Source organism: Pleurodeles waltl, chromosome 6, assembly GCF_031143425.1.
Source record: "Pleurodeles waltl isolate 20211129_DDA chromosome 6, aPleWal1.hap1.20221129, whole genome shotgun sequence".
Classification (NCBI taxonomy): Eukaryota; Metazoa; Chordata; class Amphibia; order Caudata; family Salamandridae; genus Pleurodeles; species Pleurodeles waltl.
Window position 1 is genome coordinate 280,788,431 of NC_090445.1, and position 576,716 is coordinate 281,365,146.

General features: G+C 45.3%; 1 protein-coding gene across 2 annotated transcripts; it reads right to left on the bottom strand.

Annotated features, from left to right (window-relative positions):
- Window positions 1-10,550: 10,550 nt before the first annotated feature.
- LOC138299630 (protein HEG homolog 1-like) lies at window positions 10,551-423,402 on the bottom strand. 2 transcript variants are annotated; one of them, XM_069238061.1, is made up of 12 exons: window positions 423,078-423,402; window positions 324,068-325,216; window positions 322,565-322,645; window positions 254,508-254,617; window positions 215,038-215,096; window positions 186,111-186,253; window positions 147,618-147,746; window positions 140,390-140,432; window positions 67,502-67,539; window positions 64,503-64,590; window positions 59,467-59,632; window positions 10,551-13,517 (listed from the first exon to the last, which is right to left on the bottom strand). In XM_069238061.1, the coding sequence occupies exons 1-12, from the start codon at window positions 423,154-423,156 to the stop codon at window positions 13,395-13,397; spliced, it is 2,208 nt and encodes a 735-aa protein (XP_069094162.1). In that variant the 5' UTR covers window positions 423,157-423,402; the 3' UTR covers window positions 10,551-13,394. The 2 variants fall into 2 exon arrangements, with proteins under 2 accessions (XP_069094162.1, XP_069094163.1); XM_069238062.1 differs by lacking the exons at window positions 322,565-322,645; window positions 324,068-325,216 and having other exon boundaries at window positions 423,078-423,293.
- Between the last annotated feature and the right edge of the window lie 153,314 nt (window positions 423,403-576,716).

The following is a 576,716-nucleotide window of genomic DNA, read 5'->3' on the forward strand; positions in this document are numbered from 1 at the left end:
GACATTAATCTGTGGTGGGTGGGTTACTCCTCGGAGAAACAACAAAGGAGGGGCAGAAAAATGGGATATTCGGAGTGCAACTCCTGTTCCCGTGTGTAAGGTTCCCAATAGACAGTAAATCAAAAAAGATTACACACGGTTCCACATAGTACTGTGGGTTTCTTACAAGTAAATGGTTCAATCAGTAGATGAAAACCAAAGTTTTTCGAAGCAAGAGCCCTCACTCACCATCCGGTGACATGCTTCATCATGGGGCCAGCTCCTCATCAGGCCGGCGCTGCAATGCCTGACGGGCCCCGCAAGGGGGCTCTTTGCCAGAGATCTTTTTGAGAATCGAATTTAGCCGGTCAAAAACAATGAAGTGAAGGATTGGTATCTAGAATATATTAAAAATGACTAGAGGTAACGACTAATAATTTTAATTCTCATGCTAATACCTCTGACATGATTAAAAACCAATAGACGGGGAGTTAGTGGAATAATGTCCACAAACCCCATAGAAATATAGGTAGGTATAGTTGTTATGTTTCTTAGAAGGAAATAGTATACAAGAGACAGTGCACACAGGATCCCCTGTGTCACTCTATGTAGTTGGTCAACATGTTTCTCGCTTGTTACAGAAGAATTACCTTATGCGATTCGTCAGGACCTAATTACATACCTAATCCTTTAGATCGTGGAAATTTCCACAAATATGAAAATCAAAAACCTAAGGGAATTTAGAAAGAAAGAAACCACGGTTAGCATAACATAGCTCATAAGGGAAAAAAATATTCACAGTAAATTATGTTGTGCAACCCCATATGGAAGTGCAGTATCCCTAAAGTGCCAAGTGGTTTATGAACGTTTCTAGAGAGAGGAAATGTGCGAAGGCCAATTAGGCAGTGAAACATCCACGTTGCTTACCCTCCAAAAACTAATGGTAGGGCCACATCGGGGTAGTCCAGGCTCTAAAAAATCCACTCTGATCTGTGTATGCACAAATAGGGGACATAAGAAATATTCTTTTAAAAATTGGTAATCCACCGATCTGATAATACCACACATTAATTATAATTATGATAGAGAAATTAATTATTCAATAAGAAGCTCCTATTTGCTGGAGAGTCATGAAGTGAGACCCCAAGTTATGTCAGGTCAACAGACAACAGGTCGTATAAAACATACAGGGTGAAATCTCATTATAAAAATAATGACTTCTATCTTGGTGACAACAGTATTGATCAACACTGGCACCATGTGATGTTACACAGGCATAAACAATGTAAAAACGAAAAAAAGGGGAAAACTGCCCATTAAGGACGAGCTGCAGAGAAGAAAAGTTCACGTGACATCAGACCAAACCATAAATAGTATCAGAAGGAAAAGAAATCACCGGGACGTTACTCCTACATTTGTTTATGCGAGTAATTCATGTCATTATTAGTTCAGTGTGGTTGGAAAAAATCCACAATTACAATCAGTATAGTCGTCACTGCAAGTAGTGTGGAGTGGATATATTGTTATTGGATGTGATTTTACCAGGTGGTATTAGTACACCTGGCAATACTACACCAGCTATTATCCCTTGCTTTTCCTATCAATAATTCCACCTCTCTATAGCATCTGGCATTTTGTGAGCAGAGGATCATCTGGAATCTGGGAAAACATCAGTACCAGATTCCACAAGTTATTCCTCATTTCAGGCCTCATAGTTGTAATAGCATCTAAGGACGTAATTATGACTTGGGTGGAATTCCATGAGGAGATTCCCAGCGGGCGGAATTACCGTTGCTATCTGACATCCTCACATGGAATTACAACTATTATAAATTGGACTGCTTGGAACAGGGAATAGTTCTAGCATAGGTGAGTATCGCATGCTCCTCCTTGCCAAAGAAAACGATTGGCAGTGAACGGGGGACAAGATTTGGCTGCTGTGGCTACCAAGAACTCGTGATGTCACCGACCAGATTTTCCTGTGTGTAAAATCTAGTTCAGTGCTCCTGCACCTGAGAAAACTAGGTTCAAAACATCTGGCCATTTGCGATTTGGAAGGGTGGTCTCCCACCCAGTCACTCTTCTGGACTCATTACTGGCTTGCTCATAATGAAGCCCTACGTGTCTGCAGTGAATGAGATCAAAGTGTGTGTTCATCCACTTTTATTGTAGGTTGATGTAAAATACTCTCATATTTACATTACGCCCTTTAGATTGATGAAATATCAATGCACCACGGAGAAATGTATATGTGAAGGAAGCCACCGGCCCCTTGTAACAAGTTAATTACACATATGTAGACTATACAACACAGCAGTGTGAAAACCGCCCGGCTAATTGATGCTCCTACACCACGTGAAGAAACTGGCCCACCCAGTGTTACCTTTCTGTCTTCAGGACTCTAGGCAAGTCCAATACTTTTTTTCTTAGGTCTCAAATATCCTTGTTCTTTCAAATTTTAAACAATGATTCACACTCCGGTCATTCTACAATTTTATCCCAGTTTCCACTTTCATTATTAGCATGGAATGACATTTCAATAAAAAAAAAGACAATGTGGTGGAAGGAGACTTCCTCTGCTTCCACTATGTAGCAGGAAAACAACACAATGGGCAGTGTGCTCTCAGCAGAGGCACAAAGGCAGGTTTTCTCAGTAAAGCCAGGAGGTAATGAAATGCCCACATTGGAGGTGAGACGGAGTGAGCACGGAGGGGCAGTGCTGGTGGGAGTACTGTCGAGCGTAGGATGAGGGGAACTAGGAGTTGGAGGGCAGCAGCAGAGAAGATGAAAGGGCCACTAGAGGAAGAAAAAAATAATACACATGCAGGAAGCAAAGATTAAAGAAATCAAGCTGCAGCCGCTAAAACTGGGCTTCTATCGGCTTTACCCACATAGCACAATAATTATAACCTAAGAAGCAGATGGGTCTGCTTTCCAAATAATCTCGGGGTTAGTGTAGCCACAAAGACATGTTCTTGCTCCAAGGAACTCTTAAGGACCCTCTCTAACTCTGAGGAACAGAGTAGCCAGTTCCAAACACAAAGGCTCATATTTATACCTTTTTAGCGCCGCATTTGCGTTGTTATTTGACGCAAAATCAGCGCAAACTTACAAAATACTGGTCAAAAAATGATGCAAATGCGGCGCTAAAAAAGTATAAATATGGGCCATAGACCCTTCTTAAAAGCCCGGTGGTTCTTTAGCCAGCCCTTTAAGGAAGGGGAGGGGCCAGTCCAATGGATGCCCAAAGTTTAGTATACATGTTTCCATATGCACAGTATCACCTTTATCCATATGGGGGCTGTTAGACCTGATAGCCTTAAGGTGGTCATCCCCCAACTTTTTTGCCTGTCACCCTCCATTTTTCTGACCCCATTTTTGTTGGTTTTAGGACTAAAGTGCTAAAGTGCATGTGCCCTCTCCCCTAAACATGGTAACGTAGGCTCCTACCCAATTGGCATATTTAATTTACTTGAATGTCCCATGTAAAGTGCACTAGAGGTGTCCAGGGCCTGTGAACTGAAAGCTACTAATGGGCCTGCACCACTGGTTGCGCCACCCACATACTTAGCCTCTTAACAATGTTTCAGGCCTGCCATTGCAAGGCCTGTTTGTGCAGGTTCACTGCCTCTTTGACTTGGCATTTTTTAAACTCCCCTTTTCCTACATATACGTCACCCCTAAGGAAGGCCCTAGGTAACCCATAGAGCACAGTGCTATGTAAGTAAAAGGCAAGACATGTACTTATGTTTGTTACATGACCTGGTAGTGAAAAACTCGCCAATTCGTTTTCCATTACTCTGAGGCCTGCTCACTCATAAGCCAGCATTAGAACTGCCCTTATACACTTTAAGCGGTAGATTTTGATCTGAAAGGAGCAGCCCTGTCATGGTTAGTATGGCCAGAATGGTAAAAGAAAATCCTGCCTATTTGGTGAGGTTGGATTAATTATTACTACTTTAGAAATCCCACTTTTAGAAAGTGGGCATTTCTCTGCACTTACTGCTTTCTGTGTCTTACAGCCTGTCATTAATCTGTGTCTGGGCTGTGCTGGTTGACAGATCCTCTTGTGCATTCCACCCAGGCAGCCATAAATACAAGACACTCAGTCACATCTGAATTCATCTGCATACTAAATAGGTGTCTCTGGGCAGGAAGGATGAGGGGGCACTCTCTTACACTTTAAAGGCAAGTGGCCTGCCCTCACACAAAGGACTGCAAGGGGAACATGTGCACTTCAAAACCACTCGTTGATGTTCATCACCACATCGCCTACAGTTTTGACGCAGTGCCTGCTCCTTCTCACCAGCGTGTCAAGGATTTTCAACGCACCACCCCTGGGCATCAAAATGTCCCCACATCGTAGTGAGAAACCAAGGCTGCGCTTCCGGAAATCAATGCATCACCTTGCTGTGTGGAAAGAAACAACACATTGTCTGTGCCGCGCTGGAAAATTCACCACACTGCCTTATTTTTCAACAAATCTCCTCCTCTGTGACCCCTGTGCATCATTATTTTTGACGCATTCTAGGTACTGTGTGTTACATCCAATAATTCTTAAGGATTAAGACTCATTTAAACCTCAAAAAAGTGATGTATTGACTTGTGTATATTGGATTTTTGTTGTTTTGGTCTTATTGTATTCAGATAAATATTATCTATTTTCCTAAACTGGTATGGAGTACTGTTTGTGTTTTTTTTTTTACTGTGTTACTGTTTTGGTTATTGCACAAATACTTTACACATTGCCTTCCAAGTTAAACCTGCCTGCTCTGGGCCAAGCTACCAGAGGGTGAGCACAGGATAATTTGGATTGTGTTGTGACTTATCCTGACTAGGATGGTGGTCCCTACTTGGACAAGGGTGTACACCTCTGCCAACTTTCCAACAGGGGCACACTGAATGCATGTTTTGAGATTCCAGGATATTGTTGCCTTGTGCCAAATGTCCGGGTATCAAGGTATCCACTGCCCACCTACGTTCCCATTTAAAGTAAATCTTGCACTCAGTTTCTGAGCTGCCCCTAACCTTGTGAACCAGGAATCGTTCCCAGGGTCCTCAAGGTCCAGTATAACAGATTTTTCTTTCAGAGGCATGTTCATGATGTCAGCGATTTTTGCAACAAGAGACTCATTATAATTTGACAGTTTTTGCTTAGCTAATTGAAAGAGCAATATTATGCCACACAACAGAGATAATCAAGAAATATTAATCTTAGGTAGCCCCAATTTGACAGACATGATGCTTGTGTGCTTATCCACTAACTTACATACAGATTGCCACACCCCACTCTCCTTCTCGCGCAGATGGATATACACTGTAAGACCAAGGAATTAACCTCTTGCAGCAAGTTTAAACCATCTCGCTCCCTCCCAGCATCAAATCCCTTGTGGTGTCCTAAACGGCTCAGCCATTATTTCATTCCAGTTTAACCTTTACATCTTCCCCGCTTGACCACCTTTTTTCTCTTACCTAGTACAGCTATGCAAGCTGTTGCACCTTGCTCTTTTTGCAGGGTCATCCCCAAGTTTTTGCCTTCCTCCACCTATTTTCCTGACCTTGTTTTGTTGACTCTAAAACTCTGGGCAATTTATCCCTGCAAATCAGTGCTAAAGTTCATGTGCTCTCCCTTCTAAACTTGGTATGATTGACTTACTCCTGATTGGCTTATTTAATTTACCTGTACCTCCCTTGTACTTGTACAGTAGTATCCCTTATACCCAGGGCCTACATATTAAATGCTTCTAGTGGGCCTGCAGCACAGCTTGTGACACCAATAGGACTAGCCTTGCAAATCTGTCTCAGGCCTGCCACTGCAGGACCTGCATGCGCAGTTTACTGCCACAGGGACCTGGCATCTAAATTTACCTGCCAGGCCAGAAACCCCCGTTTTACTACATATGTAACACCTAAGGTAGGCCCTAGCTAGCCCTATGGGCATAGTGGTATGTAGGTACGAGGTAGGACGTGCCCTGTTGTGTGGCCTGTCCTAGTAATGACAAACAGCCTATTTGGTTTATCACTACTGTGAGTGCTGCCTGTCTGATAGGAGTGCATTGGGAATATCCTTTTGTATGGCTATGTGGTATTTCCTGATGTATGAGGGACGGTGAAGGCAGTTTGGTATGGCCGGAATGGTAGTGAGAAATGCTGCTTAGTTGTGTAGGTGGATTTTTTAATTACCATTGTAGAAATGCCACTTTTAGAAAGTGTGCCTTTCTCTGTGCTTATAACTCTAGTGCTTTTGCAGCTTGACTCCAATCCACGTCTGGGGTACAGTGACAGCTGGGCTTTGTGCATTCTTTCCAGACAGCCATCACACACGTAGGGTGGAGGATTAATAGGAGTACATCTGCATACTGAGTGGTCTTCCTGGACTGGGAGAGGTAGAGGCAGGACACATTTACATTTGTATAGACTGTCCTTCCCTGACACAGAGGGCTTGTTTACCTCCTACTGATGTCTGCAGCCAGTGGGGAGGAGAAGGGGCATTCCTGGAACTGGTTAGAGCTGGTTGGAACCTTACCCTACTTCTAGAAGCTGGGCAAAGGGAATATAAGTATAGGGGTTGTTCCCCATGTGAAAAAAAAAAAAAGACAGAACGTTGATTAAATGGACATTAGATGCTGCTGGAGGAACTTGCCAGGAAAAGCCTTGGGACTGCTCTGCTGTGGGACTGACCTGTGACTTGCTAGGTCAAAAGATGGACTGCCACTGCTTTCTTCTGGACTCTTGTGCTGGCCTGGGCCTTGCCGCTTTGTGCCCTGACAGCTGTCTCCAAGGGCTGGGTGGTGTGCCCCCTGTTCCCCCTTTCACTGCTAGATAGCATGAGGGAAGTGCTACATTCTTTGGTTATAGCGCATCAGGAGTGCTATATTTGGTGGTGGGGGAATTCTACATTACTATCTCCCCCAACACGGGTTGGAGGCCCCCCCGCAGGGAGAACTGGGCAGGGAGAACCGTGTCTCCAGCCAGCACGACCCAGCGCTGGGTCCTTGGAATTCACTGAGTAGCAGCTTGTGGAATCCTCAGTGGGAAGCCCTGGCCGGGGGCTGCAACGTGCAAAATCCTAAACGAAGTTGATGAAGTGTCCCGGGAACGGAGTCGGGCGTGCTGAGTGCTTGGTGTCTTGGTGAGAATTGTGGTCCACCAGTGGGCCCTGGGAGACTGATGCCACGCCCTGAAGCGAAGGTGGCTTCAGGGTGGACAAGGAGAGTGGTCCAGAGGGCCCTAGAGGGCTCTGGATGTGCTACATAGGAGACAAACGGCTTAGGAGGAAGCAGCATAGATGACAGCTTACCCAGTTGGATGCTGGCAGCTGCCAGGTGATTTTTCCCTACCCAAGAGACCCAGAGAGGTCTTCACGCTGTGGGGGGGGGCAGTGGGGTGGAGGGAGCCGTGGGTGCCCTGGTCATAACTTTGGTGGCACTCGCCACTGGTTTGCAGGACAGGGAGGAAACGTCGACGGAGGTCCCGTACCTGCCAAGCCTTTCTGATTACCGGAAATCTCAATGTAGAAGGGCAGGTGGCTCAGTATCCAAAGTTGGGGACAACTACCACATGACCTATAATATAGGCACACCAAATCAATGTGATTATTTCAGTTGTGGGTGATATGGGGTGAATTGCCTGTTTTCGTCATCACATGCTGCATTGTTATGTTCTGAGATTGATGTTTGTCGTAGACAGGAGCACAGGATACTGTTTCAGGGGCCATATGATATGCACCGTAGTGTTTCTTCCAAGATGTTTTATTTTCTGACATGCCACTTGGGAATGTTTCATTCTATGTGCATTTCTTTTGGTATACTGATGGGGATGTTTCTCTTTATAGGAGGCTGGCCCACTATGTAGTGTGCAAAACTAGGTACACTGTGCAGGGGTCCAGGCAACCACACGTTGGTTCCCAGAGGTAAAAATTAAACCACCTAATGCTTCAATTTTTAAGGTAGCTGGTCGAGAAGTTAGACTAATACAGGAGATGTGCTAAGCATTTGCTGTACTCACAAATCCAATCATGTACCACATACATTCAATGAATAACTTGAGACCAGAATTTATAAAAATACTTCAGACTTGTATATACATTTTAAGACCAAGATCTTTAAGATACGTTAAGTACGTTTTGAGATATGACTTTTCAAGGTTTTGGCAAAGTTAAGTCTTTCTATGTGTAATTACGCTTCGTTGATCTCAATGCACAGTCACCTTTAAAAATGCATAAAAGATCGTACAGTTGAGTTACCAGTCTCTTCTTTTGCAGGATGGTTGCAGCAGTCAGTGGGCACCTTATGCCAGCTGGAGAGTCTCGGGAGGCTCCCGGTTCCCGCGGGAGCAGCGTTGGAAAGGTTCTTGGCACAGGCACAGGGCCACCTATATGGGCCACTTGGAAAAGGAGCTGGTTTGCAGATTTGGCAAGGACACAGTGGGGCATATTGCTCATGCAATTAAACCCTCATATATAGTATGGTGCACCCTGCCTTAGGGCTGCAAGGTCTGATAGAGGGGTGACTTACCCTTGACACATGCAGTGTAGAATAGACAGGGCACAGAGGGAGTGTGCCATGTCATGTTTGTATTTTGGGTTTGCACCAGGACACTCAGCCTGCTATGGCAGTGCTGGGTGCATCTTGATGCATGACACTTGAGAGTGGCATAATCAGTGCTGTTGCCTTCAGGGGCTTACCTGTAGTACCCCTTGACCTGGGTACCTAAGTACCTTTTTAGGGCTTTATAGTGGAAACTAAAGGTGTATCCAATTACGTTTACCTCGTTTTATGGAAAGAACACTGGCACTGGGAACCTGGTTAGCAGGATCTCGGTGCACTCCAGTCCAAGTTGCATTCAGAAACCAGGCAAAAAGTGTGTGTGTGTGTGTGTGGGGCGGGGGTACTGCAACAAGGTGCCAGTTCCCACACTTTCTATGTGCAATGATGATGAACTGGCAACTGCTTGTTTAGCAGGGTACTAATGATCTATGTGATGGTCTGACAGCTGCTTGCTTAGCAGAGTATTACTGATTCATGTTGTTTTGGTCTACAACGTATGTTTATGAAATGCAGTTTACTTTTATATAACTTGGTGTGGAGTTTTCCTTGTGGGGTATTTATTGCACAAATACTTTACACATTACCTTCTAAGTTAAGCCTGACTGCTCAGTGCCAAGCTACTAGAGGGTGGGCACAGGATCATTTGGATTGTGTTACTTACCCTGACTACGATTGTGGTCCCTACTTGGACAAGGGTGAATACCTCTGCCAACTAGAGACCCCATTTCTAACAGTTATGTATGAGATTGATGTATGTCATGCTGTATTTCAGGGCCATGTGATATGCACCGTAGTGTTTCTTCCAAAATGTTTTTCTCCTGACGTGCCATTTGGGAATGTTTCATTTTATATGCATTTATTTTGGTATACTGATGACTAATGCAATATGGAAATGTTTCTATGTGTAATGATGATAACCTAACAAGTGCTTGTTTAGGAGGGTACCAATGATCTATGTGAGTCAATGTGATGTTCTGACAGCTGCTTGCTTAGCAGAGTAATACTGATTCATGTAGTTATGGCCTACAGCGTATGTTTATGCAATACCATTTATTTTTATATAACTTACTGTGGAGTTTTCCTTGTGGTGTATTTATTGTGTCACTAGTGTTTACACATTGCCTCTGAGATAAGCATGACTGCCTGTGCCAAGCTACCAAGGGGGTGAGCAGGGATTATCTTGGGTGAGTAACTCCCTTGCCCTGAGTAGAGTGATGGTTCCTGCCTGGCTGATGTGCCTACCCTAGCCAACCAAGAACCCTATTTCTAACACAAGCAGTAGCCATATACTCACACAATTGAGAAACTCACCTGGCTTGCATTACGCATTACTAGGACCTTGGTTTTTCCATTTGACAAGAAACCAGTAGGGGCTTTAGAACATCCCAATGCAAGACGACTCTCACTCCTGAATCCTCGAAATTGAGATTTAAGCTGGCTCAACAACACATCTTCTGCTGAAATTTTACTGAACTATGTCCTGCCCAAAATAAGTTTGGCTCCTGATATCTTGTCCTTCCAGAATGGATTTAGGACATTCCTACAGTAAACATCTGAGCAACAATCTGATTGAATCTGATGCTCCTCCACTTGGAGATGTCTGTCTTCAACTTTCTGATAATCTCCTGTTTAACCATTTACTCACCTTGTGTTATTCTTGCCATCTTCTCCTGTAAAAGTCTTGTTCTTCCTACCGTCTCCCTGCCTCTCCCCTTTCTCGTCGCTCTCCCCTTCACCTTACTGATCCCTCGACCTTCTCATTTATTTAATCCTTTAGGTTCCCCTTCACTTTCTTCACTCTGCTCTTTGTTGCTGAATTTAAATTGTTTTCAGTAAGCATATTATGAATACATATCCATAGTTCTCTGTAAGGTGCCCACATAGCATGCGCTGCAGTGACACCATAGAAAAATGCACAAATAAATAAATGAGCGTGGGATTACAGCAGATATTGCATTTAAATAATAAAATTGAAATAAATAAATGTTTGGCGTGAAAGGAAATGAGGCCAGGCAGTCTAAATATATGACAACAATCTCATATTTATCTTACATTTTCTGTCAGAAGAACAGTTAACCAAAAGCAAAATCCCCACTCAGAACATTTCATTTTCTGTCCTCAATTCCCCCTGAGCATGTGTAATTTGTCACCTTCTAGGTAATCTCTGGCATTGTAACACAGCTTCAGCAGAGCACATGAAGAAAAGAACAGACAGCAAGAAATCGAAGGCACTATCTCTCCAAGCAGGAAGTGGCATTTTGTTTTTAAATAACATGTAGTGAAATAGAAAAACGGATTTAAAAAAAAGAAGACATACGCAAGGAACAAAAAATCTGGACTAGATAGGATTTGCGTGAGATGAGTTTAAACTGATAGCAAAATTGCAATTTATGTACTGGGCAGTACCAGTGGAGACATCCTGTTCCATCATGGATTTCGATCGTAGGACATTTTAGAAGAGGATACGGACATCCCTTTGACATCTTTCTTTAAAAGTACACACAATCCTGTGCAACCTGCAGCAGTATATATGTTAGTGGTATATGTGGCTACAGGTATTTGCTTCTTCTGCCCTTTGCTAGGTCTCCTGTTGCTCAAGCCAGCTGTCATTGGCCCGTTAGTGTTAGTTGCTTTGCACTCCAACAAACCCTATCCTATGCCACTCAGTATGATACCTCAGCACCTCCACTTTTTGTCTAGTCCAGCCACCATTTATGAAGAGTAATTACTATGGGCTGAGATTAACTGCGGTACCAATGAGTGCTCTGCTGCCTTTGGGCTAAACAAACACCACGTACATACAAACACACACACCAACTACATTGAAGATTGTGCCCAGGCATGGAGCTGCACTCTTCTGTCAAGGCACTACAGCCAAAAGCAGGCTGGGCTTGGGTGTGCTCTCGTTCAGACAGAATGTTGCCTACTGGCACTTTACTGTACCTGTTCGAGATGGACCCTAGCTCTTTTTATATAAATGTCCCTGGCTTTAGTAAGGCAGTCAGCGAAAAAATCAATGGACTGGTATGTGGCCCGCATTAATTGTCGGTGACTGAGATTGCCTCAAGTATTTTACCCATCACTCTTGTCTTATTTTTTTTAACCACAAGTTAAATCACGTACTATTACCAGAAATGTCCAGATGATAACGTCCAATTAAATTCTTAATGATTGTATATTTTTTTAAATCATTCCGTTTTATGGGACCTACATAGAAATACCTTTGTGGGAAAAGAACTGAGAGAAACTCAACCCCAAAAAAATTCGTTGGGTTGAACATATTATTTCACCTGTGGTGAACCGCTGTGTTTTTGAATATTTATTTTAAAGAGTAAACATGAAAGAGATGCACACACACACACACACGCGCGTTCCTTTATTTTCTAGTTTTCGCACTTAAGTTAGATCCAAAAAAGTGCACATCAGAATCAATTCCTATCCAAAACTCTAATGAGTCTGTAATGGAGCTGAATTAATTCAGTGATTACTAAAGTACTATTCTAACTGGATGGTTAAAAGTTAGAAGCCTAACATGGAAGGCTCAGCTTTTAACCCTTGTGAAACTGATCAAGAGAGTTGATAATAAGGATGATTTATTTGGGGCAGCTATGTAATCTCCAAAATAAAATGTATAAACATAGCTAAAGAGTTTTATAAAGCGCTGCGTGTCACATGGCGGACTTCAGAACTCTGATCAAGTGTGTGGTTTGCACTTTACGAATTGTCAAATACATGGGAGACATTGTTTTGTGTGAGACATACACATCCATTATTTAGAAGGAACATGTTGATGTCTCTGTACATCTCCTTTCAGATGTTTTGAGTGCTGCAGGTACCAGATAAAGAGTCCAGTGGATGCTACAAGTACCGACTTATTGAAGAATGGCACTTTCTCAAGAGGTGATTCCCTGGTAGGGCGGCTGAGTTTGAGACGGTTACAATTGCTACCTTTTTTAAAAATAAAAAGTTACTAGCTCACTTCAGGTAGCCACTTTGACCACTGAAATTCTCATCCTCTTGGCTTTAGTACAGATAGACCAAGTAGCAGAATTGACAGCTCTAGTCTGAAGTTCTCCCAATTAACTATGTGATAATTGAAAAGATGAAAAATGTTTTTTGAGGATTCTGCTACTTTTTTGGCAGAGTTCATGTATCAAAGAGGTTCTGTTTGATGAAATACTTGAAATGTGGAAACCTTATTCGCAGTCTGACAAATTTCGACAGTTCATACTTAAAGTTAGGGCTACTATTTCAAAGAAAGAGACAGAGGAAGTGTATGTTTTTGATCCTCACCCATGCTTTGCTAATTAAACTTTTCTTACTCCTTGTGTTTCCATTTAGACGTTCCCACAAAAGGTCTTTGCTAATGGTTACATTAAACCTTTATCCCCTAAATATTTTGTAAGAATATAATTTTATGCTGTGAATGACATTTTTTCAGAAAAGACCAAAGGTCTAGCAGTCTGGTTTACCTCCCTATCTAAAAAGTATGGGTGGTACTGGAACAGTGAGGAACAACAATAATTTGTGCTCGCCCAGGCTTATCTAGCCTTCTGAAAAGAAGGTACAACAAAAGAAATTGGCCGGTGGCCTTTAATCTGTTCAAGTGAATTTTTAAGAGCAGAGACAATTACAAGTCAATCTAATGGCAAGAAAACAAGTTTGAATTTGTGCCCAACAGTTTGTAAAAAATATATATAATTTCTTTGGCTACAGCGGTGAATTTCACTTTTCAGTAGCTGATAAGCCCGCACCATGGCTCCGTGCACCTTACTAGTTGATTATTTTTAAGACGGCACATAGCCATGCTGCAATACTTAGTGAGAAAGGATCAAACCAAAGCAAGGGCCTAGAACACACTTTTTTCTATTTCTCCTCATTCACAAAATAAGGGTTAGTTTGGCCGTGGCAGAGATACGAATATCGAGAGGGGTTTGTGTTGGAGAATGTCTTCAGATCCCCTTCCATTCGTGAATCTTCAGGGTTGACCTAAGTGCAGAAAAACAGGCTTAATATTAGAAAAACAGGTCAAAGTAAATCACTGTTACAATATGTATTAGTTTTAAAAAACATGTGATAGGTCGATTTTGAACAATTGCACAAGAAATGTGCAGAAATGGACGGATGATCCATGAATTGGTTACCTCTTACCATTTAACTTTCTTAGACATAGCAGAAGTGTGGTATAGAGTGCTAAATATAAATCAAGCTTGCAATGTTTCCCAAGGTGAGGCTTATTACAGAGCTTTCAGAGGTGTACTTGGTATTCATAGTGAGGAAACTAAAGAGGCCATTATAAGTGCGCCCACAGTGACATTTAGTACTAATTATGGAGCCACAGAAGGCACATACAAAGTTCTGTATTATCCAACCACAATCATATGCTATAAAGGGGTTATTGGTTGGACTAAAACACTTCTAATATATATGCACAGTGTTGTCATCGATGACCTCATTTCAGATATTGCAATGATGTCATCAGTTTTGCAATGGAACTTGCCATGAGTGATTTAATATGTGGGGGTAACTCGCAGTGCATGGAGGGGGTGCAAGTTACAGTTACTTTGGGGCACAAGTCATAGTTACTTGAGATACCTATAACTGGTGAATTTCAGTGGATTTGTTTGTTTACAATGATATGTTTAAACTGACATTTTCACCTAACTATAATTTAATGATATCCCTTCAACCTTTGTTGTTTTCAGTGAATTTCTAGGCCTTTTTTGAAACCAAATGATAACTGTCACTTTAGTCATTGTTTTTTTTTCATTGAATTTCTAGTTTTGTTTTAATGTCTCGCTGTTCATATATAAAAGGCAGGCCTACTGGAATAGGTCACTGCAATGTCTGTCAACATACATTCAATGTTGTTTTGTAGTCAAAGCAACACTGAACAAGTGTCAGATTCTTAATTTTACACTTCTCAAGCCAGATAATGCAGGTATAAAACCTACCACAAGGGATCTCTGCATTTCCAAGTTGTAGAGCAAAAGCTCCAAGTTTGGGAATGCTTAAAAAATTATCAACGTTTCCTGGGTCCATGTTATATAGACCCCAGTAAACACAGGGTTATATTTTTTAAGTATTTCTGGGGGGGATACTGTACTCCCTGCAGCCCCCCATAATACTATGCTTTGGTACCCTGCCCAGATTGGGGTACCCTCATACATCAGATTTATTTAAATTAGCCCATGAAAGGCATACAGGACACTTCTTTCCAGAGCAGGGATTAATAAATGAGTTATGTGAAGCTCAGTCAAATGGCTCCAAAGTTATTAGCAAGCCAAAAAATCAATTTCCTATTGAAATATGGTCCTAAATATAATACCTTGGGGGCAGTTGCCTTTGGGTAGTTCTAGTTAGGTCAGCTATTCCATAGGAAAAGAGTTTTGTGTGCTGCTAATCACTTTAGTCTAGTTTGTCAAATCTTCACAAACTTTCCAAAAACATGCAAATTTTTGACTAATTTGTGAATGGAAATTTTTGGGGTGATATATCAAACGGAGGACGAGAAAAAAGGGGGCTCCTAAAACGCAAAATCTCTATGCATTTTATATAGACTTCTTTAGGCACGGCTAAAGCAAAAACTGTTAAACAGAATTACACCAATTGTTCCACAGATTTCACTTTGTGTGATTTGGTGTAAATATATTCAGTAGTTTTTGAGAAGTTAAGGTCAAAAAATATTTGTATATGTGTGTGGTTGGGTCCGTGAGAAGCTTGAGAGACTCTAGAGCAGAGGTCTTCAAACTGGGGGGCGGACCCCCCTAGGGGGGCCCCAAGTGATCATAGGGGGGGGCGCCAGACTCTGGCCAAAAGAAGCATTATACAGATAACAGGCTTTTGCTTTAAGCAGAAGCATGTTATTGCATTTTACAAAAAGTAACAGTACTTAACTGCAATGTTTAAATGGGCCTAGACATATTTAAACATTGCCATCTTTATAAAATAATTGTGAAAAATTCTGAGGGGGCCCAATGATTTTTATTTTCCAACTGGGGGGGCGCGGCATTAAAAAGTTTGGAGACCACTGCTCTAGAGGGAGCATCATTTCAAAACAGACCGCTCTGATTGGCCCATGGAGCTTTTGTCCCCTGGGCCATCTTGCTCTGGCTGGAATCAGACTCCCGCAGGAGCAAGCACTCTGAGTGGCTACCAGCAACATGAGAAAAATGTTACTGGCACCCATCACTGGACTCAGGGACTTAGGACCTCATTATGAGTTTGGCGGGCGGTGGAGGCCGCCTGCCTAACTTGTAGTGCCACGTGATGGCTAGTGCGGCCAGAACACTGCTTACCCTATTACAAGTTCACCAAAGGGCCGGCAGGCAAAAACAGCATTTCTGCCCGCAGGCCCTGCGGTGAACAGGGCCTTAACATTGACGCCGGCTCGATTAGGAGTAGGTGGCAATGTGGCAGTGCAGCAGGTACAGTAGCACCCGCCGCGCTTTCCACTGCCCGTAATTCGGGCAGTCAAAAGCACTACGGAGCTGTCCACGAGGGTCCCTGCACTGCCCATGCCAAGTGCATGGGTAGTGCAGGGGACCCCATGGGGCCATTGGTACCCCCTTTCTGCCAACCTTTGCATGGCGGGACTACCGCCATGCACAGGCTGGCAGAAAGGGGACTCGTAATCCCCAGGGCAGCATTTCAAGCAGTGCTTCCCTTGCAGATTGAGACTGCTGAGACTGCCAGGGTGTCGGCATCCTGGCGGTCTCGGCGGTGTGACCGTGGCGACTCCACCACAGTTGCAAATGTGGAGGCCGGACCACTGCTTTGGCGGAGGTTCGACCTACACCGTGACCCCGGCGGTCTTATGACCACCAGGGTCGTAATGAGGCCCTAAGTCTCCTGTCCTGAAGTGAAGTTTGGAAAAAGATATAAGGGTGCAGCAGGTTAGGGATACTCAGCCCCCATAGGTCCCAAAGGGGTGGGACCCAGAGGCCCCCAAGAGGCCAAAATGCAAAAAAAGGGCAATTTTTGCCACAAACCTGCAGGATTCCCACAGGATTGTAAAAAACAAAACAAATGGTGGCCCAGGGTGATATGGTTTATTTAAGGGGAGGGCGGCACATGATGCCCCTCCCCAGGCTGCTACAGGCAATGAGGAGCCCACACCCGGGGCCATATTTCATAAGAGAAGGGGAAGCACATCCCCCATTCCTGAAGAATTATAGGCCCCTAGGGACACATTTCATAAGTAGAGGAGGGTAGGGTACTGTGTGGGATTTGATACAGATAAAAGCTGTGCATAGTATTGCATTAAGTTTGGAACAGACATTGAGTTTCTTGAGTAACTTGGCTTTCTCTGAACAGTCGTATAAATATTGAACACAGTGTGCCATGAGGGTTTCCTGTATTTCAGTGGTTGAATGTTAATGTGAACTAGGCTACCAGGAAAGTGTATGGGATAGGGTCAATGGTGCTCATAACACATAACACCTAAGGGAGTTGTATCATTAATGATGCTTCATGTTATTTTTAGCTATGTTGCACTTACTTTCAGGCCACTAATGCTACACTAGTTTTTAGACTAATGTGTACAAAAGAAGCTTGGATTATTTCATTAGTGATGTAATTTGAGATGCCATCAGTGATGCCAAGGTGATGTTATAGAACATGTCATGAGTAATGTGATATGTGAGGTCATAAGCAGTGCATGACGGTTGCACAGAGCCAACTATAACTTGTGAGTTAAGTTTTTGTTTTTAGTATAAAACATTAATGTTATCACTCACATATTCACCTAACTATGTTACTTTCACCTTTGTTTTTTCAGTGAATTTCTAAGTTTTTTTAAACAAAAACAGACTTTTATCACATCTAACTAGAACGTTACTTTTACCGTTGTTTTTTCACACACACACACACACACACACACACACACACACACACACACACACACATATATTTATATATATGTTACCTAGTGGCAGTTGCCACTAGGTAGCTATAATTAGGACCATGTTTCCATAGAAAAAGTGTGACTAGCCTATAGTGTGCCACCATTTGATGAATCTTCACGAAATTTATTAAACAAATGTGCGTCCGTGATATTTGTTGCAACAAGGAAGTTTAGGAGTGATCCGTCAGGTGAGGGCTGAGAAAAAGGGGGGGGTCAAATAACGTGTGTTTCCCATGTTTATACCCATAGGAGTGTTTAACACAACTACAGCCCAAACTGCTGGATGGAATTGCACCAAATTTGGCAGAAAGCTACATTTTGTTCTGCAGATTGTGTTTTTGGTTATTTGGTGTAAATCCATTCAGTAGCTTTTAAGATACAAAAGGGAAAATATATTTGCATATCCAGGGTAACGGATCCTCCCTGACAATTTCGCGAATAAGAAGAGCTCGTGCACGGAGCTCTGACTGGCTGTCAACATGTTGGCAGCCATCCTGGGACTCGACTTTAGCCGAGTCCCAGAAAAAAGGGAGAGAAAATGAAAAGGGACCAGGGTAGTGACACTCTGAACCCTTAGCTCTGGTACTGGGATTCCAGGGGGACACCGCCAGGGCCAAAAAACACTTATTTGAAAAGTTTTTGACTACATCACAAATTCACAGCAATAAAACCAAAAACAAGTGTGGACTTTGCGCTTGTTTTTTGTAAAGCCCCCGAGTGGGCTAGGTCCCAGGGACATGTTCAAATAAAGGAGGGGGATGCATGGGACTCCCCTCCCAGGGCATTTTGATGCCTCGGGGATCAGGGCTTTAATTATGCTGAATGCAACCCCCTACCCCTGCATCCCTGGAGACCACCACCTGCCCGGGGCTATTTTATGCTGGAAGGGGGCTGTGCGTACCTCTCGAGGAGTCAACCAAGGCCCTGGGGACTGCCACCCCCCAGGGCTGCCCACCCGTGGGACATACCTTTTTGCTCTCACTTTGACAGTTTCAGCAAGTCAAACAGCTTGTACTTGCAGAAAGCAGAGTTTTCATCTCTATCCCTGAAAGATGACAGATGAAAACACTGCTCCCACGAGCAAGGATCTGCTATTTAATCAGCTCTCTGCTTGTGGGGGCAATGCCGGCTCCCACAGGATGCGGGAGCCAGCTAGGACCGCGAGGGCCTTTAGGCTCCCCCTACGGTCCTGTCACTCTCTCTCTCTCTCTCTTCCATCCCATTACTCCAGCACAGGTTTGGAGTGAGCACAGGTTTGGAGTGAGTCTTATGCCTAAGTAGTCAAAGAATGGAACCAATTTGATGGGATTTTCCCCAACATAAATACATCTGGAAAAAGGCTTAAAGGTACCCTTCAAGAAAACCTTGTACTTTGTCTTAGTATCATTAAGCTCTGACCCATGCTCATCACAAAAAAGTTTAAAATCATTCAATAACTGTTGGAGCCCTTGGGAGGATTTAGATAACAATAAGGTGTCAATGGTAAATAGTAAGACCGGTATCTTCCTCCCCTGTAACTTAGGGGCATCGCACTCATCTCTACCCAATAAGTCCACAATCCCATGTAAAAAATGCCAGTACAAAGTGGGGGCTAGGAAACATCCCTGTCTGACTCCACGCCTGATCCTGAAAGGCTCAGTAAGCTGGCCATCCTCACCCAACCTTACTTGAGTCTAATTGTCTGCACAGATTCTCTGTAAAATGGACAAGAAATCAGGCGGGATTCCCATCTCACCCAGCACCTTCCATAATTTATTCCTGGACACCAAATCAAATATTGTTCGCAAGCCCACTAACACAACATAGAACTTACCCTTGCTAAGTGTCACTTCTTTCCAAAAGATACAGATGAAATGGAAAGCTTAGTCCAAAGTACGAATAAGGGCACAGAACACCACCTGATATTAATATAAGTGCCCCACACTTCTGGATATTCCAAATATAAGTCCTTTAGAATCCTGTCTGGGCCTGGAGCTCTAGCTGGAATGCATGAACTGATTGCCGCAAGGGTTTCTTTAAGAGAAAATTTGAGAGCATATTGCTCATCATTATTGGTCAGGGTCAATAAATTCGGATCCTCCTCATTTTCACCCTTCCCCTGGGCTGGACAAAAAATTCAAGAGCAGGTTTCAGGCCATTCAAATATATCCCTATTTTCTTCCAAAAAACCTTATTATCTTTTCCTATCATGGCAGTGTGAGAGAGAGGCCGAAAGGGAATTTTCTCATTCCCTCCTGGCACATTCCAATGTTTGTCTATATCTGGCCCTAAAACTCACCAAACCCTGTTGAGGGTTGGATCTAGCTGCCACCAACAGCTTGCCCGCCACCTTTCTGCATTCTTCGTTGTACCAAGCTGCCACCTTTGGTGGTTTCTTCCCAACTTTATTTACTAAGCACAAGGTTTCCATAATCTGGGAATAAAGCATGTTGTGGGATGTTCTTAGTCTCACTAGCCTTGGCTCATTTGAAAGGAGTGATAGAGAATCTACCTCATTTGCCACTGTTTTGCATAGTTTTTGTGTTGCTAATTATTGTGACATGGTTTGATGAATCTCCACGTACCTTTCCAAAAAATGCCACTTTTTCACTAAATTACACATGGAAAGTTTTGAGGTCATTGGTCAAGTGGGGGCCGAGAAAAATGGGGGCTCCCAAAACAAGTTTTCCCCATTCATTTTTCCTTAGAAACTTTACACACAGCTATAGCCCAAATGGCTGAATGGATTTACAACAAATTTGTCAGGCAGCTAGATCTAGGTCCAGAATAATGCTTGTTTTGTGTTTTGGTGTACAGCTATTCAACAGTTTTGGAAAATTAAGGTAAACAAAATTATGTATCACAGTGCAGAGGATGCATGGAGCCACCAGGTCTTATCCTGAGATCTGATTGGCTGCCCCCACATCAACCAGCAAATGTTGGTAGCCATCTATAGACTCTGGACACATACAAAAGACAATGGGGCAGGGTATGGATACCCTGACCCCCTTGGACTGGGGCCAAAAATGTTCTGTTTTTTTATTTAGCCAGTAATTCACAAAGTTTCCGATAATCTGTGGCAAAAGTTTTTTTAAAAGCCTTTCATAATCCCCCCTTGAGTGTGTGAGGGCCTGGAGGGGAGGCGCAGGATATATTTAAGCAGAGGTGGCTTTAGGGCATTCTATAGCCCCCCAGCAACACTAGAAAAAAGTAAGTGTCCTGGGTCATTGAGACCGCAACCCCTGATGAATGTACCATGTTTTTCAAAAGCATTTTACAGGCTGTGAGCTTTTGCTCTACAGCTGGAATTACAGTGCCACCGTGGGGCCTGTGGTTGCATTATATGTGCTTAACAAGCATCACATAAAATACAAGCCCTTTATATGGTTATTTTTACCAATACATTTTGTGGGGTGTAAAATGTTAAAAGGTAGAACAGACATATTTGTATTATTTTATTTTATTTAAAAAATGATATATCTCTATTTATTTTCACATTTTTCACCTCCAAAATCTAATAATAAACCATGTAAAAAGAAAGATGATAAATCTGCGCTATATATAGAGGGTGAGAATTGGGTGCGGAGAGGAGTTTGGATGAGTGTGGGGGTCGGCTGCAGGGTCAACCCCCTTCGGCAGGAGGGTGGCTTTAAGTATGGTAATAAAATATTATAAATATAAATTCACCAGTTATAGTTATCTCAAGTAACTATTACTTGCGCCCTCGCCATGCTCTGCTAACTACCGCAAAAACAACAAGGTGATGGAAGGAATGCTTGAATTAATCTCAGCCACTGGCAATCGCTTGGGCTGCACCCCAATCCATAATTTTTTGGCCACCAATCCACCTCAGTTTGGACACAGTAATATCCAAATCAGTCTTGACTCTGCTCCTCATGAGAAAAGCCCAGCCTGAACTGTCAGGCCAGGTCTTCCCTGAACCGTACCACAAGCAACTCAGGGTCGGTTTTACCCGAGTTAGGGATCTTCAGCCAGGTACAGCTTGGTAATATTATTAGGCCGATCTGCCACCAGGGGAGGCAGAAATCCACTAGACACCAGGGTTAATTTTATTTATTGTTTAAAAAAAAAAAACTTGTTTGGGGAGCGACCCCTTGGGCAAGGGTCGCTCCCGGGGGTGGGGGTGGGGGGGGAATTATTATTAGGCCATTTCTGCCCCCCCCCCCCCCTCCGGAGCAGAAAACCACTAGACACCAGGGATATATTTTTTTTTGTTTATTTTTATTTTTTTATGTTTGGGGAGCAACCCCTTAGGCAAGGGTCGCCAGAGGGGCAAATTATTATTAGGCCATTTCTGCACCCCCTGGGGGCAGATAGGCCTTGCGATCTGCCCCCAGGGGGGGGCAGAAACCACTAGACACCAGGGATTATTGATTTTTTTCATACTTGCGCATAAGGGGAGCGGCCCCTTGGCAAGGGCCGCTCCCCAGGGGGGCAAATGATTTTTAGGCCATTTCTGCCCCTCTTGGGGGCAGATGGGCCTTGCGGTCTGCCCCCAGAGGGGGCAGAAACCACTAGGCACCAGGGATTTTTTTTTTTTCCGTACTTGAGCATAAGGGGAGCGGCCCCTTAGGCAAGGGCTGCTCCCCAGGGGGGCAAAGGATTTTTAGGCCATTTCAGCCCCCAGGGGTGGAGGGCAGAAAACCACTAGACACCAGGGATAGTTTTTATTTTTTATTTTATTTTTTTTGTTTGGGGAGCGACCCCCTGGCAAGGGCCGCTCCCCAGGGGGGCAAATGATTTTTAGGCCATTTCTGCCCCTCTTGGGGGCAGATCGGCCTTGCGGTCTGCCCCCAGAGGGGGCAGAAACCACTAGATACCAGGGATTATTTCTTTTTTTTTGTACTTGCGCATTAGGGGAGTGGCCTGTTGGGCAAGGGCCACTCCCCAGGGGGCCAAATGATTTTTAGGCCATTTCTGCCCCTCACCCCCCCGGGGCCAGAAAACCACTAGACACCAGGGATTCATTTTTTTTGTTTATTTTTTTTATTTTTATGTTTGGGGAGCGAACCTTTAGGCAAGGGTTGCTCCCGGGGGGCCAAATTATTTTTAGGCCATTTCTGCCCCTCCTTGGGGCAGAAACCACAAGACACCAGGGATTTTTTTTTTTTTAATGCTAACGTATAAGGGGAGCAGCCCCTTTGGCAAGGGCCACTCCCCAGGGGGAGCAAAATATTTTTAGGACTTTTCTGCCCCCCCCCGGAGGCAGATCGGACTAATATAATTAGGTGGACCTGCCCTGGGGGGGGGGGCAGAAACCACTAGACACCAGAGATTATTGATTTTTTTCATACTTGCGCATAAGGGGAGTGGCAGCTCTTACCCCCCTGGGGGCAGATCGGCCTAATATTATTAGACCAATCTGCCCCGAGGGGGGGGCAGAAAACCACTAGACACCAGAGATAAAAAATTTTGGTTTATTTTTATTTTTTTATGTTTGGGGAGCGAACCTTTAGGCAAGGGTTGCTCCCGGGGTAGCAAAATATTTTTAGGCCTTTTCTGCCCCCCCCGGAGGCAGATCGGACTAATATAATTAGGCGGATCTGCCCCCAGGGGGGGCAGAAACCTCTAGACACCAGGGATATATATATATATTTTTATTTACTTTATGTTTTTATGTATGGGGAGCAACCCCTTACACAAGGGTCGCTCCCCTGTGGGGCAAATTGTATTTAGGCCATTTCTGCCCACCTTAGAGGCAGATCAGCCTATTTTTGTTAGGCCAATCTGCCCACAAAAGTGGCAGAAACCTCTAGACACCGTGGATTCGTGTGTGTTTTGTTTGGGGGGGCAGCTCTTGGGCAAGGGTCGCTCCCCATGGGGGCCCTTTGGGGGCAGATTGACCTATTTTTGGAAGGCCCATCTTCCCCCACGGGGGCAGAAAGCCCACCAGAGGCCAGGGAAGACTTTTTTTTTCAAATGGCCATACCCCCTTTGAAGAGCGCTTTTCTTTTTGCAAAGAAAGAATCACCGCTGCAGCCCAGGCTGCTGATTTTACCTTAGCGCTGTGAAAAGCGCTGTATTGTGAGCCCCCGGATCACCGCCGCAGCCGGGTTAATTGTGTGCTTCCAAGCGCGAGGATCGCGCTCAACTCTGTGCCCCCGGGGCACGAGAAAAAAACACCTTTTAAAAGAATCAGGAGCAAGCCTGCTCCTAGCGGTGCCCCCGGGGTAGGGATCGCTCCAAGGAGCGCCCCCGGGGCACCAGAAGGCCCTGCCTTTGGCCCGCGCTTCGTCGGAGGCAAGAGGAGAGGAGGAAGCCCCTCCCTCGCCTGAAAAGCCTCGACGCCGTCGGAAAGGCGAGGGGAGAGGAGGACACCTCTCCCTCGCTCAACGAAGCCTCGGAAGGCTTCGGCCACCTGGGAAACGGGCGGCAGCCTCATCGGAGGCTCGCTTCCCCCTCCAGACCCCTCAGGGCCCCTGCGTGGGCCAGCCTGGTACTAAAGGGGTCTCCCCCTCGGAAAGGGCCGACGGAGGCCCCGGGAGACCCCAGGAGGTTGCGGGCCCCCAGAGGGGCCCGCTCGCAGATTGGAGGGGGTGCGCGGCGCCCCCCTCCTTAACCCAAGGATTTCCCTGACTTGGGCCCCCCTTGGAGAGGGCCGGTGGCGGCCCGGGGGGCCCTCCAATGAGCACGGGTCCCAGAAGGGGCCCGCCAAGGAAACAGAGAGGGTGCGTGCCGCCCCTCTCTATTTGCCAAGTTTAGGGAGGCCCCCGTTTTGCGCAGAAGAGCGCCGGGGGCCCCATTTATTCGTTTTAGGCACTAGAAGTGCCTCTGCATCAGAACAGGTACTTTTAAATGGACAAATATAATCATGATTTAAAGTTCTTTCTACAGACTTTCTTAATTGTGTTATATTACCTGCCTGTACTATGATGCTTTTACATATGTGTGCACATGTTCCTTCTATGGGCATGACTTGCTAATATGTTTGCTTAACTTGCCATAGATTTTCTAATGTTCCTACTATGGGCGTTTTATGATATTCTTGTGACAAGTGTGCTAATGTGATAACGTGTTTCCTGACTACTGCTTATGTTGCAGAATACTGAGTAACCTGTGTGTTATGTGTGACTACTGCTAGTTTGCAGAGTAACTAATGTGTAACGTTCTGACAACTGCTAAGGTAGCAGGATAGTACTGTTATGTGATGTTGGTCTAATAATGACGTTGTGTACAATACAGTATATTTTCATATAATCTGGTGTTGTGTTTCCTTTGTGGTGGGGATATTGCGTCACATGTATGTGTGTGTTGTGCAAACGCTTTACGCATTGCCTCCGGGTTAAGCCTGACTGCTCGTGCCAAGCTACCAAGGGGGTGAGCAGGGGTTATCTTGGACGTGTAACTCCCTTGCCCTGACTAGAGTGGGTAAGTTCTGCCTGGCTGAGGTGCATACCCTAGCCAACCAGAAACCCCATTTCTAACATGAACCTACAAGCCCTATATATCCCCACAACCAGAGGAGTCCAGCAGACATAACGGTATATTGCTTTAAAAAATCTGACATTGCAGGAAAAAGTTACAGAGAAAAACGTAGAGAAAACGTAGAGAAAAATTGCTGTTTTTTCACCTCAATTTCAATATTTTTTTATTTCAGTTGTTATTTTCTGTAGGAAACTCTTGTAAGATCTACACAAATTACCCATTGCTGAATTCAGAATTTTGTCTACTTTTCAGAAATGTTTAGGTTTCTGGCATTGGTTTCACACCCATTTCTGTCAGTGACTGGAAGGAGGCTGAAAGCACAAAAAATCATAAAAATGGGGTATGTCCCAGTAAAATGCCAAAATTGTGTTAAAAAATTGGGTTTTCTGATTCAAGTCTGCCTGTGCCTGAAAGTTGGGAAGCTGGTCATTTTAGCACTGCAAACCCTTTGTTGATGCCAATTTCAGGGTAAAAAACACAAGCCTTCTTCTGCAGCCCTTTTTTCCCATTTTAAAAAAAAACTAAAATTTCACTGTATTTTGGCTAATTTCTAGGTGTCCTTCAGGGGAACCCACAAAGTCTGGGTACCACTAGAATCCCTAGGATGTTGGAAAAAAGGATGCAAATTTGGCGTTGGTAGCTTATGTGGACAAAATGTTATGAGGGTCTAAGCGCGCCCTGCCCCAAATAGCCAAAAAAATGCCTGCCACCTGAGGGGGGAAAAGGCCTGGCAGCGAAGGGGTTAAATACTTTTTCCATCTACTACGTTGGACTTTTGTTTTTGTACAGAAGGCCAAAGCTCGTTCTTTTGTAAGCCTAACCTGCCCTCTAGTGGGCATAATAATACACTTTACTGTTATAAAGCAATCTGTCCATCAGTGGATTTCACTCGTACTACGATTGTGGTCATTGGTGACCTAAAAACTCGCACTCTAGTGGGCTTGTATACTTTAACTTATGTATTTACCCAAGTCTCTTGGTGTAAAATAGTATATTATAACAGAGGCAGAGAATACTGGTGGGTTTGAGGGTCCTACTTCGTTTTTATACGCCTCTGATTGCATCACCCTAGATACAGAAAGTTCATTATCCTGTCTGGGTCAATCATTATATTTCAGGTGACAAAGCTTTTGTTCTGTTATGTAAGGATTTATCAAGCAAGACAAATACACACACGGCATCCTTGCCCTGAATTACATTCAAGTACGTAAAACAAAAATGTGATTTTCATATTCATGTACATTTTCCCACGTCTGCGCGATGCACAGCTATGACACTTCCAAAAGTCTTTCTGTAGTGAACTTCGCCAACCCTCAGTTTTACTTTTGAAGTAACTTTGAGCTAGCAAATTAACGATAGACAGTGTCGAAAAGTTATACCAGGATGATCGTGTATCTTATCGCAAATGTCAGGGTCCCCCTTGGTAATATGCCAACAAGGTACGCTGAATAACTTCAGTTCCACAATCCACGCCCCAGTACTTGCTATTCCAGACATGAGGCCCCATCTCACCCAAGGCACCCCTCTCTAAACATATAAGAACACCACCCTTTTAACTAATAAAGGGAATAATGAACACATTGTGTCCTGATGCATGAATCCCCTAATTACCCTTCTTCATCCCTAAAGTGGGAGGTTGGGATTGTAAATACTGGGATGAGCAATGTGGAATCGGAGTAATGAATACCATTGTTAGTCATCCAAGAATTATCTTCCTCATCCACATTCCTCATCCCATTATTTTACTGCTGAAGATATTCCAAAGCAACTCTGTGTAAAACTGAACAGGAATCATGCAGAAAATACATTTAATTGATTAGACATGAATCATACATTCCTTGAACTCAAGACTTTCATACCAAACTGTATCTTAGACCCTGTCTGTAAAAGATACTCCACCACATTCTGCCAATGAAGTACCAATCCCTCTTGCAGAGTGAGTTTGAACTGATCTTGGACGCTTGGATTTAGAAGTTAGACTAAAACCGAATATCTCCTGTGATCTGTAAAACACCAAACTGACCTTTGGTACAAAGTTTGGTCTTAACCTCAAAACCATATGATCATGAAATATTCTAAGACAAGGATGGTTATACATCAATGTAGATCATTCTCCCAAACATCTAGCAGTAACTACAGCTATCAGAGCTTACATACTACATTCAGGGGCTTTCTAAAATGAATTCAAAATGAACACAAGATTCCAAGCTAAAAAGATATTTCCCATCTTAGGTCTCAAGCTCTCAAACTCTTGAAAAGTAAATTCTCAACTCCTCAAGGAAATCCCATAGTGAACGAAAATCTTAAATAGATGTCCATTGTACTTTCACGGCGGAGATCGAGCAACCCTTGTTGAATCCATTTTGTAGGAATTTCAGGATGTGTTCTGGAGGAACACCCAACAGGAGAAACATCTTTATATATACATCATCATGAAAAAGAGGCCAAGTGGTTACTATACACTTTACAATTAGATTCTCTTCAGGAGGCTTAGATAGAATTAGCAACTGAATCAGAGGCCTACCATTTTTTAAAGCCCTTATGCCCCTGCCTTTCAACCTCTAAATCGCAAAACCCAAATGTTGTACAGATCTTAGGGTAAACAAAGGAGGAAGAACTATGGCGGTCATTCCTACCTTGGCAGGCGGCGTTCGCCGCCCGCCTGGCGGGAACCGCCAGAAGACCGTACCGCGGTCAAAAGACCTCGGCAGTCATTCTGTCTTTCCCGCTGGGCTGGCAGGCGACCGCCAAAAGGCCGCCCGCCCGCCCAGCGGGAAAGCACCAGCAACGAGGAAGCCGGCTCCGAATGGAGCCAGCGGAGTTGCTGGTGTGCGACGGGTGCAGTTGCACCCGTCGCGATTTTCAGTTGCACTGCAGGGGCCCCCAGGGGCCCCACGACACACATTCCCGCCAGCCAGGTTCTGGCGGTGAAAACCGCCAGAGCCAGGCTGGCGGGAAGGGGGTCAGAATCCCCATGGCGGCGCTGCTTGCAGCGCCGCCGTGGAGGATTCACAGGGGCAGCGGGAAGCCGGCGGAAAACCGCCGGCTTCCCTTTTCTGACCGCGGCTTTACCGCCGCGGTCAGAATAGCCCCAGAAGCACCGCCAGCCTGTTGGCGGTGCTTCCTCCGTCCCCTACCCTGGCGGTCTCGGACTGCCAGGGTAGGAATGACCCCCTATGTGATCTAATTATATGGGGTGTAGTCAGACTTAACTAAGAGGCAATATGTAGAGTATTTGTGCAACACTTCAAACAGTAAAATAGTGGAAACACCATACAAAAAAATACCACACCTGGTACCTTAATCCTGGACATAGAAGATGTGGGAAGCAGGCTGAAGCACTGCATCAGTGTTGATCCCTGCAGTGGCAGCGAACCATTGATCCTTCCCACACAATAGCGAAGATGCACTGATTTTCTCCACGCAACAGCTGCGATGCGTTGGGTCTGAGATATGTTGGTTCTGAAGATGATGAGCCAAGGTCTAACCACGCTGGAGAGGCGATGTGTTAACTCCATGCCATGCAAGGGGGCCAATGCACCGATTCTGATCTGCGCAGCAGTAGTGATGCGTCGTTTCAGCTGAAGCAAGCACCTTAAGCTCACTTTTGAGGGTCCAGGACTGGGGTGGCACCACTTAGCAGGGTAGAGAAACAGATGGCAGAGTCCAGGTGTAAGTGGGTTGGGAATCTTTTATGTCCCTAAGAGTTCAATAAGGTGACCCTTGAAGTCACTGTGAGTTCTGGGTTAGAGAGATGCAGGTCCAGTCCTTCTCACTTCCAGGTAAAAGGTCAGCAGGTAGCAGGTCAGCACAGCATAGCAGGAGTCTAACAGAGTAACAGCCCAGCAGAGTGACAGTCCTTGTATCAGCACAACTGTCCTTCTTCCTGGCAGACTAGCTATAGGTCCAGGAGTGTACTGAGTTGGTTGTGTCAGAGATCTAGTACTTATACCCAGTTTTGCCTTTGAAGTGGGGAAAATATCAAAGGCAGGCCTTTGAATTGCACAGAGGTCCCACCCCTCCTGCCCTGCCTCCAGACTCACTACATGGGTTTATGCAGCCCTTTGCATGGGGGCAGGACACAGCCTATTCGGGTGCAATTACAAGACTGTGCCCAGCTCCTTCTTCAAATTCTGCCCACGATGGCCCATCAGGATGTGGATGGCCCATCAGGTCACACCTAAGCTCCCACTGTGTGTGGCTGTCTAGGAGGAATACACAAAGCTCAACCGCCCCAGACATGTGATCAGAGACAGGCAACAGGCACCAAATAGTTTAAGTAGGAAAATGCTACATTTCTAAAAGTGGCATTTCCAGAATTACATTTTAAAATCTGAGTTCACCACAAGTTGTGATTTTAAACTGTGATTCCAAAGACACCAAAGTTGAAAAACGTATCTCTTCCAGATTGGGAATTATAAAATGTAAAAAGGTAATCCCAATGTTGTCTTATAGGAGAGATAGGCCTGGCTGTTGTGAAAAAGGACTTTGACCATTTTTTCACTACCAAGACAAGTAACATTTAAAAGTATATGTCCTGCCTTTTAAATACATTGCACCCTGGCCTCTGGGGTGTCCATGGCCTATTTTAGGGGTGACACACTTGTATAAAAAGGGAAGGTTTAGGCCTGGCAAAAGGGTTACTTTGCCAGGTTGACATGGCAGTGCAAAACTTCACACACAGGCTCTGCAATGGCAGGCCTGAGATATGGTTATAGGGCTACCTAAGTGGGTGGCACAGTCAGTGCAACAGGCCCACAAGTAGAATTTAATCTACAGGCCTTGGGCATATGTAGTGCACTTTACTAGTGACTTATAAGTAAATTAAATATGCCAACTGAGGATAGGCCAATATTACCATGTTTAGAGGAGAGGGGACATGCACTTCAGCACTGGTTAGCAGTGGTGAAGTACAGAGCCCTAAAGCCAGCAAAAACGAGGTCAGCAAAGTAGAAGAGGTAGGTGCAAAACGTTGGTGGGAAGACCACCCTAAGGGTGTCAGGTCTAACATTGACTATTCCTGTTGGTTCCAAATCTGGTGCAGATCAATTCAACTTATATATCTATATGTGTATGCAGATCTGCAGGGTGTGATATACTGTTTAGATTATTGATACAAATTGAAGTCTTTTAAGTCTCTTATCAGCTGTTATTCCCTGGATAATTTCTTTACCAGAAAGATAAACGAGTACAGACCTGACCTTACTATATCTTTGGTACTGGTACCATTGCCCTTTTCTCCAGCAATATCAACGCATTTACTTTCCTGTTCCCCAGACTGTAATTGTTTTCTCTGAAACTCCTTGACCTGATGATGGCTGTCCAAATTGTGACAGGTCGAAATTCCTTTCACTCCAAGAGCAAATGGAACACTACTGAATGGATTCCCCATGGTTGATGCTTATGAATTTAAATTACTCAAACAAATAATCCTGGTAAGTACTGATTTAGGCCATTGCTCTTTGTATTTTGCAAGTGTTTACTATACTCATCTAAACTTTACATGTTCTGGAATAACATGGCCAAGATGCATTAAATGTTCTGCATATATAACAGTTGAGTGGCTATGTGTCACCTCTAATTCGTTCTTATGATGGTTTAATTGCATTGTTAACAATTGTCATCAGAATCATCTATTGAGTAATCACTTGTGATTTATAATGTCAACTGTGCCGCAAGGAAGAGCTGTTCTTAATTATAATTTAATGCCCCTTGTTCCAGGTGGTGGTTGGGCACCCTTTCACCGTTACTATACAAAATGGTGGCATCTTTTGATGGCCTCTAGAGTACCTTTTGAAATTCAAACAGATTCTTAATACTTGCAGTGTCAGTGAAATCCTCAGTGCAGGAATAGTTGCGAAGCTAGATCAGCATTTTTCTTTGCACAGTACAAATTCACATGGGTCCTCCACTTCGAGAGGGAAAAGAGCTTATGCGACTTTCTGTGGTGTTTAGTGATGTACAGCTTGACTTTGTGATCCCAGATACCCTTTATTAGCAAATACCAAGGTCTAACCACAGCACTCAATCTCAGTCCCAATAGATATTGTTTGTATACATTTGAAGTCACAAAGATTCTGGACCAGTCTTTCTTGAAAAGCGAATTCTTCTTTATTGCAAGATTGGAATTTCAACAATTTCAATCATGCTGAATCAGTACTTCGTTATCAATTTGGTCATTAACAGCCATCATGTGTTTTGTCACTAATGTGACTTTTTCAAGGCTGTAAAGTACAGAAATGGGCATATAATCATGTTCAAGATGTATTACTTTAATGAGGACATGACATCCAACCATAACCATAGCCCTGTGAGAAGAATAAAGACCTACACCACAACCATAGCCAAAAAGGTAGGCACCCAAATATGGTGAAGAAAGACCATTGAAAGGAATGTGGAAAAAGGTTGTGAACCCGTGATGAAAAGGAAGGTGAATCCTAGAGCGTGTCATGAAATGTGCAGACTACCACCAGTAATAAAATAAAGTCACTAACCAACAAAGTCCGAACCTACCATAAAGTAATGTCATAAGATGCGATGATATAGATGATCATCCACTCATAGGCAAGCTGTAATGCAATATACTGACTATTAGCCATATGGCAGACTCAAAATTCTTGCCAACATAACCAAAAAAAAGAAAAAGACCAAGAGAACCAGATAGAAACAACAGAAGAATGGAAAACAAAGACTGAGGAATAATGATAGAAACTCTTATGTAAGTACTTGTGCATAGCACTCAACGTTAAGAAAAGTAAATCTGAAGGAATCCGTACATAAACTTCACTTCTGAAATGTCAAGAAGGCAAATAAATTCAAAAGTCCGTAGTCAGATTGTGAGATAATGGGACCATGATACGTCCCACTCCTGTCAATAAAAACGATTAGTTACTACACAGTTCCTAATGTAAGATAGGCAAAATGCAGTCACTTGAAAACAAAGCAAGAATAAACAAGCCACAAGTTACCATGTAGTAAAACATCCCTTTGTCTCTGCAATCAATTACTTTCTCTGATAAGAGTCAAATAACCGTGCAATTATTGAGTATAGAGGACAAGAGTAGGCAGGTCACACATTATCATGTGTAAAGAACATCGGCTGAATATCCACGTGCACACAGCTCTATATAATAAGGCAGGAGGTATCATATGTACATATGCGATATCAAAAAGTAAACGTACATCCATATTATCCAATGCCTATGCAGCATCTGGCAACTATAATACTACCTCATATTTAACGCCTTATTACACCATGAACCTTGATGTAAGGTATATAACATATGTTTGCCAAATGTACATCACACCTGACAAACCTAGGATGTGGCTGCCCATCAGGCCTATGAGATTTTTTAAATGTGAGGGATGTATTACTTGTCGGTTCGCACTTGATAAAACCGTAACTTTTTCATATAAGACAAAGAAAGTCTACCATGTAAAATAATTCATTAATTGTAATACCAAATTTACTGTTTACTGCATCAATTGTGTATGTTAGAAAATATATGTGAGTAGCACTATCCGACCGCCTAAGGAACAGGTTCAGGAACACATAAGAGCCACTGGGAACAATAACAAGAACTATCCGATAACAATACATTACAGTCCTATGCATAGGGATTCAGAAGTTTTGAACATCAAGTTTCATGGTATTACTCAGATCCTTAGTCATCCAAGAGCAGGCGACAGAAACAAGGAATTTTGAAAATGTTAAACTAGATGGATTATCAGATTACAGGCTGTGGATAAAGGACTGAATACTCATAGAGAATTACATGCATTTTTGGATGTATAGTTTCTCTCTGTTTCATCGTGTGTTCATCATGTATGACTACTACTTTGTGTTGTCACTGTTCTGATCCAATACTAACTTTGTATAAGGGCAAAGTTTTCCTCTATCCGTGCATGGCTAATATATTTATGAAACATTTTGACTTTGTTTTTTATAGAATATCTCACGACTAGCTTTTGCATCTTTTGTCCCTTGCATATCACTCGCTGACTAATATAATGTCTTCACTGTTCCAACTCATGCAGGAGATATGCTATACCACATATACCCTAATTGTTATGTCCCCACTTATACAGGAGATATGTTATGTACATACTGGATGGTTTTGATGTGTTTTTACACATTCTTCTGCATATTCACTTACACATTTATATGGATTATTATGCCACTGTTTTACATACCTCTCTGGTAGTTTATCATGTCTCCTTTTGTTTTATTGTGTCACACTAAGTATCCATTTTCTGACACATATAAGTGTTGGTTCTCAGTTCTCTGTTGGTATGCTGGACCAGCAATGAGCTGGAACAACCTCCCTCTGCACCTCAGACAAAGCCCACCACTCACCATCTTCAGGAAGAACCTCAAGACGTGGCCCTCCCCTCCTCTCCAGCGCTTTGAGACCCTCATGCGTGAGTAGCTGCACTTTACAAAAACTGTTTCATTGGTTGATTAGTATTTGGATTTCCAATATGGTGACCTAAATGGTTTCTGCTCCTTGTCGGTGCAACTGGTCATTGGAGCACCGGGATGTAGTGATTATTCCGTGTCTGAAGCCTATTTATCGGTATTTCACAGTTCCTGTGAGTAAGGCAATGTCAATATGAATAGCAGATTTACATTTTTTCAACTACCTGGTCTTTACAATCCGGCCAATATATATTAGTTTTTATATTTTTTACTTTTGTTGGTTGAGTATTATGGTATCTGGTGATGTAGTAGGCCCTTATCTGGTTCTATTTAAAACATTAATATTTACTCCCATTTGATTTTCACCCTGGTAGCATGTGATTGTGCATCATCAGGATGCAGTAAGTAAGGTATTATGGCCCTCATTACAACCTTGGCGCTAAATGCTGCCTACCGCCATGCTGACGGCCGCAAACATACGATGACCGCGGCGGTATACCGCTACGGGTATTATGACCCACACACAGAAATCCGCCACTAAAGAGACACCCACACAAGTCCGCCAGACCAAAGGTCAGTGATAAACTGGCGGTACCAAAACCCACACCGTTAGGCCAACTAGAATATGCCCACAATATCAAGACCCACGAATCACAGATTAACAAAACTACACCACATTGGACAATTCAAACTACACACACCTGACACACATACACACACCACACACTCACACCACTATAAAACATGCACCCACATTACCAACAACCCTTACAACGAAAAAAAAGATTGCCAACAGAGAGAGAGACAAGGCAGGAACACCCACTCAATCTGAGCCACAGAACACCATCGCCCATACACCATCCACGCACCGCACAGCACACACCACAACACATTACCCCACACATACCACTCACACCACATCCATGGCACCCCAAAGACACCCCAGGTTTTCAGAGGAGGAGCTAAGGTTTATGGTGGAGGAAATCATCCGGGTAGAGCCACAGCTATTCAGATCACAGATGCAGCAGACGTCCATTGCAAGGAAGAAGGAGCTATGGCGGAGAGTTGTGAACAGGGTAAACTCTGTGGGACAGCACCCCAGAACAAGGGATGACATCAGGAAGAGGTGGAACGACCAACGGGGGAAGGTGCGTTCTGTGGTTGCAAGACACCAGGTAGCCGTACAGAGGACTGGCGGTGGACCCCCACCTTCTCCCCCACAACTAACAACATGGGAGGAGCAAGTCTTGGCAATAATGCATCCTGAGGGCCTCGCAGGAGTAGCAGGAGGACTGGACTCTGGTAAGTTAAATCTTTACTACTATATCCCCCACCCTACCTGCATGCCATCACAAACTCCTACCCTCACCCCATCACTCCACCACCTCACAAATACCCCACTATCACAACCCACCAATCCCAATAACAAGCCCTGAATGCAAAACCTATGCATGGACACCCATCACAGACCTGCATGGACACACATCACTAAAGCATGCCCATTAGAGAGAATCACCTAGCCCACAAAATCAACACGCACACAAGGCAAAGCTGACAGGGCAATCACAACCATACAGGGAAGCACACCCATGCACAAGATGGCACATGCAGACACAATAACACTGCATTTTTATCCCCACAGGATACCCACTCAACGTCACCGGAGAGGAGGTGCCACCAACATTCAGTCCCCCAAAAGAAGAGGCCCACAGTGATGACAGCAGCTCTGCACGCCTGGATCACAATGACCAACCTGGCCCATCAGGGACCTCTGTACAGTCGGTTACCCTGCCACTGTCCCATACCACCACAGAGCCTCCACCCTCAGGAAACACCAGCACAGCACCCACCCAGCGGGCCCATACCACTGCCCCCAGGACGAGTCAATCAGCAGTGTTTCCACCACTACAGGGACCCCATGCAATCCCACAAATCCAAGACAATCAGGGACCTGGGGTAGTGGCAGTGGGCACATGGTTCATGGGACAGAGGCATAGGATAACAGGGAAGCTGGGAGGACTGCTGTGCGACAGGGGGAGGACAGGCCCAGAGAACCGAATCTCCACGAGGCACTCACCAACATCCTGGGAGCATACCACCATTCCCAGGAGACCATGGGCCAGATACTGTACAAGTTGCAGGAGACCCAGCGGCTGCAGGAGAGACAGTACCTGGGGATCAGGGAGGACCTCAAACACATCCACACGACCCTGGTCACCATTGCAGGGGTGCTAGCAGACATGACCAACACCATGAGGGAGGCAGTGGAACAACAACGGGCCCCTGTCTCTAGCCACACCGATGAACAGCCCTCCACCTCCACAGGCGCTAGTGGACAGGAGGCCCCACCACTGGAACAACAGGCCACCAGCACCCCACCCCCTGCAGAAGGAGAACCACCCCGCAAATGGTCCCTGCGATCCAGGCAGAAGCCAGAGATCATTGCCAAGACCCCAGCCAGGAAATAAGACTCTCCTGATGGTCACCCTTGTGTCCCTCTCTGTCACCCTGTCCACCTTGGACTGCCATTGCTCCACTTCCTATGCCCTCTTGGACAATGCACATGTAATACAAATAGACTGGACTCTATCCTGGACTTTCCTCCATCATCACCCCAGCCCACTGCACTACCCCCTCTTCTTCAGAGCACTGCAATAAACACACTTTGATCAAATACAAGTATGGCGTATGTCAGATGTTTTCAAAAGGTATTTGTTTAACAAAGGTTCAAACATTGCAATTCAACTGTACAGTAATGTTTACATTGGAAAGACCTGTAGTTGGCTGCACTGAACACACCAGGAGCAATAGTGGGGCACCAACATCTGCAAAAAGAGATGTCAAAGGGTACAGTGAGTGGGCATAGACGTAGGAATACACAGCCTGCCAGTGACAATGGCACACATCAAAGTGTCAATTATATGTGCATCAACACCGTCTTACCTGTGTTTCATTGGAAGTATTGACGAAGAATTGCACTTCTGTTGTCGTCATCCTAATCCTCTGCCTCCTCATCTTCACTGTCCACAGAGTCCACTGCTGCCACATGTCCACCTTGAACAGCCATTGCTCCCCTTCCTATGCCCCATTGGACAATGCACCTGTGATACCAAGAGACTGGACTCTGACTAGACATTCCTCCACCATCACCCCAGACCATTGCACATCCCCCTCTACTTATTAGCACTTACATGCACACCCTTGGAACAAATACAATTCTGGAGTCTGTCAAAGGATTGAAATATGTATTAGTACAACACTCTGAAAACATTGCAATTCATATGTACAGTAATTTATACATTTGTATGACCTGTAGTGGGCAGAAATAAACATACCAGGAGGAGCCAGAGTGGGGCACAGAGATCTGAAAATAAAGATGCCAAAAGGGTACAGTAAGTGGCTATAGACATAGGGAAATCATGTTGCCATGTACAATGTCTAACAGAAAACTGAAAAGTAAAGTGAAGTTACAGGCGGTCATTCCTACCTACCGGGAACCGCCAGAAGACCGTACCGTGGTCAAAAGACCGCGGCGGTCATTCTGTCTTTCCCAAAAGGCCGCCCGCCCGCCCAGCGGGAAAGCACCAGCAACGAGGAAGCCGGCTCCGAATGGAGCCAGCGGAGTTGCTGGTGTGCGACGGGTGCAGTTGCACCCGTCGCGATTTTCAGTGTCTGCCAAGCAGACACTGAAAATCAATGTGGGACCCTGTTAGGGGGCCCCACGACACCCGTTCCCGCCAGCCAGGTTCTGGCGGTGAAAACCGCCAGAGCCAGGCTGGCGGGAAGGGGGTCAGAATCCCCATGGCGGCACTGCTTGCAGCGCCGCCATGGAGGATTCACAGGGGCAGCGGGAAGCCGTCGGAAAACCGCCGGCTTCCCTTTTCTGACCGCGGCTTTACCGCCGCGGTCAGAATAGCCCCAGAAGCACCGCCAGCGTGTTGGCGGTGCTTCCTCCGTCCCCTACCCTGGCGGTCTCGGACCGCCAGGGTAGGAATGACCCCCACAGTGTCTTACCTGTGTGTCACTGGAAGTACTGCTGTATGATATTACTTCTGTTGTCCACATCTTCTTCCTCTGCCTCCTCTTCCTCACTGTCAGCAGGCTCTACCGCTGCCACAAGACCATCTCCAGGCTCATCCTCCTGCAGAAAAGGCCCCTGGCACCTCAAGGCCAGGTTTTGCAACATAAAACGATGATCTGGCACACCTTCTTGGGTGAGTAGTACAGGGATCCACCTGTCAGATGTAGTCACCAGAACCTGGCCTTCAGGAGGCCGAAGGTTCTCTCAATAAGCCTCCTTGTTCGCCCATGTGCTTCGTTGTAATGTTCCTCTGCCCTTGTCCTGGGATTCCTCACTGTGGTCAGTAGCCATGAGAGGTTGGGGTAACCAGAGTCACCTGCAAATATCAAGGGACAACTATTAGACGCAAACTAACCCTTAGGGACAACCCCACACCCAGACACCAACATATACTGGGTAGGGACCTTGGGCTCACCTATTTGGCCACACCCGGTGCCTCTGGAGTTGAGCCATCACATATGGGATGCTGCTATTCCTCAAGATAAAGGTGTCATGCACAGAGCCAGGATACTTGGCATTCAAATGGGAAATGTACTGGTCAGCCATACACACCATCTGCACATTCATAGAGTGATAGCTTTTTCTATTCCTGAACACCTGTTCATTTCTCCAGGGGGACGACAATTGCTACATGTGTACCATCAATGACACCAATGATGTTGGGGATATGTCCCAGGGTATAAAAATCAGCTTCCACTGTGGCCAAATCCTCAACCTGAGGGAATACGATGTAGCTGCGCATGTGTTTCAGCAGGACAGACAACAATCTTCTCAACACATTGGAGAACATTGGCCTAGACATCCCTGATGCCATGGCCACTGTTGTTTGGAATGAACCACTTGCCAGGAAATGGAGCATTGACAGGACCTGCCCTAGAAGGGGCATACCTGTGGGCTGGCGGATAGCTGACATCAGGTCTGGCTCTAATTGGACTCATAGGGGGTCATTCCGACGGGGACCGCGGATGCACCGCCAACAGGCTGGCGGTGCATCCATGGGCATTCTGACCGCGGCGGTACAGCCGCGGTCAGAAACGGGAAACCGGCGGTGTCCCGCCGGTTTCCCGCTGCCATGGGGATTCCGACCCCCTTACCGCCATCCTGTTCCTGGCGGTTTTCGCCGCCAGGAACAGGATGGCGGTAACGGGTGTCGTGGGGCCCCTGGGGGCCCCTGCAGTGCCCATGCCAATGGCATGGGCATTGCAGGGGCCCCCTAACAGGGCCCCACCAAGATTTTCAGTGTCTGCCAAGCAGACACTGAAAATCGCGACGGGTGCAACTGCACCCGTCGCACCCCTTCCACTCCGCCGGCTCCATTCGGAGCCGGCATCCTCATGGAAGGGGGTTTCCCGCTGGGCTGGCGGGCGGCCTTCTGGCGGTCGCCCGCCAGCCCAGCGGGAAACTCAGAATTACCGCGGCGGTCTTTTGACCGCGCAGCGGTAATCTGACGGCGCAACTTTGGCGGGCGGCCTCCGCCGCCCGCCAAAGTAAGAATGACCCCCATAGTTCTTGGATTGAGTCGGTATGTTGGGATAAAGTGTCTATCACCCATTGTCGCAAGGTCCACTGGAGGAAGTCTCCATCTCATATTCATCCTCAGCGGTTGAAGCCTAGGGAGGAAGACGATGAGCAGATGGTCATAGTCACACATCAATTGCAATAAGGATGCATCTCTTCATTTACAGAACCAGTATGTGAATTTGAGAGTCAGTTGATGTGCCAATGTCTGCTGTGACGCAGTTAGGTGCCATCGCCTGTGCCCCCTGGAAATGGCGGTTGCCTGACCTGTGAGGAGGGAAAAGTGGAAATGAGGTAATTCCGCTGGCGCTGTGCGCCGTTGCGGTCGGCAGTTGACAACCGTGGCGCAACTTCGCATTGGTTATCATTGGGCCCTATGGGCTCCAGGAGCCAATGGCGATGTACACCAGCGGTGACGGTACGCACCACCGCGGATGTCCGTGACCGCCATTTTCTATATGTTCACTCACTTGCTACCTGACCTTCAACAGGAGAGGACCTACACTGCAAGTGCTGCTGTGCCTCTTTCAGGTCCTGAGCTCGCCCCCCACGACCGCAGCACCAACCTGCTGCCTTCTGCCTCTGTCCCACGAGCACGCTGCCGTTTGCGTGTTCGAGGCCCTCCTCCACCCGCAGGCATCCTCCTGCGCCTCATCCCTGGTGGCTAGTGGGCTCACTTGACCCGTGTGCCGCTTCCGCCGTCCTGTAAGTGTTTTTTGGCTTTTTCGTTTTTTCAGCGCCTCGCCGCCGGCGCTTCTGTCCCCTTTGTGCCCCCCTGATTGCTGTCTCCCCGATCGTGTATTGTGCCATTATTGTATTTCTGATTGTATTTCTGATTGTATTTTCTCATTGTAACTGCTTGTAGTTTTGCTCGTTTTCAGTGTTTTTTGCCCCTTGTGCGCTCCCCGTTCCCTGCCGCTGCCTCCCTGCGGCCCCGCCCCCCTCGCGCCCCCATTTGCCGCTCCCTCCCGCCTCCCGCCTCCCAGCTGCTCCTCCCTCCCCCCTCCCTTCTTAATGGCTGGCGCTGCGCGTCGCGAGTGAGCGAACTCTGACCTGTTTCAGGTCCTGAGCTCGCCCCCCACGACCGCAGCACCAACCTGCTGCCCTCTGCCTCTGTCCCACGAGCACGCTGCCGTTTGCGTGTTCGAGGCCCTCCTCCACCCGCAGGCATCCTCCTGCGCCTCATCTCTGGTGGCTAGTGGGCTCACTTGACCCGTGTGCCGCTTCCGCCGTCCTGTAAGTGTTTTTTGGCTTTTACGTTTTTTCAGCGCCTCGCCGCCGGCGCTTCTGCCCCCTTTGTGCCCCCCTGATTGCTGTCTCCCCGATCGTGTATTGTGCCATTATTGTATTTCTGATTGTATTTCTGATTGTATTTTCTCATTGTAACTGCTTGTAGTTTTGCTAGTTTTCAGTGTTTTTTGCCCCTTGTGCGCTCCCCGTTCCCTGCCGCTGCCTCCCTGTGGCCCCGCCCCCCTCGCGCCCCCATTTGCCGCTCCCTCCCGCCTCCCGCCTCCCAGCTGCTCCTCCCTCCCCCCTCCCTTCTTAATGGCTGGCGCTGCGCGTCGCGAGTGAGTGAACTCTGACCTGTTTCAGGTCCTGAGCTCGCCCCCCACGACCGCAGCACCAACCTGCTGCCTTCTGCCTCTGTCCCACGAGCACGCTGCCGTTTGCGTGTTCGAGGCCCTCCTCCACCCGCAGGCATCCTCCTGCGCCTCATCCCTGGTGGCTAGTGGGCTCACTTGACCCGTGTGCCGCTTCCGCCGTCCTGTAAGTGTTTTTTGGCTTTTTCGTTTTTTCAGCGCCTCGCCGCCGGCGCTTCTGCCCCCTTTGTGCCCCCCTGATTGCTGTCTCCCCGATCGTGTATTGTGCCATTATTGTATTTCTGATTGTATTTCTGATTGTATTTTCTCATTGTAACTGCTTGTAGTTTTGCTCGTTTTCAGTGTTTTTTGCCCCTTGTGCGCTCCCCGTTCCCTGCCGCTGCCTCCCTGCGGCCCCGCCCCCCTCGCGCCCCCATTTGCCGCTCCCTCCCGCCTCCCGCCTCCCAGCTGCTCCTCCCTCCCCCCTCCCTTCTTAATGGCTGGCGCTGCGCGTCGCGAGTGAGCGAACTCTGACCTGTTTCAGGTCCTGAGCTCGCCCCCCACAACCGCAGCACCAACCTGCTGCCTTCTGCCTCTGTCCCACGAGCACGCTGCCGTTTGCGTGTTCGAGGCCCTCCTCCACCCGCAGGCATCCTCCTGCGCCTCATCCCTGGTGGCTAGTGGGCTCACTTGACCCGTGTGCCGCTTCCGCCGTCCTGTAAGTGTTTTTTGGCTTTTTCGTTTTTTCAGCGCCTCGCCGCCGGCGCTTCTGCCCCCTTTGTGCCCCCCTGATTGCTGTCTCCCCGATCGTGTATTGTGCCATTATTGTATTTCTGATTGTATTTCTGATTGTATTTTCTCATTGTAACTGCTTGTAGTTTTGCTTGTTTTCAGTGTTTTTTGCCCCTTGTGCGCTCCCCGTTCCCTGCCGCTGCCTCCCTGCGGCCCCGCCCCCCTCGCACCCCCATTTGCCGCTCCCTCCCGCCTCCCGCCTCCCAGCTGCTCCTCCCTCCCCCCTCCCTTCTTAATGGCTGGCGCTGCGCGTCGCGAGTGAGCGAACTCTGACCTGTTTCAGGTCCTGAGCTCGCCCCCCACGACCGCAGCACCAACCTGCTGCCTTCTGCCTCTGTCCCACGAGCACGCTGCCGTTTGCGTGTTCGAGGCCCTCCTCCACCCGCAGGCATCCTCCTGCGCCTCATCCCTGGTGGCTAGTGGGCTCACTTGACCCGTGTGCCGCTTCCGCCGTCCTGTAAGTGTTTTTTGGCTTTTTCGTTTTTTCAGCGCCTCGCCGCCGGCGCTTCTGCCCCCTTTGTGCCCCCCTGATTGCTGTCTCCCCGATCGTGTATTGTGCCATTATTGTATTTCTGATTGTATTTTCTCATTGTAACTGCTTGTAGTTTTGCTCGTTTTCAGTGTTTTTTGCCCCTTGTGCGCTCCCCGTTCCCTGCCGCTGCCTCCCTGCGGCCCCGCCCCCCTCGCGCCCCCATTTGCCGCTCCCTCCCGCCTCCCGCCTCCCAGCTGCTCCTCCCTCCCCCCTCCCTTCTTAATGGCTGGCGCTGCGCGTCGCGAGTGAGCGAACTCTGACCTGTTTCAGGTCCTGAGCTTGCCCCCCACGACCACAGCACCAACCTGCTGCCTTCTGCCTCTGTCCCACGAGCACGCTGCCGTTTGCGTGTTCGAGGCCCTCCTCCACCCGCAGGCATCCTCCTGCGCCTCATCCCTGGTGGCTAGTGGGCTCACTTGACCCGTGTGCCGCTTCCGCCGTCCTGTAAGTGTTTTTTGGCTTTTTCGTTTTTTCAGCGCCTCGCCGCCGGCGCTTCTGCCCCCTTTGTGCCCCCCTGATTGCTGTCTCCCCGATCGTGTATTGTGCCATTATTGTATTTCTGATTGTATTTCTGATTGTATTTTCTCATTGTAACTGCTTGTAGTTTTGCTCGTTTTCAGTGTTTTTTGCCCCTTGTGCGCTCCCCGTTCCCTGCCGCTGCCTCCCTGCGGCCCCGCCCCCCTCGCGCCCCCATTTGCCGCTCCCTCCCGCCTCCCGCCTCCCAGCTGCTCCTCCCTCCCCCCTCCCTTCTTAATGGCTGGCGCTGCGCGTCGCGAGTGAGCGAACTCTGACCTGTTTCAGGTCCTGAGCTCGCCCCCCACAACCGCAGCACCAACCTGCTGCCTTCTGCCTCTGTCCCACGAGCACGCTGCCGTTTGCGTGTTCGAGGCCCTCCTCCACCCGCAGGCATCCTCCTGCGCCTCATCCCTGGTGGCTAGTGGGCTCACTTGACCCGTGTGCCGCTTCCGCCGTCCTGTAAGTGTTTTTTGGCTTTTTCGTTTTTTCAGCGCCTCGCCGCCGGCGCTTCTGCCCCCTTTGTGCCCCCCTGATTGCTGTCTCCCCGATCGTGTATTGTGCCATTATTGTATTTCTGATTGTATTTCTGATTGTATTTTCTCATTGTAACTGCTTGTAGTTTTGCTTGTTTTCAGTGTTTTTTGCCCCTTGTGCGCTCCCCGTTCCCTGCCGCTGCCTCCCTGCGGCCCCGCCCCCCTCGCACCCCCATTTGCCGCTCCCTCCCGCCTCCCGCCTCCCAGCTGCTCCTCCCTCCCCCCTCCCTTCTTAATGGCTGGCGCTGCGCGTCGCGAGTGAGCGAACTCTGACCTGTTTCAGGTCCTGAGCTCGCCCCCCACGACCGCAGCACCAACCTGCTGCCTTCTGCCTCTGTCCCACGAGCACGCTGCCGTTTGCGTGTTCGAGGCCCTCCTCCACCCGCAGGCATCCTCCTGCGCCTCATCCCTGGTGGCTAGTGGGCTCACTTGACCCGTGTGCCGCTTCCGCCGTCCTGTAAGTGTTTTTTGGCTTTTTCGTTTTTTCAGCGCCTCGCCGCCGGCGCTTCTGCCCCCTTTGTGCCCCCCTGATTGCTGTCTCCCCGATCGTGTATTGTGCCATTATTGTATTTCTGATTGTATTTTCTCATTGTAACTGCTTGTAGTTTTGCTCGTTTTCAGTGTTTTTTGCCCCTTGTGCGCTCCCCGTTCCCTGCCGCTGCCTCCCTGCGGCCCCGCCCCCCTCGCGCCCCCATTTGCCGCTCCCTCCCGCCTCCCGCCTCCCAGCTGCTCCTCCCTCCCCCCTCCCTTCTTAATGGCTGGCGCTGCGCGTCGCGAGTGAGCGAACTCTGACCTGTTTCAGGTCCTGAGCTTGCCCCCCACGACCACAGCACCAACCTGCTGCCTTCTGCCTCTGTCCCACGAGCACGCTGCCGTTTGCGTGTTCGAGGCCCTCCTCCACCCGCAGACATCCTCCTGCGCCTCATCCCTGGTGGCTAGTGGGCTCACTTGACCCGTGTGCCGCTTCCGCCGTCCTGTAAGTGTTTTTTGGCTTTTTTGTTTTTTCAGCGCCTCGCCGCCGGCGCTTCTGCCCCCTTTGTGCCCCCCTGATTGCTGTCTCCCCGATCGTGTATTGTGCCATTATTGTATTTCTGATTGTATTTCTGATTGTATTTTCTCATTGTAACTGCTTGTAGTTTTGCTCGTTTTCAGTGTTTTTTGCCCCTTGTGCGCTCCCCGTTCCCTGCCGCTGCCTCCCTGCGGCCCCGCCCCCCTCGCGCCCCCATTTGCCGCTCCCTCCCGCCTCCCGCCTCCCAGCTGCTCCTCCCTCCCCCCTCCCTTCTTAATGGCTCGGGCTTGGCGTCCGTGCAGCGGGCGCGCCGCTGGCGCGCCAGAGGCGCGCCAGAGGCAAGCCCGTCTGCGCCCATCCGCGCCTGGACCGCGCCCAGCGCCACACCCCCTGGCCCTCGCGCCCCCCGCATCCGCTACTCGATCAACGAACTCTGCGCCTTCAACCCCGGCCCCTCCACTGAATGCTGCCGGGCATCCCCGAAGCACACTAAAGGACCTTTTTCCTGCCGTACCTTCAACTTCTCCTGCATCAGAACGACCAATCCAACTACTGAAACATTCAACCCCAACCACCTGAACTGCATCCTCATCAACACCCGCTCCGCACGAAAACACGCCATCGAGCTCTGGGATTTGCTCGACACCACTGCTCCTGACGTGGCTTTCCTGACCGAAACCTGGTGGAACGACTCCTCGTCTCCGGACATCGCCATCGCCATACCGGACGGCTACAAAATCACCAGAAGAGATCGAACCAACGGAATCGGCGGCGGAATAGCCATCGCTCACAAAGCTACCCTCAAAATCCACACCCACTCGGACGACACCCTCAGGACAGCCGAACACCTCCACTTCCAGATCCACACGGACCCCAACACGACCCTCAGAGGAACCCTCATATACCGCCCTCCAGGACCAAGAGCCCCCTTCAGCGACACCATCGCCGACCTTGCAAGCACCCACGCCCTCGCTTCCCCGGATTACATCCTCCTGGGAGATCTGAACTACCATCTGGAAAATGCCAACGACGTCAACACCGCATCACTGACCTCCAACCTCCTCAACCTCGGACTCCGCCAGCTAGTCAACACGCCCACCCAAATCGCCGGACACACCCTTGACCCCCTCTTCACCTCAAGCAACCACGTTTCCTTCAGCCACACCTCCGAACTCCACTGGACCGACCATCACTGCGTCCATTTCACCTATAAGAAAACCACAGAGCAACACCGCATCCAGCTACCTCCCCACCGCCGCTGGGGCAAAGTCACCCAAGACCAACTGACCAGCACCCTCATCAACAACCTTCCACCCGACGCAACCGACCCGAGCACAGCCGCCATCAACCTCCATCAATGGATCCTCGACTGCGCCAACACCCTTGCCCCTCTCAAGAAACCCACCGCCATCCAAGGAAAGAAAAAACCAGCCTGGTTCACAGACGATCTAACCACCTCCAAAAGCATCTGCCAGAAGCTCAAAAAGAAATGGATCCAAGAACGCACACCCGACAACCTCGTCGCCCTCAAAAACGCCAACCGCGAACACCACCAACGGATCCGCATCGCCAAGCGCGCCCACTTCACCGAACGCATCAAGAACAACGCCCACGACTGCAAAGAACTCTTCGGCATCATGAAGGAACTCTCCAATCCAAAAGCCAACTCCAACGACATCCCGCCCTCCCAGAAACTCTGCGACGACCTCTCCACCTTCTTCCACCAGAAAATCGCTACCATCCACGACAGCTTCAACACCGGTCCACCGCCAGACCCCACCCCCGACGTCTCCTCCCGCGACTGCCGCCTCACCGCCTGGACCCACGTGGACGAGGCAGAAACCATAACAACCATGAACACCATCCACTCAGGCTCCCCCACGGACCCCTGCCCCCATCATGTTTTCAACTCAGCCAACGCCACCATCGCCCCCGAACTCCGCAAGATCATCAACCTCTCCTTCACTTCTGCCACCTTCCCGGACAGCTGGAAACACGCAGAAATCCAACCCCTCCTCAAAAAACCCAAGGCCGACCCCAACGATCTCAAAAACTTCCGTCCGATCTCTCTCCTCCCTTTTCCAGCGAAAGTCATCGAGAAGATCGTCAACACTCAGCTCACCCACTTCCTCGAAGACAATTCCATCCTGGACCCCTCACAATCCGGATTCAGACGAAACCACAGCACTGAGACTGCTCTCCTCGCCGCCACAGATGACATCAGACATCAAATGGACAACGGCGAAACCTCAGCCCTCATCCTCCTCGACCTATCAGCCGCCTTTGACACCATCTGCCACCGCACCCTACTGACCCGCCTCCAGGAAGCCGGCATCCAAGACAAAGCCCTCCACTGGATCTCATCCTTCCTCTCCGACAGAACGCAGAGAGTCCGTCTCTCCCCTTTCCGCTCCAAAGCCACCAACCTCATCTGCGGCGTCCCCCAAGGATCCTCCCTCAGCCCTACGTTGTTCAACGTCTACATGGCCCCCCTCGCTCAACTGGCCCGCCAACATCATCTCAGCATCATCTCCTACGCCGACGACACCCAGCTCGTCCTCCCCCTGACCATAGACCCGCTCACCGCCAAAACAAACCTCCACGAGGGACTAAAATCCATCGCCGATTGGATGAACAACAGTCGTCTGAAACTCAACTCCGACAAGACGGAAGTCCTCATCCTCGGGCGCACTCCCTCGGCCTGGAACGACTCATGGTGGCCCTCCGTCCTCGGACCCCCGCCCACCCCTGCCAGCCACGCAAGAAACCTCGGCTTCATCCTGGACTCCGCCCTCACCATGTCCAAACAGGTCAGCGCCGTCTCCTCCTCCTGTTTCAACACCCTTCGAATACTCCGCAGAATCTTCAAGTGGATTCCAACAGAAACCAGAAAGACGGTGACCCAGGCCCTCGTCAGCAGCAGACTTGAGTACGGCAACGCACTCTACACAGGCATCCCAACCAAAGACATCAAACGACTCCAACATATCCAAAATGCCTCCGCCCGACTGATCCTCGACATACCCCGCCGAAGTCACATCTCCCCTCACCTAAAGGAACTCCACTGGCTCCCGGTAGACAAGAGGATCACCTTTAAACTCCTGACCCACGCTCACAAGGCACTTCACAACACCGGACCCTCCTACCGCAACACCAGACTTAACTTCTACACTCCAATACGTCAACTCCGATCCGCCAACCTCGCCATCGCCATCGTACCCCGAATCCAGCGCAAGACATCCGGCGGCAGATCCTTCTCCTTCCTCGCCGCCAAGACCTGGAACTCTCTCCCCACATCTCTTCGCCAGACCCAGGACCTCCTCGCATTCAGAAGGCTCCTCAAGACCTGGCTCTTCGACCGCTAAATCAGCAGCGCTCCCCCCCCCCCTCAGCGCCTCGAAACCCTGATGGGTACATAGCGCGCTTTATAAACACTATGATTGATTGATTGATTGATTGATTGCCCTGTGTCTGGAAGCGACAATGGCTCAGGTCTGGGGAAAGGGCCCCTGCCTTCACTGCGGAGGAGTTGGGGAGACTGGTGGATGGGATCCTTCCCCAGTACACTTTACTCTATGGTCCTCCAGACAAACAGGTTAGTAGACTGTGAGCATGGGCCATGAATGTATGGAGTGCTGTGTGTGTAAGGCACATGTAGGGGGGGCTGAGGTGTCTTGGGCAGCGTGCTGCATGTCTGGTGGTCAATGTATGTGCGTTAGTGGATGGGAGGGATATAGTGGTCCATGAGTGTGACGGTCCGGACGGTATTACTAATCCCTTTTCTGCTGTATTTTTCCTGCAGGTCACGCCCATCAGAAAAAGGGTATTTGGCGTGCCATCGCCAAGGAGGTGCAGACCCTGGGGGTCTTTGACAGGCAGAGCACCCACTGCTGCAAACGGTGGGAGGACCTGCGCCGCCGGGCAAGGAAGACGGCGGAGGCCCAGCTGGGGCTGGCCTCCCAACGAGAAAGGGGTGCCTGTCGTACCCTGAACCCCCTGATGTTCTGCATCCTGGCGGTGGCCTATCCGGAGTTGGATGGGCGCTTGAGGGAATCACAGCAGCCACAAGGGGTGAGTACAACTTCAGATTAATGTGTTGGCACGCGTTATGGTTTTACCTGGGTGGGGAATGTGTACTGTGGGTGTCCCTAGGCCAGGGCGAATATGGCAGGGTAGGTCCCTTGTTAGGCAGGCTCTGAAGCGTTCCAAACCCAATGGTGTAAGTGGGCATCTACTACTGGGCAGGATCCTGTGGGTTTTCGGGTGTGCAGCTGATGGCGTTGTGCCATGTCCCCCATGGGCTGGTGACTAGCATTGTAACTGGTAGTGCATAGCCTAATGCATAGGGCAGCTCCCTGTGTGTTGTGTACGGCAACAGGAGTGTTGTTGCTGGCATTCACCAAGTGTATCCTCTGTCTCTCCCCCCCTTTTTGTTTTGTCACCCTGTCCTTATGTGCATTAGCATCATCTGGCGGAGGAGCAGAGGCACCGGCGATGGAGGGAGCTGCATCCCACATAGGCCTGGAGGCCGATTCCACTGACGGTGAGGGCACCAGTGGGACGGAGGGCGAGGGGAGCACCACAACGGAGACAGGAGGGGACACTACAAACAGCGACTCCTCCTCCGATGGAAGCTCCCTGGCGGTGGCGGACACCTCTGTGCCCCCACCAAGAACAGATACAGCCGCCATCCCCCCTACCAGCACCACCCTCCCAGGAGGGTGGGCATCTCCTTTGCCCCAGGCACCACAGGTCCTGCTCCAGTCAGCCCTGCTACCCTCAGTGAGGAGGCTATTGACCTCCTGAGATCCCTCGCTGTTGGGCAGTCAACCATTCTGAATGCCATCCAGGGTGTCGAGAGGCATTTGCAACAAATAAATGCACACTGATGGCAGCCATTGTCCCTGTCTCTAGCATCCCCCCTCCAACTTCCTCTACCCAGTCCTAATCCCCTCAACCACAGCCTGTCCCAAGCACACCTTCAGACTAGCATTCACCCAAATCAACACACAAAAGTGGCTCAGGAAAACACAAGCGCCACACTTCATCTCATGGGCACTCACACAGCACCATCCCCATGCAGACACACCAACATCCACTGCCTTCATTGTGTCCCCCTCCTCCTCGTTGTCCACCTCCTTCTCAGTAGCGTCTCCACTCACACCTTCATGGGCTACATCCTCATATACTACCTCCATCACCAGCATGCCCATCACTAAACACCCCTCACTGGCAGTCACCACCCCCACATCCATGCACGCGTCCTCTGTGTCCTCTCCAACTGTGTCTGTGACCCCTCCTCCCAAAGTACACAAACGCAAGCACACACCCACCCAACAGCCATCCACCTCACAACAGCATCCATCTCATGCACCTGAACGCAAACACAGCAGACTGACACCTCCTACAACCACTCACTCTTCCTCCACTCCCAAACTTTCACCTTCTTCCCACCCCAATGTCCCTAAGAAGCTTTTCCTAGCCAACAATGACCTGCTCCCTACCCTCCCCCGTCCTTCCCCCCGGGCCAGGGTAGCCAAAACCCAGCCCAGCACCTCAGCCACCAAGTCCACGTCCGCTGTGGTTCCTGCAGCTGTCAGAGGCTCAAAGGGGGCACCCGTCAGGCCAGCCAGTATGCCACCAACCCCAGCCAAGGCAAAGACCATTCCGCCACCTGGAATGGTGAAGAAGAGGACAGCATCCAGTAAGGGGAAGAAGCCACAACCACCCAGCAAGGCCACCTCAAAGACTCCAGCTGCCAGACCAAAGGTGAAACTACCATCTGCCAAGGGCAGGAAGGGGCACCAGCCAAGGAACTTCAGCCGTCGGAGCCTGCATGTGAAGGCCTGGTGGCTACCAGCACAACCGCCAGCACCGCCACCTGCACCGCAGCCAGCACTGCCACCTGCACTGCCGCAAGCACTGCCACCTGCACTGCCGCAAGCACCACTATTGTCAGCAGCAGCAGCCCCAGTGGGCAGTCGTCCGAGGCTGCAGTAGAAGGGCTGGAGCCTCCCCCCATCACTGGCAGCACACCCACCAGCACCGGCACTGTGCAGCCATAGCCGCCAGCGGCTGGACTGTAGTCCCGCCTCCATGGAGTATCATGCATCATGACCACTGCAAATCTCATGGGTCTGACACCCAGGTGAGGGACTGTGACCTGCACCCCCCAAGTGCTGCATCACTGGGCACAATGCCCCCTCCAGAACCTGTGGAGAAAGGCATCCACTCACCCTATCCTTGGAAGGATGAAGCACACTGGGCACCAAGCTCCCTCCAGAATCAGTGGAGAAAGGCATCCACTCACCCTATCCTTGGCAGCATGAAGCACATTGGGCACGAAGCCCCCTACAGAACCAGTGGAGAAAGGCATCCACTCACCCTATTCTTGGCAGGATGAAGAACCCTGGTCACAATGCTCCCTCCACAACCAGTGGAGAAAGGCATCCACTCACCCTATCCTTTGCAGGATGAAGCACACTGGGCAAAAGGCCCCCTTCAGAACCAGTGGAATTAGCCATGAGAGACTGTGGCCTTGCACTCCCCAGGACCAGGCAGTGGGCAAACCACCCACTTCAGAGACTGTGGCTTTGAAATCCCCAGGACCAAGCAGTGGGCAAACCACCCACTTGAGAGACTGTGGCTTTGCACTCCTCAGGATATAGCTGTGGGCAAATCACCCACTTGAGAGACTTGAGAGACTGTGACCTTGCACTCCCCAGGACATCGCTGTGGGCATGGAGCCCCCTCCTGGAGCAGTGACGTTGTAGACCTTCCAGCTGAGGTGCCCCCCCCTTCTCCGTCCCCCTGAGGTGCCTGTGTGTTTTCAACCTGATACCCCTGCAGTGTTCTCTCAGTTTCGAGGCAGGAGTCAAGTGTGGGCTTGGCCTATGTGTTATGGCCCAGTGGGCCACAGACTATTTTTCTGTGGACATTGTCCCTCATTTTGTATATATTGTATATATTGTACATACTGTTTATTTATTTATGAATGGATTACTATGGAATTCTCATATTACACAAATTTGACTCAATGCCTTTTGTCCTTGCGTTCTTCCAGAGGGTTACGGGTGTATATGCAATGTTGTTGCATGTGTTTGTGTGTATGGTGTTGGGGGTGAGGGTGGGGGTAGGGATGTTGCGTGTTGCGTGTTGCCTGTGTGTCGCTCTCTTTTTCTTCCCCCCCTCCCCTGTCTACTAGGTGCTGTACTAACAGTGGTCGTCGTCGCTGCCGTTGGTGCTCCTGATATATGAAATGGTTAACCAGCATGGGCAGGACGTGCAGCTCGGGCTCCATGGCGTCCTGGTTCTTCGTTGAGTGTCGAGAGGTGAGTAGTTTCCCTTCCAAGTACTGTTTCTGCCGTGCTTTTGATGGCGTTGGTACCGCCCCGGAAAAGCTGGCGGATGGGCAGGTTGTAATGGGGTGGGCGGTACATTGTCTTCCGCCTGGCTGTTGGCGGTTACCGCCGCGGTGTTTATTGCTACCGCCGTGGCAGTCGGAGTGTTAAAGTGGCTGTATGTGTTGGTGGTTTCCGCCGTGGTCATGATCCCATTTTCTTTACCGCCGACCTGTTGGTGGTATGACTGCTGCTCTAACACCGACCGCCAGGGTTGTAATGAGGGCCTATATGTTGGAAGAAGCCTACTTAATTCTGCCTCATAGTCTGTTGGAGCCACCGTTAGATAAAATGAAAATATCAGGTCGACGTGTGAGTACTTAATACTGCCTCATTGTTTGTTTGAGCCAATGTTAGTTAAAATGCAAATATCAGGTCTACGTGTGTACTTTTTACGACTTGGACCTTCCAATATGGCTGACATTTCTTTTGACCTGAATCGAGGCTCTACTTGATTTAGTCCTTTTTAGGGGCGAGCGCAAAGTGCTCCGTCCCCTGTAGTAATCTCTCTTTGGGCTTCAAACCACGCCCATGTCAAGTCAGTCACTTTCATTGGTTCGTGGGCTTGCCTTTTAAAATCCGCTTGCTTTTCATTTGTGAAAGGCATGCATATGTCATGCCTTTTCCGCTGTTTAGCCCACCTACACAGCACCGGTAAACTACTAAAAACATACAAGGCTTGATGTTTTCAGCATGGTTTCTGGACTACTTTATCTGTTTATTTTCCATGAAGCGCGATCACGCTGGGGTTTAAACAGCGTGATCGCGCTCGGTTTTTCCATTTTCAATTTCAGCATTTTACATAGTGCAATCGTTTTGCGTTTTTTTTCTTTTGATTTGTGTGGCAAGAAAAGTCTGGTTAGGAGTTTACAACCCTAATAGCTCTAACTCGAGCAAATGCGAGAACGGTTGCATTGAAAATGCTTGTTTTATGTGATTGAGACACGCGTAGTTATGAACACTCTATGGATGCATTATTTAGTGCAGACCTTGACGGTGCAGCCAGTTTCCTTTGCAACTTCTCTTACGGTAAATTTAGACATTGATGACCATCTCTGTAAAAGGAGGTAGTACAATGTCGCGCTGTATACAAATTAGCATTATAGATGCGAGGTGCTATACGGGTACTTTACTGAGACATGTATCATAGAGAGACTGTATAAACATGCCAATCCTTGCCTGGATGGCATGATACTTTCCTTTTTACAGCTCAGTGGTATGAGTGTGTGATCATTCCGTTAATTGTTTTGCCACATGCTAATAAGTGGCTTGACTACTTCTGTTTTACATTTGGTGAATGTTAGAAATGGGGTCTCTAGTTGGCACAGGTAAACAGCTTTGTCCAAGTAGGGACCACAATCCTAGTCAGGGTGAGTCACACACAATCCAAATTATCCTGTGTCCACCCTCTGGTAGCTAGGCACTGAGCAGTCAGGCTTCACTTAGAAGGCAATGTGTAAAGTATTCGTGCAATAAATCATACAGTAACACAGTAAAAACACCACAGAAATACTCCACAGAGGTATACAATATTTTATCTAGTTAAAATAAGGTCAACATGATAAAGATTCAATAAGCACAAGATGAAATTTCACTTCTGCAGGTTTAAAAAGTCTTAAATCTTAGAAATCAACAGTTGTCTCCTGATTACACAAAGTACCCGGTTTGCGTAAAAAAATAAAACGCACAGAAACTGCTGAGGAGGAGATGCGTGGAAAAATAGGGTTGCATCGGATTTTCGGACGTGGCACAGATGATGCGTCGTTTCTTTCCACGCTCCAAGGGGCCTACATTGTTTTCTGGTGCGCATTCTTGGTTCTTTTTGATGCCCAGGTACGATGGGGGGTAATCCAGGGTGCGCTAGAAGAAGTCACAAGCATTGCGTCGGTCCACTAGGGCGATGTGTTTTTTTTCTCTCGCACAGCAGGTGTTGCATTGATTTTCCACTCTGGAATCGGCTGCGTTGTTCCGGTTCGGCTGTGTGTCGATCCGGTAGGGCTGTGCCTCGAATTTTCTGTTGCAGGGCAGGCAATGCATTGAATCTTCACTCGGTAAGTCCGGCTGCGTCATTCTGGTTCGTCTGTGCGTTGATTTCTTGGTTCAAGACGTCTGTGTGTCGTTTCCAGCAGGCTGTACGTCGATTTTCGGCGCACAAGGAGTTTCCTGAAGAGATGAAGTCTTTTTGGCCTGAGACTTCAGAAAACAGGAGGGAAGCTAACTCTAAGCCCTTGGAGAACACTTCTCAGCAAAGTCAGAGGGCAGCAGGGCAGCAGTCTTTCTCAGCAAAGCAGTCCAGATGATTCATTTGGGCAGCCAGGCAGTTCCTCCTGACAGGTTGCAGGTTCAGGTCCAGAAGTGTCTGAGTTGGTGGGGTTCAGAGACCCGGTTTATGTACTGAAGAATGTCTTTGAAGTGGGGGAGACTTGAAAAAGTGGTTTTGAAGTGCACAAGTTCCCCTTTTAGTACAGGAATGTCTGCCAAGGTCCCATTAGGGGGTTTGACAGTCCATTGTGTGAGGGCAGGTGACTAGCCTTTGAAATGTAAGTGTCAGGCCCTCCACCCTTCCAGCCCAGGAAGACCCATTCAGTATGCAGATGAGTGCAGGTGTGACAGAGTATCCTGTGTTTGTGGTTGTCTGGGTGAAATGCACAAGGAAGCTGTCAACCAGCCCAGCCCAGACACTGATTGGAGACAAGCTGTAAGGCACAGATGGATTTTAAGCACAGAGAAATGCTCACTTTCTCAAAGTGGCATTTCTAAAATAGTATTATAAAATCCAACTTCACCAATAAGCAGGATTTTCTATTACCCTTCTGGCCATACTAAATATGACCTGGTTACCCCTTTCTGATCAGAATCTACCACTCGAACAGTATACGAGGGCAGTCCTAATGCTATCATATGAAAGGAGCAGGCCTCAAAGTAGTGGAAAACGAATTTAGGAATTTTCCACTACCAGGACATATAAAACACACATGTACCTGTCTTTCCTTTTACCTGCATAGCACCCTGCCCTATGGGTTACCTAGGGTCTACCTTAGGGGTGACTTATATGTGGAAAAAGGGGAGTTTAGGGCTTAACAAGTACTTTTAAATGCCAAGTCAATGTGGCAGTGCAACTGCCAACACAGGCCTTGCAATGGCAGGCCTGCGACATGGTTAGGGGCTAATTATGTGGGAGGAACAACCAGTACTGAAGGCACACTAGTAGCATTCAATTTACAGGCCCTCAACACATGTAGTGCGCTTTACTGGGGACTTACAAGTAAATCAAAATTCAATTGGGAATGAACCAATGTTATCATGTTTAAGGGAGAGAGCATATGCACTTTAGCACTGGTTAGCAGTGACAAAGTGTGCAGAGTCCTAAAACCAGCAGAAGCAGTGGCAGAAAAGTGGAGGGAGGTAGGCAAAAAGATGGGGGATGACCACCCTAAAGCTGTAAGGTCCAACAGCAAACACATGTTATATACGTTTCATCAAGTTTCGTGGTGTACTATGGCATCAAATATGAGGTAGTATTATAAATGCCAGATGCTGCACGGGCATTGGATAATATGGATGTATGTATACTTTTTGATATTGCATATGTGCAATGATTCCTCCTATCTTATTATATATGCTGTGTGTGCATGGACATTCAGCCGATGTTCTTTTCACATGCTAATGAGTGACCTGCTTATGTATGTTCTCTTTACTCAGTGGCTGCACGGTTATATGACTCTTATCAGAGAAAGTAATTGACTGCAGAGACAAAGGGATGTTTTACTGCATGGTAACTTGTGGCTTCTTTATTCTTGTTTTTCTAGTGACTGCATTTTGCCTATCTTACATTAAGGACTCTGTAGTAACTAACTGTTTTTATTTACAGGCTTAGGACGTATCATGGTCCCACAAGACAGTACTATTTATCTCAGAATCTGGTTACGGACTTTTGAATTTATTTGCCTCCTTGACATTTCAGAAGTGAAGTTTATGTACGGATTCCTTCAGACTTACTCTTCATAACGTTGAGTGCTATGCACAGGTACTTACATAAAAATTTCTAACAATATTCCTCTGAATAGTTTTCGATTCTCCTATTGTTTCTATATGGTTCTTTTGGTCTTTTTCATTTTTTGGATATGTTATGAACAAGAATTTTGAGTCTGCCATATGGCTAATAGTCATTATATTGCATTACAGTTTGCCTATGAATGGATGATCTATATCAACAATAGGCTGCATCTTATGACATTACTTTATGATATGTTCAGACTTTGTTGGTTAGTGACTGTTAGAAATGAGGTCTTTGGTTGGCAGTCAGGTCACCCCCTGCCCAAGCAAGGACCCTCACTCTAGTCAGGGTAAGTCACACACAATCCAAATTATCCTGTGCCCACCCTCTGGTAGCTTGGCACTGAGCAGTCAGTCTTAACTTAGAAAGCAATGTGTAAAGTATCTGTGCAATAAATCATGCAATAACACAGTATAACACCATAAAAATACACCACACAGTGTTTAGAAAAATATAGAATATTTATCAGGTTAACTACAGGTAAGAAATGATCAAGATTTGATAACTACATGTTGAGATATCGCTTTAGAAAATGATAAAAACAAGTCTTTAGTCTTTAAAAAACAACTGTCTCTTGCAAGCACAAAGTACCTAGTTTGCATCGAAATTATCCCCAAGGGGCCGGAAAGGAGGAGATGCGTGGAAAACTGGGAGGTGTGAGTTGGTTTCTCCGGGCGCACACAGATGATGCATTGATATTTTTCATGCAGCCAGGCCCTGTGTCGATTTCCGGCGTGTGTACTTGAATCCTCTGCGGGTTGGGGAGTATTTGGATGCCCCGGGACGATGTGGAGAAATCCTGAGTGTGCAGGACAAAGTCACAGTAGCTGCGTTGATCTGGTGGGTGATGCAGGGAAATTTCTGTCGCGCAGCAGGTGGTGAGTCGATTCTCCTTGCAAGAAGTCAGGCTGCGTCGTTCTGACTCGGCTATTCGTCCAGCCAGTGGGCAGTGCGCCAAAGTTCTGGTCACAACACTGGTGCTGCGCCGATCTCCTCTCTGAGAGCCGGGCTGCGTCATTCTGTTTCGCCGTGCAGTGATTTTCTCACCACGATGCAGGCTGTGTGTCGTTTCTGGCAGGCTGTGCGTCTAATTTTTGTCACACAAGGAGTTCTTTGCAGGATGAAGTCTTTTTGGCCCTGAGACTTTAAGGAACAGGAGGCAAGCTCCATCCAAGCCTTTGAAGAGCACTTCTCAACAGAGCCAGAGGGCAGCAAGGCAGCAGGGCAACAGCAGGGCAGCAGTCCTTTGCAGAAAAGCAGTCAGGTGAGTCCTTTGGGCAGCCAGGCAGTTCCTCTTGGCAGGTTGCAGGTTCTGATTCAGAGTTTTTTCACCAGTGGTATCTTGTCCAGAAGCATCTGAGTTGGTAGGGTCAGAGGCCCTGTTTAAATGCCCAAATGTGCCTTTGAAGTGGGGGAGACTTCAAAGAGTGGCTTAGAAGTGCACCAGGTCCCCTTTCAGTTCCATCCTGTCTGCCAGGGTCCCAGTAGGAGGTCCGGCAGTCCATTGTGTGAGGGCAGGCCACTGTCCTTTCAAATGTAAGTGCCAGGCCCTCCACCCTCCCAGCTCAGGAAGACCCATTCAGTATGCAGATGTGTGCAGGTGTGTCTGAGCATCCAGTGTTTGGGGTTGTCTGAGTGAAATGCACAAGGGAGCTGTCAACTAACCTGGCCAGACGTGGATTGTAAGGCACAGAAGGATTTAAGTGCAGAGAAATGCTCACTTTCTAAAAGTGGCATTTCGAAAATAGTAATATTAAATCCAACTTCACCAGTCGGCAGGATTTTGCATTACCATTCTGGCCATAGTAAATATGACCTTGTTACTCCTTTCAGATCAGAATCTACAACTCAAACAGTATATGAGTGTAGCCCTAATGTTAGCCTAAGAAAGGAGCAGGCCTCACAGCAGTATAAAATGAATTTAGGAGTTCTACACTACCAGGACATATAAACTACACAGGTATATGTCCTGCATTTTATCTACATAGCATCCTGCCCTATGGGTTACCTAGGGACTACCTTAGGGGTGACGTATAGGTAGAAAAAGGGGAGTTTAAGGCTTGGCAAGTACTTTTAAATGTCAAGTCGAATTTGGCAGTGAAACTACACACACAGGCCTTGCAATGGCAGGCCTGAGGCATGGATAAGGGGCTACTTATGTGGGTGGCACAATCAGTGCTGCAGGCCCACTAGTGGCATTTGATCTACAGGCCCTAGGCACAGGTACTGCAGTTTACTGGGGACTTACAATGTTATGAGCAAGAATTTTGAGTCTCCCATATGGCTAATAATCAGTATATTGCATTACAACTTGCCTATGAGTGGATGATCTATGATCAGCGGTTCCCAACCTGTGGTCCGGGGACCCCTGGGGGTCCACGAAGCCTCCTCAGAGGGTCCGCAACGGCTTAGAAAATGAAATTATATTAACAGATTACATCCCCTGCTTTCAGTAATAACTCAGTGGGGGTCCCTGGAGTCCAATTAAGATTCAGTGGGGGTTCCCGGGTTCCGGTAATGATAAAGTGGGGGTCCACAGAAGCCAAAAGGTTGGGAACCACTGATCTATATCATAGATAGGTCGCATCTTATGACATTACTTTATGGTAGGTTCGGACTTTGTTGATTAGTGACTTTATTTTATTACTGGTGGTAGTCTGCACATTTCATGACACGTTCTAGGATTCACCTTCCTTTACATCACGGGTTCACAACCTTTTTCCACATACCTTTCCGTGGTCTTTCTTCACTATATTTGGGTGCCTACCTTTTTGGATATGGTTGTGGTATGGGTCTTTATTCTTCTCACGTTTGGATGTCATGTCCTCAATAAAGTATTACATGATTATATGCCCATTTCTGTACTTCACAACCTTGAAAAAGTCACATTAGTGATGAAACACGTGGCTGTTAAAGAGCAAATTGATAACAAAGGACTGATATAACATGATTGAAATTGTTGCCATTGAATTCTTGCAATAATGAAGAATTTGCTTTTAAAAAAAAGACTGGTTTAGAATCTTTGTGACTTCAAATGTATACAAACAATATCTACTGGGACTGAGATTGAGTGCTGTGGTTAGACCTTGGCATTCGTATGCTATGTATCCTGTTGAATACATGTTTATGCCTTAGGGTAGTAAGGCATTTAACCATTCAGCACCATTTTTTGATTACTATTTGTAATGAATATAAGAAAAGTTATATTACTGTTGGACACGCATAGGAAATGCAATTAATTTACCATTACTACTCTTGTTTTGTTTATACCCTTTATTAGCATATGGGCACACTCCTCACATAACCTGGAGATATGGCCTGAACCTAAACACCAAACACATCTCATGAGGATCTGTCACAGAATTTGCTTGGGACAGGCTCTACAAGACTTAACCCTGGTAATTTTAGGAGGGGACATTTCCTCTTGCACACTCCAAATTAATTTAGAGAAAAAGATTTTCAACTGATGAGAAAAAGATAGGAGTTAGTTTTGGATCTGCGTACCAAGGCACAGACTGAAAGAATTTAAATCAGTGTACCTGGGTGGCCCTTATAGGCGGCTCCAGTTGTCACATCCAGAGCAGAACAGAGTCAATGCAGAGATGCCACCTACCAGCTTGGAGGGGCTATTCTGAAAAGTCTTTTGGATCCAGTCTGATGCTTAAGGATGTCCTACTGATGAGTAATCAGAGGTTAGAAGAATACATCAGAAACCACTGTTTGTCAAATAGGTCAAATGCTGACAGGAATGACGGTCAAAGGCCTGTCGCTCTGTGTGATGAAGCATGATGGCCGGACTTGACCCACAATATTTTTGCAAAACTATATATGTGCCTATGATTTTACCCAATTCTGTCAACAAAATGTACCTGAAGCGGAATGGCAACCTTGGTGTCACCAAAAGTTCAGTTTTCTGCAGGATCTTCCAGACTTGGCCAAAATACCAGCATGTTCCTTGCATTTCAATGGACAACTTTCAGTAAAGAAAACTCTTGTAGATGAAAAATGTGGCTACACATGCACATGTTAAGCTATTTGCAATCATTCAAAGGAAAACTGAAACAGATGCAACCTTCTGTAGAGCAGCAGACCCAAACTTCATAGCTGCAATGGCACTGTTACATCACTCCTATCTCATATAGTGTGGATGTACAACATTTTCAATGCTTACTGTATTTCCATTGCTCATCTCATTGTCCATAAGGACATTTTTACTGCCGCAGTCCAGTTGTGATGAATCCCGATTCATAGTAACTCGAGGGATTTTTGGAATGTCTTTCTTTGGCCACATCAAGTATGTTTCATGCTCATAGGATTCATTTGGCGCTTTCTTTGACCTGCAAAATGACATGAAGTGTATTTTTGTTTTTAATGTTTTTGTACAGCTCATTAAATAATGGTTCACAGTGGTGCTCTATGAGGATGGTTCTCTAAGTACTTTACTAAAACGAGCAACCTCTATCACAAGACATGCCTCTTGGCAGCATGCTTCTCTCCAACTACTGTCACACATGATGCGTAGCCAGATTTTTAATTTTGAAGGATTCTAAATATTGTAATTGTACACAAATATCTTTATGTCTGGGGTCCCACTCCTTCCGGTTTGCTTTCTACACACCAAACAGAATCAGCTTTCTGATAAATCCTTTCCTCCCACCTTATTCAAATAGTTCTGCTTCGTGCCTGGGTGAAATCTCAAAAATAATATTTTACAGATAATCATAAGTAACGATGAACACTTTTTAGATAACATACTCTAATTCCATGGAATTGTGTTTTGTCAGTTGAAACTACCCAGTGAGCCTCTTCATTTGCCATTAGAAATAAAACCAATTACTGTTTTTAGGGTTTATGCAATTATGCACTTTTTTGTAAGCCCAAAAAAGCTATAATTCACCTGTCTGAAAATCACAAAGGGATTCCTGGCAGGAGTAAATGCATTTCCTACTGCTTATTTCTCTGCAATGAGTCGTAAATCGCACTCAAGAGATGGGAAGAGGCTTCCAAGACATGGGTTGTCTTGGAAGTTTGGGAACACACACCAACATGCACATTTGAGGACATTCTCAAAATACATTCCAACCACTTTCTTCCTTGGAAGTAGTTGGAGATTGAGTGAAAAATGATTAAACCCAGTTAGCCGGTGTAGGGAAAGAGCTGTCTTTGGGGGTAAAAATGTTTCACCATGGAGAAAAAGTGTGTTTGCACAAGCGGGTCATTTTTCATGAGCCAGATTTACTAACACTTAATGCCAGGCTTGTGTTACTTTATTAATACAAACTAAGCGCATAGTGGTATTTAGTTTCCGACGCAAGTCAGAATTTGTATTGGAATGTTGGTCCAAGTAACATGAAGTAACAGTATGCAATACTTTTGTGCTACTTTGCATCAAGAGGGCATTTTATGGGTGGTATGTGGGGGTTACCATGTAATCACCCATGAAATATGAAACAACTCCCAAATTTACACCAAAAACGTATTCCTTGTTGAGGCAGGCATAACTGTGGAACAAGTTGTGAAGGTCTTAACAATTTTCCAACTTTGCATGTGTGCTGAACTGTAAAGCACACATACAATGAGGGAAAAGTAAGTAAGTAAGGAGAAAATTAGAAAACAAATCTTGGGATTGGTGCACTAACTAGACTTAATACGAACCCCTTGTCATGAATTACTAGTACATCATTCACAATTATAGCTAATTTATCTAAACTTGAATTGAGTGTTGAGAGGTGACTGATACCTAAGATCGACTGTCCGTATTATCTATTTCCCACAGTATGATATATGTGTTTCGACAGGGTCATTTGAATGGTATTTAAAAGTAATACACACAATATTTACAAATGTTGGAGGAAAACATATGCTCTAAATATTATAGAACAATCTGTGCTAAACATACAGGCACAGGTTTACTAATTTTTCATGTTTGTGAAATAAGGAAGTCACAACCCAGAGCCTCCTGGTCAGCGTCTTCTGCCCTCCTCAGCTCCTATGGCTGCTGCTGCCTCTGCCTCTTGCCTGGGACAAACTGAGAGTCTCCTGATTCTCAGTTCGAGGCCCTCCTCCATCCGCAGGCTCATCCCAGCGCCTCATTCCTGGTGGTCTAGTGGCCATCACAAGTAAGTATTTTTCTCTCTTTCACTCCTGCTCTTCTGCCTTTTGTCACTTGTTTTTCCTTTTCTTTTTAATCTCCCCTCCTTTCCTCTGCCCTCTTTCAATCTTGCTTTTCTGTCTTTTTTTCACTTGTTTTTTCCTTTTCTTTTCCATCTCTCCTCCTTTCGTCTGCCCTCTTTCACTCTTGCTTTTCTGCCTTTTTTTCACTCTTTTTTCCTTTTCTTTTCCATCTCCCATCCATTCCTCTGCCCCCTCCCGCACCGCTCCAGCCCCTGCGTCCCTGCCCCCTGCCCCCACGATGCACCTTTCCCGCCCTCGCGACTCACAACTGACTGCTCCCCCAATCCCCTCCCCTTCTTAATGGCAGCCGCAGCACTGTAAGAGGGCAACTGTACTGACATCCTGGTCAGAGTCTGCTGTCCTCCCCAGCTCCTTTGGATGGTGCTGCCTCTGCTTTTTGCCTGGGACGAACTGAGAGTCTCCTTACACTCTGAATGCACCGACACTCTAGCCCCCGCCTCTGGCAAACGCGTACCTAAGAAAGCCAGCTAGTTCACCACTGAGCTCCAAGAATTAAGATGTACATGCAGACATTTAGAGAAAAACAACGGCTGCCCACCACCGAAAAATCAAGAACACAAGGAAAGACGCATTCTGGGAGAGCATCAACTCCTCCACACACACAACAGCAAGTTCACAGATCCACCCTCCGGAACCACCAGCATCCCCCGTCACAGGACCTCTGCGACAAACTCACCACCTTTTTCCACTGCAAGATCCAGGACATCTACGACAGCTTCCTCCCGGAAAATGTTGGCACCGGAACCTGTGACTAACCCACCCAGACCATCCACAGCTGGTCCACGCTCACCATTGAGGAAACAATCAGCATCATAAACAGCACCCACTCTTGAGCCCCCACTGACCACTGCCCATACCACATATACACCAGAGCCAGCTCATCCATCGCCCCTGAGCTCCGGAAAACGATGAACTGCTCCATCAACACTGGCACCTTTCCCGAGGACTGGAAACATGCTGAAATACGCCCTCTCCTGAAGAAACCTTCAGCCACAAATCAGAAATAAAGAATTTCCGACCCATCATGCTGCTACCCTACCCCACCAAAGTACTGGAGAAAGCAATCAAAGCACAACTACAGAATTTCATCGAGGCCAATAACTCCCTGGACAGCTCCCAGTCTGGCTTCAGCAGCAATCACAGCATGGAGACAGCCTTCCTGGCAGCCACCGAAGACATCCGATTACTCCTAGACCACTGCCACACCGCAGCGCTCATACTTCTTGACCTCTCAGCAGCCTTCAACACAGTCTCCCACAGCACTCTACGCACCGGACTCCACCACATAGGAATCCGTGGAAGAGCCCTGGAATGGATCCACTCCTTCCTCATCCCAGGGAGGACACAGAGGGTCAGACTCACGCTCAACACATCAGACCCACAGGAGTCAACTGCGGAGTCCCCCAAGGATCCTCACTGAGTGCCACACTGTTCAACGTATACATGGCCCCTCTCGCAGCCATCGTCAGAAGCCACAGTATGAACATCGTGTCATATGCCGATGACATACCACGCATCATTTCCCTCACTGAAGACCCGACACGTCCAAAAGGAACTTCCACTCAGGAATGGAAGCTGCTGCCACCTGGATGAGAGAAAGCTGCCTCAAGCTCAACTCTGACAAGACTGAGCTCATTATCTTCAGAAACACCAAGTCAGCTTGGGAGGACTCCTGGTGGCCCACATTCCTCAGTGCCCCCCCTGCACCAACTGAGTACACCTGCAACCTAGGTATCATCCTTGACTCCTCCCTATCCATGACCCGCTAGGTAAAACTCAGTTGCCTCCTCCTGCTGGCACACACTCAGCAAACTTTGGAAGATCTTCAGATGGATCCCAAACAGATTGTCACAGGACAGTCACCCACGCTTTAGCCACAAGCAAGCTTGACTACGGCAACACCCTCTACGTCGGCACCACGACTAGAAACATCAAAAAACTACATCTCATCCAGAACACCACAGCCAGACTCATCCTGGACCTCCCACGCTGAGAACTCATCTCCTAACACCTGAGGACCCTCCACTGGCTCACGGTCGAGAACCTTCAAGCTACTCACCCACACATACAAGGCCATATACAATGCAGGACCAGCCTACCTGAACCACCGTGTCTCCTTCCACATCCCCCCGCCAGATCCCTCCGCTCCGCCCAGATGGTCCTGGCCACCATTCCTTGCATCTGCAACACCACCGGCGGAGGATGATCCTTCACCCACATCGCGGCAAAGAGCTGGAACAACCTCCCCCTGCACCTCAGATAAAGCCTGTCACTCACCAACTTCAGGAAGAACCTGATGCCCCTCCGCCCCCACCCCTGACACCCTCACGGGTAAGTAGCTGTGCTTTACAAAAACTGATTGATTGATATTTAACTGAATTGTCTTTGGTGCTGCTGTCACCCCATTAACTGGAACTCTAATAAGGGTACATTGCATGACGCACAGCCTCTCAGCAGATGAAAGAGTGCCATCTAGCATAGGATCTGTACTGGAAGCATACCCTTTGAATTCATATTGAAATGTCCTAGACAAATTCAGTGCATTGATGCATTCTAGGCATTTAAGCACACATGTAATGCGTTATTATATGGGCGAATACAACATATTTCTCTTGTTTACATCTGCTTCAAGTAGGCATTAGCTTTTTATGCTAATCCCTGTCTGGGTATCTTAGTGGATAGGACTTTCCTCCAAAACCTATGGGTGTTTTGCACAGGTCGGCCCCAGTAACGCCCTCTTGACAAAAGGCACAAAAGCAGCAAAAACACCTTTTGCATAGTACATACTATGTGCCACTTTGTGCGACTTTTACTTTTTACTGCATGAAGCCTTAGTAAATCTGAGCTTTAATTTCGGGACACTTTATGTGAGAAAGCAACCTGTGTTGCTTAAAATTCCAGCACCAGGTTGTCTATATTTCACCACCCAAGAATCTAATGAGCACTCTTCTTTAAAAGAAACTTTCAAGGAAATTCAGAAGATGTTTATTAACAAATACCAAAACGACTTACCGGTTACATGCAATCAAAAGGGAAATCAGCAGAATTAGCAACAGACTGCCAAGTACACATGAAATTACCACAACAGCTAGCAGAGAACCTGGAATATAAATTGAAATAAGTTCTTTAGATAAACATTAGATTACTTTTAGATGTTTATATGTTAGAATCCAGAAAGTATTCTCTTATTTAATTTTAAATAATATTAATTAGGTCTTACACTGGTGCATCAAATAGATTTTTTTATGGGCTAAAGTTTTAGATGAAACTGGTATATAGGCAAAGTTCTACTGAAAAGATTTAGGGCTTGATTCCGACCCTGGCAGTCATGGACCGCCAGGGCCGGGGTCGGAGGATGCACCGCCAACAGGCTGATGGTGCATCCAGGCCAATTCTGACCGCGGCGGTAAAGCCGCGGTCAGAAAAGGGAAACTGGCGGTTTCCCGCCGGTTTTCCCCTGGGCTGAAGAATCCTCCATGACGGCGCTGCAGGCAGCGCCGCCATGGGGATTCCGACCCCCTTCCCGCCAGCCTGGTTCTGGCGGTTTTGACCGCCAGAACCTGGCTGGCGGGAACGGGTGTCGTGGGGCCCCTGGGGGCCCCTGCAGTGCCCATGCAAATGGCATGGGCACTGCAGGGGCCCCCTAACAGGGCCCCACAAAGATTTTCAGTGTCTGCATAGCAGACACTGAAAATCGCGACGGGTGCAACTGCACCCGTCGCACCCTTTCCACTCCGCCGGCTCCATTCGGAGCCGGCATCCTCGTGGAAGGGGGTTTCCCGCTGGGCGGGCGGGCGGCCTTCTGGCGGTCGCCCGCCCGCCCAGCGGGAAACTCAGAATTACCGCGGCGGTCTTTTGACCGCGCTGCGGTATTCTGGCGGGGGAACTTTGGCGGGCGGCCTCCGCCGCCCGCCAAAGTCAGAATCACCCCCTTAGTAGGCAGGTGGAGTACATTTATAAAATGCTAGGTATTTATCCACACTCCCAAATTCATTTTACTCGTCAAATTACTTTGGAAAGGAATTTTTAAAGACACCTTTGTGATACTTCAAAAAGCATTACCACCAGGGAAGATAGTAACCAAATTGTTACCTACTCCTTGTAAACGATCTGTAATTGTATCTCTGAGGTTTGCCCAATGTTCAGAACTTTGTTGCACTTCACTTCACTTAGATTTGTGCTATGCCAAGATGAAATTTGCATTTATCTTGATTATTAGGTTTTGCGTACTTAGTATACTTAAAAAAAGAAAATTATGCTGATAATTTTGCATAGTTTTCGCACAGCAGAGACTGGTTAGAGATGATCATTTATGGACTTTTGTGCATAGGAGCATACTCTGTGTACAGTACTCTTGCAAGTAGTCACCCAAGCCAATTTACATAATATGCATAATTTTAATTAAAGTAATACTTATTACACTCAGAAACAAATACACCTATCCTTAGTTTGAACTATGCAAGTGATACATACATACATACATGTTTATGTCGCAACAAATTAACCATTTTTAAGCAATGTCTCTCTGTCACTTTTAACTTTGTGACAAGTGGCTCTGAAAAAAATTAAAATAAAAAGAGTCTCCCATCTTAGATCAGCCCATTGCTGAAGGAAATATGAAAAATGCAGCCAGCCATGAAGATATGGGATACCAGTGGAGTTTGCATGATGCATGCACATGCACGCTAACTTGAGAAGAACCACTAAACAGCCCGAAACAAGACCAGTAATCTTACTGGAAAGAACTGGATATGGCTCAAGAGGTCCAAGAAGTGCAGGGACACATCAGAAAATGTGCAGACCCATCAGGAACCGATATGTAGGAACCAGGTGATATAGTCCCAGGTAAGTTGTATCTAGGAACAATGTTCTTAACCGGTTTGGAAACTTTGCAGTTATCAGGACCCAGAAACTGATTTAATTACCTAAGCAGTAGGTTAGGGTGGTTCAAATGCCAAGACTAGAGTACGAAGATTGGCCTGGAGCTGTAAAGAAGTTAGGCAAGCTTCTCAACACAGAAGAGAAGGGAATCTAATTTGGAGCCCTGCAAAGGTACTTGAGAAATCTAGTAAGGATGGGACAATTTTTCCTTCTTAGACAAAAGAAAATAATTTAAACTTGATCGTTGTGGTATGTACACTCGATACACATCAATTACCCTGCTTCCCTGGTCTTGGCCAGAAAATAGTGTTCTTTGTAGACTGGTTTCTTTTCATGGCTATAAGTGGTGGTTTTAAAATGTACAAAATATTCCATAGTATGTTTTCAATTAATTTACAAATGGAATGTTTGCACCAAACCTTTAGAAGACAAAAGCAACACTGCCACTAAATCTCCATTCATTAGTTTAATGTGCATATGTCATCAAACTATCATTTCTGTGAGACTTCAATGAGACAGAAACACAAAGTCATGGATGGGCCTGTTTGTCAGAATATGGACCACAAGAATGTGGTGCTAAAATATCATAGAAGAAATACTGACAACTAAAATATCGACATGAGAATTACATATAAATTAGCATAGCTTTACTATTCTTAATTCCAAATCTATGTACATCAAATATGTGAGTGTTACACAAGGAGGCAAGCCGAGTATATATTCAGCTAGTGGAAGCCCAAAGGATGAGTCTACCTGAGAAGCAGGAGGGTCTGATGTTTCTGAACTAAAGTGGGTGGATGTGGGGAAGGCACATATCTCAGTAGGGGTATGGCATGCACAGTAAGCAAGTGCAGTGGCTATTCATAATATCAATCTAAGATACTAATTTTATTAACCTAAGTAAGGTGAAACGCTTTAGAGGCCAAAGCTAACTTTGACCTGTTATTTGAATTTTGAGTTCTTCTCCTGCTGACAATTAATCAACTAATACATTGTAAATTACATTCTATGTCAGACGTAATCAATATAAAGTAATTGAATATTAAGAGATACACAGAAGGTGCACCTATTATGTGCAATAATGATAGACCGAAACATAAATACATGGTTTAGAAACAGCCACTACTTACTATCATCACAATTGAAACCTGCATATCCAAATTGGCATCTGAAATATAGAAAAGCACTGTGTTAATAATACATTTATACACTTGAAAAATAGTAATCTCTAGGAACACAATTTTGCATTGTCATTCGGAGCAACACAATATTACCCGGTTTATCCAATGCTTGAGCTAATTTTGTTCTAACCTGTAAGACTCTGAAAAGGGATGTCCCAGTTTAAGAGAACATCTGCTTCTTGGTGAAAAAGTCAGCATTATGTGGCAAAACACTTGAAATTAGTAGGACCCTCCTTACAAGCATAACACCCTACTTTAGAGATTTAGGCAGATTCCTATTTTAGGCCCCCTTTCCATTTTTTTTAAACCAGTTTCTTAATGACTTTGACTTCTTTTGGTAAGAAAAGATATTTGAATTACTTTTTGTGTTTTACACATCACTAGTACTTAGAATTTGTATCTCAAAATACCGACATGCAATTCCCTATGTCTATAGAGATTTATAATAAATTCTTTACCTACTAATTGTTAACTATAAAGTTATAAATGTGAATGTCTTCCTCAGTAGTGTCAAAAACTGAAACATGTAACACAATACACGCAACAGGATGCATACATGTTCACCAAATAAAATCTCACAAAGCAGTAAAGGCTACATATTTAAGAGTGTATGATTCGTGAATGTAGCTGGAAACCAGTGGTACATTGAACAATGCATAAGGGACCACAGTACAATTCAGATTCTGATTGTTTACGGATCATAACTAATGTGTAGATACTATGGTGTGTCAGGGATGAGATAGCCTAATTGAAGGACGTGTTTTCAGTTTCTTTGTGAATAGTAGAAGGGTCGGGTCAGTTCTGATATTGCAGGGGGGGGGGGTTGTTTGGCCTGGGCAAAAGATTAATTATACTGGTATATTTGACATAATATTGGTCATTTCAAAATTTAATTTTCGAGTTGACTTTTTACTCAGCATGGACTGTTTGAGTATTCTTTTGAGTGTCATGTTATGTCAATTTGTAGATCACCTACAAGGGTATCCCGGCACTTGAGTAGGTGTATAGCCATGATGTTGCCACAGAATTATCTGAAGAGCCAGGTCTTCTGCTTCTTACAAAATTTCAAGTGTGAGATGCATTCACATAACTAAGCATAATACAATTTTGTGGTAATTGTGTGTGATTGTACTACCGCAAATTACACAATTCTGAGTGCGTGCATGGAGAAGAACTGTGCGAAGATGCTGGTAGCACAAAGGAACTCAACCAGGCACCTGATCCACAAATCAAGGTTATGCTCATGGGAGACCGGAGAATCCTAAAATGATAAAATACTCTGCACTTCTTAGGGCCATGAGGAGGATCTTGGGTATGAGTATAAGTGAAAGATGGAATTCTCAATACAAATTAGTTACAAATTCCTTTTCCTTCAGGAATCAATAATGAGAGTTAATTAAAGTTTTAAAAGATGTATTTGATCATATGTTTTTAGTTTCTTTTTATTAGTAAATCAAAGTTTACATGACATTGCATAAAGCATGTCCCAAAATCTGTCCCTATTCTTATTATCTAAATCAGTAGAATTAAGTATTTTAGTCAATGAATAGTGAAAAAGAACAATTTGCAGTATGGTTGGCTAAGCTATCAGTAGCATAAAGAATACTGTAACAGACTTCTAAATAAGAACAGTCCAGGCAGGAAACAAATCTGTTGGTGTACAGGGCTCATCGAGAGAGACGGGTCAATTTCTTCTAACTTACAGCCGCTGCTGCTCGCCTGCTCACTCGTCAGCTATGCGCTTGCCCTACTGCTCTTTATTACAAAGTTATACAAATAACATAAAAGAAATACATTTTAAATTAGTTGCAACATTCAAGATACTTGACATCCAACCAGGTGCTGTGATTTTTGAGAATGGAACACTTTCAGTCAAAATGACTTCTTAGAACAAAGAACAGTATTAAATATGCAGCACATTTTGTTTCTTTTAATATTACTCCGGAAATCGGAGCATTCTTTCCCATGCGCTTCACTCTCTGGAAAACAGGACACATGTTTGAGTTTTAAATTCATTCTCGTTTCATTACTTCCATTCACACACATCTTCATGCCATAAGCTTATTCACAGAGAACCAAGTTTCAGATAAGTTTAGCAAGTTTTAAAATTCCAAAGCAGGTCAGTCAGAGACAGAATAAAATAATATAGCTTTTTTGTTATAGGAGGAAGTTTGCGTCATGCACAGGCCATGCAAAGGTTATAATAGAAACATTTCTGCTAAACTAAAATATGTTAAAAATTGTTAACGTTAACAAACCAAGCAAGCCAAGCAAACACAGATCATGCAAAGTTTAGAAAGGAAAGTGCATGTTTAAATGCAGTTTCTGGTTAGGCCTAGTTTTCACTCATACACGTCATTTAATTAGTGGATTTTATTTTCTAATAAAAGCTCTAGCACTCAGGTACGTTTATTGCTGATACTGCAGCTACAATTAAGAGCCCAATCGTCCCTCATTGAACCCCATTAAATATCAAGTCCAAGCACTTTCGAGCAGTCTTGCCATAATCTGAGTTCTAAGACACCACACAATGCCTTCTTTTTTCTATTGTCTTCAGTCTAGCAATGTCCTTACTCTTCAAGTGGCACTGTACACATGAGGCAGTTAGTTTCTTGGCCAGATATGACCAATGTCAGTTCTGATGGTCTTGGAGGTGACGCAGCTAATCTTGAAGATATGTGCTTTCATAGTTGAGGTTATGGGCCCAAACTCCACCAAGCCTTTAACAAGGCATTCTGCAGTATGTTGGATTAATTTTATTTTATTTAGAATAGCAAAAGTGTTATCTGCGAAACCATTGAGTAAATCACTAACTTAGACCAGGTGGGAGAGGAACAAAGCTTGTAGTTTGTTAAAAATGGCTTTCTGGAATAAGGTTTCATTTTTTCAGGAGGGAGTGTAGGTACCATGTAGTCTTGGTTTTCCGGGAGATGTGTAGTGCTATGTGCTATGTTGAAGGTGAAGTCAAGTGATTTGAAGCCATTACCAGTACATAGTTTTCTCATAAGAACTAGTGCCTGCTGTACAACATTAATCAAAGAAAGAAGCATTACTGATATTTAAGTAGGAGATTCCAAGGAGCATCAACCACTTCAGGTGTTCATTTCGTATCATCCATAATGCACCAGAAAGGAAAATACCTCTTGCCACCATATTGCAAAAGCAGGTTGCAAGAGGTGGTAATGCGTGCCAAGAATGTTTACCTTTATTTTTATTTGTGGCAGTTTGTTGTGGTGATTATGCGTTCTGTTGTTTTGGTGCTAGTATTGTGTTTGTGTGCTGTATAACTGCACTATGATGTTGTGTTGTACTGTAGTTGTTCTGTTGCGTTCTGTTAGGACAGTTTTGTTGTATTTCACCCTTTTGGTTCTTAATTGTGAAGTTATGTTGCTTTGTGTACACTACTATGTTCTGTTCTGTTGTTTAACTTGAATATTTAAAAATTGCTGCTACATTTTCAGCCAAAAGCAGCACAATAGTTGAAAGGTTCTGTGATAAGCAACCATTTACCACCTTCTAATGTGGGAAAATAGCACTGCTCCATCTCTTCAACTAATTGAGACACTGGTAGCCCAAATGTATGACTGAGACCATCTCTTAAATTAGAATTTGCAGTGCTTCCTTTAAGAGATACAGCCCATGATCGCTTTCTAAGTCGAAACTCCTCATTCAGAGAACCAGAATGTCCGAATGGTGAGAAGGGTAGGTAGGTACGACTGCCCATGCAAATGTTTTGGGATTTCAAAGGACATGAGAATGTTGCATGAATTCCCACCTGGAAACATAAATACAATAAATGTTGCACTAGGTGTGTTTCTAATGTGAGAAAGTGGTCACCCTCACATTTTATGAAGGCTTAGGGGAATTACAGGAAATGTTTGTTTTCTGTTTGGAAAAAATACTGAAGTAATATATTGCAAATGCACTGTTCACCTTAACCCATGAGACCTATAATTTTCACAATGGACAATTTAACTCACACAGGGTAAGAATGTATGGCATAATTGTATTCAGTTCCTTTTTTCTAAACAAATTATAAAAAGATTAATTAATGTATACGTGTAGCCCTAAAAGTCACAATCATTCAGGGTAATAAATCATTTGTCCTTGAGAAAAAGAACCAAATACACATTATCTATCAGTCAGACCAACCCAATATTTAGAGTTTCTAAAAAATAATTGTTATGTTATGTAATAGTGATCTATGTAGCGCATGAATCACCTGAGAGGGTATCCAGGCCCTTGTCCAAGTGTCCCCAAGGTGCTTCTACGAAAAGAGGTAGGTCTTCAGCGTCTTGCAGAACTCAAGAAGTGAGAAGGAGCCTCTGATGTGTTGGGTCATTCCATGTCTTTGGTGTGATATAAGAGAAAGAGCGACCTCCAGTTTTGCTTCTGAGGCTGCAGGGAATGTGCGCGAGTGAGAGTGAGGCATAGCGTAGGTGTCTATTCAGGTATTCTGGTCCTGTGTTGGGTAGTGATTTATATGTGTGCTTGAGATTTTTGAATTCACTGCCTTTGTGAATGCGGAGCCAGTGAACCTTCTTGAGGTGTGGTGTGATGTGGATGTGGTGTGGGAGGTTGAGCATGAGTCTTCCAGATGTGTTCTAGATAGTATGGAGTCTGTGTGGGAGTTGTTTGGAGATTCTGGAGTAGAGAATAATGCAGTAGTCTAGCCTGCTGGTGATGAGTGCTTGTGTGACGGTCAGGCTGGTGTTCTGGGGCAACCGTTTAAAGATGTTTCATAGTATGCAAAGGATGTGGAAGCAGAGGGTTGTTTTGTCTGTCAGGAAGAGGATGAGTTGAGTGTCATCGGCGTAGGAGATGATTCTGATGGTTTGTGTTCAGATGATGTTGGCAAGGGGCGTCATGTAAGTTCCGTTGTTCTCTCAGTCCAAACATTGTCCTTCGGATGTCAGACAGTACTCGTTGGCCAGCCCTGAAAGCTAGGGAATTCTGAATTAGGGTGGTTTTAGTATCACAGAGGCTGGTGTGGAGTGGAGCTGGAGGCTCTGGCATCCACCCATACTCCATTCCCGGCTAGGCCACGCCCCTGCTAACTTTTTTTAAACAACTGCAGCACTGTGAGCAATCAAAGCTATCACTAAACTGGAGACATTTAAGACACTTAAGGCAACCTACAAAGTATTAGTTAGAACAAGGGGTTGCATGAACTGTGTCAATGTCACATAGGACTGTGTCCTATGTGGTATACTACAATACCATATAGGACAAGGCAGTGTTAACCAGCTCACTAACAAAGTCTGCCACTTCTTTCTCTAAGATGCTGCTAGGAGGATTTCCGTAAGCAATGGTTGAATTATTAACCCCTTGCTACACAAATCATAAGAATCTTTGTGATGATATAATAGGAGCACACTAGGGCCCATATTTATATTTTTTTAGAGCCGCATTTGCGCTGCTTTTTGACGCAAAAACGGCACAAACTTACAAAGTACAATTGTATTTTGAAGTTTGCGCTGCTTTTGCCTCAAAAAATGATGCAAATGCGGTGCTAAAAAAGTATAAATATGGGCCTAAGTGACTTAAAATACAACATACAACTGCTAATAGATGGAATTAACTCTACGCTATGTCCAACAAAGAATGGATTTGTATTTAGCAGGATCGATCTTATCTATGTACAGTAACTATTCTAATCCATCCAGGCATGCTTCCCAGCTACACCACAATTGAAAGATGTTGGAAATGTTAATGGGCTTCCGTCATACACTCAAAACATTTTGATATTTTGCTTATTTTTCCTTGGCAGTCCCCCCTTCTACTGTGCTGTCTCAAACATGTGTGAGGCCATATATTCTATAGACTTGGCATAGTGCTGAAAGACTGTGTTCTACTGTAGCAATCTTCAGTCTTATCTACTGTTTGTTTGGCAGCTGTTTATTCTTGTGCGTAATAATCTCAATGAAAAATGTTGAAAATAAAAAAAAGTCATTCTTAAACAATATCGCTTGCCAAATCAATACATGTTATTACTGATGCCATGTGTTCTTACAGAGAACAGTCATAGTTGCACCTGCAATATTGCATCATTTGATTTTCATCTGATTTTTACATTGCAGACCTCCTGGAAAAGCAATGATGAAAAAGAAAATGGAGCATATGCTAATGAAACCTGGAGTCGGGGTCTCTGCTTCAACTACCACAAATAGATCATATACAGGACAGTCCGACACATCTTGTCTCCTTGGCAAAATGCTATGCATGCATAGTAGATGAACTCTTTGCAGACATACACTGTTGTATTTGTTTTTATTGCTGCCATAAGCTAGCCTGGCCGAAATCAGTCCCAGGATGCTTGTTTCCAGTCAAGGGGGGACCTGGCCTGGCAGTTCGGGCTGGACGGTTCCCATGGGGAGCAGGGTCAAGACTGATATATATACGGCTGGGTCTAAACTGGGGTGGCATGGTGAGCAAAAAATGACAGAATGGAAAGCAGACCAGAGCGATTGCCAGTAGCTCACATTAATTCAAGCATTCCATCCAGCACCTTGTTGTTTTTACATATGATAAAGTATTGCATGTCCTACAGGTCCTTGTACACTTGACATGGCAATCAATTTATAATTTCAGCTGGACAAAAAAATAAGGTGAACTCTGATGCATTTTTGCAAAATTAAAGGGGGTTCCATTTGTATTTTTACAGTGTTGTTAGCATGGGTCTGTATGTGACAACAAATGTTTTCTTGCTTACCAGGTGTCCAGAATGTTTGTATTGGAGGGCGGAGGTGTGCCTCAGGTTGCTCGGACTGCCCCGTGTAGGATTCTGTCTTAGGTGTTTGACTGTTTCTTACCAGTGTAGTGAGTTCTATTACTGAATTCTTGCATGAAAGGTTTGGGTGTACTGAATCTACATTTGGGCTTAGGTTGCTCTCATGAAGCTCCTTTATGAGAGCAGGGGAGTACTTTTGTATGTTAGCCACCACATGTTGCAGCTGCCTTCAGCATCCTCTCTTCGGAACATAAAGGCAGGCCAGACCACTTTTCAGAATTTAATCCACTGTTCACTAGCCACATCTTTGTTTTTTTCTCTGTGGAGTATGATTTGAGCCTGAATTTGTTTCATGAGGGCTTCTGGAAGTCAGGATGCTTTGTCCAAGGTTGCACACATTCTTTCACAAGGGTTTCACTTTCATCCTACGTAAACATATTTTTCTTGTCATATACACCCTTTTCATATGATACGTCGCTTGCTATAGGGCTACAGTACACTTGAGAGGAGCTTCCCACCCACTGTTTATGCTGTTCCTCGGTGGGATGTTAGCAACAGGTGTTGCAGCAATTAGTGCAATTTGTAAAGTATACAATTTGCAAGCCATTAAAAATTGAAAATTAGGAATCGCAGGCGTGTACGTAAGTACATCTGTTTTTCAAGCAGAGTGTCTCGATCCAAGGTCCATCTGATAGCTTGCAAGTACAGGTGGATATATGTGCACATGACATATCAGTGGTGAGTTATGGAGTGATACTTGTCTTGTATCGAGTCTCACCATCAAATATGGGGTGGCAAATGCTAGCCTGCTAGAGTATCGTGGGGTAACGTTCAGTGGAGGGTAGCTGTGGTATGCACAAAGGGTCAGTTAACATCATAATCGGGGGTGTTCAGTTATCTGAAGAAGTGAAGGGGAAATCAAAGATTTTGATGATGAATTTCAGACAGTGAACAAGAGCAATGATGTATTTGTTGATAGTTGTGGGGGGCAGTCATGGCGGAAAATGTGAAGGTTGTGTCTAAGTTTTGGAAGCAATTGTTAAAGGCTTCAAAGTGTTAAAATATGAAGGGTATTATCCAAAAATTGAACTATAACTTTATCATTATTAAACAAGTTGCAGATGTGGCTTTAAAAGTCAATCATCAAGAGCATTTTACCATGAGGGATTTTTGAATGATAGCATTGAGGACAAATATAGAATGTGTCAATCAGGTATCTGTATTCTGTATGTGTATTCTGAGTCAGTGCTGCCCCTCAGGCAGCCCTTCAGCATATTTGTTTTAGCAAAAAGTTGATCTAAGACGGTGTTACAGAAATATTGAAAATTTAGATGTTTTTGTCTTGATGACTCCAGATTGCAAATCAGTCAGTGAGGAGCCCATGAGGTTCTTTGCAAGGTTGATTGGTGCTGGAGATCCGATTACTTTGATGTCGTTTTTTGTCTTCTTGATGGAAGATGTATAGAATATGCTGAGTCGGGAAAGCTTTTGCAGGCATGACTTACCATTCCTTTCATTGCTGTTGAAGTGATTTCTATTTTTTATTTCTTGAACTTTCTGTTTATGTAAAGAGGATTTTGATCGATGGTTTGACCACTTTGATGATTTGAGAGGAATGCTTTTGTTGAAGGCTTTGGAAAGCCAGAATAGAGCTGAATTACTTCTGATATTACATTGGGAAATAAAAACACCAACAAATAAGAAACAAGTGCTTCTAGGCTGAGTTAAGTCTCCTGTCTGCTTTGGTCTGAAGTAACTACTGATATACCAGTTGGTGTTGTGCGGGCTTAAGAGATGGGGAGATGAGGTAGTATTTTCAAACAACAGAGAGGTTTCGTGCTATCGTGATAAGTACAGGACAGGAAATCCGCTGTGTGTGTCACTGTAGAGACAAGTTGAATGTTATCAATAGTTTCTAAGTTTGTTTTGGAATTTCCTGGCTATTCAGAATAGGTTATTTGAACCAGATGTTAAGGTTTCTCATAATGCAGAGGTTGAGGTAGTTTAGGAGATAATCCGAGATATACTCTAGTAAAATGTCTCAAGGCTCTATTGTTTTGCAGATCAGCAAAAATGCACACACATATGCAGGTACACTGGGTAAATTAGCAACACAAAACCAAATACCATAACACAACAAAAAAATCAAAAGAGGATACAAAAGCCACAATAAAACACAACAAAAAGCAATGGAAAAATCCAGCAGAAAATTACAGTAAAACAAAATGCAACACATAACAATCCCAACAAAACAGAACACAATAACATATCAGCAACACATCAACTAATAAACAGAGCGCTCAGTAAAAACAAAACACAACATAAAATATAATACAGCAATGAACCACATAACAATAAAATGGCAAAACACAAAATAATACATTAGCACTCTTAAATGATAGATGGAACAGCAGAGCACAGCAAGTCATAAAATACAACAGCATAGTTCACTTTAGTAATGCAATATCAACAGCACAGCAATGTGCTACAAGGCAACACAACAAAACAGAATAATGGCATACCACAAGACAATATATCTATAACACAACATAATACAAAAAAAACAAATATCAAACTACCAAAAAGCAACTGTACAGTTGTGCTGTTGTGTTGCTTTGTATTTGTGTATTATTGTGTTGTATTAGTGTGTTGTGGTGTTATACTTTGTTGCATTGGTTTGCTGTATTACTGAACCGTGGTCTTGTGTTGTGATTGCGTGCTTTGTTTACACTTGCTCGTGCACTGAATTGAGTTGTTCCCTTTCAGAAATATGCTTTCAAAACACAATAGAATTGTATAATTGTTTAAGCACCACTGTGTAACTTAACAACAGGGGACACTAAGAGTCTGCACTAGATAGATCTTTTTGATGATTGTTAGAAATGGGGCCTTTGGTTGACAGTCAGGTTCCCCCGTTCAAGCAAGGACCCTCATTCTAGTCAGGGTAAAAGAGAATCACCCTCAGCTAACCCCTAATTTAACCCCTTTGTAGCTTGGCAGAGTAGTAGGCTTAACTTCAGAGTGCTAGGTGTAAAGTATTTGTACCAAAACACACATAGGGGGTCATTCTGACCCCGGCGGTCTAAGACCACCGGGGCCAGGGTCGGCGGGAGCACCGCCGACAGGCCGGCGGTGCCCCGCAGGGCATTCTGACTGCAGCGGTTCGGCCGCGGTCAGAAGAGGCAAACCGGCGGTCTCGCTGCGCCGCCATGGGGGATTCTGACACCCCCTACCGCCATCCTGTTCCTGGCGGTTCGCCCGCCAGGAACAGGATGGCGGTAGGGTGTGCCGCAGGGCCCCTGGGGGCCCCTGCCGTGCCCATGCCAATGGCATGGGCACGGCAGGGGCCCCCGTAAGAGGGCCCCGAAAAGTATTTCAGTGTCTGCTAGGCAGACACTGAAATACGCGACGGGTGCAACTGCACCCGTCGCACCCCTGCAACTACGCCGGCTCAATTCTGAGCCGGCGTCCTCGTTGCAGGGGCATTTCCTCTGGGCCGGCGGGCGCTCTTTTGGAGAGCGCCCGCCGTCCCAGAGGAAATGTCTGAATGGCCGCCGCGGTCTTTTGACCGCGGTGCGGTCATTCAGCGGCGGTACCCTGGCGGACGGCCTCCGCCGTCCGCCAGGGTCAGAATGAGCCCCATAGTAACTTAATGAAAACACTACAAAATGACACAACACAGGTTTAAAAAAATAGGAAATATTTATCTAACGAAAACAAGACCAAAACGACAAAAATCCACAATACACAATTCAAGTTATCAATTAAAAATCAAAAAAAGTCTTTAAGTAGTTTTAAACACACGCTAGCGCTGCTAGTGTGAAAATGTACCTGGTGCGCATCAAAAATAACCCCGCGCGGGCAGGTGTGCGTCAAAAAGGGCTTGCGATGCGTCAATATCACTCATGAACAAGACCTTGCATCGTTTACCCCTTCTGTCGAGTCGGCGTGTGTCGGTTCTTCTCTCCGCAGGAGAGCGATGCGTCGATTCAGTCCGCCCACGGGTCCAGGCAGGCCTTACGTTGTCTTTGCACGCACAATGGTTCGCGTTAGAAATCCAGCCGCACGAACCGAAAACCACGCAGCGCGGGTTGCGATCTCCCAGCCACAGTTAGCGATTGCTGCACGTCATTTCTCCTGCTCTGTGCATCGATTCTTCAGTTGTGTTTCCAGCGAGCATCGATTCTCTGCCGCAGACTCGGCAGCACGTCATTTCTTCAGCCGCAGATCAGAGTTGCGTCGATCTTTTCTCCGCACAGCATTCTGTGCGTGGATTTCTTCCTCTTAGGCTGCCAGCTTCTCCTTTCAGGGTCGCAGGAACTGGATGTGCACCACAGGGCAGAGTAGGAGTCTCTCCAGAGACTCCAGGTGCTGGCAGAGAGAAGTCTTTGCTGTCCCTGAGACTTCAAACAACACAAGGCAAGCTCTAAATCAAGTCCTTGGAGATTTCTTCTCAAGATGGAAGGCACACAAAGTCCAGTCTTTGCCCTCTTACTCTGGCAGAAGCAGCAACTGCAGGATAGCTCCACAAAGCACAGTCACAGGCAGGGCAGCTCTTCTTCCTTAGCTCTTCAGCTCTTCTCCAGGCAGAGGTTCCTCTTGTTTCCAGAAGTGTTTCTAAACTCTGTAGTTTTGGGTGCCCTTCTTATATCCAATTTCTCCTTTGAAGTAGGCCTACTTCAAAGTAAAATCTCTTTTGAATGTGAAATCCTGCCTTACCCAGGCCAGGCCCCATACACTCACCAGGGGGTTGGAGGTTGCATTGTGTGAGGGCAGGCACAGCCCTTTCCGGTGTGAGTGACCATCCTCACCTCCCTTCTAGCACAGATGGCTGATCAGGATATATAGGCTACACCCCAGCTCCCTATATGTCACTGTCTAGTGTGAGGTGCAACCAGCCCAACTGTCAAACTGACCCAGACAGGGAATCCACAAACAGGCAGAGTCACTGAAATGGTATAAGCAAGAAAATGCCCGCGGTCTAAAAGTGGCATTTTCAAACACACAATGTTAAAATCAACTTTACTAAAAGATGTATTTTTAAATTGTGAGCTCAGAGACCCCGAACTCCACATGTCCATCCGCTCCCAAAGGGAATCTACACTTTCATCAGATTTAAAGGTAGCACCCATGGTAACCTATGAGAGGGACAGGCCTTGCAACAGTGAAAAACGAATTCAGCAATATTTCACTGTCAGCACATATAAAACACATTACTATATGTCCTACCTTAACCATACACTGCACCCTGCCCTAGAAGCTACCTAGGGCCTATCTTAGGGGTGTCTGACATGTACGAAAAGGGAAGGTTTAGGTCTGGCAAGTGGGTACACTTGCCAAGTCTAATTTACAGTTAAAAACTGCACACACAGACACTGCCGTGGCAGGTCTGAGACATGATTACAGAGCTACTTATGTGGGTGGCACAACCAGTGCTGCAGGCCCACTAGTATCATTTGATTTACAGGCCCTGGCACCTCTAGTGCACTTTACTAGGGACTTACTAGTGAACCAAATATGCCAATCATGGATAAGCCAATTACATACACATTTTGCACAGGAGCACTTGCACTTTAGCATTGGTTAGCAGTGGTAAAGTGCCCAGAGTAACAAAAACAGAAAAATCTGATTCCAGCACACATCAACAACCTGGGGAACAGAGGCAAAAAGTTAAGGGAGACCACGCCAAGAATGAAAAGTCTAACATGTGCCCCTCAGCTGAAAATGGGGAGCAACTACCCAACCTCATGGGAGTTCTCATCACTAAGGCGGAAGAACCTGGACAGACCATCAGCATTGGCGTGCTCTGCACCAGGACGGTGTTCCACCGTAAAGTCCATCCCCTGTAGGGAAATGGACCTACTCAACAGTTTTGGATTCTCTCCCCTCATCTGCATTAACCATCTGAGGGGCCTGTGGCCGGTCTGAACTCGGAAGTGAGTCCCATACAAGTAGGGTCTTAGCTTCTTCAGTGCCTAGACCACAGCAAATGCTTCACGTTCTATGGCACTCCACCTACGTTCCCTGGGTAGTAACCTCCTCTTAATGAAGGCTACGGGTTGATCTAGGCCCTCTTCATTAAGCTGTGAGAGAACTGCTCCAATACCATGCTCTGAGGTGTTTGTTTGCACAACAAACTCCTTGGAGTAGTCAGGTGCCCTCAGCACAGGTGCTGTGCACATGGCAGCCTTCAGGATATCAAAACCGTTCTGGCAAGTCTCTGTACAGATCACTTTCCTGGGTTGCTTCTTAGAAGTCACCTCGGTTAACGGGGTAACAATGGTACCATATCCCTTAACAAACCTCCTGTAATGTCCTGTGAGACCTAAAAAGGCTCTCACTTCAGTCTGGGTCTTGGGAGGCTCCCAAGCCAGAATTGTGTCATTCTTAGGCTGTAGGGGTGCCACCTGGCCACTCCCTACCTGGTGTTCTAAGTACACCACAGAACCCTGCCCTATTTGGCACTTGCTCGCCTTAATAGTGCGGCCTGCCTTCTGCAGGGCCCCTAACACTCTCCAAAGGTATTGCAGGTGTTCCTCCCATGTGGAACTAAACACAGCAATGTCATCCAGCTACGCGGCACTGAACTCATCCAGTCCTGTCAAAACCTGGTTGGCCAACCTCTGAAAGGTGGCAGGGGCACTCTTCATCCCAAATGGCATCCCTTTGAATTGAAAGTGTCCATCTGGTGTAGAGAATGCTGACCTCTCTTTAGCCCCCTCAATTAAGGCAATCTGCTAGTACGCAGATGTTAAATCAAACACACTGAGGTACTTGGCAGCGCCTAACCGGTCAATGAGCTCATCAGCTCGGGGGATGGGGTGTGCGTCAGTCTTGCTGACCGCATTGAGTCCCCAGTAGTCCACACAGAACCATCAATGAGCTCATCAGCTCGGAGGATGGGGTGTGCGTCAGTCTTGCTGACCGCATTGAGTCCCCAGTAGTCCACACAGAACCTAAGTTCTAGAGTGCCACCAGGTGCAGCAGCCTTTGGGACCAATGCCACTGGCCCAAAGGACTGCTGGAGTGCTCAATAACCCCTAGGGCAAGCATTTTGGATACCTCATCCTTAAGGCATGCCCTGACCCTGTCAGTCACCCTGTAAACCTTCTGTTTAATGGGTGTACTGTCCCTAGTGTCCACATCATGTGTGCACAAGTGTGTGACTCCTGGGATCAGGGAAAACAGTGAGGAAAACTGTCCTAACACGTGGCGACAGTCAGCTTGCTGCTCCTCAGTCAGGGAGGGGGAGAGGATCACTCCCTCCACTAACCCATCTTTTTCTCCTGCAGACAGGAGGTCAGGAAGAGGATCACTCTCCTCCTCTACCCCATCATCTGTTGCAAGGAGCATTGTCATCTTAGTCCGTTGAGGCTTGAGGCGGTTGACATGCAGGACCCTTAAAGAGTTCCTTGGAGCCCGCAAGTCCACCAGGTAGGTGACTTTGCTCTTGCGCTCCACCACCTCAAACGGCCCAGTCCACGTATCCTGAAGCACCCTAGGCTCCACTGGTGCCATCAGCCACACTTTTTGTCCAGGTTGAAACTCATCCAAAGTGGCATTCTGGTCATACCAGCGTTTCATGTCCTCCTGGCTTGCTTCCAGGTTCTCCTGAGCGAGACTCCTGAAGCGGGCATTCTGGTTTCTCAGAGCCAGCATGTAACTGAATACATCCTGGGGGGGGTTTACTAGGAGCTTTTTCCAAAGCTTCCTTAACCAGACTCAAAGGTCCCCTCGCAGAGTGGCCATAAATCAGCTCAAAGGGACTATACCCAAGTCCCTTATGAGGCACCTCCCTGTAGGCGAACAGAAGGCATGGCAAGAGGATGTCCCACTTCCACCTCAAGGGCTTTGACAGGCCAATGATCATGCCTCTCAAGGTGCGGTTGAATCGCTCAACCAGACCATTACTTTGGGGGCGGTAAGGGGTGGTGAACTTGTAGGTTACCCCACACTCCTTCCACAGAGACTTCATATACGTGGGTATGAAGTTGGTACCCCTATCAGATACCACTTCCTTGGGGAACCCCATGCAGGTAAAAACCCCCATCAAAGCACAACCCACCACAGGGGAAGTGATTGATCTCAAAGGAATGGCCTCTGGGTACCGGGTGGCATGGTCCACGAAGACCAGGATAAACCTGTTGCCCATGGCTGTCTTGGGATCCAGAGGCCCCACAATGTCAATGCCTACCCTCTCAAATGGAGTACTGACAACAGGCAAAGGCTGGAGGGGAGCCTTACATTTCCTCCCACTCTTGCCACTTGCCTGACAAGTCTGACAAGACTTGCAATGTGCATCTGAGTGCCTGCGAATTAGGGGCCAGTAAAAGTGGGTGACAAGCCTCTCAAAGCTCTTGCCCTTCCCCAAATGTCCTGCTAAAGGCACATCATGAGCCAACCCCAGTAGGAAGGTCCTGAAGCACTGGGGTACCACCAGCACACGGGCTGACCCAGGCTCAGGAACCTTAGGCTCGCTATACAGGAGGTCATCCTCCCAATAGATCAGGTGTGATCCTGGCTCCTTGCAAGCTGCCTGGTCTGCAGCCTGCTGCCGCAAACCCTCCAAAGTAGGGCATGTCTTCTGTGCTGCACAGAATGCTTCCCTGGTGGGCCCCCCTTCCTGCTACCACTGCGACAGCTCAGGGACCTCCCCCAGTTCAGCCACCTGTTCCCCTGTATACTCCTGGGCGTCACTCTCAGGCTCCGCCTCCTCCCAGACCGTGGGAACTTCTGGGGCTGGTTTCCCGTGCCCCCTGCCCTTCCTCTTCTTGGCAGTCCCCTGGCCACTGTTTCAGGCTCCAGGGGCTCTTGATTACCCTGACGGGCTGCAATTGATCGGATGGATACGCATACCTACAAAGGCAGACCCAACATCTCCAAGTGAGGCCTGTGTTCCACCTCCTTCCAAGGGGAATCCTCCAGGTCATTGCCTAGCAAACAATCAACAGGCATGGTTGGACTCACAGCTACCTTCAAGGAACCTGAGACTCCCCCCCATTCAAAGGAAACCTGTGCCACTCTGCACAGGCGCTCTAAGTTGTCCACTGCAACTACTTGGTAAAGTAACCGGGGATCTATCTGCTCTTCAGACACCAGCTGACTCCTCACTGTAGTCACACTGGCTCCTGTGTCTCTCAGAGCCTCCACCCTCTGTCCATTAATGGTCACCCACTGCCTGTACTTCTTAGTGTTTCCAGGCACTAGGGTTCTCTGGACCATCTCACTGTCCCCTAGTGAGACAAGGGTCATCTCAGCTGGTTCCCACCCACCTGAACCAACTCCTCCCCAAGCGCTACACTGGCCAAACCCTGGGATGGCGCACCAGTGGGTGCCGGTGTACTTTTGGGGCATTTGGGGTCCCCCCTCACATGACACATCTGGTCACATGCATAGCACTTATGTGGGGGACCGCCTGCCACTGTCTTACCTTTAGAGAACCATGGCTTCTTTTCACTGGGGGGTTGGGAATCCTTACCCTGGGAATCAGTTTGGGGCCTTTTAGAGAACTCCCCATGTTTACCCTTACCCCCCCCTTTCTTCTGAGAGGGACCCTGCCCACCCTTGGCGTGGTCTCCCCATACCTATTTTGGACCCTGGCGCTCTCCTAGCAGTCCGCTTCCTGTGCAAGCTTCCTGGGGTCAGTCAGCTTGCTGTCAATCAGGTGCTGGCGCAGCTCTGGAAAACATAAACTGTACAAGTGCTCCCACGCAATCAGATTGTAAAGCCCCTCATACGTAGTTACCTTACTGCCCTTCACCCAACCATCCAGTGACCTGCAATAAGAATCAACACATTCCAACCATGTTTGGGGTTCCTTCTTCTTCTAGGATCTAAACTTATCCTTGTACTGCTCAGGGGTAAGACAATACCTTGTAAGCAAGGCATCCTACATGCTTGAGTAGGTGAGATTCTGAGTATCCCCTAAGGCTGTCAGTGTATCCCTCCCCTCTACCTCAAAGTGCTTTCACAGACCCACCCCCCAATGAGCTTCAGGGACCAGATTCATATGGAGAGCAGAATCATACCCCTTAAGCAACAAGTATGAGTCGTCCTCCCTTTTATAATCCTTCACAAGATCTTTAGGAATGTGCACCCTCCTTTCAGGCTGCACTGTGATGTAGATGCCACCATCCCTACTAGACTGGCTCCTCTGATCCACCTCCCCCAAGCTAAGCTCATGAGCCAACAACAACTTTTTCTCTTCAATGGTCATCCTCATTTTCTCCAACTCCTTCTGGTGCTCCCTCTTTGCCTGTCTCTCCTGCAATTCCTCAGGGGTCAGACCCTTAGATGAGACACTGCTACCTGCCCTGGAGACTCTCTACCTGGATATAACAGGCCCACCCACAATACCATTGCGCATGGACTGCCCTTCCTCCTCCTCATCCTCCTCATCCTCTGTGTGTCCTTCAGTGTTCTTGGCTGTCACCCAGGCCCACAGCACCTTTTGCAGCTCCTCCTTCTTCGATGAGCTCTTAATGGGGCAGTCAAAACTTCTACAGAACTGCTTTAGCTGAGCCTTGGTATAGCTATCCAATTTATCCAGGTCAAAAGCAGCTCCAACTGATGCATCTCCAGATTGAGACATGATGAAAAGTCAACAAAAGTGCAAAGTTCCAAAAAGCAGAAAAGTTCCCAAATGAAGTTCAGAAGTCAATCAACGATTACCACAAAATAGATGTAGGGAAAAATCCAAGCAAAAGAGAAAAAAACAAAGATCACCAAACAAGTAGTATGTGGTCACGTAGTGGTCTGCACTCAAAACAGTAGTATACACTTAATTACTGTATGTCAAGTACAAATACAAGTCCAAATCCCAACCGCTGATCTCCAATGTTAGAAATGGGGTCTTTGGACATCAGGCAGGTTACCTCATGTTCAAGCAAGGACCCTCACTCTAGTCAGGGTAAAAGAGAATCACCCTCAGCTAACCCCTGCTTAACCCCTTGGTAGCTTGGCAGAGCAATAGGCTTAACTTCAGAGTGCTAGGTGTAAAGTATTTGTACCAAAACACACACAGTAACTTAATGAAAACACTACAAAATGACATAACACAGGTTTAGAACAATAGGAAATATTTATCTAACCAAAACAAAACCAAAACAACAAAAATCCACACACAAGTCAAGTTATCAATTCAAAATCAAAAAGAGTCTTTAAGTAGTTTTAAACTCACGGTAGGTTAGAGGCGTGGCTATGCTGATAGGCTCAAGTATCACAAACCAGTCCCTAATTAAGGACCGAGAAGGCAAAATAGCAGGTTGGCGAAGTTTGCTGTATGTGCTCCCGTTCTCAATAGATTTGGTGGATGGACCGAATGACAATAAGGAGCGCTTTTATCACCACTTATTTCTCGAAATTACTTTTGAAGCAGATCGCCTAGTGTTGGAGGCGATTCTAATGTCAGCTTAAACTGAATTTAGACAGGTTCCGTGTCCAATGATGCTCATGGACCTCATTTAGGGGTCGCCAGGGGTCACAGAGCCCTTGCAACCCCTGACACTGGCTTTGCGACCTCTGACCTCAGAGATGGCAAATTCAGTGGCAGGAACACAGGAGCAGCTCGTCCTTATGTACGTCAGCTGGGACTCCACTCTCTTTGTTTTCTGTAAAAAATGTATTACACTAATAGTGAATAATAATATATTTTTCACTATTAGTGTAATACAAATATAGTACAATTAGCTGTAAAATGCCTTACCTGGCAGCTGAGGTACTGTTTTTCCGTTCTCCTTTATGTTTTGCTGAAATTCTTTTTGTTGGCCTTAGAACCCTGTACACTTTACCACTTCTAACCAGTGCTAAAGTGCTTGTGCTCACTCCCTAGAACATGGTATAATTGGCATACACCTGATTGGCATACTTAATTTACTATTAAGTCCCTAGTAAAGTGGTATACAATATGCCCAGGACCGGTATATTAGCTACTACTAGTGGGCCTGCAGCACTTATTGTTACACCCACTGAAGTCTCAGGCCTGCCACTGCAGCCTAGGTACAGGTTTAATCTGCCAATTAGACTTGGCAAAATAAACCTTCTCCCAAACCCAGAACTCCATTTTAACACATACAAGTCACCCCTAGGGTAGGCCCTAACAGCCCATAGGGCAGGGTGCATTGTATTTAAAACAGTTGTTTATGTACTTTTAAGTTTTACTTGTTCTGGTAATTAAAAACGTGCACAATTGTTTTTTACTAGTGTGAGGCCTAACTCTCCCATAGGATAACATTGGGCTACTTTATTATATTTAATAAGTGTTTTCTTTTGTGTGGGAGCAGGTAGAAATTTCATGTTTGGTGGCTAAGAAATTGCAATTTAAAATCATCTTTAATGGTAAAGTCATATTTTAAGTCACAGTTCTGAATTTGAAACATTTAGAAAGTTGGCATTTTCTTGTCCTAACCATTTACAACCTGTGGCCTGTCTCCTGTGTTGCATGGTTAGATGCAGTTGGCAGCTAGCCTTTGTGTATTACTCTCACCAAGTCTCACAAATGAGGGACTAGGTGTTGGCAGGGTGGACTAGGACTATCCTGACAGGATGGTAGGGGGAAGAGTTGTGCAGAGCCCCACCTACACTTCAAAGGCGCAGCCCACATACAATAAACTTCACAGTAACCTTTTTCTCCCAGACATCCTGGGTCCAGTGCAGGAAAGAAGGAGATTTCAGCGCCATCTGAAAACTCTGGAAGTTTGGAAATTTCTTCCACTTCAAAGCTGGGACCAGCTATAAAATTAGTTCCCTCAGACCCATTCTTCAGTACACTCCCAGACCTGCGGATACTACTGAAGAAGGACTGCCCTTCTGTCTGAGGCCTACTCTGGTCTCTAAGAAGGAAGACTGGACCTGTGCACTTCATCCCAGGCTATCTGAAATTAATCCAAGGATCAGCTGACTTACGCTCTGCTCGGAGCTACAGGGACATAACAAGCTCCAGAGGCAACCCTGCAACTGCCTGGCTGACCTGCTGCAACTGGACCTGCCTGAGCCTTGCTAGCCTCTGCAAGAGTGAGTCTCCGATACCCAAGATGCACCTTCCTAGGTCCTGGGCCATTGGTTTGCATCAGAGTGCACTTCTCGTAACCATCAACCAGCTTGTTCCATCCAAGATTTTGCTGCCCACTCAACAGCCAATGCGAAACTCCGGTGAACCTGACTCTTCACGTTACAGCGATCACCAGCAACAACCGGCAATGCAAGATTTGTACTTCAACTGTTTCTCTCTCTTGGAGGGGGAGAACAACATGATTTGCATATATGTTGAAGATCTCCCTTCCCTTTTTGAGGGACGTGGGTTAGATGGTAATGACGCTGGAGGTTTTGAGCTCCGAGCAGGCCTGTAATAAATCCTAAACTTATAAATCCTAAACTTAGAATCGACATCCCAGGCTGTCTGGAGACTGGGGCAGCCCACTGAGCTAAAAGGGCACCCAGAATGCAATTCGGTAGAGGAAGGATTCCCCTTACACCGGTGATCGGCAGAGGCTCCTGGGGCGTGGTTACTGGATCGGAGCGCCGTCCGGAATGGTTTCGAACAGTGTGGGTATAAAGAAGGCAATTCCCACCCCACCCCTTGGAGTCCCTGCAGAGTGAAGGTGGGACCAATTGTGCATGGGGGTGTGAGAGGCCTGGAGATGAAAGTGGCAGCGAGGCAGGTGCCCGATCCCAGGGCTGCCAACCATGATCGGCGCCATCTTGCATCATTGTGGGCTGATCATGACCCTGAGGGGGTGAACACAGGCAGGGGCCTGATGTGCTGGGCAGGAGGCAGATTGCTTTTATCTGGGCCAAGGACAAGTCTAACGCTGGATGACTCTTGTGGCCGCTGTGCGAAATGAGGTAAAGCTGCAGCCTAGACTGAAATAGAAGCCTGCTGAGGAGACCTGGGCCACGCTCCCGCCACCTTGCATACTGCCTGGCAGCTGCCTAGAACCAGTGTAAAGAGCTGCAATGGGGGGGCCACTTGCTGTGAGACACTGCTGCCTGCCCTAACAAGGTTAATCCAGTGAGACCTGGCCCAGGGAGGGCACTGGTTGAGGAAGTGGCTAAGGTGACAAGCCTGGATGGCTGGACTGCTTGATCCCGGGGACCCAGTGACTGTGATGACTGCAAGTACTGGCTGGTGCTTTTGCCCCTCTCAGAGGTCTTGCTTTCTCTCTCTGTTTCCCCCTCTGGCCCCACTCATGTATTCCCCTGCAGAGACCTCCTCTGGGCTGATATAAAATGAGACTGCCCGGCCTTGGGGCAAAAGAAAGTGATCTGAGTCGCTGAGGAGAGACAGAGGGGACCTTTCTCTCCCTCTGCTAACTTCTGGGGAGCTGAAGGACTATCTTGTCTGTTGGGGAGATGATTGAAGAACAGCAATGACAGTCCTGCAGTTCAGAAACTAAGAGCGCAGTGATCCTGTGGTGTCGTTGGACCCCTGGCAGTACCCCTACTGGCAGGACATGGGTTTGGGTGCTGATTGGACCACCTAGAGCTGGCTTAGATCCTTGCCTGCCTGGGCGAGTGCCTTACGATACCACGCCACAATAGAAAAAAGTGCAAGAACTGAGCCAATGGCTAAAGATAAAGACCCAAAACTCACCCGTCAGGGGACATTAGATTGGAATACCAAAGTGGTGACCACGCCCTCCAGTGGAGACTGACCAAGAGACTGATGTGGACACCCTCATCTTCGTGCAGTGGCTATAAAGCCCCTTGAGGACAGTGCAGAGATTGCCCCATTGAACACTATGACTGCTGGACTACCGGCAACGCCATAGCGGGTGGTTTGGCATGGTATCCAGGGCCACATAGTGGTGGCTCTACACTTTCCACACCTCTTCATGGGCATCTCCAGGAGTGCAGAGATGAACTTGTTTGCCTTCTATCACAGAGCCACTGTTAACAGGGCAGAGCTCTGCTGTTGTTTTTGAAGGTTTCAGGAGTTGGTGGGAGGGGGTAGTGGGCTACAGACCTCACAGTCTCCCCTGTTGAGTTGTTCACATTTAGTTATGAGGGTTTTACTCATGGGGGTGCGATGGGAGACTGGTTTGGAATTTTGGGGTTGTGCTGTTCAGAGGGTGCAGATCCTGATATGCCGGCTTTTGCTTATGCATATTCTGGACATCTCCACAATTTGGGGAGGGAAACCACACTGGTCGACACCCGGCTCTTAATGGAAACACATACCACGCATCATTCTGTAGCTAACACAGAGGCAGTTACCCTGCTCCCTGTGCTTCCTGTCCTCACTTCCATATACACGATGGGTTCTTCACTTTTAGACAATAGGTTGCTTTTAGTCCTATCCTGGAAACTAAACACATGGGGCCTGCGAGACCGGGACGTAGCAGTCAGATTCAGGGTGGACAATGAGCTCTACTTTAAGGAAAATGAAAGCTCAATTACATCCAAAATGGTGCTTTGGAAAGCCTTTAACGCAGTCATTTGTTACAGGACCCAAAATCTGATTGAACAGAAGAAAGGGAGGGCACTTGGTTCCCTGGAATGACTCAAGGGTCAACTGCTAATGCTCAAAAATACTTTGCGACCAAAGCCTGACCATTTTATATTCAGGCAGCTAGCACTGTTGAGGGATGAATATCGAGCCCTGGCAGTAGGGAGCGAAAATTCCAAAATCCAAATGTTAACAACATTACACAGACTGTATGATGCAGGGGATAAGGCTGAAAAGCTCCTAGCTGGGAAGGAAGGAAGCAGAAGGTGGGTTCCCCAGACAGTTCAGCCTGGGGGAGAGGTCGCAGACTCTGAAGATGGGGCATTTGCTCATTATTACGAAGACCTATACAGGGCTAGACCGCTGCAGGCATTACGCAGATAGCACATTATTTAGAGTCGGTTATCACTCCTGTATTGCGTGCAAAGGCTCGAGAAACAATCAAGATCGAGGTTACATTGGCGGAAGTCTGTGCCGCCATGACGAAGCTCAACTATAATAAGACTCCAGGTTCTAATGGAATTCCTGCGGAATTCTACAAGCGATACACAGACCTGCTAGGACCCCATCTTTTAAATATGTTTCTAGAAGCTGACAAGCAAAGGGCCCTCTCCTCAGACCTTAGAAGTTTGGTTATAGTGGTTCTACATAAAGTAGCATTGTGCCTAATACTGTCTGATTTCACTGTTCAATACCCGAGGTGAAAACAGTGGCCACCATCTTGACCACTAGACTCATAAAAGTGATCATGCCACTGATACACTATGACCAGTCAGGCTTTATGCCAGGTAGGTCCACGCAGTATAATCTTAGACACACAATAACTGGTTAACTGAAAAAAGAGATCAGCTGGAACATCATGTCTTTCTGGTGTCGGACGCTGAAAAAGTGTTTGATGCAGAATATTGGCCCTTCCTTGAATACATACTGGTTAAATTTGGATTTGGTCTTCACTATAGAAAATGAGTTAAAGTGTTGTATCAGGCTCTCGTCGCCTCAGTCAGAGTGAATGGGGTGATGTCTTTGGAGTTCCCCATAGGTAGGAGTACGAGGCAGAGATGGCCCCTGTCCCCTCTCCGGTTTGCCCTCACCATAGTATTATTGGCATGAAGGGACAGCAACCACCCTATGAGCCATGGTTTCAGAATTTCTGGAAAGGCTGCACTTGAGAAGAAGATCTTGTTTTAATGCAGATGACATTCTTCTTTATGTTGCAGCACCCTGCCTGCCCCTCCTCCTGTTTTTTTTAGCTGGTTGAAGACTATGGTAGCTATTCAGGCTGCTGAATTAATTGGGGGCATGCCTGTACTTTAACTTCCACAGAACGGAATAGAGATGCCTCCTCTTCGCCATTGTCTGCCACACACCACCCTGGGGTTTACATATTGAGGTATATTCATGACATTGCGAAAGGAAATATGCTTTAAGCACAATCTTGGGAGAGTGATGCGAGCCTGCCAGGAGGACATAGAGCCGTGGCAGAGGCTCCCCCTCACACTGTCAGGGAGAGCAGTCATGTTTGAGATGGTGTCGCTACCTAATGATGCCCTGCAGATACGTTTTATTATATCTCCCCAGAGACCCTCACAATGATTGAGGCAGGGATGCAAAGTCTACTATAAGATGGCAAGCACCCCAGCATAGCCCTACAACATTTACAGTGCAATCAGTGTAATGGCAGAATAGCTCTGCCAGATGTGTGCATTTATTATTGGGTGTCCCCCACCTCATTAATATTAACGACTGTTTTTTCACCCCCCTAGATCACTGAACATTTAGGCTGGAACAGTTGCAATGGGCGACATGGTCCTGCCTACATTATTTATATGGGAGATTGGGGAACTCCTTCCAGCCACTCAGGTTGTGCTAGTGGCCTAGAAGAGAGCCTTGAAAACCATCGGGTGGCACAGCAACCCATGAAGGAAACACCATTGTGGAGGGACGCTGGCTCCCAAATTCAGAGGATTTGGGGCTTGGGATCTCTAAGGTGGGAGACCTGGTCGAAAGTGGCAATATTATGCTGTTATCATCGCTTGGGGGAAAGTATGGAATTCACCAGAATCAATTCCTAAAGGACGCACAGGTGCTGCACGCATTGGAGGTATTCAGGTTTCTGCTCCGCTGGAAGGATGACTACTGATGGAAGAACTGTGGAAGAGTGCAATTTCTTCCACGTATGAAATCCTTAATAATAATATAACAGATGCCCTGCCTGGCCTGCAAGAAAAATGGGTGAAGGAGGTGGGGGACATGGAGGACATTGATTGGGAAACGGCCCTAATGCACCCTAGGGAGGTAGCCATAAGATAATGGATATGACTGATCCAATTCAAATTATTACACCAAGGGCCTGACTTATATTTTTTTAGCGTCGCATTTACGTCATTTTTTGCAAACTTACACAATACAATTAAATTTTGTAAGTTTTCGACGTTTTTGCGCAAAGAAATGTGCAATGCGGCGCTAAAAAATAATAAATCAGGCCCCAAGTGTATTATGAGCGGCGCTGCCTGCATGCCATGGGGAAGGCTCAGAACCCACACTGTTTGAGGTGTCAGGGTGACGAGGGCTCTTTTTTACGTATCATCTGGAGCTGTCCCTGAACACAGGCTTACTGGAGTGTAATAACAGGGGAACTTAGCAGAGTGCTATCAGTACAAATTCAAAGGACCCCTAAGTTCCTCCTTTTGGAGATCCCTAACGACATTGACCTACTTCTGTTCTGCAGTCTTGGCCTGGTGGTAGCTAAGAGAAACATAGCTCAATATTGGAGGGCAAAGATGGAGAAGGGGTATGGACATCTACGTGGCAGCTAAAAAAGCTACATATACCAGCAGGGGTGGTCCCCGAAAATGTTGTAAAGTATGGGGCAAATGGATGGAATATTATTCTTTAGAGCTGTTGGAAGACAGTGGGAAATAGAGTCAGGGGTGTGACTTGGTGGGAGTAAATGTGTTCTTTTCGGATGCAGTATTGTTTACAATCTGGTATCTTCTTTTATTAATGAACCTTTATGGACTAACAAGTGTCTGTGATGGAGGTGGAAGGGTTGTAGGTTTTTAATGGTTATTGTTATTGGCATGCGGCCAATGGGGTTGGACTCCAGGACTGCTTTTGCTATGCTGCCAACATAAAATAGAAAAAATATATATATATATATTTAAAAAAAAAAAGAAAATCTCCCTTTTTTCCTTTTGGGTGGAGGAGATGTGACATAGGTGTGATTGCGTTAACTTCCTCATATGACTACTTCACTTGTATTTTGTAAGTTTACGCCACTTTTGCGTCAGAAAATGACACTAATGCGGTGCAAAAAAAGTATAAATCAGGGCCCAGGTGCCTACACCCAATCCCCGATTCCCTGCCCACCCTCAGCTCATCTCTGTCAAACCTCCATCCATCCAGCTCTGCAAGACACCAGAGAGAAAAAGATCACCAGCCTTCAGGGAGGACACTTCAAACTTCTAAGGTACTGGATCAACTTTGTTCATTCCTTACCAAAAACAGACTAGGTACGCATATGTGCCACATCCTCCCATCATCAATGAAAGTATGTGAGACATCCCACTGGGTTCAACACTATCTACTATTTAACTTGTACCAGCACCCCTGAAAAAAGGAGATTGATAGTCTGTATTTGCAAAGCTGTTATATGCCAAAGATACTGAAAGTTATCTCCAGATGGACTATGGCACAAATCACAAGTTAATTAATATAACCAGAATGGCACAACTGAATTTCTCTACCATATCTTACACTGAACAAAATCCAGACCTTGTACCTAAATGGATCCAAGATGAAGGTGTTCCCGAAGAGAAATACCGTACCCTTGCATTAACCAGGCATGACATCCTAAGCACTGCCCTGTCATCTGGCTGAAAAGAACCCAAACACCAAAAGCATGTACATCTCTTGTACATCATGAGAACTCAACACATAAAGCCTGGAACTCTCTTGTGCATCATCCTGGGAAAGGCCCAGACTATCTCCAAGCACCAGCATTTCCAACCGGAAATGTGAGATTGTGTCACTTCTTATCCACTGTAGACTCCAAATTGAGTGAGATGAAATAGGGTCAGGCCTGTCAAGATCGTGAGAGTCTGCCTCTTATATCAGAGTTTTCTTTAATTAATCTATTCTTTCTTAAAGTAAATCATGTTGAAGTCATTATTCCTGCATGTAATTTGTTTTGTTTCTCTAACCTTCTGGCATTTTTCCACTGAGCTAATTTACCACCCATGCTGATCATGTTTTGTATATATACCAAACTGTCATGAACTTAGCAATTTTGCATGTGAAATATTCTTTAGTTCTGGATTTAAAGAAGGTCTCCAGTCAAAATTCAATTGCATTACATCTGCCATCTTGTGATATATGACTACACAATCACCTAAAATATCTTATTCTCCTGAAACAATATGTTTATAGCTTAAGGCAATTCTAGATTTGCAGGCTGTGCAATATTCTGCAATCTTGTGGTTGGGGGTTTAGAAAAACATGCTTGTTTCACGTAAAACATATGTACTAATAAATGTGCTTTTAATTCAACAATGCCAGGTTGTGAGAAACTGAAATGTGCCTCCACAATCCACCTTGCAACAGTCCTCTTGGTGAGTGCGCTCCTGAAAGACTGAGGGCTGAAAGACAAAAAAACTGCTGCTTTTGGCTAACAGTTATTTTTTTTATGTACTAATGGTTATTCTTACATTCCAATGTAAGTAAAGCCTTTTCTGTTGGTTTTAAGTCGTTAAAAAACATGGGCAGCAGTAATGCCGATTTATGTGACACGCGGACACCACTTTAGTAACAAATGTCAGTTGTAGGTGCCTCAAGATGAATCTGTAAGTATGGTTGCTTAACTGTAAGTGCTTGTAGTTCACTCAACATTTACTGATGTGATTACAATCAAGAAAAAAGTCCTTACCATATACAAAGGTTCAAAACGTCACCCATGCGTCTGCTTAGAAGTGTATTCAAGTTCCAGTTAGGTGTCACTGTGCAGGGAGGTGCATGCATCCCCTTAATCCTCTCTACAAACGTATCTATTATTGGGATGTGAAAAACAATTTCCCTTGGGCATTTTTCATCTAGACTGAAATGGCTTCCACTGGTGCTCTTACTGAGGCATAAAAGAATCTGTTATCTATCAAGTGTAATAGTTATTTAATAGGTATTGAAGAATACCTTTAAAATCTGGATACTGTTGGAGTGAACTTGCCTGATGCTATGCTGAGAAGCCCTTGTTTTTAGCTGCATAGCATTTCTGTGTTGTGGAAATATGGGCTTCCCTCAATATCCAAGTAGTGAGGGAAGTAAATGTGCCAAGCTCTGGTATCCAAATGCTAGGATTTCAGGAGTCATGCCCAGAACTCGAACCTTTGTGGTTCAGGGTGTGACATTCAAACATAATATACTAAGAAGCAACCCGAAAACTCTCATATATGATTCCTATTTTTGCTTATCAAAAGGAGCCATTAAGACGATTTGATCTTCTACACAAAAAGCACAGCTAAATGGCGGAATGTATTTTACTTCCTCAAGGCAGTCAACTCTACACAGAACATCCCCCATGCTCTCAAACTCACAATATCACCCTCTTCCTCACTTAAAGCAAAAAGCAACATTCTCACACAAGCAATGGACAATGGCTTACAAACATTTGACGCACTTGTTAGTGACCTGAAAAGACAAGTAGCAGCCCCAGCAATAACACCTAGCCACCTACCTCACACCCGACACCTATCCATGATCCTAATCCCAAAGACACTGCCCAAAGACCTATATCCATCAGCCTCATAAGACATGCGGCCTACTTAGTCCCTCTTAGTCTCCATCCAGAACTGAAAAAGCAAGCAGCCACTCCAGCAAAACCTCCTAGTTACCCGATTTGCTCCCCCCAAGTCCCAACCGCTATTTTAAACCCACTTTCACTACCCAAAGTACCACACCCATCTGGGATTGCAACACCGCAGTTCACATAGCTTCTCAGAATCTCCAACCAGACCCTACAAACAGCCTATACCACTTGAGGTGTAACCGCTCATCTTCAGGAAGTGAGTCAGGCCCTTATAAACATCTCATTGACATAGACCAAGTTACAGAATCTACAATGCCTCAAGGTCACAAAAAGTTGCAAACATTCACAAAGAATGATAATGCTGTCAATGCACATCTCACAAACTCCCCATAACCCCAATCAATGACAACGTGCGACTGCTTAGGGAGGATATAATATGGGTCAAGAATAAAGTCATCACTATCCTTGATACCCTAGAAAAGACGTGCATGCCCACAATAAAATACATGGACTCCCCTTCCGGTAGAAAACGTACCTTCAGTAGAAGACACACAACTCCCCGAAACAACAAGCTTCACTGCCCGAAAATAACAAATAATCACCTCTCTAAAGAAGATATAAACACTGCTAATTTACTAGCAGGGAAATCAGAAAACCTCCCCCGACACAACAGCCAACATACTGTTCGTCAAGCTATCGAATCACACAAAAACCGAGTGACAGCACTCTGCAAGTCAATCACAATAATCTTATCCCGATAACAACAAACACATAGGGGCATATTTATACTCTGTTTGCGCCGAATGTGCGTCAAAATGTTTGACGCACAATCGGCGCAAACCCTGCCCCATATTTATACTTTGACGTCCGACCCCGCGGGCGTCAAAGTTCCACCATGTGCGTCATTTTTTGGAAGGGGGAACCAGCCTTGCGTTAATTATATGCAAGGTAGGCGTTCCCTTCCAAAAAATGACTTTAAGGCCTGTGCCCCATATTTATACTGTGACGTCATTTTGACGCACAGGAGGGGGCAGGCCTTAAAAAACGGCGCCCAGCCTGATGGGCGCCGTTTTTTAACGCCTGGGTCAGGGCAGGCGTTAAGGGACCTGTGGGCTCAGAAGGAGCCCAGAGGTGCCCTCCCATGCCCCCAGGGACACCCCCTGCCACCCTTGCCCACCCCAGGAGGACACCCAAGGATGGAGGGACCCATCCCAGGGAAGTAGAGGTAAGTTGGGGTAAGTATTTTTTTTCGTATTTTTTTTGTGGCATAGGGGTGCCTGATTTGGGCCCCCCTACATGCCACTATGCCCAATGACCATGCCCAGGGGACAAAAGTCCCCTGGGCATGGCCATTGGGCAAAGGGGCATGACTCCTGTCTTTGCTAAGACAGGAGTCATTTCAATGGGGATTGGGCGTTAAAAAAAATGGCGCAAATCGGGTTGAGGCCTGAATTTTGCCTCAGACCTGACTTGCCCCATTTTTTGACGCCCAACCTCCATTTTCCCCTACGCCGGCGCTGCCTGGTGTGAGTCATTTTTTTAACGCACACCAGTCCACAGCGCCGGCTAACGTCATTCAATAAATAAGGCGCCCGCATGGCGCTTTGGAATGGTGTTAGCCGGCGGTAAAAATTTTGACGCACAACTGCGTTGGCGCAGTTGTGCGTCATAAAGTATAAATATGGGCCATAGTCCTCCACATTAGCCCACAAAACAATAACAAACCTGAAATGCATGCTACACAACTGTAGATCAGCTGTAAGACGTGCAACTAATATAGCAGATGTGACCCTAGTGCATGATCTGGACATTCTCTTCCTAACTGAAATCTGGCTCAACCCATCAGCAGCTCCAATAATGGACCATCTCATTACCCTGGATTTTGCCATACTGTGTCAAGACCTCACAGTGAAGCACGATGGTGGGCTTGCGATTATCTACAAAAACTCCCTAACCTTAAACTGGATCTCGCTAGAAGAGTGATCATCATTTGAACTCTTAGGAACTGAAATCAAACTTGAAAAAAAAAATGATAGCCTGAACACTCCTCTTATACCACCCACTGGGCAACAACACTATGGGGGTTATTCTAACTTTGGAGGAGGTGTTAATCCGTCCCAAAAGTGACGGAAAAGTGACGGATTTACCACCAGCCGTATTACGAGTCCATTATATCCTATGGAACTCGTAATACGGCTGGTGGTATATCCGTCACTTTACCGTCACTTTTGGGACGGATTAACACTCCTCCAAAGTTAGAATAACCCCCTATATTCTTGGAACGACTTATGGAAACGATTACAATCAACACTTCTACCCTTTCTAATACAATATTATTAGGAGATTTCAACCTGCATTGGAACAATGCCAATGTCTCTACAGTGGCTGCACTCAGTACCTGCTCCAGGACCGTAAGATGATTCATACTTGTGATGGGAAATGGACAAATACACAACAAAAGTGCCACTCCCAACCTCATCATTGCTAAAACATGCTAGACATCTCCTCAACAGACTGGTCCTACCACCATCAAATTCCCTTCTAAATATCAACACAAGAAACCAAAATCAAAGGTCAAAAGACAAGAGACAAAATGTGGGTGAGGGATTTCAGCAATGCAAATAGATCCCAACTGGTGGACATGTGCTTAACTACCTTGGCACCTCAGTCTGACCAACCATCGGTTCATGATCTAACACAGTTCTAGTAGAGCAAGATGACTGACATAGTTCAAAAAGCTGCTCCACTAAAAGCAAAAAGGCTAAAAGAAAAGCCATCAGTATCTTGGTTCAACCAAAACATTAACAATAAACGATTACAACTGAGAAAGCAGGAATAACTATGGAGGAAAGACCTAAACATTACCCACCTTAAACAACTTAGAATGCACAGACTTTCTTACAAAAAGGCAAACCTGAAAGCCAAGTCAACAGCGATCAGATCTCAACTGAAAGCAAAAAACCGACCCAGAAAACTCTTTTACATAATAAAGCAACAATCAGGAAAACTTGCAGACTTCACAATGGCTAACAACTCGACGGACAATTGCAATGCTTTCTCAACTTACTTTAAGGACAAAACACAACCATAGGCAACTCTATTCACAGCTTAGCAAATCCCCAACCAAGAAAATCTGCCAGCCCCACCCTCACATCACACAACATGCATACTGACCTACACTCCCCTAATGTCCCAAGGAAAAACTGAGCCTTCTGGAACAGTTTCAGACCTATTGTCTGAGGGGAAAAACTAGAAAACCATACAATCAATGAAACCAACTCCACATTTTGAAGATCCCATTCCCCCCTACCTACTGAAAGAGATCAAACAGTTTATCACTCCATTATGGACCAAAATTGTGAATGCATCTCTCCAACAAGGATCCCTCCCAGAATTCCTGAAAATGGGCCAAATATCCCTCCTTGTAATAAATGTGCTCTGACCGAAAAGACTTGAACAACTTCCGGTATCCAGTCAGCCTCTCCTGGTAAAATTGATAGAACAATTGCCCATGATCAACTACTTGAACACATTAAGAATTTCGACCTATTAGCCATTCACCAGTCCGGGTTTAGACCCAAACACACCACTGAGGTCACCATACTTAACATTCTAGGTGACCTACAAATCCCACTAGACCAAATAGAATCCTGTCTCCTGATACTTCTGGATTTATCAGCGGTATTCGATACAGTCAGCCACAAACACCTTAGAGAAACTCGAACTCAGAATGGGCCTATCTGAAACCATCCTTAACTGGTTCACCTCCTTCTTGCAGAATAGACAACTAAGAGTCAAAATTGGCAACACCCTAACTGATGTACAGACATTGACAGGGGTGTTCTACAAGGATACATTATGTCACCAACACTCTTCAATCTTTACATGGAACCACTCACTGAAATTCTGATACAATCAGAAACCTCATACCAAATGTATGCAGATGATACTCAACTATACATCAAACTATCCTCTCAAAAGAATATCCAGACACTAGGTGACATCTTGAGGAAAACACAAGTCTGGCTGGCAAACAACTATCTAAAACTGAATCCACAAAAAACAGAATTCATTCACTCCTACCCACATCACAGACACTATCTTCTTCAAATATGGTCTCAAAATCTCAACTCGCTAAACTGCATCACAACCATCTGCAAATCTGAAAAATCACTAGGCACCACACTAGATTCACAGCTAAACATGCAAGCTCACATTCAAGCTGCATCCTGGAACGTCAACCTTCAACTACTCATTCTAAAAAAATTAAAATCCTTCCTACAGCTTGAAGACCTGAAACCGAACGTCCAGTGTCTAGTACTATCTAGACTACACCGTGGAAATGCTACACTCAAAGGTCTACCAAAAGACAGCTTTGCACCAATGAAAGAAACATTAAATGCAGAAGCAAGGCTGTTAACAGGCAGACGTCATTATGATCGCATTTCCCCATCACTCAGAGCCCTCAACTGGCTCCCAGTCAAAGCTATGATTGAACTGAAAATTGCATGCAAAACTAACAAAGCTCTACCAATTCTGGTCCAAAATACTTGATGAATGGAATCAAGCTAGCAGGAGGCAGTAGAGAATCTAGACGTGCCAAATCCCTTATACTACAGCCAGCCAGATTCAACAAAGTAATACTCAAAGCCCCACATTCACAAATAGCGTCTCTGACATAGAGGAGAAATAGAATAGAATGGCTGCTTTCTAATTACAAAAGTGAAAGGTTCACTGTGCCTCGTCCATCTTCAGGGTACAACTGATGTTTGCCACAAAAAACTAAATAAATTTATGTTTTGCTTTTTACTAGTATCCCTCCTTCCATTCGACTGACCTGAATGATTTCATTCAATCCTTCAGGTTCATATAAAGGAACTTTCTGCACACATAACGACATACAACTACAATTTCTTTCTAGTAATGTTATACTTGCAGATATGTGAACATTCAAAAAAATCATATAAAATATTGCAACAGGCACCTATTCTTGTGTGCAGAGCCTCAGGTAGTTGTCCGAGTGTGAGCCGAGCCCAGGTATGAGAAGAGGTGACTGCTTACCAGGGATGATACCAAGTCATCTCAGCCTGGGCCTTGCTTGGGTACGTTATCTTCCAAAGGCATTTATAGTGGCATAGGAGAGCAGGGCTGCTTTCTGCACTCTCCTTGCCTGGCCTCTGGCCCTCTATGCTCTAATTGGGTCCTGCAGCCTGCAGCTCTGTTTTATGCCATTGACACTGTTAGTGAAGATATTGTGACATGAATAATTTGTCTTTACGTAATCATAATTATGTACTAATGTATGAAATAATTTGACTATAAACTTGTGTTAACACGAAAATTGTACTTTACTTAGTGGCCACCATCTTGTGAGAGGACTGCACATGTTTTCTAATGTTGTATTAACGTTAAGATGAGAAAATATTCTGTCTCTTTAAGAGCATGTTCGCTGCAAAAATAAATGCTAACATAATATGAGTATTTCTTGGCCTCTGCTGGGCCTGAAGCAGAGCAAGGCCACAGTGCAATGTTATCTGTTTAAATGCTTCTAGTGTACTCAGTTCTTATGACTTCATGTCCGTTGCCTAACAGACTTCATTCATTAAACTTGCACATTTGTCTGCAGTTATGTTTCTAACTCATGTATTTCTCTCAAGGAAATGGTGCGGAAGACATTTTTCCATATTTTTGTAATCATTGTCCAGAAACAGCTTATTTGGAAGGTGCCAAACAAAAGGTCCTACAGATCACAACCAGAGAAGGAGGTGTGCAAGATTCATTATGTAAATGTCGCGCCGCACCGCGCGGCGCGAGCCGAGCGTTCGGCACAAGCCGGGCGTTCGCCTCGGGCCGCACATCGCGTTCTAAAGACGCGGCGCGCCCCGAGCCTTTCCTGCACCCTGCGAGGCCCCAGAACTTACATGGGGCCTCGCTCTGCTCTCTCCCTCCGTTTTGTTGGGGTCGCCTGACCACTCTTACCTGTTGTGGCTCCTTTCTTCTTTCTTCTGTCTTCTTTCTTTTTTCCTGGGTTTGTTTCTTGCACTTTCCTTTATGTCTTTTCCCCCTTCCCAGGTTACCCTTTTCTTCCCAGCATTCCTCCTTCCCTATTCTCTATGGTTTCTACTCCATTTTATTCTATCTACTTTTCCCTATCTAAGATGGTGTCCTTTTTCTTCCTGTGGGTCACTTCCTGTTCTGTGGTATTTAAGGGAGGTGTTTTCTTCTTTTCTTTGCGCTGCAACACTCTCTGTTCAGATGGTGTCTTCGCTCCTGATTTCCTAGCCTTTTGGTTCTGGAATTCGCCAATTCTGTGCTATTTGACTACAGTTCTTTTTGATTCCTGTTCTTCTGTTCTTGTTTTCAGGAATCTTCTGTGAATCTTCTGTTGGAGGTTTTTTCCCCTTCTTTGGAAGGGTTTTTTTCCCTCTGGCGCTATTTTCTGAAGGTCACGGTCTGTTCTTGGCGTTTCCATTGCCTACAGCACCGTGGCTACCAGAAAGAGTCGCCCCTTTTTGGGCCAAAGCCGAACCCTCAAGATCCACGCCACTAGATCTGCAGATTCCAGGCGCAAGCAGCACGTGAGTCGTGACATATTGCAGCGCCCAACCATCCCGACGTCTTCTAACACCATGGATGACACAGTGGTAGCTGCTGCAGATCCGGATCAATCTCTCCTGACGACAATTCAGCAACAAGCTCAAGAATTACAACAACTACGCAGTGACAATGCTGCGTTAAGACAGGCTTTGGCTTTCCGTAGTGGTGATGTTCCGACGCTCTCCGCCTCTACCCATCGTTTTTCTGGTGAACCAACCAAACTGCGTGAGTTCCTTGATTCCTTAACAGTGTACTTCGCCTTCCGACCCACCCAATTCTCCCATGACAGAACAAAGGTGGGTTATCTCATCAGTGCCTTATCCGGTCCTGCCTTGGCCTGGGCAACCCCGATGGTATCATCCAACGATCCGGTATTGTCGGACTATCCCGCCTTCGTGAATCGCTTCAAGCAAATGTTTAGTCGTCCGGGATTGGAGGCCTCAGCGGAAGAAGCCTTATGCGATATTCATCAAGGCTCACAAGATGTCCTTCAATACATAACACGCTTTCGTCAGCTAGCGGCAGAGACCACCTGGGTGGAACGTACTTTGGTGACTTTGTTTCGTAGAGGACTCAAAGAAGAAATAAAAGATGAACTAGTACATTCCACCAGAGTAGAAGATCTTCGTGGCCTGATGGATCAAGCCCGTTCCATCGAGTATCGCCTTCAGGAACGGAGATCGGAGAAGAGAAGGAGTAGAGGGTCTTTCCAACCAAGCACTTCACGAGTTTATCCGCATCGTTCTGAGGAACCTCGTCCCCCTGCCAGGGACATCGAAGGAGAACCCATGCAGGTGGATACTACTCGAGGCCCTCGCTCCGCTAGCGAGCGGGAAGACAGACGAAAGAAAGGGTTGTGTCTGTACTGCGGTTCTGCCGGCCACATGCTTCGTACCTGTCCAGTACGTCCATCAAGGCCATCGGGAAACGCCACTTCCCGTCCTCTGTAAGAAGGGAGGGGACGGGATTATCAGCTATACCTTCCATCAGTTCCTTTAATGACAATACCACATCCTTGTTTATAGTACCAGTCATGTTACAATTCCCTGATGGCCGTCAAGAAAAGACTATGGCACTACTAGATTGTGGAGCTAGTGGTATTTATATGGATAAGAAGTGGGCCATTACTCAACAAGTTCCTACACAACCTAAGGAGATTCCCGAACAAGTACACACAGTGGACGGATCCTTGATATCCTCGGGTCCAGTTGATACAACTACCCTGATGCTGAGTCTACAGATCGGTAACCATCAAGAATACATCTCCTTTGATCTCATAACATCCCCCAACCATACCATTATTCTTGGAATCCCGTGGTTCATCAGACATAATCCATATGTGAACTGGGCAACCCGGACGGTCTCCTTGTCTTCACAGTTTTGTCACGAGCAGTTTTGCTTCTGACAAGTATTGGTCACCTAAGAGATCAATAATCACGGAAGGTACTACCGGTTCGACCATTAATACAGTCCAAGGAGTTCCTGAACACTATTTGGAGTTTCAAGATGTATTTCAAAAACCCTCCAAACCTGTGTTACCTCCACATCGAGATTACGATTGTGCTATTCCCTTGGAACCTGGCACTATCGTTCCTTTTGGAAGGATGTATTCCCTCACGGAACCTGAAAAGCAAGTACTAAAGGAGTACTTGGAAGAAAACATACAAAGTGGTCTTATTGTTCCATCGTCTTCTCCGGCCGGGGCTCCTCTCTTTTTCGTACCCAAGAAGACAAAGGATCTTCGCCCTTGCCTGGATTTTCGAGGCCTGAATAAGATAACTATTAAAGATCGTTATCCTTTGCCTCTCATCAGGGATATTCTAGAAGCAGTCAGAGGAGCTCAACGGTTTACCAAACTAGATCTACGGGGAGCCTACCACCTTTTACGCATTAAGAAAGGAGATGAATGGAAAACAGCCTTTAGGACTCCATTTGGTCACTTTGAATACAGGGTAATGCCTTTTGGTCTTACTAATGCCCCCGCAATTTTCCAGAGATTCATGGACTCAGTGTTTTCTGATCTTCTGAACCAGACAGTTGTAATCTACCTAGATGATATTCTTATTTATTCTAGAAATCCCGAACTCCATTCTTCCCATGTGAAACAAGTCCTTCAACGACTTCGGGCACATCAACTATTTTGCAAACCAGAGAAGTGTGAGTTTGACAAGACGGAAGTCAAATATCTGGGTTATCATTTAAGTCCCACAGGCGTAGCTATGGATCAAGAAAAGGTACAAGCTATTCTAGATTGGCCTTCTCCATCTTCTATTAAAGAAACACAATGTTTTCTAGGATTAGCGAACTTCTATCGGCAATTCATCGCAGACTTTGCAAAACAAACTAGCCATATAACTCACACTTTAAAGAAGGAAAATCTAACTAAAGGGTTTGTCTGGACTAAAGCGGCCGAAACAGCCTTTCAAGATTTAAAGAAGGCATTCACTCAAGCTCCCATCTTAAGACATCCAGATACCAACAAACAATTTATTGTCGTCACCGATGCTTCTGAAAAAGCCATTGGAGCCGTCCTACTCCAACAACAAGAGGATGATGGTCTTGAACATCCTGTTTTCTATTTGTCTCATATACTCTCTATTGCAGAACAACATTACTCAGTACTGAAAAGAGAATTATTGGCTCTGAAAATAGCTTGCATAGAATGGAGACAGTTTCTGATGGGTTCCAAGGAGCCTTTTGAAGTGAGAACAGACCATCGTAACTTACAGTGTTTACGAAATTTCGTATGCCAGAATAGTCGTCAAGCTCGTTGGGCCTTCTTCTTCAGCCAGTATGATTTCTACATTACTTATATTCCTGGCTCCCAAAACATTCTGGCTGATGCTCTGTCTCGTCGTTATCCAGATTGTACTCCTGCCCCAGCTCAACATCTACTGGAACCTAATAAGATCATTGGGGTAGCTCAGTCTTTTCTGGAGGAGGTACAACTGGAATACTCCAATCTATCTGATGACGAAGTAGAGAATTTAAGACCTCTATTACATAAGAGACAAGGATACTATTATTATCAAGATCTGTTATTCCTTCCTACTAACAGAGTTAGAGAAAAAGCATTACAAATGTGTCATGATTCACCGGTTGCTGGTCATAGAGGCATCAAGGCCACACAAGAACTTCTTTCACGATTTTTCTGGTGCCCTACCTGGAAACTGGATATTGAAAGATACGTGCAGGCTTGTCCCACATGCGCTCAAGTCAAGATTCCCCGAACCAGACCTGCAGGATTACTTCAGCCTTTGCCTGTTCCGCCAACTCCATGGCACACCATCACTACTGATTTTATGTGTTCGCTACCACCTTCAGCAGGAAACCGGGTAATCATGGTCACTGTGGATTCCTTTACTAAGATGGCTCACTTCACTGCCCTGAAAAAGCTACCTACATCCCAAGAACTAAGCCAGATATTCATCGACCATATCTTCCGTCTTCATGGACTTCCACATACCATTATATCTGATAGAGGACCACAGTACATTTCCCGGTTTTGGAGATATTTTTGTAAAACACTTAATATCAATAGAGCTCTGTCTTCGGGCTTCCATCCTCAGACCAATGGACAGACCGAGCGTCTGAATCAAGGATTAGAACAATACCTTCGTTGTTTTTGCAACTCTACTCAAAGCAACTGGAACACTTATCTCCCTATTGCTGAATTCTCCTACAATAATTCTGTCCATAGTGCCTCCAAGACCACTCCTTTTTTCTGTTCTTATGGCTTTCATCTACCTCTTTCCCTACTTCTTCTCGGTCTCTCTCTCCCCTGCCCGCTCTTATGGGGGCCCCTGCAGTGCCCATGCCATTGGCATGGGCACTGCAGGGGCCCCCAGGGGCCCCACAACACCCATACCGCCATCCTGTTCCTGGCAGGCGACCCGCCAGGAACAGGATGGAGGTATGGGGTGTCAGAATCCCCATGGCGGCGATTCTGCAGGACAGCGGAAAACCGGCGGGAGACCGCCGGTTTTCCTGTTCTGACCGCGGCTGAACCGCCGCGGTCAGAATGTCCTGAGGAGCACCGCCAGCCTGTTGGCGGTGCTCCCGCATCCCCGGCCCTCTATGTCTGTTCAATACTGAACTAATGCTCTGATGGTTTAGTAATCTTATAGTCCAAATTCTAAACAACCCCTCTACCTTGTTCCTGTTCTGATGCTGATGCTGTTGTCCCACTGCTGAAGTCATAACCTGATTGCTGATTACCTTAAGGATAGGTAATGATGTGGATCTGTATATTGCATTTGTCTTTTGTTTTCCAGGTACCAACTGTTACTGTTTAAATACTGCTGCTTATTTTGATAGCGCCATAGCTAGATGTTTTCTAAATTTGTGTTACTAAATCTTTTACATGAAGCCCAACATGTTAATGCTAATTAGTGGTTAGTGAGGGGTTACTCTCATATTCATGAATGGTCATTGATTCTTTTCGTTTGTTGATTCAAAGTATTCAATTTCTCTTGCTCAAATTTTATTGCTATGGTGTTGTGTATTCTCTATTGAAATAATAATTCTTATTTGATTAAGCTTAGGTTCATTAGTCGACTTACTCAGCTTTTATTGTTTCTTTACATGTATCAATTGAACTTGAGAATAATATTCGTGACTTTAGCATTGTTAATATAGGAAATAAATATTTTAACTTCTTAATAAACTGGTGTGCTTATTAATGGTAGCATTGATCATGATGTGTCTTCATTGGTTTTATAATAATGTATAGTGCATTGTTTGATATTTGACTTGATGCTTCAGATTTTGGCCCTCATTACAACTCTGGTGGTCGGTGTTAAAGTGGCGGTAATACCGCCAACAGGCCGGCAGTAACAAAAATGGAATCATGACCACGGCAGAAACCACCAACACAGACAGCCACTTTTTTAACACTCCGACCGCCACGGCGGTAGCAACAAACACCGCGGCGGTAACCGCCAACAGCCAGGCGGAAGACAATGTACCGCCCACAGAATTACAACCCGCCCATCCGCCAGATTTTCCGGCGCAGGACCAACGCCATCAAAAGCACGGCGGAAACAGTACTTTGAAGGGAAACCACTCACCTCTTGACACTCAAGGAAGAACCAGGACGCCATGGAGCCCGAACTGCAGGTCCTCTCCATGCTGGTGTTTCTGCTCATATACCAGGAGCACCAATGCCGGCGACGACGACCACGGTGAAAACTGAACCTAGCACACAAGGGAGGGGGGAGGAAAAAGAGAGTGACACACACACGCAACACGCAACACCCCCACGCCCACCCCCACCCCCAACACCATACACACAAACACATCCAACAACATTACATATACACCTGTAACCCTCAGAATAACGCAAGGACAAAAGGAATGGAGTCAAATGAGTGTAATATTAGAAATCCTTAGAAATACATACATAAATAAATGAACAGTAAGTACAATGAGGGACAATCTCCACACAAAAATAGTCTGTGGCCCACTGGGCCATAACACATAGGCAAAGCCCACACTTGACTCCTGTCTCAAAACAGAGAGAACCCTGCAGGGGTATCAGGTTGAAAACACACAACCACCACAGGGGGACGGGAAAGGGGGGGCACCTCGCCCGGAAGATGGTACAACACCACTGCTCCTGTGGGTGGTTTGCCCACTGCTTGGTCCTGGGGAGGCCACAGTCTCTGAAGTGGGTGGTTTGCCCACTGCTTGGTCCTGAGGAGTGCAAGGCCACAGTCTCTCAAGTGGGTGCTTTGCCCACTGCTTGGTCCTGGGAAGTGCAAAGCCACAGTCTCTCAAGTGGGTGGTTTGCCCACTGCTTGGTCCTGGGGAGTGCAAGACCACAGTCTCTCAAGTGGATGCCTTCTTCCACTGGTTCTAGAGGGCCCTTTCTGACCAGTGTGCCCCATCCTGCCAAAGGATAGGGTGAGTGGTTGCCTTCTTCCACTGGTTCTGGAGGGGGCTTTGTGACCGGAGTGCTTCATCCTGCCAAGGATAGGGTGAGTGGATGCCTTCTTCCATTGGTTCTGGAGGGGGCCTTGTGCCCAGTGTGCTTCATCCTGTCAAGGATAGGGTGAGTGGATGCCTTCTTCCTCTGGTTCTGGAGGGGGCTTTGTGCCCTGTGTACATCATCCTGCCAAGGATACAGTGAGTGGATGCCTTCTTCTACTAGTTCTGGAGGGGCCTTTGTGCCCAGTGATGCAACACTTGGGGCGTGCCAGGTCACAGTCCCTCATCTGGGTGTCAGAGCCACGAGATGTGCAGTGGCCAGGATGCATGATACTCCATGGAGCCAGGGCTACATTCCATCCGCTAGCGGCTACGGCCGCACAGTGGTGGAAGTGCTGGTGCTGGTGGGGGTGCCGCCAGTGGTGGGGGAAGGCTCCAGCCGTTCCCCTGCAGCTTCGGGCAGCTGCCCACTGAGGCTGCTGCTGCTGGCAGTGGTGCTACTTTTAGCGGTGGAGGTGCTTGTGGTGGGGCTTGTGGAGGTGCTTGCGGTGGGGCTTGCGGCAGTGCAGGTGGCGGTGCTGGCCGCGGTGTAGGTGCCGGTGCTGCCAGTGGTGGGGGGAGGCTCCAGCCCTTCCCTTGCAGCCTCGGACGGCTGCCCACTGGGGCTGCTGCTGCTGGCAGTGGTGCTACTTTTAGCGGTGCCAGTGGCAGTGCTTGCGGCGGTGCAGGTGGCGGTGCTGGCCGCGGTGCAAGTGGCGGTGCTGCCAGTGGTGGGGGGAGGCTCCGGCCCTTCCCCTGCAGCCTGGGACGGCTGCCCACTGGGGGCTGCTGCTGCTGACAGTATTGGTGCTTGCGGTGGTGCAGGTGGTGGTGCAGGTGGCGGTGCTTGCGGCGGGGCTTGCGGCGGTGCAGGTGGCAGTGCTGGCCGCGGTGCAGATGGTGGTGCTGGCAGTTTTGCTGGTAGCCACCAGGCCTTCACCTGCAGGCTCGGACGGCTGAAGTGCCTTGGCTGGTGTTCTGTGCCCCTTCCTGCCCTTGGCAGATGGTGGTGTCACCTTGGGTCTGGCGGCTGGAGTCTTTGACGTGGCCTTGCTGGGTGGTTGTGGCTCCTTCTCCTTGCAGGATGCTGCCCCCTTCTTGACCTTGCCAGGTGGCGGAATCTTCGTGTCCTTGGCAGGTGTTGCTGGCACACTGGCTGGCCTGACAGGTGCCTCCTTAGAGCCTCTCTGAACTCCAGAAACCACAGCGGACGTGGACTTGGTGGCTGAGGTGCTGGGCTGGGTTCTAGCCACCCTAGCCTGAGGTGAGGGACATGGGGGGGTAGGGAATAGGTCAATGCTGGTGAGGAAAAGCTTCTTAGGGACACTGGGGCGGGAAGAGGGTGAAGGTTTGGGAGTGGAGGAAGAGGGAGTGGTTGTAGGAGGTGTCAGTCGGCTGTGTTTGTTTAGGTGCATGAGCTGGATACTGTTGTGAGGTGGATGGCTGTTCGGTGGGTGTGTGTTTGCGTTTGCGTACTTTGGGAGGAAGGGTCACAGACACAGTGGGAGAGGACAGAGGTGACGTGTGCATGGATTTGGGGGTGGTGACTGCCAGTTGCGGGCGTGTAGTGATAGGCGTGCTGGTGATGGAGGTAGTGGATGAGGATGTAGTGTATGCAGGTGTGTGTGGATACGCTAATGGGAGGGAGGTGGACGACGAGGAGGAGGGGGACACAGTGGGGGCAGTGGATGTTGGAGTTTCTGCTTCTGGATGGTGCTTGTGTGAGTGCCTGTGGGATGATGTGTGGTGCTTGTGTTTGCCTGAGCCACTTCTGTGTGTTGATTTGGGTGAATGCTGGTCTGAAGGTGTGCTTGGGATGGGTTGGGGTTGAGGGGATTGGGAATGGGTAGAGAAAGTTGGAGAGGGGAGGCTGGAGACAGGGACAATGGCTGCCATCAGTGCGGAGGCCAGAGCCTGAAATGCTATCTGTTGGGCCGCCACGCCGGAGTGAATGCCCTGCAGGTATGCATATGTTTGTTGCAAATGCCTCTCGACACCCTGAATGGCATTCAGTATGGTTGACTGCCCAACAGTGAGGGATCTCAGGAGGTTAATAGCCTCTTCACTGAGGGCAGCAGGGCTGACCGGGGCAGGGCCTGAGGTGCAGGGGCGAAGGAGATGCCCACCCTCCTGGGTAAGTGGGCTCGGGAAACACGCTGAGGGGCTGCTGGGAGGGCAGTGCTGGTAGGGGGGGTGGTGGCTGTTCCTGTTGTTGGGGTGGGCACAGAGGTGTCTGCCACTGCCAGGGAGCTTCCATCGGAGGAGGAGTCGCTGTCTGTAGTGTCCCCTCCTGTCTCCGTCGTGGTGCTCCCCTCGCCCTCCGTCCCACTGGTGCCCTCACCATCGGTGGATTCGTCTCCAGGCCCATGTGTGATGCAGCTCCCTCCGTCGCTGGTGCCTCTGCTCCTCTGCCAGATGATGCTAATGCACACAAGGACAGGGTGACAAAAGAAAAAGGGGGGAGAGACAGAGGATACACTTGGTCAATGCCAGCAACAACACTCCTGTTGCCGTATACAACACACAGGGAGCAGCCCTATGCACTAGGCCATGCACTACCAGTTACAAAGATAGTCACCAGCCCATGGGGTACATAGCATAATGCCATCAGCTGCACACCTGAAACAAACAGGGCCCTGACCAGTAGTAGATGCCCACTAACACCACTGGGGTTGGAGTGTTTCAGAGCCTGACCAACAAGGAACCTACCCTGCCATGTTCGCCCTGGCCTAGGGGCACCCACAGTCCACATCCCCCACCCAGGTAAAACCTTAACGCATGCAAAGTCATGATTCTGAATCTGTACTCACCCCCTTGTGGCTGCTGTGATGCCCTCAAGCGCCCATCCAACTCCGGATAGGCCACCACCAGGATGCGGAACATCAGGGGGTTCAGGGTTTGACCAGCACCCCTTCCTCGTTGGGAGGCCAGCCCCAGCTGGGCCTCCGACGTCTTCCTTGCCCAGCGGCGCAGGTCCTCCCACCGTTTGCGGCAGTGGGTGCTCTGCCAGTCAAAAAAAACAAGGGTCCGTATCTCCTTGGCAATGGCACGCCAAATACCCTTTTTCTGATGGGTATGACCTGCAGGAAAAAGACAGCAGAAAAGGGATTAGTCATACCGTCTGGACTGTCATACTCATGGCCCACCATATCCCTCCTAACCCCTTACATTGACCACCATACATGCAGCACTCTGCCCAGGACCCCTCAGCCCCCACCACATGTGGCTTACACGCACAGCACTCCATACATTCATGGCCCACGCACCATGCTCACAGTGTACTCACCTGTTTGTCTGGAGGACCATAGAGTAAAGTGTAATGAGGTAGGACCCCATACATCAGTCTCTCCAACTCCTCTGAAGTGAAGGCAGGGGCCCTTTCCCCAGACACATGAGCCATTGTCACTTCCATACACAGGTCACAGCAGCACTTGCAGTGTAGGTCCTCTCCTGTTGAAGGTCAGGTAGCAAATGAGAGAACAGTTAGAAAATGGCGGTCACGTTTACGGCGGTGCGTACTGTCACCGCCGGCGTACATCGCCATTGGCTCCTGGAACCCATAGGGCCCAATGTTAACCAGAGTTGTGCGGCGGTCATCGACCGCCGACCGCTACAGCGCACAACGCCAGCAGAATTACCTCATTTCCACTTGTCTCTCCACAGAGGTCAGACAGCTGCCATTTCAGGGAGGCACAGGGCATGGCAACTAACTGCGTCACAGCAGACATTGGCACATCAACTGACTCTCGAATTCACATACTGTTTCTGTAAAGGAAGAGATGCATCATTATTTCAATAGATGTGTGAATATGACCCTCTGCTCACTGTTTTTCTCCCTAGACTTCAATCGCTGAGGATGAATATGAGATGGAGACATCCTCCCGTGTACAGACCCCTGGTGGACCTGGCGACAATGGAGGACAGACACATTATCCTAACCTACAAACTTGATAGGGCCACAATCCAAGAACTGTGTGCCCAATTGGGAGTTCAGCTATCCGCCAGCCCATAGGTACCCCCCCTCTTGTGCAGGTCCTGTCAGTGCTCCATTTCCTGGCAAGTGGTTCATTCAAAGTGACAGTGGCCATGGCGTCAGGGATGTCACAGCCTATGTTCTCAAACGTGTTGACCAGAGTGTTGTCTGCTCCGCTGAAACACATGCGCAGCTACATCATAATTCCCCCAGGTGGAGGATTTGGCCACAGTGAAAGCTTACTTCTATGCCCTGGGACATATCCCCAACATCTTTGGTGCCATTGATGGTACACATGTAGCTTTTGCCCCCCCCCCACCCACCGGAGGAATGAACAAGTGTTCAGGAATAGAAAAAGCTATCACTCTCTGAATGTGCAGATGCTGTGTTTGGCGGACCAGTCCATCTCCCATGTGAATGCCAAGTATCCTGGCTCTGTGCATGATGCCTTTATCTTGAGGAATAGCAGCATTCCATATGTCTCAACTCCAGAGGCACCGGGTGAGGCTAATAGGTGAGCCCATGATCCCCACCCAGTTGATGTAGGTATATGGGTGTGGGATAGTCCCTAAGGGTGAGTGTACGTCTAACAGGTATCCCTCGATATTTGCAGGTGACTCTGGTTACCCCAACCTCTCATGGCTACTCACCTCAGTGAGGAATGCCAAGACAAGGGCAGAGGAACGTTACAATGAGGCACATGGGCGAACAAGGAGGATAATTGAAAGAACCTTTGGCCTTCTGAAGGCCAGGTTCCGGTGCCTCCATCTGACAGGTGGATCCCTGTACTACTCACCCAAGAAGGTGTGCCAGATCATCGTTGCATGTTGCAAAACCTGGCCTTGAGACGCCAGGTGCCTTTTCTGCAGGAAGATGAGCCTGGAGACGGTCTTGTGGCAGCGGTGGAACCTGTGGACAGTGAGGAAGAGGAGGCAGAGGAAGAAGATGTGGACAACAGAAGCTCACTCAATCAACCGTACTTCCAGTGACACACAAGTAACACACTGTAACTTCTCTTTCCATTCAGTCAATCAATCAATAATTTGTTACACGCGCTACTCACCCGATAGGGTCTCAAGGCGCTGAGGGTGAGCGGGGGCTACTGCTCGAAGAGCCATGTTTTGAGGTGCTTTCTGAAGGCTAGGAGGTCCTGGGTCTCACGTAGGTTGGTGGGGAGGGAGTACCAGGTTTTGGCGGCGAGGTGGGAGAAGGATCTTCCGCCGGAGGTGGTGCATTGGATGCAGGGGACTGTTGCAAGGGCGAGGTCGGCGGAGCAGAGCTGGCAGGTCAGATGGCAGTTAAGTTGTTCGTTTAGATAGGCCGGTCCGGTGTTGTGGAGGGCTTTGTGAGCGTGGATTAGGATTTTAAGACGATTCTTTTGTTGATGGGCAGCCAGTGTAGGGAACTGAGGTGGTTGGAGATGTGCTTGTGGCGAGGGAGGTTGAGTATGAGACGTGAGGCGACGTTCTGGATGCACTGGAGTTTTCTCTGAAGCTTGGCTGTGGTCCCGGCATAGAGGGCGTTACCGTAGTCCAGTCTGCTGCTGACGAGGGCGTGGGTGACCATTCTTCTGGTTTCTATCGGGATCCACTTGAAGGTTTTGCATAGCATACGGAGGGTGTTGAAGCAGGAGGATGATATGGCATTGACTTGCTGAGTCATGGAAAGAGACGAGTCTAGCATGAAGCCGAGATTGCATGCATGGGTGGTTGGTGGGTGTCGGGGTGGTCCTAGGGTGGCAGGCCACCAAGAGTTGTTCCATGTTGTCTTGTTGGGTCCGAAGATGACAATCTCGGTTTTTCCTGAGTTCAGTTTGAGGTGGCTTGCTGTCATCCAATTGGCGATGGCGAGGAGTCCAGCGTGGAGCTTGTTCTAGGCGGTAGAGGGGTTTTTCATGAGGGAGAGGATGAGCTGGATGTCGTTGGCATAGGAAATGATGTTGAGGCTGTGGGGGCGGACGATGCTGGCGAGCGGAGTCATGTAAATATTGAAGAGGGTGGGGCTGAGTGAGGATTCTTGGGGGACTCCACATATGGTCTTGGTGGCTTTAGATCGGAATGGAGGGAGGGGAACTCTTTGGGTTCTTTAGGACAGGAAGGAAGTGAGCCAGTCCAGGACTTTGTGGTGGATTCCGGCATCGAAGAGGCGTGTGCGAAGGGTTTTGTGGCATACGGTGTTGAAAGCTTCAGAGAGGTCAAGAAGGATGAATGCAACGGTTTCACCCTTGTCAAGTCTGGTCCTGATGTCGTCAGTGCAGGCGATGAGGGTGGTCTCGGTGCTGTGGTTTTTGTGGAATCCAGACTGGGAGACATCGAGTATGTTGTCCTCCAGGAAGCGGGACAGTTGTTTATTTACTATATTCTCTATGACCTTCGCGGGGAAGGGGAGTAGAGAGATAGGTTGGTAGTTTGTGAGGTCTTCGGGGTCTGCTTTGGGTTTTTTGAGCAAGGCGTTGACTTCGGCGTGTTTCCAAATATCTGGGAAGATGGCGGTTTCGAAGGAGCTGTTGATGACGGACCGGAGCTGGGGAGCGATGATTTGGCTGGCCTTGTTGAAGATGTGGTGGGGGCAGGAATCTGTTGGATGGAGCTCATGGTTTTGCTGGTTTCTTCATCGTTTGCGGGGGTCCAGGGTGCTCAGTATGTTGGTGCAGCAGGGTGCTGTTGGATTGGCTGTGTCGGTGGTGGTGATGGTGGTGGCAGCGTTATGAAGCTTTCGTGTATGTCTGCGATCTTGAGGTGGAAGTATCTGGAGAGGGAGTTGCAGAGGTCTTGCGAGTGCGGAGGGTCGATGGTGCAGGATTTGGGTTTGGTGTGTTCTTTGATGATGGTGAAAAGTTCCTTGCGGTTGTGTGCGTTGTTGTCTGTGCGTTCCTTGTAGAAGGATCTTTTGGTGGTCCGGATGAGCTGGTGGTGTTTGCGCATGGATGATTTGTGGGCGGAGAAGTTGCTCACTGATGGTTCTTGGCACCAGGCTTTCTCAGTTTTCCGGCATTTTCTGCAGTTTTGTGTTGGACATTGGACATGGCAGCCTGATTTCCCTAGGTATATGGCCACTTACTGCACCCTTTGGCATCTGTATTTTGAGATCTCTGTGGCCCACTCTGGCTCCTGGTGTGTTTAGTGCTGCCCACTACAGGTCATACCAAGGTATATATAACTGTACATATGATTTGAATCGTTTACAGTTTGTTGAACTAATACATATTTCAATCAATTGACAGACTCCAGAGTTGTATTTGTTCCAAGAGTGTTTATTTAGGTGCTAAGAGTTGGAGGGGGGGGTGTAATGGGCTAGGGTGATGGTGGAGGAATATCCAGATAGAGTCCAGTCTCTTTGTATCACAGGTGCATTGTCCAAGGGGCAAAGGAAGGGGAGCAATGGCAGTTCAAGGTTGAGAGGGTGACATAGTGGGACACAAGGGTGACATTCAGGAGAGTCCTATTTCCTGGCAGGGGTCTTGGCAATGTTCTCTGGCTTCTGCCTGGACGGGGTGCTGGTGGTGGGGCCTCCTGTCCACTATCGCCGGTGCCTCCTGTCCACTATCGCCGGCGGAGGTGGAGGGCTGTTCTTCACTGTGTCTAGTGTCAGGGGCCCATTGATGTGCCACTGCCTCCCTCATGGTGTTGACCTTGTCAGCCAGCACCCCTGCAATGATGACCAGGATGGTGTGGATGTGTTTGAGGTCCTCCCTGATCCCCAGATACTGTCCCTCCTGCAGCCTCTGGGTCTCCTGCAACTTGGCCAGTATCTGGCCCAAGGTCTCCTGGGAATGGTGGTATGCTCCCAGGATCCCTGCAAGTGCCTCGTGGAGAGTGGGTTCCATTGGCCTGTCCTCCCCCTGTCGCACAGCAGTCCTCCCAGCTTCCCAGTTGTCCTGTGCCTCTGTCCCCTGAACCGTGTGCCCACTGACCCCAGGTCTCTGATTGTCTTGGGTTTGTGGGGTTGCCTGGGGTCCCTGTAGTGGTGGACACACTGCTGATTGACGTTTCCTGGGGATAGAGGTATGGGCCCGCTCGGTGGGTGCTGTGGTGGTGTTTCCTGATGGGGGAGGCTCTGTGGTGGGTTGGGACTGTGGCAGGGTAACTGACTGCACAGAGGTCCCTAATGGGAAAGGCTGGTCATCGTGATCAAAGCGTGCAGAGCTGCTGTCATCAATGTGGGCCTCTTCTGGGGGGACTAGATGTTGGTGGCACCTCCCCTCCGGTGACGGTGAGTGGGGGTCCTATGGGGATGTAAATGCAGTGTTAATGTATCTGCATGTGCCATCTTGTGCATGGGTGTGTTTCCCTGTATGGTTGTGATTGCCCTGTCAGCTTTGCCTTGTGTGAGTGGTTATTTTGTGGGCTAAGTGATTGTCTCTAATGTGCATGCTTTAGTGATGGGTGTCCATGCAGGTCTTTGATGGGTGTCCATGCATTGGTGTGGCATGCAGGGCTTGGTTTTGTGATGGGTGGGTTGTGATAGTGGGGTATATGTGAGGTGGTGGAGTGAGGGTAGGGGAAGGAATTTGTGATGGCATGCAGGTAGGGTGGGGGATATAATAGTAAAGATTTGACTTACCAGAGTCTAGTCCTCCTGCTACTCCTGCGAGGCCCTCAGGAAGCATGACTGCCAAGACTTGTTCCTCCCATGTTGTTAGTTGTGGGGGAGGCGGTGGGGGTCCACCACCAGTCCTCTGTACAGCTACCTGGTGTCTTGCTACCACGGAACGCACCTTCCCCCATAGGTCTTTCCACCTCTTCCTGATGTCATCCCTTGGGGTGCTGTCCCACTGTGTTGACCCTGTCCACGACTCTCCGCCATAGCTCCATCTTCCTTGCAATGGACGTCTGCTGCACCTGTGATCTGAATAGCTGTGGCTCTCCTCCACCATGACCCTTAGCTCCTCCTCTGAAAACCTGGGGTGTCTTTGGGGTGCCATGAATGTGGTGTGAGTGGTATGTGTGAGGGTGTGTGGGGTGCTCTGTTGGGGTGTGTGCTGTGAGGTGTGTGGATGGTGTATGGGTGATGGTGTTCTGTGGCTCAGATTGAGTGGGTGCTCCTGGCTTGTCTCTCTCTCAGGTATCAATCTAATTTTTTTCATTGAAAGGGTTGTGGGTACGGTGGGTGGGTGTTTTATAGTGGTGTGGGTGTGGTGTGTGTATGTATGTCAGGTGTGTGTAGTTTGAATTGTCCAATGTGGTGTTGTTTTGTTAGTGTGTGTGTATTTTGAGCGCGGCGGTGTGTACTGCCAATGGTTTACCGCGGTTGAAAGACCGCTGCGGTGATTCGTTGGTCCTGATACTGTGGGCATATTTCTGTTGGCGTAACGGTGTGAGTTTTGGTACCGCCAATTTATCACTGACCTTTGGTCTGGCGGACTTGTGTGTGTGTCTGTATAGTGGCAGATTTCTCTGCGTGGGTCATAATACCTGTAACGGTATACCGCCGCGGTCACGGTATCTTGGTGGCTGTCAGCAAGGCGGTAGGTGGCATTTACCGCCAAGCTTGTAATGAGGGCCTTAGTTTGGTTCATCGACCTGTAGTATGAATTCCACTATCTGGTCTGTTGTGACTAAAATATAGCAGAGATTTCTGATTTAACAACATATTTTGTCTTCCTGAAACCATGAGGCCCTGAATCCATATGGAGTTCGGGTTGCATTGTGGATGCTGATCCATTTTTCTACAGTTACTGCAACCATTAAGATATTGCATGTTGGCGGTACAACCCTGTTTACTTTTCATGTTTTTCTTCATCTTGCATTCCCGAAGAAGATATGTTTTTTTCTTGATGGGTTTCTGTAGTTTTGTTGCCACGGAGCGTATGACTTTTGTATGGCGCATGCTAGGAAAACTATTGCCTCTAGACATCTGGGTGAGTTCCGATGTTGGGTGGGTGTTTATGGTGGAGCAAAATTGGGAGCTCCAGAGCTGAGACTAAAGGTAGTGTGAACTCCGGATAGAGCCTAAAAGTGGGTTGTAACGATGTTCAGACTACATGCATATCCAATCCTCGTTCTCTCTGTGGAGCGATTGATTGGATTTTTTTAATCGTGCTAACTGTAATTATCATTTTATTATGAAAGTGTGTGGAGAATATATACACAGCTGTTGATATATTGACAGCTCCAGAGGAAAACAAAATGTAGTGGTTACAGGTGAGGAGAGAGCGAGTGGGTGTCCATGAGTCAGAGGATGGTTAGGGGACCACACAAGGAACTGCACACTGAAGAACAGACTGGAAAGACAATGAGGAAAAGGAAGGTGAAGACGTGAGATGCAAATAGAGAATTTCAGAAAGATATCGTGAGGAAAAGGATGTAAGTAAGAGACTGCAGAGGAAAGTGGTTAGAAGAGAAAAATGGGAATGACTGAGCACTCTGAATACAGCTAACCCTTTCACAGCCCTCGGTAATGCTTAATTTACAGTTTAATATTTTCAGTATTGAAACATTTCCAAATCAAGTTATTCACAACAAAATTCTTTACTCCTCATTCATCTGATACTGTTAATAAACATTGGCAACACCAACAGGTTTAGATCGTTTTAGGGGTATGTTTATTGTGATATATGTACGGATACAATAACAGAAATATAACAGGAAGGCACCTAAATACCCGCAAGAAAGTGTCACTCTAAGCGTCACACATTTGGCAGTAGAATGCCACTCAGAAACACACTGGAACAATAGAAATGTCACGCATTGGCATTCTGAAAACTTGGTAGCTATGTTAGCAAGGGGTGTATTTTGATCCTTCCGTCGCAGTGAACGCACTAAAACCTTCTTTTAGGCCGGCTGCGAGACAAACAAATCACCTGGAGATCTGCCGGCCCCTTGCAGGGCACCATCCTTGCGTTCATCACCATCTGTGTGGGAGGGCGCAACCTGCATAATTAATATTTTGCGTTTTACGACCTCCTGGAGAAGGTTAATTTCTAATGCAACCTCTTGATGCATACGTTGCATTGCAAACTGCATACCTGTGCACAGACCAATCAGTGTGCAATTTGTGCACACTGGTTGACGAGATACTAATACATCGGTCCTGAAGACAGGGGACAGGTCTGGACGTACGATAAAAGTCTGCGGCACTCCAATGACCAGACATTTTCACCTATCGACTGGCCATCCTGGTTAACCCTTTACAGTAGAAAGAGAAGGGGAGGTAGAAGGACAAGTTAATCACAGGCAGTCTGGCTTACCAGAAGTCTGGGAAAATAGCTAACAGGCCGGTGCCTCTGAACCGTAGTGGGTTCCGGAGTTTATAATTCGCATGTTTGACTCGCCTAGCAATTGGCACACTACCCCAGCACTGGCACCTTTTCACGAGGCCCGAAAGTATTCAAGTTTCACAGTAGGTTACCTCGACCCTATCCGGCACTGTAAACGTAACATTGACGTAATTAAAAAGCAGCAAGCATGTCGACGAGGCCAGACATTAAGCATGTGATGCAGTCTTCCGTGCCAGGTACATCAGCCACCAACTCAGGGAACACTGTGGTTCTGTAAACAAACATAGCATTTGCGCATCCTGTCCCAGCTGTTGCCCATGGAAACCAGTGAAAGCCGGCGGAGAAGCCTTGGTTACAGGAGAGAAATTTCTAAGTGACTGTTCAGAAAATATATTTTGCAGCATTGACTAAAAACCTCCAGCATGACTTTTTGTACTCAGATAAGTAAAACAAAACTGGTTAGTATCAGGCATAGGAAAAACACAAAAGCATTTATTTCATGGGGATGTGCTTAAATGTATATTACGACTGCATGAAGCAGAAAACATATTTTCTCACTGACTACACACTAGTAGAAGAACCACAATGTCACTTTTTGTGCCAGTATGCTCCTGAGGCAGCAATGCCTTTGTGACTTCTAGTCGAGGGGGCTGGAACTGCCCAAAGGGTTTGTGGGAGGGCGAAAGAGTGAGAACTATGCATGTCACATGACGTCGGGTGCACGTACATAAGGAACGGTAATTTCCTTTCTACATAGGGAGAAGATGGCCATGGCACAAGCAGGGGCGTAGCTTCGGGCGATAAATAGTTGGGTACAGGTGCTTTCAGTCGGGTATGGTGCGATGACTGTCGGATTTCAACTGACATTTTTACACACACTGGCAAAAAAGCACACACACTCTCTCTGAATCTCTGTTTGGCTGCTTCACAAAAAAATTAGCTTTCTCTCAATTAGTACCTCTTCCAATCCGGAGCCTCTCTCCCTTTCCGCTGCTCCTTTAGCCCATTTGAATGTGGTGGGGCAAGTGAAGGGCCCCACCGCTCCCCGGTCTGCCCCCCCAAAAGTGCGCATGTCACTTTAGCCAGCGTAAAACAGGCGCCCAAAGTGACGTATGCACTTATGAGCGGTCTGTCAGCTCTGCTCCTGTCCTCTGCTGCCTATCGCCCAGCATGTCTCTAGGATGGTGCGCGCTGCGTAGATAAAAATAAAATGGCAATGGAAGCTTTTCATTGCCATTTTATTTTTGCCTGTGTAGCTCACAGTGGGCAGGGGGCGACGCTACCCCGCCCTCGAGAAGAAACCGCTGCTGCTATTTCGTGCGCTCTACTAATATAATGTATTCTAACATTATGTGCCAATGTGATTGTTGGGAAATCTGAAGCTCACACCCTCCTAATCTTAGTGACCAAGCCAGGCCCCTGGGCACAAGCTCATTGTGTAGCACAGGAGGCAATGGCTATGGAAGTGCTCCGTGCACTAGGTGAGTGGCACATGGATGATTCAGGGGGGTGCGAGGATGGCTTCCGTTGGGGTTAAGTCTACTGTACTGGCCTGTAGCACCCCCAAGAGGTTCAGGAACACAGTGAAGGAAGGCCATTTACTTATTTTTGAATTTTATATAGTGCGTACATGGCCTAAAAACATTAGATAGCTTTACACATAGAATAAAGGGTTACATTGGGTTACATTAATAGTAAGTGAACTCGGACGTTTATGTCAATGTAGGTGTACAGGAATTACCACAAGAGACAATTTCAACAACAGGGTGGAGGACATGGACAGTAAAACGAAGCAGATCAGAGCGCATTCGAGAAAGTAAATAAGTCTGTTCGAGGGTGAATTAACCAAGAAGTCTGTCAAATAAGAGGTACTTCAGGTCCTTTTTGAAGGTTGCTAGGCAGGTGGTTAGACGGAGTGAGGGAGGTAGATAATTCCAGATTTTGGTGGCACTGCCAGAGAAGGACTGATTCATGTATCATTCTCGCCTGAAGTTGGGGGGATCCAGGAGCAGGGATTGGGCATTTCTGGAATCCCTATTTGCTCCAGAGATTTTCAGTTCCTCCTTTAGACAGGAAGGTGAGGATGAGTGCAGAGTTCTGTGGGTAATGCAAGTGATTTTGAATTGGGCCCCAATTCAATGGGGAGCCATTGGAGGGTTAGCAAGGTAGGGGAAATGGGGTCACATTTCTTGAGACCTAAGAGGAAGCGAGCTGTGGCATGTAGTATTGCTATCCTTAGTTTGGAAATGCAGACATTTATTTTCTCCCAACACTTAACATTAAAATACCTGCAAATTAACTGTACAAATATTTCAAAATATATCAGCCTTTTAAACAATTTTTTGTAATTCTGGAGTGTGATGGAAACAAAGATGTTAATAGGATAAAATAAAATCAACACACTTTACTTGGTGATAAATATTTTCTGAAACCGGATTTTCCCATATTATCGGTTTTTAGATATATAGTTTTATCAGTAAACCTGCATATCAGGGCACATTTTGTGGCCATTTGAATAAGAAATGTGCTGTCTGTAAAAGCCAGTGAGCTATCACACCATGCATTTGTAATATATTTTTGACAGTGTGCTCCAAAATGCGCCATCAGTTACATTCCACACCCTTACCACTCTCTTGCTGAATGGACGTGACTCAGTTGCTATACTTGTTCTTTGTGTGATGCCTGGATTTTTCAAAATCTCTTTATGGCTTACGTGATGAAACACTGATGTCAGCACTCCCATTTTGAAAAGTGCTTCGGGACTAACATAGACAAGTTGTTGGAGAATGCACTTAGCTGACAGAAGGCAGCAAAGTTGCATCGGAGGAAGGTATAGTTACACAGAGAACTTTTGCAGTGTGAATCATTTACTCTATCCACAAGCATCAATGTTTGTGATCTCATTGTTGAAAAACTTCAGAGCTGTTTGTGGATTTTGTCCTCTTTCCCCAAGAAATGTTTGGAAACAGAGAGCCAGCTGATGAATTGTACAAGTTACTTAATATCTTGGATAAAGAGCCTTGGGTTTTATAGTCCCTTTTTAAAGACAATTTCGGGTCTTCCCGATTCTGCCTCCCAGTTTTCTGATTCTTGCATCCTGTTATCTCCCCTGGTCCTTATTCAAGGATGCAAGTGGGGCTTTTTGCTGTCAACCCTGTGCAGGTTCTGTTTCCTGTCTAGTGGTAAATCCTGAGTTCCAAAGTATCCTTCTGTGTTCCGTATTTGTCTCTACTGTCCCATTAATTTGAAGAGTTGATTTCACCCCTTATTACCAGTGTATAGGAGAGCTATTAGAATTGGTTTCATTTCATACAGATGAGCCCTTCCTCCTGACACCAGCACTCCCATGCAGAAGCATCGCTTTCATGTGTTGTTTGTGCTGCTGACAGTTTTCTGTGATAGTGTCCCGTTTTGCTACCTGTATATTATTCCTCTTTGGGGGCCTTGGCTCATAGCAGAAAGATGATTCTGCTTCTACAGCATGAGTGCACGTGGAATGTAAATGAAGGAGTACTGTTAATTAACTCACTTGTTATTCCAGTTCAATAACAGGATAAAAACAAGTTACCAGTAAAACTATGCTGCTGCTTTCTGTTGTGAATTTCTGTATGTGGTCCTTTGGCCTGAGATGAGTTGGCCACAGTGAAGTCCAGCCTAACTAGGGTGGTTTTGGTAATGAAGCGCCATTCCCTCAGTGATCCTACATTCATGGCTGGAAGGTCTGACATTTCAGTCTGGTCCCTGGGTCTACCCAGCTTTGATGGTATTCCACTGAGATGCCCTTCATGCAGCAAACTTCTAGTTCCATCAAGCACTAATGAATGACTTTGAATGAATGAACGAATGAATGGAGCACGCATATACCCGTAGGCTTCATGGCAGTGGTAAAAATGGAGAGGGGCATTCGTCTGCAGTAAATGAAAACAGTGGTGCTAACTGGAATATCACCTAACCTATGTATTAAGGGATTTCCGAAATATGCACAAGCTATTTTGGGTTTTCATGTGCATAGGTAGTCCATTCCATAATTTTGCAGTGGAAAAGATAAAACTTCTTCCTCCCCAGGTTGCTTTTGTGATTTTTGGGTACAACTAAGTTGAATGAATGGGGAGAATGAAGTGTTCTTGTGGGAGTATACCGCTGGAACCTATTTTAAAAAAATATTTTGAGCCACAGTCATGAAGGGCCTTGTGCGCAATACAGAGGGCCTTAAGGTTGATTTGCTTTGTTACTGGTAGCCAGTGTAGTTTGGGTAAAGCATGAGATATGTGTTGAAACTTGGAATACCTAACAAAAGACGGGCAGCAGCATGCTGAAGGACTTGCAGTTTGTTGTGCAATCTTTGTTGAATACTGACATATCAGGTGTTACAATAGTCAATTATAGATATGACTAGGGCAACCACTACAGTTTTTTGGATGTCCAAGGGAATACAGGAGAATTGTTTTTTTAGTGTTCTCAAGGTGTAGAAGTATGATGAAGCAACATGGCTGTTTTGGTTCGAAAATGTCAGCAAAAATTACTCGAAGGTTTGTAACCAATTTGGAGAGGGGTGGGGGCATTTCCTTGAGATCCTGTGTTGTTAAACGGGGAAGGCTCACACCGAACTAGTTAATCCAGTGGCTTGTTAGGTAAAACACATGGTCAATGAGACTTAACCCCTGGTAGCAATGGAATAAAGAAGCAGACTTTTCCTCTCAAAAACTTGCATTTGAGAGGCGCTAAAACATAGTGAAAATCAGTCAACACAATTCACAAAACAACATAGTGAAGAGATGAAAACAATGACAATTAAAACAAGACCAAAGAGACACAAAATGCATAATGGGATCATGGGACAGCTTCCAGGCAAAGGGGTCTCATATACAGGGTGAGGCAGGCTCAAATGCTCAACCCAGCTAGGGCTCCATTACATTTCATTCTAGTGGTCAACAGATTCCACAACAAGATACCATTTATATCCCCAGGGCACAACTGGGCCCGTATTACATATGGGATGCACTGTCCCTGTTTGCATCACATCACACCTTTAAGCAGGTGTACCAGGTGCAAGCAGAGACAGTGCACCCTATTAAAATGAATGTGCTTCCCCTCAGGGCAGCAGTGAATTCATGCTGCCCTCGGGAAGCCTGTTCAGTGAAATATGGAGCAGCTTCTTCAAAGCCACTCCTTTATTCTCTGCGCAGGCGGCAATCTGACTTCACTTTCAAGAGGGTTCAGAGATTCTCCAGCATGCAGGTGCAGTGAGTGACTGCACCTGTCTGCAGGGTGATATTTTGGGCCTCCTAAAGGCATGCTTGCCACTGCACCTGTGTTTGCAATACGGCATGGGTAAAGAGGTAATGTGAATCCACTTATTTGGAGCGCTATATCAGGATAGCGCTGGCATTACATGTGTGCAAGCTATCAGTGAGCATCCGCAGCCTCATCTGTAATAGTGCTCTAGGGGATTAAAAAGCATGCACGTACACCAGAGGCACCATGTGTAATATGGTCCCTGATGTGAGAGTTTATCTGCACTTTTAGTCATTGTGTACAAGGGAGAGCAGGTTCAGACTTCTATCCTCTTCAAGGCAGACACATCAACAGGCTTGCCCTCTTCTGTTCTTCTCAAATGTGGCTGATTTTGAGTGGTTTGTGGTGGTAAGTAACCCTTTCTTATAGTGCACACAAGATAATGAACGCATCCCTCTTCTTACTAGGAGGCCAAGCCTAATGTTTTCTACCACAACAGGAATTTCACATCTGCTCAAAGAGCTAATTAATGCCACTGGAGAAACGAGAGCACGGTCAAAACGTATTTAATTACTTTCCAGGTTTTCAGGCAGAGAAAGGTCATTCTGACAAAAAAATCACTGCTTCAGTATATTTATCAAATATGTACGTTTACCTCTGAATCGGATTTCCCTCTGCAAAAGTGAACAGATAATTTTCATAGTTATTTTCTAACCTGACTTATGAAAATCATTATGTTAATAACAATGATCTTTTACTCAGGGGCGGCTCCTCTGCTATGGCGGAGGATCGTCAACCCGCTGCTTTTAAGCAGAACGGAAAGGAAAAATAAAATGATAATAACGAAGTATTATTACCATTTTATTTTTCCTGGGAGCAGGGTTACAATGGGGTGGGGCTGGACTGGAGGGTGCTGGAGGAGGGCTGGAGGGAGGAGTAGAGTGCCCAATCAGTGCGAATGTCTGTTTGGCCAGCAGTGTTGGGCCTGCTAGGAGGAAGAAGGCAGAGTTTTTGGGGATAACCCCTCAAAAAGAGCCAGGTCCAACCCAATCCGCTTCCAGCCTGAAGCCAGGGAAGACAAATCAATATCTTGAAGGACTTCCCTGCTGGGGTGACAGAACATGGACCCTGGCCTGCAGCAGCAACAGCAGGACACATTTCAGTTCTGCGCCTTTCTGAACACAGTTGGACTCCTCTGTCCATAATTTGAGGGCCCACTAAGCTAACCCATAGGGAATCTTTCTCCTCACCTGCGGACCCCATCTGTGCAGCACCTAAACTTACTTTGCTCACAGATATATCCCTGTAGGCAGACAGTACCACCACAGCCAAAGTAGTGGTGTGGCCCATTCCACCCTTGGAATGTGACTCCTGTCTCAAACCCAAAGGCAACTCTGTCCACCAGTAAAGCAACCCACAGTGGCCACTGACATCTTTCAGTGATGAGAGCTAGGCCTCAGCCCTTCCAGAGCTCTCTAACGTCTGTGCTTTCTCAGAGTGGAGGGGGGTAGCCACAGATGACTGGCACCCTTTATCCACTCTCCTCCCCACCAGTTCTTGGGGCTCTGTCCCCTCCTTTTGAGGGTGGTACCCCCAGAATTCAAAACTGTGAAGGGGCTCGTGGCAATTCACCCACCAGTTCAAAAGTGCTATCCTGCTACTGGTTCCCCCAATCCAGGGTCTGCACCCATAGGCTGTGCATGATCCTGGCAAACCAGGGCCTCCAGGGGAGTACAACCACCCTCCCCAAGGGGATACATTCCTCTGAGCATGATCCTGGCAAGCCAGGTCTTCCAGGAGAGTACAGCCCTCCCCCCAAGGGGAACACATTCCTCATGTGTTGTATAAGAGTCTGCCTGGTGCAGGTCGTCCAACCCCAATCCATCTGATATAGTCTCAGGCCCTCCCAAGCTAAAAATGGCCTCCCCAGGGTCATTCCTGGGGTCCTCTGACCTCAGAGTTGGCAACCCCTGACACACTGGTTCTTCCTCTGGGGACTGTCTCTCCCACTCAACCCTCCATCAGGACTTATGAACACCTGTCTCTGGAGTGGTGCTGCCAGACACCAGAACTGGTGGGACACCTGTGACATCCACCCCCCCCAAGTTCTCCTGACACTATGGGACTCCCATCAGTCGATGGTCTCCTGGTACAGTGCAGGCCCCCCTGCCTGTGCCCCCTCTGAAAGCAATCCAAGCACTGGGGCTGAAGATAGGGCACACTTGGCCTCTGCCCACTCCCACCCTTTCTCCTTCTCCTGGAAATGATGTGGAACCTACCCCTCCCCTACTACACTGAGACGTGTCTGGGGCACTGCTACATTCCCACTCACACTGATGCAGAAAACCTGAGCCATCCTCCTTGGGATTACTTCCCAATGCCATCCCAGACACTCTGGCACTCACCCAGAGGTCTGCCTCCAGTGCAAGCTCCCTGTGGTCAGAGAACTCACAATCCACCAGGTGTTGGCATAGCTCTGGAAAACGGCGACTGAACATATACTCCCCAGCAATCAAACTGTACAGCCCCTCACATGTGCACATGTGCTAACCATACTACCCTTCACCCAACCATCCAGGGCCTTAAAAAGGACCCCACATCATCCCCCATCTGGTGATACAGTATCTGACCGCCTTTCAAACTCAACCTATTCTCCTCTGGGGTACCTCCATACTCCCTAACTAGGACGCCCTCCCTGGGGTACAATTCTCTCTGTCACTCCCTTCTAGAGCCAGTATAGTGTCCCTCCCACCACCAGGAATATGACTCCCCGTGCCAGTTCCCCAATCCACCTCAGGGACCCTAGGCACCTCTGGAGCTACCTCATATGCCTGCACCCACAGGTGTATGTCATCCCCCTCCTTAGAAACCAAGTCTCTGAGTATGTGGACCTTTTCTTCAGTACTGGATATGGTCCTTTCACTGCCACCATCTGAGCTAAACTCAGCCTTCCTGGCTTCCAAGCCCAGCTCTCTCTATTTCAGCTCTTGAGCTAAAATCATTTCCATTTACTGGGCTAAGGCTCTCTCTGCCTCAGCCCTCCTAACCACCGCTAGGGCTGTGTTAGCCTTAGCTCCTCTTTCCTCAATACAGGGATGTCTCAAGATCCCACTTGTGGATTTCCTTTTCACAGCCAGCCCCTTCTCCTTGTAGAAAGCACTCAGCTCCTTCATCATATAGATTTTTTAGGTGCCAGAAGTTAATTTCCATTCTGTCAAGGCATCACAGATGCAACAACCACATAGCATTCCAAGTTTATCAACATGAAGCAGGAGTAACTTAAGAAAAATGACCAATCGAGAGAAAAACAGGAGACAGTATACTGGTACGTAATGGTCTGCGATATAGGAGTAGTGTACACCAATCACTGTATGATAAGTACAAATACAAGTACTATCCTACCGCTGTTCACCCATGTTAGAAATAGGGTCGCTAGTTGGCAGTGGTTTGCACCCTGTTCCAAGTATGGACCCTCCCTCTAGTCAGGGTAAGAGAGTCAAACAGCTAAGATAACTCCTGCTCACCTCCTTGGTAGCTTGGCACGAGCAGTTAGGCCTATCTTAGAAGCAGTAACACAGTGAAAACACCACAAAAGTACCCCACACCAGTTTAGAAAAACAGGCAATATTTATCTGAGTAAAACAACAAATACAAGCAAAGATACGACTTTTGAAAGATTAAATCTTAATATGGTGCTTAGAAACACAATACCTTAAACTGGGGCTATCACGTTTTTTTGATGGAGTTGTTCCCAACAATCTGACGCCACTCGTGTGGGAGTGCGGGCGGTCACTAAGTCACATGCATCCTAGGTACCAAGGAAAACCAGGAAACAAAGACGTTGCACGTAGTCAGGGAGGTGAGGCGTCCCTGGAGCCGGTGCGGTGTCAGTTCCTTACTGCTACCGGTGAGGAGAGGCAACGGTTCCTCACTGCGAGGCAGGTGAGCTGAGACGTTGGTTCCTTACAGTTGCTGGGGAGGTGATGCGGGGAGGTGATGCCGCGTCTGTGGTGAGGCATCGGTTCCTTACGATCCAGTGGGGTTTTATGAATCAAGCAGGTCAAGACGCAAGGTGTTGAATTTGAAGTGTTGCGATCACACCATGGGGCCACAGTTGCTGCTGTGGAGTCAGGTGTCACAGCACTCTGACTTCACCTGTCGTGAGACTTCAGAGGTGCCGCGGCGGTGTCGGGCCTGCAGCGTCCGTCATGGTCATGGCACTCAGAGGGGACCATGGCCCTGGAGCAAGCAGTGGCGTGGAGTCGGACAGAGGCACTAGTTCCGAAGTCGCTCTGGATTTGACATGCTTGTTTCTTCATCGTTACACCAAAACTCACTCTCAAGGGCCCAGGAACTGGATTTAGCATCACTTGGCAAGTCAGAACTCTCAGCAAGAGAACTCAGGTGGTGGCAGATGAAGCCTTTGATGTCCCTGAGACTTGCCACAGGAGGAAAGCTCAGTCCAAGCTCTTGGAGAACGCTTAGAAGGAGGATGTAGAAAGGATAAGCCAGTCCTTTCACTCAGAGGACAGAAGCAGCAAGCAGCAGGCCAGCACAGTACACTAATAGGCAGAGTGGCAGTTCCTTCTACAGCAGCAAGCTCTTCTTCCAGGTAGAATGTCCTCAGTCCAGAAGGATTCTAAAGTTGTGGTCTCAGAGGTTCAATAGGTATAGTCATTTCTGCCTTTGAAGTAGGCAAACTTCAAAGGAAAGTCTTTGTAGTGCACAAGACCCTGTCATTCCTGCCCTGGCCCCAGACACTCCAGGGGGGTTGGAGACTGCTCTGGGTAGGGACAGGCACAGCCCTATTCAGGTGCAAGTGTCAGCTTCTCCCAGCACTCTCAGGAAGACCCATCAGGATATGCATGGCACACCTCATCTCCCTTTGTGACTGTCTAGAGTGAATTCACAAACAGCCCAACTGTCATGCGGACCCAGATGTGTAGTCACAGACAGGCAGAGGCACAAAATGGTTACACAACAAAAGCCCACTTTCTAAAAGTGGCATTTTCAAACTTACAATTTAGAAACCAACTTCACCAAAAGATGAATTTTTAAATTGTGACTTAAGAAATCCCAAACTCCACATCTCTATCTGCTCCGAATGGGAAATTACACTTAAAAGATATTTCAAGGCAGTCCCTATGGGAGGGATAGGCCTTGCAGTAGTGAAAACTGAATTTAGCTGTATTTCATGATCAGGGCATGTAGAACACACCAGTGCATGTCCTACTGTTTTAATACACTGCACACTGCCCATGGGACTGCCTTGGGCCTACTTTAGGGATGACTCACATGTAGTAAAAGGGAAGGTGTGGGCCTGGCAGGTAGGTACACTTGTCAGGTCGAACTAGCAGGTAAAACTGCACATGCAGACACTGCAGTGACAGGCCTGAGAAATGTTTACAGGGCTACTCCTGTGGGTGGCACAATCAGTGCTGCAAGCCCACTGGTAGCTTTTGATTTACAGGCCCTGGGCACACATGTTGCACTACACTAGGGACCTACTAGCAAATTAGATATGCCAATCATGGATAGACCAATCACCAATACATTTTAGACAGAAAGCATATGCACATCAGCAGTGGTAAAGAGCCCAGAGTTCGAAAGCCAACACAAATAGGTCAGAAAAAATAGGAGAAAGAAGGCAAAACACTTAGGGATAACCCTACAAAAAGAGCCACGTCCAACAGTTGCTATTCACACTTATACATTGATGGTCTCTCTGCTTTTGCTTTCCACCAGCTATGCCTTAGTTGCCTATATAAAACTGTAATTCTGTGTTAGCTGCAAGGGCTGCCTTAACTTTATGGAAATATTACTGTTTGTCGGTCTCTTAATGGGGTCTTATTAGGGAATTCGAAAGGTATTTGCTCACTTGGATTCACTGTCCCTATTTCTAATAAAATATGTAAACATAACTTCTCCCGAAACTACCTCTACCCTTCCCCCGAATCCTGTTCCCATCAGCCTTTCTCCCAATCCCCTCCCTAACCAGCCTAAAACATAGGATGCACTCTGAAGTCTCATGATAGGGATATGCTTCACATTCACATACCATTATATAACCTATTATGACATATAACACATCAAACCAATCTTGCTTATTTTATTTTTCCTGACACACATCATCCTCAGTAATTTAGGAAAAATGTCCATACTAAAAATTATGTCAAAACCAAACCTACCATTCAACATGGCACTGAACTTTGAACAGTTGCCAAAAGACAGAGGCCCTCATTACAACCCTAGAGGTAAATCCCGATTACCGCTGTGCTGAAAGCCGCCAACATACCGTGGCGGAAATCCGCTACAGGTATTACGACCCACATCTCGTAATCCGCCACAATACAGACATCCACACAAGTCCGCCACACCAAAGGTCAGTGATGAACTGGCAATAGGAAAACCTACACTGTCACGCCAACAAGAATACGCCCACACTATCACGACCCACGAATCAACGCGGCGGTCATTCAACCGCAGTAATCCATTGGCGTACACACCGCCGCACTGGAAATACACACACATTTACGAAACACAACCACATTGGACAACTCAAAATACACACACCTGAAACACATATACACACCACACCCACACACCCACAACAATATAAAACACACACCCACATTACACACAAACCCTTACAACGAAATTTTTTGAGAAGAAGCAGAGAGAGAGTATAGCAAACACTACACAAGCATCCACAAGCACATCACACCATCACTCATACAACATCCACGCACCTCAAACAACTCACCCCAACACAACATTTCACACAGCACAACAAACATCACCTCACACATCACCCACACCACATCATGGCACCTCAAAGACACCCCAGGTTTTCAGAGGAGGAGCTCAGGGTCATGGTTGAGGAAATCATCCGGGTAGAGCCACAGCTATTCGGGTCACAGGTGCAGCACACCTCCATTGCAAGGAAGATGGAGCTATGGCGGAGAATTGTCAACAGGGTCAACGCAGTGAGACAGCACCCCAGAACAAGGGATGACATCAGGAAGAGGTGGAACGACCTACGGGGGAAGGTGCGTTCCGTGGTATCCAGACACCAGATTGCTGTACAGAGGACTGGCGGTGGACCCCCACCCCCTCCCCCACAACTAACAACATGGGAGGAGCAAGTCTTGGCAGTACTGCATCCTGAGGGCCTCGCAGGAGTAGCAGGAGGACTGGACTCTGGTAAGTCAAATCTTTACTACTTTATCCCCCCCCTACCTGCATGCCATCACATACCCTCACCCTTACCTCACCCCCATCACTCCAACACCTCACATATGCCCCACTATCACAACCCAGCCATCCCAATACCAAGCCCTGCATGCAACACCAAAGTATGGACACCCATCACCAAAGCATGTCCAGTACAGATACCCACACGGACCCCAAAACACTATTCACACAATGCAAACACAACTATGCAAGCACAGGAGTAGAGGGTAACTCACGCAGTGCACAAGATGGCACAAACAGATACAATAACTATGCATTTACACCCCAACAGGACACATACCCAACGTCACCAGACAGGAGGTGCCAGACATATCCAATCCCCCCCAGAAGAGGCCCACAGTGACGACAGCAGCTCTGCACGCCTGGATCTGGATGACCAGCCCGTCCCATCAGGGACCACTGGACAGTTGGTTCCCCTGCCACTGTCACAAACCACCACAGAGCCTCCCCCCTCAGGAGACACGACTACAGCACCCACCCAGTGGGCCCATTTCTCTGTCCTCAGGACACGTCAATAAGCAGTGTGTCCACCACTACAGGGACCCCAGGCAAACCCACCAACCCAAGACAATCAGGGACCTGTAGTCAGTGGCAGTGGGCACACTGTTCAGGGGACAGAGGCACATGATGACAGGGAAGCTGGGAGGATTGCTGTGGGACAGGGGTAGGACAGGCCCAGGGAACCCACTCTCCACAAGGCATTCTCCAACATCATGGGAGCATACCATCATTCCCAGGAGACCATGGGCATGGTACTGGCCAAGTTTCAGGAGACCCAGCGGCTGCAGGAGGAACACTACCTGGGGATCAGGGAGGACTTGAAGTCCATCAACACCACCCTGGTCACCATTGCAGGGGTTCTGGCAGACCTGGCCAACACCATGAGGGACACAGTGGCACACAAACGGACCCCTGACACTAGCCTGAACGATGAACAGCCCTCCACCTCTGCCGGTGCTAGTGGACAGGAGGCCCCACCAGAGGACCAATAGGCCACCAGCACCCCACCCCCTGCAGAAGGAGAACCACCCAGCAAGCGGTCCCTGAGATCCAGGAACAAGACAGAGAACATTGCCAAGACCCCCACCAGAAAATAAGACTCTCCTGAGTGTCACCCTTTTGTCCCACTTTGTCACCCTGACAACTTTGACCTGCCATCACTCCACTTCCTATGCCCCCCTGGACAATGCACCTGTGAGACCAAGAGACTGAACTCTACCACGGACATTCCTCTACCATCACCCCAGCCCCTTGCACAGCCCCCTCCACCTATTAGCACAGAAATAAACACCCTTGAATCACAAATCAATCTGGAGTCAGTCTGTACTTTCACAAATGTGTTATTGCAACCTCTCAGAAATATAGCAATGTCAATGTTTATGTTCACATACCAATGTTGCACAGTTGTTGGGCAGCAGTAAACATAGCAGAGGGCACAAAGTGGAACCGAGATCTGTGAAATGAAAATGTAAAGTGACATGCCAGGGTCCATACACAGAGGTAAAAAGGCAGAGTAATGCTATGTCCTACAGTAGTATGAGATGTGAGAAGCAGTGCCATCCCCTTATCTGTGTCTCACTGGAAGTATTGCATGATGATGTTGTTTTGGTTGTCTATATCTTCTTCTTCTGCCTCCTCTTCTTCACTGTCCACAGGCTCCACAGCTGCCACAAGACCAGCATCAGGCCCATCCTCCTGCAGAAAAGGCACCTGGCATCGCAAAGCCAGGTTGTGCAACATACAGCATGCACAATGATCTGGCACACCTTCTTCGTGAGTAGTGTAGGAAGCCACCTGTCAGATGGAGGCACCGGAATCTGGCCTTCAGGAGGCCGATGATGCGCTCTACTATCCTCCTAGTCTGCCCATGTGCCTCATTGTAGCGTTTCTCTGCCCTTGTCCTGGGATTCCTCACTGGGGTCAGTAGCCATGACAGGTTGGGGTAACTAGAGTCATCTGCAAATATTGAGGGACAACTATTAGACATCCTCCAACCCTTAGGGACTCTCCCATACCCAGACACCTATGTCAACTGTGTTGGGACCTTGGGCTCACCTATTAGCTACACACGGTGCCTCTGGAGTTGGCCCATCACATAAGGCATGCTGCTATTCCTCAAAATGTAAGCGTCATGCACAGAGCCAGGATACTTGGCATTCACATGGGAGATGTACTGGTCTGCCAAACACACCATCTGCACATTCATAGAATGGTAGCTTTTGCGGTTTCTGTGCACCTGTTCATTCCTGCGGGGGGGGGGTGGGAACAAATGCCACATGTGTACCATCAATGGCACCAATAATGTTGGGGATATGTCCCAGGGCATAGAAGTCACCTTTCACTGTGGGCAAATACTCCACCTGAGGGAAAACGATGTAGCTGCGCATGTGTTTCAGCAGGGCAGATAACACTCTGGACAACACGTTAGAGAACATTGGCTGTGACATCCCTGATGCCATGGCCACTGTTGTTTGAAAGGAACCACTGGCCAGGAAATGGAGCACTGACAGGACATGCACTAGAGGGGGGGATTCCTGTGGGATGGCGGATAGCTGACATCAGGTCTGGCTCCAACTGGGCACACAGTTCCTGGATTGTGGCACGATCAAGTCTGTAGATGATAATGATCTGTCTGTCTTCCATTGTCGACAGGTCCACCAGGGGTCTGTACACCAGAGGATGCCACCATCTCATCACCTGCCCCAGTGGACATGCCGTATGGAGGAGAAGGGTGAGCAGAGGGTCATACACCACGTAGGTTTCACAAGGCTGTTTAGCACAATCGTGATGTAATTGTTGTGTGCCTTTGTCTGTCTGTATTCCTGGCCAAAAGTGCTGTGACGCAGTTAGTTGGCCTGCCATGTGGCCACCTGAAATGGAGGCTGCCTGACCTGTAAGGAGGGACAAGGGAAATGAGGTAATTGCGCTGGCGTTCTGCAGCGTCGCGGTAGGCGGTCGAAGAGCGCGTCGCAATTCAGCATTGGTTATCATTGGGCCCTATGGGTTCCAGGAGCCAGTGACGATGTACGCCGGTGGTGAAGGTACGCACCGCCGCGGACGTGACCGCCATTTTCTATCTCTTCGCTCACTTGATACCGGACCTTCAACAGAAGAGGGCCTACACTGCAAGTGCTGCTGTGACCTGCGCCTGGAAGCGGCAATGGCTACAGTGTCTGGGGAAAGGGCCCCTGCCTTCACTGCGGAGGAGTTGGATAAAATGGTGGATGGGGTCCTCCCTCAGTACACGCTACTCTACGGTCCTCCAGACAAACAGGTGAGTAAAGTGTGTGCATGGTGGATGGCACATGATTGTATGGAGTGTCGTGGATGGAAGAGACAGGGGGGGCACAGGCCAGCATGTGAGGATGGTGAATGTATGTTTTTCTGGGCCAGGGTGGGAGGTTTGGTGGCAATGAGTGAGAAGAACCGGACTGGGGAGTAACATCCATTTTTACTTCACTATTCCTCTAGGTCAGCGCCCACCAGAAGAAGGGTATTTGGCGTGCCATCGCCAATGAAGTGCGGACCCTGGGGGTCTACCATAGACGGAGCACCCACTGCCGGAAAAGATGGGAGGACCTGCACCGCTGGACCAAGAAGAGGGCGGAGGCCCAGCTGGGGATGGTCTCTCAACGTGGAAGGGGTGCCTGTTGCACCATGACCCCCCTGATGTACCGGATCCTGGTGGCGGCATATCCTGAGTTGGATGGGCACTTGAGGGTATCACAGCAGCCACAAAGGGGTGAGTACAGTCTCATTCAGCTGACTCTGCGCGCTTTACGAGGTGTCTGGTTGGGGGAAGTTGGTTACCCTAGGCCAGGGCAGACATGCCAAGGAACATCCATTGTGTTGCAGGCTCAGTGCCACTCCAACCCCAAATGTGGTAGTTGCCCTCTACACCTAGTCAGGCTCCTGTGGGTTGCAGCTGTGCATCAAATGGGTCTAGGCAGAGTCCCCCATGGGCATGTGCTTTTCCCCTGCACTGTTAGTGCATGCGCTAGTGCATAGGGGTGCTCCCTGTGTGCTGTGTCCGCCAATGGTAGTGGTGTTGCAGGCATTGACCATGTGTCTCTTCTGTCTTTCCCCCACCTTTTTGTTTGTCACCCTGTCCCTGTGTGCATTAGCATCATCTGGCGGAGGAGCATTGGCATCGGAGCAGGAGGGAGCTGCAACCCACATGGCCCTGGAGGGTGAATTTACGGAGTCTGAAGGCACCAGTGGGACGGAGGGCGAGGGGAGCTCCACGACGGGGACAGGAGCAGACAACAGCGACAGCGACTCCTCCTCTGGTGGGAGCACCCTTGCGGTGGTGGGCACCTCTGTGCCCACCACAACAACAGGTACAGCCGCCACACCCCCCCTATCAGCACTGCCCTCCCAGCAGCCCCTGATCGAGTTTACCATGCCCGCTCATCCAGGAGGGTAGGCATCTCCTTCGACCCAGGCACTTCAGGCCCTGCCCCAGTCAGTCCTGCTGCCCTCAGTGAGGAGGCTATTGACCACCTGAGAACCCTGACTGTTGGGCATTCATTATGGCGTGGCAGCCCAACAGAGAGCATTCAGGCTCTAGCCTCAGCACTGATGGCAGCCATTGTCCCTGTGCCCAGCCTCCCCCTCCAACCTCCACTTCCCAGACCCAATCCCCTGTACCTCAGCCTATCCCAAGCACATCATCAGACCAGCATGCACACTCATCAACACACAAGAGTGCACATGGCAAACATAAGCACCAAACATCCCACAGGCACTCACACAATCACCATCCCCATGCAGACACACCAACATCCACTGCCTCCACTGTGTCCCCCTCCTCCACGTCCTCCTCCTCCCTCCCTGTCTCGTCTCCACTCACACCTGCATGCACTACATCCTCAGCTACTACCTCCATCACAAGCACCCCCATCACCACACACCGCTCATGTGCACTCACCACCCCCACTACCATGCACACGTCCCCTGTGTCCTCTCCCAGTGTGTCTGTGAGCCCTCTTCCCAAAGTACACAAACGCAGGCACACACCCACCCAACAGCCATCCACCTCACAACAGCCTCCGGCCCATGCACCTTCATCCAAATTCAGCAGACGTACACCTCCTACAACCACTACCTCTTCCTCCACTCCCAAACCCCCTCCATTTTCCCATCCCAGTGTGTCTAAAAAACTTTTCCTGGCTAACATTGACCTCTTCCCTACACCTCCCCCCCGTCCTCCCCATAGGGCCAGGATGTCCAGGTCCCAGCCCAGCACCTCAGCCACCAATCCTCCAGCACTTTGGTCTCAGCAAGTCCTGTCACCTCGCGGGCGGAACCCATCTGGGCTGCAAGTGTGCCACCTAGCGAGGCCAAGGATCAGCCCATTCCACTACCTGCCAAGGTGAAGAAGGTGCCCATATGCCGTAGGGAAAAGCCGCACCAAGCACCCAGCAAGGCCTCCTCCAAGACAAAAGGGGACATTGCCAAGGGACCTGCAGCGACATCCAAGGTAGGGAAGGGACACAAGCCTAAGGGGAAGTCAGCACAGGGCACGGACCCTCCGGCTGAGGGACTAAAGTCACCCCTTCTGGCAACCAGAACAGCAACCTGTACGACGGTGGACACCGCCACCTGCACCGACATCTGTACGGCCACCTGCAACGCCAACTGCACGTCTGCTGCCTCAGCTACAGTCCCCAGCATCATCCCTAGTGGGCAGCCGTCCGAGGCTGCAGGAGACGTCCTGCTGTCTCCCTCCACAGGTGCTGACACATTCACCACCGGCAGCATCTCCGCCACAGACACTGCCGCAACCACCTCCACCAGCCCGGCGACGTGCTCAGACAGTGCCACCACAGCTGACATGGCAAACATTCCCAGTGGACAGCCATCCGAGGCTGCAGGAGACGGCCAGGACCCTGCACAGTGTACATGAGGCACGACACCCAGCACTGTTAGTAGCAGCAGGTAGCAGGCAAAGTCGCAGCAGGGTGGAGTGTGTCTCTGACTCCATGGAGTATCATGCTACCTGTTCACAGGCAATCTCATGGCACACACACCTAGGTGAGGGAATGGGACCTGCCACACTGCATGTGCAGCACTCTGGGCACCAAGCCCCCTCCAGAACCAGTGGAGAAAAACATCCACTAACACAGTCCTTGGCAGGATGAAGCACTCTGGGCACAGAGCCCCCCTCCAGAACCAGTTGAGAAAAGCATCCACTAACACAGTCCTTGGCAGGATGAAGCACTCTGGACACAAAGGGGGTCATTCTGACCCTGGCGGTCATTGACCGCCAGGGTCAACGACCACGAGAGCACCGCCAACAGGCTGGCGGTGCTCTCAAGGGCATTCTGACCGCGGCGGTTTGGCCGCGGTCAGAAAGGGAAAACCGGCGGTCTCCCGCCGGTTTTCCGCTGCCCTCAGGAATCCTCCATGGCGGCGCAGCTTGCTGCGCCGCCATGAGGATTCCGACACCCCATACCGCCATCCTGTTCCTGGCGGTTCGCCCGCCAGGAACAGGATGGCGGTATGGGGTGTCGTGGGGCCCCTGGGGGCCCCACAAAGAATTTCAGTGTCTGCTTAGCAGACACTGAAATTCGCGACGGGTGCAACTGCACCCGTCGCACCTTCCCACTCCGCCGGCTCCATTCGGAGCCGGCTTCCTCGTGGGCAGGGGTTTCCCGCTGGGCTGGCGGGCGGCCTTCTGGCGGTCGCCCGCCAGCCCAGCGGGAAAGCGAGAATGGCCTCCGCGGTCTGGCGGTTCCCGCCAGGCGGACGGCGACCGCCGCCCGCCGGCCTCAGAATGATGCCCAAAGTCCCTTCCAGAACCAGTGGAGAAAAACATCCACTCACACAGTCCTTGGCAGGATGAAGCACCCTGGACACAAGCCCCCTCCAGAACCAGTGGAGAAAAGCATCCACTAACACAGTCCTTGGCAGGATGAAGCACTCTGGGCACAAAGCCCCCTACAGAACCAGTGGAGAGATACATCCACTACCCCAGTCCTTGGCAGGATGAAGCACTCTGGGCACCAAGCCCCCTCCAGAACCAGTGGAGAAAAGCATCCACTACCCCAGTCCTTGGCAGGATGAAGCACTCTGAGCACCAAGCCCCCCCCAGAACCAGTGGAGAAAAGCATCCATTAACACAGTCCTTGGCAGGATGAAGCACTTTGGGCACCAAGCCCCCTCCAGAACCAGTGGAGAACAGCATCCACTTGAGAGACTGTGGCTTTGCACTTCCCAGGACCAATCAGTGGGCAACCCACCCACTTGAGAGACTTGAGAGACTGTGGCTTAGCACTCCCCAGCACCAATCAGTGGACAACCCACCCACTTGAGAGACTTGAGAGACTGTGGTTTTGCACTCCCCAGGACCAATCAGTGGGCAACCCACCCACTTGAGAGACTTGAGAGACTGTGGCTTTGCAATCCCAAGGAGCAATCAGGGAGCAAACCACCCACTTGAGAGACTGTGGCTTTGCACTCCCCAGGACCAATCAGTGGGCATGGAGCCCCCTCGTGAAGCAGTGGCATCGTCTGTTCATCCAGCTGAGGTACCCCCCCCCTCACCCTGAGGTGCCTGTTTATGTTCGATCTGATGCCCCAGCAGTGTTCCACGGACAATGATTGCAACACTATTCGGACTTGTGTAGTTGCTGAACATATTTGTATATACTGATGATTTAAAGTTATCTTGGCTTCTCTTTTTTTTCGATGATTACATTCGTTACAATCATTTCAATTTTTCCTTGCGTTCTTCCAGGGGGTGACGGGGTGTAAATGTCATGCTGCTGCGTGTATTTGTGTGTATGTTGTTGTGGGTGAGGGTGGGGGTGTTGCTTGTTGCGTGTGTGTGTCACTCTCTCTTTCCTTCCCCCCTCCCCTGTGTGCTAGGTGCAGTACTCACCGTGGTCGTCGCCGGCGTCTTTGTTGCTCCTGGTAGAAGAGGAGTTAAACCAACGTGGGCAGGACCTGTAACTCCGGCTCCATGGTGTCCTGGTTCCTCGTAGGGTGTCGAGAGGTGAGTGGTTTCCGGTCAAAGTCCTATTTCCGCCGTGCTTTTGATGGTGTTGGTACCACCCCGGAAAAGGTGGCGGATATGCCTGTTGTAATACAGTGGGCGGTACATTGTCTTCCACCTGTCTGTTGGCGGTTACCGCCGCGGTGTTTGTTTCTACCGCCGTGGCGGTCGGAGTGTTAAAGTGGCTGTCTATGTTGGCGGTTTCCGCCATGGTCGTGATTTCATTTTTTTTACCACCAGCCTGTTGGCGGTATTACCGGCGCTTTAACACCAACCGCCAGGGTTGTAATGAGGGCCAGAATGTGTTGTGCCCCTGTTCTACAAAGTCAAGGTTTATTTAAGCAGAAAATAATTGAGTTAATACTGTGTTTGTTTCAAATGCATCACTTCCTAGAGTGAGGGTTACTAGTAAAGACTGTACCTTGATATGATTGGATCTTGATCTTAAGGCGCAAAACTATTATTTTACCAAACTTTTCCTTTACAAGTCACATTCACTTTTCCAATAGAAATTCTGACTCGTTTAAATTTGAGTCACACGAGAAATTGTAAATTGCACCTTAAAACTATCATTATTCTCCAAAAAGTGCAAACAGATTAGTGTATTGGGGTTTTACTTACCTCACACAAGTGTTGTTCTTCAGTTCATAGCCACTTGTACAAGCTGAAAAAAATCAAACACAAAAGTCAAAAGATATAAACAAACTCTCAATATGACTCACCCAGGCCTGTCAGAAACTTTTGTGGGGCTGGGACACATACATCATACTGGGCACCTTTCTGCTTTTCAGGTAGCATGAGAAACTTGTTCAAAATAAAATCAAGGTCCATTGATATATTTCGAGGCAGCTGATGTATATGGCACAATATAGTTAAGGATTACCTTGTATGTCTCAAGACTATGGGGGTGATTCTCACCCTGGCGGGCGGCGGAGGCCGCCCGCCAGAGTTCCCCCCTTCAAAATACCGCTCCGCCGCTTCCGTCGAAAGACCGCTGAGGGTATTTTGGGATTTGCACTGGGCTGGCGGGCGACCGCCAAAAGGCCGCCCGCCAGCCCAGTGCAAATCATCCTTCCCACGTGGACGCCGGCTCAGAATTGAGCCGGCGGAGTGGGAAGGTGCGACGGGTGCAGTGGCACCCGTCGCGTATTTCAGTGTCTGCAAGGCAGACACTGAAATACAAAGTGGGGCCCTCTTACGGGGGCCCCTGCAGTGCCCATGCCATTGGCATGGGCACTGCAGGGGCCCCCGGGGGCCCCACGACACCCCATACCGCCATCCTGTTCCTGGCAGGCGAACCGCCAGGAACAGGATGGCGGTATGGGGTGTCAGAATCCCCCATCCCAGGGCAGCGGAAAACCGGCGGGAGACCGCCGGTTTTCCCTTTCTGGCCACGGCTGAACCGCTGCGGTCAGAATACCCTGTGGAGCACCGCCAGCCTGTTGGCGGTGCTCCCTCCAACCCTGGCCCCGGCGGTCCATGACCGCTGGGGTCAGAATGACCCCCATATCACAAAAGATGGCTATGCCTGCTTCTGATATATAAATAAGTACATTTAGGAGTGGTGGCACATATCACTGAAATGAGTGGGGTAGGCAGACCTGGCTCCTTCCCCCTTGTAATGGTGCTACCATCATGAAAAGAGCCCTTTCAATGTATCTCCGCTACATTTATTTTTATTGCACCTACCAATGTTGTTGGGCTTGGAGTGGATGGAGCAGAATCATAGGGGCATATTTATACTCTGTTTGCGCCGGAATTGCGTCGTTTTTTTTTACGCAAATCCGACGCAAAGCTAACTCCATATTTATACTTTGGCGTTAGACCCGTCTAGCGCCAAAGATCTTGGAGTTTGCGTCATTTTTTAGCGTGGACACCTACCTTGCGTTAATGATATGCAAGGTAGGCGTTCCCGTCTAAAAAATGACTCCAAGGCATGTGCGCCTTATTTAAACTCCCGTGCAAAAATGGCGCATGGGAGTGGGCGGGTCAAAAAAAATGACGTCCAGCCGCTTTTGCATCATTTCTTAACGCCTGGTCGGGGCAGGCGTTAAGGGACCTGTGGGCTCGGAAGGAGCCCAGAGGTGCCCTCCCATGCCCCCAGGGACACCCCCTGCCACCCTTGCCCACCCCAGGAGGACGCCCAAGTATGGAGGGACCCATCCCAGGGAACTTAAGGTAAGTTCAGGTAAGTTTAAAAAAAAAAAATTATTGTGGCATAGGGGGGCCTGATTTGTGCCCCCCTACATGCCACTATGCCCAATGACCATGCCCAGGGGATAGAAGTCCCCTGGGCATGGCCATTGGGCAAGGGGGCATGACTCCTGTCTTTGCTAAGACAGGAGTAATGTTAATGGAGGGTGGGAGTAAAAAAAAATGGCGCAACTCGGGTTGAGGCAGATTTTTTGCCTCAGACCGACTTGCCCCATTTTTTGACGCCCAAGCTCCATTTTCCCCTACGCCGGTGGTGCCTGTTGTGGGTCATTTTTTTGGACGCACACCAGTCAGCTCCGCCGGCTAACGTCATTCCATAAATAAGGCGCCCGCATGGCGCTTTGGAATGCCGTTAGCCGGCGTTAACATTTTTGACGCACAACTGCGTTGGCGCAGTTGTGCATCAAAAAGTATAAATATGGCCCATAGTATCTCATGATTCTCAGCACCCTTGTTACACTCAGTACATAATTATTTTAGTGCAAGAAGGACATCCAGAAAGTGTAATCTCTCTACCTATTTTACCATTTACCTTGAAACGTGAGATTAGCACTATAGATAAATGAGAAAAGCATGTTTGATGTATGGACCATCTCAACAAGTACATAGTATCGCTGACATTGAACAAAACCTCAAAATTTGTGTGCATTATTGTGAATTATTATGTAGATTGCTTACAAAAGTGAAAATCTATGCAAGGCTACTACCACGGTTCCTACAGAAGCAACAGTAAAGGAAGAGGTAAGGGTGCCGCCCCATGTGGAACAACACCATCCACTAAGCAATGACTTCCTTGACAATGACTTCCCTCTCCTGCTCCCCAATCGCATAACACCTGTCTAGGGCTGACTACAGGACTTTCGCCCCACATGGAAAGAAATTGGGTGGGTATAAGTCATGATCCAACATGTCTATTGTCTAGAGCTCACTACCACTTCTCCCAGCATTCCACCTCGCACTCACAGGTTATCACCGGAACATCAAGCATTGCTCAGATAAGAAGTACAAGTTCATCTTCTCAAAGGAGCTCTAGGATCTGTTCCTCTTCAAAACCAGGGCTCAGGGGTATATTCTCTATACTTCCTAATTCTCAAATAAGGACCAGTTCCAGATCTCAGGACCACTAAACGAGTACGTTATCAGAGCCTTTTCACATGGTCACACTGCAGGATGTGATTCCACTTCTGCAACAGTGTGCCTCTATAGCCACACTAGACCTAATGGATGCCTACATTCACATACCAATTCATCCAGCTCATAACAAACATCTCAGGTTTGTGGTGGGCAGCAATTATTAGTTCAAAGTCCTTCCTTTCGGTGTGAATACTGCACCTCGAGTATTCACCAATTGCCTAGGGGTGGTAGTAGGCCATCTATGCAGACAAAAAGTACAAATTTTTTATGCCTGGACAGTTGGCTTATCAAAGCCAACACTCAACAACAGTGCCTACAGCACACTCAGATTACAATGGATCTGCTACACCGTTTTGGATTCACCATCAATGTTCACAAGTCTCACATATATCCTCTGCAGGTTCAACGATATAGGAGCTATTCTAAAAAGTTAGGATTAGCCTATCCCAACTCTTCAAGAGTACAGGATTTTCAGACACTGTTACCTCAGTTTCAGACAAATCAACAACTCACAGTGAGGACAGTCATGTGCCTCCTAGGGATAATGGCCTCCTGTATCCCCAAAGTACCCCATGCCCGATTACAGGGCACCCGTTACAGGAGTTTTTAGCTCAACAGTGGTTTCAGGCACAGGGTCAATTAGAGGATCTAGTGTTGATAGAGCACCAAACTCATCACTCTCTGCAATGGTGGAATACCAACAACCTGTTGAAAGTGTGGTCTTTACACAATCCTGTTCCCCACATCTGAAGGATCTCATAATTCAGGGTATATGGGAAAACAAACACTGGGGTGTCTATATCAACTATCTCAAGTTTCAAACTGTTCATCTAGCCTTGAAAGCATTCCTTCCTCACCTCACTCACAAGGTTGTCCTAGTCCAAACAAACAACATGACAACCATGTACTATCTACAAAACAGGGGGGGGGGGGCACAGTCATCACAATTATCCTGTCTGTCACGGATTTGGAAATAGGCACCACATCACAACATTCGCCTGCTGGCAGAATATCTCCCAGGCATGGAAAATGACTTTGCAGATCTTCTCAGCAGGATTCAGCAACAAGTCCATGAATGGGAACTCCACCCACCTACTCCCATACTTCCACAGGTGGTTGTTTCCTCTGATAGACCTTTTTGCAATCGCCGAAAATGCAAAATGCCCAAACTTCACCTCCAGGTTCCCACACCCACTATCTAAGGGCAACAAGGTATGGATGAGTTGGCCAGGGATATTTGCCTACACTTTTCCTCCTCTCCTTCTCCTTCCATTCCACTAGAGCTTGCTACTCTACAAAATGGAAAAGATTTGCTTGCTACTGTCATTCAAAGCAAATTGACAATTTCAAAGCCAATGTACAAGGCACTGTCTGCTACTTGCTTCATCTAGAAAAACCTGGTTTGCTGCAATAGCTGCTTATCTACAAAATAGACATGTCTCTTTATTCACAATAACAGTCATTAAAGCCTTTATGTAAGGGCTCAAAAGAATTATTCCACCTCAGGTTCCACCTACACTCTCCAGGAATCTTAACATTGTTCTTACACGCCTTATGGGCCTTCCATTTGAACCACTGCATATATGCCCCCTTCAGTACCGTTCCTGGAAAGTGGCTTTTCTAGACACTATCACCTCACTTAGATGTGTTCCAGGATTTAACCTTGGAATAACCTTTCTTCCAGCTACACAGAGACAGGGTAGTCCTACACATAAATCCTAAATTTCATTTTCAACTCAATCAATGAACCAGATTCAGGTGTGGAGAGGGCTCTCTATACATTAGATGTTAAAAGGGCCTTTATGTTCTACATTGATAGAACTTAAACTTTCAGAAAAATTATGCAACCTTTTGTTGCCTTTTCAGCTCCCCATAAAGGAAAACCTATATCCAAATCAGGCATAGCCAGATGGATAGCAAAATGCATTCAAACGTGTTATGCTAAAGCCAAGAGAACTTTACCTGAACCTCTTAGAGCACACTCTACTAGAACGAAGGGAGCATCCGTGGCTTTTCTAGGAAACATTCCAATAGCTGACATATGTAAGGCAGCTACATGGCCCGCACTACACACATTCACCAAACATTATTGTGGATGGTTTAGCATGCCTACAAGCCAATGCAGGCCAGGCAATGCTACATACACTTTTTCAAACAAGTGCAACAGCCACCGCTTTGGGGGGGGGGCTGCTTTATAGTCTATGCAAGCATGTATATCTACAGCCACACATGCCTCGGATGGAATATGTTACTTACCCTGTAAGAATCTGTTTGTGGCATGAAGTGCTGTAGATTCACATGAGCCTACCCTCCTCCCCGGACACCTGTGGCCATTGCACTCTTTGATAATGCACTTCATAATTCCAAATGCACTAGAATGTCTCTCAGGAAAAATTTAGCTCCGTTTTTGTTCCCAAACATTTCACAGATCATCTGCTTTAATATTGCTAAGGATGAAAAAATCCCAAAAGGCATTCTTATATATTGCTACACACCAAAACACAATTAATACTGTGAGATCTTTAGAATTGTCGTAATTTGATCTGATGATAAACCACTGCTAAATCTCATGTCAGAGTTCCTTGCTCCTTCCAACAACATAACCACCTCAGAGATGTTTGGTAGAGAAAAATGATCAACCAGCACACATTTGTTCAGAGCTCTTAGGTCCACACATAAGCGGATCTTGCCAGATTGTTTTTGAGACACTGACACAGAAGCAGCCCACTCAGTCTTTATACTACACTTAATAACACAACTCTCAGACAACTTTTGCAATTTCACTTAGACTGAATTAACAAAGTCTTTGATAAAATATTTTCTCAGTCTGACAGGAGGTTTGGAATTGGGATCTTGGATAATTCCTATGTTACTCAGATGGGACTGACTGTGGACATTTTTGCCCTTGATGGTCACATAGATTCTCCCTTTAGAGTTCTCACCCTACAGCTCAATTTGAGAGTCATAGCATCCCGAACACCTCATCAGATATCAGGATAATCTAAGCTCTAGAAAACAGTAACATTTTAATTTGTATGGCATTTATTTTCACTAGGTTTTTGCGATGGCCCTTAGCATTTTTTTGAGAAGCTGTCAAAGTAAAGTTTTCATCACCTTTGACATCCTCTTGTAAAACTTCATCAATTTTAGCTACATTGTTACCGAATCACTTGGAAAAATGGCCCATGCCATTATACATTGTACACACAACCCTCAAGGCAGAGCACAACTTAAAGTTCATCATGTGCACCCATGCACCGGATCTGCAGCAATTTCATGCTACTAGCACTTGCTCTGCCCAAATTTTGCTTTGGTTCTTTTGAGGGAAAAACAAGTTTATTGATAGAGGTTTCAAGCCTCTAAATGCACCAAGAGTAGGACATGTGTTACCACTATTCCACAGAGTTCTTCAAAGTTTGGAGCAGTACCTTGGTAATCCCTTAATAGGACACAGGCCTGGAAAGGGCTGACATTGGCTCTGGGTTGGAAGCAGACACGGGGTTGGATATGGAGTGAATGCAACTGGAGTTAAGGCCAACGCTGGAGCAGGAGGAATTGACAAGCCCTCAGACACCGGTAGGGGGCTAGACAGTGGTCTAATGGGGTCAGTCAGCACTAGGACAGGCAGAAGTCCAACTGGGGCCCCTGAAGTTCCATGAAGCCAAAAGGCAAGGATGGAGTCAGCATTATCTGGAGAAGTTGCAGCCCAGCCTTCCTGAAGGTCTCTATATGTTGTGGGGTCAAGTAGGCCTTAAGGAACTCAGAGTGAGCAGGGACCTTCCTTGGAGTAGGCTCTTAGTTAGGCAATAGGTCGGTGCAAGCTGCATCAAGTGCTGACTAAGCAACTTTTTCCAGCAGGTGATTTAACAGGGTGGCTTTGTGTCCAGCTTAGTTTTTTTGCGAAATTATCCCTAGACTTTGTCTTCAACTTAACTGATAAGACTGACCTGGAGCAAATCATAGAGCATAGAGCAGAAGAGGACCGTTGACTTGGAGCAGGAAGAGGGTCCACGGTTTGGAGCACAACCTGCCCTGTTTCTTGTACTTGCTGATGTACGGATTCACCACCCGCTCCCTAAGTCGAAGATGGCTGATAACATGCAGGCAACTGTCCTACGGAGGTCTGAATAGAAAAGTATGTTTTTGGACCCTCCTGTAACTGCCTCCAACCTGCTGACTAATATTTTGGCAAACAAATTCAGACTGGGCGGAACAAATGTTGTGGAATATTTAAATGAGTGTGCCAAAAGGAGCCGAAGAGGAGCCAAAGTTCCCGGCTGTAAAACTCTGGAAAGGTCAAGCGTTCGAATTTACATAATATTCCTTAAAAATAACTTATTAACGTTTATTGCAACTTTAGTTTATATATTCATAGTACTTTTTTATAGTTCACATTTATTCTCTGCTAAAGAAAACATGCACCACCCCGACCCCATCCGACCCCGCACCACCCTCCATTGGAAAGCCAGGGCAGGGGAAGGGTATTCTTGGAAGCGTTTACCTGTACAACTACGTTCTGAAGGAAAGGGTTTATAAAAGCCTTCTTTACAATTGCATGTAAATGTTCCATTTTTCGATTGGCAGACAGAAGTGGAGGTGTCGCACAGGTTTATAGAACAGAGATCTTGTTCTAGAAAGTGAAAAAACAAAGAGATATATAGATGGCATTTCAATCCTTGAGTGCGACTGGGCAGTACATTAACATTCATTGTTACTTTAAAGTCCAAGACCCTCGATTAAAACACCCACAGAGTGCTTGATATTCATTCACCTACTTTCATAGTTACACACAAAGTGATATAAGCAAGTGATATGTCGGATATTATAACTTTAAAAAATAATTGTGGAGGTATGATGCTTTCACGTCTGTTCTTCATATTCAGAGATTGGTGTTAGCATAGATGTGACCTCTCCATCTTCAGAAAAAACACTGTTACGCGGTTCCTCTGAAGGTTCCAAAACTCTGGTGGATGGCTGCCCTCTACCAAACTCCCAAAGTTAAAGCTCGCTTTTGAAAAATGAGTAACTAATGCACCTCTCCACACCTAGAGTGTTGATTCCCTGGGTGTAGGGGTCATTAGTTACATTTTTCTGTTTATCCCCACCAGGTTTTCACTTGTGAGAAGTATAACTCACACCTTCCTGAATTTGCATTTATTTTTTACATTATTTCCTGGACAGTTTTCCATCGCATGCACTTAACACCAAAGGGGGAAAGACCGCTTCACATAAAAATCAATTGCCATATAATGCATTCAGCAGCAGAATAGTAAATAAACACTGTTGATTGTGGGAAGGGGCGTTGCTCACGAAAGCCATATTACTATCTGCACACCTGTAAAAATGGTTTATGCCATGAAGCAATGACACGTGTAGTAGTTATAAAGATATTTAACCAGTTGTTTTCTTTGTCAAGTTGTAACATACATTCGTAAATGCCATATGGTAAGTTATTGGTCTATTGTGGTAATAAATCAGCAGATTTGCTTTAATTAAGGAGTGTAGCTTCAGGAGTGTGTGTTTGGCGTGTGATAGCCCCAAATAAATGCAGCTTTGGCTTGGTAGTTGGAACTGGGGTCCCTATCTATTATCCAATATAAGTGCCCTCTTGAATACCTCGGTTCACGATGGACGCTCTACAAGTACCTTCATTTGATTTAGTAGACTGTGATGTTGTTTCATCTATAATAAGAATGTAGGGCACGTTTAGGGTTTACATGACTACTGACGTCACTTACAGCATTGTCATTGAGGGGCGTGACATATATGGTTTTTATAAAACTATCACTTTTAATAAATGCTTGTCTATGCAGTGACATAATCTGATGTACTAAGGTTAAATGCTTCAGCATGTTGAAATAATACATTTTTGAAAGTTTTTTTGAAGAGTTTGTATAATATTTTTACATTGTTTGTTGTACAGGGAGTGCAGAATTATTAGGCAAGTTGTATTTTTGAGGATTAATTTTATTATTGAACAACAACCATGTTCTCAATGAACCCAAAAAACTCATTGATATCAAAGCTGAATATTTTTGGAAGTAGTTTTTAGTTTGTTTTTAGTTTTAGCTATGTTAGGGGGATATCTGTGTGTGCAGGTGACTATCACTGTGCATAATTATTAGGCAACTTAACAAACAAAAAATATATACCCATTTCAATTATTTATTATTACCAGTGAAACCAATATAACATCTCAACATTCACAAATATACATTTCTGACATTCAAAAACAAAACAAAAACAAATCTGTGACCAATATAGCCACCTTTCTTTGCAAGGACACTCAAAAGCCTGCCATCCATGGATTCTGTCAGTGTTTTGATCAGTTCACCATCAACATTGCGTGCAGCAGCAACCACAGCCTCCCAGACACTGTTCAGAGAGGTGTACTGTTTTCCCTCCTTGTAAATCTCACATTTGATGATGGACCACAGGTTCTCAATGGGGTTCAGATCAGGTGAACAAGGAGGCCATGTCATTAGATTTCCTTCTTTTATACCCTTTCTTGCCAGCCACGCTGTGGAGTACTTGGACGCGTGTGATGGAGCATTGTCCTGCATGAAAATCATGTTTTTCTTGAAGGATGCAGACTTCTTCCTGTACCACTGCTTGAAGAAGGTGTCTTCCAGGAACTGGCAGTAGGACTGGGAGTTGAGCTTGACTCCATCCTCAACCCGAAAAGGCCCCACAAGCTCATCTTTGATGATACCAGCCCAAACCAGTACTCCACCTCCACCTTGCTGGCGTCTGAGTCGGACTGGAGCTCTCTGCCCTTTACCAATCCAGCCACGGGCCCATCCATCTGGCCCATCAAGACTCACTCTCATTTCATCAGTCCATAAAACCTTAGAAAATCAGTCTTGAGATATTTCTTGACCCAGTCTTGACATTTCAGCTTGTGTGTCTTGTTCAGTGGTGGTCGTCTTTCAGCCTTTCTTACCTTGGCCATGTCTCTGAGTATTGCACACCTTGTGCTTTTGGGCACTCCAGTGATGTTGCAGCTCTGAAATATGGCCAAACTGGTGGCAAGTGGCATCGTGGCAGCTGCACGCTTGACTTTTCTCAGTTCATGGGCAGTTATTTTGCGCCTTGGTTTTTCCACACGCTTCTTGCGACCCTGTTGACTATTTTGAATGAAACGCTTGATTGTTCGATGATCACGCTTCAGAAGCTTTGCAATTTTAAGAGTGCTGCATCCCTCTGCAAGGTATCTCACTATTTTTGACTTTTCTGAGCCTGTCAAGTCCTTCTTTTGACCCATTTTGCCAAAGGAAAGGAAGTTGCCTAATAATTATGCACACCTGATATAGGGTGTTGATGTCATTAGACCACACCCCTTCTCATTACAGAGATGCACATCACCTAATATGCTTAATTGGTAGTAGGCTTTCGAGCCTATACAGCTTGGAGTAAGACAACATGCATAAAGAGGATGATGTGGTCAAAATACTCATTTGCCTAATAATTCTGCACTCCCTGTATATTCAGGCCAAACGTTTTCATGGCTCGACTCTTGTATGGACTCCTGGAGCCAAGCCAGAACCATGACTAAACCCGCCACCCTCCTCCATTTATGACTCCTGCTTAGTACATGGAGCCATCAGTCACTTGATAAAGTGATTTGTCAAAGGTGAGGACTAGAAACATGGATTCTTGCCCAAATGCACTGATTTGACTACTCTGCCATAAAGGATTCTTGTAGGAAAGACAAAGAAGAGTGCATGCAGCAAAAATACATTTATAATAAGTGATCACAGGGCAGGTACTCCAGATTGTTCTTTTGTATGTGATGTATGTGTGGAGATGGGAAAGGCAGGGGTGTGGCTTCAGTGGGGATGTGTGGGGTGTGAAATCCCTTAAATGGATTCTTGGTTTCATAGTTGGGTCTCGGGGCTCCTAGTCGGGTTTACTATGTCTTTGTTGGTTTTTCTTGTTCTTTCACTAAGATGTTTTAACATGTTCATTTTTTGGACTAGTATTTTGAATAAATAGGGACATATTTACACTTTGCACTGCACCATATTTACAAGGTGGAGCTAAGATACTTTTGTGGCTTAACACTGCCTTGTAAATATGGGCCCCTCCGAAGGCAGTTTTCTGCCTCATTCCACAACAACACCCACTGCTTCTGAGGTTGCCCCAGAATTACAAGAATTCATAAATATTTGTCAGCGCCAAAAACTAATGCTACCCCTTGGTGATATGACGCAACAAGGAGAAGTACTTTTATTTCTCCTCGTTTGTGCTTTTTCTATGTGTGCTGCATTCTGCGCCGTATTGTGTAAATACAGCGCATCCCTGCATTCAGAAGTGATGCAGTGTGGTGCTGCCAATTGTTGCGCCACGCTGCACCACTTCTGTGTAAATATGTCCCAAAGAGTGACTTGTTTACTGAAAAAGTAGTTAATCTGCACCCAGATAGATAGTACTCCAGGGGGTGCAAATTTACTACTTTTTGGAATTCACAAACATTGGCAGCAGTAGGCTTAGAAAGCTGCACCAGTCTCAAGTTTCCATGCATACTTCTGGCAATCAAACACCCAAAAAGTGATTGGATTGGGTGAATGTATGCAAATAGTCTAACCAGTGGCAATCTTTAGGGGTAGCATTACAACCCACTACTTTTTACCCACTATGCGACTCGAATAGACAGAGGTCCACCTTACTCAGAGTTCTGCAAAGTCGGTCCTGGAGAGCCGGGTCCATGCCAGGTTTTTAGCATATCCACATTTAGAAAAAAGATGTTTCAGAAATCTACATGTTTCTAATGGAAGCAGTCCATTGCAAACCTTGGTCATCTCACCCCTTCAATCTGCAGCTCACTGCTTTTGAGTTCGGAAATTTAAGATTTGCACCCTCCCCCCCCGAATTTCACTGCATTAATTAATACACTCATTCTAAATATTATATGCTACATGTCCGTATTTGTTTTCATTGGCATGCTATGAGTCCGTTTACTACAAAATAGAATATAAACAGTCTGAGTAAATAATTTGTCAAAATAGTAGAAACATATATGAGCGCTGTACCATTACCACATATTTTAGCTCTTTCTTAAAGGTGACATGAGTGGGAATTTTTCGGATGACTGGGGGAACAGAATTCCAAACCCCAGGTGCACTCTCAGAAAAAGACCAAGGCCCTCATTAGGACCTTGGCGGCAAATTCTGCCTACCGCCACGGCGACGGCCGCCAACAAACCGTCGCCGTGGCTACCGAACGTCCATGGCATTATGACCGTAAACGGAATACCGCCAGAAGGCTGGCGGTATTCCATCTACGGTCATGGTGGCGGATGGCGGTAAGGTGGCGATGCTGCATGCTGGTGTAATGTGTGTGTGCATAAGTGGGTGTGAGTGTACGTGCATGTTGTGTCGTGGGATTGCGTGTGTGCCTGGATGTATGTTTGTGAGTGTTGCTGTGGGTGTGTATGAATGTATGAATGCGTGGGTGAATGTGTGTATGCGCGTGTGTAGGGGTGAGTATGTATATGCGTGTATGTGTGTAAATGTGGGGGGTCGGGAGAGGGAGGGGGAGGGTGGGGGACGATTCTGGGGAGGGAGAGAGGGAGACCACTATCAGTGCCAGGGAAGGAATTTCTTGGCATTGATAGTGCCTACCGCCATGGTTTCAGTGGCGGTACCGAAACCACTGAAACCATGGTGGTGGGCGGGGTCATAATGCCATGGACGGCCTAGTGACGAAGACTGAAGTCTCCAGCCCGGTGGTCGTTACGGCCATGGCAGTCAGTGTGGTACATTGGAGGTTTGGCTTTGGCCAAACCACCAATGTCATAATAGTGGAGGTAGGTACCACCAGCCTGTTGGCGGTAATATCTCCACTATACTAGCCGACAACCGGGGTCGTAATGACCCCCTAAGCCTGTTAGATTTTATGAATAGATGATGCTGTCCATATGGAATTGTTAGTTTTTTGATTATATAGCCAGATTAAAGAGCCTTGTGGTAAAACAATCTAATGTATAAATGTTTTTGCTTCAACTGGGAGTTAGTTCATATGGTCAAGATTGGTATGTGTGCTGTGTCTTTGTTTCTTACTCACTTTTTCCGTTTCCCTTTCCCCAGGTCTTCTGCTGACTACCATAGTCATCCTTTAAATGGTCTCCAGTGGGTTCAAGGAAGTGTCAATTCTGGTATTGCTCCTGTTGGGTTAGGACTGCCAGGTTAGTGTAACCTTGACACCAGAATTGCTGCTGCATGTAGCTGTGTTGTGCATTAGGTATTTCTATCAGAAGTGAGTTTCCAAAGTCCAACTCTGAAAGCACCAATCCTTGAACCACTTGTTTAAAGTCACTTTCTAGGATCAATACCTTATGTTATGGCTTTATTCAATTTCAAAACATTTTATTAACACTCTTAAAGTGAAACCTGAATAACCATACATCGTTACATGCACAAATAAGAAAGGCCGATGAGAGCGGTTAACACCACTGGCTATGGTTGAACACAGTGCTCACATTTGTCTATCCACATGGGACAAGCTCATCATCTCCCCATCATGCGTCAACCTCATGTTCACTGATCCCTCACTTCCCCACACCCCTTCCACCAACCCCTACTGCACGCAGAAGGATGAAATACCCACAGGTGACCACCTGAGAAAGCAAATTAGATACAGGTCAAGCATCCCTCTTATACTACATCTGAGGGTCATCCCACTGCAAATTCAATGTACAACTAAGTTCCAAGGTCCATCTTCTCCCTATCAGTGAAATAGGTCTAGTGCCCTCCATTGTGGGGGGAGTGCCAAGCTGGGCATCCACTAACTCAAACACCGGACCAAGGGCTTCCATTTAAATCCAAATTCTAAATGAGATCCCTAGATGTTACTTGTTAGAACTTTCAAAGCTAGCATCACCCATGGGCGTTGGTGCCATTGCGTAGTGGGTGGTGTTTCTGCCTTTTTCCAGTGGTGCGCTATTGTAAGTTTTGCAACACCCAGGCACTGTAGGCACATGTGCCATTTATCTTTGGAACGGTGGGTCAGGTTAGGGGGTTCCAGGCCAAGGAGTATCACCTCTGAAGTAGTTGGGATAGGAATGGTTAAGACCTTCTGCAGTAATGTGGAGGTTTCCTCCCCAGAAGGGTCTAATTATTGGTCAAAACACCATATGTGAAGTGCTTCACCAAGCACCCCACAGCTCCTCCAACACCGGGTGAAGCATTGTGATATATGCAGTGCAGTCGATGGAGAGCGCAGTGCCAGCCAAACCAGACTTTATAGTGTATTTCCCATCCATGAGTGAACACCAATGTGATGTGTACGTCCCTGTGCAGTTTACCCCAGTGCAGTTTATCCCATTGTTTAGGCTCTACTGCTGTTCGCAGTACTCGTTCCCCTTCGGTAATATGTTGCAATGAATTTGGAGTCTTGTGCCAGGAGAACCTTATATAGAGCTGAGACTGCATCCTGTGTGCTAGTCAATTTGGGAAACAGGGGTTCTGGCTCTAGTGGCTCCAGCATGAAGTACAGGATGTGTGAGCCACTACCGGATCTGTGAATATTGTAGTCGCTCTGATTTGGAAATGTCGTAAGAGGTTCTACAATGTTGGAAGGTTTAGGCATGGTAGAGTCATACACGTCAGCAATCACTTTACATCCTCCATCCCTCCAGGGAAGAAAGGAGCAGCTATCAAGAGTGGGTTGGAAGGTCAGGTTAAGATGTATTGGTGTGCAAGGGGATGGGTAGGACACCAGGCCCTGCAGTGTCATGTATTTATCCCAGGTTCCTAACTTTGCCGCAACAGGGGCACTGAGACAAGCATTAGGTGGCCTGTGACATTTCTCCAATCACACTTGATCCTACAGAGGTCTCCGAACTATGGCGTGATCCATCTGCCTCTAGTTTTACTTAGAGAGCAAGATGGACTAATCTACTACTAGTTGCAGTCTCACACCAGCATAACAGCAGGGTGTACTAGGAGTTGCCACTCCTCCCTCCTGCCAAAGTTGGATCATACGTTTTTGGGAAAGTCTTGGGGCTCTAATTTTCCAAATAAAGGCCATCAGTTTACACTGGATCTGCTATAGGTATGAAGGGTCGAGGCAAACTGGAAGTGCTTGAAAAAAGAGAAGAGGAAGTAAATTCATTTTGATACCAATCAATCTAGGAAAGCATTAGGTTCCCCCCCAGGAGTGTAGACCTTTGGTTATAATTGAGAGAAGGGGAGGTTAATTGGCCTCGAAGAGCTCTGAGACCTGGCATGTATGTCAGACTCCAATATATTTAATGGCAGACCCAGCCCAATGGAAGGGAAAGTGAGGTGACAGGTCAGCCATCTCATCAGTCTCAAGAGTTACATTTAGAATTTTTCATTTATTAAGATTAACCTTAAACCCAGAGGCACATCGAAAGTCTTCAACTATAGTCGGTATGGCTGGAAGCGAGGAGTGTTGTCAGAAGCGTGTCACTGACATAAAGGGAAATCTTAAATTCCCACAGGCCAAATTTAACCCCTCTCACCACCATTGTTTATCGCATTAAGCATGCTAAGAGCTCTATAAAGAGGGTGAAGAGAAGAGGTGATAGGGGCCAACCCTGTCTGGTTCTCCTGAAAAGATGTAAGGGCCTAGAGAGGTAAGTTCCATCCTAGGGAGGGGATTATCATAGTTGGAGAACACCATCCTTGAGTATGTGGGGTATATGCCCATTTTCTGAAGCGCGATTCTTAAGAAGTTTCAATACACTCGTCCGAAGGCCTTGTCAGCATCAAACACAGCAGGTATCTTTTTGACGGTAGCTTTCTCAACCAAGTGGATAGTCGCCTGTTAATTATCGTGGGCCTGTCAGCCTTGAATGAAGCCGCTGTAGTTAGGGTGTATCAATGAGGGGAGCATGTTATTAAGAATTTTCATATATAGTTTTGCTTCAACGTTCAATGAGTCTATCGTTAAATACCAGGCAAAATGTCTGTCATGTTTATTGTTTAAATCACTGGTCTCAGCGGCACAATGACTGAATGGAGCATTGAGTTTAGGAATCATCCTAAGAGTGAATAGTTTGTAGAATTGGGCCATAAGGCCAGCCAACCCAAAGGTTTTATTCAGCTTTAGGGTTTTAATGGCTTCCTTAACCACCTCTGGGAGGTTCGGGCACTCTACTAAGTCCCATTGCTCATTAGTCAATTTAGGGAGTTGACAGCTCTGCAGAAAAGCCTCCTGCTGACTTAGTGATTGGGGTGAACCTACGTAGAGATTCTCATAGCAGGAGTGGAATTCAGCTACCTTTCCCACATCATTCACTCATGGGGCCCCTAAGGAGTCTATGATTTCTCTGACATACTCCCTCTCTTGCTTGGCACAGGCGTTGACAAATTTTGTTTCCCGCAACGTACTGAGTGATTTTTAAGATGAGCAATGAAAGCTCTATCTTCTTAGTATAATGTAATCATAGCTGGCCTTCGTGAGTGCTCTTATAATGCGGAGCAAAGGCTGTTGATTTCTCCCCTCCTCCAAGGCACAAATTTCATCCTTTATTTTCTGCACTTCCAAGGCACGGAGGTGCTTACATTCCGCAGCTACTGCTATAAAGCAGCTTTTGATAATGGTCTTGAAGGTGTCCCACACTTCCAAAATGGGCACTCCTCCCTTCATTGTATTCAAAGTTCTCATCAATTTGTTGTCTCATTTCATGTTTGGTGGCCGGGTCTCTAATTAGAGATGGATGCAGTGCCCAGTTTCCCCTGGGCATTCACTCTCTGAGGTCGAACTGACAGTGATTGGTGAATGGTTTGACACCGAAATCTGTTTGATGCTTACACAGACGGTCAATCCTATAAGGGAATTTCTCAATGGCCATATTTTTCTCAATGGGGTTATGACACCAGATCTAGCTAAAGTACAAGCATTATCAGCTACTAATCCTCAATAAGATGTTAACATGTTACATTCATTCCTTGGCACGGCCAGTTACTATTCTAGACACATATGTGACTGCCACCGTAAGTGCCCCCTTAAGAGAATTAACAAACAAGAATGTTCCATTTTACTGGTCACATAAAAGTGCACAAAGCTTTAAGAAAATCAAGCATGCAATCAAAAATGCCATGGAAATGGCCAAATTTGATCCAAAGCTAGAAAGAAAACACAGATTATTGTTGATGCAAGCTCAGTCGGGTTGGACTAAATCCTTGCCCAACACAATGAACATTCAAATGCCTGAAGACATATTGTGGTCTATGCAAGCAGAAGTTTGTCACAAACTGAACGTGCCTACTCACAACCCGAAAAAGAGAGTTTAGCAGTGGCCTGGGCGTGTGAATATTTCCAAGTATTCTTATATGGCAAACCTTTCACTCTTGTAATTGATTGTCAAGCATTGCTTACTATCTTTGGCAATCCAAAAGCCAGAATGTCTCCCAGAATTGATCACTGGGGTTTGACTACAGGAATATGACTACACTATTGTGCATCTATCAGGGAAGGATCAAAAACCTGCAGACTACTTTTTACGAGTGCCAGTACAGTGTCATGATACCCCATCCAAAGCGGCTGAAGACAACACTAACTTCACTGTAAAGTCAAATACTCCTGCTGCTATTTCTTTGGAACAAATTATTTCTCCAATGAACAAAACTAGTGACTTGCTGATACTAAAATATATCATTAAAAAATCAATCCTGGTGACAGCACACAAGACCTCTCAAATGTGACAGTTCTTATCAGACGATCAAGAATGTAAAAGATAATCAATTATTCAAGAAGGCTTGTTTTAATAGGTTCACAAATTGTCATGCCAGAGTATGCGACAACAAGTAAAGTAGCCCACAAAAGATATTGCAGAATTGTTGCTTCGAAACAAGCTGTTCGAGACCGAGTTTAGGGGCATATTTATACTCCGTTTGCGCCGGGTCAAAAAGTATAAATATGGGCCTTAGTTTCTTCATCTTGATGAGAGATGAGTAATAATTGAAAGCCTGTCATTTGTGCAATTGTTTATCTCCCAAAGTCACTCCACAACCCTTGAACATTTCAGGCTTGCCAAAACATATATGGGAGAAAGTTTCTGCGGACTTTTTTGGTCCTCTATTGACAATGGATATCGCCATTCAAGAGAAAATCATTGAAATATTAGATGATATCTTGGCATTATGGGGTGTTCCCTCAATTTTGAAATCTGACAATGGTCCACCTTTCAACAGTTGAGACTCTCTTCCACAACTCAAATTGAAGCATCAGAAAATCACACATCTTTGGCCACATGCAAATGGTGTTATCGAATACTCTATGAGCAACTTGAAAAGACTGTACAGCATGCAAAATTAGAGAAGCTTAGATTGAAGTTAGCTCTCCATGCTACTCTTCAACTCCTCATTCAATGACAGGTGAAAGTCCTGCCACACTGATGTTTGGGAGAGCCATGATGACCAAGGTAACACAACGAACCAACAGAAGATCTACCACTGATGGTGAACTTCATCAAGAAGGCTTGGATCATATACAAAAGTGTACGCTGACAAATATAGAGGTGCCAAGAACAGTACTTTTTGTGATCGAGATTGAGTTCTGGTGCAACAGAACAGAATGCATAAATCTGATGCTCCCTTTGACGCTGAACCGTTTGAAGTTGTAACTAGTAAAGGACACATAGTGACCGTTGACCATCCTGGGAGGTCCATTATGCAGGACTCTTGGAACTTCAGACCTCTGTCTCAACCTTCATGTGTCAGTCGTGGAGTCTACTTGTCTCCCTTCCCAGTTGCCAAGGACCAGATCTAGGAATTTGGTAAAAGCCTCCAAGAGACTCATAAAAGAATTGTAATATATGTATATATTTCTGTAAAAAAATGTAGTTTTTGTTTAAGGTGGGAGATGTAGTGTTGTGTGATTAGTAATGATGGAACTCTTTCAGTTCCTGAAGGACTCCATAGAACTGTGACATAAGTGTGGTGACTGGATTGCAGTTTTAGAATGTGGAGTTCACGCTGGCATGCAGAAGAATAAAGACATGTAAGACCAAGCTATGTGTGTGGCATGCTCATTTAAGAGTGCCCAGGCTGGGGAGGATGCTGCAATAGAGGCCAGTGGTCCTGTGACATATGGAAGTAGCCCACATTTTAGTGTGTCTTCATGGGAATATACAGAAATGAAATAGTTTTGGGGATAAATTATTACTGAAGCTCTTATTTTTGCAGAGTGGTAATGAATATTTACCATAATGACTTGAACCACAAATGAGAAATCTGTGCTGCAAAATTCTCTGTCTTTATGGGTCTTTTGAATCTTCCAGTCAGTTTGCAGTGTTGGTCCATGATGAAGGATCATTACTCCAGAATGGGTGAAGTGAGTAAAGAAGCTGTCTTTGTTAGAAAGCCAGCGGTACCAACTGGTGTACAGTGAAGGTTTGGGCTGCAGCTTCTTACCTTTGAGCTGGGAGCCATGGTTGGGGACGCAGAGGTGGCCTGCGTTCTCTCACTGCTTGGCAGTTGGAGTGTGCTCTTCATGCAGGACTCAGCATGCTTCACACTTAAGGCATGTCTAGTATTTAGGGTCCTTGTGGTTGTGGGCTGGTGGGCAGAGTTTTTGCTTTCTCAATACTAGCTGAAAAATAGTATTGGGTTGGTTATTTCTTACAGGGAATTACCCAATCCAAAACATTAGATTCACTTCCTGGTCCTCGCCTTCTTACTTCTGCTGCACAGTATAAATGGCTAGTCAGGGCCAAGTTGGGTGCATTGCTAACCTATCAGAGTGTTTCCCTTTATTTTCCAGCAGGTTCTATTTTTGGACAGACATTTTTTCTTGGTGATTTTTTCTTTTTTCTAGCCCTGCTCCTGGTTTATTATTTCAGTTTTCTGTTATCAACCACCTTTACTCATTTCATTTGGTCTGGTCATTTTTTTCCAAAAGAGTATTCCCTCATATCCAGTCACTAATTTCTTGCAAAATTTCAGCCAGGAGGTATTTAATGCTAAGTGAATTTTACTTCTCAACACAGTGGGGGTCATTCCAACCCTGGCGGTCATCGACCGCCAGGGTGGATGACCACGGAAGCACCGCCAACAGGCTGGCGGTGCTTCACTTGGGATTCCGACCGCAGCTGTAAAGCCGCGGTCGCCCAGCCGGGTCCGGCGGTTTCCCGCCAGATTTCCCCCCGGCTGGGAGAATCCTCCATGGTGGACCCCCTTCCCGCCAGCCTGTTTCTGGCGGTTTTTACCACCAGGAACAGGATGGCGGGAATGGGTGTCGTGGGGCCCCTGGGGGCATGGGCAGTGCAGGGGCCCCCTAACAGGGCCCCAGCATGATTTTCACTGTCTGCATAGCAGACAGTGAAAATCGCGATGGGTGCAACTGCACCCGTCGCACCCCTGCAACACCGCCGGCTCCATTCGGAGCCGGCTTCTATGTTGCAGGGCCTTTCCCGCTGGGCCGGCGGGCGCTCTTTTGGCGGGCGCCCGCCGGCCCAGCGGGAAAGCCAGAATAGCCTCCGCGGTTTTTTGACCGCAGAGCGGCCAAATGGCTGTGACCGCATGGCGGGCGGCGGTCAGAATGACCGCCAGTTTCTTTTCGGGGGCATACTGTATGGGTGGTTTCTCCAAACATCGCACCTACAGTAGTGGCTACTGAAAGTGATCATCCCTTGCTCTGACTCAAAACTGCCCAGTATAAGAAACGTGACCTGGTGTTTCACAAGTGGCAGATTTGACAGTTTGCCACTGTGCAATCAGGTTATAGCTCTTTTGAGGGGGAAAGTAAAAGGACTCGGTATGTCACTGTTCATTCATTGTCAATTAGTCATTGTTCGTTGTACTTAGGATGTGGACACTTGTGCAGTGGTTCTTGTGGAGGAAGTTTGTTATGGTCACTCTTTTGCTTATTGGAAATCAAAGTAGTAGAATGTGTTTGGGATGAGCCAGAGTGGGATGGAGAATAGATTGATAGAGACATAGGGTGATGGGGAGGCAGAGTAAAGCTTGCGAGAGAGTAAACATTTATTATTTTTAATGTATTTATTTATTTTTAGACTAGATAATATTCTAACTATTATCAAAGATATGCTGAGACATCAAAATTACCTATAGTAATACACTTTCCGTCACCTTCCTTAATGGTGGTAATGCTACACAGTTACCCAGCTATGTATACACACACACACACACACGCACACACACACCACAAACACACACACACGCTGGAAATCCATATGCAAAAGCCTGCATCTAATGTCCTTATTACATTTGAGTTGTTACACCTCTCTTTGTATTCATTTAGAACAATGTATTAGTGTTAGCTGCTTGTATGATTCTCAAGGTACCCTACATGTGCCAGTAAAAGGCTTTCAATGTCAGGAAAACCTTTTTTATCTCTAATATATTATGTATGTGTTTGACCACTACTTCAGGTTCCACTGACCCCTACATATCCTCAATTTCCTGATGAGCGCCCCAATTCCATGTGTCTGCGATGGTCATAGATGGGGATGGTTCTTTGAAGAGCCAGCAGGCTGTCATGTTTTTGACACTCCACCACTGTATCTTTTCATCTTCTCCATCACAACCACTATACCCTCCCAACCCCCCTTCGGTGTAACCACTGTCCTTGTAGACATTCCTGAATTGGTCTTATGTAAAGTCTGGAATGTGGCATAAATAGAATGCCCAATGCCACCACCCTCAGTAATCACATTCCTCACTGTCAGAGACTGTCCCTTCTGATAGTGGCAAGCTTGCTCTGTTAGTACTAAGACTATTTGTCTGGACTGGGAACGTCTTCCCCATATCAACACCTAGGGTTGCACCTAGGAAAACATTCACGTTTGTTAGGGTTAGTAAATATTTTTCTATCTGTTGGAAAATTGCCCTCTCTGAAGAGTCACCTCAAACTTTTTGCTTTCCTCCTTCCCTTTTTATGGCCTCGTTTTTGTTGGCTTAAAGACTCTGAGCACTTTAACACTGCTGATCAGGGCTTGTGCTTCACCCCTAAATATTGTAACATTGGTGTATCCACAAGTGGCATATTTAATTAACTTGTAAGTCCCTTGTATAGTGGTATAGCATATACACAGGGCCTGGAAATTAACTGCTACTAGTTGGCCGGCAGCAATGATTGCGCCACCCACTTAAGTAGCCCTTTAAACATGTCTCATGTCTGCCACTGTAGAGCCTGTTTATGCAGTTTCACTGTCACTTTGACTTAGCATTTGAAACCCCTTTCCAAGCCATAAACTCCCCTTTTAATACATAGAATTAACCCGTAAGGTAGGCCCCAGGATTGTCCATCGGTAGGGTGCGATGTAACTAAAAGGTAGGACATGTACAGTTATGTTTTACATGCCCTTGTAGTGAAAAACTCACAAAGTTGTTTATACTAATGTGAGGCCTACTCCTGTTCTAGGTCAGCATTGGGAATTCCTTCACATACTTTTAAGCTGTAATTCCTGATCAGAAAGTAGTACCTACATCATGTTTCATATAATTGGAATGGTAATGATAAATCCTGTTTACTGATAAAGTTGGATTTAACATTACTATTCTAGAACTGCTACTTTTAGAAAGTGGGATTTTTCCTGCTGTTACAGCTCTTTGTGCCTGCAGCCTGTCTCCAGTACTCATTTGGGCTGGGTGACAACTACATTTTATGCATTACATCTAGACAGCCTCAAACACAGGAAGGATAGGTGTGCCTGAGCACTCATCAGCATTCATTTGCATTCTGATGGCTCTTCCTGGGCAGAAAGAGAGAAGGGGGGGCTGACACGTACACCTAAATGACCAGTGCCTGTCAATGCACAAACGTCGTATTACCCTCTACTGAAAGTCTGAAGCAAAGACTGAAGAAGAAAGGACCTCTGTGCACTTTAAAGACCCTTCCATGAAGTCACCACCACTTCAAAGGCACATTTGGGTATAAGGTCTGATTGCCTGACTCTACCAAATCAGTACACTATTGGGCCTGTGAAGAACTCCGCCAGAAGTAAAGACTGCTATGCTAAAGGGAGTGCCACTCTGTTGGACTGTTTTCTCCGCTTTGATGAGTTACCCTGCTGCCTGAAGATCTCTGTCCTTCTGAGGAAGGACTGGACACATCTCATCTGAACCCAGAGTGACTTGAAGGGCTTGTTGACTTGCCGCCAGTTCTTCTGTAGTCTCAGGGAAATCAAAGACTGCCTGCAATCAGAATCTGGACTCTGTATGCTGCGTGTCCTGCTCTGCCAAGTGGTACCAATCCAGTCCTGGGCCCTTATAAGTGAATATCTTGCTGCAACTGAAGAAAGCCAATACATCAATGATGTTGCACCAATCAGAACAGGCGCATTTCCTTTTGACACCAATGCGTTGCCGCCCAAGCCACAGACACCACATTGCTGACTGCGTGACGTATTGTCCCCAGATTCGGATGCATTTCTGACCTTGCTCTGTGCTGACGCATAGCTACAACCCAGTGGCTCAACAATGACGCATCGCTTTGAGGCCCAACACTACCTGCTCTTCATCGTTGACGCTGTGCAGCTTGGAACCGAGGCATCGCCTACGTCTCCTCCTCGACTCCACGCATTGAGTCCTCAACATTGACGCTTCTTTAATCCAAGTTACTCTCTAAGTAGACCCTGCATGGGTTATGTAGCCGGCCTGCTCTCCATCCCAGTCAGCCTGAACTTTGGATTTGCTTCGGTCTAGCGCAATCTTTAGTAAACTTTTAGCGCTATTGACTTATAAGCAGTAGTTTTGGTTTATTCTTTAAAAATGCATAACTCGACATATACTGATTGGATTTTTATAGTTTTTATCTTGCTTTACTCATACAAATATAATTTGTTTTTCTAACCCTGTGTGAATTAATTTTTGTGGTGTTTTCATTCTGTTACTAAGTGTGTGTGTGTTGCACAAATACTTTACACATTGCCTCTTTAGATAAGCCTGAAAGCTTTGTGCCAAGCTACCAGAGGGTGAGCACAGGTTATCTCTAAATGGGTATCTAGCGTATCCTGAATAGAGCGAAGGTTCCTGCTTGTACAGGGTGCATACTACTACAACTAGAAACCCCAGTTCTAACATAATCTTTTTCTTGACCACTGTCTGTATGATATCCTTGTATTGCTTTGTGTGAGCTCACCTTTTCCTATCAATCATGTAGAAATGGATACACATGTATCTCTTTAATTCTCAAGGGAGCTGCCACTACTGCAAGATATTTTGAGAACCTTCTCAGTGAATACTTAATGCTAAAATGAAGCACTTTGAATTTGTAATGGGTATTGTTGCAAACGAACCTGAGGTACTTTCTGTGCTTGGTGTTTATAGGGAAATATGCATGTTTAACATCCATGATTGCAATATAGTCTCCCTTTTTTGATAGTGGCATGACTTCCTACAGAGTGGTCATTTTGAATATCAGGGTATTCATGAATTTGTTCAAGAACCTAGGGTCCACTATAAGTCAGAGTGACAGATATTGCTTGGAGAGTAGGAAGCATACTGAGTATACCCCCTGATTGCCTTCCCCCACTGGGACCTCCTTTGTATTTCCCTTGGCTCTTGAGCAGTCTTTTCTTCAGATTCACTTCTGCTGGTGTTTCCAGTATTTCTATATAGTAGCTATATGTTATGATATTCAGAACCCATCTGTCTGAGGTTAGCTGTCCCTACTCCTTGAGGAACCTCTTTGGTTTGCCCCACTGGTCTACAAGAACAGAAGCCCACAACTGCTGAGTCATTTGTTGACTACTGCTGACTACCGGGTGGCATGGCACGTGCCTCTAGCTCTGCCTTGAAATGGCTGTTGATGTTGCCCAGAAGTACATGTTATATGGGAGGCAGTTCGCTATGGGTTTTGTGCTGATTGTGCCAAGAGTTGGAATCCCCACATCCTAGTGGCCTTCTGCTGGGTGTTGTTCGCCTTTTGAAATAGCTTCTGATCTGAACTTCCTTACTTTCGCTGTCTGGTTCTTTGTTTATCTGCTGATGATGTTTGCCAATAGCAGTCCTGAATGGGGATTCTCCAGTAAACAGCATGTTTGTAATGAAGGCCTGTATTTCTTTTTTGAAGACTGAGGGCCTGATTTAGATCTTGACAGAGAGGAATACTCTGTCACAAACATGACGGATATCCCATCCGCTGTATTACAATCCCATGATATCCTGTGGAGACAGTAATATGGAGGATGGGATATTCGTCACGTTTGTGACAGAGTATTCCATCTGCCAAGATCTAATCAGGCCCTGAGACTGTTAGTAATGCGTGCATTTTCAAGATGATACTTCTACACATCTGCCTGCTGTCTGTGGTATCCAATGTCAATTTAAGGGATGTGTTTGCAGTAATGCTCTTCCCTTCCTGGATAATACTCTTGGTTCTCTTCTTGAACTAATCATGGAAGAGGTGCATGAGCTCCTTGTGTCAACATTGCTGATGTCCATGTCTACTGAGTAAGGCATATCAGTTTGTAATCCCCCAGGGCATGACCGCTGACCTATCCATCTTCCTTCCTACCATTGCAATTACCTTACTTTCTTCATCCAGAGATGAGGCAGAGGATGAGGGTGCATTGACCTTTTTTCTTGGTGTTGCTACAGGGAGTGCAGAATTATTAGGCAAGTTGTATTTTTGAGGATTAATTTTATTATTGAACAACAACCATGTTCTCAATGAACCCAAAAAACTCATTAATATCAAAGCTGAATATTTTTGGAAGTAGTTTTTAGTTTGTTTTTAGTTTTAGCTATGTTAGGGGGATATCTGTGTGTGCAGGTGACTATTACTGTGCATAATTATTAGGCAACTTAACAAAAAAAAAATATATACCCATTTCAATTATTTATTATTACCAGTGAAACCAATATAACATCTCAACATTCACAAATATACATTTCTGACATTCAAAAACAAAACAAAAACAAATCAGTGACCAATATAGCCACCTTTCTTTGCAAGGACACTCAAAAGCCTGCCATCCATGGATTCTGTCAGTGTTTTGATCTGTTCACCATCAACATTGCATGCAGCAGCAACCACAGCCTCCCAGACACTGTTCAGAGAGGTGTACTGTTTTCCCTCCTTGTAAATCTCACATTTGATGATGGACCACAGGTTCTCAATGGGGTTCAGATCAGGTGAACAAGGAGGCCATGTCATTAGATTTCCTTCTTTTATACCCTTTCTTGCCAGCCACGCTGTGGAGTACTTGGACGCGTGTGATGGAGCATTGTCCTGCATGAAAATCATGTTTTTCTTGAAGGATGCAGACTTCTTCCTGTACCACTGCTTGAAGAAGGTGTCTTCCAGGAACTGGCAGTAGGACTGGGAGTTGAGCTTGACTCCATCCTCAACCCGAAAAGGCCCCACAAGCTCATCTTTGATGATACCAGCCCAAACCAGTACTCCACCTCCACCTTGCTGGCGTCTGAGTCGGACTGGAGCTCTCTGCCCTTTACCAATCCAGCCACGGGCCCATCCATCTGGCCCATCAAGACTCACTCTCATTTCATCAGTCCATAAATCCTTAGAAAAATCAGTCTTGAGATATTTATTGGCCCAGTCTTGACGTTTCAGCTTGTGTGTCTTGTTCAGTGGTGGTCGTCTTTCAGCCTTTCTTACCTTGGCCATGTCTCTGAGTATTGCACACCTTGTGCTTTTGGGCACTCCAGTGATGTTGCAGCTCTGAAATATGGCCAAACTGGTGGCAAGTGGCATCGTGGCAGCTGCACGCTTGACTTTTCTCAGTTCATGGGCAGTTATTTTGCGCCTTGGTTTTTCCACACGCTTCTTGCGACCCTGTTGACTATTTTGAATGAAACGCTTGATTGTTCGATGATCACGCTTCAGAAGCTTTGCAATTTTAAGAGTGCTGCATCCCTCTGCAAGATATCTCACTATTTTTGACTTTTCGGAGCCTGTCAAGTCCTTCTTTTGACCCATTTTGCCAAAGGAAAGGAAGTTGCCTAATAATTATGCACACCTGATATAGGGTGTTGATGTCATTAGACCACACCCCTTCTCATTACAGAGATGCACATCACCTAATATGCTTAATTGGTAGTAGGCTTTCGAGCCTATACAGCTTGGAGTAAGACAACATGCATAAAGAGGATGATGTGGTCAAAATACTCATTTGCCTAATAATTCTGCACTCCCTGTACAATTAGTGAATCTGCTGGTGAAATGTTCTTGATGTACACCAGGTCCCAACTCAAGAGACTGTACTTCTCTATTCTTGAGCCAAGTGCCTTTGATAGTTCTGGCTCATTTAACACTTTTCTCCCCTGGTTCAGGATGTTATGCATTATAGGGAGGAACTGTGTCTTCTTTTGTGCTAGCAGCAGTGTTTTCTCAGTCAGGCCTCTGTCTGTTCCACCTACAGTTAGATTCTGTGTCTACTACTCTCTTAATCAAGGAGTTGTACATCATGAGGTCATCTGGTGGTGAGTGCCTCAAAGGGTATAGCGCACACTCTTCATAGGGGGCATCTGTTGTCTGATCCTTCCACACATTTTCCTCCTAGAATGTCATTTACACTACCTGCTGCTGCTGTTCTTCTTCTTGGTATAAGTCTTCCTGTTCTTACTTGTCCTGTGGTTCCAGGGTGTTTAGAGGTCTTGGTTTCACCTGCTTCTCAGTTGACTTCACAGGAATCCTGAAACTCTTCATAGAGTAATCAAATATTTTAGATTTTTGGAGTTGCGCTGCCATTTCGGCTATCAGCCAACTTCGTTTTCTTTTGATGTCAAGCACATGTTGTTGTGCATCACACATTGAAGCGTTGAGATGTCCCTCTTCTTCTGTTTTCTGTATCTGAATCCTGGACACCACTATGGGCTGAGTCAGAGACAGAAGGAGTATATTATTTACCCTGTAGACATCTGTATGTAGCATGTAGTGCCGTAGATTCACATGCTGTGCTGTGCATACTCCAGCCATCTAGTGTTGGGCTCAGAAGTGTACAACTTGTTTTTGTTCGAAGAAGTATTTCGGGTCATGAGCTATAGTGACTCCTTCCCTGAGGTAATATTGCACATGAACATGGAATCCATAGTTAGATTGTTTTCCCGCCCAGCGGGTGTAGCATAAAGAGTAAAGTGAAGCATGGAGGTGCTTATGCAGTAAGAAAGGAAAAGTAAATGAAGAAATACTGTATCTGCAACAACGAAGAGCTTCCAGGGATGGGGGTAGCACATGTGAAACTACAGCAATGCAGGCCACAAACAGACGTCTAAAGGGTAAGTAACATATTTTGGTCATGGCATGTGTAGCTGTAGATACACATGCTGTGCATACACTAGAAAGCAGTTCCCCTGTAGGGTTGTGGCTAGCCAGAGGATGTTGCAAAACACTGGACACGTGTACACAAGACTGCTTGTCTGACCTGGGCTTGCTGTTTTTTCTAGAAAATCCAAACAATAGAGGTTAGTAAAAGTGTGCAGTGTGGACCAGGTAGCAGCTATACAAATGCCAGCAATTAGAATGTTGCCTAAAAAAGCCACTGAAGCATCTTTTTTGCAAGTACAATGTGGTCTTGAAGTTGTTGGGAGCTGTCTTTTGGCACAGCAGGTTTAAATACACATGACTAGCCAGACAGCTATCCTTGTTTTGAAATAGCAGTTCCTCTTCCTATGGTTGTGGGGCAGGGAAAGGGAGTCACTGTTTGGCAGAGGCAGCAGACTTAGCCGCTCCTCCTTTATCTCTGCATCTTGTGCAATTCCCCTATGTATGACCCTTTAAAATACCCCCTCGTAGGTTGAATGTGCTGCTGCTGTCTTTGATAAGAGGTGTGTGCCGCCTGGGAGGTGGTCTTAGAACCTCTGCAAAATTATAGGCAATAAAATTTTGTCCCAGGGCCTTTGAAGTATCTGTATCCTTTTTGATTTTCTCCTGCAGCTGATCAACTTGAAGGCCGAGTAGATGCTCTCTATTAAACAGTAAGTTGATCAGATGCTGTTGAACTTCTGGTTAGCGGTCGTGTCTGCCACATCGAGGGCACAGCTAATGGATGTATTAAATATGGTCTGCCCATCTAATACTATTTCCTGGGCCCTCTGTTTGTGCTGCTGTTTAAGCTCTCTAATCTCATCCCACCGGGAGCCATCATAGCTGCTAAGAGCCCTACTGAACTGGCAATATGCCAATGGGTTGCTGATTGTGCGGTAGTTCTCTTTACTGCTGTATCATATTTTTCTCTTTCTTTATCCAGGAGCGGGGCATCCCCAGTGCCCTGGGCATTTGTTCTTTTGCACACAGCATGGACCATTAGCGAGTTCAGTCGGAGCTGGCCAGTAATGTATGGTGGGTCTGAAAATTAAGGCTTTTTTTTGTCCTCCCTTGGAGTAATAATTCTAATATTTACAGGATCTTTGAATACTTCCTGTGTTGGTTTGAGCATGCCCTCATGCAGTAAATTAAGGTTTGCTTTTTTAAAGTTAGCTGGCCTTTGAATAACCTTGTGATATGAGGTGGTGGCATCAGTGGGATAAGGCTTTGCAGTCTGGATCGTTGGGTCCCAGAGGTACAACCTCATAATCATTAGATAGATCATCTTGTGAATCCTGAGTATGTGGAATGTCATATAAATGGGGGGGTCTACTCTTTCCATAGTATGTGTGATAAAACCTTTGTGGTGATGGGGGTCATTGAGGAGGTGGTGAAGGAGGAAGAGGAATAGGAGGGTAAGCAGCTGTCTTTGATAAAAGGTTTGTATTTATATCATGTCTCTTTTTCTACTTAGGAGGTTGGTGGCTCCATTGTTATCTGTTCTTAAAAAATAAGGTGCCTCTTTCAAGGAAGAGTCTGTTGGTCCTGGGGTAGAGGCTTGGTGATGATTTTGCCAGTGTGAGGATGAATACACAGGTGTCGCTGCCGAAAGTCCAGCTCGTCACCCATGCGTTGAAGAATAGGCTGTTGCACATTGGAGTCTACTGTTGAGGGCTGACTGAGTTGCGTCAGCTGTTTGGGCTTCGAAGTTGCTTTTGAGCCTGATGCATGTTTCGGCTCTGAAGTTGTTTGCCACGTTGGTCTTGGCCTTGGCTCGACTCCGATGCAGATGAAAGCTTCGGTGTCAAGCTTAACCTAGAGATCAAAGTGGTTTTCGATATTGATATTTGCTTCGGAGTAGGATCGGTATTGGCTTAAAAGCAGTAGCTGTCCCATCGACTGAGAACAAGAGCTCAAAAAGCCCAACCCTTCGGCGAGGCGGTAAGTGCCTAGTTAGTGTGCTGTACACACTGCACAGGCGCTGTATTGTTGTGTTGGAGCTGGCTGCGGATCCAGGTCTTCTGACTCCAATAGCGATTCTGGCTCCGAAGCAGAATGCTACTACTTGGCCGGCATCAATTTTCTCTTTAACTTCCGCCTGTTTGATGTCTACCCTGAAGATTTTGGAAATCTCCTCAACCCTTTGCTTCTCTATCGTGCGACACGTGAGGTGTTGGGCAACACTATTCTGAATGGTTTTCTTGGATCTGAACACAAGACAGGCTGAGCAGGAAGCCTTGTTGTGGTCTGGGGACAGGCACAAGTTGCAGGCTCTGTGCTGGTCTGTCCATGGGTACTTGGAGTGGCACTGAAGACAGTATCTAAAAGGTGTTTTTCCAGTAATGCTGAAACCATTCTCGAAGGATAGCAACAATGAAGAAGGCCAGGCAGGGACCCCCCAAGGAGATCACCCTAGACACCGAAAGGTTGACTGCGCCATCATTGACGGAAGAAACGGGTGCAGGGGTTGTTCTCTGTTCTCTGAACGATCAGAAATAAAGAAACTCAAGAGGCCTCGACAAAGTTTGCCACGTGGCATAGACTCAGGGCCTCGAGAAAAGCACATCTGAGCCAGAAGGTGGAAGAAACCAATCTAAATATGGAGTCAATGTTCATGCGCAATACTGCCTAAAGGGGGAGGAGCCTGGGCTTGTGCTTGCCATTGGACACCTGTGTCTTTGGTGCCAATGCCTGTTTTTGAGTTTTCGAGTCTGAGATTTTAGCGGTATACACCATCCAGTGTTCTTTTCAACTCCTCTTCTTCCTGTGATTCGTAGTATGCACTTTCTTTAACTTAGAGGTCCTAATCATTTTGTCATTCTTTGACCCTATGGTTGTAGTTCCCTCAGGAAAAAACAATTCTGTGGTGTCATCAAAAACATCAGTTTCACCTTCTTAGTTTCCTCTTCTTTTATTTTTCTTGGGTTTTAAAGGTCATTCACTAGGCACTACGCTCATCATCCTGTCAAACAGGATTTGGAGAGCTATTCATAATTGATATTCATAATTGTGCAAACTCACCTACCCATTTATGAATGATGTAGCTTCAGCTCTCCCAACATGCTGCTTTGATTTTTTTCTTTTTCTCTAAATATTAGCAAACATTGAGTGAAAAACATTTAAGAATGTCAACTGCCTATTGCCCATGCACAGACTGGTGTGCCTGCACATTATTGTCCGTGCATGCTCACTGACAAACTTTTTGAAAAACAGGCATATATTGATATGTGCACCAGACACTCATGTTGTGCCTTATATTCCAAATATGGCTGAGCAGCTTTTCAACCAAGCAAAAAAAGGCACCAAATGACAAAGAAGCTACATGTCATGAAAATTTGAAGACATGCTCATCATGTTCAGTGTCACACACACGTTTTCTATATGAGATCCCATTTTGTTGGTGAGTGAAAACGGTTTGTAGACATAAATTATAACTTACTAAGCCTCTGACTGATCTGCAACAAATTTGGCATATTCTTGAATGTCCTCCAATACATTATTTTACCAAATTTAAAGTAGATTGGTCAAGGTGGTGGTGGGGGCAACATTATTAAGGATATACTAAAAAGACTTTATTGAGTGATGTGTCAACCTTCTCTATAGAGGTATACCTATTCAGTATAGCATCATATACCCACATAACCAGTATTTACTTTTTTGTTCTATTGTGCAATCAATAGTAAAGGGTCGGAGTTTAGGCTGACGTAGTACAGCAGGGTTGTAACATAAGGTGAAGGCATTTATTTTTATATCAAATTGTATTTAGAAAATACCCTAAAGAATCTAAAGCTGAATGAGAGTTAAAGTTGATGTATATGTGTATTATATGTGTGAAGTGGCTTTGCCATAAAAAAATAAATGCTACATTTCTCTGTTTATCACTATTTCTGAAAATTAATCAATGTTATTTCCTGGTAATTGTGACAGGCACAATCTCAAATTATCCATTAAACCAGTGGTTCCTCCTTCAATGTGTTATATTCTTAACGTCTCTAATAAAGATGCATCAATTTGTTCACTCAGTTATAACAGGAGTCATCTCAAATCTATTCATTTTGCCTGATCTGATTGCCATATTGCCATAGTTAAGCTTGCTGGTGATGATTGCATGTGGAATGGTCTTTCGGCTGTTGCTGACCAGCCATTTGAAGATTTTCATCAGCATTTTCAGGGTGTGGAAGCAGAATGCTGTGATGGATTTGACTAGTGTGATAATGTGTAGTTTCTGCTGTCACTGGCAACTCTGTGGTTCCTGGCATGGGTGCTGGGGTGGGAGTGGCACTAATGCTGGTTAACCAGCAGGTGGAATCCCAGGACGTGCTTGCTGATGATCACAACTTCTGTGTAATCAGGCTTTGGCATAGAACAATTAAGACTTCATCCAGTTGGCAACATCAGTCATGCAGACGAGGAACTTGTTCTGTGATCCAGAGGTCCTGTCAGAGAAGTAAGGTATACGGTTGCATGTTGTTGTTGGAGGAGAGAATGTTGATGTAATTTGCCCCGATGGCATTGGCCAGGGGATCATGTAGGCGAAGAGAGTTGGGCTGAGGAACAGGCCTTTTGGCACACCACAGATGAGTTTGTGGACTTCCAATGACTAAGGTGCCAGGCTTACTATTTGTGATCTGCACATTAAGAAGGAACAATCCAATAGAGAGTGAGTCCTTGTATGCCAATCTCATGTAGGCAGTGGATGAGGAAGGGTTGGGAGACCATGTCAAATGCTGCAGAGAGGTCTATGAAGGTGAGGACCTCTGTGTCTCTATCCAGGATCATGTAGATGTCATCTGTGGCAGCAATGAGTGCTGAGGTTGGATCTGAAACTGGATTGACTGGCATCAAGGAGCTAGCAGTTGTTGAGGTGGTTAGTGAGGCATCAGCTGATGAGTTTTTCTAAGATTTTAGCTGGGTACAAAAGACTAGCCAGTAGTTGACGACTGTGGATGGGTTCGCTATTGGTTTTCTTGAGAAGGGGTGACAGTGGCATGTTTCCAGGCATTCTGGAAGGTGGCTGAGGCAGATGGAGGAATTGAGTATGGGTGCGCTAGCTTTGCTGATGGATTGGAGTCTACTGGCGAAGGTTTAGTAGGGGTGGGGTTCTGATAGGTCCCTAGCAACAATGGAATTCATGATAGCGGTGGTGATGATGTGTGAGGTCAGGGTCTCTTCTTTGGTTGAGATTGGAAATTGAGTTCTGCGGGCCATGGAGTCAGGCTGAAGGTCAAGGTTTCTGCAAATGGAGGTGATCTTACTGCAGAAAGATTCCAAGAAATTGTTGAAGAGATCCTGTGAGGGGGGTGTTGTTGATGGAGGCAGCTAATGGTACAGTGAAATCTTTCACAATGGTGAGCTTCGTGTTACTGTTGGAGCCGATGCAGTCATAGAGAGCGGTGCACTTGGTGCTCAGATCTGTTGGTGGTTTCGGATTTTAAGGTGTTCGTGTTGGCGATTTCTTGGCTCATTTTCCATTTGTGCTCCAGTTGCTTGCAGTAATGTTTTGTTCCTCTGTGTGTCAGCTGGTCGGTCTCTGTCTGTTTTGTTGAGTCTGAGTGGGGCAAGTGTCAGCACATGCAGTGATCCAGCGGTTGAAGTTTTTGATGGTTTACTACAGGATGCTGGTGTGTTTGGTCCAGTGTGCGAATAGAGGGGTAGTCCAGCCCCTTTCTGGGATGTTTTTCCAATTCCTGATGGTAGGAAAATTGGTAGAAGGTCTGTGGTAGTGTGGGAGGAGTATGCTGAATCTGCTGAGGGTTTTATCTGTCCCAGTGACTGGTGATAGCTTGTCACAAGTGTGTTTGCTGAAGGAGGTGCAAATCGGGTGCAAGAGATGTTTGCTAATGTGTATACTATAAAGTGTTGGATGTGGATGAGGTTTCCAGTGTTTTCTAAAAGTGCTGTTGAGATCCAGTCAGTTGTGTCTTCCAGGTGAAAATTCAGGTCTCTGAGGAAGATGAATGTGCTGGGGTCAATGACGAAGGGTGTGACAAAGTGAGTGATGTTCCTAAAATTTAGTGTGGGGACCTGGTAGTCTGTATATGAGGCTTCTGCTCAGAGTAAATTTGGCTTTGTTGTCTAACTCGATTGTATGGTCTTCCATGTAGCTAGTAGGTGTGCCTGTGGGGATGAGGCAGCAGATACCGTCCTTGAATATGGTGGCAATTCTTCCTCCGGGCTTGTCCTGACAGTCCTGCCTGATGATATTGTAGCCGATGGGGATGGCTGTCTTGATGTCTGTAGCTGAGGCTGGTTCAGCCAAGTATCTGTGAGGAATAGCAAGTCCAAGGATGGTCGTGCAGCAGGTCCCATATGTCTGAGGTATGTTTGTTGAGTGAGCCCGGACTGAAGAGCATGCATGATAGTGCACAGTTGTGGGAGTGGTGGTTGTGCTCTCTGAGTGTGGGAGTGTGGGGTGTTGGTTGGTGTCAGAGAACGAATGTCAGGTGCAGGGTGTTGAAATGTACATGCAAGTGTGGTTGAGGATTGACAGTGAATAGGTACTTGGCATTGGGTGTTAGGAGGACCAAGCTTCGGGTGCTGAGCACAGACTGTGAGAGTAACAATTTAGAAGGCCCTGGCAGGGTGGAGGAGAGCAGGGGGGGGTGGGTGGGTCTGGCAGGGAAGAAAAAAGCAGGAGAGTGACAAACAGGTGAGTGGGAAGAGAAGGTAAGAAGCATGCTGGGGTCGGTGAGCAGAAAGATTGAGAAATTGCCCCAGAAGGGGAATGGCTCTGAAAAGGTTTTTAAAAAGGGTAAAAGTGGAGTAAAAAGGAGTGAAAGACAAAAAAAATTGAAAGTGGTAAAAGCTGAGATATAAATAGCACGAGAAAGATAGAGGAGGAAAGGAACAGAAGGCAAATAGACAAAAGACTGTAAAAAGCAAAAGCAAAGAATTCCAAAAGTTGCAATGGTTGAAAGAAGTGAAAAAAAGCAAAATGCTTTAGGCAAAAGGCAGTTGAAATCATAGTAAACAGATGCAAATAAACAGATGCAAATAGGTCTGAAATAAACAGAGAGAAAAGGAAAGAACAGATGGAAATGAAAGACTGAACCAGATGGAAATGACAAGAAAAGAGGCAAGAACAAAACTGAGAGAAGCAAGAGAGAAAGAAAGAGAGAGAATGACAGAAGATGAGCAAGGTGAGAGCCTCATGCACTGTATTGGAGCAAAGTGGGCCTTGACTGTTCAGAGGATCAGGCAGAGGTAATTCCTAGGAGGTTAGGGCTATGCTAGAGTAAAGAATTCATAGCCCTGTTATCTTCAGTTTGCTACACACTCCTAGAATAATAAAAATATTAATATTAAGTTTTATTAAAAATTCCATTCAATTATGAAGTTGATTTTAGGAAAATTACTTTTAAAAAGTTAGACTTTGTCTACCTGAGACCCTTAGTGCTTCCCAATAACAAGGTATGAACACTGCTCCAAGAACAGAAAGAATGGCTTAGGCCATTTCACATGAAGTATATGACAAATAACAACTCAGGAAAGACATCTGGGGTGGATTTAGGAAGTTGAATTAGCTTGAAAGAGACCAAGGCGAAGCCTGCCCATTCACAATTCAGTATAAAGGAAAGCCCTCTGTAGCAGGGCTGGCACAAGTCCAGTTGGAGAGGGAGCTGGTCCCACAACCATTTTAGTGTAGCTGAGGAAGAGAAGACTTCTTAGTTCCATAAAGTCACCCCTAGCTGGCACAAAAACTCTCTTCAGGGGAAGAAAGATTCTACCATGTTGGATTGCCCCGTGGTAGTGGGCTGTGGGATAGACTGCAGCAAGGCAAACAGGATTTGCTGCTGAAGTTGGATTAGTTGCCCCAGGGAACTTTTTTCATTGGCTAGAGAGTGTCCAGGAGTCACCCCCACCCACTGGCTAGTGAAACCTACAAAGGTAGCACCAAGAGGAGCTGTTCCAGAAACAGAAAAATTGGGACTTTTGTGAATTTTGGACTTTCAAGACCTGCAGATCTTCAGACAGACCTCGCAGCAACAGTGGCCGATTTTGACAGGACATCAATGAACATGGCTCCAGGCTTGCCCCGCTGGAGGGTTTTGAGCTTCATAAAAAAGACTACAGGTCTAATTTAGAGTTTGGTGAACAGTGTTAGTAATGTTGCTATGGTGGATTAATTTACATCCACCAATGATGTGGAAACTCCGCGCACCAAATTTAGAGACAGTAATGGTGGTTCCAAAGTGCATTGAAAGTGTGAAGTGTGGTGGTGTCACTTTCATTGTCTATTTTTATTTTGTTTTGAAAAAAAAAAAGGAATGACCTCCTTCCATAGACGTTTTCTCCTGTGTAATGAGAGGTCATTGAAAGTGTTTTACTTTACTTAAGGTCATGTTTTAGGTGGTGGTTTGTAAAAACACTGGACACAGCCAAACCTCTGACTGCCATTACTCTGTCGGGCCATTGGAGGGGCATGTAGGCAATGGAGACAGTACAGTGTCTGCCGTATACATACTTAAGGTCCGACCACCTGTAAATTAAGTTTCAGGACCTTCAAATCGATAGATAGGCCACTCTGTCACCTGTGCATTCTTAAATTGACCCATAAGCCTAACGGCAGAAATCTTTTCCGGTAGCAAACAATATCTACCTGATGAGAGGGCATCAATAGTCTCAAATTTTCAATTTCCTCTACTCTGAGCGTTTCACAACAAATCTAACAGCTTCAGCAGGATATTGTCCAGTGGCTACTCCTCTTCAAGAAGACTTTGGTGGAGAAAGCCTCACACTCGCCCTGCTAAAGAGTTTACACTTCCTTTTCAGACACTATGCCTGAAGCGAAAAGCTTTGACTGTGACCTATTTGCTTGGTGTATCTGACCAGCGTCATATCACAGTTGGCCTAAAATCATGCCTATGTCCTTGTCAACATCAAACAGAGACTTCTGATTGGCGGCTTACATTTTCTTGCCACTTTTTGTCCTACAACTTTTAAAACTCATGTATTCGGTTCTCCTTACCCTATTTTTATAAACTTGTGCTTGTCTACTATTTCTCTATGTCTCTAAATAGTTTTTAGAATTGTATTGTGTTCTGTACTTTATTTTAAATTGTTGCACGCAGTTGGAGAGGCAGTACAAAGCAATTTTCTCATGCACTTTTGCTTTACAATGGTAAGAAAATTAAATTGGACCTTTGCACCGTTGCAATAAATGTGTGAATGTGCGTTTATTAGTACAGTGATAAATAACGTTATTGGATGTATTTTTAATGCCACACATTCATACACCCACATATACAAACACAAGAATAAATGAATGGCCGAATTTATAAAGCATGCAACTACTTAAAGGAGCATACAGGCACTCAGAAACTGACAGGCCTTACAGTGAGGTAACAGGAAAGTTTTTAAGGCTTTTTGGAATAAGTGATCATTTTGAATGGTCCTACTGAGACCCAACCACCTCCGAAAGTCGAGATTTAAATGAAAGTTGGTGATCTAATTTTACTCCCAGATTCCGAGCCATCAGTGCAGGAGGGGGAGGGTGTAAGAGTCCCGTAGGCCAACAGTTATTCCACCAGTCACGAGAGTCAGAGACAAACAGTAAAACTTTTATTTTACCAAAATTGCACTGTAAATTATTTGCCTGCATCCTATTCAAAACTGCTCCCATGCACGCTTTAAAAGACTCTAATAACTCCAGTTCTCGATTCTCACACATAAGGAGGAGCAGAGTATTTTCAGTTTAAGAAATTATCTTGAGCTCACAGGACTCAACTAGAGCAGCCTGGGGAGACATATATACATTGAACAATGTTGAATTCACACTGGTACTCTTACACTTAACAGTTTGGTGGAAGAAGAATAAGGGCCCGTCCAAACATCTTGTTCCCTATCATTGAGAAAAGAGGGAATCATGTTCCCAGACAGGCCGCTAACATTGTGAGAGAGTGGCATGCACACACACATGCGATAGGCACACACACATTATATGCCTACCCTCCCAATTCAGATGGGAAACTACCAATTTCAAGGCTATTCTCCGGCCTCTCGATTCCTGCTTCAAAAAACACGATTCCTCAACGAGCTTCAGCCAGCCAGGGAGCGGTCTTGGGTGGCTCGGACTATGCACTGCCAGTGACCTGCTCCTGCAGGCCAGTGCACAACATGTTTGTCACGCCTTCTCTGCCTGCCAAAGCCTTTTCACCATACTTCTGACAGGTATGGAAAAAGTGTACAATTGCATTTCAGATATCTGATCCTGCAGCAGCACACTTGCAATTCCTATAGATGCCAACAGACCAGATTCAGGCTCCAACAGAAGCCAAAGGGAGAAATTTATTTTCCTGATTTTTTTTTTAAATCTCTCACTTTCCTGTTGACATGTATGACACACACTGTCCCCCAGCCCCTCTCCCCACCCAACATCCTATAGCAGTGAAAATGTGGGCAAAACACATAGGCCCTCATAATGACATTGGCGGTCAGCTGGCCGCCATGCCGGCGATGGCAGTCCAAATTATGACCATGGCGGTGATCCCTCGGATTGAAGGCCAATGTACCACCCGAACCGCCAGTGAGGTCTGTCCACTGACCACGGCGGTAGCCATTTTCAGGCTGGTGGAAGACAACGACTCGCCCACCATATTATGACATAGCAGACTGCCAGGATTTCTGGGACTGGACCACCGCCACCAAAAGCCTGGCGGAAACACATCATATAAAAGGAGATACTCACTTCCAGGAACACAGATGAGTCCACAGCCACCATGGAACCGAAATGGAGGTCCTGCCGATGCTGTACCATGCGATGGCAGTCAAGGAGCAGCAACGCCAATGGAGATGACGATGGTGAGCACAGCCGCCTAGCACATAAGGGAGGGAGGGGAGAGTGACACACCCAAACGCAAAACACACACCATACACACATACCACACACCGAGAACTATCTACAGAGCAATTCAACAACAACATAAGCCAGGAGCAAATAAACGCCAGGACACATACCTTTGGTCTAACCACTGTAATATGTTGGGTATAGCAAGCTCAGTAAAATAAATATATACATTTACAGAAAGGGCCATTGGCCAGTCCAATGCAAGTATAATGCCACAGGGCAACGCCCAAGGCCCAACTTGAGTCCTGACAGCCCAAGTCACTCCACTGAGCAGGGGCACCATGGTGATGGTAGGCAGGCACCTCAGGGGGTGGGGGGTATTTCTTGGGAGGGGGGTCCTTGGGCTTTGGGTTGGGAGGGGCGGGACCTTGCACCGTTGTTTAGGGGGCAGAGGTGGTTGCTTGGTGAAGGGGGCTGGATTGCCACTCTTGTGCCCCTTAGTGGCAGGTGAAACTTTAGGGGGAGGAACAGGAGTGGTCTAGGAGATGGAAGTAGTGGGCTGGGGGAGAGGGATCTTCCTCTTATGGGCAGGACGTGGGGGTGGAGGGAAGAGGTCAAAGCATGAAAGGAAAAGTTTCTTAGGTACGACGGGCAGGTTGTGGGAGGAGGTTTGGGAGTGGAGGTAGAGGAAGTGGTTGTAGGAGAAGTACATGTGCTGGACTTGGGTGCAGGTGCATGGACAGTGTGATTGTGTGAGGTGGATGGCTGTTGAGTGTCTGAGTGGGAAGGTTTATGTGTTTTGGGCGGGGGCAGACAGGGTGGGAGAGGACAAACAGGACGTGTGTATGTATGTTGTTGTGGTGTCTGCAAGTGAGGTGGGTGTGCAGCATGAGGTTGTGATAGTGGTGACTGTGCATGTAGTTAATGGGGTGCTTGTCTGCATGTCTGCTGTGGTGACTGTGGGCAAGGCTGTACAGGTGGCAGGATCTAGGACTGATGATGCAGTGCATGCAGGTGTGTGTGTGTTGATGTGACTGAGGGAGGAGGAGGAGTGCGAGACAGTGGAGGTAGTGGCTGTTGCTGTATATGCTTCTGTGTGTTGGCTGTGTGTGTGCTTGTGGAGTGAAATGTGGCACCTGTGCTTATCTGTGCGAGTCCTGTCTGTTGTTTTAGGTGCACGTTTGTCTGATTGTGTGCGTGGGATGGGGAGAGGCCTTTGGGACTGGAAACAGGTAGTTGGAGGGGGGACGGAAGAAACAGGGACACTGGCTGCCGTCAAAGAGGTGACCAGAGCCTGAAATGATCTCGGTAGGGCAGCCAGGGCACTGTAAGTGCCCTCCGGGTAGGCACTGCATTCCTGCATCTGGGATGCCAGCCCCTGGATAGCATTCACTATAGTTGACTGCCCTACAGAGATGGATCTCAGGAGATCAATACCCTCCTCAGTGAGGGCAGCAGGGCTGACTGGGGCAGGGCCTGAGGTACCTGGGGCAAAGGAGACACCCACCCTCCTGGGTGAGCGGGCACAGGCAACTGGGTGGGGGAGCTCCTGGGAGGGCGGTGATTGTACGGGGGTGGCTGAAGAAGTCCCCTGGGTGTCTGTGCTATCCGGCTCCTGGGTCCCATGGGCTGCAGCTCCCCCACTCGCCGGTGCCCCAGCTCCTTTGCCAGATGGTGCTAATGCACACAAGGACAGAATGAGAAAAGGAGAGAGGGTGGGGGAGAAAGTAAGGGAGCACAGGGTCAATCACAGCAACAACAGCACATATGGCATGCACATCAAAATCACTCACTGGGACTAACACTGTGCAGTATGGACCACAATGACAAACCATTACCTGGGTACAACAGCAGTAAAGAACCCAAACACTACAATCTGAACACCTACTGGGGCTCACTAAGCCATGTCTGTCATGGTATGCTAGCTACTTACCAACACCAAATATACTTACCACCCTACACTGCAAAGTAGGACCCCACAAGAATAGCTATACTGGCATATTGGGGCATCCACTAACTAGAACCTTGCACACAAACCCCATGGCAGGCAACAAAAATAAATACTACACAGTCTGTACTCACCCCCTTGTGGCTGCTGTTCTGCCCTCAAGCACCCATCTAACTGAGGATTGGCCACCGCAAGTCTGCAGGCCATTGGGGGTCAGGGTCTCACGGGCACCCCTCCCTTGTTGGGAGGCCTTCACCAGCTTGGCCTCAGCGGTCTTCCAGGCCCAGCATCTCAGGTCCACCCACCGTTTCCTGCAGTGGGTGCTCCACTGGCTATGGACCCCCAGGGTCCACACGTCCTAGGCGATGGCACGCCACAACCCTTTCTTCTGATTGGCGCTGACCTGCATAGGGACCACAGACAGAAGGAAACCATGACCTTAAAACTCTATTCTGTAACAGAAATGGCTTACATACAGCACAGATCCCACATTAAGCACACACATGACCCGTATCTCTGCATACACATTGCATGCAGCCAAAACACCACCCACCAAATGACACACTGCCAGCACACACTTACATCTTCATGCAGCCATGTCACATCCAACGTACCCATGATGTACTCACCTGTTGGTCTGGAGGGGCATACAACTGCCCATACAGGAGGAGGACCCCATCTACAAGCTTCTCCAACTCCTCCGATATGAAGGCTGGGCCCTTTCCTCTGTAGCACGGGCCATCGCGGGTTCCAGACAGAGGACACAGCAGCGCACGCAGTGGAGGTGTTGAACCATGGAGGGTCAGGAATCAAGTGAAGTGGTACAGAGAAAATGGCGGTCACGTCAGTGGCGGTGAAGACTGTCCCGCTGGCGTTGATCATCATTGGTTCCTGTGCTCCATAGAGCTCCTTATTAGCCAATGAGGAGCTGCACTGACCACCTTCCACCATGATGCCAAACGCTGGTGGAGTGAGGTCACTTCCACCTGTCCCTGCATACAGGACAGGCGGTTGTCATTTCCTAATGCTAATGCACGCACCAAGACAATTCCAGTAAGCTACATACATACATGCTCTGTGTACTGTGACATTTTGTGTGCATATTTCCTGTAGTCACACACATCTCATGTTTGGTTTACATAGATACGTACCACTGAAGAGTGGGAGGCAAGCACGCATTTACAGACACCTAGTGGACTTGGCTACACCGGAGGAGCGGCACATCATACTCACCTATCGTCTGGACGGGGCCACAATGATTGAGCTGTGTCAAAAATTGGAGCCAGATCTGAAGCACTACAGCAATACCCCCTGCAGTACAGGCATTGTCAGTGCTCCGCTTCCTGGCAAGTGGTTCATTCCAGGTGACAGTGGGCTTGGCTGCAGGAATGTCACAGCCAGTGTTTCTGATTGTGCTTGGAAGGGTTTTGGCTGTCTTGCTCAAACGCATAAGCAGCTACATCTCATTCCCCCAGAGTGAAGATTTGCCCACTGTAAAGGCTGGATTCTACGCCATGGGACACATACCACATGTGATTGGGGCCATTGATGGGACCCATATTACCTTGGTCCCTCCCAGGGCAAATGAGCAGGTCTACAGGAATAGGAAGAGTTACCACTCTCTAAATGTCCAGATGGCGTACCTTGCTGATCAATACATCTCCCATGTCACTGCCAAGTTTCCTGGATCTGTGCATGATGTCTGTGTACTGAGGAATAGCAGCATCCAACAGGTGATGGCACAACTACAGAGGCACAGAGTGTGGCTCATAGGTGAGCTTGATGTCTTCACACAATGTATGTCAGTGTATGCCAACTGGAGTTGTACTCCATGCCATTGTACACGAGTAATGTGTGTCCCTCACTACTTCCAGGTGACTCCGGCTACCTGCACCTGTCCTGGCTGTTGACCTCAGTGAGGAATCCGAGTACAGGGGCAGGAAATCGGTACAATGATGCACATGGCCATACCAGGAGGGTTGTTGGATGCACATTTGGCCTACTGAAAGCCAGGTTCCGGTGCCTCCATTTAACAGGTGGATCCCTATGCTACGCCCCTAAGAAGGTCTGCTAGATTGTGGTGGCTTGCTGCATGCTACACAATTTGGCTCTCAAACACCATGTGCCCTACCTGCAGGAGGAGAGGGCAGACAATGCACCTGTCGCAGCAGAGGACACTGGGAACAGTGATGAGGATGAGGATGTGGACAACGGGACACATATCATACATCAGTACTTCCAATGACACTCAGGTAAGACTGGACTTCTGTTCATATCTCCATTTCAGTTAAGTGCTGTGTGCCTGCTGTGATGTGCCAAGCAATAACTTTACTTTCCAATTGACTGTCACTTATGCTTTCCCTTTTTGCAGACGTTGGAGTGGTCACTGATGTGATGACTACAGACTGCATAAACACATTTGTTTGATGGATTCACACATTACAGAACATTTGCACAGGATAATGCAGTTCAATACATTGCAAATTGTTGTATGATAAAGCACAAATACTTCAGTTGTGTTCAAGGGTGTTTACTTAAGTGACAAAAAGGAAGGGATAGTGCAATAGATTGAGGTGATGGTGGACGAAAACTTCAGTGTTGTGGCACATTTGGTTTGTAGCACAGGTCAGGGGCCATAGGGGCATAGGAAAGGAGCAATGGCAGTCCAAAGTGAACAGGGTGACTCAGTGGCACACAAGGGGGACATTCTGGAGGGGCTCATTTCCTGGCGGTGGCCTTGGTCTTGGCAACAGTCTCTGGTGTCTGTCTGGGTCACAGGGAATGTTTGCAGGTAGGTTCACCTTCTGCAGAGGGTGGTGTGCTGGTGGCCTGTGGGTGGTGCTGCAGTTCCTCCTGTCCACTAGCTGCAGCAGATGTTGATGGCTGCTGAGTGGAGTGGCTAGTGGAAGTGGGTCGCTGGTGTGCTCTGTTCTCCCGCATGGTGTTGGCCAGGTCACCCAGCACCCCTACATTGCATTGGAGGCCATGTTGGCATTAAGGCCCTGCAACTGCTGCATGACCTCCTGGTGGTGTACTCCCTGCAGCCGCTGGTTCTCCTGCATGATGGTGATCACCTGGCCCATCCAGTCCTGGGTTTGTTGGTATGCCCCCAGGAGATGTGTGAGTGCCTCCTGGGCAGTCGGTTCCCTGGGCCTGGCCTCCCCTGGTGCACTGCTGACCTCCCACTGTCCCTGACCCCCTTTGCCCCTGAATGGTGTGCCCACTCCCACTTACACCTGGACTTTCACCGTCTTGCCTGTGTGGTTTCGCCTCGGAACCTGTACAGGTGGGCACCCTATTGATCGACATGTCCAGGGGACAGAGGTTTGGGGACGTTGGCTGGCTGCTGTGGTGTTGGAGGGGGCTGTGGTGGACTGGCTGTCGGATGTGGAAGCTGACTGACCAATGGTCCCAGATGTGCCAGGGAGTTTATCCAGCTCGGGACATCCAGAGTTGCTGTCATCACTGAGGGCATCTTCTGGTGGAGGCTGGGGCACCCATGAAGATGTGAGTGATTTGTTAGAGTCATTGTCTGTCACATTTTCTGCATTTCTGGCTTTCCCTATGGGTTTGGTGTTGTTGTCCCACCTTTGGTTAGTGTATTGTGATGGGTTGTGAGATTGGTAGTGCTACATGCTGCCCATGCATTGCTGTTGTGTGTGCATGCAGAGCTGGGAGGAGTGTGCTTGAAGTGGGTAGGGCATGCAGGGGTACACACTTGAGGGTGGTTATTGGGGTGGTGCACTGTATGGGATGGAGTGGGGGTGTAGGGAGTCAGGGTGAGGGGGTGACATGGCACACAGGTATCGGTGGCGGTAGGGTAGTAATTGTGACTACCCTGTAATTCAGCCCTCCAGTGGCTCCAGTTAGGCCCTCAGGATGCAAGATTGCCAAAACTTGCTCGTCCCATGCTGTCAACAATGTGGAAGGCGGTGGAGGTCCACCACCAGTCCTCATGATGGCGACCTGGTGCCTTGATGCAATGGAACGCACCTTCCCCCATAGGTCATTTCACCTCTTTCAAATGTCGTCCCTTCTGCGTGAATATTGTCATACGGAGTTTACCCTGTCCACGATCCTCCACCATAGCTCCTTCTTCCTTTCAATGGAGATTGGCTGGACCTGTACACCAAACTGTTGTGGCTCTACCCTGACGATTTCTTCCACCATCACCCGCAACTCCTAATCAGTGAAACAGGGGTTCTTTTGTGGGGACATGCCTATTGTGTAGTGTGTGTGGTGTGCAAAGGATGTTAGGTGTTGAGGTAGGGTGTGTGATGCATGACAGGTGTATAGGTGGATGTGGTGTGTGTGTGCAGTTCTCTAAAGGTTTGGCCTGGCAAGGTGTAGCAGTCTTTTCATGCTTGCAAAGGATTGTGGGTTGTGTTGGGGAGTGTTTTCTAGTGCTGTTGGTGGGTGTGTATAGTGTGTGTATGTGTCAGGTGTAGGTTTTTCAATGTGGCCATTGTTGACTTCTAGTAGCGTTGGGTGCCCAATTCTGCTGTGGCAGTGTGCGTTGAGTGTCTGCTGTGGTGATTCGTGGTCCATAATTTGGAGGGCGGTGTATTGCTGGCATAGCAGGGAAGGGTGGTGGGTCAGACAGTTTTTTGCCTCCGTTGGGTCTGGCGGAATTGAGGTTGTGGCTGGTTTCTGTCGGTTTTGTGTTTGTGTGTCATTATCTGGCGGGCGGATTACCACCTCCGCAGTGGTCTTTTGTCGGCCGTCACCACAGCGGTCTTCGGAAAAGACCACCAAAGTCATAATGAGGGCCATAGTGCCTAATTTAGATATAGGCAGATGGGTAAGGTGGGGCATCATGACCTACAGGAGACTTCATCTTCCGTGAGTCTTAACCCCTCCCCACCTTCAATAACAGTAATTAACAGCATATTAAACTGGCATCTGTGCATATGCTATATATAACATTACAAATAAAAATACATAACCTCCCACTTTAAGAGTAAGCACACATCTACATTCATGCATGGATTGGGCAGTTTACTTTGTAACATGCTGGAAGGATAATTACTGATGAGTGGCAAATACCCTGCACATACCTTTATATTCGTCTGATTTACTCAGTGGCCAACAATCAACGCAAGTATTAATGTACGTCTGAAACGCTTTTTCGATTTCTGCGGGTGTCACGGTAGAAGATTGCTGAAAAATATTTTGTATTGCAGCAACGACACTCCCTTTCCTGAAATAAGAAAAAAATGTCTTCTAATTTACTGTTTTCATACTCTGTAAAAAGAACTAGTTAAAACAACAAGCAACAGATAAAAACATAACAACCGTTTAGCCTCTAGACCACTGATGCCTGAGTGTTTGTGAGCTCACCTGATTGCATCTCAAACACTGAGACACAATCTGCATGTGCAGGTTTCAATGTTCATTCTAAGAACAGGTTGTCTGTTTTATTCTATTCGCCATTCTTTTTTTTTCTCTTTCACTAATTAACCTGTCACCTCCTTGCAATCGTGTATCCTTGAACATAAAAATGTGCCTGTTTCAAGACTTTGCTTTGAGTTTGGATCAGCTTCCATTAAAGATCAAAACACTGTACTTTCTGATCTCGTTGTAAAATGTGTACTACAAAAAATTTGGTGCAAGAAATAGTACATGTCAAAGCCATTAATGTTTGACCAAAAGGACCTGTGACCAATCCACTTACCAAAGAGACAACAAAACAGATGTGTTTTCGTCTGACAAGCATATTGTCAACAACTCAAGAAGTATTCGTTCAGGTAAAGAACAAAGTTAAGTACATCGGTTACATTCAAGTGTACTGAAATATTATTATGGGCTAGACCTGCCTGATAGACCTTTAAAAGAATATTTGTGAATTTGGTTGTCTTTTAACTATGAATGTATTAGTCATGCTGACCATAGACCATGACCATAGAGCAACGTGATTCAGAGCACATTTCTATCCCACGACTGTAATCACATCCATAGTCCTTGAAACCACTGACTACCAAAGTGTTTGAAATGCTTGAAACTGAGCTACTGACCATTATATTATAAGCTCATATGTTCTAGGGTGCTTCTTCCTATTACCAAATGCACATTATCTACACCACTTCTTGGAAAGCCCTCCAGGGACACACCCGCGTCTTTATTTGTGATATTTCAACTCATCTTTCCAACTAACCTTGCAGTGATTACTAAATTCCACAATTATGCAGAAATATGTAACATAAGTTTTGAACATTAGCCTTTTCTGCAGGGTCATCTGGAACTGCTTGCTTTTTTCTGTACCATATTTCTGCTGGTTATAGAACGCCCGATTAGCATATTTAACATACCTATAAGTCCCTATTTAATGGTACCCACAGGATACCTACACGGGACCCAAAAGTTAAAGGTCACCAGTGGGCTTCAGCACTGTTTGTACACCAACTGCAGTGACTATACTGTCACCAGCAGCCTGGATATGCAGGTTTAAACTGCAAATTCAACCTGTCAAAGTAACCAATTTTGACAGGTCTAAAGCCCTCCTTCCAAATATTTGTGAATACTTACAAATGTGTCCTATCCGCAAGTGGGATACCCCACTCAGCCCTCCCTGCACAGGTGTATGGCAAGTGGCTCCTTTGCAAGCGTGAACAATTGTGGAGAGAGCGGGAACCCCTGTCTCGTGCTGCAAACCAACTGAGAAGGGAGCTGAAACGAAGCAACCCAGGCAAATCTGGGAGGTAGGGTTGGCATACAATAATCCAATGTAAACTGAGTTTAGGTCCAATCCCCATGCAGACACGGTCTGCTAAAAGTTAGTGCCATGTTAGAGTATCAAATGCCTTCTCTAAGTCGACAATGAGGCAGGCCGCTTTTGGAAAATGTCCCTGTACCTCATATTGTATATGGAAGAGATGACAAATATTTTGGGAGGTGCTATGCCCCAGCACAAAGCTGTGTTGATCTGTGTGAATGAGGTTCAGAAAGATGTGGACGTATCTATCTGCAAGGATTTTTAATCAGATTCTGTAGTCTGTGCCAAATATGGCAATACGTCTGTAGGAGGATAAGGGTGTAGGGTCCCTGTCCGGCATGTGAAGAGAGATAAGGAGGGATTTGCACAGTGAGTGTAGGAGTTTGCTAGTGTGCAACGTAGTCTTATACATTTCTGAGAGGTGGGGGCTAGTAGGGATGAAAACATGCTATAGTACTCCAGTGGCAGGCTGTCAAAGCCTGGAGTTATGTTTCAATCAAGATCACAAATCGCCTGTCTCACGTCTGTATTTGCAACTGTTGCATCTAGGGACTCCCTAATAGACCCTGAGATAGAAGGGAGGAGGATGTTCGTGAGGAAGGTCTCAGGCAGGCTCGACAAAGTAGTCAGTTGGGCCTTGTACATGGAGGAGTAGTAATCATAGAAGGACTGTGGAATTTCAGCTTGCAGGTGAACTGCGGTATCCTTGAGGTCCACTATTTCAATGATGAGGTGTACTGTAGATTCTAGCCAGATAAGGCAGTCTAAAAGTCTGCTAGCTTTGTCACCTTCCCTATGCACTTAGGATGCATAAGCTGTAAAGTTAAAGCATGATAGGTCTTCTAGGAGGGTCGCTTAATCAGTTTTGGACTTTGTGAGTTGTGGGGTGAGTGCGGGGTTGCTATCTGACTCTTCTCAGGGTGGAAGGTTTGTTTTCAGCATGTGCTATGTCTTTCAATAGGGTCCTGCAGACCCCCACCATCTTCTGGATACAGATTCCTCTTGTTACCACCATGAAGGCATCCCAATCCAAAGCACTAGTGGAGGCTGTGTTACAATTTCTGGAGACGTAGTGACAAATGTGGTCACCCTGCTCTGCTCTAAATACCATGCCTTCTAGACAGTTCTGCAGCAGCTTCCACATGGAAATCCGGAGGTGAGGGTGCAACCAGCGAATATCCATCATGTGTGCATCACGGTCTTAGACTATGCGTCCCAAGTAGACTGAATATTGTACGAGGGGCATCTTAGGGAAGAGCGTAGTAAGCGTTCAAGTCGGATATACAGATTATGGGGTATGGAGTGGAAGGAATACAGACGGGTTCTAGGATTGTGTGAGTACCATGCATCTGTTAGCGACCAGTGGCAGGTCCAGATGCAGTAGCGGTGTGCCTGTATCTGTGGGGGGGGGAAGTGTGGCAGCAAGGGATGGGATCTGTCAAAAGTGAGGCCCAATGCACAATGTAGCACCCATGGCAGGCGGGTTTTATGGGCGAGTTTTGTGGATGGAGTATCTCAGAAGGCTCCCTGCTCCTTATTAGCAGTGCTTGACTGTCAAGGTGGTCTTCAAGGAAGATGTATCGGCCCGCTTTGTCTATGGTCAAGCTTAGTTCTTGAAATGGGACGGTGGGGCAAATCCATATTAAGGCGCCCCGCATGTATGCTGAGTAGGTTGTGGCAATGATGTGACTTTTCCAATGTTTGCATAAGTGGTCAGCTCTCCAGTGGAGACAAGCGTCTCCTACAAAATAATTACCTGTGCCCATTGGCATTTAACATAAGAATAGATAGCACAGTGTTTTCTATCTGTGTGCATTCCGCAGCTGTTTAATATAGAAAAGTGCATATCTGTCAAAGGAGTCATGGTGGTGTAAAAAGATGGTGGATTATAGTTGGGGGGTCTCTGTGAGGAGGCACTGCTTAGGCATATCATCTGAGTCTCCTCCAATAGTGCCCAGTGCCCTTGATATGATTCCCACGCTTTTGGCTCAGAGAGAAAGAAGCTGGCGCAGGGTGTTAAGGAAGTTGTGCACAAGAGGGTCATGCATGTACTGTGTTATATCATCGGTAGAGTAGGTTAAAAGGGGCATAAGTGTTGCCTTATGAGCAAGTGTGTATTGCTTTGGGGTCTGAAAATCAGATAAGGGTGTCTGCAGTTTGCATTGTGAGTTTATTCCAGGTTGGACGAGGAGGCCGATGGCAGCCAAGGGGTGGCATATGCACGAGGCTTTCCCCATCCTTGGATTTGAGGGTGTTGGTGTGGGTTAGTGTGTGTCTGTGGCATCTCACCACAGTGGTGGTACGCTCAGTCCTAGGCCTCCTTTGGATCTGAAAAAGGTGGTGGTACCTCTAAGATTATTGTGAGTCGGGCAGGGAAAAATTATTCATAATGGATGCCGAGTTGTCGAAGACATTTCCCGACTTCTAGGAAAGAGGCGCTTTGACGTTGGACAGCGTGGGTATACTCAAAGAATAGCATTATAACTTTGCCTTCCATGTGAAAAAGAGAACCCCCACATGGGCTACTCGAATGACTACATCACGGTCTCTGTAGTGTAAAAGTTTCAAAACCATGGGATGGGGAGGGGCCTTCACAGTAGGACGTCACTTGTGCCCTTTTGAATGAATAGAAGGAGGAGAATTTGGTTGCAGGAGTAAAGGTCATGAACCAGTTTTCCAGATAGGTCAGAGAATCTGTTCTTCAATCCCCTTTGGGAGCCCGAAGATGCGGTCGTTACTCCTGTGGGAGCATCCTTGTAGGTCGTCCGCTTTGTCCTCAAGGTGCTGGACTCGTTTTCACAAATCCCGGACTGCAGCCTGGTGATATGCTGAAAGTGGTTGTAGAGAAGCAAGGGTTTTCTCACCTTTTGTGACTTTATCTGCGAGTTTCCGGTGGTCGTCTCACAAGAAGGTAAGTTCTGCAGCTAAAGAGACAAATTTGGTCTCCATTGAAACTCGTAAGTGTTCGTTTGCTGCCACTATCCTGTACAGTGTGTCGGAGATGGAGAGTGAAGGGGTATCTCTTGGTTGAAGAGTGTCTGGGGTCGTGGATGGTGGGCCCATCAAGAGTGGAGGTAGGGCTGTGGAACTGGAGTGGAGTCTGCCAATGTGACCACTCCATGCCAAAGTGGGAGTGTGGATTATCTGGAGTGGTAAGTCTGATCAGGCAGGGGGGTTCCATCAGCACCGAAGGAGAAGGGTGAAGAGGGGGTCTACTCGCCACCCGGTGGAAAGCGTTCTGTAGTTGTAAACAGTTCCTGATCAGAGGCTGTGAAATATCACCAGGTTGAGGCAGGTGGTGAAGTAAGGTAAGTTTTCTGTGGCAGTCTCTAGCGCACTGCTGGTGCAAGGGGGATTAGGAGGCTGAGATAGGTGGGGACTCCAATGGCCACCCCGATGTCCTAGCCAGGTTGGCCTCATGATGAGTCGTTGGTGGGGGAGTGGCACGGGAAGTAACTGAATCATAACCAGTAGGTCACTGTATGTGAGCAGTCCAGTTTGCTAGGGGTTTGCTTACCTCCAGTCAGCACTGTTGGGGATCATGAGAAGCCAGGCATCCAGGTGGAAACTTTATCTGTCAGGAGTCATGGGCAACTATCCTGTATGCAGGTTGGCATTGGCACAGAGGACTAGTCAAGTATCACGGAACTTGTCGGGGGGGGCTCTACTCCGTGGAAGCCTAGATACTGTTTTATGAACTTCTCTGGGGTCCCCTCAGTGGTTACCTCAGGAACCGCCAGCAGATGTGTTTCTCCCTAAAATTCAAAAGCAGCAGACAGTGCTGAGCAGCATGTACTAGTAGCTCACCACCTCGGTGTTGGCACTGATAAGTGAGCGCAAAGGTGTGGAGGATGGGGGAAGCCCCTATTTGTAGGCCACATGTAGTAAGATCAAACATGCTTGTGCTTTTGGAGGTTGCCCAGGTGGGAGTGAAGAGTAGCTAGGACTCATAATGACTGGGATCTTCCTCACCGATGAAGTCTGGGCACAGGAGGGGGTAATTGCCCAGCGTGGCTTGTTTCCAGAGGTGGTGGTCTCAGTGTGGACAGAAATGCCTCTCCTGGCTCCCCCGAGGGGCAACAATTCTACATGCACCTTGGTTAATGCACCGGTACGGAAGGCGAGATGACAGGAGGAATCAGGTTGCTTCGCGCAGGCCTCATCTAGCTCCTTTTCTGAGCCCGTGATCCCCCACGCACCTCAATTATGGCACAGATGTGGAGGGTGAGGAAACAGGAGGGTCCGGGTCTATATAGTGCAAGCCGCACCCGTAGAGTCATAATCCGCCACACATCCTGGTTGTGACACCGAATCGGGGATTGAAGAGTGGGAGGGGACCAATGCCTGCAATTGCCACTATGTTGCACCCAGAATAGCAAGGAAAGGGACAGGAGGTCCTCCACTGCTGGCACACTTTACCTACTGTCCTGAAGCAAGGCCAGGGAGCTTTTAATGCAGCAAGACCAGTTTAGGGGCGCATCTGGCATATTCAGGGCCTCATCTCCATGGGTTCTGAGGCCGGTTGTTGGTGCTGGGGAGTCCAGACTCCTGGTATGTAATGTCCACCGTGCACCTCGATAATGGCATCGAGATGGGAAGGCTACTGAATCTCGGGCCTGCGTCATGAGGGAACACTGCATCTGCTCTCTCTGGCAGTCCACGGCTCAAATCTCGTCCTCGTGGCGGATGAACCCAGAACCCGGAAAGACTCCAAGGGCTAGTTGTCTGGCCTCCTCATCTGAAGCCTCAGTGTTATAACAGGCTTCCAACAACCTTGCATCTGCACCTGGACTCCGCCATCTATGAGTTTACCCTGCCAAGTGGTGCCTCCCCAGACTTGGACCCTTGGAAGTGGGCCTAAGGTGCCCTGGCAGCCTGCGGACCCAGCGGAATTGACACATCTCCTCTGCTGTGTAAATCTGAGCAAGACTGATGCACCACTGCTGCTGCATGGATTAGACCCATTGCAAAGACTCGCAACGCCCTGGCAACCCACATCACCATCTGAACTTCCCTTGCTCGATGCATCCCTGGTGCAGACCCTAGCATCTCTTGTCAGCTGCAGCCTCTACAACCATACTGGACTTAGCATTTCAGCCTCGCAGCTCCTCAGAAACGATGCACTGACTCCAGAGTTCACATTGCAAGCCCACGTCAACAGGATCCTTGACACAAATGCAACAGGACCTCGCACCACAGCCTTGCCACATCTTGGAAGCAACGCATTGTCTCAGCAACAGCTTTTCTATGCAGATCAACTCAATGCTCTGCAAACCAGGATTGAAGATTCAGCGGGCCTAACTGGGTCCACTTGCCTCGGTTTAGTATGATTAGATAACCACAGTTGCCGCTTTGTGACTTTTGGCACTATTTTCCTTAAAAACCTTAAAATTCAATACCCCTGGCTTTACTAATTGGAGCTTTGTTGTTTTGATCTTGTTTTATCTATTTTTCTAACCTGGTATGAGATTCTCTTTGTGTGGTGTTTTCACTGTTTTACTGTTTGAGATGTTGCACAAATACTTTAGACATTGTATCTACGTTAAGCCTAACTGCTCTGTGCCAAGCTACCAGGGAGTTGAGCACAAGTTAATTTTGGGTTTGCATGTGCCTTATCCTGAGAAGGACTGTGGTTGAGCTTGACCATGGCTAATACCCTAGTCAATCAACAACCCATTTTCTTACAGTGACTGGTGGGGTTGCGCCATTAGAGTGTCAAATCCTGCTTGAATGTTACATCCTGCTTTACAGGTCTGCTTGTGCTTACGTATAATATTTGGGACACATTTTAAAGGAGGGAAACAGACTGCCAAAACACTATGGGGGTTATTCTAACTTTGGAGGAGTGTTAATCCGTCCCAAAAGTGACGGTAAAGTGACGGATATACCACCAGCCGTATTACGAGTTCCATAGGATATAATGGACTCGTAATACGGCTGGTGGTAAATCCGTCACTTTTCCGTCACTTTTGGGACGGATTAACACCTCCTCCAAAGTTAGAATAACCCCCATGGGTGTATCCAGTATTTTTTTGCTGAAAGATCAGCTTCGATTTTACCAGACATTTTTCCCCTTGTTTGTTTGGGTGTACAGGGTAGCCTGGAACTGGATTTTAGTTCCCTCCCACACCCTAGTCCTCAGAACCCAGGTTTAGTGTGGCCGAAGGCTTTGGCCACCTTGAAAAAGCCAAAGTGGGTAGGGTCAGCCTCAGGAACCTTTACTCCACTGGTTAGGACATCTCCAGGGGTCATTCCCACCCACTATCTCATGCCATGCATAAATGAGGCAGAAGAAGACTGAACCGGCTGCCTGAAACCTGAGGAAAGCCTAGAAGACTGGACTCCTCCTGTACCTGGGACAAAGAGATAGACAAGGTTCATAAGGGTGAGCTCCTATTAAAGCTACAGGGACATAATGAGCTACAAGAGGCTTTTTCCTGCAACTGCCCAGTTGACCTGTGGCAACTGGACCAAGACTGGACCCTGCTATTTGGCCTCTGGTGACACCCTGTGAATCTCTAAGTGCCTCTGGTGCGGTCATAGTGGGCTTTAAAAAGGTACTCCAGTGGTAGATTGGGACGTAAGGGACTAAAGTTAGAAGGTAGAGACTTTGACCTGGACAAACGTGATTACAGTATATGACCCATACTCCATCCCGTTCAGCATCAACTTGCGCCTATGTCTTGTTCTACCATGACCATTGGCTATAATTGCCGCTTTGTGCTTCTTGGAGCTATCTCCTTATTAGACTTTTTCATTGTGGTGTCATTTAAAAAAAAAAACTTCTCTATTTTCTATTTGTTTTGGTATTTTTATTGTGCACTTCACCTTTATTAGTGTATTAGCAGCTCATAAATACTTTGCACTGTGCCTTCAATTTAGCACTGTCTGCTCTGTACCATAGCTATCAGCTCAGGTGAATTTAGTGCCTTCAAGGGTTCACCCTGACAAGGACCGTGATTATCACTGGAGGTGGGTACTTATCCCCCTCAACTAATAACTTAATTTCTCACAATACCCCACTAAAATATGTCTGTTCGGAGACCTCTGCAAAGAGATGGCTGGGAGGGGTGTGGACAATTTGGCAAACTTTGGCCCACTTATCATTGAGTAATTGTAAAAACAAGTGTGATGAGGCGTTCTTCATGGGTCCACCTTTTCAGCAATACTTTTAAATGACTACATACACTCCTTGAATAAACAAAAACATCTGTACACAGTCAAATCTTTCAAGGATGACATTATGGGATGTATTTAGTGTTTGGCCAATGCAGGATGTCTGACAAAAAGGAGCATAGGTCCTGGACACTCTATTTAGATTATATTGACGTCCATGCACTCTAAATGGAGAGGACAAGACATCCACTGTGCTTTTTGCTGAATGACCCACATCTGCCAAACTCTAAGTCAAGTTCCATATTTTTGAGCACCAGTCCTAGCACAATGCATTTTACATTCATTTGATCCAGTAAATGATTTGTTTGTTGAATGTTGGAGAATCTCCTGAAATTATCAATGACACCATCAGATGTTCTTTAGAAGGAACTAACAAAACGGGGGCAAAACACTATTATCCCCAAGTCTTCGTGAGGGAGTACTCATAAGTCAGCACATATGGATCCAAAATCTTTTACGGTGCGATCTAGAAGAAAAGATCGCTATACTAAGGAAGTAGTGACAAGCATAAGCAATATGGCATAATTCTAAAAGTAAAAGGTCACGTACCTTTAAACAAAAGTTATTTTGGGTAAATTCTTGTGTTAGTCCTTTTAAATTCAGCTTACTCATTATCTTCCTCCTAATGACTTACAATCATTTTATTTCAGATCGTACATTTTCTTGGAGAGTTTTACTTGATTAGGATAAGCCATTTATTCATGTTAACACCTTACTTACATTTTGGTACGTTTTTCTTTATTCAGACACACTTGCGAATGCTTAATTTAGCACACTCACCAATTTACTAGGTGTTATGACGCCTTTCTGTTTCCTTGTTTCCTAATGACACCCTGTCATTAAGAGTATATTTCTCAACCTTAGTTTCCGTTTCTCATCGCCACATATCTAGTGGGAGTCTTTATCCCTATTTCTAATTCTCAATTTCTACTTCGTTTCACGTGCACATCAAACTTTTGGTGATATTTATAATAATAACAAGTTTATCACTTGTGGTAGACTGTCATCACAGTTTTTTCTCTGTGGCACCGTTTTGGTAATGTCACTTGATGATTTTAGACACTCACGCGGTACTGGTGAAGGACTTGGCCACGATTTAGTGCCAGGTATTAATTTTCCATAATCATGTATAACTACAGATTATGACCAAGCTCATTATTATGTTTCTTACAGCCCTGAGGAAGTCAATGAGATTAATTTCTCGGAGACGAAACACGTGTTGGCTGTTGGATGTTGTTGTGATGACCACATATGGAATCTTTCTGATGTGATGAACATGTATGAAAAACTCGCACAAGAATAAAGACACTGCATTTTAACTCTGTTTGGATTATATATTGATTCTCCGAAGACCAAGAGCCTAACTGTACAGACTCTTATGTTATTTCATACAAGTGCCATGGCCTTTTGAATCAGCCAGGGGCATAGGGGTTCAGTCCGGAAGGCCAAAGTGGAGAAACGTGCCACATGGTGCACCTGAGTTAATAGTGCTCCACCATTACCAAACAGCCCTTTTTCCAGGAACCTCAGAAGCAGCTAGGGTGCCCGTGCCACAGCCAAACCTGGTTTGGGGCACCATCCTGCAAACCTACTCACTCCTTGGCTGGGTGCTCACTCCATGGCTGGGTAATACGCACACTTGCAGCGCATGGGTTTCCACACCCAACAGGGGCCCGACCAGTGGCAGAGGTCACTGGTGAGTCCAGGAGTTAGTCAGGGTAGAATGGTGTTAGTGGGTCTGTGGGTGGGTTGGTTGGCCGGTGGAGGGGAGCTAGGTGTGGTGGAAGCGGTGTGCTCAAACCGGATGAGGTCCGCTGGCAGCTCCAGTGCAGAGTGATGTTGGGGGGGTGAGAAAGCGCCTTCAGGTGGGAGCTTTTGCATATCAGGCCACCGGTAGAGTTGCTGTGGCTCACCTGGTTAGTTAGGCCATCTAGGGCATCCTGATCTGACCACTTTCTCAAAGCACATAAGGACACACTTAAACAAGGAGCTAGAAGCAAGACCTAGGCAGCAAAGCATAAGGCTACACACTGAGACAAACTCTGAAGCCAATGCTAAAGCCTATGAATGACAGTAGGAGTGCATGTATCAGACAAGCAATATATTAAGATACACCAAAGTCACAACAAGTCAACCCCCTGGTGTAGCATCAAGGAGGCCAGAGTAATACTAGTAACAAGTGCCAACACTGTGGCAAGCACATTTCACCTAAACTAGCACTTTATGGCCAGTGAACCTAGAGCATTTATCATCTATAACTAAGGTGATGCCTTACATTTAAACTTAAGCATACAAAACTACCTAAACAAACAACCAATTGTTTCAGCTCCTTCATCACCCCTCTCCCGAGTGTGAATCGACTAACATTTACCAATTGCCATTACGAACTGTTACCAATATTCAAGCAACCTGTACATACTACAACAGCTCAATGCCAACTGGTCTGGATTCTCATTTTACCCACTACTGTCACTGATTGACTGAACACTTGACCATCCAAGTCCTAGACACAGACTTTGACTAGAGATCGAAAGCCAGAGATTGTGCAAGCAAGGGCTTACCACTGAGTAAAACTGAAGGGGCTTTGGAAAGTGGCAACACAGTTAACGATCACAAGGAAACAAGGGACAAGACATTTCCCAGGGCTCTTATTGTCTCTTCAGTTAATATTCTGTCCACCCAGAAGTCCCCGCTTATGGACCTCACCAGCAGTAACACTGCTAAACCTATTGACTCATCACTAGGGTCATCAAACATCCCCATCGTCAATATTGCTACTACTGCCACTAACATGCCAGAATGCCTAGGGCATATCAAGAAGCCTTTGACTAGTAAAATTAACGGTCCGCACTCAACAAGTAAAATTACTGATTTCTTCGTAAAACATAATTAAAATAAGAAAAACTATGCAATCGAGCCCTTGGAACCTACTAGGTATTGAGGCATACAGCTGCACTGGCCCACAGACCCACCACTTTCACCAAGAGACACCGTGAGCACCAAGGATATCAAAGTCATAGATGAAACTCAACCAATGGCACAACTGCTTCAAGGAACTGTGGATGCAGACAGGTGCACTAACCCTGTCAGTCCACCCTCAAATGAGGACGCAAATATGAGTGCAAATTCACTCAATCTTGGCAGAGACAGATTTTCTAGTAGTCTGTCTTCTGGTTGCCTCTCCCTACCACTCAAAAGATGAAGAAACCATGACCCGAGCCGTTGGCACTTTGGCCCACAGTTATCTAGAAACTCCAATCTTAGAGGACTCCTTCAACCTAGTAGAAGATAATATTATAATAGATATGTGTCTTACACCATGCAGTGGAGGTTTCCATCTCTATCAGCATCTTGAACGACACTGTAAATCAACTTCCTAACAAAAGTTGGATTGAAGGGAGCCGGAGGTGCAACAAACCACCACAACACGAAATGCAGGACACCCATCCAGACCAGCCAATCTTGGCAATCATGAGAACTATATGTAGGACACCTGACATCTTAGCAAGGACCCTGAGCCAGCAAGTCTCCAAATGAGAAAAACTGTGGTAGTCCAGGAAAGAGCATCCATAATGGCGCTTATTTGAAAAAGGATGGAGAACAGCAAACTACAAGGCACTGCCCCAGTGCTCTGCAGCCAACCTTCTGCAATTGCACTGCAATCCTAGGGAACGTAGGAGAGGGCCTACCTGTCCTTCAGTCTATGTTAACAGATTGCAAAAAGGTCCTTGATATTATGAAATCCAGCTGGCCAAGTCTTAGCAGAATCAACAAATGCATTTCCTGTGCCTGCCATAAATGCAATAGCTACAACAGTCACAATTTGTGCAGTGTCTGAGACCAGTATGCCGCACCGAATCTCACTGAAACGATTTTCCAAGAGCAGTGTTTGCCCCATGGCCAAAAGTGATAGGAACTGTGCATAAAAGGCAATTGCAAAAGCTATCAGGCTTTCTAAACGCTACAAAAAGGCACCATAGCAAACATCTTCCAGTGAGATCATGACTGCGGCTGATAAAGAACACCCTAGAACCAATTACTGATCCGGAAGCATCAATAGATAAGAGGAGAACCTGGAGACAATCTCCTCAAAGAGGCAGCCTCTATACTTCCCACCCTTTCTCAGGCTCATTGTTTTGTGATAAGAGCTGTGTAATGCACACTCATATGCAAAGATTCCTAACTGAGAAATACACAACCCCCACCATTGTTGACTGCGCCTCTCTACCAGGAAAAACTTTACTCCAGTTTGTTTGCCATGGGAGCTATCCCAATCACCCAAAATAATTCTTCTTATTAAAAAAAAACAATTAATATACCTGACAAGAATTCCATGGCAGAACCCCAAATATGTGAACCGGGGAAACCTAACCTGGGGTGCATTCCCCCCTTTGGAGCCATGCAGTAAACTAACAGTCTATTCACAGCCGCCAACTGGCCATTTACCAAGGCCACACAAGTCAGGAATGACACAATGGCTGTAAATGTGCAAGTAAACAAGCTACCAATCTTTCACCCTACAATCATAGGGGCTCTGATCCTACACCAGAGAAGGCCAGACACTGCTGCACCCCCAGAATAGGACTTCCTCACATGTCCCACTTAGGACCCTACTATAAGAATCCAACAGCAAATCTGGGCCACCACTCACATAGCAAAGCACCCTGATGTCCCCAATAATGTGAATAGAGCAGACCCATGCATTTACTCTAATGCAACGACCACCAAGAAACATCATCTCAGCATCTTTAAGAGGAAGGTTGTTGTTTGCAATGTACCTGGGCCTGAGATCAGCACCGCAGCAATGAAGACAAGTGAATCCCCTGCCAAAATACTATTTGCTCACAAATATTTAAGCAGGACCCACAATATTTGAAACAGGAGTAACATCCTTAAACTGATTACTTTCCTGTCTGGCAATAAATAAGGAATGCAAGACAACTGAAACCTGTTGGTCCACCAAGAAAGTAGTTGGCTCAATACTAAGCCACTCGGGTACATTAAAAAAAATGGGGCATAGAAGTGGAGAAGTGTGGCACAATGGTTAGGGCAGCAGACCCTGATGCAGAGATCTGGTCCGTGACCAGGGTTCATTTCCTACCTCAGCGGGTTTTGGGCTCAATTCCCTTGGACCAGATCATTCTTGCCTTGGTGATTAATCTAATTAATGGTCCCACTCTAACTCTGGGCAATAGCTTGCTTAATCTCCACAGCAGCACTTGGATGCTTGGCTTCACCCTGGGGCTGTCCAGGAGTGGGCGCCTCACAGGGAAAAGCCAGGAGGGGTACCACAGTGGTATGCGTACAACGCCTTGAGACCCCAACGGGTGAGTAGTGTGCTATACAAGTGCAAAGTTTAACTTTAGTTTAGAAGTAAGCCAAAGTACAGAAGAACCTTATCCAGAGGTAATGGGATCCATGAACTTGTTAAGTAAACCTAACAAAGCCCCTTGCAACTATCAAGTTGTTTATAGATTTGTGTGTGGTCCAACCATGAACTACCTTACCCTCAAAGATCTCTATAACATAAACATTTGCATACAGCATCCAACAGGGGCTGGAAACCCCCAAATAAAGGATGAGTGGGGATTGCATCCTTACTCGCACTCCCAGATCAGAATATTCAACTGCCCACTCCTGATGAAATAGGCTACCCAAGCAAGTTATCTACATGGCCTCACATGCATCAAAAGAAACACTAGACCTAATTCTTGCTATCTGCAGCTATTAGGCTACAATTGAAGCTGGGCTTCTAGCAAAGTTAGAGGGCAAAGAGTATAACAGTTATCAAACATCATCAGATCTGTTGCCAATAGGAATATTGGGCCCTGGACCCTATCAAACTTAATGGATACTCATCCTACTGTGACCCAGTGATCAAATCAAGAAGGAGACCTAAAGGAGGCCTAACAGTTTGGATAACAACAACTTTTCACACCATAAGTCACCAGCACAAAACAATCAATGACTATCCAAAATACATTCAATATCTTAAGCTAACGAGCAACCCCTATACCATAGACATCTTAAACGTTTTTCCCACCTGCAAATAGCAACATCAAGTCGTCACTGCTCAACATGTTAGTAGAAAGGACCAGAGCAGTAATGTATGACCTTCAAGTGCCAAGCTAGGTGAGTCAAGCTCAAAATTAAAATTAATATTGATCTATGGCGACTTGAACATTAATCCACATTGAAACTTCACTAGTCAAGGAATAAGCAAAGAAAAAGTCTCATGGAATTTGCCTGGAATTGGCATAAATCACTATAAAGATACAAAAAAGGGAGAAACTATTCGAATTTAATTCAAGCAAATGCTCTTCGCGCCTAAAAATGGTTGTACAATCTCAGATAGACCAGCCAAAATGTTCTATACCTCAGGGAGATACTCAAGCCTAATTGATTATAATATAACACATTTAGGGCCAGATGTAGCAAGTTTCCAAATTGCGAGTTGCAATTTGCGAGTCCCAGCGACTCGCAAATTGCAACTCGCAATTTGGAATGCAGAAAGGTGTCTCAGACACCTTCTGCGAGTCGCTATGGGGTCGCAAATACCCACATCATTAATATTAATGAGGTGGGTCGCAATTTGCGACCCCATAGCGATTCAGGGCACTCACGGGGATGGTGGCCTGCTGGGAACAGCAGACCACCATGTCCGGGACTGCTTTTAAATAAAGCAGTTATTTTTTTTCAAAGTGCAACCCGTTTTCCTTAAAGCACTTTGAAAAAAAAAACGAAACCTTTAGTTTCGGTATTTTTCAGGGCAGGTAGTGGTCCATTGGACCACTGCCTGCTCTGAAAAATTATTTTTTATGCCAGACACAAAGGGGAAGGGGTCCCATTGGGACCCCTTCCCGTTTGCGACTGGGTTACCATCCACTTCAAGTGGATGGTAACTGTGAGTCCATTTGCGACCGATTTTGCGGTCGCAAATGGAATTGCATCGCATTGCGAGTCGCAAATAGGAAGGGAACACCCCTTCCTATTTGCGAGTCGGAAATGCATTTTGCGAGTCGGTTCCGACTCGCAAAATGCATTTCTACATTGCAAAGTGGCTTTAGCGACTCGCAAACAGCGGTTTTCGCCGTTTGCGACTCGCAAAACCTTTGCTACATCTGGCCCTTAGAAACACGGCACACTCAAATCGACATGAGAATTATCCAACAAATAGAAAGTGACCATTATCCTCTAGCCGCTGAATTTTGCCTCCCTTGCCGAAACTTATATAGGCAGAAGATGATGTGGGCCCCAACATTTAGGTAACTTAACCCTCAAGCCAAATCTGAAGAAAATAATAATGGAAGAACACTGCAAATGTGACTCAGACTATGGAGACCAGCAAAGTATATGCTAAGCAATGGAACCTGAGATACTGCAAACGTTTTCAAACTGAACAAACAACAGGATAGAAGAGCAATACAGGGACAGACTGTAATCTCAAGATCTGGGAGCAAAAAAGTTCACTGCCACAATCAGCAGAACTACCATTTCATCGTAAGAGTGGTTTGACCAAGAATGCTTGCTCCCGAAAGACGCACAATTACACCCATTAAAACAAAGGCACAACCTTGTGAGGGGTGACAAATGTCTTAAAACACCATCAAATGTATCCAGCTCTAATTTAAACACAAAAGGCACAATTAATAAAGAAATATTTGAAGCTGCCCCAACTGCTGATTAGAATGAAATACACAATTATTTGGTGATATTTGGTCAGATGAGGGAGCGAGGGTCCAAAAAAAAATCTGTAATCAGGGATTAATTGCATTGAATGGACTAATCACTGTAGCTCCCTGTATTAACATAACCTAAATAATGTAATGGCCATGGAAACAGAAATGCAAATGTCATAGACCATATAAACACTAATCCTGCTTCCATGTAGGTCAGTCCCACATGAAGCAACTATCTTGAAACCTTGTCTGGCTTCTGTCCTGAACCCTCAGAATTTACGGAGGAGGAAGTATGAGGGGTGATCCTAAGCCAGAAACCGAGAAAGGCAACAGGCCTAGAGAAAGTCCCATTGAATGTCTTCAAAAACAACTTTTTCACTTGGGTTCCCATCCTAATGACTGAATTTAAGGCCATCTGGACTCACCAGAAAATAACATCCTCATGAAAAAAGCCATCATATTTTCCATCCATAGAAAAGGAAGGCATAGTGACCCGCTTACTACAGGCCAATTTCCCAAGTAGATGATGCAGAAAGATCTATAGGAAATTGATGTTTATTTGGCTGCAGGACTCTGACGAAGAAAATGGGATCCGGTCTGACTTCCAAGCTGGATTCTGGAAGGGAGTGGGGGCAGTGGTTCAGGCTATGAGGCTCTACCTCTATCAATCAAATAGTACGACAAGGCTGTGTGTTTGCACCCCTGGTCTTCGATCTCTTCATAAGCAACATGAGCAAAGCACTCTTGAACCTGGACCTCGATATCCCCAAATTAGGAGGGAATAAATTCCCCCTATTTCTTTTTGAGGACAATGTGATCATCTTGTCCCAAATAAAACAATTGTGGCACCAGCAGCACCACGGCTTCGAGAGATACTATTCCAATAAAAACTCATCATCAACACAGAATGAAATTTAAGATATTAAGGGGCATATTTACAAGAAGTGGCACAGCATGGTCACTGCTCCAAAATTGGCAGCGTCACGCTGAGTCACTTTTAAAACGCAGGAATGTGCCATATTCACATCCCTGTGTTTGCCCCTGTGACAGCGCTAAATAAGCTGCGGTGAACCAATGCAGCCATACTTGTGCCATTGTGCCAGGATGGCTGCATTGCGGGGGAGATTGTTTTTGTGCCAGAAGGGATACCTTCCTGCACAAAAACAATCTTCAATGTTGAATTACTCTTTCTATGTGTGCTGCAGCACACATAGAAAGAAAAAACGAGGAAAAATGAAAGCATTTCTCTTCATTGCACCATGCTAACGCCACCCTTTTGGTGGCATTAGTTTTTTGCGGTGCCACAGATTTACGGTTTCTTGTAAACCTGGGGCAGTGTCAAAATGCAGTGACTGTTGCTGTGGAATGCCCACATCAACACCCAATGCAAACCCCTTCCAAGCAAAGTGCTGCGTGTGGAGGGGCTGTATTTACAAGGTGGCGTTACGCTACAAAAAGTGGCATAACGCTGCCTTGTAAATACTGCGCAGTGCACAGCACCACTGGAGCATCACAGAAGGTGATGCTCCAGTGGTGCTTTGGGCTTCTAAATATATACCCCTGAGACCGCTAAGAAAGCTAATATCAACCTTTAAAATCTATGAAGATAATATGGTAAGCGTCAAAAGCTTTGATTATCTGGGTATAAGATTTCAAGACAAGCTGTCAAGGGCAGCCCAATCACCCAAAAATGAGACATTAATGAGCCAAAGCACAGGCAAAATTATTCCTTCCACTAAAATAATTGGCAGAAGGTCTCTTGATTCAGCCATTAGCACCTACAAAGCAATAGTGATTGGTTCTTTTGGGGCTAAAATATGGGGCTATTGGACAGCCAGAAACGTGCAAGTGGTTAAGAATAAATTCCTGCAGCTGATGTGACATCTAGGCTGTGGGATTCTGATGGTGGCGCTCAAGGCCAAGCTGCGGTTCTTGAATACAGAATTGTTAATTTCCAAAAAGTCAATTCTATAAGGGCCAGACTGTGGATAGGCAAGTGCCTGACCAGTGACAAAACAGCTTGTCAGGATACTCTTGCAAATCAAGGCCCAACAATGCAGCCCTGGATAGACCACATTGCTAGGACTCTAAAAAATATATGATGCAGTGACTCTGGAACAACCCTTGTGAAATGTCCATACATAGTGCAAGGACCATCAAGAAGCTCCGCTTGAACTACATCAAAGCTTAGCGGGCACATACTGGGGGCACATCTACTACAGTCTTATTTGGAATTATTTTATTTTCGAAGGAATAACAACTTCTTCACCTGAAATTCAGACTCAGAACTTTGTCAGCGTTGACTTACACCAAAAATAGCGAAACAACACAATCAGCACTGACAGTGCATGTGCAAGCTTGGAGGCCAACAGCATGCCTTACACTTTATCTTTTACACTTACACACCCAGGGGTGTGGAGGCAGATTTTAGCCCATAACTTGTAGCAAGGCACTCTCGCTCTGCTCTGGACTAACTCAGAACCCTTGTTTAAAAAGGTGGCTCTTCTTACCTTCTGAGCATAGACACTGACCAGAATAGCTGCCAGTATTAAACTGATGCTAATACTAGAACCTTGAAGATTCTTTTATGGTCCAATTGGAAACAGTGGGTTAATCCTTGTTAAGTTTTCACCCTTATATATGTGCACCACAATAAGGTCATGCTTTTAAACGTTGCTCAAATTGCACTATTTCTATGCCCTCTGGGCTGAAACAAACAAATAAATAAATATGCGAAGCTTTGATTCCAGAGGAATGTATTATAGTGTCTCTTGCATACCTCTCACACAAAATAGATTCAGGGGCATATTTATACTCTGTTTGCGCAGGAATTGCGTCGTTTTTTTTTACGCAAATCCGACGCAAAGCTAACTCCATATTTATACTTTGGCGTTAGACCTGTCTAGCGCCAAAGATCTTGGAGTTTGCATCATTCTTTAGCGTGGACACCTACCTTGCGTTAATGATATGCAAGGTAGGCGTTCCCGTCTAAAAAATGACTCCAAGGCATGTGCGCCTTATTTAAACTCCTGTGCAAAAATGGCGCACGGGAGTGGGCGGGTAAAAGAAAATGACGTCCAGCCGCTTTTGCGTCATTTCTTAACGCCTGGTCAGGGCAGGCATTAAGGGACCTGTGGGCTCGGAAGGAGCCCAGAGGTGCCCTCCCATGCCCCCAGGGACACCCCCTGCCGCCCTTGCCCACCCCAGGAGGACGCCCAAGGATGGAGGGACCCATCCCAGGGAACTTAAGGTAAGTTCATGTAAGTATTTTCTTTTTAATTTTATTGTGGCATAGGGGGGCCTGATTTGTGCCCCCCTACATGCCACTATGCCCAATGACCATGCCCAGGGGACAGAAGTCCCCTGGGCATGGCCATTGGGCAAGGGGGCATGACTCCTGTCTTTGCTAAGACAGGAGTCATGTCAATGGAGGGTGGGAGTCTAAAAAATGGCGCAACTCGGGTTGAGGCAGATTTTTTGCCTCAGACCGACTTGCCCCATTTTTTGACGCCCAAGCTCCATTTTCCCCTACGCCGGCGCTGCCTGGTGTGGGTTATTTTTTTTTACGCACACCAGTCAGCTCCGCCGGCTAACGTCATTCCATAAATAAGGCGCCCGCATGGCGCTTTGGAATGGCGTTAGCCGGCGTTAACATTTTTGACGCACAACTGCGTTGGCGCAGTTGTGCGTCAAAAAGTATAAATATGGCCCTCAGTCTTTTCAGAATTGGAACTTTCTTGTATATTAATGTATGAAAGGAAAACATCATCTTAAGTTCACCAATACAGCAAAACAGCTATTTACGATATGAATGACATTGTATTAGTAATTCCTTCTATGTAAATTTCTACAGAACTGCAATACTTTTGCCAAGAAGGTTAAAAGTAAGCTAAAAGAACACGGCATGAATGTGTCATAGCATAACCTGGCTTACAAAGGTCCGGTTTTAAAAGTCAGAGATCTTCACCTGTAGGTTTACACCTAGGTTTGCAGCAGTTATCTGAGTGGGCTTTAGAAGATTCACAAAGAATCAAATTATTAAGTAAGTCTATGACAGTAGTAGATTCCCAGGAGTTCGCTAATTCATTAAATATACTTATGGACATTGTGCTAGCATAAATCATGTGGAATAGCATATTTTCATAATGAACCTGAAAGCAATGAACCCCTGCAGAAGTCACTTTCCAAATGTCCTCTTCAGCAAGACACTGACTCCTGCCTATGCAACTTTGTATGTGTTTCCATGGTGGACACTAATTGCATGAGTATTGTGAATACGCACAGCTTATGATGCTGTGTGTGTTAAAATTTGGGTCGAACATGAATTTATGACAATACAAAATATACCATGCTGAAGGACTTTGACACGTTCAAAAGTGCAAATTATAGTTAAAAAATCCCACAATTCCTTATTCCCTGTCCATACGTATACTAGACTAGTATTTAGGACGTTTTTGTTAGATGACATTGAATTATCCTGGAATATTTTCGCAGATCTGGCTACTTCCTTTTGAATGCTTATGGATGGATTTCAGGCATTCTCAATGCTACTTCTATCAATACTTTATGGAAATCACCGGGCAAAGGCATCAAGAGGTCCCAGTAAATAAGATTAAATGTATTAATTAAATGTACAAAGCTTCATTGTCACTCACTGTTGGCTGAATAATCAAGCATTTGCAATGCAACGGGTCTTGTCATTTGCTCGAGTTAGAGCTATAAGCGTTGTAAACTCCTAACCGGATGTTTCTTGCCACACAAATTAAGAGAAAAAAATGAAGCGTGATCACGCTATGTAAAATGCAGCATGATTGCACTGTAATTGAACACGGAAAAACAGAGCGCGATCGCGCTATGTAAACCCCAGCACGATCACGCTGCACGGAAAATAAAAGGATAAATTGGTCTGAAAACATGGAAGCTCATATGTTTTCAGTAGCTTACCGGTGCTGTGTAGGTAGGCTAAGCACCGGAAAAGGCATGACGTATGCATGCCTTTTTACGAATGAAAGTATTTTAAAAGCCAAGCCCCCGAACCAATGAAAGTGACTGGCGTGACCTGGGTGTGGTTAGAAGCCCAAAGAAAGATTACTGCAGGGGATGGAGTGCTTTGAGCTCGCCCCTAAAAAGCACTACACTTCAGTATAGTATGACACCCTCGGAGTGGTGTGTTAAGCATGAACTGAAAGCCCCATTTAGTAGGCCATCTCCAGATCCAAGAATCACTGCTTATATCAATCTTATCCTAAATGTGGCCAGGTGTCTTAAGCATTACTAAGGAGTCAATCAAGAGACTGGACCTGAAGAACTAAGTCATGACCGCTTCAAATGAGTTCTAGAACGAGTTCCCATAAGGACAGCAAGTTAATAGAGCCTACACAGCAATACATACAAGTGTTACACCTGTTTCTAAATGATCTGCATAAGGCAGTTGGCTGTAGAAGTACATACTTTATGCCGCCGCTGCTTGACCACTGGTGACTGATTGGACAATTAGAAAAAATTAGAAGCCCCAAAGTGAGTTTTCATATAGGTATGTGACCACATATATAGTTGGGTGTGCTGCAGTACTGCGCTCTGGGTGTCCCTGGAGGGGCTCAGCTCATTCGTTTCCCTCTAGGGCAGGTAATTAACAGATTCTACGATTAATAGCAGTACCTGAATCTCGATGGAAGATTCAGTAGGATAAAATAGATTAAATGTCTCACTACTGAGCCAGTAGGGACAGAGCTTCAGATAGGAGGGCGATAGAAGGAAAATAGAAATCTTTGCCAAGTGTGCATCTGACCTTCGGAAGCAAGGAATTGAGTAGCCTACAGAGAAATGCGGACGATTCGTGACAGGCTACATCTTCTTAAATGCTGGAAAGGGCAATGCTAAGTCACAAGTTAGTCATGCAGGGTTATCACTTGTCTGGCACTTTATTTGTGATTGTCTCCGGTCGTTTGATATGTGACTCTATCCCAATGTCTTTTTAAGTTCAACTGCCTATTACAAAATATTTCTCACAGGCCCATGCCTCTGAAATTCTAGCCAGAAACCTGGAAGGTGAATGATTATGTATAACTGACGTGTAACCCACTGTGCCTCTAGATCTGCGAACAAGGGTATGCCTACTTTAATTGGATGTCAATGGAGATACCTTTAACTGGTATTCCTCTATTGTTCCACCTCTTCATCTCAAATCTTCATTGGAAAACTAGCCTCAAATGTTATCACATCAGAAGTTTTCTGAATCAGAGCTACTGTGATTCTCCTTTTCAACCAGGAACAGACATGGTAGGAGACGATCAGGATGATGCATGTTCATCTTTAACTGTCCCTTGACAGCTGGGTTTGGGTCTCCTTAAGGTTCTTGGGCACCCACTTTCCAATGAAATACATTCCAATACAGGTCACTTCTATTAGCTGGGCACTCCAGTCCAGCTCTTCATGAACGCAGGCAGGGCTTCTTTTTGCCTTATCTCAAGGAACAGGGTGATTCTAGAAACATTCACAGACTTGGGGCCAATCTGGAGGCAAAGTGACAACCAAGCAGGACTTCCACTCCAGGATCTTTTTAAATTTACTTTCCTGAGGCTCTTGCATATGACTTTCTTGGTGACAAGCCAAATGTTTGAGTGTATTCAGGATGGGCAGGGGGGGAGGGGGTATTAGGTACAAAAAAGAGCATAGGACCACCAAATGCCTACCTATGGCACAATCCATCACCTCCCCTTGTACACTGATGCTGTGGTCTCCTCGCAAATCTGGTTGTTCTCAGCTGTGAATTTCGAATAGGAGAGGCACTAACTAAAGATCATAATGTTTGTTTAGTTACTCAATTTCACACAAAAATGTTCCCAAAGTGATATTCCAAATGAGACATAATTTCTTTATAATGAATCATAATCCAGGACATTCATCAAACTACCAGCAACAAGTTTTGCCCTTGTCAAGAAGAGCTTCTTTAAAGCTATTAGGTTGTAACAGCTTAATAACAGAATCTCAGATTTCTGTCCAAATGCACATCTTTTGTTGAGGAGTAAAATTAAGAGGCTTGTGTATCTGCAAAATTAAATGATGCCATCAGCATATACCATAGTTCAAGTTTGGGTAAAACCATTACCAACCCTCCTTCAGTGGCCAGGCCTGGCTTCATGGGAGGCTGCACTTTTCAAAATACCAAGTGCTACTTCAATCATGGAAGAGCATTGCTCCCAGTCTTTGTTATAAGTTTGAAGGCTCTCTACTGAAAACAATTTACACATTCTCGGTGGATGTGGAATGGACATATCTGGGAAGCTATTTCACAGGAGAATCTTGTTGTCATAAACAGGAATTGGGTGGGTAGGTGCCACTCCAAAAGCTGAAGCTTTGCTACACCAAAGGCATCTGATGGGCTAACTCCCCCACCCATCAGGTTCAGAAAAGTTTGAGAAGGGGGACAAGAATGTGCACCTGCAGGCTGCGTTGTTCAATTCTCTGGAATCATTTATTCTGCACTTGCCAGATAAAACCATACAAGTATACATGATATCGTCATACATGATTCAGACATGATGAGCTGCAAGCAAACCTACTATGAGAGATTTGTAAGATCATTTTCTAAGTGTAGTCAGCAGACTCCTCCCCCACCCAACTGGGTACAGGTAAAGCATTTGTGCCCGTGTTAGCACGTCATACCTTAATAAGTAAACTTACAAGGGGACGCGAATAGGTTGATAATCCTTTTGGCTAGCAATTAAGATGTTCTTACCATAGATCCAGTACATAATCAATAATCAATACTGTAGGAGGCTCGCCTGGTTTATAGTGGGCACCAATGGTACTTGCACCTTTTGCCAGGTCCAGTTATCCCTTACTAGTAGAGTGTAGTAGTGTTCTAGCAGCTTAGGCTGATAGAGGTAGCTATAGCAGAGCAGCCAAGGCTGAACTAAGAGACATGCAAAGCTTATGCAATACCACTTATATCATATAGGTACTATATCATAAGAAAGACAATACTCAGTGTTACTAAAAATAAAGGTACTTTATTTTACTGACAATGTGCCAAATATATCTCAGAAGATATACTCCCTTAGGAGGTAAGTAACATACACAAAATATACACAACAAACCAAATCAAGTAAGTAAAACAGTCAGAAAGTAGTGCAAACACTGTAGAACACAATAGGATGCAATAGGCCTAGGGGCAACACAAACAATTTACTAAGAAAGTAGAATGCAAACCACAAATGGACCCCTACTGCTATTTCCCCAAAAATACGCTAAAGTCGTGATAAAGGATTTTGCAAAGACCACAACAGACTGCAAAGCATTGAAGACGGATTCCTGGACCTGAGGACCTGCAAAGGAAGGAGACCAAGTCCAAGAGTCGCGAAAGTGTCCGGGGGGGGGGGGGCAGGAGCCCACTAAACCCCGGACGAAGGTGCAAAATGGCTGACTCTGGTTGGAAGAAGCTGAGGATTCTGCAACAACGAAAGGAGGTAGGAAGTTCTTCTTCATGCAGAAGATGTCCTACCATGTGCTGGAGGATGCAGAGTTGTTTCCTTGGCAAAATACTGCAAACAAGCCTTGCTAGCTGCAAGTGTCGTAGTTGGAGAAAAAGGGTGCTGCCCGGGCCTAGGGAGGACCAGGATGTCGCCACTTGGGAGAGGAGACAGAGGGGGCCCTCAGCAATGTAGAGAGCCCACGCACAAGCAGGAAGCACCCACAGAAGTCCTCGAACGCTACTTCAAGAAGTGTGAACACAGCAGTCGTCTCAACACTGCAAAATGAGGTCCCACGACACGGGAGGTCAACTCAGGGAGCTGAGCATCGCTAGACAGAGAGCTGGGGACCTAGGCTCAGCTGTGCATGCAGGATTTCTTGGAAATGTGCACAGAAGCCCTTGTAGTTGCAGTTCACATGGTGCACAGGATTACTGTTTGAAGAGGGAAGGCAAGGACTTACCTCCTCCAAATTTGGACAGTTGGACCACTGGACAGTCTGGGTCACTTGGGTCCACCACCTGTGTTCCAGGGGCCATGCTCATCAGGATGAGAGGGGTCCCAGAGTACTGGTGAAGCTGAAAATTGGTGCTTGCTGAAGCAGGGAGAAGATTCCGTCGACCCACAGGAGATTTCTTTGTGGCTTCCAGTGCAGGGTGAAGGCAGGCAGCCCCCAGGGCATGCATCACCAGGAAACAGTTGAGAAAGCCAGCAGGATTAGGCACTACAATGTCGCTGGTAGTCTTCTGGCTACTTTGTTGCAGTTTTGCAGGCGTCCTGGAGCAGTCAGCAGTCGATCCTTGGCAGAAGTTGAAGAGAGAAGTACAGAGGAGTCCTGCTGGATTCTTGCAAGTCATTATCTGAGGAAAAGTCCACTGGAGAGACCCTGAATAGCCCTCTGAGGAGGATTGGCCACCTAGTCAGGTAAGCACTTATCAGGAGAGGTCCCTGATGTCTCCTGTTGGCACTGGCCACTCAGAGGCCTCCAGAGTGCCCTCACACCTTTGGAAACAAGATGGCAGAGGTCTGGGACACACTGGAGAAGCTCTTTGCACCACCCCTGGGGTGGTGATGGACATGGGAGTGGTCACTCCCCTTTCCTTTATCCAGTTTCACGCCAGAGCAGGGACTGGGGGTTCCCTAAACCGGTATAGACTGGCTTATGCAAGGAGGGCACCTTCTGTACCCTTCAAAAGAATTTCCAGAGGCTGGAAGAGGCTACCCCTCCCCAACCATGAACACATATTTCCAAAGAGAGAGGGTGTAACACCCTGCTCTCAGAGGAAATGCTTTGTTCTGCCTTCCTGGGACTGAGCTGCCCAGGCTACCCCTGTCTTTAGGGTAGCAGCAGTGGTAGCTGCAGAGAAAACCCCAGAGAGCAGGGTTGGCAGTACCCGGGGGTCATAGTGGAGCCCCCAGGATGCATGGAATTGGCTCCCCAATACCAGATTTGGAATGGTGGGACAATTCCATGATCTTAGACATGTTACATGGCCATATTCGGAGTTACCATTGTGAAGCTACATATAGGTATTGACCTATATGTAGTGCATGCGTGTAATGGTGTCCCCGCACTCACAACGTCCAGGGAAATGGCCCTGAACTTTGTGGGGGCACCTTTGCTAGTGCAAGGGTGCCCTCACACTTAGTAACTTTGCACCTAACCTTCAGGAAGTGAAGGTTAGACATATAGTTGACTTATAAGTTACTTAAGTGCAGTGAAAATGGCTGTGAAATAACATGTGCGTTATTTCACTCAGGCTGCAATGGCAGTCCTGTGTAAAGGTTTGTCTGAACTCCCTATAGGTGGCAAAGGAAATGCTGCAGCCCATAGGGATCTCCTGGAACCCCAATACCATGGGTATCTAGGTACCATACACTAGGGAATTATAAGGGTGTTCTAGTGTGCCAATTGAAATTGGTAAAAGTGCTCACTAGCCTATAGTGACAATTGTAAAGGCAGAGAGAGCATAAGCACTGAGGTTCTGATTAGCAGAGCCTCAGTGAGACAGTTAGTCACTACACAGGTATACACATTCAGGCCACAAACTATGAGCACTGGGGTCCTGGCTAGCAGGATCCCAGTGAGACAGGCCAAAACAAACTGACATACATGTAAAAATGGGGGTAACCTGCCAGGCAAGCTGGTACTTTCCTACAAATACACAATAACCAATAATCATAAGTAATCAATAAATCAATAATCAATGGAGTCAGTAATTGCCATGCACCATGACCTTTCAATCATGAATAATCGCAACTTTAGTAAAAGTTTAGAATGTTTATTTCCCCATATTAACAATGCTAAGGTCATGTAAATTAAGCTTAAAATCAATGAAACACATACAGAAATAACACTGGTTGTCCGAAGCGGCGGAAGAAACACATTCTAATCAAAGCTTAAACTACAACACATTCTAAGGTTATGGTACAAATCAATAGCAAAGTCAACTGTGTCAATGTGATAACAAACATGGAGTTTAGCGGAGAAATTCACCAAGCATTAGTCCCTGTTATCATAAGTCTTTGATGAGAATCCTCAACTAAAACATCAGATTAGCATCAGCATGTTGGGCTTCATGCAAAACACTTTAGTAACACAAATTTGGAAAAACATCTAACTATGGCTCTATCAAAACAGCGCAGTTGGTACCTAGAAAGAAAAAGCAAATATGCATAACTGTCACATTTTAGGATATACCTATCATCAGGGTGGATCAGCAAAGCAGAATCGGTCTTCGTCCTCAAGCTATCAGTCAGTCAGCATTCATCAGGAATCAGCATCAGAATTTTTGAAAGGGCAAAGTCTTTAGCATTAAAGTTAAGCACGTCTCTAGTCAAGGCACATTAGAAAGTAATAACCTCTTGGTCAGAAAAATGGGTGAAATGACTGCATGAAGGCAAGGGCAGAATGTCTATCTTCTCTCTTTGCGCTGTTGATAAGTCAAAACTGTTAAAGCTATCCCCTAAATCCCTATTGGTCAGTTAATCGTATGTTCACACTCTGTCCAATAAAACAAAAATCTCAAATCTATGAATTCTAATATTACTCCATTCTCATATTGGTGATTGGTTTGTCTTACGATGGCCTCATCATCCGGCTTGTCAGGTAATAATATTGTGCAGCTTCTACTCTAGGCAGTATCTTCATTGTTCTTGTCCTGGGAAAGTCAGTCTTACACACATTACACATAAAATGTTGCATTAGCAAGAACATTAGCAGTCAGCTCTCACTAAAAGCTTCCGTTATGAGCACATTTAAACAATACAATAGAAATTCACAGTTTTATTCACTTGGTCAGTTATTTAATTAAACGTTAAGAAATACAGCTAACAAATAAGGCCAAGACACTTGCTAAGTTAATGCCTACAATTAATAAAGCTAAAGCTTACTGTATAACCCTTAATATGACATATTACTGCATTAGTCTAACATATAATCAACATTTCATATTATTTGATCATTGATTAGTATATTTCGTTAACATTGGTGGCCATTCTTCATAATCATATTTTCAAATGCATGCATTATTTTTCTACGTTATTATATTTTCTACATAACTTATTATTCAAAATACATAAACTCTCATTAATAATTTTAAAGGCACCTGCGCTAGCACCCGTGACTGGAATATCCACTGTCAGTTCTACATCAAGTAGTTCAGAGGGCAGTAGCTGCACTCACAAACGTTAGGGTGACCAAAGGCGTGGCGACTCAGCTTTACAAAGCAAGGCAGGGGCCGTTGTCCCAACAATTGTCCAACATTTCTGTAATTTTTTCAAAACAATATCTTATAATAAAGCTTAAATAATTTCGCCTGAAAAAGGTGGGGTGAGGTAGCATTTGAAACAGCCAACGTAGTTGAAAAATGAAAGGACGGGTGCACATAACCCAAGGACACTGTTTAGAAAGACAGTTTTATGAGAAATAATTTTGTTTACTTACGTTAACTTTGTTACAGTTGACTTTATGTAGCCATTTTCATTCTCCAGAATATGTTTCAACTAAAAAGATTAGAAAACAAAGAGTTGCCGGTATAAAATCAAATAAGTGATAGCTTCTATATTTAGTAAAAAACATAAAACCTAACATAACTATCTGCCTGACTATTTGTGACGGGCTTATCAGCCTGCGTTGTGCAGCAGCAGTTATTAGTCAGAGTTTTTTACAAGCAAACATAGTGTCTCCACCCTGCATTTTGTGATGGCTAACCACACCTTTGATTATAAATAACCCAATGAGTCATGGCACTAACATAGAATACAAGGTATATTAATCCACAAAATAAAGTGAATCCATCTGGATGTATTCAGAATACACCGCCCAATACAAAATCAATACATAAGGTCCAGGAACCAGATTGATAAATGCAAAGGATGGGGCGCCTTGAACAATGCCCAATTCTGAGTCATATCTTCATTAAGATGCGCACACATATCCATTGTTTGGTCAGGTCTTTAAATCTGGAATGAAGATTAATCTGCAGCTGGAGGAATGTCTGAGGTGCGGCACCACTATAAAGGATGAGTAATCCGCATGTCCAAAGTGACTGGTTGGCGAACTGCTCCTCGCTAGCCCAGTTTTTATGCTCACTATCCCGTTACGACATCTGAGCGACAACGGTGAGAGGGATATCTAGGTATTTTATGATGATGGTGGGTGAAGGTGGGTGTAGTGCTTCTTCACTGGCTTGTAGGTAAAGGACACTCTTAAGAAGTGGCAGTGCTATCTGCTGTTCCCCCTGCTAAGCAGACGTGTCTATATGTTGTTGAAATGCCTCTAGATAACGAAAATGTCCCAGAGCATGATAAGCTTTACGTGCATCAAAACTACTTTACACCCTTCTACATGGAGTCGACTGTAAACATAACACTCTCCCAGAAGCCGCTTATTTTATTTAGTTCTAAGCTTCCATTAGTTCTTACTACTAACAACAGAGGTATTGCCATCCTCATCTGCCTCTTGCTCACCTGAATGAGACCGCATTCCCGCCCATCTAGGTAACAACTACTGCTCTTAGTCCCCTCACTTCCACCCTGGCCAGTAGTGACAAAACATCCTTAGCCTACAGGTGCCAAGTCCACCATAAGGGCCATTCGAACACCTATCAAGAAAACAGTTTTAGACCATGCCAACTAGTAACCTGGAGATGGCCTTGCCAGGCAAGTAAAGGCCCTAGAAGCTGGCTGTTGCACAAAACCAAGCCATAAATGGAAATTTACAACACCATCAATACATTAGTAGGCATTCAGAGTTAGACAAACATCACTAAATGTGCCACAGTTGTCTGAAATTATATCCTAAAACATTAACGAGTCCTCACTGACACTGCTGACCTAGTTGAAATTGACAAACACAAATGATGGACAGAATGTGAAACCAATCAAACATTCTTCCCCAGTCACAGATCTGGGTTTAAGAAATCAATTATTTTGCTCACCACGCCACCCCAGTTTGGACGCAGCCAAAATTCAAATTAGGCTTGACCCTGTTCCCCATGGGAAGAGCCCAGCCCGAACTGCCAGGCTAGGTCCTCCCTGGACCTGCTCCTTCCTTTGACACCGTAGTCAAGCATCCTGTGACCGGTTTCAGGGTATTACCCTTCGTCAGCCTACTTGAAATTGCCAGCAGCATTCAACACATTCCCACAAAATCACCCTCTTGGGTCAGTGAGAGAAGCTGCAGAACCAGTAGTGCAGTTGTCAATAACCTTCTTGTAAGATTTGCTCTGTGGGTTTGAGATGAATAGAGACTACTGGGCATTATGCCCTATAAACCTGGCATGTCATGGAAATCTTACAGAAATGTGGTCATATGGGGGAAACTTTGGTTATTCTCAGCAGTGCTTTTATGCCCTAGAATTTGCTTCCTTTTTTGCTACAACCTAGTCATTGGAACAAATGTGTCAAAAATAGAAACACTAGGTTTCTATTTTATTATGATATGTGTGAGAAATAAGGGGTATTAGATGAGGTGGTGAGTAGCAGCCCAAAATATCACCCACAATGTGGGTCAAGGTGAACCACTAAAGTCACAAATTAAACCTCATCGCCCTATCAGCTATGGCACAGAAGGGACAGGCTTAACATAGCAAAGCATTTATTCAGTACAAAAACAATAATTAAGTTGAAACACAACACAAGAAAAAACCTGAACCAATCAAAGAAATAGAATACATTTTAGTAAATAAAATGACATCAAAACAACAAAAATCCAATCAGTAGGACCGCAGTAGTGAATCTGACAGGGACAAGTGTAAGGTTTAAGGCAGGCCACAATGCAGTGCATTTCAGATACAGGGACCAGGTTCTTCTTGGTAGAAAGTTTTACCTTCGATCTCTGGAATGCAAGTCAAAAGTCATGAGAAGGGGTAAGGCAGCAGACTGTGGCCGGTGATGGCTCCACCGCGCTGGATAGCTACTGGATGAGGTCTCGGTGAAGCTGCTGCCTTTAGGTGTGAAAGCTCAGAGCAGGAGAAGTTTGAATTTCGCATCTAGAGAAGGTTCCTCAACAATCGGGTACTATTTGCGCATCCACCCAGTGAGGATTTTGGCCTTCTGAGGACTTAATTACTTTTTAGAGCTCAGATTCTTCCAGTGCAGTAAGGCTGCAGGCTCAAACCAAAGAGGGTGCCACAAGGCAGAACACCTTCTCCGCGAGGTTCCGGTGGATTGGATCCACTGCTGCAGAGAAGAAAGTAGCGTGAGGGACCTGAATCTTTAACGCAGTGACAATGCACATTCATTGGCTTGGAATGGCAGATTCGTTCCGGTTTCCGCCGGTCCTCAGAGCAAAAAGTTGGCAGAAAGTTTCCAAATCCCCAGTTTCAGAAATCTTTAGGAGGAGTACACTTTGACACCAGCCAAGGGTCCACAACTTATGGACAGCACGTGGGTGTCAAGATTTACTACAGCAGAGGCCTGAAGCGTGGTACAGGGCAGATCCATTTGGGACTGGTCTGAAGGAAATGCAGGAAAATGCCCATTGGAGCTTGCTGTGTCCATGTAGCTCAAACAGGTGGTCAGCTGTATGAACCTTGCAGTCCACTTCTTTGTACTGGGCACAAGAGGGAAAGCAGGTCCAGTCTTCAGGGCCCCTCCTAGGTCACAGACAGCAGGTCCAGTCCTCTTTTGTTCTTCCATATGTCCAGCAGTGATCTGAGGAGGGTACTGGGGATGCCACGTTCATGTCCATTACCAGCCTGTGTGCAGGGTGTGGGGGGACTACTGACCACTCCCTAACCAATAGAGTAAAACTTCTGAGGGGTGACCCCACCCACTTTTTTAACACTTTCTGTGTGTTTTACAGGAAAAATTCAACAGCGTCCTTCTCTGCCCAACACTAAATGGCAGAGCATTTCTTCTTCTGTGCAGCGCTCATTTGCCTACCCTAGAGGAGTGACCACAGAAATGAGCAACCCCTCCTCTGTGGTCACTCAAAACCAGTTATGGGAGCAGCTCTTCTCCCAGTGGGCCTTGTGCCTCACTGACTAGGGTGTCAAAGGAAGGAGCAGGCCCAGTAGTTAGCTATAGCTGCCTGTAACAGGGTCCCTGAAGTTAATTAAGTTTAAGGTCACAAATCAGATGGCCAGCCTGACAGAGAAACAGAACATCTTCTACCCAAGGTCTTTGTCTCAGCGCTGGGAGAAATTTCACACCTTATCAAGGGGACAGTTCAAAGGTCTTGCAAAGGATCTTTTCTAAAATATTTATTGCAAACCCAAATTTACCAATAAATCAGGTTTGTAATAAATATTTTAAAAAGTCTAAGAATGAACTCTGTAACTGTTTCCTAACCATAAATATGAATATCAAATTTAATATAGTATTTTAATGCTTTACTATGGGACAGCTTACCATAGTATAGTGAAAATAGCCTTTTGGGCCCTTTTAACTGTAAGGATCTCTACCATTAAATATTTACATGGTCTGCTCTTAAGTACCATACACCCAGGTCTCATGGACTGTAAGGCCTACTTAGGGGTAATTTATTAATATTTAGCAGGAGGGTTTAGGCCTGTCATAAGGGGTTATCTTGGCAGGTCAAATTTGCAGGTAAACACTGCACAGCCAGGCTACTGGTAGCAGGCCTGCAGTCATGTTTACATTGTCACTGTAATGGGTGACACCATGGGTGCTGCAGTCCACATGTGAAATTTAACTTACAGGCCCTGAGTAGACCTTTTTACCACATTCTAGGGAATTATAAGTACATTAAATATGTCAAACATGAGTACACCAATTTTGTTGAAAGGATGAACACAAGCCACTGATTAAGAGGGGTGAAATGCACAGAGTTATATAGCCAGTAACAATAGAGTTCAGCAAATAGGCCCAAAAAAAATCAAGGGGACCACGCAGAAAGGGCAGATTTCAAAAATATGTCTATATTCTTATCTAGGTTGTTGGTAGCCCTGGATGCAAGGTGAGATACTATTGGGTATGGGAGGCCATCTCACTGAATTGATTGCAGCAACAATCCAAAAACCACCACTAAGACCAGAACAGATATCCTATCCAAATCCAAAATGTAATTTTAGAGCTCTAACACTAGCTCACTCAAACATTTAGTGGAAAGTGCAACCAAAAAGATGTCCCAAATTTGAGAAGCTGGGAATCGGAATCTAATGATCAATGATGAATTTAAATGTAGAGATATCTGAATGGATCAGGCTATGAGGCCAGGGAAAGCTGTTTCAGAATCAGGCAAACCTGTTGCTGTGCAACTGTATATCAGAACAGGACCTGCAATGAGGCAAACACCTGTGAGTCTTTTCAGTCAACTGGGCTACCCTTTTAGAGCTTCTGGTCAAGGACTTCAGAAACGTGGTCCAGCTTCTCTTCTTCCAAGAGAAGGCATATTAACAGTGATTCTACTGGAATCTAGGACTGGTTCTGAACTGCTGGAAGAACACAACACTTCCACACAGTTTGATGGATCTGACCAATTTACCCCTGGATCACATCCATTACATACCTGGAGACTCTGAATTGCAATCCAGAACTGATGTGCCATTCACCTCCAGAAAACAGCACAGTGAGCACAGACCAGTCACATTGAGGATGCATCACTGAAAGCCATGCCTCAGCAGAGCACTGGGATACTGACCACAAATAGTTTACTAGTGGAACAAGCAAGCAGAAGCAAGAGCTATTCAGCTTGTACAATGTTCAAGAACAAACTGGGACTACACATGAAGTGACACCTGATATGGGAACAAAATCTGATTCCTCCCAGACATTGTGAGCTTTTCTTCTTTGTGATGCACCACTTTGTTTCCTGACTTGTTCACTGGATCATCTGCATCAGAGTGATTGTTTGCTAAATTTCCAATATGCTCCTTTGGATTACAAAAGCTACTGGCACAGCAAACCCCAAAACATATCATCACTCTGACCTACTGTAGCTCTCTGACTTGTATTTTCACCACAACCAATGTCTGCAGACAATAACTAGCAAGCAGTGTCATGTAGGGGCACAACTATTTGGAAAGTGTACCATTGTTTAAACTTCAAACACATACTCTATCAGATGAATTTAAGGTTTTTCTATTCCACTCAGGTTCTTTCCCTTCTCCTCTTCACTCTTAGGTTTTGTCTCACTCTGGCTCAATCTTAGTTATTGTTTCACTCCACCCCGACACCCCCCACAGTTAGGTCAGTTCCTGCGTAGTTAATAACATACCAGACTGCCTTTTTGTTTCCTTAATAGTTTGCCCTAAAGCATTTATTAAAGGTAATCCTATCTCCTCTGTTTCCCCAAATGACTGAGCCTCAGTTTAGAGTGCCTTCATATTTCTCATCTCATTTCCTGTAGTGAAGCTAATTACCCTGCTTTGAACTGTTCCCTGTTCTGTGTTATCCTTGATCATATGTGACCATATATGGTACCTTAAATTGAGCAGATTTATGGACACTGGAGGAACACAAAAACACCTAGGTCTTTTTAATCTGCTCATTTCCAGGAACATCAACATGTAACATGGCCTCCTGGGGATCTAGTAATGAAGTTGTACCATGTTTTATAGATCCTGGTTGAATTGAGCACTGACACAGTGGGTTTACCTAGGGGCACTAAAGAAATGTACTAGTGTTTCTGAGCTATAAATCATGAGCAAAATTACCCTTCAGAGTGACAGCTTGAATCACCTCTGAGTCTCACTGCAACACTCTCTTCACCACGTTTGCTAAGTCCGAGAGTAAGCATCTCACCAGAATTGTAATGGGCACGCCCAATCCTAAACACCCATTTCCAAAATACTACGACTACTCTGTCTTTTGTCTCATGACATGATATCATGTTAAATATAAATAGAGAAGGGCAGGACAGTTATACTTCTTTTATGGATAATAGGCCACACACCAAAAACCATCAGAGGCTCATTCAGTGTTAAATAGTTGTATTTCCAACAGCAGCCTCTGCTGGTTCCTCCAGTGGAAACAGATTCCCTACCACCCATCTGCAGGCAAGAAGGACTACTTAGGTCAACCCCTATGACATCAGATTTTTCAAGCCTGGGACTGCCAGGTGTGCCAGCATAAAAAATACACACATGTCCCTCTCATGCTGTGATAGACCTTTTAGGGCGCCAAGCACATTGCTCTCTCTTCTTTACTTATTTCATTTATTTATTTAAAGCTCAAACATGGCCCTTGGGTATCAGAGTGCTGTACATAAGCAAAAACAAAAGCCTAACCCATTACATTACATATAATCTCAAAATAACCATACCTCAGTAATAAACCACTACACGGTTCCTCTGTGGTCATTCTTTTGGAGGTCAATGGCAATCCATGTGAGGTAACCACATAATCATCGTTCATGGTCATTCTACTGGGTTTGGGGGGAAGCTCTTGCTAGTCTTGTACTCTAAATTCATTTGAGAGGGTTGCCCCAGAAATCAGGGTGTCCAGGGTCACCTCTAGTTCCTATCACTATGATAGGAATTTGCTTATTAGAATCCTTTTAACCTCTTTTGTGAAAATGGAGGTTGATGGGTTCAACCAAATTTCTGGAAGGAGCGAGTTCCATATCCTCAGGGTGGATTCTTAGAAAGCGCATTTGTAGGTTTTTTGTTTCCTAAGTCTGGGAGGGTCCAGCTGGAGGGTTTCACACTCTTAAGCGAGTGGCTGCCACCTGATATTTGGATATTGTTTGCTGGGTACCTGGGCGTGTCATAGTGCATGGATTTGTGTGCTAGGCAAGCGATTTTCAGTTGGGTTTTAGCTTCGATTGCAAGCCAGTTGCAAGACTTTAGAGAAGGTGTAATGTAGTCTTGGGCCTGTTATCAGTCTCATTGCAACATTGAGGGCCATTTTGAGTGGTTCTGTTCTTGACTTATGAAGTCGAGTTAAGTTCAGACAGCCATATTCTAGTCTGGAGACGACTAGGGATTGTACTGCTAGCTTGAAGTCTGGTGGTGGGATGAAAGTTTTTTACCTTCTTCAGGCAGCAGAGTTGGAAGAAGCATTGCTTTTGGCTCCACTGACATACGATTGCATGTTGATGTTTTTATCAAGGGATTTAGTTGATTGTATGATGACGGTGTACAGATGAGGGTATCTAGGTGGTTGAACCATAGTTCGATGGCTGCTGTGTGTCATTTTCATCATTTCAGTGTGGATTAACATCTCTAAAAAGATGGCTTAGGTGTGTAGTATGGAGTGCACTGTAATTATTTCCATAATTTCTTCAATGAAGGATGGTAAATGGGGTGCAGTTTAGCTAGTGATCTGCCTGCTGTCATGATTTCTCCTCCCATGTATTCACACGATGTGAGACTGTCTACTGGGAAGGTACTGATTATAGGGAGCTTTTAGGAATGTCTTGTGATCCCTACTTCCTAATGCTGCAGACGATCAAGACGTATATTGGTGTACGTCCAGATTACTAGGATTTCTAGCAGGGCTGTGGAAGATTGATTTAGCTATGCTTCAGTCAGAAATAGAATGTCCAAGTCATGGTGAAGGATTGTTTCAGTGATGTCTGTGGCATGTTTGACCACCGACCTATAGTTGTTTAACATGCAATTCGGTATTGACCTTGTAAGGTTCGCTGTCTCATGGTCTGCGATAAGCAGAATCGAAATCATGTTTTCATAGTTTGCACGCTGCCCTCTTTCGTGTGACCTATGTGTTTTTGTGATCCCAACGGTCAGTATGTTGTACGTTGACAATGTGGAGGACTGTGAGTTGTCCATCATTGATAATTGACTTTGTGATTTCTTTGGATGATAGGTCTTTTTGGTGCAAGCAATGGTTATGTTGGGGCGCTAGGGTAAGTGGGGGAGTGACTCTTGGCATTTGTTGATAACACATGCTGTGTGCAAGTTTTAATATCCCAGATTGCTAGTAAGGGCACAATGATGTTCGTATTAATGGTCTTTAGCGCCCCACTAGGCTTTTTTTGTTATAGGCCCTGGCTTAATTAAATGGGGTTCCAATGTGTAGTCAAGATGTTTCTGCAGTTAAGAACATTTCCTGGGGATTCCCAGACAAGTTATTCTCTCTGCCGTTCTCCCTGAATGCCTGATCTGGGTGAGAGAGCATTGGACCTTTTGTTGCCTGAGGTCTGTGTTCACTGATTCAAGAGTGTCATTTCGTGCCCATGCTGAGCAGAGACATGTCCAAGGTTGAGGATATTCTCTGGGGGGTCTCACCAGGAAGTTGTTCTCTCCATCAGTCAGTCTGAGGGACTGACCTGGGAGTAGGACCGTTGGATCTTCTGTTGCCTTCATTGGGAAGTCTTTCTTGGGAAGATGTCATTTTGGGGTGTGAGCCAGTGACTGTCTTCATCCAGAGGGGTATTAAGTTGGACTCTTTTCCTTCGCCCTGAATAGACAAACAGATGTGTTTATGGTTAAAGTTGCATCAGGTCTCTGATTATCGCCCTTGGATGGTGTCGCCATGTGGAGGGCTGGGTGGTAATGGCTGTACATAAACCTGGGACTTGCGGGGGCATGTCTGGTTCCTGTCATCATTGTGATTATGTCATTTGAGGTAGGGGTAGTGAGGTTGGTTTGATCGATATTAGGTTCCTTTAGGCAATGGTCTGGTGGGTTGCAGTTCCAGTGAAGTTGTAGGGGGACAGGCATGGTGTGGGGAATGCAACAGAGTTCTGCTGATGTTGTGTGGGCTCTTAGTTTTTTGAACAAGTAAAAGCTTTCCATATTTGGAACCATGGTTTGCAACAATATGTTATCATTCCTGTAGATTGAATTATTACTTCCAGATTAAAGAAGGTGGAGTACGAGATAGAGATTTTGACACCATGGCGTATTTTAGTGGATCTCCATAAGGGTGTTCAGCGACCCTCTCCATCCTGCTGAATAGCACATAAAGAAGGTGAGGTCCAATTTTAAGGCTCCTTTTTTCATTCAAAAATAGGTGTCGAATATGAGTGTTTCTGGGAGGTTTTTTAGGAGTCTTGAATTTTTTTGCTGCATTCTAAGAGGGGTTAGGTGGGTACTTTAGTTGGAAGGGTTTGGGGCAGGATTTTGGGGTAAAGTGGTCCTGTTCAGCCATCTTAATGGCTGATGTGCATGTCTTCGGAGACAGTTGACTAATTAAACCTCATTTTTGCGGTACCCCTCAAGTTGGTGTAGTTACTAACAGGAAATTATAAAACATCTCTCATTTAATCCTTAGTACGGTCTCCTTCTAGTGTTGCCTAATCCTCTGTTCACAGACTAACGTTTAACCCATTCTCACATGTGGGTGTGTCAATTCTACATTGCGTCTACATTCTCCTTATGAAGGAAGCGTCTCTCTGCTTTTGTGCAGGCTCTCTATTCCCGTATTGCGTGAGAAAGTTTTGAGACCGCAGGTGTTTTAGGGCGGTGAGTTAGATTCCCAAGCCCATTTTATCTAGACCAGTCTGAACTCTAAGGGCACCATGTCTGTTTACAGACTTAATAGGTCTTCATATTTGATCAGTAAAAGATCTGAATTCGTTCTGCCCGACTAGGAAGAAAGAGTGTCTGATACTGTTTAAAGTACCATCAGTATGTTGCTCTCCTTAGGTCTCTGCCTGCCAGTCTTGTTCTCTCTGTAGATCAGATATTTAAAAGCCTGCCACAGTTTCCAGAGCCAGGAGTCTAGTTATTGAGTTTCAGCATAGTTCTACAGCATAGTTTCCCACTCCTTACAGACTGAAAGACCTTTTCTCTTTTCTCTTTGTCAGGGTGGGGGGGTGAAGGCCATTTTCTGCAGAGCTTTTTCTCTTTGCATCACGCGGTGCTGTCCTGTGGGCTTGTGCTAAGTGAGATACGGCTGAAGGAGGTGGCAGCCGCCTGTTAGTGATTGGCTTCGCAAAAATTCCACTAAGCCTGGTTGTGAGTTGTTCTCATTTCTGCACTTCACTGTCATTGTTTATTTCTAATTCAAGTGCGAGATCCATTGCTGCTACAGTGACAAGATCTATGTTTGATTGCCCACAGTTGACTCGTTTGCAGTTTGTGGTGAGAGTGGTCATTTGTGCAATATTTGTTTTCTCCATTTTGGTTATCCCCAGGGTGATTGATAGATCCTGTGGGCAATGGTCACTCTCACTTCTGTTGCCTAGACGATAGGAGGCTATTTGTTTGAATAGTGGAAAGGTGACAAACGTGTAGTCAATTGTGGTGGAGGATGTGGTAGAAAAGTATGAAGCTGCTGGACGCGAAACCTCAGTAAATTTGGCGCTCAGGGCTCTTAGCTGTAACAATTCTGAGCCATTAAGCAAAGTCCTGCTGGTCTTTGTGCAACGGCCATGTTTGTTGGCCCCGTATGTAGGAAGGTCCCAAGCACTGGACAGGGCAATGGAAGTTGCATCTGTTGAGGATCCTAGTAGATGTAAGTTGAAATCACCAGAGACAATGATGTTGGCTGTGTCGGCTATGCCGCCGCTACTTATATAGTTCTTGAGTAAAGCCACTAGGTTGTTAATGTCACTGAGTTTATGTTTGGGGTGTAGATAGGTGTTTACAAGAACTATCTCTGCTGTGGGGGCACTCGCTGTGGACGGCATTGTCACAATATTGATAGAGGAGCAGGTGGAGTGCAAAGGGGTTACTCTGACCGACAGTGCTAAAGAGACGTAAGTGGCCACGCCACCTTGCGGATGACCATACTTCGTCTTCCTGGTTGCTGGGGTGATAACACACATGTAGCCCTGCAAGTGGAATGGTTCATCCAGCCATGTTTCTTGCATTATTATAATGTCAAGAGTGCTGATGTAATGGATGAAGTCAGGGTCCAAAGCTTTAAAAAGGAGGCCGTTTACATTCCAAGAACACAGGCATAGGGTCTCCTTTGACAATGTGGGGACCCATTTTTTGTCTGAGGATTGTCACTCGTGCCTGTTGCAGTTGTTGATTGTTTTTGAAAACCACCTTAGGTCATTGTTGTTTAAAGAGAAATTGGCTGAAGTGAAGAGTTTTTTGGGCCGAGAGTCACCCCTAGCAGTAGTGGAGGAACTTGAGGAAACAGGAGAGCAACCCTGGGCGCTCCTAAGTATGGAGCAGGTTTCTCTGCACAGGGAGTCTGATTCAGAGACAGGACCCAGTGTTAGTAAGGGGGTTGGGTAACCAACCTCACAGTGCGTGCTAATACTAATACCCCAGTGTTCAAAGGCTGTGCTTTCTCCTAAGATTGTTTGGGTGATTAGTCTTGTCTTCCATGTGGCCTTTGTGGATTTAGGGGCAGTAGCGTTAGTTGGGTGGAGAAATTCTACTGCTAGGAGATCAGTTGTGTTCAGGCCATTTGTAGAGGGAATACGTGAAAGAAGACAAAGAATATTCCCCCTGTTCAAGAACTCACCAGCCCCCCTAGATTTATAGTGAGGATGAAAAATTAGTGAGTTGGTGGTTGAGGGATCCGGTCGAGTTTCGGGTTTCAGAGGCTGTTGCAGAGGGTTTCCTGGGGGGAACCTCCTCCCAGATTCCAGCAGTTTTTTGACCTGTTGGTTGGTGAGTTCCCCACTTGTGCATGATGTGTGGGGCTGGAAGGTAAAATGATTGCTCCCAGGTCCTGTGGAGGAGGGGCCATTCGCTGGGCCGGGGTGGGAGTGGGGGAAGTTGCTTGTGTAAGTTGACTGTAACTTCCGGAGGATATAGCCACAGCGGTATGCTGGAGCAGCTGGGATTGGAATTCCCTGGCATTGCCCACCCCTTCTGTCATTTTTGGCTGTAGTCTTCTGCTTGATGGCCAGATTCAAGGGTGGGTCCTCAGAGATTGTTGCTGGAGTAGGTGACCCGGGAGACATAGCTTCAATGGATGCCCAGATAGTGGGTATTGTTAATTTGAGGGCAGCTGCCAGGTTCGCTCCATTCCCTGCAATTCCTTTCATGCGGCCTTTCCTCTGCTGAATGCGTCTCTGCGTGGCATTGGGTTTCACCATGGGGTTGCCATCCACAGGACTGCCAATTGAAAGTTTAACCCTTTATGGTTCGGGTGCGAAGGCTGTTGGTGTCAATTTGCAAGGGGTTGCTATTGGGGGAGTCTCCTGGATGGGACCGTTTGTCCCATCATCGCTTTTTGTTCCCAGGCCGTTGGTTGTAGTCTCGGGTGGATACAAGTGAGTTTTTACCAGGGCATGTATTGAAAGGTCAGGTGGGGGGCTGCAAGTGTGGATGATGACTGGAGGCTCCTGTTTTTAGAGATGCACAGAGATTAGAGAGCATCAAAGGTAATGTGGATAGTTTGTCTATTATTGGCCCACATGAGCACGTGGAAGTGCTCATGGGGTGTTCTTGCAAGTGCATGAAAAGGGATTTGAGGTCACCTAGTTTCTCATCAGTGCCTGCTACGAATACTGCCAAGGTGTTGAGCAGAGTTAGCTGGACATCCATTTTGTCCGATTAATAGTGAAGTGCTTCAGGTGGAAGCTGCATTGTGTTAAGCAGGGAGGCCCAGGCGCCATCCATATGCGAATTGTGACGGTTTGTAGCAGGGTCCTGAACAGTTGTTGGTGCGGCGCTTGTATCTGTCCTTACTCTGATCCTTGCACCGTCATTGGGAGATGATTGACTGAAAGATGGAATGGTCATGTTGGTCCTTGCTTCGCCATCTGGAGTCTGCTGTCTGGATTCTAGAGTGAATCGTGTAGCAGAGGGGGAATCTTGGGAGTATGGGACAAGCATGTCTTTCCACTCTTGTGTGTTTAGGTAGGATAAGGTTTCTTTGTCCGTCCCTATGCTGAGGCCCTCTGTTTTTGTATTTACGGGAAGAGATGAGGGGGACTGAGATCCTTTGTTTGTTGTAGTTCCCTGGCAAGCAGCACCTGGAGCCATCAAGGGAATGGTCAGGGCGTCTGTGGACAGCTTTCCCTCCTTGATGATAGGGTCAGGCTGCGCCGCTTTCAGTCGACGGATCGCTAGATGGATCAGGTGGGTCACACTCTGTTCCATGAATTCTCTGGAGTCCGTCTGGGCTCATCATGCACCTCTGCCCTGAAGAATTTTGCAGGTTGCCCCAGGGGCGTCAATGTTGTGCTGGTTCTGGGAAGCTGAGCAGGGCTTAGGCTTGATGAAGCCCCCATTGTGGCAGAGTCATTTTGTGATGGAGAGCTTTCTGCTGTGTTTGTAAGGATTGACAGGATTATAGGTGGCTGTAACCCCTGTATGTCAATGTTATTATAGAGGAGGACAGGACTGCTGTTTTTTAGAAAGGAGAACTTGGTGTACATTTTTAGTTGCCAGCTTGTGATGCAGCATTTTTTAGATTGTTCCAGGCTGTTTTTGGGTTCCAGACTGTGCCCAGGATGAGGTCTGGAGATGGGTAGCTCCCTTCTCCATCCTGGTCTGGCTCTGACTCAATCACAATAATTACTCATGCCAGCTATCCAGAGCTTGAGGTCTCCTCTTCCTTTTTCCCATTGCAGTTCTGTTAGGGGGAATCTTTCTTGTTTTACCTGACCGCATGGTCATGTGGTCCCCTCCCTTCTCTTCATTCTCTTTTTTGCCTCCTGTGGTACTCATGAGTTTCTGCTGATGAAGTGATACTGGTGGTGGTAGTGGTAGTAGAAGTGGTGGCGTACTAGAGTTGGCAGTCAGCTGTTGAACTGTCACTCGCGAAGACACTGGATTCTGCTGGTGTAAAGTCAGGTGCAGATTAAAGAGTACCTGGAGGTGTTGATGCTGTTGCTACTGATGCTGCTGGCTTTGCAAGTGAGGCGCACCAGCCGTCCACAAGCTGCGCCCACCCTAGGAGGGCCGCTTCTGTGGATGCTGGGGCACACCCTTTGCAGTGAATGAGTACAGTTACTGCACTCGCCTGTCGCCTGCACACTGAGGAATAGGTCTGGCTGATCCAGGGATTGTCCCCCCAAGCTGAGGAAGTGTTGGGTTAGGTTAGCTTCAGGATGACAGCATCTAGCCTGGGGTCAGAGAGTCCAAATGCAGGGGACCAGGGGGCCTGTTGAGCTAATGAGCGGCCGAAGTGGGGGGTCAAGGGCAGGGCAGGACCATGCAGTCTGACCAGCTCCAGCCCCCCTTTCCACCCTCTCCACCTGCCCCTACCTGCTCGGCGGGACCAGCAGGTGCCTGGCCGGGGTGGGGGGATCAGGAGGATCAGGAGCCCAGAATCTGGGAGCTGGGGGAACAGGGGACAAGGGGCAGGACGCAAGGTAGGGGTGAGGGGGCCCCCAGCCGCAAGACGGGGACAGATAAGGGAGGAGAGTGAGGACAGGAGAGGGTAGAGGGGGACAGAGAACTGAGTGGGAGGAGCTGGGGGAACAGGGAGGGAGACAGTGTGCTGATGCCGAAGTGCAGCAGGACGGCAAGCCAGGCAGCCAGGCAGTTAAGTCGACTGGGTGAAGCCCACAGACAAATGCCTCTGCCTCGGCAATCCAGCCCGCCCTGGGCCGCAGGCCTCAGATAACCCGTGTCCACACAGCCCGCACAACCCAGCCTCTGGCTCCTCTCCTACCCCTGCCCCTGCACCACACGCCGTAGTGACCTTCTCCTCTCACCTCTCAATGCCTCTCAATGCCTTGTGCCACCCCTCACCCCCCTCAGCCCCCTTGCCTTACCTCCCTCTCTTCTCCCCATCGTGTCCCATCCGTCTGTCCCATCCGTGGCCCCCCTGGTCTGGACCGGCAGATGACAGATGGGCTTCCTCGCGCTCTTCGCACTCCTCGTGCACCTCGACTGGCTCCTCAGCTCGCGTTTGGCTCACCATATTATTGTAAATATGGTGCATCCCTGTGTTTTGAAAATGACGGCACACGATGCAGCCAAATTTAGGACAGTGACATGCACTGTCATTTTCACTTAAATCTGGCACTGAATCTTTCCAGACCCCAGTCTCTGCAGAACATTCTGATGCATTCCACTAGGGGACACAATCTAAACTGTGCATTTGGAACAGAGGCACTGAATGATGCCAGTATTCCTAGAAATGTCATCCTAGGAATGTGACATCTGGTATAGCGGAATCAACTCCTTAAAAACCCATTCTCCAAATTGAGAGGTTACCTCAATAAATGTTGTCTATGCTGGGGCATGAAGTAACATTTCCAGACACTGATAGAAATCCACTATTTTATTTAACAAAGTTATTCTTTGTTCTCTGTGGATTGACATTTCTGAGATGTCCTCACCTTAACCCAATCATCCAAGCAAGGGAAAACAGGAATATTGTGACACAGTAGATATACTGTAAGAACTGACAGACATTTGGTAAACACTCCTGGTCCTGACTTTAGGTCAAATAGTAATACTTTCACATAGTAAATCTTTCTATTTACTCGGTTACTTGCAATGTGCTGGATGAATCAGGATATAGAAATATGCATTGTGGTGGTCTAACATCATCATATATGCCACACTTGTTAGAGCACAATGACTTCCTGTAGGTTTGTCATTTTTAAGGGTGTGATCTTCACAGATCTGTTTTAGAGAAAAAGGTCTAAGTTGAGTGTTGGACCTGGCCCTTCCTGCTGGGTCATCCCCAAACATTTAGTCTTCCTCCAACGCTTTTTTCTGACCTCATTTTTGTTGGTTTTAGGACTCTGAGCACTTTATTACTGCTAACCAGTGCTAAAGTACATGTGCTTTCTGATTAAACCATGGCAACTTGGACTTATCCACAATTGGCATATTTCATTTACTTATAAGTCCCTAGTAAAGTGCACTACATGTGTCCAGGGCCTGTAAATGAAATGCTACTAGTTGGCGTGTAGCACTGATTGTGCCACCCACTGAAGTAGCACTTTGACATTTCTCCGGCCTGCCATTGCAGCACATATGTGTGCAATTTTAAACTGCCATGCCGACCTGGCAAGTTAACCCTCTTGCCAGTCCGAAACCTTCATTTTTAATACATATATGTCATCCCTAAGGTAGGTCCTAGACAGCAAAGTGCAGGGTGCAGTGTATTTAAAAAGTAGGACATGTACCTTTAAGATTTGCAAATCCTAGTATTGAAAAACTATTTTTCACTATTGCACGGCCTATCACTCCCATAGGTTAACATTGGGATTGCCTTAGTACATTTTAAAAGTGTAAGTTCCAATTGGTGTAGTGTCTTAGGACTGTGAGGCATAAGACCCCACGGTTATAGGGCAGACACAGGGAAAGGGATTCTGTAATAAATCTGGAAGGTGTTAAGGTTTGGTCTTTAATGATTCCAGGATATTGAGAAGTCTGTTGAATGTTGTACTCTGAAGAATAAAGACGTTACATACAAGTTCTGTGTGTAGCGTTCTCTTGTGCATGCTCCTGTGCTCAGGAAGACGCGACAACTGGCAACAAAGTGGGGATACATGCACTGAAGAAACAGAACTGCTCTCCCTGAGAATTTGCATGGAATAGCCAAGTACACACAAGCCATAGCAAAGAAATCTGCAGTTGGCGCATGTGGAGTGCAAGCTCTACTACAGCCATACGAAGCCTTGTGGAGACGTTGAAGGCCTAGCAGAGAAGTGCCTTTGGGAAAGCTTGCCAGGACTTGACGGCCAGGCTAGAAAAAAAAAAGAAGGTGCTGCGCCCATAAAATTGAGCCGCCAGTCCTACAAAGAAAACACTAAAGGCAGGATAACCAGGGACAACACTGACAGTGGCAACCAGAGATAACGCTAGAAGCTAAGTGACAACCAGGTACAAATAACAAACTTTACTCACCAGCCTGGTAACCTCAAAATCAGGCGAGGTGACTCAAGAGCAAACATAGGGGTTTTGCTTGAAAGGTTATTGGTTGCGGGAGAAGCTGCCAAAGACAAGGAAAGCTGACAGCCAGTGGCCTTCTTAAAAAGTCTTCAAGATAGCAAAGGACCCCAGAAGTTGCCACAAGAGACAGAGTACAGTGCTGCTGAATTTTTTTAAACCTTCGCCACCATTCGATACCACCAAAAAGCAGAATATTGGCACTAATTGAAGCACATGGATCAAGACCTTCAATGATTTCATAGATGCCCTGGAAGAAGTAAATGATGAGAAAATCATTAAATACTTAAAAAATCTTGCTGATGAGGGATTGAAAAAAGTAATAAAGAACATCTCACAAACTGGGACAATGTCATACCATCACATCAAAGAAGCTTTAGGAGTCAAGTCCAATGCCGAACTTTGACTATGAAAGGTACATTTTTAATCAGGTGAGACAACAAGTTGGTGAAACGATGGATGAGTTTTTTGAGAGACTAGATGTGCTTGTCAAACATTGTAAATTTAGCAAATGTAATGATGAGGAAGCCCTATGCCTCAGAGTCACTGATGGTTCTTTGTCGGACTCATTCCGAAGATGCATGTGCAGGAGAGACTCAGCTTAGAGATGGTACTGATAGCTGCCAGAGCTGAGAGACAAGCAGATCAACAAGCCACCCAAATGAAAGTGCGAAGAACAAGATATCAGCCTAGGTCATGAGGAGTTGACCTAGGCACCAAACAGACTGTAAGCCGAGTTCTCGAAAGAAAGAAAGACTGTTTTTCCAATGTCGATTTTCATTTCCACACGAGGATTAATGTCCAGCCATCGGACAAACATGCAAATGATGTGGAAAGGTGGATCATTTCAAAATGGTTTGCAAAGCAAAGGAGAAAACATGAGCATCACTGTGAGATGAGAAAATGGATGCCAGAAAGTTACAGAAGCATTCTCGCAGGGTCCACAAATGAATGCATAAAACAAGTGAGTCGAGAAAACAAAATAACTCATATGAACACTGCCCTAAGATCAAGCTCAAGGTCAATGGCTGTCCCATAACCCTTGTAATTGATAGCAGTGCATTGATGAACATCATGCCAGTTGGACATTTTCACAGCTGGACACCTGTACCACGTCTCAAAATGTAAAATACAAAGTATACACATGGGATGCTTCCAAACGGTTACGAAGTCAAGCATCATTCCCAGCTACCTTGCTGCACATGAAGACACCTGTGCAGGCCCCAACCCATGTTCTTCAGGGCACTCCATCTATAGCATGCTTACTTGGGTTTGCAACTGCTACTGACATGGGGCTGATATTTATCAACTAAAACCTAAATACGCAATCTCACATTGTGCATCAGTTCCCGTCACTGTTCCATGGCATAGGAAGGCTCAAGATGATGAAGGTGCAACTCCACATCAATGAAGACATCTGACCTGTAGCATAGTGACACCACAGGACAGCATTTCATCTACAAGAAGCAGTCAAGCAGGAACTAGAAGCCTTGCTGAAACACAACATTATTGAGGGCTCTACTGGTCCCACACCATGGGTGTTGTCCACAGTGGTAGTGCCAAAGAAGGACAGTGGAGGTGCAGTGCGCATCTTCGTGGATAAGCGACAGGCCAACAAGCCAATCAAGCGAGAAAAGTACCCTGGTCTGCACACTGTGGATATGATCATGCAGCTGAATGGAGCCAAAGGTTTCTCCCCTCTTGACTTGAACAAAGGATACTATCAACTCGGACTGGAAGAAAACTGCAAGTACATTACCACTTTTTTGACTCATGTTGGTTTGGTCAGATACAATAGACTGAACTTTGGAGTATCATCTGCTGCAGACATATTTTAAGATGTGATAAGTAGGATTATTCAGCCTGTTACACATGCATTCAATTACAGTGATGACATACTGGTGTTTGGCGCACCTCAATAAGTACTTGACAAAGCTCTCAGACAAGTGTGTCAGTTACTTACAGATGAAGGTCTCACACTAAATGCTGAAAAAAGTGACTTTCACAAAACAAAACTCAAATTCTTTAGACACATGTTTTCTGATGGAGGGATGAGTCGTGATCCTGATAAAGTGCAAGCATTATCTGCCACTAGTCCCCCACAAGATGTCTCCATGGTATGGTCCTTCTTGGGCCTGGCCAGCTGATGTTCATGGTACAGTTGTGATTTTGCCACAGTGAGTGCCCCATTGCGAGACCTAACAGTACGAAATGTTCAGTTCCGATGTTCCATTGAATGTGGCCACAGCTTCAAAAGCATAAAGCATGCAATTGAAAATGTGACTGAGATGGCTTACTTTGATCCTAAACCGAACATTGAGATCACTGTTGATGCTAGCCTGGTGGGTCTGGAAGCAATCCTTGCTAGGATAGTGGGCATGCGAATACCCAGAGACACATCGTCACATACACCACTCGAAGCTTGTTCGACACAGAACGTGCCTATTCCCAGCCAGTCTAGCTGTTGTATGGGGCTGTGAGCATTTTGATGTGTTTCAGTATGGAAAGCACTTTACAATAATCACAGAAGGCAGGACTCACCTTTTTCGGAAATCCGAAGGCCAAAATGTGCCCTCATATTGGAAAGTGGGGGTTGCGTCTACAAGAGTACAACTACACCAATGCGAATAAGCCAGGCAAGAATCAAAACCCTGCAGATTATTTGTCACACGTACCCCTGCAGCAGCATAGGTCAATGTTGAAAACTGCAGAAGAATACATAAACTTCATTGTGAGGTCAAGCACACCTGCGGCTCTGTCCTTTGAGCAGATTATCACCACCACTAATGCTGATACGGACATGCTGGCCCTTAAAAACATTACTTCAGCACAATCATGGAGACAGATTGTTTGACCTCTAAGTGACAATGTTGAATTACAAAAATGCTGAAATGTCCAAGATAAATTGTCTGTCACCAAAGAACACATTGTGCTAAGAGAATCCGTGATTGTCATACCTGCGAGTCTGAGACAGCAAGTCATTGAACTTGCTCATGAAGGACATCATGGCATTGTAGCCACCAAGAGGGCATTGAGTGGTCGAGTGTAGTTCTCTCGACTGGATGAAAAAGTCAAACGGGAGTTAAAGGAATGTCAGTTATGCATATGCCTGTCTCCCACTGTGACCCAGCATCCACTAACGATGTGCATGCGTGGGAAAGAATAGTTGTCAATTTCTTTAGGCCCCTGGCAAACAGACACCATCTCCTGGGGTCATCAAGGAGTATTCCTGGTTTCCTCTGGTGGAGGATATGTCATCGACAACTCACAACCAAATTATGTGAGGCTAGATGACATATTTGCAGTGTGGGCCATACCTAACACTCTCAAATCTGACAGTGGTCTGCCATTCAACAGCAAGGAGTTTCTTACAAGACTCAGTGTTAAGCATCAGAAGAGCACACCCTTGTAGCCCCAGGCCAACGGTGTTATAAAACGATTTATGGGACCCTGATCCAACATGTCTCAATGAGCTGAGTCAAGCGTTGTGTCAAGCCCTCCGTGCCTATCAGTCAACTCCTCACTCTACCACTGGTGAGAGACCTGCCACCCTGATGTTCCGGGGAGCTTTAAGAACCAAATTACCACAATGGACCTCTGAATGAACTCTGCATAATGATGAGGTTCATGCTACTGACACTGCTCAGAATGGTCAGATGAAGACATATACTGATCAGCGGCGTCAAAGGAGAGTGTGTTCAACAAGGAAGACTGGGTCCTCTTCAAACAAAAACAGAAATGAAAGACTGATCTTCCCTTTGATGCTAAACCTCAGAAACTCGTGCAGAGCAAGGGACATATGGCAACAGCGCACCAACCTGGCAAATCCATTTTAGGGACTCATCCCATTTCAGACATCTGTTGAGGCCATCATCAGTCTCTACAAGCCCACAGGAAGTTGTACCGCCTGAAAGGCCTGATAAGACGTCAGACCCTGTACCTTTGGGGTCCCCCCATGCACAGCCCATCTACCTCATGTCACTCAGTGTACACCCACCCAGATGCCTTATTGAGGAAATTTAAAGCTGCTATTTATTCTTGTTTCTGTGTGTGTCTTTTTGTTTAACAAGGGGGGTGTAGTGTCTTTGAACTGTGAGCATTTAGACCCCATGGTTACAGGGTGGGCTCAGGGAAAGGGATTATGCAATCAATCTGGGAGGTGTTAAGGTGTGGTCTTTAAAGGTTACAGTGTATGGAGAAAATAGTTGAATGTTGTACGCTGAGGAATAAAGATTTTAGATATGAATTCTGTGTGTGGCCTGTTCTTGTGCATGCTCCCGAGCTGGGGAGGATGCAACAGATGCGACTCACAAGTTTGCTGTCTCTGGAATCATAATTTAAAATCACAACTAATTGTGAAGTTGGATTCTAAATTGTAATTCAGAAAATACCACTTTTAGGTATTTGGCATTTTCTTACTTTAGCAATTTGGTGCCTACTGCCTGTCTCCAACACACGTCTGGGGTGGAGTAACAGCTGGGCTTGTGCATTCCCTCTAGACAGCCACACACAAAGGAAGCTTGGGTATGACTCATGGGCCACCAACATCCTGATATGCCATCCTGGGCAGGATGGGAGGGAGGAGATGATAATTACAACTGAATGGACTGTGTCCTAATCCCACACAAAGGGTTGTATAGCCCGCTGTAGTGAGTCTAGAGCCAGGGCAGGAAGCGCAGGGAATTTGCACTTCAAACACCTCTCTTTGAAGTCTCCCCCACTTCAAAGGCATAAGAGCTGGACCTCATCAACCCCGATGCAAAGCTGCTGCCCATGGGGAACAGGGTCAAGACTGATTTGCATATGGTTGGGTCCACACTGGGGTGGCATGGTGAGCAAAAGAATTGATGGATTAAATGCAGATCTGTGACTGGGGTGAATGTTTGATTGGTTCCGTATTCTGTCCATCATTTGTGTTTGCTTGCGAGGATCAAGGACATCGCATCTCATTTCAACGCCGGTGCATCACTGCTATCACAAGGATTGGGAACACCGCATTGCTGACTGCACAATGCATCACCATCATTCCCGAAGCATCCTTGACTTTGTGAGGCTCAAAACCAATGCATCGCTTACATCTTTTGGATCGATGCCAACACATGGTCTCCTTAACTCCTTGTACCTTGATCCCGATATCGATGCAACTCGGAACCAAGGTACTTTATTATCAGGCCAAGGCTGGTCCCTGTATCTGACTCAGGCTCCATTGACGTTGGCCTCACTTTTCAGATTTGACCCAGTCATGCACGACAAGATAGCCCTGATTGGCGCTATATGCTTCTAAGCACTACAACTAAGTTTATTCTTTAAAAATTCTGATCTCTTCTTCTACTAATTGGATTTTTGTTGGTTTGGTCTTGTTTTGGTCAATAAATTAATACTCTATTTTCCAACCAAGTGTAGTATCGTTTTGTGTTGTGTTTTCACTTTTGAAGTGTTGCACAAATACTTTACGCATGGCCTCTTAAGTTAAGCCTGTCTCCTCTGTGCCAAGCTACCAGAGAGCGAGCACAAGTTCATTTGTGTTGTGTATCTCATTTACCCTGACTATTTTGATTCCTGCTTGGGCAGGGTGCATACCTCTGCCAGTCAGAAACCCAATTTCTAACATTGGGTCTAAGTAACCAAACTTTCTTTGGAATTAGGAAGTATACTGAAAAGCACTCATGTGCCCTGTTCCTCAATCAGTTTTCCTTTTATTGCCCTATTGGCTATTAAATATGTCACCTCTTCCAATCAAACTGGTAGACACCCATTGATGGACTTCTGTGTCTGTCTTGGGGGGATGGTACCATGGTAGCTCATCAAATTGCCTGCATTAGTTTTAGACAGCACCCATCTTGGTAAAATTCCCCCCCTTAAAGTTGGTCAGGCATTGGGAGTATAGTTGTAGTTGAAAACTGTCTACCTAGAGGTCCTCTTTCTCGTGATATAGTGTTTCCATGAAAATTACACACTGGAGACTAGTTTCGTTGTAGAAAAGCCTGTAGAAATTTTCCAGTTTGTTAATTTGTTTGATGTAAGTGGTATAGTTACCTCTGTATTGTCTCTGTATACATCCTACATCAGTGGTCTGGTTGGCTGCTGCAAAGCAGTCTAGATTTGGACTTCTTGGTCTCTTTTTAAATTTTCCCTGACATCTTCACAAACAAATGCCATCATTATTAAATGTTGATGAACCTTAGGACTGGAAGCTGAAAATGTACAGACATATGTGTCTTCTAAGCATGGTATCTGAGTTAATTTGTTTACATGCTTTGTCTGCTGTTTGCAGAGGACAACAATCACCTGATTTGGAAATAATGTTCTGTGCCGTCTTCCTTTTGGCATTCCAGAATATAGTATAGTATATCTTTGATTTCTTCATTTAATGTGTTTTTTTCTCAAATTAAGAAGGGTTAGAAACTGGCGATATGCCACTTCATGGCAGCAACCAACACTATCCTTTGTCCAACAGCATCCAATCTCCTCATCCCTTTTTGAGGTATCCCAGTATCACCAACTGCCAAGGGAAAGATCTTGTCTTTGTGGTGTGGTCCATCATGGAGTTACGGAATGCATGCAGCTGATGAGCAGCTATTAATGTTATCTACATTCTTGGCTTAATGGATCTTGTTTTTATTGAATTTTGTTGTTATTTTTAGTTGTGGTTTAAAATACATGCTTCACAATGGGAAAATACTTGTTAGTTGTCTAATTTCTAGGCAGTGGTTTTATGAAGAAATCCTCCTCCTTTTTCACTTGAATAGACAATCAGTGTAGAAACACTTACCAATGAAATAGTGAGTGATATGCTGAATTTTCAGTCAGATGTGTCTGTTAACCTTTTTCAAGCCTAACTACTCATCATCTGTAAAGTAAACTTGGTGTTTCTCATGTTCTCTTTCCTATTCTGCCACACAGTCTTTCTGCTGTGTGACAAAAAGTCAGTAAGGTGTGGTGTGAAGTGATGCACTGGAATACCCTGGTCTGTCTTTTCATTGGTATCCTTGTACCTTCTAAGCCCATTTAGAGTGGCTTTCTCAAATGTTATAATTGTTTACTTCATTGGATGTCGCAAAGGAATTTCTAGCTGAGATTCTCATGTCCATAATATCTATCAGTATCTCCAGATAGTATTCCTCATCTGTGCCATTGTTGTATGATATGACCAGAGTTTATACCTCATTTGGCAAATTAGCTTTTCACATCAAAATGCTTGGCACACCAAATGCTTAGATTTGTCGTGCTCCCTCTGTAAACATGTTGCAGACCTTATTTGGGTCAGGTCCAGAACATGTGGTATTAGAAGAGGGACATAAAAGAACAGAATCTTTATAGCACACCTTGCACCCCACAAGGCACCATTGCTACTTTAATAACTTGAACAATAAAACTGGATATACAAATACATGTAGCACATTGTAGTGTGAGTTAAATCTTCAAAGTGAGATCAAAGCTCAGAGGAAATGTGTACATAGACATGATGTCAATGGTAACACCACTGCAACTGTTCATCATTAGCCAGACCATGATATTTATGATTTGATGTTAACAAATTATAAAGGGGGTCATTCTGACCTCGGCGGTAAAAGGCGCTTACCGCCGGTCAGAAGACCGCCATAACACCGCCGCGGTAAACCGCCACGGTCATTCTGACCCGCAATTGGCAAACCGCCAAAAACCCGACATCAACAAAATTCCGCCACACCAACGGCCAGCGAAAAACTGGCGATGACCAAACCTCCACCGTCACGCCAACAGAAATACGCCCATGCCATTCCGACCCACAAATCCCCGCAGCGGTCTTTCAACCGCGGTATTCCATTGGCGGTACACACCGCCGCGGTCAAAATACACACACCTTTACAAAACACTACCACATTGGACAATTCAAAATACACACACCTGAGACACATACACACACCACTCCCACACACCCAATACAATATAAAACACACACCCACATCACCCACAAACCATTACGACCACAATTGCGACTGAAGGACAGAGAGAGACAGCACAGAATAGAGTAGACCATCACACAGAGGCAAATCACAACATCAGCCACACAATATCCACGCACAAAACACCATTCACCACCACACTCACCACACTCTACAACACATACACCACCCCTCACCTCATCCACACCACCCCATGGCACCCCAAAGACACCCCAGGTTCTCTGACGCAGAACTCAGGGTCATGGTGGAGGAAATAGTTCGGGTAGAGCCCCAGCTCTTCGGGACACAGGTGCAGCACACCACCATTGCCAGGAAGATGGAGCTATGGCAAAGAATAGTGGACAGGGTCAACGCTGTGGGACAGCATCCACGAAATCGGGACGACATCAGGAAGCGGTGGAACGACCTACGGGGGAAGGTGTGTTCCATGGTATCAAGGCACAACATCGCGGTGCAGAAGACTTGCGGCGGACCCCCACCTACTCCCCCAGAATTCACAGCATGGGAGGAGGAAGTCTTGCACATCCTGCATCCTGAGGGCCTCACAGGAGTAGGCGGAGGAATGGACTCTGGTAAGTCAAATCTTCACTTCTTCATTCCCCCCACCCCACCTGCATGCCAAATCATACCCCTACCCTCACCCCACTCCCATCACACCAACTCCTTGCAAATGGCTCACCATCACAACCCACCCATCCCAAAACCTAGCCCTGCATGCGTCCCCAAAGCATGGACACCCATCACCAAAGCATGCCCACTGCACATACCCATCTCCCCCACAAGCCACCATCACAAAAGCCCCCACAAGGGAATGCCAGCACTGGGGTACACGGCCACCCACTCATTACACGAAATGGCACACACAGAAGCAATAACCATACTCTTATACCCCTGCAGGACCCGAACGCCACCACACCGCCCAGGAGGGTCCAGAGATGTCCATCCCACCCCCAGAAGAGGCCCCCAGTGATGACAGCAGCTCTGTCTCCCTGGACCCAGATGACCAGCCCGGCCCATCGGGGACCTCGGGACAGTCGGTTCCCCACAGACAGCCACAGGCTACAGCAGACCTAACCCCCTCTGGGAACACCAGCACAGCTCCCACCCAGCGGGCCCATGCCTCTGTCTCCAGGACACGTCAATCAGCGGTGTGTCCACCACTACAGGGCACCCAGGTTGACCCACCACCCCAACAACAACAGGGACCTGGGGGCAGTGGTAGTGGGCACACGGTCCAGGGGACAGAGGCCCAGGGAAACAGGGGAACTGGGAGGGCTGCTGTGCGACAGGGGGGGGACAGGCCCAGGGAACCGACTCTCCAAAAGGCCCTCTCCTCCATCATGGGAGCATACCACCGCTCCCAGGAGACGATGGCTACGGTACTGGCCAGGCTCCAGGAGATCCAGGTACTGCAGGAGGAACAGTACATGGGGTTCAGAGAGGAACTGAAAAACATTAGTTCCGCAATGGGGACCATCGTCGTGGCTCTTAACCAGATAGTCACCACATTGCGGGACCATGTGGAACCACAAAGGGCCCCTGTCACTAGCATGGACTCAGACCAGGCTACCACCTCCGCTGGCGCTAGTGGACAGGAGGCCCCCACACAACGACAGGCCACCAGAACCCCACCTCCTGCAGAAGAAGAACCACCCCGCAAGCGGTACCTGAGATCTCAGAAGAAGACAGAGTAGGATGCCAAGACCCCCGCCAGCAAAGGATACCCCTGATGTCATCCCACTGTCCCACATTGTCACCCTGTCCAAACTTAAACTGCCCCTGCTCCATCCTTCCACAGGCATATGGACAATGCACCTGTGAGACTGAAAACTGGACTCTGCCATGGACATTACTCCACCATCACACATCACCGTTTTTCAATCATGTCCCTAAATTTAGCACTTTAATAAAATCACTTATTGCACTTAAAAAATGCTTGTATTTTGAACAAATGTATTAGACATAACGGTGCCAAAATGTTCAGTTACATTGTGATGACAACATACCACTGTCACACAGCTGTAGTCCATGGGCAAACAAAGCAGAGGTCACGCAGTGGGGCCCACAGCTCTGAAAACGGAAGGGAAAGTAACAACTCAGTTAACAGGAACTGGGGGGAAACACAGACAGTAGAGAGGCAGGAGACTTTAAGTAAATGTAAAATGGCGGGGTTGATTCGTACCTGTGTGCTACTGAAAATACTGTTGTATCACTGTGTCCCTGTTGTCTGTGTCGTCCCCGTCGTCTTCCTCCTCTTCACTCTCCACAGGCTCCACAGCTGCTACAACACCACCATCTGGACCATCCTCCTGCAGGAAAGGCACCTGGCGTCGCAAAGCCAGGTTGTGAAGCATACAGCAGGCCACGATGATATGGCACACCTTCTTTGGTGAGTACATTAGGGATCCACCTGTCATATGCAGGCTCCTAAACCTGGCCTTCAGGAGGCCGAAGGTCCGCTCGATCACCCTCCTAGTCCGCCCATGGGCCTCATTGTACCGTTCCTCTGCCCTGGTCCGGGGATTCCTCACTGGGGTCAGTAGCCACGACAGGTTGGGGTAACCAGAGTCACCAATTAGCCACACACGGTGTCTCTGTAGCTGTTCCATCACATAAGGGATACTGCTATTTCGCATGATGTACGCGTCATGCACTGACCCAGGGAACTTGGCATTTACATGGGAGATGTACTGGTCAGCCAAACAGACCACCTGGACATTCATCGAATGATAACTTTTTCTGTTCCTGTACACCTGCTCACTTTCACTGGGGGGAACCAAAGCCACATGGGTCCCATCAATGGCACCAATGATGTTGGGGATATGTCCAAGGGCATAGAAATCACCCTTCAATGTAGCCAAATCGCCCACCTCAGGGAAAACAATGTAGCTCTGCATGTATTTCATCAGGGCAGACAACACTCTGGACAAAACCTTAGAAAACATAGGCTGAGACATCCCTGATGATATGGCCACTGTTGTTTGGAATGATCCATTTGCCAAAAAATGGAGTACTGACAGCACCTGCACCAGAGGGGGAATCCCTGTGGGTTGGCGAATGGGGGACATCAGGTCTGGCTCCAGCTGGGCACACAGTTCCTGTATAGTGGCTCGGTCAAGTCTGTATGTCAGTATGACATGTCTTTCTTCCACTGTCGACAGGTCCACCAGCGGTCTGTACACTGGAACATTCCTCCATCTCCTCGCAAGTCCCAGCGGACGGGGCCTAGGAAGGACAACATGGAGCACAGAGTCAAGCAACCCACAGGTACGTAACCACAGCTTGCACAGAACACGATTTGCTATGCATTGAATGGCTTGTATGAGTGGCAATGCAACGCCTAGGCCTGTGTGACGCAGTAGAAATTAAGCCATGTGGGCCCTTGAAATTGCGGCTGCCTGACCTGTGAAGTGTGATAATGGGATGTGAGGTCAATGCGCTGGTGTGGCACACCGTGGCGGTAGGCGGTCGAAGACCGCGGCGCAAAGCAGCATTGGTTAACATTGAACCCTATGGGTCTCAGGAGCCAATGACGATGTGCGCCGGTGGTCGTGGTACGCACCGCCGCGGTACGCACCGCCGCGGGTGCTTAATCACTCGAGACCTGATCATCCACAGGAGAGGACCTATACTGCAAGTGCTGCTGTGACCTCGGTCTGGAAGAGACAATGGCTGCTGCGACTGGGGAAAGGGCCCCTGCCTTCACATCTGAGGAATTGGAGAAACTTGTTGATGGGGTCCTCCCCCAGTATGCGCTACTCTACGGTTCCCCAGACCAACAGGTAAGTACACTGGGACCATGCTTTTTGGGCAATGCCTGGGTTGAGTGGGGTGAATGAACGATGGTGCGGAGGGGAGCGTATGAGGCATGCATCAAACAACAGATGAGAGCATGTGCCACATGGCAAGTGTGGGGATGGGGGGACACTCACATCGAGCATGCAGAAAATTCTGATATTGTATTTTCTCTCCCTGTACGTGTCACATAGGTCAGCGCCCATCAGAAAGTCGACATTTGGCGTGCCATCGCCAAGGACGTCCGGACCCTGGGGGTCCACAACAGACGGGGCACCCACTGCCGCAAGAGGTGGGAGGACATCCGCCGCGGGAGCAGAAAGACCACGGAGGCTCTGCTGGGGATGGCCTCCCAACGTAGAAGGGGTGCCACGCGTCAATTGACCCCCCTGATGTCTCAGATCCTGGCGGTGGACTACCCGGATTTGGATGGGCGCGTGAGGAAATCACAGCAGACACAAGGGGGTGAGTACACTCTCATTCTGCTGACTATGCGCGCAGTGGAGGTGGCTGGGTGGGGGAGGAGGGCTGTGGGTATCCCTAGGCCAGGGCGATTTCTGGAGGCTAGGCCTCTCCATAAGGCATGGCCCTGTGCCCCCGCCCCCCACCTCTGTAGGGTGCCAAGTACAGCTATCCATGGCCCTGTGTCACCTATGTGTGCAGTTGTCGTCCATAATCTTGTAGGCCATGTCCCACTGATTGAGTAGTGTACCCCAAGTGCGCGGCGTAGTGCAGGGGGCTTCTGTGTCTGTCCTCTCCGCCAACTGTGTTGCCAATGCATGCACTCAACATGTCTTTATTCCCCCCCCCTTTTTTTTGTCTGCTCTTCCTGTTCATGTGTGCATTAGCATCATCTGGCGGAGGAGAAGTGGCATTGGAGCACAAGGGAGCTGCATCTCACATGGCCCCGGAGGGACATGCAACGGACTCTGATTTGACCAGTGAGACGGAGGGCGAGGGGGGCTCCACAACGGGGACACGTGGAGACATCAGCGACACCGACACGTCCTCAGAAGCACCTAGCGCACCAGCTCCGCCCTCCCAGCAGCCCCTCAGCGTTCGCCCCGTGCCCGCTCGCACACCAAGGCGGGCATCTCCTTCGCCCCAGGCACCTCAGGCCCTGCCCCAGTTACCCCTGCTGCCCTCAGTGAGGAGGTCATCGACCTCCTCCGGACGCTCATTGTTGGGCAGTCTACCCTTTTGAATGCCATCCAGGGGGTGGAAAGGGAGGTGCATCGGAGCAATGCATACCTGGAGAGCATTCATTCGGGTCAGGCTGCCCATCAGCGATCGTTCAACGCTCTGGCCTCAGCACTGACGGCAGCCATTGTCCCTGTCTCCTGCCTCCCTCCTCCAACTCCCTCCCCCCAGTCCCACTCCCCTGTTCCTCTGCCTATCCCAGACACACCTACAGACCAGCCTGCACACACCTCAACACCCAAGGTCAGCTCATCCAAACATAAGCACCACACATCACAGAAGCATTCACACAAGCAACATCCACATGCAGACATGCCAACAGCCACTGCCTCCTCTGTGTCCCCCTCCTCCTCGTCTCCCTCCTCCCTCCCTGTGACGTTCCAACTCACACTTGCATGCACCACTTCATCAGCCACTACGACCAGCACCAGCACACCCACCAGAACACTCCGCACACGTGCAGTCACCACCCCCACTGCCATTTACACGTCCCCAGTGTCCTCTCCCAGTGTGTCTGTCACCCCCTCTTCCAAACCACACAAACGCAGGCAGCCACCCACCCAACAGCCATCCACCTCACGACAGCCTCCGTCACAAGCACCTGCACCCATAGACAGCACACTTGACTCTCCTACAACCACGTCCTCTTCCTCCACTCCCATACCCACCGCACCTACCCTTCCCATTGCTCCCAAAACGTTTTCCCTCTCCAAAATTAACCTCTTTCCATCACCTGACCCACCCCCTCCATCTCGTAAAAGTCCAATCTGCACCTCAGCCACCACAACCCCTGGACCTACAAGGACCATAGTCCAGGGATATTGGAGTCCCCCACCTTCGAGGGCAGCCACATCGGCCAGCAGCAAAGGGACAGCCAGCCCACCCCCTGGGAAAAAAACAAAAAAAGCCAAGGGCCGGCATGAGAAAACAGAGACGGCAGCCTCCACAGGCACCACCCTGGCACCATCAGGGAGTGGGTGCCACCTGGCACATCTCCAAAGGGAGGCAAGGGCCACAGAGGATCAGGCAAGGATGGCAAGGGTAGCACGGCCGACAAGTCCGGCAGCAGGTGAGCTGCCCAGGAGGGCCCCACCAGCCCCATTCCGGGGGTGAAGGAGGACACCCACGGGCACGGGCCACCAGCACAGGAGGGCCCAGCAAGCGAGAAGTCGGATGGCGAGTGAACACCATCTATTGGCCGGATCTGGTGCCCTGGAGACACATGTGAAGCACCGCTGAACAGGGCCCTTCAAGACAAGCACCGCTGAACAGGGCACCGCCGTGTCAAGCACCGCTGAACAGGGCCCTTCAAGACAAGCACCGCTGAACAGGGTACCGCCGTGTCAAGAACCGCTGAACAGGGCCCTTCAAGACAAACACCGCTGAACAGGGCACCGCCGTGTCAAGCACCGCTGAACAGGGCCCTTCAAGACAGGCACCGCTGAACAGGGCACCGCCGTGTCAAGAACTGCTGAACAGGGCCCTTTAAGACAAGCACCGCTGAACAGGGCCCTTCAAGACAGGCACCGCTGAACAGGGCACCGCCATGTCAAGAACCGCTGAACAGGGCCCTTCAAGACAAGCACCGCTGAACAGGGCACCGCCGTGTCAAGAACCGCTGAACAGGGCCCTTCAAGACAAGCACCGCTGAACAGGGCCCTTCAAGACAGGCACCGCTGAACAGGGCCCTTCAAGACAAGCACCGCTGAACAGGGCACCGCCGTGTCAAGCACCGCTGAACAGGGCCCTTCAAGACAGGCACCGCTGAACAGGGCACCGCCGTCTCTGCACCGCTCCGCTTGGCCCTTCATCTCAAGCACCGCTCCGCTGGGCCCTTCATCTCAAGCACCGCTCCGCTGGGCCCTTCATCTCAAGCACCGCTCCGCTGGGCCCTTCATCTCAAGCACCGCTCCGCTGGGCACCGCCGTCTCTGCACCGCTCCGCTGGGCACCGCCGTCTCTGCACCGCTCCGCTGGGGCCTTCATCTCAAGCACCGCTGACACATTGGCAGAAGGGGCAGGCCCGGATCAGTGTCGGACAGGGCTGCACGATACACTCTGGGCACCAAGAGTCCTCCAGTACCGCTTGAGTCTGTCATCCACTTGTGAGACTGTGGCTTTGCACTCCCCAGGATGGCACAGTGGGCAACCCACCCACTGTAGAGACTTGAGAGACTGTGGCTTTGCACTCCCCAGGATGGCACAGTGGGCAACCCACCCACTGTAGAGACTTGAGAGACTGTGGCTTTGCACTCCCCAGGATGGCACAGTGGGCAACCCACCTACTGTAGAGACTTGAGAGACTGTGTCTTTGCACTCCCCGGGATTGAACATTGGCCGTGGAGGCCCCTCGTGGATCTGGTGTTGTGGACTCATGTGGCTGAGGTGGCCCCCCTTCCCTTCCCCCTGAGGTGCCTGTAGTTTTCCTATCTGATGCCCCTGCAGTGTTCTCTCCAATGGATTCGGGTCTCATGTGTGGGCTTTGCCCATGTGTTGAGGACCATTGGCCCACGTACAATGACAGAAAGCCAATTCTGACGGGACAATATACATATGTGTATATAGTTATGGGATGTTCGTCTTACTTATTTACTTTGCCTTACAATATATTTGTATTACAATTACTTATTAGTTTGTCTTTGCATTCTTCTGGGGGGTTTGGGGGGTGTCACTCTGAGTTGTTGCTCTGCATTGGTGTGTAGGTAGTTGGGGGGGGGTGTCGCGTATGTGTGTGCCCGTAATCTTTTCTCCTCCCCCCTCCCGTGTGTCGTAGGTGCAGTAGTCACCGTTGTCTTCTGCGCCGGCGTTGGTGCTCCTGGTAGAGGAGCAGGTAGACAATAGCTGGTAGGATGTGTAGTTCTGGTTCCATGCTGTCCAGATTCCTCGTGGAGTGTGTAGAGGTGAGCGTTTTCCCGTTCGTAGTCTGTTTCCGCCGTGTTTTTATTGGCGGGGCTCCCGCCCCGGAAAAGGTGACGGATTGGTGAGTTGTGATAGGGTGGGCGGTACATTGTCTGCCGCCTGTCTGTTGGCGGTGACCGCCGCGCTGCTTGTCTGTACCACCGTGGCGGTCGGAGTGTTAAAGTGGCGGGCTGTGTTGGCGGTTCCCGCCAGGGTCGGAATTCAATTTTTTGGGCCGCCTGCCTGTTTGCGGGTTGGCCGCCGCTTTAACACCGACCGCCAGGGTTGGAATGACTCCCAAAGTGTCTAGATAATCTACGTTGTTACCATGTATGAGGTAGAATGTAATGAAGTGCCATAAACAGGTGTATGGTGTGATCATATTGACACTGACTTCCGATCAAGCTAGTACCTGCTTGGATGAAGGCATTCAGAGGGCTAAGGGTGTACACCAGAGGAACATTGAGCCTGACATTACCCATGTTACTATGAACAGAATGAAAAGAATAAGGGCTTGCATGGTGGACCAAAATTGTGGGCGGGAAGGATCTCATCATGAGAAAGATGCCAAACTGGTACAGTGCCACCTGGGATTTATTTCTTAAGTGATCTTTGAAAAAGAGCTATTGGTTGATGAAGAAACCTAAGCACTTGGTGCTGGTGGCAAGCGGTGGGGACAGGCCATTAAGTACCATAGAATACTGCAAGTAGTTTGAGTACACTCTTGTTTGGGCTTATTTCAAGGTTGATATGCAACATCAAGACAGAATGGTGTCTAGGCAAATATGTTTACATGAAAGACATCAATTGCCGATGACTGCTTGATGTTCAGTTGTGCATCGACACTGGCAAGGGCATGGTATTCCAAGACATGTCACTTGAAATTGAGCCTTGAGGACATGTGCAACTGCTCTTTGGAGTTAAAAAAACTCCCATGCACATGATTATGTTCGATATGAATTGATAACTTACATGTCAGTGCATAGTATTCACATAAATTATAAGTGTCCTAATCTTATGTCTGAAAAATCTCTGCATTGTAGTGAATCTGCATATGTAGACGTAGGAAATTAGGGAAATTTGATAAAATCTATTTGTTGTTCCTTTTTATGAATCATCTATCGGGTTTGCCCGCAGTTTTTCAGATGGTCATTACGTTGGACTGACTTAGAGATAGAAAAATCTTGTTATCATCTATGCAAAAAAGAAGAGAGTTCTCAAGTTTAGCTTGAGAGGAGCTCCAGTATAGAGTGCCCTACAAGACAAGCGACACTCTAAATTTGCTCACCTCAAATGTCTGCTTTTCTAGCAACGTTTTTAAGCATACGATTGGCACAGTGCCATCCACTCTGAATATATTTCCTGCACTGGGGTAGCTCCCCCATGATTTCCCTTCTTGGTAGACTTGGTGAGCCAGCATTCACCTTTGCCCAGGATGGCTGAGTGGGATCCTTTTTTTTTGAGGTGACGGAGTGTGAGTCTTATTACCTTCAAGACAGTCAAGGCCATGGTCTGGAGAATGATTTAGTAGATGCCCTTGATAAATCATTTCAGCAAACTGTAAATAAGGCCCTGGCAGCAGAGCTGAAACAAATTAGAGCCCAATTGGAACTTTACACCAAACAACACAGTTTTGCTAAACTCTCATCTTCCAGGCCCTCTTTGGAGTGCCAGGATCAACCATGCAAAGCCAAAGCCAAGTTGAGGGTAGGGCCTTATGAGGAGGTGCTGTCCAAATTGTCTCAGAGCCCCCAGGTGATCAAGAATACTGCACTGCACATTCAGCCCCAAAACGAGTACCTCAAACCTCTACTATAAATATGGACTTTGACAGTGAGTCGAGTCAATCCTCCCTATCAGGGTATGTTGCCACTAGTAAGTGGAGGAGAGCTGTATCACCTCACCGGGCTGTCACTCCTAACCCCTCCTCGATTAATCCATTCTCTTTCAACCCAGAGGACATCATTCATCCCAGGTCATCGGATTGTTTGCTTGCTCCACTGGTTGTGGAATACCTCCATTCCAAACTGAGAAAGAACTTTGATAAAGAAGTGTGCAGTAAGCTGAGAACAGAGTGCCCTGGACAGGATTTGCAAGACAAGGTGGAGGATACAACAGAAATAGACTCTACCATGTGCACTTTTCTAAAGAAGTGTTCTAAATACTCTAAAAAATGGTTTAATAGAGCTTGACAAGCATGCCAAGAAAAACTATTGGATATTTCAGACCACCTTGCAAAAAATCTGGAAATGACAATTAGAGGCAATGGAGAGAGGAACTTCAATTGACCCTGAAATTCTTGCCAAATGGTCTCAACGGATGGCCTCAACAGGCAATTTGTCTCCTGAGCAATGCCAATTGTGCCATTTCAGCAGAACAGAGGAATTTGCTCCTTATGACCCAAAACTGGTTGAACTGGCCTTGGTAGAGCCAGGCCCCTTTGCAGAGAGCCTGTTCTTTGGCGCCAAGTTCATCAACGATATGGGAAAATCCAAAATACATTACAGCCTTAGATAAGACCTAATTGTCACTCCCAAAAATATTTCAGGTCAATTGTTTTTGGACTGGCTGGGTGACGGCGGAGTCGCTCGCTTGGTCGTCAGCAATATCACAGCACCCAAAGAGGATTTGCTGAGTGTAGACGCAGTGGATGGCAAGACTCCTCCTTGTTGGGGGTGGGGAGAAACGTCTTCTCCTCTAGAGTTCAGGATCAGAAGGGGAGATTTGGCAAAGGCAGCTGCAGGAACAATTCCCAGTCCGCCTCTCCTGCAGGTAAGTCATGACTACATGTTGCAGGTCTGTCTGGGAGAAAGAGTGGATTGTTCCATCACATTTGGAGGCTATTGACACAAGATGCTTGGGTTGTAGAGACCGTCCAGATTTTCAAATAACAGTTTCATCAGACTCCTTTTCAGGACAAGGTCCCAATTCAACAAATGTTTTCCCATCAAGACACAACATTTATAGATATAGAGATACAGGGACTGCTGCGAAAATGGGCCATTGCTCGCAGTGAGGCCCATCCCAAAGGTTTCTGCTGCAACATGTTTTTGGTGCAAATGAAATGGGGGAAACACAGTTTGGTCCTTCATTTAAGAGATGTGCTCCACTGGATTGTCTACAGACATTTCAAGATGGAAGGGATTTATCTTTTGAGAGATAGCCTGCAAGAAGGTGACTGGCTTATACACCTGAATCTCATAGATGCCCATCTCACATTCCCATTTTCGCTTCACGCAGGTCCTTTTTACTGTTTAGGTGGCGGTACCTATGGTACAAATATTTGGTGCTGCCTTTCGGTCTTTCTTCAGCTCCTTGGTGTTTTACCAAGGAAATGAATCCAGTGATAGAGCATTTAACAGACAAAGGACTGTGCATGATCATCTATCTAGATGATGTGCTGATGATGGCCCAGTCTCGTGAGATGCTGATCCTTCATCTTCAAATGATGATACAACTGATGCAAGATCTGGGGTTTGTGATAAACCAAGATAAATCTCTTCTTTGCCCAACCAAGTTGATAGAGTTTCTCGGTTTTGTGACGGACTCAGAGAAATCACAACTCAACCACAAGATGAAGGATACAAAGAAGGAACTGAGATTGGTTTTATCCAGGAAGTTTTGTTGAGGACGATTGCAAGGTTGGTGGATTTTATAGCGTCCTTCATTTATGCTGTGCTTCCAGGCCTTCTACATTACAGAGCCTTGCAGAGGCTCAAGATCCAGCATCCGAGACAGGGACTGGCTTATACAGAACACATTCCACTGTAGAGAGAAGTCAAAGCAGAACTCGAAAGGTAGCTGGGACACATGGAGGCTTGGAATGACAGGGCAATTTTCAATTCCCAGCAGAAGTGGTCATAGAGTCAGATGGCAGCTGTTGGGGCTGGGGCGCACATTGTGGAAATGTCTCTACCGGCAGCAGATGGTCTCTAGAAGAGTTGAATCTTCATGTTAATTGCCTAGTATTACTAGCAGGCTCTTTGGCAGTGCAGACTCTCACTCCAAAGAAGACGTCTTGTTGCATCCTGCTGAAGATGGACATCTCAGCAGTGCATTACATAAATAGGCTTGGGGTGGGGGAGGTGGTTGATGGAGTTAGCCAAGGACTTCTGGCATTTCTTTCTGAGTCACAACATTTCTGTGGTTGCAGAGTATATTCCGGGGCAATAATATGTGATTTCTGACTGGAATTCCTGATAAATGACAGACCCCAGCGATTGGCAATTACATTCTCAGATTTTCGGTTTGATTCACACCAAGTGGGGCCCTTGCAGAACAGATCTCTTTGCATCCAGGTTGAATCGGCAGGTGGAGGAGTTCTTCAGCTGGAGACCGGATCCGTTGGTGAAGGAAACAGATGCCTTCTTAAGCCTTTCCTTCTTTTGCAATGATATCAGGGTGGCGGAACAAGTGAAACAGCAGCTTGCGGAGCTGTTTCTGATCACTCCGATCTGGAAAGATCAAACTTGGTTTCCAGTAATTCTGGAACTAACATGTGATTGCCCATTGCCCCTTCCATGCTTTTTTTATATACTCGAGGGTCCTCTGGGGGAGATCCACTTGATGGTTATGTTGGGGCAGCTCTGCCTGATGGTCTGGAGGTTTCCAGAAACAGTTGTGTTTCCTAGGGATTTTCTGTCTCGGTTGCAGAGTTCATTAAGCAGGAATGGGCAACATCTACTTGCAAACAATATTTCTCAGCTTGAAAATGCTGTGTGAGTTGATGCTTTGAATGGCACTTGGATCCTGTGGAGACTGAGTTAACGGATACTATAAATTTCTTGTCACAAAAGGCTGAAGAGGGCCTGTCTTCCAGGTCAGTAAATATTTGCTGTTGTGAGTTTCCAGTGGGTCATGTACCGAATGGTAATGTTTCAGCTAAGCAAATGAAGGGTATTACAGTAGCTAATCCCCCGAAATCTAGGTACTCTTCTCTGGGGGATGTAAACATGGTTTTGTGTTTGCTTGAGAGTTGGCCTCATAACAAGCAGCTGTCCAGGAGGCAGATGTCCGTCAAATTGGCCCTGCCGCTCTGTTTAATTTCCAGTAGGAGAACTATGGATGTAAAAGCTCTGGACCTTGCAGGTACAGTATTTACTCTGAAGTGAGTCTCATTTTCCATAATTAGGAGGACTAAGTCACTTTCTAGGAGCATTATCTAGCTTTTCCTTTTAGTAAGTTGTGTGTGGTCAAATGCTTGAAGGTGTATGATGAATCAACCGGGTTGTTAAGGGTTGGTGCAAATGGCCAACTGTTGATCTCTTTGCAGAAGCTCTTTGAACCTGTTTCTGCAGCTATCATTGCTAGGTGGATCAGGCACGTTATAATGGAGCCTGATATCCAGACCTTTGGGGCCCATTCAGTTAGAGGAACAATGGCTTCTAAGGGGTTGTCTTTGGGGTTCACTTTGCAAGACATTATGACCATGGCTGATTGGCCATCAGTTTAAATTTTTAAACAATTTTATTTTAAACTTATAGTAAAGGTTGCTTCTATGGTGGTGGATCAGCTTGAACTAGCATGATCGGAGCCTTTGATTCTGACGTAGGATGAAAATTTGCTAGTGTTTGTGCCAAGAATTTACAATTCTATTGAAGGGCATGGAGGTGAGGATTATCTCTCCCTACTTGTAAGATTACTTCATTATTTATCATTACAGTTTACATACTGAATTACTGTATTATTCTGAAATGTACAGTCTTGAACAAATAGTGATGTTACTGTATATCCACCCATATGTTTTTCATTGGAGATTGAAAACATTACAATCTCTGTGTTTGATTGTAGGTACTAATCAGAAGCAGGAATAAAGATTGTAGGTACAGATCACAAGCAGAAGTGAAGCCCTTCAAGCAAGAGGTTTCAGGTAGTTTCATGCTGATGTTTATGGTCAAGTTTCCTTTTGGACGAGTTATGTGACAGGTGAAAAAGTTTGAAGCTTCCCAAGAAGTTTGGTTTTCCATTTAGACATTTTGTTATGGACTGACGCTTGCAAACAAAGAGGCAGTCAAGATGGTGCTTGCCGTATTTGAAGGAGCATGTTGGCTATGACTGGTGGTGATATTGTGATATGGTTTCTTCGTAAAGGTAGTTTATATGTGAAAAGTTTTTTTATTGGTGGGAATGCTAGCAAATTTCTCATTCACCATCTCTTCCGGCCTCTGTCTTCTAAATGCCTCATTTTATTCAGTCATCCTAACTACCTGTCGACACAAATATGACCACATCACCCCCTCACTCATGTAACTCATTGGCTCCATTTCATGGGGGCACTGAATTCAAATCACTCACAAACATCTATAAAACCATGGAAACAGATTACCAAAACAGATTAAATGACCAAACATTGCTCCCCTCTCTGGCCACAACTACAGCAGTATGAACCCGAAGGTATTGGAGTCCAAAGTGTCTCTAAATAAAGAGAATACTTACATGCTTTTCAATCCCAGCTGTGACATTGCGGAAAGCAAAGGAATCTTGATTAGCCATGTCTGGTATGTAATGCAGGTTTTTTAGATGCAACTCTCCGGGGAAAATTTTCCCTGCAAAAGAAAAGTTACAATTTAATTCAATTCATTAATCCATTTGAACCTTACATAGTACAAACCTGCTTTGCTATTTGTAAGATTCTGTGTCAGAAATTCAGAAAAACTCAGAATCTTGCATTTATTGTGGTCACAGAGATTTCATCGATTAACTCTTCATAAACGATAGGTTCATCAGCAAGAGGTCTTCTTTACAACTTTATACCAGCCTTGACATCAACCTTTATTCTGACCTGTACTAGAATGATGAGTGCCCATTCCCTTGGATCTATGGATGGATTTAGCTGAATGTTTTGTGCCATCTGGCTGCATAATGGCTCTCTGTGGCCGGAATGTGAAAAAATGCATGCCTCTCATTTTTGTAAACAATCTTTATTAGGTTTTCTTCATACGAATGTTTCCATTCAGGGCTCAGGGCCAGTATTGGTATATCTGCAAGCAAGGGTTGAATGGTACTAGATATCCCCCGATTTATGACACTTTTTTTTCCGTTTCAAGCTGAATTGGTTATTTTTTGGCATGATGGAACAAAGGAGACAAACAAAAATCAAATTTATACACGTCAACTAAAACAGCAATTGGCACATTAAAAACGGGCTCTCTTGATCTCTGCCAGGGGACCTTTGTGAACCTGATACTAATAAGAGAAACAAACTGCGAACTTCCCCATGAGGAAACAGCAATAACAATAAAGCAGAGCCCTGTATGATCGCCCACTCCGAGATAACGAAGCTGGAAGAGAAACCTGTGGTATCTCACTTTGTTACCCGATTACCACAGATTTTCTCTCTTTGAAATGATTGCTTTTTGTTTTCATGTTATTTGTTTATAAAATCATTTATATTTTGAAAGCTGTATTATATTGGCAAAATGGAAAAATATTGTTCTCCTAGCACATTGGGTGCCTACCCCATCAGTTAGCATAGTTCGAACACTGACTCAGGGTACATTTCTATTTCTTTTTTGGCGCCCCCGACCCATGACCTCCTTCTCCACAAGTCCCCTCACTGCTACTCTCCAACAGTGCCCCTCGTCTCGCCATAGTCTCTCTCTGACATAAATTTCTTTTTTTTTTTAAACGTTACTCATAGTTCACTCACGCTCAGTTTTGCGATCTGCATGGCACACCTTCTTTCCAGCTGGCACATCCCTCTGCGCTACCTTATGATGAATCAAAACGGCCACAGGACAAAATTCCGATCTCTCACTAGCAGTAACATTAATCACCAGCGTTATCTTGACATTTTCACTGATGCTTGAAATTGCTGGATGCACAAGGAAGTTCGGGTGCTTTTAAACGGGTAAGTTATTTTTAAATACAGCGCCCCCAACACAGTCATTGCCAGGTGGCACTGCCCTAGAGCTGGCCCTGTATGTAAGGTTCACACTGTGTAACTTGAAGTACTATCCCAAATGCAATGTTTTTCCTAACACAATCGAACTTTTGAAGCATTTCTGTGATCTAATATTTATTTTAATGGTATATCATACTTCATATATACAAACAAAACTCAAGAGGCACGCCTGCTACTAGATCAGTTCATGGTAGGCAACATTTGACTGTTGCCTGAATAGGACCGTTTGTCATGATCCAGCCCACTCCTACATATTTATCTCAGTTCCAAAACGATGTTCTGCATGGAAGCCCTGGTTTAAACGTTTTGAAATCATGGGTGACTACGTTAAAGATAATGGACAGAACTTGACCACTCTGCCAATATGAAAGGTTTACCTTATACTATAACATGGCAAAGGCTAGTTAAAGTCTTCACAAAGTCAATTTTTAAAATATTGTAATATCAATGAAAAATATTTGAGTGCATATGAAGTAGTGGGCATATGCACTCATTATTCTGTATTCTTCCCTTTTCATCGGATACTGCTAGCCAGGCAACATCAGAGTAGGACCCAGGGTGAACAGCCACATGAAGAGAAGGAGCCAAGCACCAGAAAGAAGACTGCACCCACCTACAGACACACTATTTCAAACACCAAATGGCTACAGAAGAGGCTGCCAAGCCCACTATGGAGTAGGATAATTTGACACCACCAACCTGTAGGAAGTGGAGATGGACAATGTGACCCCTTGTGGCAAAGAGGTAGGCATCTTAGTTATGTCTCAATAGCAGGCCCCACTATCATCTGGGCCTACACCCACTCCCCTTAACTCCAGATGTCCCCATACCAACGGGGCCTCCAAGTGCCCCCGCAAACAGCAGCAGTTGAGGGACAGATTCTCATAAATACCCCCGAGCCCTCATGTGTGGGCTAACCACTCTCACTCAATATATGCATTAATGCATTGTTTAAAGGAAGTCAGGAGGCCCATAGTGGATGGTCAAGTAGTGAGCTCTCAGGATATGCAGGCCTTTAATAGGACAAATATGGGCACTCCTACAGTTGCTATCTGACTAACATAATGATCTAGGGCCCAGATGTAGTAATATACTGGTCAGAAAAAAAGAATATTAATTAGGCAGGTCACACTTTACGATTCCCTGTGTTTAGCTACAAACATAGAGATGACAGCATGCAGGGGAAAAACTTTATGGGGTTTTGCTGATGGACCTGAGCATAATGGTCTCCTGGATGTCCCTGTTTTCCTGTTTATACCCTTTCTTGGGTAGAGGGGAAGCAGTGTTTCTCTCCTGTGGTGAGTCCTAATAGTCTGCCCACTGAGTGCCGCTATCTATTGACTTTTAAATTTCAAAAGACAATTCAGATTCAATGGCTCCAACAATAATTTTTGTTTCTGGGGTTTTCCATTTTTTTCAGACATACTTATGGTTGTGTTTCTCCGCTTTGGTACATCCTCATGATCTAAAGACTGGGATGAGGACGATGGACGAGGAGGCAATACTGCGATCGCTAACCAGTAATCTTCATTACTTTGACGCAGTCTTAAATACCTGTCCTTTTACTCAGTTGGTTTTGATTAAAGGGCCACGAGGCTGTTGTTATTTCAGGCAGCATAGTGGTTCATTACCTCTGTATGGCTTCTATGGAGGAGGTGGAGCTTAAGATGAAAATGAGTATAAAAATGTGTTTGTAGGTTTATTTTACGGATTAGATAGGTAAATCACTTCTGTGTGATGAAGATGTAAGGACTGTAAAGACGAAGACTATAATTAGGAATGATGAAGATTACTGTTAAGTGATCAGGACATTAATAGGCCCTGACCTCACATGTCAGATGGGCACTCCATCCAAGCACAGGTGGGAGAAGGGAAACTTCCAGTCAGTCCACACTGGTCTGCTCAAAGGTTAACCCATTCTTCGCAGTGATCACAATGTATTCTATTTTAGTTAAACTAACATTTTAATTGCCCTAAAATGGGATCTACTGACTCGCTACCTGTCTCATTCTTACACTCACAAAAGAAAAGAAAAAGAAAAAGTTAACTAAGAAGGATATCAAAGAGTTCTTGTAAGACTAGATGTAAGGAAGAAAATTGACATATATCTGATAATAATTAATAACATGAACCTCCACTACCCAGAAAACGTCCACCATCAATCTTAAGTTAAACCCTCAAGGTTAGTAGCCCTCATTTCTAAGCACCTCACGTGAAGAAGGTAAAGGAAACATTCATTCTAGGTCTAATTTTGTCTCTTAGGCTGAAATCAACAGGTTCCTGATCACTTCAGGGCAGCACGTTGAAAGGTGGTGTATTCCTAAATCCCTTCACACAAATAAAAGATGGAAATAGAACTCCAGCTCAACCACTGACATTAACACACAGTTAGAAAATGGATATCAATCAAGTGTCCCCTGGAGTAGCAGCTACTGCCCTTGTGCTCCTGCTCGTCAACCCATGGATTTATGCTATAGAGACGTAGATTACCTATAGTGAAAGCGAAATTGAACAAAATCAAAATTAGGATAATGCAAATGAAAAGTAACTAGGTTTTCACTGTAATTAAAGCATTAACACTTCTTCAAGGTAACAGCCAAGAAAACACAGTTCGACCTACACACTGTTTTGTTGTATGCAAATGTGACTCTACTCAGCACCAGGGCCATCACAAGGGTAGGGCAGCTGGTGCAGTTTGTCCTATGACCCGCTCTTTATAGGGCCCTGTATTACTGTTAAAAAGTTTTTTTTATGTAGTCAAGGAAGTTAATCCAGCAGACACTAAATGGAGGCAGCATGATGGAGCTCCCTCCAAATGTTTTCCGTGGCAGTTTTCCAGTTTTTAAGGGCGGTTTAGTGGGGCCCTGCACAGTTTGTGACCCGGGTTCAATAAAGGCTTGTAATAAGCCTATGCAACACCAATAGTGAAGTAAAAAACAGCCCCACCACCCGCAGGATTTCAAATGCTATTTAAATGATCACAGGAAGTGAAAATCATGTCTTCCTTCAGCTGAACACGATTGCTTGTCTAGCCATTACTGGTTTCTAACTGTTGAATGTATATATTACCATCTGACATTGTTTAAACAATACATTAACATTTTCTGAATCCTGGCTGACAAAAAAGGTAAATTTCCCATAGACTTACCATGCATTTGTTATCCCAAATGCTATTTGCCCGCCTATTCATTATATCTCAGATGTATAAAGTTCTTCAAGAGGGTGTAATTTCATGCACTTAGACGCAAATGTGGACTGTGTAATACAGTGCTGGGAACAGTAAAGAGAAGACTGAAATGCTGAAAACACAACAAGTTTGATAGGGTTCTTCCATCCTTTTGGGGGAAATGTTATATGGTATCTACCTACAAGAAGCTTCCAGACACTCAAACACCCACCACTTTACATAAAAATGGAAGGCCTTTTATGCCATCCTTTAATTCCAAAAACACTTTATGTGACGCAGGCAGGATCAAGGCTCATATTCTAACATTTTATTGTAACAACATGGATGGTCAAGTGTCAAAGGAAAGATAACAGAAAGATAGCTTGATTACTCAATACCTTGAAATTTTGGTGAACTAAAGTCAATGATAGCTTTTGGGAGAGGGATACAAATCACTTGATGATGCATGGTAGAAGATTCTCCATAAGCTCACCTGATTGGATAGCTGCATCTCTGAGAAAGGCCTAATGGTCGCTCTCCACCACTACTTCTATTCATTTTTATTTATAATATGCAACAGAGCAAACTAAATTGCATCTAGATGCAGAGGTATCACTGAACTGTACTAATGAACACAACTAGTGAAATAAAAATGTTTCAAAAACATTCCAAAAAGGCCACGTGGAAGAGAGACTGTCCTAGCCATGATTGTGAGCCATTCTAGGGCAGCAGCGGAAGCACAGAATCATCTTTAGTCTAAAACAAAGGATTGGGAACAATTCATCAGAACATGTATTGATATGCTGATCTGCTAATTTTTGTGGTGCATAGTTGGGTGTATGAAAATTCACCTTTCCACCTGATTTCCCCTGACCTTTTCTTCTATGGGACAGGATTTGCTGGTATGTTTGAATCTGGGCTCTCTGGTGCTGCTAGCCACCTTCTTGAAACAATATAAAAGTTTGTTCCCCTCAACTTGTTAAAATCCAATCTTTTGCTATGTGGTTACTTAATTATCACCTTAAGTACAACAGCTATAAGTTTGATATCAAAAGTAATGAATTATGCTGCAACCAGAATATTTATAATCTCATAAATATTTTATAAAATACAGATAAAGTACTATTGGCATTTCTTAATATAATTTATCATCCATTGGACTAGATACATCACCCAAAATGTTTAGTTCAAAAGAACATAAAAAACAACTGTATACAATTAAAGTGCTAAAAAAAGTTATTGTGTTGACAGAGCATTTCTCTGGCTTCTTGACCTTTCTCTCACCTTCTTCAGGACTAATAACTGAATTAAAACGATTAGTACGTTATAGGATTTTTTATCATTTATAATGAAGGTATCATGCTTTTATTGTCTTTCATCCATAATAATAAGAACAGTTTGTTTTTTTCCTATTGAGATAAAAAGACTTATATTTAAGACTTTGTTATTTTAAAGCACACAGCTCACAATTCACATGGGTAAACCAACTTTAGCAAGCCTACTGTTCCTTTCCTGCCCGAAGAAAGACCGCCACAATGCAGATCGCAGCAGACAATAAATTGCTCCTTAATGCAGCATTTTCAATTACCTGTCTATTCAGGGTGGTTCACACAGTTTATTTACCAGCTGGTGTACAAACTGACAAAGGTCTTGCATGCTGCCAATATGTTGCCACAGCGGTTTGTGTTCCTGTTGGACCCTGATTTTAATGAGAAACACGGGGCAACGCATTGTCAGTCTTTAACCTGATAGGTGCGGGCGTCGGCCACTGGCCGACGCCCACACACCCTCCCTGGTGCGGGTCACGACCAGTGGCCGACACCAGGAAGGGTATCAATAAATCCTCGGGTGCGTCGCACCCGAGGATTTATTATTTTTTTTAAACCCCCCCCGGGAGACACGGAAGCTTCCGTGTCTCCCCCCGCCCCCCCCACCCGCCCCTTTGTGACGTCAGCGCGCCTCGCGGCGCGCTGACGTTGCAAAGGTGTTTTCCCCATCAAAGCAGGAAGCAGCCTTGCGGCCGCTTCCTGCTTTGATGGGGAAAACGGCCTTTCTCACGTTCGGGAAGGCCTCGTAAGAAAGGGGAGTGTCTCCCCTTTCTTACGAGGCCTTCCTGAAAGTGTTTCCTGGCCCCCGAACGCAATCGGGGGGCCAGGAAACACTTTGAAAAGGCCTCGTAAGAAAGGGGAGACTCTCCCCTTTCTTACGAGGCCTTCTCAAACTGTTTCTGGCCCCCGATCGCAGCTGTGCTGCGATCGGGGGCCAGAAACAGTTTGAGAAGGCCTCGTAAGAAAGGGGGAGAGTCTCCCCTTTCTTACGAGGCCTTCTCAAAGTGTTTCCTGGCCCCCGATCGCAGCACAGCTGCGAACGGGGGCCAGGAAACACCACTAGACGCCAGGGATTTCACTTTGGGGGGGCGGCCCCCTCGGAAAACGGGCCGCCCCCCCCCCCGGGGGCATAATTAATAAAAAAAAAAAAAGGTAGGTGCCCCCTGGGGGGGGGGGGGGGGGCGCGATCGCGCCCCCCTCCCCCCAGGGGATTTTTTTTTTTTTTTTTTTTAAATAATGAAAAAAAAAAAAAAATGACAGGGGGTCGCCCGTCGGCAGGGTGACCCCCTGTGGGGGCAATTTTTTTTTTAGATGTTGTAGGGTTTCCCTGGGGGCCATTTTGGCCCCCAAGGAAACTATACAACAACTAAAAAAAATAGATCTATATATAGATCTATATTTATATATCTATGTAGATAGATATATCTATGTACATGGATATATCTATAGATATATCTATGTACATAGATATATATATATATATAGAGGTAGATCTATATATACCAAAGAGATTTATAAAGTGTGCTACTCACCTGTGAGGGTCTCAAGGCGCTTAGGGGGGGCGGGGGGAGGGAAGGGGCTGGGAGGTTCACTGTTCGAAAAGCCAGGTTTTGAGGCCCTTCCTGAAAAGAAGTAGGTTTTGGGTCTTGCGAAGGTGGGTTGTGAGGGCGTTCCAGGTTTTGGGTGCAAGGTAGGAGAAGGATCTGCCCCCGGTGGTGGTGTGTTTGATGCGGGGGACAGAGGCGAGAGAGAGGTCAGCTGAGCGGACGTTTTGTGTGGGGGTGTGGAAGGTGACTCTCGTTGAGGTAGGCAGGGCCTGTGTTGTGGAGTGATTTGTGTGCGAGGATGAGGATCTTGAAGGTGATCCTTTTGTCAATGGGGAGCCAGTGGAGGGATTTGAGGTGTGGAGAGAAGTGTTCGTGTCGGCGGAGGTCGAGGATGAGTCGTGCTGCTGAGTTCTAGATGCGTGTAGTTTGCGCTTGAGTTTTAGAGTGGTGCCGGCGTAGAGGGCGTTTCCGTAATCAAGCCTGCTGCTGTGTGCGTGAGTGACAGTTTTTCTGGTCTCTGTGGGGATCCATTTGAATGTTTTTCAGTATACGGAGTGTGTTGAAGCATGAGGAGGTGAGAGCGTTGATTTGTTGGGTCATCGAGAGGGAGGAGTCTAGGATGATGCTGAGGTTGCGTGCGTGGTTGGCGGGGGTGGGTGCAGGGCCTAGCGTGGTGGGCCACCATGAGGGGTCCCAGGTGTTTTTGTGTGGGCCAAAGAGGATTATTTCGGTTTTGCTTGAGTTGAGTTTCAGGTGATTGGCTGTCATATATATATCACTTTTGTCAATATGTGTGTGGTTTCCCTGGGGGGAAAAGGGTCCGACTTGTCTAGTGGCAGTTTTAGTGCCATAAAGAAGCGCAGAAGGTTTATATGCCTACTGCAAAGAGCAAATCTGTATTTTATGTAAATAGCTGAGTACATTAGCAAAGTCTATGGAGAGATGAAGGGCACTTTTGCTGGGTGGTAATGAGGGAATCCGAGGAGGAGGGAGTGGGAGCACCAATAATGATTGTTGGACTGGGCGCAGGAGGTGCTAAAGACTGTGACGAATGGTATGTGACAAGGTGTTTTTTGAGTGTCTTGAAAGTACGTGCTGATTGAGGGAAGAAGCGCAGGTAAGGTGGCCTCTACTGTTGCACGTATCTCACACACCATCGATTTTGTGACTGTCTACGTAGGCTAGTGTTTTAGAGCAACAGTTTAGCCAATAGCAGAGATGGCATCTTGATGGATGACTGCTGCCTACACTCGGGTTATAGAGGACCGCTCTGACATAGGATCAGAGACTGAGACATCAGATACTGAGACAGCATCTGAGGGATAGGACAATGGCGCAGACTCTGGGAGTGATTTTTCAGTCAGAGGAGTCCCATTCGATAACTCCTCTTCCAGTACATTATGAGGGAGGTGATGAGGACAGTCCTGCTGTCCCTTCGCAAGCTGTTTGTGCAACTGGGTAATAGTGGGTTAGGTCAACCCAGAGAGCAGGTGAATGTGGCGGCAAGCAGAGAGAGAGTGCTCTCTTGGGAGCTCCCCAATTTAGTTCAGCCCCAAATTCCACCACCCAAATCATATTGTGGAGACATCAAAATTATCCATGGCAAAACAAACTGGTTTTGTAAGGCAGGCACCTGTGTTTTTGGCCCTGGATTCGGCGGCCATATAGAGAAACACACTAAACCCAAACATTTCTGGAAACTAGACATTCGGGGGAGTCCACAGAGGTGTGACTTGTGTGGCTTCCCCAAAGTTTTCTTACCCAGAATACCCTGCAAAGCTGAAATGTTGAAAAAAAACTAAATGTTTCTCGCATTTCTGTCACACAAACTACAGGAATATGCTGGGATCCACAATATTCCTACCACCCAGTGACTCCTCACCTGTCCTGATAAAAACACTACCCCACTTGAGTGCCTACACCTAGTGTCTGTGTCAGGAATGGATCACCCCAGGGTCAACAGCTGCCTCACGTAAGGACCAACATTGACCGTTGTGTGATCTATTCCTGTCGCAGGCACCAGGCCTAACCACACAAGTGAGGTATCATTTTTATCGGGAGGCTTGGGGGAACGCTGGGTGGAAGGAAATTTGTGGCTCCTCTCAGATTCCAGAACTTTCTGTCACCGAAATGTGAGGAAAACTTGTTTTTTTAGCCACTTTTTGAGGTTTGCAAAGGATTCTGGGTAACAGAACCTGGTCCGAGCCCCGCAAGTCACCCCTCCTTGGATTCCCCTAGGTCTCTAGTTTTCAGAAATGCACAGGTTTGGTAGGTTTCCCTAGGTGCCGGCTGAGCTAGAGGCCAAAATCTACAGGTAGGCACTTTGCAAAAAACAGCTCTGTTTTCTGTGATGTGTCCACGTTGTGTTTTGGGGCATTTCCTGTCGCGGGCGCTAGGCCTACCCACACAAGTGAGGTATCATTTTTATCGGGAGACTTGGGGGGACGCTGGGTGGAAGGAAATTTGAGGCTCCTCTCCGATTCCAGAACTTTCTGTCACCGAAATGTGAGGAAAACTTGTTTTTTTAGCCACTTTTTGAGGTTTGCAAAGGATTCTGGGTAACAGAACCTAGTCAGAGCCCCGCGAGTCACCCCATCTTGGATTCCCCTAGGTCTCTAGTTTTCAAAAATGTACAGGTTTGGTAGGTTTCCCTAGGTGCCGGCTGAGCTAGAGGCCAAAATCTACAGGTAGGCACTTTGCAAAAAACAGCTCTGTTTTCTGTGATGTGTCCACGTTGTGTTTTGGGGCATTTCCTGTTGCGGGCGCTAGGCCTACCCACACAAGTGAGGTATCATTTTTATCGGGAGACTTGGGGGGACGCTGGGTGGAAGGAAATTTGAGGCTCCTCTCCGATTCCAGAACTTTCTGTCACCGAAATGTGAGGAAAACTTGTTTTTTTAGCCACTTTTTGAGGTTTGCAAAGGATTCTGGGTAACAGAACCTGGTCAGAGCCCCGCGAGTCACCCCATCTTGGATTCCCCTAGGTCTCTAGTTTTCAAAAATGTACAGGTTTGGTAGGTTTCCCTAGGTGCCGGCTGAGCTAGAGGCCAAAATCTACAGGTAGGCACTTTGCAAAAAACAGCTCTGTTTTCTGTGATGTGTCCACGTTGTGTTTTGGGGCATTTCCTGTCGCGGGCGCTAGGCCTACCCACACAAGTGAGGTATCATTTTTATCGGGAGACTTGGGGGGACGCTGGGTGGAAGGAAATTTGAGGCTCCTCTCCGATTCCAGAACTTTCTGTCATCGAAATGTGAGGAAAACTTGTTTTTTTAGCCACTTTTTGAGGTTTGCAAAGGATTCTGGGTAACAGAACCTGGTCAGAGCCCCGCGAGTCACCCCATCTTGGATTCCCCTAGGTCTCTAGTTTTCAAAAATGTACAGGTTTGGTAGGTTTCCCTAGGTGCCGGCTGAGCTAGAGGCCAAAATCTACAGGTAGGCACTTTGCAAAAAACAGCTCTGTTTTCTGTGATGTGTCCACGTTGTGTTTTGGGGCATTTCCTGTCGCGGGCGCTAGGCCTACCCACACAAGTGAGGTATCATTTTTATCGGGAGACTTGGGGGGACGCTGGGTGGAAGGAAATTTGAGGCTCCTCTCAGATTCCAGAACTTTCTGTCACCGAAATGTGAGGAAAACTTGTTTTTTTAGCCACTTTTTGAGGTTTGCAAAGGATTCTGGGTAACAGAACCTGGTCAGAGCCCCGCGAGTCACCCCATCTTGGATTCCCCTAGGTCTCTAGTTTTCAAAAATGTACAGGTTTGGTAGGTTTCCCTAGGTGCCGGCTGAGCTAGAGGCCAAAATCTACAGGTAGGCCCTTTGCAAAAAACAGCTCTGTTTTCTGTGATGTGTCCACGTTGTGTTTTGGGGCATTTCCTGTCGCGGGCGCTAGGCCTACCCACACAAGTGAGGTATCATTTTTATCGGGAGACTTGGGGGGACGCTGGGTGGAAGGAAATTTGAGGCTCCTCTCAGATTCCAGAACTTTCTGTCACCGAAATGTGAGGAAAACTTGTTTTTTTAGCCACTTTTTGAGGTTTGCAAAGGATTCTGGGTAACAGAACCTGGTCAGAGCCCCGCGAGTCACCCCATCTTGGATTCCCCTAGGTCTCTAGTTTTCAAAAATGTACAGGTTTGGTAGGTTTCCCTATGTGCCGGCTGAGCTAGAGGCCATAATCCACAGGTAGGCACTTTGCAAAAAAACAGCTCTGTATTTTGTGAAAAAATGTGATGTGTCCACGTTGTGTTTTGGGGCATTTCCTGTCGCGGGCGCTAGGCCTACCCACACAAGTGAGGTATCATTTTTTTCGGGAGACTTGGGGGAACATAGAATAGCAAAACAAGTGTTATTGCCCCTTATCTTTCTCTACATTTTTTCCTTCCAAATATAAGAGAGTGTGTAAAAAAGACGTCTATTTGAGAAATGCCCTGCAATTCACATGCTAGTATGGGCACCTCGGAATTCAAAGATGTGCAAATAACCACTGCTCCTCAAAACCTTATCTTGATCCCATTTTGGAAATGCAAAGGTTTTCTTGATACCTCTTTTTCACTCCTCATATTTCAGCAAATGAATTGCTGTATACCCAGTATAGAATGAAAACCAACTGCAGGGTGCACCTCATTTATTGGCTCTGGGTACCTAGGGTTCTTGATGAACCTATAAGCCCTTTATATCCCCGCAACCAGAAGAGTCCAGCAGACAAAACGGTATATTGCTTTCAGAAATCTGACATCGCAGGAAAAAGTTACAGAGTAAAACATAAAGAAAAATGGCTGTTGTTTTCAGCTCAATTTCAATATTTTTTTATTTCAGCTGTTATTTTCTGTAGGAAAACCTTGTAGGATCTACACAAATGACCCCTTGCTGAATTCAGAATTTTGTCTAGTTTTCAGAAATGTTTAGCTTTCCGGGATCCAGCATTGGTTTCACACCCATTCCTGTCACTAACTGGAAGGAGGTTGAAAGCACCAAAAATAGTAAAAATGGGGTATGTCCCAGTAAAATGCCAAATTTGTGTTGGAAAATGTGGTTTTCTGATTCAAGTCTGCCCGTTCCTGAAAGGTGGGGAGATAGTGATTTCAGCACCAGAAACCTTTTGTTGATGGCATTTTCAGGGAAAAAACCACAAGCCTTCTTCGGCGGCCCTTTTTTCCCATTTTTTTGGAAAAAACTAAATTTTCACTGTATTTTGGCTATTTTCTTGGTCTCCTCCAGGGTAAACCACAAACTCTGGGTACCATTAGAATCCCTAGGATGTTGGAAAAAAAGGACGCAAATTTGGCGTGGTTAGCTTATGTGGACAAAAAGTTATGAAGCCCTAAGCGCGAACTACCCCAAATAGCCAAAAAAGGGCTCAGCACTGGGGGGGAAAAGGCCCAGCAGCTAAGGGGTTAAGACCTTTGGAAAGCGTTTAGGAGCTGGTGGTTGCTGAGATAGGGAGTGGGGCATTGGTTTATTAGTTGTTTGAAAATTTCTTCTGCAGAAGGGTAAAAGGGAAGTGCCTCATTTTATTAGGTAAGCCCAATAGAAGGCTGTAAACACAGATTTCTGCAGTTTTGCAAAATACTTGGAATAGGGTTTTCTGGAATTGTTTTCACCATAAATCAGGAGAACTTCAAAATACTTACAAATATGGCAGTGCTCTCATTCTTTTCCCACCTTAGCAGGGCAATAGCTTCTGCAATGTACCAAACTGGCAATAGAACTGCAAAGCTTACATAATTCTGTGCACCTGAATGATGAAATTTGTATCTGCACTGGGCTATTTTGAGCTTGTTAGCATTGCTGAAATACACAATATAAAGTAAGAATCGGGCTCTCGCCTGCACTTTGCTTTGTATCCCAGCCACAGATGCTATTTCATTGGTAAGTACGTAAGTACGTTCTAACAAAGTAGAAACTAGGAGGAGCTCAAACCACGCTCTCTTTGGGCTTTTTGGCGCTCGCTTTCAACAACTGCAAGGTACCTAAACTCCTGAGGTGAGGTTAAACTTTCGAAATTAGCCTGGAATAGTCAAGCGAATAAAAAATTTCAGAACTTCCCACCCACCCATATTTTGCTACTGCGCAAGGCATGTGATGATCCTGAGAGATGCACGGTGCTTCACCTTCTGGAATGTTCGATATGTGTTTTTTTTTTACTGAAGGAAACTAGAGGAATTTTCTCACGGTCAACTACGTATTCAGTGAATACAGTGATCAGATGTATTGACTTTTTAGCACACCGAGTTTAAATACAATTAAAATCAACTGGTGGTGTATCGTACTGAAATGAGGAAAATACTCGCAGAAGAGCTCCTCAACAGATAAACTTAACGAAGGCCGCGCTATGTTTTCAAGAATGGCACGAGTAGAACACAACAACTCATTTTATACAACCAAATTGTGAATATTCGTTTTAAACGGAAACAAATATTCACACAAATGGGAATGATCACCATGACAACAAAGGAGGTATGTAAACAGCAGAGGTAATCAGTAACCAGCCAGCTGGCAAATATTAACTAAAGTTGTTCCACCAGAAGCAATTTTAACATCTCGGTCAATAGTTAATCCAGACGAAAACACTAATTTATGACACTTCAGACAAATATTTGTGTGCCGTTCGTTTCCCTTCTTGATTGATCCTTCACCACATAATTAGTTAAAAGGAAAGCAGGTACCTGAAAGGACTTTGGGGTGGGGTGGTGAACGACATCTATTTTTATAGAGCGCTCAGGCCAGGCACCAGCTTCAGTGCGCTTATCCTGGTTGGGATAGTGAGAGAGAAGCAAGGGGATGGAAAGGGGTAGAAGAGCCCCAGCAGAAAGATGGATGGATGAAAAGGCAATCACTTTCCGTTCAGGCCCTATGTCTGATCCTCAAAGTCTGCTTGCAGCGACGAGGCTTCTAGCCCTCACATCTCCATTTGACCAAGTATAAAGGCCAAATCATTTTATTTCTATGTGCCACTTCTTGTAGCAGCTTAATTTCACTGCAGCGAGGAGACATAATAACGAGTTAAATAAAATGCTTAAATTTTTTTGCGGTTTCTAAGAGATGGAAATTGCTGAACTCAATGAAAAAGGTTCATGCTATGTAAGGTAAAAACAGCAGATTCATAACTGGACATTTACATTATGATAGAAGATTTGCGACTGCTCACAGGGGACTTGTTGAAACAACCAACACAATGCTCACTACATGTTAGATATAGGATCTGGGTGAAATGTGCTCAAGTCATTTTTCACAATTAGGAAGTAGACCATAAATGGGGTGAGTGGAACCAAAAAAAATTGGCATGTTTATTTCATGGACGTCATGCATTCTGTTCTGATAAGGTGGTGATAATATGAAGGACAGAAATGCATGCATAGATACCAACACAAGGTATGTAAGCTAAATGCAAAGGACTGTTCTGTACAGAGCATGTGCTGTTCCTATACGCTTTGTATTACAATTTGTATTTATGTAGAGCTTAGTACCCCTGACGGGGCGTTGCGGCACTATATGGTGAGCACGCTACTTCACTAATTAGAGGCTAGTAGTTAGTAAATTAGTACATTTTATTTTTCTTTGTGTACCAGTTGTGTTAGGTTTGTGCTTTTCATTTCTTGTGTGTTTTAAAGAGTTTTGACTAAGGATAGAATGATGGGGACCGATTTGAAAGGGGGAGTAGTAACTTGTTTTTGTTAGTAGTGGTCGTGTGTGGTTGTTAGTCGGTTGAAATGACTAAAAAAGGAGGGAAACATTTGAGAAGGATGCTTGGACGGTTCATAGTAGTCAGAAAGGTTTGTGATAGTCAGAGAGAGAGGAGGTTTTTAAAAACGTTATTTACTTTTTTTTATGCTATAAAAACTGAGATTAATTCACACATACAAATATGCACACGTCACTTGGCAAGTTGTATTGTCCAGAGAAGATCCCTCTATTAAAATACCCACATATGTACAGAAGCAATAATGTTTACATGGTTCCCTTGTGCAGTGAAGATGTTGCAGGTTGCATACATACTATTCAGAGCAGTAGAGTTCCCAGCTCTTTCTGTGAGCAGCTCATCCAGGTATTTTGGTATTCTGGGACTTGTAGTCCTATCGCCCATTGTAATCGTAGGACTTACAAGTATCAGTATACCTAGTAAAAACAAATAGGGGATGAGCTGCTCACCCAAGGACCTGTGCAATTGTAGAGCTCTGTCTGTGGTAGCTGGTAGATATGATGTATGTGACAAAGGAACATTTTGGCCTCAATTCTGGTTAGGTACTAGCTTGCATTAGCATATTGTTCACATATGTATTTTGTGAGAGTATAAAATTCACATTAGAGTAAGTGCATTACAACAGACTGCTGGCTGTGTTAAAGTAGGGGAGAAGGGTGTTAGAGGGTTAGGAAAGTCACTTGCCCATCAAGGACCAGGGGCATGGAATAAGCTCCCTTTCGAGCTCCATGCATTGGACAATGTCAAGTGTGTTCACTGGTCCTCCTCATACCCTTCCAATCAAAACTAGTTTGTTGACATGGGCACTGCCAAGTGCCTAAAGACCTCATTAACCTGCGGAGTCCCCAAGGGTTCCATATTGTCTACTACCATCTTCAACCTCTACAAGGAGCCAATTGGGCTCTCCTCTCAGAAAACAGCATTAAGATTCACCAATAAGTTGATGATACAGAACTCTACTTAAAATCTCTTCTGCTTCAGCCATCCAGAGCCTAAAACACTGACTGCATCCCATCCATGCCTGGATGTGCAGGACCTAACCGAAGCTTAGCTCAACCAAGACAGAATTCCTGTGATTTGCCAAGAACCACAAGCAAGAAATTGACAAACTTGGCTCAATTACATGAACCTTGACAAATACAAATATTAACTTTCATCAAAGTCAAGTAACTTGGATTTACCCTGTACGCCAATCTCACCCTCAAGGAACGCATTGTCAAAAAACACGACAGCCTGGTCCCTGTCCTAAAGAAACTGAAATGGTTTCTTCGAGATAGCAACTTCAGTACTGCCGTTCAAGCCCTTATACTTTTGCATTGGATGGTGGTAACCCCCTACTACATGGCCTCTCAGAAAACACACTTGCAACCCCTTAACTGGAAGCTCCCCACCACCTCCAGTGTTGAGCCCTTTTTTGGCTGTTTAGGATAGCTTCCACTTAACACTCCATACCCTTTTTTCATATAAGGCACCTATGCCAAATTTGTGCCAGTTTTTCCAACATCCTGTGGATTCTAAGGGTACCCATGGTTTGAGCATTCCCCTGGGGGCCCAAGAAAAAAGGCAAAATATGGCAACATTTAGAGTTTATGAGTTTTTAGGGAAAATATGAAAAGAGTGCTCCAGATGCAGGTGTCTGTCTGTTTTTCCCTAAAATGGCATCAACAAATGGTTCCCTGTGCAAAAGTCACCACCTTCCTAGCTTTCAGGAACATGCAGAGCTTCATGAAAAAACAGATTTTTTACCACAGTTTTGGCATTTTTCAAAGAGGTAGCCCATTTTTCCCACTTTTTATGCTCTCAACCTATTTCCAGTTTGTTGTGGAAACCAGTGAGAAAGCCTTGGGTGATCCAAGAAAGCTACAGATTTCTGAAAAGTAGACTTAAGTCCAAATGCAGCAAAGAGGCTAACTGTTAAAAAAAAAACATTGAAAATGAGTAACAAAAAATGTCTATTTGTGACCAATTTTTCATCTGTAACCTTCTTTCACAATGGCTGATTTACAAAAGCGAAATAGAATTACGTCCGCTAAACTCTTGTGATTTGGGGGATGTATATGCTTTGTAAGGTCTCCAAAAACCCAAGTTACCCAAAGCCAACAACAATGTTTTTTCATTGTGTACCAAGTACAGACCTAATCATATGGTTAAATACGTAAAGTGAAAAATGGATATCAAGGAAACCTAAGTGTTTCTTAAATCAACACAGGATAAGGAGTTTAGGACCAGTGGTTATTTGTACATCCTTGAATTTGTGTGTGCCTGCCCTTGCATAGGATTTTGAGGGTATTTTTCAAAATGACTTCTTTTTTACATATTGGCTTACATTTGGAAGGCATAAATGCAGTTAAATCCAATTGGTAATAACAAATGTTCTACTATTCTACGGTCCCACGTCTTCCAGTAAAAATGGTACTTCACTTATGTAGGTAGGCTTAGTGCCCGCAACAGAAAAAGGGCCAAAACACAACATGAGCACATCAAATTGTTCCAATGAAACCTGACCCTTTTTTTCCAATGTGGGTAAATGTAGATTTCAGTCCCTCAGTCAGCCTGCATCTAAGGAAACCTAGCAAGCTTGCATATTTTTGAACACTAGACACCTGGGGAAACCCAGGGTGGGTGTGCTTGCATGGCCCTCACCAGTTTTATTACCCAGAATCCCTTGCAGGCCTCAAACTTTGACTAAAAAACACATTTTCCTCACATGTCTGTGATGGAAAGTTCTGGAATCTGAAGGAAGCCACAAAATTCCTACCAATCTGAGTTGCAACATATCCACTGATAAGACCGGAACCCCACTTGTGTGGGTGGGTCAAAAGACCATGGTCCAAAAGATGCTAATGCGCTACATAGACAGATAAGCAATAGTGGCAGCTGGGGGATTTGGAGCTGTGCTGTGGCAACCCCCCACACACAACCTTATGAACCACAGATATTTTTGAAAGCAAGACATCTGGGGGATTCTAGGGTGGTGTGCCTTGTGCAGATCCCATGAGGTCCCACAATGCCCTGCAAACCTTCATCTTTGCCTGAAATCACACATTGTCCTTGCATTTCTGTGATGGAAACTTCTGTAATCAGGAGAAATCCACAAAATTCCTACCATCCAGCATTACCCCACTTAAGCCGGTAAAAAATTGCATCACTTGTGTGGCTGGGCCTAATGCATGTGACATGAATTGATCAAACCAAGGTCAATGGGGGTTCCCTCAAAAGAGCTCCCATTGACCTCAGTTTGATCCATTCCTGTCATGTGCACTAGGCCCAGCCACACAAGTGGTGCAGAGTTTTTATTTGAGGTTTGCAGGGCATTGTAGGTAAGAAGACTTCATGGAATCCATGCAAAGCACACCACCCTGGACTCCCCTTGATGTCTAGTATCCCGAATTGTCTGGTTCTGTAGTTTTATCAAGGCAATGCCCTACTGAAGCCCAAAACAGTGCACCATGGCAAGTGGGAAGATATTGATATTTAGCCCCATTCTCCTGGCCCATATGGAAAAACAACAACCAAAAGAATTACATTTCCTCTCTCCTGCCTGTGGGATGGGATGTTAATGGAGAGCAGAAAGACTGCTGAAGCCTTAGGGGTCAGGTAGCACCCAGGGGCTGTTCTCCCTGTCGCTCGTGACTAGTTGGTGGATGCCTGCTTGGGAATTCCTCTTCTGTGGCAATCCCCATGCAAAGAATCACTGATACCTCTCCCGTGAGAATAAGTGCTCAGGGGGCTGAGCTATGCGCCCATGTACTGACTGAGTGAAAGTAAAACAAGCCCATGGGATCGTTTTACTTCCACTTCAGGAATGCTGGCGCTGATTGTCATCACAAAGCAAAAAACAAAGCTCAGACTGCTCAGGAAGCTTTTCCCAAGCAGCCTGAGCCTTTGGGAGAAAAAGAAAGCCCAGAGGGGCCTCTCGAACCCTCCCCAGTGTGGGCCAATGACCGACCGATGCAATGGGGAGGGAGCACGGCCATTAGCCGACGGCCGCACCTAAGGGTTAAGGGCATCCTTCATGCTTATTAGGAGGCTGCCACCTACTGACAATATGAGCAGCACTCACTGTTTTCAGTGTTAATACCACTCTTACCTACAAATGGTCCACAATGACTGATTAAATTGACTTAAGTAGATTTTTATTTATTTATTTATGTATATTTATAAGTCTACCAGGAACATATCAGCCTCTACAAAATAGTTTCAGAGATCAGTACACATATAATCCATTTAAAATGCCAGTAAGCTACATATTATCTATGCACATAATCCATTTAAGTAACAGTTTACTCATATAACAAAAAAGAAGGGAGGGAGAGAAGCTTAGTTCTTAGCTAAATATGGTATCCCTGGAGATAGTAGCTAGGGCAAAGGAAGTAGAGCAGTAAATGGAAGGGAGAATGTTAGACCTGTCAGCCAGAGGGTGATCTTCCCCCAAACATTTTTCCCTCATTCTATTTTGCTGAATTCACTTTTTGTGCCCTTAGGACTTTTCATACTTTACCACTGCTAACCAGTGCTAATGTGCTTGTTCTCTCTCATTTAAACATGGTGAAATTGGCTTACACCCATTTGGCACATTTAATTTACTTGTACCTCCCTAGTAAAGTGGCACTACATGTCCACAGCACAAGTACATTAAATGTTACTAAAAGGCCTGTAGCACTCATTGTGCCACCCACTTCAGTAGTAGTAGTTTAAACCTGTCTCTCGCCTGCCTTTGCAGCCTTTGTGTACAGTTTTAAACTGCCATCTCACCCAGCAAAATAATCCTTTTGCTAGGCCTAAACCTTTGTTTTTCTTCTATGGTAGGCCCTAAACAGCCCAAATGGTAGGGTGCATTGTATTTAAAAAGTTGGACATGTATGTTTTAGTTTTACCTGCCCGGGTAAAAAAACACTTTAAAAAGCCACACAATTAGGTGTAATTGACAGGTGGCCTTTGTGTACTCCTCCCAGACAGTATCACAATAGAGGGTGTAGGTGTTGGCAGGATTGGCCAACCAGGCCTAATGGGGGTGTAGGGGCGTGGTCACCTACCACACTTGCACATCAAAGGCACACAAAAACTTCAAATTAACCTATTGAGCCTGCAGACAAACTGGGACTAGGGTAGGGAGGCAAGAAATTACAGACATCTCTGTAGTGAGAAAGTCTACAAGCCTCTCTCACTTCAAAGTGGGCACCAGGTATAAACAGGGGACCTGTGGATACTACAGAAGAAGAAAGCCCTGCTGCTTGAGGCCAGCCCTGCTTACCAAGAAGGATGACTGGACCTGCTTCCTTCATTCCAGGCTGAGTGACTCAAAGGGTAGGCTGACTGATCTCCTGCTCTGAACATAGAGGGACATAGCAAGCTCCAGAGGCCTCCCTGCATCTGCCCAGTTGACCTGCAACTGGATCTGCAACTGGAATGGGCTGAGACCTTGTGGCATCTGCCAGAGTGAGCCCCTGATCCACCAGAGGTCCTCCCTAGGACCTGGTCCCTTCGCTGGCATCTGAATGCACTCCTCTGGCTCAAATAGGAGAACTCCTGAAGTTTTGGGTTCTTTGTGACCGCAAATAGGCCTGTTTGTGCCAAGATCTTGCCACCCACAAAGCAAAGCTTCAGTGAAAGCAATTTTTCACGTGAACTGTGACTGCCAGCGACAATCGGTAACACGAGATCTGCACTTTGCGCTACAGCATTGATAGCCCACGGTGACTGACAACGCAAATCTCCAGCAATGACCATCTGCGGCGCCCAACAAAATATTGGGCCTACAGCAATGACCGTCCGTGATGCTGGGCATGTTCCTTCCGCTACAGCGATGACCATCTGTGACACTCTACCTGTTCCTTGAGGCCTACTCCACCTCGCACTGAACACTTCATGCTGGACTTTAGAAGGTAACTCTCAGCTGGACTTATTTGGTCTTTGTATCCAGCCTGCGCTTCATCACAGTCAGCCTTAACTTATGACTTTCATCTTCGTCTCGCATGACCAGATAACTGTGAGTGGCACTCTGTACTTTTAGGCACTATACTTACCCTAAATGTTCAAAATTGCAAAACTACGGTTCTAACGCATTCAGTTTTGTTGTTTTGGTGTTACATAATGTATATTATTTTACTCCATTTTTCTAAACTGGTGTGGGATGTTTCTGGTGTTGTGTTTTCACTTTATTACTGTTTGAGTATTGCATAAATACTTTTCATGTTCTCTCTAAGTTAAGCCTGACTGCTTTTGTGCCAACTTACCTGACAGTTAAGCATAGATTAATTTAGTGACTTTTTGGTTCACTTTGAGAAGTATTGTGACTGTTGATTCAGTAGGATTTCACCCCCCCCACTCACCCAACAACCCAATTTCTCACAGAGAGTAACATCAGAGAAGATGACAGATGAAACCCAAGTCAAGGGAGAGGAAGAGATTCAGTTGATCCTCCCATACTGTACTATTCTAGGATAGGGGCTGCCTTAGTACCATATCCAGCTCCTAGCTCTGAACAGTGGAATACATTAACCTCATCTCTAGGCTTCTACAACCTTTTCTATAGTGAGAACTACTTCTGCTCAAGGAAAATCCTCCAAGCTAACAGCATATACAGCATATTTTATCACTGCAAGACAGTAAACACATAGATCAAAATTACACTAGTGACCACCCTAAGCAGGATTGTCAGGAGTCATCACCTAAGCATTTCCGGCAAGGTTACCAGCAGATATTTTAAAAAAGCTTATCACTAAGAAATGACTCCACAGGATTAATGAAAATGCAGCCAAAGCAGCAGGTGCTCTCTGGCACAATGGACACAACTAAATCAAGTTTCCCCAATTCATTTTGAACTATCTTTCAACTGTCAGCTTCAAATGAGTTTTTGAATTGCAACCTTTTCTATCCATCGGCATATGAGTTTCTAAAAATACACATATTTTTCTATTCAAAAACCACTTTGCATTATGGGTAAACTCACTTTTCAAGATGGAAAACCTTACCTGAAAAATTGATTTACTTTTTTGGAAGTACACACTCCACAAACATCACCATGTGATTTTCAATATGTATTCATTTGTATAAATGCCTCACATGGACAGAGTTTGCTTCAGATGCACAGGTATTACAAAAGTAGTCCATAGATGCACAATAAAATACCAAGGATGCCAACAATATGTCAATAATGTTTACCAATATACTAGGCCACCGCTATGCCAAGGCTGGACGTGATAATGCGAAGAATGTCCATAATACATCAGGCATGGCCATTATTAAGGGATAGCTCAATTTTGGCCAGTTATTCCTTAACATGTCAATGATGGCTGCCAGTATGTCACAACTAGAAAATGAATGCCAAAAGAAATCAAAGGTGGCTATTATAATGCCATTGTCACTATAATGCCATGAACTTACACAACTGTGCCAGAGATAAACTTCTCCTGATGGAAAACGCAGGGACAGACTACACCTTTGGTATTCACTGACACCAGAAATGACTTGTAGGGAGCACCACTGTTTAATGGGGGAGGACAAATGCAAGTGCACACAGAGATGAATGCTCACAAGGCTCTTCATTATCTCAGCTTTAATCCTGCTCTTTTCAGCTCCTGAGAGAATCACGCACCCAATATGCACACTTTTACTTTGGCTCCAACAGTCCCACACTTTGGAGGATCCACACTGGCTACTGCTCCAGTTACTGTCTTTACTGGTCCATTGTACACATACATAATGTGACTCCTGGAGCAGAGCCTACCACATGGTCAATCTCCTTGTGACTTTGCTAGATTGAGAAGGGAGACAGATGGTCAAATGGTAGACCCCAGTGGCACAGTGTGTGTTTGAGTGATATCATGAGGCCTGCCATTGATTTGGTTAGCTGCCACTCTAAGGGTCTTGAGATGTTGCCATCCGTAATATCCACAAACCATTGGAATATCCCAGACCTAAAGGTATCACATTAGGTCATGTTGTCACTTAGTACATCAGAGGAATGTGTATGTAACCTCTTTGAAAGGCATATTATAACATGTCAATGACCGAATGTTAAACAACCCAACTCTAAATAAATCCAGAGTTTGACTCACTAAAAAAAAAATTATCACTTCAAAACAAAAAAGCAGATTAAAAAACGGTATTGGTTATATATAAGGCAGATAAGAGGAAATTATAAACAAAGTGTGATCTCTAAAACTACAAGAGATTAACCTTTAAGAAGTAAGAGGTTTTAGGTTAATTGAACATTTTTTAATTATTTATTGAATGAAGTGCATCCTTAAAGAACATAGACAGTTTTGATTAAAATTTGTATCACAAATTCTGTTTACTGCTCAATGATTGTTGTCCTCCTAATTGGGCTACCATCATTTTAGAGGTACATGCTCTCCATCTCCTTCACTTGTTCAGATGGCAAGGAAGTCTTTGTTATAGTCCAGCTTTTATTTCTGTGACAGGATGAAGTGAAGGTTAGACATCTTTGAATCCTACACTATAGTCTTGATTTTGTTCCTATGTAACACGAAGGTCAGATAGCATGAGTCCGTTTACTATAGTGCCGCTTTGGTTTTTAAAACGAAGAAACGGCAGCAGGTCTGTCAAAAATGGCTCCCTTGCTCTCCAGCCACATCAGTTTGACTTGGTTCTGTTGCTTATATGTCCCAATTGATTTGAGAAGGAGAGTTGACCATTCATTTGCTCATTTAGGGGAATTTCAGTGAAAAATATGCAAATATATTTGTGTGCTACACAGATCTTGATCATGTGCCTCCTTTACCTTCTATACTATGCAGCTAAATTTCAATACAAATGGATAAATCATTTTTTTCCGCCAAAAACTTCACCTATGTAATTTCACATGTGACTGTCATCTGGTCTCATTTCTTTTCACTATATTGTTAAGCTAAAATTAGTTTTTTTTTTATTAAACAATTATATTAATTATATTAATAATAAAAATGTTAAACAAAATAGCTTCTACAACCAGCATTATTCTGGGATCCGTTTCACAAGACCTTCAGGGAAAATTCAACATTTATTTTGAGTCAGACTTACACTCATTTTTAGCTTCATTGTAAGGTAACACTTTCTGTATTCAATAATTCCCTTGCTATTCCCTGACGGTCCACCAATCCCCCATGTCTTGGCATGTTTCTTTGGACATCTTCTCGAGTTACAAATCGTAATTTCTAAAATTATAGAGAGAGTCATTGCATGTGCCTAACTGTCAAAGAGAGAAGGGGTCCCCAATTCTCAAGATCTGAGGAATGTTGGGTTTGGCGATAACCAATCTTAGATATTTGATGGCCGTGTTATATCTATTAGTATCAATGTCTTATGGTATGTGGAGGAGAATCAGCTTTGGGTCATCTTCAATCTGCCAGTGTGTTATGTCTTGTAGCGTGTCTCCCAAGCTAAACATTAACGGAACTGCTACCTATGTTCTGATGATGGTGAAAAGGAAAAGGTATGTGAAACATATCCTAATGCAAAACAATTTATGATTTTTTTCCTTAAGTCTACAAATATTTACATGCATTGGTAGAGACAAGATGTCTGGTTTTAGCATGTTAACACATAGAAACATAGCAATGCACATTTCCAGTTTTAACGCATTTGCACAGCCAAGATGTCGTTTTATTTGCCAGTCCTATTTATTGCATGCATGCATGTACAGTAATATCCTCTTAAGTAGAGACTTAAACATATTTAGGAGAACCCAGCAGATCTTTGTTGGTGTAAGAAAGCACATATGATTCAAAATATAAAACTTGTTTGGCAAAGAACACAGTATCAATGACACTGGCCAACCACTACATAATTTAGTGCATCCTTTTGTTTAGTAAATATTGTTGGCCTACTGAAAATTGTTAAGTTTTTAAGAGTAAGGCTGACCTAAAGAAGTTGAGGATGGCTGAGTCATGAACCCAGGCTTTGTAAATGTAAAATGTTTGTTCAAAATCTTACTCAGTTTCTATTCTCTTTACGTAAAGTATTGTTTTTATGCATGGAAGGGTAACCATGTTTGTTGTTTGAACTTGTAATTAAATATTGGCAATGAAGGCATAAAATAAATAATTTGTGTGTGGAACAAAGCTTGAAGAATAGCATTCTTTGTTCAAACATTCTTCACAACGTGTCTGGTATGAAGACAGATCCACTTGAGTCATCACTGGGGAAGGTGTGGTGGTGAAGACGCATAGAAAGATCATTAGCGGTTGACAATAACCTGCTAACCTAGAACCCCTTTAAAGGGGGTTGATAGGCTAATAGGGGAACCCCAAAAACAGTTTACCAATATTTCAAGTGGAAGCATCATTAGTGCAAAGCATTCTCAGATTTTCCAGCTTTAACTGTCCTGGCCACCCTGCAATTGATGTGTTCCATACCCAAACATAACCACATGTGGGTGACACCTTCCCCTTTGACTTGTCATCACTCAGTTGGTTGGATCATGACAGTTTTTGGTTTCCAGACTACAGTGTGGAGTCCCTCCAGCCTGAAGAATTCAGAATACCTTGCCCTCTCAGTGATCAGTTGTGGGAGAATATGCAGTCACTGATCAGATTTTGAGGAGCAAAAACCGGGACAGGCCAGACATAAAAGAAGGACGAAAGACATTACTGTCACTTTTATATCTGTCCAGTCCTGTTTTTTTGCGTAGCTTTGTGAATGTGTGCCTATACATGTGTGTGTGTCTATATATATATATATAGATACACACACACACACATTTACAAGACTACATGTATGAAATTAGCTGTCTTGACCTCCCACCCTGCACCCCCAACCACCTCTCTCTGCTTTGCACTCCCTCTCTCTGCTGGGAGCAGACAGTGAACTGAGTTGCCTAACAGTAACAAATAAATTACTTTCATTATTTCATACTTTGTAGGCGTCTTTAACTTGTGCTTCCCTAGATGACCTGACCTTTGTCCCAAAAACCGGGACATTTATTTAATAATCTGACCTTTGTCCCAAAAACCAGGACATTTATTTAAAATTAAGAGAAGCGTCGGGTCACCTGGACAGGAAACCCGGGACGTCTGATCACCCTAATGCAGTGGCGTCCTGAGCTGCACTGAGGAATCATTCCTGTCACTGCTGCTCACAGGTCAGCAAGCCCTCTCCTTCGCAGCTCCCTCTCTGCCAGGCTACGTGTGTGCAGCACGGGAGGTGTCGAGCACAAGGTTTTTGATAGCAGGCTGCCAGCAGGCCAGCAGGCCAGAGTGAAAAGCACAGAGACGGGCCTGCGGAGAATACAAATCCTTCTTTAGTTTTCGGCAGGAAGGGCGTCCTGTGAAACATTGCTCTGTTGTGCTGCAGCCAGACACTACCGAGAATCGGAACAAACCACCTAAAATAAGTCCCGTTAAATAATGGTCTGCGGTGATCAACCGCACCCACCGGCACAAAGTAAGCATCGCGCACACCAAACCACGGGTGATGCAGGTGGGCCCATCAGTATGTGAAGTACACAGGGGCACTGGCTGGCGGGCGGACCTTCTCGTCTCTCTTCAGATTATACCAACTGTGGGCACTCTGGAACCGGATAAATCAGAGCCTCCAGCTTTCCGCCATTTTGCGATCCACATAATAATCGCAAAATCAGTTAAGGAGCGCGAAGACCGCGATATTTAATGAGCTGCCCCCCCCCCCCCCCCCCAAAAGAGGGAAATAGTCCCTCAGCAGTGAAAGTAAAATGTTTCATGCTCTCAGAGAGATTTGTTTACTTAAATTGTAAACAGAATTAGCTGACAGTGCGGCCGTGAATAGAAGCGGCTTCCTTTTGCAGTTGACCTGAGCAGAAAGCCAGGAGCATGACAAGAGGCCTAATAATGGGCAGAGAAAATGACAGGTCGCCTTTAGGACATAATAAAAATGAGGGTCTTGAGGTGGAGTGGGTCAGTACAGTGCAGAGGAGGACACTGCACATAATGTTAAAATGTGGATGCTGTGTCATAAATGCTTCACATTATAGCAATGCACTAAGAAGGATTTAGTAAAAGTGACAGTTTTAAACATAACATAAACTAAGAACTACGCCTGCCCGCCCCCAGCATGGTGGCAGTGCCATTGGTGAACCAAGAGGCAAGACAGTTGTCATGTGAACCCTGCATGCGGCCCCGATTCTTACAGCTAGAGAAACGCTACCTACTAAATCAAACACAATATGTTCTGCACAGCTGACATTCTGAACTCATCGATCTGAAGGCGCTTTGAAGTGCGAACATGAAGATAAAGGAAGATCCGTAAAATAAAACATTTTGCTTAAGATCACACAATTTTTGCATGTTGAGTAATATTGTAAGTCTCCAATGGATACTTCAACAATCGTTGATGGTATGGGAATTCCGTGTTTTCCACGCACTTGCCGCGTTTCAAATAAAAACGTCTTATTAAACAAATCACACAATTTGATTGAGCAGGTAAGCGTTTTTTTATTTCGCTTTGTTCACATCAGTTACTAAATATCTTTCCTTTTTATCTTAAACGTTACTGTTCTGTTTTTACCCCTTGGTGCTAGGGTAGAGCAAGGGTGGCAAGCAGAAGTCACATGAAAGGTCAGCTTATTATGGGCTTTGAGTTCTCAAGTGGACTGCAAGCTGAGCCAGACCAAGCTTCAGACTCGAGCCTGGCTCGAGATTTCCGCGGCTCTATATGTAGGAATCAGTCTGTTGGTGGAGAGCATGTGTAGCCGAGGCAGGGAATGAGTGACCACGACTTCTACTCATGCATTGACAAGTGAGAGGAAAGCAATGAGCTCCTGCGGGGAGGGATGCAAGTGGTGCTGAGAGTGCTGGGAAGTGAGTGATGGTTGTAGGGTGCTCCTGCAGGGAGTGTTGTGGGGTTGCATTGAATTAATGCAGGGAGGAGAGTGAGGGCTATAGATAGCTCCTGTTGGGAATGGTGTGAGGAGGGCAGGCAGCTCCTGCGGAGAGAGACGGAGAGGTGCAGAGTGCTCCTTCTGGGAGGTGAATGAGAGGTGCAAGGAGGTGCTGTATTGAGCATCGTGTGGGTGCACACAGCTCCTGCAAGGTGGAAAAGGAGGGGTGCGTAGCGCTCCTGCATTGAGGGCCCTGAAGGGCACAGGGAGCACCTGCAGGATGGAGGAGAGGTGCAGACGGCTCCTTCAGGGTGGTGAGTGAGTGGTGCAAGGAGCTCTTGTAGTGAGAGCTGTGAGGGGTGCAGGGAGCCCATGCAGTGACAGAGTGTTGTGAAGGGATCACTGTTGTTAGGATTTTACGTCAGGTCTGCAGTAAAAAAGTAACAAGCCTGATGCAAAATCTTTATAGGTCAAGGCCCAGCTATTTTAAACCCAAGTAACTGCAGGAGTTAAGTCCTTGTGGCTTTCTTTTTAGGATATCTAGCAGGTTATGAGTTTGAATCCTGGTTGAATCAGTTCAAGCTACCATCCTTCCAATGTCGAGAAACTGAATGGCAATAGCAAACAAACACTCTCAGAATACCTTAAACATGCTTACACCAAGGTGGAATAATCTGATGGAGTAGTTTTCATTTACTTAAGGCTGAAAAGGAGTGAAGTGCAGCAATAATGCCATAAAAAGTGCAACTGACTGCCACAATAATGCCGCAAAAAGTGCAAATGTACGCTGCAAAATTTACATTTTTGTCCAGGAAAATTTGCTAATCTATGCCACAAAATCCTTGGGGACTGAGTAAAGACTTGAAGTGCATTGGTGTTGATACCACCTACCATTACAGTTCCAGCTTTCTCGTGATGGGTGTAAGCTGTTCTGTGAACTCTCACACCTTCATCACCCCTACACTAACCCAGCCTGTATAATAAATAAACTTGGGATACAGTTGTAATTTTTTGTCTCACTTTTATGGTACGTGAAAAATAGCCTTTGTTCTCACATCCTCCAAAGAGTAAGGGCAGCAATGCTATGAATATTGCACAGATGTAGCCACTGGAGACATTGGCTCCAACTTGGTAGTAAAAAGGATGGTCACATTTTGAATAATATGGTGCCATTCCCAGGTACATGATTAAGTACTGAGATAAAGTAGGTTTAATGGTTAAGTGGTATAGGGTATGTGCATTAACATCACAGAATGGGAAACAACAAATAAAAGTAGCAGGAAGGGGATTATATGTGACACAAAATTACATAAAAAGGCTGCTTGTCTGATATATATCTACGCACAGAAATATATATTTGTATTCACTTGAATATATTTTTTGTAATACTTTGAGAAATAATAGTCTAATAATTATATTTGTTTAAAAATATGGAGTGTTCTCTCGGAATGTATTAATGTGTTAAAAAAATAAACTACTATTATTCGATTTCATCCAGTTTAATTTAACTTAAGGCCAGCAGGATCTTAGATAGTTTTGTATTTGTTCATTGTCATTTATTGTAGAGCTGTGAGATGCAGATAATCGGGCTCTCATAAATATGCTAGAAACGTTCAACAAAGACTGCATGAGCAGGAAAGACCATGTTGAGCTGCAGAAAATCTGATGCTGTGCAGGTGTTCAGAGAATAACTGAATAAAATGAGGCAAACTCAGTAACCCCAGGACCTTGGTACATAGATATATAGCAAATAATTGGCCCTCAGGGAGGAAATATTATCCTTTACTCCCACGGAAATACTAAATTCATTCTAGACGTCTTCCACTGAGATGAGACTGTTATGTAAATTATACATTTAATTCAACAAATTTGTAATACAAGAAGGTTTCATTTTAAAATTAAATACATCAGGTGCTCCTCATGAAGTGACGGCGCAGTGAAAGTGATTAAGGTAAAGTTAAAAGTGCACCAGTGTTATATACAATATATACAAAATGTGGCTAAAAGAACAAGTGGTCAACAAAATGGGCCCTTTAATTCAGGTGACCAGAAGCCACTAATCATTTATACAGTCAGTCCACATTTACTTAATGTCGACATTTCGACCCATTATATAGAAACCAATCAACAAACAGCACAACTATCTCTGTTGAGTATCGATTTCCTACTCGGGCTTGCCTTACAGAGATATTCCTTGGCAAAAGTTTAAAACACAGGGAAAACAGTAGAGTTTTCTCCATATGTTTCAGTTCTCCTAGAATACAAAATAAGATAAAAGGTTTGCTTAGTCATGTCATAATTTTCAGAACGCTTCATCTATTGTGAAAGGTTAATCACTTCAATTTCAAAGAATTAATTCTTAATCCAGCCGGCTGGAGGATGCCAACTCGCATCTTGTGGACCAATTTTTTGCTACATAACTGTGCAGGTGCTCAACATGATCACAACGGTTCACTTTTATTTTATTTTATGTAACTATTAATAAAGCACAGTCATGACCTATATGTAGTAGATGCGAGGAATGAAGTCCCCTTTAGAATTCTTGAACAGGAAAAAAATACTTGGTTGACCCTTGGATGGGAGGAATCTATTTTGGAGATATTTGAAGTCAGAAGAGTCCTGTCTCATAGTACAAACCATTTGGATAAGGTGTGCTGCTGTATGGGCAACTCTCTGGCAAATCCTAAATCTGTAACATAGTTAGCTTTGTTGGTAGGAGCGATGGCATAACCTTGCCACCTATTAGCTTGAACACTGAAAATTCTCAAAGGTATCAAACGTTTGCACTTGATAACAAGCTGTAAGCGTAAATATACAAGCAAGCCCAAAGCGATTTTTCTACAAATGAAACAAAACACTTACGGTAAAATAACAGACAAACTAAAATGGCATCAACTGCATTGCAGAAAGATAATACTGCAGTTATTCCTAGATGGGACCTATGAGCTACAATTGACTTACTAACCAGCTGAAGAATTGTACATCAACATTTTATAGTCATGGAGTAGCATATCAAAGAGCATCGGGCTGCATGGGTCTGTAACAAAAGTCTCAATGAAACCAACTATGGCTCTCATTATGACATTGGCGGTAAATGCCGCCTACAGTCACGGCGACGGCCGTCAACATACCGTCGCCGTGGCTACCAGCCGCCAACCGCATTATGACCGTAGATGGAATACCACCAGAAGGTTCCATTGACAGTCATGGTGGCGGATGGCGGTAAGGTAGTGCTGCTGCCAGCAGCAGCGCCACGCCAGCAAAACACCACCTACCGTATCATTAGCCATGATACGGCCTGGCGGTGTTTTGCTGGCGAATGCTACTGCTGGTAGCAGCGCTGCGTCCTGTCTCCTGCCAGGGGACCCCCTGCAAGTAGTTAAGTCAGGTTCTCCGACAGGAGTGGGGGTGGGGGTGTTGTGTGCATGTGTGGGGGTGTTGTGTGAGTGTGGTGGTGTGTGTGTCTGTTTTTGTATGCATGCATGCAGGTGTGAGTCGTGTGGAATGCGTGCATAAATGAATGAATGTGAGTGTACGTGTATGTTGTGTGTTGTGGATGCGTGTGTGCTACAATGTGTTAGTGTGTGTTGTGGGGTGTGGGTATGTATGTGTGCATGCGTGGGTGGATGTGGGTATGCGTATGTGTATGAGTGTGTATGTGTGCGCATGTCGGTGTGGGGATGTTGGGAGTTCGGGAGGGGGAGGGGGCTGGGTAAGGACTCTGGGGAGCGGGGGGCAGGGGAGACCCCTATCAGTGCCAGGGAAAAAATTCCCTGGCACTGATAGTGCCTACCGCCATGGTTTTCGTGGTGGTACGCATGCCACGAAAACCATGGCGGTAGGTGGGGTCATAATCCAGAGGGTGGGATTGTGACGGCCACCTGGCTGGAGCCGAAGTCTCCAGCCCAGAGGCTGTTACCACCCTGGCGGACGGAGTGGTACATTGGCGGTTTGGCTTGAGCCAAATCGCCAATGTCATAATTTGAGAAAAGGTACCGCCAGCCTGTTGGCAGTACCTTTCCCCAAATTACCGCCGTCCGCCAGGGTTGTAATGAGGGCCTATGTCTGGTGTTGTCATCTAGATGTAAACCATGAATTTCTAATTTGTGTCGAGGTGAATAGATTCCAGCTGAATGCTGGTGTTGGAGCAGGTTCAAAGACTGTAGGCATGTGGCTTACATTATTATATGTAATGGTGTGTACTGGAAAGTATAGGTGTTGCATTATTTCAGCTTAGTTGGGTCTTATCAATTTGATTAACCAATATCAGACAAACCACAAAGGTGAGGATGACCAATCGTGAGCCCAATCTCACTACTGACACACCCAAAAAGGCTTGCAATGCAAGCCTTTAGGCATCTTATTATTTGGTTAGAAGCTACAACCACTGTTTACCTTGCTCTTTTGCCCAAAACAATCTCTGTTATTCAGCAGGTTTGGGTAATGACTTAACAATCTTCTTTGGCTCACACCTCTTTAATACTTCATCATTTAGGGCTAGTAATCTGGTCTTTAAAGAGTGGTCAGATACTCCTAACCTGGAAATCAGCAGCAGTGAAACTACTACTAACAAAGCTATGGTTGACACCAGGTGATTTGAATAATATCTGGCTGACTACTTTGCCACCCTACTTTGCCATTTATCTGGAAAAACCTGTTTTTGTTTAGCTACAAACATTTGTGGAGTGGAAGGGGCAATATAGTAGACCCACTTCAAACTGCCCTTTGGCCTGGGCAGAGCACTGAGTTAGCTGCCCAGGATGATCTCAGGAGCTAAGTGGATGACTGTGATGTTGGAGTCCTGCTGCTGTTCGATTCCCAAGCAGTTTTCGAAACCATCAACTGCCACATGCTCTTTGAAGTCTAGATGAAGATGGGCAGGCAAATGAGTGAAGTCCTTTCTACACAAGAGAAAACAATCTTAGGGCTCCAAATCCAAAATCATCAGCTGTGGTGTTCCCCAAGCGTTAATTCTGTCAATTTTCTCTTTAACATTTACACACACTGCCCTTGGGCAAAATGTTTAAGCAAGTTGACGTGAAGTTTTATATGTTCACCAAATGTACCCAATTGAATTTTGGACTGTATAACAAAGATAAATTGGACACCATTTCACCTTGCTATCCGCACGGTCAGATGACTGATGTCTACTAATTTTCTGAAATAAATTCAACCAAAACAGACCTTCTCATGATTAGAAAGCACCTCAACAAAAAGGAACCCAGATCTCTGGCCTAAAGTGACAGACCCACAAGTAAACCAATACATCAAGTGATGCCAATCTCTCCCTGAACACCCTAGTGAAAATATTCCTAGTATTTACTTCTTACAGCTCAAAATTGTTATGCAGATACTGGCAAACGATCATTCTGGTTACCATATTCTTGTGGTCAATGCACTAATTGAATCATAACTTGTCTATGGTAACTCAATCTATCTGGTTCCTCTACTAATCTGTTGAAAACATTTCATTTAATACAAAGTGATGCAGCAAGCATCATCTTGGGAACTGCTTGTCAAGACCACATGAGATCCACTTTACCAAATTTAGACTGGCTCACCATTTGTTTCTAAACATTTTCAAATCCATGATAACTGTACGCAAGACAATTTATCAGGCATGCCCTGAATTTCTTCTCTCCAAATTCAGCCTATGTACACCACCCTCAAACTCTGCATTCAGCTCATCGTTTTTATAGGACATTCTCAAAACAAAGCCTGAAATTCTCTACCTTTGCATCTTGAAGTTTCAATGGATCACTGTCATAATATTGATGCGCACAATATTGATATCCAAAAATACTGGAATTGAACATACCGTTGACCACATTCTGTCTAATATGTGATATTTCATGTATAAACACCAATAAAGAAATATAAAAAATATATTGCAACATAAAATATTGTTAACCAAAATATCACCTTTCTATACTTAACTAATAAAACTAAAAATATCCAGAACACAAATATTGTTGTTAAAAATATTGCATTTTACTTATATTGGAAACACAAATATCTGAAGCAAATATATTGTTACCTTTAAATAAACAGATAATTTGACAAAAATATTGCCTCACACAATATTAACTACAATAACATTGCCAAAATAATTACAGTATCATTAATACTCTTAAAAGTAACTAGTTTTTTTGTGAAACAAATCATTTCAGTAAATATTAAGCAATATAAAGACACATTTTAAGAAATAAATTATATTACATCACCAAAATAATTAAAATTCACCCCAAAACAGTACATAACTAAACAAATACCAGTATGAGCAAAACACATTACTCGCATATACTACAAACATTTATACAACAATCTAAATATTAGCAAATACATATATAAATAAAATAATATTCATTTTAAATTGCAATTACACTATTTTCAGACATAATGACAGAAAGAGCAAGTTACATAACATCCCAGAAGGAAAGTAATTACTAAGGATCTTATAATGAGTTTGGCGGTCCCTCGACCGCCACGGCAGTGGTGGCGATCTGACTACCACGTTTCAGAAGGCGGAAACAGACAGTATAAAGGGAGATACTCACCTGCGGGCAGCCTCGCTCGTCTGATGCCACCATGGAGCCCACTGCACATGTCCTGCCACTTCTGATGATCCTCAAAGGTGCACAAAACCAATGCACCTGCCAATGACCGTAAGTACACACACCCATATCATAACGCTTAATAACAGATCGTAGCGCCGTTGTCCACATCATAAGGTCGGACACCACGGGCACCAAGTACGTCACACCCCGTACACAGTCCAAAATATACAACAAGAAGGTCACATCCACAGTCACAATACGCCGCTTTGGGCAGCTCACTTACACTGCACCGCAACACTACAAAAAAACACACAGCCCCACATCTCTACCACAGGGACAGTAAAGGATACACAACATTCATCAACACATCAACAACACACAAACATCAAGTATACAAAAACAACTCACACACTCACATTCCACACAGGCCAGGGATTGTTGTCACATACACCACACATATGAATCCATGTGTCATGGAACACAAACAACACCACTATTAAACAACCCTGCAATGGACACAAATATCACAAACATCACAGCACAATGGAAGCACAATGGCATGCACAATACACAGAGAGAGAAAAATAAAGAGTACTATGCACACAATACTTGCACAATTGGGATGGGGGCATCAGGAAACTGAGGGAAGGAGACTGCATGGGATACATATCATCAAGTTACTGCCCATAAAACAACATTTGCACAGGACATGGCCTTACATGTGCCTCAAGGACAAACAGTTTTAGACACAAATCTCATGCCCATCTGAACAATGTTGAAGTGCAAATCAACAAGCACACACAACTCCAACTGCATGGGACATACCTCTACAGGAACTAGCTGCAAGGGATGTGCACCTAAATGGACATATGCACAGTCAAATGCAAACACAGTTAGTACAACTGAACACACTCCATGTCTGCACTAACAAAACTCAAGCTGACACACATCAGATAGATACATAAACCATATTAGGGGGCAGGTCTTTGACCATACATGCTCACAATGGACAACACAAGATGAAATACTCACCAAAACAAACACCACACAATGTCATGACACCACCATTGCATTTACACACACACATATACATACACTCAACATACACCCTTGTCTTGGGGGACACCGGCACTGGCCAAAAAGTCACACACAGCAAACAACAGCAAATGGAGCTGCAAGCAGGCACAAACACATAACTGTAGGCACTAAACACAAGTTAATCAGGAACACCAGTAAGGTAGAAAAGGAATTGCAGGACAAATGTATACTCAAGGAAACAAACTGGTTGGGTTTATTCAACAGGAAATGTCAAAGTCCAAAGGCCATTGGCCAGTCCATAGAGATGTGCCCCAAAGTAGCACAGTGTTGGGCCAAACATCCAAACCTGACTCCCAACTGCCATGGAACCTCCACAGGAAGGGGCATCGAGGGGGCAGGCAGGCACCTAGAGGATTAACTGGGGGAAGGGACTACAGATTTGAGGGGGGGTTGAGCTTGGGAGGGGTGGTCTTCTTGGGAAGAGTGGAAGGAGTGGGCTTCTTCTTGGGGGGAGGTATGGGTTCTTGCAGGGGGGGCAGGGGGGGCAGGGGAGGCCTTGAAGGTGGAAGGGATGACCTGAGAGGTGGGGTGGCCTCTCAGATGTGGTGCAGGGGGTGGAGGGAACAGGGCAAAGGTCAAGGTCTAACATAAAACGTTTTTGGTGACACAGGACGGTCAGCAGAAGGGGGTTGGGGTTTGGAGGTTGAGGGAGTGATTGTATGCTGTGTAGGTGTGGATTTTGTGGGTGTGTACTTATGGGAGGTATGATGTGTTTGGTGGGTATCTGTTGGGTGGGTGAGTGTGGGCGTTTGTGTGTCTTGTGGGGCTGGGAGGCGGAGGTGCTGGGGGATGCAGTGGTGCATGGGTGTGTGGCTGTTGGGGGGTGACTGCAGGTATGGGGATGTGGTGGACATCTGTGTTCCTGTAGCTGTGGTGTCTATGGGTGTGGTGCTTGTGGTGAATGTCTGCGGGTCTGCTGGGGTGGTGTCTGTGGGTTTGATAGTTGTGGTGGGTGTGCCACTGACTGTTGGTGTGGTGCCTGTGGGTTTGCTGGATGTGGTGTGTGTGATCCTGGGGTGGTGGGGATGTCAAGGGAGTTGTGACTGTGGCTGTGTCTGGGGGTGGATGTTGTTTGTGTGCGTGCCGGTATGTTTTGTGCTGCTTGTGTTTGTGTGCAAACCTCTTGGCTGTTGAGGTGGATCTCTGCAAATCAGTCTGTGTGCTTTGGGTAGGTAGGGGAAGGGGGTTTTGGAGTGAGTTGGACGAGTAAGGTGGATGAGGAACAGAAGGTGGGGGGTGACTGGCTGTCATCAGTGAGGAGGCCAGAGCCTAAAAAGATCTCTGTGGACCAGACACTGCATGATGAATGCCTTTCAGGAATGAGTTGGTTTGCTGGAGTTGTGTCGCCAATCCCTGGATGGCATTCACAATGGCTGTCTGACCCAGAGAGATACTTCTCAGGAGGTCAATAGCCTCCTCAATGAGAGCAGCAGTGGTAACAGGGCCTGGGACAGAGGTGCCTCTGGAAAAGGAGATGCCCACCCTCTTGGCTGAGAGGGAATGGCCAACTCAGTTTGGGAGCAACAGGGAGGGTAGTGATAGAACGGGGGATGGCGGACAAGGATGGTACCGGGGAATTCCCCGATGGGACTGCCACCACTAGGGAGTGGCCACTGGAGCAGGGATCCGATGATGATGGGGATGTTCCGGTCTCCCCCATGGCACTCCCATCGGCCACTGGGTCACTCTGTATCAGGTGTGTCTTGCCCCGAGGTCCTGTGGCCAGATGCTTCCCCACTTGGCTCTGCCCCATGTCCTTCATCTGCCTGTGTTGATGCTCAAAAGACAAAGAGGAATAGGGTCATCACATGTCCATGAACACACTTGAACAACAGCTCTGATTAGCAAACATAATAATGATGTTAAGTAGGCCCCAGCAACCAACTCCTCCTAAGTGGCCCATACATGGGCCATACCAGACGCATGCATGCCATCTGAACTGTCAACAGTTGCCCACAGGAAAATCAGGTTCTCACAATACTACAATTGCACGCCTGAAGTTGTGCAATCGCAATGACCAGGCAACCATTTGGACACACCATCACCCACAAAGTGTTGCCCCCTGAAGCAGACTCCAGTTAACTGTTGGCATACAAATGTAGGCCAATGCAGAGTCCATTCCCACAGATCCCACACAAGGGCATGCACACATGAATCTGTAACATACATTATGACCAAACAATAAGAAATGATTCTCCAAAATTCAGCCACATTGATGGAAAAAGTACAATAGCCTGGAGAAGTGACATTTAAATACCCATGTCACACTGGGAAATATCAACAATTTACACTTCACCAAGTGATTTTTGTCCCAGAAGAGTCAAGGAGGAAGTATCAATGTCATACAGATAGGCCACACATGTGGCATGGAAATGAACACTGTAGACATCATGTCCAATGTGTCTGGGAGAGATCTCCCCAAAAACACAAGACAAGGAATCAGCAAGATCCAGGGTAATCACCACTAATGTTTGGCGCCCCTTACAATGACATATTCTCAGTGCATCAGTAGAAGCCATCAAACCCCTGCATGTTCGAGAGACACAGAAGTAGCAAGAACTTGTAGGAGGCCCACAGCATGTTGTCCACTGGGAAGTTACATCACCATCCCCATCATGGTCATGCAAACCCAGATGTCTGTCTGTGGATGTATGCCTGTACCTAAACACGTGTCTAAAACATAACTGCAAGTCACTCCATGATGCATGTTAACAGTCAGGGCACACACCTTAACCTTTACACGTGTGCAGTGCATTTTTCCACATGATGCCACATCAAGCTCAAAGATATTCACAGTGTGGCTCTAAACTCTAGGCCTACCTGTCATGTCCCTCATTGCTACTGCAGTAGTACATGAGAGATGACATGCTATGACGCATGAGGGAATGTGTCAGCCAATAAACAATGGTGACACACTCCTGTATGTGACACAACAAGTAATGTATCCCCAGTGTAAATGTACTATTCCACAAACAGTTTGCATTGCGCAGATAGGTGAGGGAATACAGACACCACCCCATCAACATAGGTAGACCATGAATGAAACTGCAGCTTACAAATGTTTCCTCACGAGAAAAGGACACATGCTGACATGTAGGCACAAGGAATGTTGTCAACAGTGACAGCACATAATTCATGTCAATTGACATTCCCCACTTACCAAGGAAAAGTAGTGATCTGTAGCTGCACACAAAGAACAATGTAAGCCCTGTCACATGTATGTTGGACACCTTCACATAACAGACTGCAATGAGGCACCAGCAACCATCATACAATGAGAAAACAAGCTTCTGGGTGGCAGATGCCAACATACACATTTACACAGACACATGGCTGAGTACAGTGATCCTTCACCTACTTACCTGTGGCCTGGAACACTGAGGAGTAGTGGTCTGTTGCACACTGCAACAACAAACAGTATATGATTGATAACTGTACACAGCCATATGTGGTCTTTTCAGAGCAAGTGGTGTGAGGATCCCACCAAGTTTTTTCCTAGGTCCCTGGTCCAATAGGCAAGTGACATTAGCAAAAAACACATGGCATGTCAACACAAACAATTTCTTCTCCACTGTGTGACGCATGGCTCATCTCTAATAGTCAAGGGAAGCAGTCAGAACCTCACTCAATCACTTGGCAATGGGACAGGCAGGACTATGCCCTCTACTCACCCACTTGTGGCTGCTGTGCTGCCCTCAAATGCCCATCAAGCTCTGGATAGGCCACCACTAGAATACAGGCCATTAGGGGGATCATGATCCGATGGGCATCCCGCCCACGTTGGGAGGAAAGCTTCAGCTTGGCTTCTGCGATTTTCCAGGCCCAGCATCTCAGGTCCTCCCACCTCTTTCTGCAGTGGGCTCTTCGTTGTCTGTAGAACACTAGGGTCCACACCTTCTTGGCGATGGCTCTCCATATCCGTTACTTTTGATGGGTGTTGACCTGCATGGATGCAAAAGATAAAGCAAGAGATCATGCTCACAAATATCATCAGAAATGGTTCATTCACATACATGTCTGTTACATCAAGCTATAACTTTACCATTTTGTCAATAGTACCCAATTGTGACACATACAAGCCAATAAGTACAGGCACATGACTCAAGACATACATTTCCAAATCTGCAGACTAATCCACCACCCTGCTCAGGCCCTACAATGAGTAGGCAGCAATCTGACTGAGATATGAGGTGCTATGAGACACATCACACCTCTGTGGCTTCTGCAAGGTAGACTCGTTAGGCATGAATGAACCAAGACATTCACACTCTGTGAGGATCGCTCTCTGCATACGGTCCCCACAGGTTACTGCCAGAGTACAAACTCCAACATCACACATGGGTAACAATGAAAGGACTGGCATGGTGGGCACAGAAAGTGTCTACTCTGTCAATGTGTGGACATTTGCAATAACCAATGCAGACTCATGCCACTTCAGGGGTGGGGTTCTGTGGCATCTACCTGTACCACAGAACACACTTTTGGTCATTTGAGTCCATCCTACAGAGATGACATCCAAAAAACAAAGGCGTGCATTGACCAGTTTCTGCTATGTGACCAAGCTACTGAGTCACATATCATGTTCTCCCAGGAATCAACACACTGGCTGCACTATGGGACTGTCATTTATGCAAAAAGCCAGCACAGGACAAATGTGACCTGTATGAAGGTGACAACAGGGCTGTGGGAGTAAGGGACTTGTCAAGAATCAGATACACACATTGACAATGATGCTAAGTGCACATCTGTCACAGATCAGTAACCCACAACTGTACCCATTCCCAATATGGATCTGCTGGTGTACAGGGAGTGGGCACAGTGCCACACATGCCTAGCCACAGAGACTCCACCCCAGCCTAGACTATGATCCATACTGGAAGATACATGTGACAGGCTCTGGTCTCTGCAGGCTGAGCAGACAGAACCTACATGACACTCCATTCCCATCACCTCCATGCATAACAGTACATCATGTAGCCACCAGCAAATTGGCATGAGGTGTGTGTGGCAGCCTGGAGGGCAGAGAGAGTGTTGGCATGCCTCACAAACAATAGTCTAGCAAGGGCAGATGTGCAAAGTAATCTCCATGGCAACATACACATAGTTCACATTACTTACAACTGACACACAAGATGCACACTCAGCTCATGCTGTCATGCATATAAATGTAGTCTCACATATGCAACATTCATGAGGAGAGAGATGTCAGTGGATGGCTGTATTGTCACCCCACCTAGTTATGTGCATCCAACACAAGGTAGATCATGGAACACAATGAACACACACACCACAACGTGAATGGACTCAACATGTGGCACTGGTAACCAATACATTCACATTGACTCTCCCATTGATACCACACAGACCTCACCTTTAGGCACATGAGTATTCGATCTGCCACACATGGGCACATTCTAGTCTGTGAGGAGGGCCACAATGATGAAGTAAAGAGAAAACTGTGCACATGAGGTACTTACCTGCTCCTCTGGTGCACCCTAGAGCTGTTCATACAGGGGTAGACCCTCAGTCACCAGCCTCTCCAATTCCTTCTGTGAGAAGGCAGGGGCCTTGTCACCTGCTGGACATAAAATGATTGCTCCCAGAGACAGTGCACAGCAGCTCGGTAGTGGAGGTCTTGCTGGCAGCAGTGTCAGGAGTCAAGTGAGGAATTTTGCAGAACATGGTGGTCATGTCCGCCACGTACACGGTCGTCATCGCTGCCGGACACAGCCATTGACCAGCGACCACCACTGACAACAACGTTAGCCTAAGGCTGTGTCCGTCGGATTGCAGCCACCTACTGCCATGACGACTTCCGCTAGCATTCGTGTGTGGATCCAAATGTCCAGTGGAGTAGGTTAGGCAGGTGCCATGTTAGTGGACTGAAATGCGGGATCGGGTTATTAACACTGCATCACACCTCAGAATATTTTTTTGCACAAAGACCCGCTCATCTTGTCTTGTCATGTAGGTCCTACTACTCGACCACCATTGTTGTATGTTGCGGGGCACAGATGACAATTCATATTGGGGCACAGTCTACCCCTGCCAAAGGACATTTTTGTGCTTGGGACATCCTGTCACATTCCAAGCGACATCTGTGATGCACATTTTGGATACATATTGTGTACCCATGTGTGCCAAACCAAGGGGGTAGCATTTGAAACTGTCCTTAACAGTTCTGATGTGTACTGTTTGCCATGCCCATCCCTTTTTAAATTGTCTTGTCACATGTCAACCTTGACATGCATCATGTAAGATGCTGTGGATACAATGACTAATGTCAAAACTCATTTCCTGTCATATTTAAGTATCAAGGGAGAGGGAGGATACGACAACCACCAGTCTACCGTCTACTGCCAGACCTTAAGGCCATGGAAGAAAGACATATTATACTCCTGTATCTTCTGAATCGGCAAACAATAGTGGATCTATGTCATCAGTTGGAGCCAAATCTGATGCCAGCTATTAGTAATCCAAACAGAATACCACCCATTGTACAAGTCATGTCAGAGTTGCACGTCCTAGCCACAGGGTCCTTCAAATATACAGTGGCCTGGTGGTATGTCCCAACCTATGTTCAGTCTGGTGTTGAAGGATGACCTCTCAGCAATGCTGAAACACCTGGACAGCTACATCCAATTTCCCTGACGTGGGGATTTAGCCCATCTGAAGGCTGAATTTTATGGTTTTGCACACATCCCACATGTGGTTAGGGATATTGATGGCACACATGTTGGCATGGTCACACCGCAAGCCAATTACAAGTATCTCGCAACTGAAAGAACTTCCATTCCATCAATTTCCTAGTAGAATGCTTGGCTGACCTCTACATGTCACATGCCTGTGCCCATTTCCTGGGTTCAGTCCATGATGCCTTCACTATGCGGAACAGCACAATCTACCAGCTGATGTTGCAGCTGTACCCAGAGAGGGCCTGGCTGGTTGGTAAGTCACACTTGTCCTGTTTCTGTGTGTGCAATGTCTGGTGAGAATTTACTGATAAGAGGGACTCATTGTTGCACAAATGTCCTATTCCTTAACAGGAGACTCAGTATACCCAAACCGTCCTTGGCTGCTGACACAGCTGAGGAATATAACCACACCATGAGAAGTCTGCTTCAAAGACGACCATGTAAGAACAAGGCGGGTAGTGGAGCGGGCTTTTGGATCCCTGAAGGCCCGATTTAGGTGTCAGGACCAGACTGAAGGAGCCCTCCCCTACTCACCCGGGAAAGTATGTAAGATCACTGTGGCCTGCTACATGCTCCACAACATTGCAATGAGGAGGAACATCCCACACATCCCGAGGAGGGGCAGCCTGCCTCCTGAAATGCCAAGTGAGGATGGCAGTGGTCAAGAAGAAGGAGCTGACTTGCAGGAATATCTCATCAATAACTACTTTTCTTGAGTGTAAGTATGTCCTGTGATGTAATGACTGTGACTGTACAAAGAACTGTAGTTGCCAGAATGTGTGGAGTTGAGTGTCTTGCCATTACACTGGGGAGCTAATGTTCGGCAATATTGAGGCAAAGGGTGCCGGAAGAATTAGCCTCTGACATATCCCCACCTTGATGCAGTTGTTTTGTTTATGTCATTCTCATTGCAAAGAAACTTCATTTCCAGATGCTTGCTAAGTGACATGTGTAATAGGTATGTATTCAAATCTATCCTTGTTTTGCCCATTTCCAGGTACCTTCACAATGACATCCTCATGTGGGCATTGCAGAGTTGTGACATTGGCAGGTATCTGATGCTGTTAAAACATAGAAGCACACATGGATTGTTCCAGATAATGTGGGTCACAGATCTGAGGTGTATAAGACCTGTGCCAAGCCAGCTTGGACAGTGTGTGGGTGGAAGGACTGAAGTGCACATTGTACTTGTCTAGTGTGCTGTGGAGGGCCCATTGCTTTATGTGTGTGATCATGAGGCCATGGAATAGAATATGTTGTCAACAAGTGCAAGCCAGGCATTCACCATTCACATAGGCTAAACACTCTCCTTGTATGACCTGTATGTAGCTCTAGGTATGTTTCATCAGTGCCTGTGCCACAACACTGACATATGTTTGTATCATAACACCATATGCATGGTAATTGGATTATGATGGACCTGTGATCAGGGACTGTTGTACTGCTCTCTGTCTGTATCTTGGGTTATGTGGTGTTGGATTTCTTGGTTTTGGTATGTGGTAAGACTCACGCTGATGACACCATTCACTTCTCTGTTTGCCTATTCTACAGGACAATGTCTGACAAGGCCCTTCCTGTCTCTGGTCCGGGGGACTGTACTTTAGTATATAGTATATCTACCTTGATACCTTGACCTTGATCATGATTCAACTATTCTTGGTTCTGACAGTCCAGACATATGGACAGCCTATGTTCTGTATAGTGAAATAAAATGTTTGGTGTGACCAGACACTTGTACCAATGTGTTTGTGTATGTTGGTTGTAATCCTTAGCAGGACCCATAACACATCCCTCTTTGCACTAGCATCTTGTGTCTTCATCAGTTGCTTCACATGGTCTTACATCTCTATATGGTGAATGAAATCACTGAGGTAGATGCCACAGCATTGTAAGTCCAAAGTCCAGTGTACTCCTCCCATATGAAATAGAAGGTGGTTGAAGAACAGTCAACAGACTGAATAAGGCACTCAAAGGAGTTCCGGGCACACAAAGGAGTTCTCCCTCCCACTGGTTCCAGGACCATTATTGTCTGAATTGTTGTGCTGCGGCTCAGGATCCAGGACTGGGAGGCACAAGATGGTAGGCACTGTCCTAGGGCACAGGTTGAGGTCAGAATGGCTAACTGTGATGTTGAGGCAACCGGGCTGGGAGGTCTTGATGTGGGCACAGTGAGACTCGCTGTAGGGGACTGACCACATCCAGACATTCAGGAGTGTCGTGATCACTAAGGGCTTCATCTAGGAGGATGGTGGCAGTCTCTTCTGCAGCCTCTGTATGCCCAGTAAACTTTGACTTGTTTATGCTGAAGTTACAGTGTTACTGGTAGTATTGTGATATCTACCTCCAAAAGTTAACAGTGACATTTTGCACAGCCAGTGTACATGGTTGATTGTAGATGATCCTGTTGTGAAAGGTACCCATGCTATTGGATGTATTGAGCTGACATTTGTGAAACATGTCAATTCCATTAAAGTCCAGCAGCTTCATTAGCACTTGCGAGGATGGGCAGAGATTTACATTTTGCCAGCAGTGCAGGCAAAAAGTGGCTGGGCAGGATGCAGCTTTGACTATTTTGAGGCCTAGTTGAATATTATGCAGGCTGACCCAGGAGTTTGTGGTATATGTGACTGGAGTCGTCATTTGGTCAGTGCATTGTGAATGTGTCTGCAGCCTATATCATTAGGTGATACATCTTGAGGCCTTGTTGATAATTTATGTTGCAGAATGTGTGATGTGAACTGTCCTTCCTGTCCTCAAAAGTATCAACGTAGCTTACTAGTTCAAGATAGAGCCAGGAGACTTGCCATTTCTCTGAGTTGGGCATGATCTGTATCTTGGTCCCTCCCAGGAGACTACATATGATTTGAGAGTGATCAGGCTATGACATTTGGACCAGTGACCACTATTCTGCTATTTGGAGTCACATGAACAGTGCCTCCTGGTAGTTGCATTCAGGTCCCTCCTCTGGTTGCCAACACCAGACAAATGGTATCCTTTCAGCTTAGTAAATGTCCTTTGACAGTTCACTGACAGACGCATTGGGGCAAGTGTACACTGGGCTGGTGATTAGAGTTGGCAAACCAGGCCCACTGTGCTTTACATTCAGGTCACTCCAACTAGTTCCCAACACTAAAGCAATGTGGTCCTCCCAGGAGAGTACACTTTGTGTTAGACTTTTCATCCTTGGTGTGGTGTCCCTTAACTTTTTGCCTCTTTTTGCCAGGTTGTTGATGTGCGCTGGACTCTGTTTTTGCTGTTGTTGTTACTCTGTGCACTTTACCACTGCTAACCAGTGCTAAAGTGCAAGTGCTCCTATATAAAATGTGTATCTAATTGGTTCATCCATGATTGGCATATTTGATTTACTAGTAAGTCCCTAGTACAGTGCACTTTAGGTGCCCAGGGCCTGTAAATCAAATGCTAATAGTGGGCCTGAATAACTAGTTGTGCCACCAACCTAAGTAGCTCTGTAATCATGTGTCAGACCTGCCGCTGCAGTGTCTATGTGTGCAGTCTTTAACTGCAAAATCGACTTGGCAAGTGTATCCACTTGCCAGGCCTAAACCTTCCCTTTTCTTACATGTAAGGCACCCCTAAGGAAGGCCCTAGGTAGCCCCAAGGGCAGGGTGCAGTGTATGGTTAAGGTAGGACATATAGTAATGTGTTTTATATGTCCTGACAGTGAAATATTGCTAAATTCGTTTTTCACTGTTGCAAGGCCTGTCCCTCTCATAGGTTTACATGGAGGCACCTTTAAATATGTTTAAAGTGTAGATTCCCTTTGGGAGAGGATATACATGGGAAGTTTGGGGTCTCTGAGCTAACAATTTAAAAATGCATCTTTTAGTAAAGTTGATTTTAAGATTGTGGGTTTGAAAATGCCACTTTTAGAAAGTGAGAATTTTCTTGCTTAAACCATTTCTGTGACTCTGCCTGTTTGTTGATTCCCTGTCTAGGTGAGTTTGACAGTTGGGCTGGTTGCACCTCTCACTAGACAGTGGCACAAAGGGAGCTGGGGGAAGAGTGGTCACTCACACCTGAAAGGGCTGTGCCCACCCTCACACAATGCAGTCTCCAACCCCGTGGTGTGTGTCTGGGGCCTGGCCTGGGCAAGCCAGGATTTCACAAACAAGAGAGACTTTTCTTTGAAGTAAGCCTATTTCAAAGGGCAAAATGGGTATAAGAAGGCCACCCAAAACCACAGACTTTAGAACACTTCTGGAAACCAAGAGGAACCTCTGCCTGGAGAAGAGCCGAAGAGCTGAGGAAGAAGAGCTGCCCTGCCTGTGACTGTGCTTTGTGGAGCTATCCTGCAGTTGCTGCTTCTGCCTGTACTAGAAGACAAAGACTGGACTTTGTGTTGCCTTCCTTCTTGTGAAGCTCTCCATGGGCTTGATTTAGAGCTTGCCTCCTGTTGTTTGAAGTCTCAGGGACTGCAATGACTTCTCTCTGCCAGTACCTGGAGCCTCTGGAGATACTCCTAATCTGCCAAGTGGTGCCCATCCAGTTCCTGGGGCCCTGAGAAGAGAAGCTGGCAGCCCAAGAGTGAGAAATCCACGCATAGACCGCCGTGCAGGGAAAAGATCGACGCAACTCCAATCTGCGGCTGAAAAGTCAACATGCCGCCGGCTTCGCGGCTGAAAATCGACACTTGCTTGCAACGCGACCGGAAGATCGCCGCCCGCGGCTGGAGAAACGATGCACAGCATAGCTGACGGAGGCTGGTGAGATCACAATCCGGCCTGCATGGTTTTCGGATCATCGTGTGGCTGAATTTCTGACGCAAACACGGCCTGTAAAAATGACGCAAGGCCTGCCCGGACCCGAGAGTGCTGACCGGATCGGCGCATCGCTCTCCTGTGGAGAGAAGAAACGACGCACGCCGACCAGACTAAAGGTCTCGCTTGTGAGTGAAATCGATGCATCGCAAGCCCTATTTGACGCACACTCGCCCGTGCTGGGATATTTTTGACGCACCCATGGTTCATTTTCACGCTAACAGCGTTAGCATTGTGTTTAAAATTACATGAAGACTCTCTTTAAATTTTTATTGATAACTTGACTTGTGCATTGTGGATTTTTGTCGTTTTGGTCTTGTTTTGTTTAGATAACTATTTTCTATTTTTATGAACCTGTGTTGTGTCATTTTGTAGTGTTTTCATTAAGTTACTGTGTGTGTTGGTACAAATACTTTACACCTAGCACTCTGAAGTTAAGCCTACTGCTCGTGCCAAGCTACCAAGGGGGTGGGCAGGGATTAGCTGAGGGTGATTCTCTTTTTCCCTGACTAGAGTGAGGGTCCTTGCTTGGACAGGGGGTAACCATTTCTAACAACTTCCATTGTAAATTAACAAACAGGGGTATTTGGGCAGGTGTACACTGGACTTGTGTTTGGAGTTGGAGAGACAGAGCTTCCTGACCTTAGCAGTCATGTCACTCCCTCTACTTTATACACTTGAGAAAGGTCATTCCCCCAGGTGAATACACTTCTTTTGTGATTTCCCAAACAAGAGTTTTTGGAGAAGAGGGAACTGGCCTCTTGGTTAGAGGGACAGTAAGAGACCCTCCTGTGAGTTTCAATCATGTAACTCCCGAGAGTTGAGACACACGGGGCCCATGGACAACAGAGCACTGTGTTGGTGTTTGGTTTTCTAGGAACAGGGCCTCCTGGCTTTGGCAGTCATGTGACTCCTACTACAGATACTGTACAAATTGTATCCTCCCAGGTGAGTACACTTCAACAGAGAGATGAGACAAAAGAGGACTTGGACAAGAAGACACTGTGTTGGTGTTTGGTTTTCTAGGAACATGGACTCCTGGAATTGACAATCATGAGGCTCCCTGTACAACACACACTGTACCAATGTTATCCTCCCATGTGAGTACACTTCAACAGAGAGGTGAGACACAGGGGTCCTTGGACAAGAGAACACTGTGTTGGTGTTTGGTTTTCTAGGAACAGGGCCTCCTGGCACAGGCAGTCATGGAACTCAGTTACAACACACACTGTGCAAATGGTATCCTCCCAGGTGAGTACACTTCAATTGGGAGCTGACAAACCGGGGTCTTTATTGCAGGGGACACTGACCTGGCTGAGTGGAGTAACAGTAATAGAGCCTCTTGCCTTAGCAGTCATGTCAGTCCCTGTACTATAGACAGTATAGAAATGCTATCCTCCCAGGTGAATACACTTTGATTGGGAGTTGACTGACAAGGGTCTTTGTTGCAAAGGACACTGGGCTGGTGAGTGGAGTAAAAGTGAACGTGACACAAGGTGGGCAATGAGCATGCATGACATAACATTTTGGTGCCATTTGTCTTGTTGTGGCTTACCAGACTCCACTCCCCCAGGTATTCCTGTGAAGCCCTAGGGACGCAGGATGGCCAAGACCTTCTCCTCCCAGGGAAAGACTTGTAATGGGTCACTTGGAGGGCCACCACCAGTCTTCTTGGCCTGCAGATGGTGCCGGGAGACTAGAGAACGGACCTTGCCTTTGAGGTCATTCTACCTCTTCTTGATGTTGTGCTTTGTATGCAGGTTGGTGCCCACAGCATTCACTCTGCCAACAAGCAGGGTTTTTTGTTGCAGAGGACACTGGGCTGACTGAGTAGAGTGACAGTAATAGAGCCTCCTGGCTTTAGCAGCCATGTCAGTCCCTGTACCACACACAGTATATAGATTTGTTGGACCTGGCCCTTTTACAGGGTCATTCCCCAGACTTTTTTGCCTTTTTGGCTGATGTTATAACTCTGAGCACTTTTTCACCGCTAATCAGTGCTCAAGTGCATGTGCTCTCCCTTGTGAACTTGGTATGATTGGCTTGTACCTAATTGGCATATTTAATTTACCTGTAAGTCCCTTGTAAAGTGGTATCCCTATACCCAGGGCCTGTAAATTAAATGCTACTAGTGGGCCTGCAGCGCTACTTGCACCACCCACTGAAGTAGCCTTTCAAACCTGTCTCAGTCCTGCTAGTGCAGGGAGTGTATGTGCAGTTTTCTGCCACAGGGACCTGGCATCTAAATTTACTTGTCAGACCCAGAACTCCCATTTTACTACATGTAAGTCACCCCTATCGTACACCCTAGCTAGCCCTATTGGCAGGGAGCCATGTATGTAGTAGGCAGGACGTGTGCCTAGTAATGTGGCCTATCCTGGTAGTGACAGATAGCCTAACTTGGTGTCTCACTGCTGTGAGTGCTGCCTTCTCATAGGATTGCATTAGAAATGCCCTGCCTTATGTGTAAAGGGTATTGTCTGATTTATGAGGGGTAGCGTAGGCATGTTTGGTATGGTTGTAATAGTGGTAAGAAATGCTGCTTACTGGTGTAGATATATTTTTTATTACTATTACAGAAATGCCACTTCTGGAAAGTGAGCATTTCTTTGTGCTTATAAATCTGGTGTTTTACAGCTTGACTCCAATCCACGTCAGGGCAGAGTGACAGTTGGGCTTTAAGCATACTTTTCAGACAGCCTGTACATAGGGAGGGTGGAGGTGTCACAGAGGTGCATCTACATATTGTATGGTCTTCCTGGGCTGAGAGAAGGGAGAGGAGGGGCACACCTGCATTTGTAAAGGCTGTGCCCTGGACTTGCACAATAGGGTTGTTTATCCCCCACTGATGTTTGGAGCCTGTGCTTGAGGAGAGAAAGAGCACTCCCAGAACCAGTTGTAACTGGTTGAAACCCCCTCTCCTCCTCATTGTAAAAACACACTGTAAACTGAGTACAAGTACAGGGGAATTTTACCCACAATTTAGACATTCTTGGGACTCCAGAGACTTACTAGAAACTGGACACAGGACGTTGTTGAATGGACTAACCAGGACCCACCTTGGACTGCTGACCTGTGACCTGCCTGGTCACTAGGAGGAACTGCCACCATCTGCATCCCTTGTGCTGAACTGTAGTTGAGGCCTGATAGCACTGTCTCCAGAGGCAGGGTGCTGTGGCCCCTGACCCCTGTACTTTCCAAAAGCACCTCTCCCTGATGTCGTCTTTTGTGCACAGATTGGTGCCTACAGCATTCACTCTGTCGACGATCCTCTCCCACATTTCCATTTTCCTGCTGAGAGGAGTGTGCTGGATTTGGGCTCCAAACAATTGTGGCTCTACTCTTATGATTTCATCCACCATTACTGTTAGCTCTTCATCGATGCAACAAGGATTTTTAATAAATGCCATGGTGGAATTTCAAAAAATTTATTCCAGGTAATAGTGGCTTACTAAAGAGGGGTAGTGCAAAAGGGTGTGACTGGACAAAAGTGAGTGCAGGGTGTTGTATGGTATGGTGAAAAAAGTGGCGCCTAGTATCTGTCCTGTATGGTAAATATATTGCTGTTGCTTGTGTGTTTTGATTTGTAAATGCAAACGATTGTGGTGTGTGAAGGGGAGTGTTTTATAGTGTGCTTTACACGTGTGTTTCATGTGGCAGTGTGTGTCAGCTGTGTTGTTTTCAAATCCATCCAATGTGCTGTTGTGTATCACTTTGGTGACCGCGGACTGCCGTGTTTCGGACCGCCATTGGCTGACCTCTATGGGGGGTCTGCTACTGTGCCTCTGGACTTGTAGAACGGTCATCAGTTGGTCACAGGCCTTCTGGTGCTGTAGTTCAAACCGCCTTTTTCCAGGTCTCCGCACCACTGCTGGTCTGCCTTTTTTGTTTGGTGGTTGGCGGTCCTGCCTGTATAACTCGCAATAGGGCAGTCTGGGAGACAGCCAACATGGCGGTCTGGCAGTCTGGTGGTCCGACTGCCAAACTCTTAATGAGGCCCTAAGTCACATGGGCTACACTTACAACTAAGAAAGCACATCAATGGAAAATGTGGATTGGAAATGTATCAAATATTATTCTAATGCATGCTATTGGAGGGCCATTAAAAAAGATGATGTAATCAAAGCAAAGCTGTCACCCTCTAAATGTGACAGAAATAGAAGTAAGGGAGGTATTGCAGGACATAAATGAAGCAAGCACTAGCTCCCAGGACCCATATCAAAAATCCTTAAACAAATAGGCCCACTCGCAGTGGCACTCAGACCACCACACTCCTATCGGTCCAACCACCAGATAATGATCATGGCAGCCGGACTGCCAGCAGACCGCTGCCACCGCCAGGATCAGGGATCCTGACTGATTGACGGCAGTCAAAGTCAGCCACAGCAGTGCTGAGTTACTCACCGCCATACTGATCACGACTTTCCTTTCCACCAGCCTTTTCATGGCAGGGTCCCCACCATGAAAAAGCTCACAGAAAGGCAGTGCTAGGGTAGCGGGGGGAAAGGGGCCTCCACTGCCAACGGCCATGTCACAGGCCGTGCAGGCCGCCACCACCATCCTTGGAATGTACAATGTCTGCTAAGGCAGACAGTGCGCATTCAGAGGGTGCTGGGGGCACCCTCGGTGCGACGTCATTGGCCTCGGCTCCCTGAAGGAGCCGAGGCCAGTGCTGTGCACTGAAGCCACCAGGTTGACCGGAGGAAATGTCATAATACGACATTTCCGCTAGTCAATTCAGTGGATACATTGTACTACAACGTCAACCTAGGCCCATAATGCCTAAAGTCTCTGAACAAATCACAGGCCAATTATCCCCTAAAACCATTTTAAAATGTTTAATTGCACAAATTAAAGAACCACCAGTGATATTCCTCCTGCCCTGGAAGATAGCAAGATATAGAAATACCTGAACACTTAAAAATTATATGTACTGAGGAACCCTTCTTGTTATATGAGAGGCTAAACAATGATAGACAAATCCTAATATTTTCTACAGCGGATTACCTAAACTAAAATTAAGCCATTGTCAAACTTAGATGATGGTTGGGATCTTTAAAATATGTCCCAAACCATTCATTCAGATATACACAATACAAGATGAATATTAAAGCACATATATCCATTTTATATTTGCCCTACTACCAAAGAAATAAAGCAGCACTAGCTACAAACTCTTGAACCACATTAAACATAAAACAAATGACTATTACCCACATAGACTTTGAACAAGTCATGTTTCAAATCAGTTTAAAACTTTATTCCCACACAGCCATAGAAGGCTGTTACTACCATTTCAATCAAAGCGTACTGAACATTTCCAGCAATCCGCACTCAGCGTAGAATATGCTGAAAATAATTAATTTGCCTTTTAAATTAAAATAACTGATTCCATTAACCTATGTCCCTGTCACAGGGGTAGCTAACCACTACAGACTACTAATAGAAAACCATTTTTACCAACAGAACAAACACTAACTAAGCCTCCTAGGGGATTATCTAGAAGATACCTAGACTGGCAGACTACATCGCTCTGGACCCAGACACCAACCCAAATTCAAAATACCACAGTGTAATGTCTAGGACAGCACTTTGGCACAGGAAGATAAAAGAAACAACGCAGTGAAAGGATGGCACAATGCCTTCCAATTCACACAAAGCAGAACCCAACCTATCCTCTATCAATTTATAAAAGCATTACAAAAAGAGCAATGCTGCCACCAACTAAGAATGGTACAATCTGTAATCAAAATTGCACCTAAACGTATCAAACAAACCAAAAGAATGCACAACATGCTACAACTTAGACTCTTCATAAACAAACAAAATAGAAAGGGCCAGATGTAGCAACAAACCAAATTGCGAGTTGCAATTTGCGAGTCCATCCGACTCGCAAATTGCAACTCGCAATTTGGTATGCAGTACGGTGTCTCAGACACCGACTGCGACTCGCTATGGGGTCGCAATGACCCACCTCATGAATATTCATGAGGTGGGTCGCAAATTGCGGCCCCATAGCGAGTATAGGCACTCGCAAACATGGAGGCCTGCTGTCGTCAGCAGACCTCCATGTTCGTGACTGCTTTTAAATAAAGCAGTTTTTTTTTTTTTTAAGTGTAGCCCGTTTTCCTTACAGGAAAACGAGCTGCACTTAAAAAAAAACTAAAACCTTTAGTTTCGGTATTTTTTCAGGGCAGGGAGTGGTCCCTTGGACCACTCCCTGCCCTGAAAAAATATTTTTGGGTCCAGTCACAAACTGGAAGGGGTCCCACGGGGACCCCTTCCAATTTGCGAGTGGGTTACCATCCACTTGAAGTGGATGGTAACTGCGATGCCATTTGCGACCGCGTACGCGGTCGCAAATGGTATTGCATCCCACTGCGAGTCGCAAATAGGAAGGGAACACCCCTTCCTATTTGCGAGTCGGAAATGCATTTTGCGAGTCGGTTCCGACTCGCAAAATGCATTTCTGCATAGGAAACTGCATTTTGCGACTCGCAAACGGCAAATTTTGCCGTTTACGAGTCGCAAACAGTTTCCTACATCTGGCCCTAGATTACTTAAACACAATAGCCAAAAGCAAAATAATACTAGCCTACAAAACTCCCAAAAAAGTGTAACATAATCTTAACCAATGTCTTATATAAGACTGATGTAATACAATAATATATTATTTTTTGTAATGGAAATCTGAACCTCACCTACTAAAAAGCTCAAAGAACATACTCAATCAGTTAAGTAAAATAACTACAAAACATAAAATACACATTTCCAAATAGCAATCACATAGTACTTACATAAATGATTAAATATACCATTACCCACCCAAAACAAATAAATTAAATATGATTTACTGTTCTGTAGCTGCAGATCATCCATCCACTATATCCACACAGTAAAAAAGTCTAATCTACCAAAAATTATCTTCCAAAAAGCTCAAACAAAAATGCAAAAATTAAAACCAATCCGACAGACATTCATCATGGCAATCCAAAGTATCTAGGAACCATTAAAAGAATCAGAAAAGGTGTTTAAAGAAACACACCTGGAAACCGGACAGAAAAAGGAAATCAAAATAAAAAATATTGGTTTATTAAAAACTAATAGATATTTCTTTAAAATAAAAACTGTAAATCCAGATGCCCATTGGACACATTCGTAGAGGAATACCTGCAAAGTAAAACACAAAGCCCACCCGCAAAATACATCACATTCCCACAAGTACCTATACAATACACTTAATCATCAAAAGTCCAGTAACATAACATAATGTAACATAACATATTGATACATTACTAAAACAGTGTATGATAAACCAAACCAAAACACTAGTGAAAAACACGATAATTAATACAACTAAATACACAAAACCCACACACACCACTATAATGAACCTCTAGACCTTAAGGACAGGGTGGGGTACGTTTTAGAGTTCAAGGCGGGGTTGGGGTGGTCAGGGTAGTTTTTAGGACAGGGTGGGGTCGTTTTTGGGTTCAGGGAGGGGGCTGGGGTCGTTTTCAGGATAGGGTGGGGTGGGTTTTAGGGTTCAGGGTCGGGGGTCAGGATAGGTTTTAGGACAGGGTGTGGTAGGTTTTAGAGTGGGAGTTCAGGGTAGTTTTTGGGTCAGGACAGGGTAGGTTTTAGGGCTTAGGGTGGGGGGCAGGGTAGTTTTAAGTACAGGGTAGGTTTTAGGGTTCAGGTGGGGGGTTGGGGTAATTTTAAGGACAGGGCAGGGTAGGTTTTAGGGTTTAAGGTGGGAGTGGGGGTAGTTTTTAGGAGAGGTCGGGGAGTTTTTAGGACAGGATAGGTTTTAGGGTTTAGTGTGGGGGTCTGGGTAATTTTTAGGACATGGCATGGTAGGTTTTAGGACAGAGCGGGGTAGGTTTTAGGACAGGGCAGGGTAGCTTTTAGGGTTTAGGGCGAGGTCGTTTTTAGGACAGAACAGGGTAGGTTTTAGGGTGCGGTGGGGGGTTGGTGTAGTTTTTAGGACAGGGTTAAGTAGTTTTTACAACAGGTTAGCATTTAGGGTTTAGGGTGGGGTAGCTTTTAGGACAGGGCGGGGTAGGTTTTAGGACAGGGCAGGGTAGCTTTTAGGGTTTAGGGCGGGGCAAGAGGCAGTTTTTAGGACAGGGCGGGGGAGGTTTTAGAGTTCAGGGCGGGAGATGGGGTAATTTTTGGGGCAGGGCGGTGTAGGTTTTAGGAAAGGGTATGATAGCTTTTAGGGTTTAGGGTGGGGAGAGGGCTTGGGTAGTTGTTACGACAGGATAGGGTAGTTTTAAGGACATTGTAGGTTGTAGGGTTCAGGGTGGGGTTTTAAGGACAGGGCGGGTAGGTTTTAGAGTTTAGGGCAGGGGTGGGGGTGTTGGGGTAATTTTTAGGACAGGGTGGGGGAGTTTTTAGTACAGGGTAGGTTTTAGAGTTCAGGGTGGGGGTCTGGGTAATTTTTAGGACAGGGCAGGTAGGTTTTAGGGCAGGGCAGGGTATGTTTTAGGGTTTAGGGAAGGGTAGTTTTTAGGACAGGGTAGGTTTTAGGGTGGGGTGGAGGTCAGGTATTTTTAGGACAGGGTCTGTAGTTTTTAGGACAGGGTAGGTTTTAAGGTTTAAGGAAGGGGATAGGGGTAGTTTTTAGGATAGGGTGGGGTAGGTTTTTAGGACCGGGCAGAGTAGCTTTTAGGGTTTAGGGAGGGGCAGGGCGGGGTGATTTTTAGGACAGGGCAAGGTAAGTTTTAGGGTTTAGGGTGGGGGTTCAGGGAAGTTTTTAGGACAGGGTGGAGTATTTTTAGGACAGGGCAGGGTAGCTTTTAGGGTTTAGGGCGGGGCAAGAGGCACTTTTTAGGACAGGGCGGGGAGGTTTTAGAGTTCAGGGCAGGAGGTTGGGGTAATTTTGGGGACAGGGCGGGGTAGATTTTAGGAAAGGCATGATAGCTTTTAGGGTTTAGGGTGGGGAGAGGGTTTAGGGTAGTTTTTATGACAGGATAGAGTAGTTTTAAGGACATTGTTGGTTGTAGGGTTCAGGGTGGGGGGTCGGGTAGTTTTAAGGACAGGGTGGGGCAGCTTTTAGAGTTTAGGGCAAGGGTGGGTGTGTTGGGGTAACTTTTAGGACAGGGTGGGGGAGTTTTTAGGACAGGGTAGGTTTTAGAGTTCAGGGCGGGGTGTCTGGGTAATTTTTAGGACAGGTAGGGTTCAGGGCGGGGTTGGGGTAGTTTTCAGGGCAGGGCAAGTTCTAGAGTTTGGGGAAGGGGGTCAGGGTAGTTTTTAGGACAGGGTGGGGTAGGTTTTAGGGTTTTGGGCAGGGGTCGGGGTTGTTTTTAGGACAGGTTAGGGTTTAGGGTTGGGGTAGTTTTGAGGACAGGGCAGGCTTTATGGTTTGGGGCAGGAGGTCAAGGTAGTTTTTAGGACAAGGCGGGGAGTTTTTAGGACAGGGTAGGTTTTAGGGTTTAGGGCAGGGTGGGAGTCGGGTAGTTGTTAGGATAGGGCAGGGTAGGTTTTAGGGCGGGGTCAGGTTGTTTTTAGGACAAGGTAGGGTTTAGGGTGGGATTGGGGTAGTTTAAGGACAGGATAGGTTTTAGTGTTGAGGCAGGGGGTCAGGGTAGTTTTTAGGACAGGGTGGGAGAGTTTTTAGGACATGGTAGGTTTTAGGGTTTAGGGCGGAAGTTAGGGTAGTTTTTAGGACAGGGCGGGGTAGGTTTTAGGACAGGGCAGGGTAACTTTTAGAGTGGGGCAGAGGGGTTGGGTAGTTTTTAGGAAAGGGAGGGGTAGGTTTTAGGGTTCAGGGCAGGGGCTGGGGTGTTTTTTAGGACAAGGCGGGGTAGGTGTTAGGACAGGGCATGGTAGCTTTTAGGGTTGAGGGTGGGGACGGGTGTTAGGGTAGTTTTTAGGACAGGGTAGGGTAGGTTTTAGGGCAGGGGTTCGGGTAGTTTTTAGGACGGCGTAGTTTTTAGGACAGGGTAGCTTTTAGGGTTTAGGGCGGGGCGAGAAGGTCAGGGACGGGTTGTATCACACAACCAAGCATATTGTTGCCAAATATACCTTTACTAAGCATGCTTTCACACTGAAATTCGTTGTAAAGGCATGCGTGGTAAAGGCATGCGTAGTTAAGACGCGGTCGTGGTTCCGACCGCGTTAAGCCATGCGTGGTTCTGTCATTCATCCAGCCATGAGGAATTGCCACAGACAAAGACATGAAACACATGACAAGACAAGAAACATTACGACCTTATAAAACAATATAGGGAACATTGCTCTCACAGATATTCCCTTATGATTGTAACCCTTAACAGGGCCCCTGCCCCTGAAATGAACTTTTTTTGTTGGGGATCCCTAGTTAATTTTAATTGTCAAACTTGCCAATCTACCCTCCTGACTGAAAATCCGTCCTTACACATTACTAGGGGGTTCCTGAGTTCCACAGAATTTAGGAAGGGCAGAGTCAAAAAGATCTCCGCGCAAAGAGCCCCCATTGTGAGGACCCATTAGGTATTGCAGTACCAGCCCAATGAGGAGCTAAGCCCGAGATGAAGCTTGCCACCCTAGGGTGGGTAAGGGCTCTTGCTCCATAAAAGTGAACACTTCCCAGGACGGCGTTTGTTGTGGATTCCTGACATACTAAAGGAGCTGCACACTTTATTACATACATATACAGGTAACAGACATTGAGATTAAAGCAACAGTCTTGGATTTGTATGGGTGCATTGTTTACAAGTACCATAGAGGGGAATAAGGCCACATACATACCTTTTTTATGTTTACACGAGGCTTGGAGATCAGCAGACATTCAGGCCATGGCGCAAACTGTATGATTTTTTTTCATATGTATTTCCGACATTTAATAAATAACCAACGTTGTTTACTCTAGTCTTTGGACATTTAGGGTAAAATACATGCACTACAATGCTAATTGTTTTCTGTGATACTAATGACTGATTCTTAACTAAATTCCTAGAAACCTGTGCATTTATATATAATATAATACACCTTCATGTTGTATTTACATAACAGAATCCATATAGAAAAAAGTCCATGTATAGGAACACAACACAAAGAGACCATGGTTTACTGAATAGGTTATGACCTGAAGCAAAAACTACACAGGTTTAAATCACAAACTCGATATACATGTGTTACTTAACATCTTGGTGAATTTGAGAGTAAAATACATCTATTTTAAGGCGTGGTGCTCTTTTTTTTTGTTAATTAGAAGCTTTGATTCAGCAAGGCAGGCCTGCTGGCACCTGAGCACAATGGGATTATGAACAGTGATTGTTTCCAAGAAATCTTCCTGGAGGAGTTTCATTTAAGTGCAATGAAAACTGACACTAAGCTGCATCCAAAAATATGTGCTCTTGAACTAATACAGCAAGCTCACTTAAAGAGGTATTATGTAATTCCTGGCTCTGGAAACAGGAAAACCTGCCCTCGCTAACCCAGTGGCTCAACAGGCAACATTTCCACTCGTACAAATTACAAGTGAAAAATGTGACACAATTTCGCTCACTCTTAGACTTGTGTGCATGTCGGAAGGCCTACTCTGTCTCACTGAATTCACCGCATTTAGGGCCAGATGTAGCAAAATTGCAAATTGCGACTTGCAATTTGCGAGTCCTTCCGACTCGCAAATTGCAAGTCGCAATTTGCAATGCAGAACGGTGTCTCGGCCACCGTCTGCGACTCGCTATGGGGTCGCAATGACCCACCTCATTAATATTCATGAGGTGGGTCGCAAATTGCGGCCCCATAGCGAGTCTAGGCACTCGCAAACATGGAGGCCTGCTGTAGTCATCAGACCTCCATGTTCGTGACTGCTTGTAAATAAAGCAGTTTTTTTTTTTTAAGTGTAGCCCGTTTTCCTTAAAGGAAAACGAGCTGCACTTACAAAAAAAAACGAAACCTTTAGTTTCGGTATTTTTTCAGGGCAGGCAGTGGTCCCTTGGACCACTTCCTGCCCTGAAAAAATTGTTTTGGGTCCATTCACAAACTGGAAGGGGTCCCATGGGGACCCCTTCCAATTTGCGAGTGGGTTACCATCCACTTAAAGTGGATGGTAACTGCGACACCATTTGCGACCGCATATGCGGTCGCAAATGGTATTGCATACCACTCCGAATCGCAAATAGGAAGGGAACACCCCTTCCTATTTGCGATTCTGAAATGCATATTGCGAGTCGGTCCCGACTCGCAATATGCATTTCTGCATGGCAAAGAGGCATTTGCGCCTCGCAAACGGCGATTTTCGCAGTTTGCGACACGCAAATCCTTTGCTACATCTGGCCCTTAGTGAGCTGTCCATATCTAGGTCGCACTTTTGGTACACTGTATCCAGTTTTGGAGTCAACCTGTGGTTATAGAGTGCATTTCTAAGAGCAAACTCTGAGCCTTATAGTTCAGTCCTATGTCCAGTGCACACGTCCACCTCTAGCAAGTTATGCCCAATTCTAGCAATACAAGAAACATAAAAAGAGGTTGTTTTTATCATTCTACAGTACACACGCCACAGACAGACTCATCTGCAGTACTATCTCCAGGTATGAAGCCTGCTATGGAGTACTGCCCCTGTTCGGGGGGGCATCTTCTGAAATACTGCGTCCAGTATTGGATGGCATTTGGCATAGTGTGTTTGGATATGGAGGTCACCTCTCACACACACTGCTCAGGACTGACATCTCATTTTGTGTGCTGTGTCCAGTTTGTGAGGCCTCATCAAGAGTGTTGTGTCATGTGCCTAGAGCCCCACCTGGAAGGCTGAGCCAAATTCTCTGTGCCCCACAGGGCGTCCTGCTACTACTTATAAAGCACCTCGACACCCTACGGGTGATAAGCCGTGCTATAGAAGTATTTACTGATTGATTGAAACATCAGGCCTATTTTTCTCATATCTGGAGGCTTTGTCTGGAGTGCTGTGTCCCGTTCTAGAGGTCGGAGGTGACTTTGGAAGCTACATCTGGATGTGGGGGGTTCACTTTTGCATCCAGTCTTGGATGCCTCATCTACTTATCACATCCCATTCTTGATAGCGGGTTTGGAGAGCTGTATTGAGTTCTGGTAGAAATCTTCATCATATTAACAATTCTGTATTCCACCTCCGCCCGTATGTGTCCATTTGTGAGAACCACCTGTTTATTTCTAGGGGCTACATCTGGAGTATTGGATTGATCCCTGTGCATCACGCTTGAAGTGTTGTGGGAATGAGTTTTAATGCCTTTTGACAGAACAGTTTGTTAGTGCATGCAGTTCAGAGGATGGGTATGTGGCTGAATGAATGGGTGAACGGGTGGCTAGAGGGATATGGGTGGATGTATGTGTCCACCACTGAATAGATGGATAGGTGATAATCAGTGGGTGAAAAATCAGGGTAAGTGAGTTGATGAGCAGGTGAATGGGCAGACAGATGGATAAGTGGATATGTAAGGAAATTAATGGGTGAGTTACTGGATGTGTTTCATTGTTGTACACATGGATAGGAGATCAGGAGGCGAACTAAGATGGAATCGTTTGTGGTGATGAATGGAAGAGTAAGCAGTCATGCATGAATTGGTGGGTGGATGGATGAGTTGATGGATGAGTGAAATGATGCATATATATGAATGGATAGGCAAGAGGTTATGTGATTGAGTGCAGGAATGGTGGGATGAGTTAGTGGACGGGTGTACACAGACATAACTGAATGAGCAGTGCCAAAAAACCAGGCCGGTGGCGAATGGATGCTACTTAAATGCCGTCAGTCAGTCGTTATTTAAAAGCTGATACAAAAAGCTATGCAGAAAACGTGTATCAAAAAAATTAAAACGAACATTCAAGAAATAGCACCCTGGAGAGTCTACAAAACAAGAACAGACATGGAGTACAGCGCACACAAAGAAACCGTATCATTCCTCCATTCGCTGACTCGACCATCAAAGAAGTCAACATGACGAGCATATCTCGGACACCTACTTGGTTAATGTAACCCAAGAGGAATCTGAGACTACAAGAAACAAGAAACCCTGCTGAGGAGTGGTGTTATTCCTTCTTTTCTGCTCTTTTGGATTTTTGGTACACCAGATGTTTGTCCTCACCTGAGCACACCAGGGAGCAGATACTGTTGTCATAAATCTCCCTTCAGAGTTTCCAGTTGGACAAATGTCAGTGAGCATTTTATTGTCATTTATTTCTGCACTGACAACTGGAACATGAAGGTGGTTAATCAATTCTCAAGGAAGAAAGGGCATTGAGCCCAGCCTATCCACCTATAAACACATCGGTTGAATGCAGGAAGTTAATATGCACTCTAGCACTAGTGAGTCCGCAGAAAACTAGTGGGCTCAGTGGTCTGAGTTCCGCACTTTTTGTGCCAGGTTTCGGATTCCAAGTTCAGATATATTTGTCCTCGTACCCAGGATATTTCCCATACAATTCCCCCTATTCCCTGGAGAAATCGGAATAAAGAAAATAGGTCGGAGGGGTATTTTCCATTGTGTCCTTCAAACAACGTAAGGGGTGCACAAACTGTTTAGGGTAAAACAGGAAGCAAGCAGTAATGGTATTTCCCTGGGTGGTATTTGCACCCAGAAAATTAGCAGGACAATACTCATCTTATGGGAAGGTAGATAACATAATTACATTTTAGTATTTCGAAATTGAATGGAGTAACCATCTAAGGCCCTCATTATGAGATTATTGGAATTTAGTGTGGGGAATTGGGAAGTACTGTGGGGGGTGGGGGAGATGCAGAATCTATGATTCCCACTAGTATCTCTGTCCCAAATTCCAGAAAACAAGTCCCATATAAAGGCACTTAGGGGGTGATTCCAAGCTTGGCGGGTGGCGGGCACCGCCCGCCAAGCGGGAACCGCCAGAAGACCGTACCGCGATCAAAAGACCGCGGCGGTCATTCTGGGTTTCCCACTGGGCTGGCGGGCGACCGCCAAAAGGCCGCCCGCCAGCCCAGCGGGAAACACCCTTCCACGAGGAAGCCTGCTCCGAATGGAGCCGGCGGAGTGGAAGGGGTGCGACGGGTGCAGTAGCACCCGTCGCGAATTTCAGTGTCTGCTAATCAGACACTGAAATTCTAAGTGGGGCCCTCTTATGGGGGCCCCTGCAGTGCCCATGCCATTGGCATGGGCACTGCAGGGGCCCCCAGGGGCCCCACGACACCCCATACCGCCATCCTGTTCCTGGCGGTTTGGATGGCGGTATGGGGGTCGGAATCCATGGAGGATTCCCCTGGGCAGCGGAAAGCCGGCGGTACACCGCCGACTTTCCGCTTCTGGCCGCGGCTGTACCGCCGCGGTCAGAATGCCCAAAGGAGCACCGCCAGCCTGTTGGCGGTGCTCCCGCGGACCACGGCCCTGGCGGTTTTTACCGCCAGGGTCAGAATGACCGCCTTAGTATTTATGGGGTCTTGCAGTTATTCCCTATTGCGGAAAAAATAACACTGATATTTTCCAGCGGCTCAGAGCTGGTTGAAAGTCTTAAAGGGAGGGCATTTTCCGCTCCCCCCATAATGCTGCAGCAGACAGGCTTGGGCCGCTGCCCTCAGCCCCTACCACTGAAAACATGCCACGATGTAGTCTACCCCACAACAGCAGAGATAATAGGTCTGATCCCAGAATTATTAGGTCAAGAGACACTTGTGATTGCAGTTGGCACAATTTCACTAGGAGTAATCGGTCCAGATTAAATTGCACCACTCGTCCATGACCATAAATCAAGCAGCAGAGAGGATGTGCGAGAGTTTCAGATACATATGCCTGCTAGTTAACAATGGGGCGGAGCTAGAGGTAGGTATGCGCACCCTACGCGTTTTGTGTATCAAAAACAAGAACTTCAGTTGATTAATTATCAATAAAGCAGGTGGAGGTGGACATAAACATTAATCTAGACCCATTTATAGCAAAAAACAATCTTAGTTTACTGAATTTATTTAAAAAAAAGTATGCTTGAAGAGTGCTGTTGCAGGCATCATATAGGCGGAACAGTTTCATTGGCTGTGCAATTACGGCTGATGGCCTGCTACGAGTTTTGGGTGCATAATTTCTGTGCAAGACTGTAAAGCAGCCCATGATGGTCTTGTACAGGAAACCATCAACACATCCCTGATCTGCAGTGTGAAGGAGAATTGCCACCGTCATTGGAAGCATAAGGGGGAAGAGAAGCCTCCAGAGAAATTACTTCCAGATTTAGCACTACCTCCAGATAGCTAATAATTGTCCATGATTACCCAGTTCTTTATCAGGCCCTAACACATTATCATTGACTAGCTGACATCTGAAGATCGGTTATTCCAATGGGGCAATACTAGATGGAAACTAGAGGTGGCATAGGATGCATGAAGGTCAAACGTCGAGCTGGATAGCAAGATCAAAGAGCACAACATGCATTGGCAATGCCACAATTATCGGGATAGCTGTTGTGTCAAACCAGACCATAAAATTCAAGTGAGGGAAGCAAGTTCTAGGTGGCAGGCAAACCATGAATAGATGCAAGACGAATGCACTCAAAAATGCAAATTATCCTCTGAGAGTTAGGAGGCCAATGAGGATGACAGTGTTGCATGGACCGTGAGGAAGGTTAGAAATTCACTGAAGCAGAATGTAACAATAACCAGCATGTCAAGAATAAGGGAACGAGTGAGGCAGAAATGAAAAATGGAAACTCGAAGTAGAAATATGTATGCTATTGAATTTACTATACGAAAATAAAAAAGTAAACTCAATGGGCAAATCAATGACAATAGATTATAACACACAATTATACGTTGCAGGCAAAGGCAAATGTACATATATAAAAAAATGTTTATCTTTTTCAAAACAAAATAAAAACAGATTATCATAGTCTGGGTGAACGCCCATCACATATAATGCCAGGGACTACCCTCTCCACTTGACACACATTAATATGTTAGAAAATATTAAGTTGAGTTTCTGAAAAGCATCCATTTTGTATTTGCATTTTTTTAGCTGTGATAAATAAACTCTTCTGATACATGTTATTCATAATTCTTAGTATTTTCGATAACTTAAGGTATGTCATATTTCTACAGATTTATACTTTCATACTATCCTATCATTCAATGCTGATCTTTTGTTTCATCCACAGCACTTCTCCCTTTCACTCCTTAATACTAGATTTCCATTTTAGTTTTTAATAAACAATTAAAGAAACAAAATTTACCAAAGTAAACGCCACACGTGCTTGAGAAATCTGTTGCATATAGGCATCACCGCAGCTGCACTTTCCAGTCCCTCTTTCTTCCTTATTTACCTATTCTACGTAGCATGCTAGGACATGATTACATAGAATACATCGGCGTCTGGAAATTTTACACAAGTCAAATTTTGTACCTCCATTTGCACTAACTCACTGTTGCAACTCAGAGTTGTTGACAGATGGACCAACCAACTAGTGATAAATTTCATTTTTGGCACTTAGCAGTCTGCCAAAACATCATTTTGCATCCATAAGTTATCACAAATAATAGTGCAAACATTAGCACAACATATGTATTCTGTCTTCCGGCGCTCCTACTTTCATGGAAATCCACCAAGGCTCTAGTCTTTGTCATTCCTTCTTTCTCTTTAACACACCCTCTCTCGGAGGCAGGATGCTCTCATTCAGTTTCTCCTACAACATCCTTTTTCTAAGACCCAATACCCATCTCCTTCCTCTGTCTCATGGATTTATTTTGGGCTTACATTATTGACTGCTGCTGTGGTATTTGACATTGTGTGGGGGTACCCAGATTATTGCTCATCCCTGTATCTCTTCTTCCATTGTATCCCAAATCACTCCATATTCTGTAATTTAACTGCTGACTTAATTCACCCTACTCTCTTGGCATACAGCCTTGGGGCTCATTTCAATAGCAAATTAATGCAGAAGGTGTTCACCTCTGAAGTTGCCACTGCTGCTAATTACACAATTCTCAACATTCACAAAATCTTCCCATTGCTCACCTTCTACTACGCTTAGAATCTGCCTTGATGAAGACAACCTAAAAGCGATCTCATCTTGCTCCCCCTACACCACCTTCCACTTAAAATACTATTCAGTTTTTGGCACAATGCTTGATTCAACCTTTCTTGTTACAGCTTCGTTTGACTCCAAAAGACATCAACTATTCTGTCTCACAGATTATCGCATAATCCCATACAAGCCTCTCATTTACAGGTAGGCACCCTTGCTCTCTACCTCTAACCCACCTACATTAAGCAGACAGCCTTCAACAAATTACCTGAATCTTACAAATCCAGTACAGCCTAACAACTTTTATATTTATTTTTCAATAAAGAGTTTTGTAATATTCTGCATGCAGCCAGTGAAGGCAGAGAAGGGAGATCGACAATGCAGGTGAAGAACGCATCCAGTCAGGTCAGGTAGGTCTCTGTAACATACGTTATTGTTCAGCTCGCATGGCCTATAGTGGCTGATGTAATTAAAACATGTTTCCGGCCTGACAACTCACCATTGATGACATGAAAGAGACAGGGATCATAATGACATAGGACATCCCCCTTGACCCTGTTTTATCCAAAGTTTTTTTTTTTCTGGACCCATGTATGTAATTTGTAAAATCTCACTTCCTTTACCTCCACTACAAGCCCGGCTGCAGCAGGGCTGTCCTGATATCATCAGAACACTAGGCTGGTACTGGGAGATGAAAATATTTTTATCATGGTGTCAGGTAACTGTAGAAGTGGGGGTTGCCTCATTCAGTAACATAATAACCTATTAGACAATCCTGAAGGATAACTTTTTAACATCCACAAACCAGAAACATGTCTCAGTGACAAAAACTGTCATACTCTAGTCTGGTCAGCCTTCTACTGGTGTTGTTCAATATGACCAGTCCGAATTTGGCTCTAAATTAAACATTTTTCAGAAATGAATGTGATTCTCCTAGCTAATAATTATTTTGGCTACATCTGAACACATACATCTGAAGATAGACTTACAATGTCTGCTTAACTTTTTCAAATATGGGAGATTGATGTTTTAGGGCCTGATTTCTTGGAGGGTTGAAGTGGAAACTCTATAAAAAAAATCAGAAGATGCTTGGTCCTTGCCTCCAGCACATTAGCTGCTCAATTTCCAGATCTGTATATGGGAAACATCCAGCCAGAGGAGACACCTCAATCCCTACGCCCCCTCTGGGTCCACATAGAGTGTAATGCTAACTCGACCAAACCCTATGGCAGCTATCCCCCTCCCCGATATACAGTAGAAAATTCACCATGTTTGCAGAGTGAGAACTGTGAAAGACTGGGATTAGAATGGTGGTGGACTTGTATGAAAAGGTGAATATTGTACTGTTATTCTTACACTGATGCTGGGATACATTCCCCTGCATGTATTTAGGGAGACAATGTGGGCACTGGAAATGTACAGCTAGTTTAGCGGGAAATTTAGTCTGTCCATATAAGGTGGTAGAACTGCCACATGACTGGCTTCTTCCATCGCACTGATATCCACTTAAGAGATGAACTCAAACCACAGAGGTATTTCCACAGTTATTATGGCATAACAATTAAATCAGCCACACAGGCGGAGAGAAATTCTGCTAACCAAATTCTTGCTCTATCCTACAATATAATTCCCAGTCAAACAGCTATGCTGATAGATGTGTTGCAGGTTCTGCCAGCTCAAAGGTTCTCTTTGATACCAAACATGAAGAAAGGATGAAGCTGTTAAACTTTAGCTACTTCTATCAGGAAACTGTTGTAATGCATGGTGTTCAAGATATTTTCCACTATTAATGATCTAAGGGCTTGATTTAGAGTAAGGCGGGCAGGTTATTACGTCATAAACCGTTACGGATACCCCGTCTGCCTTATTACGATTCCCTTGGAATATAATGGGATCGTAATATGGCGGACAGCATATCCACCATGTTTGTGACAGAGAAACCCCATCTGCAAAACTCTAAATCAGGCCCTTAGTGTCTCCAAAGTTCTGTGGGTGCCTATCCGTTGGTTTCATAGAACATCAGAAATGCATTTGTTCTTTTGGAAGGAGGTTTTATTCTGTGGGTGGACTGAAGGGAGAGATAATCTCTTGGATACAGCTCTTTCCTGTTAATGCTTTTTCTGCCAATTTTCTTTTTACCTTTTATTAGAAGACCTCTGGGAAAGCAAGTAAAAAAACACAGTTGCGTTATATAGAAAGGTGTTGTGCCAAATTCAAGACTGCATGGCAAAAACCGACTAATGACTTGAAAGAATTTTAATTTTAGCACTCGTAAACAGTGACCTCTCAGCAAGTTCAAGACAATGAAGTAAAACACAGAAAGAGTCCTTTAAAGAAATCCATGCAAAGCTGTCCAGCCAGTGCACTTTAATTATTTTCCTGCCCAAGTTTTGTAACCAATTGATGTCCTTATGTGGAGTCAGTGAGGCCTGACTCTGCAATAGACAGCAGGAAACAGCTGGCCAGTTGGTTTGACCTGCTAAAAAAGTAGCACCTGCAAGTTTTTTTGCCTAGAGAAGTCCAAAGGAGTATATAACTCCACAGGGACTGCTGACCTGAGCAAGATTTCCATGCAACTGAAAACGCTGGAAGTCTGGACGTACTGGAATCAGTTTAGAGGGGAACACTGGTGTGCTGTGGACTGAATGGAGATGATTGTGCCATGATACAAGTCCTGAATTCCTGGTTCCATGAGGGGTGGGAAGTGACAAAGACCCTGAAACAGAAAAAGTGAACACTGGGAAGATTTCATAGTTAACTAATGTTCTTGGAAAACTATGCAGAACTGATTCTAGTGAAGGGACACTCCTCTGGTTAAATCCCTTCAGAGGATTGCCACAGTTAGCAAGAAGCCACATTTTCTAACAGTCAACTTAATGCACTAAGGTAGCTAATTTTACCTGAGTATAATCCACAGATAAAACTCAGAGGCAAACATTACAGTAATTACATAGGTATTAAAAATAAAGACTAACATGAACTGATTACCTGTAACACAGCTGTAAATGGAAATCCCTGGAACACAGTAGCTGAAAGGAGGACATTGTACATTCCTGCAGTAATTCGAACCTGTGACCGAAAAAAAATGTATTTAATCATAAAACACAAGTTTGAACATTCTACAAATACCTTCTTCTTCTCAGATGGATGTAGTATTTTGCGACATCCATTGGAGTATTTGTTATACATTTAGGGGTTTTGTAAAATGTACCATCCAGGTAACATCAGAGTGCTTGATTGTCCCATTGACAAGAGAGGGTAAAGTTGTTGGGTGGTTAAAATTCAGACTGAAGCAGTGGGTGAAAGATGTTCAGCACTATCTGATGTTTCCCTGACACCACCACTTTCAGCCGCTATTGACATGGCACAAAGCACCAGGAAGTGAAGCATGATATATAGACTGACTAACTACCTCAGCATTGGAAGAGAACTGCAAACAAAAGACCAGGAGAGAGGAAAGGAGCGAATAAGTGACATAGAATGAGGTATGAGCATTGTGAATACAATTATCAGTCTAATATTCTTATAGTTTGAAAGCAGAGCCATCATATGGGCAGCTATCAAGAGTGAAAAAGATGTGGCTGTGGGGGGACCATGGATGTAGGGACCAACAGAACCTCAATCAGCAACTTCTTTTACTACGAAACCAAGGGTTAGCCAAGCCCTCAAGTTGCCCAGCTCCATGTGTGAATAGCTCATCCAGTCCAAGTTTTGTTCGATGGATGGTGGGATTGGTAGCCTTATTTCATACCTAATGTGTGTGTCTTTCTGGCTTTCAGCTGGAAATGCAATGAGGTAAAACATGTTTAAGTCAGGGCAGCGCAGGTTTGAGTCTGGGCAGCAGAGATCTGAGGTTTTAGTCTGAGCAGATGCAATAAGGCACATATAAAATGTATATGGTTTTCAACTTCTAAATGACTGCAGCTCATTCTACAGCTGTGATCTATTACAACCACTCCCTTTGAAAATGAAAACATATTTGGTGCCAAGAGGAAGTAGACATTTGGTGGTTGAAGAGCCATCCATGCACTTCATCCATAAAACCCATTGTGAAGCTGTCAATGCAGACTTCTGTCAGAATACTGTCTGACATAGATACTGGCCCCTAAATATCTCTTAAAATATTTCCCCATTCGACTTAATAACAGAAAATCTACACCACATGGGAAGGCATTTTTGGAAATAAGCAGAACACCACATTTCTAGACAATGCATGAGTTTACAATATTTTGAGATGCAACCCTTCAAAGTAACCGTGGAGAAGACATTATCACATACAAAAACACACAATGTGAACATAAGCTTTTTTTCACAAATGGCTCCTGGTAATAATTCCATAACAACTGTCCTATGTGCGAGGTTCTTAAGTGTGATATTCATTGAAATACACAGCAATTACTTTAGATCACTCATCTGTAAAGTACATTGATATTCTGTTTGGCATCTTCAACAGTAAACCTAAACTGAAAACTAAATCAATACATTTCTTACCTGTGGCATTTGTTGTTTCTGGAACACCAGCTGCTGAAGTGCTGACCTTTGAGCTAGTGGTGTAGTCAACAGTTGAGGTGGCTAACGTTGGGTGTAGTGATACATATTTCGTAGTGGACCAGCTTGTTTCCTCTATTGTCTCCTTTTTATTTAACGTAGATAATATACCAGTTTCTACATCGAATGTGCTGGTTGATACAGACACTGATGAACTAGTTAGTACACCACCAGATGTGCTATTCTGGCCTGTTGCAGATGGTAAGGTTGCGTTTGTTAACATAGTGTGCTGTACTGTGCTATTTGCTTTGGTTTCGGTGCTATCTGTTTGCATTGTAACAGTCTGAAAAGATGATGACATTAGGGGATTGTGGGTGAAAGTGGTTTTGAAGCCTGTAGTTAAAGTAAAAGTTTTTGTTGTACTTTTTGGTAGGTCTGTGGTATTTTCATTGAGTGTAATAGATGACACCTGCGTCGTTCCCTTTGTGACTGCTATCGATGATGTATGTTCTGTGGTATTTACAGATGACAAGGAAGAATAAAATGCAGGCGAACTGTGAGTGGTTGGGTTTATTGATACTGCAGATGGCTCTATCCCGGATGTACGATTGCTTGGAAGAGGTGTGGTGGTGGCTGTATATTCCATTGTTGATTCGGTTTGGGATGAATGATTGGTTGTAAGGGGTTTGGTGGTGGGTCTATTAACCGTATTTGATGTATGCTCTGTTGTTGATTGTGTGCTTTCTGGGAGACTGTTGTTTTGGAGAATAGTGATGGAATGTTCTGACATATCAGATTGTTGTGTTGTTGGCTGTGTGGTCTCTGAATTATTGTTGTTTACGGCTGTGGTACTGTTGAGTCGCCCCAGCATGTCTGTTGTATGCTCTACTGCTCTTGTTGGTTCTATCCTAACTGTATGAGTATAGTTTGAAGTAACTTCTGTGGTACTTAATGTATCTTTGTTCTGTGTTTTGCCAGGTGTCAATGGTGCTGTAACTCCCAGAGTTTCATTCATATGTTTTTGACTTGTTGATTCCAAGGTAGTAGAAGTCATAACATTTTCTGATGGTCTTCCAGTAGAAAAAGATGAAGTGCTTTCGCTGCTGTGAGACATTGGCGTTGTATTCACAGGAGGCACAAATGTTGATGTATCTATAAAAGAGGGATGTGAAGAAAAGGAAGTGAAAATGGTAGAATAATCAAAATACAAATAAAAAAAACCAAAACTGTCAACAATTTTGCAAATACTATTTAGAACACTAGTCTTCAAAGAAACGCACAGGAAACTAACCTGAAATGATTTAGTATTATGTGTTTTAACTATCGAAATAAAGAAAACTGAAAGCAGCCAACTAAATCTAAAGCATAAATTAACTACAGTTGAGTGCATACTCATTCTACCGTGTGCATGCAGGAATTCCACAGTCAGCATTGTAAAGTTGGATTGCAATGAGAAAATCTATTGGTGGATGCTCCATTAACATCCACAGAAACACCTCAATAGGCATGGGATACATTTGCACCATAAGGATCTGAATCAGAGGTCATTTATACATGCACTGGTAATACTGAACAGGGCGTGGTTTAAAAGCACATTTAGGGCATGCTCTTGCGCTACGAAATTAGTAATTCTCTTTTAGCTAGGGTTGCAATGGCATACTCCACGCTGTAACTACCCCGAGTTTAAAACGCCTAAGTATTACATTTGGGGAACGTTAATTTGATGAGTACCTACCCTCCTAAACTGAAACCTAATAAGGTCAGCTCATAAACTCGTTCGTGTGCGATTTAGTTATTTAGGGTTTATCTCTAATACACTAGTTGGTGCCCCAGATGAAGGTAATAGAGCCTAGAATAAAATGTGCTAAATTACTACAGTACGCATTTTCTTTCCACATATTATTGAATACACTTGCTAAACTGGCATTAGGAAAAACATTAAGGCCACTAGCAAAAAGAAAAAGGCAACACGTAAAAAACCAAACCAATCTCATAGAACTGGCGTACTTGCAACGAAAGATTCACGAACTAACCTATAAGTCAGATACTGTACGTGGCCCACTCATAGGTATGAGACAATGAAGCTGATGTCCCAAAGGTCAACTCTAGGAACACCATAATGCCCCAGACCCCGGAAGCATGCATGAATCACTTATTCATTTTGTTTAGAGTCATTCAACTAGCACCCGATACCTAAACTGCCCTCGCCTGATGTGAAAACTAGCAGGTCTGACTTCATTCTATGAATGGAAATACTACGTGATTGGTGAGTTTAAGAGTATAGCAGTGTATGATGTGTTTTCGACTCGCTCTGCTCTCGCTTTTCGCATTACTGGTAACTAATTAGTTGGGAGGATAAATTGTGTGATTATGTAACTTTCTGTCTTGTTTTTGGATTTGGTGTACATATTTAGTCAATAGAAATATGCTAATGAGCTCTGAAAGAAGTTGGGGCCACATGTACAAAGCAGTTTTCTGGTTGCAAACGCTTCCATTTGGCGTTTGTGACAGAAAAACTGCTTTTAGCAATGTCCTAAATCCATTTCTGGAATCCTTAAACTTTTTTTAACCAAATCCTAAAATAGGTTTAGAATGGCTAAGGAATCATCCAGTTGTGACAGAAAAACTGCTTTTAGCAGTATACTTATTCCATTTCAAGAACGTTAAACTTTTTTTACTGAATTCTAAAATATGTTTAGAAATGGATCATTAATCACTATTAGGAAAGGGCATGTTCAGTGGCGTAACAAAAAGCGCCGCGGCCCCTGCCCCCGGTGCGGAGAGTTCCCTGAGCTCCAGAGGGACCCCTCGGCACATCACCTGCTCTGAGTGAGTCCAGAGGGGGGCCCCCTCCATGTTTTTTGCAGGGGGGAGGCCCCCTCCAGTTTTGTTACGCCACTGGGCGTGTTTTAGGTGGGCCTTCCAAATAATGATTCCTATCCATAGATATCAATGGTTTAAGACCAAAATAGGTGGTAACCCATTCACTTAAGTTAATTGCCATCTTTTGACAACAGCGCCCATGAGCAAAAAAAATAATTTAAAAAAATGAGTGGAAACTGAGAAAATACGACTTAAAAAAATGAATTAAAGTTAGCTTTAAAAAAATAACACTTTGTAATTTTCTTTGTCCTGTTGGGCACGTTTTTTGCCAGTCACAAGCCTTCTGTTTGTGGGGCACTGGAAGTTGGAAAAAAATAGTTTCTCAAACACGTCAGGGCAGCGGAAGGGTACTAATTAAGTTGAACTCAATTAGTGCTTGATCCCTGCTCCACACAGAGGAACGGAAATGATGCCAGACATGCCTTGACAAATTACGTGGCTGTAAAGAAGAGTGCCACGCAAACCAACAAATGGTGAGCAACAGGTGGGCTCCAAGCCCTTTACTGAACACAACAGCGTCTCCCAAACGAGAAATGTGCAAGGGCATGCACTTGCAGGCTCGACCCTAAAAAGGGAAAGAGTTCCCTGGGGACACATGCCCCTTAATAAATGATGAAAATGTTTGTTTGGGGCAGGCAGTGGTGCACAAGCCTGCTGCAAACTTTAAAGAAAACAAAAAAAAAAAACAATAATGACAGAACTTTTTATTTTCAGAGCAGCCCAGTTTCCATTAAGGAAAACAGGCTGTAATTAACTAAAATGTAAACATTACTGAAATGCGATCACAGACATGTTGGCCTGCTTACTCCACCAGGCCACCATTGTTGTATTGGCATTCAAATGTAGTGAGTGGCAGTTTACAACATAACTCATTAAAATTCATGCGGTAGCTCGGATTCTGATTTTTAAGAACCAACCTAATTACTTGTCACAGTTTGCAACCAGTATTTTGTGACCAGATAGTCATACATCTGGCCCGCTTAAATTAAAAGCTGTATTTGACAGACTCTTAGTCAACCCATGTGTACCATCAACAAGGAAAACAGCAAGAAAGCCTCCTGGTTCAACAACGACCTCAAGAACTCCAAGAAGAACTGCCGCACCCTCGAAAAAGCCTGGCAAAAAAACCCGACTACAGACAACATGACCGCCCTCAAGTACGCCTCCCGCAAACACCACCAGCTGATCCACACCACCAAGAAGACAGCATTCAAAGAACGACTAGACAACAACGCACACAACAGCAAGGAACTCTTCAGCATCGTCAAAGAGCTCTCCAACCCCAGCGCCGGAAACAACGACATCAAGACCTCTGCGACTCACTCGCCTCGTTCTTTCACCGCAAGATCGCCGACATACACAACAGCTTCGGCGCACAGACCACGCACCCAACCACCAAACCGACGCCCCCCAACACCACCCTCCGCGCCTGGACCCCGGTCAGCACCGAAGACACCATCCATACGATGAACACCATCCATTCCGGATCACCAACCGACCCATGCCCCCACCACGTCTTCAACAAGGCCGACTCCGTCATCGCACCCCATCTCCGGGACATCATCAATTGCTCCTTCAACACCGCCACCTACCCGGAGAGCTGGAAGCATGCCGAACTCAGCGCCCTCCTGAAGAAACCATCAGCAGACCCCACCGACCTCAAGAACTACCGCCCCATCTCGCTCCTCCCGTTTCCTGCCAAAGTCATCGAGAAGACCGTCAACAGACAGCTTGCCGCCTTCCTCGAGACTAATGGATCCCTCGACCACTCACAGTCCGGCTTCCGAGCCAACCACAGCACCGATACCGCCCTCATCGCAGCCACTGACGACATCTGAGCCCTGCTCGACAACGGGGAAACAGCGGCCCTCATCCTCCTGGACCTCTCCGCAGCGTTCGACACTGTCTGCCACCGCACCCTAGTGCAGCGCCTCAGCAACATCGGAATTCAAGAGAAGGCACTAGAGTGGATCATCTCGTTCCTCGCCGGAAGAACCCAGAGAGTCCGCCTCCCCCCGTTCAGATCCGAGGCCACCGAAGTTATCTGCGGCGTACCACAAGGATCATCACTCAGCCCCACCCTCTTCAACGTCTACATGAGCCCCCTCGCAGCCATCGCACGCCATCACAACCTCAACATCATCTCCTACGCCGACGACACGCAGCTGATCCTCTCCCTCACCAACGACCCAGCCACCGCCAGAACCAACCTGCACGAAGGGATGAAAGACGTAGCCGAGTGGATGATGAACAGCCGCCTGAAACTGAACTCAGACAAGAAGGAAGTCCTCATCCTTGGATCATCACCCTCCACCTGGGACGACTCCTGGTGGCCCCCTGCCCTGGGCAGCGCACCCAAACCAACGGACCACGCACGCAACCTGGGCTTCATCCTGGACTCCTCCCTCTCGATGACCAGACAAGTCAACGCCGTCTCATCATCATGCTTCAACATCCTATGCATGCTCCGAAAGATCTTCCGATGGATCCCCACCGAAACCAGGAAGACGGTTACCCAGGCACTCGTCACCAGCCGACTGGACTACGGTAACACCCTCTACACCGGAACCACGGCCAAACTACAGAAAAGACTCCAACGCATCCAGAACGCCTCCGCACGCCTCATCCTTGACATCCCCCGACACAGCCACATCTCCGGACACCTGAGAGACTTGCACTGGCTCCCCGTCAGCAAGAGAATCACGTTCCGCCTCCTCACCCACGCACACAAGGCCCTCCACGACCTGGGCCCCAGGTACCTCAACAACCGCCTGACCTTCTACACTCCCACCCGCCAGCTACGTTCGACCAGCCACGCCCTCGCCACCGTACCACGCATTAGAAAAGCCACCATGGGAGGAAGATCCTTCTCCTACCTGGCAGCCAAGACTTGGAACTCCCTCCCCATCCACCTCCGTCTGACCCAAGACCACCTCTCCTTCAGGAAGCAACTCAAGACCTGGCTGTTCGAGCAGTAGCGGTCCCCCCTCCCCCAGCGCCTTGAGACCCTCCGCGTGAGTAGCGCGCTATACAAATTTCTTGATTGATTGATTGATTGATTGAAAAGATAAGGAAATGAAAGCCCTGCTAAAGAAAGATCTGCCTCTTCAGTGTTCCTCCTGAGGTAGAACACAGTCTAAAATTTTAAATGTTTTGAAGCAATTTCTTTTTAAGATATTCATTCTTTATGGAATAACAAATGGGGTGTAGTGTTCCATGTCATAAATGCATAGAAAATGGTAAATGATTAATCTAATGATTTCAGAACAATTTTCAAAATAATACAGAATGTTCATATCTAAAGGACTAAAATTTTACAAGAATAGTGAGGAAAATACCCCAGTATGAACTAAGATTTAATGAAATATAATTTCTATAGAGATAAATAGCAGTTCAAAAAACTAGCTTCTGCACTACACACATATTTATCCATGGAAGACAGCTAGGAGTTTAGCTACACAACCAGACTAATTCACAGAATTTCAGGAGAGTGACATTTTACATTTTACATCTCAATCTGTTATGTTTGTTTTAAAATGCCATTAAGGATTTTTTTTAATGATTCAGTCCAAAATAGGACAACAAAGTCATTTGTAAAATGTCAGTTTGTTCTCAGGGAACTTTATTATCAGCCAATTGAATCCTTCCCTATTGAAGGATGTTATTTGCTATTCTGATAGAACGTAATCAGTGCTGCTAATCAGGGCAAGGAGGAACTGGCTGATGAGGAAACAGTCTCAATAAAGGTGAACCCGAAAGACAATTACAAACAACAGAGAAGAAAATCATATTGTGGGGTTTGAGAGGGAAAACAGATGAGAAGGATGGGGATCTATAAATGTGTGCTGGACTACAAAGGAAGGCAAATATGTAAGATAGGATTTGAGTATATATGCCTAGGGAAAAGTTTAAAATTAAAGAGTTTTTACCAAGTAGGATGGTGGGTAGCATGGCAATTTGATGTAATATGAATTAACATTTGAACTCTGGTAAAACAGCAAAGGTACTACAATTAATAGATGAATTAGATCTGGATGCCTTTAACTTCTAAGAGACACACTGTCAGCGCAAGATGAGTAATGTGTAAATTTATCAACTCTAAGTGACAAAATCAAGTTGTGTGTATATTAGATGGGTGTTCATTTGTGTAACCAAATGTTTGGGACTTAAGGTTATACTATGTTCTAGTGACCAAAGTACAGGCGTACTGGTTTATTATAAGGGGTGTCAGATCTGACTGACTCAGGGTGGTCTCCCCCAAAACTTTGTGCCTGCGTGCCTCCAATTTTGTTGAATTCTTTTTTGTTCGCCTTAGGACTCTGTGCAACTTATCACTGCTAACCAGTGCTAAACTGTCTGTGCTATTTCCCTAAAACATGGTTTGATTGGTATATGCCTGATTTAATGTACTAATACATCTCTAGTAAAGTGCACTATATGTGCCCAGGGCCTGTAAAATAAATGCTACTAGTGCGCAGCACTGTCTGTGCCACCCACTTAAGTAGCACTTTAAAACTTCCTAGGCTTGCCATTGCAGCCTTAATGCAGTGTTACACTGCCATGCCGACTTGGAATTTAAAACCCCTTGCAAAGAGTTAAACTTCTATCTGATTACATAAAAGTCACCCCTAAGGTAGGCCCTAGGTAGCCCAGGGGGTATGGTGCTATGTAATAAAAAGGCAGGACATACACATTTACGTTTTACATGTCCTGGTAGTGAAAGACTTTCAAATTCATTGTTCCCTACTGTGAGGCCTACCCCTTACCTAGGATAACATTGGGGATTCCTTATCAGATTTGAAAAGCTGCAATTCCTGATTGGGAAGGGGTAGAGCTATCATGTTTAGTACGTATTGAGCTGTAATGATAAATACTCTTTAATGGTAAAGCAGGATTTATTGTTACAATTTTGAAAATGCCATTTTAGAAAGTTAGCATTTTCCTGCTCTTAGCCCTGTGTGCCTGTAGCCTGACTCCAATGCACGAATGGGGTGGGTGACAGCTGGGCTTTGTGAATTCATTCTAGACAGTCACACACAAATGAAGTTTAGGTGCGACTGATGGCCCATCCACATCCTGATGGGCCATTCTGTGCAGGATGGAAGGGAGGTGCTGGCCACAGCACCTCCCACTTACAGTTGATTAGGCTGTGTTCTGTCCCCACACAAAGGATTGCTTTGTAGTGAGTCTGGATCCAAGGCAGGAAGGGAGGGCTTCTGTGCACCTTAAAACCCTTCTTTGAAGTCTCCCCCACTTCTAACATACCACTGGATATAAGAAATGGACTCATGACCCTACCAACTCAGTACACTTCTGGACCTGTGGAAACTCTGCCAGGAAGAAGGGCTGCTGTGCTGCTGAAGGACTGACACTCTGCGTGACTGCTGCTCTGGAAGAACTGCTTTCTAGCTGTGCTGGCCTGCTGTTCTCTTTGCCTGGGTGAGAAGGACTGGACAAACATTACTTGAACCCAACACCCAAAGTGACTCCAAGGGCCAGCTAACTGGCTTCCTGATTTCTGAAGTCTTGGAGGGCATAAAAGAATTCTAGCTCACTTGCTACAGCACATGAACTCTGCCAACTGTGGGTCCTGCCCTGCCAAGTGGTGTCAATCCAGTCCTGGCCCCTTGGAAGTGGGTATAAAGTGCTGGTTCAACAAGAATCCTAGCATAGACGCCGCTGTACCCCTTTGAACTGGCGCATCTCCATCGACACTGCTGCAAGGATCGAGGACATTGCATTATAGAAAGTGTGGCGCATCACATCAATTTCTGATGAATCTCTGACTTTCCATGGTTCTGAGCCAACGCATTGCCTCCATCCTAAGGATCAATAACGACACATTGCCTCCTGTGCTCCTCCCACTTCCCTCAACATAAATAAGATACTTTTTCAGCAGACTAAGGCTGGTCGCTGTATCCAACCCACACTTCATTGTGGTCGGTCTGACCTTTCAGATTTGACCCGGTATAGTGCGACCTGATAGCCCTGGCTGGCGCTTTATGCTTTTAACGACTACATTTCAGTTTATTCTTAAAATATTCAGAACTCCGGTTCTACTTATTAGATGTTTGTCGTTCTGGTTGTATTGTTCATTAAATTAAGCTCCATGTTTTTAACCAGATGTGGAATCTTTCTGTGTGGTGTTTTCACTGGTTTACAGTTTGAAGTGTTGCACAAATACTTTACACATTGCCTCTTAAGTTAAGCCTGACTGCTCTGTGCCAAGCTACCAGGGGGTGAGCACAGGTTAATTTAGGGTGTGTTTGTGACCTACCCTGACTAGAATTATGGTTCCTGCTTGGACAGGGTGCATACCTCTGCCAACCAGAAACCCAATTTTTAACAAGAAGAAAACTGATGTTTTTTTCATTCTATGACCTAACATAGATGACTCTTGATTTATGGTTGCATAGAAATGGAAGAGTCTTTCAGGTATCACCCTGTTTAATCCTTCATAAACATAAATTAGCTAGCTAGGGGGATGGGGAGTCAGCCACCACACAGTGAGAAGGGGCATGACAGAGTTCCATGGCTGCCCCGGGGGTTTATGTCTTCATATGGGATCTGAACCGGAGCTAGACTCGATTGAGGTGCACAGCAGAACCCTATCCACCGCCTATCCAATGTCCCAGAGGTGGCGCTCCTGGTTGCACCGAGCGACCAAGATGGCAGGCACACTTGATTCCAGCCTGTACATCTGTCCAAGAGCTGCCTGAACATCGGATCATAGTCCTGCTGGCTATAGATGTTGCTATGGCCCTGCTGCAGAGAGGGGGCCACTGGAGGTGTTCTGGAGTGGCCTAACTCCTACAGAAACTTCTGCAATGGGAAATCTGCAGCACTTCCCTGCATATCAGCTGCCTTTATTGCCACCTACTGCTGCCCAGCCTTGGCCTACAACTACACTGCACTGGGGGTAGTTTTGCCCAGTGGACTGTATTTGATGCCATCCCCAGGGCACAGATGGGCTGCCTTTAGAATTTTACTCAATGTATATTGACGCCCTTGCCCCTGCACTGGCTAAACTATTTAACGCAGCTAAGGACACCAGGTCTTTTCCACCAACACTTCAAGAAGCATTGCTAGTTCTTCTTCTTAAGAAGGTTAAACCCTGGGAACTGGCCATGTCCTACAGACCTCTGTCTAAACTAAATGTCAATTGTAAAATATTTAGTAAAGTACTGGTGAATTAACTGTTCCCCATGCACAAAGCCTAATTCATGAAGATCAATCTGGATTTATCCCTAGTCGGAGTACTGTACACAATATTTGCCAGTTGGTGCAGGTGACGCATTCTGTCCCAAGAGCATGCCCGTAAGCTCTGGCCATAACAGTTATCAAGAAGGCTTCTGACTTCCTGAGCTGGGAGTACTTGTAGGTGAGAATGGCAAGTAAGGGCCTGTGTAGCCAATTCCTCTGCTGGGCACGCTTTCTGTATACAATCACAGTGGCTCGTGTGAAAGCTTGCACTACTATCACTGCATCACAACGAATCTAAAGGGGAGCTCGCCACTGCTGTCCCCTCTCATCCCTACTGTTCGCTTTGGCAAAAGAATCTCTCACTCTCACTTTCCACATTGGACACCACAACTGGGGGTTGGAGATAGATGACACACCTTTATCATCTCCCTCTATGTTGATGACCTTCTCCTTTACACTCAGGGTGAGCACGCCGATGCTGGGGGAGCCATTACTGCACCTGTGGAGTTTGGGTGCCATTCTGGCCTGAGGGTCAACTGGGACAAGTCCAAAGCCTACCCATTAAATATTCCACTCACACAGGCCCCTCTCCTGAAATTGGGACAGCCATCCGCTGGGAACCGATTAAGTAGTGATATCTTGGGATCAGGGTCTACCATACTGAAGTGGAGCTGACTGCAGGCAACATTAGGGAGAAGCTTGCCGCTCTCTATTGCTCCACTCAGTTTTGGTTCACCCTCTCATTGTCTGTAACAGGAAGGATTGCTTTGATATTCCTCCTTTGGCTCCTCTATTACTTTGTTTTTCTCTGAGTTCACTTTGCCAAATCCCTCTTCAAGGAAATGGATAGACTACTCACACAGCTCATCTGGGATATGGGGCACCTTTGTATTGACCTGAGTAAAATGTGTCTCCCTAGAGTTAAGGGAGAATTTTGGGTACCAGATATGGAGTTCTATTGTATCGTGGCACAAATGAAATGTGCAGAGCTCTGGTGCCACATGCTTTGGAAGGAAGGCGACCAGCAACTGCGTTTTGCCCCACACTGGACTGTCTGGACAACCATTCTTCTCATGCTGCACCCATATTTTCTTGCAGGGGCATAGGGTCCATAATGGCTACACTCCGATTTCATGGGCCAGAGAGCCCCAATGCACAAAGACTAAACTTCCCTATGCCAAAGACCTTTTACTATCAACACTACCTCATCTCTTGCACATGGGAGACTGGAATGGGTCACAAGACTGGGAACAGAGAGGCATGACAAATACCGGGGACTGGTTTTCCAATGCCAACTGCAAGACTTTCAGGACCTTTTAGCTGAGTATGATATCCCCCACACCAATTCCTTTTATAGGGTGCAGCGGCAGTAGCTTCTATATGAACGTGGGGTGCCAAGGAACTGGAACCCTCTGAGCAAAACTGAGCCAGATTCATGCAATCACCCTTTTATACCGACCCTGCTTTCTGGAGCTAAGCATGATCTCTCCCTCCTGCGAGACAGCTGGATCGCTGGCATGGGTTGAGAACTGTTGACCAGGGACTGGGCCAAAGATTTTTGCTATAGCCCTCAGACCTTTTGCAATGTCCGCTTCAAATGAATCCAATATTATTACTTGCATAAAGTATACCTGACCCCTAAACGACATAACAGCATATTGCCTGGACTCTAGGAAGCATGCCCCAGATGCCAACGGGGTGATGCAGATTTCTACCACATGGTACTGGACTGTCCAACCCTTACCCCGTTCTGGGAAACAGTGAAGCCCTCATCAATGTTTCCACAGGCCACAACCAAGACAGGACATTGGTTGTCTGTCTACTGGGATCATTTAACAAACCCCACTCCAGGATTATCACCTCCAAGTGTGCGTACCTGGCTTTTACCCTGCAGCAGGTCTTTGAAAGGGTAATTTGATCTTTTCTGGAGCTGATTTAATGAGGATGGGCCTTAACAAAGGCTTTCTGAGCATTATTAAACTATTACACTTGGATATGTGTTAGGAAATGGTTAATTAACTGATAGATTTTGGGTTATATGAGAAACCTGGAAGGAGCATCCTTCGGCCCTATACTTCAGACCATTTTCCTAAAGTACCTAGAGTGCACCACTATGATGAAATTCAAAGTATTAGGCATGGTGACTGCATTATTACGCTACGTCTATAAGCAAACAATATGGCTATGCAGTGTAGGTGCATGTACTGTAGGTGCATGAAATTATATTAGCATATTGTCAAGGCAGAAATAATGAATGTTTGCACAGTGCCTGACCTTAAAAAGGACACATACAATGGTACAGCTTCTCCTGCTCTGAAAGGTCAATTTAGATCGATATTATACGTGTGAAATGTTTCTGTCTATTCTGATAAAAAGTAATTGACAATACTGTTACATTTGTCTAAACAGACTATGATTCATTAAATGAGAGATTAAGGAAAGTGGAAGAAGTACTGATGATTTGTACTCAGTAGATTAGTAAAAAGAAATTTTAATACCCACTCATGAATCTGTCTTCAAGCTGAGGCTCAGGTTAAAAGGACAGTGGTTGCTGACAGATTGAGTCATCACTGTTGAAATGCATTCAACATTAAGCAAACCCTGAATTTAAAAGTGATACTATCATTAGATTTAATAGCTGACCTACAGAAATCAACACCAATAGCCCTATCATCAGAGTGACCTGTATGTCTGTAATATGAAACATATGTTTCAGGAAGCCTCTGATCTAACCATCTCAGTAAAACGAGGCAAAGCAAGTGCAACTACATATACTTTACTGTAGATGCAGACCAAGGTATAATAAATGTCCCACTGGATCAGGACTTCACATCTGCTCTGATTCCTAGCAGTGCTGACCAAGCTGGTAGACACAAAGTCTATGGCATCCTCACATTTTATATTAACACATAACTACATAAATAGCAGGGAGATATCGACACCCAACACCAACACCCCTACCACTGCTTCTGCAGCCTACACAACATCAGTATTACAGAGGATAGACAATCACACACCTACCTGCTAAATATGTAACGAACAAACACGACCAGGAGTCAGGAGACGCAACAAAATGCTTCACCTCAGAGCCAACACTAGAAAAAACCAGGATGTGACTGAGTTTACACGAGGGCACAATTCCAGCAGTCAAACAGTACTGCACATAAAAACAAGCTGTGACATCTCCGACAAGCTTTTCATCACAAATGTAGAAAAACTGCCAACAAGACAAAGAGCCAAAAGACTTTGCAAAGAACTTAGTTAGTACATTTGCTAGGTATCTTCTTTTTAGGAGAAAAACAAAACTTACAGTATGGAACAAGTGGCAAATCTGAATACAATAGTGATGAGTCTACCAACAATGCTATGCTATCCTCACATATGTCTGGTAAAAAAAACATACATTTTTGTTTATTCTTTGAAAAGTCAGTATTACTCTTAAGAACACTTTCTGGAACTACTAACAAGTAATATATGCTCTGCCTCATCACTAGACTGAGATTCTGCAGCATTACGTGACCACTTGGGTACAAAATGAAAATATTATTACATATGTAATATTTATTGTGTCTCTTCTACCTTAAGCTAATTAAAAGACACATTGCAAGCAAAGTGAAAGCAAAATCTATTCTTGAAAGTAAATCAATTTCTTGATCATCTGTAAACTGGCTTTATATCATTAGTGAATCAGCAATGGTGTCAGTAATGGCTGAAATTAAAAAGGAGCTAGATGTGGAGGATGGAGGAGAAGCTCACATTATGGTGTTCATGCTGGCAGTCAAAACACTGACCACCAGCGTCCCCGGATCCCCGCAGGGCAAATAATGAACCTTCCTGTGGGCTGGCACGTGGAAACATTGTTTCCGCCCGCCGCCCCACAGGAAGACCGGGCCGGGAGGAGCCGCTGCCAATGCCTCTATGCGGCGGGTGCAGCTACACCCGTCGCACAGATCACTGCCCGAAAATTGGGCAGTGACCTGCGCGACAGGGCACTGCACCTGGGCCCCTGCACTGCCCATGCAAAGTGCACGGGCAGTGCAGGGGCACCCCCTCCGCCAGCCTTTCCCTGTTGGGGAAACCCACCAGGGAAAGGCTGGAGGATTCGGAAACATTATCCGAGGGGTAGCACAGCCCGCCATGTTCATAATGACCACCTATATTTGATCTGCTAGTCCATTTGTGTCTTCATGTTCCTATATTTACTTATAGGAAGACTCAAATGGAAGATACTCTGAGCCAACGCAGAGGTACATTTCCCAGTCTTCCCTGGCGGAAGGCAAACTGAAGCATCAGGAGTACTGTACAGAGTTATGGATACACTGATTGTTGCACTCACAAAACGGTGATGTGCACACCTGATGTGGAATGATTTTAGTTTCATGCTGCTTATGTTTTACGGCGCAGTGATGCACATAACTCGTAATGGATCCATGTCTGCGCAGTCATGCGCACAACTCATAGCAAACATTGCATTTATAGAGTGTCTGAGTAACGCGGTGTATGCTCATTCGACACAATCTGACAAATGATATTCTGTTGTTTTCCATCCTATGGTAGATTTGGTAACACAATGATGTGTACATCTTTTCAACTATTTGTTTTATATTGTAGTTTAGTTGATGTTAATTACATAATGCTATTTAAAGATGACATTTGTCGACATAAATTATGAAGGCTGTTACTCCTTCACCACCATTTATTGGCACTCCTGGGGGACCCACCTATTGTATGGAGGCAGTGGTTTGATGCCTTTAAAACATATTTGAGGGCAATTGGGGCACCAATGTTTAGCCAAAGTGGAAGAAATATCTTTTACTCCATTCCCTCGGTTTTGAAGGCAGATTTTCTTTTAAACATCTTCCAGAAGTTGCACTGGCTGATGGTGATGGATTGGATGAATTCCAAGAAGCTTTTAAGAAGCTTGCAGATAAGTTTTATGTTCAGCCAAGTGAGGTTGTCTTGAGACATACGTTCTTAAAAAGAGTTCAAAGTGCTAGGGAGGCTGTGGATGCCTACATCACAGCTTTACAGAAATTAGTGGTCGAGTCAATATGTGAATCCATTGTGGCTAACCTTAGACTCTAACAAGGGAAAAGGGGAGAGTCAATCTAGAACATTCTTTAATCAAACACATTTATGTTTCAGGTGCGGAAGTCAGAACCACACTAAGGGGGATAAATCATGTCAAGCCAAAAATATAACATGCAGACTATGTAACTAGTAAGGAGGGAACTTTGCAAAATAGAATCAAAGCACAAAGTGTGCAGGAGGGAAGGTAGCATATATTGTTAATAATGAGAGAAGTGGCTCAGACGATTTCATCAATCATATGCAAGGCATGACGTTAATTGTTGGTGAAGCTGAAATAAGAGGGAGTGATCTGGCTGATTATATAGATCCATATGTCGACATCATGGTGGGAGACAATGTTTTGCGTGATCGGCGGATTCTGCTGCAAGCATCACCACGATCACTTAAGATTTATTTAAGGCTACCTGGAAGACCAAACAGTTACTACCAATGGATCATGCTCCAGTGTTTTATGAGGGCTGTAAACTACAGTGGTTAGGATATTTTGGGGACATTTTGGAGTTTAGAAGCCACACATTCAAGGCAAAATATATGTGGCGATCAAAGGTCTCAATATTCTTAGCTGGTTCCATCTGGGTTTGTTTGATGTGATTTTAAAGCAAGGTTCCAATGAGCAGGCTCTGGTCATAAGAATACAATCAAGAAGAAAGATGCTATACCTATGAAACACAAAGTAAAGGGGGTACCCTTTAGTGTAAAAGATGATTTGGAGAAACAGCTCATTTATTTATGTGATACAGGGATTATTCAACCAGTAGAATCCTCCCTTTGGCTCTCTCCATTGGTTGTTGCACGAAAAAGCAACAGGGAGCTGAGGGTTTATATTGATCTCAGCAACCTCAATAAAGAAATGTTTGTGGATTCTCATCCCCTTCCCAAGATTACAGAGATGTTGCCCACAGTTGCAGGTGCAAATGTTTTTCTCTAAACTTGATTTGGCTGCAGCTTATCACCAGATTAAACTTGAACCTGAGTATAGACTTTTAACAGCTTTTGAGTCTCTGCTAGGACCTATCAGTACTGCTGCATACCCTTTGAAATGGCTTTTGCTGCTTGATTTTTAACAGGTAATAGTTACATTGCTCAGGGTTGTGAAAAATGTGGGCATCTTTCAGGATATCGTAGTGATTTATTCTCCTGATAGGACAACACATGATGATGTTTTATATCTCACTATCTTTCAGAGGCAAGATGTCGTTTTGAAAAATGCAAATTTTTGAAAGGCAAGGTAAAATATCTTAGTCATATTATTTCCAGTGAGTGTGATCAATCCAGACCAGGGTTAGTTAGTGCCATTTTTGTGCACTGCATCCATCCGATAAAGCTGGAGTAAAGTATTTTCTGGGTCTGAGTGAATTTTACTCACATTTTGTTCCAGATTATGCATCCAGAGTTAGGCCTATATCTAACTTGTTGAAGAAGAATTTGTTTGGGACGAGAGTTGTCAGGAAGCATTCGTTTGAGTGGAACAAATCACAATTGGGGAATGTCAGAGCTTTGTCTTATCTGACGGTGGATGCTAGCAATCATGGATTGGGTGCAGTACTGACTCAGAAAAGTGATCAAGAAGAAAATAACATTGGTTTTGCAACTTTGGGATGCAGAGGTGCACTATTCTGTCATTGAAAAATAACTTTTAGCATGTTGGTGGGCAAACCTTGGATAATTTGTGGGACAGAAGTTTCACATTGCTAACAGACCATAAGACACTGGTGTCTGTACCTGGTGGTACTAATAACAAGAATAGCACACCACGGATATCCTGGTTGTCCACAAAGTTATTGCAATTTAAATTTGATGCAGAACATATTTCAGTTGGGAAAAACATCAGGGCTGATTATTTGTCATGTTTCCCAATAATCAAGGAAAGGCAGGTGTATGAATGTCAGGGACCAGGGGTGGATGATAATGATTTGGAGAATTGCATGGTGGTGTCGTTGAATGAGGAGAAAATATCCATTTTATGAAACTGAATGGAAATCTGCAACTGTTCAAGATAGTGTTTTGGGACGGGTATTACAATATATGGTCTAGGTGTGGCCCAAGAGGAAGAATCAGGATGTTAGTCTTCAAACTTCTGTTAAGGTTTTTGATGAGCTAACACCAGAGGATGGTTTGATCTTCAGCTTAGACAAGCAATCTCTCCTGAGAAAACAAGGGTGGCTTTGCTTGAGAGTGCTCATGACAGGCATTTGGGAGCCACTTTCACCAAATGCAGAGTGATTATTGTGTTTTAGTGGCCTCAGATGGATAAGGATATTACCATTATGGTCAAGGTGTGTGTTACTTGTTCAACCAGTAATAAAGTACTGAAACGGTATAATCCCCCATTACCTTCCATTGAGTTACCATCCGGACAACAGATAAAAATAGGGATTGATCTCATGGGTCCATTTAATTCTCTACCACAGCACTCAACTTTTATCCTGTTTCTGGATGATTATTATTTTAAATGGCCTACATGTCAGGTTTGTGGGAGAGCCAGATTCTAAAGCTGTGATGGATTTTTTAAAGGATTTTATTTATGAGGAAAGGTTTCCCAAAAGCACTAGTTTCTGATAATGGACTTCAATTCATATCATCTGCGTTTGGAGATTTTCTGAGGATGTGCGGTGTTCATTTTCTTAGAAGCTCACTCTTCAAACCATCAAATCATCCTCAAACCAATAGTCTTGTGAAACTCTTCAACAGATTTTTGGGGGAATGTATTCACTGAGTTCTGATGCTCAGCTGTGTAGTTTCTAATGCAGTCAGGACTATGCTATGATTTTATAGAGCAATGCCTCATTCTTCTACTAATGTTTCTCCTTTTGAATTACTAAAGGAGAGGAAACCTATTACTGAATTTAAACCAGCTTGGGTGTCAAACTGGTTGAGACAACATGTTTTTCTTCAAGGTCTTGATTTGTTTGTAAGGACCAATACTGAACTTGCTCAAAATAAGCAAAAAATGTACTAGGATAAAAAAAGTCTCTTAGAAAACCTTTGCAGTTGAGGACCTAGTTCACATAAAAAAAACATAATTTGTAAAGAAAGGAGAAGCAAAAGTTCCTAAACCTTTGAGAATTGACAAAATATGTGGTTGTGCTGTGAGTGCAAATGGTCACAATTGGTGGAATGTGGCCAAAGTGGTTAAGGTCCAGACCAAGTCTGCAAAAACTTTAGGGATAAAGGGTGAAGACTCATCAGCATACCTTTGTCAGGGTGTTGTTAATTCAAAGGAAGATTGAGATGTGTGTTCTGCAGTATACCTGTCAGGTAAACGTTGCTTTCCTTTTAAAAATGAAGCACAGTTTTCTATCATGTATAAGGTTGTCCTTCTAGGACCTAGTTCACATAAAAAAACATAATTTGTAAAGAAAGGAGAAGCAAAAGTTCCTAAACCTTTGAGAATTGACAAAATATGTGGTTGTGCTGTGAGTGCAAATGGTCACAATTGGTGGAATGTGGCCAAAGTGGTTAAGGTCCAGACCAAGTCTGCAAAAACTTTAGGGATAAAGGGTGAAGACTCACCAGCATACCTTTGTCAGGGTGTTGTTAATTCAAAGGAAGATTGAGATGTGTGTTCTGCAGTATACCTGTCAGGTAAACTTTGCTTTCCTTTTAAAAATGAAGCACAGTTTTCTATCATGTATAAGGTTGTCCTTCTCTAGGTCTTTAGGTTTGGTTCATTTTGTTGTTTTTGGCTATGTTGTAGTGTGTAGTATTTTTCTGTTATATTTGTAAAAGTGTGTTATTTTATTATTGTGTAAGGAAAAAAATATTGTAGCATTTGACTTCATTTTAGGCCATTTGAGTCTTTGTGCTCCCATAGTTACTTAGTAGAAGACACAAATGTGGAGTGTTATTTGGAATGTTGTGTTTTGAAACATACTGGACATCTGGAGGCTGAGCAGGGCATATTCAGGCCTTTGTACTTCTGGGGTTGTTTCTGGCATTTTTGTCTACAATAAATCCCCTGCTTTGTAATCCCTTCAGTATTCAACAATTCATTATCAAATATTTCTTGTGTTTATCTGACTGAGACAGTCTTGAACCATTTCTGTAGTCTGTACTCTTTCAGGAGCCCAACCACTACACATTTTGGAAAATGTTATAGTGAGCCCTAATACACCCTAGCTGAGCTGACATCAGCATTTACAGCCCACTCATTGAAGATGGTATATTCTTAGGGACATGTTACCAATGCTGGTATGTTGGCACCAATATTTCACAATGCTCAATTGGAAATGCAAGTGCTGAATGTGCCATTTTCCACTTATGAATTGCAGACGAATACACATCAAGTAAAAAGAACAAGTTATGGGGAGGGCAGTGTAATTATGGTCAATGCTCTGACCTTAGCAATGTGAGAGAGTAAGAACAGCATAATGATATTAAGTTAAATTAAACACCCCTCTAAGGAGAAGGCAGCAGATACGCAGACTAGCAGTACTGGATTGTGGAAACCTCTAGGAGGACTGGAGGCATTACCAATGGTTCACCCAATGGCAGTACTCAAAAGCCCTCATTACAAGGCGCCTGTTATCCAAGATGAAAATTTAGCACACCTGATTAAATTAAATGTTATGTTGAAATTCATTGGGCGCGAAAAACACAAGACTGTCTCCAATAATGAGGAATAATATGCAATTTCTGTTGCATCACCCACCAAATTTCCCATGTACCTGCAATTACCAGGCATATCCCCAACCAATACATTTTGGCAGGGTTGACTCGTTGAAAGTTATCTGGGGAAAATGCAGGAGTGCTGAGTTAGCTGCAAACTCATATTTTACTGCACATACAGAAATTACCCAGGCCACTCATAAAGAAGCAAAAAGGACAGATGAAGGACGGAATGCTGAACAATGCAAACATTTACCCCCCAGTCACAAAGATCTGGGTTTAATCCATTGTTTCTTTGCCCACAATGCCACTCCAGTTTGGACCCAGCCAGATGCAAATCAGTCTTGAACCTGCTCCCCATGGGAGCAGTCCAGCTCGAACTGCCAAGCCAGGTCCTCCTGGACTGGAAACAGGAATTCCGGAACCAGTTTTTGGGGTATCACCTCTCATCAGCCAGGCTAAATAGAATCCAGTGGTGCAGTTAGTACAGGACCCACATCAGGGAATACCCTTCCTACTTAGGGTGACATAAGCAAAAATATAGCTGGGTCCAAACTGGGGTGGAATGGTGAGCAAAAGAACAATGGATTAAACACAGATCTGTGACTGGGGGTGGGTGTTTAAAAAGTTTCAGCACTCTGTCCATCATCCTTTTTTTGTCACTCATAAAGAAGGCCAAAGTGTTGAAAGACATAGGAAAAGTGTATGTGTCAGCAGGGCAGGCACCAATACATAAACCTGACTGGTTTTCAGCTACCTTCTTTCTCCACCTCCTAAAACAGCTTACACTTGAGTCAACTATGGCTAACTCTCTGTGGTAGGAAACTACCACATAATATACTCAAGCATGAGCAAGGCCATTACGTCATGTATGACACACATGTAAAATGTGTATTGATGTGGAAGTTTCAAATATGTTTCATACCATAGTTATTTATGTGAATTTAATACTAAGCTAATATGGGACTGAAAACATGGAACCGTACTTTAGGTTTTGGAAGTGATGTGTCGGAACCCACCACTAATGCAGGGGTGAGTTGTTTAAAGACAAGCTGTTTAAAGCCTGATTTAGATCTTGGAGGATGGGGTTACTCTGTCACAAACATGATGGATATCCCATCCACCGTATTATGATTCCATTATATCTTATGGAAATTGTAATTCGGCAGACAAAATATTCGTCACATTTGTGACACAGTAACCCATCTGCCAAACTCTAAATCAGGCCCTTGGTGGATCTAGCAATTTCACTGGATTAAAATAAGGATTTATTTGAGCGAAAATTATGATTTTGATTGTTCATTGACTTTCACGGTTGTCCAGTCTCTGCAGTTTTACATTAATTTGGATGGGGCAAGCGTCACCCCCTGAGTATGATCTTAAGATTTGCTGTGAGTTCTGCTTGTTGACTTGACTATTTTGACTTAGGAATGAAGTAGAAGAAATTGAATGGGGTACTTTCTTCCCTATGAAGCCATCTGTCATTTCATGCATTTGTTTAGAGAAATGAGATTCAACACAGCAGTCACGGCATAAAGAGCAAACCCTTTGGAAGTTAGAAGACTCACCTTATAATCCTGTCTACCATGTATGCAGGACCCCAGCGGATGGATAATAAGGTGTGAGAGGTTTGTATTTTTGCACTGTAGGTCAGTGCAATGGAAATAAATCACAATACAGATGGCCATACTGATCACAAAAGTACTCACATTCTGTATTAACCATGACTTAGAGAGCAGATGAGCCAATAACTGGACTAAAGATGAATCAAATCTCAAAATTACCAGGGTTGCCCAAAATAACCCTCTTGAGTCTTGGGTGACTTCAGACAACATCAAAACCCATGACTCTTGAGGCATTACATCTACAATAATACATCAATTATTGTTGGATGAATGTTTTTTTTATTTTGCCATATTTCATTTTTGGTTTTGACTCATATCCAACCCTGCTCGGATATAGACCCAACAAATCTTACTTAAATGCCAAAATTCAATGTAAAGAAACAAAAAATCAAAAGCAAACAAATCATCCTCAAACCTTTCTGAAACAAACCTCTAAAAAGATAATAATACACATTTGTCCTTATCTCAACATTGTTTTAGGGTAACAAAGCTATAATTTAAGTCTAATTGGGTCTGTTTCTTACAGGTAGCCCGTGTTGTTAATACCTGTGGCCTACTAACCAATCTCACACCTGATGGCGGTGATTTAGGCTCATGTTCTTCTTGTTGTTGAGGTGTTTTATCATTTCGCGAGGACTCCCTGTGGAAAGAGTGTTAATATGTTTCGGCCACATGCTTCCTGGCCTCTTCAACACAATATAATGAGCGTGTGTCCTGATGCCTGCAGTAGGGGTCGGTCTCTGCCGGTGGAGCCTCTAACACACTGAACCGATGAGAGCAAACGTTTCTCACCAGAAACCGCATTCTCAGTCCTGGTTGACCGGCTTGGCGGCCTGTCTGAGACATCCAATAGAGGGATTGCAATTATTAAACTATTCCTACCCCAGCCAGCGTGGATGCTTTGGCGGTTCTTTGAAACTGAGAACACAGTTTTTGATCCAATAATAATTGCTGTATAATTGTAGATGTAAGGCAGATGTTATGATCTATCCCTCAAGAGTCATGATTTTTGATGCTGTCTAAAGATGAATCAAAGACAGACAAAAAACACTAAACATACAACAGCAGACTGGGAAGCTGGTTTACCAGCAAGACAACATTTAACTAAGACATCATGTCATTTTTCACAGTCACCAGTACCAACTACACCACCAATGAGCTTCACAGGATACATTCTTAGAGGAGCGCAATTATATTCAAACTTTCAATATCAACACCAGAACTTATATTCTCTTGGTTATTGATGGTGCAGACAGGTTAAGGGTCCCCCCCCACCCCCCTTCCTGCACCCAGTGCAGTCTAACAGAACCATTGCTGTCAGCTGAACAGTGGTCAGTGTGGAAGATTAGAGTTCAAAAACTCAACTAAAAGAGATGTACAAATCCACATTGGTTGACTGAAGAACTGGTAATTTGCAGCAAAGTAAAAGCCAGCCAAAATCAGTCCATCCTAGCAGCCATTGAACCCCACCTATCTGTTTGAGGCTTATGGTACACCATGTAAAACATCGTGGTACGCCACTGGTAGGTTGCATACCATAGTGTGAACTTGACAGCCTCTAACACTCCTCAAACAAGAGCACAAGCAGAACAGGGTAAAACAGGCAAATGTTTTTAAAATGCAGCAAAACAGCGCATGTTTGAAGTATATAGCCTTCACACTAAGATAAGTAGATCCCTAGTCTATGAACCTTTCTACTACTTTCCATCTAGTAACAGAATTCCTCAGCAAATGGCAGTATCTCAGCCTGTGTGCTTTTGCTGCCGGTGCCAATGCAAGAGTTAACTGCCAAACTCCAATCCATAGTAATAGAACTGTGCAACTTTTAAAAAAGGAGGAGCTAGATTATAGGAATGTTCTTTTTCACCCATATTTTTAAATCATTTAATCAGATATATAAATATAAAATTAAATTAATGCTTGTATCTGGATCCATATTTTATTAAATCATAGACGCAGTAACACAGAATAGAAAGTAAAAAAAATAAAGCAATTGGTTACAAATTAAATAAACGAAATGTATGCAAGAATGCAAGGCTTAATGAGAAACACTCAATGTACAAGGGAATGTCTCCTGTGGCTCTATATTTTGTAGTTTGAACTATGGGACCTAAATACAATTGACTAACAGTGTGACAGAAGCAGGTGTGATTATAATTTTCACAAAACACCTGGATGCACAGTTCCACAGAAAAGATAAAGAAAGCTAAACCTAATAGGGGAAAGAGGAAAGCAGGTCCCTGTGGATATCCAAATTCTGGATTATAATTTTGCCACCTGCAGGCATAACCACTAGATGGATTCAGCAGAGCTTTAGAAGTTACATTTTTTGAATTTGAAAAGATAACTGATCATGGATCACAGCACAAACACCCTGCTGTGAATCGATGTTGACCTTTTTCCTAAGGTAAGTGAAAATCACCTCAGATGGAGGCAATCACAGCAGCCCCTGGTCACTACTGATATTGATTTATAGTTCACTGTGTGGGACGCCATTGGCAAGTCAAGAAAGATGGGGATGTTAAGACAGTTGTCCAGCCGAAGCAGCTGGTCTTTTCTGACTTTTTGGTGTATTGCTTTGGATAAAATCCTGGCTGCCTAACATCATGTAGACAGGAGAGTTTCAAGAGTGACACTAGTTTTTTTAACTAAATATTAAAATATTCTTTCATTTTTAAAACACTTTACGTAGACGTTTAATATATAAAATAGAACGTAGACGATATATTACATAACTGGAACATAATTAGTTGTAAACGTTCCAAAACTAATTAACTTTCAAACTAATATTCATATTTGATTGATTTACCAACTTCAGCTAATTAAGACAGATAAAATGTACCAGATATTTGTCTGACAGGATAACTGGCCTTAGATGGCAATCCCGCAAACAGCTTAATCGAGGGCATTTGCACAAGACATAAACTATGGCTTCAACAGAATCTTATCATAATCTGGATAGCCTATTCTACTTTGGGAGCTCCTCTACCTTGAAACTTATTTGATTCAACCGAACCCGATTTACTATATTGATTTCAATCTTTTGTCACATTTTATTTGGTTCAACTGAAACATTGTGAATGTACAGCAAAATGCAAAGCATGCTACCTCAAGCACCACTGCATCCTCTTTAAATTTAAAGTCCTGAGGCTGACCTTTTAGAGAAGATTACACTATCACTGGTAAACACAATATGCTCTGCAACTAACGAAGAATGTATTGTGTTTCATTTCTCCAACACCTTCCAATATTGGCATTGTCAATGTGTAGGAGGCTGGCCTGGTTTGCAGTGGGTACCTAAGGTACTTACACCTTATACCAGGTCCAGTTATCCCTTATTAGTGAAATGTAGACAGTGCCTAGAAGCCAGGCTCTATAGGGGTAGTCTGGATGAGCCAATGCCTAACAAGGAGACATGCAAAGCTCACGCAATACCACTGAAGTCACACAGTACTCACACACATGAAAGAAAATCCTCAGTGTTACAAAAATAAAGGTACTTTATTTTGGTGACACACATGCCAAAACTACCTTAGAGACTATGGCCCTCATTCTGACCTTGGCGGGCGGCGGAGGCCGACCGCCAAAGTCCCGCCGTCAGGTTACCGTTCCGCGGTCGAAAGACCGCGGCGGTAATTCTGACTTTCCCGCTGGGCTGGCGGGCGGTCGCCTTCAGACCGCCAGCCAGCCCAGCGGGAAAGAGGCTTCCACGATGAAGCCGGCTCGGAATCGAGCCGGCGGAGTGGAAGCTGTGCGACGGGTGCAGTTGCACCCGTCGCGTATTTCACTGTCTGCGCAGCAGACAGTGAAATACATTTAGGGGCCCTCTTACGGGGGCCCCTGCAATGCCCATGCCAGTGGCATGGGCACTGCAGGGGCCCCCAGGGGCCCCGCGACCCCCCCTACCGCCATCCGGATCTCGGCGGTCCGACCGCCGGGATCTGGATGGCGGTAGGGGGGGTCGGAATCCCCGCGGCGGTGCAGCAAGCTGCGCCGCCGCGGAGGATTCAATGGGGCCGCGGTACACTGGCGGGACCCCGCCAGTGGTGCCGGTCCGACCGCGGCTTTACCGCCGCGGTCGGAATCCCCATTGGAGCACCGCCGGCCTGTCGGCGGTGCTCCCGCGGTCCTCCGCCCTGGCGGTCAAAGACCGCCAGGGTCAGAATGACCACCTATATCCCTATAGGAGGTAAGTAATACAGTATTTACACTATGTTATAATGAAAAGAGATCAATGGTTCTTTAGAATCACGCTTCATTTTCATCTCCACTTCTCCTCATCAGCTCTTCACATCTCCTCTTCTCTCAGCTCTCTCTCCCAACATTCTATTGTGAACTCCTCTACCTAACAGTCAGAACATTCCATTCTAAAGGGAAGGTGAGGGGGGAACGTACCACTTATATTTAAATATGTCATAACCTCTAATCTAACAAAATCTGCCTATATGTGATTACATGTTGCTACCTTAAAATATTACAACTAAATTACAACACATCTTCCCTTCCACACACAATATATACAAAGTGATCAAAAATATATACATTAAATAATAATTTGACATACCTACATTGATGTCTTAAATATATACATTCAATAGATAATTTGACATACACTACATCGATGTTTTAAAAGAAGTTATATTGGTACTCTCTGTACCGATGTCACGTCTCTGCTGAATCTCCTCACTCTCGCCATTCTCCATGGAATTTCCTTCACTCCTCACGAGGGCTGATGGCTGTTGGACAATCCTGTCCATACTCCAACACTGACCATTTGTTAACGTAACCACATTGCTTTTCACTTTGGCAATATCAAAAGGACCGGAAAATTTAGTGCCTCGCATATTCGGACAAAAACCCCTTACAGGATTTTTAACATAAACCTTATCCCCCACTTTCCACTGTTGTTGTTTAGTACCATGTTTAGTATTGTATCTTTTTTTGTAATTGTTTTGATGATTTTCTATTCTAAGTCTGAATTGTGGAGTTATGGCATCACTTTTTTCCTCCTCCACCTAACCATGAATTGAAGAATTTGGTACTTGGTTTCCTGCCCTTTAGAGCAGAAAATGGAGAAATTTTTGTAACTGATTTTGGAGTAGAATGGTACGCCCATAACATGTCTCGAATAGCATTTTCAATGATTATTTGGTTTACACTAGCTAACTGGATGCACTCTTTAATCATGTGGTTGGTCCTTTCGACTAAACCATTTGCCCTGGGACAATATAGCGCTGTAGTGAGGTGGTGTATGTTTAAAGAGTTAAGAACATCTTTCATTTTTGATGAAGTTAATTGAACTCCATTGTCAGTGATCAAGGTGGCGGGTATTCCTTCCATAGCAAAAGCATCTTTAAGGAAATTTATAACTGATTCAGTGGTGATTTGGCTTACCATTTTTACATTAATCCAATGCGAGTAATAATCAATCAGTACTAAAGCAAAACGTTTCACAACACCTTTCATGTTGATAGGCCCTATGATGTCTAATGCCAATTTTGTCCAAGGCTTGTCTGGTACAGCCACAGGATATATAGGAGTTTTACGAATAATTTTAGTTTTGTCACTGCACGCACATTTAATGCAATTTTTACTTCATTTTCTATCATAGAGTCGATATTAGGAAACCAATATCTTTCTCTAACACGAGCTTTTGTGAGGCTCCTGCCTAAATGACCTTCATGAGCCAGATTGATAATTTTGTGTATCAATCCTGCCGGTGGTATTATCTTATCATTTCTTAAAACAAAATTTCCGTTTTCATTTATTTCATGTCTAACCTCCCAATAGTTTTTTAGTGTTTCATCCAGATCCCTCCTAAATTCCAGCCATCCCTCCTTCGCTAATGTTCTCAATAAGGATAGGGATTCATCCTTATGATCAGCCAACTTCCATTCTTCTTCACTGATAGCCAGAGTACAAACAACCATTACTGGGTATTCCGGGGTCTCATAGTCTTCATTTATAGTCAACGGTACTCTAGATAGAAAATCCGCAGCACAATTATTATTACCCAGTAGGTACTCAATCTTAAAACAAAAGCTCTCCAGGCCTAAAATCCATCTAGCAATTCTAGGTGTACAGTTGTAGAAACTTTTTGTAGAGAAAACATAAACTAGTGGTTTGTGGTCAGTACGTAAAGTAAATTGTGTACCCCAAAGGAAGAATTTAAAATGTTTTATAGCCCAGAAACAAGCCAGAGCTTCTCTTTCAATTACTGAGTAATTGGATTCTGCCTTATTTAAAGCCCTAGAAGCAAATGCTACAATTCTCTCTTTACCATCAACCACTTGGGATAAAGTGGCTCCCAAACCTTTTTTGCTCGCGTCAGTAGTAAGAATAGTCTTCCTTTCATGATTGAAAGTACCCAGGAATGGTGCTGTTACAATGGCTTGTTTAATCCTTTGAAATGCAGATTCATGACATTCTATCCATTTGTAAGGTGTGTGGTTTTTTAGTAACTCTCTTAGGTCATATGATATCTCTGAGAATCCCTTGACATATTTTGTCATATACTCAGCAAGGCCTAGAAAAGATTTTAATTCTTCCTTGTTTTTTGGTGCCTCTGCCTTCTTAACAGCTTCCACTAGTGAAGTTTTAGGTTTGAACCCATCTTTAGAAATAGTGTGCCCTAAATAATCAACTGAATCTACTCTAATTTGACACTTATCCTTTCTCAATGTCAAACCCGCCATTTTTAGTTTACTAAGTACCTTTTTCAAGTTTGTATCATGTTCCTCTACATTTGCTCCATATATTAAAATGTCATCCTGAAAATATAGAGTCTTAGGGGTATCTTCCAAAACACGTTGCATGATTTTTTGAAATACGGCCGCAGCTGATGCAAGCCCGAACGGCATTCTATTGAACATATACGATCCTAGGGGTGTAGTGAAAGCTGTGAGCCATTTAGAATCTGGGTGAAGTTCAACCTGGTGGTATGCGCTGGAGAGATCCAGCACAGAAAAACATGCTGCCTCCCCCATGGTGCTTAATATTTCATGAATAACAGGAAGTGGATGTCTTTCCACCCAAATGTTTCTGTTCAAATCTCTCAAATCAATGCACACCCTAATGTCGTCGCAATTATGTTTCTTGGCAATTACGATGGGAGAAAAACCATTCTGAACTCTCAATTGGTTGAATAATTCCTAGAGATTCTAGTCTCTGAAGTTCCTTTTTAAGAGGGTCTCTAAGTAAGTGTGGAATTTGTCTAGTTTTATGTACTATCGGTTTAGCCTTAGGTTTTAATTTAATTTTATGTTGGAAGCCTGCCAGTAGACCTAACTTTTTAGTAAAAATCTCAGGAAATTCCTGGAAAATCAATTCATTAGAGTTATTTTTGTCCATGAGCAGCACTTGTTTCGGATTATTAGGGTCCAGTTTGATTCCCAACTCCTTCTGATGCTGCCAACCCAGTAAACTGGATCCTTCTTCAACTACATAAACTTTCCCTACAGTGGTACGACCCTTAAATGATATTAAAGCCTTGAACATCCCTTTAAGAGGGATGGGGTCTTTGTTATAACCCTTGGGATTAATGTCTGGTTTTGACAATCTGGCGGACATTTCTTTACCAATACCTTTAAAATCCAGTTCATTTATGATTGTAAAGGGTGAGCAAGAGTCAGCAAAAACTGTTACTGGACTGCCATCAAGGAAAAAATAACACTGAGGATATTGAAAATAATTTTTCTGTTCCTTTTTAACCTGCAGTATTATCTTTTTAACTTCTTGAGAATCATCTACCTTTTTATGCTCATATTGGTTATCAAATTTAGACACCTCCCTACACACTCTGGCAAAATGGCCTGTTTTATTACATTTTCTACATATGGCTGTCCTGGCTTGACAAAAGGTAGAGTTCACCAAATGAGTGCTGCTCCCACAGCGGTAATATTTTAATCCTGTTGTAGGATTAGTGGTTTTTATAGGTTGTTTACCTCCAGTTTTAATTTTCATAACTTTTTCTTCTTCCGCATTTACCTTAATCTCTGCAACTTGATCAGAAGAAGCAGAAGGAGATCTGATTTCTTGTAAACATAGCTGTGTGTGCTCAATGGATTTTGCTATTTCCACTACTTCCTGCAGATCAGGTTGTTTTTGTAGGATTTTTTCCTGAATTTTTACATTACTAGTACAACGGACTATTTGGTCTTGAATCAGTGAGTCATTAAGATTCCCAAAGTTACATAATGTACTCAATCCCCTTAGAGCAGCAACGTAATTAGTCACACTCTCTTGTTTGCCTTGGGAACGACAGAAAAATGTATGACGTTCTAAGACCACATTTACTCTGTCTCCAAACTGTTTTTCCAATTTCGTATATGTGGTGACATAATCATCCTGTACTTGTCCATCTGGAAAATCAGGTTCAGGTAACGTATCATAATTTTTCTGCCATGCGTCCCTAAATTGTGTAACAATATGTGTTGTTTCCTGAGTGGGTTGAATTTATCTCCACCGATGGCAATTAAATATGATTCAAAAATTTTGAACCATTCTTTCCATGGGATGTTAGGTTCTCCAGTTTCATTTAAAAATGGAATTGGCTGGGACATGCCCGCTGCAGCCATTTCTAAAGGATAGTGTGATTTAAATAGTTATGTATGTATAAAATATAGCAATTACTATGTACTATCAAGTGTATTCTCAAAGTGCAACTATAAACATTAAAAAGTTAGAAAATAAATATAGCAATCATCACATGTTATTAAATCTAAATAGTAACAGTTGAATGCATATTTATGAAGACATTAAAGAAAATGCACAGTCTAGTGTTGCAACCGATTTAGAGGAAAAGCCCTGAGAACAGTAGGCCGATTTAGAGGAAAAGCCCTGAGAACAGTAAATTTCCCACAATGCCACAAGCAGGAAAGAGCTGTGCCTGTCAGCGTTACCACCAACAAGCTAATATCATTACCAATGCTTCTTAAACGTTCATGCTGTGCCTGTCAGCGTCACAACAAAATGCAGGTCCAATTGCTGGAGTAAGACAATTCAGTGAAACTGCGTTTGAAACCGAAGTACAGATGATCCTCAACCGTTTCAAAAACTCCACTAAAGCTGAGGTAATTAGCAAAGTACAACCTCTTGTGGATTAAAAGTTAATGAGATATGCTCCTCATGTAATTGTGTGCACTTCCACACAGTTAAAGACCCGTTTATTTTCTTGTGCATTCATTTTGCATTATTGTCAGTATATTAACTTGTGTTATTTAAAAATAGATCCTCATAGATGAAATACTTGTGTGTGATAGATTGATTTTCTTGACCTTCCCTCTCAGAAAAGGTCGCTGTTCATAACCTGTGCTTGCCTCTCTTGAAATAATGCTGGTAAAAGACACATTTATTTTCCTTTCCTTCCAGGAATATCTGTCATGTGAATGATTGTGTCTTCTTGACCTTTCCTCTCAGAAAAGGTTCATAATGTGTGCCTTATATTATTTTCCTTGTAAAATTATTCTTGAATTGAAAGGCTAACCTTATGAACTCTTCTTGCCAGTTTCATATCACTTCTTCCTGAATATGTATGGTAATTCCACATAGGTTTACCTCTTCTTTCTAAATTAACTTTGCCAATATCAGGTTTCGTTTTGTTTTGTCAACACTATGCTTAATATTTTAAGACTTGAAAAATCAGTAATAGTGCTATCTGCAAAGCTGCATTTTGTAGTAAAGTACTTGTTGAATAAACGGGATGATCCTTATGACTCCTAGATTATCCAGTCATTTAATTAAGAATAACAGTACCTTAAGTAAATGGTGGTCACTTTGATGAGGATGCAGCACAAGGGGTAGAGATGAAAGTGCCCCCTTTCGCACTCCAATCGTCGCCAGTGTTATAATGAAAAGAGATCAATGGTTCTTTAGAATCACGCTTTATTTTCATCTCCACTTCTCCTCATCAGCTCCTCACATCTCCTCTTCTCTCAGCTCTCTCTCCCAACATTCTATTGTGAACTCCTCTACCTAACAGTCAGAACATTCCATTCTAAAGGGAAGGTGAGGGGGGAACGTACCACTTATATTTAAATATGTCATAACCTCTAATCTAACAAAATCTGCCTATATGTAATTACATGTTGCTACCTTAAAATATTACAACTAAATTACAACACACTAGAATCCAGAATTAGCTGTAAAAACAGTTAGAAAACAGTGGAAATAGTGAAAATCACAATAGTTAGAAATGGGCCTGGGGGAACACAAACCATATACTAAAATAGTTAAAAGCGAAAGTCGGTTTCCGACCTAGGCAAGTGTAGTGTGTAGATGAGCACTGGGAGTGTAAGAAAACACAAAAGGTAAGTGATAGAACCCACCCCAGAGCCCAGGAACACAGGAGTAAATCACAGTAAGTTTCCTAGAACACACAAGAACACATGATAGAAGATTTTGCAAGAACCAGAATAGACTGCAAGACACCAATGATGGATTCCTAGACCTGGAGACCTGTGGAAGAAGAGGACCAAGTCCAAGAAGCACTGAAGAGTCCAAGGAGAACAGGAGCCCCTGCTAACCCGGATGAAGGTGCAATAGAAGAACCACCGGTGAAGAAGAACAGTCAGTACTGCACCCAAGAAGATGGATGTGGGTTCCTGGTTGGTGCAGACGATGACCCACGCCGGATGGATGATTGCAGTCTGGTTTGCGTCGCTGCATTCCGCCAACAAGCCTTGGCACATGCAAAGCATGCGGTTAGTGGAAAATGGCGCTGCCCGGGACCAGGAGGGACCTGGTGGCCTCTACCCAGGAGGGGGAGACTGAGAGGGCCCTCAGCAACTCAGAGAGCCCTCAGAAGACTAGGCAGCTCACACAGGAGTCCCACAGCACGGGGACAAAGAAGGTGCAAAAGGAGGCGCACGCAGCACTACACAAAGGGATCCCATGCCGCCAGAGAACCACTCAGGAAGTTGTGCATCACAGGATAGAATGCTGGGTGCCGGTCCTGTGCAGTGCACAAAGAACTTCGTGGAAGGATTCCAGCAAGCCTTGGCAACTGTAAAACCTGCAGTGCACAGGGGTACTGTTTTGTGTGGAGAGGCAAGCTCCTACCTCCACCAAAGTTGGACAGCTGGACTTCAAGACCGTCGGGACCACTTCAGTCCACCACAAGTGATGCTGGATCCATGCACTTCTTCAGGAGAGGGGACCCAAGCCACTTGTCGTCGCTGCAGAGGGGTGCCTGCTGAAGTAGGGAAGTGCCTCCTTCACTTCAAGGGAGATTAATTCATTCTTCTAGTGCAGGCTGAAGACTGGCTGTCCTCTGAGGATGTACGACCTGAAAACACTTGCAATTGCTGGCAGGAGCTGAAGATACAATGTTGCAGAAGTCGTCTTTGCTTCTTTGTTGCAATTTGTAGAGTTCCTGGAGGGTCCAGATGCAGTTTCATCATTAGAAGGTGAAGTAAATAATGCAGAGGATTCATGCTGGAGTCTTGCAATCCAAATCTGAGGAAACACCCAGAGGAGAGACCCTAAATAGCCCTGAAAGGGGGATTGGTCAGCTACACAGGTAAGCACCTATCAGGGCAGGGTTCTGACGTCACCTGATGGCACTGACCACTCAGATGCTCCTAGAGTGCCATACCACCTTGGAATCCAAGACACAAAACCCAGAGACATTCTGGGGGAGCTCTGGGCACCAGACCTGGGGTGGTGATGGACAGGGGAGTGATCACTTCCATTTCCTTTGTCCAGTTTCACACCAGAGCAGGTGTAGACTGGATTATGCAAGGAGGGCACCATCTGTGCCCTTCAAAGCATTTCCCGAGGCTTTTGGAGGTCTACCCCTCCCATGACTGTAACACCTATTTCCAAAGGGATAGGGTGTAACACCCTCGCCCAAAGGAAATTCTTTGTCCTGCCTTCCTGGGCTCGAGATGCTTGAGCAACGGGAGGGCAGAAACCTGTCTGTGAGGTGGCAGCAGCTGGGGCTGCCTGGAAAACCTCAGAAGGCTGGTATGGTAGTACTTTGGGTCCACTGTGGAGCCCCCAGAGTGCATGGAATCATACAACCAATGCTAGAATCAGCATTGGGGTATATTTCCAAGATGTTAGACACCTTACCTGGCCATATTCGGAGTTACCATTGTGAAGCTGGACATGGATATTGACCTATGTCCAGAGCACGCGTAAAATGGGGTCCACACACTCAGGTCTGGGAAAATGGTCCTAGATGACGTGAGGGCAGCTCTGCTAGTACAGGGGTGCCCTCACAAATGCTAGTGCAGGGGTGCCCTCACACACAGGTACTCTGCACCCAGCCTTCAGGGTTGGAAGGCCTGTTATATGGGTGACTTATAAGTGGCCTGGTGCAGTGTAAATGGCTGTGAAGGAGTGCATGCACCATTTCACACAGGCTGAAATGGCAGTCCTGTAGATGCCTTTGCATGGGCTCCCTATGGGTGGCAAGGGTAATGCTGCAGCCCCGGGAACCCCAATACCCTGGGTTCCTAAGTACCATATATTAGGGACTTTTAAGGGGGCACCAGTATGCCAATTATGAGTGGAATACTGTGTTAACAGTATCTAACAACCACATTTGAAGGGGAGAGAGCATAAGCACTAAGGTCCTGGTTAGCAGGATCCCAGTGACACAGTCAAACACACTGACAAAAAGGCCAAAAATGGGGGTAACTGTGGCATTCTATGTGCTAGTTTAAATTATTATTTATTGTACTATTCTCTGTATACCTTTTTCTGTATTTTGGTTCTTGTATATTATTGTGGTAGTTGGTATGTTCTGGCCCCCCCTGATCCAGCTCTTGCATTATCTGGAATGCTCCTAGGGGTTATATTCGGTTGGAGCTAGAGGAGCTGTGTACAGGTGTGGCTGGAGTTTCCTGCTACTTCTTATCTTGGAAGAATAGAAGAAGATTTTTCTATAATTGGATCTTCTGGTTCCTTCTGTCTCATCAACTCAAATACTACAAATTTGCCGACGAACTTGTGGACCACAGACTCACTAGGCAGGAAACTCCAACACCCTCCTTTTGGACATGCTATTCTGCAAGGTACTGTTTATGTTTTGAGTAGTAACATTGTGACTCTGTATTATTTGCTTTTTATTTTTCTATTGGGAAATAACTCTCTGTGTATTTGTTTTCTCTTTGCCGGCAACTCTCTTTAATTGCCGTTACTGCTGGTACGCATCCCGTCTCCTTGATGACGCGTTTCTCCCCTTTCCTAAGGGACTTTGTCTCCATGGCAACCTCAGCGTCTCTGGTCAGGTTGCCGTGCTTCAATTGTATTCTACAGCTCGAGCGCTCCAAGAGTCTCGTGGCTTTGTTACACGTGCCGCTTGAGACGACTTTTTTTATTCCAACGCGGCTCGAGTGCTTCATTAGCCCTCAATACGCGTGCTGCAGGAGACAACTTCACTACTTCCAACGCAACTCAGCTCTTTATAAGGTCGGCACTGACGCTATTTCCGACTTCATTTTTCCAACGCCCTCAACTAAGTGTTTATTTCTAACTGTGCACACTAAACGACGCTGTGTTTAAACGGAGATCAAAAAAGTGTTTATTTCTAACTGTGCACACCAAACGACGCTGTTTAAACGAAGTTTATTCATGTGGGAATTTGCAACTACTGTTACTATTCTTACAGCAATTTACATTCATTTGGCAGCACATTATTTGTACTAAATAAGGTCTTATTTGACACATAGCATTTTCCCTTTAACAAGTGCCAAATCAGTACGCAAAGTTTTTTTTTGAGTTGATGGTGTTCAAAATTCATTTTTGGTTTCCATGAAAAAAATGTTTTTTACTTTTCAAATAAGTCCCCCTTTTTCTCTTCCCTTTTTTCGTCAGCCCAGTGACTTTTGATAATGCAAAATATTATGCCGCCACCATTTTTCCTGTCATTACCAGGTGACCCACCGATTCCATGGAGCAAATGGAAAAATGTTTTTCTTATCTATATTCGTGTTTGTGGCAGCAATTTATCGGCGGACAGGAAGACCTCTGTTCTACAACATTGTCTGGGAGCGGAAGACCAGGAGATTTTGGAGACTTTACCTCCTATCAATATTTTGGACGGCGCAGATGGAGACACTACTTTAAATGAGTTTGACCTAACTTTACTTAAATTGGATAGACACTATCTACCTAAAGTATCTATAATTCTACAAAGGTACTATTTTGGTAAATGCAAACAGACTGACTCTGAAAATGTTGAAGATTTTGTAATGAATCTACGCAAGTTAGCGGCTCAATGCAAGTTTGGAGACAACTTAGATGAAAGCATACAAGATCAATTCATGCTGGATTGCAGAAGCGATAAAATAAGAGAGGCTTTATGGTTTAAAGGTGATCCCACTCTGGAGGAAGTGTTGGTGGTAGCTAAACAGATCGAACATTCAGAAACTTGTATTGATGACCTGAGGAAATCGAAAATGGTTTCTCACGTCATTCAGTCAGTAGATACTAAGCCAAAACCTAAGGGGAATACTGCTATAAAGCCAAAATTACTGTGTTTCAGATGCAATTCTCCATCACATTTAGCCAATAGCAAGGATTGTCCTGCCTTGAATGCAGTATGTAAAAAGTTTGGCAAGAAAGTTCATTTTGCCAGATGTTGCAAGTCCTTGGAAGAGAAAGTTGTAAAAGTTAATGAAATTGAATGCGGAGAAGAGGATGATGAGAGGAAAAGCTTCATTTTACAAGTTGTTAATGATGTGAACTGCATTAGTAATGCCCTGTGCGAGTATCCTACCGATTTTGTGGAGGTGGATGGTGTTACAGTAGCTATGATGATGGACTCAGGGGCAAAGCTGACTTTGGTTTCGGACTCTGATTTTACGAAATATTTTCAGAACAAAGTAATTCTTCATGCCCCTGATGTAACACCATTCAGCTATGGTGGCAAACCTATAGAGTTAAAGGGGTACTTTAATGCTAGGATTGTTTTCAAAGGGAATACCATTGAGGGAAAGGTGTATGTTCCTGTAGTTGGTGATACAATACTAAGTTGGCCACATCAAAAGTTATTGGGAATTATACTAAACCCCAACTCTGTCCCACAAGTACAGGTACAGAAAGTCTGTAACTGGAGTGAAGAATTGATGAGTGAGTTTCCAGATGTATTTATTAGTAAAGTTGGTTGCATTAAAGGATACAAACATCGGATAGTACTCAGAAAGGATGCTGTGCCAGTTGCATGTAAAGTAAGAAATATTCCATTCAGCATTCGTGAAAAAGTGAAAAAAGAACTTGATAGGCTGAGGTCATTATTGAGAAGGTTGAAGCAGCAGAATGGGTCACTCCCATTGTAGTGGCAACTAAAAGCAATGGAGACATTAGATTGTGTGTTGACTTACGCAATCTTAACAAGATGGTTGTAGACGATAGGTTTCCCTTACCTAATATAACCGAGATGGTTAGTTCCTTGGGTAGAGCTAAATATTTCACCACCTTAGATCTGAGTTCAGCATATCATCAGGTGCAGTTATGTAATGAGTCCAAATTACTCATGTCTTTTATTACGCCTTTTGGAGTTTTCAAGTTCAGTAGGATGCCTTTTGGACTCTGTTCAGCGGCATCCGTATTTCAAAGATTAATGGATGAAATTCTAGGGGATATTGCTGGTGTGAAATACTTTCAAGATGATGTTCTTATTTTTTCTAGTACCATTGAACAACATAGAGAACTGGTCAAAAAGGTGCTCAATATATTTTGATCAAAGGGAATTACTTTGAAAGGGCCAAAATGCAAGTTTTTCAAAACAGAGATTTCCTATTTAGGTCATGTAATATCTGGTGACGGAGTTAAACCTAAAGAAGAGCAGGTGAGATCTATTCTTGATTTGTCTCCTCCTGAAAATAAAAATGAAATTCAAGTTTTTTGGGGGTGGTAGAATTTTATGCCAGATTCATACCAAATTTAGCCAAAAGGAGTTGTTCAATTAGAAGCTTACTCAAGAAAGGCACAGAGTTTGTTTGGGATACTGAATGCCAAAAAGAGTTTGATGAGCTAAAAAGTGTTTTGTCTTCAACACAATCGCTTAGCAGTTTCCAGCCTGGTCTGCCCTGCGTAATCACTACAGATGCCTCCGAGAAAGGTTTAGGCTGTGTCTTAAAGCAGTTTAATGATGGTAAGGATAATATTATCACTTTTGCCTCACGTGGTTTGCGTGGGGCAGAATGCAAGTACTCCACGATTGAAAAAGAAGCTTTAACTATATTCTGGGCTATTAAAAAAATTAAACAGTTTCTTTGGGGTACAACCTTTGTAGTGCAGGCTGACCACAAACCACTGCGTGCAATATTTGAGAAGAAGGGTTTGGATAATGTCTCTGCTCGTATTTGTAAGTGGATTGTTGGGCTTCAAGATTTTAATTTTTGTGTAAGGTATGTCCCGGGATGTGAGAACAGATCTGCAGATTGTTTGTCCAGAATGAAGATGAGTGTCTTGGAGGAGAATGACTATGATACTTCATGGTGGGTTGATGAGGATGTTAAAGTTTGTAGTGTCACCGATGGTGGTGTATCTGAGGAGGAGTAGAAACAAGAGTTGAATGATGATGAGGCATTACTGAAAATCAAGGACTTGCTGTCAACTGGGTTACGCCCTGGCAGTGGTGTGAAATGTAATGAACAATTCAGTAAAATTTGGCATGAGCTTTCTATACAAAATGGTGTTAATGTTAGAGGATGTAGATTGATTCCACCGTGCAAGCTACGTGAGCGATTAATTGACCTAGCACTCTGTGGTCATCACGGCATATGTAAGACTAAAGAAATAATGCATAGTGTTTACTGGTGGCCTGGTATGGATTTAGCGGTTAAAAGGAAAGTTTGAGATTGTGTGGAATGTAAAATTGCGGATAAAACCCTTAAACTTAGAAAGCAGCCTATGATGTTGAGAGAGATTCCCAAAGAAGTGTGGGAGGAAGTTTCTGTGGACATCTTGGGCCCTATAAGTGGTGGCACACTTTCCAAGTATATTTTGGTATTAATGGAGGGACTGTCACGGTGGCCTGAAATATTTATCACTTCTGAAGTTACCTTCCTGAAGGTGATAAGGTTTTTGACAGAACTATTTGGTAGGGAAGGTAATCCTAGGTACATTTTAACTGATAATGGGGTGCAATTCACGTCAAAAGGTATGAGTGAATTTTTGAAAGAGAGAGGAATTATTCATAAAAAATGTGCTCTATATCACCCAGAGACCAATGGACGGTAGAACGTTTTAATAGGACGCTGAAGGAAACCATCCAATTGGCTAGACAGGTGAGGATTGGGAGAGTATAATTAAGCGTAAAGTTTAAGATTATAGGTTTACACCTCACACCAGCACTGGTCAGACACCCTTTGTCATATTCAGTAAACGAGTTCCTCACACCAAAATAAATCCACCATGGATCAAAAATTATACTGGAGAGTGGGCTGACTATAATAGACTAATGGAAAGTGCTGTAAACAAAGATTTGATTTGTCAAAGAAAAAGAAAAGTTAAAGTATTCAAAGGGGCAGTTAAAGCAGATGATGGTCACATTTGGAAATCTAAACAGGGTTGTTAAAGTGAACTAATTTATTAGTTGCTGTTACGACTCAGTCGTCCCATTTCCAGGGGGCGCTGTAAGGGGACTGTCAGAAGCCTGCGAATCACCTTGAACACCTATCTAGAGTCCCTTGCTGACTCCTGTTTGTTTCTCTTTTCTCCATGGTACACTTGTGTAGGACTACATTTGCTTCTTGGGACTGCAAATCCCATAATGCACAGCTTGGTAGTCAGGAAAACCCGGATTCTGTTTCCCATTGTTTTCAATGGGAGAAGTCCAGTTGCTCCTTTTCACTGGATCCTCTCCTCCAGGACTTGCAAGTGTCCAAAACCACACACACCTGAAACCTCTCCTGTGCAGCCCAGCTTGGAACTGCTTATAAGCAGCCATTTCCTCAAGCTCCCTGTCGTGCATCGGACTTCAATTCCTTTGTGTTACAGACCCCTTGTCGGATGGTGTTCCAGTTTTGTTCCTGTTCTGTTCCAGCCTGATCCTGTTTCCTGTTTCTCTGCCCTGCTCCTGATTGTTCCAGCCAGAGTCTGCTCCCTACTTCTTAGCCTTGTACCTGTTTGTTTCTTCCAAAGCCTGCTCCCTGTTTCTCTGCCCTGCTCCTGCCTTGTTTCAGCCTGAACCTTCTCTCTGTTTCCCAGTCCTGTTTACTGCTCATTTCCTACTCCCTGTATTCCAGTCCTGTCCTTGCCTGTTCCAGCCAGAGCCTGTTCTCAGTTTCCCAGTCCTGTCTCTGTCTGTCCCAGCCAGAAGTTTGCGCCCTGTTTTCAAGTCCTAGACCCGCCTTTGCTTCAGCCTGAGCCTGTTCCTAGTTCTTTCCTCTGCCTCTTTGTTTGTTCCCTTCTGTTTCTGTTTCTTCTTGGTTCTTTGTGTCTGGTAAGTGTTCTATCAGTCTTCACCAGTGTATACGTGTCCTCCTGTGTACTGGGGTTGGCTCCTGGTTTCCAGGAGGCAATTCCAGCCCCCATCCTTGTCCAGTGTTATACGTTGTATTTCGTGCCTAACAGTGACAGTGTGCTATTGCTGTTTTCTCAGGAATCGCCACTGTGTTTCCAGCTGGACCCACAAGAGCGTGTCCTGTGTATGTAAGTACTATCCTTGTTTGTGCTCTAGGGTCCAGAGACAGAATCACTTCTGCTGCCTCCTTTCTATGGGGCTGGCAGGGTGACTATCTGTAAGAGCAAACTGCACAGAGGCATTGAGATTCCCTGTCACTGTGGGAGGTTCTGCGCCTTACTCTGTGTACAACCCCAGCGTGTTTGTCCACTGGTAATCTGTTTCCTGTTTGTTCACACAAGGGTTGCTCTGCTTTTACTTTCCTGTTTCCTGTGCCTGTCCATAGCTATCCTTTCCGTGTATGCCTTTAGCTGCTCTTCTGCCCCAGCACACTACCTCTCTAGGATATTCGGTGACCTCAAGGGGTGTCCCAACCAGAGTCCTAATCAGACCCGCCCGAAACCGTGACAGAATGCACGAACCAAAAATGTCAAGCTCCCCAGGCAGTAAAGGCACACACAGACCTAAAATGATTTCCTGTCATGTTAAGACACCCCTTTCTAAACCTAGACATTCTCTTAAGACCTCTAAAAAAGGCCTCAGTTTAAAGGATAGACTTGTTAAAGAAAATCAAAGATTGCAAATGCAGTACTACATTGCGTGGCTTGCTGATCCATCAATGTTCAACTATTATAATATCTGTGATTATGACCCCCAATCCCTGTCTGTAGAAGAATTACAAAGTAATAATGAGTTTTTGGAGGTTCTATTACCTCAAACAGGGGAGAATGTTCCTAACAGTGAAAGTGCTTTTGCTACTTCTGCACAAGACATTTACTCTCAAGAAAACCTGGTTAATTCCTCGCCTCATGCTAGTGCATCCCACATTCACTTCCAGGACTCTGTCAAAACAAAGAACCCTGACACTGTTCAAGAAGCCACACTAGGGATTCCCTTGTTTTCTGTTGAGTGCTTCAGCCCATCTAGGCCAGTTTCTCAGAATTCAAAGTGCAGTGCTGACTCTTATAAAGATCTATCAGTCCCTCAGAGCTTTCAAGTCAGCAGGCTAGACCCTGTATCTAAGGGATCAGTAAAAACTGTGGGATTCCTTAGTTCAACTCAAATGGCTTGTACTCCTCCCAAATTGGATGACAGTACATCAGTCTCAATTCCTAAGTGTTTTGCTGACTCTTGTAAGGATCTACCAGTCCCTCAGTGCTTTCAAGTGAGCAGGATAGAACCTGTATCAAATGGATCAGTAAAGACTGTGGGATTCCTTAGTTCCACTCAAAAGGCTTGTGCTCTTCCCAAACTGGATGATAATACACCAGTCTCAATCCCTAAAAGCTCTGCTAAACCCTTTTCTATTCTGAGTGGGTTTGATAACAATATGGACATACACACACTAAAAGAGCAGTTTTGACAAATTAAAAGGCAGATATTGGACTTCTATGATGAATATGTTGTAACATACTGTAGGAGATGGATGTGGTGTATGGGTGATAGAGGACACAAACACTGAGGTTAACTACCCTTTATAGGGGTTTACGTGCTTTTTATTGTTCTTGGCGGTAGATAAGGGGGAGAATAACTCTAGAACAGTCTGTGAGTAACCGGTGTTTCTGAGTTCTGTTTTCCTTTCCTTTTCTCCCTCTCTGGTCTCTATCCGTCTCAGGTGGGTTGCTTATTCTTTTCCCTTCCTTTTTCTTCCAGGTGGCGTGTTCCGGTATCTTGGCGGCAGGTTTCCTCGGAAGAACAAAAACAAGGTGGCAGCCGGTAAGTGTGGAGGGTAAGCACGGTTTTGGTTCTGTGTGGGGGTAGGGGGGAGGAGGTGAACTAAGAAAAGGGGGGGGGGGGGATAGTGACGGAAGGGTTACTCTAACCTTTTTAGTGGGGAGGTGAAATGGTCTCTTTTCCTAGTGTCAGGCAGCATACGTGGTTGTTAGGGTGCCCAGGGAACTTGCCCCGCTTCAGGCGCTCTCCCCTTAGAGGTAGTCACCCTGTCTCCCTTCCTCCCCTTTCCTCCCCCCTTCAGTCCTCCCCTCTCGTCCTACCCTTCCCCTTCCCTGGGTTCTGCTGTGGCCCTTTACTAAGGCACGTACCTTGTCCAGCCACGACCCTCCTGGGCCGTGGCAGGCTGTCGCGTCCTCCGTCTCCTCTCGGGGTGGCTCTTCCGCCCTTTCTTCCTTCTCTCCTCTCGGGGATTCCGGGTTGACGCTTCTCTCCGTCTCTTCTCGGGCGTCTGGCTCTCCGTTTCTCCTCGTCTCACTCTTTTTCGCCGTCTCTCCCTCTCGGTCCGTTTCGCGTCCGGAAGAGAAGAACGATCTCGTCCCGCCGTGCCCTTCTTCACTCTCGGCAACCCGGAACTCCGGGGCCGACTTCCGCCTCCTTCCCGATGCGTCTCCATGACGACGGGGTTGCCGATCTGGCGAGGCGTTCGGAGAGCGCCATGATTGGGTTTCCTCCGGCGCTCTCCTACACACCCCTTCCCACGATCGGGACTGGTATAGGCCCGAGGAGTCAGGGCAGCGGGAGAGGAAGTCTGCGGGACATTGGCGAGCCCCAGGGATATGGCGGATCTGAAAAGTAAAGGGTTGCAGTTCAAGGAACCAGCGGAGTACTCTGGAATTGGTGTCTTTATGGGAAGCCAACCATGTCAAAGGTGCATGATCGGTGAAGAGGATGAATGGGCGTCCCAGGAGGTAATACTGCAAACATTCGATTGCCCATTTAATGGCCAAACATTCCTTTTCTATAGTGGGGTAGTTCGTTTCCCTAGGTAATAGCTTCCTACTGATGTAGACTATTGGATGTTCATGTCCCTGGTGGTCAGGTTGTGCCAACACGGCTCCTAACCCGACATTGGATGCGTCCGTAAAAAGATGGAAGGGCCTGGCAAAATCGGGACAACGCAATACTGGTTCGGTTGTAAGGGCTTCCTTGAGCCATTGGAATCCCTGAAGTTGGGATGGGGAAAAAGGAGGTAGGACCGTCGGATATTGTTTTTTTAGGAGGTCTGTAAGGGGGGCTGTGATAGTAGAGTATTGAGGGATGAACCTTCGATAGTATCCAACTAGCCCCAGAAAGGAGCGAAGTTCCTTCTTGGTGGTAGGGAGGGGAATATGTCGAATGGTGGCTACTTTATCCTTTTGGGGACTCAAGAGCCCATTCCCAATAATGTAACCTAGGTAGGCTATCTGGGTCTGGCCTAGTATACATTTTTTTGGATTGGCGGTAAGCCCGGCCGCGGATAGGGCGGAGAACACTTTATCCAGGTGAAGTAGGTGGGTAGACCAGGTAGAACTGAAAATAACAATATCATCAAGATATGCGGCTGTAAAATCATGGTAGGGTCTTAGTAGTTGATCCATTAGTCGTTGGAACGTTGCTGGGGCACCATGAAGCCCGAAAGGGAGCACCGTGAATTGATACAGGCCTGAAGGGGATACGAACGCCGTTTTTTCCTTGTCCGAGGGTGCTAAGGGGATCTGCCAATACCCCTTTGTCAGATCAATAGTGGTCATATATCGGGCTTGCCCTATCTTCTCCAGGACTTCATCTACCCGAGGAATGGGGTATGTATCAAAAAGGGATATCTCATTGAGCTTCCGGAAGTCAATGCAGAAGCGGATAGAGCCATCCGGCTTCGGCACTATGACAATCGGAGAACACCATGGGCTGGTAGAGGTTTCAATAACTCCTAAACGCAACATTTTATCGACTTCCTCTTCTATGAGGGTTTTCCTTGCCTCAGGAATTCGATAAGGTCGTTGTCGTACTACTTTTCCTTCCGGGGTTCTAATGTGATGCTGGACCAGTGCTGTTTTCCCCGGTAGTTCAGAAAAAAAATAGGCATGACGGTGGACTAACTCCGTCATTTGTCGGGTCTCTATCTCGGAAAGGGACTCACTGATTTTGGGGAGCTGTTGGGGGTCATACAGTGAGGTGGGGCACAATTCCAACCCTAAAGGTTGAGTTGGCGTGATCAGACACCCCCTCGCTAATGCTAAGTTATTGCTAGCGGGTTCTTCCCATTTCTTTAATAGGTTAATGTGGTAAATCTGGGTTCGCCTTGGATTATCTCTTAATTCTAATAAATAGGTAACAGGGGTAACTCTTTTTATGATTTTGTATGGTCCCTGCCATTTGGCAATTAATTTGTGCTCTGAGGTGGGCCTGAGGATTAACACTTTGTCGTTGGGTTGTAAGATCCTGAGTTTGGTACCCTGGTCATAGTAAGTCTTTTGGTTATTTTGGGCTTCTGTTAGATGCTGCCTTACGTCCTCCCATACTGATTGGAGTTGGGTTTTTAACTTATGGACATAGTCTAGGATAGAACGTTCTTCGTTCTCCTCCTCCTCCCAAAGTTCCACTGCCATATCTAGAAGGTTTCTTGGTTGTCTCCCAAATACCAGTTCAAACGGGCTATGCCCAGTGGAGGATTGTTCATGTGTCCTTATCGCGTACAATACTAGGGGAAGCTTCTGATCCCAGTCCTTACCTGTCTCATTCACCACTTTCCTTAAAAGGGTTTTTATGGTGCGATTATACCGTTCGACCAATCCATCCGTTTGGGGATGGTAGACAGATGTTTTTATCTGTTGAACCCCTAGGGATGTACAGATTTGTTTCATCATTCCTGAGATGAATGGGGTTCCCTGGTCCGTAAGGACTTCTTCGGGAAATCCTACCCGGGAAAAGAAAGATATCATAGCTTGTGCTACGTTTTTCGTAGTGGTGCTGGAAAGGGGAATGGCCTCGGGGTACCTACTTGCGTAGTCTACGAGCACGAGAATGTGGGTATGCCCTTTTCTAGACGGTAACAGAGGACCAACTATGTCCATACCGACCCGCTTGAAGGGTATATCAATCAGAGGTAGGGGTTGCAACGGTGCTTTACGGAGGGTTCCTGGCTCCACAAGTTGGCACTTAGGACATTGAGCGCAGTACCTTCTGATATGGGCATATACTCCCGGCCAGTAAAACCGCCTGAGTAAGTATTCTTCTGTTTTTTCCCTGCCACAATGTCCACCCCCTGGTTGGTTGTGGGCTAGGAAGAGTATCTGGGTTCGGTAGGATTCGGGAACGACGAGCTGTCTTTTCTCCCCATTTGTTTTGGTGGTGACCCTATATAACAGATCTTTTGAGGTCAAGAAGTAAGGACCTACCTCTCCAGTTGAGGCGGTTTTAGCATTTTTCCAAGCATGTTTTAAGGTGGGATCCTCGTGTTGACTCATTCTAAACGATGTGGGGGCTGCGTCTAGGAGGGCCATGACCCCTTCTTTGTTTTGTTGGTCCTGTTGCCAGGCGTATCTCTGTTTCTCCGTTCTCCTTTCCTTTCGTGTTAGCTTCCGTCTAGTGGGATGGCTAGGTATAGCATCATCTCGGAATGGCGCGTCACCCCACCAGTTGTCCACTGGGTTTTTCTGTCTGGTCCTGTCTAAGAGGTCGTCGAACCTTTGATAGTCCGTTCCTATTACACATTCCTCTATCAGGTTGTCCATAAGCCCCACAGGCAGACTGTCTATATGTCCGTCCCAGCCTATGTTTATGTTGAGAAGCGGATACTGGGCTCGATCTCCATGAACACAGCATATCGTAACCCATTGGTCCTCAGGGGGTGGTATCTGGTGAATCAAACTACGTCGGACTACTGACTGACTACACCCGGAGTCAATTAAGGCCATAACAAGTTTTCCGTTGACCATCAGGGGGTACTTAAAGGACACACTACTCTTTCCTAGGCATAAGACTCTGCCTCTAGTCATGCCTATCTCAATTGGTTCTATACCCTCCTGCTTTCTGGGACATCCACGAGCGATATGGCCCCACTCCCCACAGTTAAAACATTGGGGTTGCTGCATCGGACTTCTCTCCGGGTTTCTAGGTAGGCCGGTCTCTTCGGTTGCTCGTCGTGTGTGGAATTGAGTAGGGGTTATTGGAGGTTTCCCCATGGGGCGGACGGGTTGTGGTTTACCCTCTCCTGATCTGTGATAAGCACAAGCTAGATCAACCGCTGTCTCAGTATCTATATTGGGGTGTTGTCGGATCCAGTGTCGGGTATGGGGTGGTAGGGAATCTAGATACTGCTCCAGAATAATCGCCTTAATTATGTCCTCACGTTCCGCTCCTAGTGGTCCCAGCCACTTCAACCCTAGATCCTTCACCCGGTAATAGTATGTCCGAGGGTCTTCATGGGGTCCCCATCTTACTTTCCGGAACCTAGTTCTATAGTATTCGACATCATGTCCGACTCGTTCCAAAATACTCTTCTTTATCTCGACATATGGGGTGGCACCTCCCGGGTTTGCGGCCTGATAAGCGGATTGGAGGGTTCCTGTCAGGAGGGGAGCTATATACTGACCCCACCGCTCTGCCGGCCATTGAGCACTGGAAGCGACTCTCTCAAAGTTCGTAAAAAACGAGTCAGGGTCTTCTCCTTCTTGGTATTTTTGTAGGACTGAACTGGGCACATTGGGATGCACCTTACTTGCGGCTATAGTGTCGGTCAGCTTTTGTATGGCAGTCTCATGAACTAGCTGATTATTGGCCATAATGGTGGCCTGGCTTTTCAATGCCGACTGTAGGGCCTCCCTATCCTCCTTGGCCTCTCGTTGCTGGGCTTCCCAGACTAGCTGGAGATGGCGCTGCCCTTCGGTCAACTGCTTAATCATTTCTTCCATGCTGGACTTGTCCTCCATTATCCCGTATCCGTCCAAAATCCCACTTCTGACGCCACTGTAGGAGATGGATGTGGTGTATGGGTGATAGAGGACACAAACACTGAGGTTAACTACCCTTTATAGGGGTTTACGTGCTTTTTATTGTTCTTGGCGGTAGATAAGGGGGAGAATAACTCTAGAACAGTCTGTGAGTAACCGGTGTTTCTGAGTTCTGTTTTCCTTTCCTTTTCTCCCTCTCTGGTCTCTATCCGTCTCAGGTGGGTTGCTTATTCTTTTCCCTTCCTTTTTCTTCCAGGTGGCGTGTTCCGGTATCTTGGCGGCAGGTTTCCTCGGAAGAACAAAAACAAGGTGGCAGCCGGTAAGTGTGGAGGGTAAGCACGGTTTTGGTTCTGTGTGGGGGTAGGGGAGAGGAGGTGAACTAAGAAAAGGGGGGGGGGGATAGTGACGGAAGGGTTACTCTAACCTTTTTAGTGGGGAGGTGAAATGGTTTCTTTTCCTAGTGTCAGGCAGCATACGTGGTTGTTAGGGTGCCCAGGGAACTTGCCCCGCTTCAGGCGCTCTCCCCTTAGAGGTAGTCACCCTGTCTCCCTTCCTCCCCTTTCCTCCCCCCTTCAGTCCTCCCCTCTCGTCCTACCCTTCCCCTTCCCTGGGTTCTGCTGTGGCCCTTTACTAAGGCACGTACCTTGTCCAGCCACGACCCTCCTGGGCCGTGGCAGGCTGTCGCGTCCTCCGTCTCCTCTCGGGGTGGCTCTTCCGCCCTTTCTTCCTTCTCTCCTCTCGGGGATTCCGGGTTGACGCTTCTCTCCGTCTCTTCTCAGGCGTCTGGCTCTCCGTTTCTCCTCGTCTCACTCTTTTTCTCCGTCTCTCCCTCTCGGTCCGTTTCGCGTCCGGAAGAGAAGAACGATCTCGTCCCGCCGTGCCCTTCTTCACTCTCGGCAACCCGGAACTCCGGGGCCGACTTCCGCCTCCTTCCCGATGCGTCTCCATGACGACGGGGTTGCCGATCTGGCGAGGCGTTCGGAGAGCGCCATGATTGGGTTTCCTCCGGCGCTCTCCTACACATACACAAGAACTCGTGCACGTGGACTCTTTTCATCAATTCATATTTCACTGTTGCCAGAACCAGACATTCTGTTTATCTGTAAGGTAGAAGAAGTAACAGAGCAGCTGATGGAAACTACTGCAAGGCAATTTGAAAACCTGAAAAAAGAAAATGATCACCAGCTTTGGCTTAAAGAACAGTATGCTACTTTGTGTGCCTCTCCAAAGACTTCTATCGAGCAGATTGTCCCTTCTATTTATGACAGTCAAAAGACAGCTCCAGTTATAAATATATCAGCCTCTTCTTCAGACTCTCTCTCAGCCTGTAGTTCTCCAGTGAAAATTCCTGTACAGTTGACTGAATCTCTGACATCTCTGAGAGATTTGACACCTCTTGATTCAAAGGATGGATCAGAGTCTTCAGAAGGAAGTGTCTCAGCCCCTCTATCAGAACAAATAAAGCCAAAGGAAGAAGAGAGTTCTGATGCAGACTCCAATAGCTGCACCTTAAGAAACCAAGATATGACTTTACTGGAGATTAATGGCAAGTTGTGCACCAATGTTGAAGAATCTGAATCGAGTGATGACAGTGGTTCCTGCCTTGCCGTGAACAAACCTGCAAATAGTGCTGTTCAAATGGCGCACACACCAGAATTTTCAGATTGTGGGGATACTCCTGCCCTTTCAAACAATATCATAGAATTTTCAGATAATGAAGAGACAGTTCCTGTTTCAAGTGAACTAATGGATTTTTCTGACCGTGAAGAAATACCCGCAATTACTAAGAATGTAATGGACTTCTCAGAAAGTTTAAAAATCTCTTCTGTGTCAAAGCAAACCGTGGAAATTTCAGACAAAAAAGAAAGCCAGCAATCAGAAACTGAACAGCATGTCATAAGAAATGAGAGCCTTCTCCTAGAACTGGACACAGTTGCAGTCTCAACCACTGATCCTGACCTGCTGATCCCTGCCAATGTGTATCCTGTTTCCAGCTCCACGATTAGTGAAGAACAGATCTCTGAGCTACCGGTATCTGATCTTGATGTAAAATCAGCCACACCAATGTCACCTGCTGTGTCCCTGAAACTAAAGACTCCTGAAAACCAGCAATCTGAAACCAAAGCTCAAGTGCTGAAAGATGTAATACTTCCCACTAAAACTAAAGACTTGAATTTGAATCTTGTATTCGAAGATCTGATGATAAGTACTGTTCTTAGTGTTTTATTGCAAGAAACCATCATCAATTCAAAGGCTAGAGCTGAAAATGTAGGTAACAGTGTAAAGGTGATTTCTGAAGAGACTCCAGTTCTATTTCTTTCCAAAGAACAACCTTTCAATGTTAACAGAGTTGAAGATCAAATACCTATAGTAGAAACGCCTAGCAAAGAAACCATTTCTGATACCACGAACACACCACAGAGCACTTGCAATGAAGAAATCTCAGTCTTGTCTGAAGATCACTCTAAAGAATTAGCTTGTGGAACTTCTACATTTTCAGATGTTAATCCAGTTTCTAAAGACTTGAAAACTCTTGTTGCTCCTGAATTTGATACTCCGAAGTCATCTAAGATGAAAGAAAATTCGGACTTTTTCATGTTTACCTTGAGAACACCAGTTCCCCATGTCTTCCAAGTCTCTATGCTTTGCAAACCTCAGACCACAACGAATACAAATACTGCTGCAGAAACAGACAGATCCTGCTTGTTTGAAGGAGTTACAGACCTTACAGTTACTAACACGCCAATTATCTCCTCTAAAGAAGACAGTACTGAACAGGAAACTAAAGTCCTAAAGAATACCGCCCATAATGCCATTCCAGATCTCCTTGCTCCTGAATCCACTTCACCAGAAACCAACTCCATGCACTCCTCCCGTATCACTCGAACAATAAAGAGGAAAGACATCGGAGCCCATATGGGTATTAATACATGCTTTGCTCATTGGATGATTCATCTGTGGCAGGACTGTAAACTTATCAACCAAGGTTGGTGTTGGATTTTCTTGCTTTGGCTTTTCCTCTTCAACTTTTTTCAGCCAAAGGATCGCCTTCTCTTCTTGAGCGGACTGGTGGGAGGGGGTATACTGTTACGACTCAGTCGTCCCATTTCCAGGGGGCGCTGTAAGGGGACTGTCAGAAGCCTGCGAATCACCTTGAACACCTATCTAGAGTCCCTTGCTGACTCCTGTTTGTTTCTCTTTTCTCCATGGTACACTTGTGTAGGACTACATTTGCTTCTTGGGACTGCAAATCCCATAATGCACAGCTTGGTAGTCAGGAAAACCCGGATTCTGTTTCCCATTGTTTTCAATGGGAGAAGTCCAGTTGCTCCTTTTCACTGGATCCTCTCCTCCAGGACTTGCAAGTGTCCGAAACCACACACACCTGAAACCTCTCCTGTGCAGCCCAGCTTGGAACTGCTTATAAGCAGCCATTTCCTCAAGCTCCCTGTCGTGCATCGGACTTCAATTCCTTTGTGTTACAGACCCCTTGTCGGATGGTGTTCCAGTTTTGTTCCTGTTCTGTTCCAGCCTGATCCTGTTTCCTGTTTCTCTGCCCTGCTCCTGATTGTTCCAGCCAGAGTCTGCTCCCTACTTCTTAGCCTTGTACCTGTTTGTTTCTTCCAAAGCCTGCTCCCTGTTTCTCTGCCCTGCTCCTGCCTTGTTACAGCCTGAACCTTCTCTCTGTTTCCCAGTCCTGTTTACTGCTCATTTCCTACTCCCTGTATTCCAGTCCTGTCCTTGCCTGTTCCAGCCAGAGCCTGTTCTCAGTTTCCCAGTCCTGTCTCTGTCTGTCCCAGCCAGAAGTTTGCGCCCTGTTTTCAAGTCCTAGACCCGCCTTTGCTTCAGCCTGAGCCTGTTCCTAGTTCTTGCCTCTGCCTCTTTGTTTGTTCCCTTCTGTTTCTGTTTCTTCTTGGTTCTTTGTGTCTGGTAAGTGTTCTATCAGTCTTCACCAGTATATACGTGTCCTCCTGTGTACTGGGGTTGGCTCCTGGTTTCCAGGAGGCAATTCCAGCCCCCATCCTTGTCCAGTGTTATACGTTGTATTTCGTGCCTAACAGTGACAGTGTGCTATTGCTGTTTTCTCAGGAATCGCCACTGTGTTTCCAGCTGGACCCACAAGAGCGTGTCCTGTGTATGTAAGTACTATCCTTGTTTGTGCTCTAGGGTCCAGAGACAGAATCACTTCTGCTGCCTCTTTTCTATGGGGCTGGCAGGGTGACTATCTGTAAGAGCAAACTGCACAGAGGCATTGAGATTCCCTGTCACTGTGGGAGGTTCTGCGCCTTACTCTGTGTACAACCCCAGCGTGTTTGTCCACTGGTAATCTGTTTCCTGTTTGTTCACACAAGGGTTGCTCTGCTTTTACTTTCCTGTTTCCTGTGCCTGTCCATAGCTGTCCTTTCCGTGTATGCCTTTAGCTGCTCTTCTGCCCCAGCACACTACCTCTCTAGGATATTCGGTGACCTCAAGGGGTGTCCCAACCAGAGTCCTAATCAGACCCGCCCGAAACCGTGACAGTTGCTTTCAAAGGGGAAAAAAATATATATTAAAAGGGGAAGGTGGTGTGGCATTCTATGTGCTAGTTTAAATTATTATTTATTGTACTAATCTCTGTATACCTTTTTCTGTATTTTGGTTTTTGTATATTATTGTGGTAGTTGGTATGTTCTGCCCCCCCTGCTCCAGCTCTTGCATTATCTGGAATGCTCCTAGGGGTTCTATTCGGTTGGAGCTGGAGGAGCTGTGTACAGGTGTGTCTGGAGTTTCCTGTAACTTCTTATCTTGGAAGAATAAAAGAAGATTTTTCTACAATTGGATCTTCTGGTTCCTTCTTTCTCATGAACTGAAATACTACAGTAACCATGCTACAAAGAGGCTACTTTCTCACGCAATGCAAATCAAATACCCACCGAGTATTTGCTACCTCTGAGGATTAGGTTTACAAAGCTGAAAAACATGCTGTCTTTCATTGCCACTTTAGTGACCTTAACAATTATCAAAATGGAAATTTGAAACAGAAGACATTATAATGCCTGAAAACATTACAGCCCTTGTAATTCATTTATAACTGCTGCATTTGATGCACACATCCAATCAATTCATCTTGATAATACGGATAACAATCCTGGGTAAGAAGTTGTGTTTTAAGCTATACTTGTCCTGGTGAAGGCCTAGAAAGTGAAGAAGCATCCAAACAGTGGAGAGTGTTTTATTTTAGTGCGCAAATGCCTTTTACAATCAATTGTATGTGACCTGACTGTAGAGACCTAAGTAAATTCTGTAATAGCGGATTGCCCAGTAAAAAGCAACACTATCATTGTGAAGGTATAAATCTGTTCTAAGAATATAAGCTTTTTTGATGGGATGGCCATGATACATTTCTTGCTTCTATGCCACTTCCCAAGGGCTGCTTCGTGTCTGTACCCATTCACCTCTATAACCAGTAAGCATTCTTTGAATTTGATGAAATGCACAAGTGTGGGCACACTGCTAACATCCTACTTATTATTCTCAGAGACTTCTCCTGCAGCACCCCTAGATCAAAGGTCTGGTCCTTTTTCAGTAATATTCGCACAGTATTATTTTATGACAACTGTCTGACAAGCCTTGAGTAATATTTCCAAAATTTAATGAATGACAACACTTGTTCACTGTTTCTAGGAAGTCGTGCCTCCTAACCACATTCCTGCTTGGCTTTATGTCCTCATCTGAAATTGACTAAAGGCATCATTTAGACTGTGGTTGACAGACTGTGAAACCATTATGGTAGAACAGACCCTTACTCCGCCACTTCGGCATGCCATACTTAAGGCTCCACATTGTGTTGTATGACCGCAGGGAATCTTCACTGCCAGCCAGCATATCATGGCAGCATGAACTGGTGGTTTTCATTGTTTTCTCTTTTACAAATAGTGACCCCCAAAATGTTTTCAATTCCATGCAAAAGAAAATATGAAGATCCCTGGCTTGATAGGAGTTTTCTCCCAAAATCTGGGGGAATTTATTGTTTCCTTTCTGTCCTTCAATATTTTTCTGCAGGGAGTCATGTGACAAAGAGACTGACAATAAGGAGTTTCCAATGGGAAAAGTCACCTGAGTTTGCATAGGTGGAAACTTTGTGCCTGATTTAGGGTTTGGTGGACAGAGTAAAGGCAGACAAAGTGGTGGAGTACTTTACATCTGCCACCCTGCCTTTACTCTAGTGATCAAATTTAGAGATGTCTTCTTACCCCATGGAAATCTCTATACATCAGCAGGGAAAGACGTTGCCTCTGTCAAACATAATGGCCGGATGTCAAACTTTTCCAAGTTTTTTTTTTTTTTTTTAAACTACATTCTGAATCACATGTAGAAAGAGGAAAATGCTTCTCTGGATTGTTTTAGTGTTTAGTATTTTTGTTTAGGTGCTCCTCCCTGCATAAAAACAATCATGCCTGCAATGCAGGCACCCTTGCACTATGGTACAAGGATGCCTGTGTTTGTGATACGCAGCCCCAAGTGCGCCAGCATAGGGAGTGAGCTGAAGAGTGCCATCTCTTAATAAATGTGGAGCTTTTGAGCTCTCTCCCATTCACGCAACACAGCACAGCAACTTACTTTACTGCACTGTGTTGCGTGAAGTCATGATAAATTTGCCCTGTAGTTTTTAAATAACCAAATCTTTAGTTGTAAAACTAAAAAACAAGCAAATGCTTTGCTTTGAAAATAAACAAAGGGACTTTGTTCCAACTGGTAGCAGCCAAGAGAAGGCATGCCTGTCCATTCTAGATAGAGTAATGAGAGGGACACAAGTCCAAATGAGGCCAGCTGAGCATAGATTGCGGGATGGATGATAACAACAGAAGCTTTTTCTTAGGACACAGTCCAAGAATTATGTAGGGCTTTTGTGTTAGATGGGGGTATTGAATAAACCTTCTCTGTGCACTGGAAGCTAGGGCAGGTCAATGCGATACTTTGAGATGTGCAAACGAGCTGGCAAATTAAGAACAAGCTGGGTCATAGTCTGAATTACCAGAAGATACCGAATATGATCCTGGGAAATGCCCAGAAAAAGGGCATTCCCATATTCCAGTTGAGAAATGACAAAAGCCTGCACTGTGGATTGTCTAGCTGAAATATAGATCCGGGAGAACACTTTATGCAGAATTTTGAACATGATGAAATTTGAGGTAAAGATGTGATTGACCTCGGCGTTCAGAATTCCGCTTAGGTTTCTAACAGATGTTACCAGTCCTGGAGCTTAACTCAAGCTGGTTGGTAATGAGTTGGAGGACCAGATGTAGCTTTCCTACCAAACATAAGCACCCATGTCTTGTCACTGTTCAGTTTTAACCAGTTATCTGACATTCATTTGGACACATATGAAATACAGGAGTGGAATTTATACTGGGTTTCTATTAGATTGTTAGATATGGACACTGTTATATGGGTGTACAGGAGATGACATCAAAACCATAAGGTGGACAATTTATGCTGGGGGAGTATGTATTTGTTGAACTATGCAGGACTTAGAGAAGATCCCTGAGGAATTCTACATGTTAACTCAGATGAAGAAGATAGGTATGGCAGCATGTAAATGGTCTGTGCTCGATCCAAGAGGAATGACCACTGTGAGATGCTCGGAAACCAGACTGAGAAGGACCTAACAATTTATTCCTCTCTAGGCAGGAGGAACACAGGGAGTTAACTAATTTGTCTGGATCTTTGCAAGAAAGGCACAAGCGAGATGGGGCAATAGTGGTCAGTGAATTCAAGTCTGCAGAAGGTATCTTAAGAAGAGGGTGCACCATACCATGTGCCCATGAAATAAGGCAAGCACACTAAATCAAGATTGATTACTCAGTGAACTGAAGGCAGAGCTCAGCATGTTACACTCCAAACTGAAAATGAAATGGGAGCAAGGGTCCAAAAGTGACCAAGATTTAGTCGTTGGAATGGTCTTAGCTATAGTTTTATAGTTCACTGGAGTGAACTTGGTTAAAGAAAAGTTGAAATCGATTGCCAACGGAATGTCAAAGAATCGGGATATTTTACTGGTCATAGTTAGCATATATATTCCTAATTTTGTCCACAAACTAGTTTAAAATGGACAAAAAGTGCTCCACATTGTGTTGCATGACGTTGCAGCAAGCCTTTGGTTGTGTGAGGTTTTTTAACTATAGAAAAGGGATTGCATGAAGATTTGGATTTGGGTGAAATTAGATTAGTAAAAAAAAGGTGCAGCATGAGAGTCTGAGTCTGCAATAATAGTTTTTAGTGGCTGATTTGTAGGCCTTCTTGTCAGTTTCATTACATGTAATTATTTTATGAAGGTGTTCGTGAGCTCTGCAATGGCATTTCAGTGCCCTTAGAATATCTGTGTACCAAAATGTTGATAGTTTATTCCTAGCGGACTGATGGTTTTTCAGGGGTACAGCTTGATCTAGGGAATTCTAAATCCAAGTATTGACATTTCCAGCAGTAAAATGAGTGTCTAGGCTAGGGGTTAACAGATTAGAAGCAAAAGTATTGAGAAATGAGTCGTATAAGGAGTTCAAACATAATTTGGGTGTTGTGTTATAAATTATTATGATCATGTAGGCTGACCGGAGACAGCCAACAAGCGTAGACAAACTGCTCATCACTCACCTCTCTTTCGCATATTGGCAGTCATTGCTTTACTGTTAATCTATCTAAAGTTAACACCATAGCCTTGTGTCTCACAGTTCCTCCACTTTTTCTTTAACAAAGGAACCCTAACCCTCTTATAGGTGTACGATCAGTGAACCCAACATGAAGTTCAAGTGGAGTTTGTTCCAGATACCCTCGCAGGCTTCCATTCTTGCCATAGTCCGAACAGCCATTGGAACTAGCTTGAGAAGCACTCCCTCATTTGTACCACTCCTTTTAGAGGTGCATTCCATTTTTTCTTCTCCTTTGCTCCGAGCACTTTTTGTTTTAGGAGTTGCACAAAGTCTCACAACCCCAGCACTCTCTTTCGACTCTTCTCCTTTGCCAGAGCATCTTCTTATGTCACTGGGTGCTCAATGATCTATGAAATAGCCAATGCCTGGCATAACCACTGTCCACCTCTTACTCATAACGCAATATTCACTACTGTAACCAAGTACCATAGGTTCGTCACATAGTATAGATTCACAAAACATCTCCAATATATTGTTCATCCTACCCAAATGCTGTTCTTCGGTTTCAATGGAAATTGCACTATGGACTAGAGTTGCTATTGCTCCAGCACTTACTGTATCTTCGGCTTAAGATGACTTTCTAGTATCCTGTTTCCATCCCCGTGTGGAACCAATGCTTCTCTTAGTTACTGCCCATGGTGAGTGCTTGACAAGGCACTGCTCCTGATTTCAAAGTCCCTGCATATCTTACCTATTAACTCCTCATCAAGGCATCAAGTTTTATTTATACTCCGGACACTACTTTATTACTGATGCCCTGGAATTGGTATCAAACGAGTAGGGGGCTGATTTATGTGTGACTGCTCTTAGTTCTCTGCTCTCCCAATGTACGTCTTCATTGGCACGCTCCAATATCAAGATGACACAACAAAAACAGTTACTGCTCTATGCACACAAACAATACTGTTCAACTCTGCTTACTGCTAGTTGTTCTTAGGGGTGACCTCGCTCTTACATGGCTAGCTTACAGAATTAAAAGCTCAGCAGTGTCCATTAGGTCGACAGTATGCTCTAAACAGAAGGATGCACTGATTCATATAACGATCTGTCAATGATACTGTATGTATCTCGTCCTGTGCCAGGCGTGTGTTGTTTTGAATCGCTCTTAGTAGAATTGTACACGTATGCATCCAAAATCTACACAGAACAAGGATCGGCAAGGCAAAAGATTTGGCTTTTTGTTAGGGAAGTGACTGGTAAAAGCTGAGCAACATTCAGCGTGTTGTCTGCAGCTGTCTTAGAGAGAAAACACGATGCAGCCGCATTTTGTGCTTCAACAATACGGAAGCCGAGAGTGTGGGGCACCTCTGCTGAACAAACTGCCTCCCATCAAAGAAGAGTGGGTAATGGACAGGAGCCAGGAGATGACGTGTGAGTTATAGGTGATGAATCAGAAAGGCAGAGCTGCTACTTTTAACAAAGGGATCGTATCTGCACTGCATCTTTAAGCCTATGTGCACGCACAAATTTAATTTGTGAAAAAATAACTGCATATCCAACAATATGGTATTATGACATCAAAGTAAATAAATGAATGTGGTAATAGTACCAGCGAGTAGCACAGTGTTTTATGGCAGGCTGATGAATACAAATAGCCCACACTTTATAAAGAAAAAAAGTCCTAACTCAGCAAATAAAATGTTACATGTCAGAAAAATACATTGAATAACCCACACTGACGCTAGTGTTGCATTTGCCGTCTAACAACAGGTTTACTTGATGTCACATCACAAGAACCTAACATCGACAATTTAACCATTCTCAAAATACCATGGGTTTGAGGGACAGTTCATCCAAGCAACAAGAAAGCATGAAAAAACACATGAAAGCCAAAGGCCGAAGGGGAGTGCCTCAAAGTCCAAGCACTGGGACAGCCGTCTGATGAGAGCTCATGCCATCACACTCTACCAAGTATCCACATTGACAACATAAAACATACACATATAGATATTCATATAGATGCAGGAAAGGGCTTTTGGACATCCTCTTTCAGCCATTGGCTATTATGGGTCAGCTGGCTTTAGGCACTGAGGGGATTTACCACCAGTGTAGATATTAACCCACAGCTTTTGTGGATGTGACCTACTTAAAATAAATGGGTCCACACACACACATCTCATTGACATTAATTTTACCTATTGCATCTTTTTTGGGGGGTTGGGGGTACAGCCCCATAGATTCCCGGCTCCTCCCACCCACAGGCCACCTCGAACATAGTTATATTGGTGTTTCACTACACTGCTCCACATAATGTTTTTAAATTATTTCCAGGGGCCCAATAGCTGGAAAGAGCCACTGGGCCATGCACTACAATTTTAAGTTCTCTGCTACCTTCCTGAAGATCGTGTTGCTGACGTGCTGATTTCCTAGTTGTTGCTCCACCTTCCCATATCCCTCATGGCTCAGTGCACCCAAACACAAGGGAGCTAGAGAAGGAGTGCCAGCTTGTGGTGAGGGTAAGGGTCATGGGTGAGCTCACTGTCTTGCTCTGTTCCCTGCAGTTTCACAGCCCATAGCTCCTGTGCTGCCCAAGGAGCAACTTGCCATGTGGGGGTCAGTGCGCCCATACACACTAACTGACACACTGCAGAATTGTAGTGTGGTGTTATCAGTAATTGCTGGTCACCATTCAAAGCAATATCTCACACACAAGAAGAGCGTAGACTGTAAGTCAGGTACCCATCAAAGGTCAAGGGGTAAGGCCACATGTCCTTCACTGTACTTCACCTCTCACCAGTACTTCTGCAACCTCTCATCTATGTGCCACTAGTTCTTCGTCACTGCCTGTAAACCTGGACATGGACTTCCCTATATGCCTCTGTAGCTGAGGGCTGCACTGACTGGGTAAAAACGTGCATCATTAGCAGTGATCTTTTCAGGTTGGGGGTTCTTTCTCTTCCTACCCGTCTCTAAGCTGACCACGATGGGTACCTTCATTGGTGTATGAACATTTGTCAAATATGAAACAGGTGGATGTTATGGGCACCTATTCTCATATGTGGGTGGCTGGGCCATCACAAACCTATCCATGTGGCAACATCACAACCCCTTGGCATATATGCACCACAGTTGGTGCAAGTACCGCCAACCTCAACTTTTACCCCTGCAGCAGGCCCATGGCCTCCCCCACTGGCTCTCAACACAGCGCGTTCAAGCACAGTACAATGTATGCATATACATACACTTAAATGCAAATATATACCTACACACAAACACACACACACTATATTACCCTCACCCCATCAGCACACACCATTCTGTACTTCCATATGCAAACACTCATTGACATCACAGTATGTATCATACACCCATTTCTATTTTATCATAAATTGGAATTCTGATTAGATTATCTCAGGTTCTTTGTGTATCTTATTTTTCCTTAGAAAAAGAAAGAGTGAATACATGCACACGATAAGCGCTCTCCAACTTGAAGGAAGCATACACTCCTCGAAGAATACAAAAAACATGTTTGAGAAAAAGCAATATGACATTCAGCTTGACAAACGCATTTCCACTATCTGAAATCGCAAACAATTGGCTTCCTCAATACTTGTTTTCATGCCTTTACACGAGCAATGATGGAACAAGCAATGTGTGGAAGCCGGTGCTATTTTCTTTCCAAATCTGTATATCAGATTCTCAAAACCTTAATGTGGGCTCCTAGGGACACACGGAGTGTTGGGATGGTGTGAGTATGGGGTGCAGGTGGGAAGGGCAGTAAAAGTCAGAACTAACGTGGTAGCTTTCAAAATGGAATTATTAGGATGAAAACACTTTCACTTACAAAAGGAAAGCAGAGTATTAACACAGATGAAGCATGCAGGAAGTTACACATGGATGTTTTACACAGGACTATCAACTTGTGTGTTTGCCTTCCTCTCTCGGTCTGAAACATCTTGGTCATTCTGTTGCAATGACGCCAAAATATGAAGATAAGGGTTACATTCGGGTTAGTTTGTAATGTACGGGTAATGATTTCTTCTGGGGAAAATAATTCAATCGGCGGAACTGTAAATTCTATTTTATTAGTGCAATTACTAACTGTAATCGATCAAACCTCATTTGTAAATCAGTTACGCACGGAAAAGGCGAAATAACCACAGGACGCCTAAGCAGTAAATAAAGTGTATCCACGTGTTTTCCACATGAACACATAAGCAAAAGTAACAGCAGGTTAGAGAGCTACGAACAGTGCACGGTATTGAGACGCAACACGCAATGAAAGGTGAAAATAAACCATTAAAACCACAAAGATACACAGACAGGAATGTAGCACAGCTGGTTTGAAAGCAGTTCTAATTTCACTTTGTTAACCAAGTACTGACCGGAAATAATTTGCTGGCTAAAATAATTATATGGGTAATGTAGTTCTGGGAGAGTTCTGAGTTTTGTCCAATCACATTTTTGACTTAAAGTACCATAGCGAGTTAATGATCCTGCTACGGAGCACATGGTGTAACATGCAGATCACAGATTTAGATTTTATTTAGATAGGTAAATTGACTACTGCTTTTGACACTGAGATCATTGTGTTACTTCCAGTTCTTGCAAACCGTCTAATATAGCACAGTGATCTATTTACCAGCATCAAGGAGGTGCACACTGTACACCGTGTGTTTTCCCTCAATCTGTTGTTATTCTAAGATTGGAATCCTTTGAGAAGTACTGAAGTCCTGTTAGTACGGACTACCACAATCTCTATGTTACATTGTATAATCCTGACTTTGTGTTTCTCCCACCCAGTCAGCCTTAACCTATAATGTCTACGAGTATAGATATGAGATTCCTACACCTTATAACTCTCACTGTCTTATGTCATATTTTCAGTACATTGATTTACACATTTGTATGACTGACTGTGCCTGTGTGTGATGTAAAGCACACTGACACCCTACACTGGGATGAGTAGTGCTATAAAACCATATTTGTGTCATTTAAAGCAATATCTGTGCATTTACTCATACAGATACATTTTGCATTCTTAGAGTGCAAGCACATCTCTTTCATAGGGAGTTGAGCAAAGTTAAAAAAAACTTGCCTCCAATAGTTTCTCCTAAGTACCTCTGTAGTGGTAAAAAGCTATGTGCCTTTACTTCCTTTCCTAACAATTGCTTCTAGGTGTTAGGCTCCACATGGCTCCCAGCCATGAGGATACTGGAACTATGGGAGGGGTGGTGGCCCATGAAATTAGACATTTGTTTTGCTCTCAGCTGGAAGTCAATATAAGAAAGCCCCCTGCACGTTGATGCAACTAAATACAGATATGATGCGACTGCTGCTTAATTATGTCCTAGTGTCAGAACAAGACACCCGGACAAATTCTACGGGGGGGGGGGTCCCCATACTTTGCAGCATTGGTTGAGAGTACGTGTTATGCCAATGACTGGGCCAAAATATCGGTTAAAAGTTAAGGCTAAATTGGCACATTACTAGCCCATATATTCATAATAACAATTAACATATAGTATGCAATTGCACTGCATCAATTGTTGGTGTAATTTGACAGACTTGTCAAACCATAATACAGGACAGATCCAATACTGGCAATGTATTTCTGCACCGATGCAGATCTTCAGCCGTTTTCCATGCAGTGGTCCTGGCTCTGCCACAGCCACACTTCTTGTCAAACCGTGTGTTCACTCTTACAGTGCCCATCTAACTCTTTGTTGTCCTGTGTCCCTGCCAGCATCAAACTCTCAGTACAGCTGCAGAACTTCTAGAAAGTGGTGTTGGTTAACACCTTCTAAATAAGGTCCCTGCTCTGAAAGACAACGGTGGGCCACCAATCTCCTTGTTATTTATTTGCATCCCCTGCTAGTTGCAGCTTCTTTCATCTCAATATTAGCAGTAAGAGTATGGAAATGTCACTCTGGAGTCAGGCGCCAGGGAGACACTGGAAGCATAAAAGGCTTACTCCACGGTTTACCCGCACTGAGTATATAAGTACAAGGTGATGCTACACCAGGCCCAGGATCTGCATCCTTGCTCATCCGCAACCAGCTCCTTCCAACTGGCTTTCACTCTCAGATAACACCCTAACATTCTCAGCTGTTATTCATAACTCTCCTGTGACATACTCCAGGTTAGTCAGGTGACATGCAAAGTGCACGGATATCACAAAACAGGCACATCACTGGTGGTCGAGAGTAAGAGGCACACAGGTCGATCTTCCGTCATTCCCCAGCGCAAGGAAGTAATGAGCGGCAGTGCCATGGCAGCAGCTACTGTTCCTTTGTTTACAGTTTCTGCATACCCACTCTGTGGAAATAAATCTCTGGCTGGGCTATGTGAGTGCCTGACTCTAGCCCTCACTGTCATGTCAAAATGACACACTAATACCGTCACTGGAGTGTGCCTCATTGCACTGTACTAAGGGGTACTGTAGGTGTGAGATTTTGGTAACAGCACTTGCTAGTGCTCAGCATCACCAACCATGGTGTCCTCTATTACGTTCTTTTTTATGGTCTCAGCTAGACAGCGCATGCATTGTCTTGGAGAGCTATGTTGAGTTCAATTTGTGGGCTTCAGCATGCCCATAGACTTCCCATTTGCTCACTCCATTGTTGCTCTCAAATCCTTTATCCACATTCCTCTGTGGAATAAATGTGCCATACCTCTTCCTGTGTTTAGCCCTCCCCTAGAGCATGGACCACTGCTCCTGTTTTGGAAGCTACTTTTTTCTTAGTCTTGGGGCACACTTGTGTTTTCACTCGCTCCGTCCTCCGAAGACCTCGCCTGATAGTTCGGGCTGCACTGTTCCCCTGGGGAGCAGGGTCACGACTGATTTGCATATGGCCGGGTCCAAACTGGGGTGGTGTGGTCAGCAAAAAAACAATGGATTAAACCCAGATAGTGTGACTGGGTGTGAATGTTTGACAATGTTCACCATTCCGTCCATCTTTTTTTGTGTGGCATAGTTGCCCTAAGTGATAAGGGAATGCCCAGGCTAGTATGGCTGATGAGGGGTGGTTGATACTCCGAAACCGGTCCCAAGATGCTTGCTTCTGGTCGAGGTAAGACTGGGCTTGGCAGTTCTGGCTGGACTGGTCCCATGAGTAGCAGGGTCGAGGCTGATTTGTATATGGCTGAGTTCAATCTGGGGTAGCATGGTGAGCAAAAAAAAATGGGTAAAAGTTGGGATGCATGGCGATGTACTGTATAGCCACAGTGCTAGGGCCAGGTAGGCGGTGGGTTCCCTTTTCCTTGTTATTGTATCCATGCCAACAACATTGAGAGGTGCCCTGCAGGTAGGGCCGTCGACCAGGGTCTTTACAAGGATAGTCCAAAAGGCACTACAGTGCCACTGAGGGCACCAAAGATGGTGACTGTGCAATGATCGTAGAGAGTAAATGTGCGACTTGGTAGGAGAGGTAGTGGTTGGGTCTGAGTCCATAAGTCTTCAATTATGAAACAGTGAGGGTCTGTTGCAATTGTATCAGCATGTTAATATTGTCTTTCCCCACTATAACAGGTTGCATAAGGCCTTTGGGAAAAAGGTGGTGCAGTGCCATGTTTTTTGCTCCTAATCACCCCCTATACCCAACAGTCTCTGCAGGCCTTGTCGGCCGCTCGTATCAGGACTCCGGATTCCACCGGGGAGTAATGGAGTGCTTGGTGAGGTGAAGGGAGGGCTTCTTCGCCTCACCGAGTGCTCCACTTGGCTTAAACAGTCGTGGCCTGTCAAGAAAGGTGAAATCATAGCCCCAGGAAGCACTGTCCCCCCGGCTGCCCTCACATCCGTGCAGAAGAAATGAGGAGCCGCTCTGCAGTGCGGTCACACTGTACCTCCGACGCTGCTGCCGCTTCTCCTCTGCCCAACGCCTGCAGCTCTACCAGGAATGCAGGGGGTCTTTTGTATCTTTGTAGCGGCACCCAGCAGCAGCACTCTGGAGCTCTGATTTCAGGCTGTTTGCACTATGGGCCGACCTCACAGACTGTTATGAGTTGCAGGGCAATGGCAGCGTCACAGGCATTCCACTGCGTCAGGTGATCACCAGGTCTTGGGGGGGCTCACTCCTGTGTCTCCCGTTCTGTTTCCAGTCTCTGTTCACAGCCCTCGGCATGGGCCTCATGGGTAGCAGGGCTGTAGCACACTGGGAGCCGCAGTCTTATGTGCAAGCATGTCAGGATGTCGGCCTGGGCTGCTTCCTATCATTGCAGCCTGCGGGGGTCACTAGTGTCGCAAAGATGTTCCCTGTTCAGCACCCCCCGTCATGGGACCCCAGTATAGATGTCTGGGCGGTCCTGGGCATGGAGTAGGTCACAGGATTAGTGCAGATGGTCGAGTTTTAGCCGGGAGTTCAGTCACTCGCATGCTACTCCACTGGCACCAAGCCATGTCCCCCTCAAATTCCTCTTTTGCCCATGGTTCTCAGAAATATTAGAAAGCAGACGGTTCAAATACTTTTGGCAATCCCTTGCTGGCTAGGAAGGCATTGACATTTAATTTTGAGCCTAGCAGAAGCAAGCATATGGAATTTTCCACCTGTTCCTTCCTCTCTTCAAGTTCCTATTTTGTCACAAATATCTCTAATGAAGCTCCAGACCGGGGCAAGGATATTAAGAAGTAGTGTTGACACTTCGACAGTCAAGAAGGCCAGCTGTATTTCAGACTAGTTTGGAGAAATGGTGCCTGTTTGCCTTCTTCCTGTACTCCAATAATGGCTCAAGATGTCTTAGAAAAGTTTCGTCATGAAATAGTTTCTACTCTGCACACCCTGGCTTATATCAATTGGCTTAGAGGTAAAGACGCAGATTCTAGAATGCTAAAAAAAAATGTCAACAGGTGGGCAGTAGTTCATTATCCAGTTCCCTTTTGGGACTTGCTATAAGTACTGAAGGGCTTAGAGAATGCACCTTTTGGACTTCTTCAATCAGCTTCTCTTAATTATTTTACGTTCAACGTTATTTTCTTAGTGGCAACAACTTCTGGTTATCGTTTGGGAGAAATTGGAGCATTGTTTGTGCAAAATCCATACACAAAGTTTATTTCGAGATAAGGCTGTTCTCTTAAGGGGTCCGACCTTTTTCCAAAAGGTAGGTTCTTCTTTTAATTTAGAGAAAGACATAGCTCATCCTGCATGTTTTCATTCACCTTCTTTGGAGCACTTGTTGGGCGTACATAGAGCTCTTTCAATCTGTGTGTCTAGCATTTATGAGGAATTCAATGGGACTTCGTTAAGGGACATTTGCAACACTGCTGCTTGGTTTTTTTTCTAATAACTTTGTTTTTCAATACAGGATGCGGTTGTGGGGCTTGTTTTCACAACCTTCAAAACAGGGATAATGTCAGAAGTCAATAATTGACACAGTTATTTATGTTATTACACCTGTAAGAAATACACTGGGTGTTGCAATTTAACATGTACATTGTATGTTTTCATCAGTTAAATGTAACCGAGGTAGCTGTATATGAAGTGTCAATTTAAGACACCTTAAAAAGGACTAGGGTGAGAAAGAAAAGAAGAGGACCTAATATTCCATTTGTAGTCATCCTCGTACACTGGAAAGGTACCGGATGTTCCTAAAGTGCCAGGATTATGTCGTACTACATTATTGAAAAAATATATATCTCTCAAAGTCCTCCTACTCTTTACAAAGAGGCTTTATGATGCTAATTTCGTCAGCTATTGGGTCTGAACTGCTACTATAAATGGCCCAGCAGAGACGTCACTATCTTTGGTTGATTTAGAACCACTGCTTGGCAGACCTATGATGGAGGCAGGTGTATCTCCAAGTAGGACATCCACTATGTAAGAAGCTCTGAAATGAGCAGCTGATCTGTGTGCAGTACAGATGAAGGCTCCAAGCTTCACAGTGGATCTTCCATTAATACTTGTTTCACGATCATGCCCTTAATGATAAAGTTCCCAATTATAGATTTGAAATCAACTATGGGAATAAAGTGGGGATGGTTTTAGCTTGGTAGTTGTGAATAGAGTTGGAAGGCAAGCATGTTACACATACTTAGTTGTTCATTTTCTTCTCTTAAGTATATCATTACAATCTTCATTAATTAATATAAACGTTTATAATTCGTCTGAACTAAACAAAACTATATTTTTCAAGTTCCAATTTCCTAAAAGAGCACACAGTTGTAATAATATTGAAACCAGCTCAAGAGGTTCAAGAGCAGTTAATAATGTCACAGAATATTATTAATTAAATAGACTTGACCTGAACTGAAATTTCCTCAAAACATGATGGGCTCTCCTCATCCAGGTTAATCACGGTTTAATAATTATTCATGCATTCACATCACACCGATGGTTGCAAATGGCAGCTCTCAGGATATGTTGAAGTTGTGATACAAAATCTGGATGGTCTGCAGAGCCGCAGGTGTTGACTTTTCTAACCAACCAAACCAAGGATTTAGCTCTATGCATCAGAAATGAATTAGAAAGCCCAGTTGCACCGCAGTCACTGAGCCATCTTGTGCAGGCAGTGTTTCAGGTAAATATCCGTCCCTCTAACACGTTTAGGGACACAGTGGCAATCCAAACAATCTTTAGTTTATTAATAACACGCTCAAAGATAGCACTTAGAAATGAGGACATGTAGTTTAAAATATTTATTTAAAAATCCTCGCTCTAATGCATAAAATATGCATTAAATATGTATGTTAACCACACAGAAGGCAAACATAAAAGTAGCTAGGCATGTAACAATCAATACAGTAAGATAAATGCTTATAACATTATTCATAATATTCTGGCATCCTAACACTCTAATGCTATTCCTAAACACTATGCCAGATCTCAGTTACAGCATTAGACAGCACAAACACCTGCCCGGAGAGTTTCAGAGGATGGATAGCACAGGATACTGGCTGCAGTTATCAACTCTCTGGCTGAGAACAGGGGGCTCAGCAATCTGGCGCAACCTCTGGAGGTATCTCTAGCATGAAGACCACTTCTAATCAATGGTCACATCCTGGAGTTGTATATCATTTGACTATTATCTCCGATATTTACTAAACAGACATGTTTTGGAAACACTAAGCCTACTGTCAGACTAAACCAAAGTGGTGTGAAATGTGTCAGCTCGATCCCCAAGTTGCTATTCAGCCTCCATTTCTGTAAACCTCAAGCTTACACTCTAAGAGGCCATTTCGTAATGGCTGCACTCATTATTATAAACAAAAACATGACAGCCTACAGAGTTGTTGGCCATACCATGAGGATATCAGTATTTTTGTGTGTGCTCTAAAATCGTCACACTTTCTATTAGGGTAAAGAGAAACTGATAGCAAGCATGGGATGAAAACACACTAATGCAGTTAGCACTGTCACAGTGTTCAAAACAGTAGAGGTACAGACACAGATGTACTGTGGGATCCATACAAATGAAAGAAGGGCAATACTTCCCTGTGAAATTCCACCAGGAGAAAATAGGGAAAGAGGTCAAGAAAGAGAGGCAAAACGCAGCAGCTGGCGCAGGCCTCTCTCTGTCTTCAATACTAATATCCTCTCAGGAAGGCTGTAAAGCAAGGGTCTCCAAACTTTTCTGTAATAAGAGCTACTTATGATCAATAAAGTCATGTTGAGGTACTAATAATATCACAGTTTTAATGTGACCATATCAGCCAAGATTACATAGTGATCACAGTCAATATTACCAGACTTGTTCACCTCAGAGCATCAAGCAGGGTAGCTAGCAGTAATGTAAAAAATGCTTTGCCAATGTGAAATGTATGTACATGGGTAATACATTATAGCCATAGATGCAATTACCCTGGCATCCAGTTAAAATATTAGTAATACATTTACCCAACACAGCATGTATCAATCAAACATCAGCTTTAAATATATTTTGAAATTCAACCATTTTCCTATAAAGATCAGCTTATGAGTGCTGAAAAAGAAACATGTTCATCTCAAATACACACTTTTCGATTTTGGTGTACATACATGAATTCAATCAAGATAAAGTTCTAGTTTAGTAGGCTAGGTTTTATGGAGAAAAGTTACTTACGGGTAGCTGGAGAGCTACCAGCAGCTCACGAGCTACACATTGGAGAAGCCTGCTCTAAAGTGTTGCAGAAGAATGTTAAGATTGCACTTCTTGAGCATCAGATTTGGCAACCCAAGGAGACTCACTTGTGTGCACTGGAGTTAATAGTAGAAAGTGTGGCATGCAATGTGATAGCTCTGATACACATTAACAATAGTTATGAGTAGATAAAAGTAGGAGGAGATTGCAGGCGTTCATGAAAGGCCGGAATCAGATATGCTCATCCGATACTTCCCTAACCGTGGCCTTCAACTAATTTCAGAATGTACCAGGAATCCTACTCTGAAAGAGGGACACATAGAAGGTAACATATGGTGTCCATAGTTTGGAACAGACACATAGGAGAAAAAGGTGGCAGAAGACATCAATGTCACATGAACGGCAAGGTAGGTGTGGCCTAAAGGGATAGGGAAGAAACAGAGCGCAGGGATGACAATGCTGAGCGAGAATTCACATCAGGAGGAATCCTAAACCCAAAGTTGTGAGATGTGTGTCTTTTCTCACTGCCTCTGCTCATTAAACTGCCCTGTTGGTGCTAATGTTCATTTCATTGGCTGTTTCTTTTCCCGTCCTCGAGAGCCATTACTGTCTGCACCAAGGAGGTTTTGCTTGTGCCTATGACGACCCAACTGTCATAGCCACCCATATCTTCCATCGTACTTGCGTCTGTCTCCTGTTCTCCAGTACTTTGTACGGATTCTGACACTGAATATAGATCTCTCCTGATCAGAGCTTTTGACTTAAGGAGTAAGCAACATATTATATTACGTTGAAGGTGCCTACATATAATGTGGTCATGTGATTGCCACTTGTTTGCAAAACATGCCTCTATTACAGAATGCTTTGTCATTAAACATTAATCTTCGAGCCATGCAACGTTCAAGAAAAAAGCTGAAATGCCGCATGTTTGTGCAGCAGTGTTTAGATGTCATTATAAATTATAAACTTATGGTCACTCTTATATAATAATGGAGATAGACATTCATGATTGTTTGTTATGCGTGTGAATGCAGGGTTGCAATACTAATGAAGAAAGTATTTGTAGATGTTTATGTACGGGACTAAGAGTTATATGTTATTTCATTGTTATTTTTTATATTTTTTTCTATAACTCAAAAATCCTATTATAATAGGAAATGAATAATTTAGGTCATGACTTCAATTCTGATGGATCACTATATGAGACATATAAATCCCTGAATTTCAGGCAAGTTTTTCTTCGTTTTGTTCAATAATGCACTGGTGGCCGACATCGCTGGCAAGTTCTAAACCACGGCATCATAACCTCCAATATGTCTACATGAAGGGGGTGGTACAGCCATTAGTGTCTTAGATTCAATCCCATACACATATCTACAAGGTCATTAATTTAAATAGTTCAAATACCTACTGGTGAAATGCATCAAAAGCCCAGCTTGATGTCTGCAATAGCATATCATCGGTCAAAGAAATGTAATTCATAACTCCTTTTTAAAAAGAGTAGGGATTTGTATATATGTCAATACCAATTTGGGATAGATATGCCACTGGGAATTAATTGCAATGCCCTCACCTACACAATCATGGCACACTTCATTATCAGGCATTCCTACACTTAAACTCATATGGACTCACGTGGGCTACAACCAATATTTTGGAAGCAATGTTTTTTTTGTTGTTTTAGAGGAAGAGGACAACTCCCAGTGCCAGAAAATGGTGGAACGGTCTTCAGTATCACTAAGTATTATTTAATTCGTTGGTGCCTTCACTGGAGTAGAAAAAAGGTTAAAAGAGATGGATAAGGCTACTAGGAGCCTACAATATAACCAGGTCTACATGCTTCTGCCATCCACTCGGAGTCCAGTGAATCTGCAGCTTTTTTCAGGACCGATTCTTTCTAAGTGGTTTTAGCTAATAATGGGAAATACCTATGTGTTAAGCCAGCACACCAATGAATGTTTAGTTTTGGACATCATGAATTCCCACCAAACATTTTCTCTTTCTCAAAGCAAGCATTCATTGTTGCAAAACAGGCTTAGGAGCAATCCAATAAACCGAACAAAATCATAAATACCTTGATAGCCTGTGCTTCTCACAGCTTGTTGATCGATCTACACATCTGAATGGTAAAAGGCTTTCCCTCCTGTCCACTCTCACAGCAACAGTGATAATCGCTAAATAGACACTACGATATCAAGGATGGGACACAGTTTCACCATCAAAAGTAAGTCCATAAGCGAATCAAAGCAACCATTCAACATAAAGGCAACACCCCCTCACAGGAAAGAGTAAAATTCGTACACAAAAATGTATCCATTAGAAAATCTAAGAGCAAATGTCTAACCTCTTCATACTGGATAACTCAAACACTGAACATAAAGGAGGGGTATTTTGAGAATAGCCTCACCACTCCCAGCCTCTCTATGTTATGAGATCCCCTTTGGCAAGGCATTATTGCTAAAATTATTTTACCTGAAGCAGTGGCAGTGCTTTCAGCAAAAATGGAACGCCACTTGCCCCACTTTGCATTATTTTTATTTCATGGAAACAAAACCCTAATGTGTGAATTTGTTTCTGTACAAGAAAAACAAAATGCCCCTAGTGCACTGGTAGATATCTCCTAGCATGTAGGGGACATAGGTGAATATTTCACATTTGTGACCATGGAAAATATGTGTCAGAAGGTTTTCCCTAAATTGTGGATAGATAACCGTCTGAAGGTTTCCAACAGAGGAGTCACCAGAGGCTCTTCCCTTTGAAACGTGGCGATTTCTCCACCTTTAAATAGATGAATTGCCTGTTTCATTTCCGGTATACACATCCTCTAAAAGAATTGCAAGCAGCTGGTTAAAAGATGCACTTCTTCTAATAAAATATTGTGGTGGAAAAAACGAGCAAAAATAGAATCAGTCTCATCGACCAAAAGGGCACAAAATCATACACACGGCCACGGTTATAAATAGCTCTGTAGAAAGGGATATATGCATTTCCCTCCCACAACTCAGAAGTAGACTATTCCACCAGACTCCTCAAACTCTGCAAGATACTGTAAGCCTCACAGAAGCTATGACATTCCTTAAAAAATATCCCTCCATTTTTCTTTGCATCCTTTAACACACACGTTTCAAAGACGTTGGAGATTGGTAAATCCATGTCCATTTAGCAATCCTCCGGAACTCTCACTTTGGCACACACCCATTTATCCTGTAGATTAAGGACTTTACTGTTCCTTAAGTACCAACAATTGTCTTTTGCTACTTGGGCAAGTGCCAGTTAAAGGCACCCAACAGACTGAACTGTCCCTCTCTCTGAACAACACAAACGTCACATCGGTGCACCAAAATAATTTCTAATGACTAGACAATCAGACCTCCCAATCCTCATTGTGGGCCTGCCTTCCTTTCTCTCCCTCCCCTTTACTTTTGGCTCAGTACTGGAAACCAGTTTGTTAAACTTACAAGTGAAAGGCCGCTGTCTTAATGTGATCTGTGGTAGAGCTTACAAAAGTGACAACAACTTAGGTTCCAATATGTCAGCAAGTTTCTGTGTGGAATGCAGTACCCTCTTACTCGGAGAAAAAGAGAGTTATACACGAACAGCAACACCAACAGAACACAAACAAGAGAAAAATCCCAGACAACTTAATTACAAAGAAAAAATATATGTTTGAAGTGAAACAAAAATGAGGTTAAACCAAGGAAGGGATCACAAATTATAACTAAATGAACAGTGATGCTTTGAACTCGGAAAAGTCTTTTTAGTGAAAATGAACACACAAATGGGTGGTTGCAATTTTCCCCATAAATTGGCCGCTAGAAACCAGAAGTCCATTGATTTTTGGGCCTGACAGAAAGTAATGCCACCATTTAAAACTTTATTTTTTTTGAGGGGGGGATGTCTTCCTTTAAAAATATAGTTTCACTCACCTGTAGCAAATGCCTGACTTTAAAAAGTGGCTGAAGCATAAACGTTCAGATAAGCAGACTGGTTCTCCAAACTCCAATCTGTGGTTTTCATTTTCATGAATTCCCCACAACTGCATCCCTGGGGTTATCCAGAAGAGGCGTCTTAAATACCAAGCCACGTTCAAGTGAGAAATACTTTCACCTTTCATAGGTAAAACTACACTTACCACTTATTTTACTAGCTTACTACCAGACAAATACAACTCTTCCCATCTCTTTAATTTTCCAAACTTCTCAGTCTCAGGAAAAGACATTACAAAACCGGCTCCTTCTGGGGTGAGCAAGAGGTTAATTGCCATGAGTTTCCAGAAAAAAACTTTCAGGTTCAGAGATTCAAGATGGGGTTTTCATTACCTTGTCCTTATATACACCACTCCAGTCCGTGTGCGGCCTTGTGGAGATGTTCAAGGTCCAACAAGGGAGCACTACTCGAAAAGACCGACAAGACTTGCCGGCCAGGCTAAGAAAAAAGAAGGTGCTGTGCCACAACATCGATCCATCAGGCATGCAAAGAAAATGCTTAAAGCAGTGACAAACAGGTACAACACAGGCAGCAACAACCAGATACAATGCTGTAAGGCAGCAAAAAACAGGCGTGAGAAATAAATGTATACGGCCAACGGAAACTACTGAAGCATTAGACACAGGGGACGAGACCTGCTGGAGAGGCCGATCCGTACAAAGTGGTCTGGCCAGCACACACACTCTATGACAGAAGAAAGAAAGATAAAGTACACAGCAGCAGCTTTCCTGAAACCTTCAGTCACCATTCAATACCACCAAAAAACAGAATATTGGCACCAGATGCACTACAAGGATGGAGACTTTTGATGATTTCATAGATGCTCTGGAAGATGTAATGAGAAAATCCTTAAATATTTTAAGATGCTTGTTGGTGACAGAGTGAAAGAAGTGATGAAGAAAATCACAGACTGAAGCACTGTATTACCATCAAATCAAAAAAGCTTTAGGGGCCAAGTTCAAGCCGATGCCAAATGTCGACTATGAAAGGTACATTTTCAATCAAGCGAGACATGTTGGTGAAACAATGGATGAGTTTGTTTGTTACTCATCAAGCATTGCAAATATAGTGAATTTAATGATGACGAAGCCATGAGCGTCTGAGTCATTGATGGTTGTTTGTCAGACTTGTTCAGGAGACGCATGTTGCTAAAGACACTCAGGGGGTCATTACAACCTTGGCGGATGGCGGAGAACCGGCGGTAAGACCGTCAACAGGCTGGCGGTCTTACCTTGGTGAATTATAACGATGGCGTTTACCGCCATGGTCATCCGCCGGTTCTCCATCCCGCCCGCCAGGGCGGAAACGACCACCGGGCTGGAGACCTGGGTATACTACCGGCGGTATTTGGACCCGGCTTACCGCCGTGGATTTCCAGCGGTTTGAACCGCCATGAAATCCATGGCGGTAAGCACTATCAGTGCCAGGGAATTCCTTCCCTGGCACTGATAGGGGTCTCCCCCACCCCGACTCCCTCCCCTACACCCCCCACCACCCCTGCCACCCCCCAGAGGTGGCAGGGCCCCCCCCTCCCCACCCCGACCCCCAACATAACATTACTCACACACACCCGACACGCATGCAGGCACCACCAACACACACACGCACACACCCCGACATACATGTCCACAGCCACACACACAGTCAGGCACGCACACCCACATTCAAACATACACGCACACATCCATACAGACATACCCACAGCCATACACGCACTCGTTCCCATACACACAACACTCCTGCAAGCATACACGCACTCACACACCCCCTCTACATACACACACGCACACCCCCATGCACGCACACAACACACAACACCCCCCCACCCCCTCCCCTAATGGACGATCAACTTACCTGTTCGGTCGATCCTCCGGGAGGGGATGGGAGCCATGGGGGCAGCTCCGCCGACACCTCCACGCCAACAGAACACCGCCACGGCGAATCACAGGACGTGATTCGCTGGGCGGTGTTCTGTTGGCATGGCGGTGGAGGTGGAGCAACCTCCACTTCCCCACCGCCCGCAAGTATGGCTGTTGGCGGCTCTCCGTCGGAATAACGACGGAGAGCAGCCAACAGTCATAATACGCCGAGCGGCAAAACCGCCTGCACAGGCGGTCTTCCGCACGGCGGTCCCTCGGCGGTCTTGCAAAAAGACCGCCGAGGTCGTAATGGCCCCCTCAGTCTAGAAATGGTATTAATGGCTGCTAGGGCTGAGGAACGAGCTGATCGGCAAGCCACTCATATGGAAGCGGGAACAGCAAAAGGTGAATCGACATTAGTCATGAAGAGTAGACACAAGTGCCAAGCAGATGCCTGTAAGCCAACGTCCTCATAAAAAAAAAAAGACTGTGCTTCCGATTTGGATTTTCATTTCCACATGAGAATAGATGTCCAGCCATCAGACAAACGTGTAAAGGGTGCAGAAAGGAGAACCACTTCATAACCATTTGGACAATGAAAAAGAAACAACGTGCGTCATGGCAAAATGAGAATATGGATACCAGAAGGTTCCAGAAACATTCTCGCCATTCCCACAAAGATAAAAAATGACCTAAAATGTGGCAGGTCAAAACTAAACAATGTCGATCATCATCAAGTTCCTCCTGCAAGAGTTCCTTGATGTCATCATCACGCGACAGTGAAGAGGGTGAATGTGCAAAGATCATAGATAAAAGGGAACGACACATACAAGTGGGCCTTGCTGGTTGCACGGAAGACAAAAGAATGTCAGAAACAAGTGAGCTGAGAAAGCAAAAGAACATTTGGACTTTGCCCTAAAATCAAACTGAAAGTCAACAGCTGCCCTGTAACTTTTGTAATTGATAGTGGTGCATCAATCAACATCATGCCAGCTTAACAATGTCACAGTTTAACACTTGTACCACAACTCAAAGCATCAAGTACAAAGGTGTACACCTGGGTTGGTTCCAAACTGTTGCAGAACCAAGGATCATTCATAGTGACCCTGCGGCATAAGAGGATGTCTGTGCAGGCCTCAATTTCCGTTCTTCAAGATACTCCATCTAGGCAATGCCTAGTTAGCTTTGCAACTGCTGTTGATATGGGGCTGAGCTCCATCAATTACAACTTAAATACACAACCTGAAACTGTGAGTAATTTTCCATCACTGTTTCATGGTCTAGGAAGACTCAAAACAATGAAGGTGCAACTTCACATTAATGAAGTCATCAGGCCTGTGACACCTCATATAGCATTTCATCTACAAGAAGAGGTCAAGAAGGAGCTAGAAGCTTTGCTGAAACATGACATTAATGAGCGCTCTACTGGTCCCACACCATGGGTGCCGCCCATCGTGGTGGTGCTGAAAAAGGACAGTGGAGGTGCAATGTGCATCTGCCTGGATATACACCAAGCCAACAAAGCTTCCACCTGTCTTGATCTGATCAAGGGATACCATCAGCTTGAACTGGAAGAGAACCGCAGCTACATTACCAGTTAACAGGCCGATTCGCAGATTCGGACTGTTTGTGACTAGAAAAAAGCTTTTTGAGATTTATAAAGCCCAAATTGCAACTCAGTAACTTCATACTAAATAGCAGCTTGGGTTTCATGATTCAGTATTAGGAAGAGGCGAGTTCAGGGCGTCCCTTTCTACAAGCTGTGTGTGTGGTGTGTTCTTGCGCATGCTACTGGGCTGAGGAGGATGCAACAGGACTTTCAGTAAAATGTTTTATCAGAAATATCTTCCTTTCCGGTATCGTCCACATTTTGGTGCTATTTCCAATTTCTAGTGCCGCTTCAGCCAACGAAGCACATGTTAGATGTAAAGATAATGGGAGGCCCAGTTTCACCATTAATTGTGCAATGGTGCACTGCATGAAAATCCGTGGCACTGCGTTGCATGAGTGGAGAAAGGTTATGCAGTGACAACTCTACAAGAACTTGCATGCAAATAATTTTACTTAAATTACACATTATAAATGGGAATATTACCTGATATTTAATTAACCTATTACTTGCGACTGGAGTTAAGATTTAATGCTAAGTTAAAGTATGTTATTTTATATACTTGGTTTTGCGACAAATCATAGGGCTGTCTGCACAGTGCATAAAGTTTTACATATCATTCTACTAAAATCGGACAGCAGGCTTGAAAGGATTCAGATTTATGCCTCCTTCACAACCTGTCTAGAGATCACCTGGGACCAAGCCTGCGAGGTCTTTCACATTCTGTAATCCTCTTACCTGAAAAGAACACTCAGAGACATTTTCGGGTGTTACTTTTTGGGCCAAAATGCATTTTTTGCTGGTCTGCATTCCTTCTCGAGAAGGAAGTGGCATCATTTGTTATTCACAATCCAATATGGTTTCAGTAAATACACAGCCTATTAGTTTTCCAATCCATCACAGATGGCCAATTTTCTGTAAGTGAAGGTGGCCATTTTCCTGCAAGTCACTTTCTTTTTCCTGTAGGTCATTTCCTGTTCCTTCCTCGCAATTAAGTTCTGTTTTACCACATAAAAGGAGATGGAACAGTCAGTACTATGTATCACAAGTAAGCAGGTAACTGCGCTGGTGGGGTGTTCCTTCCTGACGACTTTTATTGCACCTTGGATACCTTTTTTTCCTGCTATTTATAATGCTAGAATTCTTTAAATTTTCATCTGTGCTGCAGTTTTCTGAAACCCTGTCCAGGATTTTTAGAGTGCTTGGCTCATTTGGAGACAACTTGAATTCAGCTTTCGAGAATTGCCAATTTGGGGTGCCAAAGTAATTTTCCTCAAATACCGTGGTCATTCACCTGGACACCTATTTCACTTGCATGCACATAGTGCTGGTGACTCAGTGGCTACTGTAAAGAATACCTCTGGTAATCTCGACAAGAGAAGAAGATTTCGGAGTTGCATCTTGTCCTTGATAACATCTGTGTACTATAAACATAAATATACCTTCATGAACAGCTTAGTAAATTTGGACCTACGTTGTGAAAAAGACACATCCATCAATTACATATATTCACAGCTGTGTCATATTTTTGTAATGAACATGCAAACCTATACTGATGGAAGTAATCACATTTCCAGTTATAAGGCCAATTAAAAAAAGATTTGTGACGTGTCCATTATTGTGTACTGATAAATCAATAGTGAGGCAATGCAAGACAATCATAAACTACAGCCATTAAGAACCATTCAAGATATATCACAAACATTCAGGATATATCAAATGTCAATGAAAACAATACAAATCATTCACCTTACCCACAACTGCTGGGAATGAGAATTCAAGGCAAAATATTGATGCTAACAATATCTACGTGCGTTGCATGAAACAATTTGAGGAAATGTTTGGGCTCATATGCACTCAAAGGAGCACACTATAAAACGCCCTAGAAAGCTGGGCGTCATCTTATCAGTCACGAGTAAATGTTGCTTTTCCAGCCCTTGTATCAAAATCTCTGTGCTATGTAAAATGAGGAACATCACTCTATATCACTGGAAGATTGCATGATCAGTAAATACTAGTCTTGTTTGATACATATATTTGTGGTTCACACCTGTGATTTAACTGCCTTCTGGTAGAACAGTAAACCTGTGGCAGTCAAAAGGAAGATCCCTCAACCTCGCTCTGAGTGGTACAAACAACTGACCTTCTCAATACTAAATGACTAATAAACTCATCTCAAGTCAGTTTTAACAAGAGACCATGGGGGTGATTTTAACCTTGGCGGACGGCGGAGGCCGTCCGCCAAGGTACCGCCGTGAAATGACCGCACCGCTGTCAAAAGACCGCGGCGGCCATTTAAACATTTCCGCTGGGCCGGCGGGCGCTCTCCGAAAGAGCGCCCGCCGGCCCAGCAGAAATGCCCCTGCAACGAGGACGCCGGCTCAGAATTGAGCCGGCGTATGAGCCGGCGTAGTTGCAGGGGTGCGACGGGTGCAGTTGCACCCGTCGCGTATTTCAGTGTCTGCAAAGCAGACACTGAAATACTTTGCGGGCCCTCTTAGCCCCCAGGGGCCCCGCGGCACCCCCTACCGCCATCCTGTTCATGGCGGGTTTCCCGCCATGAACAGGATGGCGGTAGGGGGTGTCTGAATCCCCATGGCGGCGGAGCGCGCTCCGCCGCCATGGAGGATTGAATGGGGCAGCGGTAAACCGGCGGGAGACCGCCGGTTTACCCTTTCTGACCGCGGCTGAACCGCCGCGGTCAGAATGCCCTCGGGAGCACCGCCAGCCTGTTGGCGGTGCTCCCGTGGTCGGTGACCCTAGCGGTCACCGGCCGCCAGGGTCAGAATGACCCCCCATGTCTTAAAGTTCCTTCTACATATAAACACTCACATCCCGGTGACGTTTACAATATCTTTATTTTTTCTGTTTTCTAAGAGGTATCTAACTGTGTAAGTACTAAGACAAACTACAACAATCTATCCATCAAAGAAGATCAATTTCTTTTAAGGTACTTTCTGTTTCTTGTAGGCTACTTCCCGCTTCTTGCTCACTATTACTTTCTATTTCTCTCAGTACAGTGAGTCACAAACACTCAGGTAACTGTGCTGATGAACGGGACTCTTGGATACTTTTATTACACCTTGATTACTTTCCCTGTTATTTTTAGCTCTGCAATCCTCCTGGAAATTTTCATCTGTGCTTTAGTCTGGATCTGTTCCGCTGAAACTCTGTCCACGGTTTTTTAAGTGCTTGTCCCTTTTACAGTCACCTTTAACCGAGCTTTCAAGAACTGCCAACTGGAGGTGCTAGTGCCCAATGGTTTTTCCTTCAATATTGTGATCCTTCACCTGAACACCTGTTGCACACACATGTACCCATAGCACTGGCAACAAAGTGTCTACTTTAAGGAATACAATATAAGTCCCAGTTTAATATAAAATTCCTATGTAGAATGAGGAACATCACCCTATATGACTGGCAGATTGCATGTTCAGTAAATATTAGTTCTGTTTGATGCTTATATTTGTGGTTCACACCTGTGATTTAACTGCCTTCAGTAAGAAGATCCCCCAGCCTTGCTCTGAGTGGCACAAACAAATAGCTTACTCAATGCTGCCTGATTTCTAAACTTCTCACAAATAAGTTTCAGCACTGACCACATGTTAATAGTTCCTTCTACATACAAACACTAACATCTCAGGTAATAGATGACTATAATATCTTCTTTTTTTCGGTTTCTGAAAGGGATCTGATTGTGTAAATATTAAGAAAGACAACACTAGCATATCTGAAAATCAATAGTGATACCTGGCATGATTGAGCTACATCAGAAAACTATAGTGTGCGCTATAAGGAGAGTGAAAGAAGAACTTTACTCCGTAGTGTAATAATCTGAGGAGACTATAAAGCAACTAGAATTTAACATGTTTAGCAGTGCTTAATTTGTAACTAAAAAGGTGCTGGTGCTCAAAGCTCTCCTCTTATACACGCGGCTGCTGCAATTAAAAGTGCAAGCACATAATACTAAGGCAGCGGAATCCTGAAGCCACCTCGGGCCTCTTCAATCCATTTACAGCCACTCCCTGCCCTTTCAGCTCACTCTTGCAGTTTTCTGCTTTCTCCCTTTGTGATGTTTCTTCCTTTTTCTCTTCCTCTGTCTTTCCCACGTGTCTTTTGCTTAGTTAATACTTGAGACAGAAAACTAAGCGCCGGCCCTCAAAAATAAGTGCTGGTGCTCTGCACCAGAAACAACATGCACAAATTAAGCACTGATGTTTAGACAACACATTTCTTGGATGCGAATGCTGGCATCGTTTTAATTTAAAGACTGAAAGTTCATCTTACTGTCACATATGATTAAGTTCAAATTACCAAATGTCTAAATACAGGTGAGACATTGAGACAATAATGAAAACAATAGTGATTTGTTGTTTAAAAAGTTGGAAAAAAATAGAAGCTAAGTTCATTATTACTAAAAACCTTGCACGGTGGGGAAGGGACTATCAATAACACAAATTTGATTGTGGGAATATTGTGACATGAATGTTTCAAGAAAAGTTGTTCCTTCTTCCAATGCATTTCAGGCTTTACTAGAGCATTTTAGGCTTTGGCCAAGTCAGATTGAACGCAAAACATGAACGGCTATATTTTGCGGTACTGCATACCTAGGCTGACAGTGCAAAGAGCAAAATGTCTCCCTCAGATATGAAGAAAACAGCAGAAATAGAATGAAAAGAAATTATTCAGATACACCTTCTTTCAGCAAATATATATGTATATTCAGTGAAAAAAACAAAGGTTACAGGGATGGTATAGTTAGGCATGCATTTCACATGTACAAAACCACTGAAATTCCACAGTTATAGTTATCTGAGCTAGCTATAACTTACGACCCAGTAATGCTCTGCTTATGACTTCACATATTACATCACTCATGGCAGTCAGTGACATCACTGATGGCATCTCAACTGGCATCACTATTGACATCATCCAGTGAGTGAGTGTAAGTGGTTATATGGAACTATGAGTAGGTGTGTGAATGGCTGTGTGTGTGGGTGCATGGTTGAGTTAGTTCCAGTATGAGAGAGTGAGTGCATGTGGAGGTAGCTGTATCAGCGAGGGAGTGGGTTTGTGAGTGGCTGTATTGGTTAAGTGAGTGGGTGTGTGATGGGCTGCACAGGTGAGTGAGTGGGTGTGTGAGTGTCTGTAGCAGTGAGTGAGTGGGTGAGTCAGTGACTGTATGAATGCGTGAGTGGGTGTAGCAGTAGCTGTATACACAAGTGAGTGGCTGTGTCAGTGACTGTATGGGAGAGTGAGTGGATGTTGGAGTAGCTGTATTGGCAAGTCAGTGGGTGTATCAGTGACTCTATGGGTGAGTGTGTGGGTGTATGAGTGGCTATAGGTATGAGTTAGTGTCTGTGTAAGTAACACGTATGAATGAGTTTTGGGTGTATGAGTGGTACTATGGCTGTGTATATGAGATTGTGTGCATTGGTGAACGGGAGAGGTATCATTGGAAAGAGGAGATTCTCTCCTTTCCAATGGTACCTCTGCCCAGTGAATCTTCACATGGGGATTGGCACAGAAGAGGAATACCCAGGTAGGTATCCACCCACTAGACACCAGCGACAAGGAGAACGGCTCCAACCCCTCCTTCTTTGGTGAGTGAGTGGTAGTGTTAGTGACTATATGAGTGTGTGGGTATGTGAATGGTTGTATGGGTAAGAGAGTGGGTGTCTCAGTGTCTGTGTGGGTTTGTAAGTGGGTATGTGAGAGATTGTATAGGTGTATAATTGAGTGTGTGAGTGGCTGTATGTGCCTGTGAGTGGGTGTGTGTGAGTAGGTTTATGAGTCTATGAATACATGAATGATGTATGTATGAAAGAGTAGTTCTGTGAGTGGTTGTATGAGTGAGTGAGCTGATGTGTGTCAGTAGTTTTATGGTTCTGGGAATGGGTATGTGAGTATTTCTGTGTGAGTGGATGTATGACAGCTTGTACAGGGGTGTGAGTGCGGGTTTGACTGGTTCTGTGGATGATGTCATCAGTGATGTCATTTGAGATGTCATGAGTGATATTACCAGCGTTGTCACTGACAATGTCATGAGTGATGTAATTTGTAAGGTCATAAGCAGTGCATTACGGGGGCGCAAGTTATAGTTAGCTCAGGTAACTATAACTCCTGAATTTCTAAGGCTTGTATGAGTAAATTCAGAACCTAACCATAACATCCCTGTAACTTTTGTTTTTTTCAGTGAATTTCTAAGGTTTTTTTAAATTCTATTTCCCAACTATAACGTCCCTGTAGCCTTTATATATATATATATCTATAGGTATATAGATATATATCTATATATATATATATAGATATATAGATATAGATATATCTATATCTATATATCTATATCTATAGATATATATATATATATACACCTGCAGAAAAATCTAAATCATTACTTCCTGACAATAAAGAAAATCAGGTAAGCAGTTTTGAAGACTCCAGTTGAGAAGCTCACACATGATTGGTACTGAAAGATGCCCATTTAGACGTGAGTGACGTATGGCAATGTAGAGGAGTAACCTTCATGAAAATGTGAGCCTACAGCAAATCACCCATTTCTGTAATAATTTGTCTTGTAATGTACATGAAAAAGAAGGAGCCTGGGTGAGTAAGTGATATTGATATGGGTGTACTATTAACCATTGTTGTAAGAGCCCTGCTAAAGGTATCTTAACCTAGAAAACACAGTGGATTAGACTCTATTCCAAACAGAAGTCTTAGGAATTTGATACATTTTTCATTCATGGAAAACCTAAGGAAATGCAATGAACCTGCTGTATTGAAATGTGTTAAAAGGCACCTGGAATTCAAGATACATGAGGAGCTCTGATGGAATAACCATTGGGCAAATGCAAGGTTAATGAAGTTGTTCAGCATTTTTAGGTCAATCAAGCAGCACTACCTCCCTCTATCTGATGAATCTGGGTGATGTTTTGACATATGATCATATGTGACCTGTAATAAACGTTGTACACCTCTGTTGGGGAGATGGGACTTTAAATAGTCATTTAAATGGGTGTGTTTTGAAATTAAAGACTGCAAATAAAAAGCTGAATTCTTCTGTCCAAGGTTCAGAGAATATTGCATGTTAACCACTGCAGGAGGGAAAATAGTAATGAGATCTTGACATTGGATTTTATGTTTAATTAAAGCAGGCTGTCATCCCTCCCAGATCTCTGTCCATATTAGATTATAACAATCCTCTAGCACTATATTGTGTCCAAATGTTCTTGATGTGGGCAGAAGTGGACTGACTTCCTGCTCTCCCTCTTTATTGCATGTGCATTAAACCAGTCAGACATAAACCACCTAGGTACGGGGACCACTTGAGCCCTAACCTGTCTAAATTATATTTGGAACCGCTGGCCAAGCTGATTGAATCTTGGGGTGTTCAGATACTCTAGTATGCAGATGGCACTAGGCTTTCCCTGTCTTTTGAGGAACGTAACAAAGATGCTCTATTAACCTTTAGGCAATGTTTGCGTGAAGGAGCAGGGTGCATGAAAGCCAGCTTTCTTAAACTGAACTCTGATAAAAATGTAATTCTCTTTTTTTGAGTGAAGCATCTGCCTGACCTAAAAAAATGAACGCAATCCTCCTCCATCCCCTGCTTCCACAGCCAGAAATGTAGTATCAATATTTGAATGTATTCTTTTTCAACCCGTATTCAACACGTTTCTGTTGTATGTCTCACAAAACATAATTCGTTAAAAAAAATGTTTCACTTGGGTCCAGAGAATATATGTAAAACTATTGCTCATATGATGGTAAAGTCCAGACTGGACTGCGTGAATAGTTTTTATCTGGGACTTCCTGCTTTTTGGACTAAGATGCTTCAGATTGTGCAGAATGCTGCTGTAAGATTGATCCTGATAATTCAATGTAAGCAATCAATCTTCTCTAACTTGAAATGCCTGCATTGGCTGCCAAGAGCAAACATATTAAATTTCAGGTGCTTACATTTGCATATAGAGTCTTAGCTTTCAAGGTCCCCCTTACTTAAGGAAAAGACTTCAGCCTTACCAGCAACTTAGTTCCTTAGAATTGAAAAATCTCAGGCTTCTTCAAGTCCCAAAAATGTTTAAAGCCAGAAAAGAAAGCAGATCTTTCACATTACCTACGGCCAAACTTTGAAACTCACTTCGTATCAGTTTATACCTGGCACCTTGTGACCCCACCTTTAAAAAATGTTGAAAACTCTCATAAGGCCTGATATCAACTTGCCCTTTTGGCTAAAAGTTCAGCTTCTTTGCTATCGCTTGGACACTTCTTCGGAAGCAGCCGTGCACTGTGTAAATGCAATTGATGTAGAGGTTGCAACTGCTAAAAAAAGAAACCTATAAAAAGGTAATGAATATCCACACATTACTCTTCAACAAGTACCATGTTACAGAATACATCAAATAACAAATTACTCCTATAGTGTGTATCCAGGCATAATCATACATGTGCTTTACATAAACAAATGCATACTTTGCATTACTCACAAATGCCAGTTGTCAACATGGTAAATAAAGTAACTCATCTATAATTACCATATGTATTACTTAAATTAAGGTCTTATTAAATAAAGAGTATATAATAGAACTTACTAACAATAGTGTCAATATAATAATGTTCTAATTTTAGTATATTTTACTTCAGGGATCTTAATATTTAGAGTTTGTGGACTCATTGTCTAAAACTGAGATTTCTGGCTTTTTAGCTTGAGTTTCATTTTCTCCATTTTCTTCTCAGTATTTTTAGGTCTTAGCCTTCTTACATCTTTGTGCAGTGTTGTAGGTATTTCTCTACTTTGAGAACCTAGGTAAGTGGATGATGGTTTGCACTTAAAAATGATTAAATAAAAAAATAAGCAGTGCTGCTCTTAAACAAGTAGGAACTAAGGGCCAGATGTAGGAAGGAAGCAATTTGCGAGTTGCAAATTGCGAGTCCTTCCGACTCGCAATTTGCAACTCGCAAATTGCTATGCAGTACGGTGTCTCAGACACCGACTGCAACTCGCTATGGGGTCGCAATGACCCACCTCATGAATATTCATGAGGTGGGTCGCAAATTGCGGCCCCATAGCGAGTATAGGCACTCGCTAACATGGAGGCCTGCTGTAGTCAGCAGGCCTCCATGTTAGCGACCTGCTTTTCAATAAAGCAGTTTTTTTTTTTTTTAAATGTAGCCCGTTTTCCCTAAGGGAAAACGAGCTGCATTTCAAAAAATCCGAAACCTTTTGTTTCGGTTTTTTCAGGGCAGGGAGTGGTCCCTTGGACCACTCCCTGCCCTGAAAAAATATTTTGGGGTCCATTCACAAAGGGGAAGGGGTCCCATGGGGACCCCTTCCCGTTTGCGAATGGGTTACCATCCACTTCAAGTGGATGGTAACTGCGACTCCATTTGCGACCGCATAAGCGGTCACAAATGGAATTGCATACCATTGCGAATCGCAAATAGGAAGGGAACACCCCTTCCTTTTTGCGATTCGGAAATGCATTTTGCGAGTCGGTAACGACTCGCAAAATGCATTTCTGCATAGGAAACACACATTTGCGAATTGCAAACGGCAAATTTTGCCGTTTGCGACTCGCAAAGTGCTTCCTACATCTGGCCCTAAGGGCCATATGTACAAAAAAAAGACTAGAGCTTTCCAAGTAGTGATATTAACGCTATTTGGAAATCGCTATACCTTATGTATGAAACATTTTGTTTCATACTTGTGATTCCTAGTGGGTCTCACATTGACCCACCTCATGAATATTAATGAGGTAGGTCGCAATTTGCGACCCATAGGGAATCACTGCCATCACAGAGATGGTGGCTTGCTGGGGACAGAAGATCACCATATCTGTGAGTGCTTTTAAAAGCAATCTATTTTCGTTTAAATTCAGCCCGTTTTCCATAAAAGAAAACCAGATGTGTTTAAAAAGAAAACAATGCTGAAATACCGCTGGACCTACCCCTTTGGGATATCTTTTGAATACCGTAATAAACACTACCACTTTAGAGAGCTAAACGGCACAGCTTCTCTGCTGAGCTTCCCTATAACTGCATCTACAGAGTCTGGGGACCGAAAGGGAGAGGTGCTGAATGGTAGTCACGGTGCCGCTCCTTCTGGAACATGGCACACACAACGAAAAGCTGAACCCAGTAGGAAGAAGTGAACCTTAATATTTCCTCAATTTACCACAAGGCAGACATTCGTGGCACTATAAAGCGCTAACCCTTGAAGAGAAAGACCCTATTAATTGACTCTCATATATCTAAAATCGAGGCAATAAACAGACTGGGAAGTAACGAAGGACCCTAAACTAGCTGATGCTCTGGACCTACATTCTGATTCGGTCCTTATGAATTAAGCGGACAGTAGCAGCTGTTCTGTGATCAGACGATACACCTCACAAGGCATACTTCTGCACATGCCTGGTTGCTTGGTGGGCTTAGGTCCAATATGCCCCTATCATTCGGACGCCAATGGAGTTGGACATATGGAAGGAGCGTATGCTCCTTGGTTTCAATTTCTTGTTGTTTTGTTTGTTGGTTATTACCTTGCATGGCAGGACTCTATTCTTAGAAATGAGGGAGCTACTGAGAGGGAGGGGCCCGGCTTTTGGGGGTGGGGGGTGGAGGGAGATAGGGAAAACCCTATAATGCATGCCTCGAAGCAACGTGGTCATATAATGCCCCCTTCCATAAATCTCTAAATGGTATTAAACACCTTAACATGGAATGTCAAGGCGCTTCACTCCCCCAATAAATGCTTCTGCTAGCGCAGGAGCTTTATTAGAAATTATTAATGAGTGTTTATGTATTTTGAATAATGAGTTTATGTAGAATATTACATAACGTAGAAAAATTATGCACACATTTGAAATGTGACCTCGAAGAATGGCCACCGATGTTAACAAAGTGTACTAATCAATGATTAATACTTATGAAATATTGAATATGTGTTAGACTAATGCAGTAATATGTCATATTAAGGGTTATGAAGTGTTAGACCTGACATGCCTTAGGGTGGTCACCCCTAACTTTTTGCCTGCCTCCCTCCACTTTTTGGACTCTGTTTTTGCTGGCTTTTAGAATCTGCGCACTTTACCACTGCTAACCAGTGCTAAAGTGCATATGCTCTCTCCCTTAAAACATGGTAACTTTGGATCATACCCAATTGGACTATTTAATCTATTTATAAGTCCCTAGTAATGTGCACTGTATGTGCCTAGGGCCTGTAGATTAAATGCTACTAGTGGGCCTGCAGCACTGGTTGTGCCACCCACTCAAGTAGCCCCTTTACCTTGTCCCAGGCCTGCCATTGCAAGGCCTGTGTGTGCAGTTTCACTGCCAATTCGACTTGGCATTTTAAAGTACTTGCCAAGCCTAAAACTCCCCTTTTTCTACACATAAGTCACCTCTAATGTGTGCCCTAGGTAACCCCTAGAGCAGGGTGCTGTGTGGGTAAAAGACAGGACATGTACCTGGGTAGTTTACATGTCCTCGTAGTGTAAACCTCCTAACTTTGTTTTTACACTACTGTGAGGCCTGCTCCCTTCATAGGCTAACATTGGGGCTGCCCTCATACATTATTGAAGTGGTAGCTGCTGATCTGAAAGGAGCAGGAAGGTCCTATTTAGTATGGCCAGAATGTTAATACAAAATCCTGCTGACTGGTGAAGTTGGATTTAATATTACTATTCTAGAAATGCCACGTTTAGAAAGTGAGCATTTCTTTGCACTTAAATCTTTCTGTGCCTTACAATCCATGTCTGGCTGGGTTTAGTTGACAGCTCCTTGTGAATTCACTCAGACACACACCAAACACAGGATACTCAGCCTCACTTGCATACATCTGCATTTTGAATGGGTCTTCCTGGGCTGGGAGGGTGGTGGGCCTGCTCTCACACGAAGGACTGCCACACCCCCTACTGGGGGAACTGAAAGGGGACATGGGGCACTTCTAAGCCACTCTTTGAAGTCTCCCCCACTTCAAAGGCACATTTGGGTATAAAACAGGGCCTCTGCCCTACCACCTCAGACACTTGCTGGAGAAGAAACCTGAACCAGAACCTGCATCCTGCCAAGAAGAACTGCCTGGCTGCTCAAAGGACTCACCTGACTGCTTTCTACAAAGGACTGCTGCCTTGCTGTTGGCCTGCTGCCTTGCTGAACTCTTGCCTTGCTGCAGAAGTGCTCTCCAAGGGCTTGGCTAGAGCTTGCCTCCTGTTTCCTGAAGTCACAGGACCAAAAAGACTTCGAAAAATTCGATGCACAGCTTGCTCCGCGGTGAAAAATTCACCGCCTGCCGATCCGGAAAGACACCGCTCGACCCTGCAAGGAAAAGATCGACGCAACGCCTGCGGTGCGACTGGAACTTCGACGCACGGCCCGCCTGGACAACGCCGCCAGACTTCCAGAGAGGAAATCAACGCAATGCCTGCTGTGAGGGAGAAAATTCCACGCACAGCCCACCGGAACGACGCGCAGCCGGATAACAAGCCCAGGATTCCACGCACAGACCCCGGGACATCTGGTAATCCTGCGACCCGCAGAAGGAGACTGTCCGTGTGCCAGAAAACGACGCACATCTTCCCCGCGTGAAAAATAACGACGCAAGTCCGTGTGTGAAGGGGCGAAACCGACGCACACACCATTTTTCCACGCATCTCCTCCTCTGCGGCCCTATGCGGAGATTTTCCACTCCAAACCAGGTACTTTGTGCTTGAATGAGACTTTGCTTGCTTTTTAAAGACTTAAGACACTTCATATCACTTTTCAGTGATATCTCTACAATTTCTTATTGCATCTTTTATCGTTTTGACCTGCAAATAACCAGATAAATATTATTTATTTTTCTAAACACTGTGTGGTGTATTTTTGTGGTGCTATATTGTGTTATTGTATGATTTATTGCACAAATACTTTACACATTGCCTTCTAAGTTAAGCCTGACTGCTGAGTGCCAAGCTACCAGAGGGTGGGCACAGGATAATTTGGATTGTGTGTGACTTACCCTGACTAGAGTGAGGGTCCTTGCTTGGACAGGGGGTAACCTGACTGCCAACCTAAGACCCCATTTCTAACATGAAGTATGCTTTAGCTTTATTAATTGTAGGCCTTAACTTAGCGTGTGTCTTGGCCTATTTTGCCAGGCCTCATGCAGAAGCTGTCTTTCTTAGTGTTTAATAAAAATGCTGACCAAGTGAACTAAACTGTGAAATGTCTATTGTATTGTTCAATTGTGTTCATAACGGAAGCTTTTCATGAGAACCGACTGCTAGGAGATGATGTTCTTTCTAATGCAACATTTTATGTGTAATGTGTGTGAGACTGACTTTCCCAGGATGAGAACAATGAAGATACTGACTAGAGAGGAAGCTGCAACAATATTGTTACCTGAAAAGCCGGATGATGAGGACATCGCAAGACGAACCAATCAATAAGATGAGAAAGGAGAAATATTAGAATTCATAGATTTGGTATAGTAGTTTTATTGGACAGAGTGTGAACATACGATTAACTGACCAACACGGAATTAGGGGATAGTTTGGGTGACTTTGATATAACAATGCCGCAGAGGGAAAAGACTTCAGATTTTAGGAGAATTAGGAGAGAAGAAAATTCATTCCGACATTCTGAAAGATGATAATTTATTCTGATATTCTGGCTCATTGGGCTCATATTCCCTGACTGAGAGCCTGATGCCTTGCTGATCGACTTTATGTCCTGAGTACGAAGACTGATTCTGCTTTGCTGACCCATACCGAGGATAGGTATAAATTGAAATGTGATTATTATGCATATTTGCTTTTTCTTTCTAGATACCAACTGCGCTGTTTTGACTAGATCCGTAGTTAGATGTTTTCCAAATTGGTGTTACTAAACTGTATTGCATGAAGCCCAACATGCTGATCTGGTGTTAGTTAAGGATCCTGACTGATGATAAAAGTGACTAATGTTTGATGGATTTCTCTGTTTAACTACTTTGAGGCTCACCACCAGGTGTTACAGTTCCTGCAGGGGGAGGTGAGAGGCACCTCCACCCAGTACAGGCTTTGTTACTAGCCACAGAGTGACAAAGGCACTCTCGCCATGTGGCCAGCAACATGTCTGGTGTGTGGCAGGCTGCTAAAACTAGTCAGCCCACACTGGTAGTCAGATATGGTTTCAGGGGGCATCTCTAAGATGCCCTCTGGGGTGTATTTCACAATAAAATGTACACTGGCATCACTGTGCATTTATTGTGCTGAGAAGTTTGATACCAAACTTCCCAGTTTTCAGTGTAGCCATTATGGTGCTGTGGAGTTTGTGTATGACAGACTCCCAGACCATATACTCTTATGGCTACCCTGCACTTACAATGTCTAAGGTTTTGCTTAGACACTGTAGGGGCATAGTGCTCATGCACTTATGCCCTCGCCTATGGTATAGTGCACCCTGCCTTAGGGCTGTAAGGCCTGCTAGAGGGGTGACTTATCTATACCTGCAGGCAGTGTGAGTTTGGCATGGCACCCTGAGGGGAGTGCCATGTCGACTTAGTCATTTTATCCCCACCAGCACACACAAGCTGGCAAGCAGTGTGTCTGTGCTGAGTGAGGGGTCTCCAGGGTGGCATAAGACATGCTGCAGCCCTTAGAGACCTTCCCTGGCATCAGAACCTTTGGTACCAGGGGTACCAGTTACAAGGGACTTAACTGGATGCCAGGGTGTGCCAATTGTGGAAACAAAGGTACAGGTTAGGGAAAGAACACTGGTGCTGGGGCCTGGTTAGCAGGCCTCAGCACACTTTCAAATCATAACTTGGCATCAGCAAAGGCAAAAAGTCAGGGGGTAACCATGCCAAGGAGGCATTTCCTTACACTAACCATATCAGACCTCTTTCACAACTCGGACATATTAACATTTGAAAACTGCTGCCATGATTTTAATCTCCCTGCCTCTGAGGCCTACCACTATGCCAATTGAAACACTGGGTCCTCAGCACAGAAGTGTGACAGGCTGCCACTATTAATCTCCTCCCCACTGAGCAGTTTGTTTGGAAGGCTGGATACTCCAAAGGTTGCATCTCCTCTCTTTATGCCCTTTCGAGATCTATCACGCTCACTCCTTCCTTGCCTCATGTAACACTTTGGGAACATGCACTGGGGATATCGACTGAGGATCGACTATGTTGCAATTTGTGGTGTGATTTCTCTAGATTTAATCAGTCACTAGGTCTCTGTGAAACACACTACAAAATCATCTACAATGGTACTTATATCCTGCGAAATAGCACAAAATCTTCCCCAATACATAAGAGTGATGCTGGATGGGGTGTGGTCTTCTGGGAGATTTTTAATATATCTGGTGGGACTGCCCAACTATTCGCCCTTATTGGGAAGAGATTTTAGCCAAAATAAAATAAATTTTAGGCTACCCTGTACCCTCAATCCCAGGAAATGTTCTACTGGGCCTCAAAGACCCATCCCTTAAGCACCAGAGAATGTACAGTGGTGTAAAGTCATGGATGTTGCTTTCTATTGTTATACTTGTTATATAAGCACTTGTACAGCCTACTCACAAATATGACACTGTTCCTGTTATGAGCATCACCTTTGGTATAGCCCATATGATGAATATCTCATGACTGCCTATGTGTTGAATTTGAAAACCAATAAAAACAGTTTGACAAAAAAAGAAAACAATGAAACTTTTAAGTTTCATTTTTTTTAAAGCAGGCATTGGTCCGTGGGACCACTACCTGCTCTTAAATGTTTTTCCAACATTCACAAAGGGGAAGGGGTCCCATGTGGACCCTTCCAATTTGCAAATGCATTATCACCAACTTTGAGTTGTTGGTGAAATATCAAGGTTTTGCAACTACATTTCGATCACAAACCTTGATACATTAATCTGGAAATCGCTATTTAGAAGAGACGCCCTGAATACACCCCTTTCAAGAAGCAATTTGTCCACCCAAAACTGATGTTTGTGCATCAGGAAAAGCATTTTTGCAGTTGAAAAAGTCCTGCTTTTGGAAATTGTCTGTTATGTATGTATATATGGTCTCTAAAGTTTAGTTCATGTACATACAAATGTTAATGATTTTTTGTCATCAAAGGTGGCAATCTGCTGTTTATGGCTTTTGTCAGGACACTTTGGCACCAATTATGTTCAGCCCAGAAGAGGGTGAGATATTTATTGCACCAGATATCTTCCAATGTCGCAGGGAGCAAAATTTATCAGGTTCGATCAATAGGATCCCATTGCAATAGCTGTAGATATGGAGGATAACATGCAGATTTTGGTGCAGTGTTTGCCAAATAAATCCTAATTGTATGAGGTGGACCAAGTTATCACACATATCACAGTTCATCAGGGAAACTACTAATCAGGGACCTAGACATTACAAACAACAAATGTACTTGAAATATACATCTGAGAAGTCAGGGAATTTATAAGAAAACAATATACTATGGACTATGAACATTATCGATAAATAGGGAGGACCAGTTTCTTAATCACCTGATAGTTGAAAAACCATTTTAGCTGCCCTGGCAATTGGTTAGTAAAATCCTTCATTCGTTATTTTAAACAGCCTACAGTTCATTATCCAGCTTGTGCTGAGGGTGCATGCCAGAGGATTTTCAACATTAATTTAGCCGTTTTGCAGGATAACATTCTGCATCATCCAGCCAGAAATGAAACTGTACAGCTGAACATCTGGATAATGAGTTTACAACATTTTTACCCCTAATATTTCCATAACAGCTGAACCATTAAACTGATATCTCAAAGGAAACAGGTTTCCTATTTCGGAAGTTCTTGTGTTTAAGACTTTGTTATGTTTTAGTTTTAACAGAGCATACCTTAATCACCTACTGATTTTTCCCATGAAATATTCAGCCCTACATTCTGCAACTTGTCACCAGCTGTCTCACTCCAGTACACTGGCTTCACTTTGTGTACTCAAGTAGGGTCACAAAATGAATACCACTGATGCCACAGCAAGACTGGAACATGACAAGCTTGCCATTAAATATTGTCTTGCCTAAGAGTTGGAAGAACCAAGGATAAGGTAATGATTCACCTCCAAAGCAGTTTTCAACTACAGTCCATAGTCTTCCATAGTCTTCTGGTATTGGTACCACTCCTGTTTGAATACAGTTGTTTAGCCTAATTTAGGCTTAGGTTAGTGCCCTGCCCTCTGCCAGAGGAACACAGATAATGACCTCTACTGCCCAGACACACTACTGCCTGATGTACGTAGAGATCTCCACCTTCCTGGCAGAGATCTTTATAACTTCAGAGGAGCCACCACCATAGCTGCTTCTGTGAAGGCCTTCAAAGTTTACTGACTGGCCACCATGTTTCATGGAGTCGCTCAGCAAACTTTTTCAATTTACAAAAACAAACTCCCAAAACATGCATTCAATTTTGTAAAACAAACACAAAAAAAACAACCTTACACTCTCAGAGTTTTCTCCCAGGATGTGTGGGTCATTTTTCTTTCCTTCTCTTTGGGACCAACAGGCTTTTACTGGATGCCCCCAATGCCCCCCAAAAAAAAAAATGTAGCAGACTATCTCAAATCTAACACAACACTAGGCCTGGGTGGCAAATTCCACTCCACTTACGGAGTTTTGGGAATTCGGCCACTCCACGATATGCAGGGTATTACCCAAATTCTGCCATGCGGGGTGAAGTGGAGTTCTTTGCTTCTATTTGCATGCCAGAGATATTCTCAGGTCGCTAGTGCGTGGGCGTAGGATTTCGCACCTGCTCGCGTGGCTTCCAGCTGAGACTTCTCCAATATAGTGCCACTCGTATGCGCACCTCTAGTAGATACTTTATTCGAGAAGCAGCTAAAGGAAGTGCCCCAGAGACTTCAACTTCCTGTTCCTGTCCAGCAGGCTCCTCCAAGTGCTTTGTTCATCTCCTGGTCACTTTTCACTTGGATTTTGAGGAGGAAGAATCACTCTCTTTGTCTGCTGGATATATTCCTTTGGATTTAAGTACTTTGCTTTTATGATATCACACAATTAAGTTAAAATAACTATTGTTTAAGGGTATTGTTTGTTGATAGGGCATGCACCAGTATTTCTTTGTACCTTTATTTGATTTTTAAATTTCATTGCGGTGGGTGGCCTCGAGTTTAAGTAGGGCCTAGTTATATTTTTGCATTTCATTTTTCAACTTTTGTAAAGGAAAAATGTTACACAGTTCAGTACCTTTTCTCCATGTTTGTTACATTTGCAATATTCATTTATTTTAATATGTGGCCTAGTCTTCCAATGGATCATCCAGCCAGTAGGCTCAGTACTTGTCATCGGTGCATGAAAGAAATGGTTCTATGCCATATGTTTTTTAAACATAATTTAGGGCAGGGATGACATTTGACTGAATTAAAAATATTGGCTTTTGTTTATACTTCATGTTTTTTTTTTCAAAAAGTGTATATGTGGGGTGATATTTGATGCCATAGGAGGATGTGTGTTGTAAAATATTTTTGCTTAGTTAATGTTCGTGTTTTGCATTGCTGAATTAATGATATATTTTCCTTTAGTGTTACCCTGCCTCCTTTTTCTAGCCAGTGTGTGTATAAGTGTGTTTGTCATCAGCTAACATTTGTCTTTGTTCTCTATACCATGTGGCCAGGGGCCATTTGGTATAGTCTGTGTCCATAGGCCTGAATGTATTCTTTGTTCTCCATGCCTCCTTGCTTGTTGTTGTTGTTTGACCACGTGGCTGGTGGGCATTTTGTGCAGCCAGCAAGTGCTTTTTGCCATATGCTTGCATGTGTTCTTTGTTGACAATACCTCCAAGCTCGCTGCTGCTGTTTGACTATGTTTTTGGTGGCCACATCTAGCCAGTGTGCTTTTGCCATAGGCTTGCATGAGTTCTTTGTTCCCCATGCCTCCTTGCTCACTGTTGTGGTATGGCCATGGGGCTGGCAGCCATTCTGTCCGTCCAGCTAGTGGGCTTTTGCCATAGACTTGCACATGTTCTTTATTCTCTATCCCTCCTTTCTGGCTGTTGTTTGACCATGTGGTTGGGGGCCATTTTGTGCATCCAGCCAGTGTGCTTTTGCCATAGGCTTGCACGAGTTCATTTTTCCTCATTCCTACTTTCTCGCTGTTGTTGTTTGACCATGGCTGGTGGCCATTTTCTGCCTTCAGCCAGTGTGCCTTTGCCATAGGCTTGCATGTGTCCTTTGTTCACCATGTCTCCTTGCTCGCTGTTGGTGTTTGATCATGCGGCTGGCGGACATTTTGTACATTCAGCCAGTGTGCTTTTGCCATAGACTTGCATGTGTTCTTTGATCCCCATGCCTCCTTGCTTGCTGTTGTTGTCTATAGGACTATGTGGCCAGCAGCCATTTTGTATATCCAGCCAGTGTGCCTTTGCCACAGGCCTGCATGTATTCTTTGTTCCCCGTGTCTTCTTGCTTGCTGTTGTTGTTTAAACATGTGGCTTGCAGCCATTTTGTGCAACCAGCCAGTATGTTTTTGCCACAGATGTGCATGGATGTGATATCCGTTTCATAATATGCTTGAGGATCATTGTAGTATATGTATATTATGAATATGGTTATGATGAACAGTGTTTTATATTACATGCATTTTTTATTTGCACCTACTTGCCTCACAATACGTTTCTCATACTCCCATACAAACATCAGAAATGCATTATTGTTTGTTTTATATTCTTTTTTTATTTTTATTGTATTCATTTGTTTATTTTATTTTCATTCTTTTCATTTTTGTATATATATTTTTTTATTTAATTTGTTTAAACCAATTTTTTATTTGATTTTTTTTTTTTTTTTTGGCATTTTGACTCGAGCAAACCATCCCCCATAGATACACAGCCGCACAACCGCACTCATTTTTTTAGGTATAATTCAATTTCCTCCTGGACATCCTGCCTGCCATAAAGTAGGTGCACTACAGACACATCAGCATCATTTTTTTTAACGATTATTACATTTCCCCAGGACCCTCTTTCCTGCCATAGGTGCACACTAACCTTCATTTTTTTAAGGGTTATTCCATTTACACATAGACCTCCCTGACTGTCACAGGTGTCTCCTTTGGCATAGATGCACATAAAGCAAAGAGCTATATCTGTATATTTTGACATTCTGATTGGAAATGGAATTATATGGTATGGTGGTGTGGTTTGACTTTAAAATGGTTGGATAGATTGTTATTTATTCCCTATGTAACTAACCACACTAAATTGTATTGCCTTTGCCTGTACTAATTCAAACTGCAACAATGCCACATTTCACTAAATATTTTTTTGTGCTTGTTTGCTTTTAGGTGCATAAGAGAAGAGGAGACATCACCCACAGTACTGCCAAATAGAAGGCCTGTCCAAAGAAAACATGTGACGTCCGCCCTCCAATCTCTTACACTTGTACAGCTTACTGCCACTGCCAAATTAGAGCTTTGAGATGGCTCCAAAGAAAGGTGCTGCCAGGAAAGTGGCCAGTAAGAAGAAGCAGCTTTCTGCCACTGGTGTGCCGACCACAACATTTTTAGGGAAACGTGTACCTGCCACACCGGCTTCTGGGGAGGACTCTGGAAGCAGCACCCATGCATCAACAGCACCACTCCAACCTGTGCCCAAGTCCATGTCTGTCAGTGAAGCAGCAAATGCAATCATGCAAAGTCGACGAGCAGAGACACTGAATTGGATTCATCCCTTTCGTAAAGTGGTACCCAATCGTTTCAAGAAACAGAGCAAAGTGGGCGGAAGCTGCAGCCACTAGATCTTCCTGAAGCTGGACCAGAACAAGAGGTAGAGATTCCTACTGAGCAAGAACCGCCTCTTTAAGAATCATTGGCTCCCAGATATTCAGCAAGAAAAAAAATGGTACTCCACTATCTTCTTTAAGCACCACTTCTTATGATGATGATGTGGAAATGGAGTGGAGAAGCAAGGGGAAAGAAAAGTTCTTCCAAGCCCTAGAATAATGTTAGGGATGGATGATGAGGATGAAGATGACAATCCAGTCATTGTGGATGCTGGCACAGAGGACTCCAACATTAATCCTCTGTTCAACCTGCTCTGCGGGATGTGGCATAGGTAGCACCACCAGCTCCCATATTTGTAAACCCCCAACTGAGACCTGCACCAACCCCTACCTCAGTAGAATTATGCATGGCAGAGAGGCAATCAATGGGACACCCACCTACCCCCAGTTCTTCTTCAGGCATTGGCACTGGCCCACAGAGAATGTACTCCTCTCCAGTTTGGGACTTTTTTTTACGCTTAGCACACAGGAGGAGAACATTGCAATGTGCTCCATTTGCCACACAAGAGTTTGTTGAGGAAAGCGTGGTCCACACTATGGTACTGGAAGCCAGACTACCCATATGAAAATAAATCACGCAATCTGGTGGGAGGAGCACCTTAAAAAAATTGCTGAACATGGTAGTGGTGAAAGTGAGTATCACCAGTAGCACAAGCAGCACTGAAATATCAGCGCCAACTGCACCATGTGGTGCACAAGTACGCACAGCCATTTCAGTTGATTCTATTACAGCTCGAGTAGAAAATCTACTTGAGCAGCAGCAAATCTACTCGAGAAGCAGTCCTCTGACTGCAACCGCTCGCGACCCCCATCCACGTTAGAAAATGGCGCTAGGGAATACCAAATCTCGCTCTCATTTCTAGAGCCTCGTGGAAAAACTTCTGCATTGCAGCGCTTGGCAAAATTTGGCTGGAACTCCATGTTACAAGACTAATGCGCTGTCATCAAATTTGGCCAATTCCACCAACCCATACTTTTAAGGATTCCAAAGGAAGGTTTAGGTCTGGCAAGACGCTTATTTTACCAAGTCGAATTTTCATTTTTAAAACTGCCATGCTAGGCATCAGTGATAGGAAGCCTGGTCTTCCTAGGCTGGAGAAAATATTGCTTTATAAATTCCAGATTGAATCATCAGACTATACAACAAAAATGTTAATAGAATACATAAAATAGTAAATTCAAATATATAAAAAAGTTAAAGTAGACAGTATTTAAGCAGGTGTCCCAAATGTCGGTGCACTGAATGTGCAAAGTAACGTATGTGGAATGGATGTGAATGAGTGCTGTATTGAACATTGTCAGGAATGGATGTCAAATAGACTTCAACTCCTTTACTCCAGGTCTTGTTTTTAAGCTTAGTTCTGAGGGTGTCATTCCTGCTCCATTCCCATCACAATACCTTGAAACTGTTTTTCTCTGGGAAGGATTTTGCCATAACTAAAGAAAGGAGTAATCATATCCATCCCTCCAGAAAAGAAAAGAGGAGCATATTTTATTTTGTTCCTACTCTAGAAAGCGTCTGGGGGTTGTCAACCAGTTGAGATCTAAAGAGGATGAATGGATGGGTATCATTCATTTCAAAATGGAGACCTTACAGAAAATAATCTCAGGATTCAAACATCAGGAGTTTTGGGATACAATGTAGCTGCAGTATGAATATCTCCATATTCCCTTGCATTCAGAACATCTAAAATTCCCTAGACTTGTAGAGGATCATATACACTTCCAGTTCAGGGTGCTGATTTTACGTTTGACTCGTTAAAAGCCTTATTAGCTCATAGCTGTTTTCTCAGCTAGACGTTTTGTTCTTGTAGATCCTGTGTTTTCCACACATATTTCCTGTAGAGTAATTCCAGATGTTATTCTCCTTAGGTCAGGTCCCTCTTTTGTTCCGAAAATATTGTCTCCATTCCATTTGGTTCAAAATGTCATTCTACCTGAATTCTATTCTTCTCCATCTCCAAAGGAGTTTGGGTGTTAGAAGGGCTGTTCTTATCTATGTAGATAGGATGGCCCTCTTTTGTCTTGCAGATTCTTCGTTTGTGAACTTTGGGTCGGCAAATAGATATCCCAAACCTTCCAGTCATACTAAAAGCAGATTTATCAGGTCTTTGATTTTCTAGCTTACACATTGTTGTAATTCTTCCTCTGTGTGAATCGAGGGTAGATCTACGAGAGGCATGTCAGCATCCTGGGCAAAGTATCAAGAAGCTTCTCTGAAGAAGATTTATAGGGCAGCCACGTGGGTTACTCTTCAGCATTCATTAACCATTACAGAATAGTGCAAGGCCCAGAACAGAATGTAACTTTTGGTCCAAAGGTACCTTCTTCTATGAAGTAATGGAGGAGAAGTAGTTGATGACTTTCTTTCAAAACAAATATTTTGACTGCTTCGATTTCTTTAGTGATTGTGTTTTCTTATTATGAGGTAGGTGGCGCGTGAGAAGAGATGGGCGGCCCTTAAATAGTAATAAATCAAGCGAGGGTGAGAACGACTCAGAGTAATGAAATTGCCACTAAGTGACAGAAGACAACATTTGATTAAAGACAAATATGTCTATCCTATTATAAGGTCAGCTTCGACCTATAGTTAATCAGTCTCAGCAGGAATCACTTATCAAAAATAAAAGTAAATAGTGCGACATCCTTAATTCTTATTGGCTAATCTTTTCGAAGAGGTGTGTTGCGCGCTGCCTAACAATACCTTCAACGGCAGAGTATAGCTTGATTTGTCAGGGCCTGCCGGCAGAAAACAATAAACAATGAGCTCTAGAACATGCCAGCATCCGCGGTAAACCACACGTTTTACTCTCCATTGGAGCACATAATACAACCTCATGCACATGACTGCGACAAAAGCCTCTACACAGAGGGCCTCACAAAAAAACACCCGGAAGTTACCCCTCCAAGCAAGCTCACTTCATTTCACCACTGAACTTTCAGGTCTAACTTTTCATTCTTCATAAGGACATAAAAATCGCTTGTCTGAGAAAGATTTGGCGAGCCCTTGCCACTCAAGAAGAACACATTTGACATATACTCTGCACTCAGCCGGTACTACAACCCCCGCGCTGCAGTTTTACAGGTGGAAATGATCCCCTTTCTATAAGCAGCGACATTTAGCAACCATTTCCCCATCCCACATGACCCCACTGGTTCAACCCAAAGCCATCCCTCACCCGATTCACCTCCGTTCTGAGCGCTCCTAATCACTGTTGCCATGAAAACCCGCGAGTGACTCACTCTGAAATTCCGTGAACAGGAGATAAAACTGTGCTCCACTCTCGCATCAGCGAAACACTATTTAAGCTTCGCAGTTACAAGAGCGAGCGGATGGCGTGATTGCGACGGCGGTTAAACACACACTAGCGTGTTCCTTTCCAAATGAAAGCAGGACATACGATCCCAGAGGAGGGGGGATGAATAATGGGCATGCATGTGCTTACCTTGCCCGGCTGTCCCGGTGCCACATATCAGCAGCAACAGCAGATAAAATGACAGCGAAGGGTTCCCACGCCTTTCCATCCCTGCCGCTTTCCGTCCCCTCTCCTTGGCTCGTAATCCGAATTCCGGGCTTTTTTAACACTTTCCGCGGTATCAGCTCTGGGATAGGGATGCAGAATTGCCCTGAGATCTTCAGCACCGGCGCGGCGACTCCCGAGGGCCGCCCAATAAAAAAACAGATTTCTGCTGCGGAAACCCTCGCCCAGGCAGTGGGTGAGAGGAAGGGCCGAGCACCACCGCCGCGCTCTCTCCACAAACTGCAGTTTCGAAACTTCACAACTCAGCTCCCCCGGGATTGGCCTGGCTGGGCAGCGCTGCCACAGGACACGGCGGCAGAGTATCGGCAAACACGAGACAGGCACTTTATTCTTTAAATAAACAAAACAGGTAGATTCTGCAGTGAGCTCACTCAAGTGCAGACCTTTCCGCCTGACCTCCCCTGAGAGCCAGAGGAAGGGAAGTTGGAAGGCTTAAATGCTTTCAGCGTGGGTTACAGTATCTCGGGAGGTACATACTTAACGAGTATCGTTCTCTGAGGTATTTTGGCCTACGAATAACTGGCTTGCGGTTTCGACGTCGGGTGACAGCGTTTGTTGAAACTGAGACACGGTGGTGCTAAAGTCGGACTTTAGGCACTTGCCACCTGGAAAGACGAAAACACAGCAAACGTTTATCTGAATGAGGCTGAGAAAAATCAAGAAATCTCTAAACTTTTTTGTTTAAATGACCCAGGTGGCATCAGGGAAACTGTTGCATTTTTGCCGAATAAACAAATTGGTAAAACTACGTTATTTTGATAAACAGACACCCACCTGTTCAGTTAAGAAAAGCAATTTACTGAAATACTGAAACTTGCACAACTGATCTGTGCCAGTGACTCAAATGGAAAGAGTGCCAAAAATGATTCCTGGTTGACGAGTTGAAAGATATTCCTGCCTTATCTGGAAACCGCTGGCACAGGGGTCACCTTACTTATGGATGATCTGCGAAGAACTATTCAAACATATTTTATCCCAAAAGCAGTATAGCATCCGTGACGCTATTATGTTGAAGTTCTGGCACGTGACTATTGAAGGAGTTACTCTGATAATGACAGCCACTGTCACACTCGTGTCTTAAGTCAGAAGGACTAGAATTAACCACTTCATGCTTTACTAACTTTCTGTAGTAGCTTATATCAGCCTTGAAAAAAAGGGCCACATTTAGCAAAACTGGCAGTCCTCCTGCCCTACGTGACTTGCAGATCTCTCCCTGTATTTAGTCAGAGGAAGCACTGAGTTTACAATGGGGCAGCCTGCACTGACTGCACTGGTGTAAACCACAGCATGTTTGCCAGGTCCCAGGTAGGGAAAAAATACGCAGTGGGCTCCATGTGCAGGGAGAAGCCCATACTTTTGTTTTTGTGAAATAACCCCCACTTTTGGTGTTCGTTTTTGAAAAAAACCTTTTCTCACTAGGACCATCAACACGGTGCCCACTTAGCAAAGCTTTAGTATCTTCACCAGACCCGCCACAGTGCATACCAAAGCATAACATAGCCTAACACTGCACAAAACAACCCACTGCAATCAGTGTCACTGGAATCATCTTATTCTGCGGCTGTTGCATTTTCCGCATAATTATGGGTTTGCCTCATTTGGTACATAATCCATCAAATGCTGCACTATCTGCAAATATCCAAAAACAAAAAATGTTTCCAGCTCAAATGGATCAAAAGTTACTAAAAACGTAGCGACATGTTTCTGAATCGTGGAAGTCCCTTCACAAAAGTTGACTAGTCATCTTTCTGTTGTTTATTACTGAATTTGATTTTTACACAGTTACCAAGGAGGTGAAATCTATACAGAGAAAATATAGCCTAACATAAATCAGCATATCATAGCATCATCACACCTCTTAACACACCATAACTGAATTCGTCATAGCACAGTGTGACACAACATACCAAACACAACATAACACAATCTAGCACTAGACAATACAATGTAAATAACATAACATATCACATCAGGCCACCGCCTAACACAACACACCTAACATAACATAGCATAACGTAGCATTACACAGCTTGACACAACACATCTGAAATAAAACAGCATAGCACTGCATGACACAGCATATCACACCATAGGATACAGATACAGTAAGCATTGGATGACATACCATATGACAATCCACCATTGCATGGCACAGCATAACCTAATCAAACATACCTTGGCATAACCCAACATAGGACAGCATGACACGACATAGCAAAAACGCCATAGTATTAAAAAAAGGCAGTGGACAACAAAACATGATACAGCCTATAACACATAATAGCACAGCATAACATAACACAACACACCATAGCAGCATAGAATTAAATACCGCAGCTTAGCCTACCCAAACACAGCAGTGTGTAGCACTGCATAAGTATGACAAAGAGCTGCATAACATAGTATATAAAAAAAACAACTAAAGCATACTATACCTGAAAAGCATGTTGAATCACAGGGTGTTTAGTAATCATTCCCCTCCTGTAGTTGAAAGAACAAGAACCAGTGAGTTGGATTATAACTCATCAACAGCAGGCCAAACTGGGCACCCAAAGCAGCCCTGGCAAATTATGTCAGACCAGCCCCCATAGGTGCATAGCGAGTGAGCTTGACCACTACAGTGGGGTTAGGGGGGGTTATCCGTCCAAGAAATATTGGAAGAATATGGCAACACAACACACTTTTCATTATGTATTCAATTGTATTAGTTTTTAAAGCATAGTAAATGACGACCTTTGAGTGCACCAGGATACAGCAATCTTTATTGGGGCTCTTCAATGATTCCCTCACCAGTGCCTCTCATCGCCCCAAAGCCCCTCTCCCACATGTATTTCATTTATTTTTTTAGCGATTCTCTTACCAGTGTAGGGTGTTGGAGCACTTTACATCACACACATACAGAGACAATGAATCATACATGTAAAAATCAGTGTATAGAAAATGTTACATAAGTTAAAGGGGAATGAATAAGAAGTGTAGGATCCACATCATCCATACTGGAAGCCCTTCTTTGAGTGTACTCGGTCTGGGTAATCATACACTCAGGATTCAGAACGTAACACAGTGGTTAGGGTTGACTTTACTAATAGCAATCTATTTCTACCCAAACAAGCCCTTTTTAGTAAAATTAGAATTATTAAAGACTGGGCAAAAACATAACTTTCTAACCTGTACCATGAAGTTTGCATGCAGCGTTTTGATGGCAGTTCATAGCTCACTGCTAGATTATCATTGTAATTTATATACTGCATAGTAACAAAGGGATTTCTGTGACAAAAGCAGTATCCCACTGAACATATCACATAAAATACTGTTCTTTGATCTGCTTTGCATATGTTCTCTGCAGCAGGCACTAGACAAAACCACGATGTCCCTCCAGCAGATACATTAATCATTGGAGTTATCTTGCCACATTTATTGTTGCCTAAAAAGTGTTGGGCATACAAGGAACTCTGCAGTGCTTTTAAAGCTGCTGCACTGCTGCCCTTTCAGTTCCATGGGAAACACCTGATGTCCTGCACAGCCTGTCAGGCCTTGATCAAGTGTCCAAAGGTGGAGAAGTAACATTTTGCTGGCTCATTCCGCTATTACTTGGTGAGCATGTGATGGTTATAGAGCAATCTAAACCTCTGCAGGTGGCGCCTTAGGTGGCCAGTCACATAGTGAACTTTAGATAACTAATATGAATCGTGTGTCTAAATGGTGATGCTTGTGCAAAGTTGTTCCATGATGTCAAACAGCAGCAGAACACTTAAAACAACAGTGCTGAAGAAACAGGGCTCAGTTTACGCCCAAATGACTTGCTGTATTTTTGTGTATGTTTTTAAATTTCCATAAAGTGGGCATTTCCAAGAAACGTCCAGGGGGATGGTGAGATTTATCAACACTTTGAAGTGGTGCAAAATCACAAAAAGTGAAACAGACTGACAAAGTATTGATTCATATTTACTTTCCAGCACAAACTTTTATTTCTACTGAAAAGTAGCTTTAAAATAATGTAAATAACACTTTGTGTAACTTTCCACTGCTCTGCTTTGGGGGGCACCCCATGAGTATTGCTATGCAGCTACCCATAGTTTTTGATGAAAAGCCTTATCTACTAACAATGGTTGGCAGGGCTTTGCATTGCTTTGCTTTGCATTGCATCCCAAAATAATGCCTCTTCAAGGTGGGTGTTAAGTTGGAGAAATCCTAAATTGGTTCAAACGTTTCCTGCTTTGTTTGGGTGCCGAGATGTACAGCACGCACACAATGTGGGAAACGTTCTAAATTTAGACTAAGCACAGCATTTCGTATTAGAAAGGTACCCTTCCATTACAAAACCTATGGTAGATGTCATACATCCATACCTTTGCACTATGGGTCTTAGGTGTGTGCGTGACGCAAGGGAGCTATTTGAGCTCTAGCGCAGGGGATGACTGCAGTATGGCCATATCTCAATAGATATAACCCTGCTCTGTCTCCCTCATGCATAACCCAGCACAGCAAATTTGGTGGCCAGCGGTGGCCACTGAAAATCTCAAGGAGAGAGGCGGGCAGGGGAGAGGGATGGAGGGAATAAAAAATAATTTTAAAAAACGTACCTCTTCCAGTCGCCGCCGCCTCATGCAGGCCTCACTTTTCTTCTGGTGTCCCAGCATTCCCTGGGACACCAGCACAGGCTCCCTAGCAATCCTGGTGCTGCTTTCATGCTAAACTTAGTATGAAAGCAGCATCAGGATTGGTCTGAGTGGCTTGGTATGACTGGATTAGATTGCCTCTCAGACACTGCCCTGGGGTCTGTGAAGTTTATCCAGCCCGGCTGTTTAACACTGGTGAGACCTAAGTGTGCTTGTGTGATTGGCTGGCCTAAGACGGCCGGCCAAACACACATGCGCACTGAGGTGCACTCTCTCCTCCTCCTTCTCCCGTGGCCCAGCCCCACCCCTTCCTTCACATGCTGCTGGCTTAGCCAGCAGCTAAAAGATAAAATGATAAAGAAATATTGTTTTATTTTTCAGCTCCTGGATCAGCCAGGGGGGTGACGCTCCTTCACCATTGCGAAGGAGCTGCCCCTGTTGGTGGCTGCCTTGCTCAACTTTTCAATCAGTGTGTCTCATGGAGTCAGGATGTCAAAAGATGTTTTCTCTTGGCTGGGGTGTTATTCACATTAAAAGCCCAAGAAGCAAGTAAAGCTGTGTTTATCCTATCCACAAGGATAAGAAGTGTACCTTAAAAAAGGTAGTATAGACAGGTTGGGATGCCAGATTATGAAACGGTTTGCTGCTCGCACTTCATTATACTTCAGATCGGTCTTTCTTTTTAGAAAATCTCAAAGCCTGGGTGTTTACACAGCCTTTTAATTTGATTTTCCTCTGGCTCTACTGGACCCTCATCCATTTAGGTTTTGGCTGGGTTGGTTTTACTCAGGTAATAGCACCTGGAAGCTGTTCTTTGAGCACTTGGACTTAAGGAGAAAGCACCAGGATCAGATGTCTCTAGTATATCTATGCACTTCCAACCCTTTTGTCAGCTATCAGCATTAATGAAGTTTGAGGGCCTGCAGGGTGCTCTATTCATTCAGAATAATTCGTACATCCTACTAAACTAAAAAATGGCCATAATGCAAATAAATATGTGTTGCGGTAACTTTTGCAAATTTGTCTTCGAATAGGAGACCAGTCTAAAAAAATGTGCACTGCTGAGTACAAGTACAATGTTCAATTAAAGGACGAGTCAGTGCTCACCTACATGGCTATCTCTAAGTTTGTCCCCTTACACGCAAGGAATACGTGAGCAGGTTTGACAACAGATCTGGTAGGCGAAGCAGGAGATAAAAGTGTGGCATCATACCATACATTAAGATTTTTAAAGGAGATGTTGCTAACCATTATGGGACAACAACAAATCATGCTAGTGATGTGTACATACAAAGTAATCTTGGTCTAAACTAGGAGTACAATAAATAAATGAAGGGCGAAGGCAGACAAAATGGCCCTGTATACAGGTACTGCAGCTGGACAGGAATGCCAGTGTCTAAGGCGCTGCCAACCCCAGTGGAAAGTACCTGAATTATAGATGGCTGCTCAACATATTCTCATCATATTATAAGGAATGGAAATGAGGGAACAGACCCAATAGCTGAGTATGGCGTGTAAGAAAATGCCTCTTTTTACATTATCGCCCCCAAAGTTTTGGACTGATGCTGCTGGTTTTTCAACTCTGAGAGTGCACTAAGGGCTGCTAACAAGATCTCAGAGCCTGTCTGTTGAACCTTAAAAGGATAAATTTGACTGGCCTATATCTAACTGGCATAAGATAACTTTCATTATGAGTCCTTTGTATATGGTCCCAGGGGTAGCAAGGGCATGATAAAGTGTTCCCCATGGACTGCAGCACTGATTGTGCCACATGAATATGACAAAGTAAAGCTGTTGGACCTGGTCCTTTTACAGGGTCATTACCCAGACTTTTTGCCTTTTGCCTCCTAATTGTTTTCTGACCTTTGTTGGCTGACGTTATGACTCTGAGCACTTTTTCACTTCTAACGAGTGCTAAAGTGCATGTGCTCTCCTTTGTAAAATTGGTATAATTGGCTTATGCCTAATTGGCATATTTAATTTACCTATAAGTCCCTTATAAAGTGGTATCCCTATAACCAGGGCCTGTAAATTAAATGCTACTTGTGGGCCTGAAGCACTTCTTGCGCCACCCACTGAAGTAGCCTTTCAAACCTATCTCAGGCATGCTAGCGCAGGAACTGTGTGTGCAGTTTTCTGCCACAGGGGCCTGGCATCTAAATTTACTTGCCAGGCCCAGAACTCCCCTTTTTACTACATGTACCTCACCCCTAAGGTACGCCGTAGCTAGCCCTATGGGCAGGGTGCCATGTATGTAGAAGGCAGGACTTGTGCCAGGTTGTGTGGCCTGTCCTGGTAGTGACAAACAGCCTAACTTGGTGTCTCACTGCTGTGAGTGCTGCCTTCCCATAGGATTACATTAGAAATGCCCTGCCTTATGTGTAAGGGGTATTGTCTGATTTATGAGGGGTAGCGTAGGCATGTTTGGTAAGGTTTTGATAGTGATAAGACATGCTGCTTACTGGTGTAGGTGTATTTTTTATTACTATTATAGAAATGGCACTTCTAGAAAGTGCACTTTTATCTGTGCTTATGACTGGTGTTTTTGCAGCTTGACACCAATCCACGTTTGGGCAGACTGACAGCTGGGGCTTTGTGCATACTTTTCAGACAGCCTGTACACAGGGAGGGTGGAGGTGTCACAGAGGTGCATCTACATATTGCATAGTCTTCCTGGTCTGAGAGAAGGAAGAGGCGGGGCACACCTGCATTTGCAGCTGTGCCCTGGCCTCGCACAATAGGGTCGTTTACCCCCCACTGATGTTTGGAGCCTGTGCTGGAGGAGAGAAGGGATACTCCCAGAATCAGTTGTAACTGGTTGGAACACCCTCTCCTCCTCATTTACAAAGTCACTGTAATCTGCGTATAAGTACAGGGGAATTTTCCCCACAATTTGGACATTCTTTGAACATTTTTGGAACTGGACAGAAAGCTGCTGAAAGGACTCACCAGGGACCACCATGGACTGCTGCTGTTGTGCTGACCTGTGACCTGCTGGTTCACCAGGAGGACTTGCCACTGACTGCATTTTCCTTGTGCTGGCCTGTTGCTGGGTCCTGCCGCCTGTACCTCCATTTATTGTCCCCAGGGGCTGGGTGCTTTGGCCCCTGTTCTCCTGACTGTTTGAGCGCTGGAAGAAGTGCTCCTTTTCTGTCTCCACAATGCGAGGACAGCGCTGTGTGGCTGAGCCCCAGTGTAGGTGTCTTGTGCCTGAAGAAGCGCCCTACTTAGTAGGCTGGAGCCTCCTCAGATCGCCCTATCGACGATCTCCCCCCTCTTAGCGCTTCGGGAGTGCTGGCCGGGATCGCAGCTGCTGCCAATTCACTGCCGCTGCCCGGGAGACTGCCTTTCTTTAGCGCAAGTGTCGTGCTGCCCGGGGCACTGTTAATTCATGGGAAGGAGTGAGCGTGCTCCTATTGTGCCTCCCAGGGGAAGCGCGCTCTGAGGAGCGCCCCCGGGGCACACGTCAGCACCTATTTATGTGCTGCCTTCCTCGCAGACGAGGGAAGGCAGCAGAGCGGCTTGCGCACCGTGTAGGCAAAGGGGAAGCCTCATCGGAGAGCCCCCCCGTGAACCCCTGAAGCCTGGGAAAGTGCTGAAAGGCACCCGCTTGCGGAATGGGAAAGGAAAACCTCATTGGAGGTCCCCCAGCCGTCGAGCCTTACTTCCTGATTGCCTGACCTGGGCTTGATGAAACGGAGAAGGGAGGCCTCACCGGAGGCCCCTTCCTGTAGCCCCCATTGCTTTGTTGGGCTGCCTTGCCCTCCTCCCCCTTGGTGGTAGGGCCAGTGGAGGCCCTGGGGGGGGGTGCACAGAGATCGGGGGCACCAGGAGGGGCCCGTTAGGTACATCTGAGAGGGTGCTGACCGCCCCTCTCCCCTAGGAACTGTGTGTGGCCCCCATTGAGCGCCTAGGAGTGCCGGGGGCCCCTATCATGACCATCCAGGCACTAGGAGTGCCTTGTCCCACAAAATAAGGTACTTTTAGGGACACTGGGAGAGTGGTATGCTCCAGGGTTATTTTTCTAATGATATATATTGACTATGGGCCTGATTCTAACTTTGGAGGACGGTGTTAAACCGTCCCAAATGTGGCGGATATACCACCTACCGTATTACGAGTTCCATAGGATATAATGGACTCGTAATACGGTAGGTGGTATATCCGCCACTTTTGGGACGGTTTAACACCGTCCTCCAAAGTTAGAATCAGGCCCTATATGTTCCTGTTATGGGCATGCTAGGCTCATGTATGTTTACTTTCTCATGACTTGCCATATAATTTTAAAGTGTTCCTGATATAGGCCTTTATGATACTTTTGTGACAAGTGCATTTATTTACTGTGATTTGCTGCCTACTGCTTATGTTGCAGAATCCTGAGTACTTACGTGTTCTAATGTGAGAACTGCTTATTCCTGCAGAGTATTAGTAACTTGTGTAATGTTCTGACAACTGCTAAGGTAGCAGGGTATTACTGTCGTGTAATGTTTGGTCTAATAATGTTTTGTGCAATAAAGTTTTTTTTACATAGCTCAGTGTTGTGTTTACTTTGTGGTGTACATCTTGCGTCACGTGTGTTGTGTGTGTTGTGAAAATGCTTTACACATTGCCTCCGGGTTAGGCCTGACTGCTCGTGCCAAGCTACCAAGGGGGTGAGCAGGGGTTATCTTGGGCGTGTTACCCCCTTGCCCTGACTAGAGTGGGTGGGTTCTGCCTGGCTTAGGTGCATACCCTAGCCAACCAGAAACCCCATTTCTAACAAAAGCTTTGTCTCCCAACCTACCACTGCCATAGTCATATAGCCATATAGTCTTAAGTAGAACGATGGTTCCTTGTGGAGTACTCAATTAAAGTATGACAATTAATTAATATGTAAGTAACCAATCCATAATGTTCCAATACATCAATAAATGAAGAATAATACCATTAGTAGACTTTTCATACATATATTCACAAATCAATAAAAGGTGCTCCAGTGATCACAAAGTGAGTGAACAACATAGTGCAATTTGCAGGTTGACAAATAAAACCAATTGAACAATAGTGCTTTTTGTAGGTTTGTAAGTTTTGTATCCCAGGATTTCAGACACCACAACAGTTCAAAACAAATCAGTTCCTATTGTTATAGTTGTCAACGGCCTTTCAACCCATCCTGAATGAACAGTCATCATCAGTACAAGAACAATGATTTAAAATCAAGAGCAGTCATTCTACATGTGAAAAAAGAAAAAGGAAAACAAAATGAAATAAGATAGATTTTCTTCCGAATAAACATGAATTGTAGCAATGGTTACATGGGTATTACTCACTGGAGAAACTAGTCTGGAAAAAGGAAAATTAAAAGCCCGAGTCATTTCTTCAATATTGAAAACAAAGTTAACTGAAGCCAACACTGGGAGTGAACAAGTGAACCACCACCAAATTGTCAAATTGAATAAGGACTTTCTTGAAAATGAGAAGGAATTTTTTTTAGCTGAATCAGATGTGGAAAATATTAGTCTAGAGAGGGTATCCTGTACTTACTCACAGGTTCACCTAAGCAAGGGAAATGAAAAAAATCTGAAAGAAACACAATGTTGGTTGCTGGTGCAGCATATGTCTGCTGCTATGTCTACCTCTAAAAGTTCCTGACCTTTAGTCATGAAAAAACCCACGACTTGGCGCCCCAAAACAACTACAAGAGATAGGATGCTGGCACAAGTGGGGGCATCCTAATTATTCAAGATGGCCAATCATTCGACACTGTCCAAAACCATGGAACAATACTCACAGGAAATGTGTGAAAATAGTGAAACGAATTAGAACACAGGTCATTTGTAAAATTGAAAATTAAAGAGGCAGCAATTTGTGAATTTAAAAAGAAAAATGTAATGGTACAAAATAAGTTAAACATCAGTTCCTACATGATTGTTTGGAAAAAAATGGTTTGTACATATTTTCGTATCCACTGTGGGAAATTTACAGTGACCTACAATTAATGCAAGGGGACAAGTATAATAGAAAGGGGTATATAGGAACTTATGGTGCATACCCAATATGCCAGTAATTACCATACACAAAGTAAGTAATAATCTAAAGCAATCATTGAAATGCAACAATGGATAAAAATAAGCAAGACTCACTGTCAACCCCAAACATTATATAGCACATATCACAGTTGTAATGGTTTGCATCAGTTACAGCTATGGTGTCCATGGGAGTATAAATTTAAATATATGAACCTGGGGACTCATTGAGTAAACATAAATGAAATGGTCTGAAGAGTGGCATGCAAAAAATGTCAACCATTGTTTATTAAGTCATTGATTTCATGTTGGTATATCACAATCTGCAGTAGCAAGCAGAATCAAAGCACAATCTCTAGGAGCACAGGACTGTACACAAGGGTACAGAAGCTCTACACCAAGAAGGCTTCAGAAAGCTTTAGAATTATAGCAATAGAGAACATCAACCAGTGGCAGCGTGTCAACCAGAGCGATTTAGAATTGCCCCACCCAACATGCACCTTATCAGTCTGAGATTTTGAAAGTGCGTACCACAGCTTCAGAATCCCCGAGTGACAATAAGGAAAGCATACACAGATTTTCCACGTCTTGTCCAACAAGGAGAATACATCCATCTGAAATGCGCAGTTTGGGTATTTAGAGTGATTGCAAGCAATCTATAAGAGCAGAGGCAGGCTTTGAAGGAGGCTTCACAGTTCTCTAATGGAGCTCTCCCTTTCAGTGCTCTGATCAATAAAAAGTTCCAGTGCCACACTTCCAGTGTGATTGACAGCGCAGGGCTAAATCAGACCTGCCAATCATGAAGCACATGTGACTGCAGGACTTGAACTGTGGGAACCTTAAGGGGGAGCAAGCTATGTGTCCAATGGGTCATTAACTCAGATGCAAAAGGTGAGGAGGGTCTAAAAAATGTGTACATCTTTTCTGTGGCAGAAGGTGAGTAAAAGGTTAAAAAAATGTCAAACACTTTGTACTTGCTAGATAGAGAAAGAGAGAGAGAGTCCGTGTGAGAGAATGTGTGTGTTTGAGTGAGAAAATGTAAGACTGAGTGAGCAAGAGAGGATGGCGGAGGGTGGGAGAATGAATGAGGACGAGGGAATGAATGAGACTGAGAGTGTTAATGAGAGTGAATGTGAGTGAGAGACAGTAAAGGAAAATGAAACACTATTGTGGTCATGGACGCTTCAGATCGAGCCATTGGAGCCTTTTTACTTCAAAAACAAGACGATGATAACCTTGAACATTCAATCTTTTATCTATCCCACGTGTTATCTGACGCAGAACAAAACTATTCTGTATTGGAAAGAGAATTACTGGCATGGAATGGAGGCATTTCCCAATGGGTTCTCAGGAGACGTTTGAAGTACGAACTGATCATCTCAATCTACAATGCCTCCGCAGTTTACAATGCCAGAATAGTCCTCAAGCCAGATGGGCTTTCTTTTTTAGTCAATACGATTTCATTGTTACTTACATTCCCGGATCTGAAAATATTGTGGCAGATGCATATCCGGCCGATATCCGGAGAGCAATATTTCTATTTTTCCACATATCATTGAGCCATGTCGCATTGTGGGACTAGTTCAATCTTTTCTTGACCGAGTGAAGAGAGAGTATCAGAACTTATCCATGGAAGAATGGAACACTTTAATTCCCCACTTACAGAAGCATCAGGAATATTACTTTCATAAAAACACCATATTTTTGCCTACTAAGAAAGTACAGTCAGAAGCTTTGCAAATGTGTCATGACTCTCCTATTGCTGGACATCGCAGAATTAAGAACACACAGGAAGAACTCCTTTGCTCTTTTTGGTGGCCCACGTTAAAGTCTGATGCCGAAACATATGTAAGATCTTGCCCAATGTGTGGTCAAACTAAAACACCTCGGACTAGGCCATCAGGTCTATTGATGCCCTTACCAGTACCATCCGTTCCATGGCATACGTTAACCACAGATTTTAAATGTTCTTTGCCGTTTTCTGCAGGTTATTAGGTCATAATGGTTACAGTGGCTTCCTTTACTAAGATGGGTCATTTTTCAGCCCTCAAGCAATTACCCACCTCTAAAGAAATGAGTCAAGTCTTTATATAAGATATATTCCGATTACATGGTCTTCCTCAAGTAATTATTTCTGATCGGGGTCCGCAATATGTATCCCGTTTTTGGAGAGAGTATTGTAAATTTTTACATATTGATGTGGCCCTATCTTCCAGTTTCCATCCGCAGACCAATGGTCAAACAGAACGCCTAAACCAAGGACTCCAACAATAGTTGCGCTGTTTTTGTAACGTGACTCAAAACAATTGGACTTCTTACCTACCATTGGCTGAGTTTTCTTATAACAATACAGTCCATAGTGCAACTAAGTCTACACCATTCTTTTGCACTTATGATTTTCACCCTACTGTTTTTCCTAATGTCACTCCTGAGGACTCCCCTGTTTCTGCAGTTACCTAATTTGTTCGTCATCTCTATCAGGTCCACAACCTGATATGTGCCAATCTCTTGGCCACAAAACGATATATGAAGAAGGTAGCTGATGCTCAGCGTAATACTGATCCATCTTTTCAGCCCGGGGACAAGGTCTGGACTTCTTCTAAATTTCGGCCTTTTCGCTTATCTCAGAACAAATTCAAACCTCGTTACTATGGGCCTTTTCGAGTTTTGCATGTGATTAATCCAGACACTGTTCGATTTCGTCTACCATTGACTTGGAAAGTGCATCCTGTTTTTCATGTATCTCAACTCAAGCCTTTTGTTCCAGATCCATACCAGAGAACTGCCCATGGTCCTCCTCCTCTTTTGGTTGATGGTCATCCTGAGTATGAAGTACATGAGATATGCGATTCGCGCATTTTTCAGAATCACCTCCAGTTTTTGATTTGCTGGAATGGCTGTCCCATTAGTAACTGTTCGGGGGAGGATGCTTCCTCTGTTCATGCTCCTCGCTTAGTCTGTTCTTTTTTTCAGCATTTTCCGGACTATCCTGGGGCTTTGGGGAGGGAGCCTACTGTGACGTCGCGAGGACCTGCGACGCCTCACTTGCGAACCATGGTCAGATCGGAGGTCCATGTTCCTGGACGGCTGTTTCTACCGCGGGCCACGTTTTGAGCTGCGTTTCGGGCCACTGCCTATTTTTCGGTCCATGGCGCGAATGTATGTCAGAACAACGCATGCTGGAACCACGCATGCCTGAACAACGCGGTCGGAACAACAACTGCGTTGTTACCACTAATGCCTTTACCATATATGCCTTAACAATGATTTTTCATTGTAAAGGCATTCCTGGTAAAGGCATGAGTGAATGGCATGCATGGTTCCAGCATGCGACCCCCATGGCCCCCCACCCCCACCCCTAAAATTACCGCGACCCCCCACCCTCGCCCCTAAAACCTAAAACCACCCCAACCCCCCATGCCTCCCCTAAAATTACTGCAACCCCCACCCCGCCCCAAAAATCGTAAACCACCCCAACACCTGGTCCCGCCCCTAAATTACAGTGACTCCCCACCCCTGCCCCTAAAACCACCCCAACCCCCACCCCGTCCCTAAAGCATAAACTACCCCAACTCCCCACCCCGCCCCTAAAAACTAAAACCCCAAACCCCACCCCTAAAACCACCCGCCCCTAAAATTTGCGCAACCCCACCCCCTAAAACCTAAAACCACCCCAAACCCCAATCCCGCCCCTAAATTACGTGACTTCCCACCCCCGTCCCTAACACCACCCCAATCCCCCACCGCCCCTAAAACCTAAACTACTCCAACCCTCCACCCCTGCCCCTAAAACCTAAAACCACCCCAACTTTGCCCCTAAAATTACTGCAATCCCCCAACCTGCCCCTAAAACCTAAAGCTACCCCAACCCCCCACCCCGCCCCTAAAACCTAAAATACCCCGAACCTCCCACCCCACCACTAAAACTAAAAATACCCCGGACCCCCCACCCCGCCCCTAAAACTTAAAATACCCCAGACTACCAACCCCCACCCCTAAAACTAAAATTACCCCGACCCCCCACCCCGCTCCTAAAACAAAAAATGCCCCGACTCCCCACCCCTCAACCTAAACCACCCGACCCCCCACCCCCTAAAACTAAAAATACCCGACCCCCACTACTGCCCCTAAAACTAAAAATACCCTGACACCCACCCCTAAAACTAAAAATATCTGACCCCCACCACTAAAACTAAAAATGCCTGACCACCCCGCCCCTAAAACTAAAAATGCCCTGACCCCTCTCCCGCCCCTAAACCTAAACCACCCCAACCCCCTACCCCCGCCCCTAAAACTAAAAATACCCCGACCCCCCACCCGCCCCTAAAACTAAAAATCCCTGACAGCCCCAAAACCTAAACCACCCGACCCCCAAAACTAAAAATACCCCAACCCCCCCACCCCGCCCCTAAAATCTAAAACCACCCCCAAAACTAAAAATACCCCGACCACCTCCCACGCCCCTAAACTTAAACCACCCCAACCTCCCACCCCCTAAAACTAAAAATACCCTGACCCCCCACCCCGCCCCTGAAACAAAAAATACCCCGACCCCCCGCGCCCGCCACAGCCACAGTCCCGGTCCCACTTACCTGATAACATCGTCCTACTCAGCCGACTCCCTTCTTCTGTGCCCTAACCACGTATGTGCGTGGTTCAGCACATGCATGGTTAAGGTACCGAACAAGGAAGTCGTGGTTAATAAAAGCATTGTTCTGCTTTAGTTGTCCACGACTTCGTTGTTCCGGAGTCGTCGTTAAGGCTGCTTTCCCCATAGCACGACCGGTACATTTTTCTTTGGATGCTGCTTCGCGCTGCACCTGCCTTTTGACCTTATAATCTCTCTTACCTATTTTTATTGTCTTTTTTCTTTTTTCTTGTTTTCTTTTTCCTTGTGGTTTCAATCTTAGCCATCTTTTCTTCTTCCCAGGAGTCTGTGTTTCCTTCCCTGCATGCTTTGCTTCCTCTTTTACACCATGGCTATTTTTCCATTCACTCTAATGAAATGTGCCTTTTCCCAATTCAAGATGGTGTCTTCGGAGCTTCCTGCATGTCACTTCCTGTTTGCCAGTATATAAGCACAGTTGGTCTTCTGTTCTTTACGTTGCAAACACTTCCATTCTGATGGTGCTCCTTGCTGCTGTATCCGGTGATTTTTTTGTACTTCTGTTTTTTCTTGTCTGCAGTTTTTGCTGTTTCCAGTTCATATTACACTTCTCTTTTTTCTTACCTCTTTTTCTGGAGTTCCTTGCTTCTGAGGATTTTCACAGGATTGGGGTTTTTCCTCTGGGACTCCTTCTGGAGGTCACGGTCTGCCTGGTGTTACTTTATCAGCAGCACCGTGGCTACTGGAAAGGGTCGCCCTTACCTTGGTCAGTCCAGAACCAGCATGAGACCAGGTGATGCTTCAAGATTGACAGATAACCGCGATAAGAAGCATTCAGATCGTGACAATTTTGACGCCATTGTGAGGTGGCTGAATTCTTTAGAAACCTAAATTTGAAAGCCTTTTTTTAAAATATAGAACCACTTGAGGTGATGGAGCCCATGGGGACACAGGATTGAGGAATAAATTAACTTTTTACCCACTGCCGTCAACTATCCCCATGGAAGTACTTACCTTTGAGCAGGCAGTGTTCAATGAGGTACAAAAGATACAGAAGAATGATATCTATCACAACATGAGTAAGAAAGCCAATAAAACACCCAAAGAGTTACAAGCAGACCAAACTATCATCGTAAAACAGACAGACAAAGGGGAGGCATTGTACTACAGGACATAGAGGATTACAGGATGGAGTGTAACCGCCTCTTGATTGATAAGAATAACTACCAAAGTTTACCCCCGGATACAGACAATTGAGCAAGGAGACCAAGAATCTTGTGGCATCAGTAGAGCTTAATGGGAATATTTCCGAAAAAGAGGCAGAATTCCTATGTACAGAGAACCCTAGAATTGCATTCATCTACACACTGCCTAGAATTCACAGAAACAGAACTCCACCACCTGGCCACCCCATTGTGTTTAAGATAGGCTCTCTTTTGGAGCCACTTTCACAGTTCTGTGATTTTTTTCTAAAGACTATTGTGTAAGGCACCCATAAGTATCTAAAGGATACTAAAGAACATTTGAACTTGCTAAAAGGTATAGAATATGACCCTGAAAACAACTTACTGGTAAGCCGCGATATAGAGAGCTTAAATACAAGCCTACTCCAGGAGGAAACAATGACAGTCATCAGGGATGTGCTGGAGCAAGAGGTTTGGGAACACAATAATTGATTGTGCATGTTTAGCCCTTATGAGAATTTGTTTTGAGTTTGAGAGAGTCCTATACCTCTAGACTTGTGGAACTTCAATGGGGAGTACTTCTGCCCCCAGTGTGGCAGGGTTGTATATGTTTGATTTTGAGAGACAACACATCATAATTGACAACAACCCCTTCACAAGCCATATTAACCCCTTCGCTGCCAGGCCTTTTCCCCCTCCTGTGCCAAGCCTTTTTTTGCCTATTTGGGGCAGTTCGCGCTTAGGCCCTCATAACTTTTTGTCCACATAAGCTAACCAAGCCAAATTTGCGTCCTTGTTTTCCAACATCCTAGGGATTCTACAGATACCCAGACTTTGTGGGTTCCCCTGAAGGAGGCCAAGAAATTAGCCAAAATACTGTGAAAAGTTCGTTTTTTTTAAAAAAATGGGAAAAAGTGGCTGCAGAAGAAGGCTTGTGAGTTTTCCCCTGAAAATAGCATCAACAAAGGGTTTGGGGTGCTAAACTCAGCAGCTTCCCAGCTTTCAGGAACAGGCAGACTTGAATTAGAAAACCCAATTTTTCAACACAATTTTGGCATTTTACTGGGACATACCCCATTTTTGCAATTTTTTGTGCTTTCAGCCTCCTTCCAGTCAGTGACAGAAATGGGCATGAAACCAATGCTGGATCCCAGAAACCTAAACATTTCTGAAAAGTAGACAAAATTCTGAATTCAGCAAGGGGTCATTTGTGTAGATCCTACAAGGGTTTCCTACAGAAAATCACAACTGAAAAAGAAAAATATTGAAATTGAGGTGAAAAAAACATCAATTTTTCTCTAAGTTTTACTCTGTAACTTTTCCCTGCAATGTCAGATTATCGAAAGCAATATACTGTTACGTCTGCTGGACTCCTCTGGTTGCGGGTATATATAGGGCTTGTAGGTTCATCAAGAACCCTAGGTACCCAGAGCCAATAAATGAGCTGCACCCTGCAGTGCGTTTTCATTCTATACCAGGTACACAGCAATTCATTTGCTGAAATATAAAGAGTAAAAAATAGCTATCAAGAAAACCATTGTATTTCCAAAAAGGGCACAAGATAAGGTGTTGAGGAGCAGTGGTTATTTGCACATCTCTGAATTCCGGGGTGACCATACTAGCATGTGAATTACAGGGCATTTCTCAAATAGATGTCTTTTTTACACACTCTCCTATATTTGGATGGAAAAAATGTAGAGAAAGACAAGGGGCAAAAACACTTGTTTTGATAATCTATGTTCCCCCAAGTCTCCCGATAAAAATGATACCTCACTTGTGTGGGTAGGCCTAGCGCCCGCGACAGGAAATGCCCCAAAGCGCAACGGGGACACATCCAAATTTTTTGAATGAAAACAGAGGTGTTTTTTGCAAAGTGCCTACCAGTAGATTTTGGCCTCTAGCTCAGCCGGCACCTAGGGAAACCTACCAAACCTGTGCATTCTTTAAAACTACAGACCTAGGGGAATCCAAGATGGGGTGACTTGTGGGGCTCTGACCAGGTGGTTCTGTTACCCAGAATCCTTTGCAAACCTCAAAATTTGGCTAAAAAAACACATGTTCCTCACATTTCTGTGGCAGAAAGTTCTAGAATCTGAGAGGAGCCACAAATTTCCTTCCACCCAGCGTTCCCCCAAGTCTCCCGATAAAAATGTAACCTCACTTGTGTGGGTAGGCCTAGCGCCCGCGACAGGAAATGCCCCAAAGCGCAACGTGGACACATCCAATTTTTTTAAAGAAAACAGAAGTGTTTTTTGCAAAGTGCCTACCTGTAGATTTTGGCGTCTAGCTCAGCCGGCACCCAGGGAAACCTACCAAACCTGTGCATTTTTGAAAACTAGAGACCTAGGGGAATCCAAGATGGGGTGACTTGCGGGGCTCTGACCAGGTGGTTCTGTTACCCAGAATCCTTTGCAAACCTCAAAATTTGGCTAAAAAAACACATGTTCCTCATATTTTTGCGGCAGAAAGTTCTGGAATCTGAGAGGAGCCACAAATTTCCTTCCACGCAGCGTTCCCCCAAGTCTCCCGATAAAAATGATACCTCACTTGTGTGGGTAGGCCTAGCACCCGCGACAGGAAATGCCCCAAAGCGCAACGTGGACACATCCAATTTTTTGAAAGAAAACAGATGTGTTTTTTGCGAAGTGCCTACCTGTAGATTTTGGCCTCTAGCTCAGCCGGTACCTAGGGAAACCTACCAAACCTGTGCATTTCTGAAAACTAGAGACCTAGGGGAATCCAAGATGGGGTGACTTGTGGGGCTCTGACCAGGTTCTGTTACCCAGAATCCTTTGCAAACCTCAAAATTTGGCTAAAAAAACACATGTTGCTCACATTTCTGTGGCAGAAAGTTCTGGAATCTGAGAGGAGCCACAAATTTCCTTCCACCCAGCGTTCCCCCAAGTCTCCCGATAAAAATGATACCTCAGTTATGTGGGTAGGCCTGGTGCCCATGACAGGAAATGCCCCAAAGCGCAACGTGGACACATCCAATTTCTTGAAAGAAAACAGAGGTATTTTTTGCAAAGTGCCTACCTGTAGATTTTGGCCTCTAGCTCAGCCGGCACCTAGGAAAACCTACCAACCCTGTGCATTTTTGAAAACTAGAGACCTAGGGGAATCCAATATGGGGTGACTTGTGGGGCTCTGACCAGGTTCTGTTACCCAGAATCCTTTGCAAACCTCAAAATATGGCTAAAAAAACACCTTTTCCTCTCATTTCGGTGACAGAAAGTTCTGGAATCTGAGAGGAGCCACAAATTTCCTTCCACCCAGCGTTCCCCCAAGTCTCCCGATAAAAATGATACCTCACTTGTGTGGGTGGGCCAGGTGCCTGCAACAGAATAAGGCCTAAAACCTGTAGAGATAGAGGGGATAGCACAGCGAGTTTATAAGGACATATTCTTTTATACATCTTTAGACGGACTCTGCTTTGGGGACCCACATAAGTGAGGTGTCATTTTACTTGGGATACTGAGGGGAAAACTGGGGAGTAGGAATTTTGTGCTGGAGCGGTGATCCTACTAAGAAAAGTCAGGAAAATATGCCTTTTTATGCAGATTTTGAGGTTTACAGAGGAGTCTGGGTAAGAAAATGTTGGGGGAGCCATGCAAGCCACACCTCCCTGGACTCCTTGGGGTATCTAGTTTTAAAAAATGTCTGGGTTTTGTAGGTTTCCCTAGATGAAGGCCGCACCCAGGACCAAAAACATAGGTGGGCCCTCCCCACCAAACACAGGTATTTTTGTAATATATCATTTTGATGTGTGCACATACATCCGTGATGTGCCAAACACTAAAATTGTGAAAAGAAACACACTTAGGTTATGTGAAAAAGACCCCTCACCCACCAACCAAGTTTTTGGCATGCTTCATCATCGGGGTCCCACCCGAGGCACCTAGCGTGTCACAGGTGTGCTGCAACGCCTGATTACAGCAGAGCAGGTTTTGTCATTTTTACCACACATACTGGTTGGATTTGGCACGAGGGTGAGGGATGGTTCAGTGGATCAAATTTTATTAACAAGAGATTTCACAAAAATGAAATGCACTGTTAATAACTGAAAGGCAAAAAACTGAACCAATGACTCACAGCTCGTGAGCTGTAAAGCCGCGACAAGGCACCAACCGCTTTACAGTCCATTCACACACCTTTCATACATGACACGCACAAGGCCATTCACATCGCCAGCCACGGGCCCAGCACATTACAACACTCACATCGACAGACTGCGCCACTCAAGGGCCCATCACTTACATACGCCCACATGCCTGATACAAGAATCACACCAGCTGATGGGAGTGTGGACTGGCGTTTGGCTGGCACCGCCAGCCAAGCGCCACCCCAAGCACACCGCCAGCCAAGCCCCACCCCAAGCACACCGCCTTCCAGTCCCCACCCCACGCACACCGCCGGCCAAGCGCCACCCCAAGCACACCGCCAGCCAAGCGCCACCCCAAGCACACCGCCAGCCAAGCCCCACCCCAAGCACACCGCCTTCCAAGCGCCACCCCAAGAACACCGCCAGCCAAGCCCCACCCCAAGCACACCGCCTTTCAAGCGCCACCCCAAGCACACCGCCTTCCAAGCCCCACCCCAAGCACACCGCCTTCCAAGCACCACCCCAAGCACACCGCCAGCCAAGCCCCACCCCAAGCACACCGCCTTCCAAGCCCCACCCCACGCACACCGCCAGCCAAGCGCCACCCCACGCACACCGCCAGCCAAGCGCCACCCCACGCACACCGCCAGCCAAGCGCCACCCCACGCACACCGCCATCACTTTTTTTTGTTTATAAACAACAAAGAAACCACTAATTATAAAATAAGCACAAAACTACAAACACAAAAGCTCTAACTAAATACATGACAGAGATGCCAACCGTGAAACATATGAAAATATAAAACAGACAGCTTACGCTCACGGTATTTCCCAGAAGTTTTTTTTGGTATGGTAACTTCTATAACAGCTGGGCACACACAGCCCAGGCTTTGAAGGGCATTCGGGGCAGTACATCCGGCTCTCCCTCCGGATTAATCTCCGAGCACATACTCTACATTTCTTTGTGGGCAAGTCTTTTTTGGGAGTGGGAGTAATGTGATCTGGAAAGTGCCGATCTTTCAATCTAGCCACATCCTCCACCACTTTTACTCTAGGAACTCTTGCCGGATCCACCACAAGAAGGCTTTCTATCACCGACTCCTGAAATTTAACAAATGTCATCCTTGACTCAGATGAACAATCCTTGTATACAATAAAGGCATTAAAAGTTGCCAAATGAAATAAATGTCGGGCCAACTTTTTATACCACACATAAGACTTACGAAGAGCAGTGTAAGGTTCCAACCTCTGATCTACTCTATCAACACCACCCATGTGCCTATTGTAGTCCAAAATGCACGCAGGTTTGCGCACTTCCGCACCCTGACCCCTAACAGCCACAGGGGAAGTACTCTTATCATGGATGGTCATTAGCATGTACACATCCCTCCTGTCTGAAAATTTCATAGCTAGCAGCTCATTATTCCGCAAGGCACTGCACTGTCCCCTCACAAGTTTCTTACAGACAAGCTCCCTTGGATAGCCTTTCCGGTTAGAACGGATTGTGCCACAAGCAACAGTGTCCACTCTAAACAACTCCTTGAGCAACTGCACTCCAGTGTAGAAATTATCTACGTACAAATGGTGACCTTTGTTAAACAGCCGTCTAGCAAGTTCCCACACAATTTTTTTGCTAACTCCAAAAGTGGCCGGACAACCAGGAGGGCCAATACTGGAATCCCTACCAGTGTAGACCCGGAAATTATACACATATCCTGTACTGCTTTCTGACAGCAGATACAATTTAATCCCATACCGTGCCCTCTTACTAGGAATGTACTGCTTAAAAAATAAACGCCCCTTGAAAAGGACCAAAGACTCGTCCACATTTATCTCTTTGCCTGGAACATAGACCTCTGAAAACCGATCCACAAAATGATCAAGGACAGGCCTAATCTCGTGGCAAGGCTAAAGCATTGTCTACAAAATGCAGCATACGAAGAAGAAGCAAATACCGATTACGTGTCATAGTTGCAGGAAATATAGCGGTTGCCATCAAGGGACTAGTAGACCAATAAGAAGCCAGTGACGGCTTCCTGATCAACCCCATCAAAAAAGTCAAACCTAAAAACCTTTTCATCTCTTCCAGATATGTGGGAACCCACTGAGTAGCTCTAGACTGAGGCTTAAGTCTGGCAGCGTTGTCCCGCAAATCTTGTTCTGCATACACATTTGTATGCTCCACAATCTCTTCCAAAAATACATTGTCCATAAACAAGTGAAAGAAATGGACAGGCAAAATGTTTTCTGTATTAACTCTATACCCTGGGAGACCAGTAAATGCAGGTAACTGTGGCTGCTCCATGTTTGGGGCAATCCAGGTGTCAGGTCTTCTAATGGGAAACCCTTCAGCCCCAGGCTGCTGCACTCTTGGCACATCAATGTCCTCCTCTAATACAGGCCCTTCATCTGCACTGAGAGTAGCTTCCTCTTCAGAAGAATACTCTCTGACAGAAAACTCACTTCCAGAATCTCCTGCTTTCTCCTCTGCCTCAGATGCAGAGTCAGTGTCGTAATCATGGTCTGAAGACGACTCAAAGAGCATGCGAACAACCTGCTGAGTGGTCACTCTGCGGCTAGCCATGATCCTCACTAACAACAAATGGATTGCCAACAACAACTAGCACTAAAATAAGTAATAAACAAAGTGTAGCTTTATCACAAAGAGTTATGTACTACAAAAAAATATACCACTCACTTGCCTGAAAAAGCTACTCACCAAGCAACTACTCTGCACAGACACAGCAATCACCAATGATATCCCACTAAAAAGAAAAAAGAAAAAAGCAAATTAGACATATGACAACACAAACATCACTGTGCTCAAATCTAAGGACAATGTCAAACACACAATACTGCATTTAGTACACCACCTACAAACATGTCATTCATGCATGTCAACAATACTCCTTTGGAGTAAATTGCTTTCACTTACCTAAAACATGCAACTATGCAAACCGCAGGACAACTACTGCCAAAACCGCAAGGATCCACAGCAAAGGAAGCAAATGCGTTGAACTAGAAGAAAAAGAAGAAATAAATTGTTATAATCACAAATACAAATACTTCGCCAGTTGACAAACACCCCACCACCAAGAACTTAGAAGTTGTCCCTGGTACCTAAGTGGATCCTGCCCCCCTCGGGGGTAGATGGGAGTAAAAAAATTGGCCGATCTGCCCCCAAGGGGGGCAGAAATGGGCAACACCTTTGTACCCCCTTTAAGGGGCGACCCTTCCCAAAGGGGGCACCCCCAGCACAAAACAAAACAAACAAAAAAAATCCCTGGCGTATTGGTGGTTTCTGCCCTCCTTGGGGGCAGATGGGCCTACAAAAATAGGCCCATCTGCCCCCAAAGGGGGCAGAGATGGCCAATACGAACTTTCCCCACTTTAGGGGGGCGACCGTTGCCCAAGGGGTGCCCCCAAACACACACCACACACACACACACACCACACAATCCCTGGCGCCTAGTGTGCTTCCACCCCCCCGGAGGCCAGATCGTCCAAAAAAATGGCTGGTCTGCCATCGGGGGGGCCGAAACAGAAACAAATATTGCCCCCCAGGGGGGCGACCCTTGCCCAAGGGGTCACCCCCAAAAGAAACACAGCCCAAAAAATCCCTGGTGTCTAGTGGAGATTCCTGCCCAACGATCGCGGGCCCTGCCCACGATCGTGGAGCAGGAATCTTGTGAAAACAGGCACAGGGGGAAAGGAAAAACCCTTTCCTTTCCCCCTGTGTCTGTTTCACCCCCCCCCCAAAACCCCAAAAACGGAAAGGACTCACCTGATGGGTCCTTTCCCCTGGACGCGCTGGAAGCAAATGGCTTCCAGCGCGTCCGGCAACACTTGATGACGTCGGCGCGCTGTGTGCACGCTGACGTCATCGGATTGCCGGGGGGGTCAGGGGTGGAAGGGGAAGGTCTTCCCCTTCCATCCCCGCCTTGGGGGGAGGGGGGTGCACAGGGGGGGGCGCGTTAGTGCTCCCCCAAGTTCCCGTGTGCCTCGTCCAAGGCACAAAACGGGGCATACTCATCATTTGGGATTGGAAGACACCGTCATTCACACTCATTCTGATGTGGATAAATGGCTGCAAAAAAACTTTGAAATTCTACATCTATTGCTTTCTTGGATATTACTGTATTTGCGGAGGACAGCAGATCACAGATCAGGACATAGCATAAGCCGATGCACAGAAACACAGTACTGAGATTTGATAGTGTCTATCCATGTGCACTGGGGGAAAACCTACCCTATGGACAGTTTTTCGTTTTAAGGAGGAACTGCAGCAAGATCTTGGATTTCAACATACAAGCAAAGTCGCTTACTGAGTGTTAGAAATGGAGTCTTTGGTTGGCAGTCAGGTTACCCCCTGTCCAAGCAAGGACCCCCACTCTAGTCAGGGTAAGTCACACACAATCCAAATTATCCTGTGCCCACCCTCTGGTAGCTTGGCACTGAGCAGTCAGGCTTAACTTAGAAGGCAATGTGTAAAGCATTTGTGCAATAAATCATACAATAACACAATATAGCACCACAAAAATACACCACATAGTGATTAGAAAAATATATAATATTTATCTGGATATTTGCAGGTCAAAACTAATAAAGATGCACTATGAAATTGTAGAGATATCACTGAAAAGTGATATAAAGTGTCTTAAGTCTTTGAAAAGCAAACAAAGTCTCTTTCAAGCACAAAGTACCTGGTTTAAAGTGGAAAATCTCCGCAGAGTGCCGCAGAAGAGGGAATGCGTGGAAGAATGGTGTGTGCGTCGGTTACGCCCCTTCACACACGGACTTGCGTCATTATATTTCACGCGGGGAGATGTGCGTCGTTCTACAGGAAGAGAAATGGTGTGTGCGTCGGTTTCGCCCCTTCACACACGGACTTGCGTAGTTATTTTTTACTCGGGGAAGACGTGCGTCGTTTTCCGGCACGCGGACCGTCTCCTTCTATGGATCGCGGGATTACTAGATGTCACAGGGTCTGGGCGTGGATTCCTCGGCTTGTTATCCGGCTGAACGTTGTTCCGGTGGGCTGTGCGTGGAATCTTCTCCCTCACAGCAGGCGTCGTGTCAATTTCCTCTCTGAAGTCGGGCGGCGTTGTCCAGGCGAGACCGTGCGTCGAAGTTCCAGTCGCACCGCAGGCGTCGCGTCGAGCGGCGTCTTTCCGGATCGGCGTGCAGTGAATTATTCACCGCGGAGCAAGCTGTGCATAGAATTTTTCGGCGCACAAGGTGTCCAGTTGAAAAAGAGAAGTCTTTTTGGTCCTGAGACTTCAGGGAACAGGAGGCAAGCTCTATCCAAGCCCTTGGAGAGCACTTCAGCAGCAAGGCAAGAGTTCAGCAAGGCAGCAGGGCAACAGCAAGGCAGCAGTCCTTTGTAGAAAGCAGTCAGGTGAGTCCTTTAAGCAGCCAGGCAGTTCTTCTTGGCAGGATGCAGGTTCTGGTGCAGGTTTCTTCTCCAGCAAGTGTCTGAGGTGATAGGGCAGAGGCCCAAGTGTCTGAGGTGATAGGGCAGAGGCCCTGTTTTATACTAAAATGTGCCTTTGAAGTGGGGGAGACTTCAAAGAGGTGCTAAGAAATACACCAGGTCCCCGTTCAGTTCAATCCTGTCTGCCAGAGTCCCAGTAGGGGGTGTGGCAGTCCTTTGTGTGAGGGCAGGCCCTCCACCCTCCCAGCCCAGGAAGACCCATTCAAAATGCAGATGTATGCAAGTGAGGCTGAGTACCCTGTGTTTGGGGTGTGTCTGAGTGAATGCACAAGGAGCTGTCAACTAAACCTAGCCAGACGTGGATTGAAAGGCACAGAAAGATTTAAGTGCAGAGAAATACTCACTTTCTAAAAGTGGCATTTCTAAAATAGTAATATTAAATCCAACTTCACCAGTCAGCAAGATTTTGTATTACTATTCTGGCCATAATAAATATGACCTTCCTACTCCTTTCAGATCAGCAGCTACCACTTCAACAATGTATGAGGGCAGCCCCAATGTTAGCCTATGAAGGGAGCAGGCCTCACAGTAGTGTAAAAACGAATTTAGGAGTTTTACACTACCAGGACATATAACTACGCAGGTACATGTCCTGCCTTTTACCCACACAGCACCCTGCTCTAGGGGTTACCTAGGGCACACATTAGGGGTGACTTATATGTAGAAAAAGGGGAGTTTTAGGCTTGGCAAGTACTTTTAAATGCCAAGTCGAAGTGGCAGTGAAACTGCACACACAGGCCTTTGTAATGGCAGGCCTGAGACAAGGTTAAGGGGCTACTTAAGTGGGTGGCACAACCAGTGCTGCAGGCCCACTAGTAGCATTTAGGCCCGTATTTATACTCCGTTTGCGCCGAATTAGCGTCGTTTTTTTCGACGCAAATTCGGCGCAAAACTAACGCCATATTTATACTTTGGCGTTAGACGCGTCTAGCGCCAAAGTATGAAGAAAGAGCGTCATTTTTTAGCGTGAACGCCTTCCTTGCGTTAATGAGATGCAAGGAAGGCGTTCCCGTCTAAAAAAATGACGGCGACGCAAATGCGTCGTATTTATACTCCCGGGCAAAAATCACGCCCGGGAGGTGGCGGGTCAAAAAAACCCGCATTTGCGCCTGAATTTAACGCCTGGGTCAGGGTAGGCGTTAAGGGACCTGTGGGCTCACAATGAGCCCACAGGTGCCCTCCCCTGCCCCCAGGGACCCCCCCTGCCACCCCTGCCCACCCCAGGAGGACACCCAAGGATGGAGGGACCCATCCCAGTGAAGTACAGGTAAGTTCAGGTAAGTATAATTTTTTTTAATTTTTTGATTTTTTTTGTGGCATAGGGGGGCCTTATTTGTGCCCCCCTACATGCCACTATGCCCAATGACCATGCCCAGGGGACACAAGTCCCCTGGGCATGGCCATTGGGCAAGGGGGCATGACTCCTGTCTTTACTAAGACAGGAGTCATAAAATGGCGTCTGGGCGTCGAAAAAATGGCGCAAATCGGGTTAAGACGATTTTTTAGCGTCAACCTGACTTGCGCCATTTTAAGACGCCCTAACGTCATTTTTTCCCAACGCCGGCGCTGCCTGGTCTACGTGTTTTTTTTCCACGCACACCAGGCAGCGCCGGTCTGATTGCGCCGTCTAACGCCATTCCATAAATACGGCGCCCGCATGGCGCTTCAGAATGGCATTAGACGGCGCAAAGTTTTTTGACGCTAAACTGCGTTAGCGCAGTTTAGCGTCAAAAAGTATAAATATGGGCCTTAATCTACAGGCCCTAGGCACATATAGTGCCCTCTACTAGGGTCTTACAAGTAAATCAAATAGCCAATCATGGATAAACCAATCAACAGTACAATTTACACAGAGAGCATATGCACTTTAGCACTGGTTAGCAGTGATAAAGTGCTCAGAGTTAAAAAGCTAACAACAGGTCAGAAAAAATAGGAGGAAGGAGGCAAAAAGTTTGGGGATGACCCTGTCAAAAAGGCCAGGTCCAACACCGAGAAATTGTGTGAGTGAGACTACCCAGAGAAGATCATAAAAACAACCAGGAATAGGCACGCAACTGGAATAGGGAAGCCTTGTTGGATAACCAGGCTAGGACAGAAACAGGAACACCTTTGACATGCATCACCACTTTCAACACCATCTCAAAGCAAGTGACAAGTGTAATCAATAAACATTGGCACATTTTACAAACAGAGAAGTTCAAATGGTAAAAACCTATTTTCTCTTTTAAGAGATCTAGGAGCCTCAACAATAGCCTGGTGTCTACACGCCCCAAAAAGAAAATTGAATCTAGGAATACTGTGTTGAACAGTTGAGGGCTTCTAAACCTAGTGGATCACTATGCCTGTGGGAATTGCAGCATATACCACCTGACCATGACTACTAAATGCTCAATCTGGATCCTGGAAAGGTGTGGACTATAAGCAAACACATTAACTGCAACTCCATGAATGTGCCAGCTCCACTATGTAGGAATGAACAGCTGGGAGATCAAAACAAAAATCTGTGAGCACCGCAGCAATGTGAGAAGGGACGGAACAGGTTGGTCTAAGACAAGAACAATCCATGCACAAGATGGCAAGTCTGGGTGTTGTAGTAGCCAAGAGAATAGTTGCAGAGGGATAATAAACTGGAAATACACACCCCAACCACCTCCTTAATCACGAATAATCAGCCTGCTCACTAAGTAAGAGAGTTCAGTGACCAATACATGGGGCTGAAGTACAAAAAACAACCATGTCGCTACTGGACTTATTAGTAGCCGGTAATAAACAGGGGTGTTATAGTTATCACACTGTGGACAGGAAGAAATTTTGCAAATGTTGTACAGACATATTACAACATGATGTATAGCATAATGTGAGATTCATGCAGCGATAATCAGCCTTTGACTTAAATACCCGCAAGTACAGTAGTTGAGGAATTAGAATATTGGGGAATACAGACCACCAGTTCCCCTTAAATTCAAATATTATTAATCTGGGTGTAAATAATATCCAAAAGTAAGTGATCAATAAACTAGCAGACCAAATCAGTTAATTCCCATTAGCCCAGACCAGGGCCAAGGACTTGTCCGCCCTCTGTAGGGTTAAGTCTTTGGAGGGCATGATTGGTGCTGGGGAAGGGCTGGGCCACTCATTCCGGCTAAACTAGACGCACAATGGAGGTTCATGCCCGCACACGTGGACGCTAAGCATTGAGACGCAATCATGACTATGTAAATCTTGCCGGCTTCCTGGTCTGTAACATTCGGATCTGGGTGAGGACCGCGTTGGCATGAGGATGGATGGCTTGCCTTGACGAAGTAAGTTTACAACAGGGAAGGGTCGGCACTTCAGAGACTATCCGTCTCTCCCAGGGATAACATTACATTGAGGAGGCAAGTACTGAGCTGACATTATGGCAGAATGCCTGGGGAAACAAAATGATGGCATGTTGTGTTCCCCACAGAGTGTGACTATCGGCACTGCCCCCTCACCAGATCCCTGTAACCCTAAGCTGGTGCGATAAAAGTAGGTGTTATACTAGACACAGCTGCGTCTTTCTTTATACGGACATGTACTGATTGCCATTAAGCCTTGGTTTGCGATACACATGGAAGGGTGTGTCACAATTTTTCTGCTCGACTTAGTATCACAATATAAACCCATCTCAAGCGGGTCGGAGATGGGAGGCAGAGTCCACCCCTATTATGGGAGTGGAAAGGTGCCACAGTGTGTGTACACGTGGAGGAGATTATAATGGAGCACACTATAATGGGTGCCAATGGGTGCCAAAAGTGATAGCAGAGGTGTTCAGGAATGAAAGAAGGAAGTCACTATTGGATATAGTATGTGTATTGATTGTTACATGCATGCCGGAGTGATGGTAACATGTCCACGCATGATGAGCACCCAGATTGTCACAGCTATGCGATGCAGGCATTGCACATTTACTGTAAATTATAAGAATTTACTGTCATAATATGCATACTGTCTCTCTCGTTATATCGATTTTAGAATCTGAAAGAAATGTGGAGAAATATACTGTAAACATGGCTTTAGCATTGGCAGGTAGGAACTACAAAACACAAAGCTAATGGCAAGCAATGGGCAGACTGCATTCCCAGGTCCACTTTCTGGAACTCCGAAGATGTCTTTCGTAACCAGATAACTGCACTGTCTAGTATGTTGCAACCTGAAAAAGAAATAATGCTGAGGCTGGCATGCTATTTATATAGTATCATTAACATGGAAGGTCAAACATACAGTATGGGAGTTTTGCCCCATCACTTCTGTGCGTAGTGCATGAGTTTTACCATTAAGTGTTGTGTCTTGTATGTATCTCAGCTTTTGTTTAGTTGAAGAACGTAAAGATCTCAGAGAATCTCAAAGCTCTTTCATTCTGGATGCTTGAGGAAATGTTGCGCTATATGTTTCTGATTGTTCATTGCAGTATATCATGTCTTTCAGCTAGTCACTGACTTTAGTGGTTGTCCTTCGTCGCCAGAAGGCGTAACTCGCCTAACTTGCAAAATTACTGCAAAATTATCCAAGGAGCATTACCCAGCATTTCACTATATGTTTTTTAGAGAAAAATGCCCCCTTGTGTCCAGAATGGAACAGAAGATGCAGCTTGCAGTAAGAAAATAGTACTAAATGCAACATAACACAAACAGCAGCAACCAGTAGCCGCTCGTCCTTGCTAAGTTTATTGTTGCTGTGCTCCTCGGGTAGGATATTGGTGCTAAAACTATTCATAATTATGCAAACGAGTGTATTTGCTTAATTTTATGTAATTTTATGAGAAAAGAGTAACATGAAATTACTGAAATTATTCTGATTACTCCACCGTAATTAAAGTTTCACCCAGGTCCAGTATTAATGCCAAAGCAGTACATTTCCTATTCCCTGCATGGTCATCCTTCAGATATCCTGGCTTGACAACCATGGGTGATATTGGAATGGTCTGACCTGTCATGTCTGATATATAAATATATATTTTCTTCCAGCATGTGGCTATTTTTGGGCAAGTCGAGGCGAGGTGAAAGAACCCTGCACTTGGAGTCTGACATCTGTTACCTTTTTAATCTTCCATCTAAACTCATTTATTTAAGTTATGTGGGGTGAAATATATTTTATGCATAAATGTAATATTGCTGTGGTTCCCAAGCTGTGGTCCGGGGACCCCAGGAGGGTCCGCAAAGCTTCCTCGGGAAGGAGGTCCTTGGCTGCTTAGAAAATTTGATAATATCAACAATGAATAAAGTATATATAAAAAAGAGGTTAAATGTACAATTTAAAATTTTAAATAGTACTGTAAATGTCAAGGCTTTCGAAATTGGAGTATACAAATTTTAATAGTATCCTCAGATTGATTCATGAGAGCAGTGGAGGTGCATTAAATAGAATGTAGTATGGACATTGTGTGGCTTCAATTGAATTTAGAAAAGTTCCAACCTTCCTATTCAAATAATTTTTTTATTGTTCCTATTTATATTTGTTTGTAAAACAGATAAAATGTGTTATCATTTGTGTATGTGTTTGATGGAATGCTTGAATCTGTATTTTTGTGTACTGTTTTTCAGTTCAAATCATCAACAATATTTAAGCTGGGATTCCTGGCTTCCAGTAATGACTTAGTCGGGGGGTCCCCTGATTCTAATATTAATTTAGTGGGATTCCCCGGCTTCCAATACTATAAAGTGAGGGTCCACAGAAGTCAAAAGGTTGAGAATCACTGTAATAATGTATCTGCTATTTGATGGAAGTGCACCATTTGGGCACTGCAATATCCCCAGCCATCCTATGCTATCTGAAAATTTGAAACGATATACCACTTCTCCCTAGCAGTCAGGCGGATGGTTGTTGTCAGTATTCTAGCCATGATCTTAATATGAATGCTTATGAGGGAAAGAGGGCAGTACTAGTAACATCTGTTGATTGCTGTTGGGTTTAGTGTTATTGGCAATGCTTCACACAAAGAAAGCAGTGGAATTCGCTTGGATCAAGCCTCTTTTTACACTGTGAAGGATCATTCTACAAGGAAAACATATACTCCTTGGAGAATTCGATGGACAGGTCATCGCTGCCTGAAATACTGCTGACCAGAATGTCCTGGACTACTAGTATGATTTCTTCAATCACGGAAGGGGTTTTCAGAAATTCAATGTGTGCATGTCTTGTTGGGAGGGTTTATTTTTGGTGGCATAAAGTTCTGAATTTGGTTCAATTCTTTCAGGATTTGCTCTTTTTCATGTAGTGCTGGTGGTAAAATCCACAGTGATATAAAGTGCTAAAGTGAAAAAGGTGCAACAAAAAAACTGCGGGTGGCATCATGTATTGTGCGGGTACAAAAGTATAAGTCACAGCAACTCATTATCTGTTTTGAAGAAGAGTGTTGTGTCAACATTCAGACGCTGTAGGCAAATGCTGTGTGTCTCTAAAAAAAGCCATGAATAACCAGACTATTCCCTGTCAAGACCATTATTAAAAATGTGTGAAAAAAAGACTGCTATCTATGATCCCATTGAAAACAGAGGACTGAAAGCTGTCAACCATGTAAGATCTGCAAGCTCTGAAAGTCAATTTGGGGTAACCGGATCTTTTCATGTAGTGACCACTACAAAGTTGGTTGGTCAAGTAAGAACAGAATCCATATGAAGTAACAGTCCTGATTAATAGTGAAAAGTAAGAAAGATCTGCATAGTGCTGCATAGTGCTTTCAAGACCATTTCAAATCGTATCATAGGGCTTAGTGTGAAAATCAGCAAATTAAGTAACATGCATGAGACACAATAATTAAGCAAAGATACATTTATTGTTATGTCTTTGGCAACTGCCTCAGCCATTCTTCTTGCTGTAAACTAGCACACACTGTATGTGCAATCTACACAAGTGGCCTCAGAAAATGGTGGCAACACTCTGTTGCTATGGAACAGGGTCTTTTTGATGCGATGAAAGGTTACTTGAACTCTAAACCAATAAAAGCACACAATGCTGTTAAACTGGCAAAATAGACCATGGACTCAACAGGATGCCTGCAAACCACAGAGGAAATCCTGCCTTTGTTTCTAGGCACTTTGAGTTCACAGCCTCATGCTACAGACCGCCAACTTAGCGTATTAAAAAGAACTTCATTCCACTATGATTACTCTTCCTCAAATTGACTCTGATGGCAGTCAAAACCTAAGTGGACGTTTTTATGAAGTTAAATTGTTTCTGTTTTAATTTTAAATGGCCTCCAAATGCCCTGATAACCTACAGATTATTTTCAAAGAACATAGAGCCAGATCTAGAGTTTGGCAGATGGTATTTTATCCATCAGGGTGGTGGGGATCTTTACATCTACCATTCTGACATGCTGCCAAATTTAGAGATCATTGCTAGCTCAATGGTGAACTCTGTACCTCGACAGGAATCTCTGTCATGGCTGTTCCTTTCAAGGTACAAAACGGTTGTCATACAGCTGCAGTTGGATATTGATGGCCATCGACCAAACTACCAAATAGAAAGTTTGTTTTTGAAAAACAAAAAGCTAATGACAGCCACACCCACTGAGTTTTTTCAGTGGGAGTGGAGGTGGGGGGCATAATGTTTTTTTTTTTATCCCTCACCTTACCTAGTAGTGAGGTACAGCAAAAGCCCCCTCAATCAACAATATCTGCTTAATTTTTTAATTTGGGTGTGCAAACAATTCTCAAACCAGGTTCTGAGGGCAGTTAGTGGACTAATAGCATATATTATTAGACTTCTCAAAGGTGAATATATATTAAACTATGAAGCCAAACTAAAAAGATTACATACAGAGATCATTCTACTGTGTATCCAAATCTGTCCGTGATTGGCTACATTAAAATACAAAGAGAAGTGTGCTACTATAGATTCGTCTTTTCAATTGAGTTCCTCCATTTTCAAGCTAGAAGTTGATGATAGTAGTATCAAAAGTGAATAGATGTGTTTCCCACAAACAAGAGCACTGGGTTCATGGTTAGTCAGAGAAAGTTGACCTCCCAGGCATCCTAGTTTCTCCGGTTGGTTGTGCAGTAAAGTCCTTGCTCAAAGGAGGAAAGTGAAATTAGCACAGTTGCGAAAAAGATGAGAATATCCAGCTAGAGTTGTTATTATACATAAAAGAAAAACCTGCTAACCAGCCATTAACAACAAAAAGCAAATTAAATAAAGAATATAACAAGTGCCTCCTGTAGGTGTAGATTCTGGCACAATGAAATCCAGCATCTGAGTGTTCACAGCCAAGAGTTATGGGACCAGGAATATATACAGATCTCCTGGTTTAAGGTTAAGATTTCCGGTCTTTTGGAAATTGAATATCTCACCACCTGATAATCTATTGACTGCAGGTCAATAACCTCACAATCAGGGTGGACACATCTTAAAAGTGATATAGGACAGGATATGAGAACAATGTTGGTCTGGCTCTGCGGAAGAATAGATTTGTGAGGCCCCATAGGGCCCTCTTCAAGATAGCTGGATCTAGCTGAATGCAGCTTGCGTGCACATGAGCTGGGTGTTGGACATATGCACAGCAAGGCAAATTCAGGGGCCCAACAAGTATGACTTGGTATAGAGGCACTGGTAACTGGGAAAGGTCACAAAGGTCTGATTCCTCTGCAATGCCAAAATATGGGCCTCCCTTACCCCTTCCAGAGGATTTGTGCTGGACACAGTTTGCACTCATGCGTGGAGTCATTGTATTTATTCTCTTTGATGTCAGATATAATCCGAAAAGAAACTAAATTCATCCTACATTTGTCCATATAGGGATGAGTTAGTGTGTAACTTTCCAGACAGTCCATTTCAGCAGAGTGATTTTGGCTTTAGAAGTATGATATACAATTGCCCAAATCTTTTGATTTCAATTACATATATTTCTTTGAATAAATTATGTACAACAGAAACATTCCTCTGTTTATAGTTCCTGCAAAAATCTGTTAAACTACCATCTAATTCTCTCATGCTATCTCTTAAATTGAGGGTCATTATACTACGAGCATTCTATAGACCTTCAATTCAGTATTCACAAAAACATTGACTGGATAGAAGTGAGATTTCCATTAAAGCCTTAAAGACTCCAAAAGTTAATAACTGTACTTTTAATATTATATACTATATAGAGGAGTGAATTTAACCTATGTCCAAATATTGTGATGTTCAAATGAAATCATGAATTAAAAATATTTGCAAATAATATTACATCCCAGTATTTTAGAGTTTATGGTGGAAATAATTCTGTTTCGTAAGAAAGAAACAAAATGTTAATATTTAACATGAATAGTTTCGCAATGCTTTACTTGGAATGAGATAATCTACCAGTTAAGTGAAAATGAGACAAAGTGAAAAATCGGAAAGACACGAACCCTATTGTAGCTTGAAGAAATTGTGATACAACTGCAAAGACATCACATAGGTTTTTTTAACAGAACCCTAAAAGTTTATCTCAATGTTTCCAGAGCCATATTGTGAACGAGAACATCATAAAATGCACCTATTTAACTAATTACTAGTTTATCATTAGTGCTAGATTTCTGCTCATGTGCATCTTTTTGAGACGCCCTGGTGGTGTTGTGCCCTGCTCCATATTTCCAAGGTGGCACTTTTCATGGCTTAATGTGGTCTTGCAAATAAGGGCCGCCCAACGCATTTTTCTGCGGCAAAGGGGCGTGCAATGGGTGTTGCTGTGGGCGTACCCATGCAACACCCATTGCTTTTGGCACTGCACCAGATTTACAAGGAAACGTAAACCTGAGGCAGCACCAAAAACTAACCCCTCCACAAGGGTGATGTTAGAGTGGTGCAACGAGGTGAAATACTTTTATTTCACCTCATTTTTGCTCTTTCTATGTGTGCTGCACACATAGAAGGAGCAAATCGCCATTAATTATTGTTTTTGTGCAGGAAGGTGCCCCTTCCTGTACATAAACAATCACCCTCGCAACACATGCATCCTTGCAGCATGGCACAAGGGTTGCTGTGTTGGCGCTAAACAGCTGATTTAGCGCCAGCACAGAGGAAAACACAGGGATGCACCATATTCTGGTAAATACAATGCCTCCTGTACTCCTTTCCTGCAAGTGAGTCAGGATTTTATAAGATTTACCCAAAGGCTAGGTCTCACTTTTCAAAGGGAGGGGCTTTGAATTTAGTCAGATGTCTATGTTTCTCTATAAAACTAGAGATCCTATTTCTAGGTTTTGTGTAATCTCCCTAACATTTACCTTATGATAATGCTTGTACATCCTCTTGATATGTTGGGAACATACCATACACCACGTAGAGAGGATCTTTTTCTTGGATCGGTGAAGGTTTTAGCACCATTCTCACTATTCTGGACCAGTAACCACTGGATACAGCAAACAGACGTAGCACGCAATGTTACTTTAATTTACTTTGTAGCTGTGAATTACCCTCCACGAACACTTTCCTTTACACGCCCTGCTCTGTGGTCCAAGGTTCTTCCATTTGACGGGTGATGTTGAGGTTGGGCATTCCCTTCTTCATCAGCTCCCTGGAAAATGTCAGTATCCTGCACTGCGGTGGCATTACCGACACTCAGAACCAGGGATGCTGGAACTAGGGGTGAGGGAGGTGCCCTCCACCTCCATATATCTTGAAAGAGTTCAATTGGAGAATGAGCAATAAAGAAGCCCTTCACATGTTTTCTTCTGCCGGCATTTGTTGTGTTCTCAAAGGCAGCCACATATCCCACATGCCTTGGTAAAGTTACCTTAATCTCCAGCATCCCACTCTAAATATTGTTCCGGCGCCACTGCCCACAACTGATTCAATGAGCCGTCATCACAGAGCTCAAATGGCTCCCTGCTATTTACCTTTGGATTGTACACCGCCTTGCCCGACTGATTACTTTGTGTTTGTACTTGTACTGTGAAAAACAGCTTGGCACAGTGTAATAGTGGATATGCAACATTTTAGCAGAGGGCGTTCGATTTTATTAACCAAATAAGCTTCTCCAACTCACTGCGTGCTATTGTTCAAGAGACCACAACTTTGGACAATGTGCTTGCCGGAGCTGGGGGAAGGTTGGCCATAATGACAACGTGATGGGATGTAATATGGAGACTTGGTATGTGATAATACTTTAAAGATTGAAGGCCGGTGATGACAAAAAGTCTGTAAATTTTTTGCATACTTATATTTTATATATAAAGAATTTGACAAAGAAACCAACATGTTTCTCACTCAATTTCCAAAACTAATTGTGCTCAAGTGGGGATCAGAACTGCAGTAAACTGATATGGGCCTAGATTTACTACATCTGATCTGCACTAAACTGACATGGGCCCAGATTTCAACAACAGAGATAATCAACCTTTGCGTGCAAAACCTATTTTGCACCAAAAGTTTATACAAGTGCTGCGCAAAACAGCTTTGCACCAAACCCTCTTAATTTATGGGAAGGGTTTTTTGTCGGAGGCAGTACAATAAAAACACCATAGATTTTGGAGTAAAGTCAGTTCTACCAAAAGAGGGGGTGGCCAAGATAGCGAACGAGTGATTTGCTCCACGGCAAGCTCTACTACGATCACACTTTGGATAGAATCCTGACACTGCGCGGACGACCCCCAAACAGCCCTATTGGCTAAAGACTCACTCTGCTGCTTTGAGGGGGTGGGTACGTGGATGATGTGGGAATGAGTGCAGGCTCAAATCATCCTACGTGGCGCCTCTATTTCTGGAGGGAGCCTTGGGCAAAGTACCCAGGGCCAGATTCCAATGCCTGCTGGCATGAGGGTGCAGCTCTCATTGAGGTCAAGAGGGTGATGGCAGTCGGACGCTCGCTCTGAACCCACCAGAATGCTGGTCTGTGTGGATAAGGAGCAGGAGGATGTGCTCCCAATCCAGAACCTTTCAGAGGCTGTGCCTCCATTATCCCCCCACCCATTCACGGACTTGGCCGTCACAACCCTCTTAACGTGCGATCCTCTGCCTATGGGTGTATGTTGAGGAGACTGACTACCAGTGCTTTAAATGGAAATGTCGAAGTGCCAGTACTCACTCTTCTGAGTACCTGTTTGCTCCAAGAAGTGCAGGTTACTCTCCCATTAAACGTATTGCAGCAGTTCTGAGAAGTGCAGGTACTCTCCCTTCCAAATTAAAGAAATGCAGCTACTCAGTACTGGACAGTACCTGCCCATTTAAAGCATTGATGACTACAGAGTAGAGTTACTCAAGAGTGCAGCGACCACTGTCCTTGTCCTCTGTGACGCTCCCCTGCTGTGCAATTTGTGGCATTCATCAAGTGGGTGCTCAATGTTTGCTGTGGGCGCCCTCTAGTGCACCTTTAATGGCTGCCATTGAACCCTGAATTACTCACCTAGCCACGGTTACTGGATATGGAACCTGGGAGCATCTGGTGAGCAATCATGGCAAGCCGCTTGCCCGAAGTGGGGGAGGTGACAGCATAATGACACTGAATCCACGGCTGAGGAGATTACCAATATCCGGCCTCTATCAGTGCGGTCGCAGAAACAGTTCAGGAGCGCAAAGGTAAATTCGAGGCCATCCTCCAAGCTTTTCTTGACGTCGAATCTACACTTGAGCCAAAAATCCACTTTCTTCTCTGTTGAACATGTGCATAGGGTACTGAGCAGACTGCCACCCCGTGGCACTGTCTTCCATGATTTATGCAGAATCATTGTTATGTGTGCTATTTGACACAGACGTAATTTGCCCTTATGTTTCAAAGAACTATGAAAGTGTTAAGTCATTTGCCTAATGACATAAATACACCTGATGCTCCATTAGTATGGGACAAGTGTCTACTTCTCACCAGGTCAAAGTTGAATAAGAACAAATACAGACATATAGCTGAAATAGTGTAGTCTGAATTGATGTCCTTTTACCTTATATGTTCACAAGGAAACCTCTGGAACAAATACCTTTATGCACATGATCTATGGCAGACATTCCTAAACTTAAGTCAGAAATTCCAATTCCTGATGAGACTTAGCATATGAGGACTGCCATTTGATCAATTGTTAAGACAGGTCCTTCGCTCAGATTATCACACGAGAATCTGCCAGAGCTGGTCTCACCTACTGCCAGCACACTTCACAGATGCTACATCTCTCCTAAAGCAGATAAAGCTGAGCCCAAGAGGACCGCAATTGTACTGTGTGTTTGCCCTTTGTGGAGAACGCTGTCTTCATGCCTCTGCTGATAAAGACAGCTTTTGCTGTCAACACGGTATGTAATGCAACTCTTCTCCCTAAAAAAAACTCTAGCCTGCAAGTTGTTCTGCCTTCCATGCTCTTTTGGTGTGACTCATAGAGTAGATGTTAGGGCTCTTGGTGACATTTTAACCATGTTAGAAATGTTCATTTTATTCTTGTTATTTATACCATGCCTTCTTGTTGTTTTTATATTATTATGGTTAGTTGTTTTCGAAATACTGAAAAACAGGTTTTTCTTATAGTAACAAATAGATTTTACTCAATGGTATTTATTTTTCTTAGAGCAGTGTGTATGTGTGTGTGTGTGTGTGTGCGATTTTGTGAACAACTAAATAGGTTTGTTACTGTGCCCTGGATCCATTTATAGGGAATGTTAGTAACTCGAAAGTAATAACTCTGTTTTAATAATACATTGAGTAGTGTTCTATAGGGCTGCAATAATATATCATCATTGCTGTATTCACCCGTATCACCCATTGGTAGGAAAGCAGACCTGGTCGGACTTTGCAAAAGTCATAGTTTACACAATAGAGTTATGCCAAAGGGGAACTCATATGGGTGGCTCCTGGAGTCCCACTTATTATGAACGACAAGAGGGTGGATCTGGAGGGCAGTTATGCAGTTATTGAAGGGGTATTAGAGGAGGCTCCCTTCTATCTGGTGTCTGTCTATGCGCTAAATGCAGACCTATCCACTTTCTTGACCACTCCCATCTTGCCCTTACTGGTGCCTCGCATATGGGTAGATGACTTTAATTGCATGCCTGACATTTCAGTTGACTGGTCTACTTGCATTTGTCGGGAACTGTTGCCAAACAATGCCTCCAACATTTGATTAACAAATTACCTTCATTCCTGACGAATCCTGATTGCAAGGAGGGTTTGTTCTACTTCTAATCTGGGGTACATGTACTATAAACACCCATAGACTTAAAATATATAAATATGGCGGTAGCAGGGAGAGTGGTTGATGCAGAATATTTGGGATGCAAAATCTCAGACCACTGTCCCATCAAGACGACCTTTACTTGGGGCTGCTCATGTCCATGTGACCACACTTTGAAGTTACACTCTGAAGCCGTCTACGACTATGCGTTCAGCTCAACAGTGGCACATCATATAGAGCGGTATTTCACAGAAACTGCAGGATTCTGACACCACAATGGAGTGGGATGCTTTTAAAGAATTACATTGCACCTTGTGCATGACAAACCACAATAGGTGTCTGTGGGAGGCTGGCCTGGCTTATAGTGGGTACCTGATGGTACTTACACCTTGTGCCAGGTCCAGTTATCCCTTATTAGTAGATTAGTAGTGTTCTAGCAGCTTAGGATGATAGAGGTAGCTATAGCAGAGCAGCTAAGGCTGAACTAGGAGACATGCAAAGCTCCTACTATACCACTTATATCATATAGCACTATATCATAAGAAACACAATACTCAGAGGTACTAAAAATAAAGGTACTTTATTTTAGTGACAATATGCCAAAAGTATCTCAGAGGAGATACTCCCTTAGGAGGTTAGTAAAATACTCAAAATATACACACAAACCAAAATCAGGTAAGTAAAGAGAAAAGTAGTGCAAACACTGTAGAATACAATAGGATGCAATAGGCCTAGGGGCAACACAAACCATATACTCCAAAAGTGGAATGCGAACCACGAATGGACCCCAGGCCTGGTGTAGTGTGTAGAGGGTCACTGGGAGTGTAAGAAAACACTAAGGGTGTCCAAGATACCCCACCCCAAGACCCTGAAAAGTAGGAGTAAAGTTACCCTACTGCCCCAGAAAGACAGTAAAGTTGAGATAGGGGATTCTGCAAAGGCAACAACTGACTGCAAAGCACTGAAGACAGATTCCTGGACCTGAGGACCTGTAAGGGAAGGGGGCCAAGTCCAAGAGTCACGAAAGTGACCGGGGGGGGCAGGAGCCCACTTAACCCCGGATGAAGGTGCAAAAGGACTGCCTGTGGGTGGAAGAAGCCAAAGATTCTGCAACAACGGAAGGTGCCAGGAACTTCTTCTTTGGTCAGAAGAGGTCCCACTGTGTGCTGGAAGACGCAGAGTTGTTTCCACGCAGAAAGACCGCAAACAAGCCTTGCTAGCTGCAAGGGTTGCAGTTGAAGATAATGGGTGCTACCCGGGTGCAGGAAGGACCAGGAGGTCGCCCCTTGGAGGACGAGATAGAGGGGGCGCTCAGTAATAGAGAGAGCCCATGCAGAAGCAGGCAGCACCCGCAGAAGCACTTGAACAGGCATTCAAGAAATCTGAGCACGGCGGTCATCTCAACACAACAAAAGAGGGTCCCACGAAGCCGGTGGTCAACTCAGCGAGTTGAGCAATGCAGGACGGAGTGCTGGGGACCTGGGCTATGCTGTGCATGAAGGAATCCTTGCAAGAGTGCACAGAAGCCCTAGCAGCTGCAGATCACGCAGTACACAGGATTACTGTCTGGCGTGGGGAGGCAAGGACTTACCTCCACCAAATTTGGACAGAGGGACCACTGGACAGTCCTGGTCACTTGGATCCAGCTCCTGTGTTCCGGGGACCATGCTCGTCAAGGTGAGAGGGGACCCAGAGGAACGGTGATGCAGAAGTTTGGTGCCTGTGTTACCAGGGGGAAAATTCAGTCGACCCACAGAAGATTTCTTCTTGGCTTCCAGTGCAGGGTGAAGGCAGACAGCCCTCAGAGCATGCACCACCAGGAAACAGTCGAGAAAGCCGACAGGATTAAGTGTTACAATGTTGCTTGTAGTTTTTTTGCTACTTTGTTGCGGTTTTGCAGGCATCCTGGAGCAGTCAGCAGTCAATACTTGGCAGAAGTCGAAGAGGGAGATGCAGAGGAACTCTGGTGAGCTCTTGCATTCGTTATCTGACGAGAAACCCACAGAGGAGACCCTAAATAGCCCTCAGAGGAGAATTGGCCACCTAATCCAGGTAAGCACCTATCAGGAGGGGTCTCTGACGTCACCTGTTGGCACTGGCCACTCAGAGGCCTCCATTGTGCCCTCACACCTCTGCATTCAAGATGGCAGAGGTCTGGGACACACTGGAGGAGCTCTGGGCACCACCCCTGGGGTGGTGATGGACAGGGGAGTGGTCACACCCCTTTTCTTTGTCCAGTTTCGTGCCAGAGCAGGGGCTGGGGGGTCCCCAAACTGGTGTAGACTGGCTTATGCAAGGAGGGCACCATCTGTGCCCTTCAAAGCATTTCCAGAGGCTGGGGGAGGCTGCTCCTCCCCAGCCCTTCACACCTATTTCCAAAGGGAGAGGGTGTAAAACCCTCTCTCAGAGGAAATCCTTTGTTCTGCCTTCCTGGGACTGGGCTTCCCAGACCTCAGGAGGGCAGAAACCTGTCTGAAGGTTGGCAGCAGCAGTAGCTGCAGAGATAACCCCAGAGAGCTAGTTTGGCAGTACCTGGGGTCCATGCTGGAGCCCCGGGGATGCATGGGATTGGCACCCCAATACCAGTTTTGGCATGGGGGGGGCAATTCCATGATCTTAGACATGTTGCATGGCCATATTCGGAGTTACCATTATGAAGCTACATATAGGTATTGACCTATATGTAGTACACGCGTGTAATGGTGTCCCGCACTCACAAAGTCTGGGGAAATTGCCCTGAACAATGTGGGGGCACCTTGGCTAGTGCCAGGGTGCTCTCACACTTAGTAACTTTGCACCTAACCTTCACTAAGTGAGGGTTAGACATTTAGGTGACTTATAAGTTACTTAAGTGCAGTGTAAAATGGCTGTGAAATAACGTGGGCGTTATTTGACTCAGGCTGCAGTGACAGTCCTGTGTAAGAATTGTCTGATCTCCCTATGGGTGGCAAAAGAAATGCTGCAGCCCATAGGGATCTCCTGGAACCACAATACCCTGGGTACCTAGGTATCATATATTAGTTACAAGTTACAAGTTACAAGTTTATTCTTGATGCGTAATTAATAAAAATCAATACATCGATACGTCACAGAATTCTAAAAAAATATATATATATGCATACAAAATATCAGTTTTACATTCTACAGTTTAGATGATAAAAAGCGTACCAAAACCTGTTGTTATCTAAAAAGGGTTTCCACACTCCTATGCAAAGATTTTTTATATTAATTGTCCTCTAACGTTAGAAGTTTTCGAGATACCAAGCGTAGGAACTTCAAAAATGTCGCATTTAAAACAATATCCTGGGGTTTGAGGCAGGCAATCACTGCTTGCCGGCAAGACCGTATTCCCCTCTGATTAAATAATGACTTCAATAGAAGTTTGCGTTCGGTTCTTAAAACGTTACAAATACAAACTAAATGAATTATATCTTCATGTCCGTTACCACATAGCCTACACTGTGGGATTTTTAGAGAGCGTTCCCATGGGACTAGGTGGGCATTGCCCGGAATAATCCCAAATCTATATTTAATAAAAAGATCTTTATCTGTCTTGGTCCACCCTGCCTCCAGGTATGGCTGAAGCTTTAAAAGTTTGTAATCGTTGATGATCATCCATGAGTGTGATCTAGTAGCTAGTAAATCCTTGTCCATGATTAGTGATCTTTTTTTCGCAATCCGATTTAAAAACTTTTAAAAAGAAGTGTAAGAGATATTTGAGTCCCATAACTCCACTGCCCCTAGGTCGATTAGTGCCGGCGCCCAGTGGCTGTGGTATTTGAGCTGATCTCTTTCCAAAGGGCACGACAGAGAGGATTTTCCTTTGCCAGCTGTAACTGTTTCCAGGCTTTGATGTAGCTGGCTTTTCTGTCTATGCTTTGGTTTACATAGCCAAACTCCAGCCTAATTTGTGCTAATGAGGTGTATCCCGGTAGCTGAAATAGGGACCTAAAGACTTTTCCAATGATTTTATTTAGGATAGTAGCGTCTTGCCCACACAGAGCTTCGCTTCCATATCCTAGAGTTGGAATTAGCTTGGTTGCGATGACTTTAAGCAGGGGCCGATAGCTAGGGCCGGTTAGAGATTTTTTTAAGTTTGGAAAGCGAATAATAGCACGTGGCCTTTTCTATATAACTCCTGTTTCTGGGAAAAAAAGGAGCCGCGTTCGTCAAAAAGTACACCAAGGTATCTGTACAGACTTACTTGTTCCAGAGGGCCCCTTTGTGAGCTCCATTTGATTTTTAAGGATTTTTTACTAATTCTCATTACTTTAGTTTTATCCTGGTTAACTTCCATTCCACTCTGCTCTGCATATTCAAATATCTTAACATTGAGTCGCTGTAGTCCTACTTTAGTTTGGCTCAGGAGAACCACATCATCAGCGTATAGGAGATTTGAAATAATCATATTGCCGTGCTTTGGAGAGTGCCCATTTACCCTGTTTAATTCCACAGATAAATCACATAAGAAGAGATTGAAAAGGTATGGGGCCAGCAAACAGCCCTGTTTCAATCCCTGCTTTGTCATTATTTTCCTTGAAAGGAAGGAGCCATCCCCTACCTTGACTCTTACCCAGGTGTCTGTATGTAGCTGCTGTATGGCTTTTAATAAAGTCTCCGGTATTCCCCAGGAAGCTAGTTTCTCCCATAAGAGAGGTCGCCGGACCAGATCAAAAGCCGATTTAAAGTCCACAAGACACAGATAGAGGGGCTATCATATATTAGGGAATTATAAGGGTGTTCCAGGGTGCCAATCAGAATTGGTGAAAATGGTCACTAGCCTGCAGTGACAATTTTAAAAGCAGAGAGAGCATAAACACTGAGGTTCTGGTTAGCAGAGCCTCAATGATACAGTTAGGAACCACACAGGGAACACATATGGGCCACAACCTATGAGCACTGGGGTCCTGGCTAGCAGGATCCCTGTGACACATATCAAACACACTGACAACATAGGTTTTCCACTTTGAGCACTGGGGCCCTGGCTAGCAGGATCTCAGTGAGACAGTAAAAGCAACCTGCCATGTACTCACAAACAGGCCAAAAGTGGGGGTAACAAGGTTAGAAAGAGGCTACCTTCCTACAGTGTCATATGGATGCTGTGATGAGAACTAACTGAGATTAAGATACCCACAGATTACCATGTAATGGAACAGTTGACACAGGTCAGGGCAGAGTACTGAGCAGTGCAGGGTCGAGTGTGCCAATTAAAATATCATAACTGTATTGGTAAGGAGCAAAATGTGGGCAATTAGGCAGGGAAAATGCTTGCCTGGCTACTACTATCTGATAATCAGAGGATACCAGTGGGCACAATCCGTGATAATAAAGTGTCATTTGTGATTATGCAAGTGGAGACCAATGAGGTGTTCCACTTGTCTTATGCAACTTTGAATGCCCTTCCCCCAATGATGGATGATACTGGGATAATCGCTTTCTTGATCAGAGTAGTACTCCTGTCTATTAGCGCGCACCAGAGAGCAAAACTAGAGGAATCAGTCACTTCATAAAAGATACAGCTAGCTAGTAACACAAATGACTAGATAACTAGGTAAAACACCTGGTCTGAACAGGTGCTTGGAATTTTACAGAACGTATGCCCCAAGACTTGCACCCAGGCTACTACAGAGATATGAGGCTTCGAAGCAAATGCAACATCTACCTGCCTCCCTCAGAAAGGTATTAAATATAGCCTTGCTTAAGCTGGGTAGTGACCCCCTGCTGGTCACATCAAATTAACTACTCTTGCTCCTCAACCTAGATTACAAAATTCTAGGGGAGGTGCTGGCAAACCATTTTATGCCAATTGCGCACAATATTGTACATCAGGGGAAGAACGGTTTTATCCCTGGGAGGAATACCTTTCTGAATCGCCACCACTTGTGCAGTCATGGATTGGGCACCAGACCACTGGGTCACCTCTCTGGACATCGAGAAAGCTTTCAACACTTGAGTTGGTCATACTCGATGGAGGCCCTCCAGAGGTTAGTGCTTGGTCCAAAATTCCACTATTGGGTGCAGTTCCTTCACATGGAACAAATGGCAAGAGTACGCACAGGGAAGACAATATCTGAAGTACTGCGGAGTGGTTGGAGTACCAGACAGGGGTGCCCCTTTTCCTCCATTATTTTCACACTAGCCCTGGAACCTCTGGTCTGCCTTTTGCAAACAAAGGGCCAAGACTGGGATATTTTAGTGGGCAGAGATTGGCATGTAGTGTCTCTATGTGCTGACGATGTCCTGATTTACTTTTGCAACGAGTCCATCGACAAATGCAGTCTAGTTTCTCTCATGTCCCTGCTCAATGATTTCAGTACATCGTCAGGACTGAGATTTAATTGGGACAAGTCCTGCTTATTTCTTTAGTAAATATACCAGAGGGATGTCAGGATGGTTTTCCCACTAAGGGCTTGTGAATTGAACTCCCAATCATCAAGTACCTGGAGGTTAACGTTTTTCCTTGATGAGAGGCATCTAGTTGATGGTAACCTGGATAGAGCATTTGTGTTAATGTTGTTCTGAATGGCCCTACCGTTATCAACCGTAGGTGCATAGTGGTGTTGAAAATGCTGGTACTACCCAGACAATTGTACTTCAAGGTGGTGGTGAAGAAGTCCTATTCAGAGAACTACACTCACAGATTACCTCCTTGGTTTGGGGCAGGGACAGCCGCTAAGAGGTGCTAAAAAACTAATATGCACCACTGGAGAGGGGTGGCGTGGGCGACCCCAACTATGAACTACATTATGCGGCTGCACAGTTACAATGGCCCATGAGATGGCTGGCAGAGACTCAAGACATGGTGACAATGGAAATAATGGCTCACTTGGAGGGGACTTGAGATGCCAATGTGATCCCTACTGGATTGCTCCAGGATCGAGGCAGGCATACAGGTCTGAAATGACCTGTTTGTCTATGGAATATTAAATCTTCAGGTTTCTCTTTACACTAAACTATGCATGGACAGCTCCACCTCTGCAACTGCCCATGCGCCATGGTTTTAGTTTGCTGCAGACAAACTACACAAGGTAGACCTGAAGCAATATTTCATATGCCTACTCTATGGTTAGCCAGAAGTTGCTGCATTCCACGGGCGGCACTTAATTTCAGACTGTGGGTGTACTTCCTACATCATAAACTAGGGATTTACAGGAAGGTTAAATATGTTAGTCAGGGGTAAACAATTTAACCATGTTTAAAGGAGAGCACAGGAACTTTGCTCCTGTTTAGCAGGGGTAAAGGGCACAGAGTTCAGAAACCACCAATAGGGTCCAGAAAAACCCCCAATAAATCTGGGGAGAGATTGCACACAAGGCAGATTTGTTTTATACATACATTTAGAAAAGTGAACAGAGTCTACATCACTCCTACATGTAGTCATATTAAAACGTTAGCAGAAAATTAAACTTATGCCTATGAATTCCAAAATGTTACTACTCAATTTGGATACTGAAAGAATCCCTGCCTATGCATGAAAACCTACACATTTTTAAAATTTCCTTGCATATGCTTAATCTTATGTAAACAGAATTGAGATAAATCCACCTGTTTATACTATTTTAATGGTAGACTGCGTCATAGTCTTCTGTTTCCCAAACTATGAGTCACGCCCCACTGGTGGACCCTGCCCGTAAGCTGATTTTCAATGGGTCTGGAAGTATGGAGCAATAAATGAAGACACCTTTAAATTCTGTGTTTTATTTGCTGCAATTCCGGGTGTTTCAAAGACAGAGGTCAAATGTCGGGCTATGTCTTCTGACAAATTGCTGCTTATTTCTTTAACATGGGAGTGGTGTTTATTTTTCTCTTTCTGACTGCAAAGTGAGAGGCGTTTTTAAAGTAACTTATGTCACAACCTTGCTGGAGTGCAGGGAAGGTCAAATGAAAGACTTTAGGTTGTCCTTATTTTTTGCAATATACAACAAAAGGTACTTAAGGAAAGCAAACATGAGGCACATTGTTTTAAACAAATCAAGACAGTTTACTTGGTGATGCATAAGTGCTAAATATTCATACATCCTTCATTTTCACATATGATCATTAGTGTGCTATATTTCTTGGACATGGCCCTTCTAGGTTATTCCCAAACATTTTGTCTTTCTTCTATTTTTCCTTACCATCTTTTCGCCCCCTCCCCACCCACTTTCATCAATCACCTGATCGGCTTTACTAGACTTTGCCACTTGCTTTCTTCAATCACCGGGAGTGGCACTGCTAACCTTTGCCACCCGCTTTCATCAATCGCCCCGAGTGACTTTGCTAGACTTTGCTGCTTGCTTTCTTCAACCATCCAGAGCGGCTCTGCTAACTTTCGCCATCCGCTTTGTTTAAACACCCTGAGCAGATTTGCTGGACGTTGGCTCCCCCAGAGCAGCCTTGCTGAACTTGGCTGCCTCACAGGTCCCCCAACGTCCCCACCTGCTTTCCTTGTGACCGTGCCCAGGAATTACTCCACCATTCCACAAGAGGGGTGCGTCCGAGACATTACCACAATCTCTGGAATCAATGCTCACTCATGCTGAGGAGTCCCCAGCACTACCTCTTCTATACTATCATCGGTTATCAACCTTGTTTTACTTAATCCTGCAAAGTGAATATTTAACCATTGACGAATTGGATCAGTATCTTTCTGATCTTGATTTATCCATATAAACAAGCTTTATTTTTCTACATCCGTATGGAGTCTTTTTGTAGTGTACATTGTTGTCTGTGTGTTGCACAAATACTTTACACATTGCCTTCTAAGTTAAGCCTGCTTGAACTGCACCAAGCTACCAGAAGGTGAACACAGGTTAATTTAGGTCATGTGTTTTGAATTACCCTGACTAGGATTGTGGTCCCTACTCGGGCAGGGTGCTTACTGTTGCCAACTATAAACCCAATTTCTAATAATAATGTTTTAAGCAAAACTGTATGTCTGTGCGGAGTTAGAGGCCATTTCAATGTAATGTATACTATCTGTAAATATTAGTGCGTTACCACGCAATGCTTTAGATACATTCAGAAATTGCCCTTTGTTAAGTCTATTGAAGGTAGGTGGGTCACAAAAGTTTGTCATTATAAAAAGTGGGTAGTGGTTCTAAAACGTTTGTACAATACTGCTTTAACATGTTTCCTTGCCGTCTATTCTTTTTATAGTAGGACATATAAAGCACATTTTTAGTTTGAACTCACTCTGTTTGGAGGATTGTTAGCAAGTTCAAATGTTAAAGTAGCCTTCTAGTCCTTTTAAAAACAGAGGCTGAATTTAAGTGTTCCATCATAGGGCAACATAAAGAAATTGGCTTTTTAGGTTGAGCATGATCTCCTGTAGTGGCTACCCATTCCTACAGAGTTTTTTCCTTAAGGAAGTATTTTTTGAAAGGAAGGTTTTCATTATCAAGAATTGAAAGGAAAATATCAAGTACTCTTCATTTCCAGTGTCATTAAGTACTTATGTAAATCTAGTAATTTATTTTTGGAAGTATTCTTTATAAACTTATAAACTTTATTTCGGTGAGTAAAAACAAACCATTAAAGTACAGTACACAACAAAGAAAGAGAGGACTTCTAAAAGCACGGAGGTGATAAAACAATAAGGTAAAAGTACAATTAAAAGGAACAAGACAGGTTTTAAAAAAAAACAGGAAATAAGCAGTCAAATAAACATCACTTAATATAATGAAAGGCAATACTCAAAAATGAAAATAATTCCCTAAATCAGCACTAGTTAAAAAATATAATACAACAATATCTGAATACTGTGGAGCAATCACACATCCAATTTGAAAAATATAAATAGATAAGTCTAAAAATGAGTTCCCCACTCTTGCTCCTTGAAGTTGCTGAACTCAGATATCATAATAATACAAGAATTTTCCCCTTTTTCCCCCCATTAAGAAAACTGTCTGGGTGGATTGTTTTCGCTTTAAAATTCTCACGGCATAAAATAAGGGAACAGTTCCATAGGTCTATAAATAATCCATAAGGACCCAAGCCAAAATCCATGTCCTGTACAAAAAGAAGCTACAATCATACATCCAAGTCAGATAAATATACATAAATAGAACTAAACAATAACTACACCATTTTATCCCTTAAACTTGCTAATCTCAACCTCCAGATAGACTCGAGAAAACTTGCCACTGGTAGAGCTATCTTGACAGACGGGTCGCTTTTTAAAATTCTCTCAGCATGGGGACAGGATCTAACTCCTAATTGTTTAAAAAGCGGGATAATCCAAAGTGCTCTTTGTTTGTGATATGCTTGACAGTGGAAGAAAATGTGTGAAACAGTTTCTGCACTTTTACAACCCATTGGGCAGCCTTTAGATCTATTAGTAGAACTGGACCATTTATACGTAAGGCAGCACAGGGGGAGGGACCCAATCCTAAACCTGATAAAAAGGGCACTAGCAAATGGAGATAACTTTGCATCCAAAAAGGGCTCAAATTCGTAATGGCATTTAACAAGTAAAAAATTGTCGGACATGGACAATGGAATAGAACCAGCAAATTGTCCAACCTGAACATTATGCCAATAAGCATCCTTTAGCAGCTGTGCAGCATTTTTAGGAATAGAAATAGGATCATGCCAATAGGAACCTAACCCCAGATGGGAAAAAGATTGTTCAACGAATACACACCATTTAGGTTTAATACTAAAATCACGGCCCACCACTTTTAGGAGGCCACACCGAAAAGGTGTTAGGGCATCAGTTGTCCACAGCCGAATCCAAAACAGCAGGGGCCTTAGGGCCGCAATCTGTGAGATTGAGAAAAGATTTAGGTCCAGGTGAATGGGCAAAGATGGGGTACTCGATGGAACCTTTAGCATCATTTTTGCATTTTACTGGGAAGTATTCTAATATGCTAAATTTACACTTATGGAATGTCCTCCAAATGGAGTATTGCGAGTAAGGAAATTATATGGCATTGTATTATATACATGTGCATTAGCACATGTAACTTCTTTCTCTACTTGGAAACATTTTTCTCTGTGAAGGAATCTCATTATCTAAGGTGCAATAAAATATGTGGTCATTTGTCTAACCTCCTTTTTCAATCTGTGAAAAGCCAGTTTCTCATTCTTGCCTGTGACATGATTAAACATACATTGTTTTAGACCGGTTGTTAATTGATCATGCATTTACATTTCCGAACCTTCATGAATTTTGCATCTTACCCCACTACCCACAATAAGTCTTCCTAAATAAAATCATGAACCTGAAATTGGACATCTTACATCAGTGAATCAGGATGTGAATTTTATTTAAAGATTGTTGTTTCTGCTCATGCAAGCAGAACGTAAGGGTAATCAAATTATGTGAAATGGGCCTTTATGAACTACTTCAGACTCAGTGATTGAGAGTTTTCAAATAGTATACTCATAGTGATTTATTGCTGCTATACGAGTGTAATGCAAATCTGATATAGTAGCTCATTGCAGAAATAGCTATGACAAATTATGGTAACAATTTAGAAAATGGACATTATTTATAGTAAAACACAAATTCAGAAATACCCAGTGTTGGAAAGGGCCCTTTCTGCAGGGTTATCCCCAGACTTTTTGCATTTCTCCTCCTATTTTTCTGACCATCTTTTTGTTGGCCTTAGGACTCTGAGCATTTTACCACTGCTAACCAGTGCTAAAGTGCACATGCTTCTCTCCTAAACATGGTAACATTGGTGTATCCACAACTGTCATATTTAATTTACTTGCACGTCCCTTGTAAAGTGGTATACTTGCAAATTAAATGTTACTAGTGGGGCTGCAGCATTGGTTGTACCACCCAAATTTACTGGTGAGGTCTCTCCAGGGTTTCCATTTTTATGTGGAATAAAGATTGTCTGTCTCAGAAACGTTTTGTCAGATGTTTCGGTAGATCCGGGAAAAATGTTCCCATGGATCAGCCCTAGGTTGTATCTCTCTAATTAAGTTCTAAGGGAATAATTCGCATCTCTTAGGTACGCTACTTCTGCCTGAACTTGGACTAAGGCCTGCATGAGGTCCGCCATTGTTGTGTCGGTCTTGGACATATTCACTCAGGCGGATTAATTCGTCGTGGGCTTGGCTTTCTGACAAGGCCAGGGGCCACTCACCTGAAATACAGGCTTCCCCAGGAACGAAGAATGAAGCCCACACCCCAGTAAACTAATCCTGCACACCTGAGGGACATAGAATGAGAGAGAGTAGTCCTGAGGGGGTAGGGGTAAGGAATAGGGAATGGAGTGGGAAAAGAAGACATACTAGACTGCTGTGACTCTGTAACTACAACTCTGGCTGAACAAAGAAGAGCAAACATAATTAAGGCACTGGTCTGCTTTTTGAACCTTCAAACATTTACTAGAGTTTGCATATGCAAGTAATACTTTCACTGACCAAGGTATTATCTTTTCTCACTCAGTAAGGAAAATGTGTAACTGTTAAACATCACAAGATAAGCAGCTTTCCAACAATTGTTTCGGTTATTAGTAACTACCACACTTTCTCCTCCAAAACACATGGTCAGTGTCATTAGAAAACTCACTCAATACAGTGGGGAAAGTTTTGGAGTAAGATTGTGTTGAGCACCTATTCCTACATAACTGTGTTTTATAGTTTCTTTAATGAATGTCAACTTTTAACTGAAAAAACAATGTTCTGAACTGTCATGTGTGTAGGAATTCACTAAAGTCATAATCAAAATCCCAACACAATCCGAAAGTCTCTAAACAAAGTTCTTGCAGCCTTTGTTATTGTTCGTTTGCCACTAACCTTTTCTCTCCTGAACGCGGGGTGTGATAATGATCTCACTATAAGGCATTTTCTTTATCTCTTTCCAGCAAGAAATGCTGGAGAAATGGGCCTTTGATCCGAAAGAGGAAATCTCGGGAAGGAGGAAGTGGAGTTGGGAAGCAGGAGCTGAGACCACAGGAACAGGTAAGATGCTAGAAGCCAAGCGATTACAGCAACCGCTTGTGAAGTTTAAATAGACTAGCTTTCAGGTTGCTTGGCACGGGGACGGGGTGTGAGTCAGTGGCTTTGCCTTTGCCAAGCTGTGCTGTGACTAAGGAAGATTTCTTGTGGCACCCTCACCTACAAAGGCTTTTCTTCAGATGCCTTTATGGTATAATAAGCATATTAGACTTCATAATAGACCACTCAATTGGGGGACATGGAGAGAATGGGGTATTAACTGGGGTTCCCACCTCTATCAGGACAGGGAACCTATTTCCTTCCCTCAATTTCAGTCACATTTCTAGTGCTCCACTTCATTTAAAGCTAAGTTCTCCCTTCTATTTGATTTAGTACTAGATGTTCTTTCCTCTTTGGATAATAATTCTGACTCATCTCTTCCTACAAGTGGTTTGTCTCAGCTCTTACCTTCTCTCCTCTAAGCTTTCCTTATATATAAACATCTTTCCTCTCTTCCTCTGTTAAGACCAAAATCTAGAATTAAGCTCTTAAGGGAGAAAGACTTTTCTCTGGGGCAAACTATGGTTAAAGATTCATAACATTTCTAGGACGGCCAACACTGCACAGATACTACTCTTCCTATGTAATATTACTTCCGGAATGGCTGCTAAATTCTCACAAAATAAGTCTAGCAATTGTTCATGTACTCATCCCAATAGTGATTTATTACACGTAATCTTTTTCTCCACATACATTGTCATTCTGGCATAAGGTCTGGAAAACAACTCCAGTCAATATTTCATATCCCTTTCACCTTTAGTGACACTGCCATATTTCTAGGTAGTTTTGCTGATCCCACAGATGGAATCTTATTTAACAACAAATTGTTTGACCTTTTATTGGCTGTTGCTTTCCAACAAATAATGATTACTTGGAATTGCTCATCAAACATGTTACACAGTTTATAGAGCGCATAGCTACCCTCGGGTTTCCTAGCGCTACTAAACCCTAACCACAGAGGGGATGAGAATGATACGCAACAAGAAAGGAATAAGAAAAACTGACCTAGAATAACCAAGTTTTCAAGGCCTTTCGAAATTCCAGTTCTTGCTCCATCAGCTGAAGATTAAGGGACAGCGAGTTCCACAATTTAGCTCCTAAAAACATCAGAGAGGACCCACCCCATCTTGCTTTCTTTATTTTCAGTACGGTTACTAAAGCTAGAGTAGTGGATCTCAAATCTCTATTCGGCCTATAAAAAGTGGCTAGATTTCTAAGGAGCATAGGTCCTCTATCATGCAAAGACCTGTGGATATGACATAGAGCCTTAAATTTGATCCGCTGTCCAACAGGCAACCAGTGCAAAGAGGCCAATCCAGCCTTCACAGAAGACCTTTTCGGGATGTTCAGTAATAAACGAGCTCCAGCATTTTGAACTCTTTGTAATTTATTTTTAACATATACTGGGAAAAGGCCATTGCCATAGTCTAGCCTTGAAAGAATAATAGCTTGCACAATAAATCTTCAAGCCAGTGCTGGAAGAATAACAAAATTCTTCCTAAGAAGTCTCAATAAGGCAAAGCAAGTAGTAGATATGTTCGTAGCCTGCAGGTCTAGCATCAGAAGGGGATCCAAACTGATACCCAGGCTCTTAACATGCTTTTTAGGAGGAGGGAACTCACTAAGTGCCGAAGGACAAGTGCGAGAAATTCCATGCCTTGGTTCAGGGCCCAGTATCATGACTTCCGTGTTCTCCTCATTTAGTTGCAATTTACTCTGAGTCATCCAGCTTGAAACGGCTTGCATACAAGTAAGGAAAGCGGCTCCTTCTGAGGTCTCATTAGCAGAAAAGGAAACCACCAGTTGGGTGTCATCAGCATAGGACACTAAAGCTAACCCAAATGATTCCACCAAAGAGGCCAAGAGAGCCATATAGATGTTAAACAGTGTCGGACTAAGGGCAGAGCCCTGAGGTACACCACACCTGCACTGTAGTTTGTTTGATAGGAGTGATCGATCTTGGACCTGAAAGGACCTGTCCTGTAGGAAGGAAGTAATCCAGGCAAGTGCCTGTTCCTTAATTCCGAGCTCCCTCATTCTCTGGATCAATACCTGGTGGTCTACTGTGTCAAAAGCTGCGCTCAAGTCCAGCATAATAATCACTGTGGTAAGACCCTGGTCTACCCTCTTTCTGGCCTCTTCCGTCACCGCAATTAATGCAGTTTCCGTGCTGTGACCAGTTCTAAAGCCCATCTGAGTGGGATGGAGCAAACCATTCTCTTCTAAAAAAGTAGAAAGTTGCCAATTGATATATTTATCCAGAATCTTAGTGGGGGTGGGCAAAAGGGAAATGGGTCTACAATTCTTTAACACTGTTGGGTGAAGAGAAGGTTTTTTTTATAAGCGGTTTCACTATAGCATGCTTCCAAGAGCTATGTACTACTCCTGTGGAAAGAGAATCATTAAGTAAATAAATGTGTCAACATCTGAACTATAACTTCCGCCCCCTGCACAAATATGTGAAGAGGGGCAGAGTCCAGGGGGGATCCTGATTTCAGGACACTCAAGAAATGTAACACTTGAGTTTGAGAAAGAGGCTTAAAGTGAGAAAGACAGGCTGTATTAACACCATTAACAAACTCCTCCTCCTTCAGTGAGGGACTTTTCTCCCCAAAAGTGACATTTTCTTTAACGCATGGTGGTATGCATTTTGTTATCATCATAGTTTAGGTCATGCATTCGTGGCCTCCTCTCATAAGATTGTCAACAGAAATTCAGTTTGGCTTCTTCAAAATCTTATTTAAATGGTGTTTGTAAGGGTGCACTTACTTTATCCTCTGTCTCTTCAGTAAAGTTTCAACCCCCTTGAATATCTCTTGCCTCTCCTCTTTCTATAATAATTATACTATTATGTACTTTCCTCGCTGTCTTCTATGATGGAATCTTTATGCTTTGTATGATTCTTACCCCTAGGTCTTCCTACTCCTATCTATAATATAGCATTCTCCCCATTAGTTTGCTTTTCATGTCCTTTCCTTTTTCCATTCTATCCTTCTGAAAGTTAAAACTACGAAAAAGCTTTAATTTCATACAATCAATATAATGCATATATTTATCTCTGTATAACATTGTTTTGTATCCTCTGATATAACTGCCTATGTTGTATCGCTCCCCCATGCATTGTTCAAAAAGCTTTTTAAACTAAAAAAAAGAATCCTGGACAAGACAGATTGTGGAGGCTAATGTTTGGAACAACTTTGCATCTATTTCCCATTTTCAGTTAATTCGCTCTTATGATGCCACAAAATATTAAATTATACAGAAGTTGAGAAACAGAGAATCAAGCAGCATGAAGAGTGTCCTAAACAAAAGCTTGAATAAACTTTGATTAAGCCATCATTTTGTTTGAGTCTGGATCTAGAATGTTTTGTTATGCAACCATCTTGTGAATCCCCATTGTAGGAAAGACACATAGAGGGTGACTTGGTGGATGTTTAGTTGAGTTTGTAGCTTTAATTGCTAAATAGTCATACTCATAAATAAATTCCGCTTTACAGCTGGCATTCTCCCTGCAGCAGGGATAATCATGTCACTTGCACAACACTTTTCACCATTTCATAGGATGCTGTCTGTAAATTTTCCCTTTAATTGCTTTTTCTCTCCTGTGCTCCTTCTTTGTGACAAGAAAGTGATTTTTGTCTACCTGAGTAAAAGAAATGAGAGGAGCCTGGAGACAGGAGAAGGTCAGGGAGGTAAGTTGGTACAGAGAATGCTATAGTGAGAGAGGCAAAAAAGGTGGAAAAAGAGATATAGAGATAGCGATGTGATAGAAAGATAGGTGAGGTATGAAGAGATATAAGGAAAGATAGATAGCCTGAAATAAAAATATTGAAAGGCAAGTAAATAGCTAGAGGCAGAGAGACAGGTAACATTTATAGAGTGGTAGAGAGCTAGAGAGAGGGAGAAGAAAATGTAGAGAGAGGAAGTGAGGTGAGGCAGAAAGGGAAGTTAGAGAGCAGTAAAAGCAGAGCGAGAAAGAAAGGTAAAGAGGTGAGGTAGTGAGATGTATACTGAGATGAAAAACAGAGAGAGAGGGTGAGTGATGGAGACAAAATGTAGAGCGAAAAGATGTGAAGTAGAGAGATAGATGTGAGGTAGTGTAGAGACTGATAGGTGCGGTAGAGAGATGTGTAATTGTGAGGCAGGTTAGGTCAGGTCAGGTAGAGAAATGATGAAGAGAGTGGTGTAAGGTAGAGAACAGTGAGGTAGAAGGAGGGGGGTGAGGACCTGGCAAGAGGTGAAGTGTGAAGAGATTGATAAAGATTAGATAGAGAGATATGATTTTGATAGAGAGGTGAACAGGAGAAATACTGGGGAGGTGAGATGGTGAGGTACACAGAGAATGGAGAGGTAAAGAGAGTTGTCATAGAGAGGGGGCATGGAGAGGTGGAGATGGGAGAGAGACTCTGAGATTGTGGAAAGTGAGAGGACAAGAGAGAAGAGAGAAAGAAAATGAGAAATAGTATGTCCTCTGATTTTCCGAATCTCTTCACCCCAGGATGGGGGACCTGGGTAATTGTACATTTTGCTCATGCCTGAAAATGAATGTGCACAGGCGCAGGGCAGCACATATGTGTGTACAGGTGGTCATTGGCTGTTGGAGTCAATGAGTACGCAGCAAGCTTAATTTGTTCTTCTTTATCCCCCAGCTGTTAAGTAGCATCAGCATCTGACCTGCACATTGCCTAAATGGAGAGAGGGATTGGGTAATAGCATGAGAACAGAAGACTAAGCCATAAAGTGCAACAAGCAGAGTATGACCTTGAACTCAGAGATCAGCATGCTCTCAAGATGCTGACAGGGGGTATTTGGTTTTATTTCTGTTGTAGGTAATCTGAGTTATATCTAAGTAGGCATCCTAATTCTCTAAAACTGTGAGGTTAGGCGGAGCTCACTTGAGTTTTCTGGGCCTCTGTACCTTGAGGGCTAGCAAAAGTTGAGACAGCAAGATCAGGTGACCAAGAGGGACCTCACAATTGTGGGTGGTGAGGAGAAGCAGGGGAAGCCAAACAATGTCTGCCAGGATACAGTGTGTAGGAAGCTAAATTGTTAGCTTTTATACCCACCCTGAACACCATCTACCTTTGTGACCAGACCTGCTTAATTCTGCTTCACCTACCATAAGTAAGACGCAAAATAAAGCAAAGAGTCTCTGTGTATTGTATATGTATTTCATATATCTTGCTGGAGCTAATGCATTTACTTGATTTTTGAGAATGTAGCGATTGAGTATGTTTTGTAATGGATGGAGATCAGGACTTAGAAGCATGTTGTAAGGTAAGTAAAGACCGATAACGTGAAGAGTCTTTAACTCGATTTATTCCAGATCAGAAGTACAATACAAACACGCTGCGAAGGTTACACCAGCATCTCCGTCCTCAACCATCTCTCTCAACTGCCTCGCCTCGAATCCCCCTCCCTTCCGGAATGTCATTGTCATCACAGAGCATGCGATGACAATTCCATTTGCGTGCTGACAATTCCATTCATTCCATTCGCGTGCGTGAATACAACATATCCACTCCCTTTACACAAAACAAAAGAGAAAACGCAATACAACTACAATAACAAATGTTAAAGCAAACTACAATAAAGATGAAAACGAATAAAAATGATACGAATAAAAATGATACGCCCTATTATAGTGCATTTCATTTCACACTAGATATCATCACAATACATGACATATTCATTTAAATAAGCCGGAATCCTCCGGCATCTGGACCCAGCCCCGTGTGTGGGAACCATCACTAATGGCAGTGTTAATGACGGAAGTGGGCCTATGCAAATCAACAGTAGGGGGCCTATGCAAACCATTCGATAATTGTTCCTCATCATGCATACAATCACTCCTCGTCAATTCCTCATCTGACATAAACAAGAAACTATTACAGCCACCCACATTTCCATTTCCCCATTCAGGACCATGGCTTCCACCAGCCTTGCAATATAAGGCTATTCTCCTTTTGTTCCAATGTTGACCATTCTCCAATACTACATGGAAATCATGAACTTCCTTCACCTTCCAAGCTCCTCGAAATTTTGTAAGACCCCCACACACACGTCCTGATCGTATTTTCACCAAATCCCCAACTTCAATCACCTTCGCATTTTTTTGTACAGGAAGTGAAACATCCACATGTGTTTCAACTTTCCTAAATAATTCATTCATCCATACAGAGTTAAATTTTGTCCCAGCTTCTCTGCCTCTCATTAACACAAAAGGTGTTTCCCCCGTTCCTCCATTCACAGTTGTTCTATAGGCCCAAACTAGATCATTGACCATTTCTTGTACATTTTTCCTGCTATTCAATGCCATCTGAATAATGCCTTTCACCATACGGTTACACCTTTCCACCATTCCATTTGCTTGGGGGTTGTACAAGGAGGTGCAAGAATGGTCAATACCACATGACCTTAAGAAATGTTCCATTTCAAACGACGTCAATTGCGTACCGTTGTCAGTGATGACTTTTGCAGGACACCCCTCTTCCAAAAACACTTCTTTCATTGCCTTAATTGTGTTTGTGGTGGTAATATCCCTTAAAAACTTTACAACCAACCAACGTGAATGTACATCTACCATGACCAAGGCACACCTAACATCCTGACTGACTCCCCCAAGTGGGACAATGAAATCCATGCACACTGTGTGCCACCCTTTCCCAGGGTCAGGTATCGACCCAACCACACTTTGTTTCCCTACTTTAAGTCTCTTTTCACCCTCTTTGCAATCACTACAGTTCTCAACCCATATGTCTACATCAGCATCTAGCCCAGGCCACCAGAATTGCTCCCTCAACCTTTTCTTAGTTAATGTCCGACCCAAATGGCCTTCGTGGGCTAACCTAAACAGTTTAACCCTTAACTCTTCAGGAGGCACAAACTTGTCCCCTCTCAAAACAAACCCATCCTTAGTCAATGATAATTCTTCCAACACCTTCACAAAAGGGTGAATACGAACATTAAGAGCACTTTCTCTCCTACCACCCTCTTTGATCAACTTAACCACCCCCTTCATGGCGATGTCACTCTCCATACACTTACACCATTCCTGTTGGGAAATTGCACCTTGAGAACACTCCATCGCATCCTCAATACTCGCCACTGCCCCTTCTTCCTCACGTTCTTGCACACCTTCCTTATCCACCACCTGCCAATCTTGTGGCAACCGAGACAAACAATCCGCTCTAACATTACGCCAACCTTGAATATACTGTACCTCAAGCTGATACTCCTGTAACCGTGATGCCAACCTGGCCAGTCTAGCTGACACTTTGCCCACCCCTCCTGGTAGCAATATCCTCAATAGAGGTTTATGGTCGGTGAGAAGAATAATCTTGCGCCCCCACACATATGTTCTAAAGTACTCCATCGCCCAGGTTGCAGCTAAAGTTTCTTTCTCGATGACGGAATAATTACGTTCCGAGATGGTTAATGATCTGGAAGCAAATGCCACCGTCCTCTCTGCATTGCCATGCATTTGTGACAACACTGCACCCAAACCAATGGCACTCGCATCAACCGTAATCAATGTTTTAGCATTAACATCAAATGGAACCAAAACTTGCGCCTCACACATCTCTTTCTTAATATTCATAAATGCAATATTTTGTTCTACACCCCACACGAACTTTTGTCCCTTACGTAACAATTTTCTTAATTACTCTGTCTTGTCCACAAAATTTTGTATGAACTTTGAATAGTACTCTATTAGACCAAGGAATGACCTGAGTTGATCTTTATCCTGAGGGGGGGTGCATTTCCAATAGCATCCAGCAAATTTTTCTTTGGTTTAACACCTTGTTCAGACAATGTATACCCCAAATACTCAATCTCATTCACTAAATATCTGCATTTCTCCTTCTTCAATGTTAACCCAGAACTCTTGATATTATCCAACACACACCTCAAAACCTCATTATGCCTATCTATTGAGTCTCCAAATACCAGAATGTCATCCTGGAAATATATAACATTCTCTACCCCTTTAAACAATCCTGTCATCAACCTTTGGAAGACTCCTGCAGCCGATGCAAGGCCAAACGGCATCCTTGTAAATTGGAAAATTCCTTCCATAGTAATGAAAGCCGTAAGCTCTTTAGACTCCGTATGCAATTTAATCTGATGATACGCGCTTCTAAGATCAAGCTTGGAGAAATACTTCCCTCCTTGCAGCAACAAAATTAACTCATTGATATTGATTACAAAATCTGAGACTTCCATCCGATTTTCCAGTAATTACAACTGGAGAAATCCAACTGGAAGTTTCTATTGGTTCAATAATACCCTCCTGTACCATTTTAGAAATCATCCTCCCCACTTCTTGACGAGCCAAAACTGGTACTCGTCTCAACCTATGTTGAACTGGGATAGCATCTTTCTTCACCTTAATCTTATGTACATAGCCATAAAGTTCTCCTAAGGTATCTTTAAAAACGTCCTTGTAATCCTCCAAAATCTCATCCACACTATCACTACTCACCAACATAACATTCTCATGGGCTCGTGGATCAATCTTAATATCAAGGTCATACTGATGATGCCACCCCAAGATTGGTGGACCACTGTCGGCTATATATACTTTCCCGTTGATATGCCTTTCCCCAAACTCAATTTTAGCCCACATATATCCCAGGATGTCAATTTTCTCTCCCTGTTAGCCGTCTGGACTAATATCTTTGGGCAAAAGACTGACAGCTGGCCACTCTTCTAAAAATAGTTTTTTGGGTAAAATAGTATATAGTGACCCAGAATCAATCATCAGCTGTACTCCTTTGCCTCTTATCATAAAATTCGCTGTAGGTCTCGGAGGCTTATCATTATGTGATGCCACACTATCACCCAATGCTAATACTCTATCACGTCCTTCTTCACAAACAGCATCATTCCTCACCACACCTACGCTATATTTGTTGGACATGATCTTACACATACGTGCAAAATGGCCTTTCTTCCCACACTTCATACAGTCTTTTCCTATTGCAAAACAAGATTTACATTCAGAGTTATGATATTTGCTACCTCATCTCGTACATGGTCTATTTTCAAATTTCCCACCCATACCGGTCTTGCTCATATTTTTGCGTGTAGAGCTTGCACCCGCTAATACTTCATTATCCTCATAAACTACTTTGTTCACTGCATTCACATTAATATTAGCACTCATGTTGGTAGCATCTATTTTTTCCCTCCTCTCCATTTCTCTCATACAATACTCAGATTGTTCAACTACTTTAGCAATTTCTATAGCATCTCGTAGGGTGGAATTTTTCGCTGCCCACAGTCTCTCTTGCGTTTTTTTACTGGGGCATTGTACAATTAATTGGTCACGAATTAACTCATCAGCCATTGTTCCAAATTGGCACTTCGTAGCTAGTTCCCTCAATCTGGAGACAAAATCGTCAATACTTTCTCCCAACTGTTGCGGTTGTGTATAAAATTTATGTCTAATCATAACAACATTGAATTCTTTCGCAAAACGTTTTTACAATCTCTTCACTGCTTCCGTGAAAACATCCATCGGTTGTTGATCTTCTTGCTGAACTATGGAAGGTAAGTACTTAAATATACGTTGACCTTCTTGACCTAAGGCACTGAGTAAAATTGCTTTCTTTCTAGTAGGTCTTAAGTCTTGTCCATCAAGTGCCACCAAATAGTTTTCAAAAATGTCAATCCACTCTTCCCATGGGATGCATGGAGATCCTGGTTGTGATAAAAATTGTGGTGGTGGTATTATGCTTTGGTTATTCGTGGCCATTCTGAGATAAGTGGAGTAATTCTATACCAATTTATTTTATTCCAATAATCAAGATCCGTTCAGTAATATGTTTGTCACGCAGCACACGCGTGCTGAAAACTTCCTCGTTGTTTGCTAGGCGTCTTGTTTCCTAGCAACAGTTCCCCGTGCAGGAAGCGCGTCTCTAACGTTGCTTAGCGTCGCATAGTATCCCAGCAACCAATGCCTCAATGAAGGTACGCGTGCATGTTAAGCCTGGTGCCAGGGTTGTTAACGCAGGGTGAGGTCCTCGTGCCACAACTAATTCACAACCCCAAGGTTTACAAAATAATTACTGAACAGTACCTTCCAACACCTAATCAGTAAGTTGTATGCCGTGGATCCGGTAATCACCTCTCGCCCGTGTTTGTTTGAAGTTCTTTTCCAGATCGCTGGTGTTCGTCACTCGTCGCCATAAATATGTTGTAAGGTAAGTAAAGACCGATAACGTGAAGAGTCTTTAACTCAATTTATTCCAGATCAGAAGTACAATACAAACACGCTGCGAAGGTTACACCAGCGTCTCCGTCCTCAACCATCTCTCTCAACTGCCTCGCCTCGAATCCCCCTCCCCTCCGGCATGTCATTGTCATCACAGAGCATGCGATGACAATTCCATTTGCATGCTGACAATTCCATTCATTCCATTCGTGTGCGTGAATACAACAAAGCACTCTGATTTTCTTCAGTCCCTAGGCTCCCTTTGGTTGTATGTGTATGTGTGTTGGTTGTAAATTGGCTTATATGGGAAAAGTTTGGTGCAGCGAATTAAGTATGGAGGCATGGTAGAAGTCTTGCATTACGACCTCAATAGCACATAACCCTGGGTGCCACAGTAAGTGAGAAAGTGTCAAGAGACAATGATATAACAGCTCAGAGATCTGAGGTGATCAAACTAGGGAAGGAAAGGAAAAGGGAACAGCCAAGAAGGAGACCTGACAAATAAGCAACATAGACCATGAAGTGTCTTTCTTCTAACACCTGTTGTTCACATATATACTATATGTTGGATGTGATTACCTATAAAGAAAAATAACCCATCTTTGATCTTATTTGGAATGTAATAACAATGTTCTGTACTTAAGCACCTCTACTGACGATGCTCTGCAAAATCACAACATAGCAGTCAGTAGGTACTTGAGTGCTGAACTAATCACTCTCCTCTAACATGTGCCACCACCCCCTACACATACACACCAAAGAAGTTCTATAGCCTTGCATCACAGGGGAAGAGCTTCCTGCGGCCTCTTGTACCCCCTGCTAGAAAAGAAAGGTAAAGTAATAGAGCATGTCTCATCATGGATCCATCTCCCAAGTATTTAGTATATTGCAAATTCAATAGTAACCATAAACAGAAGGTAGTATACAATCTTGAATGCTCTGTTGCTTCATAAAGCTTGTTTCTCTGCCGAGCGTAAATAAAAGCGTATGTCATAGATACTCCTTTAAATCATGGAGCTCTCCTAATTACCAATGTGATCCCAGTAATTAGCGCACTGCACTATAATTTAAGGGAGAAAACCTCACAAGAACGCTTGGAGCCAAAACAGGTGTCTATTATTGTAAGCCTGAACACAGAATGTTCAATACATCTGATCATAGAATGTTCAGATGACAAATTTTGGGGATTCTTGTGTAATGGTGGGGAAGTTGGTGTGAGGACTGAGGTGGTCACGATGTGTCTGGTGGCTCCTAACGAATAAAACGTAACTACTTCTGAAAACGTGGTATTTATCATGCCTTCGTTCACCACAGCTTTGTTGGTGATGAGAGGTCAGGACCTTTTCAGCAGTCTGAAGTCAAAAGAAGCCACACATTTAAGACCGCAAGTTTTAAGTTCTTTCTATCCCCCTGCTTTCTGTGACTCTGGAGGGGCCCACGGGGAGAGAGACACGATCTAGTCTCTCTGCGGGTACTTTCGGGAAGGGAAGTGACGGAAGGCGACAGGATTGGCACGTAAGTAAGTGGAGGCAGGACAGGAAAGGGGGTTTATAAGGGCTGTGGGGGGGGGACCGACCTATTTCCACGCCGCTCATCGTGCAGTCAGAAATTTGATCGGTCTCTGGGGGGTGCCTTACGTTCAGGCAAGTGTGAGGCTATATTTTTTGTTTGCCTTCAGCCACGACCCGGAGGCAGTTAGGGCCATGCTTCGCGTTCTAGGCAAAGCCGGCCACGCGGACTTGCTCAGGTCTGGTGTTCCAAACCAGGCCTGGTTCGGCATGATGCGCCCGACGCGCAGCACATCGTGCCGGGTAGCGGCTGCTGTAGCTTGTGAATCACCGGAGCGGCCTAGAAAAAAGAAAACAGCGGGGGCGGGTGCAGTGCTTCCACCCCCCTGGGGCCACACCTGTTAGACGAGTCAGGGCAGGAGGGGGGAGACAGCAGTTGGTGCAGGGGGTGAGGCCTACATTGCTGAGAGTGTGTTAGGCCCTAGAGGGCAGGAGACAGTCTCTGGGCCCTTGAGGAAGTAGCTAATGGGGCCCAGGATGAAGCAGGGCCCAGTGCTGTCCTTCCTGGCACCCTTGGACCTTTCTTTACCCAAAAGTGGCCCCTATATGGGTAAGAGTGGGGGGGCCCCAACTTAAGAAGAAGGGCAAGAGTGCCAACAAGGCAGGGCGTGGGACAGTCAAGGCCAGGGGGCAGGAAGGTGTGGGAGGGACTGTTCCCTTTAAGGCAGGGAGTGGGCAAACAGGGCAGGCTGGGGGAGTGTATGGAGTAGGGCAGGAGGGCGTAGCGGTGGGTGAGCCTAGGCAGAATAAGCTGGATCCGGGTGGTTAATGGGACCTAGAGGCTAGAATTCAGGAACAGAGGCGTATAGTGGCAGAGACAGAAGAGAGGTGGGCCCAGTTGTGCAGGGACGGGGCATGGGCGAGGAACAGACAACTAAAGAGGACATCTGAGGTAGTGGACGGGTTGGGACCTCCGATCCAGGCACCAGGGCGGGGCAATTGGGTTTGGGTGCCGCAGGTAGAGGTGAGGAGGGGTCAAGAGGCCTGTGCAGCCGGGGGGGTCTGGCAGCGCGATGAGCATGAGTGCCGCACATGGCCATGAAGGGCGCGGAGAGTCAGTGCCAGTGGCTGAGACTGGCAGAAAGAAGGTGATGCCAACAGGGTGCAACATGGCCTCAGCACGTTGGTCGGAAGCACTAGTGGGCTCTTCGATGGCCTTCTCTACGACACAGGATAGGGGTCAGTGCAGAGATGGCGTGCGACATGTGGGTCTCGCATAGGATTTGTCGAACAATGTGCTGATGAGTGGTGGTGTTGACAGCAGGTGGGAGATGGATAACGAGGATGTAGTAGAACTCGATTATGATGAAGAGATGGATGAGTGGGAGGACGGGGAGATTCGTGAGGCGGAGGTGAGCAGTGGCAAAGGGAGGGGGAGAGGGCACAGGAGCGGCGCAACCCCTTCTTCTGCTTCTATCTTTCAGGATCGCAAGGCCGGTGGTGAACCACAAGAGGTGCTGCAAGGGCTGGCACGTGGTCGCGGGGCACGGAAGGGATCGTGGTCTTTGGTGACACGAGGCAAAGGTAAGGCTAATGGTGGTCGGTGTGGGGGGACTGTTCAGGCTCCGGTGGGGCCAGCACACATAAGTCTATTGGGGTAGGAGCCTTTTCAGTTCATTACACATTTGCAGATGGGGTCATGCAAGGCTATGACAGTACAAAGGCTAAGGGCGCAGGTGCGGCAGTTGTGAGCAAGTCTGGAGACAAGGCAGCTGGAGAGGCTCCGGGGTCTGAGGACAAGGAAGAGGAGGGACACAGGAAGCGGCTTCCATATATGGGTTTGGCTATGCCACTGGACTCCCATGTAGCGGACAAAACAAAGGCTTGGATGTAGAAGCATGAGTATGTCGATGTCTTTAAGCTTTTACATAGGGACATACAAGCCAAGGAGGGAGCTGGCTCGCAGGCATTTTTGATGTGAGTCTATACTGTGAAAATTTCCCAGATAGCGCCATAGCGCTCTTCAAATACATGGACATTATACTGAAGTTCCAGATGCATTTTGGGGGCTTCGCTTGGTTGAGCTACTACGAGGAGTTTAGGGCAAGAGTCAGTGTCAATCCAGATAAACCATGGGGGATGTAGATCCTGAATTGTGGATGCAGTGAATGGCATTGTCGCAGTCCACGGCGTCTACACAAACCACGAGTGGCCTGCCAGTGGTATACAAGCTGTTTCAGGCCCGACCCGCCTAAGGAGGGGCAGGTGTGGGTCAACGGACCCCAGTACCCACAACAGGAGCATGCTGGAACTTCAATAAAGGTTTTTGTTCCAGGCACCCTTGCAAATTTAAACACAACTGCTCCAAATGCAGGGGTCGTCACTCGGTCACTCAATGTTTTTCCCTCTCTAGCCCAGCTGAGCAATGGAGAGCGTCCAAGGGAAGAGGCATGCAAGACACTCCTGCGCCAAAGGGCTCCTACACCTATTAGGCTGGAGGCTTTTCTACCCTGGCTGCACGGATACCTGGATAAGGCCATGGCTTGCAAGTTAGCGTGGGGTTTTAGAGAAGGTTTCCGTGTCAGTTACCAGGGCCCAAGAATGAGGACATGGGCAGACAATTTGCGGTCTGCTAGAGAGATGCCACACTTAGTGAGGGATAAATTAGTTAAGGAAGTGTCCTTGGGCAGAATTGCGGGCCCGTTCTACGAGTGGCCAAGTCGGGACCTTATGATCTCCCCTTTGGGTGTGGTACCAAAAAAGGTGACAGGTGAGTTTCGCCTGATACATCATTTGTCATGGCTGGAGGGTGCGTTGGTGAACGATTTTATCGCACCGGAAGATACTAAAGTGGTGTACGGATCTGTGGACGATGCCATCAAACTGGTCAGGGGGTGTGGCAAAGGAGCAGAGTTGGCGAAATGCGACATCCAATAAGCTTTCATAGCTGCCGATACACCCAGAGGATTTTGATTTGTTGGGTATGCAATTTGGTGGGGCCATCTATGTTGACAGAGTTCTCCCGATGGGTTGTGTTATTTCTTGTGCGCTTTTTGAAGCATTCAGTACCTTTTTACAGTGGGTTTTTTGTCAAAATGAATGGGCATAGTGCGGTGACTCACTATTTAGTTGATTTCCTTTTTTGCAGGACCAGCAGGATCTGGGGATTGCAAGAAGGAGGGCCCTGGTTTCCTTCCACAGATTGCCTCAGCAGGTGTGCTGACTTTTCTGTGCATCAAGCTGGATGCGGACGCCTTGGTCGCAAGATTGCCAGCTGCTAAAGTAGCAGAGATGTTATTGCATAAGATTGACCTCCACACAGCGCAGAAGCTGTTGGGTTACCTCAATTTCGCTTGCAGGGTGGTTCGGTGGGGTAGGATATTCTGTAGGCGGTTAGGACTAGCTATATCTGGAGTGTTACTTCCACACCACAGGATACGTGTGTCGGTAGGTTTGAGAGAGGATATCAGGGTATGGGAAACCTTTTTGACACAGCTTAATGGTGTCTCCATGTTTTTCTCGAAGAGGACACAGTATGGAAGGTGCAGATTTTCTCTGATGCAGCGGGAGCCACAGGTTTTGGGCTTTTTTGGGACGGGAGATGGTGCGCAGAGTCATGGCCACAACAATAGTTACAGCAGGGTAGGAGTATTGCTTTTTTAAAAAAAAATCCGCTCCTGGTGGCATTGGCGGTATGGGGGCACGAGCTTGCAAACAGGACTGTGTTTTTTCATGTTGACAACATGACAGTTGTTGAGTTAGTGAACAGGCAGAGAGCAAAAGATCTCAGGGTGCTACTTTTATTGCGGCATTTCATGCTTAGATGCTTGTCATTAAATGTTGTTTTCAAAGCTGCACACATACTTGGGCTGTACAACGAGATTGCAGATTCCCTGTCTCATTCACAGTGGCAACGTTTTGGCAGCCTGGTTCCAGGAGCAGAGCAGAACAAGACAGCGGTCCCGGCAGACATTTGGGAGTGGGGGGCATGATGATCACTAGGCTGGTGGAGATGTCTTTGGCAGAATTCACCCGGCCGAGTTACCCACTGGCATGGTTGGCTTTTCAGACCTTTGAGAGTTTTTCAGGCAATTTATGGCTACAGAGTACTAGAGAGCTTGAGTTGTTTGTGTTGCACTTTGTGCTTTTTCTGATATAAAAAGGTCTGTCATCCGCCACCATTGGTGGCAAATTGTCAGGGGTCTCCTTTTATGGAAAGCTGTTTTTGGGTATGATCCAGCTAGGGATGATTTGTTGGGAAAGATGTTGAAAGATTGGGGTAGGGTTAAAGTAGGATCAGTTAGGGCGGCCAGGGAACCCATTACGTTCAAATTGTTGCTTGAAATTTTGCATGTTTTGCCAGTTTGCTGTGTAAATGATTATGAGTTGGAGCTTTTCCATTTATGCACGGTGTGGATGTTTTTTGGTGCTTTTAGAGTGTCTGAGCTTTTGGGGGTGGGAAATGCGGTAGGTGTGAAGGTTGGGGAAGTTTGTCTGCATGAGGAATGTTTGGGCATTTGGCTCAGGTACTCCAAGACTGATCAGCTAGGGAAAGGGAAATGGGTGTGGTTGGAGAAAGGTGGTAACGTGGTGGCATGTCCGGTTTTGGAATGGATGAGTTTTCGGAGTGTGCGGGGGTCTTCAGGGGCTAAGGATTTTTTTACGCATGAGTCTGGTGCTAAACTTACGGCTTTCCAGCTTTTGCAAGTCTTAAGGATGGTGTTACGGTGTTACGGTGGACGGGTCGCCAAGCTCTTGATTTTGGCACTCTTTAATTCCGAATTGGGGCAGCACATTTAGGTTGGGACTAGGCGAAGATCAGGAGTATATGGAGGTGGAAGTCTAGATGCTGCTGAGGCCTTGAGGGTGGTACGACCAATTTTTGTAGCACCTTGTGGCAGTACAGGGAATATGTTTGGGGTTTGTGGTCTGGGAAAGTTTGTAGAAGACCGATATTACAGTTTGTTTTCTTTGCAGGATGTGTGTCCAGTTCACGGAAGGACAAGATGGTCATATGGCTGGTCGGGCATTCGTTTATCCACTGGGTGGCAAGATTTGCGGAGAAGCAGATTTACGGACGGGCATTGGGACTGCGTAGTAACCAACATGAAGTTTTGTGGTAGGGTAAAAGTGGCATGAGGTGGGGTCATTTGCTTCCCTTCATAACTTCTAGTTTGCCGAATGGGCATTGTCCTGACCTGCTAATGATTCATCTGGGGGAAAATGATCTTGTGAACCTGTTGGGGCTTACAATACTGCAACACATACAGAGAGACTTGGAGCTGCTCAAACAGAAGTTGCACAGAACATGCTTGGTTTGGACTGAGTTTGTGCCTCGACGAACATGGAGAGGGGCTATCAAACATGGAGCCATGGAGCGGGCTCGAAAGAAACTTAATCGAGCTATGAGGGTTTTCTGTTGGGCTCATGATATTAAGGTTTTAAAGCTTGAGGACATCACGGAGCAGGATGAAGCAATTTTCAGGGCGGATGGTGTGCACCTGTCGGGAAATGCTTATTAACTTATGGATCATAGGCTGCTGGTTGGTGATTTGTGGGGTGAGAAGATGTGGCTCAAGGAAAAGGTGTAAGGATGTCAGGTTGCAGTAGTGTTTTTCATGGTGGGGCAGCAAAACGCCAATTGGGGTTGTGCTGTATGGCAGTAGATGGGGGAGGGTGGAGACTCAGATGCAGGCTTGGCCACCCTTCCAGGGGAAAAAACAAGCAGGTGAAAGATCAGAGTGTGGGGGATGCACGAAGCAGGTAGGGCATGAAAGGAAAAAGGGGAATGTGTGGGGGAATGGGAGCGAAAAATGCTGGGTTGAGTAAAAGGATGAGCAAGGAAATGTTAAAGGGTGGGGTTCCTAACGTTGGATTTCGTTGAAAGTTTAAGGTTATGTATTATGTTACAATCCTGTCCTAAATAAATGGCCTTTTACACTAAACGGTTTGTGTCACTGAATGTGTCCGGATGGAGGGGCCTGCGGAGAGAGAGACACGGTCTAGTCTCTCCGCGGCTACTTTCAGAAAGGGAAGTGATGGAAGGTGACAGGATTGGCAGGTAAGTAAGTGGGGGCAGGACTGAGGAGAGGGAGGTTTATAAGGGCTGTGAGGGGAGGGACCGGCCTCTTTCCACATCGCTCATCGCATGGTCAGGAATTTGGCCACCCACCCACCCGGCAAGAAGTAGAGGTTTTGGGGAGTGTCATGCGGTGTAGGCAAAAGAAAGGAGAGTGCAGGTGTGGGTGTGTTTGAACGCCAGTTAGGGCAGGTTTGTTACAGAGAGCGAGGCAGTAGATGGGGGAGGGTGGAGAGTCAGATGCGGGCTTTGCCACCCTTCCAGGGGGAAAAACAAGCAGGTGTGGGGGATGCACGAAGCCGGTATGGCATGAAAGGAAAAAGGGGAATGTGTGGGAGAATGGAAGCAAAAAATGCTGGGTTGAGTAAAAGGATGAGCAAGGAAATGTTAAGGGGCGGGGTTCCTAAAGTTGGGTTTTGTTGAAGTTTAAGCTTATGTATTATGTTACAATCCTGTCCTAAATAAATGCCCTTTTACACTAAACGGTTTGTGTCACTGAATGTGTCCCGATCAAACACCGCGGGGATGGCGCTTAAGTTTTTCTTTATCTCGGCCAAGTTTCAGGCTTTTTGGGGATGTCATGATCGCTTTTCTGTCCGCATGCATAGAGTGTTGGCTGTGACATCTTACCACTGCCATTTTAGAGGCTGGTGCATGTTGCACAGTTTTCTGTATGCGTTCCACTGACATTTCATCATGGCCATTTTAGATACTAGCAGCTGCTATACTTTGGTCTGCAAATATTAAAGTCTTATCCATGGCGTGTTCGGTAGCCATTAAGGAGAGGAATTTTCATATGGCAGCCATTTTTACTTAGATAAATGCATACAATGGATTTTAAAATAAGGGAATTTACAAGATTTTGTGGCAAGTCTCATCATCACTAATCCATCCAGCCATTTTTACCAATGAAACGTAATCAGTTTAATAGTACTGTCTAAATTTACTTCTAGGTATATACTCTCTTTCTGGAAGTTTTAATATTTCTGCAGCATCAGTGATACACTCACTTTGGCACCATTGTGTCATCCAGTACACAAACAGCTCCAGTGAACTTCTCACCCCGGAACCATAATTTCAACAGTGATACACTCACTTTGGTTGTGGGAGTATGGTGTATCATTGAGTAATTCATACTTCTCTAGACTCACTATCTTCTGGAACACTAAGTACGGCCTCTGTTATTTCCTCAGCACCAGTGATACACTCACTTTGGGAACATTCTGTATCACCATCTGTTATTTCTTCATCACCAGTGATACACTCATTTTGGAGCAATGTGTATCACAAATTACACACAACACCAATGATAACCTAACACTGGGGGACAACAGTTCAACAATGTTACACTCATTTTGTGTTATGGTGCATCACTGATCCAGCATTTGTTTTACACTTTTACACTTAACTATATGTTATTCATTTATTTAAAAAATACATCCTTGGCAGCCCAGGTGAACCGCCAGTGACTTGGAGAAATAGTGCAGAAAGAAACAAATATTTATTACTTCACTCTCTGGGTTTGTGGGACGTGCAGTATTTTTTAAACATCTCCCAGAAACTGATGTCACAGAGGAAGAACAAGGACGTGAGTTCAATGGAGCTATTAAAAAATTAGAAAAAATGATTTGATGTTTGTTGGACCTGGCCTTTTTACAGGGTCATCCCCAAACTTTTTGCCTCCTTCCTCCTATTTTTTCTGACCTGCTGTTGTTGGCTTTTGAACTCTGGGCACTTTACCACTGCTAACCAATGCTAAAGTGCATATGCTCTCTGTGTAAATTGTACTGTTGATTGGTTTATCCATGATTGGCTATTTGATTTACTTGTAAGACCCTAATAGAATGCACTATATGTGCCTAGGGCCTGTAGATTAAATGCTACTAGTGGGCCTGCAGCACTGGTTGTGCCACTCACTTAAGTAGCCCCTTAACCTTGTCTCAGGCCTGCCATTGCAAGGCCTGTGTGTGCAGTTTCACTGCCACTTCGACTTGGCATTTAAAAGTACTTGCCAAGCCTAAAACTCCCCTTTTTCTACATATGTCACCCCTAATGTGTGCCCTAGGTAACCCCTAGAGCAGGGTGCTGTGTGGGTAAAAGGCAGGACATGTACCTGTGTAGGTTATATGTCCAGGTAGTGTAAAACTCCTAAATTCGTTTTTACACTACTGTGAGGCCTGCTCCCTTCATAGGCTAACATTGGGGCTGCCCTCATACATTGTTGAAGTGGTAGCTGCTGATCTGAAAGGAGTAGGAAAGTCATATTTAGTATGGCCAGAATAGTAATACAAAATCCTGCTGACTGGTGAAGTTGGATTTAATATTACTATTTTAGAAATGCCACTTTTAGAAAGTGAGCATTTCTATGCACTTAAATCTTTCTGTGCCTTACAATCCACGTCTGGCTAGGTTTAGTTGACAGCTCCTTGTGCATTCACTCAGACACACCCCAAACACAGGGTACTCAGCCTCACTTGCATAGATCTGCATTTTGAATGGGTCTTCCTGGGCTGGGAGGGTGGAGGGCCTGCCCTCACACAAAGGACTGCCACCCCCCCACTGGAACCCTGGCAGACAGGATTGAACTGAAAGGGGACCTATTGCACTTCTTAGCCACTCTTTGAAGTCTCCCCCACTTCAAAGGCACATTTTAGTATAAAACAGGGCCTCTGCCCTACCACCTCAGACACTTGCTGGAGAAGAAACCTGAACCAGAACCAGCATTCTGCCAAGAAGCACTGCCTGGCTGCTCAAAGGACTCACCTGACTGCTTTCTACAAAGGACTGCTGCCTTGCTGTTGGCCTGCTGCCTTGCTGAGCTCTTGTCTTGCTGCAAAGGTGCTCTCCAATTGGATAAAGCTTGCCCCCTGTTCCCTGAAGTCTCAGGACCAAAAAGACTTCTCTTTTTCAACTGGACTCCTTGTGCGCCAAAAAATTCAACACACAGCTCGCTCTGCGGTGAAAAATTAACTGCACGGCGATCCGGAAAGACAGCGCTCGAAGCTACGCCTGGGGTGCGGCCGGAACTTCGACGCACGGCCCCGCCTGGACAACGCCGCCCGACTTCCAGAGCGGAAATCGACGCGACGCCTGCCGTGAGGAAGAAAAATCCACGCACAGCCCACCGGAACGACGCGCAGCCGGATAACAAGCCTAGGATTCCACGCACAGACCCTGGGACATCTGGTAATCCCACGACCCACAGAAGGAGACAGTCCGTATGCGGGAAAACAACGTGCGTCTTCCCCGAGTGAAAAATAACAACGCAAGTCCGTGTGTGAAGGGGCGAAACCGACGCACACACCATTTTTCCACGTATCTCCTCCTCTGCGGCCCTCTGTGGAGATTTTCCACTCCAAGCAAGGTACTTTGTGCTTAAAAGAGACTTTGTTTGCATTTTAAAGACTTAAGACACTTTGGGGGTCATTCTAACCCTGGCGGTCCAAGACCGCCAGGGCTAAAATGACGGGGGCACCGCCAACAGGCTGGCGGTGCCCCGCTGGGCATTCTGACCGCGGCGGTTCGGCCGCGGTCAGAAGTGGAAAACCGGCGGTCTCCCACCGGTTTTCCGCTGCCCAAATGAATCCTCTATGGCGGCGCAGCAAGCTGCGCCGCCATGGAGGATTCTGACACCCCATACCGCCATCCTGTTCCTGGCAGTTCTCCCGCCAGGAACAGGATGGCGGTATTGGGTGTCGCGGGGCCCCTGGGGGCCCCAAAAAGAATTTCAGTGTCTGCTTTGCAGACACTGAAATTCGCGACGGGTGCAACTGCACCCGTTGCACCTTCCCACTCCGCCGGCTCAATTCTGAGCCGGCGTCCTCGTGGGAAGGGTGTTTTGCACTGGGCTGGCGGGCGGCCTTTTGGCGGTCGCCCGCCAGCCCAGTGCAAAACCCAAAATACCCTCAGCGTCTTTCGACCGCGGAGCGGTATTTTGGAGGGGGAAGTCTGGCGGGCGGCCTCCGCCGCCCGCCAGACTTAGAATCACCCCCTTTATATCACTTTTCAGTGATATCATTACAAATTCATATTGCATCTTTGATCGTTTTGACCTGCAAATACCAAGATAAATATAATATATTTTTCTAAACACTGTGTGGTGTATTTTTGTGGTGCTATATTGTGTTATTGTGTGATTTATTGCACAAATACTTTACACATTGCCTTCTAAGTTAAGCATGACTGCTCAGTGCCAAGCTACCAGAGGGTGGGCACAGGATAATTTGGATTGTGCGTGACTTACCCTGACTAGAGTGAGGGTTCTTGCTTGGACAGGGGGTAACCTAACTGCCAACCAAAAACCCAATTTCTAACAATGTTCAACCAAGCATAGTCATGCCGCGTCACATTTCAGCACTTAGAAGGTTGGTTGCAGATTGTAATTTTGAGAAGTTTACTGATCAGCCTGCACGGGATCAGTTTATTGTTATTGCACAAACAAGGCTATCCACCAGAAACTTCTCAATAATCCAACTCTGGGTGAAACATTGCAAATTGCAAAAAGTACAGAGACAGCCCAGTTATCCATCAAAGAAATAGATGGAAAAAAATAGAGTGGTGGGAAATATTCGCATGAGATGTAAAGTGCCAGCAAAGGAGACTACATCAAATAAGGACATTTCAAATCCAGATCTCCTAATAATTTTTTGAACAGTCAAATATTTGTTTTAGGCTTGCAAGTATTCTACATTTCAAGTTTGGTAAACAATGTCCTACTAAAAATGTAATGTTTAGGAAATGTAGCAAGGTGTGCCACCACTTAAAGTTTGTCAACACAATGGGGGTCATTACAACATTGGCAGCAAAAGCTGTTTACTGCCGTGCAGAAGACCGCTAACACCCCGCCGTGGCAGTGGAATTCCGCCACAGACATTATGACCCACTGCTTGGAATCTGCCAAAATTCAGACACCCACACAAGTCCGCCACACCAAAGGTCAGTGATAAACTGGCGAAAACAAAAACTCCACCGTCACGCCAACAGAAATACGCCCACACTATCACGACACACGAATCCACGCAGCGGTCATTCAACCGCAGTATTGCATTGGCGGTACACATCGCCGCGCTCAAAATACACACACTCTTACAAAACACCACCACATTGGACAATTCGAAATACACACACCTGATACACATACACACACCACTCCCACACACCCATTACAATATAAAACACACACCCACATCACCCACAAACCCCTATGACAAAAGTACTGAGTGAAGGCCAGAGAGATACACTACAAACAACTACCAAGCATCCACAGGCACAAAATACCATCACCCACATAACTTCCACGCACCTCACACAACACACCACTAAATATCACCCCACGTATTACTACACACACCACCCCACACATCACCCACACCACCCCATGGCACGGCAAAGACACCCCAGGTTCTCTGAGGAGGAGCTCAGGGCCATGGTGGAGGAAATTGTCCGGGTAGAGCCACAGCAATTCGGATCACAGGTGCAGCACACCTCCAGAGCTAGGAAGATGGAGCTATGGCATAGAATAGTGGACAGGGTCAGCGCAGTGGGACAGCACCCAAGAAATAGGGATGACATCAGGAAGAGGTGGAACGACCTACGGGGGAGGTGCGTTCCGTGGTCTCAAGACACCACATCGCGGTACAGAGGACTGGCGGCGAACCCCCACCTCCTCTCCCACAACTAACAACATGGGAGGAGCAAGTCTTGGCGATTATGCATCCTGAGGGCCTCGCAGGAGTAGATGGAGGAATGGGCTCTGGTAAGTCAAATCTTAACTATTACATCCCCCACCCTACTTGCATGCTATCACATACCCCCACTGTAGGAAGTTGGCTTTGTATGTGCTATTTCAAAGTAAGGAATAGCATGCACAGAGTCCAAGGGTTCCCCTTAGAGGTAAAATAGTGGTAAAAATAGATAATACTAATGCTCTATTTTGTGGTAGTGTGGTCGAGCAGTAGGCTTATCCAAGGAGTAGTGTTAAGCATTTGTTGTACATACACATAGACAATAAATGAGGTACACACACTCAGAGACAAATCCAGCCAATAGGTTTTGTTATAGAAAAATATATTTTCTTAGTTTATTTTAAGAACCACAGGTTCAAATTTAACATGTAATATCTTGTTTGAAAGGTATTGCAGGTAAGTACATTAGGAACTTTGAATCATTTCAATTGCATGTATACTTTTCAAGTTATTCACAAATAGCTATTTAAAAAGTGGACACAGTGCAATTTTCACAGTTCCTGGGGGAGGTAAGTTTTTGTTAGTTTTACCAGGTAAGTAAGACACTTACAGGGTTCAGTTCTTGGTCCAAGGTAGCCCACCGTTGGGGGTTCAGAGCAACCCCAAAGTTACCACACCAGCAGCTCAGGGCCGGTCAGGTGCAGAGTTCAAAGTGGTGCCCAAAACGCATAGGCTATAATGGAGAGAAGGGGGTGCCCCGGTTCCGGTCTGCTTGCAGGTAAGTACCCGCGTCTTCGGAGGGCAGACCAGGGGGGTTTTGTAGGGCACCGGGGGGGACACAAGCCCACACAGAAATTTCACCCTCAGCGGCGCGGGGGCGGCCGGGTGCAGTGTTAGAACAAGCGTCGGGTTCGCAATGTAAGTCAATGAGAGATCAAGGGATCTCTTCAGCGCTGCAGGCAGGCAAGGGGGGGCTTCCTCGGGGAAACCTCCACTTGGGCAAGGGAGAGGGACTCCTGGGGGTCACTTCTGCAGTGAAAGTCCGGTCCTTCAGGTCCTGGGGGCTGCGGGTGCAGGGTCTTTTCCAGGCGTCGGGACTTAGGTTTCAGAGAGTCGCGGTCAGGGGAAGCCTCGGGATTCCCTCTGCAGGCGGCGCTGTGGGGGCTCAGGGGGGACAGGTTTTGGTACTCACAGTCGTAGAGTAGTCCGGGGGTCCTCCCTGAGGTGTTGGTTCTCCACCAGCCGAGTCGGGGTCGCCGGGTGCAGGGTTGCAAGTCTCACGCTTCTTGCGGGGAGATTGCAGGGTTCTTTAAAGCTGCTTCTTGAAACAAAGTTGCAATCTTTTTGGAGCAGGTCCGCTGTCCTCGGGAGTTTCTTGTCGTCGTCGAAGCAGGGCAGTCCTCAGAGGATTCAGAGGTCGCTGGTCCCTTTGGAAGGCGTCGCTGGAGCAGAGTTCTTTGGAAGGCAGGAGACAGGCCGGTGAGTTTCTGGAGCCAAGGCAGTTGTTGTCTTCTGGTCTTCCTCTGCAGGGGTTTTCAGCTGGGCAGTCCTTCTTCTTGTTGTTGCAGGAATCTAATTTTCTAGGGTTCAGGGTAGCCCTTAAATACTAAATTTAAGGGCGTGTTTAGGTCTGGGGGGTTAGTAGCCAATGGCTACTAGCCCTGAGGGTGGGTACACCCTCTTTGTGCCTCCTCCCAAGGGGAGGGGGTCACAATCCTAACCCTATTGGGGGGAATCCTCCATCTGCAAGATGGAGGATTTCTAAAAGTTAGAGTCACCTCAGCTCAGGACACCTTAGGGGCTGTCCTGACTGGCCAGTGACTCCTCCTTGTTGCTTTCTTTGTTCCCTCCAGCCTTGCCGCCAAAAGTGGGGGCCGTGGCCGGAGGGGGCGGGCAACTCCACTAAGCTGGAGTGCCCTGCTGGGCTGTGACAAAGGGGTGAGCCTTTGAGGCTCACCGCCAGGTGTTACAGCTCCTGCCTGGGGGAGGTGTTAGCATCTCCACCCAGTGCAGGCTTTGTTACTGGCCTCAGAGTGACAAAGGCACTCTCCCCATGGGGCCAGCAACATGTCTCTAGTGTGGCAGGCTGCTGGAACTAGTCAGCCTACACAGACAGTCGGTTAAGTTTCAGGGGGCACCTCTAAGGTGCCCTCTGGGGTGTATTTTGCAATAAAATGTACACTGCCATCAGTGTGCATTTATTGTGCTGAGAAGTTTGATACCAAACTTCCCAGTTTTCAGTGTAGCCATTATGGTGCTGTGGAGTTCGTGTAAAACAGACTCCCAGACAATATACTCTTATGGCTACCCTGCACTTACAATGTCTAAGGTTTTGCTTAGACACTGTAGGGGTACAGTGCTCATGCACTGGTACCCTCACCTATGGTATAGTGCACCCTGCCTTGGGGCTGTAAGGCCTGCTAGAGGGGTGTCTTACCTATACTGCATAGGCAGTGAGAGGCTGGCATGGCACCCTGAGGGGAGTGCCATGTCGACTTACTCATTTTGTTCTCACTAGCACACACAGGCTTGTAAGCAGTGTGTCTGTGCTGAGTGAGGGGTCTCTAGGGTGGCATAATACATGCTGCAGCCCTTAGAGACCTTCCCTGGCATCAGGGCCCTTGGTACCAGAGGTACCAGTTACAAGGGACTTATCTGGATGCCAGGGTGTGCCAATTGTGGGATCAATGGTACATTTTAGGTGAAAGAACACTGGTGCTGGGGCCTGGTTAGCAGGGTCCCAGCACACTTCTCAGTCAAGTCAGCATCAGTATCAGGCAAAAAGTGGGGGGTAACTGCAACAGGGAGCCATTTCTTTACACAAGCCCCCCCCAGCCCACAGGCCAGGAGACTCAGCCAAAGCTGGAAGAGTCTTCCTAGTCTGTCAGGCGAGGAAGAGTAGAGGAAATGGCTGGTTTGTTGCAGGGCCTACTCTGCCTTACATCCTCCTGTTCAGGTCATTCCCTCTGGGGAACTGACCCACTTCCACAGTGATAGGACCTAGTCTGAACTGCCTCTTGTCTGTGCTTTTTATGTCTTTACCCATTCTATCTATTTTGAGGTCAGAGGTATCCACCTCTGCTAATCTTATCTTATCCAGGGTCACCCCTAGCTTACCCAAAGAGGTTACCCAGAGCTGGAGTAACAACACCATGACCAACAGGGTCAGGGGGCCTAACTTGTTATTTGGCATGGGGTCAGACCACCATGCCAAGGATAGTGCAGCCATAAAGGCTAACACCCAGCAGAGGCCACTGACAGCTGTCAGTGCCCAGAACCACACCTTTAGCTCTTCACCTACAAGGGAAGGGGCTAAGTTACAGGCTTCTTTGGGTTCAGGCTGCCTGTCTGCTGTATTAGAGTGGGGGGTTACCACATCTTGTAGTAAACACCCTTCTTCCACTCTTTCTTCTGTTAGCTGAGGAGCCACCCACTCAGGCTTAACAGTTGCCTGACTAGCCAGGACTTCTTGTGGGTCAGGTTGGATTTTATCAGAGCCACTTTTGGAGTTCTCCCCCACTGGAGCAGAATCTCCTTGGCTTGCTGGAACCTTGGCTAAAGGCTGTCCACCTTTCCTACTCTGTTTCCTTTTCTTTTTCTTCTGGGGCCTACTTGCATTTACTGCAGAGGTAGGCACTCCAGACTCCTTGGGAGAGGACTGGCCCTGGACCAGTTCTTCTCTTAGGCTCTGACTAACCTCTGGGTAGTCATTTCCAAGGAGACAATCAAGGGGGAGGTCTGTACTGACTACCACCCTTCTCCAGCTAAAAGTTCCACCCACTTCTATGGGCACAAAAGCCACAGGCCTTTTAGTGACCCTGTCTGGGCTAACTCTTACTCTGGCCATCTCACCTGGGATGTACTGGTTTGAGAACACCAGCCTGTCATGCACAATAGTGTGACTGGCACAAGTGTCTCTCAGGGCAGTGGCTGGCATTCCATTCACCTGTAGGTGGTGGAAGTGTCTACTTCCCTCTGGAATCTCCAACTCACCTGTTGGGCCCTTTTTCCAGTTGAAGGCTATGAAGACCTCCTCATCTGAGGAGTCATCCCCAATGGCTACACTGGTCACCCCTGGGATTTTGCTAGGGGGTTTGTTCTTGGGACAAGAAGTGTCCTTGGTGTGGTGCCCTGTCTGTTTACAGTTATGGCACCATGCCTTAGTGGCATCCCAGCTCTTACCCTGGTACCCACCTTTGTTTTGGGTTGTGTCTCTGGGCCCACCCACCTGGTCTGGTTTTTGGGGGCCTACAGGGGACTCTTTTTCTTTGTTTCTAGTGTCACCCACTTTCTCCTGGGGAGGCTTTGTAACCCCTTTCTTTTGGTCACCCCCAGTGGAAGTTTTGGTTACCCTAGTCTTGACCCAGTGGTCTGCCTTCTTTCCCAATTCTTGGGGAGAAATTGGACCTAGGTCTACCAGATACTGATGCAACTTTTCATTGAAGCAGTTACTTAAAATGTGTTCTTTCATAAACAAATTATAAAGCCCAACATAGTCATACACTTCACTTCCAGTTACCCAACCATCCAGTGTTTTCACTGAGTAGTCAACATAATCAACCCAGGTCTGGCTCGAGGATTTTTGAGCCCCCCTGAATCTAATTCTATACTCCTCAGTGGAGAATCCAAAGCCCTCAATCAGGGTACCCTTCATGAGGTCATAAGATTCTGCATCTTTTTTAGAGAGTGTGAGGAGTCTATCCCTACACTTTCCTGTGAACATTTCCCAAAGGAGAGCACCCCAGTGAGATTTGTTCACTTTTCTTGTTTCACAAGCCCTCTCAAAAGCTGTGAACCATTTGGTGATGTCATCACCATCTTCATATTTAGTTACAATCCCTTTGGGGATTTTCAACATGTCAGGAGAATCTCTGACCCTATTTATGTTGCTGCCACCATTGATGGGTCCTAGGCCCATCTCTTTTCTTTCCCTTTCTATGGCTAGGATCTATCTTTCCAAAGCCAATCTTTTGGCCATCCTGGCTAACTGGATGTCCTCTTCACTGGAGTTATCCTCAGTGATTTCAGAGGTGCTGGTCCCTCCTGTGAGGGAGCCAGCATCTCTGACTAGTATTTTTGGAGTCAGGGCTTGAGAGGCCCTGTCCTCCCTAGATAGGACTGGTAGGGGGGAATCTTCCTCCAATTCACTATCATCTTCATCTGTGTTGCCATCCACAGAGGGGTTGGCTCTGTCATACTCTGCCAACAGCTCCTGGAGCTGTAGTTTGGTAGGTTTGGAGCCCATTGCTATTTTCTTTAGTTTACAGAGTGACCTTAGCTCTCTCATCTGTAGATGGAGGTAAGGTGTGGTGTCGAGTTCCACCACATTCACATCTGTATTAGACATTATGCTTCTAAAAGTTGGAATACTTTTTAAGAAACTAAAACTAGTTCTAGAATCTAATTCAAACTTTTACCAAACTTTTAAACTCTAAAAGAAAATGCTAACAGGGACTAACACAAGGCCCTAGCAGGACTTTTAAGAATTAAGAAAACTTTTCAAATTGCAAAAATCAATTTCTAATGACAATTTTTGAATTTGTCGTGTGATCAGGTATTGGCTGAGTAGTCCAGCAAATGCAAAGTCTTGTACCCCACCGCTGATCCACCAATGTAGGAAGTTGGCTATGTATGTGCTATTTCAAAGTAAGGAATAGCATGCACAGAGTCCAAGGGTTCCCCTTAGAGGTAAAATAGTGGTAAAAATAGATAATACTAATGCTCTATTTTGTGGTAGTGTGGTCGAGCAGTAGGCTTATCCAAGGAGTAGTGTTAAGCATTTGTTGTACATACACATAGACAATAAATGAGGTACACACACTCAGAGACAAATCCAGCCAATAGGTTTTGTTATAGAAAAATATCTTTTCTTAGTTTATTTTAAGAACCACAGGTTCAAATTTAACATGTAATATCTTGTTTGAAAGGTATTGCAGGTAAGTACATTAGGAACTTTGAATCATTTCAATTGCATGTATACTTTACAAGTTATTCACAAATAGCTATTTAAAAAGTGGACACAGTGCAATTTTCACAGTTCCTGGGGGAGGTAAGTTTTTGTTAGTTTTACCAGGTAAGTAAGACACTTACAGGGTTCAGTTCTTGGTCCAAGGTAGCCCACCGTTGGGGGTTCAGAGCAACCCCAAAGTTACCACACCAGCAGCTCAGGGCCGGTCAGGTGCAGAGTTCAAAGTGGTGCCCAAAACGCATAGGCTATAATGGAGAGAAGGGGGTGCCCCGGTTCCGGTCTGCTTGCAGGTAAGTACCCGCGTCTTCGGAGGGCAGACCAGGGGGGTTTTGTAGGGCACCGGGGGGGACACAAGCCCACACAGAAATTTCACCCTCAGCGGCGCGGGGCGGCCGGGTGCAGTGTTAGAACAAGCGTCGGGTTCGCAATGTAAGTCAATGAGAGATCAAGGGATCTCTTCAGCGCTGCAGGCAGGCAAGGGGGGGCTTCCTCGGGGAAACCTCCACTTGGGCAAGGGAGAGGGACTCCTGGGGGTCACTTCTGCAGTGAAAGTCCGGTCCTTCAGGTCCTGGGGGCTGCGGGTGCAGGGTCTTTTCCAGGCGTCGGGACTTAGGTTTCAGAGAGTCGCGGTCAGGGGAAGCCTCGGGATTCCCTCTGCAGGCGGCGCTGTGGGGGCTCAGGGGGGACAGGTTTTGGTACTCACAGTCGTAGAGTAGTCCGGGGGTCCTCCCTGAGGTGTTGGTTCTCCACCAGCCGAGTCGGGGTCGCCGGGTGCAGGGTTGCAAGTCTCACGCTTCTTGCGGGGAGATTGCAGGGTTCCTTAAAGCTGCTTCTTGAAACAAAGTTGCAGTCTTTTTGGAGCAGGTCCGCTGTCCTCGGGAGTTTCTTGTCGTCGTCGAAGCAGGGCAGTCCTCAGAGGATTCAGAGGTCGCTGGTCCCTTTGGAAGGCGTCGCTGGAGCAGAGTTCTTTGGAAGGCAGGAGACAGGCCGGTGAGTTTCTGGAGCCAAGGCAGTTGTTGTCTTCTGGTCTTCCTCTGCAGGGGTTTTCAGCTGGGCAGTCCTTCTTCTTGTTGTTGCAGGAATCTAATTTTCTAGGGTTCAGGGTAGCCCTTAAATACTAAATTTAAGAGCGTGTTTAGGTCTGGGGGGTTAGTAGCCAATGGCTACTAGCCCTGAGGGTGGGTACACCCTCTTTGTGCCTCCTCCCAAGGGGAGGGGGTCACAATCCTAACCCTATTGGGGGGAATCCTCCATCTGCAAGATGGAGGATTTCTAAAAGTTAGAGTCACCTCAGCTCAGGACACCTTAGGGGCTGTCCTGACTGGCCAGTGACTCCTCCTTGTTGCTTTCTTTGTTCCCTCCAGCCTTGCCGCCAAAAGTGGGGGCCGTGGCCGGAGGGGGCGGGCAACTCCACTAAGCTGGAGTGCCCTGCTGGGCCGTGACAAAGGGGTGAGCCTTTGAGGCTCACCGCCAGGTGTTACAGCTCCTGCCTGGGGGAGGTGTTAGCATCTCCACCCAGTGCAGGCTTTGTTACTGGCCTCAGAGTGACAAAGGCACTCTCCCCATGGGGCCAGCAACATGTCTCTAGTGTGGCAGGCTGCTGGAACTAGTCAGCCTACACAGACAGTCGGTTAAGTTTCAGGGGGCACCTCTAAGGTGCCCTCTGGGGTGTATTTTGCAATAAAATGTACACTGCCATCAGTGTGCATTTATTGTGCTGAGAAGTTTGATACCAAACTTCCCAGTTTTCAGTGTAGCCATTATGGTGCTGTGGAGTTCGTGTAAAACAGACTCCCAGACCATATACTCTTATGGCTACCCTGCACTTACAATGTCTAAGGTTTTGCTTAGACACTGTAGGGGTACAGTGCTCATGCACTGGTACCCTCACCTATGGTATAGTGCACCCTGCCTTGGGGTTGTAAGGCCTGCTAGAGGGGTGTCTTACCTATACTGCATAGGCAGTGAGAGGCTGGCATGGCACCCTGAGGGGAGTGCCATGTCGACTTACTCATTTTGTTCTCACTAGCACACACAGGCTTGTAAGCAGTGTGTCTGTGCTGAGTGAGGGGTCTCTAGGGTGGCATAATACATGCTGCAGCCCTTAGAGACCTTCCCTGGCATCAGGGCCCTTGGTACCAGAGGTACCAGTTACAAGGGACTTATCTGGATGCCAGGGTGTGCCAATTGTGGGATCAATGGTACATTTTAGGTGAAAGAACACTGGTGCTGGGGCCTGGTTAGCAGGGTCCCAGCACACTTCTCAGTCAAGTCAGCATCAGTATCAGGCAAAAAGTGGGGGGTAACTGCAACAGGGAGCCATTTCTTTACACCCACCCTCACCCCCATCAATCCAATTCCTCACAAATGTCCCAACAGCACAAACCACACATCCTAACACGAAGCCCTGCATGCAACAACAAAGCATGGACACCCATCACCAAAGCATGGCCACTACACATGCCCATACACGCCCCTAAACCACCATCACACAAGGACCCGCACAGGAATGCAAGCACTGGGGTACACAGTCACCCACCCATTGCACACCATGGCACACACAGATGTAATAAACATCCTTTTATACCCCTGCAGGACCCCTACCCAACGTCACCGGACAGAAGGGTCCACACATGTCCACACCACCAACAGAAGAGGCCCACAGTGATGACAGCAGCTCTGTCCAACTGGATCTAGAGGACCAGCCCGCCCATCTGGGGCCTCGGGACAGTTGGTTCCCCTGACACAGTCACAGGCCACCAAAGAGCTTCCCCCTCTGGAAACACCAGCACAGCACCCACCCAGCAGGCCCATACCTCTGTCCCCAGGACACGTAAATCAGCAGTGTGTCCACCACTACAGGGAACCCAGGCTAACCCACCAGCCCAACAACAACAGGGACGTAGGGGCAGTGGCAGTGGGCACACGGTCCAGGGGACAAAGGCTCAGGAACACAGGGGAACTGGGAGGGCTGCTGTGCGACAGGGGGAGGACAGGACAAGGGAACCCACTCTCCACGAGGCCTTCTCCAACATCATGGAAGCCTACCACCATTCCCAGGAGACGATGGCAACGGTACTGGCCAAGTTTCAGGAGACCCAGCGCCTGTAGGAGGAACAGTATTTGGGCTTCAGGGAGGAACTCAGATCCATCAATTCCCCCCTGGGCACCATCGTAGGGGTGCTGAAGGAAGTCCTCAAAACCAGGAGGGACACTGTGGCACAAGGGGCCCCTGACACTAGCCTGGACGATGAACTGCCCACCACCTCCGCCAGCGCTAGTGGACAGGAGGCACCGCCACAGGACCACCACACCAGCGCCCCACCCCCTGCAGAGGGAGAACCATCCCGCAAACGGTCCCTGAGATCCAGGACAAAGACAGAGAACGATGCCAAGACCCCGCCAAGAAATGAGACCACCCTGAATGTCATCCTTCTGTCCCACCTTGTCACCCTGTCCATCCTCAAACTGCCCCAGCACCACTGGGCATATGCCCATTTGGGTAATGCACCTGTGAGACTAATAGACTGGACTCTGCCATGGACATTCCTCCAGCATCAGCCCTCACCATTTTACAACCCCCTCCAATATTGAGCACAGAAATAAACACCCTTAAAGCACAAAACAATCTGGAGTCTGTCCGTGATTTCGAAATAGTGTATTAGCAATTACAGTGAAAAAATGCTCTTACAATTGTAATGTCAACATACCTATGTCACACAGCTCTAGTCCATGAGGAAACAAAGCAGATGTCACACAGTGGGACCCACATCTGTGAAATCGTAAGGGAAAGTGACAACTCAGTGACCATACACTGGGTGAAAACGAAAGACAGTAGAGAGGTAGTAGTGTTAAAGTACATGTAGTAGGCAGGTTTGTATTCTTACCTGTGTCTCACTGGAAGTATTGCAGGATCACCGAGTTCCTGTTGTCGATGTACTCTTCTTCTGCTTCCTCGTCTTCACTGTCCACAGGCTCCACAGCTGCCACAACACCGCCATCTGGACCATCCTCCTGCAGAAAAGGCACCTGTCGTTGCAAAGCTAAGTTGTGAAGTATACAGCAGGCCACGATGATCTGGCACACCTTCTTTGGTGAGTAGAATAGGGATCCACCTGTCATATGGAGACACCGGAACCTGGCCTTCAGGAGGCCAAAGGTCCACTCTATAATCCTCCTAGTTCGCCCATGGGCCTCATTGTAGCATTCCTCTGCCCTTGTCCTGGGATTCCTCATTGGGGTCAGTAGCCATGACAGGTTGGGGTAACCAGAGTCACCTGCAAATGGCGAGGGCAACTGTTAGACACACACTAACCTGTAGGCATATCCCCAGACCCAGACAACCATTACCACTGACTTGCTTCCAGGTTCTCACCTAATAGCCACACACAGTGCCTCTGGAGATGACCCATCACATAAGGGATGCTGCTATTCCGCAGGATGTAAGCGTCATGCACTGAGCCAGGGAATTTGGCATTCACATGGGAGATGTACTGGTCTGCCAAACACACCATCTGCACATTCATGGAATGATAACACCTGTTCACTCCTGCGGGGGGTACCAGAGCCACATGTGTCCCATCAATGGCACCTATGATATTGGGGATATGTCCCAGGGCATAGAAGTCACCTTTCACTGTAGGCAAATCCTCCACCTGAGGGAAAACAATGTAGCTCCGCATGTGTTTCAGCAGGGCAGACAACACTCTGGACAACATGTTTCAGAACATAGGCTGGGACCTCCCTGATGCTATGGCCACTGTTGTTTGAAATGACCCACTTGCAAGGAAATGGAGTACTGACAGGCACCTGCACTAGAGGGGGGATTCCTGTGGGATGGCACATAGCTGACATCAGGTCTGGCTCCAGCTGGGCACACAGTTCCAGGATTGTGGCACGATCAAGCCTGTAGGTGATGATCACATGTCTTTCCTCCATTGTCAACAGGTCCACCAGTGGTCTGTACACCGGAGGATGCCGCCATCTCCTCACATGTCCCAGCGGACGGTGCCTATGAAGGACAACAGCAATCACAGAGTCAACCAACTCAGAGGTACGTACCCACAGCTTACACAGAACACGAATCATAATCCGAAATTTGGCCTGTATGAGTGTTGAGGCAAGGCCTAGGTATGTGTGACGCAGTTACAAAATTAAGCCATGTGGGCCCCTGAAATGGCGGCTGCCTGACCTGTAAAGTGGGACAATGGGATGTGAGGTAACTGCGCTGGCGTTGTACACCGTTGCGGTAGGCGGTCGAAGACCGTGGCGCAATTCTGCATTGGTTAACATTGGACCCTATGGGTCCCAGGAGCCAATGACGATGTACGCCGGCGGTGACGGTACACACCGTCGCGGACATGACCGCCATTTTCTATCTGTTCAATCACTCGATACCTGATCTTCAACAGGAGAGGACCTACACTGCAAGTGCTGCTGTGACCTCGGTCTGGAAGAGACAATGGCTCGTGCGTCTGGGGAAAGGGCCCCTGCCTTCACATCGGAGGAGTTGGAGAAACTCGTGGATGGGGTCCTCCCCCAGTACACGCTACTCTACGGTCCTCCAGACAAACAGGTAAGTACACCTGGAGCATGTTGTATGGGCTATGCCTGTGTGGAGTGGGGTGGGTGAAAGATGGGGGGGGGAGATTGAGGCGTGCATGATACGACGGTGAGTGCATGTGCCACATGGCAAGGGTAGGGATGGGGGCCAATAACTGTGACGGTGCAGTTGGTAATAACATTTCTTTGTCCCCTGTACAATTCATGTAGGTCAGCGTCCACCAGAAGAAGGATATTTGGCGTGCCATCGCCAAGGACGTCCCCACCCTGGGGGTCTACCACAGACGGAGCACCCACTGCCGTAAGAGATGGGAGGACATTCGCCGCTGGAGCAAGAAGACGGCGGAGGCCCAGCTGGGGATGGCCTCCCAACATGGGAGGGGTGCCCGTCGCACCATGACCCCCCTGATGTTCAGGATCCTGACGGTGGCGTACCCGGAGTTGGATGGGCACTTGAGAGCATCACAGCAGCCACAAGGGGGTGAGTACACTCTCATTATGCTGATTTTGCGTGCAGTGGAGGTGTCTGGGTGGGGGAGGTGGGCTGTGGGTTTCCCTAGGCCAGGGCGAGTGTGCTAGTTAGGTCCCCTTGTTCTGGCAGACCCTGTGGCACCCACCCCACCTGTGTACAGTGCCAAGTACACTTAGTGAGGCTCCTGTGACATCCATGTGTGCAGATGTCGGCCATAGCCTTGTAGGCCATGTCCCAGGGATTGAACAGTGGACCCCAATTGCGCGGCGTAGTGCAGGGGGCTTCTGTGTCTGTCGTGTTTGCCAACGGTAGCGGTAATGCATGTACTCTACATGTCTTTCTTCTGTCGTCCCCCCCCTTTGTGTGGTCTCCCTGTTCTTGTGTGCATTAGCATCATCAGGCGGAGGAGCAGTGGCACAGGAGCAGGAGGGAGCTGCATCCCACATGGCACTGGATGGCGAGACTACGGACTCTGAATTCACCAGTGGGACAGAGGGCGAGGAGAGCTCCACGGCGGGGACAGGAGCTGACACCAGCGATACGGACTCGTCCTCTGATGGGAGCTCCCTTGTGGTGGGCATCACCTTTGCCCCAGGCACCTCAGCCCCTGCTGCCCTCAGTGAGGAGGCCATTGCCCTCCTCATGTCCCTCACTGTTGGGCAGTATACCATTTTGAATGCCATCCAGGGTGTAGAAAGGCAGTTGCGACAAACAAATGCATTCCTGGAGGGCATTCATTCTGGTCAGGTGGCCCTTCAGCAAGCTTTTGAGACTCTGGCCTCAGCCCTGATGGCAGCTATTTTCCCTGTCTCTAGCCTCCCCCCTCCAACTTCCTCCACCCAGACCCAATCCCCTCTACCTATCCCAAGCACACCTTCAGACCAGCATGCACACACGTCAACACACAAGGGAAGCTCAGGCAAACATAAGCACCACACATCCCACAGGCACTCACCCGAGCATCACACACATGCAGACACACCAACATCCACTGCCTCCACTGTGTCCCCCTCCTCCTCATCTCCCTCCTCCCTCCCAGTCTTGTCTCCACTCACACCTGCATGCACCACACCCCGCTCACGTGCAGTCACCACCCCCACTACCATTCACACGTCCCCTGTGTCCTCTCCCAGTGTGTCTGTGACACCACCTCCCAAGATACACAAACGCAGCCACACACCCACCCAACAGCCATCCACCTCACAACAGCCTACAGCGCATGCACCTTCACCCAAAGTCACCAAACGAACACCTCCTACAACCACAACCTCTTCCTCCACTCCCAAACCCTCTCCAGCTACCTGTCCCAGTGTTCCCAAGAAACTTTTCCTGTCCACCCTTGACCTCTTTCCCTCACCTCCCCCACCCCGTCAGTCTCCTAGGGCCCGACTCTTCAGGTCCCAACCTAGCACCTCAGCCACAACATCTCCAGGACTAGTGGTGCTTGTAGTCACCGGAATCTGGAGTGCACTGGGCAGCAGGTCAGCCAGTGTGGCATGGAGCCACAGCACGGACAGTCCCCCACCTGTCAAGCATCAAAAGTTGGCCAGTGCCCGGCAGGAGAGGGGGAAGACTCCAGCCACCAAAACCGCTCCCAGGGGTAGTGGTGGGAGTGTGGAGTCAGCTGTGACACCTTCCAAGGTGGGTAAGGGGCACAAGAAACTCAGCAAGTCTGGGAAGAGCAGCACGGCAGAGAAGACCGCCGTGGCCATCATCCCCGCTGCCCAGGAGGCCACTGCTATCATCCCCGCTGCCCAGGAGGCCACCGCCATCATCCCTGCTGCCCAGGAGGCCACTGCCATCCATCATCCCCGCTGCCCAGGAGGCCACCGCCAGCACCAGCCCTGCTGCCCAGGAAGCCACCACCAGCACCAGCCCTGCTGCCCAGGACAGGACCGCCAGCACCAGCCCAGCTGCCCAGGAGGCCACCGCCAGCAGCAGCCCAGCTGCCCAGGACAGGACCGCCAGCACCAGCCCAGCTGCCCAGGACAGGATCGCCAGCACCAGCACCGCTGGGCCATAAGGGACCGCCAGCACCAGCCCTGCTGGGCCATAAAGGACCGCCAGCACCAGCCCCGCTGGGCCACAAGGGACCGCCAGCACCAGCCCCGATGGGCCATAAAGGACCGCCAGCACCAGCCCCGCTGGGCCATAAGGGACCGCCAGCACCAGCCCCGGTGGGCCATGAAGGACCGCCAGCACCAGCCCCTCTGGGCCATAAAGGACCGCCAGCACCAGCCCTGCTGGGCCAGACAGGACCACCAGCAGCTGAGCCACTGCCAAGGACCCCGCCGCCACAAGCACCGCTGAACAGGACACCGCCGCCACAAGCACCGCTGAACAGGACACTGCCGCTACAAGCACCGCTGCCAAGGACACCGCCGCAACAAGCACCGCTGGCCCATGAGCGCCAAGGGCACTGACGCTACTGAGTCCGTCACGAGCAGGATGAAGCACTCTGGGCACAAGGCCCCCTCCAGAACCAGTGGAGTAAGGCATCCACTACCTCAGCCCTTGGCAGGATGAAGCACTCTGGGCACAAGGCCCCCTCCAGAACCAGTGGAGATTCACATCCACTACCTCTGTCCTTGGCAGGATGAAGCACTCTGGGCACAAGGCCCCCTCCAGAACCAGTGGAGAGATACATCCAATACCTCAGTCCTTGGCAGGATGAAGCACTCTGGGCACAAGGCCCCCTCCAGAACCAGTGGAGTAAGGCATCCACTACCTCAGTCCTTGGCAGGATGAAGCACTCTGGGCACAAGGCCCCCTCCAGAACCAGTGGAGAGATATATCCACTACCTCAGTCCTTGGCAGGATGAAGCACTCTGGGCACAAGGCCCCCTCCAGAACCAGTGGAGACTGTTATCCACTTGAGAGACTGTGGCTTTGCACTCCCCAGGATTGAACAGTGGGCAACCCACCCACTGTAGAGACTTGAGAGACTGTGGCTTTGCAGTCCCTAGGATTGAACAGTGAACAAACCACCCACTGTAGAGACTTGAGAGACTGTGGCTTTGCACTCCCCAGGATTGCACAGTGGGCAACCCACCCACTGTAGAGACTTGAGAGACTGTGGCTTTGCACTCCCCAGGATTGTACAGTGGGCAACCCACCCACTGTAGAGACTTGAGAGACTGTGGCTTTGCACTCCCCAGGATTGAACAGTGGGCATGTGGCCCCCTCGTGGATATGGCGTCGTGCACTCAACCAGCTGAGGTGCCCCCCTTTCCCTTCCCCTTGAGGTGCCTGTTTTATTGCTATCTGATGCCCCTACAGTCTTCTCTCCGTCATGTTCAGGGATTGAGTGTGGGCCTCGCCCATGCCGTGTGGGCCCAGTGTTCCACGGACTTCAATGGAGCACTACCTGGACTACTATTCTTGGTGTATATATTTGTTTATAGTGTATATATATTTTTGCGTACTGGATTTTAATATATTAGAATGGTTACACTAATTTCCTTTTGTCTTTGCATTCTTACGGGGGGTTTGGGGTGTGTAACTGTAATGTATCATGCTGTATTAGTGTGTGTGTTGTCGTGGGTGAGGGTGGGGGTGTTGCGTGTGTGTGTCCCTGTTTTTTCCCTCCCCCCTCCTCTGTGTCATAGGTGCAGTACTCACCGTGGTCTTCACCGCCGGCGTTCGTGCTCCTGGTAGAGAAGCAAGAAGATAAGGGCTGGCAGGATCTGGAGCTCGGGTTCCATGGCGTCCGGATTCCTCGTGGGGTGTGTAGAGGTGAGCGTTTTCCCTTCAAAGTCCTGTTTCCGCTGTGTTTTTGTTCGCTGTGAATCCGCCCCGGAAAAGGTGGCGGATTGGTAGGTTGTGATACTGTGGGTGGTACATTGTCCTCCGCCTGTCTGTTGACGGTGACCGCCATGCTGTTTGTTTGTACCGCCGTGGCAGTCGGAGTTTTAAAGTGGCTGTCTATGTTGGCGGTTTCCGCCACAGTCGTGATTCTTTTTTTTTTTTCTTTTACCGCCGGCCTGTTGGTGGTCTTACTGCCGCTTTAACACTGACCGCCAGGGTTGTAATGACCACCAATGTGTCTTCCAGAATGAACAATGTGGTAGCTAACCTAGGTGACGACTAGTGTGATAACCAGTTACATAAATTACATGAAGATTTACAAGACATGGTGATGGTTGTGGGAGATAATGTTTGCACTGGTGATCCAGCTGAGTGTGTGGATCTGTATGCAGGTTAGTTAAGTTTTTTATTGCTTCAGGAGCCAGAATAACAATGATAACCCAGGAAATATCCAATGAATTGTGGCCTGGTAGAAGTCTTGAACCTCCAGACTGTGTACTGGGCTCTTACGAAGGGAGGCGCATTCACTTATCTGGATATTTTGAAGATATTCTGGTTTTCAAAAACAGAGAAATTGTAGGAAAAGTCTATGTGGCAATTCAGGGGTTGTGTATGTTAGGATGGTTCCACCAAGGTCTTTTCAAAATGGTGTTGAGACCGGTACAAAAGAACAGATGTCCTTGTTGGGGAAAGTTGTGTTTCAGACATCACGTTCAGGTTCCTTGCGGGATTTTCTGACAAATTGGGCAAAATGAGTTATAGCCTCTGTAAGCGGGGGTTGGCCTGCTGATAAAGGTCTACAGATTCCATGTCTGCCTTATTAGAAGATTTGTGACAAATTCTCTGGTGAAGACAGTCTTCTAATGAGAGGTGACAAGATACTACCACCAGAAGAGGGGTAAGGTGTAAGTTGACACTGATGGCCCAAGAGGGACATTTGGGAAAAACCATTAAAAAACACAGAATGAGACAGACCTTGTGGTGGCTGTCAATAGACAGAGAGGCTGATTGTGTCGTGGAGGAATGTGCGTTGTGTGCATGCTAAGAACGTTGTCTTGAGAAAACCACCTTTGCAACCAATAGTGTCCTTTCAGAGCTTGTGAAAAAATTGGCATAGATTTGGTTGGTCCATTTAATTGTTTACCAATCCAATATCGTTATGCTTTGGTTGTAATTGACCTGTACTCCAAGTGTCCAGAAGTGAAGTTTGTGACCAAATTCAATGTGAAGACTATCAAAGAATTTGTAATTCTTTCTTAGAGAATGGTTCCACAGATTCATGATTTCAGACAATGGGGTGCAATTTGTGAATGGAGAGTTGGATGCTTTCCTCAAAGTTGGTCATATTAAGCACCTCAAGATCTCATTTTATCATCCTCAATCTAATGGTCAAGTAGAGCAAATGAACAAGGTGTTGTCCCAGTGAATTCAATGGGCACTTGCTGACAACGGTGTGGTCATGAATTTAGTTTGTTCCATGCTCTGGTTTTATTGCACAAGTCCTCATTCCACTACCCCAGTTTCTCCTTTTGAGCTATTGAGAGGGAGGAAAGCAGCCACCATAGTTTGTCTCAACTGGATGAGCAGATGGGTGAAGTTTGGTGTTCGACTGGATGAACAGGATACTAGTGTTTTGTAGCCATTTTTGTTATAGCTCCTATTTGTTATTTTAGCACACTAGGCCTGCTGCTGTGCACTTTCACCTAGATAAATTTTATTCAGCGTTGTTTATTATTTTACCAATAGCCACATTTGCTGTCTTGTGTTATTCTCTCTATGTAGCTCTTCTTTGCCTAGGCCAGCACTTCGTTCTTAAACAAGACATTTCTTTCACTCTGTGCTTTTCTCAAGGCTGCAGTAAGATAGGTTGCTGGTAAACGTGGTAACGCTTTGTCTCTAGTGTTCATAGAAACGTACACATCCTTACACAGGGACATTTTCCCAGAACACCAGCTGTTATATTATAAAAACATCTCTCTGTCCCATACACATTAGTGGGAGATTCTAGCCAGATGACCACAACTGTGTTCTGATTGTTGAACGCTTCGCTACAGCTGCTTCTGTAGGCTACAGGGCTCTTGCTCAGGTATGAGAGATGATGTCTTCCCAGGGGAACCTGAAGGGCAGCACTAGAGCTTAACATGCTGTGCTCTAATATAGCCTAGGTAGTAATTGTATTCTAGTGACAACATGGTATCGTTATTTTTATGCTTTACTCTCCTCATCCCTATTTTAATCCTGTCATGTTTCATCGTCCTGGTTATTGCAGTACATACTTTATTATCTAAGATGCAGTTGCTTCATTAAAACCTTATTGAAACATATACTGCCTCTGATTGTCCTTGTATATGTGAGACTGATGTAAATGAGAGAAACAGATGCGATCTGAGTGCCCACGATTTCCCTGAGGAGTCAATTGTGTCATGCGCTCAGCTGCCCAATCATCCATGCTCTTGGGTGGAGATGAGGCACTGCTAGTTAGCCAGAGCAAAACCCGGATTAGGCCGACAGGTGTCACCTGTAGTTGGTTCAGACTCCGTCCTCCACACCGCAGGTGATTCTGCCACTCAAATCCAGTAGTCTCATTAGAATAATGAGAGCCTACGCGACAATAGGGTCAAGAAAATTGTTGCCACTGCTGAGAGCAAATAAGAGAAAATGTTTGAATGAACCGTGTAAGTAAAATTAAAGTGGATGTGGGAGATTTAGTTTGCTTCAAAAAAGGTGTGCATGTCAAAAAAGGATTAGAAAAGTTCAGTGACCCAGTCCTTGTGAATAAAGTGTGTGGGAATGCGATCAGGGTTAATGGTTCAAACTGGTCGAATTTAGGAAGAGTTGTCGGTTGTGGTTTTATGTCTGACCAAGAGGAAATCCTTAATTCCAAAGAGAGATGATAAATCAAGTGTGTCAGATGAACCATTGAGAAGGTCCTTTCCAGAAACAGGTCCTAGGTCCATGATCCGCAGAACCAGCTGCTCCAGATGTCTTCCTTTTAGGCACAGAAATTAGGCCTGGATTATTTTTTTATTCCTTTGGCCCACTGAAAGGTCTTTTTCATTGTTGGACCTGGCCCTTTGTGCAGGTTCATCCCCAGACTTTTTGCCTCCTTCCTCCTATTTTTTCTGACCGCTTGCTGTTGGGTCTAGGACTGTGAGCACTTTATCACTGCTGATCATTGCTAAAGTGCAGGTGCGCTCCCTTCTAAAGTTGGTATGATTGGCTTACACCTAATTGTCACATTTAATTTACCTGTAAGTCCCTTGTACAGTGATATCGCTATGCCCAAAGCCTGTAAATTAAATGCTACTAGTGGGCCTGAAGCGCTGCTTGCGCCACCCACAGAAGTAGCCTTTCCAACCTGTCTCAGGCCTGCTAGCACAAGGCCTGCATGCACAGTTTTCTGCCACAGGGGCCTGGCATCTAAATGTACTTGCCAGGCCCAGAACTTCCCTTTTACTACATATAAGTCACCCCTAAGGTAGGTCCTAGCTAGCCCTATGGGCAGGGTGCTATGTGGGTAGAAGCCAGGACATGTGCCTGGTTGCGTGGCCTGTCCTGGTAGTGACAAACAGCATATTTGGTTTCTCACTGCTCTGAGTGCTGCCTTCTCACAGGATGCCCTGCCTTATGTCTAGGGGGCAATGTTTGATTTATGAGGGGTAGCGTAGGCATGTTTGGTATGGTTGTAATGGTAGTGAGAAATGCTGCCTACTGGTGTAGGTGGATTTTGTATTATCATTACAGAAATGCCACTTATAGAAAATGAGCATTTCTCTGTGCTTATGACTCTGGTGTTTTACAGTTTGACTCCAATCCCCTTCTTTGTTAATCCACTGCAAAACTAAGTATAAGTACAGGGTATTTTCCCCATAATTTGGGAACACTTTGGGAACAAGAAAATGCTTGAAACTGGACACAGAATGCTGCTGGAGGGACTCACCAGGAATCACTTTGGACTGCTGCTGTTGTGCTGCCCTGTGACCTACTGGGTCACTAGGAGGAATTGCCAACTGCCTACATTCATCTTGTGCTGGCCTGCTGCTGGGCCCTGCTGCCCTGTGCTCCATCTTGTTGTGTCCCCCAGGGGCTGGGGCTGCGGCCCCTGCCATCATCTGCCAAAACGCAGGCGGAGCACTTCACCTTAATTACATGGCGCATGGAGAGCGCTCTGTTTAACTATCTTAAAGCGCCTTGCAAGCGTGTTGCTGTGGTGAAAAGATCACCGGCGCGACCCGGGCATCTAAAAAACCAGAGTGCATCAAAAGAGCGCTGGATAAGGTGCTTCCGGGGCACAAGGAAACAAAATCAGGAGCAAAGGCGCTTCTAGAGGTGCTCCCAGGGCATAGTGCTCGACGTTGAGCACCCCCAGGGCACTAACGGAGCCTTTTTTTTGTTGAAGTCACCGGCACGGCCTGGAGAGAAGTGCAGGCCAGTCCAGGGCCGCCGGAGGCCCGGAGAAGCTGCAACAGCCATCTCCAGGAGGCGCACGGCTGGCAGAGGGAGGTGTTTGCCTCTCCCTCCTTCCTGGCAGCCGCCTCGAGGATGTGGGCAGCTGCCACCAGGATCGCAGGGCACGGGGCGGCGGAGAGTGAGTCCCTCTCCCCCCAGCAGGGGTGTGGACACTCCCACTGTCCTTTAGGCCTGACTTTGGGTCCCCCCAGGAGGGTCAGTCGTGTCCAGGAGTGCCCGGTTTGGGCATGGGCCCCAGGAGGGGCCCGATATAAAAACCAGAGGGGGTGCATGCCGCCCCCCCCAATCACCAGTGCGGCCCCCATTTAGCACAGAGGTACACAGGGGGCCCCCAGTTCTTCATGGCACTAGAGGTGCCTCTTACATCACAAGGACAGATACCACTTTACTGGCAACATGCCGTTTTGGGGCATCTTTGTTTAATTTAAGTTGCCATATGATGTGCCTCATGCTTGCTAATGTATTTTCTAATGTTCCTTTTATGTGCATTCCAGAATAATATGTTTTAGGACTTGCTATATGTTTTCTAATGTTCCTGGTATGGGCATTTATGATACTTTCATGACAAGTGCATTTTTATAGTAATGTTTTCTTGACTACTGCTTATGTTGCAGAATAATAAGTAACCTATGTGTTATATGTGACTACTGCTGAGTTCTGCAGAGTAACCGTATTGTGTAACGTTCTGACAACTGCTTGAGTAGCAGGGTTTTGCTGACTTTTGTGTTTGGTCCAACAATGTTGTGTACAATACAGTTTATTTTCATATATAACTTGGTGTTGTGTTTCCTTTGTGGTGGGGATAGTGCATCACCTGTGTTGTGTGTGTTGTGCAAACACTTTACATATTGCCTCTGGGATATGCCTGACTGCTTGTGCCAAACTACCAAGGGGTGAACAGGGGTTATCTTGGGTGTGTAATTTCCTCACCCTGACTAGAGTGGGTGCTTTCTGCCTGGCTTAGGTGCATACCCTAGCCAACCAGAAAACATAATTTCTAACATTCATATGAATTACCTTAACTGTTGTTAAGAATCCTTGTCTTGTCAATAGTTGCTTGTCTTTGCAAGGAATTATAAATTGGCTCTATCTGGTCAAGTTTCTTAAGATTATTGGTTGCTTGTATTCTTTTTAATAACATTTTTTTTTTTTTTTGGTTCTCACTTTAGCATTTGGTACATATATGTGAGCAGAATTTGATACACATTTTTATAACGTGAAATGTTGTGAGTTATTCTTCCCCCACTCTGTATAATGTAAGTTAGGTTTCTATTGTCATTGTTTGGAGGGGAAAAGTAATGTGGTGTTCAGGCGCAGCTATTATTAAGTCTGAACATAGAATGTTCAATAGATCTGAACATAGAACGTTCAGGCGAACGAATGTTGTGGATTTTTGTATAATGGTGGGGCAGTTGGTGTGAGGATTGAGGCGGTTACGACATAACTGGCGGCTCCTAAAGAATAACGCTTACCTACTTCTGAAAACATGGCGTTTATCGTGCCTTTGTTCACACACAGTCTTCCTGACATTCAGACACGAAAGGAAGGGTTCGCTCCCACGGAAAGGTTTGTCAGATAAGCAGAAGAGGGTTCACAAGGAAAATCAGTGTCCGCCGTAATCTCCACGGAATTTAGTACGAGGCAGCGAGAGGACTTTGAGAGTTCTGGTGCAGGCCCAACCGCTCCTGCCGAGGAATGTGCAATATCTCCAAAAATGCTGCAATTATGCAAATAATCAGCAGCGTAATGGCAGCCACGGTAAGCTTCATAGGCCTGCCCCTTCTGCCTGCATTCTGTCGTCCGTTCCCCCACGTACAAGCAGAGTCTCAGTATCCCTCATGAGTTTTGTAGCTTTCTGACAGATTTCCACCCGTACACGAAGTGTGCACTGCAAAATGAGTGTAGAAACAACCCAGGCTCCCTATGCACCTTACCGCATTATTGGCTCTGTTCTCTCCACCATGCCCCCAACTTCTCTAAGGCCCCAGCATATTGTGTACGTACTCTATTGCAGTGGTTCCCAGCCTTTTGACTTCTGTGGACCCACACTTTATCATTACTGGAACACAGGGACCCCCACTGAATCATTATTGGAATTTGGGGACGCCCCCCAAACTGAGTCATTAACCCCTTCACTGCCAGGCCTTTTCCCCCTCAGGTACGAGGCCTTTTTTGGCTATTTGTGGTAGTTCGCACTTAGGCCCTCAATAACTTTTTGTCTACATAAGCTACCCACACTAAATTTGCGATCTTTTTTTCCAACATCCTAGGGATTCTAGCGGTACCAAGACTTTGTGGGTTACCCTGGAGGAGACCAAGGAATTAGCAAAAATACAGCTACAATTTCATTTTTTTTTTAAATGGGGGAAAAAAGAGCTGAAGAAGAAGGCTTGTGATTTTTTTCCCTGAAAATGGCAACAACAAAGGGTTTGTGGTGTTAATATCACCATCTTCCCAGCTTTCAGGAACAGGCAGACTTGAATCAGAAAACCACATTTTTCAACAAACTTTTGGCATTTTGCTGGAACATTCCCTATTTTTACTATTTTTTGTGCTTTTAGCCTCCTTCCAGTTAGTGACAAAAATGGATGAGAAACCAATGCTGGATCACAGACAGCTAATAATTTCTAAAAAGTAGACAAAATTATGAATTCACCCAGGGGTCATTTGCATAGATCCTTTAAGGTTTTCCTACAGAAAGTAACACCTAAAATTAAAAAAATATTGAAATTGAGGTGAAAAAAACAGCAATTTTTTTCCACGTTTTATTCTGTAACTTTTTCCTGCAATGTCAGATTTTCGAAAGCAATATACCGCTACGTCTGATCGACTCCTCTGGTTGCGGAGATATTTAGGGCTTGTAGGTTCATCAAGAACTGTAGGTACCCATAGACAATAAAGGAGCTGCACCTTGAAAATGGTTTTCATTGTATACCCGGTGGCAATTTATTTGGTGAAATATAAAGAGTGAAAAATAGGTATCAAGGAAACCTTTGTATTTCCAAAATGGGCATAAGATAATGTGTTGAGAAGCAATGGTTATTTGAACATCTCTGAATTCCGGGGTCCCCATACTAGCATGTGAATTACAGGGCATTTCTCAAATAGACATCATTTTTCACACTGTCTTATGTTTGGAAGGATAAAATGTAGAGAAGGACAAGGGACAATAACACTTGTTTGCTATTCTGTGTTCCCCCAAGCCTCAGGATAAAAATGGTACCTCACTTGCATGAGTAGGCCTAATGCCCGCGAAAGGAAACGCAACATGACACATCACATTTTTACATTGAAATCTGACGTGTTTTTTTGGGAAAGAACATAGCTGTGGATTTTGGCATCTACCTCAACCAGCACCTAGGGAAACCTACCAAACCTGTAATTTTTTTAAAACTAGACAACTAGGGGAATCCAGGATGGGGTGACTTGTTGGGTTCTCACTGGGTTCTGTTACCCAAAATCCTTTTCAAACCTCTAAATTTGGCCAAAAAAAAAACACTTCTTCAGTTCTGGAATCTGAGAGGAGCCACAAATTTCCTTCTACCCAGCATTCCCCAAAGTCTCCCAATAAAAATGGTACCTTACTTGTGTGGGTAGGCCTAGTGCCCTCGACAGGAAATGCCCCAAAACACAACATGGACACATCAAATTTTCCCAAAGAAATAGACCTGTTTTTTGCAAAGTGCCTAGCTGTGGATTTTAGCCTCTAGCTCAGCCGGCACCTAAGGGAACCTACCAAACCTGGACATTTCTGAAAACTAGACACCTAGGGGAACCCAGGATGGAGTAACTTTTGGTGCTCTCAACAGGTTTTGTTACCCAGAATCCTTAGGAAACCTCAAAATGTGGCAAAAAAACACTTGTGCCTCACATTTCGGTGCTGCAAAGTACTGTAATCTGAGGTGAACCACAAACTTCATTCATACAGGTCTCCCGATAAAAATAGTACCTCACTTGTGTGGATAGGCCTAGTGCTCGTGACAGGAAATGCCCCAAATCACTATGTGGACAAATCAAAATGATCAAATAACAAACTACCTGTTTTTGCGGAGGGCACCTGCATTTTTGGTCCTGTGCTCAGCAGCCATCTAGGGAAAACTCCCAAACCCAAAGATTTCTGAAAACTAGACACCTGTGGGGGGCCCAAGAAGGTGTGACTTGCGTGGATCCCCAGTGTTTTCTTCTCCAGAAACCTCAGCAAACATCAAATTTTGCTAAAAAATGTCACATTTTTCCCACATTTCTGTGTGGGATGACCACACCGGCACAAATTTCCTACCACCCAACGTTTCCCACAGTCTCTCAGTAAAAATGATACCTCAGTTGTGTCGGTGGGCCAAGAGCCTGTGACAGGAAAGAGCCAAAAACCTGTCAAAAATGAGGGGAAACCAAAGTGGGTCCAAAAGGGCAGTGTGAAAAATAACGTTTTTAGGCAGACAAGTGAGGCAGAATTTTTATCGGTATAGATGCGACAGTGCTTGGGTGGTAGGAATTTTGTGGATGCCTGCAGATTCCGGAAGGTGCCATTACAAAAATGTGGGGAAAATGTGTGATTTCCAGCAAAGTTGGAGATTTGCAGGGCATTGTGGGAAAGAAAATGGTGCAGGGTGTATGTGAAGCACACCACCCTGGACTCACCCAGATATTTAGTTTTCAGATGTGTCCAGGTCTCGTAGATTTCTCTTCATGACAGCGTCCCAGAGTCCAAAAATTTCAGCCATCACCACTCTAAGTGGGACGATTTTGAGAGTTAGACAAGCCCTCATGGCCCAAATGTAAAACTAAAACCCAAAATAATCAAATGTCCTCTTGCTTGTCATGGGATAAGATGTGTTAGTGTGCGGAGTGGAGGGAGCTGAAAGACTGTTACCACCTTCAGTTGGGGTGGGCGCATAACCATGCCCATACTGGTTGGTAGCCACCACCCCACAATTTTTTTTTTTAATTCCCTGGCATCTAGTAGGCTTTCTGCTCCCCCTCCCCCGGGAGTGGATCGGGGGTAATTGGCCCATCTGCACACCTGTGGGCAGAATAACTTGGTCCCCATTTATTTGGGGCGGGGGTATGGCCATACCCTCACCCTCTTTTCTTCCCTGGTCTCTGTTGGGCTTTCTGCCCCTCTTGGGGGCAGATGGGCCATACAAAAATAGGCGGATCTGCCCTCAAGGGGGGCAGAAATGCCCTAAAATAAAATTGCCCCCAGGGGAGCGACCCGTGCCTAAGGGGTCGCTCCCCATCTGTAAAATTATTATTTTTTTAAATCCCTGGTTCCTAGTGGTTTCTGCCCCCATTGGAGGCAGATCGGCCTAATTAAAATAGGCTGATCTGTCCCCAAGGGTGTCAGAAATGGCCTAAAATAAATTTGCCCCCCTGGGGAGCGACCCTAGTCTAAGGGGTCACTCCCCTTGTGTGAAATTGTTGCATTAAAAAAAAAAATCTCTGGTGCCTAGTGGTTTGTTCCCCAGGGGGGCAGATCGGCTTAATTAAAATAGGCCGTATTGCCCCCAAGGGGGACAAAAATGACCTAAAATAAATGTATTCCCCTTCCCCCCACATGGGAGTGACCCTTGTCTAAGGGGTCGCTGCCCTTGCATAAAATTGACCTAAAAAATACATCCCTGTTGTCTAGTTGTTTCTGCCCCCCTTGGGGGCAAATTGGCCTAATAAAAATTGGCCAAATTTGCCACCCCCAGGGGAGAAACCCATGCCTAAGGGGTCACTCCCCATGTGTAAAAACACTAAACAAACAAAAAAAGAAGATCCCTTGTGTCTAGAGGTTTCGCCTAATAACAATAGGCCACTCTGCCCCAGGGGAGGGGAGGGCACACAAGCACTTTAAAAAAAATGCTCCCCAGGGGAGTGACCCTTGCCAAAGGGGTCACTCCCCTTTATTGTTTATAATAAAAACAACAAACTCTCTGGTGTCTAGTTGGCATTTCACCAGCCAGATAGTGAAATGCTCAGAGAGACATCAAAGGAAAGGCCTTTCCTTTCCTTTGACGCCTCTCCTGCCCCAGCCCGTGATTGGAAGAGAAATGCTTTTCATTTCTCTTCCTATCCCCGCTGGAAGCTGATTTTCAAGCACGGTGGGGGCACCCTCTGATGTCATCAGATGTCACTGGGGGGGTCAGGAAGGTGGGGGGGATGGAAGCGGCTCCCCTTCCACCATGGGAGGTGGGGTGCCAGGCCCTCGGGGGATCGCTAAAGCTTCCCCTGAGGGCCTATATGTGGACGAGGTAGTGACGTCCATGGCGCCTGAGTGCCAAGGCAGTGGACGTAAGCACCTCATCCCAGGCACCCGCTGGGTTAATAGAAGCCTGGGACCCTGGTCTAAACCTTGTCGATGATACAAACCACATAACAATACACAAAAAATATAGAAACAATCATTCTTCAAACTCGTAGACAAATGATAATACATTGTATTATATTTGCAAATAAATATAAATAAACAGAAATTAAAAAAATTATTTTAAAATGAAGGTTTAAGCTTTTCTAAGAAGCCACAAATCCTCCATACTATATTCTGTCGGAGGCTCCCACAAATCAAACTGAGGATACTAATTTAATTTTTAGCTTCCAATTTCAAATTCCTTGACATTCACGATATGTTTTCGCATTTTCAATTGTACATTCAGCCACTTTATCTAAATATACTTTATTAATCTGTTAATATTATTTAATTTTCTAAGCAGTCCCAGACCCTCTGAGGAGGCTTGGCAGACCCTCAGGGATCCCCAGACCACAGGTTGGGAACCACTGCTCTATTGTGTTTTAGAATCGCCGTACTGACAGCGTTAAGTGTGTCATTTCCCCCTGTATGTTTGCTGCATGTGTTGAAAATACAGATGCAGGACTGTAAGCAGGTACATATCTACCATCTATATGTTGATATTGTTAGACAAGGATGTGGCCAATGGTTGTGTCTGTATAGTCAACAGTAAGAACTCAGTATTGAGCTGCACACCTTTGTGGTGAGGACCTGTGCATTTAAGTCACTTAGACATTCATAAAGCATGTTGAATATTTTGATACCTTCAACAAAGAGACTGAACATGGTGTTCTAGAGGTTGGGTCATGTTTTTGAGAAGAGCTATGTTTTATTGCTTTTCTGAATTCTGAATGGCTAATAGTTATCCCCTTTTTTCTTGGGAAGTATGTTTTATTGTTTCAGGCTTTTGCCAGAAAATATCTTCCACCTATACTTTTTCTCTTGAAAGGAGGGTGATTAGTAGTGGTGCCAGTCTTGATCCAAGATTCTCCTTTGGTTGTGGTAGGATAGTAGTCATGTGATACAGATTACCTTGTTGGCAAGGCAGAGTGCTTTGAAGGAAGTCTTCTAGCAACTGGTAACCAGTTCAGGGCCTTTAGGGCTGGGGTGATGTGGTCATGTCTCTTTTGTATAAAACCTTGTCTGGCAGTGGCATTTTGTCCTTTTTGAAGTTGGTTGATTATGTACTCTGTAAGCTCCATGTAGCATTAAGTGGCCTAACCTAAGGGGTGCATTTACTAGAATAAAAACTCACACAACCCAGCAACCAGAGTTTTCGTGCTGCATTGTGAGAGAGTGAGAGGAAGATATCACCATATGTACTAACAGATGTCATTTGCCAGCTCGCTCCCAAGCACTGATGCACAATCACGACGCATAACACCACAGAAATACTTTTGTCTAGTGTAGGTTTTGTACAGTAGAGTACCAAATACTATGCCTAGACAAACTTTAAAGCTGTTCCCATGTCGGGTGTGTGTTGTACAGTCCAACACACACACACACACAAAGTTGGAAACAGTTGGAGGAATAAAAATATTTTTCCTGTTTAATACCTTCCTCAGGGAGACTTTATATTTAGGCACAAGTCCCTTTCTACCATTGCTAAAAGTGATTTGCATCAAAACCCACGAGAGGTTGCATTGGAACACAGATGTACCACTCTTTGTTCCCATGATGCAAAATAACACACATCGCTACTTTGCGTTACGGTAGGCACCTTTCCAACACAAATTATGATTTGCATTGGGAAGTTAACCCGACAATAACACTTTGCATTGGTTTTGTATCACTTTTGAAACATAAAAGCGCCGCAAACTATTAGTAAATTTGGGCCTGCATTTCAGGATTATACATTTAAAGCCTGTCAAATGTAATGCTAATGCCTTAATTTTTTGTATGGAATAGAACAAAAAAAGACTATTGTGTTCTTCTATAGGCACCACGTTTGTGTGTGCCTACATAATGATGCGGAAACTTTAAATTGTATTTGCCGATCCTACTTGAAGTGCAGAAGCATCACAGGCAGTACTTTTGAAGTCAGCTTGTGAAATGGACAGGCTTACTGAGAGCGGCCAGGATACCACGTGTGAAAGCGTGACAGATAAAAGAGGAGCTACACAGAGGGCCGTATTTATACTTTTTGGCGCACAACTGCGCCAACGCAGTTGTGCGTCAAAATTTTTTACGCCGGCTAACGCCATTCCAAAGCGACATGCGGGCGCCTTATTTATGGAATGACGTTAGCCGGCGGAGCTGCCTGGTGTGCGTAAAAAAAAATAACTTACACCAGGCAGCGCCGGCGTAGGGGAAAATGGAGCTTGGGCGTCAAAAAATGGGGCAAGTCAGGCTGAGGCAAAATTTTCGCCTCAACCCGATTTGCGAATTTTTTTTTTACTCCCAACTCCCATTTAAATGACTCCTGTCTTAGCAAAGACAGGAGTCATGCCCCCTTGCCCAATGACCATGCCCAGGGGACTTATGTCCCCTGGGCATGGTCATGTAGGGCATGTAGGGGGGCACAAATCAGCCCCCCCCCTATGCCACCCAAAAAAAAAAAAAAAATACTTACCTGAACTTACCTTAAGTTCCCTGGGATGGGTCCCTCCATCCTTGGGCGTCCTCCTGGGGTGGGCAAGGATGGCAGGGGGTGTCCCTGGGGGCATAAGAGGGCACCTCTGGGCTCCTTCCGAGCCCACAGGTCCCTTAATGCCTGCCCTGACCAGGCGTTAAAAAATGACGCTAAAGCGGCTGGACGTAATTTTTTTTTACGGCGTCATTTTTGCCCAGGAGTGTAAATACGCCAAAGTATAAATATGGAGTTAGTTTTGCGTCGGATTTGCGTACAAAAAAAATGACACAAATCCGGCGCAAACAGAGTATAAATATGCCCCAGAGAGCCTTGTTTATCACCGCTTCACAAAATAATAATACTCCACACGGATGTGCGCGCCAAACTTGGTAGAGAGGGCCTATTGGGTGACAAGTACAAATAAGAAAGTGACCGTCGCTGAAAAGAAGAAAGGCTGAAGGCCAGGGGCAAATTGAGGATGACAGAGGTGAGGTTAGGAATAGGGCGCCTTCACCTCCTGTAATAATAGCAAGCACTTGGTGGCCTCGAGGCACTCCCTGCCTGGGCGGCACAGTGCGGTTCAGAATATTATCAGCTCTCGTCACCCGATATCACACCGCACACGCATTCATAAATTCAGGGGATGTTGTCAAATATACACAATGCACTCCTGTTTATGTATGTTTTTAGCTGTAAAATAATAGTAAATGTTACAGTAAATAGTTCAAGTTCTTACCTGAATTTTCTCTGAATGACAGGTGTTGCTCAGTGATGTGTGTGCGTAACAAACGGTGCTGTGAGCAGCAATAGAAAACTTAAAGCTCTAGTGAAATCATTATTTTCAAGAAATCTTTCATTGTAACATGTATTTCCGATTTTATTGTGCTCAGTTGTTCCTAACATTTATTATGTGTATAAACAATGCACCGCACCACAAACTACTTGCGAAATGAGAAGCTTGCAGCAGTAGCGGGGTGAAAGCATGTGTGTTTGGGTGCTGGAAGTAAATGTTAATTGACAGCAGATAAGAGGTATACGGAACACAGAGGCACTGGAGGCTAGGGCAGGCAGCGAGAAGCACAGAGGTAAGTCTGGAAAAAAGATCTGGGAGGGGAGACAGGGATATTCATGGAAATGTATTTAGGAGGGGAAGAAAGCAAGAAGAAAATTGTGGGGCAATAAAACAGTGACTGGGCCCAGCAGGGGAATGCAATGACCATGGAAACTGAAGTGAACGGAGGCCAAGCAGCATGTCACACCGAGGAATGAGGTAGTAAAAGATGCCATGACAGGTAGAGAGCAATTTGATCAGGAAGAAAGGCCTTCACAGACCCAGTTGAGAAAAAAAGAAAGAGGGGTGCACAAGAGACCGAGCAAAACAGAGGTGGGTGAGGACGAAGAGAGAGGAACACGAAACCAAGTAGTGGAGGGACAGAGAAGCACAAAAGAGACACTGCTGGAAAAAGTAGGCACCCTTGTGGAATATATAGTCAAAAAGAAAAAAGTAGCTCTCAAAAATGTTGCAGTAGAAAGACACATGTAATGCTTCCGTGCTCCAGGGGAGAGACAAACACAAGAAGAGTATGGAAGTTTACAGCAGCTGACCAACGAGAAGCAAGCAAATCAGAGTGATAGTGAAGCTGCCTAATGGCAAGAAATGGGTGGATTCTAAGCCCACTGTAAGTTAACAATATGTCTCCAAGTGATAACGCATGTGCTGTTTAAGGGAGACCTAAAAATCAAAAACACTGGCACAGAAGAGAACTACCTTGCATGTGGATGTGCTCCTTGTGAAAGAACACAATCAAAAGATCTTGGCTAATACCAGACCTAAAACGAGGTATTAATAAGATTGATTCCCCAAAGATTGAGGCATTGTTTTAAGACAGACATCGGAAGCTAGTCTGGGCTCTGAACCTTAAATAATGTCTCAACAAATCATTTGATATTGCTTGAGGCTGACAGTGAACAAAGAGTAGAAGGTAGTTTTCCAAACTCTGACTCTGTTTTACAAGATTCATCTTTAACAGAAAAAGGGACAATATAATATTCACCCAAGACTCCTGAGGTATGCAACTTGTTGATTTTCATGTTCTTGTTTTAAAGTATAATTAAGTCACATGACTTTTAGTGAGAAACAACCTTTTCACCAGGAAGCTAGCCATCATTTCCTCTAGATCCTTAAAGCTATGTTTAAAATCCAACTTATTGGCCCATAATGTTTCAATTCCAACACTGTGTTACTCTTCAGGATATAAGTGTTGCTTACAAATGAACTTCTTTAATTTCCTCTTAAGAAGATGTCCCTCAGTATAATGGATTGACGGTGTACTGGAAAATGGGCGATACGACTTTTCCTATGAATTCAAAGATTGAAAACCTGACATTTGTTTCCAAAATAATTTTATGGTGGATATTGCCCTAATCCCCTAGATGAACCAATAATTACTCTTTTGAGTATTTAATGAACTATCATGACCTTTTTTTCAGTTAAATAACTACACCAATACACTTTTAAGCTGCAATCTCAGGCTTACCCCTTACAATCTCTAACAATGCCTTTGTGACTCCTGGCCTCAGAGTTGTCAAAAGCAGTCCCAGGAGGAAAAGGTAAACAGTGCCCCAATGAGTACTGTTTGATTTCTGCTGCTCAAACTGGGATTCAGGTCCATAAAATAAGTAAATGCAGCAGAGTAATATGCACTATTATCAATAAACAATGTGAAATAAAAACTCACAATTTACCATTTAAACACTTTACCATTGCTCCTTAATATGAATACATGAAAGATTAGTTGCACTAAACATTCACCTTTGCATAATGACAGCTCCTTTCATACGATCAAAAATAACATAGAGCCATTATGTTATGCCTATTTGCAGTAGAAATACGTTTGTTTCCTAGTGTTATTCAATTGTTTGTGGCACTATATCTTACACTTCAAACAAAAGGAAAAACTTAATGTTTCCCTGGCATATGATGTGAGTCTCAAAATTAAAATAGAGATGGTGTTGAACTTGGCCTTTTCTGCAGGCTCATAGCCAAAATTTTGCCTTCACTCTCCTGTTTTCTGAACACGTTTTTGCTCGCTTTGAGGGCTCTACGCACTTTACCAATTTTACCACTGCGAAATAATGCTAAAGTGCTTGTTCTCTCCTCCTTAAAATTGGTAGAGCTGGCTTACCCCCAGTCGACACATTTAATTTGCTCCTAAGTCCCTAGTAAAGTGAAACTGAATATACCCAGGGTCTGTAAATTAAATGCCACTAATGGGTTTGCAGTACTGACTGTGCCACCCACTTAAGTAGGCTATCATCATGTCTCAGGCCTGCCATTTGCAGCCTGTGTGTACAGTTTAGAGTGCCTAGACATCTAAACATTTCACCAGGCCTAAACCTTTTTTTTAAATATGTATAAGTCACCCCTAGGGTAGGCCCTAAACAGCCTGGTAGGCAGGATGCAGTATATTTTAAAATATTTTACATGTCCTGGTAGCGAAAAACTCTTTATTTTGTTTTTCACTACTACAAGGCCTTCCACTTCCACAGGATAAAATTAGGTTGTGAGCGTGTTTTCTTCGCCATGTCAGGATTGGAAAACGCTTGCACTGAGGTCAATGGGATTTTTGGACCCAGTGAAGAGTGTGGTAACACCAAATACATTCACTCAAATCTCAATCAATACTTCAACAAATGTAAACACCATAACCAATTTGGCCATGGAAAGAAAACTCCAATCAATGAAATGTTTTACAACCACAAAGCCAAAGTCACATAAATACTGCGTAAATACTGTGTAAAACTAAGTTATAAAGATAAATGAAAACCATAGGCTGACCAAACCTGTGAAACAAGTTATATCTACGTAACATCAATACCATTAAGATTCCAAAAGAATTATACACATAAGCAATGATAATATTTGTGCAACATAAACAGATCTCAATTCATTAGATGGTGACATCAGTCAAGATCCAAATTCAAAGTTCAATAGATCAGACTTTATGAGGATGGCTAACCCTACTGCTATCACAAATTAGGACAAGCATGTGTGGGAACGTACTAACACATACAGACAAAATCAAAAAGGAAAGGAAGACAAAAAACATTTTAAAATATCATCTATCTCGGGTTAAATTAGACTAACAAATAAAATCAAAAGAAACCAGGTGTCAACATGCTACACTAATAAAAATAAGGCAAGGGGACAATTAACATTGCAAATTTTATACCTCTCCTGGAAACAGCATACAGATCCAGCAGAGTGCAACATCGTCAAGGGAAAATGCAGAACATGAGCTGCACATCAGGAACATGCATCAAGCAAGTTAACAATTAAATTCAACATCTTCAGATTCTCTCAGGGTAGGTGTGAAGTTATTACTCCTTCTGTGTGACACCAGCAGTAACTAGCAACTCTGTACATCAGTTGATGCAATCTAAAATCATCTCATGGGTCACAACAGTTCTTTTCTTTCACATGGTAACAGGCATTTAAACAATGGTATTGCTTTGCTTTCCAGTCCTCATGTTCAAGCATTGCAACAATTGAAGGCGATTGCAGAATGAGTTTACACACAATACAATAAAATTCTCTACTAACCATGTGAGATAACCTAATGGAAAATTCAGGTTAAGAAATGATTCAGCTTCTCATTACTGCTGGAACTACAAAATGTCAGGCCCTGCTAACACAAGAAATTCACTGAATTAAAATAACCATTAAGAAAACACGCAAATTGTGAAAACACATGAATACATCTCATTAGTAATACATCATAAAATATGCAAAGCATTTCAGTATTAATTGTAATCTTTGTTAACAAATTACACTAAATATGACTGCATTTATTTTTCTGCACACATATAGCTTTAAATTAATAACTCACATAAATCAACATAAATCAGAATTTTCTATTCTGATTTATGTTGATTCTAATCATAATAATGTACTCTAATAATTAATTATTCTCGAACATTGCTATAGATCAGGTTAGCATTTTATTAAGCACAGAGGGCTGATCCTCTGCCATGATAAGCACAGTACCCACCAACGGTAGGCACAATGTCCACCATAAGACAAAATATGTACACTTTAAAATACAAATTAGTGCATCTCAGTTAGGCTTTTAAATGTGAATATAAAGTCACCTAATGCTGACTTCAGTGCCACTAAAACATTACCAAAATCTCCATTCATACAAAGGTACCTTATTGCATTTAATAAGAACCAACTTTCAATTGGTAGCATGTAGAAAGGTCAAGTGTGGTGTCTAAAGAATTGTAATTTAAAACCCTCTGTAATGGTAAAGTGGGATTTTAAATCACAATTCTGAAAATGCCACTTTTGGGAAGTTGGCATTTTCTTGGCATAACCATTAGGTGTCTGCAGCCTGTGTCCTGGGTCACATGACTAGGTGTAACTGGTAGTTGATCTTTGTGTATTGCTCCCAGACAGTAAGGCAAAAAGGGAAAAAGTGTTGGCAACATGGGCCATCTCTGACTTGATAAGGGCTGTCGCCGTCCACACTTGCACGCACATCACAAAGGCTCTGTCCACCGCACTCATAAAGGGTTTTGACAGTAGTCTTTTGCAACCCCAGACAAACTGGGGCCAGGTCAGGGAGGCAGAAAGTTACAAACAGCTTGGGGGGTTGGAAACATCCAGACCCTTCTTCTACTTCAAAGTGGGCACCAATTATGAACCTTCAGACCCAACCCTTCGGTAGACCTCAAGACCAGTGGAAGTCTCAGAAAGACTGCTTTGGGGGAAGAAGGAAGACACAGAAGGACTGCTACTCTGTTGCCCTGCTGTCTGAGTGAGAAGGACTGGACCTGCATATTGCACAAAAAACCACCAGAGTGACTCCAAGTCATTGGCCCTGATTCTTACCTTGGCGGGCGGCGGAGGCCACCCGCCAAAGTACCCCCGCCAGAACACCGCACCGCGGTCGTCAGACCGCTGCAGTGATTCTGGGATTTCCACTGGGCTGGCGGGCGACCGCCAAAAGGCCGCCCGCCAGCCCAGTGGAAATCAACCTTCCCACGAGGACGCCGGCTCTGAATGGAGCCGGCGGAGTGGGAAGGTGCGACGGGTGCTGTTGCACCCGTCGCGTATTTCAGTGTCTGCAAAGCAGACACTGAAATACAAAGTGGGGCCCTCTTACGGGGGCCCCTGCAGTGCCCATGCCATTGGCCCAGGGGCCCCACGACACCCCATACCGCCATCCTGTTCCTGGCGGCAGAGCCGCCAGGAACAGGATGGCGGTATGGGGTGTCAGAATCCCCATGGCGGCGCAGCGAGCTGCGCCGCCATGGAGGATTCTTATGGGCAGCGGAAAACCGGCGGGAGACCGCCGGTTTTCCTCTTCTGACCGCGGCCAAAGCGCCGCGGTCAGAATGCCCTGCGGGGCACCGCCAGCCTGTTGGCGGTGCTCCCGCCAACCCTGGCCCCGGCGGTCCATGACCGCCGGGGTCAGAATGACCCCCATAGTCTGAGGGACAGAAAAGTCTCCAATCACCTTGAACCGAGCACATGGACTCTGTGTGCTGTGAGTCCTCCCCCCCAAGTGGTGCCACCTTGATCCCAGACCCTTGAAAGTGGGCCTGAAGGTGCTCAGCTAGCCCAGCTGTGGTCCAAGCAGAACCAATGCAGCGTGACGCATCACCTCACACCTAAGCATTGGAATTACTGCTGTGTGACGCATCCCGATGCAGGACCCGCAGCTCTTCGGAACCACTGCTGAGCGATGCCACTTCGACACAGGACCTCACTTCACAGTCCCATAGCTGCCCAGAATTGTTCCAGTGTGACGTGTACTCTACACAGGACCTTGCACCGCATCCCACAGTCAATCAAAACCACCACTGTGCGACATATCCTCAATGCAGAATCCTGCAACACTCACTCCACAACCAGGATTTATGGTGCTTTGTTGAGCTGGTTGAACTGGGTTGATGTATCCGTCCTGTGTTCCATGGAGGTCAGCCTGAAAATGTGACGTTGACCCAGTACAGTGCGACCAGATTACCACAGTTGAAGCTTTGTGCTCCTAAGAACTGTTTTCACTTAAATCTTTAAAATTACATGTCTTTGGTTCTACTGATTGTATTTTTGTCTTTATGATAGCAATTTTTTTTTTTTTATCTTACTCTTTTTTTTCTAAGTTGGTGTGCAATTTTTCTGTTGCTTGAGTAGGGTTTCGCCTCCCTCAACCAGTAACGCAAAAGCAGGTGGTACCTAAAATGTGCCTTTATTTATGCTATTAACTGTTTTGTTACTATATAAATTGAGCACTTATTATGAGGTTTTTAACTTCACTGTCAGAGGTCATATGATGTTACTTCCTGTGGTGTCAAACGATGTGTGCTGTCACTTCCACTACCCCTAGCATTTTAATGAATCGTCAGTGGTCTTAAAAGCGGGGGTGGCTGAAAAATAGCCACGTACACATTTCTTCTAAAACATCAAAGCCGCCAAAACAGTACACCCTAACTGAGGTAATATCATTAATCTAATATGTGAGTTTATCAATGTCAAAGTAGGGACTACATGCTCCTATGACTGTCATTCTTGGTCTAAATGATGCCATAGATGATTAGACAAGCATTCCTACTGTCAGAGAAAGAGAGGATTCAACAGTAATAAATGTTGATAAATGTTGGAAAATTTCAATATACCATAATTGTAAAAAAATCCCCTCAGAACCAATGAAAAAAACGAAGATAAATTACAAAACAATCATAATTTGGTGATAAATATAAGCATCATGAGAAGCAACGCCTGTTTCTGGCCAGAAATAACTGTGATGCCCTCAGAACTCAGGATTCAATAATAATATGTATACTGATAAGGCCACATTTATTAGCTAATTCAAAAGAACCTCAGGACATCAGATGATTAAGGTAAGAGGTTTATTTCTTTTTCAAGTTACGGACAACAAAGAGGGCGCTGTCAGCCAGCCCACCAACTGTCTCTTTTTTATTCTCCTCGAGCTCCCTTCAATCATGACCACATTCCCTCAGAGAATGTTGATCAACATTCCCTTCACAAGACAATGCAACATATCTCCCTCCTTCAAAAGAAACATAATGAGATTGCCATAAGATGTAATTACAACATAATAAACAACATACATTCACAATAATGTCAAAAGGAAATGGAAAAGTTTTTAAGTAACAATCCATAAGGGAATCACTGTAACATATAACACAATTTAACGAAAAATACAAATGTATAAACAGTGCAAAAAAAGGGCGAACCCTCTTTGTTGGACCTGAGAGCGCTAGGGTGGTTTTCCCCCAACTTTTTGCCTGCCTCTCTTCACTTTTCTGACACTGTTTTTGCTGGTGTTAGGACTCTGCACACTTTAGCACTGCTAACCAGTGCTAAAGTGCATATGTCGTCTCCCTTAAACATGGTAACATTGGTTCATTCCCAATCGGCATATTTGATTGACTTGCAAGTCCCTAGTAAAGTGCACTACATGTGCCAAGGGCCTGTAAATTGAATGCTACTCGTGGGCCAGCAGTACTGGTTGTGCCACCCACATAAGTAGTGCCTTATCCATGTCTCAGGCCTGCCATTGCAGGGCCTGTATGTGCAATTTCACTGCTGCTTCGACTTGGCATTTAAAAGTACTTGCCAAGCCTTAAACTCCCCTTTTTCTACATATGTCACCCCTAAGGTAGGCCCTAGGTAACCCATAGGGCAGGGTGCTATGTAAGTAAAAGGCAGGACATGTACATGTGTGTTCTATATGTCCTAGTAGTGGAAAACTCCTAAATTCAGTTTCCACTACTGTGAAGCTTGCTCCTTTCATAAGATAGCATTAGGGCTACCCTCATATACTGTTTGAGTGGTAGATCATGATCAGAAAGGGGTAGCCAGGTCATATTTAGTATGGCCAGAATGTTAATAGAACATCCTGCTTATTCGTGAGGTTGGGGTTTATATTACTATTTTAGAAATGCCACGTTTAGAAAGTGAACATTTCTCTGCACTTAAAATTCATCTGTGCCTTACAGGCTTTCTCCAATCTATGTCTGGGCTGGTTGACAGCTTCCTTGTGCATTTCACACAGACAACCACAAACACAAGATACTCAGTCACACTTGCACTCATCTGCATACTGAATGGGTCTTCCTGGGCTAGAAGGGTGGAGGGCCTGGCACCTACATTTCAATGACTAGTGTTCTGCCCTCACACAATGGACTGCCAAACCCCCTACTGGGACCCTGGCAGACAGACCTGTCCTGAAAGGGGACCTTGTGCACTTCAAAACCACTCTTTGAAGTCACTTCAAAGGCATTTTTGGGTGTATATAAACTGGGTGCCTGACCCCACCAACTCAGACACTTCTGGACCTGAACCTGCAACTTGTCAAGAGGATCTGCCGGCTGCCCAAAGGACTCATCTGGACTGCTTTGCTGAGAAGGACTTCTGCCCTGCTGTTGCCCTGGTGCCCAATGACTTTGCTGAGAAGTGCTCTCCAAGGCCTTGGATTGAGCTTGCATCCTGTTTTCTGAAGTCTCAGGGCCAAAAAGATTTTATCTCTTCAGGAAACTCCTTGCGCTCTGAAAAATTGGCGCACAGCCTGCCAGAAATGACACAAAGCTGCGTTGCGACTGAGAAATCGCTGCACAGCTGGACTGGAACGACGTAGCCCACTTCCTGAGTGAAGAATAAATGCAGCACCTTCCGTACAACAAAAAATTTGAAGCATCACCATACCAGATCGACGCAGCACCTGTGACTTCATACCGCATGCCCAGGCTTTCTCCGCATCTTCCCTTGGTGTCAAAAAGATCCCGCCATCGCAGTGAGGAACCAACACTGCGTGCCCGAAATCGATGCAAAGTCCCTTGCCTCGTGGAAAGAAACGATGCAACATCTGTGCCGCATCGGAAAATCTGACGCACACCCTGTTTTTCTATGCATCTCCTCCTTTGCGGTCTCGGTGCATGTTATTTTTGAGGCAAACCAGGTTCTTTGGGTAAACAAGAGACAACTATTGATTTCTAAGATTTAAGACTTTTTTCATCTTGCAAAAGTGATATCTTAACTTGTGCTTATTTAATCCTTATGGTTATGACCTTAATTTAACCAGATAAATATCTTATACTTTTATAAACCTGTGTGGTGTATTATTGTGGTGTGTTCACTGTGTTACTGTATGATTTATTGCACAAATACGTCCTGAATTGCCTTCTACGTTAACCCTGACTGCTCAGTGCCAAGCTACCAGAGGGTGGGCACAAGATAATTTGGACTGTGTGTGACTTACCCTGACTAGGATTGTGGTCCCTATTTGGACAATGATGTATACCTCTGCCTACTTGAGACCCCATTTCTAGCACCTTTTAAAATTATCAATCCATAAATGAAATCATTGATCTGTTTGAGAGTACAATAAATCCTCCCTTGATACAAACCCACATGTCCAAAGGCACATCCTTCATTAGACTCCCTGTCACTCCTGAGTTTACCTTCCTCCAACAAACAATCTGCCATCTTCACAACTTCCATGCCATTACACACATTTCCATCACTCAACAATACCGAATAGTGATTTACCTTTCTGATTTGAGAGACTTGGAAAACCTAGATAGCCCACTTACTCTCTCTCCAACCCTTCCTTACTCACACTCACACAGGCTTGGAAACCTAGATAGCCCTTACTTTCTTTCCATCCCTTCCTTACTCACACCCACAGAGGCTTGGAAAACCTAGAAAGCCCTCACTTTCTCTCCATCCCTTCCTTACTTGCACCCATTCACCCACTGCAGATTTTTCCTGTATATCACCATGTGACCCTCCAGACTCCCTGTCACTCCATTTCCTCCATTCCATATCCTTTACCAACAATGTTCTGGCTCTTCTCCCTCTCTTGACATTGAAAGGCAACTTGCTGTTGACACTATTGGGTGTGCTACATTGATGTCCTCACACCATATCTCCACTGTCCACCATGACAGAAAACCAACTGTATGCCTTCTTTAAGAGTTCTATTCCATCTCTCGACAAGGTCATTATTCTGGGGATAATATACAGTCAATCTGATTTGTTCCAGTCTATTCAACCTTAAAAAATATTTCATGGCCTGAGACACAAAATGTACTCCATTGACCATCACTATGGTATCTGGTATACCCTCTCTTTCCCATAGCTCCTCCAAAAAACTTTATCACATCTTGTGCGGTCACCTGATCAGTTAACGTAACCTCAGGCCATCTTGAATGGTAGTCAATAATTACCATAGCCTACTTTGGGTGGTAAGCGAAAATGTTATACAGCCTGGAAATCTAGACCAATTTTCTTAAATGGAGCATCAATTTTCTCAACTTCTGTTGGTGGATACTCCACCATTCTCTGCAAGTCATTGCTCCATGCACTGGACAAACAGTTTCTCACCACTCTTTCCACATCCCTAACCAACCCTGACCACCAGTAGTCTACACTCACTCATAAAAATGTGTCTTTTCAATGCCTCCAGCACTAACAACAACCCTCCCCTCAACCATACATCACCTACTACTGAAAATGCGTGCTTATATTCCATAACTTTTCCACTTTATCAAAAGTCTTTCCTTTACTGGCCACCCAGCAATCATACACTACATAATCTCCGGCAATACTTATTTTTTGCAGTTTACCCCCACTCCTCATGAAATGTGTGTCCTTCAGTGATAATGTATACGTTTGCACCTTCACTGTCATCATCAACAGGATCATTCACAGGCAACCTTGATAAACAGTCAGCCACAATATTTTTTCTGCCCTGCCCAAATCTATTCTAAATGAAAAGCTAACACAAAATTCTGGATGAAGTCAGGCAAGTGCCTTTACTGGAGAAAACATCCACCAAAGGATCCGAACCACAAAATCAGATCCCCTTAAGTTTTTTTTAAATGATTCACATCCCACCAACATGATGAAGCTTCTCTCCCAATCATAGAGTATGTCAGTTCCACACCCCTTAATGGTCTTGATGAATAGGCAATCATGACTTCCTTATCCTGTCTAAAATGCAACAACAGCGCGTCCAAACCTACAGCACTAGTATCCATGCATACAATGCTTTTATTATCTGTGTCAAAATATCTGAGTGCCAGAGCAGAGTGCCGGAGCAGACGCAGGTTCTGTCACCCACCCAGAAGTCTATTCACAGACAGGCAGAGGGACAGAATGGTTAAATTAAGGAAATGCAGGCTTCCTAAAAGTGGCATTTTCAGACTTAAACAATTTAAAAATCTGACTTCAGAATAAGTTATGATTTTAAATTGTGAGTCCAGAGACACCAAACTCCAAATTTCTATCTTTTCTCAATTGGAAATTACCCTTAAAGACTGTTTCAAGGTAATCGCAATGTTAACCTATGGGACAGATAGGCCTTGCAGTAGTGGTAAATTAATTTATTAGTTTTCCACTACCAGGACATGTTAAACTTAAGAGCACATGTCCAACTTTTTAAATACACTACACCCTGCCCTTGGGGATAGCTAGTGCCTGCCTTAGGGATGACTTACATGTAATAAAAAGGAAGTCTTGGGGCTGGCATGTGGGTGCCCTTGCCATGTCAAAATGACAGTTTAAAACTGCACACAGAGTGGTAGGCCTTAGACACGTTTCACCCTTTTCGCTGCCAGGCCTTTTCTCCCCTCCTGTGCCAAGCCTTTTATTGGCTATTTGGGGGGTTGCGCTTAGGTCCGCATAACTTTTTGTACATATAAACTACACATGCCAATTTTGCGTCCTTTTTTCCAACATTATGGGGATTCTGAAGGTACCCAGAGTTTGTGGGTTTCCCTGGAAGAGACCAAGAAATTAGCCAAAATACAGCTAAACTGAGTTTTTGAGAAAAATTGCAAAAAACTACTGCAGAAGAAAGCATGTGGTTGATTCCCTGCAAATGGCATCAACAAAGGGTTTGCAGTGCTAAAATCACCATCTTCCCAGCTTTCAAGAACAGGTAGACTTGAATCAGAAAAACACATTTTTCAACACAGTTTTAGCACTTTACTGGGACATACCCCATTTTTCCTATTTTTTTGTGCTTTCAGCCTCCTTCCAGTTAGCGACAGAAATGGGTGTTAAACCAATGGTGGATCTTGGACAGCTAAACATTCCTGAAAAGTAGACAAAATTCTGAACTCTGCAAGGGGTCATATGTGTAGATCCTTCAAGGTTTTCCTATAGAAAGTAACAGTTGAAATACAAAATATTGAATATAGTTGAAAAATACAGCCATTTCTGTCTACGTTTTCTTCTGTAACTTTTTCCATCTATAGCAGATTTTTGAAAACAGTATACCTTTATGTCTGCTGGACCCTTCTGGTTGCGGGCATATTTAGGGCTTGTAGGTTCATCAAGCCAATAAATGAGCTGAACCTTGCAATGGGTCTTCATTGCATATCGGGTATACAGCAAATCATTTATTAAAATATAACGACTGAAAAATAGGTATCAAGGAAACCTATGTATTTCCACAATTGGCACAAGATATGGAGTTTAGAAGTAGTGTTTTTTTGCACATCTCTGAATTTGGGGATCCCCATACTAGCATGTGAATTACAGGGCATTTCTCAAAATGATTTCTTTCTTACACACTGTCTTATATTTGGAAGGCAAAAAAACAGAGAAAGACACATGGCAATAACACTTGTTCTTCTATTCTGTCTTCCCCCAAGACTCCCAATAAAAATGGTACTGCACTTGTGTGGGTAGGCCTGTTGCCTGCGACAGGAAACGCCCCAGAATGCAACATGGACACATCATATTTTTTCCACTGAAAACGGATGTGTTTTTTGCAAAGTGCCTAGCTGTGGATTTTGGGCTGTAGCTCAGCGGGCACTTAGGGAGACCTACCTAACCTGTACAGTTTTTAAAACTAGACACCTAGGGTAATCCAGGATGGGGTAATTTGTGGGGATCCCACTGGTTTTTTTCACCCAGAATCATTTTCAAATCTCAAAATGTGGCTAAAAAACACTTTCCCCTCAAATTTCGGTGCTGCAAAGTTCTGGAATCTGAGGGGAGCCACAAACTTCCTTCCACCCAGCATTTCCCCAAGTCTCCCACTAAAAATGGTACCTCATTTGTGTGGCTATGGCTAGTGCCTGCAACAGGAAATGCCCCAAAGCAAATTTTTGGACGGATCACATTTTTCCAATGAAAATGCGCGTGTTTTTTACAAAGTGACTAACTGTTGATTTTGGCCCTTAGTTCTGTCGGCACCTAGGGAAACCTGGCAAACCTATACATTTTTGGAAACTAAACACCTAGGGGAATCCAGGGTGGAGTGACTTTTGGGGCTTTCACTAGGTCACTGTCACCTAGAATCCTTTGCAAACCTCAAAATGTAGCTTAAAAACACTTTTCCCTCATATTTTAGTGCTGCAAAGTTCTGGAATCTGAGGGGAGCCACAAACTTCCTTCCATTCAGCCTTCCCCCAAGTCTCCCAATAAAAAAGGTAACTCACTTATGTGGGTAGGCCTAGTGCCCATGACATGTAAGGGCCCAAACCACAACATGGACACATCAAAATTATCTATTACAAAACTACCTGTTTTTGCTAGGGGGGCATCTGTGTTTTTAGTACTGGGTTCAGCAGCCTTCTAGGGAAAACTGCCAAACCCAGACATTTCTGAAAACTAGACATTCAAGGGAGCCCAGGGAGGTGTGACTTGCGTGGATCCCCCAGTGTTTTCTTTCCCAGAATTCCTGGCAAATCTCACAATTAGCTAAAACATCACATTTTCCTCACATTCCTTTGTGGGATCACCGCACCGGCTCAATTGTACTACCACCCAGCATTTCCCTCAGTCTCCCGATAAAAATAATACCTCACTAGTGTAGGTGGGCCAAGTGCCTATGACAGAGAAGGGCCAAAAACATGTAAAAATTGAGAGATAACCAAAGCGAGTCCAAAAGGGCAGGTTTTTTTCAAACTTTTTTGAGGCTGACAAGTGGGGTAGAATTCTTATCGATATGGATGCAACAATGCTGGGTGATAGGAATTTTGTGGATTTCTGTGGATTCCAGAAGGTTTCAACACAAAAATGTAGGGAAAATGTGTGATTTCAAGCAAAATTGGAGGTTTGCAGGGCATTGTGGGTAGAAAATGGTGTGGGGTGCATGTGAAGCACACTACCCTGGACTCACCCAGATGTTTAGTTTTCAGATGTGTCTAGGTCTGCTAGGTTCTAGGTGGCAGTGTACCAAAGTCCAAAAAGTGCAGAGGCTCACCATTCCAAGTGTGAAGATATTGGGAGCTAGCCAACCTGTCTTGGCCCGTATGTAAAATCAAAACCAAGAAGAGTTAAATGTCCTCTTGCTTGCGCTTGGGATGAGATGTTTTAGTTTTGCGGGGGGCTGAAGGACTGTTAACCCCTTACGTTGGTTGGCAGCCCCACCCCTCTATTTTTTTTTTTAATTCCTTGGCATCTAGTGGGCTTTTTGCCCCCCACCCGGGGGGGGGGGCAGGGGTAATTACCCCATCTGCCCCCTGTGTCTAGCGGGCTTTCAGAGATAGACCAATCTGCCCCCAAAGGAGGCAGAAATGGCCAAAATGAATGCCACCGCAAAGGGGAGCAACCCTTGCCCAAGGGCCCGCCCCCTCAAACAGAACACGCACAAAACAATCCCTGGTGCCTAAGTGGTTTCTGCCTCCCTTGGGGGCAGATGGGCATAATAAAAATAGGCCAATCCGCCCCCTAGGGGAGGCAGAAATGGCCATCAGTAATGTGCCCCTGTGGGGAGCAACACTTATCCAAGGGGCCGCCCCCCAAACAAAACGCACACAACAATCCCTGATGCCTAAGTGGTTTCAGCCCTTCTCGGGGGTAAACAAGCCTAATAAAAATAGGCCGATCTGCCATCAAGGGAGGAAGAAATGGCCTGAAATAATGTGCCTCCAAGGGGAGTGAAACTTGCCTAAGGGGCCGCTCCCCTTATGTAAAATAAAAAAAGAAATCCCTGGTGTCTAGTGGTTTCTGCCCCCTTTGGGGCAGATGGGCCTAATAAAAATAGGCTGATCTGCCTAGGGCAGAAATGGCCAAAATGAACATGCCCCCATGGGGTGCCACCATTGCCTAAGGGGGCGCTCCCCCTACTTAAAATATAATTTTAAAAAAATGCCTGGTGTCTAGTGGTTTCTGCCTCTCTTGGGGGCAGATGGGCCTAAATAAAATAAGCCATTCTGCCCCCAAGGGGGGCAGATATGGCCTAAATTATAATGGCCCTCTAGGGAGCGACCCCTGCCTTAGGTGACGCTCCCCTTATGTGAAATTGTAAACGAAAAAAATCTATGGTGTCTAGTGGGCATTCTTGCAGCACGATCACTATGCGATCATGTTGCAGGAATGCTCAGAGAGATATGAAAGGAAAGGAAAAGCCTCTCTGACCATCCCTTCTCGAGGAGAAACTAATCAGCAGGAGGTAATGGATGTGTCCATGGCACAGCAGCGCTGTGGCATTTGATGTAACGGTTACGTCCATGGCATAGAAGCTGTTAAAGGGCACAGGTCCCCTTTTAATGTCAGCCTCAGCTACAGACTAACAGTGGGAGGTAATCAGCACTTTTGTGTGTACTCTATCACTACCCTTTGAGGTGTAAATCTGAGCTCTTTTCCACCTCCTCCCCAGGAAGACCCATCAGTATGCAGGTGCAGTTGAGTATCCTGTGTTGTGGGTGTCTGGACGGAATGCACAAGTGCAGCTGTCATCCAGTCCAGGGTAGATGTGTATTGGAGATAGGCTTTGGGCACACAGAGTGATGAGTGTAGAGAAATGCTCACTTTCTAAATGTGGCATTTCTAAAATAGTAGTAATAAATCCTACTTTACCAGAAAAGAGGATTTATTACTGCCATTCCAAGGGTACTACACATGATGCAGCTAGTCCTGTCAGATAAGGAATTACAGCTTAAAAGTATTATAAGGATTTTCCAATGCTGGCCTATGAGAGGGGAAGGCCTCACAGTAAAGAAAAACGACTTTAGGAGCTTTTCAGTACTAGGACATGAAAAACTTAAGTACATGTCCTACCTTTTGCTTACATAGCACCCTTCCCTTTGGGCTACCTAGGGCTTATCTTTGGGATGACTTATATGTAATGAAAGGAGATTTCTGGGCTTGGCAAGAGGTTTTAGCTGCCACGTCGAGGTGGCAGTGAGACTGCGCACACAGGCTGTGCAGTGACAGGCTGAGGTATGTTTACAGAGCTACTTAAGTGGGTGGCACAATCAGTGCTGCAGGCCCACTAGTAGCAATACATTTACAGGCCCTGGGCACATATAGGTACTTACAAGTAAATTAAATATGGAAGTTGTGGATAAGCCAATATTACCATTTTTAGGGTACAGAGGACTGGTTAGAAGTCCTAAAGGCAGCTAAAAAGGACCTCAACTGATCTTTGGCCCGTGCCCAAGATATTCAATTCCCCTCACACCGATCTTACATTTTTCCAGCTTAATACTTAATCATTTCCCCTGTAAAATTTCCAACACATCGGATAACACGTTATTGTGTTTTTCCTCACTCGCCCAAAAAAACAAATTTTGTCTTTGAGGAATGTTACATTGCTTTGCCTCTTGAATAAATGGTGCATTGCCCTCTGTAATACAGCCAAAGCTGACGCCAGACTAAAGGACATACTTTTGAATAGGAATGCACTTTCTGGGGTGACAAAAGATGTAAGGTGTCTTGGGTCAGGATGGAAAGCAATTTGATAATATGGTGATGACAAATACAAAGTTGAAGAAGTATTAGCTCCATTGACCATCATCAGCATATCACTTATTTTTTTAAGAGAATGCATATCAACCCAAATAGCTTTGTTAAGGTCACGTAGATCAACGCGCAACCTTACGTCTCCATTCTTCCATTCGGAAGCCTCATTTTCTTTGATGATAACTGCTTCACACAATTATGATAATTCCTTTCTTAAAGGCTCCATCATAATCAAAGGCACACTATGAGGTTTGTGCACCTCGGGACAAATCCCTTCCTTCAACACAATTTTGTGTGAAAAACCCTTGAGCAACCCCAAATTACTTTTGAACACTTTAGGAACTTTTCTTGCCACACAGTTGTCGAGACGGGCCACTCACCTGAAAAGCAGGATGTCTGCAGGGGCGATGGTATGCCCCCGATCTCCTGGAACACCTCTCGGCACTTCTTGGTGGACACCCCGGCTAGTGTTCCAAAAGGAAAGGGGGAGTGGAAGAGAAAGAGACAAAACTCAGCCAAGTCTTGCAGGTCTAGCCAGGCACCCTGTATCTTCGGGGGGCAGGTTGTTGTTGACAGAGTGATAGTAGAGTTAGTGCACTCAACTTCCTTGAAACTGAATCCTTCTTTCTGATATGGGCATGGGAGCGGTAGAAGAACACCAGGATGCTCCAGCTCTTTTCTTGGATAATAATAACTGTTGGCACAATTACTAAGACTGCATTACCAAAAACCCAAACTGAGTACCATAAAAATAAGTACTGCGACACTAGGGCTGGCTTCACAGAGATTCACTGTTGCACACTACAATCAGAACTGTGGTTGCACTTATCATGCACAAGAATGACAAAAAGGGGATTAATTATATCACATATAACTTTCCTGCATGCATAGGGTTAAACTAAAAGAAACAAAAACAATCCAAGAAATACAAATGTCCACTCTGGGTTCAAACAGTTAGGGTGGCACAGTTTGGTTTGGTTTCACTCTGTGTGTGAAAAAACCTTCAAAAAGCAAATAACTCAAACCTGAAACACAGGCATGAATGACACATTTTAAATCCAAGAGTTATGCTATTAGAGAAAGAAAAGTCACGTAAATGGTCTTTTAAAACTGACTGTCACTTTTTGGAGTACTTGAGCTCAAACAGTTTTCTTGAAGCACATTTAGGCAAGTAACTACAATAATAATGTAAAATGTTCAGAAATACAAGGTCTGAAATACACCAGCTGCTCTAGGAAAGCACGGCGCTCAAAGAACAAACTCCCTGGAGAATAATAGTCACTTAGCTGCAGTCTGCTGAGTGCTGAAGGAATGCCTGGTGTCAGATACTACAGGAACAAAGAAAATAATTGCCTCAAAAGTCCTGAATACAAGGATGACAGCAGGGGCTGGACTGCCAAATCAGATGCTGAGATCAGGAAGCAAAACAAAGCCAAGCAGGGAGGCATGCTTCACTCTGCTATTTATCGCCAATCAGGAAAGCAGTTGAGTTTCCACATGTGGATGATTCACCACACCCAATTAGAAGCACATGTCTACACCACACCCAATTGGAAGCACATGTCTACACCTGCTCACATTAGCAAACAAGCATTAGTAAAACAAGCATTGATAAAACCAATTGTGTAACACAGCGCATTATGTTTACTTAGAATCATGAAGGTTTAACCTAGAACAGAGATATGATTTAACCCCTTGGGATGCTGACAGATAACGCTGGAAGGTGCCTTGGGGATTCCTGAGAACAGTATTACACAACACATAAACATCAGCTAATGTTCTCAACACTTAATTGGGATGATAATGAATAGCTTTATCAGTAAATCTCTCTTTTGTGGCCACCCTAGCAAACACAATTCATCCTTGGTGAAGTACACCTTGGAACACATTTTAACACCTTGAAATTCTAATTGACACTCAAGGTACCCCACCAACTTAATAGGTTTGTTCCTGTAGGCAAGTTTGGTGTCTGGTTCAAATAACATATGATCAGGAAATGTATCAAGTTATTCTTCACCGATCAAGGTATGATGAGCACCCAAGCCAACCATTGTTTGTACTTCAACCGCATCAGTCTTGATGGCACAACAAGGATGAGCATTATCTCTGGAAATCCCGACTCTGCTGACCTGTAACTAAAATTCCTCCATAGGACTCTCTGAATTACCCCCACTAACTATGTGGACGGACCCCTGTGACTCTGAAAGGTTTACTTCCCTTCCTTTGCAGGCTCTAGCAAAGTGTCCCTTTACCTTGCAATTTCTGCACACCTGGCCAGCGGCAGGACAACTGGAATCTATAGCTATGTGCCCTTTTAACTAAGATTTATAACATGAGAAATTATTCTCACTCTCCAGCCAGTTTTTTTGTACAAGGACAGCTGCTTCTTTTTTGTTTGTAGCGGTATTGTATGTGTTTGCTTGCACTACGTCCACTTTTCCTATATTGCTCAACACTATTTATCTAAGACTTTTCTCAGTATTTTCTGCTCTTTTTGCTATGTCTATTGCTTAAAGTTACATTTTCATTGTTCAAACGTTTTTCTTGTGAGTGTTCGTCACCAGTCTTCTGTATCAGTTGATCATGTAATATCTCACCCACAAAACCTTTGTAGTTGCAAGTGGATGCCAACTTCTGGAATGCTGCTGTCAAATTATACATAGGTTCTCCAGGCAGTTGAGCCATTAGTAAAAATGTGAACCTCCCCACCATTCAAAACACAAAATTGGAGAGAGGGAGCATAAAGGAGCAGTCACAACACCCCTTTTATAGATATAACACAAGAATATGACTGCTTCTCATGGAAGCCACCTTTTTGGTTCCTTCACACAGTAAATCCTATTGAGGTAAATTCCTGTTCTCACACAGCCTCACTAGGGTAATTTCCATTCATGTAAGTAGAAGCCTCACACACCTAATTGTGTCATGCTTCATCCTTGGCTTCTACTCCTCACCCTGGTTGGACCAAGCCCACAAGGGCAGACTCCACCTCATTTCTTTTTTTTCCATAGTTAAAATCCATCTTTTTGATTGCCATTTCATAATCATCACTGTCTGATTCTTTGTTATCATCCTCTGGTAATGGTTGTAGATGTTTAAAGATTTAACACCCATCTGACCCTACACAATGTTTTAGCATTGCCAGTTTACGAGAGACAATGAATATATGCCAAGCAACAGCCTCAATATATGCTTGAAAGCCTTCTTTGCAATCCTCTCACATTGTGACAGACTCATTAGGTAAATTATTTTTAAATACAGGCGCCAGCATTCCCTCCATGGAGGGTAGCTGCTGTGTTGGGATTCAAATGTACTTACATTTGAAGGTTTGAAGATAACATTTTAAAGATGAGTTGCCTTGGTAAAAGTGGGAAATATTCCTCCATAAGTTTCTCTTATGGTACATGCAATTACATAGTCAATTTCATAAAGAGAGGTAAAAAATCTATATATATATATTTTTTTTTTTTTTTCTCTATCATTGTGAAAGGTTTCGGGACATGCTGCAGGAGAATTGCCAGGCAATGTGTTAGTCACTCTAAGCTGTATGCTGTTACTTTAAGTCTTTGAGGCAGGTTGCAAGGAGGTTGACAGGCAATGCATAAGGGTAGGCCTTGATGCAGAGCTGCTTCCAGTAGGCTCCTAGGTTGCCGGGCAATGGGTGTTTTTGTAGGCTGCAACATGCTGCAGCTCCCAGTAGGCTGCTGCTGCCTCACTTGACACGTCACGTGACTCCTGAAGTCACAGGTGGTTTTCCTTAAGTTGTGCGTGCACTCACTCAAACAAAACCTCAATGCTGATGGTCCCCAGTCCCCTATCTTGTGAGGGAAAACTGTGCTGTAGAGATAGCACCCAACATCGGCAATGCAGCTTTTCTTGACTGCAACACCGCCATCCCACACTCCAACTGCCCGGCCCCTGCGTGTGGATGCTTTCCTCTTTGCCTCCTCCTCATCACCAGTGAAATGAACCTCAGGACATAGGATGATGGAGGTAAGAGGTTTATTTCTTGTTCAAGTTACAGACAACAAAGAGGGAGCTTCCGCCCAGTGGACCAACCGTCCTCATTGCTCCCCTTGATAATGTTCCGCTGGGGCAGATCCTGGCCTGGCCACCCCAGGACCTTGCCATGCTCACCACCTGCTGGATCCTTCACTGTTCCCTGGCCTCTGGCCCGTGCACAGCTCAAAGTTCCCCGCGAGCTATGCTGCCCCAACCCCTGAACCGTGCATTGCTTCCTACTCCTTTAACTCTACTTTGTTCTCGGCCCTCCTAACACTGCACTGCCCTCTCTGCTCCTTTACTAGTATACAACCAAATGCTGTCTTTAGGTGAGCTCTAAAGGACTGAATGAGTATCCATCTCATTATTAGTAATTTCTTTGTTGTTGTTTAATAAACTACCATTCCCACAGTCTTATAAGATCATCAAATACCTGCCCATCTTTTTGGGGTTCTGCTAGAAAACTTGAACATTACATAAGCCTCAGCCGGTCCAGTACCTGTCATCAAGAGTAACTGGAACACTTGGGCACCCATTCCGAGTCCCTCATTAACTTTGCAGGGAGATACCAGGGCCAGAAATAATGATTTTGGCCACCAATTCTCTATGAGTAACAGGGACCAAGAGTCAAACTCCCCAGAATGGGTAATAACACGTTTCCTCCAATTCTGGAGTGCTTAACTCTGCAATGTTCTACCTGTTCTGCCTGTTCTACCTGCACTTAAAAGGGGTATACTATTCTGGGCAACCATAACCAATAAGAAGCAGGCAGAACATACTTTCAATGAAAGTTACAGCCTTCGTGTTGTCAGTCTACAGAATGAAAAGCTAACGGTCTTGTCTAAATGCTTCCATAATGTTTTTTTCAAAGTCTTTCTCAGGGTGGGTAGGTAATAACTTTATCTGAATTATAGGGACATTTTAACAAGAAAGTGGTGCATTGGTCCCAAAACGCCCCTTTTCTTGCGTCACCCCGGCCTCACCTAACCACACCATGGTTGTGCCATGTTTATAATATGGCGCATCATGGCAGTCAATAAGACAATATCACCAAAATGTGCGCTTGTTGCACTAGCGTCAAAATGGTTGACACTAGTTCAGCAAAGCACAGGGAGGCCCATTGATTAAAATGGGTGTGTCATTGTAATGCCTGCATAGCAAGTGAAACATTGGAAATTTCACTGTGACATTTCTTTTTAGACCTCCCTGTGTTGGAGCCCCCCCCCCTTGAATACATTATGCCTACAGCAGGCATAATATGGCACAAGAGTTTACAAAGTGGTGCAATGCAAGCATTGTACCACTTTGTAAATACGGCACATGAGAAAGGCCACCTTAATGCCGCTTTACCATAAAAACACAATGACGCTAGGGTGGCGCAAGGTTGCTCTATGGGCTTGTAAATATGCCCCCTAGTTTCACTGTGTTCCATAGTTCCAGGAATCACAGTGCTACCAAGCAGTGTTTTAAGGATTTACATTTAAAACAAGGCATTAAGGGCCATATGTAAAAAAAAATCCTATTTTGCGATTTCTAAATTGCGGATCTGTAGAAATTGCTATATGGGAATCTTAAAATGGTATGCGTGTATCTACTGATTACACAAATAGCCATTTCCACAGATTTGCATTTGTAATTAAGGAATCACAATTTTAGAAATCGCAATAGGAAACTGAGTTTTCTGGTTGCAGAAGGATGATGTCAGACCAGGAAGTTTAGAAATATAGGGTGTAGTCACAACCCATGGGCCTAGGCTGAAAGTAAGGAGTGTACCTGCATCACCACTGCCACTAAATAACACCATCCCTGGAGAAGGCCGTGGCTACAGAACATGGGAACAAGGAATAAGAGGAAGCTCAAACTTAGTGCTAAGGAGCTGGAGCTCCTGACAGAGGAATGTGTGGCCCATATGGACCTACTGTTTGGGAAGGCCTCTTTCTCCGTGCCAGAGAGACAAAATACATGGATCTGGAACAGCATCCTGGAGAAGATTAACTCCCCAGCAGTCACCAAAAGGACTATTCCTGAGATTAGGAAAAGTGGGATGACATGAGCTCACGTATGAAAGAATAGGTGGCCAGCAGGATAGGAGAGGGTTGTGGAACAGGTGAAGGACCCTGAACACCCCCATGGAGACACTCATAGAGGGTACCCTGTAACCAGGTGGTGGAGTAGTGACCTCAACACATCCAATCCAGCAGGCAGTATCCATGGTAAGTCATCTTCCCATTACTTACTTAACAAAACATAATGTGAGAAAATACATATATCGTACATCACAGTATGTATAACTCCATTGAGAATGTTTGCCCCTGGCAATGCACAATGGGGGTTGCAGTAAACACCACTGGCTTGCTGGTCTATGTGCTGATGACTACACCAGACATATCTGTACAACATAAACATGTCACAAACACATGAAGCAGAGTCACACGAATAAGGTGGGCAAACTGTATCCATTGATTTGCACTAACTGTTTACATGTATTTACATAAATCACAGTCTGGACGTGTCAGGAGCCATTGCAGCCGAAGGACCTAGTGACACTGATATGATAATGAAGGAAACAACACCAACAGTCCATCACATCAACTCCAACTGGCAGGAGGGCAACCAGCTCACCGCTGCCAGAGTTTGTAGCCAGGAATGAGGGTCAATCATAGAGCAGGGACCCCACACCATCAGAGACCATGACACACAGCACAGAGAGCAAAGATCAGCAGACTGTGCTGAGAACGTGTCAGTCATGTTGGAGAGTTCTCCTGTATATGATGGGTTGGAGAGGTCCATCAGCTCTGTACAGCGTCTGCAGACAAAACAAATACAGGCTGTCAGTAGACAGCTGCGACAAATTTCTAAGTCGCTGAAGAATTTGGAGAAAGGGCAGGACAAGTGGCTAACAGAAATGGAGAGGAGAACTGTATGCAGAGACCTGCAAGTTTTGATTTGTTCACCCAGTCTATTAACCACCTGACAGGAGCCACAACAATGGTAGAAAGGTGGACTGTGAACATTCTGACTGACATGGGGCACTGCAGTCACGATGTTGCACGTGGGCTTGTGCAAGTGACCACAGCCCTTGAGAATATTCAGACCCACAAAGTCTGTGTCCCCAACATCCTGCCCCCACCTGAGAGCGAAGACGGCTCTAGCCTCAGTGGCACATCCATTCAGGAGACATGCAATTACAGGTGTTCAAGCCGACATAATTCTGGGAATGAGATCTCAAAAGTCCCATAGCCGAGTGCTGCTGGCAAGGCATCCCAATTCAGAGGGCAAAAGAAGTAAGCCACTGTACACAGGAATGAGTCACCTTTGTTTTGTCTTACATACAGTACTTTGTTGCATTTCCGTCACACTATTACATCCACAATGATACAGTTGATCCTTGATTGAAATAGTGTTATTGCTACCTGAATAAAAAGTGGTCTCTCACTTAGGGACCAAGCATTACCATCAGCTGTGCTGTCTCATTATTGGATTTTTAAATTTCTCTTTCTTCAGAAATAGTTGTTTGTGATCTCTATATCTTGTGCATGTCTCTCTCCTTCACATGTTCTCTCCTGCTCACCTGGAGGTGTTTCAGAGGATTGGGATGTAAAAACAGTTGATTTTATGTTGTCTGAACTAGAATATGTCACTGTATTTGAAAGTGAAGATGTTTATCAAACAAAAGAAAATTATGGCAATATGTTCTGCTGTTATAATTATTATTCATTCATAGAGCAAGTACCCCAAATACTATTTTTGATTACAGACAATGGGAACATTGTCCAACTTCGCCAATTGGGAGTTTTAAAACATATTCTGAAAAGTTTGCATAATTTTCTGGGCATTATGTTAAAAAGTCTGAGTCATAGTATTTTAAATTGCCTATAATGGAAGCGCACAATATCTTATTGACTGATACAAATTAATTTATTCTTATTCCTTTGTTTCCCGGTTGGTCAAAGAAGCCTATGAATATTGACTGAAGTCGATCGACCTAAAGAGTGTATGGGGAACTAAAAATTGGCATATAAGGGGAAAGGAAGCGTTATTTAGAACATGCCTGGTACCTGCTCGAATGATATTTTTAAAAGAAACTGTACAACAGACAAGTTGTTTAGGCTTGGCAAAAATTAAGGAATTGAATGAACCCAGTATCCCTGCTAAATTCTATCAATGACAAAAATGTATTAATGCAATCAGCACATAGATCCAAAATGTAACATTTAACACGTCATAGTGGGTGGTTATTGTGGCCAGTGGACACAAATGGTTGTCTTGCACATTTTGTAAACTCCAAAGGGGGTTTTAGAACAAACAGACCAGACCCTTGCTATGTGTCATAAGATCATTTGGGTATAGTAACAACATACAGAGTAGGGAAATTATGTCAGCAGTGGTTAAAAAGTTCCCCACTAGATGCTGTAAAAGAACACCTCAATCTCCTGTCAAACAACACAGACTTGCAGGATTTCCTGGCAGACCCCAAAAGACAACACAAAAAGCATTTCTTATATGCAGTTTAAAATGATATTTGGAAACTTTCCCAGAAAAGAAGCTGCTGCCTGGTTAAGGCTAAGGTAACTAGATCAGGAAAATTTACAGATAGCATTAGCCATTGTAGATAATGGGATTAACATCTTGTCTGACCTCACATACACTTTAAACAACAGTGTTTCATCTACAATACATGTTGTACAAAGTGACATGTCATTTTTACAACATGGACAGAGCCAACTTAGGTCCATTATGCAGTTAGGTTGGACACTGCAAACACTGAAATGTGGTCACGTTCCCTGGCAGCACGTTAGTGCGAGGGACATTTTTTGAGCATTTAATTTGACACGACAGCAACAATAATGGCTAAGAAGGAAGCGACTTGTGTTATACTAAACATAGAAAAGTTGCCTTTTACTGTGGCTGAAATACCGTCTGCTGAATGTTTAAAACACAGGGTTATCAATCTGCCTATTTCAACACTGCAATTCACATCCTGCTTAAAGCACATTACAGTGGGCAGATATGAAAATCTAGGAGATAGTTATATCCATGAGGTGTGGGAGCTACCCTTCTCGCACAAATGTCTCAATGGCATGAAAGAGGTCATTCTTAGCAGCAGCGAATGCAAGACTTCTGTGAGCCATTCAATGGTTCATGAGCAGCTTACCTTGCATGAGGCATACAACGCTTTGGCAGCTAATTTAGCTTGCTATCTGAAGGTAGTTCCAGTACCCTTGATGAGACCAGCATGCTTTCTAATGGAAGCTCTGTGCTTCTCAATAGTGAGAGGTGTTGTGAAATGCGAGCTGGAATTGCTTATGTAGTTTTGGTCTCCCAAAATGTACCCTGTTGCAGTAACGTTCTTTGTCCTCCCTTGCAACAGACGAAAGTAGCAGATATTTGGCCTCATTTTGCTACTTCAAATGTGAACTTTAACATGTTAAGCAGACTAAAAGCTCTATTGTTTCAAAAACATGTGGCACTGACATCTGCACATAAGACCTATGCGCTCCAAGTGGCAAGACACTTTAGTGAATTCTTGGGACACATTTTTGACGCGTCCAGTGCGACTGGGATTGCACATTTCTTAAAGGCTGTTGGTTCTGGTTTCGTAAGCACTTTCTCCTCCATATTTGGCATAATACCTTCAGCCGCAAACTTGATATTTTTGAGTCTTTTGGGGAGATGTCCAATTACTTTAGTTATAATCTGTGGCATCTTGCTGTTGATATTTTTTTATTCACAATGTCTGTCCCACCACAACAAGGAGGACTGATGGTGCTTCCACCAGTGCAGCTGTGTCCTGAATGCATGATGCAGTATATTGGAGCACCACTCCTGGAAGAACTGGAGTGTAACTTGTGTCTGGCATTCAGACCAGTTTTGGATTGTGTGCAGTGCATGTTTTGATGCCTTTGGTGCCTTTTTGAATGTCCACTAGAAGTTTGTCTTTCAGTGCAGCGCTTACTTCCCTTGTATGCTGATCTGCGGATGTTCTCACTGAGGGCTCATTGCCAGACATGGGTATTGAGGGTGCGTTTGCTATGGGAAGCCATCTATGAGCTGCCATTCATAGAACATGTGGCTCTTGCCTCGCCATATGGCACAACATGAAATTATGCTGCCTCAGCTGGAGCTCAGGCTTTTTAACATGAGTGCTCTTTGCTTTCCTTTGCACCGATTTGGTCACATTACCACCGGCCAAAGTAGAACATTTCCTTGAGTCAATTGTCCTGGCTGTAATTGGAGATTTTCAAAATGGCACTGACTTTTAATAATTCGGCTTCATTGGCGCCACTGCTAAGATTTCAAATTGTCCATTTCAGGTTTTCCAATAAATCCACTCTGGTATGTTTTGACTTGTCTCAGTTGACATTTATGTATATATGTTTTAAGGTATTGCATTTTAGTTGCTTTTAACTTAGGGGTTAGGCTGCTCTACCACTTCTGATTCAACAAAGGGAGGGTGAGGTGGAGCCATTTAGTGATGCCCTGGGGCCAAGTTATTTCAGAAAGTAAGCCTGCTGCCTGTGCCCTTTAGCCTAGTAAAATTTTATTTTATTTCATTTTATTCTTTTAGATTCAGCCACATTTGTGGTGATGTTTTATTTTCCGTTATCTTGCTGCACTTTCACCTAGGAAAGCATTTACATTTCTTAGCACAACATTCTTTCACTCTGTGCTTTCTTCAAGGCTGCAACAAGATAGGATTGTCAGCACAAGCAGTACACTGCATCTCTAACATTTCACAGAAACATACATATTTTTATGCAGGTACACTTTTCTCAGAACGTCAGCTGTTTTATTATAAAATCATTACCATGTCCAATGCCAGGGAGGTTCCAGCTAAATGACCACAACCATGTGCTATCTGACATCATTACAGCTGCTTGCTGAGACTGCTGCTTCCCTGGCCTACATGGGGATGGTGTCTCTGTAGACAACAGGCTTCTCCACTACTGTCATACTCTGGTATGGGGGATGATATCTTTCCAGGGGTATCATGAAAGGCAGATTAGGGTTTATCATGCTGTGCTCTAATATAGAACATTAGTGGCATAGGTAGGAATTATACATTTTGCATAGTGAAAGTATGGTGGGACTCTTCTTGTGTTTCACTTTTCTTGTCACCATTTGATGATTCATCATCCTAATTATTGCATTTCATGTTATTTTATCTAAGACACAGCTGATTCAATAAATCTTATTGAACAATTTCCTGCCTCTGTTTGTCTTTGCATGTGTGGGATGAATGTACTGAGAAAAAAAGACAAGACCTGATCCACCACAATTTCCCTGAGAAGTTACAATATCATGCGCCAGGTTGCCACAAATCATCCCTGCTCTTGGGCATAGATGAGGTGCTGCTAGATGGCTAAAAATAGATTAGGCCAATAATAGTCACATGATGTGGTATTGGACTCAGTTCCCCATAATTCAGGTGATACTGCTGCCCAAATCCAGCAGCCTCATTGGTACAATGAGAGCCACCATGATGGTGGTAGAAAGTAATCATCAGAGTGAGAATCAGGCTGTATAGGGATGGTGTGCAAACCCTTCTTCATGGCAATATTGTGCAGTATGACAAATGTAGAGATTATCATGCAGCATGTTTCCAGTCTGTACAGTAGTGCCCCACCGGTCTTGTGGAGGCAACGAAAGCGGGACTTCAGGATCCCAAAGGTCTATTATTGAAAGCGTTGTCCTGTGTGCTGTGTTGTACTGCCTCTCACTTCTTGTCCTCTGTGAGTCAGGTATGGTGTGAATAGCCAGGAACACAAGGCATATGCACGGTCACCTTCAGAGCATGACAAGGAACATCACTAAGTCACATTACACACACCCTCCTGACCACTGTATTAATTGAGTCTGCAATTATTTTACCTTCTCGAAAACCATTGCCAAATTCACCTTGTGCCAGTTGGTTTTGTAGTCCACTATGGCGGAACATGAATGATTCATGGGTGCTGCCTGGGAATCTGGACACAAGGTCTGTTATGATACAGGATGTGTTAGACCTTTTATCCTTGGCGTGGTCTCATTTCACATTTTGCCTCTGTACCCCAGGTTGTTGATGTGTGCTGGACTCTGATTTTACTGTTTTTGTTACTCTGGGCACTTTACCACTGCTAACCAGTGCTTAAGTGCAAGTGCTCCTTTACAAAATGTGAATGTAATTGGCTTATCAATGATTGGCACATTTGATTTATTAGTAAGTCCTTAGTACAGTGCACTAGAGGTGCCCAGGGCCTGTAAATCAAATGCTACTAGTGGGCTTGCAGCACTGGTTGTGCCACCCGCACAAGTACCTCTGTAATCATGTCTCAGACCTGCCATTGCAGTGTCTGTGTGTGCAGTTTTAACTGTAAATTCAACTTAGCAAGTGTACCCACTTGCCAGGCTTAAACCTTCCCTTTTCTTACATGTCAGACACCCTAAGGTAGGCCCTAGGTAGCCCCAAGGGCAGGGTGCAGTGTATGGTTAAGGTAGGACATATAGTAATGTGTTTTATATGTCCTGACAGTGAAGTATTGCTAAATTTGTTTTTCACTGTTGCAAGGCCTGTCCCTCTCAAAGGTTAACCAGGGGGCTACCTTTAAATCTGATTAAAGTGTAGATTCCCTTTGGGAGCGGATGGACATGTGGAGTTTAGGGTCTCTCAGCTCACAATTTAAAAAACATCTTTTAGTAAAGTTGATTTTAAGATTGTGTGTTTGAAAATGCCACTTTTAGAAAGTGAACATTTTCTTGCTTATACCATTTCTGTGACCCTGCTTATTTGTGGATTCCCTGTCTGGGTCAGTATGACAGTTGGGCTGGTTGCACCTCACACTAGACAGTGACACAAAGGGAGCTGGGGTGTAGCCTGAATATCCTGATAAGCCATCTGTGCTAGGAGGGAGGGGAGGAGTGGTCACTCAGACCTGAAAGGGCTGTGCCTGCCCTCACACAATGCAGTCTCCAACTCCCTGGTGGGTGTCTGGGGCCTGGCCTGGGCAAGGCAGGATTTCACATTCACAAGAGACTTTGCTTTGAAGTAGGCCTATTTCAAAGGAGAAATTGGGTATAAGAAGGGCACCCAAAACTACAGACTTTAGATCAATTCTGTAAATCAAGAGAAGAGCGAGCTGCCTGGAGAAGAGCTGAAGAGCTGAGGAGAAGTGCTACCCTGCCTGTGACTGTGCTTTGTGGAGCTATCCTGCAGTTGCTGCTTCTGCCTGTGCGAGGGGACAAAGACTGGACTTTGTGGTATATTCCTGATAGAGAAGGACTCTCCAAATACTTGGACTGAGCTTGCCCCCTGTTCTGAAGTCTCAGGGACATCAAAGACTTCCCTTACCAGCACCTGGAGTCTCTGGAGAGACTCCTGCCCTGACAAGTGGTACCCTATCCAGTCCCTGGGCCCTTGAAAGGAAAAGCTGGTGAAAATTTAAGGAAAACGATTTTGGGCGACTCCGGACTGACACCGCTGCTGAATCCGGTGACGCCGCCTGCAACCGACCCCGTGATCTTCGCTGGAATGCCACGACCTTCGCAGGCCCAACACCGCTGCAGTCCCACCAAAGTCTGCAACACTGTGGAAGTCACCGCACCACGCCATGACCGATGCCACTCAAAGTGCGCGGATTCAACGTTTCGCACAGACTCCTCGATCCCCGATTTCGTGCATCGGCCTGCTTCCATTATTCACCAAGGTACTTTACCTGGGGGTGTGCGTGACTCCATGACCGGCGCTGCTGGTGCCGGATTATTGGGAGCGGCTCTGTCACAACGCCGTGTTAACACCTCATCGGAGCATTTTGTGTTTTTCAGCGCTATTTTTTAATGTAATCTTTAAAAAGTCATAACTTGACTTGTGTATGTCGGATTGTTGTCGATTCGGTCTTGTTTTGTTTAGATAAATATTTCCTATTTTTCTAAACCTGTGTTGTGTCATTTTGTAGTGTTTCCATTAAGTTACTGTGTGTGTTGCTAAAAAATACTTTACACAATTAGCACTCTGAAGTTAAGCCTACAGCTCTGCCAAGCTACCAAGGGGGTAAGCAGGGGTTAGCTGAGGGTGAATCTCTTTTACCCTGACTAGAGTGAAGGTCCTTGCTTGAACATGGGGTAACCTGACTGTCAACCAAAGACCCCATTTCTAACAGGATGCATTACACACTATCTGCACATTGAGTGAATGTGAGCTTTTCCTGTTCCTGTATATGTATTCAGTCGCTGAGGGGGTACATATGGCAATATGTGTGCAATCATCATAGCCAATGACAGTGGGAACCTGTGAACCCTGTAGAACAACAATTTGGTTTTTGCAATAATTGGGGGGGTATTGGTGAATGATAGATATTGGTTAACTTTGCTCATCATGATGTCCAGGAACATGCGAAAGAAACTGGAAAAGGGGCACCTTGTGACACGCCAATGCCACTGCTATGACAAACAATGGTAACCACCGGAAACTAAGAGGTGTAGGCAACACAATACCTGCACATGTGGTGGGATTATGTTGCTTCTGAGTGTTGAGACCTGTAGCTGAGGTTGTAACTGAGCAATTAAAACAAGCATTAGCTCACTACCCATTTTGTATCTCTCAATAATCTCCTCCTTTGTCTGTTCAAACAGGGTGATCCTCTCCTGTTCCCTCCTCCTTTTCTGCCTCACAGCCAAAATCCTCATCCTCCGAAAGTACAAAGCCGCCATTATAAAGGAGCCTAATCCATTTTGGGTGCCTTTTAATATAGGATACATCTGCTTACCACCTGATCCGATTCAATGGTAATTGTATTTCCTAAATGGCCATTTTGCGACTAGTCTCAATTAGGAAATCCTTTCTACATGTGGTTTAGAGATTTGTTATTTGGAAATCCCTATTTGTGATTTCCTATTTAGCTATTTTCAAATGTGATTTTTACAAAGTAGAAATTGAATTTTACACCACTGCAAATGCATTTCGTACATACAGAAATGGCATTTTGCATTTTCTAACTGCCTGAGTTAAGAAATGTAAAATGCCTTTGTTAGACCTGCCATCCATGGCGTGGTCTCCCATGTCACTTTTGCCTCTGCTTCCCATGTTTTGACTGTGTGCTGGACTCTGTTTTTGCTGCTTGTGTTACTCTGGGCACTTTACCGCTGCTGACTAGTACTAAGGTGCAAGTGCTCCCTGTGTATTTGGCTTTTCCATGATTGGCACATTCAATTTACTAGTAAGTCCCCAGTAAAGTACATTAGAGGTGCCCAGGGCCTGAAAATCAAATGCTACTAGAGGGACTGCAGCACTTGTCCTGCCACCCACATGAGTAGCCCTGTAAACATGGCTCAGACCTGCCACTGCAGTGTCTGTGTGTGCAGTTTTAGTCTGCGAATTCTACCTGGCAAGCGTACCCACTTGCCAGGCCCCAAACCTTCCCTTTTTATACTTGTAAGGCACCCCCAATGTAGGCCCTAGTTAGCCCCAAGGGCAGGGTGCAGTATATGTATGACAATTTAAAAATACATCTTTTAGTAAAGTTGGCTTTTAAATTGTCAGTTTGAAAATTCCCCTTTTAGAAAGTGGGCATTTTCTTGCTCAAACCATTCTGCTTGTGTATTCCCTGTCTGGGTCAGACTGACAATTGGGCTGTTTGTGAATCCCCTCTAAAAAGTGACACAAAGGGAGCTGGGGTGTAGCCTGCATATCCTGATGAGCCATCTGGGCTAGAGTGAAGGGAGGACTGGCCTGCGCAAGGCAGGATCCTGTGAACAAGAGACTTTCCTTTGAAGTTTGCCTACTTCAAAGGCAGAAAGGGGTATAGGTAGTGGACCCAATACCCAATTTTTTCAGATTACTTAAGGAAACAAGAGGAACCTCTGCCAAGGAGAACAGCTGAAGAGCTAGAGGAGTACTGCCCCTTTGCCTGTGACTGTGTTTTGCTGGGTTGGCCTGCAGTGGCTGTTTCTGCCTAAAAGAGGATAAAGACTGGACGTTGTGGTACACTCTTGCTTGTGAAGAATCTCCAAGGGCTTGGACTGAGTTTGCCTCCTGTTTTGAAGTCTCAGGGCCATGAAAGACTTCCTCTGCCAGCACTTGGACTCTCTGCTAAGACTCCTGCCCTGCTACGTGCCTGTGAAAGGTGAAGCTGCTAGAACAAGGATCGTGGTTTTCCATCACCGTGCGGCCGGATTTCTCATGCATCATCGCTGGGCGTCAAAATGAACCTGTGCAGATCTAAGGTGCCCTGTCCAGAATTGAAGCATTGCTCTCTTGGGGGAGGAAAAAATGATCCATCACCTACCCGACCGGAAAGGGAACGACGCACGGCCTCACTTTTCCAATGCACGCTTGCCCGAGCAGCTTTATATTTGACGCAAAACAGGTACTTTGTGTAAAAGCAACGTTCCCATTCTTATCTATGGAGTAAGACTATTTTTTTGAAAATTCATATCTTGACTTGTGATGTTGGATTTTTGTTATTTTGGTCTTGTTTGATTTAGATTAATATTGCCTCTTTTTCTAAACTGGTGTGTCCATTTTGTACTGTTTTCACTTTATTAGTGTGTGTGTTTACACAAATACTTTACACATTGCTTTTGAGATAAGCCTGACTGCTTGTACCAAGCTGCCACAGGGGGTGAGCAGGGTTATCTAAGTGTGTATCTCCATTGCTCTGACTAGAGTGAGGGTCCCTGCTTGGACAGAGTGCAAACTAACTGCCAAGCAGAGACCCCATTTCTAACAGCCTTAGCCTTGATTAGATTGCCTCTATGGTATCGTAGAGTCATTTTGGCCATGAGCATAACATAATGAAGAAAACCTGACAGTTCAAACATAAGAGAGTAAGTAAGGCTTAAAGGAGCACCTGTAAGTAGTAGGGCACCTACTCCTGTACACCTGTAGTAAAGGAAGAGAGTTGGGGTGCAAAGTTGTGTGAGCATGCTAACAGTATACTTTGTGCAGTAAGCAAAGGGTCTAACTTTTTGCTACACACTGCAGGGTTCGTTGCGTTTCTGATAAGTGATCATTTTCAAACATGCAACTCACCAGAACACAGAATATGAAATCATTTGCCAATTGGGGTGGGTGCTGTATCAGACAAATCCAAATAAAAAATAATGCAGTAGTAGATTTAGGAGAGGGCATAGAAAATATCCATCTTGGAATGAAGATGGTGCCAATATTTTTGTGGCTTCTACTCTGCCCTTCAGGACACAAAGGGAGAAGTTCCATAAGCAATACTGGCACACATCTGAGCATTGGAGAACACATCTCCATTGTTGTGTCATTACTTTTGTGTACAGCCTCAAACTCTGAGCAGAAAAGAGGTTGGCCAAGAGCATATATTAGTGTTCTCACAAGAGAGCAGTCTTGTAATTGATGACTGCAGAAGTAGTCAACCAATTATAAAGCAGCTCATTATGCATGCATTATGCATGTGCAGCAGAATGACAAAGCATATGTAGTCTGACTGTTCCTGGCCACTCCTGGCAGTAGAGGAACAACAAAAAATGGACCCCCTGGAGGAAGTGTATTCGTCAACTTCCACGGCAGTGTTGTACCACTTAAACCCTCTGACGCAGTAAGATTCATTCAGTATTATATCTATTGTATTAGAAATAATATATTTAGATTGAACAACTGAAGCAACATATTATATTAGGTGCTCCTAAAAAGTGACAACACAGTTCAAGTGAGTGAGGTGACAATAAAGTGCATCAATGTTATTTAAAGGGCAATATATACAAATGTGGTTATAAAATCCTTTAGCCTCCTTTTGAAACACCCCTAATGTAGGTGTCTGGAATCTACTTGCATTTTCAAAATACAGTCTACATTTAAATTTTATGTCAACGTTTCAACCCAAATCCTGAAATTCATTTAAAGGATCATCATCAGGACAGAATATTGTTGTAAGAAGCGCCTACAATGGGAGAATTATATATCAATCCACAAAAATTGTTAATCCTTACTATGTAGTTACTAAGCAAATTAATCTAATATTGCACTGTGTGTTTGACATATATGTCTAGCATTTTCATGAAGTCAATGCACAAACATCTGTCCCCCTTATCTATAAATAAGGTGGTATTTCATATGTATATCTCTGTTAAATTAATGCAGTTATGCCAATTGTGCACTTAAAATGAAAACGATAAAAGCATTCCTAGTGGAAAAATCAATAATTTACAAATGTCCCAAATTATATCACAGAGAAGACCCATCGATTCAAAAACAAAAACAAAAACAATTCACAGGGAAGTACTCACCCCTCAGTACTTCATCAACGTGAAGCCATTATTCATTCCCTCCTTGTGTAGGAATCAATTCAAGTACAAATCAGCACTTTGTTGTGTAGTCGCTTTATTGTGCTAACTGTTGTTTCAAGCTGTAGCACAGAACCTATTCAAGTGGAAACAAATCTGTCAAAAATCTCTAGAACAAATGCGCATAGCAAGTTTCTTAAATATTAACACCCCAGTAGGATCGAGAACTGAGAACCCCTCATTGCGTCTTAGAAAGAGACATTGCGAACTAAAATGACAATGCATGATGTGAACCCAGGAAGCGGAGCTGAAACTGATCGTTGTAATCACATTGTGCGTATGTTGTTCTGGTGCCCGTAACACCATAAGTGAGGCTCACATTTAGCATCTCATGCTTTGTGTTTTTTTAAGGAATACTAAAATGTTGTAAAGACAGAGATAAAAGACATGGCCATATACTATATATATTATGCTATAGGGGTCTCCTTCTGGTAAGCCTCTTCCTTCTTGTCTACTGTCAGGCTGATTGACATAACTTAAACAATAAACCCTGTTTATTGCACTTGTAGCTCTTACCCAATGCAAGGCATTAGCAGTTACGGAAAGATGATACTGCTTTTTCATTACTTACTTTGAACCCCTTACTCCCAAGGGCCGGACTGGGAAACCAAAGCAGCCCTGGCAATCTTGTCAGACTAGCCCCCGCATGGAAACTGGAAACAAGAGTGATTGGATTATTCTGGATTGCCGCTTTTTTTCAACATTGCAGCACCATTGCAAAACCGGCCCCCACCTCTCCAGTCTCCTGGGGAAATGCCCGACGTCCGCCACGGTCAGTCCGGCCCTATTTATTCCAAATCATTTCTCAAGAGTATTGCTTTTAACAATTGCGTTGTTAAGTGGTGAATTGGTGGTATATCCTGCAGAGCCAGGACTTGGCATAACCCTGTAAAGCCTACGGAGTGTTAATGATTATAGGCCCAGATTTGTGCGTAAGTCCCCTTGGTGCGCAGCCTTGCGTCACAGGGAAAGGAGAGGACTGCGCCGTATTTATCTAATACAGTGCATTAATGTCCTTTCCCCTTGCTCTAGCACACTTTTGGCTGCCTAGCGCAAACGCAGACACCCTTGCACTATGGTGCAAGGGAGCCTGTGTTGCATGCAGGATTGTTTTTTGTGCAGGAAGGGTCACCTACCCGCACAAAAACAATCCTCAGAGGCTTTTTTCTCTGCACACATATAAGAGGAAAAAACAAGGATAAATAAAGATATTTCTCCTCATTACGGGAGGTGTAGTATTTTGGCACATTCCCAGGTTTACCAGGGTTGGTAAATCTGGAGATACGTCAAAAACCATGGGAGTTGCGTGGGAACACCCATGCAGTGCCCATGGAATGCCACCCTAGTGCAGAGTAAGGCAAAGCAGTGATTTGCATTGCACTGCCTTACTCTGTATTTTTGAAGCCATTCAAAGCCATGCAAAGTAGCTTAGCGTGGCTTAAAAATATGACTTAGTCATTTGCACTATGCATGTATCACATTGCGTAGGGCAGGCATGGCGCAAACCCCTCATAAAAATGCTGCATAGTGTCTACTGCCACTTTATTGTCAGCATTCGCAAATTCGTGGCAGACTGCTACAACCTCAACTACCGCACTGAAGAGCAGAGTCTCATGTCTTTTTAATATTGTCCACAACCACAACCTAAAAAAGGTCCTATATTTTGAAGGTGAGTTCCTTCCAATGCAGAGGAATATTACACAAATATCACAAAGACATTACAAAAATGCAATTAACGGTTATGCACCGTAATAATAAGAAAAGTTAACTCTTGATTGTCAGCAGTATGCTATGAGGGGCTTAATTTGAGCCACCAGCACTTATTTCTGGGGACCGGAACTTATTTTTCCACATCAGACATATCCTGAGTGCAAGAGATCAGAAAGACGGGGGAATTAAAAAACGACAAAACCGTCACAAAGAAAGAAAGCAGGAACCTATAAGAGCATGAAAAAGTAACAAGCAGAGTCTGGGATGGATTAAAGACTACCAGCTTTGGTATGCGGCTCACCAGTGTGTAACTGCACCTACTGACAGCTTTTGACCAGCCTTTTAGGCGCCTGCACTCTTTCACAAATTAAGCACTGATGCCACTTTTTGACAATGCATTATCATTAATTGAATCGAGTGAATCATTGGCAACTCGAGATATGATTGTTGAACATATTTTGTGATAAAGCCTACACGGTTCAAAATGGGATTGTTGTTTTGTGCGTAATTATTAATGATAGAGGAGGCAGATGTCTTTAAGAGCGATGCTGTAAATCTTCCTTTTGATTTATGATTTTCAAATGCTGAAAGATCGGTGAACTGATAGATTATCAAATAGATTAAAATACGTTCTTTAGTGAAGATTTAAGTGAAGGAATCGCCATACAACAGAGACCCCCAGAAGAAGCATTTATTCGGATGTAATACGGCGAAACACGATTTGGCCATTACTTCTGAATAGGGTATTTTCGGTTTGAAAGCAATTTTGGATTAGAACGATGTAACTTAAAAATATTGTACTCACATCAAAACACCATACAATCAAATATACTTTTTTCTACGGATTAGTGTTTGCAGCTTTTAAGTGTTTGTACAGATTAAAGAATATGTTTTTCTTTGTTTATAAGGTTCCTATGATATTGGTTTAATATTACTCTATGTTTTAAAGTACTACTCCTAAATTATAGGAACTTTTACAGGGCCTATTTCGAAAGAGTATTTACAGGTTCACTTTTTCATCCCTAAGTAGTTTATTTCGTTTATGCCTTAACACTAAACCCATTCACAGAATATCTTCTTAAAGGAGTAGAGATTCGGATCAAAGTGACCAAAATGAATGCAAGTGTAAATGAGATATCATTGTTCTGTGAAAGCAGATGGGGGAAATAAGGTCAAGTTATTGGAACAGATACATATGAATTATCATAGGAGAGGAGAATTGAATCGAATTCCATTGTACTTAATAATCTATTCTCAATTGCAAATGATAGGTCGCTTTGGAGTGAATACAAGTAATAGCTGTAGTTGTATTTTGTGTTTGAGAGTAAGGCTTATTTTATTGATGCCTGTACAGGTCCTACTCTGTGTGAGGGAAATTTGAACTACAGCAGCATGTGCTGCACCTGTTATGCAACCTCTTATTACAAAGGAGAGGTGGAAGATGCCACATGTCAAATGGTGGCATCCATACTTCCACAACTAACAGCGACTAGTTAAACCTTTGGCATGTAAGAAATGAGTGGTAGAGTTGGCCACCCATTTATACTTCACCTTGTGAGGTGGACTGATGGGATTTTGATGGAGGTGACATCCAACAGTTCAGAGTTGGCTGCAACCCCGTCCACTTCCCAATGGCCTGGCCCAGGCTGTAAGGGTTCAACAGGGTGTCACTGAGCTCCAGGGAAGGGTAGTGGGTTCCTTTCACCACCACACCTCAAGGAACATTGGTAACCACTAGAATACCATTTCCTGGTGCACACAAGCATCTGCTGATAAAATTAGAATCACAGATATTCCCATGCAGAAACTGTAATAATGTTTATTAACACTGATGCAACCATGGAATATCTCTTTTTACTGGGAGTGCTTCAATAACACAGTCAATTTAGTCAAGGGACTACCATTGTGCCTTGAAACCCTAGTCCACAAGGAGAGTATGTGATTCCCATGTGCACTTATGTCCTTGCATTGCAGGGTAAAGTGTCAGCGGTAATTTTGTGGACTATCCAGGGCCGGGTTTTCTTTAGCTAACACTATTTAGGTCTCGGCTCTAGATGGTGTGCATGCGCTGCCTCGAACCGAGAAGTGTTGCACGCACCTGGCTTTTCATTGGTGCCTTTGTATGTCATTTAAATCTGTGTCTTCTGGGTTTTCCCATTTGGGAATCCCAACCATCTCGCCTTTTGTAGGTTTTTTCCCACCTATGGCGACTGGCCCTTTCACATGTCTTCTTTTTCCTGTATGCATTTATATTGTTTTCAACTGACTCTTTTCTTATTTTGGCTTGCCATGGGATTTTGTGAAGATGTGTTTTATGGGTGGTGAGCTAACTCCGCTGAGGCGTATGTGAGTTTTGCATGTCTTAAAGCAAACACGCTTCTTTTAACAGCTTGTGCTTTCTTCACAGTTTTTGTGTAATATGGTCCATGTTTAAAAAGACGGCAGCAGCACACACACTGTCAATTTGTATGCAATTCCCTCACTTTTACATAAGTGCTCCAAAGGTTACATTGCTCCTTTTGAAAAAACAGCATTTGAGCTTGCACTGTGTGTTTTTGAGCCATTTGTCACATTCATTTCCGTGTGCATTGTACAGTGTGTTTTACTTAATTTTCTCCATTTGACTTCAGGGCTCCTACACTAAAATTAAACATTTATATTTTAGTTTTAATAAGGGGAAATCTTGTGAGTTCTTTGCTTGAAAACATGGAATTTGCATGCACATGGTGTTGTTTTGCTCAATTTATCAATTGCACTTCAGCACTACAGAGTTAACATTATTAATATACATTTTGGTTTCAGTACGGGAAGATTATGGACACTTGTGGGCTTTATAAATGGTTGTGTGCTTTTGGGCACTTCACACTTTGATAATGTGTTTCCTTCAATTTCTCAGCTTAAATTATAGTTTAGGGGAGTTATTTGGTTTCGCCAGTCTTACACCTCCGGGGGGCTATTGTCTCATCATCCCTATCATCCCTATTTTTTTGTTTCCCTTTAGGCCTCTGGCTGTGCGGGAGGTGGGGAACAAGCACCACCCCTAGTAAGTGTATGGTGTGTTGGGCGTGCCATGTGTGAAGAGGTCAGTCAGGGCATGTTGTACCAGTCCTCACTAGTGTTCCTCTTCCCTGTACTGTCATATAAGTTTGATCCCTTGTATTGGCGTATGGCTCGATCCACAGTGGACCCCCATGCATGCTTCAAGTGAGTGTGGTGCAGTGCTTGATTTGTGTTTGTTGTTTCCGGTGTTGAGCACCAGCACTTATTTTTGAGGGGCCGGCGCTTATTCTTCTGTCTCAAGCATTTGGTGCGAACAAAAGACACATATGGGAAAGACGGAGGAAGAGAAAAACGAAAAAGCGTCACAATGGGAGAAAGCAGAAAGATGCAAAAGTGAGCAGAATGGGCATGGAGTGTCTTTAAATGGTTTGAAGAAGCACGAGATGGCTTTAGTATTACGCCGCCTCAGTATTCCGTGTTTCCACATTTAATTGCAGCAGCTGTGTGTTTAAGAGGAGGGCTTTGAGCACCTGCCCGTTTTTAGTTACAAATTAAGCACTGGTGTGGTGACTCCCCTATCTACACTCGGGGCCCCCGTGAGTATGTGCCGGGTGAGTTTCCATTGAGTGTGGCTGACTGGGGTTCCCACAACTCCAGGCTGTCTAGCACGATGCGCCATATCACGCTCTGCGTTTTCGTCAACGTGGACCAATTTAAGTCTCCTCTCCTCAGCTATCCCCCACTCACGTCAGTCTAGCCCCCACTTATCCAATGGGGGGAGGGAGGTTGTGTCCAGTGGATTGCGAAGCAGCGTTTTGCCAGCTCCAAACCTAACCGGGAATATTTATACCGTTTCTATCTGCACACCTGTAACCTCATGTAGCACGTTCACCACATCAGCCCAGTAGTCTTTTAATTTTGCGCATTCCCACATCATGTGGAGGAATGTCACCAGGTCAACCCAGCAGCGAGGGCTTCCAGACGGATTGCGTTATGTATATCTTTTGTAGTCTCTGGGGAGTGAGGTATGTGAGATGTAGGTAGTGGAACTGGATGAGTTTAATTGTAGCATTACTTGCCACTTCTAGCACTTGCACAAATGCCCAACACTACTCCGCGTCCGTGAGAGGTAGCAGGAAGTCCCCCGACCACCTGTCCTGAATCAGCGTCAAGTTTCAGGGCCTTGTATATGTGGGCTATCATTCCTCTAGAGAAGCCAGAGCCCAATAGAAGCTGTAAATGTATGAGATTCATCTGGATCCGTGGGAAAGGCGGGCCATGTCTCGCAAACTGTGCAAGAGATTTTGGCAAATTGCATTGGTTGGCCTGGTGATAGCTGAAAACACTCCCGGGCCTCATCTGGGGTGAGAAAAACTCTGTTTTAGTTCAGGGCTCCAGCTGTAGAGCATCCCCCAGTGTACCACTGGGATAAATCTATCACTGCCTGTATCTGCTTAAAACCTGATTTGCACGTCAGTGGTAGTAGCTTTGCCTAGGGGGTTCTTCAGAGCATTAGTGTAACCTCCCGTTCCCAAACTTTGACGACCTGGTGTATTATAAAGGGGGCATCAATCGGCACTCCGCTCCCTCTCATCAGGTATTTGGATAGATCTACACACCGTCCCAGTTTGCCAGGAGGATTTTTCTCCAGTCAGGCCTTCTGTACACCACTGTGTGGTATATTGCAAGATTCCTGCAAAATAGTACATCTGCAGGTCTGGTATGCCCAGACCCCCTAGCTCCATATCTAGTTTTACCACGTCCGATTTAAACCTACTCTGGTGGCCTGCCCAAATCAGGGAAACCAGGAGACTATTTTTCTGCTGAATGTGGCCCATGGAACATGGCACACAGAGTGTTTCAAAAAACATAAAGGCAATGAGAGAGGACTACCATTCTACTTAGCACCAGTCTCCCTATAATGGAGATCGGGAGTCGATTCCAGAACTGAATTGAGGTCCCGAGGTGCGTAAGCACAACTCCCATATTTAAAGTATAATTATCAGAGTCAGGAGGTGTCACCTTTATACCCAAATATCGAAAATTATTGTTCTCCCAGTCAAGTCCCATCTGGGGCATGGCAGAGGCATCCGTCTCCACCAAGCTCACCATGGGAAGTAGAACTGATTTCCACTGGTTGACACACAGGCACAGAATAATGACATGATTTCCATCAACACAGGCACTGCTTGTTCTAGGTGGCTAATATAGATTAGCACGTCCTCAGCATATAGGGAGACTATGGTGGTCATTACAACCCTGGCGGTCGGTGTTAAAGCGGCGGTAAGACCGCCAACAGGCCGGCAGTAAAAAAATTGCAATTACGACCGTGGCGGAAACCGCCAACAAAGACAGCCACTTTAACACTCCGACCGCCACGGCGGTACAAACAAACAGCGCAGCGGTCACCAGCAACAGACAGGCGGGAGACAATGTACCGCCCACACTATTATGACAGGCCAATCCGCCACCTTTTCCGGGGCGGATTCACGCGGATAAAAACACGGCGGAAACAGGAATCCCGAAGGAAAAACGCTCACCTCTACACACCCCACGAGGAACGAGGACGCCATGGATCCGGAACTCCAAATTCTACCTGCCATAGTCTTCCTGCTCCTCTACCAGGAGCACGAACACCAGCGGCGAAGACCACGGTGAGTACTGCACCTACGACACAGGGGAAGGGGGAGGGAAAAAACAGAGACATACACACGCAACACCCCCACCCTCACCCACTACAACACACACACTAATGCATACTAATACATCACAGTTACACCCCTCAAACCCCCTGGAAGAATGCAAAGACAATGGAACATGAGTGTAACCATTGTAATATATTAAAAGCAAGTAGGCAGAAATATATATATACACCATGTACAAAATATATACCAAGCATATGAAGTCCAGGTAGTGCTCTAAGAAAGTCTGTGGAACACTGGGACCACACGGTATGGGCGAGGCCCACACAAGATCCCCGACCATGACGGAGAGAACACTGCAGGGGCATCAGAGAGCAACTAAACAGGCACCTCAGGGGGAGGGAAAGGGGGGGCACCTCAGCCGCTTGAGTGCACAACGACAAATCCACGAGGGGGCCACATGCCCACTGTTCCATCCTGCGGAGTGCAAAGCCACAGTCTCTCAAGTCTCTACAGTGGGTGGTTTGCCCACTGTTCAATCCTGGGGAGTGCAAAGCCACAGTCTCACAAGTCTCTACAGTGGGTGAGTTGCCAACTGTTCAATCCTGGGGAGTGCAAAGCCACAGTCTCTCAAGTCTCTACAGTGGGTGGGTTGCCCACTGTTCAATCCTGGGGAGTGCAAAGCACAGTCTCTCAAGTCTCTACAGTTGGTGGTTTGCCCACTGTTCAATCCTGGGGAGTGCAAAGCCACAGTCTCACAAGTCTCTACAGTGGGTGGTTTTCCCACTCTTCAATCCTGGGGAGTGCAAAGCCACAGTTTCTCAAGTCTCTACAGTGGGTGGTTTGCCCACTGTTCAATCCTGGGGAGTGCAAAGCCACAGTCTCTCAAGTCTCTGCAGTGGGTGGTTTGCCCACTGTCATATCCTGGGGAGTGCAAAGCCACAGTCTCTCAAGTGGATAACAGTCTCCACTGGTTCTGGAGGGGGCATGGTGCCCAGAGTGCTTCATCCTGCTAAGGACAGAGGTAGTGGATGACAGTCTCCTCTGGTTTTGGAGGGGGCATGGCGCCCAGAGTGCTTTCTCCTGCTAAGGACAGAGGTAGTAGAAGGATCTCTCCACTGGTTCTGGAGGGGGCATGGTGCCCAGAGTGCTTCATCCTGCTAAGGACAGAGGTAGTGAATGACAGTCTCCACTGGTTCTGGAGGGGGCTTGGTGCCCAGAGTGCATCATTCACCCCGTGACGGACTCAGTTGCGTCAGTGCCCTTGCCGCTCATGGGCCAGCGGTGCTTGAGACAGCGGTGCCCTGTTCAGCGGTGTTTGAGATGGCGGTGCCCTGTTCAGCGGTGCTTGAGACGGCGGTGCCCTGTTCAGCGGTGCTTGAGATGGCGGTGCCCTGTTCAGCGGTGCTTGAGACGGTAGTGCCCTGTTCAGTGGTGCTTGAGATGGCGGTGCCCTGTTCAGCGGTGCTTGAGATGGCGGTGCAGCAGTGCTTGAGATGGCGGTGCCCTGTTCAGCGGTGCTTGAGATGGCGGTGCCCTGTGCAGCGGTGCTTGAGATGGCGGTGCCCTGTTCAGCGGTGCTTGAGATGGCGATGCCCTGTTCAGCGGTGCTTGAGACGGCGGTGCCCTGTGCAGCGGTGCTTGAGATGGCCGTGCCCTGTTCAGCTGTGCTTGAGGCGGCTGTCTCCATTGCAGGGACTCAGCTGCTGGCGGTCCTTCATGGCCCAGCGGGGCTTTTGCTGGTGGTCCTTCATGGCCCAGCGGGGCTTTTGCTGGTGGTCCTTCATGGGCCAGCGGGGCCTGTGCTGGCGGTGGCCTCCTGGGCAGGTGGGCTGGTGCTGGCCGGCCCCTCCTGGGAAGCTGGGCTTGTGCTGGCATTCCTGTCCTGGGCAGCTGGGCTTGTGCTGGCGGTCCTGTCCTGGGCAGCTGGGCTTGTGCTGGCGGTCCTGTCCTAGGGCGCTGGGCTTGTGCTGGTGGTCCTGTCCTGGGCAGCTGGGCTGGTGCTGGTGGGCCTGTCCTGGGCAGCTGGGCTTGTGCTGGCGGTCCTGTCCTGGGCAGCTGGGCTTGTGCTGGCGGTCCTATCCTGGGCAGCTGTGCTGGTGCTGGCGGGCCTGTCCTGGGCAGCTGGGCTTGTGCTGGCAGTCCTGTCCTGGGCAGCTGGGCTGGTGCTGGCAGCCCTGTCCTGGGCAGCTGGGCTTGTGCTGGCGGTCCTGTCCTGGGCAGCTGGGCTGGTGCTGGGGGCCTGTCCTGGGCAGCTGGGCTTGTGCTGGCAGTGGCCTCCTGGGCGGCTGGGATGATGGCGGTCTTCTCCGCCGTGCTGCTCTTCCCAGACTTGCCGGGTTTCTTGTGGCCCTTCCCCACCTTGGAAGGTGTCACAGCTGACTCCACACTCCCACCGGGACCCCTGGGAGCGGCTTTGGTGGCTGGAGTCTTCCTCCTCTCCTGCCGGGCACTGGCCAACTTCTGATGCTTCACAGGTGGGGGACTGTCTGTGCTGTGGCTCCGTGCCACACTGGCTGCCCTGGTGGCCGGTGCACTCCAGATTCCGGTGACTACAGGCACCACTGGTCCCGGAGATGTTGTGGCTGAGGTGCTAGTTCGGGACCTAGGAGACGGACGGGGTGGGGGAGGTGTGGGAAAGAGGTCAAGGTTGGACAGGAAAAGTTTTTGGGACACACTGGGATGGGTAGCTGGAGGGGGTTTAGGAGTGGAGGAAGAGGTGGTGGTTGTAGGAGGTGTACGTTTGCTGACTTTGGGTGAAGGTGCATGTGCTGGAGGCTGTCGTAAGGTGGATGGCTGTTGGGTGGGTGTGTGCCTGCATTTGTGTATCTTGGGAGGGGGCATCACAGACACACTGGGAGAGGACACAGGGGACGTGTGAATGGTAGTGGGGGTGGTGACTGCACGTGAGCGGGGTGTGGTGGTGGGTGTGCTGGAGAGGGACGTAGTGGCTGTAGAGGTAGTGCATGCAGGTGCGAGTGTAGACGAGACTGGGAGGGAGGAGGGAGACGAGGAGGAGGGGGACACAGTGGAGGCAGTGGATGTTGGTGTGTCTGCATGTGTGTGATGCTTGCATGAGTGCCTGTGGGATGTGTGGTGCTTATGTTTGCCTGAGCTTCCCTTGTGTGTTGACATGTGTGAATGTTGGTCTGTAGGTGTGCTTGGGATAGGCTGAGGTACAGGTGATTGGGTCGGGGTGGAGGAAGTTGGAGGGGGGAGGCTAGACACAGGGACAATGGCTGCCATCAGTGCTGAGGCCAGAGTCTGAAAAGCTCGCTGAAGGGCCGCCTGACCAGAATGAATGCCCTCCAGGAATACATTTGTTTGTTGCAACTGCCTTTCTACACCCTGGATGGCATTCAAAATGGTAGACTGCCCAACAGTGAGGGACCTGAGGAGGTCAATGGCCTCCTCACTGAGGGCAGCAGGGGTGACTGGGGCAGGGCCTGAGGTGCCTGGGGCGAAGGTGATGCCCACCCTCCCGGGAGAGCGGGCACGGGGCGAAGGCTGAGGGTCTGCTGGGAGGGCGGTGCTCCAAGGGGGGGTGGCGGCTGTACCTGTAGATGGGGGTGGCACAGATGTTGCCGCCACCACAAGGGAGCTCCCATCAGAGGACGAATCTGTGTCACTGGTGTCAGCTTCTGCCTCCGCCGTGGAGCTCCCCTCGCCCTCCGTCCCACTGGTGAACTCCGAGTCCGTAGTGTGGCCCTCCATGGCCATGTGGGATGCAGCCCCCTGGTGCTCCGGTGCCACTGCTCCTCCGCCTGATGATGCTAATGCACACAAGAACAGGGAGACCACAAAAAGGGGGGGGACAACAGAAGAAAGACATGTTGAGTGCATGCATTACCGCTACCGTTGGCGGACACGACAGACACAGAAGCCCCCTGCACTACGCCGCGCTCTTGGGCTCCACTGTTCAATTCCTGGGAAATGGCCTACAAGGCTATGGACGACATCTGCACACATAGATGACACAGGGGCATGACTAGGTGTACTTGGCACTCTACAGAGGTGGGGTGGGGTGCCACATGGCCTGCCTTACGGAGGGACCTTGCCTACGGAACTCGCCCTGGCCTAGGGAAACCCACAGCCCACCTCCCCCACCCAGACACCTCCACTGCGCGCAAAGTCAGCAGAGTGAGAGTGTACTCACCCCTTGTGGCTGCTGTGATGCCCTCAAGCGCCCATCCAACTCCGGGTAGGCCACCGCCAGGATCCTGAACATCAGGGGGGTCATGGTGTGACGGGCACCCCTCCCACGTTGGGAGGCCATCCCCAGCTGAGCCTCCACCGTCTTCTTGCTCCAGCGGTGAACGTCCTCCCATCTTTTACGGCAGTGGGTGCTCCGTCTGTGGTAGACCCCCTGGGTCCTGACGTCCTTGGCGATGGCACGCCAAATATGTTTTTTCTGGTGGGCGCTGACCTACATGAAATGTACAGGGGAAAAAGAGAAGTTATTACCAACTGCACTCTCAAACTGATTGGCCCCCATCCCTACCCTTGCCATGTGGCACATGCATTCACCGTCTTTCATGCACG

Excerpts from the sequence above, each read along its gene's own strand:
- LOC138299630 (XM_069238061.1), bottom strand. The coding sequence starts at position 423,156 with ATGGAAAGGCGTGGGAACCCTTCGCTGTCATTTTATCTGCTGTTGCTG. Across the intron at positions 254,618-322,564 it reads CATTTACAGCTGTGTTACAG|GGAAAATTTTCCCCGGAGAG; the intron begins GTAATCAGTTCA and ends TTTCTTTTGCAG. Across the intron at positions 140,433-147,617 it reads TTCAGAACGTAGTTGTACAG|CTTGTACAAGTGGCTATGAA; the intron begins GTAAACGCTTCC and ends GATTTTTTTCAG.